The 495,276-nt window shown below is 43.3% G+C and overlaps 1 protein-coding gene and 1 pseudogene across 3 annotated transcripts; both read right to left on the bottom strand.

Annotated features, from left to right (window-relative positions):
* Positions 1-15,092: 15,092 nt before the first annotated feature.
* On the bottom strand, positions 15,093-454,616 carry SLC24A3 (solute carrier family 24 member 3). 2 transcript variants are annotated; one of them, XM_080931187.1, is made up of 17 exons: positions 454,261-454,616; positions 392,530-392,658; positions 199,809-199,885; positions 138,208-138,282; positions 133,217-133,301; positions 132,792-132,895; positions 71,630-71,704; positions 61,942-61,967; positions 54,521-54,574; positions 49,375-49,505; positions 46,519-46,718; positions 44,898-45,168; positions 39,145-39,311; positions 36,237-36,351; positions 34,999-35,111; positions 23,226-23,291; positions 15,093-16,993 (listed from the first exon to the last, which is right to left on the bottom strand). In XM_080931187.1, the coding sequence occupies exons 1-17, from the start codon at positions 454,397-454,399 to the stop codon at positions 16,847-16,849; spliced, it is 1,974 nt and encodes a 657-aa protein (XP_080787313.1). In that variant the 5' UTR covers positions 454,400-454,616; the 3' UTR covers positions 15,093-16,846. The 2 variants fall into 2 exon arrangements, with proteins under 2 accessions (XP_080787313.1, XP_080787314.1); XM_080931188.1 differs by having other exon boundaries at positions 46,519-46,679; positions 454,261-454,615.
* A 33,076-nt stretch (positions 454,617-487,692) lies between these two features.
* Positions 487,693-488,230, bottom strand: LOC308431862 (large ribosomal subunit protein bL35m-like; annotated as a pseudogene). The gene has a single exon. The product of its transcript is annotated as a large ribosomal subunit protein bL35m-like (transcript).
* Between the last annotated feature and the right edge of the window lie 7,046 nt (positions 488,231-495,276).

Genomic DNA, 495,276 nt, shown 5'->3' with positions numbered 1-495,276 from the left:
GGAAGGGCTAGAAGAAAGGATAGAGGGAAATGAAATAATTTCAATTTAATTTTATAAATTTAAAATTAAATTTTAAAAATTTAAACAGATGGTAAGAAGTCTCCCCTATGTATTTCTCAAGCAAGAAGAGATCTTTGGCAGCCTGTGATGCTGTTTTATTTCTGGTGTGATAAAATTCTCAGACAGAAAGCAACATAGTACAGAAAGGGGTTTAGTTCATCTGATAATTCCAGGTCAGACTGTCATTGTGGGGAAGTCAAGGCAGTAACTTCAAAAAGTTAGTTGTATCATATCCACGGTTGAAAGCAGAGAGAAACGAATGCATATAGTTTCACCTGCTTGTTTTCTTGTGCTTGGCTCTATGTCTCCACCCGTACAATTCACGACCTTATACCTAGGGAATGGTGTCACCCACAGTGGACTGGGTTTTCCCATATAAATTTACTTAAGACAATCTCCTAGAGATAACATCGAAGGCCGGCCCAATGTAAACAGGTCCTCTTTGAGACTGTCTTCTCCAGTGATTCTGCGCTGCCATTTAAAGCTGATAACTACTGTACAAGGTAAGCTGAGCTTCTTTTTGACAGTTCCTTTTTTAGAAGGGCTCCTGATTTGACACCTGCCCCATTTACAGGAATCAAGTAGAAAAAGTAAAACATGTTTATGTTAATATGCTCCTTACGCCCTTCAGCGCCCTCAACAACACTCCCATTGATGGAAAGTAACTAGTGTTCAGGCCTGGAATCATGAAGCCACTCAAATAGGTCATTTGTGTCTCTGACTACTTGTAAGTAGGTGATATACTAGGGCTGCTTGGGAAGTTCTGAATAGTCTGTGCTTGATGCATAAATTAAGAAAATACCTTTTGTGATCCAGACTTCCAGGTAAAATGCTAGTCTGGTAGCTGTCTCCATTGGACTCAATGCATTGAGGCAGAATAAGGAAAAAATAAACTCACTCCAAAGCCAGAAGGAAAGCTTTGGAAATACAAGAAGGCAATGTCACCAGAATCATACTTTGGCCACTCTTCAGCAAGCTGGTCCTTGTGAGCTCTGCTAGAAGAACTCACATGAGAAAGATTGTCCTATGAACGGTGGATCAGAAAGAAAGGTCCACTTACAGAGGAAAGCGAATCATGGGCAGTGAGGGGGCCATTCACAAAAGAACCCGAATATAGGTCAGATTGTGCTGGCCTATATTTTAGGTATGCTGTATTACAGTTCTCAAGTCTCTCCAACAGACAAGATCTTCCTGAAGAATGTCTACACAGGGGACTGACAGGCCCATTTGCACCGACTCTTCTGGGAGGGGACTATAGAATGCCTTTGTCTAGAGTCTAGACTTTAGCCTGTAATCTTATGGTTAGCTGCTAGTTTAGAATGCCAAGTCTCAACCCAGGGCCAAAACTATGACTGAGATTCCATACTTTTGACCAGTATACTCCTGCACTTTCATGTCCTGGTTTTATAAGCTGTTGATTATGAGGGATGGGTCCATTCTCATAATTTCCCAGACTGCTGCTATCTAACTAGTTACCTAACAGGTCACCAGAAAAGAGCTAGGATAATATGGGTTTTCCATGAAAGTCAGCAAAATCTTAAATAGCTCTGGCCATGCAGCTCCAAGGTGCAGGAGAAGCAGAGGCTCCTCCAAAAAGAAAGCCAGGCAGCTCTGGTGGAAAAACACCCGAGAGTCCTAACTTTAGGACAAGCCCATAGCTTTTGTAAGCCTCAAAATGAGCTGTGGTTGGTGAGACAGTAATTTTTCCAGTAGTCAGTCAGTCACAGAGAGGATCCCTGTTCTCTCGATTTCTTTCATGCCAAGGATAAAAGGTAGGGCACCACATTGAGGGGAAATCTAGTGTTTGAAACTGGTCTGAGCTGGGAGACTGAGCCCAGGAACAAGTACAAGACAGGGGGCCTGAATTTGATTGGGCACAGCCCTGGAACAAGAGGCAGCCCTTGGAAGCACCTGGGAAAGGCGGAAGAACCATGTGGTTTGAATATGAACCACCTGCCCCAGGTTCATGTGTTTGGATACTTTGTCCCCAGATGGTGAGGCTGTGTGGGAGGGTTGTAGAACTTTGGGGATGTGGATTGATGAAGTGGATCAGAGGGGCAGGACTTGAGGTTTTATAGCCAGGCCCCACTCTCTGTTTCCAGACAGTAGATACAGTGTGACTAACCAGGCATGACTTCTCTTCCAGGATGGAAGGTACCTCCTCAAATCAGATGCAAGAACAGACACCTTGGGGTTTTTTTTGTTTCTGTTTTATGCTTTTTGTTGTTTGTTTGGTTGGTTTTTACCTTGTTTCTTGTCAGGCATTTTGTAATAGCAATGGGAGAAGTAATGCAGAGAGCCTGAGGCTGGATGATAAATTAAAACCTGCAGGCAGTAGAAGGGAGAGCTAGCCCTGGAAGCCAGGAGGAGATCTCACAAATGTTATCCCCTGTGTAAGTTCAGCAGGTGGGCCACCCGCTGTGGGGTTTTCTTTGGGAACTCTGGAGCCACAGGGGCACCTGGTGTGCTTGGTCTCTGCAGCTGCGTCCAGCAGCCAGACAAACACTGAGCAGGTCCTGAGGAGATGAAGATGGGTCCCCGCCTCAGCTAGAACATTAGCTACCTGGGAAGGTATGAGGCCAGAGTAATCTCAGGGGAGACCTGTCCAGACCACAGGGTGCAAAGCTCAGAGTAGCCAGCAGGGGCCTCTGATACATAAAGCCAGGAAACTGGAAGTGAGGACAGATGTGGCAGACCCTGGACCTGACCCAGGCTCAACTCTAACATAAACCAGAGGAAGGACAAGCCCACACGTTTAACAGACACCAGGGCCCCCCCGCAGATACCAGCAGTCTTCAGGTGCCCCATTGCCCCCATGCCTTTTCTTTGATCCCTCCAATGAGCTCTGTATTTAAAAGCATGCTTTATTTTTAACCCCCTGTTTTCAAGCCTTCTTACTATTGAGAAGTCAGTTTTATCCCCTTTCTGTCTCTTAATCTCTTGTTTCTTCCTAGTCCTCTCTCCAGCATCCTCTCCACTACTCCTTGGTTTTATTCCCAAACCAAGCTAAGCTGTGTTTTCCTTTTCCTGAGCCCACTTCCTTTGTTTTATCTAATTACTGTTTCTACATTTATCCTGAATACACACACACACACACACACACACACACACACACACATATATATATATATATATATATATATATTTTTTTTTTTTGAGACAAGAGTCTCTCTACATAGCCCTGGCTGTCCTGGAACTATGTATGTAGACCAGGCCGGCTTCAAACATACACAGATCTGCCTGCCTCTGCCTCCATGTGCTTGAAATCAACAGTGTGCACCATTACGCCCAACCCGAATAATTTTATATTTCATAGCACAGTCTACATCAATTTCCCGATTTTCTGGTTTATGTTCATTGGTATATTAGGTACTTCTCTAGTCTGTGACAAAACACCATGATGAAAAAGACAGCTTACAAATTAAAGTACATTAACTGGGCTTGTGGTTTCAGATGGTTATAGTCTATGATCATGGAGCAAAGGTATGGCTACAGGAGGAACAGGTGAGAGCTCGTGTCTTGGTATGAAAGTAGGAAGGGAGTGGGGAGGAGGGAGAGAAGAGAGAGGGAGGGGGAGGGAGTGGGGAGGAGGGAGAGAAGAGAGGGAGGAGGAGGGAGAGAATAGAGAGGGAGGGAGAAAGGAAAGGAGAGAGAGCAAAGGATCATGGAAAAGAACTCTAGGCTTTTGAACCCTCAAACTTACCCGAAGGGACATACTTCCTCCAAGGCCACACACATCCCAATGTTTTTCAAACTCAAACACATGATCCTGGGAGGTCCATTCTCACTCAAACCACAACTGGTCATATGTTAGTATGCTTTAAAGGATTCGAATGTGTTTTCTTCTTGGTCAAGTTCGATGTTGCTCTTATAACAATTCACTCCATACTCAGTGACCCTAGGGCTGGGGATGTGAAAATAGGCTGCTCAAAAGAAACTCCTCAAACAAGAGCTATTCAAATCAACAAGTTTACAAATTGCATCCCAGAGACACAAGAAATATGAGATGCCAAGGCACTGGAGCATCTGTAAAAGGCCAGAATTCTTTAGCTACTATCTGACTGCAGAAAGAAAGATGCTATAAGAAAAGAAACGGGTCCAAACCACCGTGGGCCTCAGCTAGAGCTTCTTCCAGAAGTCGAAAATGGGATTGCCACATGACTCGACTACAGCACTTTGGTTCATACTCTGGGAACTCGAAGTCAACACACCACAGAGATGCTTGTGCCAAATTATTGCTGTTCTATTCTCAAACCCAAGAAACAGAAGCAGCCTAGATGTCCACAAATAAAGTTAAAAAAATGAAGTGTATAGGCACAGTGACATAACATATGTGGAGAATGAATAAAATTCTCATATGCAGGCTCTAGATTTAGGTGTGTGTGTGTGTGAGAGAGAGGGGGGGGGACTGAGAGAGGTTAGATAGAGATCTTAAGAAACAGGAATTTAAAATATGGGATTCTTGTGACCTGAAAGCAGAAGTGTGTGTGTGTGTGTGTGTGTGTGTGTGTATGTGTAGGGAGGATTTGGGAGGAAGGAAAGGACCCCAAGAGGGCAGTAGAGGGAATGCAGACAAGAAGTAATGGGAAGGGATGGAAGAGGAAAAGTATAATGATGCATATGTTTGAAAGTGTTACAACAAAGCTCATTACTTTGTTTGCTAACTTAAAACAACAACAACAACAACAACAAAACCCAAAAAAAGCAACCTTTAAATAAAGCCCTGGTGGTCCACACCTTAAGGTCAGCACTCAGGATGTGAGCTCCAGGATGGCCAGAGCTCCACAACAGAGAGACCCTTCTAAATGGAAAATACTTTTTATAAAAAAGCCAAAATTTCTGAGTTCTATTTTTTGTTTCCATAACTGCATGCAGAAAAACAGATCAGACAAGAGGGCTCTTTGGAAACAGCAACAAAACCCTCATGCTGGGGGTGGGGGTGGGGGTGTGGGTGGGTGTTGCTAAAATTCCTTTGGAGAAAATAGAAGACTTACCTCTCCTCCCAAGCTTCCAACCATAAACCGAGGTATGAGCCTACCAAAGGTCACTCTGGGAACCAATAAATATATTGGGCTTGCTTTCTTTACTAGGGGAGGGTTGGTTACTAACAGGGTGTGAGCACTTGTCCAAGTAAGGGCTTTTCAGTACCCGCTTAGCCCCAGTTCTAGCTTTCCCCAGCCTCTATAAACTCCACCTGTGCCAAAGCCATGAGCAGTAGTGACAGGTGATGGGGGGCAGCTGGATTCTCAGGTGAAGGGCTCCTGCCTTACTCCACTGTGGGCGGTGCGTGGGGGTGGGGCGTGGGGGTGGGTGCACTCTGTCAATGAACCAATCTGGAATGATCCTTTGCCAAGAAGGTGGTGCCGATGAACTTCCCTAGCTTGACTCTGAGGACAGTCATTTGACCTCTGAAGTCAGAAGTCAATGATATTTAGAGAGTAGAAATATATCCTGACAGAGGTATTTAGAGGCCCGGCTTTGTGAGATTAGCATTTGATAAAGCCATGCTGGTGGAGTACCTGAGATTGGATCCTGACCTCGGTAATGGGTGGAGGGAGAGGGCGCACCAAAATAAACTTGTGCAAGGTGATAATCTATGCTCACTTGAGATTTGCATAAAAAAAAACATTGCCTGACACAAACTCAACATTTTGAACTCCCAAATTATCAGCCCAAATAAACCTCATAATATGAAAAGTCTGCCTCAAGTATTTCATTTCAATAATAAAAAATGCAGCAATACAAAATGGGGATGCCTCAGTCCTTCTTAGAAAAGAGAACAAAACTCTTTTGGAAGGAAATGCAAGGTCAAATGGAGGAACAGGGATTGAAGAAAAGATCACCCAGAAGCTGCCTCATCTGGGGATTCACCACATATGCAGTCACCACATCCAAACACTATAACTGATTCCAAAAAGTACTTACTGGCAGGAACCAGACAGAGATGCTCCCTCAGGGACTATGCTAGTCATATAGATACAGCTGGACATATTTGCAGCTAACCATCGGTCTGAACTCGGGGATCCCAATGAGGTTGCTAAAGAAAGGACCTAAGAAGCTGAAAGGGGCTGCAACCTCATGGGAAGAACAACATTATCAATCAACCAAACCCTCCAAAACTCCCATGGAGTAAAACACCAACCTTTGTGCACACTTTGAGAGACCTGTTGATCCAGTTGTGTATGTAGCTGAAGATAGCAGTGTCTGGCATCAATGTGAGAAGAGGCTTTTGTTCTAGAGAGGGCACGTTTTCCCAGTGTAGGGGAATGCCAAGGCAATGGGGTGGAGAGGGGATCAGAAGGGAGTGCACCTTTGTGAAGGCAAATGAAGAGGGGAATGGGAGCCAGGTAAAGGGATAACATTTCAAATGTAAATACAGAGTATCTAATAAAAAATGAGAAAAAAATTACATCAATTAAAAAAAAAAAAAAAAAAAAAAAAAACAAAAACCTAAGTGTCCTTAAAGGCAAATGTAGTCACAAAATAAGAGGAGGTATTTGTCAAATGTACACAGCCATAAAATACATAAAAAATGTATAATGTAAAAAGAATGCAGGTTTTGTGTTTAAAATATCATCCTGAGAAAGGCTTGGACTGCACTCAGTGTAGTTACCAGCCGGCCAATAAAGAGCTTTCTGTATCCACGCAGTCTTCTAGGTTGGGTACCCCACTCCTCGGAACATGGCAGCAGGCAAGTAGGCATGGCCGAAACAGCAGCTGACAGCTTACATGTTGAGACAACAAGGAAAATAGGAAGCGAGACATTCACTGGGAGTGCATGGGTCTTTTTAAAACTCGACGCCAAAGGTCCTCCTCCAGGGAGGCCATACCTCCAAATCCTTCCCCAACAGTTTCACCAACTGCAGAACAAGAATTCAAATGTTTGAGCCTATGGGGGCCACCTTTATTCAAACCACCTGGTGAGTGCGGATCAATCTTCTAAGTTGCCTTCCTCTCACTGCTGTTTACCCATCAAGCCAGTTCAAGTATATGTGTATTTTAGAAACTACAATGGGAGCTCATTAGAAATCCATTGACAATGTATTTTGAAAATATTCTACAGATTTCACCTCTAATGAGCTGGTTTTCTTTACAAGAGAGAAAAAAAATCTCGACAAACTTGTGAGAGTCGTTGCTTTCCTTCAGGCCTGACTCTGCCTAGAGAGAACATGGGTGTGTAATTGATAGATGGGTAGCTACTCCCTCAGCCACTAGCCTTTTCTGTGCATTACAAAAAATTAGCTATATTAGCCATTTTAGCTTTGGTATGGCTCCCAATTTCATCTCTGCATTATATCAAAACTAGTGGAGTTTTAATGTTATAAAAAAAGCAAACAGTTCAGACATTTTGGTAGTCATGAGACAGGAGAGGACCCTTAGGAAAGTCAGAACGCTGAGGTAGATATGGTGGTACACGCCTCTAACCCCAGGACTTCTGAGTCTGAGGGAGGAGAATCAGCAGAGAGTACAATGAGGCCTGTATTATAAGAGGATCCATTTCCCTAAACAAAAAAGAGTATCAACCACCATCACACCACCACCACCACCGTCACACCACCACCACCATCACACCACCACCACCACCGTCACACCACCACCACCACCGTCACACCACCACCACCATCACACACTACCACCAAACCAATAGGCTCTAAAAAGGATTGTGCTAGTTTCTCTTCTATGTTTGATAAACACTTAAATATTCTTGTCCCTGACCTGACTTCCCCACTCTAGGAAAATCAAGTAAATGAGGGAGCTCGTGTGGCTCATGAGATTCATTACGGGCGATTGTCTGAGAGCCACTTGTCATGGTGTGACCCTGGTGGACTCCGTGTGACCCAGCAGTCCCTGCCTCCTGCGCATCTTCTCATCTTCTTTCTAGAAGATAGGCTCCTTGGAGATTCTGCTCTTCCCCTGGAGGCCCTAAACTCACACACATGACCTTAGAAAGGGTATATGCACCTGCAACTATTGTCAAGCGACAAGTATATGTCTATGTCTCCGTTATAATGAATAAATTTAGGCCTATGGAGTCTGCAGAATGTTTCTCTAGATTGCCTGAGGCCTAGGTTCAATTGCTAGCATCAGAAAAAACAAACAAACAAACAAAAAAAACCAAACAACTGATTATTTTGACCCTGGAACTGTGAAGTTTCTTCCTAAGAAGGACACGGGAGTAAGATCTTGCGATCCGTTAGCAAATCCAACAACCACAAAGATGGATTCCAGGCACAGAGGACAAAAAGCAGAATAATTCTCTTACATCAGAATCTATGGAAGCCTTATTTTTCACACAGCCTAGAGTCATCTGAGTGGAGAGGCCTCAACTGAGTAATTGCCTCTATCGGTCTGCAGAGCATTTTCTTGACTGCTGATTGGTGTGGGAGGGTCAAGTCCACTGGTGTCCTCCCTGGCAGATGGGCCTGTGTTGTATAAGAAAGTAGCTGAGTGAACCGAATGAAGCAAGCCAGCGAGCATCAACTGTCCAGTCTCTGTCTCACTCCCCACCTCCAGATGAGCTTTCTTGCCCTCAGTTCCTGTCTTGGGTTTCCTAGATGACGGAGCATGAAGTATAAGATGAAATAAACCCTCCCCAAGTTGCTTTGGTCATGTTGTTTACCACAACGACAGAAAGCAAACCGGGACTTTTGTAGGGGCTCAAATAATGTGGGTGGCACCACCCCCACTTCAGTGGTTCTGGGAGATATCAGAAAGCTGGCTAAGCACGGATCTGGAGTGAGCCAGCATGCAGCGTTCCTCCATGGTGTCTGGGTGTAAGTGAGCTTCCTCGTTGGAGGTAATGCTGTGTGGAATAGCGCTGTTGTCACCAGGCCTCTTCCCTTGGCTTTCTGCCTCGGTTTCCCTCGATGATAAACTAATGACCCTAGAAGCATGAGCCAGATAAATTCTTTGCCTCCCCAACTTGCTTTGGTTAGACTTTTTACCACAGCATGAGAAAGCAAACTCAAACTACCACCCGCTGATGGCCAGTAATTCTAGGAGCAACAGGCTACATGGTTTGTACCTTCTACTACTGATGATAGGCAGGGGCAACCTGACCAGTCATCGTACAAGGCTCGTTTGGCCCATACATTCCTCACATAAACCGTGGAGCTTTCTGTATAGCCAATCAACCCATGTTAAAACACCAAAGGGACATAAGAACTTTCCAGAAAAAACAAATAGTTAGAGTTGCAACTTGGGAACTGTATTTAGTTAGTTCCCTTTGAGAAGAATGCATGTAATTAGGGTATCACGCTCATCCAAGGCACACTGAGTTCTGCCGCCTCTAAGTCACTGCTTTGCATATGTGTTAGAAATGAATACATTTCCTGGCCTAGATCTCACATTTTTGTTTCTTCCACATCCTTGGTTTCCTCCTGAGAAGTGCTTTAGTGTTTAGTTGGCTGATTAAATTCTGTCAGAAGTATAAAGAGGGTCTTAAAAATAGGAAGGAGTACCTTAAATTCAATTATCTGGTGACATAGGCAGGTCTCAACAACTCACACTGCTACTACAGGAATATATTCTAGCCTAGAGACACCACCTCCAGGGAGAGAGCTTCAGAGTGTGGAACCATTGGGGGTGATGGAATATATTTTCTTGCCTGTGGGGTGGTGTGGACTACACATGGTGTTCCCCTCTGAAGGGGAAGACCTTATTCCTCCTCCTTGTCCTGTCCACCCTGGTATGCTTGCTAACCATAAATCTACTTCCTGACTCAAAAGAATATTTTCAGTGGGCCTGCAAAATGTGGCTTTTACGGCATTATGTGGGAACGCAGTGTGTCCTTTGAGCCTTGTGGATTAGTCAAGAACCCATGTATGAGGAGAGTGCTTTCCACAGGCACAAACCCCATGTGTCTGTATCTATCTTCCTTGGGGGCTTTGCTCATTTAACACTTGGAATTCACCAACGGAGCCCAGAAGCTATGTAGATAAGAACACAGAAGCATATCCGAGTATCTAATACACTTACTAGTCCATTCTGGAACAAGCTTTGTTTTTCTGTTTCCTCCTTTTCTGAAACATGACATCTTTGCTAGATACACTTAAATCAAAGCGACACATTCAATGCCAGTGATGCCTGACTATAACCTCTGAACTTACGGGATGGAGGCAGGAAAACTACAAGTTGGAGGCTAGTTTGCACCACATAGCCATATCAAAACCCAAAAGCTGAGGAGGTATCTCAGGGATAGAATGCTTGCCAGGCAGGTTCAAGGTCCTGTGTTTGATTTCTGAGTATTACAAGAAACACACAAAAAACATAAAAAACAAACAAGAGAAACAACAAAAAGCAGAACCCAGAAACTAGCATATTTATATCCACAGCCTTGCTATCCACGATCACTGAATACAAATGCAGGACACAGATTCCTGTATTCTCTGTTCCCTTCCCTTGTCATCTGTCTCTTCACCCTGCGCGACCCTGACAGTCTCCATCCAGAATGGCGGCTTTATCTTTGTCTTCAGCCATTTTCTTCGATCTAGGTGGGTTTTAATTTAAAAGTTGTTTGAGGGAGAGACCGAAGGAAGGTTGAGCAGTTGGTTAATGGAGAGGGGGATGCATGGCCTCTTGTCTACTTCCAGCCACTGACCTCTCCCAGTGGAAGAAGAAGGAAAAGATGATCTTGAAATAGTGAAAACACAATGCACCCATCTCTGTGTGTTTCTTGACACACGAATGACAGTGGGCTTGGGGTAAGACCAATGTGCCTTTACGGCCCACACAGAACCTCCCAAAGTGGGGTCTATCCCAACGGTAATCAGTATCTGGGGGTTCTGAGAAGTGAAAGTTGTTGGGTGAGCCACAGGCCTGCTAAAATGTCTATGGAGTAAGTCTTCTGTACCGTGTTAAAGGCTTGAACACACCAATATAGACAACAGGGTGGACAAAGGCAGACAAATCGAACTGAGGTTTTTAATAGAGGGAAACTGTATAGAGGTCTTAAACAACTGGATGGTGACTACTTGTGACAACAGGAATTAGATATACGAGAGACCCGTATCTAGGAGAAATAGTACATTTAACTCTGAAGCATGAGGTAATTTGGTCCACACCCACTGGCAGTAAGAACAGTGCAGACCAAGGAGTGCAGATTTCCTCTTTCACTTCTGAGGAATTCCTCCTCCTCCATCAGGGCCAGGAGATGGAATGCCTACCCAATCTTAGGAAAGAGGCGTGGCATTGAAAGGCACTTCAATTTTTCTTTTCTAAAATAAGCACAAAATTTTAGGTCAAAGCGTTTTCACACACAAGTGCACTCATTTTCAGGAAGCCTGGTGGGCGCAGGCCGGGTGGAGCCAAATTCCTCATTTCATGTCACTCCAGGATCCGTGTGGGTTTGCCAGAGCTCTGAAGCTGTTTGTCCTATAAACTAGAAGCTGCGACAGCATCCAATCAGCTTTAGAGAAGCAGAATAAGTTTCCACTTACAAAGAAACAACACAAACAGAACAGAAACAAAAAAGTCTCTTGCCTCCCAGGCTGGCGTCAAACTCATTGTAGCCGAGGATGACCTGGAACTCTTAATCCTCTTGCCTCTACTTCCAAAGCTATAGAATTACAGGCGTGTATCATCATGCCTAGCTTAAGAAAAACAAATTTCACATATCTGTAGATGCATGTTTATGTAAAGAAAGTAGGAAAAAACCACTCAGCGACTTGCCAAATTATAATTTAAAATCCCCCTCCTCTCCTCTCTGTTACAAAAACACGAGCCAAAAATGACAATAAACACTGTGCTTAAAATCTGTAGCACTTGGTAAGAATTCTTGCTATAATGAGGTTGAGTAACTACTTTAATGACCTAGGTGACTGAGTGCAGTGTATTAAGGTTATAATTATTATATATTACTAATCATAACATTTCACCTGAAAAATGTTGGTTGAATTTCTTGTCCTTTGCTCTGTGTTCAGAAGAGCAAGTGCAGTGTGAAATCAGTTCTGGCCATGCCGTGATTTATCCTGTGTACTGCTGGCTCCTGTCTGCAGCAGGCTTGGCTCCTGGCCCTTTAATTGTGACGACAGTGCCCACAGCTTTCAGTGATGGTCAATGAATAATTTCTTCTTTTCTACTTATCAGAAACGAGTTTGCTCACTTCTCTCCATTCCTGTAGTCTTATGAAATCAGACAGTTTGATATCTCAAGAATTAAAAAACATCTATTGGACAGTTTTTGTATTAGGCGGGCTCTCCCGACTCCTCCCCTGCCCTATGTGTGTGTATGTGTGCATGTTTATGTGTGAGTGTGTTTGTGTGCATATGTATATGTTGTGTCAGCATGAAGCTTAAATTCAATATGGGAGTGAACGAACTCTTAGAAAATATTTCACTGAGAGGGGTCGGAACCACTGTTGGAGGACCCTATTAATCCCATTTTGAGAATAAATTTTGATAGGAACATCTTGCTCACCATCAGTTTCCTGCCTTTAACCTTTTTCCACCAACTGAACGTTTGTGTGAGCAGTTTGGCCAGCTTTCAGGCCACCCCACTGGTGATCGGTGACTAGAACTAGGTACTGTTTCTAGTTCATGCCAGGACTCAAAAGCTGACCAGACTTAACATACTGTCAGCTACTATCTTTCTTTAAATGGTTAGATTTTTTTTTTCCTTTGAGACTTGAGTGCTTAAAATCAGTTCCAACTTACTGTTTGGAATGTATGAGTCTCAGATCCCTAGTATGCAAAATTATAACTGTGTATTTTCAGTGCCTTCAGCAAAATGCTTTCAGGAATGTCCAACTTTTATTCCACTCCTATCCTCACGTCTCTCCTCCACTTTGGACATGTGTGTGTCTACTGAGAGTCTTTTTTTATTACTCTCTGCTTCATGCTTCGAGACAGCATCTCGCACTGAACCCAAAACCTATTGATTACTTAGACTTGCTGGCCAGGCCAGTGAGGTCTGAGTATCATGAGTACCCACCCCTCTAGAGCTGGAGTTACTACACACACTGCCACACCTGGCCTGCCTTTTTCCCATGTGCATGTCGGAGATTCAAACTCAGGTCCTTCTGCTTGTGTGAATGAGCCATCTCCCCAGCCCATATCGTTACATCTTTTTTGAAGGTAACTACAAAGCATGCATGTACTGAAGTGCATATCCTAGAGGTAGGGCTAGCTTGTTCCTTGTGAAAGGGCACATGTCATATTTCCGGCAGGACTAGAATAGTCTATTTGGCCTCAGACGCACCAAGAGGCCACATAACCTTTCTAGTGAAGGCATTTGTGATGCAGTGACTGTATGCAGACTGGGAAGGCCTTCTTCGGGCACCTCCTTGCAGGGCCAGGCAGGGTGTGTTCAGGAGGGTACACAGGTTCTAGAGTGCACCTTTCCTTCCTTGGAGGAGGCCTTGGGATGGCAGCTTCCAGGGTTACCAGAACAGATCACATCAAAGCACTGTGGTGAGGGGTGCTCGCTCTGTTGGAACTGTTGACCACAGGAAAAGAAGTCTTTTCTTCAATCTTTCTCTACCACTTCAGCCTCTTCCAAGTAGCAGCGCTGTCAGGGGGTGTGAACATAGTTAACATTAGCAATTTTGCCTCCCAGGGCAACCAACTCATTGGAAACCACACTCAATGGACACCTCAAGAAATAGTTGTGCATGGTTGGAATCCAGGCAGAGGTAAACTAAATTCTCATTTCAGAAGGGAATCCGTCAGAGTTCCTGGATTGGCAGTATCATGGCTGAAATAGGGAAAGTGGTTCAGCCCAGGATGGATGGAAGGATGGACGAAAGGATGGATAGTTGGATGGAAGAATGGATGGAAGGATGGATGGATGAATGGATAGATGGATGGATGGAAGGAAGGAAGGATGGATGGATGGATGGATGGATGGAAGGATGGATTGATGGAAGGATGGATGAATTTTGATCCAAGGTCTCACTAAATTGCTCAGGTTGGCCTGGAATTTAGTAGTTTGGACTAGCTTTAATCTCTCCCCTTCCCAATTGCCACCCACACACCAGGATTACTGTGAGCTATGGCGCCATGAGTTTATCCAGGGGATTTTTGCTTTGAGACATTGGAAACTGAATTGTGATTTCTAAGGATTTTACGGACAACTCATGTTTTTACAACGTCTGTGGGTTGTAGATGTAGCTTGGTGAGCCCTGGACTTCATCAGCAGCACTGTAGGTGTGATAAATGAGATAAAGTAAAGCTGATCGATCACATGCCTTTTGTCGATGATTCGGAAAACAGTAACAGATACTTTTTAACATCAGAAGGAATAATAGAATACTCGAACGCATATCCACAGCGTATCTGTGACACACGATTATGGTAGGCAGACGTCTTAAGATGTAAATACAGAAAACAAAGCCAGGTACCTTGTATATTCCTACCAGGGGAATATACATTTTAAGTAGCTAAGTTTTTGCTATGACTTGAAAGCCATTTTTCTTCCAGTTCCTATATAAGTTTTGCCGACTTTCAGGCACAACGGCAGGTCCTTTGGATCAGAATATGGCTTGTTGTAACTATATGTTATGTTTCTTTTGAGGAACTGGCTTTGCAGGAGGTACATATTGCTTGCTTGTTTTGAAGCAGAGCCTCTTTCTGTAGCCCTTGAATTCTGATCACCCTGCCTCCGTGCTGTGAGCTAGGATTCCAGACAGCACGGCCAACTCAGAGAGGTCTCAATTTTCATGAAATTCTCGAACATCAGGATGGAGAACTTGGGACCTGTTAAACATAACAGGACTCTGGTGATCTTCTTTACACCCAGCAAAAAGAAGGGAACCTGAACACAATGTCACAAGTGTCCCACCATAGGCAGAATTCTAGACTTCTGTGACATGACACAGACCCCAAAGCCCTTCAGACTTTAGGACCATCATTTTTCAGCTCATACCATTATTTCCTGGACACACCAGTCTTGCAGCTAAGTTGGGCCAGAAGAAGTAGAGGCTACACACACCCAGCCCACAGGCCTCAGTCACTTACCTCCCGCATGCTCTCCCTGCTACAAAACAATGCCCGGCTAAGCTGAGAAAGCAACACACTGTGTTTGAGGGAGGATACAGAACAGAGAAGTTTATTTTACACCATTCGTCCAAGAAAACAATCGCCATAAACCAGTGCAAAATGTGCAACCAAATCAGTAAGCTCCGAGAGCCCAAGTTGGTGATTTCCACTCCCGGTTCTCCGGTTGATGCTGCCCCTCGGGTTGTAGCTCAGACAGAAACATTCAACCAGTCTGTAGCAAGTTATTATTATTATTTTTTAACAATTCAAACCAGGATGTGTACAAGGGACTGGGAAAAAACCATACCGAGTGGGTGATAAGTGATCAGTGCTTAAAGTAAATACTCGGGAGAGCACTGTCGGGCAAGAATCCACAGTTTCAATAAATACAAGTGTAACAAGCATGGGTGTGTCTCAACTTGGTGGAGTTATTCTGCATAATAATTCAGCATCATAGAAAATCTAGCAGGGCGGTTGAGCGGTGATTGGCGAAATGTTCATGATTACCTGTGCCCTTGAGCCAGTATGAGGTGAGCCCATTCTGTGTTTCCAATATGGCGGTTCTCTGCTTTCTCCCTCCCTGGCCATCCCTCCGGGACAGGAGGGGTGAAACTGGCTAGCTTGTTAGTGGGATCCTGTGAGGAAGGATGTCTGCTCAAGAGCCAGCTGTCGGGGTCCAGTGTACTCGATACCAAGTGGCAAATTGGGACTTCATTGACGACATCTGTGCAAAATGTGCTTCTCCTCATTTTCCAAGAAACCAGTGTCTGTAACTTCTGTCCAGAGCACAGTAATAGCCTCTGGGGTCACTCCCTGTCACCACAAATGCCAAGCAACAAGAGCACAGGTCAAGGACTCACACACTGGGGAGGTTTCTGTCGGTGACTGCCTGGTGCCTTACAGAGGGACAGTTACCCAGGGCCTCCCTGTCAAAGGCCTTAGGCAGGCGAGAACTATTGCTTGAAAAACTAGAAAGAACCTAGTGGGAGAGAAATGGTCATAGTGAGCGCGTGTGAAGCTTCTTCCTCTAACACCTTACACCCCACCCCCAGGTGAAGCCTTCAGGACGTTAGTGATGTGTCCTTGGGCAGAAAAATGTCACGTCATGCATTTATTCCTGGTGGTCTTGCTCAGTGGTTTCCCAACTAATTAATTAAATTCCCAGCATGCCTAGGATTCAGCCCCAGGAGACACTCAGTACAATCTGTGGATCATCTATTAAGCCAGAGCCCAGTGAGAGAAGACATGAGGGGGTTCCTCTGTCTCTGGAAAAAAAAAAGTAAAGAAACAGCCCCTCAAATCAAACCATTTCCCAAGCCCAGTAACCCAGGGATTACTCCCAAACAAAATAAACCCAACATGTCCTGCCATCAGCAGACCCTTCTCCTGTTTCCTCAAAGTCTCTGGTCATAAATTAGGGTATCTTCTGTGAAATAACTTAAAAAAGGAGGAGGGACTGGAGTAAGTTGTGCCTGGCTCGGGCCAGTTAGCAGCCAGTTTTGTTCTAGAATCTCAGTCACTGTTCAAAAATGGAGCTGGAAAATTCATGTGGATGCCTTCACACGGAAGAGGAGCCAGGAACGGGGTAGGCGGGTGGGAGGGGCTGGCAGGGAGGTAGGACTCAAGGGAGTTGGGGAGCAAAGGAGGTGGTAGGGAGAGCCTAGGCCACCTGGACAGGAGCGGAGGCCTGTGGACAGCTCTGGAGAGGCGGATGCCTCGGCTGTGGAGGGGCCGCATGACTCGGGTGCGGCCGGGTCTCGTATTGCACAGAAAAGAAGGACCTGGGCCTCGGCAGGTGGCCTGGCCCATCATTAGTCCCCACACATGGGCAAGTTCACAAAGGTGAACACGTTGAACTCCGTCATGATGGAGAAGCAGAGGAACACGCCATACAGGAAGAGGCACCCACAGCCCAGCTTCTTGTCCAGCTGCCACTTGTTCAGGTGAACGCCGAACACCTGTAACGTACAGAATAGGTCAGGGGGTGCCTGCAGGGTGGCATGAGGGAGGGCTGTTGGGGGATAGGCCTGAGCCTGCAACACTCCTGGAAAGTAGGAACATGAAAGTCAAAGAGAGGAAGCTAGAGCACGTAGGTGGTGGCCATCATGTTAACAAAATCGACAGGTGCAAAACCTCAGAGCAGCCTAGGTTCGTTCCTGGGTTCCAGCCCACAGTTTTCTGTGTGTGGCACTCGGGTTAGGCCTCTTTTGTCTTTCTAATCCCTGGCTAAGGACACCTTCTAAATCCCTAAGCCTCCTCTAGCCAGTTCTCTATAAATCCCTAACCCTCCTCTAGCCAGTTCTCTACCACCCATGAATCTCTTCCCAGTGCTGTGGGTGGAGGAGAGGAAGTTGTCCACAAACTGCTGCTTCCAAATAATTATTCCTCTCCTCCCCAGAAACCAAGAGTGGAGTCTCCTATTTCCCAGCTGGCTTGATTGCTGTCCACAGGCTGCCCTGGTCCCCTCCGATCTCTCTAGTTCTGTGTCTGGCTCATCCTCAGAGCCTGCCACTGTCACATGCTGTCTGCACGTGACTCCAGCACCCTCACAGAGACTTCCAACCCTCAGTCTCTGTCTCATTCTACACCAGTCACCTACTGGTGACTGAGCTCCCACTGCACCTGTTAGCCACACGTGTATGGCTATATGTACATTTAGAAGAAATAAGATACGAAATGCACCATCTCGATTATATTGGCTTCATGTTAGATGTTTAATGCTGCACATCTGGTTTTTATCCTGTAGTGCATGCACAGCTTTTTCCAGTAGCAGAAACACCCTGGTATCAACATTCCTATATTCCTTCCTTTCTGTCTTATTTCTGTGGGTACCTGTGTGGTTTGTACGTGCTTGGCCCACGGAGTGGTACTATTAGGAGAAAGGTGTGGCCTTGTTGGAGTAGGTGTGTCACTGTGGGCGTGAGCTTTAAGACCCTCAACCTAGCTGCCTGGAAGTCAGTCTTCCACTGGAGGCCTTCAGATAGAGCTGTTGAGCTCTCAGCTCTACCTGCACCATGCCTGCCTGGATGCTGCCATGTTCCCACCTTGGCGATAGTGGACTGAACCTCTGAACCTGCAAGCCAGCCCCAATTATAAGAGTTGTCCTTATAAGAGTTGTCATGGTTGTGATGTTTGTTCATAGCAGTACTTAACTGAGACAGTACCCAACTTCCACAACTTTGGAATCTGATATGGATGCCTCCTCAGAGGCTCTGCCAGAGTCATACTGATACAGAGGAGGATGCTTGCAGCTAACCATTGAACCGAACACAGGGACCCCAATGAAGGAGCTGAAAGGGTCTGCAACCCCATGGGAAGAACAAAATTATCAACTAACCAAACCCACCACAGCTCCCAGGGACTGAAACACCAACCAATGAGTTCACATGGAGAGACCCATGGCTCTAGGTACATATGCAGCAGAGATATCATTGTCTAGAATCAATGAGAGGGGAGAAAGTTGATCCAGCAAAGGGTCATTTCCCAGTGTAGGTGAATGCTGAGGCAGGAAAGGGAGGTTGGGAGAAGGAGCATCTTTATGAAGGCAATGGGGGGGGGGGTGAGGGGAGAGGGGACTGGTGGAAAGGAGATAACACCTAAATTATAAATTCAGAGAATATCCAATAAGAAAATAATTTTTAAAAAGTTGTCTTGGTTGAGGTGTCTGTTCACAGCAGTATGAAACTGAGACAGTACTCAACTTTCACAACTTTGCATACCTCTAGGACCTAAAATGTTTGGGCACAGTCAGTGTAGTGGTTTGAATAAAAATGGCAGCCAAAGGCTTATGTATTTTGAATGCTTGGTCTCCAGTTAGTGGAACTCTTTAGGAAGGATTAGAGGTGTGGTCTTGCTGGAGGAATATGTTACCACGGCTTTGAGGTTTCAAAAGTCTAGTCCCAGTGACTGACTCTCTCTCTACTTCATGTTTATTTCTCAGATGAAAGCTCTGAGCTACTACTCCAGCACCATGCCTGCCTGCCTGCCTGCCTCCATGATCCCCGTCATAATGGTCATGTACTCTAACCTTCTGAAACAGTGAGCCCCAATTGAGTGCTTTCTCTTTATAAGTTGTAGGGTTATGTTAAGGTGATATATGATTGGACAGTGTAGAGGTAGGTGGGAAAAAGGCTAGAAAAACAGAAGAGGAGGAGAGGAGGAGGGATTCTGGGAGGAACAAAGATGGAAGCAGATGTGTACGTTTCTCTAGGTGCATATCTTCATGAATAAGGTTGATATGAATGTTTTATAAGGGATGGACTTATACAGGATCATTTGACTTATCTAGGTTGGCAAATTGTATGATACCTATTGAATCAGAGTATTTTGGTGTGTTCTTTGATGTGACTACATAAATGAGTTCAAAGTGTGTAGTGGCAGTATGCATAAAGCCCACCAGCTTTTATTTTTCTTTTCTTTTGGGATGTGTGTATCCAGGGCTTGACAACAACACACCAAGGAAAAGTGTTGTTAAAAGATAAAATATTTTTAATATTTACTTCAAGAATAAGTTGCTTTGATCCTGGTGCTTAATCTTAGGAACAGAAAAGTGACTAAGACAACCAGAGCCCTGTGGGCTTTGCCCATCTTGTCTCTCTCCTCCTTCTGGACACTCTTTCATTCCATCTGTTAAAGCTTTGGGGAAAGTCCCTGGTTTTTCTTCATTTGGCATCCTTGCTTGCTTGGCTAATCCAGGATCCTTCAGTTCAAGTCACATGTCCATTCACTGAGGCTGGATACACACAGCTCGACACCCAGCTGGTGACTCGACACAATGTGGCCTGGCCACAACTGACCTTAGGTTGGTGGTTGATACTTGCAAACGATCGCTCTGGCCTCCCTGGGTATCTCCCCTCAGTCCTGTGACAATCCTGTCTCTACCTTCATGCACTCCCACGGCATAGGCTTTCTTCACCGTGTATCTGCGGAGCTTCTTTCCTGTTAGGACACCGCCTTCCCAACTCACAGTCAACTTCACATGTACCCTGGATCCCACCTCTCATAGTGCTTAAAGCTGTCCCTCGGCAGCTTTCTTCTCTCTCACCGATTGCCATGTTGACTTCTCTACCCCTGGATTGTCTCAGCTGGTTGACGGGGTGCAATCATTGTACCTTGTACTATAAGATCAATGCTTTCCCTAATTTTTCATTTCTCAGCATGCTAAACCAGTCATCTTGTAGACAGTTTGAGAGAGTATGAATACTGTGTGTCTACCTCTCACTCCATTCTTCTTTCCTTGTTTCTCTTCCCTCGTCCCACCGCAAACCACTCTCACCAATCACCAACGGGACAAGCACTATATCCAACTTTAATGGCCGGTATTTGGGATGTGACTTGCTCAGAACCTCTGATCACTCTTTTTATATTGAGCCCTCATGTCCGCTTGGCTCCTGAGAGGCCACACGTAGTGTTTTCTTTCCCATCCAGTGACTGTGTTTTCTCTGCTTCTTAACTTTCTTTCCAGGTAGGGTCACATTAGGTAGCTTAGGCTGGCCTTAAACACTTGCTCCTTCTGCCTCAGTTTCCTAAAAGCCTTATGTGTGACCCCCTCTGGTTCCTTCTCTGTTTCTTTAGGTATTTTATACTCACCATTTTGATCTGCAAGGGTCTGAGCCATCCATGCCTCCAACCACAGGTCTCTTGTGTTTTCTGACTATGCTCACAAACAGCAGAGCTTCTAACTATATCTACACCAAAACCACCCTATCTAAGATAATTCTGCCAGATTTAGATTTTTATCCCCACTACCTCTCTCACTCTTTTTTCTTGGAGGTCTAAGAGACATTTTAAACACAAGCTGTTTGAAATTTTGTATTCTTTCCAAACCTTCTTTTCTCTTATCAAGTCCATTTTTATAACTGGACAAGTATTCAGTAAAGCCTCCGACAGGCTTACATAACTATGGAATATCCTAAGGACACAGAGAAGGCCTACACACATGTATTGTATTTCCATCGGGCTGAATCTACAGTTTATGAGGCATCAGTATCCCTGGGTTATTTAACGTCTCTAGGCACTATCCTTCCTCTATATAATAGGTTTGTAATAGTGACACCAGGGGGAGCTCCCTATGGGAAAACATGCAAAAGACTGAACACAGTGTATAGCTATTAAAAGCATCATAACTTGGTTAGATCTAGTAGTGTGGGCCTATAATCCCAGCTACTCTGGAGGCCAAGAGGACCACAAGTCCCATCTGTACAACTTACTATGCCCCCACTTTGAAATGTTAAGTAAAAACAGAGCAGGATATACAGTTGAGTGACAGCTCTTGCCTACCACATGCAAATGCTCTGGCCCCAGTGCACAGGAAAAGAATAAAGTATAACTCCAAGCCATCCCACAGATGAGGAACTTTGTAACTGTGAAAGGCTCAATTCTGTAAATGCACACTTGTGTGTAAGGTGGTATTTGATTATGTAAAATCTTGACATTCGACCCATATTCTAAATTACTGTTCTTCTTGCCTGTCCATATGGACCCACATTCTTTGGCATATTATGTTAAAAATATACCAGGTGAGGTGCAATGGTTTGGAGCACAGAGGGAAGAAAATACATTGTGTTTTTACCTACTAAGGTAAAAATTTAACAGCCCATTTGTATGGTAATGAATACTTCAGGTAGAAATTTACTGCTGCCAAACAGAAAGTGTAGGCGAGAATATTAAATTATACAAATGGCTGTACTGACCACGATGGTGAGTGAGTAGCATCAGAAATGCCTTGCAAAAAAACATATTCTTAGTTTCTGAATATTGATCAAAGGCAAAGAATTAAGGGGGTGTTTTACAATCTAGAAGGATCAATAACACGGAATCTAGTTTAGTACAAAAGAGGGAATATCTTCTTTCTCTCTCTGTCTTTCTTTCTCTGCCTGTCTCTCTCCCTGTGTGTGTGTGTGTGTGTGTGTGTGTGTGTGGTGTGTGTGTGTGGTGTATATGTGTGGTGTATGTGTGTGGTGTATGTGTGTGTGTGTGTGTGTGTGTGTGGTGTGTGGTGTATATGTGTGGTGTATGTGTGTGGTGTATGTGTGTGTGTGTGTGTGGTGTATGTGTGTGGTGTATGTGTGTGTGTGTGTGGTGTATGTGTGTGTGTGTGTGTGTGTGTGTGTGGTGTGTGGTGTATATGTGTGGTGTATGTGTGTGGTGTATGTGTGTGTGTGTGTGTGTGGTGTATGTGTGTGTGTGTATGTGTGTGTGTGTGTGGGTGTGTGTGTGTGTGTGGTATGTGTGGTGTATATGTGTGGTGTATGTGTGTGGTGTATGTGTGTGTGTGTGTGTGTGGTGTATGTGTGTGGTGTATGTGTGTGTGTGTGTGTGTGGTATGTGTGGTGTATATGTGTGGTGTATGTGTGTGGTGTATGTGTGTGTGTGTGTGTGTGTGTGTGTGTGGTGTATGTGTGTGTGTGTGTGGTGTATGTGTGTGTGTGTGTGTGTGTGTGGTGTGTGGTGTATGTGTGTGGTGTATGTGTGTGTGTGTGTGTGTGTGTGTGTGGTGTATGTGTGTGGTGTATGTGTGTGTGTGTGTGTGTGTGTGTGTGTGTGTGTGTGTGTGTATATTCATGCTCATATGTGTAGTGCATTTGCAGGTCTGTGCATGGAGCAGGAGGCTGGTGCTGGGAGGTCTTCCTTGATTACTTCTCCCCCTCATTTTTTGAGACAAGGTCTCTCACTGAACCTAGAGCTCACCGTCCTGACCAAGCTGACTGACGATGGAGGTTTTTGGATCTGCCTGTCTTTGTCTCATAGTGCAGGTTACCGGCATGCATTGCAATGTCTGGCTTTCATGTAAATTTGGAAGGATCTGAACTTGGGTTCATATCCCTACACCAAGCACTTGACCCACTGAGAGTCTTGGCTTTTTATTGTTCAATGAAAGACCCAACCCAGGGTGTTCTAGAAATGTGCCCTGCCACTGAGCTATCCTTGTAGCACTCCAGAATATTTTAGTTTTGACACAAAACAGGATCATGTTTCTAAGAGGCTAACTTGTTTTAGGAATGGAGGAGGAACTCCAGCTGGTTACTACAGTTTTTTGTTTGTTTGCTTGTTTTAGAAGAAACAGCCAGGGGATGGTCCATCTGGATGTCTACCCCATTTAATGGAAGACACACCCATCTGCTCTCCAAAGTAAGCAAGGGGAGGGGTTGAACATGAACACCTCGGAGTGGGAAGAAGCTACGAACTTACCGTGACAAAGACAGAGGCCAGGAGCAAGCCCACGGAGTAGATGAGTCCTCTGCTGTTCAGCCGGATCTGTGAGGAAGGAAGAACAATATTGGGCTTTCTGCGTCAGGCACCTGCTGAGTACAGGGTATTCAAGCAAGCCTGAGGAACAGTGATTCCAAATTTCTCCTCTAGAACGGAAACAGACAATGGCAGGGCAGCTGTCCCCTGTTCTGGGGTCACGTGCTCCCCCCTCCACACACACAGTCTTCTCTGCCAGCTCCCAGCCAAATCCCATCCCCACTGCAAACACTCAGACTCTCCATCACCTTGTGACTCTTGTCAACCACACTGTCCTGCTGACTTCTGGTGACATCCAGTTTTCTATTATGTTTTTGGGAATGTTTTAGGATGAATTATGTCACCCTAAAAGTGATGGGAAATATGGATAACGTTTATTTTTTTTTTCACGTAGTTTGAGAAAGATGCTACATGAATCACAACTGGGTTGGGAGTTCAACAGAACATGACTGTCAGTGGATGAGCCGCCACTTGAAAGGGAATGCTCCTTCCTCTCCTCAGCGCTTGGCATGTTCCACTTGACAGGTGTGAAGCCAAAGCCAACCAAGATGCCACCAAGTGTAGAAATGTCAGTGGCAAACCTTGCTATGAAATCATCTCATCCCTCAATGTTTCAGTTAGGATTTCCATCGCTGTGAAGAGGCACCATGACCATGGCAACTCTTAGGAAGGAAAACAGCAGACATGGTGCTGGAGAAGAAGCTGAGAGTTCTATATAAAAAAAATATAAATGGTATATTTATGTAAAAAAATTTTTATTTATGACATGAAAAAAGAGTTGGGGTGATCTGATAAGGGGACGAGGATAGCAAGAGTGTGGAGGTGAGGAAGAAGAGGGGTCAGTTACGGAAGCACACGCATACTATATGCATGCCTGAGGGAAATGTTCTTATGAAATTCACTACCACGTGAAGTCAATGCATATTCATATATGTAAATATAAAACTATGCCTGCCTGCCTGTCTGTCTATCTGTCTGTCTGTCTGTTTATCTGTCTCACTTCCATCACCCAGGTAACTCAGGTAGCTCTCTTTGCAGGCAGCAGAACTAATCTCCGGGGGGCCTGTATGCCAGACAAAAGGATCAAACTCTTGTCATTCTTTCATTAGCTTTGCAAAAGCCTTTGGGCTCCAACTGTGTACAGAGCTGAGTTCGGTCACTCCTTTGCCTCACAAGAAACAAGCCACAGCAAGTTCAAATTCAGAGTGTTCATGGCAAGGAGGATCCGATCGAGTGAGGCCTGCTTTGGCTGTTCCGTTCTGAAGTGAAGGGCTATTCTCATTTCTTGTCTTCAGAAACACCCAGCTTCCTTTTCCAATCCCTTTTTTTTTTTTTTTTTTTTTTTTTTTTTTTTTTTTTTTGGCAAGTTGTGAGAGAGGAAACAGAAGTCTGGCTGCTTCCAAAGTCAGCAGGCACGCAGCCCACACAGCACACGCACACAGATGCACACACAGACTCATTCACCCCCAGTCCCATGCATTTATGTTTCATATAAAACAGTTCCTGGCATTCAGGGATCTAAGAACCCAAGTCAAAAAAGATTCCATTTTCCCCATACAGGGGCTAGGACATCTTTCCTGATGGTCTGAAGTTAGTGTTACCTAACCTGAGAATTCTCTTGGGGGGGAAAAGGCTTCGTTTGTTGTTAATTAGTATTGGGAGCCCACGTGGCGTATTGTCACCCCACTTCTAACTTCTTCCTTGTTTTCTGGGACAAACACTCACTATGTAGCTCAGGCTGGACTTGTAGTTTTACATTCCTGCCTCAACCTCCCCAGGGCACTGGGTTTCCTCAATAGGCAGTTCTAACACTTGTTTGGCTGCAGTTTTCAGGAGGATGTTACTAACCCTGGCTTTATGCTGAATGTTACCACTGGGTGAGAGTGTCTTTAACTGAAGAATTTGCTGGGGTAGAACAGCATATGAGCCCCAGAAAAGAAAAGTTGACACCAGCTTGCATTCTTACCTGCTCTTGTTTCTAAAGGGTACCCACAAACAGTGTATATACTCTAGGGACCTCTCCACGGGGTAAGTGGGGATTTTTATTCCTATTTGAAGATGAGACAACTTAGCAGCTCACGTACCCAATGAAAGGTCAAGTCTGTTCTTGGACTTGGGCCTTAGACTCCAGACTTCCCTCCACCTGTCAGGCAGACAGAAAAGCCAGGGTCTTCCTCTCACCTATGAGTCCTTAAAAGTTGATACTTGGCTTTCCTTGTCATTCAGTTTTCCAGGGCCTGAGTCAATGAATCTAAGAAGCCACAACAACAGTCGGCACTGGCATTTTCCATTGCTACAATAAAACATTTGAACCGAGTCTGTTTTTATAAAGAGTAGATGTTTGCCTTACTGTTCTAGAGGCTGGAAAGTCTAGAAGCATGGCATCAGAGGTTGTTTGGCATCTAACAAAGGGGTATCTTTGCTGTATTATAGTGTGTGTGTGTGTTTGTGTGTGTGTGTGTGTCTGTGTGTGTGTGTGTCTGTGTGTGTGTATGTGTGTGTGTCTGTGTGTGTCTGTGTGTGTGTGTGTCTGTGTCTGTGTGTGTGTGTGTGTGTCTGTGTGTGTGTGTGTCTCTGTGTGTGTGTGTGTGTGTGTGTAATTGTACCTGTCTCTGTGTGATGATCATCAGATGATGGGATAGAGCAGCCATTTCAACAAGGACTGTTCCATTTTCCTTTCTTTAACATTTTTCATGTATGTTTTTGTGTGTAGGGGTATGTTGCCTATAGGTTTGTCTATGTACCATGTGCAAGCAGTGCCCACTGACCACAGAGTAGGGTGTCAGATCTCCTGGGATTGGAGTTACAGAAGGTTATAAGACACCATGTGGGTGCTGGGAACCAAACAAGGGTCCGCTTGAAGAGCAGCCAATGTTCTTACCTATGGAATCGCTTCTCCAGTCCCTCTCTGTTTCTTTTGAAGCTACAAAACCATTGACTTCTTGACCTTATCTAGCCCTGTTGAAAGGTCCCACCCCAAACACCATTACCGTGTGACTTCTAGGATTACATTTCTAATGATAAGCATTTGGGGAACAAATTCAAACCTCTGCACTGTTCACACGCCCCATTCCTGACCTCTAAGTGGCTACCAGCTACCTCTGAAACCCCGTGGCTCCCAAGACAGGTATAACTTCAGCTTGCCTGCCCCTCAGATGGGTCATTCGAGACAGGACTGTCCAGTTTCCTGGAGCTTTCTTGTTGTATATCACTGCTGAAATTTTTTTCTCCTGGAGGGTACCCAGGAAGAAAGTAGTACTTAGAAGTTTGGGAGAGCTGAAACTTAGAAGGATCATAAGGCTCATTTCTCCAGCATTGTATAACCATAAGGCCTGCTGGGGAGAAGAGACTCTTCGGCCTGTTCAGCTGCATGCATGTTTGGAGGCCTGCAGGGCTATGGCTTTTGTGGCCTGTCACTGGGCTGTCAGTGACCCTGCTGTTCTTGAGTCATCCATGCCTTTGTAAGCAGCCCCAGAGACTCAGTGGCACAACAGGTTGGACCCTGGTGCAATTAATTGTTCCTTTAATCTGCTCTATCCAGTGTGAATAGAGAGTCTCTCCAAGAAAGTCTCACACAATGTCCCTCTGTAGGGATGTGGCTATAGTTGTCTGCATGGTAACGGGCTTGTTAATACAGCTGCTGCTGGCTGCCTCCTCATCCTGTCTCACTTTCCCACTCCCACAGTGGCATTTCCTGGCCTTCCTGAGGCAGCTCATCTGAATCTTGCCTCAGGATTGCATCATCTCTGGGTCACTTAGACTAATGAAAAGTGAGACCCAACAGCTTTCCATATCAGCCTTTCTACAGTAGAATCTTTAACCATCTTTTCTTCTCCCAAACATCACTGATGTTTTCTAACTTGACGCTGGAATCCAAGAACCAAATGTATAGGGATGGGTGATGCTCCTATAGCTCCCAGGGCCTGTGTTACAACAGATGTGATTCCTGCCATCCATTTAAATGCCACATGTCTCTAAGATGTCTGTCTAGGTCATGTGAAAATGCAGACCGTCTCCACCAGTGCCTATCTATCTTTCTTATTTTGCTGAATTCTGTCATGGGAATGCACCTACCTCAGCCAACAGGACATTTCTGCAAACAGTGGATACTCAAGCTCATAAGAGCTGTGACTGTGGGGGTTGGGTGAGGGGTTTTTAAGACTGGAATTGGTCCTAGCAAACAGAGTCGGGTTCCAGATATTGGAGGTTAGATCAGGAATACTTGCTGAGAACGGCAGGCAATAGTGACGGGGGAGACATCAAAAACTGACTGGATTATTGATCCATCCGATAGAAGCCCTCTGATGGGAGGGAGAGATAGCTCCTGCCCTCTGCTGGAGAGCAAAGAGAAGACACATCAGGGCTGTCAGCCCTGGACTCTTCTAGAAGACTTTTGCAGAAGGTGGTGGTGGGATGGCCTTGGGGACTTGGGGACTTGGGGCCCTGGGGACTTGGAAAAGGCCTGAGGCCTTCTTTTGGCTATGCTGACTCACGTTTTTTTCGGTTGACCAGTGCCTTAGCCAGTAGGATGTGAGTAGGTCTGACTTGATAGAGCGTATTTCTGAAATACAATTGCAGAGCTCAGCACAACTTCTTGTCTTGACTTCAGAATTCTCTGAAGCTTGGAGCCAGGGCCTGATCATCCAAATATGTGTCAACACACCAGCGCACGAGTGAGGATTTAAGCTGACTTTCAGGGCCTTTGTGACACAGCATCGTAACACTTTGTCTCTGGTGCAAAATGTCTACCAGGTTCCAGTTCCTTCTCTGTGTACTCACCGTAATCTCATTTCTTTCTTTTAGACGGAGTCTCACTGTGTAGCCCTGGGTGACCTGGAACTCACAATGTAGACCAAGCTGGTCTTGAACTCACAGAAGTCTGCCTGCTTCTCCTTCCCGAATGCTGGAACTAAAGGCAGGCGCCACCATGTTCTGCTTTTAATCAACCTTTCTGAACAGCAGCATGGTCACATCCTTACCTCTCAAATACCCATGATTCTTTCTGTTGCTGTGGTTTCCAGGTTCTTTGCCACATGGCTGCTCTGTCTTTACCCAGCCATAGGAGCCTCCCGGGGTGGTATGGGGTCCATCAATGTGTCAAGACTTCTTACATCTTGGTCTCTTATAAGCTGTTTTGTTTTCCTCTGCTCGGGGAAGTCTCCTCAATATGCTTGCTCAGAAAATCCCAGACTCAGAAGAAATGTGACTTTCTTACAGGTGATCTCTAGCCCCGCCTCACACCACTGTACATCCTGCACAATTGCACCACATACTTTGTTTTTATTTGTTTGGATTTACTTGGCTTTTCCTGTAGGCTGCCATTTCAGAAGCACAGCAATGTCTGGCTTGCTTACAATCTTGGTGCATAGTAGGTGTTCAATTAATGCCTGCTGCAAGAAAGAATGATCTAACTATAAGGTCTTTTTATTTCTGTGCATCCTGCAATAAGCTCAACTCTTGCACAGAGAAAAGGAGAGACCCTCTTCCTTCTCTCATGGCTTCTGATGCTGTATTCTACGTTTCTAAACCCCTAGCTTGGGAACGTGAGTTCTGCCCTGATTTCCTGAATTCTGACTGCAGATTCCCTTGATTCTGTTAAATTTCATGCATGGCTGTTCATCACTATAATGGTACAAGAAGCACTTACCACTCAAACCTTGATGCTCAGGTTATTGATTCAGGACACCTGGGTAACTAGGCGGCTTCTGAACAAGCCATAGAGTGTGAGAAATGTCAAAATCTGTGAAAGTGCATTTTCCCCTCACTGTCAAATGTGTGCATCTGATGTCAGGCATGGAGCAGATGCCTGGAAGGTAATTATCCCATAATTATGACGTGGAAATCCCATCTGGACAAGATGGAAAAACTGCTTCAGAATTGTTGGTAGGTCTCTCCAAAGGTTGGGAGAGGCCATTAAACCCACACAGGCTGCTCAATTCTGATGTCAGAGATGTGGAAAGATGTCTTGGAGGTTACTGTCATAATAAACGAAACAAGGCCCTTGAGAGCTTTCTGAAATGAAGCCTCTCTCTTGGGAACAACTCTGGGTGGAGGTGAGGGCCGACCACATGCTTGTAACCAGTGAGTCCTGAGTTTGCCTTTCCGTGGATCTGTGCTATATTCCGAGACTCCTGCATCTCAGCACAAAGCTGTACAGTGATGCCCAGGGACAGATGGACTTGGGGTACCGAACACTCAAGGAATCCCATGAAAGCTAGGAAAACACTCTGATAGAAGACGGGATCTTCGTCATGAGAGGACCTAGGTGGTTCTCAACCTCCCTAGTGCTACGATCTTTTAATACAGTTCCTCAGGTTGTGGGAACCCCCACCCATTTGGCTACTTCATAACTGAAATTTTGCCAATGTTATAAATTGTAAGGTAAATACTTTTGGAGATGCAGGCTGAAAACCACTGTGCTACAGACCTATCCTGGGGAGACTGTGGGGACTGTAGCCCCAGTGGAACACTGAGAGGTTAATCTAGAGTCAGGAGTGTTCTCTCTTCTAGTTCCTTCTCTCCTTACATGACATACATGAAGCCACCTTATGTTTAATTCTGCTCTGTCTTCAGCAAAGATTCAAGCTGAGGGATGACTCTAGCTTAGACTTCCATGGCTGTCACCACATCCCTCTGATCATCACCATGGTGCTATGCACATTTGCAGGAATCCCTTTCTGGATGTGTGACTTAACTATCCTGATCTTGGCTCTCAGTTCTGCAGAATGGGACCAGGACTGCATTACCCTTAGTGTGACACCTAGACCCTCTACCCAGCTTAGATCATGGTGTAGCACCCACCTCCCTCCTCCCATACTCCCACAGCCTGGACTTCCTTCTCTTCTCCAACATGAGCTCCTGTGGTGCCTTTGCATCAGTAGCCCCTCTTTCAGTATGGCCTCTCCTTCTCTAGATACCCAACACTGCTACAGCCAGATGCTGAGGAACATAGGAGGATACCTGATTCAGGCCTGGGAGAGCGTCCCTGAGTGACATCTAAGCTGACGCCTGCAGGGCTACCCAGAAAAGAATAGAAGCCTCTGGGTGGGGGTATCCCTGCTCTTCTCTTGTGGACCCCAGGCTTCTAGGCAACAAATACAAAGACCTGGCTAAGTAGGGCCAAGTGCTGTACCATTATTTTGGTCGATTATCACTACACAGAGCACCTATGCAAGCACATTCTCCGTGTTCTCTACCTAATGAAAGCCCACCCTATGTAACATGGTTGTTCCGTTGTGGTGAAAGTTGTTTCATTTGAGACAGCCTAAACTGGAATCCTGTCCTAGAGCACTGGAGATGCAGTAACTCTTCCTTAGAACTCAGGATCACTTCCTTGAACACAAATGATTTTTACCACAGCCAGAACGTGGCAGTACCCTCCGGTTTTCCCAAAGCACATGAACAGGAGCTTTCCAAATAGAAGTCATTTGAGAGGCCCTTGGATGCTGGTATCTGAGATTAAATGAAGGGTTTCCTCGCAGTGGCCGCTGAGGCAGCTGCTTTTGGATACAATGTTAGTCATGTACCTTCTAAACTCTGTCCTGTGTGCCTGGGGCTGTTCAGAGATCCCTGGCAGGGCTGTGGTTTCTCCTCTACATAAGGAGGGAAGAGATCTTCACCCGACACCAGCAATTGTTGTACAGGTAAACATAATGGCCAAAGAAAACCAATTATGTCATGTTTAGATGGAAAACCCGAGTCTGGGTCACAAGTTTTGTTTTTATGATACCACTCTGTAAGTGGGTGTTGAGTATGGAAAGAAGTGTGGCTTCACAGATGTGAGAATGTCTCACTGTTCACACTGTTGAGGGAATGTCAGGAGAGGGGAGGGTGATGAGACTCTGTGGTAGAGGGCTTGTCTGACCGAGCTGCAGTACTTCTGGATAAACAAGAGGCTTTGTTTGTTGTTTATGCTTTTTTAAGATTTATTTACTAATTTTATATATGTGAGTACACTGTTGCTCTCTCCAGACACACCAGAAAAGGGCATCAGAATACATTACAGATGGTTGTAAGCCACTATGTGGTTGCTGGGATTTGAACTCAGGACCTCGGGAAGAGCAGAGTCCTGCATTCAGTGCTCTTAACTGCTGAGCCATCTCTCCAGCCAAACTCAAATCAGCTTTAAAGATTTTATCTTCTATGACCATACCCTGTTATCCTAGAACCAAACCAAACCAAATTAAACCAAACCAAAACAAAATAAAATTTTGGCTCCCCCCCACCTTACTGGATATTTGTTTATTTCTTTTGATACTTTGTTTGTTTTGTTCTGAGGTGGGTATCTGGGAGAAAACAGGAACGAGGTGGGGGAGATAAAAACCTGATCAAAATATATCATATAAAAACAACTTAAAAAATTAAAAAATAAGCCTAAACAGCCCCCTTCCCTACATAGAGAGTGCTATGGCTTGAATTCAGGTAGTGTCCCCGAAAGTCACATGTCAATGGGATGGTTCCGATGGGACAGTGCGGACCCTTGAGGACTGTGCCCACCGACTGTCCTTAGGTCACTGAAGGCCCTTGAAGGGACTGCGAACCAAAAGAATCCGTTTTTTTCTCTCCAAGTTAGTTGTCTCTGACATTACAGAGATACTTTACAGTCATGCAGAGCTGCTGAATGCCAGGGTTTTCCCGACACTGAAGGGATTCTGTCCCCTGCTCCTGTCTGTCCTTTGAGTCCGCTGACAGGGTAAATGCTTACTTTTCAGGAATCGATGTGTTTTTAAAGTCATGTCAAAGTTTTTACATACTTTCACTTTTTACTTTTTACAATGCCTTATGTGCAAATACTTCTCATATTCACGTGCATAGTCATAATACAGCAGTTCCACTTAACCAAATATAAAATGACTATTAAAAAAAAAACAACCTGAGCAGAGATTTAAATGAGAGCTGTGTAGTGCACACTAAACAAACACCAAACCAACTGAGCCACACTCGATTGGTGCCGTGTTCTACAGAAGTCAAGCCATGTGATCTGCCGCACTCCTGTTTAGACCATGGAACGGCAGGAGCAGAGGTCCCACTGCCCTGCGGGGAAGCAGTAGCGTCTGTCTTTAAATCCCAGCACTCTGAAGGCAGAGACAAGTGGATTTCTACATGATGGATGCCAACACGCTCTGCACCAAGAGTTCCAGGTGAGCCAGGGTTATATAATGGGGCCCTGTCTCCAAACAAAAGTGGGTCGAATTATTCCTAGTGTCAATTGGAAAGAGTTCCAATGATGAGCCCACCCAGGCCCGAGGGAGCCCTTCTGTCCAGGAAAGGGACTCGATTGATGAAAGCCAGTGCAAATTAAGAAGATTTAGATGTGCACTCAGCTGTGGTCAGTGTCTGCCACCCCTGCTGTGCGCTGAGGAAGCTGGGTGTCCCTCAAAGCTCCTAAGGCTCTCAAAGCTGCCTTTAAACCTCAGTCAGGACTAATTAAAATGGGAGAGATAAGCCAGGAAGGATTGTGTAGGATGGCCACTTAGGCACTAAAGAGGCCCAGGCAGGAGTGTTTTGGTTTTTCAAAGCCAGCTTGGGTTACACAGTGAGACACTGACTAAAAATACCAAGAATTAGAGATGTAGCCCAGGGTAAAGCCCTTACCCAGCATGCACAAGGTCCCGGGCTCACTCTCCAGTGCTGAAAAGAATAAAGGTTAATTATCTAATTATTTAAAATTAAAGTGTAATTTAATTGGAAATGCCATTAAAGATGTATCCTATATCCAGATCAGAATTATGTGCAATGGTTATTGACCTCCAAACCCTATAGGTTGATGTACAAAGGTGTCCGTGGCTTCATTTAACGTGAAAGGAAGACCCAAAGTCATATGAATTGTCCCTGAACAGAGGCTGGCCAAGCACTTTCTGGGAAACCCAGATGCTACAATTCTTGGCCTCCTCTGAGAACGAATCTAATGCGATTCGAAGCAAAATGTGTTTGATCTAATGTGAAATTAAAAGAGGGGGGGGATAACATATGAAATGTCTGTACTGTGGATCTCAGCTGCCTAAGACAAACTAGAGGAGAAAATAAGCCAAAATGCTAACAATGGTCTTCTCCGGGCTACGCTGCGGATAATTTAAATTTTATCTTCTGGAGCTACCGTGTCCCACAGGCGGCTTTAAGATCCATGTGGCTGTGTAAACTTAAACTAATTCAGATGGAATAAAATTGGAAATAAAAACCTTATTTACACCAGTCTCCCACCAAGGGCCTCAGTGTCACACAGAGGCTCCTGTGCGGCCAGCACTGCAGAGGGGTCTGCTGTGAGCCCCTATAGGTCACACGTTTTGCTCATGCTGGGAAGAATAAAAGAGTGTAAGGGAGTGAAGGCTCAGGCGAGCCAGCTGTAGACAGCCCCCAGGAGGGTCCTCAGCCTTCTGCAAGCCTTGCATTTTCAGGAAGTGATGAGGCAGACAGTGGGTGAGCTTAAATACAGACAATGCTATTGCTCCCAGCGTGAGAATGGTGTTTGGAGGAGCCCCACCCCCTGGGCCACTCAGAAAAGATGCTGGGGCTGGGAGTGGGGGTGGGGGTGAGAGAGAGAGAGAGAGAGAGAGAGAGAGAGAGAGAGAGAGAGAGAGAGAGAGAGAGAGAGAGAGAGAGAGAGAGAGAGAGAGAGAGAGAGAGAGAGAGAGAGAGAGAGAGAGAGAAAGCAAGGACCTGTGCATCCTGGTATGGAAAAAACCATCAGAGTTCTCTGGACACTGGATGCACTTTATTTTCCTGTCCCCCCCCCCCCCCATATCCTTTGCTGTAATACATCTTAGCTGCGAGTATAATCTGCTTTTGGTTCTTGTCAGTATTCTGGCAGATCATCCGACTTAAAGATGTTCACGGACCCCCAACAGTATCTCTCCTATAAGATTTCCCTTCAGGAATACAGAGGAAAAGAAACACTCGTAACAAGTAAGCCTTCTGTTTGGTCCTTATGAACTTTCCTGGCATCTGTTAGTACTCTGCCTTAGGCATCAAACACTTGTGAATATGGTTGATGTGGTCAATCATAGGCGCTGACTGAGAGCTATCTTATTCACGGGCCTGCAGAATTTAGGAGTGCTGTTTGGAATCAGACCATGAAATAGGTGGCACCTCTTCAAGGTATCCCAACTAGATAGTCTGTCTGTCTGTCTGTCTGTCTGTCTGTCTGTCTGTCTGTCTCCCCCCCCATGCCATCAGATATACTAAATATATTGTACATATACTGCAAACAATCTGACATACTAGTTATCCTGTAGATATGCCGCAAAGCAAATAGATTTTATGTTGTGGCCAATGATGGTCCACTAACTAACTGGTTCTATATAGTTCATAAATTAAGATGATTTTTTTCCCACATTTTTTTAAATGGTCAAAAAGAAAGAAGCACAACATATCACAGCATGAAAATATAAGCATTCACACTTCAGTTTCCAATCCTCTGTGGCTACTTCTCTGCTACATCAGCAGAGTTTGTGGCTGTGCCGGAGACCACCCACCCTTCCACACCAGCCTATGCTTAAGTCTTGTTTGAGGCAGAAAGTTTGCTGACCTCTGCTCTGGAGTCTTGTATGTCTCAACATGAGTGACTCTGCAAGATATGTACAAGAAGAATTTGCTTCTCCCGCAACATTAATATTTCCATATCTGCTTTACCGGGAGACAAGAGGTCTGTGGCCAAGGCCACTGAAAACGCAGACTGTTTAGTCTGAATCTAGGGAGATACTGTGGAGGGAACACTCACGTAGGATCCGTAATCCACAGCCAGAGTCTGCAGAGCCCAGGGAAGACCGAGCCCAATCAAGATGTCAAACACGTTGCTCCCGATGGAATTGGACACAGCCATATCCCCCATCCCTGCAAGGACAAGAGAGTATTAGTGATCGAGGGGACCTCAGCAGGAGGGGCCCACATGGGACTCTCCTGAGTCTTCTTCCGCCTGGCAACTGAATAGTTTTGCAGGACTATGTATGTACTTGATTTTCTCTAAGCCTATCACTAATACAAAAAATAACATTATGCAATTCAGAGAACCCATATCCTACTGATCCCCAACTTCCCTTCAGATATGATGACAGGGTAGGGAATCAAAAAAAAAAAAAAGTATCCACATTTGGTTCAAGAATGCTGAGAGATATGAGCCACCCTTCCGGTGGGAAGAAGCCCACAGCACACACGTGGCTCCACAACTTAGCCAACTTATACAAGATAGCATCGTTTCCATCTGCAACATAAAGATAATGCCACTGGGCCGGGGAGATGGTTCAGCGGTTAGAGCACCGGCTGCTCTTCCAGAGGTCCTGAGTTCAAGTCCCAGCAGCCACATGGTGGCTCACAACCATCTGTAATGGGATCTGATGCCCTCTTCTGGTATGTCTGAAGACAGCAGTGTACTCACATACACAAAATAAATAGATAAATCTTAAAAAAAAAAAAGAAAAAGAAAAAAAGAAAATGCCACCAAGTAGAATTTCCAGAGGAGTCTATGGGTCACTGTGTTAAATTTTGTCTCCCCCATTGTTTCAAATGAATGCCTTCCAACATCCACCAGGCGCATGAGTGAGAGTCAGCGCTGGGAAGGATGTCACTGTCTGGAGTGTCCAGCGGGTTAGTAAGCTTTTGGTTTTGAAATGGGGAAGCACCTGTTGTGTGCTGACAATTGTCATTTTGGAGTTGCTATGAGTAAGCTTAGTTATGGATGAGGGTGTAGGTCTATCTTTTATAAGCCCGTTTCCTTATCCATGAAATGGAAACACAATTGTCCCTGCCTCTGGAGTTGTTGAGTGAATTTAGTGTTTCACTTAAAGGGCCTCAGTCCAGGTGAGCAGGTTTTTTTCTATATTTATTGTTATTTTACAATTAATGGATGATAATAATGACCTGAAGGGTCTGCTGTGCCCTTTAGTTGCCACGTGGGGTGGCCCCCACCAGGGAGGGAATCCTTCCCTCCTTCCCTGTCCCCAGTGTCCCCGGAGGTCCCACCTTGTCTGGCTACAATGAGGCTGGCCATGCAGTCGGGCACACTGGTTCCGGCAGCCAGGAAGGTGATCCCCATGATGACGTCAGGGATCCCTAGGGTGTAGCCGATGATGGTAACCTTGGAGGAAGGAGGAAGAGGCAGTGAGCCAAGAGACACTGTGAGCCTCTGATCAAGATGCAGAAACATCTTTCATTTGGGCCATCTTGGGGGTGGGGTGGGGGTTGGGCAGTGTCTTTTCCGGATTTAACACAGGATGGCATGGACATTGAAGGAGAGCAGGTTTGACGCTTTGACAGAACCTGGACTTACAGTGGAAGGTTTGTTCCTTTCTGGTGATACTTGCACATTGGAAAACTAGATATTTGAACTCAATACGGCCCTGAATAATCCAGGCTGCCAGGCTGTACTAGGAGTGTGGGCAGCGTGCTCACAGATCTGTAAGGGGATTGACAAGTCCTGGAGAGGGGCTGCCTTTGCACCTGGTCTTGTGGAGAAATCACAAGTTTTTCCCATCCTCACCCCCTAGAAATTTGGGTGACAGATGATTTTGCTTTTCAACTTGACACACTTGGGAAGTGGAATCTCAGTTGAGGAATTTGCCTCCAAGAGATTGGCATGTGGGGACATTTTCTTGATTGATTATTAATATAGGAGGGTCCTGTCCGCTGTGGGTGGTACTATTCCTAGTAGGTGGGCCCAGAATGTATAAGAAAAGTAGCTAAATGCAGGCTTGGAAGCAGGGCAGTAAGCAGCATTCTTCCATAGTTCCAGCTTCCAAGTCTGGCTGTGAGTTTCTACCTGACTTCCCTTAGAGATGAGCTGTGCTCTGGAAATCTAAGATGAAATAAATGTTTTCCTCCCCAAGTTGATTTTAGTCACAGCAACAGAAATAGAACACTTGGTAATTATTGTTGTCAATGTCAACTTCTTACCACAATTGCTGCCTTTTTTTTTTTCTTTTTATACCTAGGCAGTGGACTGAATGTTCAGTTTTAACTTTCCTGATTCCCACAGCCATTCGGTCTGAGTGCTCCAAGAAAACTGAGGAACAGAGAGGCATCTGCCCAAGCCCCATGCTGCTGGTAAGAAGCAGAGAGGGCTCTGTTACAGGCAAGTGGGCCCCTCTGCAAGGCGGCCCCTCAGTTTCCACTGGGGATGGGTTGCAAAGGATGGGGTACCATCAGCTGAGACACTTCTCAGTGATGTGGATGACGCCATGGTTGTCCCCAGATTTCAAGAGAGAAAATCCCGAGTAGTACGGAGCTGGCAAGAGAGATGGTGGAGTCAGGGTCCAGAACCAAGCAGGCAGAAAAAAAGACTGATTCTTTGTATGTGGGCTTAAGGAAGTGGGTATTACAACGCCTGGAACTCTTAGGCCAGCCTCGGGTGCCACTGGGACATTCACACTTTCTATAAAATCCTGAGAATATGCAAACCTCAGCCCACAGGGAGGCCATCCTTCTTCTCACAGCGCTCGGAGGCTGGTAGGGAAAGTGTGTGTGTGTGTGTGTGTGTGTGTGTGTGTGTGTGTGTGTGTGTGTATGTGCAATAGATTCAGATGCAAACCAGAAAAGACTCTCATTTCCATTCAGTGCTCAACATAGGTGGCCTTGGGTTTCTGGCGTCCATCTCCAGGGAGGAAGGGAGGATGCTGCAACGCATATTTCTCTGTTGCTGTTCCTAAGAGTCTTTGTAAAACAAAGCTGCAAAAGCCCTGCGAAGCCTTAGGTCCTGCGGGACTGTGGCCCAGCTCTGCAGGGATTAGCCCCCTGCTCCTCTACTGTTGTTAGGATGCTAAGGTCCAGCCTGGAGTCCTGGAGAACTGATGGCTCAGGAAGCCCCGCCCAGGTCCCTGGCTTCTCCTTAGGTTACAGTCCTATCAGAAGCTAAATCTAGATTAATTCTTTCCATGGGTCAGACTTTCAGAGTCAGGGATAGCAATCCTGACTCCCAAACCTGGGCTGGGGATGATGGAGAAGGCCCTGGTCACAATACTTTCAGGTTTAAAACTCTGTTTGCCCACGAGGTTGAGGCTGAGGCCAGGGGTAACTGTGTCTTTATCAGGCCAGCTTCAGAAGTTTCCCATTACCTCCAAAATAACCTTTCCAGAATTTTCCTCTTTTGAGCTTTAAGTTGAATATAAATTCCTGAATTTATATTGCAATTCTGTCTAACACCCTAGTGAGGTTAATTTGGATTTGCATAATTTGTCATGGCTTTTAATTTCTGCCCAATTCTAAGTCTAATGGATTAGGTTTGCTTCCCAGCCAAAGAATATGTAAATAAACTGCCTGTGTTTCCGAAAATGGCTCTGGGGCAGAATGCTTTTGAGGCCCCATAACCTGGCGCAATCATTGGATCATTATTTTAGCTTGGAAGGGACCCTGTGCAATCACCTAGTGCAACAGGTCCTTTGCCCGAGACTCTGCTGCTCTTCCCTCCGCCAGAGCTGGGGAATTTCTTCTACTCATAGATACTGGGCTTGGCCACAGCATGTGCAGAAGGAGTAATGGTCTGAGAGGTTGGCTCCTCAGGTTTCCACTTACCCATCTCAGGGTAGCACCAGCCCAAAGGAAGGGAGTCAGCACTATACAGAAGATAAACCGCCCCCATCCCGCTTCCCCTCCCCCCTTCCCCACCCCCTGATACCCATATCCAAGGATTACAATCCTGGAGCTGGAGCAGGGCTTCAGAGCTGCCCACAGCCAAGCATCATTAAAGAAGTCAGCCTAAGGGTATGTGGGCAGAATGATTTTTAAACCCCCAAGCTAAGGTGTGGGTTGTTACGTAACAGACTGAATCGATAACTGGCTGATATGATTAGATCATGTGTGACACCAACTCCTGTTCATTCCTGGTACATTTCTCTCTAGAGAGACCCAGCAGTGCACAGGGCCCTTACACACTCACCATCCACACCATCATGTAGGAGAAGGCTGCGATCCACAGCGTAGAGGAAGCAAATGTCACCATAAACCACTTCTCCCAGTGGGGTTTGTTACAGTTGGGGACAGTGAAGTGCAAGACGAAACTCAGCGGCCAGGTGAATGCCCATTTCACAATTTCCAGTTTGCCAGCTTGGCGGTGGCGGTGGCGGTGGGGAGAGGAGGCAGACATAAAAAGAAAGGGAGAAATTAGCTTTACGTCTCTTGGCTGCCACCCAAGCCTGACACGGAAAACCAACCATAAGTTATATACTGCCCACCTGCACCTTAGCTTGTAAATAACCGAGTCACTTCACGGGTTACTGGCCTGGAGGGCTATAACAAAAAGGGGCTGGTGGGAAAGATGAGGAAGGCACTCACGACAGGGTGGTGTGTGTAGGTGTAGCTGGGAAGACTACCATTTTGTATCTGTTCTCGGTTCCCAAATCACAGCGCGAGCAGTCACAGCGCCACCCAATGGGAGCTTTCAGCATTGCACCATAAGCTGCTATGGGTTCGAGAAGGCATTGCTCAGATACTTAAAAGGTTAGAGAACAAGGTGGCCAGTCAGCCAGTGAAGCCAGCCTCCACCGTCCTGGGTTGTCTGACTGCTTTCATGCCAGAAACACCCAGAGATGTTCATTTGGTTGACTATCCTGCAAGTAACATCAGATTTGACAAATATAGTAACTTAAATCCTTTGGTTTTTCAACTGCTAATTGGCCTGTGGAAAGAAATACGTTGGCACGCGTGTGGTATTTGTGCCAACTGGGATACAAAACATCCTCATCTTCCAGAAAATTCTCTGTGTGTCTTTGGAGTCAACCTGACCACCACAGATCAGCATTTGTTCACCCCAATCTTTAAAGGAATTAATCATTGAGTGATCATTCCTTTTTCTTACCAGATGTTTGTTTTGAGACTGATTAAAGTGCCATTAGTTTATTCCTTTAACTGCTGGCAATATGCTGACTTTGCTTCTCCACTCTCTTGGGGCTGAGCTTTGAGCAGTGGCCAGTTGTAGATCATAACAATTAGAGTGCCTGTCAGTACCCTTGCATGGGTCTTCTGGGGAGCACGGCTTTGGTTTGGCTGAAGGCCTGGGGGGGGGGGGGGACTGCTGAGCCATGAGGTAGGCATTGACTTTTTAAGGAACTGAAAATAGTTTTCAATTGAGAAGTTGTAGGTGAGTCTGTGAGGGCGGTCCAGCGCACCGTAGGCAGTGCCACCCTGGGACCGGTGATACCAGAGTGTATAAGGAAGTAGTCTGGACAAGCCATGGGGACAAAGAAGCAAGGGATGGCCTAGATGCTTCCCACCCCCATGACCTCAGGTTCCTGCCCTGATTTGGTTCCTGATTTGGTTCCCCTTAATGGTGGACTCTGACTGGGACATGTAAGCCAGATAAAGCCCTTCCGCCCCAAGTTGGTTTTGATTACTGCTTTATCACAGTAATTTAGCACAGTCACTCCAGCTCACCAGATATTACGTTTATTACTTGTGAGCCGTGTATCCAGTGGTACAAACTCACAGAGTTGCTGGGAGGAGTAAAGATGACATGGTAGTAGTCGGACAGGTGAGGGTCCCGCCTTCCCCGGCCCCCCGGCAGGTTTTAAACTTTGTTAAAGATCTGTTAAAATGACTCAGTGTCTATGAAGCTCCCACTGCCTGATTTCTTTCCGGGGTGCATTTTCTTGTGCATAAGCAAAGACAGGAGATGGAACAAGACAACCTGCCCACTGAGCTACCGGATGCTCTGTGCTGCCCTGAGCCCCCAGGGCGGGCAGCAGGCTGCAACAGTTATACTGACAAACCAGACACCTTGAGAGAACTCAGACGGTGACACACCCACTTGCTTCAGCTCCTGAAGAGACAGACGCAATAGGGCTGTCTCAATAGCTCGCACAGGCCTCCCCGAACATCAGATAACGTAGCCATTTCTACCCAGGCAAAAGGGCTGCAGAGACTGGAACCAACACAAACCCTTCTAGTTGTATGCAAGTTCATTTGCATGTGAGGAAGGCTCTGGCTGTGTAGACAGATGATCTGGCTCGGTGAGCTGGCTGGAAGACACCCTCCTACGGGACCTCTCTCGAAAGGCTTCTCGTAAGGGCTCTTTTCTTGCCTATACTGAGTATCGTGGGCTGAGCTGGCAAAGGGACGGAGCTCCATCAAGAGTGGAGGCTTCTGGACAGCTAAGGAAGAGGAAGCGGAAGAATCTGACAGAACAGGGCACACGGGGCCTAGGGCAGATAAAGAAAGCTGAGAGTTGAGGCTGACGAAGGACAGGAAGCTGGAAAGAGCCAAAGAAACTCACGGCCCTGACTGCAGAAGAGTCCCAGTGATCTGTCAAGCCCATGACGCTACAAGACACCCAGGCCGGAGAACTGAAAAATCCCGATACTGAGGCCTGCATAAACAGGCAGCAACACTAGAGGGCGCTACTTGCAACTGCTTCCACCGGCCTGGTGTTGCTGGTCACTGCTGCCAAGCGTTGAAGAGATGCAAGAGCAACTGAGCCAGCTCTGAGAATCTTCTCCAGCCCTTCTCCCTGCCAGGGGGCCTGGCTCCATAAAGACACGCCCACGTTAACGCCTACCTCACCTCCATCTGCTCGCTCTTGCTGGCAGAGAGCTTTAAGAACAAGACTAGAGCATTTCCTTGCTGTCTGCCATCTCTAGAGTGACACCACACCTCCATCCCGTGACCAACGAAATGGCCTGATATGGCCCCTGCTCTCACCCCATCTACCCGTTTTTCAGAGCATTCTTCTGCCTCGAGTAAACTAAAAATATTAATATTACTAGTAATGAGATATTAACTACATGATAATTCACAGTATCAGAAAGGCCGAACAATGGTTTTAAGACTCTAAGAGTAGTCCATTAATGAGGACTAAATAGTATTAAGAAAGTGGGCCCTTTTCTACTGGGCACTATGCATCTTGTTGGACTTCATGTGGAGAAGGGGCAGCGAGACCCGAGAGCCTGGCTAAATTGCTCATCGAGATGGAAGGTTGTTTCCTGATGGGCTTCAGGTGTTGCAGGCCTCATAATAAGGCCAGTCTTTGAGTCCCATGTGAGCCCTTCAGTTGTGCATAGAGACTTTACCCACATGTAGCTCTGGGGGAATCCCTTTGCTGGACCTACATGAGGGAGAGAGGGGGAGAGGGAGACAGAAAGGGGGAGGGGAGAGGGATGGAGAGGGAGGGAGAGGGATGGAGAGGGAGGGGGAGGGATGGAGAGGGAGGGGAAGAGGGATGGAGAGGGAGAGGGGGGAGAGGGAGACAGAAAGGGGGGAGGGATGGAGAGGGAGAGGGGGAACAGGGGGACAGAGAGGGAGACTGATTTAAGATAGACTCCCAATTATGGGTTACAAAGAACCAAGTGACTAGGAAAAGAAATGACCTCAACTTGGATCTCTAATATCCCTCAGAATCTAAAATGGAGAAGGAAGATGAGGTCATGACATGGGACTCCAAGCAAGCGGGAGGATGGGGTTAATTAAATAAAGCTGTGCACAGTGTGGGCTTGCGCCATCGAGGGCCGAGGTCCCCTTCTGCTATTCTCAGCTGCTTCAGCTTGGCGCTGGGTTAGGAAACCAGTCTCACAGCCGTGAAACTGTACAGTCACAGTTCACACCCTTGTTCCTCGGCAACAACAACCCTAAAGGTGGGACCACACAGACCGGTGTCTACAATGTGACTGTAGCTCAAGGCAAAGGTTTCATTTCCTGAGCAAAGTGAGCACCACAGGGAGGCGGGAGTGAAGAAGGCGGCGCACGTTTCAGCTGTGATGCCTAGTCCCGCCTCAGCAGCCCTGAATGGTTTCTATATGTTGGTCTATCACTGCGTGTTCTGAATAGAGCCCCAGGGGCACATGTATCTGTTCACTTAGAGCAAACGTGTTGGGTGCTGTCTAAGCCATTTTGTGCCAGGCTAGGACTCAGCAGTGAATGAAGGCACGCTTCTTCTCTGTGGAGGCCATATACTTGTGAAGCTGGCACAGCAGGGTGGCAAATGGCAAGAGTCCTTTCAAAAAGCTTGCTTTGCAGTTCTTTGGAGGGAAAAAGTAATTGCGCAATTTGTCGGACCCATAGGTAAACATTCACGCTTGTTCTTATTGCATAGAAAGCAAAAACACACATTTACAATAGAAGTAAAAATCCATCTAGCAAAATACAATTTTATTTTGGTGGATTTCCTTTGTGTGTGTGTGCTTATGGAAATGTGTTTACCTATAAACAAATCTCTGTTTGCAGGTGGTAATGGTTTGTCCACTCAAGAACATATGTGTAGGGATGTGTGTACTATGTGTGTGCTAGACGTGTGTACTATGCATAGGTACATATAATGCACAAATATTTAATGCATACATACATTTGATATGCATCTATAAACAGCTTTATTAAGGCAAGTGTGGTACGATGGTCGTAGTGACTGCTGTGAAACAGGCTTTGGGGACATGCCTCCTGAATTGCTTGTACAGGATGCTTCAGGTGCGGTGGAACAGGGTTAAGTGAGAATAGAGCTCGGTTTCAGAGCCGAGCTTGATTTCAAACCTATGAACTGTTTCTGTAATTTTTCCATTTAATATATCCAGACTGTGGATGGTGGCTGTGGTTGACCGCAATTAACCTTGAGTGAGGGAAACCACAGAAAGTGAAACCACAGGTGGAGGGGCTGCATTTTTCCCCCTGTGGAGACAATCTACTAACAAGTAGCAATTTAGCTTTGGCAGGTGTACAGGAATCTGGACGGGCATTTCTTTAATTAGATTTGGTAAGTGCCAATCGATGTTTTAGGGAAGGAGTGGGGGATCAGGAACAGTTCCGGTCGGAATTGTGCGTGTTGCCTGCCCCTCCCCCAGACACAGGGAGCGAGAAGCTCAGCAAGGCCTTGCATCAGAGAACGGCACAGGCCTGGGGACTCCAATGGCATCTGCCACTAAATGAGCTTTCATTCATGTTGGTCACATTACATTTGCTCAAGCCATCCTCTCCCGAGCTCCCTCAGCCCAGGAGAACTGCACACACTATCTAAGACTCAGATGACCAACACCGTGAACTGGACCAGTGCAGCCTTCATGAAACCAGTCAAAAACACTTTGAAGGTCTAGCAAGGACACAAAATACTTTGGGCTTGGTCCTATTGTTCTGCTGATGGGTGGGAGTGAGATACACGGTTATGGGACCATTACACATGCAGGCCAAGGTCCTGAAAGCTTCCAACAGGACCAGCTTTTGCATGGCTCTGCGTCTCCTGTGGATGCTACTGTGCAAGGAACAGGATGTTAAAGATGCAGGTACTGAGCAGAGGGAGGGCGGGGGAGTGTGAACACAGGAAGCAGGGAGGTGTCCCCCAGAGCCATCTTACACTGGGCATTTCTGGCCTAGAAGGAACAGCAGTGAATTGACTCTGCCCGTGGGCACCACACTGCCTGTTGGCATGGGTCACACACTCTGAACGAAAGGTCCTGGAGCATGACTAGGACGCTAAGGGAGGACTGTCGGCTTCTTAATGCATCTGGTGAAGTGCTCACATTTCAACTCCTGGCCATGCGCCTGCAATTTTGGACATTTCACAGCAGAGCCCTTCCCACGGCAGACACTTCATACAAATACGTTTCTGCTTCTAGATGGGCCCTTTGGGAGTTGAATAATAAAGACAGCCAAGTGAAGAGCATCTATCAGTGATCCCCAGAAATCTCCCTTCCAAGGCCCAAACCCAGGACATCTTACATGGGGGGTCGAACGGTGTGTAGGGTCCTTCATCGTCATCTTCATCCTCCTCCTCCTCTTCATCTTTCTCATTGTTCTCATTGTCTTCATTTTCATTCTCTGTCTCATTGTCAGCCTCAGCCACCATGTCATCCCTCCGGGTTCCGTTCACACCCCTGTCTGGGGCACTGCTGGGCCCTGTTCCGTTCTCCACGGTGTGCTTAATTGGGATTTTGATGGCCACTTCAGATTCCCCGTTGGTATAAGCTCTGCTGTTTATCAGTCTTTGCCTCTAAAAATAGAAAGTGATCTGTCACTGTAGTCGGAGGGACGGAAACTACCCAAACCAAAAACCACACCAGGTATGTCTTCCCTAGCACTGACAAAGAGGTGGTCCAGAAGACTCTGGGGCAAAGGGCTAGAAATTTCTCAAAGCAATGACAGACTTTTAGGGGTTGGTCTGGTGCTGTTATATATTCAAAGGCTGAGTACTAGCCCCCAAGATCCTCAACTTACACCAGCTCTTGTTGTATAAGCCTACCCCCTCCCCAAGTCATCCGTGACTGGTTACTAAAGATGCCTACAGCCTGGGCTGGGCAGAAGAGAGGGAGGAGGAGCGAAATTGCCATGGGGTGGCTTGGATTGTGAGCACCAGGTTGGGAGGCTGTCTGATTGAGGAGGAGCACCCAAGGTGGAACACGGAAGATGATATCTCAGGAATCACCACAGGGGCGGGGACAAAACAGCACAGAGGGTCGCCATCTGACTAGCTCGAGTGTTCCGAAACTTACTGTACATACACGAAGGTGTCTGTGGCTTGTATCTGGGAACAGTATGGTCTAGAGTGACCAACAAGGGGGTGTGGCAATCATCATAATGACAATAACCATGGTATAGATTTAGATGATTTTCTTTTAGAAAGGAGGATCAACCTCTTATGACTCACTGAAACCTTTCAAATTCTCTTGGGGAAAATTTCTACACCTGGGGTGGGCAGTTTTGTTTGACATCTGTGTACTGAGGCATCTTTTCTTCCTCCAGACGGCAGAGACCCTTGTTCTATATTCAAGAAAAGCCACAGTGCTGCGCTTGGACCGTTTTGCTGGTGAGGCCACCGCTCCAGCGAAAGGCAAGAGCCCAGGCTTGTTTTTAAACGATGGGGACTTTTACTTAGCAACCTTGACTAGAGTTTATGAGGAGATTTATTCAAGTGGAAGAAAACAGGTGAGGCTGGGGATGTAGCTTGGCGGGTAGAGCACTTATCTAGCAAAAGTGAGATGCCGGGTACTCCACAAACTGGGAACGTAGCCCATGCTTGTCTCAGTGCTCAGAAGACGCCCATTGGCTACATAGAAAGTTTGGGACCAGCCCGGGTTATGTGAGACCCTGTCTCAAGAAAGATCAATAGAGGGGACAAGGCTGTGTCCCTCAATGTGCACTACAGATTTAGACGACTAGAAGTGGGGGGGGGGAATGCGGCACAGATGGTTCAGAGGGCAAAGATGCTGGGGAGGCTGAGGGATAGACCCGTGTTACCCAGCTGCTGCATCTTTAAATCAGGAAGTCTTCCCTTCTCTCCCCTCCCAGCCCTGCCCCTCCCCCTTCTGTCTCCTCCCATAATCCACTATGCTGTTCCAGATACCTCATTGATCAGCATGCGACTAGCCATGGAGAGCCGGGTCTTGGGAGGAAAGTGGCTTGTGATCATAATTCGGAGGCCAGCCTCGGAGAAAGAAAGCTGGTGTGGGTAGGCAGACAGCAGCTCGTCCACCATGATCACTGATGCTTTGCGGTGGAAATTGGCTAGGGAGATGTGAAAGAGAACACACAGTAGCGTGTAGCCTAGGAGAGAGGCACACACCTGTTTCTCTTCCTTTTGTTCTTCCCTACCTCAGTCCTTCATATCCTTGCATCTGTTCATCCGTCTATCCACTGGTCCATCCATCCATTTATCCATCTATCTGTCCTCTATCCACCCACCCATCTATCCATCCATCCATCCTTCCACCCATCATCTACTTACTTCCCCTTCCTTTCCTTCTCTTCCTCTGCCTTCCCCTTTTCCTTTCCCATCATCCTTTTCCTCCCCCTTTTCTTTCCTTTTTAAAAAATCCATTCATAGAAGGCTCTGAAGATCAGAATTAGGAATCATATTAAAGTCATGGTCATGTTCTCATTTGAAATGAATCGGGATTTTCCAAACACCACTCATCGATATGGCAAGAATGAGCAGGGTAAGAGAATTCCTCCTTGTCCTCGAATTATTTTCCCACCACTAAGATCTGCGCCACAGGAAAGGCCTTAACAACCTTTGGTAACCATCGTGTCCACGCATGGCAACCCAACACCCTGGTGCTGCAGAGCTGTGTTCCAGGTGGAGGTGTGCGTGCATCCTGTGAGCAGAGTGCGTGGGGTGTGAGCCATCCACACACAGAGGACTTGTTCAGGAGGAGGCTTGAGACAAGCCTCAAAGTATGAGCATTCCACCGAGGCCTGAGCCCGCCCTCTCTGGAATAGCACTGCATACAAATCCCTCACAGGTACCTGGCTATAGCCACCTGTAGTTCTCACTTCCATTTTCTAGGTTATGAAACCACATAAAAGGTCTCTTATAGCATCACCATCATCACCACCACCATCATTACCATCATCACCACCATCACCACCATCATCACCATCATCACAATCACCATCATCACCATCATCACCATCATCACACTATCACCATCATCACCATCATCATTACCATCATCACCATCATCATCACCACCATCATCACCATCATCATCACCATCACCACCATTAGCATCACCATCATCATTACCATCATCACCATCATCACCATCACCACCATTACCATCACCATCACCATCATCATCATCATCACCACCATCATCATCATCATCATTACCATCATCACCATCATCACCATCATCACCATCATCATTATCACCATCATCACCATCATCACCATCATCACCATCATCACACTATCACCATCATCACCATCATCATTACCATCATCACCATCATCATCACCACCATCATCACCATCACCACCATTAGCATCACCATCATCACCACCATCATCATCATCATCATTACCATCATCACCATCATCACCACCATTATCACCATCATCACCATCATCACCATCATCACCATCACCACCATCACCATCATCACCATCATCATCACCATCATCACCATCACCATCATCACCATCATCATCACCATCATCATCATCACCACCATCACCATCATCACTATAACCATGATCACCATCATCATCACCATCATCACCATCACCATCATCACCATCATCACCATCACCATCATCATCACCATCATCACCATCATCACCATCATCACCATCACCATCATCACCATCATCATCACCATCATCACCATCACCACCATCACCATCATCACCACCATCAATCACCATCATCACACTATCACCATCATCACCATCACCACCATCACCATCATCACTATAACCATGATCACCATCATCATCACCATCATCACCATCACCATCATCACCATCATCACCATCACCATCATCATCACCATCATCACCATCATCACCATCAATCACCATCATCATCACCATCATCACCATCATCATCACCATCATCACCATCATCATCACCATCATCACCATCACCATCATCACCATCATCACCATCACCATCACCATCATCATCACCATCATCATCATCACCATCACCATCATCACCATCATGGTGCTAATAACATCAGAGTCTTCCATTAAACATACACATAGTCCTTCAGAAAACGATATTAAATAGCCCATCTCAAGATATTATGGGAGAGTCTAAAGCTAGAAATATGATTGAAAATAACCGGCACAGCTTCTAATTTATTCTGTGTTGTTTCCCTGCAGAGTGACCATACGGGACACAGTTCAAGGAGAAAAAATTTTAAAAGCTAAATGAAAAAGGAAATACATTCATGGCGAAATTACATGATATTTTTTCTACATCCCGTCCAGGTAATGTCATTTATCAGAGAGCACCGGTCACTTCTAGCACAATGATTGCTTTGTAAGAGCCCATTAAATAGAAAACCAAGGCCATTTTCTCACCCCGTCTGTGGTTTGGAACCTGAATTAGTTCGTCTGGAAGAGTCTGGATATAGGGGATAATAACCGGCCATACCCGTCGCTCAGAAGCACTTTGTTACACTCTTCTGCAGTCAGTTGGCTTACTCATTACACAAATGCTGCCCATCCTTTGGGCTCCGAGGGGCTACGTAACTAACTCTTTCTGGTCCTGCCTCAAACCTTAACCCACCGCCTCAAAATCCGCGCTCTTCCGTCCTGGCCCCGCGGGTTCCCTGGGCATTTCAGTGGATCCAGGTATGGCGCACGAGGCGGGGCAGGAGAGCTGGCTGTCCCTCTGAGACAGACTCACACTGTGGCGCCCGGGGACCCGGCGTGGCGTCCAGCCCACACTCGGGATCTGCTAGTTACCTTTCTTGAGTAGCACCACAGTGGCATCGCAGTTGCTGTCGTCGATTTCGGTGTTGTTGGCCAGTCCGTTGACCATGTTCCCAGCACCTTTCGTCCTCCTTTCGAAGCACTGGTGGATGCACGCATTGTATCTGGGCAGGCGGTAAGCACAGACAGTCTGTCAGCATCCCCGCTCCCCTTCGCCCCACTCCATCCTCTCTTCCTTCTCTGACGCACCTACAAGGCCCTGTGCCCGAGCCTCATGGTCTGTGTGCTACAGGTGGGTGGTTATCTAGACCTACCTGTCTCTGGCTTCTTGCACTCAGAGGCTTTGTTGCTAGAATCTCTGTTACTGTGGACTCCCACTTCTGTAAGCTTGTGGCCTTATGACACCATTCTGTGCCCCAGCTCTGAAGTGATTGGTGAGGAGACAGAAAGACGCGCTTCTGGCCTGCCCCAGTAGACTCACATCAGAGCAAAGCAGTACTGGCCGGGTGCTAGGATGTTTTTGGAAGGGAAATAAATGCTCTGGTCCCTTTACCGTGAAGTGTGCCATCTCAAAGCACCGAGGGTGAAGGCGGAGATGGGAATGACTGAGCACCGGGGCCACAACCGCACTTTCTCTCACTCGAAGATCTCAATGCGCGTTGGCCATGGTATAACCTCCCAATTTGACTTCCAGCTCCCCACTGGAACTCAGGCTGGGCCAGAAACCACTTAATGCTGGTTTCATCTCTTCCTCACTCCTTCTGCTTTCAGACAGGAGCCCCCCTCACCCCCCAGCCCACTCCCACTGTATTCTCATGCCTGGCTTTTCAGTCAATGCCTCTGTGGGGCATTAACCATGGGAACTTCCTGCTACATGGTGGAGACAGAGTGTGGTGTGGTAGGGATTGATGTTCGCGTTTGAACCTTCTTCTCCATGGACCCTGTCCTGAATACTCTTGGAGCCTGTGGCTGTTCCTCTTTGGCAACAGGAGAACAAGGAAGTAGTGAAGAGTAACAGACGCAGGCTCTGAAAAGGCACAGACAGTGAATCCTGGAAGATATTTTTTTTTTGGGCGGGGAGGGGGGTTGGTTCCTAAGTGGGAAAGAATCCGAACATCAGTATTTTGTAACACTTGATCAAACAATGACGTTGCGTATTAATGGCTGCCTCCAGCACAGAGGGAAAGGTGGCCTAGATGCGCCTCCTATGGTATAGCTGACATGACATATCCTGATTCAAATCAAAGGCAGACACACAGGACACACAGCCTGGGGACTGGGCCCTGACACATCATGGATTTGGAATGCAGTAATAATTTACAAGCTATGGACATCTCTGCAGGCTAACAGCTAAATTCTGCAGAATAAAGAACACACACACACACACACACACACACACACACACACACACACACACACGCCAGAGGTGTGAACATAGAAAGAACTACAAAGCATGCTGCTCCCAAGGGTCACTTGAAAGATCATCCATTCGGATTATCATTTGAAAAACATTTACGATATTTATGGGAACCCAAAAAGAAAAACAGAAACCTGAAAAGTAGGACAGACTGACACTATTGGAAATTAAAATGCTGGGTGGGTATTTGAGATACTGAACTAGCATTCATTTCAGGTGATATAGTTGTGATTGTGGCTAGGACGAAGAAGAAGTTCTTTCAGACACACATGCTAAAATCTTCAAGGATGAGCCATGAGAGGGTGCTGGGGGCTTCAACATTCTGTGCTGAGAGGGGAACAGATCCGCATGGAGTAAGGTTGGGCTGACGGTTGGGGGGCTGCAGTGTGGGGCCCGGCATTCTGTCAGCTTTGCTTGTCCTCAATACTTGTCCAATAGAAAGGCCCAGGTTTCCAGGCCCCAGTGTCAGTTCCTTTCCTTATGATAGGGACAAAATCAGTGGCTTTTTGTTTCTTTCTTTCAAGGTATAACTTTGTAGCCCCGTGGTAATCTGGAACACACTGCTCTGGACTTATAATTCCCCTGCCTCAGAAGTTCTGGCATTAAAATCTACTCTAGCAATGTGTCCTGAAGCAGTGTTTGCGCTATCTTAACTCAAAAACTATTTTCCCCATGAAGATCCACACTTGCACAAGGGTTTGTGCTCAAAGGATAACCGCATCTTATTAACGTATTGGTATTTTAATAACAGGACAGCAGCACCATACAGCGAAGGCTTTTTAAAAAGGCAGTATTCAGTGGTGGCTTTTTTTGAAAGCAGACAGTACACTGACAACTGTTTACATGGGACTCAGGAACTCCAAGGCTACTCAGAGGCTGGGAGAGAGCTGCTCCTGGGGACAGATGGGAAACGCTTAGCTCTGACCCGCAGGACCACATCACCTCATCTAAACATTCATCTCAGAGAAGTGACAAATAGAGGGACGTTCTTGCCAAGGATGCTTGTGCCACATAGCCCTGAAGGTATCTACCTATCTGGAAAGTCCACAATGGCTTTGGGATTTTCACTCAGAGTGTTTCAAGTTATTTTAAAGTTCACTTCTCAGGAGGCAGCTGAAGAGTCTAATGTATGCTGTGTGGGTCCCCTCCCACTCCCCCGGCTGTGGCTCTGTTTTATATTTTTAATTGAATGTTTTAAATTTTGTGCTTGTACCCCGAAGCTATTTTATTGTGAAGCATGCAATTTTATAAATCAGATTTTATAAAAACCCAACGATTAGAGTCTCTGATTGCAGAGAGGGGGCAGCCTAAAGAGCAGAGATTTCAACGTAGAACTTAGGACGGAGCCTGTGCAGGGAATCCCATGACAGCAGGAGCTGTTATCCGCAGTTTTATTTGCATCCTGCTGGTTTGAACATCTGGAATGGTGGGAAAGCTGAGGCCTCAGCAGAAACAGTCTCCTTAGCTGCTATATTTGGTGTGACTTGGGTAGAGGCTTAATGTCACAAGTCTACTGTGCAGCCTGTGGGCTTTATGGTGACCAAGTGAAAGGTGTTGTGGCTACAGAGACACCTCACTGGCAACATTCCTCGACTTCCCCTCTCTTTCACTTCCATCTGTGCTCGCAGACCACATCATTTTGCAAAGCCTCCATTAAATTCAAGATGGTGGACGCAGCCATTACAACTAGGAATTGAGAGCACGAATGCTCAGCACAGAGGGGACTCTGTGGCAATTCTGGAATGGCTGAGGGATCAGTTTCTCAAAAGAGAAACGAGAGGATTCTTGACTCTAGAAATCCAAACTTGGAGCTTCCAAAAAAATTTTTTTAGAAGGTGAAATAACGAAATGAAAGAAAGGAAGCTCTGAGAATCGCTGAAGACACCCCCTCATCCCCACGGCACTAACTCCATTCATAGGTTTGCCATTTGAAGCAAAGAAGAGTAAGACAGCTAGCTGCCCCCCCCTTACTAAGCATTCTCTCAGGAGGCAAGAAGCTTTGGAAAACCTTTGGGTCAGCTATGTTCTCAGTGGGAGATTGCCAATGGAGTTCCAATGGAAGGTAATTTGTCACAGCAGTGTGTGACTTCTCACTTTCCCATCCGTTTCTTTGTAACAATTCCAAACCAGGATCTGCAGCATGGAGGTCCTACTCTAGAAATGCTCCATCCAGTGAGACCATTCAGAGCTGATCATTGGACATCTCCTCCAATAAGCGCTAGACACCATATTGAATAAACAGTCAGTGAGCCGCTTATGGTCTGTCTACCCTGGACACTTGTCAGGCCAGCCTCTGATTTTAAATGCTGCTAATGTTATTCCTGGCTGTATTTATACTGGCTTCTCCAGCAGGTCTCTTGGGCCCTGGTGGCCCTAATAAATGCTTTTGCACATTTTATCAGAAAAACACCTAGAGGTGGCTACCTATGCAGGCAGAAGGAATGCAGGGGATGGCTAAGTTTAAGAGACAGCTCAATGGGGAGGGGCTCTACAGCTCTGTGAGCTACTCATCTTGGTGACGCTACATGGGAACCCCAACAGCACGTTCAAAAAATGTGCTTTTATTTTATTTATAGAACAGTAAGCAGGACTATCATTCTTGACACAAAAAGTAATCCACCTCGACTCCAGAAGGAAGAACACTTGAAGTGGTAGCTGAAAAACATGAACAAGCTATCGGCTGCTCTTTCCTTCCATAACTCACGGGCAGCCCTGAGTATGGGCTGCCCTGGTGGCTCAGGTCAACATGGCAAAAGGGATGGTGTGCGTGTCTGAGGAGGTGGATGCCCCCCTACCCTCTGCCTCCCTCTCTGGAATCGCCAGTGGTAGAGAACCTCTTATAAGCATCACCTGTCAATAAAGAAGCTGGTGGCCAATGAGCTGAGACAGGAAGTAAGAGGTGGGACACTGACAGGAAGAGAGGATTCTGGGAAGAGCGTGAGAATAAAATGAGACTGGAGAGGGACTTAGGAGAGGATGTAAACCATCAGGAAGGGGGCCTCAGGGAGACGCTGAGGGCCATGCTGAAGAGACTAGCAGGAAGAAGCAGGCTGGGACTGAAGGAAGGTAATTAACCAAGTGACAGACAAGGAATAGATTAAATGGTTAATAAGTTGCGAGCTAGTCAGTGAATGCGCCGAAGTTTACGGCCTAAGCATTTAATAATAACTAATTAGTCTTGGAGTCGTCATTCTGAGAGCAGGACTGGGAAGGAAAAACAGAATCTAATATTTCTTAACAACCAGCTCACAGGGTTGAGAGAAACTGAGACCTGCTGCTGTCACCTGCCCCCCCCCCACCCGGCCACGTGGGTGGGTTATCCTCCATTATTGCCAAGGAAGATTCATCCCCAGCCAGTGTCCAATCTGTGATGCCATGAGAGTCTCTGAGCGCTTCCCGGCGAGACAGCTCTGGGATTTTAAATTCTCTGATAATACATATTTGTGTTTTATTTTAAAGCTAGTAAATTTTGGAACAGTTTGTTACACAGCAACAAATGACTGATAACATCCGGACTAAGGAAGTTTATGGTTTCAGTCTGTTCCCTCTCCCCTCATCTTCCCACACTCCCAGTATGGGGGGCAGGCAGACAGACAGACAGACACGCACTATAGAGTTTGTGAACAAAATATGGAAATGTTGATTTTGTCATCAGACATGGGTCAGAGGGTCACTTTTATGGTTCTATGAGTCTGACGGTGGACGTTGAGCGAGTCAGACCTCCCTCTCCCACCCCTCGTTCTGCACGCGTGCCTTACTTACTTCATGATGATGATGTAGATGAGGTACATCAGCACAAGGACTAGAGATTCCCACCTGCACAGGAAGAAGTACAGTCAGAGAAGACAAGCCCAGCAGCCCTGTCGAGCCACGTCAGCCAGTGCTGGAAGCATCTGTCCATGGCCAGGACGGTAAGGCAGGCCAGTTACACACGCTCCTAGTCTATGCGAGTGTTTCATGTTGCACAGCTCTTTTCCTCACCTGAGTGGAACGTGTCAGTTACTCGCTTCCCAGAAAGAGTTCTGTGGAAGCGGCGGGCCTTCGAGCCTGCAAGTGTTTGTACGATGCTTCTGGAGTTTAACTACTCACTGGAGTTACCCAGATCTACTTACGGAGAACAAACACACCAGGGGAACTGATGGGGGTGGTGCTGGGCAGCAGTGTGTGTGTGGGGGGGCAGGGGTGTTGACTACAGAGGTGCATCATCAGAAAGAGACAAGGAGAAGAAAGGAACTCAGAGATAAAGAGACAGTCAGGTAGTGTCAAGACAGCCACACACACACACACACACACACACACACACACACACACACACTCGGAGGGGAAGGAGGGAGGGAGGGAGGGAGGGAGAGCCCTCCTGGGTGGGAGGGTGCCAGCAGGAACACTGAGCTGAGAGGGGGCTGGGCATGGTGGACAATGGCTGGTGCCCGGAACCCTCCAGAGTGCACTGCATCGTGAATTCGTGAATTCAAGGTCAGCTCGGAGTATGAGATCCTGCATCCGGAAACAAAAACATAGAAAATCCAAACCCAAGCACAGGAAGGACAAGAGAGGAAAGGAAGGAAAACAACGGAGAGAGGGGGACTGTCCTGTTCCTCTTAGGACCCGAATTGCTTCAGTTTCTTTTATGTAGTAACTTCTGACTAAAGCTCAGGGGACTTGTGGTTTAGACCCCTGTTTAGCTGCAGGCTTAAACTAGGGAGCATGTTTGGTTTGGAGAGAAGGGAGCTGGGGAGATCTGGAGAGGAAGTTCCAGTTCCTTTAGCCTTTTGATCCCAGAGAAATGATGTATTTCTATAAAGAATACACCGAGGTCTTGTGCTGTTCTGTTCAATAAATGGAAAAACATGGGGGGATTCAGATGGGTGTGCCTTAGGAAGGGGCCAGAATGCAGTTGGATACAGTGGAGTCATCTGTTTATTGGGATACATTATAGAAACCAGCTGGCTGCCCACCACACACACACACACACACACACACACACACACACACACACACATATATGCCATAGTCATACATTAGTCAGCCATAAACATGAACTGCACTGTTTGCAGGAAAACAGATGAGATTAGAGGGCATACGGAGCAAAATCAGCTATATTAAGAAAGATAAATAGCTTGTCTTTTCCCTCATATGTGGGATGTAGATGAAAAATAAAACATGGAAGTAAAAGCGAGCGTAACAGCTGGAGGCAGGAGGAAGCAAAGGTTATCTCGGGTGAACGGGGCTAAAGTACACGATGTGCGTGTATCAGCAAGAATAATGAGCCCATGGTTTGACACCACAATACAGACCAACTGGAAAGGAGCTGCTCACGGAATCCCTGTACCCACACAGAACCGCTCACGGAATCCCTGTACCCACACAGAACTGCTCACGGAATCCCTGTACCCACACAGAACCGCTCACGGAATCCCTGTACCCACACAGAACCGCTCACGGAATCCCTGTACCCACACAGAACCGCTCACGGAAACCCTGTACCCACACAGAACCGCTCACGGAAACCCTGTATCCACACAGAACCGCTCACGGAATCCCTGTATCCACACAGAACCGCTCACGGAATCCCTGTATCCACACAGAACCGCTCACGGAATCCCTGTACCCACACAGAACCGCTCACGGAGTCCCTGTATCCACACAGAACCGCTCACGGAGTCCCTGTATCCACACAGAACCGCTCACGGAATCCCTGTACCCACACAGAATGCTCTCTTTCCTCCTTAAGAATAACTCTGTGGGCTGGAGAGATGGCTCAGTGGTTAAGAGCACTGACTGCTGTTTCAGAGGTCCCGAGTTCAATTCCCAGCAGCCACAAAGTGGCTCACAACCATCTGTAATGGGATCTGATGCCCTCTTCTGGTGTGTCTGAAGACAGCCACAGTGTACTCATATATAATAAACAAATCAATTAAAAGGAATAACTTTGCTAGCATGGATTTATCCTCGCAGAAACAGTTATGGATCGTGTTACCCAGCTTAAATCCACTACTTCCTAAGCGTCTTGCAAGCTTCCCGGGCCATTTTTCAGGATCACCCAAGTGTGGAAGACCCCATTCCTGTCTACACTGCTGGCTTCATGTATGGGCTTGCCAAAGCCTTTCCCACACTGAACATGTCGGGCTGCTGAGGTCTCCGTGCTCTCCTCATTCCCTTGGCTCCTTTGCCAAGCTGATCATCAGGGGTCCTCATGGTTCCCACTACACATGCTTTCTTAGTGCTGTGAGTATCTCAAAATGACCTCTGACAACATGTCCACTGCCTGTCCACTAGCCAGCGAGAACCTGCTGGTCAGCACTCTCTGCAGGTATGTGCTGGATCCAGCTGGTGAGAGACCCCAGCTGGGGCAGCTGCTATTTTCTGAATGTCTCCCAGTCTCAGACATTCCTTCTGTCTTCCACAGTCACAACCTGAAGAAGAAACCAGACCGCCACTCTGGATATTTTAGTTTCTTCTGCAGCCTTTGGAATCCTGACACACGTCCCTCTGCTTTCTTCTGACACTATGGCCTTAGCCAACCTACTGTCATGGATCCACAGGTCTTGTCCTGCGCAACGACCTAATAGATGTGTCTCTCATGTTTTCAGTTCTAAGTGTCTTTGGAATACTACCCAACAGAGAGATGTCACTGTTGCTTGCCCAGAAAAAGAACTCTACTGTACCAAGGCAACAACTGATCTTAGGAAAAGGAACCTCCAGTTCCCAGGATCAATAACGATTGGTCTGAAGTTGTGATTGTTACCCCCGTCCCAGCCATCATGTTACTAGAGATGTGTAAGATGAAAGGGTCTTAGAAAGGCATCGAAGCCTTTTATTCATTCCTCTTGCGTCTATGCAGACATGATGGTTAAACTCATAGTAGCCATTTTAAGATGCTTGGGAAAGGGCAGGAGAAACCCCCCCCCCCCAGTACACCTGAGATAGATGATGGTTGGTTTGTAAAAACTCTCGTCTCCTAAAAGTATCTCAACTGATTTCTGGTGTTCACTTCTTGCTTGAACATAAACACACGGCAGTACAAGCTTTAAGAATGGTCAAGGAATCTCACTCAGGTATGGTGGCAACAGCTTGTTTTTTGGTAGTTAGCCCTGTTGATCTGCAGGTTCTACTTCTGTAACTCAACCAACTACAGGTTGAAAAATATTTTTTAAAAATTCTATACTGAACATACACAGATGCCTTAGGGAAAAAAAAAACCCATCATGACTATTTTTAGCATCAACTTGACACAATCTAGAATCACCTGAGAAGGATGTCTAGGTGGGCATGCTAAGAGGAAGATTATCTAGATTAATGGTAAGAGATGCCCACTGTGGGTAGCATCATTCCCTAGGTAGTAGGTACTGGACTGTATAAAATGGAGAAACTGAACTTAACAGTAGAATGCATAATTCATTCACTGTTCTCTGCTTTTGATTGTAGATGTAATGTCACCAATTATCTGAGGATTCTGCTGCTGTGACTTATTTGATAGACTGTACTAAAACTGTGCTAAAATAAACCCATTTATCACCAAAGTTGCTTTTGTCAGGTTATGTTATCATGAGTGGGAAATTAAACTAAGACAATTACATGAACAATCTAGTGCAGAGATTCTCAACCTTCCTAATGCTGTGACCCTTTAATATATTCCCTTATGATTTCGTGACTCCCAACCATAAAATTATTTTTGTCATGATTTCATAACTGCAATTTTGCTTGCTACTATTATGAGTCATGATGTAAATATCTGATAGGCAGGATGATCTTAGGCAACCCCTGTGAAAGGATCAATTGACCCCCCTCCCCAAAGGGGTTGAGACCCACATGTTGAGAACTGTTGACCCAGTGTAACACTATGCAATACATGAGAACACCTTAACCTTGCTATTTAAACAGCATTTACATTGCTTTGGTTATTAATGATCTGGGGGTGTCTTAAAGCATACAGAAGAAGGTGTGTAAATACCATGACAGTTTACATACAGACTTGAACAACCATAGATTCTGGAAACATCTGCAGTCCTGAAACCAATTCTACACAAATCCAGAGAGACCACTGCACTTGTATGTGGCAATATTCATTTTCTTAGGAGCACTCCTGTTTCAACCTCAACACAGTTGCAATCACTCTCCTTCTGGAGATACAAAGTGGGCTAATCGCCTGCCTTAACATCTCTAGGGGATGCTGGACTATCCCGCAACAGTGAAATTCAGCTTGTAAGGTGTCGCCAACCCCTGCCGCAGCTTCACCGCGTACGCTGAAGAGTTTGGTTTTAAAGGTAGAAAGGAAAACGCGAGAAGCAAACAGTGAAAAGCATATTCAAGTTCAATGTATTTTGTATCTCCTAAAATGAGGAATTGAAATCCCTGGAATTCCCCAAGCGGCAAAGGGCCAGTAGTGCAGAGTTTAATTTCCCAGTCCCACTCATCAGAGAAATTCTCTCTGTCAGCTCATGCATGCAATAACAGTGATTACACAACAGGCTGGCCCTCTGAGAATGAGGGGACTTGGTGCTCTGGGATCCCTTAGCTCAGGTTTTTGGAAGCAAACACTGAGAGAATTTTTATTCTAACATCCCCCAGAACAAGCACCAAGTTGCACACTACTTGTGACATACATCTGTGGCCCTCCTGTCTCTGTCCACACTACCGATTCCATGTACATGACCGTTGGTGCTCAGAATGTAGATTCTTAGGGCCTGTTTCTTTGCAGAATCTAGAATCTCTTGTAAAAAATTCTGGGCTCTATCCTAGCATTGGTTGAGCTAACATCACGAGAGAGAGAGAGAGAGAGAGAGAGAGAAAGAGAGAGAGAGAGAGAGAGAGAGAGAGAGAGAGACAGAGACACAGAGAGACAGAGACAGAGAGAGACAGAGAAGGGACAGGGAGACACTTATATGGTTGTTTGAATAGGTATGGCCCATATGCTTGAATGCTTGAGTATTAGGGAGGGGTACTACTTTTGAGGGATTAGGAGGTGTGGCCTTGTTGGAGGAAGTATGTCACTTGGATTGGGCTTTAGAGTTTCTGAAGCTCAAGCAATGGTTCTCTTTTCTCTTCTTTCTGCCTTCGGATTCAGACGTAGAACTCTCAGCTACCATGTCTGCCTGCATGCCACCATGCTTCCTGCCATGACAGTAATGGGTTGAGTCTCTGAAACTGTGAGCCAGTTCCAGTGAAATGCTTTCTCTTATAAGAGCTGCCCTGGTCATAGTGTCTCATCACAACTACAGAACAGTGACTAAGATTCCTTTGGAATGAAGAAGAAACCACTCCCCTTTCTGGCTCTCATTCATGCTAGGTATCTTAAAGGGTTCTGTACCAACCAAAACTGGTTCACCAGGCTGTCTGCATTCACTTCTCCCTGCCGTGGTTCTCCTACAGTAGTGCAGTTCTATGAGCTAACTCAAGTGAGTGCTCCCCCAAGATGGAAAGTCCTCACCCTGAGATGACCCTTCCCAGCAGGGGAGGACAGTGGCTGAGGTCAGCAGTGACCCTGATGTGCCACACTTGGGAGCAGCATCCTTAGAAGACATGGGGTGTTCCTAGTCATGCTGACCCCTTTCAGCCTTTTGATCACAATTACTTTAAAAACATTATTTTTTATGAATCAGTATAAAGAGTAAGGCTCATTTTAAAAATAGGCTATATATGCTTTATCATAATCTGAATTTTTAATAATTGGGTTTCCCAACACTTCACAAGCTGATTTTTAAAGAAAATAGAGATAGGTCTTACAGGAAGTCAACAACTTATCTCTACACACTTGCATAGCTCCTCTATGACATTCCTTATCACTGAGGTGGGCCCTTGTTCTCCCCAAGTTTTGGAAGCCAGAGAGCTGCTCTCAGATAGAGGGTTAGAATAAAAGCTGAGAATGTTTTCTGAACGTGAAGCCACAGGAATTCTTTCTTCTTTCTATAGCTTATTCCTAACTCAAAGTAGTGCAGTGGAAGTTTCTAGCTACAGACTCACTCCTATTTCTAAGAGGTTTTTCATTTTCTTCTACTTATGTGGATCAAACCTTTGAAAAAGAAAGCCGTAGCAAGAATGCACAGGACACCAAATTTCTATTTCCATTTCAAACACATTGGCCTTGCTCAGAACTCATTTCAAGAACTTGGGTTTGGACAGTTGGTCAAAATGCAAATACCCCTCCACGTGTTTGATTGAACAAGCACCCTCTACCTAAATTACCATGGACTCTTGGAGGCACGGATTTCTTTTAGGATCTCAGCAGTACTTTGACAGATAACCAAGTGTGTGTGTGCTTGGATCCTGACTCCTAAGATGTCACCGAGGCTTGGCATACTGAACTTGGTTTGTACCAGCTCAGATCCAGAATATTCCCTCAAAGGCCAGCACATTGGGCTTGGCTCCCAGCTTGGTGTTAGTGAGCATTGGTGTAAACCTAAAGAGGCAGGGGCCCAGTGGGCGTCAGTAGGTGTGTGACCTTGAAAAAGACAGTGTGACCTTGAAGAAGACAGTGAGACCCTTCTTTCTATTGCCTTCTGGTCATGGGGTTGAATTGTTTGGTTTTGCCAAAACATTTCTTCCTGCAATGATGAGCCAGCAGAGCAAGGACTGAAACTTTTCAAGCTGGGAGTAAAAATGAACCTTTTCTCTTTATAAGTTGTCTAACTAATGCTACTCTGTTGTACCAATGAATAGTTGACTGACACAGATATAAAAAGATCAGTGAGAACTTCAACCACGGTCTAGCAAGAGACATCAGAAAGACAAATCTACAATGTCCAACCTCTTCAACAGACATCTAGATATGGAGATATGAATCCTATAGACCCATCCATGGGAAATGCTGGGAAAAGGTAATTTAATGTCTTTGTTGAGAGGAGGGGGCATTCTAAGGAATCCTGGTTGTTTCCAAGTGTCATGACCTTTTCTCCTTTTCTACATTAGATTTACTTATCTGTGTGCGTTTATTCATTTGCTTCACACGGGCATTCAGTACAGGTGTGGAGGTCAGAGGACAACCTGTGGGAGTGAGTTTTCTTCTCTGATTGTATGGGTTCCAGAGAATAAACCCAGGCTGTTGGCCGTGGCAGAGAGTGCCTGTACCTGCTGAACCATTTGTGGTCTCTGTTCCTTTTCTACACCTCAGCTCCAGCCTGCAATGCATCTAGCTCTGCACCAGAAAAGGGGACAATTGGAAGAGGGGTGGGGGAAGAGGTACTTACCAAGAAACCTTTTCATCGTAAATGAACTGTGAAAAAAAAATAAGAAAGGTGATTAGAGGTTCGAGCACACACGTGCACATACATTTTAACATGGAGTGACATCAGTACTCACTGCTGGCACGGTGACATTCAAGGCTGGGATGTTAGGCACCTCGAGGCAAACTCTATATAGTCTTTGGCTATTGATAGCTGCACAGACTGTTGTGGGGAAAAGCACTGGGTGATCCAAGCTGCCCTTCCATTTCTGTCCCCAGATAGAGGGACTGGGAGGGAAGTCTCTGCCTTATAAAACAAGACACATCTTGGGATTTAGGTCTGGAAGGGGAGGTAGTAACTTGGCAGATACTTTCGTCTGCTGATCCTTTATCGGCCACTAGTGACATTTCTGCACTTGTCATAGATTCGACATAAGCACTTGACCTTCCATGAGCTCAACATTGTCCTTTTAACTGACTCATTTTGTTGGATCACAACCCAAAGTATGGGGATCCCCCAGCACCCCCCCAGCATCTCACATAGAAAATGACTCTGAGTCAACTGAATGCAATGGCAGATGTGGATGAGAAAGATATCTCAGAGTGAATGGCACCCTTGGCTGCCCGTGCCCTGTGCCTTCTGTTAAGGAAGAAGGCTAGGGAAGGTCAAAAGCAGTGAAGGGAACAAAGTGGGAAAAAACAAGATTTTTATCTTATCTGTTGGGATCAATAGAGCACCTGTAACAAATTTTAACAGTTAACCTCCTGCCCAAAAACATCCCAGGTCAATTCTCACTTGGGAAAACAAAAGATAACAAGACAAAGTACAAGAAAACTGGTAAAGTCAATTTATATATAGGGAAACCAAATTTTGTAAAGCAGAAATAATTTTGGAGTTGTTCAACCCATTGTGGAACTGATTCAAGGACTCAGGCTTGGCTCTTATTTTGGCTTTCTTCTCTTGACACGCTTTTCTGCTCACGTGACTCCCAACATCCAAGGGTGTGCCTGTTGTGGAGGTGGGAAGCCAAGGGAACAGTTACACACCTCCTCTGAGCATGATGATCCTTGAAGAGCATCCCGATGGAGGCAGAGGGCCTGGTGACTCTAAGGCAGAGGTTACAGGGTAACTAGGCAAACAGTGCCAGATCGTCATACGGGGATGGAAAAAGTAGTTAACGATGTGGGCATTGCCTTAGAATCAGCAATTCTAATAATCTCCAGTTGGGCTGGGAGGCAAAAGTGATCTCAAAGACCCACTAGGAGCTCTTCCTGAAACTTTAAAGGGCTGGGAGACAGGATCCGTGGATACTTGTAACTGGTTTTAACAAGGTGTTTAAAAGAAAAAACAATGTCGATTCATGTTTTTGTTACTGTGTTTCTGCCAGCAAGTTCAACAAGTTGACATTTGGATGAAAATGCTGAGCTAGAATGGGAAGAGCTCTAGAGGTGTCAAGGAAACATTCCTGGGATCCAGGCTGGATGGTGTGGAGTCCAGCCCCCCCCCCCCCCCCCGCCCTCAGGCTGGATGGTGTGGAGTCCAGCCCCCACCCTCAGGCTGAATGGTGTGGAGTCCAGCCCCTCCCCAATGGTTCATGGTTGTTTTACATAATTGCTAGCATTAACAAATTGTTACCGTGAAGGAATGGAACGGAACCAATTATTTAAGATAAAAAACATTTTTTATTAACTACTTAATTTAATATTAGTCTTATCCATGGGAATGGAACAATTACTTCATAGTTGCTCAAGAGAATATGAGATGCTAGGAGAGTTTAATTGACCAGGTCAATTTAATTGTCATCCATCAGAGGAGGCAGGCAATGCCATATATAGATGTAGCTTTTAGGAAGCCCATAGTCTGCATGAGACTGTATACACATGGGGGTGCAGATCCTACAAAAAACTGGGAGTCAACTAGCCTCGGTACAGAGGCACAGGCACCCTTTGTGTGCTTTCTAGGAACAGCTGTGGGCTGGTACACCTTTAACTATTGATTATTTAAGGAAAAAAATAACAATAGGCTCCTACAAAGATCCTCACTGTGGCTTGGATTAAAACTTCCCAGGGATTCGTGTTCTTGAACATTTGGTCCCCAACTGGCACTTAGAGAGCGCTGTAAGGAAACTGATATGGAAACAGGCTGTAATTGAGGCTGTAAGGAAACTGATATGGAAACAGGCTTCTCCCACAGGATAGGTTTTGGTATTCCTTAAAGATATTATTTAATTTCATCCTCTTAAGAGAAGTAATGCAGATCTCTCTCTCTCTCTCTCTCTCTCTCTGTTTTTTTTTTTTTTTGCTCTGACTGGAAGAGGGAACACCCTCTTCCCGCCCCCTGGCTAACCAAACTATAGAGGAAACCTGGAAAAAAAAACTTTCCTTAGTTCCATTTCCTCACCACTAGGTGGCGCTCCCTGCCCTCCACCAGGTTTAGGCAGCAAAGTTAAAACGAAGTGGTTCAAGCCTGATTTTTCAGGGCTCTGGTAAAGCTGCGGGAAGGAGCTGAAGTACCTCAAGGCAGACAGCCCTCTGAAATGGCTACAGCTGGCCAGCAGCCACATGTGGCAAGTCTGGTGGTTACTGCTCGAAGTTCACTGCAGGGGGATAAGTCAGAAACACTGCATCTTCTCATGAGTTGCAGCCAAGTGATGTCCTTTTGTTGCCTTTGGAAGTAACCCAACGTTTTCCCAAGAGAAAGCAAGCTTTGGGTACTCTCTGCTGCATACGTTTGAGGCCAGGCACTGAGATAGCTCACAGTCCTGAGAGCCACTGTTGCTGAGAGCTGGGTCTCAGGTTTGCTGAGCCAGCACTATCCTAGGGTCCTGTGGCTCATCCTAAGCTGTACTTGGCTTTGCTTTTAGGTTTCCACATGCTCTGCAGCTGGGCTAAATGTGAGCAAACAAACGAACCTGACAGAAAGCGCTTCTCCCTAGGCGTCTGGGAAATGGTAGAGTATCATGGAAACAGGATTGTCAATCCTGGTGTCTGCTCTACAATTCTTCCAAGCTAGTCGAGCTGACTTCAGGCAGGTGGATCCTTGGATGCCAAAGCATCTCGGGAACGACCCACGGAATGGCTCTTTCTCAGATGGAGAAACATGGCAAAGGGTGAGTCAGGAGTAGCTGAGCTGTAACCAGAAGAGAGCACATCCACATTGCCTCTGTTTTACCACAACAGTCCTAGTGTTTGAATTCTATGAAGCTATACCACAAAGAGGGGACGGCTGCATCTCTGCGACTTCATAATCGATGTCATGAACGCCAGCCCTGCTAGAATTTTAAGCAGCGACCGTGATGGGAAATCAAGAGTATCATTTTCTTTCAAGAGGCCGAAGCTTGAAAAATCTTCCTTTCCTAATCACAAAATGAAGCTAGCCATTTCCACAGACCTTTCTCATTCTACGGCATGGGGACCTCCTCAGGGGCTCCACATTCAGAACACCCACTCCTTCAAGTCTAGGATCACGCGGTGCAGTGGCTTAGCTAAGGGGAGGAATCCAGTGGGACATACTGAAAATCTGCTGTGATGTGCCCTGCTGCGGTTTATGCTTTAATAATGGGACGTTGTAGGATGATTGGCATTAGGGGTTCCACGAGAGAGGACAAGAAATTAAGAGGTTGAGAAGGACTGATTGTCTCCTATAAACTGTTAAGAACTTGCTACCAGGAAGAAAACGAGTGGGGGACGGAATATATAGAATGTAGGAGACAAGGGTTGTTAACATAAAGGACTGGTAGCTGGACAGCACAAAAACAAATGCAACCACAAACTACAAATTTCAAGTCATTTTCCTTATAAAAGCTGATTGGCTCCTTATTAGCAAGCTGGCTTCCACAGGTCAGCTGAATTTGTCCCTCCCTGTTAAATAAGCAAATGCAAAGATGACCCCTCTTCAGCCTCCCTGCATTCTCAGAGTCACACAGTTCTCCCACACATCCCCAGCAGGGACTGCAAAACCAGTTCAGCTTTGTGTGACCAGAGTCAATTTATTTCCAGACTTTAAAGTTCTGTCATAGTCATTTCTCTAGGAGGCTTCTAGCTATCATCTTTTATTCCCTCTTGGCCGGAAGGAGAGCTGAAATTAAATGGCAGTGAAGATGGAGCTAGAGAGATCAGTTAGTTACCAGTGAAGAATGGGATTAAGAGAGATCACTGGCTACAAAGAAGGCCATCTGGAAGGCCAAGGGCAAGGGTCACCATGGCCATCAAGATTGCTTTTCTACCACAGGAGGAATAGGACAAAATCATTTCCAGAGGACGTAAAGTTAACTGCTATGTTGGACAGCTTAAATTGTCAACCCAACACAACTTAGAATCACTTGGACAGAGTCTTGATGAAGAATTGTCTACATTGGGTAGGCTGATGGGCATGTCTGTGGGGAATGTCTTATGTTAACTGGTGTCAGAGGACCAAGCCCAGTGTGGGCGGTATCATCCCCTAGGCAAAGAGTTTTGAACTGTATAGGGGTAGAGGAATTGAGCTGAGCACAAGCAAGCAAGGAATTATATATGCGTTCATTTCTCTCTGCACTTGACTGTGGATATGATGCAACTTGTCATTTCAAGTTCCTCCTTTTACTTCTTCCTAATGACAGACTGGAAGTGTTAGCCACACAAACTCATTTGTCCCTATATTGCTTTGTTGTCAGTTTTATTTTTTAATCACAGCAACAGAAATGAAGCTAAAAGTTACCTTCATGAGTTCTGGGGCGGGGGGTTGGAGTTCTAGGGGGTTACATTTTCTATTTCTAACATGCTCTCAGAATAAGAAATAGTTCAGAATCACAGAGGCAGATTTTACTAGAAGCAAAGTCTAGATTCTATCTAGATGTATTGCCTAGCTGGAGCTACACTGGAGTGGCGTAGCCAAACCATCTTAGATACCTGCTCTGTAAGCCTGAGAGGCTCTGATGCCTGTACAATGTCCATTCTTTCCAAAGGACAGTTGGTTTACTAGAACTGCGCTGTCCAATGTGGTAGTTACTAACATCTACGGATGGATAATGCAACATAGCAAAGCCAAAATGCAGCCCTCTACTCTTACTAGCAGCATTTCAAGTGTTTACTGGATCTACATAGATGGTCATATGACTACCATGGGTGCACATGGCTTCCAGGAGACAATGATAAAGGACAGAAGACTCTAGGAAGGATCTTCCAAGGGTGATGTGGTAAAAGCTTGGTGCTTAGGTTAGCACTATTAGGAGGCCAGTGAAATCTTTATGGAGTGGAGCCAAAGAGGTCTTTAGGCCAGTGGGGTTTCTTCTTGAAGGTGACAGTGGGATATCTCTCTGTTCCTTCTCTCTTTCTTGTCCTTCTGGCTCCCGAGGTGGGCACTTTGTTCCACCATACACACTCGTCATAATGGGCCCAAAGCAACAGGGCTATTTGAATTTAAAGTCAGGCTTCTGGGTCCATGAGCTAACAACCTTTCTATTTATGATGGCCTAAAATATGTTGTCATGGCAACTATGAGGTGACTAATACAATTGCCGGTCATCTCTGGCAAATATGTGGCAGCTCAGCGGTTTTCTCACCTCCACGGGATCTCTTCACCGAGGGGCTCTGCGGAGAGCTCCCCGGGGATAAACATGGAACTGTGAACTTGAACTTGCTTTTTTGTTGTGCCCGCACAGAGAGTGTGCCAACGGGGATCAAGGGCTTTCTTGTTCTATCCTCGACAGACAGCCAGCACTCTGAATTGGATTTCTGTACCAGCCCAAGTTATGGGGGAGCTATTCCACAGCCTTTCCCATACCCCACGAAGGCTCCTTTTCCTGTTCCCAATCTCTGTCTACAACTGAGATGAAGGGTAAAAATAAAGTATTTCCTTTTGGGCAGCTGTTAGCCTGATGATGTGATGGATAATTTGCATTTATGTAAATTTCATGATTATGTAAATCACAGCAACATTCTAATGTGAGAAACTTGACGGGCTGGCTGGAAATTTGGGAAAAGGGCAGGACCTCGAGGCCAGCTATGCCCATGGACAGAGTGCTCCTGGGTGTCAGGGTGTGGAGAAGAAGCAGCAGCGGCTGTGCCGACCTGTGGACAGCTGTGGTGTGTGTGAGCAGACACACATGGAACACTGCAAAGAGCACACAATATTCTCAGGACTTAATGGTGGCATCCATCTTGTGTTCAGGCACTGTCTAAGCTTTTCAATGGCCTGACATTTCAATATAGAAGGTGTGAGGCCAAAGGGATTCTCTGTCTCTAAGGGGAGGGCAATGGGAAGAACATACTGCATGTTTTTGAAAGAATGATTGGTTTAGACAGAAATACATCATTATTGTCTTTCTTCATTTAACAGACTAATCATAAAACAGCACAGAGGAGAATTTAGATGGAGCCTAAGCACCAAAACAAAATGACTTTGGGTCTGTAATTAACTATCTTTATTTCGGGGGATTGTGTGTGGAATGCACATGCCTGCCTCCCATATTTTCTGCTTTCTACCCTGTCTGTACCCCATCTTCAATTGCTGCTTCTCGGCTGTCTTAGATTCTAAGCAATACATGAAATTACTAGCATTTTCCTGGCTGGACTCATCATCCCCCGTTCCTTAGCACCAAGCAGTATCTCTGGAGAATCTGTCTTGGCTACTCTTTGGCTCTCTAGGCCTCCTGGCTTGTCCTTGGGGCTCAGTTGTGTGAGTCTTAAGGGGCTTTTGATGAGAAGATATACAGAAATGACATCTGGTCTCACTTAATCCAGACCTGCCCTGTGAGTGAATGGGCTTTCCTTCTACAACCCCAGGGGGTCAGCAGGTACTCTTGCCAAACACTTCAGAACTTACAAAAAAGCTAGTTAAATTAAGTTGTTTGGGAAGCTTGGTAATCATTTTGTGGGCCATGGAAAGAGCTTTTTAACAAAGGTATTTTAAGTGGCCATGGCACATCCCTGTAGGAAGCTTCATATTACTTTAAAAATTGGGAAGAATTTTTTTTATTACTATAGCTGAGTTCACAAAATAGAAGACTAAGAAACAAGATTGCAGGGCGTTTCTGAATTTTGGTCTAAGGCTGGCGTGTGAGGTAGATGTAAGGGTCCTGGGGAGGCCACTTTTCTAAGTGCTGCCCTGCTGAAATGAGGATGTATTTTATTTCTTCCCCAGTCTCACGAGAGAATGACCCCAGACAGCAGGGCTGGGGAGGTAGCTCAGGGGTAATGTACTGGCTGCTCAGGCATAAGGACTTGGGTTTGGATCCTCAGCACCCAAGTAAAAGCTAGTGGGGTGGTACATGTTTGTGGGTAGAGCCAAGTAAATCCTGGGCTCCCTGACCAGCTAGTCTAGTCAAAACAGGAAGTACCCTGTTCAATGAGAGAACCTGTCTCAAAAAATAAAAGAGGAAAGTGACTGAGGAAGATATCCCAACATCAGACTTTTGTGTACACATACACACACATATATATAAACATAAACACACAAAATATACATACATACACACACAGATAGATACGATGAGAATCATCAGTGCTCACTAACAGAAGTCAGAACTGTAGACAACCTAAGGGTGTACAAACTATCATGATCTTGTTTTTATTTTTTCAGAATTTCAGAATTGACTTTGAATATCACCATGGCCATACAGAGAGAAGTGTCCCAAACCATTTCTGTCCACAGTAAGAAGTTACACATTTCAGGATACTGTGTCTATGATGAAGGATGATGCAGGTAGAAATGCCATTTCCTGGGTTCCACTCCAGAACCCAAAGAATGGAAATCTGTGGCTTCCGCATTTCAGATAAGAGTGCCAATTACCCCGGGGGTTCACCACCATTGGGGAATATCACTTGCAATAAAGCAATATTCCGCCCGGAAGACTTGCGTCTTATCTGTTCTACTTCTTAACAATAGACAAATGCAATTTCCCTCAAAGTCACATAAAACCTCATTTTGACAACCCATCTGTAAATACACAGCCCAAGTCTCCAGCTGATGACAAAGAGTAATTTGGTGCTGCAGTTCGTCGCTTGCTGAAGGAAACACAGGGCTGTCTCAGCTTCGTGATTTATGTATCATAGCCTCGGGGCAGATGGCTGCTTGACCCAAACACCAAGTTCAGGAGGACGTGTCATCTGTGACCCAGAGAAGCCATGCCTCTTCATTTCTTCACACCCCATTAGCAGCAATCACTTCTGCTTTATCTTGGACAGGTCTGGATACGTTGGACTGAAGACAAGTTCTTCCACACACTGTCCAGGAGGTGCCTATGCTGAAAGCCAACACTAGCAAGACCGATCTGAGGAGTGGGTCTGGCTGAGCCTGTGCCTTGGGGGACTTCAGCTTTCCAGGTCTTTGCCTTGTGTTTGTGAGCCGAGTCCTCTCTCTGAACTTCAGCACAGTGGACAGTTGCATTTGTTTATGGTTGGCATTCCCTATTCATACATGTCTCTTCCATAAAAATGATATAATTTTCAAAAGGCATAAGAAAATACCCTCAAAAAACACAGGAAAGTGGGGTGCACATGAGCAGTGTGTATGGGTCCCTTGCAGGACAAAGCTGACTGGAAAGTGTGTTTGAGAAGTTCGGGTTGACATTAAGAGTCTTTTTGGTTTGATGTGACTAGTCCTTTCCCACAGAGAACAGCTGAGAATAAGCAGAGCTCATGTGTGTCCTGAACTTCTATTGCTATGACTCTAACGATGAACACACTGTTCCTGATGTGGGTCTGGCTTCTGCCAGAAATTCCCGTTTTAGCTCTATAGCTCAGATAACATAAGTAAACTCACTTGAGAACGTAAGTAACTTAGTTTCAAGGACAAACCGTGTGACATAGTTTCTAATCCCAAGCAACCTACAGGAAAGTGCTTTGAGAAGCAGGTCATCTAGTTTTGATACATAGATAAAATGAAAACCCAGGGGTTGGGGAGGGAGGGAGGGAGAGAGAGAGAGAGAGAGAGAGAGAGAGAGAGAGAGAGAGAGAGAGAGAGAGATTTCTCTAAGGCCAATGCTTCTAGTAAGACAAAAGAGTCATGGTCTTCTAGACACTCAGAACATATACATGTGAAGCAGATATGCATATCATTGATTATGAAGTATTGGCTGCCATCTGCCATCTAAAAGCCAATAGCATAGTTGTGGAGCAAGTCTACAGACATGAGAAGCAAGGAGTCAATGGGTCACTTCCCTCTTTGAGATCGAAGGCCCAGGAGCTGAGAGCCCCAGGAAGACAGACTCTGCTGAAGCAGGGGAGCGAATTCACTATCCTCTGCGATGTTCCATCTAGGTGCTTGAGGGGTTGGATGATACCAACTCGGTTTGGTAAGCATGGTCTTCTGTTCTAATCCTATTGGTCCTAATGCTCTGTCTGGACGAACTGAGTACATTATGGCTTGAACCTGAGCCATCCCACACACTTTGATTATTGATTATTTGTTCTCTAGATGGTTGAGGAACCGCTGGAAATGTGGCATCAGGGTCAGGCCTTGGAGGGTAACAGCCTGGCTGACTGCTCCAGCCTCATTCTCTGTGTCCGAATCCATCATGTTGTTGACACACCCCCCCCCCCTCGCCACCACGGTTATCCCTTCTTCCTCAACATGCTGGCCTGAAACCATCTGAAACTTTGAGCTGAAACAAATCTTTCCTCTTTTAAGTTGTGTCTGTTAGCCGTGTCCTTGGGAGAAACACTACTCTGACAAGCCTTACACTGTCCTGTGTGGTATCCAGGCAAGAATGAAGGAAGATGGTAAAAGCACTTACCACAATGAGAGCAACCACAGACAGAGTATAGTAGATGGAGTCCCTCAGCAGGCACCAGGAGGAAAGAGCCACGACCTGAGGGAGAAGGGGAACAAACAGGAAACAGGTGGTCAGGCTGCTGAAACAAGATGGTATGATGCTTGCCAGCACTCGCCCTGCATGGAGGCCCTGACAGAAGAGAAAGGCTGCGTTGCCCCTTTCATGTCATCTGGGTCATCTGCATTCCCTGGCCAGCAATAAACCAGAGACAGAGTCCCATGTACGTCCGCTGCTTGGCCCTGATCAAACCTGCCTGTCGGCTGGGATCTACAGAAAGGCTTTAGATGTATTAGATTGGATATTCTCAAAGCAGACACAGCAGGTGGCCTGACAGGAAACGAAAAGCTACAAAATATGGGAGGGCTCCGAGGACTTGGGCCGCTGTGATTTAGGTCTGACCTCTGAGAAGAAGAGAAGGAAAGCTGGTATCTCAGGCTGATGGGTGGCTCCAGAACTGTGTGACTAAGGTCAAGGTAGGGCCCCCGGGGCCAAGGTGCTCACTATAGGGGTCTTATATCTTTTGTGAAAGGACTTATACTTTAGTCAACTCAGAACGAGCACCCGGACTGGGCATCTGCTAACCTCTGGAAGGCAGTCGGGCCCCCGTAGACCCTCCAGGTTCTCTTGCTTCATTTCTAACATGTGGCTAGACCTGTTAGTAACTGACCAAAGTTAATCAGCATTTAAAAATGAATGGGTTTACCTACCTAGCAATTTGGAAAGATTATGTTACATTATTTGGTCTATGCCACCTTAAAGAAATGTTGGCATCGCTGAGACTAGGACAGCAGCACATTGCTAAGCCAGGGGTTCAGAAGGAGGAGGAGCCTTGTTGAAGTAAGGACAGCTGGAAAGTCAGGACTGAGCATCCCAGGCAGCTGTGGGCAAGCCACTTCCCCCTGTAAATCCCCAAAGTCTCTTTTTAGGGGGAACCTAACTCTACCTTGGTAGACCTGTACAGAGAAATATGGAGCAGCCCACAGAACCATGTCAGCAGGTGATTGGATTATCCCCTTCTTGGGAAGAGTGTCACTTTAACTCACGGCTACATGCCTTCTGTTTGGCTGCTTTTACTTTTGGTGTAGTAACAACAGACACCACAGTTTGGAGAGTCCCAGGTAGGCCATCGACAGGCACGTGCTACAGCAGCACATCTGAAAAATGGATCCCCAAAGTGAGGTGTTCTCCAATACCTCTGCTGACCCTGACTGCTTGGGTCAGCGATAAAGACCAGGCAAAGTAAGGAGAGAGAAGTCTTTTTACATTCAAGTAATTCGAAACCTAGGGCAGCCTCTTCCCATTAGCACACTCTTCCACTTAGTCTACTGACTTGGAGCTATTCTCCACAGCTAATTTTCCTCATTGGGTTTGGCACTGGCTGATTTAAGTTAATGATGTCAGGGCTGTCCAGAAGAGACTCACTCTGTGGCAATCGCTGCAGAACAAGTCCAGAGTTTTCTTTACCCTTTTATCATTCTCCCCGAGACTGTGGCCTCTTCGAAGCTCCGCTCATCACTCACCATGGGCAGAACAGAATAAACTGAACTAAACTGTTCATTTGTCAGCGGGTTGCAGAAGGTCTTGGATATTTATTCAGTTTATTATAGATGGGCAAACGAATTTACAGCTTGAGACAAATATCAGTTTTGGACCTCTCTTACCGAGCCGTTTGGGCTTTGAGACGGTAGACTGAACTCCTGCTACAAGCCTTTGCTCTTTCTCATTTTACTGTGACCATATGATGCTACAGATATCTTTAAAATGGGACATAAACGCACAGATAAGAGAAGAATAGAGATGGGCGGAGCAATACTACTTTGGAATCTGGAAAATCATGGGGAAAAATTGGTCATGCATCCAGCTTAGAAAGTTCAGAAGTCAGACCACAAGTGGATCTCAAAATAAGATTATTTAAGAACACCATTCCCAGACGTCCTCATTTGAACAGCCCTGACACTGGATTTCTTATCTTTAACAACAAGTAAGAGTAGCAGCGCCCAAGCAGGAGCAGGTCAGGAACTTCCAGAAGTTAAGAACATTTTCAGAGTCAAAGACCCTCAAGTATGTAATACCATGGACAGCAACAAAAGAAAACTATAAATATTTGTTTAGATTAACTCTACAAATGCATGACAATGAAATTTCAAAGCAGCCAGAACAGACCCAAGAATTGAGACAGAGATAGAGGAAGGAGGAAATGGAGGGAGGGACAGAAGGGGGAAGAAGGGGGTAGATGGAGGGAGGGACAGAGGGAGGAAGAAGGGGGGAGATGGAGGGAGGGAGAGAGGGAGGAAGAAGGGGAGGGGTGAAAGGGAAGGAAAGGAGGGGAAGAGAGAGGAGGGCGGGCTGGAAAGGAAGAGGAAGACAGAAAGATAGGGAGATAGGAAGATAGATAAAGGATAAAAATTAGATTGACACCTGGTTTTTCCTTTTCTTTTTCTTTTTTTAAAAATATTTATTTGTCTAATATATGTGAGTACACTGTCTCTGTCATGAGACACACCAGAAAGGGGCATCCTCATTACAGATGGTCGTGAGCCACCATGTGATTGCTGGGAATTAAACTCAGGACCTCTGCAAGAGCAGTCAGTGCCCTTAACCACTGAGCCATCTCTCTAGCCCCAACACCTGAGTTTTCAACAAAGATACTGGAAACCAGAAGGAAATGATTAATGTCTTCAAATTAGAGAAAGAGAGACAGAGAGACAGAGAGAGACAGAAACAGAGAGAGACAGAGAGATTATTTTACCTGAAAGTTGGTTTGCACAACCATCTTATTAGTTAAAAGTGAGAGGGATAAGTGTAAAGTTTAGTTCTCTTAAAATTCATCCGATGCTTCGTTACTAACCATACATTACTGGAGGGCACACTTCTTCAAATTAAGAGTTACATAGAGAACCCATTACAAATGTCATGAACTTAGCAACTGGACTCTGTAATAATAAGTGGAGGATATTTCTAGAATGATGGCAAAGGAAAATTATAGTAGGAAGATAAAATGTAAAATAAAAAAAAATTTGATGCAAGTTTAGAAGGTGCCTAGCCAGACTGGGGCGAATCAAAAGACCCCAGAAGAAATGTGCCAAGAGGAAAAGAAGACAGCATATCTGATGATTTGGAACACACACACACACACACACACACACACACACACACACACACACGAAGGAGGTTTGAGAGTTCTAAGAACAGAAGGTAGGAAACTAAGCAAGAGACCAAGACCAAAATCAAGGCAACTGTAGCTAAGTGTGGTGGCACACACATGTAATCCCTGCACTTGGGAAGCTAAGGCTGGAGGACTGTGAGTTCAAAGCCAGTCTGGGCTACATGGTAAGACACTGTCAGGAAAAAAACAAAGCCAAACAGAAACAAATAAAAAGACATTTAAACTACTAGGAAAACAGAACTATCCCCGAAAGGTTATCAATCATTATTAATCTATATTATAAGTTGTAAAGAGTGGTTGTACAGTTGTAATAAATCAAGCAGATGGCTGTATAACCAAAGTTATGATTCAAGTCTTTGAGGATAACACCCGGACCGCTGGGGCCAACGGCTTTTCCCTCATGCTGTAAAGTCAATACTGAGCACTTGCAGCTGAAAACCCAGTAGCTGGCACCTCAGCGTGGTATTCAGAGATTTCACAGCCAATATCAAGAGCAGCCGCATCAGTGGGAAATTGGTTCTGATGAGGCTGGAAGATGCCTATTTTCCATACAGAGTCGTCAATAACTGGTTCCCTGCTTAAACACTCTGCATATACGACCTTAATAAAAACAGGAAAGTGTAATATAAATTACCCACTGAGATGTACTCATGCAGGAAATGAACCATACACCGGGTCCAGATGTCAAATTCGAGCAGACTCTAATACATTCTCTCTCATCACGAACTGTCTTTAGCATCTGGACTGTGGACAAACCTCAAGCCCAGATTAAGATGTAACATGTTATAAAACCAATCGCTCTGCTGCAGGGTGAGTGAACTTGGAGCATATTAAGAAGGAATCAAACCAGGGAATAATCTCTCCTCAAGCGGGAACCGGGAGAGGATACATGTCCAAACTCTCCACTGCGAAGGCTCTTCAGGGACTCCAGTCCTTTCTGCCTTCTCATGCCGACAATCACTGACATTAAGCACATTTATCTGCAACCAAGGGATGGAAATGGCGATTTTATGCAATCTGCACACCAACCTAGTATGTTAGGGCTTGTCCACTTCGTCCCCTATTTATTTATTTAACTGTTTGATTATTTATTCACGCTACATCCGGTCTGCAGGGCCCTCCCTTCTCCCATTCTCACCCTCCCATTATGGGGGACTGGTTCCAACACGCCTTGGCACATTAAGCCTCATCAGGACTAAGCATAGCCTCTCCTACTGAAGCCAGACAAGGTAGCCGAGCTAGAGGAAATGGAGTCAGAGACAACATCTGCCCCGCCACAATTCCAGTTGTTGGGGGACCCACATGAAGGCCAAACTGTGGATCTGTTACATATGTATAGGGGCCTCGGTCCAGTCCATACATGCCCTTTTTGGTAGTTCAGTCTCTGTGAATCCCCATGGCCACAGGTTAGTTGGCTCTGTAGGTCTTCTTGTAGTGTACTGACCCCTCTGGCTCCCTCAACCCTTCCCCCACCCTTCTACGAGATTCTCTGAGCTCTAGCTAATGTTTGGTGAGGGTCTCTGCGTCTGCTTCCATCAGCTGCTGGATGGAGCCTCTCAGAGGACAGTTGTGCTAGGCTCCTGTCACCGAGCACAGCCGAGCGTCGTTACTGGTGTCAGGGGCTGACTCTTGGCTTGCTCTCTTTTACCAGCTACTGGAGCTTCCAGAGATCGAGAGACTTCACTAAGGTTGTGCCAGTAGAAGTGGGGGAGAATTAGGATCTAAGCCAAGGAAGTTTAGGTTGTCAGTTCCTGTGCATGCACACAGTGCAGTCCAGTGCCTCGCAGGAGGCAAGCCTTTGCCACTGAATTGCCTCCTGTGGGGAAGAGATTGCCTTCCTCCATTGCGTTACGTTGTTAGGACAAGAGTCTTATAAACCTGGCTAAAAGAGACGGAAGCTGGAGCCTAAGAGACAAAACAGCATCGGCCACAGTTCAATTTAGAAATTGAACTTCAAGGGGATGCAGGTGGAGATGGAAGCGCAAGGACTGCAGGTGTGGGCAGGGATGTGCTGTGGGGAGACAGTTAGTTAGATGCATACTGAGGCTACTGGTCCATTTGTCCACGTCTCAAAAAGAAAGCTCTCTGCCCTCGCTTGGTCATTGTTTCATTTCCCAGAAACATGGCTACACGAGCCTCACAGCGCCCACACAGTTCCCTGTGCTTCTCAGTGGAAGGTGGAGGCCGGGTCCATCTGACTCACACCCTGAGGTGGACCTGTTGGTTCCCCTGAGCCAAGAGAGACGATCTTGTGCGTCTGTCTGCAGGCGGCACCCAGGCCAGAGTGGAGTGACAAGCTGCTGTCACACAAGGATGAAAATGAGGCAAGATAAGTCATCCTGGTGAGGAGTCCAGAACAGGGCCCTGGGAGAAAACCAACAATGAGTAATTCTGCCCTTGGCCTCGTTCATTAGTGGTGTGGATGGTGGAGATTGCAAAAGGACGTCCAGCTGATGAGCTCCCCAGAAACCCAGCCAGAGGCTCCGCCCCACCCCCATAGCTCTAGGGATCCCTCCCAGAGGCTCCGCCCCACCCCCATAGTTCTAGGGATCCCTCCCAGAGGCTCCGCCCCACCCCCATAGCTGTAGGATTCCCTCCCGGAGGCTCCGCCCCACCCCCATAGTTCTAGGGATCCCTTCCAGAGGCTCCGCCCCACCCCCATAGCTCTAGGGATCCCTCCCAGAGGCTCTGCCCCACCCCCATAGCTGTAGGATTCCCTCCCGGAGGCTCCGCCCCACCCCCATAGTTCTAGGGATCCCTCCCAGATGGAATTTCATCTTGATATCTCCTTGCTATTTCTGGAGCTCGTTTCTCACATCCTTGACTGAATATGCAGTTCCTATTCCCTTCTAACTCCACTTCATCTCAGTGGTATAAATGAGAGAAGAGTCACACTTCCCAAACAGGAAAACACAATGCTCTCTCTTTTGAGATTCTGAATTCGTCAAAGAAGTTAAAAGTAATTGTTTACAATTAAGTTATGTATATGATTATATGTTGTAACTCACATACACAAACATTGTATAAGCAGAGTATCTTTCGAAATATAAAGTATATGTGCACATAATTCAATATACTATTTTGATTGGTTTTTCTTGATGATTAATATGACATGTCAGACATATTTTTTTAAAAGTTAAATCCTCTTATTTTGTGAGTGCTTTCCTTAAAAAAAAAATCAAAGCAGGCAAAACACCACAAGAATTGCACAACATGAAGTTGCCGCTGTCTCAGAGAAATATTATTTCACACAAACTTAATGGGAAAAAAAGATTAAGGAGACCATAAATATGGGTTTCATCCCAAGCTTCTGAGTGGACACGATTTCTACAGTCAATTCCTGCCTCAGCAGACACAGTCACAGTCTGGAGCCCCTGAGACCGGTGAAGATACAGGAGCTGAAGTCTAGTCAGAAGAGGGCCTGGTGTGGCCGTTTCCTCCACTGAAGCCTTGCACTGTTCAAGTTCGCTGCTAGTGTTTATACGGAAAACTAATGGAATCTAAATGGTCTCGAACTTTCTAGAGGTTTGCTATGCCATGATTTTTTAAAACAGGAGCTTCTATTTTTTGTCTTTCTATGTGTGCATGTGTGAGTGTGCGTGTGCATGTTCATGTGTGTGTGTGTGTGTGTGTGTGTGTGTGTGTGTGTGTGTGTGTGTGTGTTCCTCTGTCGCTAGCCACCTGACTTTTTGAGATAGCAGTTTTCTCTGCCAACGGTCTCCTGCCATCCTCCTGACTCTGCTTCAGACAGCTGCTGCTACACGCATGCGTGGCCTAGCTGTGCTTTTTATCACCGGGTGTGGGAGACGCACACTCAGGCTGTCACACATGTGCAGGAACCACCTCCCCTACCAAGGATTTTGCTGTCCATCCTACGGATTTTGGCTTTATTTGTTAGTTTTCACAATAAGAACATAAAGTAAATTCACATTTTTCCCCCTAAGAAAACTCATTTTGAGCTCCAGTTTACACAAGAAAAAACAGTGGGCAAGTCAACTGCTCCAGAGTCAGGCTGGATGCGGAAGGAGGCTGGAGGTATCTGCAGTAACTGTAATCCATCATCAAGGTACCCAGACCCCCACGGCTGACTATGTCACCGGTGCTGCTGAGGGTCTCTCATTTGCTGTCTTCATAATGAGCTGAAAGGCTAGGCCTGGGTGGTCAGTAGAAACAAGGATGGAACTCTTTTCAAAGTTTATGACTGCCTCTTCTACCTTTTGGAGATGGGACGCCTCGAGGTTGGTCTCCTTAGCATCAGTGTTTGGGGATTTGATTGTCTCTCCACTAAAAAGGGGGTGGGGGCTAGAAAACATGTGGCTCTTGGTCCATTCTCACTATACTGGTAGGAACTCGGGTAGAAGTCAAAATTCACTAAGGGAAAAAAAATCCATTGTTTTGGGGCTGTTGTTAGCAGTCACCCCATAGAATCTGCACCTTACCAGCATGGTCAGGCAATGTATATGAGCTTCCAGTGTCTGATAGAGGACAGGGGGTTTCTAAGTCAATCTCAGATGGAAATGAAAAACACAGAGACTAAGGAGCTAGAGAGGAAACCACAGCCCTTCATCCTCCTCCCTCTCCCTCCCCTCTAACCGGAGCAGTAGGGTCTAGACACTAGGCAAAAAAAAAAAAGCTAACTAGGATCTTCAAGTTGGAGAACGACTCTGTGTGTCGATTCTCTCTCTCTCTCTCTCTCTCTCTCTCTCTCTCTCTCTCTCTCTCTCTCTGTGTGTGTGTGTGTGTGTGTGTGTGTGTGTGAAGAATGCCATTACAAATGAGAGGGGTTTCTTACTTCATCTATTTTAAGTACCAGAACCAAGTAAGAAAATTACTGCTCTTTCATAAGCTCCCTTCACTTAAAAGAGAACAGAAAAAAAAACCCAGACCAGAACTTATTTAAAAACGGACACCCTTCAAGTTAGCACCAGATATATTTTACAGGGTAAATGCATTCTCATCTACATAATATAATATCTTCTCATTTACATAATATAATAGGGCACTCTCAAATCTGAGAGATCATTTTGGTGCCCTGATCTCTAACAGGTCATCCGAGGGCTTGGTCTCCAAGATGGCATGGAGCTTCTATGCATTTGAAGTGGAGTAAAATGGAACATTCACCTGTATCATGTGACATCAGTAATCAGACAGCTAGACCACAGGCAGGATGGAGTTTAAGCTCCTAGAAACAGGGCCTTCCTTCAAATGATACTCACTCTTCCATTGGCGTTCACTGTCTAACACACCATCAGATTAGAGGAGGAGGCGTCCTCTGGTATTAGAGGGTGGATAAAGGAATCGTGGGGGGCTGAATGTCCTCTTACCTCTACTTGCTCTGAAAAGTAATAGCTTAGAGCAAACGAGACAGGGGTGGGGGAGGACAGCTACTTTTTCAGAACGCAGCTTGGATATGGATGTGGAAGTTTCCATTTTACGTCTGGAAAAATCCAAGGTTCTCTGATTTCATCACCTAAAGCACCACAACTGGGATTTGTGTATATTTACCACAGTGTTTGCAAGAGGATGGGCTTGTTGCCACGCTATGTGGTAATCTGACTTAAGATGGAGTCTGCGTTTAAGGAATAAATGTGGTTGATCTCAGTGGTCAGCCTGAACTCTTTTGGAGATTGGTGGGAGGCATCTATTGATCTTCGCTGTGTTCCTCAGAGGTGTGTGGTGAGATTTTTATACCAAACAATACCAGTTGCTGTGTCTGGGGCTCATGTGGCTCCAGCTGGATCGCAGCCAATCTATTTTAAGTAAATTTCGTGACTCAGGGTGGGAGAGCAGGCGGTGCTCATGAATGAATGATCCCTGCGGCCAGGCTAATTGAACCCAAGGACATTTTATGATGTGTGCTTGGGGGACATTATCCCCTCAAGTTAAATGGAGAATCCAAACACAGTGGTGTGTCAGTTACACCCAGGCTTGGTCCGTATTAAAGAATTGGGTGGAAAGTCGAGGGAACTGATACAACCAATAAGAAAAGCATCTACAAAACACCCCCCCCCCAATAAAACCACAAATCTAAAACCAAAACAACAAACAACAACAGGCCAAAAGCAACAACCGTCCCCAGAACGAGCTGAGTGCTTTTAAAACAATAACACAGAGAGTCACTGTATTATCTGACTTCTGGTGACCTTTCCCAGTTTGCAAATAAAGGCTGCAGAGGCGGAGCCATCATCCAGCTTACCACGGGACTGTAACTGCCCTCAAACTGCAGGCAGAAAGTCCAGTCATAGGAGCGAGTGGATGCTACTATAACTACATTGGGCCAAGAGGAAGAGGGTGAGATCCCAAGGCGGAGTCCTTCTCCCTCTCTATCAGTTTTCAAAGCATGTGACTGCAAGACACGAGGCTCTCCCCTGCTGTTTACCATTATAGTGCTATGGGACCAGGAGTACCCAAATTTTATCTCTGGATCACGTCAATTTCCCGTCTGGAGTGGTAATATCCACCTATACTTGACCCACAGCAATGTGTGAGAACCCACAGGAAGAGTTATGAGATGCCCCTACGTGGTGGAAAGAAAGGGATCTTGTATATGAATATATTAGGAGAAAACATTTGCAAACACAGGTCTTACAGTTCTCTGTGTGTCTTGCTTTTCCCTGCCGCTGGGCACCACTGGCTGGTAGGGACGTGAAAATCTGGGAGTTTGACTGCATCTGTCCTGTGCTGGGCTTTTGATCTGGGGGTGTGATAATGCAGCCTAAGATGAGGGAAGCCAAAGTCGGGGTTTCCAGACCCCCAGGTACCCAGTTGTCCCTGGGGTACTGATCAGAGGAGTCAGGAATGAAGGATCCGGAATCCACAGGCCTGCTACAAGGCCAGGACCTGATGCTCCCAAACCCCTGTACATCTAGGCATCACTGAGTTGTGAGGAGTTGGGAAGGGGAGGGTGTGAGCTGAGGACCACCAGGGGTGAAGGGGAAATGGAAGCTGCAGCTCCGCTCAGTAGTGAAGGTAGCAGGTATCTGTGGAGAAGCATAAATGGGCCTTCTACAGGACATCCAAACAGTGGCTCAGTAGACAAAGGCCTTCCCTATGCTCCTCACTGTGGTTCTTGATGAAAGAGACAACCCATGGTTCTAAACTCTGTTTTGACTGTTCGTTGTGGAAAACGGATGCATACCAACTTCTCAGGGTGGACCAGAGACCAATATCTTCTGCAGGGAGGAATGTCTGTGAAGAGGAGCTTAATGGCTAAATCCTCAGGGCCTCTAGGACCCTCATTAACATGGAGAACTCTGTTCTGGGCCTACATGACCACAGGTCATGCTTCCTTATGTGGAGATGTGGCATGAGTTCCAGGCCAGGACTCTGGCAGGGGGCACGGAGGCACCTACTATCTCAGGTGTGTCCCCACCAAGTTTCTGGGGTCTCAGCTCTACCTTACCAAACTTTCCGGCATGGTTCGCCCTCCCATGGTTCCCTATCTCCTTCCCAGAAAACATGACCTCTCTGAATGCTGTGAGGTCTTTGGGGATCTGGTATATTAGGTTGTTTCCAGAGAGATCCTGTATGGTAATGGGTAACATCAAAAATTGTTTCTTAGGGGATGTGGCAATGGCTCAGCAGTTAAGAGAACTGACTGGTCTTCCAGAATGCCGGGGTCCCATTCTGAGCACCCACATGGTCAGCCACAGCTGTCTGTAACTCCAATTTCAGGGAATCCAATACCCTCTTCTGGTGGCCTCTATAGGTACTTACTGTACACATGTGATTCAAAGACATACATAATGGTAAAACATAGACACAAAATAAAAATAAATAAATCTTTATATGCCAGTCTCTTTCATCATTTTTTTCTTGCTTTTTTTTTTTTTTTTTTTTTTTTTTAAACATTGTCATTTAAGGATGATTAGGCTGACACTTGAGGTTCCTGCTGAACTAGATTTGTATACCTGTAACCCACATGGTCAGTCCCTTTCTGGAAAAAGGTAGAAGCCACTTGTACCTGATATATAATAACAAGTTCTATGTCCACTGTAGTCCTCTGAGACAAGATGAGAAAGGCCTTTTAGCTGAGACACAGAAGAACCGTAGTCACAAGACAAGAAGTTTCAAACGAGAAAGAATAAAGCTAAAACAACTAAATGGATCTGCCTTCGGAAAAACAAAAATAAAAAAAAAGCACCTTTATTTATATTTAAATTATCTCTAATCCTAGAGACAAAATGAACAGAGGCAGGTGAGTCTCTGTGAATTTGAGGCCAGCCTGATTTGTATAGTGAGTGCCAGGAAAGGGCAGGGCTATGTAGAGAGACTGTCTTAGGAACCAAACCCAACAGGTCACTGCAACATGTGAGGGGCAGGGCCGGCTCTCTCCAGCTCTCCAGCTCAATGTGAGGGGCAGGGCCAGCTCTCCAGCTCATGACCTCGGGGTAGCTCTCCTGTTACTGCAGGTAGAAAGGGGCAAGGACGGGAGAATATGTTCATTTCAAAAATAAATTCTGATTTAAAAATATGTGTGATTATGATTAGAAAAAAACCCCTCAAGTGTCTGGAGAAAAGACTAAGTTACTAAAAGTATGCACTGCTCTTGCAGAGGACCAGAGTTCAGGTCTCTCAGACACCTGTTTGCATGTGCACACACCCCACACAGACACACTAATCCTCTAGCCCTGGAGTTGTGCATATGTATGACCAGGCTTAACAAGAGCAACAGTCTTCTTGTTCCATCAACATCTTGTTCACCATGGTAACCACTCAGCATTGGTTACTTAAGGTGTCACCAAACTGACCCTGTCTTTTTATCTGGTTTTCTCACCGAGGAAGATGAGTAAACGGCACACAGTGCCCGCAGAACTGAGGCATGGTGGCCATCGTAGGGAAACACAGGACCCAGGGCCAGAGTCTGCAGCACAGAGTAAACATCATAGGTAACACTAATGAGGTGTCTGGGCTTGGGAAAGCTATTGTAGCATGTCAGGTTATCCTAGTTTTACAAAAGGGGAATGATGACATCAACAGGTTCCCCATCATGGCCTCTTCTGAGGATCAAGTGCAACAACATCTAATAGTTTCGGAACATTTCCCAGCATGCCATGCCTACATGACCCTATAGACAAAACCATATAGACAGATCCATGGTTTCTGCTTCTCTTGTCACTCTTCCATCTTCCTTCCCTGGACATTTAGAATTTATGTCCTAAGGGTCATTTTGAGGATTTAATTCTTATATTAAAAATTAAATTGACACATTTAAAACTAAACAATATTTGGGGTTCTTCAGTGAAATCTATCCACTTCTTAATTAACCTCTCCAATGGCCCAGAACTAATATATATATATATATATATATATATATATATATATATATATATATATATATATGTGTGTGTGTGTGTGTGTGTGTGTGTGTGTGTGTGTGTGTGTAATTATTTTCACCTTGAGATCTTTTAATTCTAATTTATATAATGCTAATTAAAAAGCCCTTAAAGACTCCTGATTTAGCCCCTTCAACAATCTGTTGAGTGTCACCATGAGAAAGACAGACTTGGGTAAGTTATATTATGCCCCATTCCCTCTCATACACGTAATATTTGTCTGTGATGGTTACTAAGGCTTCTACATATTTGATGGTTCTGCTTCTATTTCATATTCTAGTCTTCTGTAACCTCCCCCAACATCATCTTTTATTGTTATACTGTTACTTCTCCTTTTTTTCTCAGAGAAGATGGGGACACTCCCTCCTGTACCACCTCCTTGGCTGTAGTGGGTCTCACCCATAGTTACAATGGCAGTGCTGATACACACACACACACACACCACATACATATACACACACTGCATACATATACACACATACACACACACTGCATACATATACATACACTCACACACACATACCACATACATATACACACACATATACATACACCGCATACATATACACACATACACACACACCACATACATATACACACACATACACACATACCACATACATATACACACATACACACATGCAAGCATGTATGTAAAACAGTGAAGTGGGAACTTCTCTGCCTTGGCCTTGCATATGTACAGACTACATACAGACTTATATTCATTCCTTTAGGAGTTGGGCAGTTTCTGGCTCTGTGAAGGTTCATAGGGTAGGTCTCTTTGTGAACAGTCACTTGTTCAAATTGGTGTATAGACACACTTCTTGTGAATGCATACATGCACTGGACCATGGCCTGTACCATCTTCCATGTCATCAAGATCAGAGATGTATGTTCAAAAATGGTAGTCAGTACCCTAGCAGGTTACACTATCAAAGTGAGTCAGATGTTCAGTGTAATGAACCTCACCAAAACAATCACCAGGAGTGTTGACTTCGCTGTAGCAACTGCCAGGGAAGTCCTGGCCTCTGTCCTGCTCATTGTGGCTACTGCATCTTTTCGCATGCAGTGCCCACCACTCCGGCAAGGCCCCTGTCCTGAACAACATCCTCAGGGTGCTCACGTGACCTCCCATTGCACCACGCTGAATAATCACATTAATCTCCTTTATTTTCCACAGAGGAGCAGGATGTGGAACATGTCACAACATGGCTCAGAAGCACAGTAAACTCCAGATTTCAGAGGACAGACAGACAGACCAAAGGGATGACAGTCCCGCAGTTCAGAGGAATTATAGTCACATTCCTTCATTCCTCCCTTGTCTAACCATACCGTTCCGTCCACCGTACTCTCTGGACCATCTCTTGATTCCGAAGTAGGACAAGGGCGTTTAGATCACCATCTTTCTGTTTTCCTCTTACTCCACCTTCTATTTATTTATTAAGACAGTCTCATGCAGTATAGACTGGCCTCACACTGGCTATGTTGCTGAGGATAATTTAGAACTTCTGAGTTTCCTATCTCTGCTTCAAGCATCACCATGTGCAGTTTTAGGACTGAACCCAGGACTTCATGTATACCAAGCAAAAAGTCTACATTCTTAGTTCCTATTTTTTACTTCAAAAATTCTCTTATGTGTAATTAAATTGACTTTTGCATTGTCAACACTATATTTTTTAATATATTTTAAAAGTCTCATTTATACTCTCCATGGTCTCTGTAGAAATTAAAAATAACATCCAATTATTATTTTATGGCTTCAATACCTTTGTGGAGCTCTCTAAAGACACTAATTAAAATGTTAAAAAATATTGCTATCACCAGAATTATCGTTGGTTACTTTGTGGACAGCTGTTCTGTTTATCCACTTTGGCCCCGCTTTGGGTAAGGATCCCCAAATGTCTGCCAGCCTCAGAAAGCATTTGTATACTTGTAGAATGGTAGTGGAAGCTTGCCTGCCTTGGCTTTGGACATGTACAGAAGCTTCATTGGAGTATTGAGACAGCTTCACGTTAAGAGTATAGTCAGTGTTGTAGGCAGACACAGAGCTCATAAAACTACAATAGGAGGGGAGGTAATCTTTCTCTCCTGGTCAAGAGGCTTTTTGCGACCTTGGGCATCAAAAGGTACAGAGAACCTTCAGACTCAGTCAAGCACTTTCCTGGGAACACCTTTATTTGCTCTAAAGTGATTTTTCTGGCGGTTCTGTCTTGGGAAAGCCACTGTCTGTCGGTATGGGGAAGGACTGACCGACTCACCTACACTCTGGAAAGGGTGGCTGTTGACTGATAGTTTGTCAGATGTTATGCAGCTGCACTTTTGAGGAGAGAACGCAACAACTGTGCATTCTTCTCAGGCAGCCTCAGAGCCCGAAGCTGCCATGAAAGTAGTCTGATATCCTGAGCAACCATGAGGTGAGATGGTCTAAGACACAAGAAAAGCACACCTGTAGGTGCTCCAGATGGGTGTCACTGGGTCCTAACACTGAGATCATCGCAGTCCAGCTGTCATTCACCTGATGCACTGGGAGTTTTGATAGAGTTGCTGGACATTATAGAGCAGACACCATTATCTTCCTATGCTCTGTCTACAGTTTGCGATCACAGACTCATTGAGCTGAGGAAATCATTCTTATTTTATACTATGACGTTTTGTGTGGCCATGTACACAACAAGAGATTCCAGGGCTCAGTAATAATCTTCCAGTCAATTAACCCAATTCCGTATTCTCTAACAAGACTCAATATATCATACCCCTATTTTAGTCCATGCCTAACACTCTGAGTGTATCTAAAAACCATGTCTCATGTCCCTTTTCTCCTCTTGAACGTTTTTCTGTAAGAACTCCCAATTGATAATTTCTGAGTTCCTGGTCTACAGACTCACATCTTTTTTTTTTTGTTGTTTTTGTTTGTTTTCTGTCCTATGGAAGTTCATTAAGATCTTCAGGTTGCTATGAAATGTCATCCCTGTCTCCTAGATGATGATAGATTAATCCACTCTGTGACATGCTGTTGTTTCAAAGAGCCTGTAGATATGTGTGGTAACTGTCCCTTGTGAGAAGGAACAGTGAATTACCTTAGAAGAAGAGAGAAACTGTTCTTCAAAGTGGAGCATTTCATAGCATTTGTGAGTTAGATGTAGGCTGTGTCTGGGAGACAGGACATATATCCCAGCGTAAAAAGTCAAAGCCTCACCCTGTGACCAATGGAAGATAAATTTCTTCTATTTTAGCTGAATGCTCTTTTATTCAGTAATTGACTTTTCAGAAGAAGTTTTGAAGTTCAGCTTCTAGGCTACAACATGTACCTATATAAAATCTGTAACTTAATGAGTCATAAAAAAATGTAGCATATCTGTGTGATTACACCCCCAACATAGAACATCTATCCCAATATAAACACGCCCTGATTTATAGCCCCACAGAGCAGCCCCCCTCGACACCGACTTTCTACAAGGGTAGTTGTACAGTGTTCACACTACCCCCACTTCATTCACTTGCTGTCCTTGACCTTCATCTGTGCTGAGCTTTGTGACAATGATTTGTTTCCTTATTGCTGAGTGGGATTCCATCTGTTTGCTGATTTACTGGCCAGTGGATAGTTCAGATGATAGCAGTCCAGGCAAACTGCTATTAACATTGTGGAATAAATCTTTTAAAAAACTTTTATTGAATTTGTTGGCAATTTCATACTTGAATGAAGTGCATCCTGATTACAGTGGCTCCTCCAGCCTCTCTCTTCCCCTCCATCTATTCCCTCTCTTATGTCTCCTTTGGTTTTGATTTTTTAAAAAAAAGAGTCATTGAATTAAACCAGGATCTTCTGCATGTTGATATGTTTAGATCCACCACTGGCATCTGAAACCTGACGGAATCCTCCATGGATACACAACTGAAGACAATGGCCTCCCCTTTCCCAGGACTCAGTAACTGGTAGTTCAGCAGGAATGGGTGGGATCCCATGATCTTCCTGATCCGTGACTGACTATTCAGAGGAGAACCCTGGCATTGTAAAACCCATCAAAACCCCATGGCTGATGTGGTCTTAGGCCTGGAGAATGAAGTTACTACTGTTGTTTTGTGAAACTGTCAGGGCTGCAAACTAACCATTGTGTATATAACCACTGACAACCAGGAATTGTTACAAACGTGTAACCGAGTTGGTAAATGCAGAGACACATGGCTGCTCAAGGTGGAATAAATGTTTTTATGGATATTATTTGGATGCTTTCGATTGAAATTTTAAAAAATACTCTGTATCTCTGTAAGAGGTCTGGCGTCTGACAGTCTGCTAGTACCGGCAGAATTTCTGGTACGAGCTGGGCAACTCAAATTCACAAATGAGTCTCTTTTCTTTTGGTTTTTTAACCAACGGAGATTTTTGGCTTCCAGGAGTTGTGGGGAAAAAGCTAAGCTTATCAAACGTTTCCCATGAAAATCAAAGCCCAGGCTGCCGAAATGGAAAACCTGACTCCAGAATACCTTGATAACAAGCATTTCAGAGAGATGGCAGCATCCCTTTCAACAGCACATAAACCCTGTGTGGAGCATGGAACTGAAATGCTTCTCCTTTGACTGTCTCATCTCAGACTTAAGGAATGGCCATGCCTGGAAAACCAAGGGCTGAGGTGGCAGCTAGAAAAGAAGCGAAGACACAGGAAGCCCTTTCTCTCCTTTATCAACACACACACTCTTTTATAGCCGATACAGAATGTGTTGGACAACGCACTTTAAAAACAAGAGCAGCAGCAGCAGCAGCAGCAGCAGCAGCAGCAGCATTTAATGAGTTTGAATACCAGGCACTTTCTAAGGATGTTTCGCTGCATGCTTTTACTAATTGAATTCTCATGCAGCTCTTCTGAGATGTGTACTTGCTGTTCAGTGAAATTATGTCTCCTCAAAAGCCAGAAGAGCGTAGTCTTACTTACCAGGATAACTGTGTTTGGAAACAAAGTCTTGAAACATGGAATGGAATGAGATTTGGTCGAAGACTGGCATCTTTGGAAAAACTGGAGCTTAGTATGCAAAGATATCCACAAGAAAGCTTGGTGAAGATGCCCAGATATGGTGGTTATTGCTACACCTAGGAGAAAGATCTCAGAAGAAGCACCCCCTCAGCACTGTGACTCAAACCAAACCAAACCAAACCAAACCAAACCTTTCTGCTGGTTCAGCCTCACACCTGTGGTCCTCTGTTCTGCTGGCCAAAGCTGGCCGGTGTGGTGAATATATGCTATAATCCCTACTTTACAGATGAGGCAATGGAAGATTACAGTAACAGGCTGGAATTGTATGGCCAAGACCAGGGCCAGCTGAATGACAGAGAAGCCAATGCTCTAAACCAGAGGTCCTCAACCCGTGGGTTAAACGACCCTTTCGCAGAGGTCACCTAAGACCACTGGAAAACACAGATGTTTATATTACGATTTATAACAGTAGAAAAAATTATAGTTATAAATCAATGAAAATAATTTTATGGTTGGGGGGGTCACAACAACATGAGGAACTGTACAAAGGGTAGCAGCCTTAGGAAAGTTGAGAACCACTGTGTTCAACAGATAAAAATTCCGTCCCCACCCAATTAAACAGAAATCATGTTCCTACTTAATATGCAATTACACCCCACTGGGCAGATAATCCTGTGCAAGGCAGGCCATCTGCAAGGTTTAGTTAGTAAGCAGATGTCAGGGTTTCTATTCTTGCACAAACATCATGATCAAGAAGCAAGTTGTGGAGAAAAGGGTTTATTCAGCCCACACTTCCACATTGCTGATCATCACCAAAGGAAGTCAGGACTGGAACCCAAGCAGGTCAGGAGCAGGAGCTGATGCAGAGGCCATAGAGGGATGTCACTTACTGGCTTGCTTCCCCTGGCTGGCTCAGCCTGCTTTCTTATAGAACCCAGGTCTACCAGTCCAGGGATGGCACCACCCACAATGGGCTGGGCCAGGGATGGCACCACCCACAATGGGCTGGGCCAGGGATGGCACCACCCACAATGGGCTGGGCCCTCCCCCTTGATCACTAATTGAGAAAATGCCTTACAGCTGGATCTCATGGAGGCATTTCCTCAACTGAGGCTCCTTTCTCTGTGATAACTCCAGCTTGTGTCAAGTTGACACAAAGCCAGCCAGCACAGAGTCCAAGATGGCGCAGAGAATAATGCGTGTTTTGGAAGGATTGTCTAAGATGGGTGGTAAACAGGAGACTTATTGGCAAGGATGCTTAACCTATGACATGGTTGGCCCTTATCCCTGCCATGGAGCTCAGTGGTGAGTGTCTGATGGCCTCCTGAGGGGAATGGTGTCTGCTGCAGTCAGCTAAGCTCCAGAACCTGAGGATGTGTTTCATGATGAGAGGCACTTTGTAGATGTCCCTAAATAGCCACAAGGGTCCTTATAAGTGGGAGGGATGAGGGGCAGAGGGAGTGGCAGGCAGTGTGGTGATGGTTTGCAAGAGGCTCAGGAGACACAAGGAAGGGCTCATGCTCAAGGACCTGGGCAGCCCCTGGGAGCTGAGAAGGGCGGTGTCCCTTTGATGTTTCCAGAAGGAACCCAGCCTTTTCAACATCCTGTTTGACTTTTAACCTCTAGAACTGTGAGAACATCAGCTTGGGTTGTTTGAAGTGATTAGGCTTTTGGTTATGTGTGCAGAGGCAAAGTCCCACACCTGTCCTGCTGTGGAAGTCATACCAGGGATCAGATGCTGCCGGGTTCCACCAGCTCCAAGCTGACAGATGCTCTGAGTTCTGGAACAAAAATGTCCCACTGTCCTCGTGATCAGCAGGGGCACCAAAGGTACAGGGTATGCTGTGTCTTTAATGGGTCCACTGTATGCTCTAATTGTTCCCACAGTCCCAGTAGGTACTCATGAATGTCTCATTTCCAAAGGGGGACTGGCATGTGTAGGGCATGCTGCTCCAAGTCCCATAGCTGAGAGGGGGTACCAAGACTCCCATTTGCCAAAGTCTGGAGCCAACGTTTTCAAGAGCTTAGAGAGATATGAAGGTTGGAGAGATGGCTCAGCGGTTAAGAGTACTTAGTACTTTTACAAAAGACCTGAATTCGGTTCCTACACTCAAGTCAGGTAGCTCACAAACATCAGTAAGGGACGCAATGTCTCTAGCATCCATGGGCACCTGAATTAACATGCACAAACCCACATACAGACCCACACACATGCATAATTCAAAACAAAATAGGTGTTTAAAAACTAGAATATATGATTTACTGTCTTAACCATTTTAATTGTTGTTGCAACCAAATAATAAATGTGTATACACACATAGCATACACATATGGATGTACAGATTTTCCTTTTAAACTCACTTTCAACTTTTTCAAACATGTATATCTTGCATTCTTGAGAATGTTCTCTCACATGGCCATGCCCCTTTTCATGCCCTTCCCTCTCCTGTTCTCCCATTAGCTTCATTTCTCCTTTCATGTCACATATACATATCTGGTTTGGTAGATCTCTACAAAAATCTGAGAGTCACACATGAAAACATACTAGACATATGAAGACATGCACCTGTCTTTCCGAGACAAATTTAACCTACTTCATATATTTACCATCAGCTTCAGCAGCTTCCTGCCAGGGACATCACTCCCTTCTTCTTCAGGGCAGGCAAGAATTCCATTGTGTGCACCTACCGCGGGTTCTTTACCCCTTCCTCTATTGATGGGCACCCAGATTGGTTTTCTGAGTCATGCTGCAGTTTAACCTCAAAGGCACCAAATATTTCACCCATTCAGCTTGTGCTTTTGTGGGTGCCCTTTTCTTATAAAAACGTGTGCTGGCAGAAGCCATTGCCACCACCATTGCCATCTGTGTCAACAGTGCAATGTCCTGACAACCATCGTCACTCTTCACCTTGACTGCCCAAGTACCCCATGTAAGTGGAAACACAACTCGTCCTTTCGTATCTGGCATATTTCATTCAGTATAATGCCTCCACCTCCCCAAATCCCTCCATTCAAGAAACCCAAGCTGGTTACATTTGCTTTCCCCTCTCTAACCTTCAAGGAAGCTCTGGCCTGCCTTAGGGTCATGTTCTTCCATGACATCTTGGCGTCAGTGCCTTAGATTTAAAAGTGTGGCACTCCTGCTTGGCCTTAGCTTATACTGCCATGTTGAATCTTGAGACCAAAGTGTGGCCAGGGAACCCCTGCATTGTGGAGCTGGCCAGGGAACCCCTGCATTGTGGAGCTGGCCAGGGAACCCCTGCATTGTGGAGCTGGCCAGGGAACCCCTGCACTGTGGAGTTGGCCAGGGAACCCCTGCATTGTGGAGCTGGCCAGGGAACCCCTGCACTGTGGAGTTGGCCAGGGAACCCCTGCACTGTGGAGTTGGCCAGGGAACCCCTGCACTGTGGAGTTAGCCAGGGAACCCCTGCATTGTGGAGCTGGCCAGGGAACCCCTGCACTGTGGAGTTAGCCAGGGAACCCCTGCATTGTGGAGCTGGCCAGGGAACCCCTGCACTGTGGAGCGGCTTGGTAATTACAAGAGAGTGACAGACACTTGCAAAAAAAATGAAGACAAAACCAAGACAACAAAAGAAGTTTCACTGTCCCTAGAGGTGCTACAGGTAGGGAGGCTGTGACACCTGTGTTTCAGTAGGTGACAGAGAAGAGAGAGGCTACATCTACACTCTGTTCCAACCTAGGGATAGCTGAATGATTAGTAGCCTAAACATCCCTTAAAAGAAGGGAGCCTAAGATGACCGCCAGTCTGGCCCCATGCAGCTGGCTCCCAGCTCTCATAACTAGAAACAGGCCAGATGATAGAAGAACTCCATCTGGAGCCCAGTGAGTGAGCCAGAGCAAGACAACCCTCACATGGGGACACACGGGGACACATGCAAGGGGTGAGCCAGAGATACCTCCAGACCAGTGCTTTGGGGTCTAGACAGGCAGCCAGCTTGAGATGACCGCCAGCCAGGCAGCACACAGGCCTGGGGGTGGGTGGCAGACTACGTTCAAGATGACCCTTTCCAAGTGCTCTAATACACTAGCAGGGTATAGCATACTTGAGACCACTCCCACCACAACCCCAGACTCTCAGAAAGTCCGGGTGCCGCTAAGAGGAGCAGATGAGTGGTGGACAGATGGAAGAGAAAGAGAAACAGAAGGATGAGGGCACAGTGAAGAGAGGCACACTGGAGATTTGAAGGCAGTAAGATGCAGCCTGATGTGAGTAGCCAGGGCTGCCACCTGGGACCCTGGTGCTGTCCTGGCCTGGGCTGCCACTAGGGTCATGCCTGGGTCCAGCAGCAGGGGTTTGTTACCACCGGAAGCCATGTGGTCATCTCTGGTCTGGGCTGCCATGCATGTTAATGTCTGAGGGTTGGGCAGAACTGGCCCCACCCCTTAACTGGGCAGCGTGGGAGAGAACAGGAGAGCTGGCCCTGCCCCTAGTCAGCTACAGCACTTGGGAGAGTGAGCCCTGTACCTCATCAGGGCAGCACCACAGAACCGACTCTGTGGCAGGGACATGGGAGAGCTGGCCCTGCCCCTCACCCGCTGTAGCACTCAAGAGAGCAGGCCCTGCCCTTTGCCTAGGAAACATAGTAGAGCTGGCCTTGGATGTGGGGGTTGTGGTGATCCAGTCTTGAGGGCATGGGTGTGGGAGAGCTGCACCTCCTCTTGTCTACTGGGCAGTGGCATGGATGAGGGAGACACACCCTCCCCTCCCCCATTCCTTGCCGTCTATGGTAGGAAGGAGAGCTGGGCCCAGAGTCAGGAGAGTGGAAGAGCCATCAGGATGACCAGCTCAGGCACCTCTCAGGCCCTGATCCACGGCTCTGATCTGACCCACTTTAACATCTACCCCATGGTGAACTGATGGAGGGCAAGAAGGGGCTGGTCCTACAGATCAAAGCTACAGGGTCTCCACAGAACATGGCGGCAACAGGACATCCAAGGAGTCCCAGCGAGGTTCTAGTATTGATTATTGATAGGGTAGCAGAAGACAGAGGCCAGACCAAAGAGTCATTGCAATGAACATTTGCAAACAAAGATGGGTAGACAAAAGGGTACACACACACACACACACACACACACACACACACACACACACACATACACTATGGGCATATTTTCTCTGTTGGGGGTGGGGTTGCAAGGGTGGAGAGTGGGTACAAGGAGAGGGGGAGATGAGTGGGACTGGGGTACATGATGTAAAATTCACTAAGAACCAACAAAAAGTTAAAAACAATCAGTTCCCACAATCTACATGATCTCCCTTTATACATACAGTACCAACACCAAGTCACACAGAATACTGCTTGTAGCACATTTTTCCCTTCTGCTCTTACTGATCATAGGAAGGGGAGAGAGGGAAGCGTTACCCTTCTACAAATGGGAAGCCAGTGTTTTGGCTTTATCTTAAATTTTCTGTGATTCCTACATCCCTAGGAGACTTTGTAAAGACAACATGTTGAATCGTCATTCTCACTGCTTTTAAAGTCACTGTATTCCACACGCACCGATTATGTCCGACATAATGATGGGGCTGTTCACATAGCTGGTTTCACTCCTGGGGAGAGATCACGTTGCTTCCACACATTTGAGCCCCAGCAGCTCGAGGGCCAGAATGAACTTCTACAATGCTGTTCAAAACACTTCCACGGAGACCTTTCCCTCCCTGCTGTTCCGGATCGTCGGACATGTTTCCCTTGGAGCATGGCTCTCTGGCTGTCCCGTGGAGAGTCAGTCCCTTCACTGTAGCCTAACTTGACACTTAAAGTCCTTTGGAAGAGTGAAATTTATGCGAGAGCTATGGCAATTGTGCCGAAGAAGAAGATTGGGTTTTATATATTACCAAGCCCAATGGAGAAAAGGGTGTCTGCCACCTGGTTTCAGGAAAGACACCCTGCTTTTGGAGAGGACACGTTCCCAGTGTCCAGGTTCTAGTGTAGAATTAGAATCTAGTCTTTCCTTGATCCTGACTTGTTCCTCATGTTCCTCATCAGAGCCCTTTTCAAAACCCAGGTTACTAGGCCATTGTAAGTGGCAGAGAACCTGAGGATTCCAGACATTTGTTTTCTACCAAATTATCCAGTCATTTAAATAATGGAAGTCAAATATGGTAGGGCACGAGGAATTTTACTGGTTCCCGTCCACCACATATCTTGGTGATCCTCATGTTATGGAACGAGAACATTCTACATCACAAGCTGCCTCTGTCCTGTTTTCCCATCTTTCTCTGATACGTAAGCCCTGTGGTCCCCTCCAGCCCCAGAGGCGGTACTTTAACATACAGACGAGAACCTTGTGTGGGTTATGAGCCAAGTAGCTTTCCAGGGTCTCCTGGGTTACACAGGAGCGTCTGTGATCATTTATCAGTAATTTCTAATTAGTCTTATCCCAGTGTGTTCTCAAGAAGTAATTTGCCCTGAATTAAAGGGCGTGCACAGACATTAGAATGTTATGTGGACATATGCCTGTACGCTCAGCCCATGTCTTTGCTGACCTTCCCGGTACTGTCTGCCTCACTCAGTTCAACCTGAAGGGCCTCTCTTAGCATCTGTTGGCAGGTTTGATGCTAACAAACTCTCCGCCTAATTGGGGAAAGTGCTGACATTCTTCATTTTTGAAGAAGAGTTTTGTTGTAAACCATTCCTGGTTGGCAGTTTCCTTTAGTCCTTTGAATATCCCGTCCCCCTCCTTTCTAATCTACAAGGTGTTGTGAGAAATTATCTACCGGCAGCATGGAACCCCTGTATATGATGAGTCATTCTTTGCCCAATGCTTGGAAGAGGCTTTATGTGGCTGAGTTGGTAGAGTGCTTGTCTTCCATGCATGAATCACCCCAGTTAATTTAGTTTTTATTGCTGCAATTCAAACTCAGGGTCTTTCAATGCTAGTCAAGTGTTCTAGCACTGATCAGCCCATGATATGATTAGTTAAGTAACCATTAATCAGTAAAACTACCCAGATTTATATACATACTTCAAATTTAAACACAACTTAGACATTAAAGTTCTTCCTTTGATTTCTCTATAATGTGGATATTGGTGCTTCTGATATCTTAGATGTTTCTTACATTTTCCTCACTCTCTTCCTTTTTGTACAGCACTAGGACTGAACCTCGGACCTCACTTGTGTTAGACAACACACATCTGAGCTATACCCCTGCTCTTAAGCATTTTGTTTTACAACAGTGCCTCACTAGATTCATGCACTCTGAACTTGTTCTGTAGCAGAGATGAGTCTTGAACTTGCCATCCTCCTGCCCCAGTCTCCCCAGTCACTGGGATTACAGGCAGGTGACACCAGGTCCCTCCTTTTTATTTTTGCCCTTTATTTTCATAATCTCAAATGACCTCTCTTCCGCTTAGGACAACTTTCTGTTAATTCCCTCTAGGGAAAACACACGCACACATACACACACATATGCACACACACCTACCACACACACATATGCACACACACACACATGCATGCACATGCACACACACCTATTATTTTCCCATTTCCTTCCCTCCCATCTGAGCCCTTTCATATACCCATCCTTGCTCTCTTTCAAATTCATGGCCTTTTTATTCGTTAGTTGTCATTATAGGCATACACACACACACACACACACAAAGATAAACACACACACTTCTAAATATAGCTAATTTGGGGGCTGCCATTTCTCTAGGTCCATTTAAGAGATTACTTTTGTTCCTTTGATTGAGTCACCTTTTGCATTTTAAAAATTAACTTTTAATGTTTTGTTGCGATTTGGACATTGAAAAAAAGCCACTTGTTCCCAGGCTATGGGCTGTTTCACCAAAGGGAACATGACCATCAGTCACCCTCAGCAGAGATTCTGAAGGTCTCTACTTCTTTTGCTTGTGGGTACCCAGTAGCAGAGCCTAGCCTGCTTCTACTCAAGCGCTCCCTCTAGTGTCAGTTGTGATAATAAAATCTCTCTGGTGTGGACCATGGAAGGGCTTCACTGTTCTCAGAGGTCCTCAAGTACCTGTAGGATGCTGTCATTTGTCTTCTTCAGTGCTCTGTCAGGCAAGACAGAAAAAATCTCCCACAGCTCCCAACGGCCACTGCAGGATGCCCTGCCCTCTTTTCCCTCTTAGGGGAGAAGCCACAACTGTGCATTCCATTCCAATTTGGCACGGTTCTGGCGTGAGGATGGAATTTGGTGCCTTAAGTGTGTCAGAATTCCTTTCCTTCCTCACTGGGCTTCTCTTTGGCCTCCTGCCTGCATAGGGTTATATTTCTCGTGGCATTTGAGGTTCTCTCAGAAGAGGTCTGGTCCATATCTTGTTATGGAGTCCAGTGGGGAAGGAAGGTCATTGGGAGGTTTCCCATTTCTGCCCTCTTGTTGATGAATTACTTACTCATCATTCATCAGGGGAAGCCACTGTGGCTGCTTCCAGGTCTGACAACTAATAAAGTAGGACAATGAAGTATGTTGGTCAGACATGTTATAGTCTCTCGTTCTTTGCCTGATGTGTTAATTGTTTTTGGATTTGCTTTGCTATTTCTTGTGACTTCTAAAATATTTACCATTATTCCAACCTTCACCGTTTCCTGCGTCCCCATGCTACGAGTGAACAAAAGACTCAATGCGTTTTTATGTCCATAAAGGGGGTAAGTAGGCAGGGTTTCTAAATAGACAATGGCCAAAAATTGTCTTAGGCTTCTGAATGATAGAACGAATTGAAGGATTTTTCTTTCTCCATAAAATCCCAATTGTTCAATGTAGAGGATATGATGGTAGTAGAAAAATACAGAAGACAAAGCATCTAGAAACAACAACAATGTCAACATCATCATCAACGACAACAAAACATATGATTGATAAAATGGGAAGAAATGGTGAGTGGGAAAGGTTCCCGGTATAATTAATAATGACACAGTATATAGAAGAACTTTGGGGAATCTACCCAGGAGGTAGGGGTATCCGGGATGGCACAGAGCCATAACGTGCCTTTTTTTTTGTTAGATCCTGCCTAAGGGTCTTGCATTCAGATGCCTCTCAGATATGACTCATTCCTTACTTTCAGATAATAAGACGTTTGATGTGCTAGACTCTGATGGGCTTACCTTGCAGCCTTCCGCAGGGTCAAGCACTTTACACCAGTCCATAAAAGCATATGGAAGAGTTTTCAATAGAAGTTGAAGTGGCCTTGTTCTTGTCCAACAACTCCAAACTGTCTATGGGGTTTTTGAAGTATTTAACCGGTCCCCAATAGCAGCACACGTTTATACTGAAAAGGGGATGGCTGATCAAATGGGCATATTGATAGTATCTGTAATAATCAGTGCTTTATCAGCAGGACTAGGGGACTTAGACTATGAAAACCAATATTCTTACTACATTATTTATTTATTTTTATCCTGGCATTTGGTGGACAAAATCCTCTGGAGGCGCAGGAAGACCATCAGAGTCATTTCACATGAACACCTGAGGAATACAGATTTAGGAAAGAGACTAATTATTTATGTTCATGTGTTCTCAGGAAGACCTACTTAGACCCAAAAGGATGGGACTAAGAAATATACAACTGGTATTGAAATGAGTTTCAGGCATTATAAAGATGGATTTGAATCTGTCCAAGTCAACCTCCAATTTGGGGTTACTTACTATGAATAGCAACAGATTCTTCTCAAGTGAAACAGAACAACTGGCCTCCTTTGGGATGGACATGATCACACCGAGTTCAAGTCCTTGCTCTAGGGTCTGGTGTGTAGTTTTCTTTCTTAGTCCTGGTACATGTGGATTGGCCTCAGTAAGTATCATTCCCAGAAATTCGACACTTTACTAATTCAAATCATACCTATGTATGATAATCGCTAAAATAAATTCAAAGGTACCCTGCAATGTTGTGGTTGGCTGTACAGACAGAAGGCACATTATAAAATGACTCTTACAGATGAATAGAAAATGAAATTTAGAATGATTTCAAATGCTGTTAAGAGAGTGGTTTTTTGTTTTTTTTTTTGGGGAGGGGTTGTTTTGTTTTAGTTTTTACATTGAAAATCTTGGTAGGATGAGGTGGAAAATTGGGAATGCATAGAAAAGATGTGTATTTTGGGAAGTCACACACTTGCATTCACTTATGGCCAGCTGTTCCTGAATAAATGTACTCCTCAGGGAATAAATGACACAGTGTATCATTTGTGTTCATGTTGGCTCCCATAAAGAACTATGGAGACTCAGTGTGATTGTTGCAGCTGTTACTGACAGCTGCAACCCCATCCTGTAGAAAAGGGGCGACAGGTGGGACTGACCTAAGATGGAGGTAAATGGGCACTTTCTTAGTCAATTCAGATCCTGTGGATGTTCCCAGCAACTAATGGCGTTATGTGGGATTGGTAGTGAGTTAAAATATGACATGAGTATACTTTTAACATTGTCTCACCGAGTAACAGGGTGTATCATGACATCTGGCTACAAAGGAAATCATTGATGAATATTTCTTCTCTGAAAATTCCAGGTGGGGAACAAACATCATAATTTTATTTACAATTCTGAAGCATATGTCCTGGCTCTATGAAGTAGATTGCTGAAATAATACAAGATTCCTTCAGGCTGGTACTAAATAGTGGTTCTTAACCTGTGAGGGCCACATGGCAGATATCCTGACTACCAGACGTGCACATTATGATTCACAACAGTAGCAAAATTACAGTTTTCAAGTAGGAACAAAAAATCTTATAGCTGGGGTCACAATAGCATGAAGGACCATGTTAAATGGTCTCAGCACTAGGAAGGTTGAGAACTACTGCTCTAGAAGAGTCTATATTCCATGCATCTCTCAAATCTGGTATTTCTTCCTTTGAGACAATCATATGATACAACAAACTAGTGGGTATCAATTCTAAGTCTTTGTTTTAGGAAGCCTTATGTGTTTAGTTTTAGCCTAGGGCCATTTTTCCCAGCCTGCGACCAATCTTGAGCTAGCCTGTTGGAGAGAGTGAGGCATCGAGATACTTCAGTAAACTCAGACAGCAACACCCCAGATCAGATGTATCATACCCTGAGTCGAGCTCAGATCTCTCACCCATGAAATTATAAGCAAAATGATATGTTGGTTCTTTGATGTCATGGAATCTTGGAGAAGTTTGTTACATAGCAACAGATACACGATACTTCAGGGCTCATTCACTGAGTTTGAAGTCTACCGGTGGGAGATATAATTGATCATTTGCTCAGTTTCCTTCCCTAACAACTGCATAATTTGTGTAACACAATGCAGTGGACTGAATTATAGGATGCAATTCCAACTCTATCAGGGATTTACATCACAGTCTAGGAAACAACTCTATACTTTTTCTTATTTAATACAGATGGCCCTTCTTATGCCTTGGCTTTGGGCATGTCATTATGGTTACGTTGATGTGAGCAGATGTACAGCTCGGAATCTAGCATTGAGCAACTTGGCACGTTTCACTTAGATTTTTCTTTTTAAATTTCTGTTGTCATTGACATCTTCCTCTGAGTATCTGCCTCTACTTCAAACTAGCACCAAAATGAGTTGTAGATGAGAAATAAATGCTTGTGTTGTTGTAACTGAGATTTAGGGGCTGTTTGTTATACAGCTAACTGACACATATACTTTATTTTTTCTTAACAAACATGTCTAAACATCCTTCTTAGATAAGTGGGCAGCTAGTGAACTACTCTAGGCTAGGGTTCTAGGATACTGGGCTCAGGGATACTTTTCTACAAAGTAGTAATCTAATGATTATGTAAAAATGACTTCTAAGACCAAGGCTTGAGCAAACAGAGAAGAGAGAGCAATCGAACCATTAAGAAGAATCCAATGCATGGAAAGGCAAGAGCCAAACAAAAATTCATCAAAATTAAAACTTAGAGGCACCCAGGAAAAAGCATTTCTTGAATAAAAAGCAAGAAGGACCTAAAATGATTTCTGGCTCATGCTGTGGCCATCTACATGAAGGAATTGTCAGGCTAGTTCACCGAAAGAGGCATTTGTGGAAAATGAAGCTTGCTCTTCAACTCCCTATCTTCTTTCTGAGTCACAGGGATATGGGATGTGTCTAGACACTGGGTGTTCATGCCCAACAGTACATAGCTCAGTCCTCTGTGGGTTCTACAACAATGTGCCCCCAGGGATCCATTATTGCTCTTCCTCTGTAGACACTCTAATCATTCTAGGTAGTTCTATGTTCACTAACCACTGCAAACACCGAGATAATGTGTGTGGGACATTTTGTAACGCCAACACTGTCTACATTGTGCTATTGAGTACGGGAACCACTGATAAAATGTGGCTACGAGCACTGGAAGTGAAACTTGAATGCTCAAAGAATTCGAGTTTTAACTCCATGTGGCTTTCATTCTTTTGAATTTGAACAGGTATGAGCAGCTATTGGCTTCCACATTGGATAGCATAATTCTACAGGTCATTGTGTACCCCTGATACACATCATCACTGTGATACCTAAAGCTATTGGAAAGGTTAAACCTTTGCAAAATAATCTACAGGGCTTATGACTGCTACGGTAGCTCTCACTCCAGGACAAGTACACTGGGTACTGACAGTTGCACACCAAGTTTCCAAGTGTTGAGGGCCACCTTTGAGAAACATTTCTGGTGTGAAAGTTAATAACATCAAAATAAAACAGATGATAGCAATGCAATGTTGTGGTGCTATTTTTTTCCGACTTTCTTGGGAGAGGTGCCCAGAGTCCAGCATCCATGTGAGCTAAAGGAATCTCTTCCTTTTCCTGTTCAACTAAAGACTCCAAATTCAAGTCACCACATTTGGAAATTTTTATTGTTTAACTCCCCTCCCCCCAAAACAAAACCACCATTGAAATCATATGAACTCATCCTAATGCTCCAGGGATGGAAAATGTTCTCGAGTGGCTGGAATGTCAATACTTCCCTGAGATGCCTTAGACCATGGTTTCCCCAAAGCACATAGTGCTGTGAAAGTCCTCCTCACGCTCTCCAAATTGTACCCAGAGAGTGAAAACTCACCAGGCCACAGATTTTCCATTTTCCTGCTCTCTTTGATCAGAGACTCATCACCTAAGGCTCTAGAGAGTGGTCACTTGCGTGTGCCAGCTCCTGATGAGATTCCGCCCCGTCTCTAACCCCTTGCTCTGCCCCTTCTGCATCTGCTTATGTCTGCTAGACTTTCTGTTCTCAGCAGTTTCATCCTTGATGTCCCAATGCTCACTCCTTTGCTGAGGCTGTGTCCACTCATATTACCTCCTTGACACAACGTTTTAGACCCTCCAGGTCTCCACATGCCATTGAGCCATTCTGACTATTCCTGTCTCTTGACCCCCGTGTGCTCTCAGCACAGGGGAAGTGTGTTCTGGCACTCACGTGCCTTCCTTCTGGCTCGCTCATCTGGCTCTCTTTCTGAGCCCTCGACTTTGCATAAGAAGTGCTTAAGAAGCTTCCTGGGGTCCCTCCCCTCTTGGTACCTCATTTTAGGTTGGTTCAGAGAAGTATAACATGATTTTGACAACAGGTAGGTGGGATAGTGCCCAGGAGGACTGTTTTGCATTGGTACTTTAAGGCTTTCAGGCCTAGTGGTAATCTTCTACAAGCAGACCAGCTAGGAGGAGTGTCTCAGGGAAAAGAGTAGGTCAGACAAGGGGCTCTGCAGAAAGTGGGGTGACATGGGCTGTAGCAGAGTTGTCTGGAAAACAGAAATGCAGAATCCCAGGCCTCACTCCAGACCTACTGAATCAGAAGCTGCAAGGCCCCAAGTCCTAGATGTTGGGCCTCTACACTACCATCGAGGCATGAAATTGAAGTGCATTGGGTGTGATGTGAATGTCTCAAAGGGACACGTTCTAAGAGGGTGGATTTGCCTTGATTAACAGTATCAGCAGATTTGGTACATGATTGTTGGCTCCATATGCTTGAGTGGTACACTAGGATGCTAGCGATGGGTGGTGGAGGAGAATGGGTTGTCTTCTGCCTGACCAGGTATTAGAAAGCAAGATAGTAAATGGTCAGGGCCAATACATGTCTCAGGACCTGTCTCCAGTGACTTCCTTCCAGCTAGGTTCAACCTTTCAGAGGTTCCATCACCTCCCCTAACTCCACAACCCAAAGTCTATAAATAATCAAAACACAAGCCTGTGTGTGTGTGTGTGTGTGTGTGTGTGTGTGTGTGTGTAGGTATGTGTCAGATTCAAATAATAAAAAAGTAGACAAGCACTTGTCAGTACACAAAAGATGTGAACCCCACTAGAGATGGAGGACTCACGGAACATGTTTGGGATTTGATATTATTTCTGAGGGGCCAACACACCCTGAGCAATAGTACCTGGATTTAGATTTTTACCTAGATGAGCAAAGTATCTGTAGTAAGAACCAAGCTACTCACAAACCCGAGGAAACCGTGGATGAGGGAAGACGGGTGCTGTGCTGGGCAGGCAAGGGTAAGTAAGAGAGCCGGGGGAAACAGTGACTGTGGCTCTAACTCATGGGTTGAGGATGTCAACTCTGGAAGTCCACTTCAGCACCCTCTACTGCTGCTGTCAACTAGACAGATACGATGACAAAGAGGATACAAAATATGAGGGAGTTCTTTGTGTTTGCTGGAAATTATGTTATCTGCCTCTTTTTTTTTTTTTTTTTTTTTTTTTTTTTTTGGTTATTTCAGATCCTTTAGGTGCACGGTATGAAAAATGAGCCTTCAGCTGGCCACAGAAGAGAGGGAAGAGGAAGTCTAAACAGTCATGAACCCTGCCAGTAAGCACAAGGCAGCTCACAAAGCTTTACTTCTCCAGTAGACACATTTGCAGAGCTAGTGAGATCTTCATTCTGCAGGAAAATAAGTGAGTCCCCTAGCACTGTTTGGGCTTTGCCATTGCCTCTTTGGCAGAGGGAACGGGAGCTGGGACACCTCACCAGTCTCGATACCGCTTTTGCCAGGCACACTCAAAATGCAGCCGGGGAAACAGCTTTTTCAAGCACCACAAACATATGCTGTCCTTTCTGATCTCACAGGTCTTCCCTGTGCTGAAAGTCTAAGATCTACTTCTCAGACATGGAACACTTTGGGTTCTCCACTCAGCTTCTCTGCAAATATGGGTCAGGAGACTTGAAAAAGGACCCAGCAGGTGGAGTCTTGTATGACATCCTATCGGTACACTGTGCTGGCATCTCATTGACATCTTTAGACAGCTGGTGTGAACATTGCCACTTGCTGCTCCCCAAAGAACCTTGTCACCAGGCTATATTGTCAAGCTGTAGAGGGACTCCTTTTAGCCACTCCCACCAACAATGCTGAGGCTGTCATTAAGTATTACGTTTCCTTTAACAGAGCTCTGCCAAATATCTTGGTTTTGAAAGAGCTTTGAACTTGAGACACTCAAGTGTAGTTATACTTTAGTCAAGCTTCTCCTAGGTCAAAGAGGATCAATAGTAAGATAACCCACAGGACTCCATGACCATTACTCCTTTATGCCAAGAGGATAAGAACCATGGCTTAATCTCATTCACTACTCTGATAAAAATTTCTACTGAACAGTATGGCCAATGAGGCAGGAGGTACAGTATCATGGTCTCCTTGTTCTGGGAAACAGGAGGTATCAGGCTAGGATGACCAAGAGATACTGACAATTGCGTTAACACTGAGGTTTGTGGAGTAAGTAAGTGGTCCAAGGAAAAATCTGGCCACACACTCCTGGAAATACAAAGGAGAGCCTCTGGGTGGGTGGGGCAGGTCTTTGGGCCATCTTAGTGTGTCTCAGAGAATTTTCCTTTGCTCACTGAACCGGTAGGTAAGTCCCGCCTTCCCCACTCTGGTTTTTCTTTGCTGAGACTTTTCTCTGGCCATTTCATTTAATTTGTAAGTTTCTACCCTCACTGCTATTCCAGGGTTGACTTGGTTTATAAAAGCCATTCATTGTCTTTAACAGATCTTCCTTCTGGAAGTTTTCAGTGACTTAAACAGCACTCACTGGTGAAGGACAAAGAGTTCATCATGGGGACCTATTGCTCAGCACTGAAGGGAGAGGCTATAGCCCGTACTTTCTTAGAAACCTCAGCAATACCCAACAAAGCCTGCTCCAAAGCAGGTGGATTTTAAACTGTGCTGCTTTTCCTGCGGTGGCAACTTGAAACACATCACTCCAGAATGTGGTGACATGAAATGACCGCCACAGCTCCACAGGAGTACCTTGTCTGTGCTCTAGTTGGTTTGAGGATTGGGACCTAAAGTCTGACGGTAATTGCTTACTCTCCTGCCTGGCTTCTGGGCTGAAACCATTCAGCTGGGGACACAGTAGGCTTCTCCAGATCACTTTGAGTGTTAGTAAGGTCTACCTAATAAGATGGCCTCAGGGGAGCTGACCTTGCGTCAAGGTGATTGAGAGCCCCAAGGGTTCATGCAGGGAGGGGGAAAGAGAAAAAGGGGGAAAGGGAGAGAGGGAAGGGAGGGAGTGGGAGGGAAGAAGGGACACGCACACATGCACACAGGCATGCATACATATATAATGCACATATGCATGTACAAGGAAAACCCAACTAGGGAGTCATTTGGTATCCAATCTGCCTCAGATTTTCCAGAAGAGATCCAGTGAGCCCATGCCAGTAGAAGAGGTCAAGATGGAAGATTTGCCGCCATGTTTTGAGGTAGCACAGGTGAGCAGAAGTGGGTGCTGGGCAGCAATACTGGGGAGGTGGTTCTACCTTTACAGTGGCCAGGCAAGTATGTAAAATATGCCCTACTCTCAACTAGTAAAAATAACCGACCAGACTGCCTGAATTTCAGGACAAAGCTTGGCATATTTTATTTCACAAGGATCACAAAAATAAAAGGCTTGCTCTTGAAAATTAGCTAGTCTTCGTGATTTTAACTATTTGATCTATATTACCCCACGAGACGCAGAAGTACCTCCATTTTCAGATGAGGAAACACAAACACAAGAGCTGGATTTCCAAACTATGTGCTTAAAGACTTCTTGTATAGGTAAGATTAGGAAATCAATCATGCCCTTTTAAAATGGGTATGCAGAAGTCTTCCCATCTCAGTATAGCTCCAGGACGTGTCTATATTTGGAAACGGTCTTGAAAGAGATAATTAAGGTAAAAGGAGATAATATAACTAGTGTCCTAATAAGAGATTAAGGCAGAGACTCACTCAAAGGGAAGACATCTAGGCAGAGCAAAAAGAATCCTAGGTGCTGAGGGAAGGCCTGGAAGAGGCCAAGCCTGGTGGCATCTTCAGCTGATACTTCCTAGACTGCAGAAGAGGGAGGGGGCAATTTCCATTCTGTAAGCCATCCTGTCTGTGACATTTTGCTGTGGTGGTCCCAGCTGACTTCGCAGTAATGATGTGGACTTGGAGAGCAGGCTACCTGCCTTGGGTCTATGCCCTTGTCCAGCCTGTTGTAGCATTTAGAAGCAGGTTCCTATTACTTACTACCCTTCCAACTCTTCCCACCTCTAGTAACAAGTGTATTTTAAATCAGGCTGGCACTGCTGCCCAGCAACTCTTATGGTAGGTGCTCAGTAGAAGATGTTAAGAGGGAAGCTGATTTGGAAGCCCTGCCTCACCAAGCCTGAAGCTGACTCTTTTCAGATAGAATTAGGTCCGTTTTAAAGCTGCCCAGGGTCTGGCTTGGGAGTTCAAGATCAAAAAAGAAAGCACCAGCATCCTAAGAGCTTCCTGTATTTTCATTACCCACAGCCATGCATTAGGCAGCCCTGTCTGAATTGTGGGCCCCAAGTCCCTGCTGGATACCTCCTTTTTTCCTATGAAGTCCTCTGTTTTATTATCTTATGTTACAGCTGCTGCTGTGGCAGAGAGAAGGTATAAACTAGGAGTTAAGTTCTTGAAGTATTTAGGCATGTGGGTGGCCTGGGGTCAAGACTATGGGCAGATTCTGCAGGTAGAGCCCTGGATTCCAAGTCCCAGAGAAGGGCTTTGGATCACCCTCTGCAGCCTTATTTGGTTTGTAATAGCCAAGACTTCATTGAATTTCCCCAAGTCTACCATGAAACAGATGCTGTGGACTGAGTCCTTTGTGCAATGTGAAAAGAGACCTCAGTACTGAAACCAGGTTTACTGAACATCTCAAGACCTAGTAGATGTGGGGTGGTGTAGTCAATGTTCATTGGACAGTGCCTGGCAAAGGAACTAGGCACATTTCTTTGGTTTCATTGTCCTTGAGGTTTCTCACCCATGTCTCCAAGATGTCCTATGGATGTGTTGTCTTTACTCATTGGCAGAAATGAGTAGAAACACCTTGAGACAGAGCCTTTCAGGCACATTCCATGGCTGTCTAGATTCTCAAACTTTATGAAACTCCAAAGTTTGGATGAAGTGGGCCCAGAAGCTATACTCCTGAGGAAGATTCATGTTGAGCTCTGTCCATGAGATCCTGAGCAATGAAGGGTGGGGTACTGTCCACATGGTTTGATATGCAATCCCAGTGTGATGCTCACAAATCCATGTGTACAACAAGCTTACAAGGGCAGGGGTCTTAACTGCTTCCATTACAAGTAGATATTCAATAAGAGAGTAGGTGCTTAGTACATAGAACTCCTGTGTGTGAGGAACTCATGGTTTTTGCAGAAAACATTTATTCCCTTCCTTCCCTTGTCAATTTCTCCCTCCTTCTGCCCTTCCATACCTCCATCTCTCCCCCCCTCTATCCCTCCCTTTCCCCCTTTTCTCCTCTTCTCCCCCTTCCAAAAGACCCAGAAGGGAATATGAGGCTGCCTAAGCAGGACCTTGGACAGAGCCAGTTTCCTATTCCTGAGGTAGCCTTTAGTTGGAGTAAAGGAGACAGAAAAGGATCCTGACATCCTTAAGACTGGCTCACCAACCTTGGATCACAACTTAATGACTCCTCTGCCTTCCAGTGCCTTTGTGGGGGAAGTAATTTACACACTCTCTAGTTCATTTCCTAGTTTTTGAACATAGAACCATTTTATTCAAAAACTATTTGGTGCTTATTTGGTGGCTCTGGAATGAGTGGGTTGATACAGACAGACTGTCTCAGGCAGACAGACAATGCATCCAGAGAGTGGGGAGGACCAGCTCTTGTTAAATACCATCAGCTCTTTATCTAACACCCAATAAGCTTCCCATTTCCTGGGTACCCACAAATGCCCAGCACTCCTGGATATCTGTATCCAGAGTGTGGTGCCAAAGCCACAGCAGCTATGAGAGTGTGATATGCAAGCCCTCACGTGGATAGACTAACTGCTGACCTGCAGGGATCCGGTCAACTGTAGTCTCTACCTGTGATCCTCTCAGAGGAGGAGGGCACCTTACTGGATCACTTTTAGGGCGGTCCATTGTCACAGACTAAAAGGTCAACAATGTAAGGTCATGGTAATTTGCCAAATGTAGGCCAGACTTGTTCCAGAGCTCTGTGTCTTGATGGGGAGGAGGTTTCCTTGACCATGCACCATCAACTTTGTCTCAGCATTTATTTATATAAACCTTACCCACTGTGAGCCTAGAATCCAGCCATTTTACATTTTTTTGGTACTGGTTTTGGCCCTTGACTAATTTTCAAAACAAGGAAAGTCAAAACAAACAAACAACAAAAAACAACCAGAAAAGACATTAAATTGTAGGCTAGGAAAGATCCCCTATCTCATGGAGGTCTGTTCAAGGATGAAGCTAAATTCCACAGAGTCTATGAAATTAAAGCTTAAAAGATTATGGTTTAAACAAGAGATTATGGCTTAGATGAGCAAACAGGAGATTTACTAATCAGACACACACACACACACACACACACACACACACACACACACTCCATTTGGGTTGTCAGCTTAGTCGATCTTCCTCAGCTGCTCTCTAATATAGCTCATCATTCATCCACAGTCACCATGTTCTTAGCAACACTAATCCAGGTCAGAGGCCAACCTGAAACAGAGGCAAGGCCTCAGGAGTTATAAAGTTGCTGCCATTTTAATCCAAGTTCACATGGCCTCCAGAGGGGCCAGTATCACGGATTACACTTTCCCTGTTTGACAATTTGGGCAGAGGTTGTGCTAAGAGGATTCTGCCGTACAAGTGACACTTGTTTGCCTTGTGTCACAGCCCAGCTTGGTGGCCCAGGTTACCAGGTGCAAACCGGGCAAGAAAGGCAGGCTAGGATGAGAGCAGGTTTCTACCAGGTTCTGCAGTGAGGACCAATGTCAGGAGGAAAGAAGTCAGATGGGTCTGTGGCACTGTGCAACAGTTTTGCTGGGGTTGGGCCCTGCAGGAGGTACCTTCTAGGAGAGAGACTCAGCAGGTCACTGAATAGCTCCTGGCTACGTGATGCTTTGTAAGTACTTCACATGATTCTCTTACAGAACCATTGTGATGGTCCCACAAAGTAAGGTTATTATTATGAGCCTATGATCTAGATGATCCAAATGATACAGAGACAGGTTAAGTAATTTATCAGCATCATGTAGGCAGGCAGTAGGCAGCACAGATGAGACTCGGTCCCAGTATTTGGGTTCCATAGCCCAAGTTCTACATGGTGCTGTCAATCACCATCTTTCCAAGGTGTCAGTTCTTGTAATTCTGCTGAAGCATATAAAAACACAAGATTTAATTTTATGCTTTGCTGCAGTCCCTTGTGAGGGTCACCAGACTGAAGGAGAAATCACAGGCAAACAGGGTGTGACGGAAGCATCTTGGATGAAATGTTAAGTTCCAAGTTTAAATTCTAAGAAATCCTGGTTATCAAGTATTCTCCAAGCCAGTCACCTATGAGAGGAGTTCTGGTTCCCCTAAGGATAGTCACAACTCTCTGACTATTAGGACACAGTCTGTGACCTACTCATGGGAAATACTTGATTGCCTCAAACACTGTGGTGGGTTTCAGAACATAGCAACCATGGTGGTCAGCCAATTCACACAGCCATTCTCTTTGCTGGTACATGTGCAAAGGTGGTCAAATCAATGGAGGGCCTTCATGAGCTTCCTGCTGTGGTTTCATAATACCTAGAAGATCCTCATGAGAATCTCTTGCCTTCTACTCTGAGTGTGATGGGGCCCTTACTAGTTTAACAACAGTGGCAACATGGTCTACTTTTGACTTCAAGTATCACTTTGGCAAGTGACTGGTATAGAGAACAAGGGGACAAGAAAAGAAATTAAGTATCATTAAAATGGTAATTTAAGTATCACTGAGTGATAAGTCATTGAGGATGGTTGATCACTTGGCCATGATGTTTGTCATCGATCAGTCAGTCCCCAAGTAGAGCTCAGGCTGTGTAGACATTGGGGAGGTATTAAAAACAACTTTAATGAATAATAGGAAACAACTGATGGCCAGCCTGTCTCATAAAGGTAGAAGGCCTGATGTGCTTGAACTGATTGTTTATATTACATTGTTTAGAATGTTCTATAATGAATGGTTCATCATATAGAGAGCAAGGAGCCTTGGAGTTTCAGGTGAAATGTTCATGAACAAAACATCTATTCTTTAATTAATTAATCATAAAATCCAATCTCAGATCAACCTGCAGAGGTCCAAAGCATAACAAGTCTTCAGAGTCCCTCAGGGACTGTTTGGCTTCTACCCTGGGTGTGATGGGGCCATCCTTGTTTAAGGACAGTGGTGAGGTGGTCTCATGCTCTACCTCTGACAGTGTCACTTTAGCAAGCTGATAGGACACAGAGAACAAGGTGATGAGGGAAGACAGTGGGAAGACCATTTGAGGTTTCTGAGCCGTAAAGAGAGAGCCAATGGAGGCTTGGTCAGAGTGGCTGCAGCAGAGAGGTTAAGAATGGTAGGATTTTAATTGAATTTTGAAGGTAGACTCAGTAGGACTTCTAGATGATTTCAATATGAAACATAGAGTCAAACATGAATGACTGCAGGGCTCTTTGGAATCTTTAAAGGATAAACCCCTTACTTAGAAGATGTCAGAAGAACCAGATTTCAGGGAAAAAGTCACAATTTGCAATGTTTAGCAAACCTGGATGTCAAGTAGAAGATGAAGATGTGGCTGAAATCATCAGCATAAAGGTGGCTGTTTGCAGGCTTCTTAAGACAAACTCTGTGGTGGGGAGATGAGGAAGAATAAAGCAAGGAGACTGAGAGGGAGCCATGAGGGCTGGGAGGACAGTGTGGCCTGTGGAGTTCAAGGGTAACTGCCACGCCCTGTGCTGCTGCTTCATGGATGGGAAGGCTCGGAATCAGCATGAGGTTTAGTAAGCAGGGTCTCTGATGGGACTTGCTGTGATAGAGTGAGAAGTTCCATCCTACCTGCAGAGGCAGAAACATCCCACTGGAGTTACACTGGAAGACAACTTCATAGGCTAAACCCAGACATCTCTGCTCATTGCCAAGATGCTCCCTATTAGCAGTTCCACCCTGGGGAAACTCTGGTTGGTAAAGACACCCACAGAGGACTGACCTGCTGACATTGCTTAAGGACTGAAGAAGTGCTGACCTTGCACAAAGGCTCTGCTATAACCAGGTCTGTATTACTATTTTGAGGAATCTACTTACTGACTCCGGACGAAAGAGGAGATGCCCACTTACACTCTGTGTGGCAGAGTGCTGGATGAGGAGTCAGAACCCTGGTGGAGTTATGAGATTGATTCTTCTTTGCAACAAATCTCCTAATAGGACATAGACGGCTTCATTTTCTTCTGTTCCAAGAACTATGCCTGTGACAAACTTAACCTTTATCATAACGACTGAGAAAGGGGCAAAGACATGAGGACTTTTGCAGTGGAGCTTGGCTGCACAGCATCCATCTTTTAGCCTCAGTTTGGTTCACCAATCTATTGAATTTACAACGCTGTGTGCTGGTGGGCCTCGTCTCCAATGCTTCCCTTTGAGAAAGCTACTTAGATATAGGTCTTTAACACAGTTTAAAGTCAAAGGGGGTTGAATTTGTAACTTTGTGTAATGTAAGCAAGTGTTCTCCTAATAAGCCATATCCCTAATCTAACCTTTTGAATCTCAGACATTTAGAGAGAGGAATAACACTGCTACCAAAAACAAAAGAAACCAAACCAAACCAAACCAAACCAACCAACCAACCAACCAACCAACCAACCAACCAACCAATCAACCAGCCAGCCAACCAATAACCAACCAACCAACCAACCAACCAACCAACCAACCAACCAACCAACCAAAACACCACACCATAGCTTTTTCACCCATGGAAAGAGGGTGTATTAGTTACTTTCCTGTTTCCTTTATAAAATATCCTGACAGAAACAATTTAAGAAAAGGCTTATTTTCTTGCCATTTGAGGCTACAATCTACTGTGATGGGAAAGTCAAGTCATCAGGAACTGGAAGCACTTGGTCACATGCTGTCCATGACCAGGAAGAAGAAAGCAATGCATGAGTGCACTTAGCTTATTTTTTTTCCCTTCACACAATCCAAGATCCCAGCTTTCTTGCTACCTACGGTGAGTGAGTCTTACCACTTCAATTAAACAAAGTCAAAGTTACTCCATGGTATGTCCAGAGGCCTCTCTGCCAGCTGATTCCAGATTTCATGAAGCTAACAATAAAGATCAGCCATCCCCAGAGGGTATCTCTGGGTACATGTTATCTTCCATTTCCCACAGTTCTATGGGATCCAGTGGGCGATGGTTAGGGGTCGCTTCTAGGGAATACAAAACTGGACATGGATTAAGGAGTTCAAGATATGGCTTCTCTGTGGCTGTCACTAGCTGAAGTCAGACAGGTTAACTGCTAATAGCAGGGGCACCCCAGGCCCCCTATTCTGTCTCTGACCACAAGAGGAATGATCCAGATCATCGCTAAGGTTTGCTTTTAACATCTTCTATGAGAGAGTTGGAAGTTTATTATCTCAGTGTTTTTCCATTGTAGGGAAAATGACATTTAGTAAAACTCAGTACACATTCAGAAAGGGGAGACTGAAGAAGAAAGGAGGAGGAGGAGATGAGAAGAAGAGATGGGAGAGGAAGGAAAGAAAAAAGAAGGGAAAAGTAGACAACAAGCTAGGAACTTCCAGGAAAGTCCCTGTCATTGGAAATAGGTAAAGGGGCTCAGGAGAATCTGCATTTCCTCCCTGGGTTCCCCCATATACAGTTCAAAACCAGCGCACTGACCCAGCGAGCACCGTTAGAGGACTGGTTGCCATGGCTCAGTTCTGTTTCAATGTGACAGGAAACACTGCAAAGTCCAGATCCCTGCTATCACTCTCACAGGGACAGAGACCTCAATCCGAAGTCTTACTCCCAAAGCTTTGTCTCATTTCATTTGAGAGGAGGAAACAAAATAACCTCCCGTTCTCCCTTTATTATAACAAACACGAGACAACTGGCAAAGACAAGAAAGTTTTACACATGTAACATGATGATTGTACTGAAATTTAATCTTACAAAATAAGTGAACAGAATGGTTCCTAAGCAGTTTAGGATGGAGGAACAACCACACTCTGCCAAAAACAAGGAACACATCAAGTACAGATTGTCTCTTAATGTCACTTCCCCATAGATTGGTTAAAAAAGAGATGGGATGTTATTGACCCCTTCTCCAGCTGCATAGAAAGTTTGGAGGAAATGCAAGGCTTCTATCTGGTTTTCCAAGCCTTTGTCCTAACCCTCTAATTTTCTGTCTTTTATGGAGGGATGGGACACTATGTTGTCGTCCTTGATTTCTTTGCCTCCATGTTCATCAGTGCCTCTGTGTGTGTGATGTGCCTCTCTCCAACATATCCAGTTCATGCAATGCTGCCTCTCTATGCAGTGCTGTGTCTCTATGCAGTGCTGTGTCTCTATGCAGTTCTGCCTCTCTATGCAGTGCTGCGTCTCTATGCAGTTCTGTGTCTCTATGCAATGCTGTGTCTCTATGCAATTCTGCGTCTCTATGCAGTGCTGCATCTCTATGCAGTGCTGTGTTTCTATGCAATGCTGTGTCTCTATGCAATGCTGTGTCTCTATGCAGTTCTGTGTCTCTATGCAGTGCTGTGTCTCTATGCAATGCTGTGTCTCTATGCAATGCTGTGTCTCTATGCAGTTCTGTGTCTCTATGCAGTTCTGTGTCTCTATGCAGTGCTGTGTCTCTATGCAGTGCTGTGTCTCTATGCAGTGCTGTGTCTCTATGCAATGCTGTGTCTCTTTGCAGTTCTGTGTCTCTATGCAGTGCCGTGTCTCTATGCAGTGCTGTGTCTCTATGCAGTGCTGTGTCTCTATGCTATGCCGTATCTCTATGCAATGCTGTGTCTCTATGCAGTGCCGTGTATCTATGCAATGCCGTGTCTCTATGCAGTTCTGTGTCTCTATGCAGTGCTGCATCTCTATGCAGTGCTGTGTCTCTATGCAATGCTGTGTATCTTTGCAGTTCTGTGTCTCTATGCAGTGCCATGTCTCTATGCTATGCTGTGTCTCTATGCTATGCCGTATCTCTGTGCAATGCTGTGTCTCTATGCAGTGCCGTGTATCTATGCAATGCCGTGTCTCTATGCAGTTCTGTGTCTCTATGCAGTGCCGTGTCTCTATGCAATTTTGTGTTTCTATGCAGTGCTGTGTTTCTATGCAATGCTGTGTCTCTATGCAATTTTGTGTTTCTATGCAGTGCTGTGTTTCTATGCAATGCCGTGTCTCTATGCTGTGCCGTGTCTCTATGCAGTGCCGTGTATCTATGCAATGCTGTGTCTCTATGCAATGCTGTGCCTCTATGCAGTGCTGTGTCTCTATGCAGTGCTGTGTCTCTATGCAGTGCTGTGTCTCTATGCAGTGCTGCCTCTCTATGCAGTGCTGTGTCTCTATGCAATGCTGCGTCTCTATGCAGTGCTGTGTCTCTATGCAATGCTGCCTCTCTATGAAGTTCTGTGTCTCTATGCAGTGCTGTGTCTCTATGCAGTGCTGTGTTTCTATGCAGTGCTGTGTCTCTATGCAGTGCTGCCTCTCTGCCAGACTGTCGGCTTCATTGTGCAGTCAGGTCACATTTCCATAGGCTGTACAACTTCCAATAAACGGCCACAAACAGGACAGGAGGCTAATGTCACTGAAGAGAAGAGATGCTACTGTTAAGCAGGTGAAGCTGGACCCAGCATTCCAATGGTCGTGTTGGTTCATTAGAGAACACTGAGTGTGTTCACAGTGTGGTGTCCCTATACAATGTGCCGAGAGCAGTGACTAGGGTAAAGAACACTATACTTAGGTCAGTGAGATCCAGCACACATGATGTTCTTTTGGTACAAAGAGAAATAGCGTTATTCATTGTGACCTGGTGATTCCCCAGGAACAACTAAATCACATCTGAACAGTGAAGCTAACCTCCAAAGAAAGTTGTAGACCTGGTTATGCTTCCGTGGCGTGTGCTCCATGGAAACACAACAGCACATGGAGGTGCCAGTGAGCCAGCTTAGCTCCTTCTGCAGCTGCCTCGGGATCCTGAGGTCTCTACTCACAATGCTAGAACTTCACACTCTGCGCTTCTGCTAGTGCCTACTTAAGTATGACCACTGAGTAGTTGTGTGTTTTTTTTTAAACCCTTACTCCTGCCAATAGCAGAAGTCACAGAGAGATTATCATCTATATCCAAGCAGGAAAATAAAACTGGAAATCGATACCGAACTATAAGGAAGAGAAGTTTACCTCTTGCTGCTGAAATCAGAGCAAGCCTTTTGCAGAGGGCCATGTTGAACACAGTCTTGTAGTGCTGAAATCACTCGCAGTTACTGCAATGGGGGTGTGAGGCAGAGTGAGGAGGGTTTGTGTCCCGGCTGTGGTATGCTAGAGGAGGGGCTGGAGAATTGGGTCATTAAATAGACACTCCATGAGCAGGAGCAGCCTACGCTGTAGGGACAAATCTTCCTAGAAAGAAGCCAGCGCATGGGCGGGCAAAGATGCTGATAACTCACTGCGGGAGTGTGGGGCCGGCTGCCTTTTCTGTTCTCTCAATGCCAGTCAATGTAGATTGTGAAGCATCAGAAGCAAACGTGGGTTGCTATTGTATTCTAGCAGGGAAGATATGTTTTATTTTAAACACGAAGGAAAGAAAACGTCTCTTTTGTGAGAAAGTTTAGTGGGAAGTCCTGATTGGAAACAGAATTTATTTCGGTAGCAGTTTTAGGTCATCTTGAAAAAAAAAAACTTGCAAGAGGGGGACCGGAAATAAAAGAAATGTAAAAAACCCTCAACACCAAGAGCTGTAGGTGATGGAGTAGCAGTGAGTTCTAACTGGAGCCGGTCAGTTGGACACTTTATACAAATAGTACAAGGCGTCTCCCCTGCTTGATTGTTTCACATTCAAACTCAGCAGAAGATCCCAGTCCCCATCCAACGCTAATCCAAGATCAAGACAAAGTCAACACGGCCTTTCGTTCCATCCTGGTATTATGTGCTTATCAAAAGCTGGATGCTCCAGGCAATAATGATTAGAGATAGAAGGACTGTGTGCATGAAATAGATATGACTGAGTCCTGGCCTTTCATTCACTAGCAGATCTCTGACACCTTAGAGTTTGCACTCTCCTTTATCAAATGGGGGAAGAGTTCACCCACACCCATTATCTCCTTCGGTGTAACACTTGTTCGTACCAAACAATAAACACCGAGTGTCTCACAGTTTCTGAAGGTTAGAAATGTAAAAGATGGTTTAGTGGAGTGATGTTGGTCTCAATATCTTACCAGACTGAAGTAAAGGCATTGGCTGGGGCCATGGTCATGTGATGGTATGATGGGGCTGGACCGTGTTTTCAAGGTGATTGTTGTGAATGGCTGGGGACTCCATGTGTTAGCAGGAGGTCTGCTTTCTCTGCATATAGCTCTGTCCACAGGGATACTCAAGTGCTACTGAGTTAGTGAACATTCCTTCCCTCAGAGAAAAAGATCCAACAGAGAAATGCAAGCAGAAGCTATGCTAGTTTTCATGGCAAACTTCAGAAATCACACTCCACCATTTCTACAATATACTGATGGTGATATGTCGGTTTTGTTTGGTGGAGGAGGGGAACAAAATAGTTTAATACAAAAAACTGAAATCATTGAGCTGCCATCTTGGAGGATGGCCACCACATAGGTCAAATAGTCTCATTTCTCAAGAAAAAACAGTTGCCTGTGCATGTGTGTGTGTGTCTCCAAGCGGACCAAAAGGCCTGTCCTGTTGCATTAACCTTTAGATTAACTCTAATCTGACTTAAGCTACAAGACTATGGCAGATAGTTGGTTTATACATCATGGTCAGAGTCAGAGCCAAAGAGCCAAGGAGAGATGAAGAAAAGCAATTGTGGAAATTTTCTAAAGCCAGTAATGAAGGGTTTTGAACTAAGAGCCAAAGGTATTCATAGCTCTAATGAAATCAGTAGCGTTATGGTAGATATTATTGTGTGCCTGTGTAAATGTGATTGAGTGTGTGTGTGTGTGTATGTGTGTGTATACATGTAAGAGTCTAAATTTACTATCTTCATTCAGATCACTTCTCTATAAAGTTTTTCATTGGCTTTCTTTTTCTTCTCCTTAAGCAAGCCTTGGCCACTGAGTCACTGGTCTACACTCCAAGCCTTGTATTTACTTGTCGACCTTCCACATCACAGAAGCAGCAGGCCATGAGAAACCTGTCCTTTCTTTAACCACTGTTATAGACCCAAGTGTTAGGATGGGCCCTCAGTAAATACTCACCGATTAAGTGATTAGACCATTTGGTGCTGTCTGGGATGCGGGAAGACCTCCAGTCTTGGCAATATGAAGGCACTGTAGCCTCAGGCTCCCCTTGGGAAGCCTTACAGACCTGTGAATAAAGGGGCTCAGTGTGGCCCACAAGCACCAGAGACAACAGCTGGCTCTGCCATCTTTCTCTGCATTAGGCACAGTGGAAACCTGAGTACCAGGACAGATGCAGTTAGCAGCTCAGAAGAATCACAGGGATTTTATGGGCCATGTGCATAAATACACAATTTCACAATGCACAAAGAATTTGAGAAGTGCTAAAGAACAAAAGAAAAATAAAACTCAAAGGAAAATATATATTCGAATTCTTAAGATCTATAGGTAATCTCATTTTTTTTCACCCCCTGATGACAGCAAGTTTTTCTGCTTTCATACAGCTGCCAAGTGGTTTGACAATAGCCAGCCTGCTGGTAAACCGGCCTTCAGACCCAGTGAAGGATTGAGTCACGTATATAAAGTCTCTATTTCTGCTGCCTATTGATCTTTTCTCTGGTGGGGCCCACGTGATACAGGAGTGCTAAGAGCAGGTAAACAACTTCAGAAATACCCAATACCAAGTCCAGTTTACATTGATTTTTTTTCCTTGGGAATGAGAAATTTGGAGATGCAAAATTGCACATATATCATTGTTCTCAGCAAGACTGCCTGAAGCCTTTCCTTTGTTTCCTATGCCTCTCAGAGTGAGATGTCATTCCCTGCTGGGCTCATCTCTTCAGTGGGCAAATGCCACACTGTAGCCAGAACCACTCAGAGCACAGCCCACTCTGAATTTAAACCAATGCCAAAGACTTAGCAAGTCATGTCCAGCTGGGGCCAAATCAAAGCCAGAGGTCAATTATGTATAAGATCCTTTTGCCTCACTTGAGGCTTTACTGGGCAAACATTTCATTGCCTAGGGTTATTACAAGGTTGTAAAGAACAGGTAGCGTTTCCCAAGAGACATGCCTTAGCGTTTCCATTGCTGCAAAGAGACCCTATGACCAAGGCAAATGTTATAAAGGACAACATTTAGCCGGGGCTGGCTTAAAGGCTCAGAGGTTCAGTCCATTATCATTAAGGCAGGAAGCATGGTAGCATCCAGGCAGACATGAACTGGAGAAGGAGCTGAAAGTTCTATATCTTGTTCCAAAAGGAATCAGAAGACTCTTCTGTGCTGGGTGGAGCTTCAAAGCCCACCACCACACTGATGTACTTCCACCAATAAGGCCACATCCACTCCAACAAGGCCACATATTCTAATAGTGCTATTTCCCATGGGCTAAGCATATTCAAACCGCCACTTACCTGCTTTTAATCACACTTTGATAGTCTTATTTAAAGTAAATTGTGTTAAATACAATCTAGATTTATACCCCCACATAATGATATGATTTTATGAAACAAATTATTCATGTGGAACACTGACCATATTGTTCTGGTTAAGAAAAGCTAACTCACTTCATACTTCATGAACTTCAGCTTGAAGAATGTATATAGTTGTATTGCAAACCAAATACTCTGGAGTCTAGAATCTCTGGGATCATAAAGAGTCAAACCTGGGTTTCTGTTGAATAATGGAGTGGTGCTTATGACTTCTTTGGTTTTGGGGAAGCTGGGATTTCAACTCTGCTGTAAGATCACAGGAGAGAGAGATGGTATAGATAGCCAAGCTTTGATTGTGTCTGTTTTTCCTACCAATCCAAGATGGTGGAGTTTCCGGTCAGTCCTTGCCTTTTGTTAGCCCAGGATTAGGTATTTTCAGAGCAGAGCCACAAATCTGAGCAACAAAGGAATGGGGGATGTTAGAGGGGGCTCCTAGAAATACTGAAAATAGAGAGCCAAGACCTCTCGGCAAGCTCCCGCACTGGGCAGGAAGGCCAGGCCAAGGTTTGGGGTGTCAACTTGGCTGATATGGAGGGATGGAAGTGGTAGAATTTCAGCTGCAGAAGCTCTTGATGAATTACATTGTGTAGTGGGGGTAGGGGGAGAAGACTGAGATGGAACATTACAAGACCAGAAAGGCCTTGCAGAGGACTAATACCACGTTCATGTCTATGCACACGTTCATAGAACTATTATCAACCCAAAGTCTCTAGGGTGGTGGTGAGTGCATGGTTGCTGGGGCTAGTCCTATGTGCTTGTGGCACTCAGCTTTGCTATTGGTTCCCTCTTGCTTGGAATCTCACTTTCTCATGCCTTCCGTTAGTTGCTGGTCTCATTGCTTTGAGCAACCAAACATGTGACAGAAGCAATATAGGCTGGATGTATTTGAGCTCATGGTTGAGGGGCTATAGTTTATCATGGCAAGGAAGACATGACAGAGTTCATCTTCTGCCTACAGTGACAGAAGACTGACGTCCAGCATGTTCCATGACATGGACTAAGAAAAAGAGAGCTTGGATGAGAGGCCAAGGCTACTCCTGCTAATGTCCACCACCACCAGTGACCCACTTCCCCCAGCTAAGGCCTTCCTCCTAAGAGGTTTCACAATCTCTCCAAGTGGTGCTGCCAGCTGGGTACCAAATGTTCAAACACTTGAGCTTGAGGAGGTCATTCCACACTCAAATCATAACAGCCCTCAAGATGTGAGGACAGGACTCTGGTATTGAGTAGGTTGTTTGTAGTTCTTCCCCACCAGGTGCTACACATACCCCAACATATCTGAGCAGCACACCAACCCTACTTGGGAGGCACTATACTATTTTTAGTATTTTCACGTAATAGTCAAGGAAGCTAAGTCATAATGGGGCTCAAGCAACTGCACAGGTCACATAGTCAAGATTCAGGGAGGCCAGAATTAGACAGACCATATGAAAACCCTGGCTCAGTGCTTGCACATTCAATACAAGATGACTGATATGTACAATCCTTCTATCTGCCGAGGGCCAGAATTGGAGTTATACATCTTAAATATTTGCTTCCATTAAAACGTGGGAGAGTCACATTTCATTAGAAAGCATCTTCATTTATGAGAGATGGCGGATAAACTAATGTCCTTTATTTTATTGTCAGAGAAAATTAAGAAAATATATTTTAGCTTGATTTTATGTTTTTATATATGTAATGGTAGAGCTGGGTTTTTATGATGGTGTTGAAGGATGGTCTTGGGACCCTTGGGACATTTCAGGAGAACATGAAGCTCCTTATTAGCGGTTCTCCTGGGGTCTAACTGCCCACAGAGAATTTATGTAGGTCTAGGGAGCACTGTGTTCTCTTATGTGTATGGTTCATCTAGGCTGAGCTGGCAAAGTCCACAGCCAGAGTGCCAGGCCAGGCAAAGCTTGGGAGACGGGGGGGGGGGGGGGGGGAGACTTGCCTCCCCTCCCCGTTTCCATAAAAGTAACAATTTCTCATTTTGGTTTGGTTCACCACTTTCCTACAAGAGCAGTGAGGCATTTTTTTCAGCTCACCATGGGCCTCTAAGGGCTTTGTCTCTCTAGCTGATCTTAAAAAAATCACCTGTCTGCCCCATTCTAGTCTTTTCTCCATGTTCCCAGAACTGGGTTAACCCTCCCGAGAGACTCTCCACTGGCAAGAAGAGCTGAATAAATGAATCCTGGCCACCATTATTAACACAAGGTAAGGACTCCCATCTTTGCGACAGTCTTTCAAAGCACTAGAACGTAGCAGAATTACATATTGGTATCAGAAAAGGCTTCAAAAATCCTTTTTATCCACTGTCATATTTCAATCCTGCCTATGTTCCGCCACCCGGGTGCATAGAAATGTAGCTCAGGATGGAGTCTGAGTTCTAAAAGGAACCGTGATGTGATCTTGTTTCTCACTCAGAAATGACTGGCCACCTGGGTAGCCAGCCTCCGCATTTCCTGCAGGAGGTTCCCCAACAAAGAGGTTCAAGGGCACCTCAGACAAATTATCTTCTAGACCATGGAGAAGAGCATGTCAGTCTAGGACACCTCTTTCTCCATGAGATGTGTGCTCTGGAGGCCCGGCATGGCCCCTCTCTACTGCTGTTTGCCAATGGCTTCTGTTTGTCTTCAGAGATTAGGAACACACATTCTGCTAGCAAACAGCCAAGCTCTGAGTCCTAGCTCTGCTTTTTCTGAATGTCTGGCCTAAGGGCAAGTTCTCTCTCTCTCTCTCTCTCTCTCTCTCTCTCTCTCTCTCTCTCTCTCTCTCTCTCTCTCTCTCCCTCTCCCCCTCCCCCTCCCTCTCCCTCTCCCTCCCTCTCTCTCTCTCTCTCTCTGTCTCTCTCTCTCTCTCTCTCTCTCTCTCCCCCTCTCCCTCCCTCCCTCTCTCTCTCTCTCTCTCTCTCTCTCTCTCTCTGAGTTCTGTTTTCTTACCTGTAAAATGAGAAAAGCACAGCATCTGCATCATGGGACCAGTCTAAGAATGCAATGAGTTAATTCACATCATTCTGCATTAACTCCACCGAGATCACCCCCCCCACCCAAAGATTAGCGATTAACACAAAAGATGTTCCTAATTTACAATAAAAACAGATAATAACTCGGAGCAGAAGACAGTTGTATATTGTTTTTTAAAAAGGAAAAATAAATGATTCAGTGGGGAGGCAGGACACGTGTCTTTGGAAACTGCAAGCTGCAATAATCAAAGACAGCCAGAGTGGAAACAAAAATCAGGTTTACTGCATCATGACAGGGACTCGGGAGCGACCTGAGAAGGCCGTAGGGTAATGACTAGCCATCCCACCCCGTCCCCAGGTCCCTGCTGCTGGTCACTGCACCACATGCCCCAGTTCTAATTTTCCATGCTCCAAGTGCAGCGGCAACTTCATCTTGGAGGAAAGAGTCACGAACAAGTAAAGCACATTCAGACAGATTTCTTTCTGGTTTCCCAAGGAGTGGCAATGTGTGTATGTCTCTCTACAGGAAAAGGAGGACAGACCTTTCTCCCTGCCATGAACAAGCAAAGTGGCCCCTTTTTGGGTCTGGGCAGGACAGAACTTGCTTTGCCGGTGAAAACCCAGATATTTGGTTAACAAAGGCCACTGTCCATGTGTTCTGCACACGAGCAAGAAAGGCTAATGAACAGCACCTACTTCTCCTCGAGTGGAGAGTCAGGATCAGGCCCAGATTAAGACTCCAATTTAAATGCAGAGGTGGATCTGCTCAGAAGGAAAGGCTGCTGGGAGGAGCTTGGTTGGAGCGCATACATGGTTTTCTTTACATATGTCAGTGGAGATTGGTGACTAGGAGAAAAGGTTTTGCAACATTAGAAAAACATAGCCAGAAAGCTCATAGAACTTCTCTTGGTTTTCTTGGCTGCTTCTGCATTTTAAAATTTCGAACTGAGTCCTATTGTCTGATGTTACAGACTGTCTGGAGGTCAGAGAACCTACAATACGAACAGCCTGATGCTACAGCAGTCATGTATGAGATGGTAAACTAGCTAGGCTTTATTTGGACATATAAGTGTGTGGGGTGGGTAGGTGGGTGGGGGCACAGAGAATGGGTGGGTAAAGTGACATTGTAGTGAATGTATACATCATAAATTTTCAATTGTTCATTTCCTGCTTTGCCATCTGCCAAACCATGACTGGTAGGAGTCTATGAAACTTTGTCAACTTGGAATTCATGAACATTGATTTCTGAGACAGGCAGTGCTACCCAGGGTGTCTATGGAACTGATCAGCCAGCATCTTGACTACAGAGGTCCCTCAATGGGTGACATGTCTCTTTGGTAGCTCCGTTGTTTAGTGAGGTTATAGAAGACCAATAGTTACAATGGCTACCAAGTAAAAATGACTAGGCAGTTGTAGGTAGATGATGGAGTTTTAGTTAAAAATGTGAGTTTTGTGGTTACATTAATTTAAAAGTTAATTTGTCTATGGGCGGGGCCTCATGCAGGCGACCCAGGAATTACAAGAGCAGGAGCTTTCCATAGGCACGAGCTTCCTAATTGGTTCTCCAATACCAAGTGGTCATCCCCAAAATCACACGAAGGAACACAGATCAGACCGAGGAGGCTGAAGTATATTTGGGCATTGATCTGAACATAACAACTGAAGACAAAGAGGATGTGAACTGAGAGGGAACTTTGAGAGATACATGGTCGGGAGGAAAGGAAAGGGGGAATTATGAATTTTAATTGAAAAAATTTAAAGGATAATAACTTACAGGGTAAAAGTTAATTTTTGGTTAATAAATACATTTTGCTATTTCAGTGACCCTCCCGTGTTTCTGGATCTGACGGGGAATTGCTGACTTCACAATGTGTTCAGTGGAGACAGACTGTAATTTCTCATGACCAATTTATCATCACTAATAGAGTCAATAAATATTCTGCATCCCACTTACACTGCTCAAGCTCACAGTCCTGGTGTCCTGTGTGATTTATTGCTTTCTTTCACCACCATTTTCAATGCATCACCCTCTCTGTGTCACCTCTGGGAAGTCCTTTACGTTCCGTAGCCACCTCTCCTATCCCAGAGAGTTCAAGGCATCTGCCTACCTCTACATTTTCCTCTGCCCAGCTCTGAGGTCACAGATGCACCCTGCCATGTCTAGCTTTTATAAAGAGAGCCCACCACTGTCTATGACAGTGAGAAGAAGTGAGAGTAGGATGTGGTGTGGAGACCAGCCTAAGGAACTTAGGTGGCAGGTTCAGTCTTGCTCCGCACGCTCTCAGGACTTGCTAATGCCTATGTTTTCCTATGCCAAGAAGACCCCTGTGTCTTCTTCCTGTTGCTATGTGGGCCTGACAGCACATAGGGCACATAAGAATTGAAGAATCTCTGACCAGAGCCAGCTTACCTGGGCCCCTCGGGCAGGTTTATTTTAGAGCTAGGGGACTTTCCACAGCCAAAGCACATGAACTCAGTAGCTGTTGTACAGACACCCAGGTGTGGGTGAAGGAGGCAACTATGCCCACACTCCCCTTTCAACCTGCTTATGCCCTCTGCTTCCTATGACTTTCACGATTGGAAAGGCATTGATCTGTGAATGGGTGTTGGGATGGCTGTCATGTGCCTGGCAGCTTAGGGCGTGAGACTTCTTACCTAAATGGACTCACTGTAAAAACTGGAGAAGGAACTTGACATTTCTCTGCCACTGACTCGACCCTGCAACCCCAAAGCCTTCTCACTCACTAGTGTGGTGAGATTATTAACATTTTTGAGCCTCGGTCTTCTCTTTCGAAAAGAGTATTCTCTTCCAAGTTTTTTGAGGACAAAAAAAAGTGCATCTAAAGATGAGAGAACACCATCCAGTGCATGATCAGCATGTGTTTATTGTGTGGGTTAGGACTCTGGCGTGAATATAAAAGAGAAGACCAGCTGGGCATCAGCACCCCGACCCCTCTGCCTTCTGATTTTGGATACAGTATGGCCAACTATCCAATGCTTCTGCTAGCACCATTTCCTTGCCATGACAGACTAAACCCTCAAACTGAGACTCAGACTTTTCCTTAAATTGCTTTTGTTCGATCTTTTTTATGTCCTGTGGTGATGGAGAGAAGGTTCTGGGATCCCTTTGGACTGGCAGTCAGCCAGCCCTTATTATGATGGCCTTACCTGGAACTCACTTTCTAGGAGCAATATGAGGCTTAACATGAAAGGAATGCTCACTTGGCGTTCCACCTCATATTTTTGAAAACATGTTCTTGGATCTCAGTTCTTGCTAATTTTACTTTGCTGGGTAGAAGGGCACTGACCTTGTCATTTTCTTTGGCACAGTTGGAGAGTGTGGTTTCTGGGTACCTCCCTTGTAAACCCAAATGGGAGCAACAGCACTAATAAAACATCTCTATGACCACGCTAAATCATTTCTAATGACCTGCTCTCTATTGATCTGGAAATTAAAACTAATTGGACAGAAGGACTCAGAGGGGTGGTTAAGTGCCATGATTTAGAGACTGCCAGGACAAGAGGGGAAGGAGAGAACAACGGCTAAATGGCAGCACCAACTGACAGAGATCTGAACATTTCCACCAAGCAAGATGAGCAAACAGTCAGGGGAAAAGATGCTCAGGACCACGCATCCATGCAAACGGAAGGCACAGAGAGGTGCTCATCATAGTCACAGAACAGTTACAGTCACAAGGAAACAAACCAAAGTAAAACTGGTCATACTGAGTCCTGGTGATGATGCTAATAACTGAGATCTCACTGGGTGGTGTAGGAGAGAGACATGGGTACCCACTGTGCAAATTGGAAGCTTTTGATTAAAAAAAGCAAACAACAAAAATGTCATGATAGCCTGAATGAGAAATATCTTTCAAGGGCTCATGGTCTGAATGCTTGGTCTCTACTTAGGTATCACTAGTTTGAGAGGGTCTAGAAATTCTAGGGGTGGCATCCACCTGGAAAGTATAGGTCATTGGGCAGGTTCTTAGGTGTGTATTATCCTTGCTCCCTTTTAGACTCATCCTCTGATATCTGTGTGTCAAGAAATGAAGAAGAGTCTCTACCATATGTTACCATCGCTATGATGTCCTGGCTAGTTACATGGGGTTAAGAGACTATGAACTCTGAAGCCATGTCTGTCTGTCTGTCTGTCTGTCTGTCTGTCTGTCTATCTATCTATCCATCCATTCCTCTACCTACCTACTTATCCATCCATACACCCACTCACTCACCCACCCACCCACTCACCCATCCACTCATCCACTCACTCAATTATCCATCCATCCATCCCTTGATACAGTAATCCTCCTTGGTTATGTGATTAGAAATGACAGTATATGTCCATATAAATACACACCACAGCACTGTGTGAGACCAGCTCAGAAAGAAAGCTAGGGAGACAGCTTAAGATAAATCTCAGGCTCAGCCACTTCTTCAGGACTCTGCACTGTATGGTATGTATGATAAGGAACGACCAGAAGCTATGCTTTTAACACAGAATAGATTAGATCCTTATCTCTAGAGAGAAGGCGCAGGTGGTTCTTGCTAACATAAGCTAATCTGGTCACTCTAGTTAGAATAGTTGGTCAAATCTAATGGGCCCACCCAGGTTTTGTTTGATGATGCTAAGTAGGGGCTGGACAGTAGGGTGGGCAAGGTGATATTTTCTTTTTCTTTTCTTGGCCCATGTGGTATCTGTGTCTGAGGCCTGAAACAGCTATAGTCATTTACTTATTTATTTTTGTCATGAAAAAACAACTTATCAGAGAAGAGGGCAGAGGTGACTACAGGCAGGAGAACAATAGGGCCAGAGCCTTGCTCAACCTGTACGCTTTCCTGTGCAGTTCTCAGTAAACTCTCTTCAGTTACGATGTAGTTAAACTTGAAACCTACATCCTTTGCACTTATCCGCATGCAGGACTGAAGATGCATCTGAGGTCAAGAGACAGGAACAGTCTGGGGAAGGATGTGCCACTACTAGGATCAGAAATCAAAGGCACGCCACCCAGGGACACAGCATGACCATGGCATCACGGAAGGGCTGCTCATGCCAAAGGGCTGCCTGTTCCCCTTCCCAGAGCCAGCACCAAACATGGGGCTTTTGTAGTTAAAGCAACTCCTCTGATTGAATCTGTCTGGGCCTAGAGTCTGCATCTGCATTCTGCCTCCTACTGCCTGCAGCCTGCAGGAGCAGCCGGGGAACTTCTACTTTCTCAGGCGATAGAATCCAGGTGACAGATTTCTCCACAGCCCAATCTTTGTCTAGGTTCACCCCTTCATCTTGCACGCTGTTTTCTTGCTCTGACAGGCCCAAACACGAATTCATCCTTTGCCAGAGGAGGCCTTGGATTCTTAGTTCTCCATGGGTCATTCCAGCTTCTTTTTTGTCCCAGTATCTCCCTATTTACAGTGGATACTTGGCCTCCAACACCAATAGGAATATGTGGGGGTATGGTTTTAATTCATAGTTCCTAGTCCCTAACCAGTTTGGGGAATCAGGATTGACTCCCATGAAACATGACAGGTGATGTGTTTGGTTTCATCTGGAGATTAGTGCACACAGGAGATTGTAGGTTTCCCATTATGTTCCTCAGCCCAAATCTCCAATATTGGGGAAGCAAAATTGAAGATGTTTTTCAATGGAAAGAGAAGCTTCTGGATGTGCCTCAGTTGTGCTGAGTGCTTCCGTCCTCTGTTACAGGTTGCCACTACCTTGCTGACATGACCATTTCTTGCATTGCTTCAAGTTCTATACCCTAAACTTCTGAAGGACACACAAAATCTCAGCCTAGCCAATAAGAGTACAACAGTTAAATCTGGAAGCTCTATAACCGGAGGCTCCCCATATGGACAGATGTGTCTATCCCAGTCTTAAGCACCTCAGTAGACCCCTCCTTCCAAATCTCTAGTGTTCCTTCCATAGCCTGTTGGGAAGGGTAACACTGTCTTGTACCTTAAACCTCAGTGAGTGCATCTGTACAAATACCCCCAGGGCACTGTTGGATGTGGTGTCTGAATGAGCTCACTGAATAGCAGCTACTAATTTCTTTTGCATCCTGGGATGGTTTTGAATATAAGTTTTGAAGCAGGTAGTTTTAAGGGAAAGGTTTTCTATTTAATGAAGCTATGACCTCAGGCAGAATTAGCTATCGGTCACTATTAATCTGTACTTTTCTCCCCAGAGGTTACAGTACACCAAATGCTGTATAGATCCTACTTCCTTTAAATGCCTTATTAAAAATTATAGATATGGATCTGTGGCAATACAGTGTTTGCCGAGTGTGTTTGATGATTTGGGTTTGATCCCTAGCACTCAATAAATAAAATTTTAAGAAAGGTTTAAAAAGATGTTTTAAAAATAACTTTTCATTTTCCAAAGGTGATCCAACTTTGAAATATGTCAGTTTAGACAAGGAGATAGCTTGGCTGCTAGAGGCCCCCTGGAAAGCATGAGAACTTGAGTTTGGGTAGCCACAGTTGTCACAGTGCACATCTGTAATCTCAGCACTGGGAGAGCAGAGGCAGACAGTCCTACTGCATTGATGAGCTCCAGGTTTAGTAAGAGAATCAAATGAAGAATTATTGAGACCCCTGATGTTGACCTTTGACTTCCACACACACCAGAAGTCTCATATGTATGTGTAAACACCCACACAAACATATATGTGTGTATATTACATAATATATATAATCACATGTGCACATGCATCCACACACAAAAACATTATTATTTATACAAAATAGTCCAAAATGACAAATACGCACAGAGAATAACATACACTTACATATTACAAAGAATATTTTTAAACATTATATAATGTGCAAGCAGCCCTGCATGAATATTAGGATCAATCGCTTTTGGAAAATGAAAAAAAAATCTCTTTAAAACCTTTCTTAAAAATCTATTTATTTGGTGCTAGGGATCCAACCCAAGGCAGCCGACACACTAGGCAGATACTGTGCTGCTGTGTCCGTATCCATAAGTTCTTAACCGTTCACCTCGTCCTCATGCTGACCCCAGGGACTAAACAGCCAGCTTGTGTTCTCAGCACGTACACTATGGGCCCATTCCCACTGCCTCACCTTCACTATTTCAGGTCCTTCCAGTAGGCAACCCTGGCATCTCTTTGCCCGGGATTTTCTTTGGGTCTCAGGGTCCAATAAGCTGAGGGATTTATTTCAATGCTGAGGGATTCATGTTTTGTGTGGAGTGAAATGGGATGTGGAAGTTGGTGCGTCAGTACCCCAGCTCTCTTACCTCTTCCAGATCACCGAACACCTATGGTACAGTCCCCACAGACAATCACATCCCAATTGCTGCTAGTGATAACTTGCTCATTAATGCTTTTGTCTGCAGCTTTCCCTTCCCTGTCTCACCTCCTCAATGTCTTGCTAGTGTTTCCTGGGGCAACCTTTCAAATTAACGACTTGCCTAGAGTCTTCAAATGAAGGCCAGCTTCAACTGGGACCTCTTGGTGTTGTTCTGTTTTGTGACAATGAGCCAGCTTAGACGGGGTGCTATTTGAAGAAAGGCAGACCTAGCCAAGATTGGATGGACCTCGCCAAATAACATCAGGGACACTAGAAGGATTCCAGGAGCCAGTGTGGGGGCTTTTATAACAAACCGGAGCCATCTGCCAGCCTGTAATAACCAGACTATGAAAGTCCTAATCTGGGATACAGTTAAACTGTTTACTTTCTGTTTGTGGTTATGTATTTAAAGCTTAACATGCTCTGAATGGTGGATTTAAATTCATAAGCACATTGTTTTTACAAAATTGGCACTGAGTCCTTTTAATGCAATATGCAAAAAAGAAGGTTATGTCAAGACCTGGATATTTTCACTTCATTGTTATTCTTCTGTGTTCTTTAGGAAAAAGTGGGAGGAGCAGAGCTCTGTAAATGTCTTGTGGGATACCCAGAACCACCCTCAAAGCCACTTTCTAAGAAGCAATTTCCTCCTGTCCCATAAAAACTCCACAAAGCACCTCAGGCGAACACTGAGGACATTGGGTATGTTTGCAAACTGCAAATACAGCAGACATTCAATTACACTGAATTCATCAAAACCCTAATTGAGACAGGAGCTCAAACCCTACAGCTTAATTACTTTAATTTTAGATGGGTGACAGACTTCCTCATGTCCTTTATGCTGAAATGCATTAGAGAGAGGCCCATGGGTGCTTGCTGCAATTCTACCAGCTAAGTCAAAGTGCAAAAGCAACACAAACAACAGGGCTAAGTGAGACCCGTGATTAGGATTATTAATCATTCGATTCCTGATTTCCATCCTTTGCTGGGACACTCCGTGGCTGCAGCTCTACTGTCTGGGAATGTGAGGCAGGACAACTCCCACTTCCTGCTGATTGCTTTTTCTACCACCCAAGATACGACCTAGGACTAAGCACTGGTCCTCTGATGTCATTATGCTAACCCATCATTTGTTTTCACTTACAAGACCTCTGTCTGTCCTCTGCTCCCCGTCCTGTCTCTGGTGGGAGCCGTAGGCACCCCTGTCAAATATTTCACCGAGTGGCCAAACCTTCCCAGTGATTTGGTTTGGATCTGGGAGTGAGGACATTAGGGTAAATATCCCAAGAGTTGATAGAAGCTTCTAACGTGCTCTGTTTCCTTGCACTATTATTAGTGTTAAACACGATAGGTTTCATCACCATGGCAACGCTCTGAAGTAGATGTGCCTGTACCCACTCTCCAGATAAGAAGGATCAGGCATCAGTAGCTAAAATAAATTCTCCAAAATCCCACCCGCTAGCAAACATCAGAGCAAGGATACAATCCCAGGTCAATCTGAATCTTTGGCCCACCTTCTTCCCCAAGTACAATTCTGTGCCTCCTGCAAAGATGTGAGGGAATCTACCAAAATGGCAAGTGGATGGCTTTGGAAATCTCTAAGTAGGTATAGGACTAAAAAGAAGAAGAAGAAAAGAAAAAGTAAAGAAAGAAAAAGAAGGGAAGATACAGCTGGGATCATGCTTGTGGCGATTCCCAGTGGAAGCTCTGGTTGTCGCCTTTCTCTGGTGGGGTTGTGAGACCCAGCCAGCAAAGACCTGGAGAAGGGGTAGAAAGATGGATGCCAACAACCGGTGCAGTGGCCCTGAGCAGGTGTCCTAGCCAGGCTTGTGGTGAGTGGCACTGCTGATGAATTTCACGCCTCAAACACACTTCTTTCCTTTCGCAAGTAATTATCTCTGGAGCACTGAGTAGACATCACCCAGTCATTTATTCCCTTTCTTTACATTAGCTCTTTCCCTTCCGGCTCGCTGCAGAATCCAGCTCCAGGTACAAATGACTAATGAACTAATGACAGCACTAATAACAGGCTGGCTAATAATCAAAACCGCTAATGGTGACAATGCTAATTAAGAAAGTGCTACAGCGCCAGCATCTGCTGGTGTGACTATTCGTCTTTGGACAGCAATGGTAGGTTGGTCAGGCAGGGCAGAGCCAGGGGACAGTAACAGCAGTAAGGCAGGCGTGTGGCTCATTCTTTTGGCACTAATGACCTATGGAGGAGAACTCAGGAACATTTAACACACTTAACACGACGGGTCATGGAGAAAGCAGAAAATATTTAGCCCAGTGCGTGAGTCAGACCTCAGTCATCATGAGCAAATCCAGGACCCTCTTATCAGAGATAGCCTGTCCACCAGGGAGCCCTGTTTGATAAGATCAAGATGTCCTTCTGCCTGTTGCTTGGAAGGAACAAATACCTCAGGCAGAGAAGGCAGATCAGTTGGCAGTTAAAATGGACTGTGGAGAACAGCAATGGATTCGATGGGAACTCCTGAGTGTACATTTGAGAGACTGACATCATGGCATGCTCAGCAGCTTCTGAGAGACACAGACACCTGCCACACGTGAGAGAAGTACACCAGGATCGGACTTACCAACAAGCTAGGAACAGGGCACAGCACAGACCACGCTGAGGTTCCTGATCAGGTGAAGCAGATTGTGGCTCCTTTAATAGAGTCACATCTAAAATAGTAGAAATAGGATTTTCTAGAAGATACTGAGTCTTGAGTGTTTTTGGCAGAGAACTGAGGATCTCATTTCTATTGAATATTTCTCTGAGGAAACAAGGCTCAGAGAACCACAGAAGTTGCATGCCCATAGACCTTCAGGCTCTGACCTTGGCTGCCCAATAGTCTCACACTCTGGTGACTTCTGAACACTTCCTTGGGACATTAGAGAGACAACAGCATTCAAAAAGAATGGTGGCCCTGCTAGGATGCCCCCCCGGCATTAGAAAGTCTCCTTAGGTTGACTCTGGACTTCAAGGCCCCTCTAGACTTCAAAAGCTCCAGCCTGCAGGAAGAAAGGCGACACCCTGAACTGTGACAATGACGAATTTTTTAAGTAGAAAAATTCTGCCTCTTTTCTTCCCCATCTTTCCCATTTATCTCATTTCCTCTGAGGCAAGCACCGCACACTCTAGTGCAGATCAGCAGCTCTGAAAATGAAGTGTGTGGAGGTGAACGTCCACGTTTACAGTTAGCACTGCCAGGCTCGCTAATTCCCAGTGTGAAACTGGGATTCAATAGTCCATCCACCTAGAAACCAAGAAACAGTGGCTTCAGGATGGAAACCTCCAATCACACTGCCCAACGTACCACTGTAGGTGAATCCCAACACGACAGTCTCCTGCCTCAGTTCCATGCTTCCATCTTCTCCACATCATGCACAACCATCACAAAGAGGCCATGAGTCTTACCTGCCCCGCGAAGAGCCCGCAGACGCCAATGATGCACAGGATGTTGAACACAGCAGAGCCCACAATGGTACCGACTCCCACATCCCCCTTGGTGATGAAGACTCCTGAAACACAAACCGATACCCATAGCTCGAAGGACATTTCCTATTCTAGGCTGTGCTCAGAATCCAGAGGAAATAGGCAAGCTTTGCGGGGGCAGATTTCAAACCCAGAGCTTAGATCTCCCCTTAGTAGCACTGTCCCTGGGTCTAGGAAAAGCTCACACACAAAGTAGCGAATAACCACAGCCAAATGGAAGGTCCTGCTTGGAGTCTAGGAACTTAATATTTTGAGAGTGGGAGACAACCCAAATTAGAGGGCCTTCTTCTCTAGAGCCACTTTCTCTCACATAGGTAAGAGTTGAGATGCCTCCTAATGCCACCTACCTATGACTGATGTGAACAGCTCCGGGGCTGAGCTGCCCGCTGCCATGAATGTGGCTCCTGCCACATCTTCACTGAGGTGTAGACGCTGCATGGGAACAAAGAGAAGACAGGTGAGGCGGGGTTTTACCTTGGGATACATGACTGCGGCTCCTGAGGCTCTAAAGCACCCGGACTTCAGAAGAACCCAGGGGCTGGGCTCAGTCTCTCTCACTGTTCCTCCACTCAGAGCTCGGCTGCTCCCGATCTCTGCTCAGCATCCCCACTTGCAAGACCAGCCGACATGACGCCATTAGCCAAAGTCTCTACAGAAGATTTAGGGGTCCATAACCCAAAACCCAAAGGTATCAAGGGGCTGTCACGTCGATCACCAGGAGGGTGGAGTGGTGAACAGAGGGCTTCCTGGACAGTGGTGCCTTTCTAATGGCAGCTCTGCTCAGGGCCCTAGGTGTCTGCAGACACTGAGTTTGGAAGAGATGTGTGTAATGTAGAGTTGTGTGCAAACACCACGGCTGTTGCAGTGTGAAGTAAGTGGACCCATGAAGTCACCGTCCTGAAGCATGCTCCAAACCTTCACCTTCAAACTCTGGGTGACACAGCAGGAGAGAGAAGGCTTGCAACGGAGCAGAAAAGATTGCAGCCCATTTCCCCCAAATCTTTGGGTACAGTTCCCCATTCTTCAAGTCACCCTGTTTGTTAAACAGGAAGGTGATTTTTCAAGAACACAAGATGAATGTACAGAGAGGCTGGTTGGTGTGTTTAGCTTTCCCATCATGGCCCAGAAAGTAAGCTGCCAGCTGTTGGGAAGCAGCCAGTTCCCTTCAGGCATCCGGGCAGAGAGGCTTGAGTTTCCACCTCCAGCCATCTTTCTCAGCAGCACCAGTTGCTGCACTTCCGTGTTTGGCCACAGAGAGGCAGTATGGCCTTGGAGGTGCCTCTGAGAGAGGCATGCTCTCATTTGAGGTTCACATAGGTTCCTCAGCACTAAAATCCTTGGCTGGTGGGGAGCTCAATGGGTGGGGATGGCTGGAAGGCAACTTGAGCCAGGAATCAGCTCGAAGGAACACCCTGAGTTGTTGCACTTCCCTCCCAAGGTCTATGGGCTGCTGTTAATTGTTGCTTATGAAGCTTGGGCCTTATGTTTCACTGTTGCTTTCGTATCTCTTTCCTTTCCCCACTCTTTTATACTTGATTCACCCCAGCCTGGCGATGCCGCACTAGCCTGTTAGAACCGCTAGTCACGAGGTCCCCTCGCTTCTGCATTGCTTGCATCTATGATGAGGGTCAGAGAGAATTTTCCTTAGCTTCATCCAGAGTGGAGAATAATTCACTGCAGATGGACACCCTAGGCTCCCCTTGAACAACATGTCCTGCTGTTCCCATGTACATCCATGGCTTGGGTGTTCTCTGTTTTTCTCTTGAGGTGTTTTGTCAATGAGCCTTTTTCCTTCAGACATGGCTTCTTTGATCTACCCCTCCACACAGCCCTGCCCTGATACCATGGCAGAATCTGTTACTTGATTCCTTGTCTTTGCACCAAGTCCCCACTGGGTTCATCCAACTCTCTGTGAATATGGTCAGCCTTTGAGATCAGTGGGGTTAGCTCCAGGAATGTCTTCTTGCCCCAAACCCACATACTCAAATCCAAGCAGTGTTCAAATTTCACATAAAATAGTATCATGCTCGCATATAACAGATACATTTTCCCACGTTCTGCCAATCATCACTAGATAATAATAATATTAATAATCCCTAACACAATGTAAGTAAATAGCATGTAAAAAACTGTATTCTCCAGGGTATAACAACAAGGAAGACTGTCTGTATCTGCTCCATGCTGGTCCAAATTAACAAAATATTTGATCCCCTGGGCATAGTGGTGTATGTCTTTAATTCCAGCACTCAGGAAGAGACAGGAAGACCTATGATTTCAAGACCAGCCTGGTCGATAAAGTGAGTTAGTTCCAGGACAGCCAGGGCTACACAGAGACCCTGTCTTGAAAAGCCAAACCAAACCAAACCAAACCAAACCAAACCAAACCAAACCAAACCAAACCAACCAACCAACCAATCAACAAACCAACTAAACACACACACACACACACACACACACACACACACACACACCAACCACAACAAAGAGAGTTTGGTCAGTTTGATCCAAGGTTGAATGCCTGGATGTGGAGCCTATATGGAGAAAGTGGAATGTTGTGGTTTACTTGGTGGTTACTAAGCCCATGGATGGCCAGAGCCAGGCTGTTCATTCCCTAGTTTCCCTCCCAGCCTTTGGCAAGGAGCTTGTCTGGGGCAGAGCCTGGCTCAGTGTTTACAGTACTTAGAGTGGACGGTCACCTTCATCCACAGCCCAGGAGGACCCACTATTGCTTTTATAACTTCCATGTGGCCCTAAAGCCTTCCTACTCTTGACATCTGATATCCTTGTGTGAGCACAAGCTTCTGACCAACCTGAGGCTGCTACCTCATGACTAGGAATGCTGTGTTCCTCTCCTTGCTGAGCTGTTTCTGGTTGGCTGTCTCTGAAACATTTCCTTTCTGTCTTCAGTGTAGCAGAGTCTGACTCTGTCTATTTACTGTAGACAAAGCACTCTAACACCTCTGTGTGTCCCCTGATGGAACAGAGTGGCTGTAAAATTAGTGACTCACCTGACCTGTTACTGACATGCTGGGTCATTGTTGTGGCGCTTCTTTCTCTTTTCTGCTCAACATTTTTTTTTCTTAATGGCTTGAACTTGACTCTCCCTCCAAGCTATGATTTATTGAGCAATGTGGATTTCTTTCTAGAATAATTTTTTCCACCAAAGTCTAAACATCTTGAACATCTCTGTTTAGCCCAAGTTAGTCTGGGAGCAAGCACTGAGCATATGGTATCACCTCTCTGCAAAGAGATCAGGGGAGAAAAGGTGGTCCCAGGCTAAAAAATTCCTGCTAGGAATTTCAAGGGGGTGGGGGTCATGAATCCTAACCGGCCCGCCATCCTGTGAAAGAATGGAACTTTAGCGTGAGTTGACCACAGGCTCTCAGAAGACATAAACATGGGATCTCTAAGGAGATACAAACTCTGTCACCGTTTCTACAGGCATGCCATTGGTCCAGCCACTAGGATGGCTTTAAGTACATGGAGCTGCCCTCAGAGATCGGCATATTGCACAGTATGATTTCTCGTCATTTACTCTGGTTCCTAAAACTGGATGTGGTTGGGAACAGGGAACATTCTGGGAAGGGAGGCCCTTTGTCTGCATTCCTCCACCCCCGCCCCCACCCCTGGATAGCTGTGGACCCTAGAGGTGGAGCCAGTTTTGACAGCAACCTATGTAAGTGGTCTTAGAGCTGCAAGAGATATGAAGGTGACCCAGTGGTAGGCTCAGACTGACCTGACTCCATTCTTAAGCAGCTGTGTGGCCTAGGGTGGGATACTCTGAGTCTCTGAGCCTCGATTTCTTGATTCCTAGAGGAAAGCTAACTGTGGTCAACTGGTAGAGTTCTAGGCATGGTTAAAGAAAGGATGTGAACTTTCATACCACAGTGACTTAGTTACACAGCCAGCTTCCTGCATCCCCAGGATCCAGTCCTAACAGCATCTTTATCCCATCATTTTCTTTCCTTCTTAACGATTCCATTTTCTTCTGTTCTGCCAGATATCTGGTTGCTTGTTCTCCAGAAGGATATCTGTGTTTTCAAAAGTTCTATGTGTTGTTTCCTGAATGGAGGGCACAGGTGGATGTCTGTATTTATATTTCTGGGACTTAATAAGCACCTTTGTTACTAACAACAAAAATGGTGCATAGGAAAAGGCAGAGCAATTTTGCTTTGCATAAATGTGAAGGACCAACTGGCAGTAAGTGGGCCCTACGTCCTCCTCAACCAATCTTGTATGAAAAGAAAACAAAACAAACATGTATTCGTACCAAACACCAATAATTGCTTTCTCTCTCTCTCTCTCTCTCTCTCTCTCTCTCTGTGTGTGTGTGTGTGTGTGTGTGTGTGTGTGCCTGCATGTGTATGTGTGTGTGTGTGTGTATGTGTGTGTGTGTGTGTGAACATTTAGTGAAGATGCCAGGGCACACATGTAGAGGTCAAATGTTTTCTCCTTCCACCTAAGGGTTGAACTCAAGTCATCAGGCTTGGTGGCCAGTGCTTGATCCATCTTTCTGTTCCCTAAATGTTTGTTTTTAAATTTGCTGCTCACCCTGGCATTAGCTATGATAATGGGTACAATGTGCAAGAAATACTCTTTGCCTGGCTCTCTTTCCCCAGAGTCCACCAGGCGTCCACTCAGAGTTATATATAAATAGAGAGTGGATGTGCTGGAGGCATGCGGTAGGGTCGGTTCTTACCCCAACAGGATGCCAGAGGGAAGAAGTGAAGGAAAGAGAGGTAGACAGGATGACAGGGAACAAGTAGCAGCGGAACTAAAAGGAGGGAGGGGGATAGAGCCCAACGTACAGATGACAGTCCAGGCTGGGGTGCTGATGATGGGCTTAATGCACAGGGACCAGAGTTATTTGAAAAAAAATCTATTTGCATCTACAAGGAACACACAGCTTTGATGTTGTCACTATTCCCTAAGCAACAGTCTCACATGTGTCTCCACAGGATCTATGTCATGGTGGTAGAGTCCACAGGAGGACCCATGGGGGTTGCTTGCCAACACTACACCTTAGTACACATGTTTACATGTTGGAGTGTCCACAAATGCTGTGGCTGCTCACGGTCTGGACGTATTCCTACAGATACACGGAGAAGAATGGAGCACTAGCAGTGACGTCTGGTGTAGTCGGGAGAGCTGGCAATGTGGGGTAAATCCTAGCTCTCCACCAGGTTCTGAAAGGTTCTGCAAACTGACTGGGCTAATTCCATCCCCTCTCGGGCATTCAAGACTTACCTTTATGACTCCCCCAGAGTTTGGAGAGGAGGCTGGAATATGCCAGGGCAGAATCCCCACCCCAGGCCTCTGGGAATATACCTCTACATACCTCACAGATCTTTTCCAAGGATGGGACGAAGAAGTCATCACACACGATGGCCAGGGCATAGAACATGTACATGGCCTGAAAGGAAGGAGAGGGCAAAGAGCTAAGAGTCAGGTAGAGTCAAGGGCAAGGGTTTGATCATCTTTTTCTTCAGTTAAGATTGTCTCTTATCATAAATTTAGCTTCTTATTCAGATTGAGTCCAATGTCTTTGCAATTCCTGAAAGACCTGTAGCCTTGCTTTAGCTTTACCTTTGACCCCACTACCTATTAATTGTCTCTTGTCCCCCCTTTTGGGATGCCAAGAAGACCATGGCACTGGCTGCAGGGCCTTTGTACTTGTTTCTTCTCACAGAACAGAATATATCTTCTCCTCAGATATACTATTGTTTCACCCCACCATGCTTTTCTAATGCCAGCTTGACTCTACAACCACCTTTCCCTCTCTATCCCCTCATCTTGTCTCCCCCCCCCCGCTTTTTTGGGTAGATTATAGGCGAATTCCATCAGTCTGTTGCACATTTCCATCCCCAGAAGTTCATGAAGACATGAACTTTCTCTTGTAATTACTATTGCGTCCTCAGAAGTCATCCCATGACTGGAAGTGACCAGTAGCCGAGACGATCACGTCCTAGTGAGCTGACTTATAACCCGGTTCCTGAAGGAAGCTGCAAATTTTGCCTGTACAAACTTGCTTCCACATTGGGGGTCAGCTATCACTGGGACATTCCTAGAATTTCACCTTTTAACCAGAGATTGTCCTTTCCCTCTTTCAAGGTATCATCTCTAAGAATGACCATTTGTTTGGGTCCCAGTGTTGAGTGACCACCCATCAAACACCTCTCACTTTTCCAGGGGACCCAGCACCTTCCCATATTCACAGTGCCTCAGGAAGAATGTGTCTTACCTTTTTCTCCAGGATTACACATGCATTGGCCAATTGGTGTGTAGTATTCCTAGTGGTGATGGCTATTGGTTCGGATGTAGGGATGTGACTTAGGCCCACTCATCATAAAAGGAAAGAGTTATCAACTTTCTGAAGAGACTTCTCACTCTCTGTTGCTAGCTGTGGAGAAGTGCGTGGGATTCTCTGACATAGAGTGAAAATGAATCTGACTTGGAAAACAGAGTCCTCAACATCACTGTGGAGTCACAGATCATAGGGTATTATAGTCTGTCATGCCTCTGGACTCCAGAGCATTGCTGGGGCACTTTGACTTGGAATATCCCAGTATTTGTAACCTAAAGTGTTTGCCAACACTGGCTCAATTTTTAGCATTCCCACTAGTGTATTTATTACTGTCTCCTATCACATTTTCCCACTGATTACAATTCCACAGCATGGGCCCCAGTCACACAGGGCACAGAATAAGACCCAGGCCAGAAACTAGGACATTTCTTGTGACAAAGTGATTGGTGGATAGGAGGGCAAGGCAGTGATTAACAAAATATAAATACCCCTCAAGCACATAGCTGCCAGAGATAGCAGACATAGAGAGAGACTGATAATGGTGTTACCACATTAAGCAGCTCAGCCAAGAGAAACAACAGGTACACATGCACACCCATACACACATATACACATATGCATGCGTGTACACATGTACAGGTGCACACACAGGCACACACGCAGGTAGGCACCAACCTCATGTGAACACAGATCTCAGATCAGTTTGAAACCAAGTGAATGCTCCAATTTCATGATCCCAGCTCTCTGCCTTTTGCACTTAGCCTGTTAGCAGAGTTTCTGTTGCTTACAGCTTCCTTTCCTCAGGTCTTTGCTACAGTCCTAGCTGGAAATGAGTTCAGGCTTTTGACTCTTGGCCAGTGCACTAATTTAGTCCCCTGGCCTCCCTTGTATGCACTTGACTGTTTTCCATGTGTATGTGTCCCTTCTTTCCCACGGGACAGGGAGAGTCTCAAATCCAATGTAACACTCCATTTTGAGGAAACGTTACACAAAAGTGCAAAGATGAAGTGTCCCAAGCCGCAGACTATGCTAAATTATCAAAACCTACCAAAATACACCACAGGATGGTGAGAGCCACTGTGACCCATCGTTCCTGCAGTGCTGTCAAGAGATTGTGTGGAGAGATGGTGATGGGAAATGTATCTGTACTACACTGTTTTATAATAACATTAGAAATTAGTTTCTCTTTAATTAACTTGTTTAGATGTGTGTGTGTGTGTGTGTGTGTGTACAGACTTACACATATAGGAACATTTTCACACGAGTTTGTCATGTTGTCAAACTAACAGCCATGTTTCTTAACCAGAATGAATCTACCTATCTTATAATCATAAGCCATATTTTCCCCTTTAGCCTTAAATTTGCATTTCATGTGTTGGAGGTAGGAAATTTTAGACTTTTTTTTAATACTTTGCTGACCACTGAGAAACCATGAAGTGTGGCACCCAGAGAAGACTCTAAAATAATTTTTATTGCTTGTTGTATTCATAATCTATGCAGAATCATTTGCCTATAGCATTTTTGAATATGTCAAATAAAAAATTAATGCTGTATTTTACAGCTCTGTGGATCAGGCAGAAAAACCTTCCCAAGCTGTAATAGACTCAAACCCTCTTTTGCTGTGCGACTTGGCTGATCCAGTGATGTGAAGGCTTTAACATTATCCTTGAAAGGACATTCAAATTAAGTAATTGAAATACAAAGCAACACATCTGTGGATTACCCAAGATCTAAATAAGCTGTCCATCACTGACATAGTGGGCTCACTGCAGCAGCTGGCACTGCTTGGAAGTTCACGCACCCTCTCAGTAAGAGCATGTTCCCATATTAAGTATTGATCTTATTGAAAGACCAGAACCTCTATCCAATGCTTTTAACACTGAGCTGGGACGAGAAATGGAACAGATCTGCCAAGTTCTTGTTGCTCTTGAGTGTGGTGTGGTGACTGTGAAAAATCATACTGATTTTGGTTCACAATATGGGGAGGAGAGATGGGGAGACCCCCTGTCAATCAGACACCCTATGACAAAGTACATCAGGGGATGCTATGAGGCCTGTCAGATGTGGGCAGGCTCTTTGCCTGCTGTAGGGTGCATCCTGGCATCTGGGGAGCAGGAGTGGGGGAGAGACTGCTTCTATGGTTATCATCCTCTCTACATCCCTCCCATGAGACTCACAGAAAATCAAGTTCCCACCAAGAAAATAAAATGCACAAATTAACTATACTGATACAGAGGAGGATGCTGGCAGCTAACCATCAGACTGAACTCGAGGACCCCAATGAAGGAGCTGGAGAAAGGACTGAAGGAGCTGAAAGGGTCTGCAACCCCATGGGAAGAACAAAATGATCAATTATCCAAACTTACCACAGCTCCCATGGACTAAAACATCAACCAATAAGTTCATATGGAGAGACCCATGGCCCCAGGTGCATATGCAGCAGAGGACAGCATTGTCTGGTATCAGTGGGAGGAGAGGCTTGTGGTCCATTGAAGGCTTGTTTTCCCAGTGTAGGGGAATGTAAGGGAATGAGATGGAGAGGGTGGTTGGGAGAGGGAGCACCTTCATGGAGACACTGGGAGGAAGAGGGGGGATGGTATTGGGGGAAGGGGATAACATCTGAAATGTAAATGCAGAGAATATCCAATAAAAATGGGAAAAATGCACAAACTAAAAGAACAAAGGACCCAAAACAAAGGTCAAAATCCAGATGATGCAGGACTCTTACAGGAGGTGGAGCATCTAGGGTGCTTTCCATGTGACTGGCATGAATCTTTGCAGAAGACTAAGGCACTTTCTGACTCATTTGTACTGTTGTACATTTCCAGAGGATAGAGGATATCCCTGAAGAGGAAAATAATATAGAATTTCCCCTGTTGGAGATCCTACCTCAGGTACTTTACCGAACTTTCTCTCTTAGTTCTTCTGGTACTTTTGGGAGGCATGCAGACCCTGAATCCATTTCTCAGACAATGCAGGGAGAAACAACATACAAATTATGAGGCTTGGATTGAACCTCAGGACTGTCTCCATCCTTCTTTGATGGAGCCAGTCCTCTCTACACAGGTCGGGTCTCACTCATGGTGTCTCTGAATTCTAGCTTGCCTTCTGCTTTTCTGTCTCTTCCAACCTTGCAGAGAGGGGAACATAAGTCTCAGCCATCTACTTTAGGGCCACCTGTCAGGGTCACTGACATTCTTTCATGCTCTTTCCTTGACAGGGTTTTCTGTAAAATACAACATAGATCTGAAATCTGACCAAGCCAGTGTGAGGCCAGGAGCAGAGATGAGGGGTCTAGAGAGGGGGCAGGTCATCTCTGGAGCTTTAGCTTGAATCTGAAGATCTCCGGGTCTTCTCTCCTTTGGATCTTAGGAGAGCCTGTTAGAGTAGGAATCTGCACGTTGGTATTGCTTGTGCACAGTCGAGAGTATGAATGGGTTTTGCTTATGAATCTAGGCTTCTTCTTGAGTGACAGCCACAACCACCATGTATTTATATTTGCCATGTTCCTGCCTGGGCTGGCACAGAGTGACTTCTGTGACGAGGATGATCCTGGCCCAACTAATATCACTGCTGATACCTAGCATAAGAAATGTCTGTGGTATGGGGGGGGGGGTTACTCAGAAAGGTGAAGGGCACCTCAACTCTCAGATGGGGCCCTTTCATACTGTTTAAATTCAAGTGACTTTTCTTACTTGTTGAAGCCTCCAAGGTGGGACCAATCAGTGTACCCTGTAGGTGGCTCACCATGTTGTTCTGGGGAACATGTGGGAAAAAAAACAGGCAAAGGTGCCTGGGCGAAGGGACATATCTCACAATCCATTCTTACTGTTGCAACAGCGGCCGTGCTGTGGGGACATGGCCAAGCCAGCCTGCTGGAGGAAAAGACACAGGGGATAGCACCCTTTGCTCTACCTCTTTCTGCCAAGCCTGTCAGAGATCAGGTGACAGAAAGATAACTCTCCAGCATAGACCAGCTGCAACTGGCCAAGCCCAACCCAAGCTCAACAAATCAACTAAAACCAAGGACATTTGAGTCAAGTGATTGTTTTTGTATGTGGCAATGGAGACCTGGAAAAGGTAAAAAAAAAAAAAAAAAAAAAAAAAAAAAAAAAAAAAGATAGTCACCACAACTGACTACCCAGAGGGCAAACTTTCAAATTTCTTAAGTGACAAATGACACAGAAGAACTTCCAAGGACAGGGAGGACCACAACTATTCCTTTCCACTGATGAACACTTCCTATGCTTAAAACAAAACAAAACAAAAATCCCCCAAAACTACCCAGAGACCACCAAGAGAAAGAAATGAATTTATGCAGAGAATGTCTAACTTTAGTTTTTGTTCATTAATTCAATGGTATCATGTCGAGGCACCAACTCAAAGCCAGATGACCTACTTGGTAGGAACGCTAAGATTTAATAAGTTGCTGTCATTGGACAAACAGGGATAATTTGAGGTCTAGTTTGGAGAGCTGAAGACAAAAGACACCCTAGTAAGCTTAGATCATAGGATTGAGTTCTGCAACATGGCTGACACTGGTGGCTGCCATTTTGTTAATCTCGCAAATAAAACTCTGATGTTGTGCTGAATAATACTGTTGTCTTTCCTTGTGTCCCTAGAACTAGCCACAGCTGTACAGCATGGTTTTGGTCAATGGAAATAAGGCCCAGATCCAGTTCAGGTCATCTTTTCTTCTTGGTTTGAATTTTAATTTGATCTCTGGAATGGCAGCAGCCATTGTACAAGGTTATATACCAGCATGATAAGGGTAGCCAGGACCCAGAAACACCAGTTTCCACTGGAACTGATGCCTGAAACCTTTTTCTTTATACTTACGATGTGAGAGGTAGAAACCCCTTTGTTTTAGGTCCCATCTGTTGTGGTTTCCATCCTTGACCCGTGTTTCTCTCTAACTTATATGGTAGATAGATGTTCTGCTGAGCAGGTGAATCAAGGAGGCTAGAGAAGGCCTCATAGGACCGGTGGCTCTCAAGCCAAAGCTTAAAGATAAGCACCGTTTCCTTGGATGATTTCAGAGCTGATTGGGACTCAGAGAAACAGAACTGAAGGCTAAAGAGACTGCTCAGTGCATTTGTTAAACAAGCGTGAGGGACTAGGTTTAGATTTCACATAAAAAGTCAGGCACAGAGTGTAAGACATGTGAGGATGGAGGAAGGGATAGGGCTGTGGGTAGGGGTGAGGCAGAAAATCACCAGCTTGGTGCATGACCACTGAGGAACTCAGTTCATGAGTAAGGAGGAGAGTGATGGAGCAGGGCCACATGACATCTTCCTCTGGCCTCAGTGTGTATACCTGTGTGTACATGTGAGAACACACATGCTCATACAGTTACTCACAAACACATACATACACACATGTATACACACACACATACACACACACAATATCGATAGTAGAAACAATGAAAAACTGAAGAACTTGGCTATAGTGGTTAAACTGAAAAAGAATGCCCAATATAACCAGAGATATTTGTGGATTGGGACTTAATGGAGGTGAAAAGGCTGTGGCTGACATGTTGACATCCATAAATGTTTTCTGAATCGTGGGGGAAATGTATCTGAGCAGTGTGACTTTCACCCTGCTGTTTTATGTGGTGTCTACAGTCAGCAGATTTCACAGATAATTTCCATTTACTACATCATCTTCCCTCCTGTCTCTGGCCTTCGATTCCATGAATGAAGAGCTGGGGAACCCGTTGTAGGGAGGGTCTATAGATCTAAACCTCCCAGGAACTGTGGTTCACTAAAAAAAAAAAAAAAAAAAAAAAAAAAAAAAAAAGATATTTCACACATTTCTTACGACATCTTAAGTGCTCATAGGATTGGGCTTTGAAAAATGAAATGCTTGTGTTTAAAGGTATTTTTCTGGGTTTAGGAAGATGTCACAGTCAGTACCTACCATGCAAACACAAGGACATGAGTTCAGATCCCTAGCAAGTACATAAAGGTCGGTCATGGTCATGGCAGTGCAGGTCTATAATCCCAGCACTGGGGTCGGGTGATGGAGATATGAAGGCAGGTAGATTTCTGGAACTTCATAGACCACCAACCTAGAGGAATCAGTGATCTTGGGTTCAGTGACCTTGCCTTGCCTATACATGCACACACCCATATGCCCATGTACATACATGTACTATATGCATGCATACATATACAAATAGGTAAATGCATGCATACATATACAAAATAGGTAAATAAATCAAATCATTTTCTCATAACAAGCTTTATGTCTCCTGGCCCCATGAGGCTAGTAGACATGATCCTGTGTCTACTAGTGACTCAAGGATGCTAGTGACCAAGCCTTATAGCACAGGTACAAGTTTCAAATAAGTTGTCTAGGGAAAGGGTTTGCAGGGATCAGGAATGTATCTGGGATTCCTTCTCCACCTCACTATATTATTCAAGCAAAATTTAAAACACTACTAAGTTTTCAATTCCAAAACCTGCTTTGGTTGTGGAAAAAATGGTCAATAATTAACCTTCTGTGGAGCCCTCAAGCCTTAACTTACAGACACTGTTATATCAAGGCCTAGCTCCCTCAGTTCTGGATAAGCTGACTAGGTAGGTGGCTGGTTCCCAACTGTACAGAGTGTCACATGTACCATTCATCAACACTGTTCTTTTCCTCTTTTCCTGTCCCACTTCTCAGTCCCTAGTGACGTCAGCTTCTATACAATAACCATTTATATTCAACCCTTGGTCTCAAGGTTGGTTTTGAACAGCCTAAATGAAAGCAAAAGGGAAGTGAGGTAAGGCAGAATGTGTGTGTGTGTGTGTGTGTGTGTGTGTGTGTGTGTGTGTGTGTGTGTATGTGTGTTTGTATGGGGCAGGGGGGGATAAGAGCCGAGGTGAAATCAGAATGGGCCATTTCCAGAAACAATGGCCATTGTCAATCTAGAGGATTCATCTGAATGTCACCCATCATCATTAGGCAGCTGGCATTAGGAAGGTCTTTAGGGACATTTCAGGGCTTTAGATTTTTTTTGTAATTTTAAATTTTATTGAAAGTAGATTTTTCATATCTGATCTCAGTTTCCCATTCCCCAGTTTCTCCCATATTCTTCCCACCTCTCCACCCACAGTAACATCTACCTCCTTTTTTCTTTCTCATTAGAAAACAAACAAGCAAGCAAACAAACAAGCCAAAATTATACTAAATAAAACAAAAAGAGAGCTAAGGGAAAAGCATAAACAAAAAAGAAACACAGTCACAGAGACACATACACCTGCACACACAGAAATTCCATGAAAACACTACATTGGAAACCATAATATTTCCGTAAAACACCAGTAAGGTAAAAGGGGGTTGGGCCTAGATTCTAATGGAAAGAATTATATATATTGACACTTGCTCCAGTAACACAAAGTCTATGACAATTTAAGTTTGAAAGTTTTTTAGTACACCTAGATGTCTTTGATGCCTCCTGGGGCATCTCAAGGGTAGAAAGTCTTCTTGGCACACAAGGCTCTGGTTTGAATCCCCAGCCCAGTGACAAATGAACTAATCAAATAAACAAGCAAACAGCCAGCAAGCTGCTCAGCTGTATTTGAGGCTGTTCAGATTCACAGCATCAGAAGCCATTTGTTGTGGAGCCTGGAGACTTGGCTATCTCCTGGGAGATGGTTCAGTAGAGGAAGAACCTGCTAAATGCCTCCATGTTCTTTGCTTCCTTCTGTTTTCTCCCTCCGCTCATCTTACTCCATATGGCTTTGTTTGTGCTGCCTAAGCCCTGACCTATGGGCACTTGTGTCCTTGAGGAAGGCATCCACTTCTCCTGCTGACCTTGCGGAACGTCCGTTAAAGGCAGGTCTGAGACCAGGCGAGTAAGTCTGGGCTGGTGCAGATGGTGACATATGTGTGTCAGCCATACTCTTTACAACATGTAGGAAGGCTCTTGCTTCAAGCTACGCAGATAGCGTGAGACAGAGCTGGAGTATAAACCTTCTGAGTGCGCACACTCAAGCCCCAGGTCATAGAGCATCTCAGGAAGAGCACAGGCTACCACTGCTCTGTCCCCCTGCCTGAATTGAAATTCTCTCTGTGGAGATCTCTCTTAAGATAGAAACCTTAAGCTGGGTCAATGAGCACCCAACTTCCCAAGGACATTCCATTAAATTGCTTTTTGTTTTGTTCTTAATTTCATCTGTTTACTTGATCAACATATTTGTTGATAATGTAATATATGGTGTGTGTGTGTGTGTGTGTGTGTGTGTTTTACTGGGATGACTAGCACCTGTTTGGCAACTGCTCAAACACTAAGCTAAATCCAAAGCCTCAATATGATATTTTGATTAATGTATATGTTGGGCAATCACGTATATACCTCAAGATATTTGGCATAACCTTCATGCTACAGTTTTGTTAATACTGTAAATACATCACAATTATCTCTCCTAATTTGGCATATACAACACACTGTTGTTGATTCTGCTCTCCCCACTATACCATTCTTTCCTCAGCAACTGCTCAAAGGAGTTTAGCATGAATGTAGGCAGAAAGTCACAGTAATAACTGCAAAATCTGGATATATGTCTTCAGTGGACATTTCTCACTACTGGGAAGTGGGTTTTACACTGCCCCATGTAACATTGATCCTTCCAAAATGGGTGGTTGGAGACCTGTGATAGATCTTCTATCTAATACATGAATAAAAGGTCACAGGTAAATTTATTACTGTCTTATGTATATGAGTCACCAGAAAATACATATGAAATGTGGGCTCCCAGGCAGATTTTAGAGGATCTAATTTGGGAAGCCTGGGCTAAGACCCAGGAATCTGCATTTCTAACAAGCAGAAGGTAGTTCTGATGCAGATAGTCCAAGGGAACATAGTGTATTCTCTGTTTCTAAAGGATCCTAGGACTCTGTGATAAAACATCTGCTGTAAACCCCTTCTGGCACTCACCACATTGGAACAACTCCCTTCCTGGTGCTTGCACATGGTTCAGTCTAAGATAAGAGTCCCCACTGCTGCAAATTGGACACTCAAATAAGTTTTGATAGTTCAATTGTCACTGCCAGGGTCCTATCAGGCCCTGAAAATCCAGGAAGGATCAGGGATAAAATATTGAATCTTTCTTTTGACCTCCCCTTTCCCATCCTGTCTTTCACTGAGTAAAGACTTTAAACCCAAGTTAATTGGCATTATTATGGTGATAGCTAGATTCCCCAACAGACTGACACCCTGAACACAGGTTTGGACAGCTATTTAGAAACCACTAGAACCTTCTCAGGATAAAACCGCCACTTTAACTGTGTGTCTCTTTAGTATGTTCGATCTAGTCCCATGGATGTGCTGGCAACAGTGTTGAAAGGCTACTCTGCTGGATTACCCTGGGAATATAACTGGATCCTTCTTGAGATGGGTACAAAGGACTAGCAAACTAAATGTGTAGGCAGGAGGTCCAGTCTCGAGCTGTGTGTGTAAATGAACTAAAGTCAACAGGTCTGGTTTGTTTGAGGGCATAAACTCTCACTTTCACTTGGTTGCTTACTATCTAGTCTTTCGAATTAAGCCAAACTCACACTTTCTCTTACAGTGCCTCCAACTTCACTCTTCAACGACAATGCATTAGAATAATTGCCAGATAATTGCTATGGACTTCTAAGTAGGAGATTCCAAACCTCTCTTGTCAGGCAATTAGCTTGGCTGAGCACATGGACTTCTCTTTCTTCTCTGGTTGACATTAGCTGGTTAGGGCATGACCACTGCTCTCAATGTCCTTGCAACCTGTTTGGTTAGTGTGACCTTAAGAAGCAATTAAGGTTCAAGAAAAAAATGGTTCTTGAACCCCTTTACTTAAACCTGCATTGTTGTTAGAGAAGCCCTCCGAGGTATTCTGATGGCGATGAAGAAAGTGGACTTATTGTAGTTTATGGTTGCTGAAAACAGCATTAGGAGACATGGTTGCAAGGTGGAACAGTAACATTTAACCAGTCATTTAGTTACTCTCCTCAGGGCTTAGAGGAAGCAATGGTCCAATTTCATGAACAGAACACCAATGGCTTATGCTCTAAGGTCAAGGATCAACAAATGGGACCTCATAAAATTGCAAAGCTTCTGTTAAGGCTAAAGACACTGTGAAAAAGATAAAACACCAACCAACAGTTTGGGAAAATATCTTTACCAACCCTACATCTGACAGAGGGCTAATATCCAATATATACAAAGAACTCAAGAAGTTAGACTCCAGAGAATCAAACAATCCTATTTAAAAATGGGGTATACAGCTAAACAAAGAATTCTCAACTGTGGGATACTGAATGGGTAAGAAGCACCTAAAGAAATGCTCAACATCTCTAGTCATCAAGGAAATGCAAATCAAAACAGTCCCTGAGATCCCACCTCACACCAGTCAGAATATCTAAGATCAAAAACTCAGGTGACAGCAGATGCTGGCAGGAATGTGGAGAAAGAGGAACACTCCTCCATTGTTGGTAGGATTGAAAGCTGGTATGACCACTCTGGAAATCAGTCTGGCAGTTCCTCACAAAACTGGACATAGTACTACCTGAGGACCTAGCTATACCACTCCTGTGTACCCAAAAAATGCTCCAACATATAACAAGGACACATGTTCCACCATGTTCATAGAAGAAGTTTTTATAATAGCCAGAAGCTGGAAAGAACCCAGATGTCCTTCAACAGAGGAATGGATACAGAAATTGTGGCACATTTACACAATGAAGTACTACTCAGCTGTTAGAAACAACGACTTTATAAAATTCCTAGGCAAATGGATGGAACTAGAAACTATCATCCTGAGTGAGGTAACCCAGTCACAAAAGAACACACATGGTATGCACTCACTGATAAGCAGATACTAGTCCCCCAAAACTCAGAATACCCGAGAAGCAATTCACAGATCTTATTAAGCTCAAAAATAAGAAAGGTCAGAATGTGGATGCCTAAGTCCTTCTTAGAAGGGAGAAAAAAACACTCATGGGAAGAAATACAAGGTCAAGTAGAGGATCAGGAATTGAAGAAAAGTTCATTCAGAGACTGTCTCACCCAGGGGTCTATCCCATATGTAGCCACTAAATCCAAGCACTGTTGCTGATGCCAAGAAGTCCTTACTGGCAGGAACCAGATATGGATGCCTCCTCAGAGGCTCTGCCAGAGTCATACAGATACAGTTGAGGATGCTTGCAGCTAATCATCAGACTGAACATGGGGACCCCAATGAAAGAGCTAGAGAAAGTACTGAAGGAGCTGAAAGGGTTTGCAACTTCATGGGAAAAACAACATTATCAACCAACCAACTCCCCCAGAACTCCCATGGACTAAAATACCAACCAATGAGTTCACATGGAGAGACCCATGGTTCCAGTTGCATATGTAGCATTGTCTGGCATCAATAGAAAAAGAGGCCTTTGGTCCAGTGAAGGTGAGTTTTTCCACTGTAGGAGAATGTCAAGGCACTGAGGTGGAGAGAGCGATTGGGAGAGGGAGCATCTTCATGGAAGCAAGCAGAGGGGGAGGAGAGATGGGGGTGAAGAAAGATGATAACATTTGAAATGTAATTACAGAGAAAATCCAATAAAATAAAACAAAGAAAATAGGAACCCCAGAAATGATCTGAAGGCACACAGAGGTAGAGCTCATGAGGGTACAAGAAAAAGGAATGCTGAGGCAAGAAAGGTTATCAAGTTTAATGGAAGGGAGTTGTATCTGAGTTTTTACAGTTCCTGTTTATACTTTACAAAGCCAGAATAGAGGGAACTTGCTTTCTGATTACTGCTCTTCTCCATTGTAAAGAAGGAAAAGGAAGCATCAAAGACAGCACAGTTGTGAAGCGGGATGCCACAGTCAAAGAGATGGAAGCAGAAGCCTTTGTCATACTTCAGGTGTGTGATACTAGGCGAATAATTTAACCTTACTAGGCCTTTATGTTTTCCTTGTCTGTAAATATGAAAGAAACAATGATATTTGCCTTATTTGGTGGTTTTGAAACAAGATAATGCATCTAAAGTTTTAGTGTAATTATTAGCTAGAATGCTGCAAGCCTTCAGAACACACTAGACAGTGTCTTTGATGGGAAAGGTCATTATTATCTTAATCAGTATATTGGATAAATGGAGCCCACAGCCTAGAAGGGACTTGGAGAGGTGCCCATATTCTTCCTTACACTCCTATTTCTCACAAGGAAAGAGGCTTATTGCTCTCTGGATGTGGTGGCTACTTCCATAGAAGCAACCACACAAATTGTTTGCCAAGGAGTTTGGCTTCCTTTTTTTTTTTTTTTTTTTTTTTTGGTCTCATAAGAATTGATGGCCATACAAAGAAGCCCAGCCCGAGTTTTACATTCCAACAAACACATGATTGAGGGGTCCCTGGTGGTCAATGGAGATGGCCAACTCAATGGTAAAGTCCAGCCTGTCTTGGACTCAGCATTCATTGCCAGTGAGAAACAGATGGTGTCTAAGTCTAGATCCATCTGCTCCACATCTGTGGGATGGTTTCCCAGAGGAGAAGACAGGGTTGCGGCCAATCTCTATTTGCGCCAAAAAAAGATTGGACTATCGCATTGAAGAAACCATCTTCCTTGTCATGATAAGATTTTCTCTAATTTATATGACCACAAAAACACTCAGTCAGATGTGTAAGCAAAGAGAAGTTAGTGGGACACAAATCACCACCTCGGCTCAAGACACTTAAGTAAGGGAGGAAAGAATGAAAGTATGCTGGTTTACTAGTTTGTGATACGCTCCTTGGCCTAACAAATCCCCTTATTACATATAATTTTGATAATTAAGGAGCTTGAGTGGGAAAATTATTTTTTATATTCTATTATTGATATCAATGCTACTTTAAAAAACATCTCCTTTCTTTGAAACAGTCTACTAATTTATGGAAGAAGAATGTTTATCATGAATACTGAAGGGAATATTGATCTTACTAGGTTCTGATCAACTGGCCTTCTTTCCATTATGTTTGTAATTTTGATTGTGGAGATTAGTGCAAATAAATGACTGCTAGTGTGCCTTAGCAGGCTGATGTTCATGAGAGCCAATCACCAAATTCTCAAGAGTTTTGTTAGTTGGTATAACATTGGTACCTTGAAAGTGGCATGTTGTATTACAGCCTGGGAATTTATAAACACTGATAGTTAGGGCTTTTATGAAAGACTCAGCTTTTAAGGAGAAATCTAGTATGCATGTATTTACTAGGACACCACTATCTTTATCTAAGTCCTTGTCTAGAGTTTGCAAATTAAAGAGTGTTGGGAGCAAGTGGAGTCATTTTTGCAGGAAAGAATTAGAAGTTTTCAGAGTTATTACAAATATTTCTTCATGGGTTAAAGATTAATGATTCTAAGTGTGTCTAACAGTAGAAGATTGTTGGTTCTTTGATTTAGAACTAAGCAAGCAGGGAGATAAGTTAAAAACAAGGGAGTTCTTTCTACTAGGTTGTCATTCTCAAAGAAAACATTTATGACCTCGAATTACACAAAGACTTATTAGATTATTAAACAGAGAAAAAAAACACTAGAAAAGGAAAAAATGGTAAAACAAACAGCAGCCTGCAAACTAAAACAATAAAATAAAATGAAAATCTTTACTTTTGAGAAGACTCTGAGAAAATGAAAGGGAAGGCCATAGAGTGAGAGAAAATACTCATGAAATGTGTATCTCACAATACTTAAAAGTGAGTCAACCATTTCATCAGACACTCCCTGTTAGAAGACAAATGGATGAGCAAGAAGCTCACAAAGACACACCCATCAGTCATCGGGAAATCGAAAACAAAACCACACATAGCTACTATTAGAGACTCAAATGACATCAGCAAGCTATCAAGACTGGGGCAAGTGGCGCAAGCAGGACTGTGAGCTAGAGGAGAGCTGCCTAATAGCAAAGCAAACAAACAACCTCAAATAAACATGTAGATCAATAAACAAGTAGGTCAAGTGTTGCGGAGAATTGGGGTCAGCTTGAATTCTCGTATGTTACTGATTCAAGTGTACAAAGGTTCAGTCACATTGTCAAGAAGAGGTTTGGCAGCTTCTCATTAAATTTAACATATATGTACCATTCCCAATATTTACACCAAAGATAGGAAAACATATGTAGACAATACTTTGAATTAATGTTCATAGCAAGTCTTCCAATGAGTGAATGAACAGGCAAACTTCAACACACATACATAATTAAACCCTGCTCATCAATTAAAAATTGTTCTTCTACACAACACATGCACACAACTATATGACTGGATCTCAAATATAAGGAAATTTATATAAATCCCATATTCATGGTATAATAACACTGAAAATTTATAATGCCACACAACATCCCTGAACCAGAAACCTACGTGTTCTTTGGGAAGTCGGTTATGTTGGGTGGTATTTTGCTGGGGTAAACATATGAAGGAACATTTCACAGAAGCAGACATGGGTGAAAGGATATTGTGCTGAAGCAAGCATGTGAAAGGACACATGACGTAGGATTATTTGCTAATGACACACATGTATTGGCCCACCTCATATTGTGTAGTTGAGCTCCATTTGTTGGGATTCCATGCAGAGAAACACACTAAGGAACTTATGGTGGTGTGTGGAGGCTTCTTATTGCCTCCACAGACTCCAGCCAGTTGGTACAGTAATGACAACCGAGACAGACTCAAGTGCTGAGGCAAGACCTATGGAGGACACGCTGAAGTTTGGAGGGCTTCATGGTCTGCATGGACAGTGGCAGAGGTGAGCTGGTTTGCTTGCACATCTAAATGCTTCTTGGTCTTGCATCTTCGCTGATCTTCACTTTGCTGAGAGAGGCACAGGCGAGAACCTTTCCCAGAGTTTCTGTTTGCCCTTGTCCCTCTTGCTGACTTGTGCCAAGGCTGAGGCCTGGCTGTCTGCTAGGTAGTGACACTGCTGCTGATTTCTGTTTGCTATCCTGACACTACCAAATTGGACTGCTGGTGTATCCACAAAGCGTTTGTGAATAGACTGAGCTGCTACTGCTGACCTGTAAATTGAACGGCTTATTTCCTGACAATGCAGATGGAACCATTTCTAAACAGGCCCTTCCCCATATCCTGTCTTTTCCACTACCTCTAGTGGGTGGTGGACTAGAAGAGAGGTTAAGGCATTTAAGAAATATCATTAAAAATAGGCATTGAAAAAATTAAAGTTACACCTTCCACTAATAACCCAACATCAATCAAACTACCAGAAACCAGAAGACAAATACCAACTGGGTCTTCAAAACTGCTAAGGTCACAAAAACGTAGACCTAAGATCTATCATGGATAAAAGGAAATGGGTCACACTGACTTAAGCGCATCATGGAATCTTGAGTTGGAGTAGGAAAGTAGACCGATGGGGGAGACTGACTAGAGCTGAATATGGTCTGTAGATCAGTCCAGAGTATCATAGCAAAGTCCGATCATGATTTTGATCACGACACAATGCATAAGATGCTAACACAAGGGGAGTGTAAGTAAAGGGTATATAGGAATTCTCTAAACTATTTTCAATATGTCTGAATTATTTAAAAATAATTTTTAAAACTATTTTTTCGTAGGAAAATATAACTCCGGCTGGTTGGAAATTAGTATGTTGGTGCTTTTCAAGCTGACCTAGAGAATTTGATGGTTATCCAAAGTACCAGGAGTAATGAAATAATAAGCCCTGCATTCTCCATACTCATTCATTTTTCGTCCTTTACCCATGATACTTTGCTCATGTTCCATTCTAATGTGTTAGCTATACACACATTTATGTATTGTACCACCATGGCTTCATTATGAAGGGCAGATACTAACTACTATATCTCTTACACTTTCCAAGGTATTATATTCAAAATCCAGTTTGGAGTACCTTTCAGAGAACTTTGGTTTTTGAGGACAGCGAATACATGGCTCATACTGTCTGTGCAGGAAGAGGGAACTACTACTTGGAGGCTGGATTATACTAGTCACTGGAGACACTGAAAAGTAGTCCCAGTATCGTCATATCAGAAACCTGGCAGAGATGTGCTTGGTGAAGTGAGCTGCTGAGATGTTAAGTGGTGAAATTGCCTTACAAAAGCCATGCTGGCCACTACAGCAGCATTTTTACACTCTAGCTAATAACAATGCCTCCTTCTCAATTTGACAGCATTATTTAGGATTTGCCAGAAGAAAACCCACACTTATTAAATTACTTAACTCAATGGTGAAATTATTCAGCTGACTCTGGATTCTCTACTAGTTTGGATGATAGGGTAAGGAAGAAGACAATTTAATAAGACAAACTGATTATTAACACTGTGAACAGTTTCCCAGTAGACTACTTTGTTAGCAAGCAAGGAGTTTTATTTTGAATTTTCTTTATGCCTAAAACATACAAGTGTGATGGGCAGTGCCTTTTTCCTCCTTTTTTGTCAACTTAATCCAAGTTAGAGGGAACTTGGAAGATGGAACATTAGGGAAAGTGAAATGAGGACTTGCCTCCCAGATTGGCCTGTAGACAGTTGTGTAGGGGCATTTCCTTGGTTAATGATTGATGTGGGAGGGGCCAGCCCACTGTGGGTGGTTCCAAATCCTAGGAAAGTGTTCTTGTATGAGAATTTTATAAGGTTATATACTCAATCCATGAGGAACAAGCCAGTAAACAGAGTTCTTTCATGGCTTCTCTTTGGTTCCTCTCTTGAGGTTCTGCTCTGACCTTTTTCAGGGATACACTTGACCTGGGGGATGTGAAAGGCAAATAAACTCATTCCTTCCCCAAGTTTTGTCCAGACGTGGTATTTATTACAGTTATAGAAAGCTGGGGATTGAACCTTGGCCTGCATGCTAGGCAGACACCCTCCCCTTGAGAGCTGTGTTTCTTGTCCCAGCAGGAAACTTTTGGTGTCCGTAACCACTAAACATGACAGTATTTGGTGATGGGTTCTTTTGGAAGTAATTAGGTCAAAAGGGAGAACCCCTCAAGAATGGGACTAATGTTCTTTTAAAATAAAAAAGGACAAGCTTTAATTATGGAGGGGAAAGGAAATAAATTCCAAGTAAAGAGAGAGAGGAGGGTAAAATGACTGCAATAATGTTTGAAAAAGTTATAAGGAATCACACTACTAAATATATATTTTAAAACACCTACAATACATATAAGTTGGGTATAAATATTCAAATACAGTTTAAATGAAATGTTCCCATCTTGGCTGACAATGCTCCCTCCAAGAGTCAAAACAAAACAAAACAAAACAAAACAACAATAACAACCCTCCTCCCCCACAAACCAACATCAGGCATGAGGAGCCCTCTTTTGAGTTGTTCGTCAGGGTTGTCTAAGAGACTACCAAAACATTACAGGGTATTGCCATTGCTCTTGCTTGCCCTCTCCAACTAGAGATGGAGAGTGATTCCCAATTGCTGAAGACACCATGCACTTCAGAAATAGGGTCCAGAGGTCCAGCTAGAATGGACTTCAATGCTTCCTCCCTGAGGTCTAGCTTTTATGGTACCAGAAGGTACCATGCAAGCTTCTAAAAGAGGGAAGGAACCAAGAGTCATATGATGCTGATGACATACACCAATGACCAGCATGGCTCAAGAACCCTAAGGGTGCATTATGGTATGTATACCTTGGTGATAACTCAAAAATCTTTAATTGAATTTAAGACCTGCTCACCAAGAGGGAAATCATACCTGGTGCTGGAAACTTTGATTACCCAGGGCTAGTGAAGTCATGGATCTTGGAGAAGAACATAAAACTGTCACTTTATTAAACAAGCATTATCCCTAACTATATTCTACCAACTATTTGTCTTTTAGGCCCCGGGCAAATGTAGTCTTCACCTCTCATCAAGAAAATGTCTCTTTGCAATCAATAGAGACCATCTGATAAAAAAAAAAAAAACACATAAAAATAAAAAAGCTGTGTTGTGGAGCCTAATCCCAATGGACACATCTACAGTACATCTGCATTTAAAACTCAGGGATCATTCTTGAAGAGGGAGTAGAAAGATCATAAAAGACAAAGTATCGCAGAGTTTGCTGTAAGACTCTGCTTCCTAGCAATGTCTGAAGCTATACAAATAAAGTTTCACCAACACCATTTGCCTGAACATGAGCTGAACAAGGACAACAGTCATGCCAAAATGGACTAGACAAGCTCAGCAAGCCCCCACCCTCCACAAGGAACTGCAGTCAACTAAGAAATATGGAATGTTGGAGAAACAGTCTTCTCTGGAGAATAGCACAGCACTTAGGTATCAGATACCAAATGCTCTGCCTTGAAAACAGACATACAAGTAATATTATATGGTCTTAGCAGGTTGTATTTCTGTATTTAGGAATGTATTTGAAAGAGAAAGTTATTTGAATGGGAGCAAGAATAGATGTATGGGAGGGCTATGAGGGGGAGGGAAGAAAAAGAAAATGTTATTGCATTTATACTCTAAAAAAAATCGTTAAAAGGGAGTTTGAATTCTAAAACAGCTTCCCTGCCTTCTCTACCAAATGAAAATACATCTATGTGTTCTTTCTGTTCCACAAAGCCTTCAGCAGACAGAGAATTCGATGGTACCCTAATCTTGAACTTCCCAGCTTCCACACTATGAGGACTGAATTTCTGTTATTTATAAGATAAAAGTCTAAGCAATTTTGTTCCTGGGACATGGACTTTTTGTACATCTTTGTGATGACTAGCACCTTCTTGACAGGGGCTGTTGAGACTTTTGTTGTGATGATATTTATCACAGGGAAGTTCTTTAACATTGGGTGTCCCTCTCCAAATCTTCACAAGATAAATTTTGAAGATTATTTCCCCAATTATAAAGTAAAAAAGTAGGGTTTTCTTAAATGATATTCTGCCCCACACTGTCCCTTCATTTTATAAGTGAAAAGCTGTAGTCCACCGACAAGGGCTTGTTACTCCCAAGGGGAGGGGACCTGCTACTGGAGACACTGCAGGATTTCTTATAGCCGTAGACAAGTTGATTTTACAGTTCTGCCTACAGTAATTTGGCAATGATCTGCTGCCATTCTCAGATGGCGATCCAACTATGTTTCCTTCCTGTTGTTGAGACTAACCAATAGAGGAAGAAATATGACTATTCTTCAAGTGGAATTCAATGGGGGTTGGAAATGGATAATGAAATTTATACTCCATCAGTCATCACTGTTTCTGTTTTCTCTTTAAGAAATGTCAAGTCACCCCTCCCAGGGTCTCTGAAATAATCTGCTCTTGCTCCCAGCACAGAGCCTTTCTGGGATACTGGGACATTCACCGCAATTTGATGTCTCTTTGTCAGGTGTGACTAGCAAATTATAGGTGCTTACCAGTCACTGAGCTGAAGAATAAGAAAGTTCTACTGTTTTCCTTAGGGATGCTCTGTTCTTCTTTCTGTAAAGAGGGCTGGTAGAATACATTAATGCTGTTGCTCATTGAATGATGGCTAACTCAAAATCAATTTTATAAGCTTCAAAGAATTAAAAAAAAAAAAAAACCAAACAAACCAACCTGTCATCAACAGGAATGAGGGTAACTGAGAACAGTGCCTTAACAGAGCTGGGAAGGCATCTCCAAGTCCTACCCACTATGGGTAGCATGCTTCTGTCCTGCTCTTCCATCCCCCTTCCTTCCATCGGGGTGGATGACTTTGCCAGTGTTGGGTGGTTGCAGTTCTTGCTGAGCTGTTTGGTTTCTCTGCTGGGCTCTCTACTCCTTTTATTCAGTTACTCAATAAGCTGACATTCAGAATACCCAGCAAAGAGAAGCACAATTTGGGGCTTACAAAACATATTTCATTTTCTCCTTTGTTGCCCTTAGGGCCTTGGAGTTTCGATCCTGCATAAGGAAAAGGAAGGGAAGAAAGCCCCACTCTTTGAGAATTTCCTGTAGAAGGTAACGTGCTTCATGAGAGGCCTTGCAAGGATCCCTACTTAGGCTTAACAGCTGTCCCTTTAAACAGAGGTCTCACCTAGCAGTGTCATAGAAACGGAGAAACTGAAACTTGCAGAGATGATGCCACTTGTACAGACAAAGCCATTTGTCACCAGGAAGTGAACTTAAAGCCCCATGTGACTTGTAGCATTCTTCCTCCTCTACTTCCTCTTTTCTTCCTTCAACTCTGCTGGAAGCACTTAATTCTCTAGCATTCCCCTGCTTTGGATTTGCTGCTTGCATGGGCCCCAGGGCTCCCACTGATGGTGGAAATGGGCTGGCCAATATTCTGTCTCAGGGTTGTTTCTTTTGGACCATACTGTTCTCACTCAAACCATTACTCCTTGCATTCAGTGGCTTAGAGTTGCATTCAGCTCTTAAAAAAAAAAAAAAAAAAAAGAAAAGAAAAGAAAAGAAAAGAGAACTAATTTCCCTTTTTTCTTAAACCCTACTGCCCCATTCTGGAACTTACTCTAAGACCATCTACCCCACTGACATTCTCTGAAGCTCCACCCAATGACATGGAGACTGCTCCCCCTTTTTGTATTCATTTTAAAAACCCGTGCCCTGTGTCCATTTCTGTAAACAGCTGCAGATGGACATTTAGGTTCCAAGCATCCACTTGCTCTCAGGCTCAGCTTTGATTTCATATTGTAGCTGGGAAGGACAGGAGTCTTGGGGTCAAGGGCCAGCAGCGTCACCCAGATGCTTATGTCAGCATTAGTTTTACACACCCTTCCTACAATCCTGTTATTGGTTGTCTAATATCAAGGACATTATGAGGGGGACTGAAGTCTAAAACCCTGGACAGTTATTTGGTAGTCAAATGGTATCAGTCGCCAGCAATAGAATAGGATCTTTTTTTTTTTTTTTAGGCCTTTCTTTGTAGGTTTGACCTGCACAGACGGGAGAGGTAAGGCTGGAGGGAGGTAAATATCTAGGGATGTGGAAGAAGAGATGCTCACCTTGGTCCTTCCTTAAAACTGGCTACCCTGGCTGAAGCTGGCTTTCTAGGGAGGGGAACAGACTAATGGTAAGATTCCAAAAGGGACCAGGAAAAATAAGTTTTCTCTAGTGTCAGATTTGGAAGGAAATCTCTTAGACAAGAGGTAACTAAGTTGAAAATAGTTTTTTTTTTGTACTGGATATATTTTATTTACATTTTAAATGTTATTCCCTTTCCCCTGTTTCCACTATATAACTCCCTCTCCCATCCCCCCCCCCCGTTTCTATGAGGATGTCCCTCTCTCATCTCCCTGCCCTGATATTTCCCTACACGGGAGCATCAACCCTTATCAGAACCAAGGTCTTATCTTCCCCTTGATACCTAACAAGGCCATCCTCTGCTACAAAACCAACTGGAGCCATGGGTCCCTCCATGTGTATTCTTTGGTTGGTGGTTTAGTCATTGGGAGCTCTGGGGGGTTCTGGTTGGTTGATAATATTGTTATTCCTATGGGTTTCAAACCTTAACTCCTTCAGTCCTTTCTGTAACACCTCCATTGGGGACCCCATGCTGAGTTCAGTGGTTGACTGTGAGCATCCAACTTGTATTTGTCACGCTCTGGCAGAGCCTCTCAGGAGACAGCTCCATCAGGCTCCTGTCAGAGTACACCTCTTGGCATCTGCAATAATTTTTGGGTCTAGTGACTGTATATGGGGTGGATCCCCAGGTGGGGCAGTCTCTGGATGGCTTTTCCTTCAGTCGCTGCTCCACACTTTGTCTCCATATTTTCTCCTGTGAATATTTTGTTCTCCCTTCTAAGAAGGACTGAAGCACCCACACTTTGGTCTTCCTTCTTCTTGAGCTTCATGTGGTCTGTGAATTGTATTTTGGGTATTCTGAGTTTTTGTGATAATATCCACTTATCAGTGAGTGCATACCATGTGTGTTCTTCTGTGACTGGGTTACCTCACTCAGGATGATAGTTTCTAATACCATGCATTTGCCTAAGAATTTCATGAAGTTATTGTTTTTAATAGTTAATTAGTACTCCATTGTATAAATATACCACATTTTTGGTATCTATTTCTCTGTTGAAGGACATCTAGGTTCTTTCCAGCTTCTGGCTATTATAAATAAGGCTGCTTTGAACATAGTGGAATGTGTCCTTGTTATATATTGGAGCATCTTTTGGGTATATGCCCAAGAGTGGTATAGCTGGGTCCTCTGGTAGTACTATGTCCAATTTTCTGAGGAATCACCAGACTGATTTCCAGCGTGGTTGTGCCAGCTTACAACCCCATCAATAGTGGAGGAGCGTTCCTCTTTCTCCACATACTTGCTAGCATCTGCTGTCACCTGAGTTTTTGATCTTAGATATTCTGACTGGTGTGAGGTAGAATCTCAGGGTTGTTTTGATTTGCATTTCCCTGATGACTAAGAATGTTGAATATTTCTTTAGGTGCTTCTCAGTCATTTGGTATTCCTCAGTTGAGAATTCTTTATTTAGCTCTGTACCCTATTTTTAATAGGGTTGTTTGGTTCTGTGGAGTCTAACTTCTTGAGTTCTTTGTATATATTGGATATTAGCTATCTATCAGATGTAGGATCGGTATAGATCTTTTCCCAATCTGTTGGTTGGTGTTTTGTCCTATTGACAGTATCCTTTGCTTTACAGAAGCTTTGCAATTTTATGAGGTCCCATTTGTCTATTCTTAGAGCATAAGCCATTGGTATTCAGGAAAATTTCATCTGTGCTCATGTGTTCGCCCCACTTTCTCTCCTATTAGTTTGAGTGTATCTGGTTTTATGTGAAGGTTCTTGATCCACTGGGAGTTGAGCTTTGCACAAGGAGATGAGAATGGATCAATGTGCATTCCTCTCATGCTGATTGCCAGTTGAGCCAACACCATTTGTTGAAGAGGCTGTCCTTTTTCCATTGAATGTTTTAGCTCCTTTGTCAAAGATCAAGTGACCATAAGTGCGTGCGCTCATTTCTGGGTCTTCAATTCTATTTCATTGATCTACTTGCCCGTCTCTGTACCAATACCATACGGTTTTTATCATGATTGCTCTGTAATACAGCTTGAGTTTGTGGATGTCAATTCTACCCAGAAGTTCTTTTATTGTTGAGAATAGTTTTTGCTCGCCTAGGTTTTTTTGTTATTCCAAATGAATTTGCAAATTGCTCTTTTAAAACTCTATAAAGGATTGAGTTGAAATTTTGATGTTGATTGCATTAAATCTGTAGGTTGCTTATGGCAAGATGGCCATTTTTACTATATTACTCCTAATTCATGAGCAGGGAAGATCTTTCCATTTTCTGAGGTCTTCTATTTCTTTCTTCAGAGGCTTGAAGTTCTTGTCATACAGATCATTCACTTGCTTGGTTAGAGTCACACCAAGGTATTTTATAATGTTTGTGACTATTGTGAAGTGTCATTTCCCTAATTTCTTTCTTAGCCTGCTTTTCCACTGAGTAGAGGAAGGCTATTGTTTTGTTTCAGTTTATTTTATATCCGGCCGCCTTGCTAAAATTGTTTATCCGGTTTAGAAGTTCTCAGGTGTAATATTTGAGGCCACTTAAGTATACTATCATATCATCTGAAAATAGTGACATTTTGACTTCCTCTTTTCCAATTTGTATTCCGTTGACTTCCTTTTGTTGTCTCATTTCTCTGGCTAGGACTTTGAGTAGTACATTGAATAGGTAGAGAGAAAGCGTATCCAGCCTTGCCTAGTCCCTGATTTTAGTGCTATTGCTTCAAGTTTCTCTACATTTAGTTTGATGTTGGCTACTGGTTTGCTGTGTATTGCTTTTATGTATGGGCCTTGAATTCCTGTTCTTTCCAAGACTGTTATCATGAAGGGGTGTTGAATTTTGTCAGATGCTTTCTCAGCATCTAATGAAATAAATGATATGTGTTTTTTTTTTCTTTGAGTTTGTTTATATAGTGGGTCACATTGATGGATTTCCATATATTGAAACATCCCTGCATCCCTGGGATGAAGCCTACTTGATCATGTTGGATGTTCATTTTGATGTGTTCTTGGATTCCCTTTGCATGAATTTTATTGAGTATTTTTGTATTGATATTCATAAGGGAAATTAGCCTTAAGTTTTCTTTCTTTGTTGGGCCTTTGCGTGGTTTAGGTATAAGCATAATCGTGGCTTCATAGAATGAATTGGGTATTATTCCTTCCTTTTCTATTTTGTGGAATAGTTTGATGAGTGTTGGTATTAGGTTTTCTTTGAAGCTCTGATAAAATTCTGCAGTAAACCCATCTAGTCCTGGGCTTTTTGTTGTTGTTGGTAGACTTTTAATGACTGCTGTCTCTGTGCCCCCTGGTTAGTCTGGCTAAGGGTTTATCTATCTTGTTGATTTTCTCAAAGAACCAGCTCTTGGTTTTGTTGATCCTTTGTATAGTTCTTTTTGTTTCTACTTGGTTGATTTTACCACTGAGTTTGATTATTTCCTCCCATCTACTCCTCTTGGGTATATTTGGTTCTTTTTGTTCTAGAGCTTTCAGATGTGCTGTCAAGCTGCTAGCTCTCCAGTTTCTTTTTGGAGACACTCAGAAATATGAGTTTTCCTCTTAGTACTGCTTTGATTGTGTCCCATAAGTTTGGGTATGTTGTGCCTTAATTTTCATTAAATTCTAAAAAGTTCTTAATTTCTTTATTTTTTTTTGACCAAGTTATTATTGAGTAGAGTATTGTTCAGCTTCCACGTGTATGTGGGCTGTCATTTTTGTTGTTATTGAAGACCAGCCTTAGTTCATGGTGATCTGATAGGATGCATAGGATTACTTTAATCTTCTTGTATCTGTTGAGGCCTGTTTTTGATATGGTCAGTTTCGGAGAAGGCACCATGAGGTGCTGAGCAGAAGGTATGTTCTTTTGTTTTAGGATGAAATGTTCTATAGATGTCTGTTAAATTCATTTGGTTCATAACTTCTGTTAGTTTCACTGTGTCTCTGTTTAGTTTCTGTTTCCATGATTTGTCCATTAATAACAGTGGGGTGTTGAAGTCTCCCACTATTATTGTGAGGTGCAGTGTGTGCTTTGAGCTTTAGTAAAGTTTCTTTTATGAATGTGCATGCCCTTGCATTTGGAGCACAGATATTCAAAATTGAGAGTTCATCTTGATGAGTAGGAAGTGTCCTTCCTTATCTTTTTTTGATTACTTCTGGTTGAAAGTTGATTTTATTCAATATTAGAATAGGTACCCCAGCTTGTTTCTTGGGTCCATTTGCTTGGATTTTTTTTTAAAGCCTTTTACTCTGAGGTAGTGTCTGTGTTTGTCACTGAGGTTCATTTCCTGTATTCAGCAAAATAATGGGTCTGTTTACTATCCAGTCTATTAATCTATGTCTTTTCATTGGGGACTAATTCACTAATACTAAGAAATACTAAGGAAAAGCGATTGTTGCTTCCTGTTATTTTTGTTGCTAGAGATGGAATTATGTTTGTGTGGCAATCGTCTTTTGAGTTTGTTGAAAGAAGATTATACTCTTGTTTTTTTCTAGGGTGTAGTTTCCCTTCTTGTGTTGGATTTTTTCATCTATTATCCTGTAGTGCTAGATTTTTGGAAAGGTATAGTGTAAATTTGTTTTTGTCATGGAATATTTTGTTTGTTTCCATCTAGTTAATTGAACATTTTGCTGGGTATAGTGGCCTGGGCTGGCATTTGTGTTCTATTAGGGTCTATATGACATATGTCCAGGATCTTCTAGCTTTCATAGTCTCTGTTGAAAAATCTGGTGTAATTTTGATAGGTCTCCCTTTATATGTTACTTGATCCTTTCCCCTTATTACTTTTAAAATTCTTTGTTTTGTGCCTGGTGTTTTGATTTGTTTTCTGGTCTAACATGTTTGGAGTTCTGTAGGCTTCTTTTGTGTTCATGGGCCTATCTTTTTTAACGTTAGGGAAGTTTTCTTTTATAATTTTGTTGAAGATATTTACTGGACCTCTAATTTAGTTATCTTAGTTCTCTTCAATATTATCTTTCTATATTATCTATATTATCTTAGCTATTTTCTATATTACCCTTAGACTTGATCTTCTCAGTGTGTCCTGGTTTTCCTAGATATTTTTAGGTTAGGAGCTTTTTGTATTTTGCATTTTGCATTTTCTTTGACTGTTGTCAATGTTTTCCATGGTGTCTTCTGCACCCGAGATTCTCTCTTATATCTCTTATATTCTGTTGGTGATACTTGCATTTATGATTCCTGATCTCTTTCCTAGGTTTTCCATATCCAGGCTTGTCTCCCTTTGTAATTTCTTTACATGTCTATTTCCATTTTTAGATTTTGGATGGTTTTGCTCAATTCCTTCACCTGTTACATTTTGTTTTCTGGTAATTCTTTAAGGAATTGTGTTTTCTCTTTAAAAGCTTCTACTTGTTTATCTGTGTTCTCCTGTATTTCTTTAAAAGAGCTATTCATGTCCTTCTTAAAGTCTTCTATCATTATCATGAGATGTGATTTTAAATACAAATCTTGCTTTTCCAGTGTGTTCGGGTATCTAGGACTTGCTGTAGTGGGAGAACTTGGTTCTGATGATGTCAAGTAGCCCTGGTTGTTATTGTTTAGGTTCTTTCACTTGCCTCTTGCCATCTGGTTATCTCTGGTGTTAGTTGGTCTTGCTGTTTCTGACTGGAGCCTGTTCCTCCTGTGAGTCTGTGATCATAGGTTTGTCAGCACTCCTGGGAGACCAGCTCTCTCCAGATGGGATTTAGATCTGGAGAGCTGTGTCAGAGCTTAACTCAGGGGTGCAGATGGAGACCAAGGTTTTGCTTTTTATTTAAAAAAAAAAACATTTTGGCTTTGAAGAGATTTTTACATATTTTGAGCCCCAGGAATAGATCTGGCAGTGGAGATCAGCTCTTTTGGTTTTCTGGGGCATGAAGAAAAGAAGGATGAAGGTAATGAGGGGTTCTTGAAATTGATTTTAGGGCTTTGGAAGGATAAAGGTCTACAGTGTGTTTTATAGGAGGTGGGGGCAGAAGAACCTTCCATGGGGTTCATCTTTCCCAGGAGCCAAAGGAACACCTTCCCTTAGGTGCATCCCAGAGATGTGTGTTCCTTGGAGGAGCCTGGACACATTATAACAATTCCACCAAGGCATTTTTCTATGGCCACCACAAAGACAACAGAAGGCCTCATGGGTATGGGTGTGTTGGGGTTGGTGAGTGTGAGAATAATTTTAAAATAATATCACTTCTGTTTCGATTTCTGAGGATCTCATTTTACTTGGTATTGATCTTATCAGTTTGAGGAGTTCATCCCCCACAGCGATCTTGTCATTCATCATACCTAAGATGGTCACCTCCACAGGCATCCCGTAACGGACCTAAGATGGTCACCTCCACAGGCATCCCTTAACGGACCTAAGATAATCACCTCCACAGGCATCCCTTAACGGACCTTGTTATTAACACTTGCTGGGCCCTTGTGCTGGTCACTACTCTCCTGGCTGTGATAAGATTCATGACAGACATGGGAAGAGGGGGATGTGGAACCTGAGAGCCATCTGGTGGTGCTGTTGAGAAGATTGTATACAGTCTTTGAGAAAATGGGATTGACTGCCAGTGGTGAGCCACTCACTGTCAGAGGACCTTGAAGGTTTGCTTCTCGAAGCTCTGCATCCTGATCTGGCCACCGTATGGGGAGTTCTCCCAGGTTTCTGTTACTGCAGAGCAATTCTACCACATAAACTGAAAGTGCCATCCAACAACAAGCTGAAAAAATCTTTCCATAGTTGTTCTGGAGGGCCTTTTGCCACAATGGCATCTGCTGGCCATGAGGTGAGGGTCTGAGGTAGGATGAGCAAGATCCTTGATTCCTATACTCCACCTTCCCAGATTATTTGGTCTGATGTTCCAACTTCAATAATCCTTTTACTTTCTACTTGGAAAGCATGGGAGCAACGATGAGCTTTGCTAAATGGAGACATGGAAGAACTGGGCAGTCAAGAAGCCACAAAAGCCATGCACTGACCCCTTAACTGACTCCTCTGGGCTCCTTGGACTGGCCCTGTAAGATCAGACCACTGTTATTTGAGGTTCCAGTTGCATACAGCTTGACTGACTCTCAAGACTGTCTGCTTGGCACTGCATTTCCTCTTTCCTCCCCATTGATGTCAGACCTCACAGCCCGCTTGGGGCCACTTTACTTTTCACCTCCCCTTCAGCCTCATTTTCTCTTCATTACTATCTTGCTTTAATTTTGTTCAATATTGCTCCTTAATTGGTCACAGCTATGAAGGCATTTCCTGTCTCAATTAGACTAAGGGACACTCTTCCTACCCAGGTGTAACAGGATGGCCCAGCAGGACACAAACTGAAGGGCAGTAAGTATATCTTATATAAAAGCAGAAGACATTGTACCTGCCCTAAACCTATAATGTGACATCATTCTGATAGGGTTTTAATGGAGATCAAAACAGACATGCATCGTTTCCTTGTATACATAAACATCTTCATCTCTGGCACATAACACCCCCATAATACCCCCTATACACACACGCATGCATACACACACACACACACACACACACACACACACACACACACTCAGCCTTTCTTCAGTTGTGATTTTGTTGTGAGGCACACACCAAGGAGGTGAACTGAAGAAAACCCTTTGGAACTGCTGCTTTCTGTCTCCCAGAGAGACTCAATCTTCCTTCCTTTGGAGATCTGTCAAGTTCTAGAGCACACACCAGATTTCAGCTCGAGGACACTGTGTCGGAAATGACCATGAGTGGAACAGATGGTTTGCTTCTATCACGTTTCACCTGTTGCTATTTGCTTTTTTTTTAAGGGATGGGGCCTCACCCTGTAGTTTTGTGTGACCCAGCACTGGCAGTGTACCCCAGGATAGCTCAAATATATGTCAATCCTCATGTAAAGGACCAACAAAAGATACAGGAGGAAACAAGTGTGTGGGGAGAAAAGGAAGCTGGAATTGGTGGGCTCCATCTAGAGTAGCATGGGGGAGCTAATTTTGGAGAAAACTGCAGACTCAGTGACTCTGTCTCAGTGACTCAATGCTTCATTTGTATTCCTCTCAACCACAATGTCCCTTGATAAGTGGGACAAACAATGATTGTGACCTACAAGGTTAGATTTTGACAGAAGGAATCAAGTGACTATCACGGATGTGAGGGTGACCTAGCTGTGACATCTACTACACCGATCGCCAAACTTGATTCTGCTCACTTGGCTAGCTAGTCAGGTGTCCTGGTAACTCTGCATTCATCACCTTTGAAGATGTGAATTCAGTAGAAGAGGAGGACCATCCACGGTGGAAGAGGACCAGTCTCGGGTACATGATTAGCTTGGTTCTCCTGACAGAGCCTCCAAATACGCTCTCAAATAACTGTCAAGATTCAAACTAGTCATTCTGGAAGGTTGTTCAATTTTTCTCACATTTCTTGTTTTGTTCTTTCTTTGTATGTTGTATGTATAGTGTATGTATATGTGTGTACATGTACATGCAAATGTATGTGCATATGTAGGCACAAGGGCATGTCTGTGAGGGCCAGAGTCTTCCTCTAATGTTCTTCACTTTGATTTTTTTTTTTTTTTGAGATAGTCTTTTAAACTGGATGACCAGTGAGCTCTGGGAATCTGCCTTTGTGTTCTGAGTGACAGACATGTACACCTCTGTCTTTAGTTTTATGTTAGTGCTGGTGAATCCAAACCCAGGTCCTCCTGTGTTTGAAGAAAGAATTTTACACCAGAGCCATCTCCCCAAGCTCATGCTTTATTTTTCAAAATGTGTTTGGAAGTCACATTTTGATGGCTTGTCTCATGCCATCTGAAACAGCCTCAATTACTTGACTCCTCACTGATTGGCAAGGAAAAAGAATCTTTAGGAGTCATTGGTTTTGAGGTTGGGCTGGGCAGATGGCTCACTGGGTAAAATGCTTGCCATGTAAGTATGCAGATCTGAGTTCTAGCTCCCAGAACCTATGTAAAGCTGGGCATGGTCATGTAGATATGTAATCCCTGTACACTTATAACAAGAGAAGCTGAAGACGGGGGATGTCCCCAAAGCCGGCAGGCCAGCTAGCCTTGTGATTGCAATGTCAAACAAGAGAAAGACCCTATCTTACACAAGGAGGAAAGCAAGGAGTGTCACTTGAGGTTGTACTCTGACGGCCACAGCATGTACAACATATATCTATCTCTGTTTCCTCACATACATGTAGAATACACACTATAACACACACACACACACACTTTTAAAAAGAGCTTTGGGGTTGAATTCAGTATATACATTGTGCTTTTGGGTCATGACTGACTCTTATCTCTACTGTGTCAACTTTTGCCATAGGAAAATAATACACTTCATTTGGATGGATTCACTTTGTATTGTTAACTTAAAATCCAGTTGAGGTAGAGGCCTGTTTAGCTACCTACCATGTTCCCATGCTTCCTTAAACATGGACTAAAAATCTCAGTGAGAAGTCGTTACCCAGACACATGAAAGATAGTCCAGCATCCCTTGCAGTTAGGAGCTGTCATGTGGCTGAGTTACAACCAGTCAAAAGTGAGTTTGTAGATGTGATGGGTGACTCCAGGCTTGGTTCGTAAAGTGATCTTTCATATCATATACTTTCATGCTTTACTCCAGTTTCTCTCTAAAAGGACTCATAAAATGTCTAAAAGTGCCACAGCAGTGAACTAATCTCATTGCCTTGACCTTAAACTACCTCCAGAGAATAAAAGACTGAAGGAGGAATAATTCTAAAGCACCAAACATAGCTTGAAATTCCTGTTTTTAATGGTGTTGGGAGGGTTGGGGATGGACTATGCCATAATTCCAATATTAGTTATTTTGCTAAAGTCTATAGTGATAGCTACAGAGACGCCCTGATTCTAGGCCAAGCTCAAAGGAGACCACTTTAATTAGAGACAGTTGAGAGCTATAGCCAGGGCTGAGGGTTATTAGAAATCATGAATCTTTCTCTTGCCTGGGCCCTGGGATATCATCAAAGGAACTGCACTTTCAGCATCTGCATCTGCTATATGCTCAAGGCAGGGGAGGGTGAGGAGGTCGTTGTTTATGGTCTGGTCATTCACCCAGCTGCTGCTGAGTCCAGGTAGTTCTTCACTGGAAAGAAAAGTGTTGAGTATGACAGCAGTCATGTGGCTGCTGTCACCTGGGAGACCCTGGTTCTTTGTATTGCATTGTGTTCATTTTCTCAAAGATTTCCTGAGTCACAATTGATATGCATGTTTTAACTGTAACTATATAGTTATATTTTTAATAATCCTATACAATAATAAAACTATGACCACAGTCCTAGAATATTTCCACCAGTTCCCCAATTTCCCCACATCTATTTGTAATGAATCCTCACTTCTAGCCCCAGCTTCAGGGAATCACTGAAATGCTTTCTCTCATTTCATTTCTAGGAAAAATTCAGTTATTAGAATCATGTACATTTTCACTTTTTTTCTTGGCTTTTTTTTTAAACTTAGTTCAAAGCTTATGGGACATTCATGTATCTTGTATCAGACTTCTAGCTGGACCTTTGGGTATAGAATGTTGAATGAAACTGATATGGTCCATATTATTAAGGAAATTAAGATCAATGGGGAGGTGGGCATCAATCAAAAAAATTCTACAAAACATATTATTTCATACAGTAATCACAGTCATCACAAGAAAGGTATAGAATGCTTACCAGCTCATGCCAATAAGGGGTATGGCTGGACTTGGACAGTCGGAGATGGCCTCAGGGAGGAGGACAACTCTCAGCTGAGATCTTAGACATGAGAAGTGGATAACATTCCAGAAACAAAATGAATACCAGAAGGAATAGAAGGACAGGGGTGTCTGTACTCAATTTCAGGCATAGCAGGTAGGTGAAGAGAGAAGGGATGGGGGATGCCATCTTAACCGGATACGCTGATAGACTCTGGAGTGTGACTTGAACCAGAGCCATTCCACCTGGGGGTTAGGTGAGTATGGTAGACTCAGCCAGAGCCGCTAGGACACAGACAGCAGGAGAAGAAAGAAACAGAGTTAAGAGACACTTGACTCTCACACCGTCCAGCATGCATGTCTCCTTGAGATCTTGCTGAGGATCAGGGCCAAGCCTGAAGTTTTGTATTCTGTTTAGTACTCAGGTGATATGTACATCATTGGTCCAGGAACCACTGAAAAGATCCACTGCTAGACTAAGTAAGACAGATGTTCATAGTATAGATGGTAACTAGGTTTTCGGGTTCTGGGGCTGCAGGATGGGACGTTCCAGTTTCAGAGCAGGGAGAAGCTGAAGAGGGATCAGCAGATGGCCAGAGTGTTGTATGGTTATGACACAAAGTATCAGAGAACTACCAAGTTGGAAAGTACCCTAAAAATTACTAGTATGGCTGGGTGGAGCAGTACATGCTTATAAGGCTCAGAACTAGGAAAAACAGTGGGAGTCTTGTTGAAACTCTAAAATGAAAGAGTGGATGAATGAATGAGTGGATGAATGAATAAATGACTGAATGAAAACAGGAACTAGTCTGACATTTAATAAAAATCAAGGCAGGGTTTTCTAACTATGATAATTCATTCTTAACATTCCATGAGGCTACCTTGATGGGTTGGCAGGTCAGGTAAAGGTGACAATGGAGGGGGTGTGGCCAGCATCTGGCTGAGAGTTCTGCTTGTCTCACTCAGCATCTGGATGAGATTTGTCTTTAGAATCTACAACTTTAAAACACCAATAGCAAAAACCAGATGATGGCAGGAAGCACTGGAGGCAGGGGAGTATCCTACTAATCAACCACGTTGTATTGGTGACAGCAAAAATGGGACTTGCCTAGTTCAAGTCTCTGCCATGATCCTGAAAAGGAACATGCCTCCAGACATGTCTTTGCTCTTGGCTCAGAGCCGAAGAAATACTTCATGGTACACCCTATCAGGGGCTAAGGGTCTTATAAATATACCAGGGGATGAGAGAGGGTTGGCATAGCATTAGGACCTAGACACTTCTTGCCCCTGTCTCAGGAAGACCTCCTAACACCACTCTCCTTTTAGGCTGACATAGCTGGTTTGATTCCTTTGAAATTCATTGTGAACAAGGGAAAAAGCAGCTGTTTTATCTGATCTCAATTAAACAAGATCTGCATAGGGGACAGTGGTTCTGTGCAAATCGGGAAGCCAGGCCAGCTGGCTCCTGGGGAGCACCTCTGAGGAGTGAAGTGGAGTCCTGCAGAAACCAAGGGAGCACCTCTGAGGAGTGAAGAGGAGTCCTGCAGAAGCCAGGGAAGCACCTCTAAGGAGTGAAGTGGAGTCCTGCAGAAGCCAAGGGAGCACCTCTGAGGAGTGAAGAGGAGTCCTGCAGAAGCCAGGGGGAGCACCTCTAAGGAGTGAAGAGGAGTCCTGCAGAAGCCAGGGGGAGCATCTCTGAGGAGTGAAGAAGAGCCCTGCGGAAGCCAGGAGCTGAGGACTCACTTATCCACATGGGCTCTGGGAATTCCTTTCTTCCTACTTGCCTGTGTTCACACAAGCTCTCTCTGCTGCTTGCTAATTCAGAATTTGCTCCCACAGAGTTCCCTCTCATTACAGATCCTCTCCCTGTCTACACAGGAAGCTTCCTAAGTTAAAAGCGTCTGCCTGTATTTCCCATAAGGATTTCCCACTCCTCACCTGTCAGAACCTAGTAAGCAGTAAAAGCCAGGCAATAGGGCTGCACTATTCTTAAACCCCACACAATCCTTCTGCTATCAGATCTTTGAAAAAAGAAATCTTGAAGCACCCATCTATTTTTTCTTAATCTTTGGATCTGGTTCTAAGAACAACAGCTACATCTCTTCCCCATGCTTTTAGCCTCCTCTCTATTAGTGCCCACAAGGAAGTGAATCTGAGGTCAGAGTTCAAGTGCATAGTGTAATAACCTTGAAATAACCCCATTTGTAACGTTCTACCCAATGTTCATTGTGCTAACTGTTTGGGTATGGTGGGAAGGAAGCCAAGCCTGAACCTTGGCTTGGGCACAACAGTCCACTTGTCATTAGATGTTTGCACTGATGTACATTAGACGCTCCCCTAATTTCAAAGTGTGTCATTATCCTTTGCTAATAACTGTCCTGCATCTGGAGGATCAGATTTGACACTTCCCAATCTTTCTTCTCCCTGTCTTTAGCCCTGTGAATTTTAGTCTAGTGTGAGAGAGGTGCCACTCAGAGATTGATGATGGCCCTTCCTACTTCCACAGGCAAGTGTCAGAGTTCCAGCAGACCCTTCCTTGGTGTTTCCCTTCAGACTAGTCATTGCTTCTACCACAGTGACCCAGCAGACAGTAGACTCTCAAAATCAAGACAGGATAAAAACAATACCTTCTCCTAGCTGGTCCATTTCTTACATCCCATGGGTCTCATATGGAGCCAAATGCAAACCGAGGTATCTCAGAGCTCCTGTTGATATTCCTACTTTGCTTCAGGTCCAAGCTTATGCAGTCTAACAACTTCAGACATGGAAAACTAGATGTCTAAAGGGTGGTTTTGAGTGTGGGAAGGAGCCCCAAACCCTTTGGAGGTAAAGGACTTGAGTCCTTGGGTGGTTAAATTGAGGAATGAGATTTTCTTTGGTTGGAAACAAAGTGGGACCGACATAAGGAGGTTGACTTTCTGATGGGTCTCAGAAGTGGCAGAACATGGCCCTAGATAAAAAAGAGCTGAAGAGGTGTTCCGGAGGATGGCAATGCAGTGACAATCCTGTGACCTCCTGGGACAATGCATAAAGGCTGTCTGTGCAGTTCTTTTCAGCATGGACTCATTATGAGTGGCTGTCAGCTGTCCTGGGCTGGAATTGATTGTGCTGTTCAGAGTTCTGCTGTGCTCTTTGCAAAGAGCTCATGTAAAACCTTTAGGAAATCTGAGTTGCAGGCACGTCTAGCATCATCTAGCATGTAGCAGGTTAGGCTTCACCTCACCACCTGGATGAAGAGTTCCTATTCACCCAGCCAGGTAGATGCTTCCCTCTGTGTAGTCCCGAGAAAGAGACCTGCCGTACAGCCTCCTGTGTCAACAGCACTCTGGCTCAGTATGGAATTTCATTCGCCTTTGTACCCCTAGCTCTGTTATAACTTGGGTCATCACAGGGCTCCAAAACTTGCACATAGGATGAAGGGCACATAGCCTGGGTTCTGCTCCAAGTCATAGCCTAGCATCCTTGACTACTTCAACCCTGTTCATGATACAGAATTTCAAACTAGTACTCCTAGTCCCCAAGAAAGTCACTAGTACAAACCTTTCTTCCTCTTTGTGTTGGGCCACCTCTCAGAGGGTAACATTTATGAGGCTGAGCCACCTATTCATAAATACTTACTGTCATTTGATTTATGTATGAATCTGGACTATAGTTTATCTAACAGAACTTTTGCTTTTTAACCCATGTAATGGTGAGAGTGATAAAAAAAATTACTGGCTCATTTGAAGACTAAGACCAAGATAATTACAACAAAAATCCCATGTATCTAACACTGTCTTTATCTTAGGCATGGGTAAGTGACTTAAATACAAACCTTTCCTCAATCTCTTTAGGATTACAGTAGGTTCTATTGTCTTTTCTGTAGACGAGGAAAACTGAACCTGTGAGATATCAGTAATTCTCATTGTTTACCCTGCTGCAGATGACAGTCAGACTGAACCTGTTCAACCTTACATAATGTCCAACTCCTGTCAAAGGTTGGTAGTCCAAGGATAATCTGTTCTTCTTCCTCCTCCCCAGGCTAATTATGAAGGACTCTTATGCACTACATCCTGTTTCTGCTATAGTTGGAGTATAGATAGCATTCCTTAATGGTCTCTATGTAAAGACCTGGTCCACAGGAGAATGGTAGCAAGATATGCCATGGATTTCAAAAAGAGAGACTTTGTGGAAGCTAGTAGGTCATTGGAGGCTGTGCTCAGGGGACCTCTGCCTTGTTCTGCTTCTTGGCTCATGATGTGAATACCCTTCCCCAGCATGTGAGCCATTCTACCCAATCCCAAGGCCAGCTAGTTGTGGACTGGAATCTGAGAACTTCTTCACCTGAGAGCCTCTTTGTCTCATAAGTAGTTTGTCAGGTATTCTGTTATAGTGATTAACTGATTGATCCAATTCAGTCAATAGCCATCTCTTGGGTACATTTCATTTGTTTTCTTCAGACATAGCCTGAGTCTGGGATGAACTCTCAACACAATTATAGCAACAAAGGTGTGACTGACATCTATTTACTCTGATACTTCTCTCACTCTCATTTTGGGAGGCAGCCCTCCTCCTAGGGTGACTATGAGGTCCTAAACTCAGATCTTACCAAAATTTTCAGGCTCATTTTGTAGTCATAAGGAATATCAGAAAAAAAAAAAAAAAAAAAAAAAAACAAAAGAAGCACATCAACCAACCAAACCAACCATCCAACACACCAAACCAACCAACCAACCAACCAACCAACCAACCAACCACCAAACATACCAAACCAACCAACCAACCAACCAACCAACCAACCCAACCCAACCAACCAACAAGCTAACCAAACAACCAAACAACCAACTAAACCAACCAACCAAACAGATAAACATGTACTGTTGCCCTTACCTAGGTCTGGATTCTTATTAGTTCAGAATCCCTAATGGGGAATCACTGTCCTTAGGTCTCACTTCTCCAGTATAAGTTGAAAGAACCAGAGCCCTCTTCTATGAGATCCTGAGATCTTTCCATGTTCTTACCTAAACTTTTACACCTCTCAGGGACAAGAGACTCACTTTTTAAACAGACTTTTCAGTGGAAGGCTTCTCATTCTCTGGCAACCAAGAATCTCTGGCCAAGGCAATACTTTGTCAGGATCTGAATATCTTCTACTGGGTAGTTACATGGTTTAGCCACAAGGGAGAAAGGGCTGTTTAGTTTTTCTCAGCTCAGGCCTTATTCCCAACCTACAGCAAACAGCATCATTATCTTCCTCCTCCTCCTCCCTCCCTCCCATTTTCCCTCCCTCCCTCTCTTCACAGCAGCTGGGTATATTCCTTCTTTTTAGGCTAGTGCTTCAAAGACTAATTTCATTCAGCCAAGAGCTTCCCTGTAACATCAAATTGTATATTTCCCTTTCAAAACCTGATGTTCTTGTCCTAGTGCCATGAGGTCCTTTCTAAAAATGATTTATACCCTCTAAAAGTCACATCTTGAGTCCCTTGAGGATGCGGTGTCAGGTGGTTCTTTCAAAAAGGTGGGATGTTCTCTTTTGGAAAGTTGTACCCTGACTCTCTGTGGACACTTTAGATCCCCCTCTTCCAAAAGGATAACTCATTAGGAACTAGTAATTGGGTCTATCACAACATGGAATAGGCACCATCTATCTCTTAAGGCTCAATATTTAAACGAGTCCTGAAGAATTAGTGTAAATTTTATCTTTAGACCCAGAGAAGGTTGTGTGTTCCTTAAAGTGACATCACTTCTCTCTGAGCAATATGAATGGGTCCCAATTCTCAACCTTTGCCTCATCATTTCTTTCTTAACCAGTGTCTACAAAGAAAGTCTTATTGATTGTCCCCTACTCAACACTTAGTTCAAACTCTGTCACTGAGATGTAAATTGTCTTTTGCAGTATATTCCAATTATATGTAATCATGTTACATGTTTTTAAAGTTTCTTGTTACAGTGTCCCTGGTTGTTTTCATGCAAATCTTTATGTGTCTTTTTGTCTGATGGTCCATCTATTTATGTTTATGGTTTCATACATTTTTTCATGTAATTTATGCGTGGGTGTCTTAGTCAGGGTTTCTATTCCTGCACAAACATCATGACCAACAAGCAAGTTGGGGAGGAAAGGGTTTATTCAGCTTACACTTCCACATTGCTGTTCATCATCAAAGGAAGTCAGGACTGGGACTCAAGCAGGTCAGGAAGCAGGAGCTGATGCAGAGGCCATGGAGGAATGTCACTTACTAGCTTGCTTCTCCTGGCTTGCTCAGCCTGCTTTCTTATATAACCCAGGTCTACCAGCTTAGGTATGGCACCACCGAAAATGGGCTGGGTCCTCACCCATTCATCACTAGTTGAGAAAATGCCTTACACTGCATCTCATAGAGGCATTTCCTCAACTGAGGCTCATTTCTCTGTGATAACTCCAGCGTGTGTCAAGTTGACCCAAAACCAGCCAGTACAGCGGGTCTACAATGTGAGATTTTTACTGCTCAGTCTTATTTTTTTTTCTGCCTTTGCTTTAAAGATGAGAGGTTATTTGAGATTTCTATCCTAAGCATCATAACTAGCTTGAGCACAGATATCTAGGAGTTAATGGTCAAAATGGTTGGGTCTAAAGAAAAACCATTTTGAAAATCTAAGCAGCAATGAAATCCAGTTAGTACAACAATAGGAGAAGGTTTTAGATTTAATGTGAAAATATAAACAGGTTGTCTTAATTCATTTAAATCTTTCATAAATTTTGAACCCTACTTCATCTTGGTTTATCATATATATGCTTCTCTATGATCGTTCACATGTGAGTGTGTGTGTGTATGTGTGTGTGTTATTTAGTATATTTACATGATAAAGTTCCCTCTCTAAAAGAGTTAGATTTGAGGTGGCTTTAAAAAAAATAAGTATGTCTGCAAGCTCAGTCCAAGTCCCTTTTAATTTACAAGATAAAAAAACTAATAAATTAGTTAATATTTTCAGTTTGTTTTAAAAAATATCTTTAGGAATGTTAACAATATTTTGTTGTTGCTAGATATTTAAGACACTGTTTGTTTTTATATTTCAAGTATAGATTTCTGGGTTTTCATTGAAACATCAAGTCCTTGATCTGCTTTTGATAGCAGGTACAGGGAAGGATGGGTTGAAAAGATAAGATTTTGTATTTTATCAAGATATTACTTGTCTTCTGTAAAGTTGTCAGCATTTAAAGTTCATAGAGAATTGAGTCTTAACAGAATTTCAATTTATTTATTTTATCAAACTTTATCTAAATGTTCTTGAACAGATAAATTTTGAATCACTCTTTATTCCTTCCAACTGGTATACCTGACCCTTTGGGTGTTTTACAGCCACACTTGGAGGCCAGAGTCAGGGAGAGTAAAGGGCTAAGAGGATAGCCAATATGTTGTCCACTGACACAGGCCAGCCAGGTTACTATGGGCAACTGGAACACATGTAAAAGACCGTATGACTCTGGTAAATGATTTGTCTTTTGACCAGAGAGGACATAGAGATCCCAGAAATTAGTGTCTAACAAGTGTGCATCCTCCAAAGAGTAGGGTCTTTGTAGAGGAGAGGTTCTTAGAGCTTAAAATGCAACAGCAATGTCAACAAAAGCCTTGGCCATCCCTGCAGGTGATGTAAGTGGTTAGGATAAAACAAAATAAACAAACAAAACAAAACCCTCCAAACCCTAAAAGAGCCAAGGGCCCCCAAATTAATTCCTAAAGTTCACCAGATGACCTAAAGAGGTTAATTTTTGGTCACCTATATGACCTGAAATGCTCATCAGAAATTATAACTCAATAGTAAAGTAATTAGTGTTACAAACAGATTTATATCAGCCAGCTTCAGACTTCTTATCCTGATCTGGTTCAGTGCGGGGGGGGGGGGGTGGGGGGGACGGGACCCAGCACTCCTTAAGACCCATAAAGGCTGTCAATCAAGTAGACAAGTTTAGCTTATTTAAAAAGGACCACACATAGTCTTATTAAGTATGCTAATGACTATCAAATTCCAGGCAATTATTGACTTGGTTCACATGGCTGAGATAAAGCTCTACACACAAACATACAAACACAAATGAAAAGAAACAAAAACCAGTTCAGTACTTCAGAACTTTCAGGATCAGTCTAGGGGATAAAAATCTCTAAATTTTTGGAGCTTCTGTTCCTTCTTCTGACTCTTTGTCAAGGGAAGTGACCCAATGATACTTAACCCACCCTAACCAAGCCCTACTATGCTAACTCTTTCCTGACTACCATCAAACTCCTTTAAAGATATTCTATCTTCTGTTGAACCTCATTTGTCTGTTTCTGAATAAATAAAAGTCCAATTCTTTGTTTAATTCCTCTCATATACTGGGAACATCTCTCTCATAGTTGGATCTGTCACACTTCTCTGTAGGCTCCACCTACACTGTCTTTACACTGTAAATGTAACCCAAAGAAGATAGTCCCTAAATTAAAACAGCCACAACCCATCGTTTTATAATGACAATTCTGTCACTGGCTGGCCACTGTGTTCTAGCAGTGTATTCAATAGACTGGTCTCAACAGCTGAATTCATTCACCGCCTGTCAATCCCGGTCACAATCATTCCTCTGTGGTTTACTGTTGAGCCAAGAACATGGCCGTTTTTACTTAAAGAATGGCAATTCCAAATCATTGGCTTCATGCCTCTTGTACTTTAGTGTCATTAAAATGGAGACTCTTGAACAGAAATGCTGAGGTAACAAGGTAGTCTATCTGCTAATCCAGAAGGCTGAGACTCTAATGAGTAAGGACACATACAACATGGGTACACTACCTAGTTGATTCATGGCCCTAGCATGATGCCGTGGGGTGGCTTCAGATTTTTCCCATGCTGCAACACACCCTGATATTTATACCTCGTAACTTGTTTGTGCAGCAAATCATTAATGCTTTCGTCTTGTATTTTTGGATCATGATTGTCCTTGAATAACACAGGAAGTGAAATTGGTAATAAAGAGAACTATGTATTTTCAGCGTCTAATAAACACTTAGAAGCACAGTCTCCAGACTTCACATCCCTCAGATTTCTGAATAGATGGGGGCAATTTTCACTTTGGTTTCAATGTTACACACCTGAGATATATTTCTTTTTTTCAGCACTGTGTTTGGAAACTGCCTGATTCTCATCTCTCCACAGTTTTCCATGCTTCTTTCTACTTGGCTGCAGGTGGCAGCATGAATATTCCTATCACTGATTGGCAGATGCTTCTGGGAATGGTCTCTTGGATTCTCATATGCGGTTGCTATGTGTTGGGATCTCTATGAGGATGTAGGCTGTTGGGAGGCAATAATAGGACGGTGTCTTCTTCCTTTCTACTCTTGCTTGAACACTCAGGCAAGCCCAGGAGCCTATGGTGGATACACCACAGGGCATGCTGAGGACACCAATCTTTTTTCTTTTACCTCTTTTTAATTGGATAGTTTATATATTTACATTTCTTTTTTTTTTTGCTTTTAATAGTTATTTATTAGAAGTTCTTTTGTTTTAGGATTGTAAGTATAAAATGTTTTTTTAAATTGAACATCTTTATTTTAAAAAACACAGATAAATGTACAGATTTTAAGCATTTTTGCATAAAAGTATACAAATGCATTTTTGTCAGTACTTGGTTTTTTTTTAAAGGTTTGATAGTGTGCATTAAGATCTTACTAGTTACAATGAGCATGAAGTACATGTAAAACAAGATGTAACCTGGAATTAGTCAAAGTTTTCTTGGTGTGTAAAGATTAAGCATAATGGTTTATCATTTTCTTTCTTTCTTTTTCTTGAGCTTCATATAGTCTGAGTTGTTTCTGGGGTGTTCAGAGCTTTCTGGGATTAGTATCCAATTATCAGTGACTGCATATTATGTCTGTTCTTTTGTGACTGGGTTTTCTCACTCAGGATGATATATTCTCTAGATGCATCCATTTTCTTAGGAATTTCATAAAGTCATTGTTTCTAATAGCTGAGTAGTACTCCATTGTGTAAATATACCACAATTTTTGTATCCATTCATCTACTGAAGGACATCTGGGTTCTTTCCAGCTTCTGGCTATTATAAATAGGGCTGCTATGAACATTGTGGTGCATGTGTCTTTGTTGTATGTTGGAGCGTATCTGGGGTATATGCCCAGAAGAGGAATAGCTGGGTCTTCAGGTAGTACTATGTTCAATTTTCTGAGGAATCACCAGAGAGATTTCCAAAGTGGTTGTACCAGTTTACAACCCCACCAACAGTGGAGGAGTGTTCCTCTTTCTCTGCATCCTCACCAGCATCTGCTGTCATCTGAATTTTTGATCTTAGCCATTCTTAAACTAAGAGAGTATGAAAGGACTCAGAGCAGCCATAGCCTCCCAATGTCACAGGTGGGAAGCATATCTGGTCTCTTCTCAAACTGAAAAACAAAAACAACTGTTCCCCCAACAAACTCAGGTCATTTTTAAAAAAAAAATTTGACTTTCCTCAGGAAATAACAAATGCAGTCTCTCTGTGTTTATTTACTAAGAGCCTTCCTAAATCCAAGGTGCTTGGGGTCTTTGGTTCTGTCTAGAGGGACTGGGAAGGGAGATGAGGGCATCCACATCTATTCTTGTTACACATGAATAAATGAATTCGACCACTGGCATGGGCCTGGGAGGAAGTACTGCTATTGAGGAGAGACCCCTCCATTTTTGAGAAGACTCAGGTTTGCCTGTCAGCACACACAGCTCCAGAGTCTCCAGCCTTTTCTTCTGGATGCAGTGCACACTTGTACTCAAATGTGCACAGACAGATACTGTGTGCCCATGCACACACAAACATGACCACTCACAATTTTAAAAATGTCTTAAAGTTTCAACTTCACCATAAAAAGGCGAAAGAAAGGAGAAAAAAAGGAGAGGGAGAATTGCCAGTACAGCTGGGGCAGAAGACCCATTTTGCAGAGGAAAAGAGTGAGCTAGGGACCCCGAGGCTGTAAAGAAGCTCTAGCATGTGCTCTGGAGGTGGGAGGTTGGGGCAGCTGAGCACCGTTATTATTGCAAAGTCCTTCACGCTGGCTGCCCTGTGCTGTATAAAAGGATTCCATCATAGGTTTTAGCCTAAAAGGTCTGGGCAAAATGTTTTCCCTATAAAGGAAGTATAGAGCAAAAAGCTGCTTTTAAATCAGAAGAACATATGAGCTGTGTGTGCGCGAGGTTTTTAAATGAGCTGCCTTCCAAGGCTTCACCTGCCTCTGCAGTTCCTAATGAGGATAGTTTTGGAAGGTTTTCTCACAAGAAGCAGGAAGGAGTAGGGGGCAGCATTAGTTTTAAAATGGCTTCAAGGCCTATATATTGTAAATCAGTTTAAAGTGACATATTATTACAATGCATGGTTTTTTTTTTTTTCTTTCCTTAATGCTTGTCATTGGTGGCTGTGACAAATCTCAGAGCACTGCCCAGTTAAGGGAGAAAATGCTAGTCATGTGTTGTGTCTCCCCCTCCCCTCAAGTTTCTTTCCAATTGCTGAGAATAATTTTGAAATTGAAGTGCATCAAAGGCAAACCTGTCCATTTATTCATTGTGATTAAAGTGCAGAATGGAAAGTCGGGACATGGGCCTTGTCCAGCCCTTGTACAGTATTAGCACAACCACACAGAACACACAGCATATGCATTCCTTACCATGGCACTGGCTCTACCCCTCACAGGCTGGAATTCAGGTTGTATATGAGGGCATTTGTGTTACTGGCTGTCGGAGAACCTTATAGAATGAACTGTATGCAATTGAGGGCAGATGGGAGGACTCATTTGATTTGAATATGGGTGATCAGGCAGCTCACTGTATATGCTGAGGGCTTCCCTTAGCTATGGGGGGGGGGCTCAGGTTGTGCTAGGAAGCATCCTCATGGGAGCGCTGCTTGCTGAGTTCCTTCCTGCCTAAGGGCCACATCCTTTAGAGACAAGATGCACCCTGGTCTAGGTGCATCTCTGTTAAACACTTCACTCTATGCCTCTCCAGGAAACCATCAGGTCCCCGAGCTTTTGGTGGTCAATGTGTAATGGATCAGGGGCTAAGAGCAGACATGTCCATGGGACCAGCTCTGCTTTCAGGACTAATGTGTGTCAGCTATCATCATGTACATAGGTGTGCTGTGGAATCACAGCACATGGTCCAGAAGCTCCACCATGTACCTGCCCAGCTGGATATGTCATGGTCATTTACCCAAGGCTGTCTACCATGATGTCAGAAATGTGTTGGGCTGATTTCATGTTTCCTTTATAAGTAGAATGGGCATATCGATCATTTTTCAAATTGACAGTGTGAATGAATCCATACTAGTATTCTATGAATACTCTTATGCAATTAGCAACCAAAGTAGCAGAACACGGCAAGGACCCTATATCAGTTACCAACACCTGAGGCCTACCATCTTCTCAGATGCTCTGTTTAGCTCCGGGATATCTCCCAAAGCCCCCAAGTTAAAGGTTTGGTCCCCAGCTTCGTGCTACGAGAGGGATGGTAGAGACTTTGGGAGATAGACCTAGTAACCTATCTTCTAACCACTGAGGGAGTATTTTCAAAGGAAGCTGTGGTGTCCTGGTGCATCCTGAACATTAGGTACAGCAATGCCTCAACCAGGGTGTGTTGTCTTCCATGGGCCAATTAATCTCATAATGAAACCTCCAAAACTATGAGCCGAGACAAGCCTTTCTACTTTGCAAGTTGTCTTGGCTATCGTAGTTACAGAACAGTGGCAACTGTGCTGCCTTCTGTCACCGCTCTAAGTTCTGCCTGTTTGTATGTGTTACTATAGCTGAATCACATAGTCTGGATTCTTCTGTTCCTGCCATAGTACTGTGTGGGATTCAACTCTCTTTTATGTTATTGATTTATGTATAGAGTTTATGTGGACATAATATGGCTTATAATTTTTATTATTTTTGTAGTGTTCAATGTCTGGCTACTATGAACATTACTACCTTGATTACTTTAATATTTTCAGTGTGCCTATATGCAGACTACTATTGATGTACAGAAATAGAGCTTCAGTGTCATAAAGTATGAACAAGTTATGTTCACACTGCTAAATGATTTTTCAGAGTGACCTATTTATATTATACTACCAACAGATAAGATTCTTGTCAATACTTGATACTGACTTTTTTATTTTATCTATCAATATTTTTAAGGAATCATTATTTTATGTATAATACCTATGTGTCTTTATTTTGCTAGCATCCCAAGAAAATACTTTGGGAAGTGTTGATTAAAACTGAGAATGGAACTTTGGCTTCTCCTGTAACCTATAAACTTTCTGGGACACTTCAGCTTATTTGGAGTGAGTTAGAAGTTGGTATACAGATGCTGAGAATAATTAAAACACCTTTTTTTTTGGATGTCAGAAGAGTCTCTATATTCCAATGACATTGAAGATTGCTGCTCCCAGTTTCAGACAGAAAATTGCTTCATGTAATAGTACCCCATGAGACAATGGGTCTGGTCATAGGTGTAAGTGGCCTCATGCTTCCTTTGGAAAAGCTGGAAGAAGACAAATGCTAGCTCTCAAGTTTGGACACATTGCCTGGAGTAACTGCCAACGTTCTATATTTGCAGAAAACTGGCACTCATAAATACCAAGTTGTGCTATTTATGTAGCAGTTGCTCATCAATATATGTGGGGATTCTGTAATTATCACAAGTGCTATCCAAAGGCTTCCGGAACCTCAGACAAGATACAAATAATTAGCTGAGCCCTATAGACACTATCACCCTGGGCTCTTGGTCTTTCAAGTATTCTACCTACTCAGATAAGAGTCAAGGCTTTATGCAGAGCCAAAGCCTGATAGGTAACTAGGATTCAGGCTGGCAGTTCTCTTCCTTGGAATGTGAGTGAGCCAAGAAAGGCATCTGGTCTACCTGATCCTGCTCATTTTCTCCGTGCTTTAGTTTCCATCTCTGTAGTTATAAGGACCAAATCATGTCTTCACAACAGGAAAGAACTGATTTGACCCACCTGAGCCTCAATTATCTTTCTGAAAAATAGGGGATGTCATAAGCAACAGGATGGGACAACAGGTACCCATGCCATTGCTTAGAGATCTGAAACATCCTATTGATAACATTTCCATCTTCTAACTGGGAAAGGCAAGACTTGTTGATGGAGAGGATTGTGTCATAAGTCTATTTATTTTGGTCTGTATTCTGCCCTACTTACTTATAATGATTCCATTTGATATTTCTTTACTTGATTGCACTTGAGCTATTGACACATATAATTCCATTAGCCATGTTTATTTTTGTTCTACCCTCCATTTTAAATTTCTCACAGGAGAGATAAATTTCTAATTATTTGCTTGTTTGTTTACTCTGGAAACTTTAGGAAGCCTTCTGATGCATTGTTAGGTCCTCTGTGGCTCTTAAGTGGAGCAGAAAACACATGGTTTATGTAGAGTTCATAGAGGGACATTAACACATAGCTCTCCCTGTTTACCTCCTATCCTGATGCCTCTACACCAGTATGGAGACGATGGAACTGGAACTACAGTTTGCGAATCTGTAAGGTCACAGGTAAGGAGAGTGACTCACTGGCCAGCATTTTGCTCCTTGCTTTCAAGATTATTGTTAATTTTTGGCAGTGGTTCTTACATATGACAAAAGTCCTGCTCATTTCACAGTACAGCTAAGAACCTTTGCTCTGCTTTTACGGGTCATGTCAAGTCAGGGCCTTGGGAATGTGTTCATCTACTCAGAACAAAAAGGCATAGGGCCTTCCTCTGGGGGTGCTGGCTGTGCCGAGTACTGAGATCCTTGATGGTGCCTGGAGAGTTTGAGTTGGGCAATATGAAGTCCCTTGCTGTGTTCTTAGGACTCCAGCCTCTTAAAAGCTGTGCTCTGATGAATCCTACCAGGTCCTAGTTGTCTAATGATGGGATGCTCAGGTGACCAGAACCTTTCTTTTTCTACTACATAAACCATCAAAAGTTTGATTAGGCCTTAGGTATATTTTCTTTATGTCGCAGATAGAGAAACCAAGATCCTAAAGGGCAGGAGTCTTGATCATAGTCATGGAACTGGCCAGTGGGAGATTTTGGACAGTAACACACATCACCATGAGGTATCACGGAAACCAACACAACCAATAACCTCACAACCATGTTCTTTCTCTTCTAGTGAATGGGATTACAATCAGAACTATACCTCAAAGACAAGAGAAAGAGACCCTTTGAAAGGACACTCAGTTGATTTAAAGACATTTCAAGCAGCATGGATATATAGCTCAGTGTAAGAATGTTTTCTTAATATGCATGAGGTTTTAAATTTGACTCCAGCACCAGAGAGATACAGACACAAACACAGAGACAGAGAGAGACTGAGAGATACGGAGAGACAGAGACTGATTCTTCCCTAGATGCCCAGCAGATATAATTTTGTTGTTTCATGTTAATCGACAGATCAGGTGGAAAACAATGGTTTACAGTTCAGGACACCTTCTTCCTTTCACAGTGTGTCTCAATGCCAACACAATCTCTAAGCCAAGCCTATAGGAACATATTCACAGAACAGCTTTCAACTTCCCTTCTGGCACTCTGTGTGGTGAGGGCCAGCATATCTCATGAGAAGTGCCATAGCCCATCATGTCTTTGATCATGCTGGGCCTTTTCTGGTTTGAACAGATTTTTTTCCCAGATCAACTTGTCTGTTTACTATAGGAAGGGACACAGAGAATTTTCTTTTGCTGTTGTTTTGCCATTTTTAGCATAGAAAAAAAAATTGGATTCCTTTGCCAATAGGGCAAAGAGTAGGAAAACGTGTTTGTCTGTTGAGGGTTCTCATGAAAGCAAGAATTGGGTCATGTGTCACAAAGTGCACAAGGTAGGCCTCAGAGTTAAAGGGGAATCAAAGAGATGGAAGTTGCCCAGGTGTCTGTCTAAGGTAGGACAAAGGGGGAGCAATTCAGGAATAAGTGGAAAGTGAAGGAACTATAAATGAAGTTGGAGACCTGGGCCAGACCAGGCCACATAGTTCTGATTTCAGAATGCTTTTCAAGTGCACTGGATTGCTTTGCAAAATATGGACAAGAGGGTAAGAACTATTCATTCTCACTGTGGCCTAGAAGGGGTGGCAGTGGCCTGAACATGGGCCAGGCCAATAGAAACCGAGAAAGAGATGGGATTGATACATAGAACTTACTGTTTTGTGGGAAGACAGGAAGGAAATCAATCCTGACTTATATGTTTCCAGCCCAAGTGACCCAATGCTTAGACGGCAAGGCTAGAGCATAAAGTTCTGTAGGGAGGATAAAAGCTTTGGTGTCTTTTAAACCTTACAGCTTCATTACACACACACACAAACACACACACACACACACACACACACACATACATGCATGTATAGAGCTATTTTTCATACACTGATATTGTCTGTATTTTACCAAAAGGTTATAGGGCCATACATGTGCACGTGTGTATATGTGACATGCACATTCTTCTAAGCACAAGCTTAAAATTATCCTCCATGACCTCCCTTTTACTGGACAGTAAGTTGTCTTCCCCCAAGAAGACTGTAAAACCAAGGTGATGGAATCAAATAAACTTGGCCCTGGTCCAGAAGAGGATGGGAAGACTCAGCAGCAGCCAAAATGGCCAATTCTGTTACAGCTTTGGATGCTGAGAAGCATTATGCTAACTGCCAAAAATATACCTCTGCCTAATCCCCACGGTCACAGCAAGGAAAGGCAGTTCTAACAAGCTCTAGAAGGGAGGGAAATCTGCAGGCTTCCACCTTTGTGCATAAAACAACAGCAATCAGAATGCTAATGGAGTAGCTGACAAGATGGAGCCCATGATTACCTTTGGAGTCACAGGGGAAGCAGTGGGGAATCAGCCTGTCCATATTCTAAGGATAAGTCAGGAGAAGAAAGGATCTGCCTGACAGTGAGGGCCACCTTCGGACCTAATTAGTATTTATGCTTGGCGACTTCTAGTGGAATAAAGAACATGCTATCAAGGGCTCTATCTGTAAATGGCTTCAGAAGTGGTCAAGGGAACCTTGGGAAATAAGTCTCTCCAACTAAGGGTACAGTCCCTAGTCCAGTGTATGGCTGCTGATCATGACAATAGACAAGTGAGCCCTATCTTGGGTCCCATCCCATGGCAGTCGAAGAACTGGCAGTTGACAGTTATTTTCAATGTCCGTCCCCAACCACCACTCCCAGCTTTTTTGAATATGGTTCCTGATTCCTCAAGAAAAGAAGCTGAACAGACTAAAGGACATTCCCAATACAAGAGAGCCCCAGGAATGTGAAACAGCCATCTACAGTGTTAAAGGTCAGGCAGGAATCCCAGCACAGCATTCCTGACCCTCACACTAATACTGTGTATGATGGTAGAAAAAGAACTGCTATTTTCTGAGTCACAAAGTAAGACACAGGGCTGGAGGAAGTACACTGAAGGGAACAGATGTTTTAGAATGAGGCGAGATCCTTACTATTCACAGCTCATGGATTAGAAGAGGAAATGTGTGGGCTGAATGGAAGAGGAGCTGTCTGGGAGGGTATGGCCAGCAAGACATCACATCACACACCTGAAGAGAGTGTTGACAGCTCTTCTGTCTGTGCCTGCATGTCTGTGTTAGAACTAGGGTGCTGCAGACCCCCCACTGCTCATCTGATGAAAGATGTGCCATCTTTTCCTCCTTCTCTACCCCTAAGACAGTGTGGAAAGTGAGAATCTGCCCAAACAATTGCCCCCAAGGGATTCCAGGGCATACCACTTACTTCTGAGTATTCCCTGACTTTATCCTTATGAGATATGGTGACAGGAACATCTGGAGGATTTCCCCTGCCTCAGTTCTCTGGGTTGAATTCAGAGTGTGGGTCAGCTCTGGGTCTACTCCTGTTTGGACATCCCTGTTAGATCTGGAATACGTTGTAGCAGGTTTTATATCTTCAGCCATCACCATTCCCACACAGTCATGTTTCTAAACATCCTAACACAATACTAAATGTCCATTTGCCTGAGGGTTTTGGAGCCTGCCTATCTACTGTAGCTGTGGGGGCCAATGGGAATGCAAGGAAGTAAGGCGGCTTCAGTCAGTGGGTGGCAATGGACATCAGCGCTCCATTCTCTTCATGCCCAGTTTGGGACAAGTGAGATTGGTGCCCTTCAACGCTTGTCATGCCAGCTTCACAACAGATCGGCCCTCCAGCTGGTCTGCTCAGGAATACCTGCCTTCACTGTACCCTCTTTCTTGGCTGTCACCACTCTATGCCTTCTCCTGGTAGGACAGACTTCCTGGGACCATCCATCCCTAAGGTAATGCCTGCCCTGGATTCCTCACCTCAGGGCTCTTGGCTGCAGGAGCCCCTCTTCCCTGCAAATCCGGAAGAAGAAATTATGCCTGAAAAAATAAATGTTGAAATACATTCTCCTTTGGGTTCCTGGGGGTACAGAAAATTCCTTTCTTTGTGGTCAGATTTTTTTTTTTAAAGTCACACAAGAAGCCATTACTTGTTTCACACCAGGGCACTAGGGTGGGTAAAGAAAAGACAGGACAAAACCACAGCTCCCATTGGATAGCATGTTTTAAAGTCTCAAGGCTTATAAACATGGGTCTTGTACTGAGGGTTTCAAAGAGCGGAAGAGACAAGAATCCACTGTCAACAGACAAGACCTATGGAGCACAGCATTGCAAACACATGGGCGTTTTCTCATAATTTGATTATTCTATTCAGTGATTTTTTTGAATACCTGCTAAAGGCTAATTCTTTAAATGATGAAATGTGAGAAGTACAGAAGGCAGTTCTCCGCTGTTGGTGTGGCATTTGTGTTCATATTTTTCTGTGAGAAAAAGGACTTCTATGCCCTGGAGTCAACAGAGAACAATTGTATGTCGTCTGTCAGGACTTGCTATAGCATCGTAGGTGGACAGAGATCAAGTTTATTTATTAAACAATAGTAAATAAGAAACAAACATTTCTGTGGGAAACAGGTAAACCAAGCAACACAGTAGACAGAGAAATGAAGGGCAGCTGAGACCATGCTACAGGTGTCTGCTCTTTCTTTGTAAACGTTTGGCATCTAAACATTGTGCAAGCATCTTACTGCAGAAGAATGAACTAACAGACATTTATTTTCTCTCTCCTGCCTCCCCCTGGGCTCTCAAAAAGTGAAGTTTAAAACTATGCCTCCCTCAAAGTTCACTTCTTTAAGTGCTTTTTCCTCTGTTGCCTTTGGGGGGGTCAGAACTTGAGCTGAAGCAGAGAGAGAGAAAGAGAGAGAGAGGGGGGGGGGAGGGACAGAGACAGACAGAGACAGACAGAGACAAAGAGACAGACAGAGAGAGGGAGACAGAGAGAGAGACAGAGAGAGAGACAGAGGGAGACAGAGAGAGATCAATTTACAGCAGACACTTTTCTCCTGTGATGGGAGTGGGGCCAGGAAAAAGCTGTATCAAGATTAATATACGAAAGAAGCCACTTTGCAGAGGGAATTGGAAGCCTTCCCTATACTCTTGCATCAGAAAAGAAGCAATGGGAGAGGTTAGATTAAAAAAACACAAAACAAAACACACACCCCCAAAGCCCTGAAAGGCCATGCACTGGAATCCAGAGGCTTTGGCTTTGGGGCACCTTCCTCAGCCACTAGCCCACTTCCATTCTGGAGGCATTCTCCTATAAAGAGATGCCTCCATTTCTGTCCCACAGCTGACTTAAAAGGCATGGCTTTGTCTCTGTCTCTTCTGGAGGCTGCTGGGATTTCCACTTAGCCTGCACTGTTGTCTCTCTCTCTCGGACTTGAATAAAACTGTCCCCTAGCTTCCTTTTGAGTCCATTCTCAATTATTTTACTAATGACACTTAGAAGCTAAAGGGGGAACCCCGGTGGCATGTTGTGGGACTGTCCATTTCTGTATTTCTTATAATCTGGTGGCAATTTGCATAAAAATAGTGGGCTGGAGCCTCAAAAGCAGGACTGGATACTAAAATTCCAACATATTGTACAGAATGGTGGGGATAGGGGTGGGTATGGGGGATGGGAAGTAAAGAAGTGGGGTTCTCAGGAAATGGGAGCTGGAGAGCTGGGAAGCTGGTCTGGGGAAAGCCTGATGCTAAAGGCTGATATTGGGATACTGAGGTGGCAAGAGTTTATTCTGCCAGGTCACAGGAGAGACAAGGTAGAAACGCAACATGTGTAGTCCAGTCGAGGCACGGCAGAGTTGAAGTGTTCATCTACTACCAAAGCCCTCTTCAAAGGGCTGCTTCCAGGCTGCTGATTTTCTGGAACTTACTTAGAAGCTGTCCTGAATTCCAGAAGATTGGAATTTAGGTACCAGAAAAAGCTCAGAGTTGCAGGGGTGCGTGGTGGGGATTAGTGATTGGGAGATTCCAGCAGTATTTAGAAGACACAGGAAGGGGGCGTGTTCTAGCCAGTGTCAGACTCTGCCAAGAGTGTCACACACATTTGCAGGTACCCTCCAACGCAGCCTAAGGAGGTGAGTGTCACATCTGTCTCCAGTGACAGACAAGGAGACTGAGGGTCTGCAAAGCCAAAACCAGTTTGTCCATGATCCCCAACTGTTAAGTGGAAAGGCTGGAACTGAAACTTCATTGAGAGAACAATGTTCACCACCAGCTTCGTCAGCAGGGAGTCTGGTGAGTGGACCCTGCAGCCTCTGGGGAGACAAAGGCCCAGTGGCTTGATGTGAGCCTGCTGAATCGAGACTCAAGAGCAAGGAGGGGATGGGAAGGCAGGAGCCTCTGGAACATTACCCTCCTTATGCTAATCCTCTCTGGACGACAGTGTTAGCAATGCGTTGACAATGACAAATTAAGGCCCTGCTCAACACTTTTCCAAGAGTAAACAGCAAATTCCACACGCTGTTTTAATCATTTTTCCTGTCCAGGGCAGAATCCCTTAACTAAACACGTCTGTCTAGAGAGAACGAGTTGTGGCTGGAACCTTTCTGAGCAGACTACGCAGGTTTTCTTCAGTTTCAAAACTTCCTCTGATGAAATGTATTCCTAAGTGGTTTATTAGTCCTACAGATAGGATTGTGCTCTAAATTTCTTTTGGACTAGCTGGTTGCTACTGTGTAGAAATGCTTCTCATTTTTTTTCAGGGTTGATTTTTGTAAGCTGCAACTTTAGAACGCATTCATTTGATTTCTAAGTTTTTCTGGTGGAGTCTTTAGGGTCTTCTGCAGAGCAGTAGTTACTTCAATTTTTGTCTGGTTAACAATGATGTAAACTTTAAAAGACTGAATGAGTGGGTTTATTTATTTATACTTTTGGTAGTACTGAGGGTGGAACCCAGGGTCTTGTGTACACTAAGCAAACATTTTACTTCGGAGATACACATGCAACTCCTAAATAGTTACATTTTAGCATTCAACACAAAGAGAATTTAAGGGTGTAAAGTAACAGCTATATTAATTAGCCCGCTTTTGATAATTTCATAATGTGTCCGAACTATATAATTCCCCACAGATATATACACTTAATTACTGTTTGTCAATTTCTAAAAGTAACCTTTTTGCCTAGAAATGGCAATAGCTCTTGCTTCTGAGGCCTAGGTTTGGAAGAAAAGTCCATGAGGAGAGATCTGATGTGATATCTTATCCTTTCGCATATAGGCACAGTAGCTTTGCCTGAACAGATCTGGCTCCTGTTGTATGACAGGAGAAGCGCTATAAAAGGTTAAACTGCATAGGACATACCACCTTCCAAAGTGCATGAGTAAAGAAGAGGGTAACGACTGAAGATAGAACACCTACTGTGTGCTAGGAGACATAGGGTACTTGTTCCAAAACACTAAATATTTGATATCACACATTTCTTACCTCCTGTTTCTGTCTCTTTAGTACATCACATCCTGGTTTCTATAAGCCTGATGGTTAAGTGATACCACCTTTGACCCTTCCTCCTGCGATGAACAAGCTCAGGACCCTCCCTTGAAAGGACCAAGTAGGAAAACAGAGCCTCTTTGCTAGGGAGAGATCTAACCTTATTGTGTCAAGCAGAATGGGAAGGGAGGCTAGATGCTGCATAAGAATCCATGCCTAGGATGTCTAGGGTAACATCTAGCCATATATGGGCTTTCACATTTATGCTAGCTAAAACTAAGTAAAACAGATGAACAAAAACCCAGTTCCTCACTCACATGAGCTATATTCCGGATTCAGGACCCATGTATGGCCTGTGGCTACCATAGAGAACACAGGTAGACTTTGCACCAGAGTTCTGTTGGACAACAACATGAGATTTGGGAAGACAAGGCTGAGAACAAAGGTGAGCTTTGATAAATCTTTTAAATTGGTAGGGGAACTGGGAAAGGAAAAAGAGCCATCTTTACCACCTGCTAGAATCCCAGCTATTCTGCCCCCGGATAACTGGTTGATGCCATCTCAAAAGCAATCTGGCCCAAGAGGAGCACATTCTGGGAAACCATCCTTCGGATACTAAAATAAACAGCAGAAATAACTGAGAATGCAATGCATTTGGAAGTCCCCTCCAGAGCAAAGTTGTTTCCTTTCCCCCAAAGAATAAGGGGGGAAATATAAGGTAGGAATAAGGCAATTCTTGTTGGGGCCACGAGTCCCTTCAGAGGCTCTTCCAACTTCCAGCTTCTTCAAAATGAAGCTCACTCTACCTGTGCATTTGGTTAGGCAGGTAGCTGAGGGTGGGGTAGGGCCAGAACTTCCTCTTCTGCTGCCGTGTCATCCCCCAGGCCTCTGGGGAAGCTTCTTGATTAAGAGCTGGTGACTTGACTTCTAAGAGGCCAATTTAAGTAGGGTGGTGATTATATCCAGGTGAGAAAAACGTGAGCTGGGGTCATAGAAGCCTAGAGAGGTTGTGAACAATGCTGGGAGGTGGTGAGCACTCAGGGCAGGCAGTCAGAAGAACACATCAGGAAGCCAGAGCCAGAATAGAGCAGAGTCACACATCTTCAGAAAGAGCACAGGTTGTGTGGGAAGATGAGAATCATGCCACCTAACCTGAAGTGAGAACATTGAACACGGAGGAAACTAGCTACGAGAGGGAGATCAGAGGGAGGTGATGTGGGTGTTCCCACATCTGTCCTGGAGGCTCCTTCTACTGACAGCCATTTGGGGGGAAAGGTAAGGTCCTAGTAGAATCCTGAGGTTGGAACCAGTCCATTCTTCAACTTAGAAGTTAGTGAAGGAATAAGGGAGAACAGAGATGGACTCATACAGTGTTGGATTTCCCTGATCTGTACAGTGTTAAGTTCTTGATCTACAAAAGAGAGAAAAATGTGGACAGCAGGTGAATGTGCCACAGAGACCACCATCCTTGGACTTAGATCTGTGAAGCATCACGTGAACATGACAAAGGAGTGAGGTCAGTGGTCCTCCCTGCCATTTCCTGGAGGGCCTTCATCTTCAGAAGTCTTGGCTTGATGGACCAGCATAAGATCCTCTACTGACTTCCAGGATGGCCTGCTCTCTTTGGAACCCATGCCCTTTATTATGACCTCTTAAAGGGCACTGGGCATTGGAATGAGGACAAGGAGGTGCCCACTAATGGATGGAATAGGCTGATACAGAAGGGGAGAGATTCATCCCCTCTAGGGACTACACATCTCTTTTGCTGTCTTGAGAGGCTTGCTGAAAGGTTGCACATGGCAGTTTTCCAATTAGGATTTAAGTATAAAATATCTTCCTTAGGTTCATGTCTTTGAATACTTGGTTCCCAGCTGGTGGCACTATTTTGGAAGGTTGTGGAAACATTGGGAGGTGGAGCCTACTTGGGAAGTGTGAATCAATGGCGGTATGCCTTTCAGAGTTATACAAGGGCCCCAGTTCCCCAGTTTCTGTCTATCTCTGCCCTTCCCTCTCTCCTACCATGATATAAGCTGACCCATCATTCCATCTCTTATCTTCCTTGCTCTAATGGACTAAGCCCCTGAAACTGTCAACTAATTGTTTCTCTCTGGTGTCAGGTTACAGTGATGCAACCACTGACTAATGTGCAGCCTACCAGCTCAGTAGAGGAAGATTCCTTTCTGGGCATCCCCCAAGATTTCTATGGAACTTCCGGAGTATGTCCAGGTTTAGGCAATGAAAACACTCAGGAGAATCATTCTCAATGATGTGTCCTTTTGGTTGCTTGTGTTTTACAGCCCCCAGGCTCACACCCAGCACATTGCTTTACTGCTGAGCAGTTCCCACAGCCCATTCACCGTAGCTCCCATAGCCTGCTCATCGCAAGGTTTTGTCCTGGGTAATCCAGTTGCCAGGTACGGGATGCTGGATGAGTTAGCAACCTCATTCTCAGTCTCACTCAACAAAAAGGTGCCTAACAAGGGAAAAATCACTTTCCCACGTGTGACACTTTATACAGACACACACAGGGTGGAGAAGGGTCAAATGGGAGAGGAGGAGAGGGAAGAGAGAGCAAGAGTGAGGGTGGGGGGAGGGAGGGAGGGAGAGAGAGGGGGGTCGGAGGGGGACTATCTGTGGGGAAAGAGGAGCTACATTAAAAGGGGGAAACAGCCTCGACAGTAATGAGCGGAACTTTTGGAAGTTGACACGGTATGCAGAGGAGTTTAATCCACTAAAGAGAAGCAGCTTCACAAGTTCATTTTGAGAATCTCTAGTATTGATTATTTACAGCTATTCTCCCTCTCATGGCAGACAAAAAAAATGCTTGGCTTCCTTGATCATCCCAGAGATTCAGTTTCCCATGTCAAGCCAGATAATTATCAAAAATTTGTCAGATATTTATAAACCACAAACAATCACAGCCCTAGAAAATAATCCGCAGGCTTCTCCCTCTATTTGGTGCAGACTCAGTGAGTTCACAAAGGACACAGATTTCTTCAGACACAGGAAATCCTACTTCTAAAACCTCAGCATTAGGGGGAATGGAATAACAAAGGGCTTCTAAGACATATGTGCTCTCTTAGGGATATTCACTGTTGACTAAAACGGTAAAGATGCTGGATTTGCCCATTTGCAGGGGAGGCATGTATACACACACAGTTGGAAGAAATAGAAATAAATGCTTTGTAAAGTGCAGTCTCAGGGTTTAGGCATTCTAAACCAAAAAGATCCAAGGGGAAAATTAGAGTTGTGGTGTTCAGCAACTGAGCCAAAAAGGCTTTCTTGTGTTCCACAAATCACACACGAAAGGGAAATATTTTCAGGACAGAACAATAGAAACAAGCCCAGACAGCTAAGATTTAAAAGTTTGCTCTGATGGGGGAGGGAGGGGTGGTCTTTGGTTTCACCTATATCCACTGACATGTTCCAACTTGGGCCAAAGACCACAGTCACTGTGTAGAAAGCAAACACCTGTGGTACAGCGCAATAGGTAGAGTGGGTTTCGGGACAAGTGATGAGCATGATTGGGGTTCACAAGAGGACCTAAAAGTGCATGCTAGTCTGCCCAAGACCCATGATTATGGCTAGTTAACTTCGTGAAAATAACAGTTTTCTACACCCCTATCCCTAGGCTAGCCAAGGGTGGCAGGATATGCCCACTGTTGCCCACTGGCAGAAGACAAGACTTCTCCGACATGGATTGGTGCACATTAGGCTCTGGTACTTTCAGATGGGTTTGTACCAGGCTCAGGATATCCTCCTTTATATCTGGGACCCCTAAGAAACTCTCCCACATGCCCTTGGGCCTTTTTCTGTGACCTTGCTGTAACATTCTCAACTTTCAGGAGAGCGGTCTTTGTTGATACCTAACCATAAGCAAGGAGACAGAGCTGACAGGTTGGGGAATGGACAGAGACTTCCTCCAGGACAACCTCCAAGTCACCATGGTAACGACCTCACCATCTCACCTGTGTACTCACTACTACCCATATCCTTCAGTTCTACTTCCCCCAGGTGCTCTGAATCCCCACATCCTATTACCCAACCCATACAATTTTCTTGTTGTATCTGGAATTACACCCAGTCCTCTTCCTAGGTCTCTTTTAATGATTCCTTGTCAACTCTTCAAGACTAGCCAGCACCTTGGCCTCCAAGTGTGCCTCTGCTGAGCCCTCTTAGCAGACAGCACTGACCATAGTTAGCACTTTGAACGTGTCAGGTTCCATCTATGGCCATTCTCCTCACAACATACTGACTTCCTGCAGGGTAAAGATATTGCTTGCCCATCCATCACTCAGAAGGGCACAGCCAAGTGCTACCAAACATCTAGCTCAGGTCCTGCTCCTAGATGTGTGAGTCCTTTAACTTCTTACAGTCTTGGCTTGTGTATTCTTCTGTTACTGCTGAACCCTAAAACATCCTATGTTTTACATATGCCCTTACAGCAATTATTCTTACATCTTGAGATGTTCACCGAAAGTTTCCTAAGCAAAGTAATAGGTAAAGTTCCTGAGTAATAGATAAAGTAAATGGAGATAAGAGGATCTGCCCTGAACTGAGCAAGCAACGCCTACACAACTCATGGGGCTCAGTGAACCAAATATAATGGAAAGGGCTCCCCTTGAGAGGTGCATTTGCATAGTCTCCAGTGGGTCAGGGGTGCTCCTTGACATGGCAACAGTATCAACAGATCATTTCTCAGGACATATAGAAAGACCTTCTCTTCATCCTACCCACCTGCCTCTGCCCTGTGCTATATGGAACACAGGTGGCATATGGGACATATTGAACACAGGTGGCAAGTTCAAGGTTAATCTATCAGGGTTTCCTCCTTCCAAGATTAGAATCCTTGGAAGGAGCCTGTGAAGATCTTGGCAGCTAGCTTGAAATGAAAAATTAGTTACTTTTCTGTTGTGATAAAAGACCATGACTGAAGGTGTAAATTAATAAAGAAATAGTTTATTTGGGCTTGTGCCTTCTCCAAGAGAATCTATAATGGCAGCAGGTGTCCAGAGCAGGAAGTTGAGAGATTGCACCTTCAACTGCAGTCAGGAAGCAGAGAGAATGAATGAACTCTCAAAGCTCACCTTCAGTGATGCATTACTGTGAGGCTCCACTTCCTAACTGTGCCACCTACTGCAGGGTCTGTGTGTTCATAGATGTGGTGAGCCCAAGGGGGGCATATTTCTCATTCAAGCAACCACAAAATGTGTGGATAGATGATTCTTCTACTCTATGCATTGAAAAGCAGGGTCTTGAAAGAATGGGCATTGACCATGATCTCTGGATTTCTTGCCCAAATTGTAAAGTACAGGGCCCAGGACAGGGGCAGAAAGAAGCATTTGATATTAGGGAGAACAAAGTGTTAATCTGTGGACTCATGTCTATTCTTATAAGGGTGTGTCTACTGTAATAGCATGTGTTGTCCCCTTTGTTTTTATGCCAGCCTGAAACTAGTGATACAGGTAACAGGGGCCTTTCTGAGTGACCTGACTGGCCTTGTGAAGGGCAAGGGAAATTCAGGACCCTTGGCCTTCAGCTGGAATTGTAGAGGTAGAGAGGAAGGCCCTGACATGTAGCTAGCAGCATCACTGTGGGAGGAGGAAGACACGTGCTGTTTGGGCCAAGACCAGGAATCTCATGTCTCACATGTCAAAGCAGCAGGCCTCTCTTAGCTGCTGGGGAAGTCTGGATCCTACTCAGCGCCTGGGACGCCTCAGCCCTGTGACAGTGGAGCCTCTGTGGTGCCAAAGATGGCATCCACATTAATTGCTCAGTGCACAGGACTCCCTGGAAGGGCAAGGAGGACTGCCAGCTTTCCAGGATTCTTATTTATCTGATGTTTTTAGAGACAGATTTGCTAGAAGAAAACATGCCATGCTTTTTGTCTCTAGGTAGGAGTTTGGAAGAAAAAGAGTTGAAGAATTGATTGCTTTTTCCTAGAAGGGGGTGAGCTCAAGTGACTCAAGGGTCTAGATAAGTGAACCATCTTGTCAGAAACCATGTGCCAAACAAAGCCTTGAGAGTCTCAAACTTGTGCCTGATGTGAATCCAGAGCCCGGGATATGCCTACAGATTATCCTGCTGGTATAGATTGTAATGAGTTGCTAGATCCTCTTTCTTGGACCACTGTGGGCTTTACTGTGTGACTACAGCTGATACAACAGAAATGATACAGTGTGGCTCCTGAGGCCAACTTCTAAAGATCATAATACTTCTTCCTCGATTGCCTTAGTCATTCTCACCCAGGCTTCCATGTGGAACCCCAACTTTCAGAGGCAACACCACTGCAAAGAACACATGAAGGACAAAGGAACTTTGGCTGATGGCTCTAGAGGAGCCCAGCAAGCTCAGTCCCCTCAGACCTGAGTGTGAAGAAGCCTTCTGGAGCTGTACCATGTAGCCCAAGCCACCCAGGTTAACTCGTGCCAGCCACATGAGGGATTTTCTTCATGCACTTTCTGAGTGGTTGACACGGAGAACCCAACAACAAGGGATGTGAACAGGGTTCGCTTGCTTAGTTTAGGTAGTTTATTTCATAGCAGCAAATAAAAATAAGGATGGCAGAAAGAATGTTTTGAGACAGTAATGTTCCTGGTTTAGACTTTGGCTAGAATTTTCTTGTTCTGAAGCCACTTCCCTAGATTTATTTTTACTTACACACACACACACACACACACACACACACACACACCAAAAAATCTCTCCAGGTGATGCAGGAAAATGGTCTGAATTATAAAAGCACAGGACGGCATATACTATAGTTGATCACCTACTAAGGGCTAGGCACTGGGTGTCATCCCATTGAATCTGATGATTGAGCAAGTACTCTGTCCTTACTATGTGCCAAGAATGAGTGTGAAAATGAAGCCAGGCACTAAACAAAGTTTCTGTTCTCAATGGGCTTATGTTCCCATAGAGAAACTGACAGGCAACAGAAAAATAATCAGATAATGACAGATTACATAGAAGAAAGCAAAGCTCAGTAAAACACTATGATGCCTGGTCCACCTGGTTGCAAAATTGCTCCACCTTTCCCTCAAATGGCACTGTGCCAGCACAGGCAAGGTCAGGTTAGTCAGGAGAAAATGTGACTCGAGAGTTCACTCTTGGCCACTAAAACAAAAGTCAACAGACAGATGTCTGCCAGCCAGTCTTTAAGAGACAGCACATTTGGAGATGGGCTATTACCAGGTGGGTAGGCAGGAATGGAGCCTCTGTGGGCATTTCCACTGTCCACCCACCTCTGCCCATCAGGCCCTGCAGGCAAAGGCAGGAGAGGGGCTACTTACACAGAGCACGTGAAGGACCACCGCTCCTTGCCGTCGGTCTTCATTGGAGAAGATGTCCCTGGGGAATTCATGCAGGGCTAGAGAACAGAGAGAGAAACAGCTCAGTACAGATGACCTTTCCAGTACAGCTGATCTAGGACAGTGCCACTAACCCTGCCTTTAGAGACCTATTGATTCTGGGTCTATGAACCTGCATAAGAACAGAACAAAACAAGCTAAAGAACTTCAGGTTCATGAGCCTCTCACTAGAATTTAGCATTTCCTTCAAACATGAAATGACAAACTATGGTGGTATTAGCATGACCTCAGTCTCAGCTGCCAATGCAAATTTTCATCTAGAGTTGTCCCTTGGTGTCCATGGGAGACTGAATCTGGGATCCCTAGGACACCATATGGCCATGTTCAGGTCTCCTCTGGAAAGCGGCACGGTGTTTGCATATGATGCCTCATAACTTTCCTACCGTGTAAATGGCATATAAACAGTCACCATGCTGCATTGTTTAGGAAAGGATAACGTCTGCTCACAGGAACAATTAAAATATTTCAGCAGTGGTTGGTTGATCTGTGGTGTGGAGGACACGGGCACAGAGGGTGTGTCCCACCCACTCCGCTCTATGGATGGTGCTCTGCCACATCACTTTAGTGCTACGGAAGTTTGTAAGACATCACTTGTGACCTTAAGTTTAAATATGGAAGCCGAGTGTAGTGGCGGACACTTTTAATCATCTCAGAGAATTCAGCAGACCTCCTGAGTTCTAGGTTAGGTTGATCTACATAGTGAATTCTAGGCCAGCTAGGGCTACATAAGGGAACACTTACATAAACAATACAAAATAAAACAAGCAATTAACAACAAAACAAAATTTAAGTGGAGAAGCATGGAGCTAGTATTACAAACTTGTTTTCTAATATTCTAAATACATTTGCATTCAGTACCACTGGTTTTCATTTGTAATCTTGCAGAGTTTGTCACATGTGAAAAGAACTTTGCTGAGCAGGGTAAGCAGGCTTAACCTCATAGGCTGGTGAAGGGGCTGCTCCAAGCTGTCACCAACTGCCTTGTTTCCCCCTCACACTCCTACTGGCTTGGGGCACTCTAGCCCCTCCATCCTGCTCTGGAGCTCTGCTCTCCTACATTTGCCATGAGACTGTGCAATTCAGGAAGCAGCAGATGCCCTGCCTGCCCCATCCAGCCTTTGGTAGGCATCGCTAGGTAGCACTGCAGTAAGGCAGCCTTTGGCCATGGGCGAGAAGTATAAGGTACTTGTGCCTGAGAGTACATCTGTGCACATCTGCATAGAGGGTAAAGCCCACCTTTTAAAGTGCACCAAGGAGAAGAGTTAAAAGTAATGATTACTTATCTGAAATATGTCCACTTTCTCATCATTTTCCTTATAGTGTCTATATAGATATATGAAGTATTAATTAGCTGGGCTGTATTAATCATTTCATAATGCATATCCAGCCCCTCCCACTAACAGTGGTGCAAAAGCTTCACAAATTTAGTAGAAACAACTCTTTGAATTTTGAGTATTGGTTAGGTTCAAGGCTATCAATACGTGGTAAAGGACTCTCCAAGAGGCCTAACTACGGGGGAATGTCAGTGTCCTGAGCAGGTTTGAAGTGGGCTGGATTAAGTTTGGACTGTGGTAAGCTAAGTGTATATAACCAAATGAGCTCAAACACATTTAATTAACTTAGTGCACAATAAGCTAAGTCATAGTTTTTATCTGTTTGTCAATGATGTCTCAACATTGGATTTTGTTTGCTTGTCTTCACTGTCAGTCAGTTTCTGCTTAGTTGTACTTGCCACTTGTAGCCTATCTTTAGGAAGGTTAAGAATGACAAGAATGTCCTGGATACTTCAAGTATGTTTCTATAAGGACACCTTTTTAAATGTGCCACACTGAAGTCTCCTGATGAATAACAAACAAGGGGGACGTTGGAAGATTCCACCCTGTAGCCCACAGTGAAGCAACAATGTAGAGATGCCAATGAGAGAACAAAGTCCACAAAATAAGCTGAAAGTTGATGTCAAGCCTTGGGCTCTGCAATGCTGCCAACTGTTGTATTGAACAGTATCCGTCCCTGCACTTTGTCTCTCAGCCTAATACCTCTGGTTTGCAGTACCTTTGTTGGTTTGGGTACCAGGAAGGAAGCTCTCCAGGATTCCTAGGAGGAAACCACTTCTTTGATACCTCTCTGCCAATGACAGTGTCTGCATGGGGGATTTCCAATGCCATCCTCGGTTCCCACCTTTGACTTTTTTTGAGCTTTCCCAAGGTAGAGGGAGTTAGGCCTCAATAATTACCCCCTGGCTTCCACATTTCCCTACCTTCCCCTAAAATTATAGAGTGTGAGTCACACACTATGAAAAAAGTTTCTTTATGCTCACTATCCAAACTCAGGAGACTGGGAAGGGAAAAGGGGGCAGGAAATCTCTTCGAAGATATCTTCGGCCTAGTTACCAGCTCCTATGTTTTCTGCTTGCCCAGATCTAGGGCTCCAGTTTTCGGCTCTGAAGAGAAAACAATCACTGTTTGTACTATTACAGCTTCTCCCGAGGCTTCCACTGCCTTCCTTAGTTTTATTTTGCTTTGTATAAAGTCTTTGGCGGCTGGGGATTGCATTAGGTTAGCTAGTGATAAACCCAAATGAGCCAAGAGCACGGCTCTGGGGACAGGAGGGAGGAACAAAAGCACGTGAGGGGAGGGTGGTGCACATCTATTATCACCTGCCCCATCTCACCACACTCCTGCCATCCCTTTCTATTTCCACAAAAGTCATTAATTGCATTCTGTATGTTAAGAAAGCTGAGGGATGAAAACATCCTGTTCCAAACATGGAAACTCTCAGCTATAAGTCTGCAGGTCAGGGCCATACCCTAGTTAACTTAGAGCCAAAATATCCCAAAGAAATCATCTCCATTTCTGACACTTACTTGTGGTACTACCCTGTGATCTTTCTCTTCTCATGACTTCCTCCTTCATCAGGTCTGAGCTGATGTAAATTCTGTTGCATATCAGGAGAGGGCAACCCATGGTTTGATCCCACGTCAACTTTTCTATCCTCAGTGTTACAGGATGTTCTATCACCGGCTAGTTATAGGTTTAAGGGTCACAACTTATGGTTCTCCAGCCCTCAGACTGATAGAATGCCAGCCTAACTTATTGTTTACCACAGTCCCCAGAGAATTGTTGAAAAGCCAGTTGTCTACTCGGAGAAGCATTCAAAAGCATCACATGTGGGAGCTGCTGAGACTCCCAACTCACTGAAGAGTAGAGATAGACAGAGGTGGTGAGGGTCACTTTGTTATAAATGTATGGCAGCTATCTATTCCTAAACTCTCTGCACAGTATAAATAATAATCAAGGTCAGGCTTAAGGCAGCATATGGAGGGAGTTAAGGCTGTAGAGGAGACACCATGGGAAAGGAAGAGGAAGGTGTGAGTTTGCAGCTGCCACGTGTCCATACCAGCCCCGGATTGTCTATAGTAGTTCCACTACCACATGGATATGCTAAGAGGGCAGAGCCCCAGCTTGTCTATAGTAGCTCCACTACCACATGGATATGCTAAGAGGGCAGAGTAGAACAGTTTTATCAAGGGCGCCATGGTTTTTGAATACTTAGCATTTTGATTTTAAGTCTCCTTGAAAGTCATCAAATAGTTACCACTGAGTAAAAATTCAGTGAAAATAAGTATCTTTGCTTTGGATACTGGAAGAGAATACTAGTGGTTTCCATGCATAGCCAACATATGGACCTGCCTGAAAATCCTGGGCAATACCAAGCTGGAGACCACATATCAGCAAAGTCCTGAAGGGAAACCCAGGTCCTGGACATGCATGACAGAAGAGATATGTAATTGTAGAAATGAGTTAACTGTTTTCATTTGTTTCTTATGAGTAAGTCCTCCACTTTCTCTACTAGGTGTTGGTATCATGGTAGTATACTGAGCCTGATCTCTGATCTATTACCAGTTGTGAGTTCCTTGCTCTTGGTTTTAGGGTAGGAAGATTACAAACATAAACCACCATGCCAAGCTCTTTTCTTCATATCAGCCACCAATCCCATCTTGAATATTGTATCTTATGAATCATCTCATCTTAATTATCTTCCAAAAGCTTAATCTCTGAACACCACCACACTGGTAGAACCTTCAATATATAAATCTGGGAGGGGGATACGAACTTACAATCCATGGCATATCCCAAAAGCCCCTTTGTATAAGAGCTAGAAAAGAGGATTTACAATATCCATAATGATACACAGAAAGCCAAGTATTTATATAAACATACTGGCTTTGACCCACAGTAGTAAAGCAGGGAGAACAAGAAACAGAAGGGAGATTCTCTGACTCAGCTTAAAGTCAAATTAAAGTGCCAACCAAACTTTACTTCTGAATCCAGTACAGTGTGGTCCACAGATTAGAACTTATAACACAGTGAGCTAGAGTTCAACAAACTCTTTTATTAAACATATGATTCCACCATGTCAGAAGCTGCTTGGACTCATTTGCAAATGGCACTGTCAGATGTCCCTGGCCATAAACACTGAACAAGGAAAAATGATTGTCACCAGAGGCTCGTTATTCTGATTTTATGGGGGAGGGGCAGTCCTCAACACTATCCTTTGTCTCTATTTGCCTACTGACAAATGGGATGATGGCCTCTGAGAGATCTCTACATGGCTCCCTCTGGTCCTAGTATATAGTATGAGATAGAGATCATATTAGATGCTTAGCTTCAGTGAGGAAAAGCATTCTGAAGAGAGAAGCTGTTAGTCAGAGTGTAGGGAGAGAGTAGGTTAGCTTTGCCACACTTGCAAACTGGTTCAGGGAAGCTTGGACAAGATCAGCTACGCACCTTCCGCAGACACAAGGCAAACTCTCCATGTGGACAACACTGTGGGGCCTTATATAGATGAGTGTTTACAGAATAGCTAAAGTTTTCCATTAGGAGCATGTGAAAGCAGAGGGGTACAGTTCGTTAGACTATCTGCTGATAGTTCTTGTTATCAATTCCCTCACTTGTAAATAGAAGTCCAGACAGTGTAGACCCTCCAGGACTCTCTGTAACCCCTAGAAGAAGATGTCTGGTGCTAGTCATTGTGTGTGTTTCTCATGACAAATGCTAAAGAACAGGGGCCATTTCTTGTGGATAGAGGTAGGATGCTTACTGCCTGACAGAGCATGACAGACAGCTACTGTTTTCATAAGCATCCACAGAATGGTATAGAGACCAGTGTTCAATCCCATCCATGTTTCAGAGAGCCAGCTCTCCCTCACTAGTAGGAAGGCACATCAGCATAATCTTTGTACAATCCCTGTTATGAGTATAAACCATGTATGTGAAATATCTACTATCAAGCTTCCTGGGTCTATTTAGCCTATTCTTAATACAGTGACAACACACGTTGCTGGTGTGGAATGAGGCAGAGGGTGCATTCATCTTTGGTATTTGTATGGAAACTCACCTATTACTAATTCCAGCTTGTCTTTTCAACCTTGTTTCCAAGAATGGAAGTTGGTCCATGCGAGGTGTGCATATGATTCCTATGTTCTGGCTGTGGGACACCCCATGGCTTTTGTGGCATGCTGATAGTTTGACCCAGGTGAGAGCTTCCCCCTACAAAGCTTCTGACAATTTCAGCTCCTCTTTTTCTTTCCTGCAATTTTCTTTCCAGTATATTCTGCCAGTCTGGGAACCAGCAACAGCATCAATACTGTTCCCATGGAAACTACAGGACCCTGAATGGAGTGGATCCCTCTTTCCATGGCAACAGCAATCAGTGTCCTTCTGTCTGTCTCCTGGCTGCATTCATTCTCAGGTCTAAGTGTGATAAATCTAAATGGAGGAGAACAAAGAAATAGAAAGTCTTTTGTTTTGTTTGAAAGAAAGAAAATGTTAGTTTGGACAGGAACACCATCTTTAGACAACCTTGTCATATTTTGATAAAGAAACAGCCTAGGATAGACATGGACCTCCCAGGTTGTGTTTGAATCAAATGTTTAATATAAGAGCTTGTTGCACTCTAGCTAGGGGAGAAGAGACTCATACATACTTGCTCGCAAGCTACTTGGTATTCTCTAGTGGTAATGCTTTGGCGAGTTGTCACCCATGTTCAGATAGGGATTTTTAGTGATGCCCAAGCGACATTCATGTTCATGTAGTAACCCCAATAACTGCACTGGCTCATCAAGCTTGTTTTAAACACAACTGTTTATTTGGTCTGTTGTCATCTTGTCTTTCTGGGCAGGTGGATAGACATAGACCTTCTAGGGAGTCCCACAAGAGGACAGATCCTTCATCATGTCTAGTCAAATAGAATCATGGCTTCTGCACTCACCAGAACACCAGACTCTTGTGAACAGTCTTCTCATGACAAAACCAGTGCAAACCCATTGATTAGCTATCAAAGTGGGGTCCAAATCCTGCCTGGCTCTTACACCGTCTCAAGAGACTTTTGTCTGTCTTAATGACTGCCCTTCCTCAACCAGTAAATCCTATGACTTGCGCTTTTCCTGGCTGGAACATTCTGGACTCTGCTAGGTGTGGTATTTACTTGGCTTTTCTGAAAGCCTCCTCTGACTCTTTCTTTAGTCCTATTGTGCCATGACAGCATCGATTAAATGATTTTCCAGCCACATTGTATTTCTTGCTTGTGAATGTATACCTTCACATCAGGGACACTGAGCCTCCCGAGGACAGGAACCCTGCCATTTCTCACTCTTTTGCCAACACCCACCAGGCCAGGATCCATGGAAATGGACTAAATGTCAAGTGGCTGTAAGTGTGAATAAACAGAGTCCCTTTTCCCAGGAGGCGGCTTTTGTATAAACACAGGACAGAATTACTAACTGGGAAATGTTGTTGGAAGGGACATTTCAGTAAAACTCTCAACAACTCCATCCCAACCCCACTGCTCATTAGAACTGTTCATAATAACCCCTTTTCTTTCTGTTCCAGAGACTTGGAAGGGGTCCTTTCTACCATCCCTTCAAGGGTGGGCATGACCAGGAAACTAGTCTGGCTAGTGAAATGGGAGCACAGTTCCAGTTGTCTGTGGCTTTGAAAGCCAGTGCTCAGCTCACCAGCTTGCATTGTCTTGGTGATCCTGAAAGCACAGCAGGATGGATCTCCTATTCAGCTGGGTCTGCTTGTGACATTTCAGAGTCCCCATTCCCCTCTTGCACACATTTGTCTAAGCAGCATACATTAAAGTAACAATTTGCTTTTCATTCTTGCTGAGAGATTTTGGAGTTCCTCATTACCCAGAATATCCTAACTTGTTGAGAGTAGTACGAAGTTAATAAGCCGCTCAGCATTTTGTGACTTTTTAAATTCTAGGTACGATTTTGGCTGGCAGAAAAATTTAGCTGTTTTTTCTTGTCTTCTTTACTAGACTGGGGAAAGTGGTTACATTATGGTCTATTTATTCTTCTTAGTCTCCTTAGTGCTTGGCAAATTCACTTTAGAAGTCAACACATTGCTGGCGAACAAGGGTTCCCGAACAAAATAATTTCTGAGAGAACCCGTGTGAAAGGACCTTCAGGCTGAACATCCTTTATCTGAAATTCTAGGGAGCCACAAAGCCATAGTTTAGGATTTCAGAATACTCACCCATGGATAATGAGAGAGGTTGGTGTTAGAACCAAACCAGAACACAGAATCTACTTAACGCTTCAGAAGCATCTTAGACATACATCATAGAACACAGTTTTACAGGGAGTTTATTTGGCTTATTTATTTGTAGTAGATTTTTGTATAATTTTATGAGAACAATACTCTGTGCAGACATTGACAGTGCAGCTTGCTTGTGAAGAGTGTCACTAAGAGTCACAGAACAAGTTTTATATAGTGTTTTAAGCTGGTGTGTGAAAACCAAGGTTTGTAGTGGGAAACTTCCCATGTCATGTTATTGCTTAAAGGCTTTTAGATTTTGTTTTGGATTTGATGTGTTCAACCTGTCTATGCACAAATTCATTTTCCAAATGTTTAGTCTCTGTAGGTGTATTAGAGACATTTTGATGTATTTTTTTTGTGTGTATATAGGTGGGAGGTGGGTATGTGCTCTTGTATTGATGTGGAGCCCTGAGAAAAACTTTGGATACTGTTTCTCAGAGATCAGCTACATTTATTTTGTTTTGATGGTTGGTTGGTTGGTTGGTTAGTTTGTCTTGAGATTGAGTATCTTGCTGACATAAAACTTGCCAAGTAAGCTAGGTGACGAAACAGTGAGGCCCAGGGATCACCTGTTTCTTTCTCTCCAAAGCTGGGACTCTAGCTCACATCCCTGTGTTTGCAGGGATTTTCACTGAACAAGCCATTTCATCATGTCTGTTTTCTTATTCTCAGGTTAAGCAAGCTCCAGGAATGAGCAGAAGAGGGAAAGATTCCAGCAAAGAGTGACACTGGCTATGTGGGGGCTACTGCTTATTCTGAGATCTCTGGAATTTGTATTTGGTTCTTTGGACCATGACTTAATTGCTTTTATTAAGATAACATTGCCATATAAATGAGTATCAAGTTAGCATCATAAAGAAACCCAGTTTCAAAGAAGCAAAGGATTCAAGGTCTTCATCACTGATGTTGGGTGGAGACATGGCTGAGCTGAGAGAAAGTGTGTGCTCAAATCTTGAATTCATCCTGGTAATTGCAGTATCCTGAATTTAAGGACCAAACTAACCTTCAAACATCTATATCAAAATATCAAATAGATTATAACAATGGATCTATCTATGTATCTATGTATCTATCTATCTATTATCTATCTATCTATCTATCTATCTATCTATCTATCATCTATCTATCTATCTATCATCTATCTATCATCTATCTATATCTATGTATCTATCTACCCATCTATCTATCTATCTATCTATCTATCTATCTATCTATCTATCTATCATCTATCTATATCTATGTATCTATCTATGTATCTATCTATTATCTATCTATCATCTATCTATCTATCTATCATCTATCTATCATCTATCTATCTATCTATCTATCTATCTATCTATCTATCTATCTCTATCTATCTATCTATCTATCTATCTATCATCTATCTATTATCTATCTATCATCTATCTATATCTATGTATCTATCATCTACATCTTTCTCTATCTCTATATATCTATCATCTACATCTATCTCTATCTAGTCCTCACCCTCAAATAGCATCACTAGCTGCAGGCTGGGAACCCTTCTTTTTTCATTTCTTTTTCATGATGCTGAAGTTGACTTAACACTCATAACAAGTTGGTTTCCACTTCAGAGATCTTTGTATGGCCACATTGGCAGGAGATTTTAAATAATTATCACACGCTTTTCTCCTGGAAGGGAACAGACATTCTTTGGAACTGAAGAACCTTGATCATTCGTTACATAGATGTTTGACCTGGCAGAGCAATGAAATATAATTTGATGATAAAGAAACATATTTTTATAAATAATATAAAGACATGGCATTCATGCTGCCTATATCTCTAAACCAGAAGCTATTGAAGAAATTATAGTGATCTCATGAATAATTCACTGTTAGAAAACCACAAACATGGTAGCAGAGAGGAGACCTATTTGCAGGTGACAACTTGCATCATGAGAAACTGTCAAGTTTGTGTCCATAAAGGATTCTCATTAAAGAAATAAAATATTAAAGAGAAACATGGCTGTAAAATTCAGAACTGTGTGTCTTTCTTGGACTTTGTTCCTCAAGATGTTCTTTGGTGCCAACGTCAAAAACAATGTTTAAATGGATGACCCTGGGGTCCAGTCCTAGTCTTGTGTCCATGCTGTTCTTACGCTCACTTGGTGATCTAGAGACACTCAGAACAAGAAGTTGATGTACCCATAAACCTGCTTAATGATTCCTTTAAAAGGTCCACTATGGTCAGAAAGCACTGCTGAAAGGAGGATTTTTTTTTAAGAAAAGCATGTTTAAAATAGTTCTTTTAGAATGTAATACTACTCTGCAGGAACCCACATTTAACATTTCTCCTCTTTAAGCATCTGATTTATAAAAGATGAAGTGTGTATGTTAAGAGACTGGAGGTTTCAAAACCAGTGACATTTTTAAATGTTAAATCGCCAAATCTCAGAGCTAAGAGCAACCTTTTGTGTTCTATTGGTCTACAGATGGGAAAGCAAGAACCACAAAATTTGGTGAGAAGCATAAAGGTTTCCTTCTGTCTCCTTTCAAAGCCTGCTCTTTTTGTTTTTCCATGCTATTTTAGGGACAGGAAACAAAGCTCAGCTACTACTATCCACTGACCAGCAGTGACCGGCTGAGCATGTGTGATGGATCCAGTGCATTTAGACTGTCTTTATGGTTATGAGAATGGAAATGGGAGCATCCATGCTCTTTTACACTGTCAGTGTGTAGACAGAGCCCTAAACTGCAGAGATGACTGGCATTAGTCCCGATAACAGTGATTTCTGGCACCTCTTTGGCTCTGCACTTTTAGAAAGCACTGTCTACTTAATAGGAGAGAAAGACGGAAAGGCCTTTTAATGTGATTGCTAGAGACCCCAAGTATATTTAAGCATATGGAATATGTTACTACTACCCATAAATAGTTGCTTGAAATTTATGATAATAAAGGGAATGTCTATAGGAATAAAGGAAACTTATATTCGGTTAGAGGAAGGCAAAATATCAATGAATTAAGTTGTCCTTACACCTTAATTTTATACTTGGCATCCTATGGCCTGTCCCTTCATGGTAAAACTTAGCTGCTATCCACAGATTGTCTTCTCCCTTATATCAGCTATTACATATCTCTTGACTACTTAAATACACTTGTGGACTAAAACACGCAAGAATCTACTAGTCACATGTGGGACTCCTCTTAGAACAGATTTGAATTCAAGCATTTTTTCTCTCTTAGATAAGTAAATTTCTGAGTTCAAAGTCTACATTCCAAATACCACAGGTCTGTTAGAAAATACCTCACAATCAATATGATTGGATAGTAAGAGAAGATAGCAATTAACCAAACTATCAAGAGTAGGAACCAATGACAAAAGAAATGCTTTTGGGAAGGCCACATTTAGTCACAGCATAGGGTACACAAAATAAAAAGAGGGTTTAGAATCTACTTGATGGGTGGGTAGTATGTTTTGGCTGTATGTGCGTCTTCAGAGGGGATGTACCTAGGAGACTTTGGGTTCTGTTATTTTCTCCTGAAAAGTGAAAATTTTTGTTGTAACGGGAAGGTGGATGAGTGGAGGTCTGGCTCTTCTGATATTATTTGGATAATAGTCTTTGGTGGAATCTCTAGAAGACCATATCTAATTGTAGTGCAGATGTTATTCTAACTAGCCTGCTCCAATCATGCTCTTGGGTTTTCGGGAGATTATGAAGGAAAGTTTAAGCTATTAAGAGACTTCAGTTTGAGAGATTATTACTTTTGTCTGCCCAGACAATTAATCCTTCAAATTCTGCTTCTTTTTATTTCTCCTGGCTGCTTAGAACTTCTTTCTATAAGTTGCTTGGAAATTCCCTGGCAGTTCATGGGTCCATTCATAAGGACTGAAGAATATGTTTCTCCTAGAACTCTTTTTGTGACTTACCTTTCCTGACATTTCTCTTAACTGACAACAGTTGTGTGAGTTCCAAACTATAATCTTTGATGTCCCGACTCAGTAAGATGACTGCTTTCTGCTTGAGTTTGGTACCTCACAGACCACACATGGTGGGGAATCTCCTAAGGGGAAAATCCAACTGACATTCCAACCTGACATAACTTCCTGCTTTCAGGCTTTTTATTCCACCTTTCTTTATTTACCACTGAGATTGTTTAAACAGAAATCAGATCATTTATGTATTTCAAGTGTTTAGAAGAGTCTCTATACAGGAGTTGATCTGATATTATCCACTGAACCATGACCACAAGTCAAAAGCCCATATTCTATCCTTCATCATCACATGCTGCAAATAAATTTACAATAAAACAAATATGCATAAGGTTCCCAAAACTCTGTTATTGGCCACATTAAGTCAGCAATGGAACTAATGCTGCTTGGAGTAACTCTATGACTCAATACTAAGTAAGGCTGTAGAGGCATAGGGGAAGTGATGTTGATGGTTAGGCTGCCAATATAAGATTGGGGGTCTGGAAGATAGCCTAGTTTCATACTTTATTATATGGCTAAATGTACAACTAGACAGAAGCCACACTTGGTTCAGAAGTTGGGGTGGGGTCCTACAAGAAGAGACACTGCAGCTCTCCAAAGCCTTTGGCTATAAATATTTCAAGGTCAAGCTATCCCAAGAAGCATCTGTGGAAATTCTGATATCTTTGACAGGCAATGCCCCAAGGCTTAGATGCAAATATGTTCAAAGGCCAACAGTGTTGGCCACCATCTATAGCGAAGGAAACTGAGGTGAGCTCTTTTGGAATCTGGACACTGTCTTTTATGTTTCCTGTAAGTGTCATATTTTTAAGTCCCACGTGAGGTTGGCAAATTGAAATTCACAGAGATAGAAGGCAGGTGTTTAATAAATGCTTTTCAAATCCAGACAAATCTGTGAAGCCTTATACAAAGGAAGCAGGGACAGGAAGCAAATGACAAAGTCTGGTGTTACATAAAGCACATAAGGGTGTTAATGTTTGAATTACTGTAAAGAGAAATTCTGTCTCATTCTTGATTTACTTGAGACATAGGTAATAAATATGACCATTTTTTTGTTGTTGTTCAAAGGAAAACAGAAAAGGCAGCACAAAGTGAAAGGGAAAGGCTTCCTATTATCTTTGTGTCAGAAACTCTCTCCTATTACACTGACCTCTGGGTCCCATCAGAACTTAGGGGTTTGTGTTACTGAGTGTCACTGTGTCTTTATGGTATACTTCACTGAAGAACTGCCTTTAGGTGAAGACAGATTTAAAATTCTTGAAAGCAACTAAAATTGTCATTTTGAACAAAAAAACCCAAAAAACAAAAAAACAAAACAAAAACCCTGTTGAGCTCATAGAAGCTTCATAACCTCACATATATAATAATCTAGGTCATGATGTCACAGATGTCATATGCTAATGTGCACATATTACCACCATGATCCAGATAGATCTCACACCTAGTATAGTAAGTCTAATCAAAGAAATAAACTCCTCTGTAGGTTCAGCATCTAAGAACCATTTTTGTACTGTCTTTAAAGATACTGGAACTGTAACATGTATTGATTACCTTTCCATTGCTGTAACAAAATGCCAAACAGAAACGACTTAGAGGCTAATGTATTTATTTTGTATTATGGGTTCAGAGAGTCTCATTCTGCCACACTGAGGAAGGCACTTGATTATTCAAAACATTTTTTTTTTCACTGTTGAAGCCACTGTTTTAAAAAGGATCTCTGTATGAAACCTTGACTATTTTGGAACTCACTTTGCAGATCTGGCTGGCCTCAAACTCATAGAGATCCACCTGCTTCTGCATCCCAAATTCTGGAATTAAAGGCACGTGTTGCCACCCCATGCTTGGAGCTGCTTTTAAGATACAAATAGCACATTCTGTGAGAAAGCCTAATGCTTACCCTTTCTTTCATGGTTCAGATAAACAGAAGCACAGCATCAAATATGTCTGCATAAAGCTTGTATCTCTAGGTGACAATCAGATGAGAAAGAAAGGGGGCTTCCTTATATCTGATGATAGAGAAGAAGCAAGTATTCCCCCTTTCCTTGTGTTTCCTAAAAGAAAAGAGCTCATCAAGAAGGAAAGTATGCTCTGGGGCCAGCCCTCTGAAACCAGGCACTTCCTTTTCTCCCACTGCTGTAACTTCTTCACAACCCACATTTGGCATGTCTGAGTTTGCATTTCTTCAGGGTCAGGGAAATAAGCAAATGTGCATTCAAACCCTACAGCCCTTATGTTTCCTAAAAGAAAAGAGTCCACCAAGAACCAAAAGTACATACAGAGTGACAGTAAATTTCACTAAAATATAACATGACATCCAACACTAGAATTGGTCAATGTCCTGATCAGTCTTATATGAAGTCTCAGCTAGAGAGATACATGCCTATGGCATGTAAATTCTTGGGCACGGAACTTCACTGCATATCTTCAGCATGTGTGTTTGTCCTTTCTCTTTTGCTTCTTTCTTTCCTTTTCCTTCCTTGTCGTATGGAACTAAGGTAGTATATGCTTCCTATCTTCAAACTCTTGGTGTAATTAGGATGATCCCAAGCTCCCAATACTCCTAAATGCTGGGACTAGAGTGTACCAGGTACAGTACTAGAGGTTGATCCCAGGGCTCTGTTTGCTATGCAATCCTTTACCAGCTGAGCTACACTCGTGATCCTGGTAGTGGATTTCCTTATCTCACCTAATGTTCAGATGGAATGGTTCTAGCCCCTTCCACTCTCCAAAGAACTGATTGGAGTTTTTCCTCTACTTTAAATGCTGGCTATGTCCTCTTGCCTTGCTATTTGTCCCGGGCTGAGCATAGCAGGGAGTTGATGAAGAATCTCCATTACGTGACATCTCTGATGAAAAGCATGCCAGCACCTTGTGCACTGACACTTTCTGTGCCCAGGACCTCCTGTTATCATTGGGATACTTAGGGGTCATGGGATGCCAGCTTCTCACTCAAATTCTGGCACATCAAGAAGCTGACCTTGCATAGCTATGCTTCCTAAAATCTTCCTTGAAAGCTGCTGGTACAGACAAAAGCAGGTATTGAATCAGCACCATCCCTTTCCCAAGGATGCTTGCTCCAGCATACAAACACCAGTCCCAGGGATCCCCTGAACCAAGAGTTCATCCCTCCATGCGCTGCTTGATATAGTGCCTTCCCTGACTTCCACCTGCCCTTTGGTCCCAGGCTTATTTCTTACCCATTTTATTCCAGGCTGCAATTTCAACATCATTCCCTCATGAATGCTCACCTCCAGGTTAACCCAGGAAGCATATAGGCGTTACTTCCAACACTTCCTTGTTCAGCACAGAAGAATTTTGTGCTATACTACTGAAAAGATCAGGAGACAAAGCTCATAAGAGTTGGCTTATAAGTGGGTGGTGGATCCAAGCTTGCTCCCTGCACCCTGGGATATGGGTATAGAACTGCATGTTTTCTCTTTCAGAATTGCCCAGGTGAGCCACACACACAATTCCATGGCCCATCATTTCCTCAGGGGTGTCTGTCCAGTTGTGTTCAGTGGGAGAACACTCTTTCTGTCCAGCCTCACACATGCCTCCATGTCTTTGCTGCACTGAAATGGACTGGCTGGTATTTAGGGCAGATGGATGCTAGACTGGCCTTGTGTTAGGAAACTTGTCAGGGAGAAGGAGGGAGGCCTGGGGATGAGGCATGGAGTGGAGAAGCCACAGAAACAACTACAAACACGGCCAAAGTTTCCATCCCCTGTGCCAGCGGAAGGAAGCCAGGGTTGTCCCAGAGGCATGTCTGAGAGGCAGCTAAGGGATTGTCTTCTCACAGCACTTCCATGGTCTTGAACACATTCCATGTATCTCTGTGTTCATTCAGCACATCCTTTGTCTCAAGCCTCAGTCTCCCTGGAAATATCAGATCCAGATAGTTATGTTTCTGTGCTTTGGAAAGTGATGCTCCACTCAGGTGACAATGGGATACCCAGCCCTGATCTGGAAGAAGGCAGGGGATTTCTTTGGATATTAGAACCACATGGGATGCAAGAACTTGGCAACCTGAGTTTTGCAGTGGAAACTTTGAAATTTATGTTGACTCCTTCCAAATACCAGAAAGGCAAGTGGCAGAGAAAAGGTGTGGGCCTCAACTGAATGGTCAAGGGCAAGCCTAGGCATGTCCAAGAGAGGGAAGCCTGCCAGATGTGTTCCACATAAAAGGTATGGACCACACAGATTTTGGCTGGCCTTGCTTTCCCAAGGGAAACTGTCCTGCCATAAAATGATTGGAATCAGCTCTTTTTATGGCCTCATGTTTGAATAGGCCTGACTGAACAGCTGAGGGCTCGTTTCATGCTGGCAATGTTCTATGCAGGAGAAGCTGTTCATGTTTGACCAGTAACATTAGCTAATGTGTCTACCCTCTTCCTCATCTCTCTATAAAACATGGCTAAGACCTGGTACTGGATACGGCTTGGAAAGGAATAGGAGCTCTCCTAGAAAGGTGGATGATGCCTCTTGGTGAAAGTGGCAAGAGCTCATATGATTTGTCCAAATGACAGTAAACAGTGATATGACTGTTTAATCTTGCAGTAGAGGTTGCTGGTGCCTTCCCAGAAGCCCGTTGGTGACTGATGCCCTGCCACCAAATGCTGCATGCTATGTGTTAATAGTTCTATGGACACTTTTCTTCAACGAATTGCCCTCAGCTAATACATTCTACACCACCCAGAAATGCCTAAAAAATGAAGTCCTTGCTTCAAGAGTGTGGTGTGGTCAGTAGGGTGTGGCTAACTAATGTAATGGGGTAAAGGCCAATTCATGCCTTGAGTGAATTAAAGTATTCTAGCTCAGTGATTCACAACCTTCCCAATGCTACAACCCTTTAATATGGTTCGTGCTGTGGTGATGCCCCACCATAAAATAATTTCACTGCTTCTTCATAGGTGTGACTTTGCTCCTGTTCAGAGTCATGACTGAAATATCTGATATGTGAGCCCCCCTAGGGGTCATGACCCACAGGTTGAGAACTGCTGTTGTTGTAGCCATTTTTTGAAAGGTAAGCAGCTATCCTGTGTTTTCCTCACAAAACATGTCTGTAACATCTAGATTTAGGTATGATTTTTGTTTCCAAAATCTCCCCTTGAAGTCGGAATTGGGATTGTGAGTGGATGGGGGTGTTCATATTTTAATGAGAAATTTCTTTTTCTCTGGGTGGTAGTGGTGCATGCCTTTAATGCCAGTACTCTGGAGGCAGAGGCAGGCAGATCTCTGGGAGCTTGAGGCCAGCCTGGTCTATAGAATGACTTCTAGAAAAGCCAGGGATACACAGAAAACCCTGTCTCAAAAAAAAAAAAAAAAAAAAAACCCAAAAAAACAAAAACAAAAACAAAATAAAAAAACCCAAAGAGAATTCCTTTTTCATGTGAGTCCATCACTAGGAAGTGAACTAACTTGGGTGGAACTTATTGAGACACTCCAAATATTCAAATCTGCAAAAAACCTTTTCCTTCATTGTTATTTTATTTTATTTTATTTTTTTTAGGTCCCTGTTTTGATGAAGAAGCCCCATGAAGGATCCCCAACTTGAGATTTTATGGGAAATCTTCCTTCCTTCCTTCCTTCCTTCCTTCCTTCCTTCCTTTCTTCTTCTTCTTCTTCTTCTTCTTCTTCTTCTTCTTCTTCTTCTTCTTCTTCTTCTTCTTCTTCTTCTTCTTCTTCTTCTTCTTCTTCTTCTTCTTCTTCTTTCTTTCTTTCTTTCTTTCTTTCTTTCTTTCTTTCTTTCTTTCTTTCTTTCTTTCTTTCTTTCTTTCGTATCCTTTCAAGAACAGGAAGTGGTTAATTCTGCTTCCATGAGTATAATGAGGGTAGGGCAGGGGTTATACATTGGTATCTTTGGGATCCAGACATTCATGGTACACCACCAGCATCTCTGCTGATCACATGCGCATAATGGCTGAGGCTGACCCTCACCCCGTATGTTTGGTAAAATTCACGAACAGACTTTATGCAAGTCTGTACACCCAGGCTCCATCGAGGCTGCTAGGTCCTCATAAGGAAGAGGGCTATTTTAACTGGGGATGCAACAAACTAGGCGATGGGCCCCAGAGACAAAAGCTACATTATACAGCAAGCACACTCAAAACAGGGCTTCCCAAGGAGGCAAGGGATGGTGTGGTCAATCATTTGGGGTACGCCCCTAGAAAGTCTGTTTTGTTTCTGGTGTTTCTGGCTGTACCATACTAGGTCATCTTCCCTTTGGGGACTGGAAAGTGTATGAGTTGACAGTTGCCTGAGGGATTTGTCTCTCTGTAGCCTATCTGCATCCAAACTCAGATTCCCATCCTCCTCCCAACAACCCATCATTCTTTTCTGCATCATGCGCTCTGGTCTCTGTCTTCCCTATAATCACCCTTCCCTTACATCACACCGGTGCTTCTCGTGTCTGGGTTACGCTGCTCCTCCATCCTCAAGCTGGTCCGAAGGGTGCAGAAAGAAGCCAGTAACAGCAACTGAGGGAGACAGTGGCTGATTATTGTTTCCTGTCATTCTGGTTGCTATTTGATACTTCCCATGGAATTTTACAGCGCCTCTGCTATAGTGTGGTCTACTCATCTCATGTAAAGAGTACTGTCCTCACTTGCTCGGGATTTTTTTCAGTTTTTATTTCATATGTCACAACATTTCATGCACCTTGTAAGTATGCATATTAGACCACTGCATGCAGGTGCCCCAACTAAGGTGCCAGGGGTGGGATTTCAATGAGTGCTATCCATTGTGTGGCCAGCTGAGGGGGATGGGGCTGACAGTCATTGGGACAGCTGACAAAGAAATGTCTCACACCTGGAAGACTTTGCCATCTAGCTGGTCACCTGGTCAGCTTGTACAGCTTTCTGTCACCGTGGCAACAAAGCCAGAACCAATCCATTTAATTCAGAGAGCTACCATCAGACCCCCAGGCAGCCTCAAGGTCAGAAATAATTCTATGCCTCAATTCAGACATTGCCTGTCAGAAATAGGAGATGTTACTGGAAAGATTAGAAATACTTGAGAGTAGACGAGGTGGTGTTGAAGGGAGGGAGTGGGAGACAGATATGTCTAAGACATACTGCGTACATGTTTAAAAGTTTCAAAAGACAAAATACAATCATAAAAAGGGGGGGAGGGAGAAAGAAACGCCACACTCACAGTTGCTTCATAACCTGCAGGGCTGTGCAAATCCCATCATCACAGTAGGACACGGGCAATACTTTAAGCAATAGAGAGTGACTTGGTGGGAAACTAAATCATTGCTCTGTCTAGTAATGTGACATAATGTGAGGCAACGTGAGTACAAACTTTTCAAAAATGTTGATAGATTCATGATAGCATTTTAATAGTATTATAAAATATTCATGTTTATTTACTGGAGTTATATAATAAATTCACTTTTAAAATGCGTTTAAAATGAGTTGAACAAACATTAAGTACATAATTTTCTAGGAATCTGTGGCTATAATGACCAATGGGATCAGGAACCCTGGCTTCAGGATCAAATTTCCATGATGCCTACAGAGGCAGAAGGTATATTCTACCATACTGCCAACTTCTCAAAACTCTCTGCTTTTGGAATGGGAAACATGGGTGACCTTAAGACCAACCCTGTGTTGAGTAGGTTTCATACACAGAGCCCGGTAGCTAGCCAGACATAAGTTGCCTTAACACAGTCTTTAAAAATTCTGGCAGACAAATAGAGTTGTTATCACTACAAGATGTAACAGTATACTGAAGAAGGTAAACAACTTGACCAAGATCACAGAGCTCCCAGACTAGAATCAGACTGAAAATCAGGTTTGGCCGGCTACTGCCAAGACTATTGATTGCTTTTCACAAAGATGGTGGGACTGACAATAACACTTACAAATATCAATAAACCTAGACAGGTCAAGCTAGTGCCTAGCTATAACTTCACTTTCACTGCCTAGTGTTAACAGTACTCTGTACCTTAAGAGAAGAAAGGTAACCACCGACCTAGTTACCAATCCTGTGATCTACAGCAGTAACCTCGTTCATGAAACACCAGGAAAAAGCAGCACACACGTGGCAGATTAACCAACCACTCCCTGATTGGGTTTAAGGCCCATTCCATGAGATGGAAGCCATGATTGATACTCCGTGGGTTGCAAGAATCTGAGGTTAGGTCATTGATTAGAGAAAAATCAAATACTATCATTCTGCTAAAGGAATGTAACACTAAACCGACTCCCAGTGGCATTCTCCCACAGATCAATGTTTCACTCAACCAGCTTCAGAGAAGTGATTTTCTTTTTCTGCAGTAGATGGGAACCAACAATGAGACCCACAGATGGATAATGTGCAGAGACTGAGATTTTGTAATACTCAGTCCTGTATAGAATGTGTTTCTCAAAGCCCTCGCCTTAGGGCTCAGGGAACTACTCAGAAGAGGCAGAAAAATTGTAAAAGTCAGAGAGGATTGGATACACCAAGGCAACAGTGTGTTTCAGACACAACAGGACTAATGTACATATGAACTCCCAGAGACTGTGGCAGCATAAACTGGGCCTGTGCAGGTTCAAGCCCGATGCTAAGGTCCAGGAGAAGCTGAACCTGAGCAGAAGCTCGGTCCCTATCAGGCTACCTTTTGCCATCTTGAGCAAAGACTAGTCATCTTAATTTTTTCCTGGAGGTCATTAATACATCAAAGGGCATGGAAGACGCCTGTGTTCTAACTCATGCACAGACAGCAACAGAGGCTGTGCTCACATGGAGGGAGCCACCTCTGTCCAGGTGAGATAGAGACTCCATATCCAACAAGGGAAAATCATCACATAGGAAAGCACAGTGACCAACAGAAACCAGGACAAGAAAACACACATGTAAAGGGTGGGGACGAGCTCACAACCATCACATTTGATTCTGCCTGGGAGCCGCCCAGGCGCTAGATAGTGGGTTTAGGGGAAACCACTACAAACATCCCCGACACCAATATGCAAAGACGAAAGTGAGGATCCTCACCAACGTGTATCACCTGAGTAATCGGTGTGCGGCGTGGACTTTATTAATACTTCCTATGTGGAAACCTGAGTGGAAAACGTTCTGTAACCTGGATAGTATACACCATGACTTATACTGAAACATGCTGCATCTTAGAGATAAATATATTTAATATATAATACTGATATAAATATGTTTAGCAAAAATTATGATATTGAACAGGTCAACAACGCAGAATTGACCATTACACAACTCTATACACATATAAAATTATACTTATGCAATTAAAGTATTATTCTAAACTATTAATCAGATTTACAAAACAACATTTACAGAAATGCTCAAAAGGAGGACAGGGGAGGCGTAGTCAGCTTCTCCAAAGCTAGTCTTTCATACCTACAAAATTTTTATTTGTGAAATCCCCAAGGAAAGGCAGGGTGCAGAGCTTAGAGACAAGCAAGTTCCGAGTTGCAGTAGCTCTGTAAAGAGGACATGAGTCCTGCATCTTCTAGGGAAATGGCTCTGGGTGGGGAATGACACACCGAAGGACAGTGTTTTTGCTGAGTGTTGGGGTGTTTAAAGACACAGTCACCTCAGCACCCCCAACTTAAGAGCTCAGAGGTCATCATTAATGTCTCCAACAACAGCCCATGGTAGATCTTTTCAGGGTCTTAGATACAAGGTACAATCTTACTTAAAACAGTCTTCAGAAGTTGTTAGTATGGGTATCTGGGTATTTTCTGCCAGAAAGTCAATTGTTTTCACACCACAGAGGCAGAAGGAGCTCTGGAGATAAAGCCTTCGTCTCTAGGGTTTTATTTCAGGAACAATGAGAAAAAAATGTTTTAACTGCCTTATTTCTCACAGGACTGAAAAGAATTTCTGTCTTGGGGCGTCTAGCTGGGGCTACCATCTCAGTTGTCACACGGCCATGGGCTGTTTGTAGAGGGGCTACCCTGAAGCTATAGATGGCATTTCCTAGCTCTACTGCTGAGAGTGACAGATGGGAGGGAATTGATTCTGAAAGTTAGTTTGGGTGGGCTGGAAATAGTTCATCTGGCCAGTCTGAGGAAAACTATAGTTGGAAACACAAGCCCTACACATTTATTATATCCAGGGTGGTAACCAATTCTGGAAGACACAGACATGCAAGTATGTGTGCATATGTGAAAACACACACACGCGCGCACACACACAGCATAAACTTCCTCTATCCCAAATACATTCTCTACTTTTTTCCCCATCCCAAACCTAATGACGGATTCAGAAAGAAAATGGAACAACACTCAGTTCTGTTATCTAGCATGGTAAAAGTCACAGACCATTCCAGAGAGATGTCCACTTTGTTAACATGTGGGTCATCCACTAGTGAAGCACATACTATGAAGGGTACTCTGCTTTCTCTGAAAACAATGTGACTTTCAGGGCCTGGAGATCAGCATGCAACACTGAAGCCCCCACAACAAGTCAACGTTAAGTGACAAGTACCTTGGGACCTGGAACGGTGGCTTCTGGTAGATAACATCCTGGAACACTCTAAATTCCCTAAAGCCCGTTTGAAAGTGTAAACTGGGGAACACCCTTTAAGAGGGAAATTTATGTGCATGTTTACAATGGTATTTTACAAATTACAAGTGCTTAGTAAATACAGATCAGCCAGTGAGCATATCTGTAGAGAGGCATCAAGTGTATCGCTGTGGTATTTGTTTAATTTCTCTTGACTCATAGTCTATTCTAAAGCAGTAATGAAAAAATATGTATCATAAAATAAAATGTTTTTTTTTTTTTTTGCCGTAAAAGTATGTGGACTTAAGTCAAGATTCTAAAAAGTAAAGACCACCATACATTGAAAAATAATTCATATAGGGGTGCAGGTCTGCTATAGTTTGGGTGTGGGGTGTCCCAAAAAGGCTCAGGTGATCAACACTGTTCAACTAGTGCTGCTATAAAGAAGCGATGGGACTCTTAGGGCAGGAGCCTAGTGGAAGAAGTTAGATCATGCGACCTTTAAGGACATAGGGGGGTCCTGGCCTCTTTCTCTCTTTGCTCTGTGGCTGTCCTGAGCATGTTTTTCCTCCACGACGATCTTCCTTATCACACCCCTGCAAAATGCTGAGCAAAGCAACCGAACAACAGTATTCCTGAAATGTCTGTCAAGTTAAAAGAATGTTTTCTTCTTTTCAGTTGATTTTTCTCAAATATTTGGAGAATAAGTGAAGATGAAAGGACACAAAAGTCACATACAAAAGAGGCCCTGCTTGTCTATTGTTCCCAGTGAGTGGACTTTAAAAATCTCCTGATTCTGAACCTCATCAAATAATGACCCTCCCTTGTTTCAAAAAATTACAGGTGGTAGTTTTAAATGTATAGATTGTCCTAGGCCACATACTTTCCCCACAAATTCTAAGAATGGCTTATATATTGCTTTATTGAATGCAAAGAAGAGGGGATAAAAGCAACTAGACAGGGCAGATGTTTATGTTCTGGTATTTATCTCAGCAAGCCTAGCTCCAACAAGCTACTGAGCCCACTGGTACTGAAGCTGAGAAGCAACTGGGCCAAATCCCCAATTGCACTTATCCATAGGAACTAAGAAACAGGAATTCTAGGAAAAGACTGTATCTGGCTGGCACACGTAAACAGGAACTAAGATGGGATTTCCAGGTGTTCGAATCTTCGGGACACTGTTGGCAGACATGGCTCCCATTCTCTCTTGCTAACAGAAAACAACTTCTTATATCTGTCTCCTGGCCTTCTGAGGGAGGGAAACAGAGTTCCTGATATGAGGTTTGTTCATAAAAGCATTTCCCTGGTTGTTTTTCATTCTGTTATACGTGGACTTTTCTTCTCAACTTGTCAGCCCCGGCCTTCGAGTGTTTCAGTCAGAAAGGAGCTGTGGTCCTTGGAGGAGAGCAGGGAGCATGAAACATTCAAGTTGGCATCCCAAAGCACACACCCAGAGAAGCGGCCTCATTACAGCTTCGTGTCCCACGACTAGAGAGCAAACATGGAACAAAACCCAGGGTAATTTGTAACTTCCACATTACACAGGGCAAGCCAATGCTACTCTTGTTTTCCACCAGGGAGTCTTCCTTGACCATTCCCACTGGTCTTTGGAAATAGGGGTACAATGTACGAGTCTGCTTGGAATGTGGTGTCACAAACACAAGGAAAACTGTGAGCATGCTTTCCAAACTCTCCAATGAAGGGGGTGTTATGATTCCCACTTTATAGATGATAGAAGTAGATTTATGAATTTTAATAACTGTTTAAATAATTAAAAACCCTATCTCGTGCTTGGCTGACCCACGTGTGTGTGTGTGTGTGTGTGTGTGTGTGTGTGTGTGTGTGTATGTGTGTGTGTGTGTGTGTGTGTGTGTATCTATTTTCCCACTGGGCAAAACTTCATGATACTGACACAACTTGACCATATCTCCATCAATGGCTGATAGATATCTGTTCCTTGGTCCCTGCTTCCTACCCAGCACCACATAACTAACAGTTCTACAGAGACCAGTGTGCCTGGTAGACAGTGAGTTCCTTCTTCAGCCAAAGCCCACACTACACCTTACCTTTTTGTTCTTAATGTGTCATCCCCATGATGAAGCTGTTGAGTAGACAAGGCATGCATAAGCAGAAGAGACAAAAACACATCCCAACAGATGGTGTTAGGCAAAGATAGAGGGGGAAGATATATATATCTGAGAAAGCTCTTCACATGTGTCCACAGATACAGTAGCCTCGTTCACTTACTGGGCATAAGGATGACTCATCTAATGTCTGCATTATGGACATCTCTCCTGCTTCTAGCTACTTGACTTAGAAACTGGATTGCCCCATAGTCCTGTGTATAATGGGACGCATACCTCAGCATGGGGATTGGTGAAGGAAAGCAATGGATACTGGGCCAGAAAAACTTCAGACTTGGATTTTCTTGGGTTATGGAATAATGAGGTATCAAGGCACAGGACTCAAGTCTAATTACAGAATTGATTTCAACTTGACATATACCTTATATACATAGCCTGAAGGTAATTTTAAATATCACGTTTAGGGCATATTGCTTTGACGTAAAAACGCCACAAGAGGTCAGGTATAGAATTTTCCAGTTTGAGTGTCATGTATCAACGACATCTCAGATTCGGCAGCATTTTAGGTTTTGGTGTTTTGGGTTAGGTGTGTCTTCTTTGACCATCCAAACAGCTTACTCTCGTCTTTTAACACACATCAGCATGCATGGTGTCTGTCACTAGCCTTTTGAGAACATATTGAGTAACTTTTTAAACCTGATTGTGAATATAAGAAATGTAGTGTCAGGAGCTGTAACCTGCACTTTTTCTTTCTAATAGATAAGAACAAGTATCTTTCAGTACACTTTTAACACTTCTTTACTTGAGGTAGGATCTCACTCTGTGGCTAAGGTTGGCATCAGCTTCATGATCTTCCTGTTTTAGACTAAAGTGCTGGGTTTGCAAAGCACAGTATCTACGTCTACATCTCTATCAATGTCTCCCAAGCATGTACTTTATTTTTATTTTTTCTTTCTATAATTTATATTATTCACTCTATATCCCAACTGCAGCCCTCTTTTGCCTCTCCTCCCAGTCCTGACCTTACAAACCTCTCCCCCTATGACCCCATTCCCTTCTCCTCAAAGAAGGGGAATCAGGAGAAGTCTCCCTTAGATACCAGTGCACACTGTGACACTTGGTCCCAGAAGGACTAAGCATACTTTTTTCCACTGAGGTTCAGCCAGGTTGTTCAGGTAGGGAAGGGGATTCGGTAGCAGGCAACAGAGTCAGAGACAGCCCCTGCTCCAATTGTGAGGGACCCACATAAAGACAACGCTGCACATCTGCTGCAAATGTGAGGGGCCTAGGTCCAGCCCCTGCATGGTCTTTGGTTGGGGGTGGAGTCTCTATGAACCCCCATGGCTCTGTATGTCTTCTTGTGGCATCCCTGACCCTTCTAGCTGGCTCAATTCTGTACCCAACCTTTCCACAAGGCTTCCCAGGTTTTTTGTTTGTTTGTTTGTTTGCTTGCTTTTTTCTTAAGATTGGGTTTTATTTATTCTGTTTTAGTTATGGTAAAATACATATAACATAAAAATTTCATCCTACTCTGAATTTTTAAGTGCAAAGGTCAGTAATGTTAAGTACTTTCACAGGTACAGCCACTGTTTAGGACATTTTAGAGAACCATTTCTTTGCGTCTGTACTTTCTCATGAACCTGAATATTCTAGAAACCTTGTGTGAATGAAATCATACAATGCTTATCTTTCTGTGACTGGATTTGTTTTGTTTAGCAGAATGACAGTGCTCTTTTGTATTATAGCATGGGCTACAAATTCTCACCCCTTTTAGGCTAAATAATATCCCTTATGTGGATATACCGTATTTTGTTAATCAATCTTCAGTCTTTAAACATCTTACATTTTTCTTCCTCCTTTTTATATATTTTTATTTCTTGCTTTTTATATTTTGAGGCAAGAATGCACTGTATACCTCTGGCTGACCTTAAACTCACTATATTGCCCAGGCTAACTTCACAATCTTTCTGACTCAGTTTCCCAAGTCCGAAATTTATGATTATGCTCCTGACAACTGACTTGCTTCTACCTCTAGGGTATTGTAAATAATGATTTTATGAATGCAGTTCCACAGATATTTCTTCAAGACCCTCCTTTTAATTCATTTGGATATATAACACAAACTGGAAATTCTATGTTAAATGATTACTCTTTGATTAATTCTTTGAGTATGTATTAACACCATTTTATTTTCTGACTAAATATTAAACAATGCCTGCCCTCTGTTCCCAGGAAGCCTCCCTTGAATATTTAAGACTGGTAATTGAATTTTTCCCTTAAGAAAATGCAGCTCTCTTTTATAGCCTGGGCCCTTACCTTCCAATGTAACCCCTGGAGAGCCAGAAACCAGCCCTATTAACAGCCTCAGAACCTGGTCTTCCAAAGCTCCTGATGAAAGGACCACACAGGCTTGTCTTTGGCAGCACTTGGTTGAGACTCCTGACCATGTAGACTGGCTAGTTTCTCCCCTGAGCCTAATCTGCAGACCCTCTGATGTCTACAGAAAGGGAGGCAAATACATCATTTAACATGTGCTCAGGAAAAACATCTGGTGCAGCTGATAAAATGCCACTTATGCTGAAGATCTCCCAGGCATTCTGAACTCTAAATTTCAAAACGTGGTTAAAATCTACACATACAACCCCACTAGCCACTGGAATGTGAGAGTCAAATTCTGTGTCCAGGATTCTTAGCTGGCAGCTGCCAAAATTATTTTCCATTTGTTTCAGTTGCAAAGTAAAAGAAAAAAAATTAAGTCTCCCTTTCACTGTTTTGAGAAGAAGAAATTGTTAGGTAAATGTCTCCATAGGGTGAGAAGGAGGATGACCATCATTCTCCAAGGGAGGTTGCCTCCTGGGGTTGGTTCACTGTCAGAACACTGTCTGATCATAGCATCAGAATAGATCATGGTCCCCAATTCACCAGGCTTCCACCACCTTTAATTAGGGAAGGGAGATTCGTCCGTTATTTGTTGGTATAGTTTTGATTTCTGGAGTGGAGACAGAGATATGTTGTCATGTGAGCTCTTTCAGAAGGCTATGATGGCTGCACCATCACAGAGACAGCAAGGTCATCACCAAGCCAATGGCATATATTTGTGGTTTTAACCTTTCTTTCTGCTTAAGTTAGTTATTACAGTAAATCAGAAGCCCCAGGATTAAATTCAGGGAAGAGGGCAAATACCCTGAATGGCAAAGCCACTACTCCTTGAGGCACATACAACTATCTCATAGAATTCTCTATAATAGCCTTTGCTCTTTTTAAAATGATCCTGGAGAGGACAGTGGCTGTTTTAGCTTGTTCATCTCATTACAAATACCCTAGTCCCTTGGCACCTAAGAACTGCAATGACCTAATGCATATCATACTGTCCTGAATGGGTTTCAATCTGAACGCCAAGGATGACTAGAATGCTGTTAATAGCTCAACTATTTTCATATTTTCTTAGCCAGATCCCATATTAAGCCCACATTATGTTTCTCCTAATGTTTCACAACTACCATAATGAAGTATGTTTCATGGAAGTCCCAACGGACAGCACAGAGAACTGAATCTCAGTGTATTTGCCTATGTCCTTTGTGAACAAATGAGTCAAATCTTCTTAGAGTTTTTATTTTTTTATTTTTTCACTGTCCTTTTAACCCCGAGGGTAGACAGGACTGGCAAGGTCTTGATCATGTATGTAACCAAGGTATCCATAGTTGTCATAGGATTGTATGGGTTTTCCTTTGAAGGCAATGAAATAAACCAGAAGGGCTGGGAGTAAATATCCTTAAATGCAGCACAGTGACAGATGGGCTAAGAACTTGCGGATAAAGTCCTACAGCCTGCTTCATGTACTTCATGTCCTTGTGTGTCCTAATTATCCATGACAAAACCCTGCTTGTTCCCATACTGCATCCTTCCCTCACCAATAACCCAGTGACGTTTCCTGGATCACTTCCCAAAGAAGCCACTACCACATAATTCTCTGCTCAGTGCCTGCCTCCTGGGGAAACCAGTTGAAGACAGTGTGAGGAAGAGCCGCATACACCTCCTCTCGTTCCTGGTCTGCAAGAAGAGAGAATGTAAAGTCTAGGAAGCCCTGGGGGAGATGCTGAGGGAACCCTTAGATAAGCTGCCTCCTCCCAGGAGTGCAGATGCTTGCCAACTGCAAAGCAAGCTGCTAAGCCACATGCGAGATGGATGAAAGGAAAGATGCTGGCAGCAAAGGACCGGCAGGAGAACTTGCTGAACCTTGGACGTTGCCAGTGACAGCATGTGGCTAAATGAAGGAAAAGAAGCTGCATGTGTGGATGTGAGTATTACTAGTGCAAGTCTGAGATGACATGTGCCATGATCCTCTGACTTCTTCCAACTTTCCTCTTGGAGTGACTAGTCGCCGAATGGGCTTGCAGTCTGTTAGATACCTGACATACCTACACCAGTCTAGAGACCTGGGCATGCCTTGAGTGTTCTTCTTTTCTTCCTTCCTAGAGAAGGAGCAAAGTTATCAGCCAAAACATGGACAGGGTTTTGTTTCCCAAAGACAACTGATGCAGGGCCAGCAAGGCCTCTAGTCATTTATCCAACCCACTAAAATTCACTGATGACATGTGATTGTGCCTGACATGGGGCTGTGCTTACAAGACATGGCTTTGGGACAAACCCTTGTCTTCAATATTATTGCTTCGCAGTTCTTCACAATACACAGTAGCCATGACTTATTCTCGGGGGAATAGAAGACCTTCCTGGCTATCTGCAACCATGCAGACACCAAACGCCACTGTTTCCTCCTCTGCGAGCATTACTATGATAGCAAGATTAAAAATCAGGTACACAGAAGTATAACAACAACTGGAAATAACATAGGATAACTGTAATAATACATCACAATAAAGTTATTTTATTGGGGTACCTTCCTCTAAGTATTGTGTTTAAAGGAAGTACCTCATAGTTTCTATTTGGTATATCTGAATTGACGTCATAATTAATTTTGTGCTTTGGGGACATTTTCAAGTGGAACAAACACAAGCACTTAAACACACGTGCTGTGACACAGCAGCAGCTGCTCTGGTGGCCAATGGCTAATAGGACATTGCACACACAGCAGGGATGGCTATCCCAGGCTAAAGTGTAATTTCACATCCCAGGTGGGACACTGCTATGGTGTCAGACTGCAGTATAACACTCACGGGGCAGCTCAAAACGCGTTACCGTTTCCTAGAATTTTCCATTTGACCATGGGTAGCCGAAACCATGGGAAACAAAGCTGCAGCTATGTGAAGAAGACAAAATGTAGAGAAGCAACGCAGATTTGAGGGCACCGATGATAATCTACCGGACACAGGGGGCAGGATTTTAGTGTGTGTGTGTGTGTGTGTGTGTGTGTGTGTGTGTGTGTGTGTGTGTGTGTATGTGTGTGTGGTTTTTTGTTTTTTAAAGCATAAAAGCTCTTGCGGGGCTTAGTACCCAAGTGTGGTGTGGTTATAAAAACGAGCTGATGTATGAAAATCTTTGGAGCAGAATCAGTTCGGATCCTGTAGCTGACATAGCCTCTCCAATCCCACAGGGGCCAAGGAAAGCACGGGTCGTGGAGGCGTTTAGCTCTGGAACACTCCATCTTTCTGAAGTAGGCATGCTGCCAGGGGTTCAGGCCTGCGCTTTTACAGGCCTTTGCAAAAACTCTCTCTGAGGTCAGAGTTCATAAAATCTCACCCACCCAAAGAAGGGGGTGTGTGTGAACTCGAAAGGCTGTTCCCCTTGTTGGATAAAAGCGAAGAACTATGGCAGGAAGGGTCACGCTGAGAGAACAGCGGCAAAGCATTTTGCCAGCTGATTTACAGACCCGAGGTGGGTCAGAAGGCTACTTTTGAAATAAAAATAGAGTCCTAAAGTGGTGCTGGGTATCCTGGGAAATCAGCGAGACCCTGAGCCTGCACTTCATTTCTCTCAGGGGGAGGGGGAGGCCGTGCTGTTCGTCAATTGCAGGAAGGCTGGGACCGGGCCAGAGCCGCCATCCAAGGCTGCACGTGCCCCGCCCCCGCTGTGGGTACTGATGGTAGTCTTTGGATTCAGAGCACATCCCCAAATGAAATCCTTAGGAATAATCAAGATGACAGATGGGAATAAATGAGAATGAGTAAGGACTCCCGGCTGACAGCGTGGATGAGAATTTTGAAGGTCTCCAAGGGGGCTGGGGGAATCTATGTCCGGGGACTTGTATGTTCCGTTTTACTACCGAGTGTCTCATCAATTGCACAAGCTGCCTCTCCTGAGGGTGACAGCCACATCCTGTTCCTCTCAAACCCTGTGGTAGTACATTTAATTCCTCTTTGCACTAAGTCTAAATGGTTTTGTGCTAGAGAATATAGAAAATAAAGACAGTTTATGCCAGTGTCCCTTGAGTTATGATTGGGTCACATCCTGACAAGCTTACATGTATAAATGCTGTACACTAAGGAACATGCTTTTGACACATGTGAGCTACTAAACACCATAGCTTTGTGGATGTGTCTTTCATTCAGGAGCCCAGAACATCAGGGTGTGCAGTGAGAAATGTGCTTCTGCTGCCTCCGCCAGGATCATTTGAGCACCTAACTGGGTACCGCTTTTTCTGCTTCCTTGGAGGCAGCTTGACGTAAGCAGTCACTGCCTTCTGCTGTGCATTTCAACACACCCTCAGCACCCACACTCCAGTAGGTGATTTGTACACATCTTTCTACCATTTTTGCTCTTTAGTGCCTCTTAGCATTATTTTCCACGGGCAAAGGTTTAGTGTAACTTACCATTTTCCCTTCATAAAGGATGCTTTCAGTGCGACAGATAAACCATCATTAGAAACCCAAATGCACTTAGGCTTCCTCCCATGTTACCTTACATTTTGTCTATATTTTATATTATTTTGCATGGACAAAAAGTCACCTGCTAAATGATGTCATCAGGATTCCTCTTATTTATTTTTTGTACTTACCTGATTTTAATCTAAGGCCAACCAAACTTCTATATATTTTTTTAAATCACCAACATTTTGGATAAATACCCACTTCTCCTCCCAAAGAACCTCTGGGCACATTTATAAAAGCAGCAGCAAAACCAGCAAGAAAATGGCAGACTCTGTGCGTTGAGGGAACAGAGAGAGTGTGGTGGGAAGGAGGTGGAGCTGGGCTTTCCCAAGCAAGTTTTCAGTTTTTCCAGACACTTTGCTAAATAATCCTCTCTGCTGTCGTGGTCCAGCCTGTTTCTTTAACTATAGGAATGGCTCCTTGAGCCAGTTTTGGACAATTTACTTTGTCCCACTTCTATGCCCGACTTAACACTGGAATTTAAATACCACGTAAAACCATTTCAGTCTAGTGTAGACCAAAATGCCCTTCCTGCAAACATTTTAGGTCTATTCGTAAGTCCAACTGTCGTCCCAGTTTTTAATTAAATTGGAAATAGGATTTAAAATAAGTCTCATTTTCTACCCCAAGAATATCTATTTATCAAACACTTCATATTTATATATACATTGGAAGTTTCTCTGTACATGGTGAGTCAGCTCTCCTATCTTCTTATAGACACATGCTGTATAAATAAAGTTGAATATACTCACTTTCAACTTTTGTTCTGATTTCTACCTACTTGTTTTTGATCATTGACACTTCTTATATATTTCAAGAGATTATCAGTCAATGCTCATGGTTTCCTAGTCCAGTCATCGTGTTATCTGTCTGCAAATAAATGTAATCCTATGTGCAATGCTATGCTGGAGGACATTTAGACATGAAAGAAAATGAAAACTGAGCGTAACCATGTTCTGTGTTGACTGTGACTTTTACCGGCCACATCTGCCAATCTCCTTGTCCCTTGTGCTGCTCCTCTCGCTTTTAGAAAGTTAACATCATGGGGATATTGTTGGAATTCTGTAAACCCCACCCCACAGTTACCTGGCAACAGCCAGGTATGCTCCACCCCAGTTACCTGGCACTATACAAGGAGCTGCTTGCCCCCTCCTCTCTTGGTCTCTTGCCTTTGCTCTCCTCCCCTTGCCCCTCCTCTCCCCATTCCCTCGCCCATTCCACATGCTTATGACCAGCCTTTGCTTCTCTACTGCTCTCTTCTCTCTCTTTTCCCCTACTACCTCCTTAACTCCCCTCCCATGCCCTGAATAAACTCTATTCTATACTATACTGTGGTGTGGCTGGTCCCTCAGGGAGAAGGGATTCCCAACATGGGTTCCCCAGAGGCATCCCCCTTACCCCCATGCCTGGCCGTACCTCCATGGAACATATCCCCCTTACTCTCTTCATCTTTTTCCTAACAGACGTTCTTCCCTGAAACCTTAAGTACTTTGCAAACACTGAACTCACAAAAGCATAGGACACAGTGGTGGTTAGTGAGGAAGCTGCAGGGGCTGTGGGTTGAAGGGCCCACAGTTCAGTTAGGCAGAGGCTGAGTATTATGGTGGCCGCAGAACAATAATAATGCACTGTGATGTATAATACAGGACAGATAATGATACGTCAGGCTGGTTACTAGACCATGAACTTGAAAACTGTGATGGTTTGGTAATAGACTCTAAATACTCTGACCACAGTAAGTGAATGTGTAGGGGTAACAGACTTTTATTAGCTCAGTTTAATCTTTCCATAATGTAAAAATACCCATTAAAGTAGTCCATAAATACCATCCATAACATAAAAAAAAAAACCCAAACACTTTTTAAAAAGCACATTTCCTCTAGAAGACATCTGGGTATTTTCTCTAGAGCCCCTTCTCTATGCTGTATTCCACTGCTGGATAACTAATTATTATTCACTATTTGCATACCTGAAAAAAAATCCCTACCTGCTGACAAGAGTCTTTAATGAACTACCAAATATGGCTAGCATTGCCTTTGACAGTATGGAAACTTGAACAATTTTCCTTTTAAGGTAGTCTGAAGGGTTTTAGAAGCTGGGTGTGCTGTCATCTTCTGTTGGGAATCTGAAATTCTTTCTATCCTTTTCTGCATAACAGTCAGGGGGTGGGGTTGGAGGTGGGGCACTTTCCTGATTCCTTGAGACCACGTGACTCAGGTATTGTCCTGCTTTTAAAACAGGGCCTCCCTAGTTCTTTCTAGAAATTTTCCTGTTTCTTCTACTGGCTTGCTGGGATTGCAGGCATGTGCCCCCATACCCAGAAGAGCCTCCTGAATTTTTTGCCCTGATTTGAATTGTAGCGATTTTTAGAAAGAGTCTGACACCAGATCCACACTGGCTTCAGAAGAAATGCCAGTCTCCAGTCAGCACCAAGGCTTCATGAAGGGAGCTCCCTCAAGTCCCACGGAGAGAAAGACAAGTAGAAAATCTCCTCAGACAGTTTAATTAAGTTGAATAACTTCCACTGTTCAGGGAAATAAACCAAACTGATTTTCTCTATTAGGAAAAATGACAATTCAGCATCCAGACAGATTGCTGAATTAATAAAAGTTCATTAGGAAATCCATCTTTTAATTAGAAGTTCCTACAGACTAAAGCCAAATTAAGGGCTGATCTGATTATAAAGGACAGTGGGTAGCCATTAGAGTGAAGGCTAGAGCTAGCCCAGTTCCCCTACCCTTACACAGGCATCGACTTGAGATCTTTTTCAGCACTTGCAAAGAAGCTGTCACACAGGTGACAAGGGGTCCCCCGAGAGAGACGGTCCGATGGAAGAACAGAAACCATCTGAAGACATAAGGAGGCAATTTCATGTCTGCAGTTTAGCCACCCTGGGATGTGGGTGAGTTATTTACCCAAGTGACTTCAGTAATGGGAACACGAACTGCACAGTTGCACGTAGTGGGTTATGTGGGATGGAAAGAGAAAGTCACACGCATGAGTGAACACAGTTGTGGAAGTGCCTCCAAGGACAGTTGCTGTTGCTCCTGCAAAGGCTGCTGTTATTGTCACAATTACTTTGCTCTAGTGACAGCGTGGATGGTTGGGAACTAGGAGTCTGTCCTGAGACAATTCTTTTATCCCAGAGCTTCATTTTTTTAAAGGTGTAAATTAAATGTATAAGATATAGCTCGTTCTCCAGAATAAGAAACACATGTGTTAGAATCCTCAAGAGTTACACAGATATATGCTTCATGCTCTGTTGAGTGTATGACTATAGAAAAGATGGTCTTATCCAATGGTTTGCTGCTTGTATTTTCAGTGATCCAGGGTCACTACAGTCTGACAATATTAAATAGAAGACTTCCGAAATACACAATCCATCAGATCTAAACTACATCTTTCAATGGCCTGACTTATCCTTTGTTCCCAGGTATCCATGCTACATGGGCCACCCATCATCCACTCGTTACTCAGTAGACATCTCTGATATCAGATCAACTGTTTCAGAATTGTAGTGGATGTACCCAGAATACTCATATAGAACACATTACATGCATATGAGATAACTGGAGTCTCAACTATAACTCTAACATTATCCACAATCTCTAAAGCAGTATCTTTGGTTTTCAAAACAGCAAATCTGGATTTCTGGGGGTCAGTGAAATAGGCAGAGGCCAGAAGGACCAACTTGGGAGCCAAATACAGTAGGGGCTTCTAATTCAGCCTTGTCTAGTGTCTGCCTCAATCCTCATCTGGTGACAACAGGGTTTGGTGGCCGACAAGTGTTCTGTTCAATGGGCTCAAGAATGCTTGCATTGATTCTCTTTGGCCCCCTTGTGGGGTCATTACAAGCAGCTTCCTCTACCACTGACTCCAGTACTGAAAAGACTTGTGGTATGTGGTGGTTTGAATATATTTGGCCCAGAGAGTGACCCTATTAGAAGGTGTGACCTTATTGGAGTATGTGTGTCCTTATTGGAGGAAGTGTATCACTGTGGGTATGGGCTTAGAGACCTTTCTCTTAGGTGCCTGAGGATGCTGAGTCTTCTCCTGACTGCCTTTGGACCAGATGTAAAACTCTTTGCTCCTTCTCCTGCACAGTGTTTGCCTGGATGCTGCAATGTTTCCCATGATGACGATAATGAACTGAACCTCAGAACCTGTAAGCCAGCCCAATTAAATGTTGTCCTTTATAAATGTTGCCTTGGTCATAGTGTCTCTTCACAGCAATGAAAACACTAACAAAGACAACATGTAAACCTGAAACTGGCAAGAAGGCCTTGCTGGAGGGTCTGGGAGGCCTAGATATCCATGGATATGAACCTGTGTGACAGCAAAGGGGCAGTGAGCAATAGGAGGGGCCGTTCATTCAGTCATCTTCCAGTAGGAAATCCTATAGTTCTTGGGCTAGTCAGAGTAGGAAACTTTGTTTCCAGTTACCTAGGAGATGGTAATGTTTTAAGAGAACTTAAGAATTCATAGGACCATAAAGAACCATGTTTCATAGCCCTACTGCAATGAGAACCCCCAGAAGCAAGCGGGTCAGCTAATGTTGGATATGTGGTCTTGAACAGCAAGATGACCTGACAAAGTGGAGAGAGGGGACTGATAGTCAAGGCTATCTTTTGCCCTAAACTTGCCATGGACTTACATGTACACACACACACACACACACACACACACACACACACACACGTACACACAAAATACTTAACTGATAGGAATAAGAATAATAAATTAAATTTCTGCAAATTTTGAGTAGTTTATAAACCTCAAGAGAACTCAGTATTTAAAGAACTCCGTAGCAACATTCTTTGTAAGGCAATAATTTCTCGGTTGGGCTGAGATTTGCATACTATTCTTTTAATTATACAAGTTAGTAACTGGTCCTGGGCATTGAATCCCAAGTCTCAGTTATAATAGGCAAACCCTGTTCCACTGAGCTGTATCACCCACCTTTAGTTACTTTTTATTTTGGGGCAGGGTTTTGCTACATGGTCTGTAAGGTCACTTTGTGACCAGGTAGTCCTTGAACTTAGAATCCCCCTATCTCAGCCTCACAGGTAACTAGGACTATAGGTTTATACCACTGGACCTGGGTCTATTTGTGTGTTTTTGATTTTCAACTATTGGCTTAGTTTTATATAATCAGGTTGAAATTTGGGTATAGAAGATAAACTGGTCACACCCATAAGTTATGAGTAAATCTCTCTCTCTCTCTTTCTCTCTCTCTCTCTCTCTCTCTCTCTCTCTCTCTCTCTCTTTCTCGCTCTCTCGCTCTCTCTGGTGATTCTGCTCTGTTATCATCAAGTTTTCTGTTTGATTAAAAAAATCTGCTGCGTAGCAGAGAACATACAATTCAGTGGTAATGTGCCTGCTTTACATGCACAAGAGGGATGGTTGGGTTTTGATCTCCTGTTATATAGGTAATACAATCACACACACACACACACACACACACACACACACACACACACACACACACACAGTGCAAGTCTGTTCTTTGCCTCCTACCCCCTCAGGCTTTTAAATTGGTGCCCTGGCTTTCACCTTTGGCCTCTGCAATCCATTTCCCAATGCAGCAGCCAGAGTTATCTTTCAAAATACAAATCAGCTCATGTCACTTCTCTGCTTAAAAACACGCCACGCCGTCCTGCTTATTTCTCTCATGGCAATTACCACAGCCTGTAATTACCCTGATGATTTGTTTCTGTATCTACTGACTGTCTCCTCCGACTAGGGTGTGAACTCAGAGCTCGGGGGCTCTATTATTTTCTCAACACGCCCAGCGCAAGACCTGAAACACGGTAGACAAGACATATCATATTTTGGAAGGAATTAATGAACACTTTTCAGGTCGGAGGACTTATCATTTGATTTCAGGTCTAGGAAAGTTTCTTGTCAGCAGAATCTGCCCGTGTTCAAAAAGACAAGATGTGCTTTAAATAGGTACCAGGCTGGCAGAAGCCAGGCACTGAGGGAACGGTATCTCCGCAGAACCCTTCATCGCCCTCAGAAACTGAAAGCCCCTAAATATAGGCCAGCCATTAAAGATTCATGAGAGCCTGCTGTGATTTATCAGAGCTGTGGAAATCGAGACTTCCATCATGGTGGGTACTTTGACATTTGTTCCTAATCAACGCATGCACATATTTTATTACCTTTTGAGGGAAGTTTGACCAGGGGAATATTCCAGAAGCATAAGAGAGGCTTCCATCAGAGCAGGGAGCTTTGTTCTCCAATCCAAACACCAAACAGCCACACTCCTTGTCCCCTGCACATCAGCTAGAAGGAGAAGGCATTTCAGACCACTTTTCCTTGCTGTTCTTTCCTCTTTGGTGCATGTCACTGAATCCAACTGCTGGCCCAAGGGACTACAGAAAGGTATAGGTGTGGAGAGTCTTGCTTTAAAATAATAATATCATTTGACCTTTTACAGGAACTTGCTTCAGATTTATTATTTGGGCATGTAAACTTCCACATACATGTATGATAAAAATGTGCGTGTACTTCTCTGAACAAAACCTGGAATCTGATCGAAGGCTTATATTCGGTCTGTTTCACAAGAGATCTTGTGCTTTTTATAAGAAAAACTAAACTAAAATAAATGGGCCAAAGGAGCATGGGTGCCCAAATGGTAGGGTTACCAGGGTGTTTTTCTTGAGTACACCCTGCAAGTCCAGTTTAATTGTCCCAGCATGCGACCTGGGCTCCGTGGGTTATTTTTAAAGCTTGCCATTGATCCTAAGGCACTCCAATGTTAGAAAGCATCAGCCCAGAGGAAGAAGAGCTAGATCCTATTACACCCTAGACGGGCAGCGAGGCAGTGGCTTTGCTCGTGCATTTCCTGACATCTGTGATGAGGGGGAAACATGCTGAGCCATGCCAATTTCATTTTCTGCTTAGAGCACACCACAAGTTGGCCTGCAGAGATAAGATGTCCCATTTTGCTAGAAAACCTCAGACTCGTGTGTAAGTCTTACACTCTCCATCTTCCCGTGCATGCACATGCGCACATGTACACTCACAGACACACATGCATACACAGAGTAACCCAACTGGTCATCATGCATATAGGGAAGTTTTATGACTTTATCTTTATAGAGAATATAGACTTTCCTATTTCTTATCATACCAATATATTTGAAGGCTTGCTAAAGAAAAAATAAAAGGAGCTTTAGTTCCAAGGCAAATGAACTGTGTGCACGGGACGTGTTACAATTGTAACACGTGCTAATTATAACAATATTAAGCTAAAGCTAAATATTAAGTGATAAATAAAATCACTCCCCAATCAGACCTTGGTTGAAAAACTAGAGAGTAAGTGGATAACTGCACACAGAACTTCCCAGTCTGTCCTTTCTTAGATTCTTCCATCTTTGTGAGTATGTGCAGAAATAGGCTGGAAGACACACACACACACACACACACACACACACACACACACACACATACATACACACACACAAACACACACACACACACATACACACCACACCACCCTATGCATGACTATGCCTACGTGTGCATACATGTAGCTATGTGTATATACATGTATGTATTTGAGCTGAGGACTTTAGGAGCAGAAAGGAAGAAAAGCAAGGGGAAGGTGAGCCACAGTACCACAGCCATGTGGCAGGAAGGAGCCAGACCCTTGTTCCCCAGGCTCTGAGATGAGACTGCAAAGTCCTGTCCTGTTCCTGCTGCCAGCAGGGGTCATTCCAGAGGCCAAACAGACCCTGTCACAGCTCTGATGATGAAAAACTGTACAGGGCACCTTTTCACAGGTTCTATTGACCTTTTCACAGGTCAATAAAAACCATTAACTTTCCCGAGGCCTCAGTGACAGTGCGGGGAGATTTCATTCCCAGTGTTTCTCAAGCCTGCAGTGGGTGTTCAGGGCTGGGAATGCTGAGTGTGAATACCTTTCTACTACCAACAGGGCTTTAGAAGTGGGGGGGGGGAGTGTTGGGGGCAGAGGTGTCAGGGATGTTTCTGTGCTCCTCCCTAGGTTCCCTTCAAGGTCCTGGCAGAGTAGGTGACATGGGAAATGTAGTCTGTGCTGGGCTTTCTCTGGAAGAGGCTCTTTTTTGCTAAGACCTAGGTACACTGGTCAGTGTTATTCAGTAGGCTTTCAGTGCACATGCCCTGACTAAGCCCACTGTTGTGTGTTTGTCTGACGGTCCACACCTCAGAACCTCTCTCGCTGGTGACAGCTCACTGATGCTTCACATTCACTGGGTGGCTGTGCTAAGACTAGTCAGTTACCATAGTACATCCAGAGAACATTCTCCCAGAGATGCGTTGTAAGGAAAAACAGATTAGCATTATAGGATGAGGAAAATCTAGGAGTTACCTCAGTGCCTCAGAGATGACAAGGTAAAGATGGAACATCCGGGAATGGCCCAGTTATTAAAAGTTCTAGGACATTTTTTTTTTTAAAGAAGGAAAAGGACTCATAGCGTGCTGTTGGTTGGACATCAAATCTTATGTAGGGACATTTGGACTACCTGAAGGCACTCAGTCTATTGCAAAAAAAGATTCTGCTGACTTTTATCAAGAAGTCCTAAGAGCAAGGTGAATATTTTGTGAAGGCAAGACATTTTCTGGAGCCTTAGGTATGTCTTAGACCCAGGGTCTCCTGGCTTCACTATTACCAGATATAAACAGCAACCCCAGCTCCAATAGTTGGGAGCTGGGTGAAGAACCTTGCTCTTTTTTTCCCACTCTGGAATTGTCTCCCCGATGGCAAAGCTGAGATATCAAGTGGTCTGGCTCTCAAGTGCCCTCATCTCTGATCATCTGTAGAGAGTCACGTTTCTCTCTCACAGTTCCTACTGCAACTGCTCTGGGCTCTCATAGCCAGGTTCCGTCTATACACCTAGCATGCGTACATAAATACAAGGAAGCAAAAAGTCTTGGGTACCTGTTGGGCTGGAGGCTGGCTGCTCCCCAGAGGGTAAATTTGACTCTGGGTTTCTGTTCTCAAAACTCAACAAAGAATTGTGTCTGCGCACGTGTCCTTTTACCCTTGACAGCAAGAGAAACGAAGGTGCTGATGCCAGTCCTATCTCTAGGTTCTTGGGGAACCTACCCCCAGCCATGGCGCTGGCCATTGCCATGGAAACAGCCAAGCATTCCCAGGGTACACTGGTTCAGAAGCTCACCTCCACCTGGAAGCAAATGATGTCACTACCCCCATAAAAGACCGAACTCCCCCTCCCCTTCTCTCTTTTCTCTTCTCTCCTCTCAACCCGACCCCTGTCTTGATGTTCTATTAAACCTCTCCTCATGGAACCTTGTTGGATTGGTGTGGTTTGTCCGGGTGTGAGCCCAGAAATGTAACAACACAGTCTCCTCTGGTTGCCTTCAGATCAAGATGTAGAACTTTCAACTCTTCTAGCACCATGTCTGCCATGATTCCCACCATGATGATAATGGACTTAACCTCTTTAGCTGTACCCTAGTCCCAATCAAATGTCCTTTATAAAGAGTTGCCTTGGTCATGGTATCTCTTCATAGCAATGGAAACCCTAACTGGGGTAGTTGGCAAATATCCTAGCTCCCTCAACCCTCAGAGGAATAAGGGAGGGATATTTTACTCTATCTCCTGGTCCTTCCCCCATTCACAGAAGAAGCAACTGGGTTTATAAAGTGACATTCACTGGCTGCTTTGTCCTACTTGAGTCAGCTCCTGCATGTCTGTTTGTACTTAAACCCAGTGCCAGGGGTTTACTCAAACTCAGAATAAAGGAGTAGAATCAACTCTCCACCTTGGAAGCAGCCAGCTTCCAGTCCCACAAGTACCCAAGGCTTTTTGATTTGTTATATTTATTTAAGTGTGCTAGGCAGAGTGGAGCATGTGTCCTTGTTATATGGTGGAACATCTCTTGGGTATATTCCCAGGAATAGTATAGCTGGGTTCTCAGGTAGGACTATGCCCAATTTTCTGAGGAACCACCAGACTGATTTCCAGAGCAGTTGCAATCCTACCAATAATGGAGGAATGTTCCTCTTTCTCCACATCCTTGCCAGCATCTGCTGTCACCTGAGTTTTTGATCTTATCCATTCTGACTGGTATGAGGTGGAATCTCAGGGTTGTTTTGATTTGCATTTCATTGATGACTAAGGATATTGAACATTTCTTTAGGTGCTTCTCAGCCATGAGGTATTCCTCAGTTGAGAATTTGTTGTTTAGCTCTGTATCTCATTTTTAATGGAATTATTTGATTCTCTGGAGTCTAACTTCTTTGTATATATTGGATATTAGCCATCTATTGGATGTAGGTAGGATTGGCAAAGATCTTTTTCCAGTCTGCTGGTTGCTGTTTTGTCCTAATGGCAGTGTCCTTTGCTGTACAGAAGTTTTGCAATTTTATGCGGTCCCGCTTGTCTATTATTGATCAGAGAACATAAGCCATTAGTGTTCTGTTCAAGAAAATTTCTCTTGTTCCCAAGTGTTCAAGACTCTTCCCCATTTTCTCTTCTATTAGTTTCAGTGTATCTGGTTTTATGTAAAGGACTTTTATCCACTTGGACTTGAGCTTTGTACACGGAGATAACAATAGGTCAATTTGTACTCTTCTACATGCTGACTACCAGTTGAACCAGCACCATCTGTTGAAAATGTTGTCTTAAACCCAGTCAACTATTGCTAATACCAAGAACTGCTTGCTAACCTGAGCCTGATACAGATGAGAGGCTCTGCCAAAGCCATATTGATATGGATGAGAATGCTTGCAGCTAATCGTTGGACTGAGCATGGGGACCCAAATGGAAGCATTAGAGAAAGGACTGAAGAAGCTGAAGAGATTTGCAACCCCATAGGAAGAACAACAATATCAACCAACCAACCCGCCCTCCCCCCACACAAAGCTCCCAGGAACTAAAACACCAACCAGTGAGTACACATGAGTGACCCATGGCTCTAGCTGTATATGTAGCCGAGGACAGCATTTTCTGGCATCAAGAGGAGGAAAAGTTCTTGGTCCTGTGAAGGCTCATTTCCTCAGTGTAGGGGAATGCCAAGGCAATGAGGTGGGAGTGGGTGGTGGGAGTTGGAACATCTCCATAGAAACAGGGGGAAAGGGGATAACATTAGAAATGTAAATACATAAAATATCCAATTAAAAAAAGTATGTTAGGCATATTGACAAAACCCCAGCAATGAGGGCCCTGTTAGAAATAACAGGACCCCACTTCTGTAGCTTCATTCACTACACATTGCCTACATATTCATAAATAAGCCCTGTGAAATTACCTTATTTTCACAACCATTTTATCTTTTGACTGAACAATACTTGATGTGCAGTATTAAATGTCGATTATTTTTCTTTGTAATTTCATGGGTGGAAAATTTACTCCTTGAATTCTTGTATCAATGGTGGAGCCTTTAGGAGGTAATTGGGGTTTGAAGAATCAGGAATGTGGGGCCTTCTGATGGGATTGGTGGTTGTATGGAATCCAGATTCTTCATACCTTCCTCATGTCATTCAGGAACCCATCTGCCCTTCCACATCATGATGCAGCTCAAATGCACTCACCAGGTGCTCATATCATGTTCCTGGGCATCTCATCTTCCAGAACCATGAGGGAAATTAAATCGTGATTGTTTATAGTTTGCCCAGTCTGTGGTCATGTGTCAGAGCAGCAGCAAACCACCCAAAGCACCATCTCTCTTGGTTGAGATTTTCCTAGTGCTATGTGATAAAGTGAATTGACATTTTTTTCCTTCCAGGAATTCTTCACATATGTAGATTTAGGATAGTCCTCAAAATCAATACCAGAGCTGCACGGATAAAGTTCTACAAGTGTGGCTGTTGGTCTAGGCTTCAACACAGATGCCAATCTTCCAAGCCAATAAGCAACAAACCACAAATTAACTATATTCCTTCCCCTTTCCCTTTTCCTTCCCCCTCTCTCCTTCCTTCGTTCCTTCGTTCCTTCCTTCCTTCCTTCCTTCCTTTCTTTTTTCTCCATGCTCCTTTGCAGGGACTCACAATATAAATTTCTTCCTTTCTTTCCCTTGGGGTTTTCCTGAACCCATAGAGAAGGGGCCAAGGCCAGACTCTGGGCAGAAAGAGGCAGAATTTGTTATGATACTGATACACATTGTACCAGGCAGATACAGAGTCTCAGGTTAAACTGCTAGGGACAGACGGGCCTGATAGTCTAGTCTTTTCTCCTCCCCATCTCCCTCCTTCCCTTTCTTCCTATATGCTTCCCTTCTCCAAATCCCTAACCCTTAACAACGTTTTAGAAATAGGGTTTAGCTATATTGCCCAGGTTGCCCTTAAATCTGTTCTCTTCTCATCTATAACTCTCAAGATGCTGGAATTAGCCACTAATCTGGGCTAGCCCACATATTGTCTAAATAAGAAAACAAAAAAATTGGCAGTAAGTTGGGGCTGGGATCTAGGGAACCTGACATGTACTGATTGGAACTCCCCATCTTTCAAACTTTTGTCTCACAGACTTCCCTGCCAACAAGAAGCTCTGAACACATCTGAGGCCTTACTGTTTGGGCGGATGGTATATGCACCGACCATATGCACCGCTCTAAGTAGACTCTACAATAACAACCACGCATGGACATCAGGCCCCATCTAACCACAGGGCTTCATTCTGGGAGATGTGACATTCTGTGATTATTTTGCCCTAGAAACAACAGAGCATGGCATCAGATAAACATATGGTTTGGCCACAGTGAACAAAACACAAGACTCAATGAAACTAAAGAGAAACAGGTCATGTTCAAGGCCACTGTCAGAGTAATACTGCTCCACCACGCCCTTCCATCATGATGGGCTGAAACGTTTAAAGCTGTGAACCAACATAGATCCTTCCTCCCTTGCTTATTCCAGAAGTTCTTACAGATATGAAATGTTGACAAACACAATTTATCACCTCTCCAGCGGACTCTCATGAGTGCTTCAGTTCGAGGATCCCTGCTCTAGTGACTAAGGTTTAAGAGATTTAGTTAGAATACTGAGGATTCAAATCCTCAGTCAGCCAATAACATTCATCTGACCTATAATCATTTTCATAACTTTCTTCTGAATACTGCACCTAAGAATAAGTGAGTTAGTGTAGGCAAAGTAGAAAACAAATATCTGGCAAAGAGGTTCTCAACATATGTATAACACACTACTAAATATACGTATGTATATATGTATGTATACACACATATGTATAGGTGAAGCATGTTCATAAAGTCATCTCTTCTTACCCACGGGCTCCATATTCACAGATTGATTGAAACAACTACTGATCAAGAATATTGAGAAAAATGCATCTGTATTGACCATATGTAACATATTTCTCCTTATCACAATTCCCTAAATAATAAGTATAGCAATGATTTATATTGTACTTGCGTTGTATTAGAAATTATAATATATCAGTGACTTAAATTATAATGATTAATAAAATGTACCTTGTGTATTTGTGTACATTAATAACACACAACTTATTAGAAGGTGTCTCCTCACACACCCCTCTCAGTTTTCTATTCTTTTTCTGATCTTGTTAATCGAGAAAAATCAGACATATATCTCTTTTGGGACAGAGTTCAAACTCAAAGCATGTGTCAACTGGCGTGTGTGGGAGCTTCTGAAGACTATGGAATATACTTGCCTTAGCATGCCAAGACATTCCCTTAATAGATGGTCAGCTCCTGGAGGTCATAAAAGCTGCATCTCACTCACAGCATCACCCTGTGTGTCACTTTCTCTTCCAGGACCTGAAAACCTCACGGGTGATAGGAGAGGGCATCTTTTAATCTCCCAGGCCCAGAGATGAACTGCAATCTTTAAAGCAAGAATGATTTGGTCTGCTTTGTATGTGACTTAACTCAGAAATTGTATGCTCCCCACACTATACACTGGGACATCCTGAATCCCAACGCAGGAGGAGGCCTGGGCCTTTGTCAGTTCCCTTCTTATCCTTCTTCTCATTGTCTCTTCTTTCTCTCTTTTAGTCTACATTGTTGGCTCATTAGAGACTTGCTGAGAAGAGTAAGTAGGTGCAGGAACAATGGTCTGCCTGCAGTCTAAGGCTTTGTAATCTTTCCTTCTGTGCTGAGGAGAACACAAAGATCCCTAAATAGCATACCAGGGGTTAGGCATGAAAACAAAGTGTGCACTGAGCCTGCCCCATCGGATTGTGTATTTACAGCAAGTCAGAGAATTACTGGGGTACAAACTGTTACCCCCCACCCCACAGCAAAGTTATTTCCGTGCTGTGGGACATATCACATCCTTGGGCACTCACCTAACATGCTACCACACTGACTTTGATGGGCCTCACCAGCCAGACAGCCAAGGGTACACAGCTGCTGGCATCTTGATTCCATATGGCAGGTCATGGCCTTCGTATAGATGACCCTGCTTCTAGAAACAGCAGGAGGAGCAGGGAAGACTCTGTGTCTCCACTCAGATGGGCAAAGCTTTCTGTCACATTGGCCTCTGATCAAAACCAATGAGCTGTGAATTCCCTGAACCACAAATTTTATTTCAGAGCCCACACTAGGACGAGGCGGGGCAGTTACAGGAAGAAATATGAAGAGACAGCCGCTTCAGCATCCTGCCATCCATGTGCTCCAGTCCCCATAGAGGGAGCATCTCCCTAAGCAATTTGGTTGCTCCTTAGGTTTCCCAGATGCCTCATTTACCTTATCCTGTTCTTGCTCTTTATTTCTATGCTTTTGGGAGATTGAGACAGGGTTCCACCATATATTCCAGGCTGGCCTCAGACTCTTTCTTGATCTTCCTTTCCGTATCCTAGCAAGTGATGATTGTACCCCTACACTACCACTTCAGGCTCTGGCCCTGTTTCCTTATACTGAACAGATTCTCAGATTTTCGGTTTCCTTGAATGGGCAGCAACAACACCTAGGAACATTCAAATGTCCTGCAGTCAGCCATGCTGCAGAGAACCTCTGTCAAGCCAGGAATCCCAAACTCTGGTCATTGGTGAGGAAACACTGCCAAAGGCACATGATTGACTGGGCGACTTGAAGCCTGAGGCAGTGTTATATCTCATCCCCGAGAGCCCACATGGTTTAATCTTCAGCTGGTGGTACTATCTGGAGAGCTTCAAGAAACTTCGGGAGGTAGACCGTTGTAGGAGGAAGGATGTCACTGAGGGTGTCCCTAGCCCTTTTCTGTTTTGTTAGCTCTGCTTCCTGGTCCACCATGAGGTGAGAATCTCTACTAGAACATACTCCCACCACCACAACATTTTGCCAATCATACCACACAGGGACAAACAAGATGGAGAGTGCCCTTTGAAACCACAAATTAAGGTAATAGCTTCTTCCTTTAAGTTGTGATATCAGGTATTTGGTTAGAACAACAAGCAAGCTAACAGGGATCACTTTGACTTAGAAGTCAATGTAAAGCATTAGTCATCTTCTGGACACATAACACTCCACAATAGTCAGGTAGGTACCCTGTATTTACAGATATATAAAAAATAATAATACTGATTCTTTGCCCAGAACCTCCTTACCAATGACTTGGGGCTTAAATATTAGAGTTTTTTCTTGGGATTAATAAAGATGGGCTGTATGCCAGATATGGCTCCTTCATGAACTGCCTGATGCTATTTAAAGAAATGTTACAAAGGGCATCTGGAGAAGTGTCTGAACCAAGAGAAAATGAATAATGTAGGACTTACCAACATCTGGCCCTGGGCCTTTAGGGAAACCCAATGTAATGACCTCAGATATGTCAACTCTGCAGTCTCTCGTTTTTACTATGAGTCTAGATGTGAGAGAAAGGATTTGTGAGGACTGGGTTCTGGTTTCATTTCCATTGGTATGCCCTGGGTAAATCCATTGACCCCTCTAAGCCTTAACTTTAAAATGAAGAAGAAAGACTGGATCATTTTCAAGGAACATTTTTTTTTTGCATGATACAAATTTAAAGATAAAAATTATTTATGCCCTACTTTCTGAAAACTCAAACCAAGAATGCTTTATTGAATTATATGAAAGAAAATATGGCTTCTCACAATTTAGAAGGTTGGTTCTACTGACTAAAAAAAGTGTATGCTGTATTTTAGCCTAGGATATATTAATAGCGGGATGCCTTTGGGACGTGGTATAATGGGAAAAGCTTTCTAATGTCCAGCCATTATAAGGTCCCCAAGCTAGAATGTGAAGCCAGACAAGCTCTAATATCTGCATATCTCTCTCTTCAGGACACCATGCCCCAGCCTATAGTTCTTCTCAAGACTGTCATTTCCTGGTATCTCATCTGGAGAGGGGCAAGGGCGTCAACTCTATAGCTGAAAATTTCCCAGGAAAGGACCTTGGGAGTGACTGCTGGTCCATGGTTATCGAGAGTGAAAACTACACAAGTGGCTTACCACTTGTAAGATGTGGGCTAGGGCCCAGTGAAGAATTTGTTTTCTTGATTGCTCTAATAATTCTAGGTGGTACAAACTCTGTACTTACATAATGTATTTCCATCCACAACTTTTGCACAGCTGGGTTGGTAAGATTGGTGAGGGCTTTGTAAACCTGGGCATCAGCTTGGGAAGGTGTTCTAGACCTGCGAACCTAGGTCCCTGCAGGTGGGGGACCATCAAGCACCTGCCCTGTCTCTTTTCCATAGACTCTTCTTCAAACGCTACCTAGATGTCTTTTTCTAAACAATGACCCTTCAAAGCTAAGGAAAAGGTTTTATTGACACAGAGGGAAAATCCCAATAAGAGATCTCACTCCTGGCAGCCCAGAGAATTAACTGGGTAGAATGTACCCGCTTTACTTCATTGTGCACAACAAATACACAGGTCACTCAAAAGTAAAAATGTCTGACGTTAACTGTACCTCTTGGCTTCCATGGGTGTCCAGTTCACATTAGTTAAAGAACCAACTAAATATTATCACGATACTTGAAATTTCATTCTCCTAATCAATTGGTTCTAATGGTGTAGTCCTTATCTTCACAGGCCCCACTCCCCCCACCCCCAGAAGCTGTCCCTGAAATAGGGAGCTTATTTGAGGGTGAATTCAAGAAATTCTAGTCAAGAAGGTGGGGTAAGAAGTCATGATAGCCACTCGGGGCCTGTTTGTGAGCTTTACCTCACTAGGCAACTTGGTCTCAATCCCACAGTGGCTCTCTGAAAGATACCATGGAGTCAACTCTAGACTGGTCCATGAAGAAGGAAGGAAGCTGGTATTCATTCATTCTTATCTCTCCTTAGTTGAAGATTGCTTCTGTGTCACTCATTCCCAGGCAATTTTAGCTTGTTCTAAATTCACACTGAGCACACCCCATGGTGAATAAATGGCAGGAAGAAGAGAGGTGTAAGAAAGCTTATGTACCTTTATGGAAAATACCCATAGGCAACCTATGTGGGTTGAGGAGAAAGGGTCCAGTCATTGGCAGCATTTTCTATAATCCACAATCTCACATCCTATCTACCTGGTAGATTTATCCATCTACCTAATTTATAATCATCAGAAATAAGTATGATATCAACCCACTGAAAACACTAAACTAGGCTTAATGAAAAATGACCAATAACTGGAAAACCTCATAGTTACTTTTCCCTGTCTGGATCTGGCATTTTGAGCTGTTCACCTGAAGCCCATCTTTCCCCTTGATCCATTCTAATAATGTCACCAGTTTATCTGGTTTTCTCAGGACCAGAAGCTCACCAGTCCTGGTCCATAGCAGCATCTCCACATTCTTGCAAATGATTGGCTTGGGAAAGGGTATGAGTTATGAAGGGAGTGTTTTTAAGGAGGATAGTGAGAAAACACCAGAGTCCACCTTGGACACATACACTGAGATGTAGGATGGGTGGACCTCTGACAGTGAGACACTATCTTCTGAATTCTCTCTTCATTTGCCCACCCCCAGGCACATGTGATCACACTAATATTAACAAAAGTAGAGAACATGCTCTTTAGCCAGGGTTTACCCACCCTGCATTTGTACATTTGGTTTGAGGAATTTACATATGGGAGCTTATGCACATCCCAATTAAATTTCCTCCCATTCACCTGCAGGCTGGAGAGATGGCCTAGAATGTTTGCTCTTCATTATGCTTTAGATATACCTACAACCCTTTGACCTTTTGTAAATCTAATAATTATGCATTTTATGCTTTGCTGGAGTTCTTCATGGCTTGACTCATCTAAATTTCTATCACTTGTAAAAATGTTGAGCTTGCTGGGGTCAAGTAGATATGCTATCATAAAGAGCTCCACTCTAAGACCATTAGTTACATTTTTTAAAGCAGTTTCCCAACAGTTACGACTTTATCAGTGATATTCCCATCTATAGCACACTGCATGTCCGGCCAACACAAGATTCTGCAAATGCTATGTTGAAATCAAGAAGAGAGCTATCTATCTCATTGTCCTGAGCTACCTACTTGCAAACCATTTAAAACCAAAAATTTTCATTAATGATGCCTTTATTGAAACTTCTATAGGATCAGGTTTGTACATTGGAAACTATAAAAATATGTGTTCTTCTTCGATAGTTTGATGACAGAGAACTCCACAGATGGGAGGGACGTGAACAAGACCAGCTGTGTAGCTCCTCCTGTCAACAACAGGCTGCAACTATTCAATTACACGCTTTGAGCACGTATGTCAACCCAAGCATCTCTGCCTCCCGACCTGAAGTGGTACATATGCTAATTCTATGGTAGTCAGGTAGCTTCAAGGGAAACTTACTAAAATTTGGTAACAATCACCTAAAATAAATTGGAGACAGATGGAGACAGAAGTTTGTAAAGTGGGGTTAGTGATCTTTAGTGAAAATAAAGTACTTTGGAGGGGAGAGGTAGGTATAGACATTTTAAAATTCACACAGGGTAGCTTGAGTTCCCTTTTGGCTCTCTCCTGGTGTTTTTATTTCCATGTTCCCTTTTACTTTATTGGTAGGTGGAGCCTGCAAGGGCTTGGGGAAGGAGAGCCAGCTTGGATGTGTGTGAGAATACACAGGAGTCCTGTGTAGGAAGCAGGGAAGAACATGCTGGAAAACAGCAATCAAGGACAACAGGGAGCCCAGAAATGCTGGAGCACACTTGGTAAGCATGCATGACTTCTGTCCACAGGACATAGCCTTTTTGAGTACTTGACAGTTTTTCATTTAGAATCAGAAGTCAAGGGTCACTAGAACTTGATTAGGTTTCCAAAGGACTCTAGTGGCTAACGATGTTCTTTGTGTCCATCAACAGTTTCTTTTCTCAATGGCCAAGAGAAGTGTGTATGAAAAGCAAATTGCTGCCTAGATAATGCCTTGTGAAGAGTCAAAACGTACAGTGACCCATAGGTCCCTCACCAGAAGAGTTCCTGCTTTCTTTAGCATGTTTTCCAAATCTCTTTAGCTTCCCAAGTGTCCTCAAGGAAATCAGAATATTGCTTCTCTCTCAACCGTATCCATTTCTCTCTCTCTCTCTCTCTCTCTCTCTCTCTCTCTCTCTCTCTCTCTCTCTCTCTCTCTCACACACACACACACACACACACACACAGTATATGTGCACACATGCATGTATGTACATATATTCTCACCTTTGCTACCTTCTTTCCATTTTTCAAATTTTGCCAACGCAGTTTAACAATCGGGACAGAAATACTTCTAGATGCTGATAGCAAGAAAGCAGGTTTCAGTGTGAACCCTTGATAAATGCCTCCCATCCCCAGGGGAAATTTAACTCTTCTCTGTACAAAGCATGTCATCTCCTCCTCAGGGTTCTTCAGATATGAGTTTGTGGCAACTACAGTCCTAATGTGCATCCAGGATAGCCTTGGGCATCTTATCTCTCACACGCAGTGTTTCCCAGGAATGGGTCTGGGGTTTTTTTGACTGATGTTTTCATGCTGCAATGAGCTATGGCCTGGACATCTAAAAACAGATGAGAGAATCCGGTCTTACAATGTGTGGACAGCCTGAGGCGGAGTAGACCAAGCAAGGAAAGAGGGAAGCACTAGAGAAACACGTCCATCTATCACTCAGTTGAGTAGGAAGCCCACTCAAGAACTACTGTGAGAGAGAACAGAGACACATTTCACTGCTTTTTCCATCTAGAGACTGAAGCCAGTTGCATGACAAGAATTGTGTTGTCCCGTCCCAAGAAAGTTGTGCTAGAAAGGACAGAAATGCCACCACAGAGAGATGGAGGGTTCAGACCAGGGACTGAGGGACTGTCATTTATTAACATCTCAAAAGGTCATCTCCCTGATGACCTTGAGATACTCCATACTTACTCCCTGATGACCTTGAGACAGACACTCCATACTTATTGTATTTACAGCCAATACCCAATTGTCTGTGCCATGGGGAGCTGCTATCAAACTGGCCATTTGTTGTGACAAAAAGCAGCAGATTAGTTCAAGTACCTGGGTTCTTTGGCTTCAGCTGGAGGTGGTTTACTCCAGCTACCTCACCCCTGTGTCACACAGCACAGCCATAACTAGCAAGAGAAATAAAGGGGTGGTTCTGCTTGTAGGTGCCAAGAATGAGGCAGAAAGCCCACCTCCCCGATTGTCGGGTAAGGTGAGGAAGGTTTGTCATTTTGTCTGTCATACGCCTTGAGGTCTGTGGAATGCTCCTACTTAATGACTGCAAAGGTGGGGACTTCCGTGCAAGAGTGTGGGCCTGGGCCGAGGCACTTCAGAATTCCCAGCACAAGGCTCACACCGAGAGAATTCCGTCAGATTGAATTTCACAAAAAGATGTGTCAGACTGGTTCACCCTGGGCAGCTGCACACCCGGGACGCCTGTCTCACTGTAACTAGGAGGATATTTCTCATAGTCCAGAGTGGAGTGTGGCTCTCAGCCTCCTCTCTCCTAGCAAAGCTGTTTAGTCCTTAAAATGCAAGGAGTTGGTTTTCAGCCAGCAGTGGGGGTAGTAAGAGAAGAACCAAGCGGGGCATCCTGCCCAGTGCTAGCCAGAGTCCCATCTGCCCCAAGCAATACCTTGTTCAACATGGCAGCTTTGATTGGAGCTTCCCTCTGTCTAACCCCTCTGCTGCCTACTCCCTTCTTTCTGGTCATCAGTCACCTGATAAACTACCTGAGTCCTGATCTCTGAAGTTGTTTTCAGGGACCCCTGAACCAAATGAACAGGGCCCTTATGTATTCAACTCTGAGTTGCACCCCAGGAGGTGCTGAGGAACTGATATTTGACCTTACTCCCTCCACCTCCAGGAAGTGGGGGTTTCTTTCTCTTTATGAGGAGAAAAGAAGAAAATGGCTCCAAGGCCTGAATTCACTAAAATATTAACAATTCATAGAACGTTGACTAGCGGCCAGGACTGGGCTAAGCTGGTTTGCACAATGCTATGGTTTGAGTAGATCTCCAACAAACATATTGGAAATGCAATCACAATGTAACAGTGTTATGTATGTATGTTATGTTAGTGTATGAAGAAAGCTCCACTTCCTCCCTGCCTCTCTCCCCTCCCTACCCCACCATTGTCTTAGCCCCTCCTGTCCTTTTCTCTTCAGTCATGGGAGAGGCAGCAGAAGGCCCTTGCCGTATGATGGCCCCTTGATCTTGGCCGTCTCAGTTGCTGGAATAGTGAGGGAGTCTGTTTCTTTTCTGTATAGATGCCCTGGTCTGCGGTATTCTATATAGATGCCCTGGTCTGTGGTATTCTGTATAGATGCCCTGGTCTGTGGTATTCTGTATAGATGCCCTGGTCTGTGGTATTCTGTATAGATGCCCTGGTCTGTGGTGTTCTGTATAGATGCCCTGGTCTGCGGTATTCTGTATAGATGCCCTGGTCTGCGGTATTCTATATAGATGCCCTGGTCTGCGGTATTCTATATAGATGCCCTGGTCTGCGGTATTCTGTATAGATGCCCTGGTCTGCGGTATTCTATATAGATGCCCTGGTCTGTGGTATTCTATATAGCAGTGCAAAGCTGATACACACACAGATTCCCTCATCAATTCCTTGGCAGCTCCCTGGGGAGCCAATGGTAGTGCTTCCCTGTGGAAAGAAGCAACCAACTTTTGAATGCTTTACTTTTATATAATAGGGTTCGTATTTGAGTCATAGGTGACCTGTACCCAACCTCACAGCTCCCGAGTGGGTGAGACCTTGTCTAACACACTGTTGCCTCAGTGTTAGGAAGCCATGCTGATGGTACACCGTGGAAGCCCCAAATCACTCAGATGTACAGGGCTCTTAAGACATCTCTCCATCCCATGCACCTGAAAAAACGCCTGCCCTCAGCTAAGAGCATGGGGTTATATCCATTGCCACCAAATGTCATCTTGTAAGACACAGCTCATCTCAGAATGTCAGACTTTCGTGACCCTATTTCAGCTCTCATATAATTAAGTCAGAGTTAGCTGTGATTTCAGCAACATCCATGTACTATATACTGAAGTTACCTAGTCCATGCTGTTTAGTGAGATTGTGCAGTTCTGGCAGGGCTTCAGGGACTTAAATGATATATGTATGCCTTCTTGGTCTATTTTCCCTTGTCATCTGATCCTCCGTTTTCTCCGTTTGCCTATGTGCTAAGCATAAGGGAATTCCTGAGGAGACAGCCAGTGGCAAGCAGAAGGTGCAAGGCCCCCAGGCTTCTGTGCCACCGTGCGGATAGCTGCTTGCTGAGTACTGTGAGCTGTGGAATTTTGCAAGAGTGATAAGTAGACTTGTCTGTCAATAAACTACTCAAATCTATTAAACCACTTATGATTACCATGAATCAACAAGGCACTTTTTGCTTGTCCTTCCTTCTAGGTTTATGGTGACCATTAGGTGGGTTTTTATGGTTTCGGAGACTTGATGCTAATCATTTAGGAGATGCTGAGAACCATAGAGAACCTCCAGACGCGGCAGAGATAGCATGAGCAAGTGGCAGATGTGGGCTGCAGCTTACAATAGACAGTGTGGACTCCTGCCCAGGTCCCTTGGCAACTGCTTCTCTGTCCATTTGTTCGCCTGATAAATGCCACAAGCCATTAACAGATTCTAAAAGGACCTAACCAAAAATAAATAAATAAACTTACTTTGAGTCCAGAGAGTTCTGTGGACTTGCTCAAAGCTCCACAGTGGGCTGACAGCAAAGCTGAGTTTCTTTGGGTTTCATGGGTGATTCAAGGTCGCTTGAAGGACATTCCCCCTTCTGACATTTACTGCTTGAATGGTTCATCCAAGTCACCTGACTCCTCCAAGGACATGCAGTGGCTTTCCTTTTAGAGTGATTCCCTATACATCTAGCAGCCATGAAAACAAAGGCCTGTCTCCTGGCAATGGCTTCAGCCCATGTCCAAACCCAAGACCTGCCTAAATGCCACCAGTGGACAGAGAATTAACATATTTCCTTATTGCTAGGAAACAGAAGTCCAGTAATTATATTATACCTAATAAGAGACCTGGGTTTCCAGACTCTTACATTTTTATCTGTAAATATTAGCTTTCCTGTTGAAGCAGCTTGCTTTCAACCTCTTGTACTTTCAACATTTAATTAAAAGTCTTCCAGAACTCATTCTATTCTGCCCTCCAAAAGCTGTCTAAGCAAAAGCATTCTCTGCCACTGTAGCTCTTTCCTCTTACATGTTCTTTCCTGTAACTCACCGAAGCCATGCTCTGAGACCCAGAGTCTGGGCAGGTTCATCAGAGTTCTGGTGCTAGCATATTCCAGAGATAAGTGTTGAGCACCCACAATGCTTATCTGGACAAAGGGGGTGAAGATAACCGTTCAGTTCCTCTTAGCACCTTTCAAGGATGGGATGAGATCCCACAACCTGGCACATAGCATACAGTTAGTAGGGACAATGATTTCCTTTTTACGTTTCTAGATCTTCGACAGAAGTACAACTCCAGGAAAGGAACTTTTTGCAGGTGGTTTCAGCCAGTATTGCTGAGAGAGTTATCACATTCCCTTTTCTTTACTATTGTAGTACCCAGCTAGCTGCCCAACTTCTCCTTGCAAGCCCCATGTTTCTTTCTCAAGGGTCCCACTCTGGCTTTGAGACTTGGCTTTGTTTATGTCCAGAAATGCCAGGGCTTCATTTCTCATGAGTAACCAAGTTCTCAGAAGAATTAAACTCCAGCCACCTATATTATCAGGTCAATAATGTGACCTTTACACAGTTTTTTTTTTTTTTTTTGCCTTAACTCTTATTCCCCCTCCTTGACCAACACTGACATATAATCTACACAGCATGGGCTCTTAACCTGGGCTGGGTCCACTTTCCAAATACCTTACGTGATACCCATGCATGCATATGTGTCTATGTCCTAGACTAGACTCGGAATCCCATCTGTGAATTCTGCCTCTGCTGTTTCAACACAAGGACTTTTTTTCTTTCTAGATTAAAAAAATGATATTGTTGACAGAAGAAGGATCCAAGTGACCATTAAGTCAGTAAATGTAGCTGGAATGTGAGCAAGGACATTGGCTCCATGACAGTCATGGAGAAAAGGGGCAGAGGTTATGAGAACTGATCACGTCAAATGGTCACATTATATAAAACACCAGGTCAGATGTTATTGTAAGGCAATAAAACAAATATGGGGTTATTGACAAGGTCAGTTCTGGCTAATGGTAACACAGTGTGTTAAATCATCTTTGTGCTTTTTTTTGTAATTAACAAAACCTCTCAGGGATGGTGAGATGGCTCAGAGAGCAAACATTCATGCTTCTAAGCCTGATGGCTTGAGTTAAATTTCCAGGACCCACAGGGTGGTGGAAAGAGGAAACAGACTCCTACAAGTCACTCACTCACTGCCACTTGTACGCCTCCTGTCAGATGCCCACCCCCAATAAATGAATACAATATAATTCTAAACAATTAACAATATTGATAATAAAATAAAGAATATATGTATATACATATACACATATATGTGCATATGCCAAAAAAGAAGAAAGATCTAAACTCATTAAAGTTAAGTTTTTAGCTTAGAAACTAAAATAATTAAATTCCAGGTAAGAATGAAAAGAAATTATGAGAGTTAGAGCAGAATTCAATAAAATTGAAAATAGAAAAATAGTTCAATAGACCAAGAGCCTTACGGACAGATCAATAATGTAGTCCTATCTAGTTAAAAATACGAAATATTAGAAAATACAAATTAGTGGAATAAAAAATGAAAGAAGAGCCATATCATCATCAAGATAATAATGACAGAATATCACAATCCTATGCCCATAAAGTTGAACACTCAGGTGAAATAAACCAATTCCTTTAAAGACATCATCTAGCAAAAACTCAATCAAGAGGTAAATAATATGGATAGGTTTATATCACTGCAGAAATCAAATCAATAATCAGTATTCCAAAACAGGAATTAATAAGCTCGGAAGGCATACAGAACTCGGGTGAATGCGCTCCTAAGCCGTGCAAGCACTTGATGACTGCATCACTTCCCTGCAGTCCTTTCCAGAAAGTGGAAAGAAGGGGTATTTCTCAGCCTGTACCACAAGCTCAGTGTTTTCCTAGTACCAAAGGCAGATGGGAAAATTAAAGTTTCTTACTACAAAACAGCATCTCTCATGTTATTGGTTGCAAACAGTCCTCAATAAAATAAAAGCAAGCTAAATTCAACAATATTAAAAAAATTAAAATAATGACTGAGGTTTGTCCCAAATCTTCAAGGACAAATAAATGCTCAAAATAAATTAATAACTCTCATGACATCAATAGCTGAAAAAGGTATAAAACACATGATCATCTCAAAAGGTGTAGAAAAACTCTTGGCAAACTAGGAATAGAAAGGAATGTGGTAAAAACCTCCTTTAAAACTCTATAGCTACTGTCACGTATATTTCACTTGCCATAGCTATTTAGGCAGCCGCTAGGTAAAAGAGGGAGACCATTCTGTGGGGATGTGAGGTACAGAGAGTGATGAGGAGATGCTTGTCTATACCGTCTGCTATGATGAAGATTCAGAGAGCTTCATGACTAACTTACTGTCTACACCAGCCCCCAAAGAGGCCGTGGTCAGGGAGCCCAGACTGATGTTCAGTAAGGCCATCTCTCTCTCTCTCTCTCTCTCTCTCTCTCTCTCTCTCTCTCTCTCTCTCTCTCTCTCTCTCTTTCTCTCTCTCTGTATGTGTGTGTGTGTCTGTGTCTGCACATGTGATCATGCATGCTTTCGAGCACATATGAGTACATGTGCCCACCAAGGGCAGAAGAAGGATCTCATCTTCTGAAGCTGGAGTTCTGGGCAGTTATAAGCCACCTGATGTGGGTGCTGGAAACTAAACCGAGGTCATCTGGAAAAGAATGAATGTTCTTAACCACTGAGCCTTCTTTCCGGCCCCAAGGTCACCTTTTAAGGTTCCATTACTCAAAAAGTCCTTTCACTCTAAGTCTTATCAGATAACCTTTGCAAGTGGGAAGACAAACAGTTTCTCTGTAGCTGAGCTCTGGGTGTCCAAACTCTGGGGACACTTAGAACTCTGCTTACTTTCGTCCCTCTGAGCACAAGCTTCCAGACTCAACTCTGAATCAAGGAGAATACTGATCTATCCATGCCGGAGCCTTGTAGAGAAAACCACTGTGCTCTCGCTGGCTGGCTGGGAGTGCATGGAATATTATGCTGAAAACACATATGGCTGCACCAATGGATTAACCTGTTAGCCTCCATTTCAGAGCACCTGTAATGGCTGTTGTTAATAGCCAACTTGATATACCTGGAAAGAGGGAACTCCAAATGAAGAACTGCCTCCACCAGGTTGGTCCGTGAGCCTATCTGCAGGGACGTTTTCTTGATTGTTGTGGATGTAAACTGACCCTGAAGACTGGTGGTAGTATCATCCCTAGGCAAGGCAGGTAAGGGCAGTATAAGAAAGGCAGTTGAATGTGAGCCTGGGAGCAAGTCAGTAAGTAAATTCCTCCATTAATTTCTGCTTCAAGCTCCCGCATTAGATTCCTACCTTGGCTTCCATCTATGGTGGAATATATATATATATATATATATATATATATATATATATATATATATATATATATATATATATTCATTCTCCTGTAAGAGCATTTTATTACAGCAACAGGAAACAAAGAAATATACCGCTCCAGAAGAGAGATGGTAACATCTTGTCATACATTGAGAAAATGCAAAGCTGGACTCATTGGATCAGGTGATGAACACACATCTACTGAAGGACTAGATAAGCTCCTATAGCTAACAAATGAAAGGTAACCCCTTGGCTACTGTCAGGAAAACTAGGCTGTTTGATATGTTCTAAGACAGGAGATGACAGTATGATGTGGCATTGACAGGAAGGAATGTGACTTTCCTTTCTGATGCACAGTTGTCATTTTCTTTGCACTGCATACATAATTTTCTAATTAGGCATTAGTTTAGATTTATTTTTTCTAGTAAGAATGAAAAGAGGGTTTTAATTATAAATACTTTTAGGTAAAACTGTAAAATCCCTTTATACTATAATTAGCCAAGAATAAACAAGCAGCCAGAGACACCTGTGTAGCTTACTATAGCATGTGGAGCAACAGAGAGAATGGTAGTTCCCACATTACACTGTAGGTACTATGAACATCTGGCCTCTGTATCTTTGTAAACAAATCATAGGTTCCCCTGAAATGTCATTTGTTACAGTAAAACCAGGCTTCAATAAAGATCTCCTTCATATCTTGCACTGAAAATGTTATCCCTACAGTGTAAATGTTTGGGGGGTGATGTGTGTGAGATAACCCAAGGCATGTTTTCTATCTTCTATTATATGCTCATTCAAGGGCTTTCTCCCTCATACTTTGTTGAACATTCTGCTCCTCTCTATAAATCACTCCAGACCCTCACAACAGGTGACGAGGAGAAGCCAATCCGTGTTTGTAGGCTTCTATGGGAAAAGCAAATTCTTGGATTCCTTAGTTAGCCTGCCCACAAAGAATACCATATATAAGGATTTCTGCCTTTCACTTTCTGTATTTGGATACTTTGGTACCAGAGTTCTTGTTGACTCTGGGTCAGCAATTCCTAAATACAACGAAAAATTTGCCCAGAAGTGAACTTGTTAAATAGAAGCCAACCAACCTTGAACCCATACCCCAACCACTTTCTGCCTGGATTGTTACATCTCATCTTGGGTTACTATCTATCTACTCCAAATTTGATACCAAAAGTCTTATGGTATCATCCTATACACCAGAGTTACAATAGTTGTTTAAGTCACAAGTCTTCCTCTGCCTGTTCTACCTCATCTGTTTCTTCCCATGGGCACCACAGGAAAGACTTTTCCCACTGTTCTTCCCATTGACCAACTCTGGTTCTGCCCTGTGTGGTCCCAAATGGTATAAGCCATTTCTGGAACTGTGAGCAACAAACTGTTTGTTCAGTAGTGATCATCCTATTTGTTGCCTTGCTATGCATTGGATTTCCTATTAACACAATGTGCTTCAAGACAAAATTGCCATCTGAGTCACTCACTGTTCTAGTTAGGTTTCTGTTGTTGTGATAAACCCCATTACCAAAAGCAGCATGAGGTGAGGGGTATTTTAGCTTACAGTTGTGTTCCATCATAAATGGAAGCCAATGTAGGGCTCAGGCAGGGCTTGAACTAAAACAGAGACCATGGAGGAACACTGCTTACTGGCTTGCTAGCCACTCAGTTTGCTTTCTTATGCATCCCAGGACCACCTGTCTTGAGGCGGTCCTACAGATAGAAGGATCTCTCCTACATCAACCATTAACCAAGAAAATGCTCACAGACCAGCTCAAAGATTAAGCAATGGAGGCACTCTCTCCATTGAAGTGCCTTCTTCCCAGACAACCCAAATGTCAAGCTGACCAACCATGAATCAGCACACTTATCACCAGACTCCATATCATGCCCATCCCAGGGTCAGCAGATTTCATTTTTTTAAATATTCCTTCTCAAAGATGGACACCAACCATTGTGACAGAAGAATCAAAAGAACCAAAGCAATGAAGATAAAAGTTTGATAGTCTGCATAATGTAGAAAATTTCCCTAAAGTGACCTAAGTTTAGCTGTTGCCCAATTCAGATGAAAAATCTCGGTGTGTTTTCCCTATGGAGCATTCATTAAAACCACTGCAAGCATGATTTCTGAGGATCTGTGGATTTTGTAAGCTCATTAGTTTGTGGGAGAGCATTCTGTGATTTGACCCAGTTTCAATTCCCAAACTCTGAAAATAAAACATAAATGTTTTATGCACAAGAATTTGGTCATCTATCATTTGTCTGCTGAAAAAGTCCGGGCGCTATTGCCCCACATCAAACCTGAAATGTTCTCGATGATGTGTCCTGAAGAGAAGGAGGTACAGTCCATTAAGTCTTGAAGGAGGCAATTTCCTAGAGAGATCGCTGTCTGCATCCAAGAAAACATCTGGCCCTTGATTGAAACTACCTAAAAAATGGAGCCATGCCACCGACTTGAAAGTTATATAAGATGAGGACAATTACAACCACCATCATCCTCAGGAGGATCATGGGAAACTCCAAATATTCTTGTGAATTTTTACATTTCACAATTTACAGCAGTAAATTTAGAGCAGAGCCTTAATATGGTCCCGTGAACATGGGTTAAATAATAGTGTCTGGCTATGGAAAGCAGGCAAAGTGGTCTTCCTGGCCAAGGCCACACAGCTGAGCAGCGCTCTGTGTCAACGATTCCAAGCTTCGGATGGAAGCTCTCTGACTGTCCTCGTTAGCTTTTGTTGCTAATTTTATTATGGATGTCTTAGGGCTTGAGAAAGGCAAGGTAGCTGTGAAATATTGGGTTGAAATTCTTCGTGGGATCCTTAACTGCATAGGGACACTGAGAGTAAAGCCAACAGAAAGATGAACAGGGGATAAACAATGGAATAGCTAAGCAACATTCAGGGATGTTGTTTTTCTTCTCTGATGAATTGGGCCTTTGAAACTTCCACTGTTTGGTAGGATGGTTGCTAGGAGTACATATAAATATCATGTTGTGAAAATGATGTAAAGTAATTGTTCTCACAATACCTGTCTCGAGGTTTGGCTCTTGCTAAAGACTGTGAGTGCAAAAAAAGTCTTTGACATTTTTGCGACCTCAGTCACTGCTCCCTCTTGGCACCGCATGACTTTTGCTCAGCTCAACCAGATACCAGGTGAAGCAGGGATTTTAATGCATCTCCCCTTAGACAGCTAGCTCCCTGTCACGCTTGGTCCCATAGTCCGCGGTGCTGGCAGTAAAATGCCACATGATGCCCAGCTGAACACAGAGAGAAATATCCTTGAATTCAGACAGACAGCAGATTCTGTGAGCAGATGATTATTTGGCTGCATTTGCTTTCTGATGTTTGTTTAAAATGGGCCTCTCCTTGAGTGAACTGCCAATTTCCTGTTTCTCGTCTGAGACCTACTGCTGACTGGAACTCTATTGCATCTTCCTTCTTCTCAGTTTCCTCATGGACAGCTTCAGTGGAATCGAAGCAAGGAGGCTCCAGCAGCCCACCTAGCAGGTGACACACACCTCATCCATGGGCTAACGGTCAAGAAGCCCATAGGCCTAAGGATGGGGCATTGCTAGCCATGCTTGTGGGCAGACCTTACTGAGAGAGAGCTCAGGGCTAGATCCCTAGTGGTCTTGCTGAACATTCCTACCTCAGCTCTTGCTGCCCTTTATAGGCAGTTCCCTAATTTAAAACTATATATTTCATCTTGTGTTAGCGTCTGCTCCTTAGAGGACCCAAACTTGCAGAATGGTCTTACAATGTCAAATAAAAACCAAACAAGAGACACAGGTGACATCCCCAGTACCTCTCTCTACTGCAGTTAAAACCTTCACCAATTGCAGGAAGATTGTTCTATGGCCCTAACCCAAAGTTAGCAATAAGTGCTCCATTTATTTCTAGAAAAGATGGCAGTAGCTAGGCTGAGGTTTTGAGGGTAGCTGGAAGTGTACAATCTGTGGAGATTCACTTCTGACCAGAGTCAAATCAGAAAGCACAAGTGGTGTGGGGCAGTGCTCTTTCCCACCCTCCCTTCTTTCCTCTGTGTGTGTGTGTGTGTATGCATGTGTGTCCACATGCAAATGCATTGTGTATCTACATCTGAGCATACAGGTATTATAGGTGGCTTGATTGTGTATACACATACATGCATGTATGCCTCTGTGTGTGTGTGTGTGTGTGTGTGTGTGTGTGTGTGTGTGTGTGTGTGTGTGTGAGTGTGAGTGCCCTGTGTGTTCACCACCTGAGGCAGGAACATCTCGAGGGAGAAGAGCTGCCAACACTGATCAGCTGTGTTTTTATGCACTACTTTCCCCATTATCGTTCTCCCTGAAGGTTACAAAAACCCTTCAGCACAGGTTTAGGTTTTAATTTTCACCCAAATCAATTGAGAGAACAGCCCCTTCTTCCTTGTTATTCTCGATTCCCTCTGATACCTCCTCCTTCTCTCTCTCTCTCTACTTTTGCTCTCCCTCACCCTAAACTTCCCCCTTCCTCTAGCTTCCTTCTTTCTGGCAATGGACCCCTGATCTGACAGCAATGATATGTATGCTGAGCCTTCGGGGGGTTTATGGGGAGGTCTTCTCTTACCTTCTCAGCTTCAGTGCTGCTTGCTCTATTATGTGACACCCTCCCACACCCCTAATGCACTCAGGGTGCCTTCAGCCATGTCTGTAAAACTACTGCTCACCTGAGACCCCAGTCCAAAGATGGGCATTACCTCAGCCATGGCTGAATCTTAGCTGACAGGATTCATATAGGGTGGGGAGTGGAGAAGTGAGACTACATTTTCCTACTCTGCTTGTCTCCACCAAGCCTCAGCTCCACAGCATCCTTGCAGAATGCCCCACAGGCAGCTGGAGGGTGGCTCTCTCCTGGTCTTTGACTCCATTTAACCACCGTCTGCCTACCTAAGTTGTACAGCCAGGTGTTTCTGAAACTTTCAAGAAGTGGGTCTCTACCTAATGCTGCGACCCTTCAATACAGTTCCTCATGTTATGGTAAACCCCCAACCATAACATCATTTCCATTGCTACTTCAGAACTGTAATTTTGCTACTGTTATGAAGCATAATCTAGATATCTATTTTCTGGTGGTCTTCGGTGACCCCTCAAAGGGGTAATAAGCCATACGCTGAGAACTGCTGCCCAATGGGTGAGAGATTTACTGTGAGGAAATTCTCCATGCTTTATGGTGACATAATTAGAAATCAAATGAAGAGTTTCTAACCAGGGTCATGGAAGATGTGTTATATGGGTCAGTCAAAAATAAAGACAGAGAGGCTGAACAGCTGATCACCAATGACCAGAGTTCCAATGTCCTCAGATGAAGCATATGAGCATATGTAGACCTGAAGGCCCAGGGAACTATTTATTTAGCAGGTCAGCAGGGTGTTGAAGGCAATATTCTGAGAACCTTACTGTCAAGAAAGGGAAGCAGGATACAAAAAGGACAGAGCAAATTCCACTCTAATTCCCAGAGTCTTACCTGTGAACAGTCCTTTTTCCTAGGCTGAATTACAGTTAAGAAAGGACAAAGTCCTGGAGCCAGGGAAACAGCAACACAGATGGTACATTAAGTTCTGCCTGGGTGTTTAATTTACACAGAATTCTATATGGCTTTTCCTCTCTACTGTATCTACCACAAACTCGACGATCACAACACTGCAAATATTGCTTCAGATAACCTTAAGCCAGGACTAAATTCTCTTTTTTTGGAAGTTGTCAGGTTAGGCACAGGAAATTGTCGTGTTTATATTTCAAAAGGAATCAAATATTGACCACTTTCTATGGTCAGCTTAATAGAGACAAAAGGGGACAGGGTGGGGGACAGTGAGGTGCTAGCTTTTGTCAAGTGTCCACATCTCTTCCTGAATTCAATTATCTTCAGAGAAATGAAACTTTCCAATAACAACTGCAGCTTATCAGTGGGCAGTCATTTCAGAATTGTCATCATTATTATTATTTCTAGTAAAACAGTGTATTTCCAGGCTCAGTCAGATGTCTGTCTCAGTAAAGATGTCAGGCAAGCCTGACATCTTGAGTTCGCTCCCTGAACTCACATGCTGGAAGGGACAAACCGCCTCTGCAAGCTGTCCTCTGACCTCCACACATGGATCATGGCAGGCGCCATAAACAAACACATAAGCAAATACAGACAATAACATTGAAAACAAAATATTGTATTTTTCCCTTTAAAATTCCAGGTGGCAGAGGGAGGTGAAGAAAACACTGGGGAGAAGAAAGTACCATGTAATCAATCTAGCTGTGGAATAATAGCTGATGCTCAGAACTTGTCTGATCTGCATCTAAAACCTCCCCAAGGTCCCCTTAAGGGTATGCATACACTAAAGGTATTTTGTGCTCAAAGCCTGCACTGCATGAACAAAACTTTCTCACAGCCAGCACCTGAGCAGGGCACACAATAGCTCAATTTTAAGACATAAGGAGATCCACACGTAGGCCCCAAGCTGCCCAAGACCATATGACTCAGGAATGGTATAAGGAAGGAGTCAGAACTCAAAACTTCAGTCTACGGCTTCCTTACCTTTGTCTCCAAGGTAAAGCTCACAGTAAAGCTATGCCACCCCTACCCACTCTGGGAAAGAATTCAGATGAGAGATGTGAGTGTAGCTCTGTCATCTCTGCTGACGGGAAAGCAGCATGCGCTGGTAATGCCGGGGTAAGACTCCATCATCTAGGGGTCAAAGTTCCTCCACATCCTGTTTTCAGACTGAGAAGTTTTCAGCCCTTGCTGGTTTAGTGGCTGTAAACTAAGTTTTGTTTTTGTTTTTTTGTTTTTTTGTCTTTTTGTTTTTTTGACACACATATGGTCACACTCAGGAGAATAGTTGAACTGTGACATCATAATTGTGAAGAGATGAAGTGTAGGCCAAGAACTCAAAGTATCTTGGGCTATCATTAGCTTTCTCATTCATTACATTAACTAATTTTTACTGGATACTTTATGTATTTACATTTCAAATGTTATCCCCCTTTGCCCCCTCATACCCTCCTCCCCATGCTTCCATGAAGATGCTCTCACTCCCACCTACCCACCGCCACCTCAATGTCCTGGCATTTGTTAACTTTCTTATCAGCCACAAAAGGCAGAGGAAATCGTTTGAAATAGACTTAGTAGACTGCACCTCATTGCTCTAGCTGGCCCACCTGATGTCCCACTATTGTAACTGGTAAATATTCTGACTTAAAAATGATTCTTTTTTCAACAATAAAAGCTAATGTAACCTCCGTCAGAGAACATGTTAATTCTGGGTAACCTGAGTCTATATTCTTAGACTTGGATAACTCAAATTTTGTTCCTGGAGGTGTGGCCTTTATTTCCTGGAGCCTGAGTCAGATGGTCAGGGTTTCCTGCTAGCTACTCAATGCATGGGACTTCCAGTCTGCCAAATAAATTCCTGGAGTCCAAGCTCACTGACCGCTCAAGCAACAAACAAACAAGAAAGAGAAAGACTACATTTCAGTGGTATGAAACTGCTATTACAGGTCAATCATAAGGCAGCAGAAAGAAGAGTTGCAGCCATGCTTTGAGGGATCCATGTGCATGTGCACATGCATGTGCAAACCTTATATCCCTCCGAACCCTTCCTCTGGTGCTAACCCTCACCTTGGTCACAATTCTTACTTTAGCACTAAATGTAACCCTTCACCTAATCCCAGCCTTACTCTAAGCCTAATCCTCACCCTAGGCATCTGCCAATGTCTGTAGAATTAAAGTGTGGCTAAGTAATTAGTACTAGACACAACATAGTACCAGGAACATGCCAGTGCGAGATCCCAGATGAGTTTCGGCAAGGATCAGCAGTATGTCTCATACACGTGTCATCAGCTATTTTACACGTGCCCGGGTATGTGTTAGTCGCTGTTCTGTTGCCGTGAATTATGGCATGATTATGGCAACTTTCATCAGAACAAGCATTTAACTGAAAGCTTGCTTTCAGTTTCAGAGGCTTCGAACATTATCACTGTGGTAGGGAGTGTGGTGGCAGGCATGGCACTGCAGAAGTAGTCGAAAGCAACCCTCATTAATATCTTGGTTTGCTGTCTGTATACGGAATGGATCCCCAGGTGGGACAGACTCTGGATAGCCTTTCCTTCAGTCTCTGTTCCACACATTGTCTCTGTATTTCCTCCTTTGAATATTTTGTTCCTCCTTCTAAGAAGGACTGAAGCATCAACACTTCGGTCTTCCTTCTTCTTGAGCTTCATGTGGTCTATAAACTATATCTTGGATATTATGAGATTTTAGGCTAATATTCACTTATCAGTGAGTGCATACCATGTGTGTTCTTATGTGACTGAGTTACCTCACTCAGGATGATAGTTTCTAGTTCCACCCATTTGCCTAAGAATTTTATGAAGTCATTGTTTTTAATAGCTGAATGATATTCTGTTCTGTAAATGTACCATATTTTTCTGTATCCATTCCTCTGTTGAAAGACATCTGGTTCCTTTCCAGATTCTGGCTATTATAAATAAGGGTGCTATGAACATGGTGGAGCATGAGTCCTTGTTAAATGTTGGAGCATCTTTTGGATATATGCCCAGTAGTGGTTTAGCTGGGTCCTCAGGTCCAGTTTTCTAAGAAACTATCAGACTGATTTCCAGAGTGGTTATACCAGCTTGCAATCCCGCCAACAATGGGGGAGTGTTTCTCTTTCTCCACATCCTCGACAGCATCTGATGTCACCTGAGCTTTTTGATCTTAGCCATTCTGACTTGTGTGAAATGGAATCTCAGGGTTGTTTCTTTTTTTTTTTAATTTGCATTTCCCTGATGACTAAGAATGTTGAGCATTTTTTTAGGTGCTTCTCGGCCATTTGGTATTCCTCACTTGAGAATTCCTTGTTTAGTTCTGTATCCCATTTGATTCTCTGGAGTCTAACTTCTAGAGTTCTTTGTGTATATTGGATATTAGCCCTTTATTGGATGTAGGATTGGTAAAGATCTTTTCCTAATCTGTTGGTTTGCGTTTTGTCCTATTGACAGTGTCCTTTGCCTTACAGAAGTTTTGTAATTTTATGAGGTCCCATTTGTCTATTGTTGATCTTCAGGAAAATTTCCCCTGTGCCTATACGTTCCAGACTTTTCCCTACTTTCTATTTTATTAGTTTGAGTGTATCTGGTTTTATGTGGAGGTCCTTGATCCACTTGGACTTGATCCTTGTACAAGAAGATAAGAATGGATTGATTTTCATTATTCTACATGCTGATGAACAGTTGAACCAGCACAGTCACCAAACACAGACACTATTCCCTGATGCCAAAAAGTGCATGTGACAGGAGCCTGATATAGCTGTCTCCTGAGAACTCTGCCAGAGGTTGACAAATACACAGGTGGCTGCTAGCAGCCAACCATTGGGTTGATAATGGGGTCCTCAGTAGAGGAGTCATAGAAAGGACTGAAAGATCTGAAGGGGTTTGCAACCCTATAGGAAGAACAAAAATATCAACCAACCAGACCCCACAGAGCTTCTAGGGATTAACCTACCAACCAACGAGTACACATGGAGTGACCTATGGCTCCAGATGAATATGTAGTAGAGGATGGCCTTGTCAGCATCTCTGGGAGGAGAGGTCCTTGGTCCTGTGAAGGCTCATTTCCCCAGTGTAGGAGAATGCCAGGGTGGGGAGGCAAGAGAGAATGGTTGGATGGGTGGGTGGGGGAGTACTGTCATAGAAGCAGGGAAGGAGGGGATAGGACAGGGAGTTTCTAGAGGGGGGACCAGGAAAGGGGATAACATTTGAAATGTAAATAAAGAAAATATACAATAAAAGGAAAAAGCAGCCACACTGATTTCCACAGGGAGAGCGGAGTAGGACTGGTTCTGACATGGGATTTTGAAATCTCAAAGGCCACCATCAGTGACACACCTCCTCCAACAAGGCCATATCTTCTAATCCTTGTAAGTTTTCAAAGAGTGTCACTTCCTCATGGCTAAGCATGAGCCTATGGGGGTCTTTTTTATTGAAATCACCACAGGTAGCAAAATTTTTGCTGACTCCTAAAATGTGTCCACTGAAGTTAACGAAGAGATTGAATGCACAGTTCACCTTTTACTAAGAACATGAACTACCCTCCAGTAAATAAAGATGTTCTCTGATGGGAGGTGGAACTCTCTGTCTAGGAAACTTGATAGATCTCACAGGACTATGATAAGAGACGATTTCCTCCCTTGGACACCTCTCTGCCTCCGAAAAATACCTCCTTCCAAGAAACATCATTGTCTTCCCTAGTATTTCTTCATTATAGGCATGTGAGAAGGAGGGGCATGATGCAGGGTGGGGCTTTTAGCAAAAAGCAGCACCAGGAGCAGCCACATGAAGGTCCTGTGCAGCAGCCCATTTCCCAGTCATTTGACTGGGAGCACAGCCGCCCTGCCTGCCCCTGACTAGAATACTACAATACATGTGCCATCCTAAAAACTAGGAAACAAAGTCACTTAATTTTTAATGGTGCTAGGGTACATCTTCACTTGATAGGTTCAGTACATTGTTCTTCAGTCCTCTAGCTGTTTCTTCAACGAGATGCTCCTAAACTTAAATAGAGAAGTACCCTTGTTCATCTGAGAAAAGCGACACAGTGCACGGATATTCCTGCATGCACCTTCAGGATACTCTGTGGTAATTTACTAACTTCACCCATGAGCACTGGCTTTAGTGCCCTCTTCATGGAGGGCCTCCTTGGTACCCGCCCTACTCTATTTTGTATGCGGGCTCCTGAGCGTCTGTTTCCCAAACTCTGTATCTCAAGATTGAACTCATTTTAGTACCTATATAGGTAGGTACATGTGCTCATGTATGTGCACAAACACCCATGCATTTAAACAGATATATCTACAAAGACATGTACATACATACACATTAATGCACACAACACAGATGTCAACAAATAACTGCACATGAACTCAGAGCCTCAGATATACAGATTATATTCTATGCCTGAATATACACAGAGACATATACATGGCATGTGTTTTCTCCTTCCTTTTATCTTCCATCTTCATTTGGAGCCCACATTGCCTCTTTACCTTATCCTAACACCTGGTTAGTCTTTTTATTCCCTTTTCTTTTCACCAGGAAATTCTGTTTTTTCCTTTGGCTTTCTGTTCTTTTCCCTAGCCCAATCAACAGCACAGCTTCTAACCCAGCTCTTTGCTTCCCTCCCTAGTCCCACCACCAGAAGCCTGACAACCACCTGGACAACAGCAGGGCCTCCTGAACCACTCCCCTCTGCCTGACCTCATTTCTTCTCATCACAGAGACCAGTGCAAATCCAAGTGGCCTAACCTGTCTATGTGGGAATGCAACAACAGCTCACTGAATTGTACATGCCTTTAATCTTTCTGCCTAGCACTCATCTTTTCAGGAGTTTATCCAGAAGATGCTTATCCACACACTGAAATAATTCACCACAACGTTATTTGTGATAGAGAATTATTGGAAATAACCCAAATTCTCATTGCTAGGAAATAGGTTAGGGACATAATTTAATGCAGTATTGATTTTAGAAATGTATTTTCTTTCCAAAGAATAAAATTAAGATAACCCTCCTCAAGTTATAAACAGTTGAATTAATTGTTTAGATTTATAACCACAAACATAAATAATATATTTCATCATCTCTCAATTACAAGCTTTGAACCGATAGCAGGCCATAGTCTATAAGGGAAAAGAAACAAAGAAATATCACATTTTTATTTTAAGTTATTGTTGATACTGTTGATGGCATTGTTACTCCAGAGTCATCTTGGCAGACTCTATGCATATTATAGGACAGAGTGAACAAGTACATATATGAAACATGTCCATATCTTAATATTTTGGAATCAATATCGAATAGGAGAGCAGAGAGAATACCCTTTAGTTTTTCTTAATAATATACATTTTCAGTATATTATCTTAAAATGTGGATATTATTAAGATTCTCCCCTCAAGTGTTCCAAAGCCAGGACATTTCTGCAGCCATTGGGTACAGTAGACACCTGGACCTTAGTTTTCAAGGTCAATTTTCAATGAAGACATTCGATTTCCTGAGAAGTTGACTCCAAGCCTAGATCAGAAAAGTACAGAAGAAAGCAGAAAGCCTAGATGTATTCAGAGCCAAAGGGGGCACAGAAGCTGTCTTTGAGGGGCTTCTCTTGGCCCAGTCTGGGGCAATGTGAATACATAGACGCTCAACAGTGCCCTTAAACTGGAGCACAGTGCTGCATAGTGAGCCCGTGAATCCACAACAGTGACTTTAAGGGGGTGTGGTGGGAGACTTTTCTCTACAGAAGTATTTTGAGCAGCAAATGGGATGAAAGTATTGTAGAATTGCCCTTAATTAGAAAGGATCAAATGCATCTTTAAAATGAAGAGTCTGTGGCAACACAGCCAAGCGAACCACTTAGCCGAGCAATTTGGAGACAAAACAGGCATCATGGAGCCCTTACTGTGGAACAGCGGGATGAGGATGCTCTCTTTTCCAGTCATTTTGCCAAAAATATTTAACATACTCTAGCTGTGAGGAAATATGTATACGTCAATACTATAGGGTTCTCTACAAGCTGACTTTTGGTTAGATTGGGGGGGGGATGCTATTGATCAAACCCATATGTTTCATTTGGTTAACAAGTTCTCTATTACCACTGATCTATATCCATTCCCCGGTCTTTAAACATAATATTAATCTGAATCAGGATCTTACTGGATTGTGTGGTTTGGGATTGCAGACGGGAACCACCACACCTTGAGCTGAAATAACATCAAAAACAAACCAAACCAAACAGCAGTAACAACAAAACAACAAGAAAAACATGGGAGACTATTCTACATTAAAAGAGATAAAAGCGAGTGTCCCAAATGCAGTATGTCTTTCTTGACCAACTCTAGACAAAGAGCAAGAGAGGTAAGAAGTTTATTTAGATAACCCTAGACAAGGTATTGGTCCTATAGAAAATCCACTCCAGAGTGCATTTAAAATGTCAGAAAGCAGATACAATACACTATTAAATGTTTGATTCCACAGATGTGACAATCACAATGTGCTTATATGAGACAATGTCCTTTCTTCCTATTAATGGATCCTGAAGCATTTAGTCTTGATGCCTATAACCTACTTTAAACGCTTCTGAGAAAACTATAAAGGCACTCTGGTATCTGCTAAAAGTTGGGAATCCATGTGTGGGAGATATAGTTATTACTTTTGTGGACCATAAGTTTCAGAATGAGGAGATGGAGCCCGTGCTAGTAAAGTCTTTGCTCTTTAGCAGAGGAAACATTGATCCTGTGCCGGTTCTCATTCTCTGCATCCCCTTTGCCCCAGCCACACCCAGATGGCTGCTGTTTCTCACCCCACCACACCCATCTTCCTATCTCTCCAGTGGCTGTTATTTACGTCCACCATTACAACTCCTTCCTTTTCCTACTGTCTCTCTTCATTCAGACTCACCCTAGACAAGAGTCGCTATGAGACCAACACCTTTTCTGTTTATCACTGCAATACCCTCTTCTTCCAGCTCAAGGCTCAGGCACCTGCTGCTCTTACATCAGGTACTAGTTTGTGTTCTGAAATAAACTATGAACACACTCAACAATGTTCTCCTTCAGTAACTAGTACGATCTCCAGGTAGAACTTGCTTACCTATGTGACTGTACTACTCTATTGTATACTCTGTGGGACTCACCTGACAATCACCTATAGACACTGGGCTCTATCTGCACACAATGTCTAGCCATTCTGTTCAGCAGAAGCCCAGAAGTAGCCTTCAAAGAATGAGGGCAAAGAGACTCCTGATTCTTAGGTCCAGGATGGGACAATTCAAAGTTGTGTTCATCAAGTCTCTTAGAAGTCCCCAAAGACTTTGAGACCCAGCTGCCTATTGGGAAACCCTTGCCCTCTAATATACATACATGTATTCACCATACATACATACATACATACATGATACATACATACATAATGCATAATACATAATACATGCATACACCTTACATACACATATAATATATACATGATGTATAATACATACATATATACATACATACTACATACATGCATGCATACATACATACATACTAACATGTACATTTCACTTCCTATGAAGATGGAGAGGAATATTACTGATCTTGTTGCCCTGCCTATATTGTATAGGCTTATGTCTCTATTGTTGCCTGCCTTGGGCCAAGCTCCGGATGATGCTTAACTATCAGATACCAGTACCATCCAGTGCCCAAGCTCAAACAGAAATGGAAGTGCTGGAAGCTGCAAACACAATTGCAGCAACCCCCTTGCTGCTCGGGCCCATCAAAATCCCTGGGCTGAGGGGTGTATTTCCTATGATTATTCTCTGGGAAAGAAGCAAGCTACAAGTCTGTAAGTGGCCCAACTACATTTTCTTCTGTCCTGTTGAACACAGCCTCTCTTTTAGCCTCAGAGGCCGTCTATCACTTGGCACTGTTGCTGGCTGTAGCTTGCAGTGTCCATGGTTGGGACTGCATGGGCTAGGCAGGAAAAGCTGGAGGAAGAAAGATGTTTTGGCTTCTCAAGTGTTTCTCTCACATGGAGTCTGGCTGACCTGCACATGTCAGAAGAAACAGAACACCCTCTTATCTGCTAATGTAACTTTCTTGTGGCTCATGACACAGAACTTTTCCTGGCCATTTTAGTTGAATATAGAGCAAAAAACCTCTGTTGTAACTTCCCTGCCTGTGTCTTGTGAACTATGTCCATGGTTCATTTGCTAATGTACCCATTTTATAAATGTGGAGACTAAAGCCAGAGGATTTGAGGTGATATGGCTGCTAAGCAGGCCTTTGTGGGTAGAAGATGACAAGAGTTATCAACCACCACTATTTAATGACACAATATCATTCTACTTAGACTGTGGGCAAAAGCAATTGCTGACAGTTTCCTCTACAGAGTCTCATACTCCTCTCAGTTCCATGGGGCTTTATAAGAAGTGAGAAATTCCTTCTTGATTGCTAAAATAATACTTGCTTGCAATGGGGACTCTCTGCTTCAGCATTTTGAACTTTCTTAGGAGTGTGTCGCTGCTCATTAGATTGCTTAGATTGCTTGGGGTGGGGGTGGGGCTTTTAAAACTCCATGCCAGGACTACTGCAGTTCAGCTATCTTCCTTGCTCTGTGGAGGGAGCAGTGGGACCAATGTTTTTTTGAAGTCTCCTGGTGACCTAATTGTGCAGCCGTGGTGTGTGATTACTGTCAGCATTTTCACCAAAGCTGCCTGGACAGACACAGGATTAGATCTGATTAAGAGCTGTCTGCAAAGGATGTTGAACTCCAGAGGGGCCCCAGTCAGAACGCAGGCCCCTGCTGTCACACTGAGCATATGTGTCCCATTTCTTTATGGCACACTCTGCCCTTATCCATCAAAATCTCTTCTTTTCTGATACATGATAGATACATTTATCATGTCTGATAAGTGCTCAATATAGGCAAATACTTCCCAAGTCTTCCAGCTTCTCTCTCCCCAAGTTCCAAACGTGAACTTAATAAAAGACCGTCCCCCACCCCCAAAGTGATTTTGTATAGCAGTTACATACTCAGAATTGGGCTATATTGGTGTGGTTCTGTTCTGAGCCCTGTCATGATATCTGACAGGATGTGAGAGACTTTGATCTCTGGCCTGTGATCATGCTCAGTAGTACACCAAGAATGACTCTTAATGAATCAGGGCAACTTCTCTTTCCTTGCCTCTGTATGAGAAGACGCCAAGTCACGTTCCTTACAGATGCCCAGAACTTCTCAGAGGACTGAGCCTCTGCTGCCTACTGCAGGAATTACACCCTGAAATCAGTGCATTTTGATTGGCTTTCTTGTCTCTTTTCTTCCATCCTTCAACTACTTCCTGGAATGGTTTCCTAGTTCAAACAAGAAGGAAACTGAACTAAGCATTGCAAGACCTGGAGTTAATAGCCTAGCCTGTTGATCTCTATCATGAACCTGAACTAAGGGATGTATGCACACTGCCACACCCAACATGGAGAAAACAATAGGAAGCAGCTATCGGGAAGATCTGATTTAGCAAGCGACACTTCCATTCTCAGCTTCCTCCCATCCTCTCCCCTAAAATGACAGGAAGGACAGAAGGACGGACCAATCTGATAGATGGACAGCAAGCATCAACTTCTAAGATTGATTTGTTTAATGTATACAAGTACTCTATGTCATGAGTACCGCATGTCAGAAGAGGGCATCAGATCTCATTACAGATGGTCATGAGCCACCATGTGGTTGCTGGGAATTGAACTTAGGACCTCTGGAAGAGAAGTCAGTTCCTGGTTTGGAGCATACCCAATACACTGCAGTCATTATTGTATGGGATGCTGGCATCATTACGCTCTGGCCAATGGGAATTGCTCCAAACTGGCTCCTGAGTCCTGGTCAAACCAGATTTCAGTGAGCGTTTTCCTTGTTCAATTTGACACAGTGTTCTACCTTGTCTCAACCCTCAAGTCAACCATTTATCCAGTGACTTCTGGTTCCTTTTAGATGAGATAGTCTGTGCAAAAGGGTCTCTTAGAAGTCATCATGATGGTCACTTAAGAGCCCCTTCAAAGTATACAACCCATGGCTGGTAGCAGGGTACTTCTTGTGAAGATGTTTTTCCTGTTTTCTGTTTTGTTTAGGAAACACTTACCTGATTTTTTTAAGCCAGTACTCTATCTTCTCACTGATGTTTTATTCTACTTTTTAGGAGATTTGGACTTTATGTGGCCACTATGCTACGAGAGCTTCTGCCATCCTGTCTTTTATTTTCATAGGTTCTATTGTATGCTCTGCTTGTTCCTTTTTTACATCACACTGTTCTAGTTCCACAATATAGTAACTTCTATTAGGCCAACAATTATTGCTTCTCATTTTCTTCCTTTCCTTCTCCTCTTTGTCCTCCATCTCCCTTCTCATCTTTTCTGATTCTTTCCTTCAAATGCCTGGTGATTCTTTGCAGATCACTTATGTTTGAGGGATGGGCTCAAGTGCTGACTGAAAGCTCTGTTTCTATGGAGGAAAAACCTGTCTCCTAGTAGGCTTCATGGAAGAGGGAATTCAAACTAGGATCTAGCACTCTTTCCGGGGACTCCAAGGCCAAAGTTATTTGTATCTCTTCTCCTGAGTGGATCAGTTCCTACCCATCAGTTTATGTATGGAGAACATAAGTCTGGCTTCTACTTGAGGGTGACATGCTGCTGTCTCACCACACAGAATGAAAATAATACACTCTCATTTCTGTAGATGGCATGCCTCACCCAGCTCTCCCACCCTGCTTCACACCTGAGTCAGAGTGTTCCTGGGTCATATCAGAGAAGACAACATCATCTCCTGAGGTTAGGGTAGGGCTGGATTTCTGATTACATAACATGGCAGGGGAAGCTAAAAGTCTGTCATTGTTCCTAACCAAAAAAAAATCTCATCTCTACCCAAGTCTTCATCCTCATTTATGAGCCTTTAAATGCTTTCTGAAATTAATAAGTTTACCTCTAGCTGGACCTCCCCTCTCCCAAGCATCTTGAGAAAGCAGATTTCAACTGTCTCTAGCCCACTGATGAAGTATGATGCTTCCCTCCCATCGCCAGTCCTTGAAGCTGAGTAGATATCGATCTTTGCCATGAAAATGAGAACCCAGACTCAGAGAAACATTGATACGTGCCACTTCAGGGGCTAGAATACAATCAAAGCCACCACCGAACCTACTGCTGGCAGCTCATTGCTACTAACTTGGTATTGATGTCGTAGCTTATAGAATGAGATGCTAGTGCTGGGACTGGAGACTGGAAGAAGCTGTTACTAGAACCAGTCCCTCCTCCCTTTCTCCTGTCCTTGTAGGCACAGGTGAGAATATCCATCTGACTGGCCAAGGTCAAGTATTCTCACCCGGGGTGTTCACTGGCCTTTTATGTGCTTTTCTAATTTAGGTGACTAACCACGTGTTTTACCAATGTGACTGCAGTAGGAAAGTCCCTCCGCTTGGCAGAAGTGAATTCAGATGCTGGTAAGCAATATAATGAAAATGGGCAATATGGCTGGAGCTGTCTTCTAAGATGTAACATCCTATTACCTCGAGAACTCAGGGAGTATATAGATGTAAGATTTGCTTAGAGATAGCTAGAATGTGCCTCAACGTAGGTTCAGAAGGAACCTGCATGGTGTTACAGTTAATTTTAACTATCAATATGACAAAATGTAGAGTCATCTGAAAGAAAAGCCTCACTTGAAGAATCTCCTAGATCAGATTGGTGTGTGGTCATGTTGGTGAAGAATTGTATTGATTTTGAATTAGTGTAGGAGGGCCAAGCTCTGCAATGGGGAAATCTAGGAACAATCCCTAGGCTCACGAAGCTGTTCTGTATAAGAAAGCCAGTTGAGCAATAAGAGCCCCCAGTAGCCAGCAAACAACATTCTCCGTGTTTCCTGCTGTAGCTTCTCCAGTGGGGAAATGAGTTTCTTGGTTGCAGGTAATGTGTGGGACAGCAAGAAGGCTTGCCTCAAAATTCCTGCCTTTTGTATCTGTCTTTCTTTCCTCAATGGCAGTGTAATCTGGAATTGCAAGCAAAAATAAACCCTTTTCTTCCCTAAGATGATTTTGTCACAGTATTTTATCATAGCAGCAAAATAAAACCAGAACAGTTTCATTCAGCAGAGTCTCACCTGACTAAAGATTGAAAGTAGAGCACATATGAATGAAGCACATATCTCAACTGGAGCTCTAAAGGACCCCTGTTGTCACTGAGCATACATCTCATAGGCAAGAATCTGTAAGAAATAGGAATTGTCAGGCAAGTGTGCCAAAGTAAAGGCACGTACCCAGGGGACTATTGGGGCTTTCAGGGCTTAGACAGGCAATATAATAGCTTCTTGACCCCCTTGTTTTAAATCCTTCAAAATCGGCGTTTGTCAATTTGTCTTAGTTTTGAATCATTTCTATGCAAATAGCTCATTTCCCTAGTGAATTCGGAGATGGCAGACACAGGAACTCTAACACCCCTGAATCCCTCCTGCTTGCCTAGCAGATGCTGCCCATGGCAGATGCTTCAGGGCACAAACAAAGGTAGAGTTTCTCCTTATGAGAGAGATGAATTTCCTTCCACTGTTACATAGGGTGGCCTTGTCAGTCCACATGGAATGTTCTCCCAGAGGCAAACAGAGGCAAGTGGGTAAATGGGTTAGCCATTCTTTCTTCCATGGGCTGCTTGGTAAAATGATGCTAAGGAAGGGTTTGCTTCAGCTTTACTTGCCAGCATCTCATGTGAAAAGAGTGTGAAAGGGAAACCTCTAGGTATTCAATAAAGTTGACAATAGCTTCCAAAATGGATGTGCAAACCTTTCTAGAATCCATATCTTAGTGCAATTAGAGTACTCCCTATCATCCAGTACATATATGTCTCTTATTTTAGAAAATCCTGGATAAATTCTCTTACTATGGCAGGATCATGTGCAAATGGGTCTTGTTGCCTTATAGAAATGGGTAGAAACAATCTCAGCCAATTATAACATGGGATACTGAGTCAGCTTCCAAAGATCAGTATCACACATCACAAATACCAGACAAGAATCCTCTTATATTTCTGGCGTCTGGAGAGGAGAATCTATATTTTCTTCCTTAGGTGTTGGGAGCTCTTGGTTTATGAAGCATCTCTGTTTCTACCTTTCTGTGACATTGTCTTGGTGTCAGCTCACCTTGGGTCTGCCTGTTCTGGGGAAATGTGTGAGAAACTATTTGATGCTCAGCCAATTAATTGTGTGTGTATGTGTGTGTGTGTGTGTGTGTGTTGTTTATAATATATATATGTTCTGGGAATAGAAACTACACCTTGTATAAATGTGTTAAGCACTCTGCCACTGAGCTATAACCCCAGATCTTTCTAAGATTATATTACTTATACCATCTGGCACACCAGTTAACATTAATTTGCCATAGAAGATGATGTTAGGAAGTACATCTTTGGAAAGATTCTTTTTCAGCTTAACACAGATGTGATCTTAACTAAAAATAGATACTATTAACCTATAAGAATAAGTATAAAATGAACTCAAAAGTTCAAATGATAATTTATTTTGAGAAAAGTAATGTATTTAATCTTAGCTCTTTGGCACCCAACGAGGAAATGGAGACCTTCTCCGATGTGCTGTGTCATTCATGAGTTATCTGAGTATGGGATATATGAGAGACAACATGAAACCAAGAAGCCACTGATCTGGAGAAGGACAGCTAGGAAGGTCATTATTCTTTTTCAGGTTTAAGAAGAAAGGCTGTCTCTTCTGGGAAGCCTGAGATAAAATACCTGAAAAGCAAACATAACTGCCTCTGATCTTGTTGCCCTGAGAAAACTGATATGAGGATTTGGAGAATCCTCTACCAGTCTCTCTTCATGAAAAATTATGAGACTACCTACTGTGCCGCACCTACTGTGCTGGTCTGGTTTTCTGCTGAGTTTCCCATATCAGGAACAACTCCCCATCCACTATGCTACTTAGCAGCTATACAATTCACAGGATGGGTGAATGGTATTTGCTGACCTATCAATTGGTGCAATTTGGTCCAAGTAAATAAATTACACATCTCTTATGAGCATCCCAGTATATAAATGGGATCTCAATGCCTGGTAACCTAGTCCAGAAGTTGAATTCCCGGGTCAGAAGGCATGCACATGCTGTAAGGCTCTTGATCCATATTGGTGTGTTATTTTTCAAACCTTCTGAGCGGCACGGGACACTCCACCTTCCTGTCATTTCAATCTCTGGTTTTTCCAAATCCAGTGAGACTGGAGCTTCTAAGCTGTGCTGATTTTTCCGTGGGCATTTATTCTCTTAAGACTTGTGGCTTGTTGGTTGGATATATATTGTGTATCTCAATGTTTGTCTTATTAATTTGTATAAATGCCTGATCTGTTAGGGACATTCATATTTTCATTCTGTCAGGTTTGTCCCGAACCCCCTGAACTTGAGGCTTGTCTGTTAACTATGTCTGTCTGGCAGAGAGATGACTAAACTGTAACAAACTCACCCCTGTCATTTCTCTTTGTTCTCATCCAAGCACCTGCTTTTAGCAGCTCCATCACAAAGCATTCCTAGGATAGACTCCTCAGGAACTAACGCAGAATAGCACTGATTGTTTTGATTTTCCTTATGTTTAACTGCCTTAAACAGGAAGCTGAAAATGTGGTCATTAGGATGTAGTTGGATCTCGTTTGTCCCCCAGAAACTATGTGCTTGTCCCCAGGGTGGCTGAGAAGGTAGGTGAGCCTTTAGGAGGTGGAATCTAATTTCACCCCCCCTTTTAACAGTAAAATTTCTTTGTTTAATTTTTTATTGAATATTTTCTTTACTTACATTTCAAATGTTATCCTCTTTTCTGGTTCCCCTCTGGAATCCCTCTGTTTCCTCCCTCCTCCCCCTGCCTCCATGAGAGTGCTCCCCTCACCTACACACTTCTTCCCACCTCCCTTCCATGGCATTCCCCTACACTGGCACATTGAGCCTTCACAGGGCCAAGGACCTCTCCTCTCAGTGATGCCCAATAAGACCATCCTCTGCTACATATGTGGCTGGAGCCATGGGTCCGTCCATGTGTAACTGCCTGCAAATCCAGGCCAGTTCTAGGAGAATGCTAGTCTCAGTGCTAAAATTCTATTCTTGATGATCTAGAACAAAGAGAGGCAAAAGGGAACATTACTTCTGGCACTAAACAGATGGTGGGCATGTCCCAGGTGGCCACTAATTAGAGTGCTCTCAGAAAGACAGTACATTTCAGTAGCAAGTAGGGATGCTCGGGCCTATCTTGTTCCCGAGTTTCCAGTTCTGATTATTATTATATTTATCCTGAAAACACTGAACTGTGTTCAACAGAGACATGTCAAAGAGATTGATGTCTACAAAATATCAGTTGTCCAGAGCCTAGGCACTTAGGGGCTGGAAGCCAATCAGGGAGTTACTGGCAAATGGTTTGGTTGTTGTTTACATATGGACACATACAGTTTTGGAAGAGTCCAGGTCATTCGAGGACAACACATCCCCTCCTTTCCTCCATATTTGACAGGGATGTGCTGCAGAAGAGCCTGGGAACATTTCATCAGGACACGCACCTGGCTGTAGAATTTGCTGTTGTTTTTCTTCCTTATGTTCAGTTAGACTTTTCCCACAAGGGAAACTGAACTGGTACAATCTTCTCCATCCCTTCCCCCAGTTCTGCCTCATAGAAGGGCTTTCTCTAGGATTCTGGTTCTGTCTCACTATATCAATAAAACTTCCATTTTTTCTTATCTGTGCCCTTTCCTCTTGTCTGGATAATTTCATTAGGGTTTAATTTCATTGGGTTTTAAACAAAGATGCATTTGATGAGTATGAATAAAAGTGGCAGGAGGTGAATTCACAGGCCACATATGTGAAATTCTTGAGTTACTGAGGTTTGAAGTTTGCTGAGTGCAAACCTAGGTTGCTGTGTAAGAAAGAGCTTCAAGTTCTGTGAAGGCTTCATTAAAATGCATGAAGAATACACTCTGAGGTAAAGTTGGGTGGGAGCTACTTAGGGACTTCCCACACTTTAAGGTTCTCATCCCACGGCAGGTTCTGGAAAGAACGCAATGTTCAACAAATATATAAGAAACAAAATTCAACTATTTTGAAAGGAGCAAAGAAAATCCAACGTCCCTATGTCCTCAGTTAGAGCATGTAGCCACTGGAGATCAAACTGCTGGAGGCTGCTACACTGAAATGCTTGCATCTTCAAAGCATAACCCACAATTAGTCAAAGCAACAGGGAGGTGGTCAGATCTATGAAAGAGACGCACATGAGACACTTTGTAAGTGATATCCTGGTGCTCACTGTTTTCCTCAGATCACTCCCTCCTCAGCCTTGCTTGACAGACTCTCATAATAGCCAGATCTTTCTAGTGCTGAAAAAAAGTCCAACTCACTTCTTGTTTCTGCTGATGGTGCTTAAAAGCACCTAATTCCAGAATAAAAACAGTGGATCATCAGTCTGCAAGGTGATGTCCAAAGCAAAGTCTAAATATGATCTTTAAGTCCAGATATTGGCTTCATTGTCCTGCCAACTATGAAGATCTAGGATTCTAAACACTTGCACTAGAAAAATAAAAAAATGCATAGAGTCGTTGTTTCCCCAACACTCTATACTGAAGCAAAGACCCAAGGAAAAGACTTCCAGATCCACAGTAGATGGGCTCAATTTGGGATAATCAGGAAGACTCATCACCTATGGCAGAGATGAGAGTAGCAGCTTCCTCAAGCTACTGTGTGCTCAAGACTTGGGTCATCATTACCACACTATGCCAGGAGCCCAAGAGACTTTTTCCACATGAGCCAGTGAATGAGTCATAGTCGCCTTGAATGTCAGAGAGGGACATGTCTACTTGTCAGGAATACAGGTATTCAGGAGGCAAATCAGATGTCACATGGTCATGCCGAGGGACCGAGGAATGCCTGGAAGAACTATGTGGCCTTTCTTGAAACTCCATTTCAAAATGACAAGGATATTTCTAGAAATACCTCCCACGTCCTTTTCATTATCAAATGCAGACTCACTAATATCATGAATACAGACTCTACTTCACCTTTGTCTAGACCATGAGTTAACATCTCATGCATATTATTGCTATTCTGAAGATGATATTTTGCGTAAGAGAGTATTTGATGAACATCTGCAGGAATGATGAGTGGGTTTGTGGGCAGAGGTATTTCTGCTGCTACCTTGAGACACCTTAAACTCTTGGTAGACTGCATTATGGTACTTAGTTGTTTTCGGCATTTACTGAACATCTATTATGTAACCAGGAAATGGTTAGACTGGAGCAAACTTGGATAAGTTTAAGCACAGGTGCAAGGTCATGGCCAAAGGCAAGCAGTGCAAACGTGTTGGAGGTAAGATCACCGAGAGGGCTGAGAAGCAGAGAGAATGTTTACTCAAGGCTCTCTCCTTTTATAATAAGCCTTCTGGGAGAGCTTAGTAACCATCAAAGATGTACGCCCAGGACCTTAGGGACTCCATTCTTAAAGGTCCATGGTATTTCCTAATACCTCTACTCCAGGAGCCAAGCTTTTACTCAAGTGACCTCCGGTAAGACAAAAACCATAGCGAAGGTCAGTCCCAGTTCCTTGTGGGAAAGAGTCTATATTTTATTTGCCACATTGTCAGGATAGATTTTATGCTTGGAGGATTTCTTAAATCTTGAAACCATTGTTCCTTGTCCAAGACTTTGCTTCTAGGAATCTTTCCTCATGACACAGAAAAAAGTGGAGTCACCAAGATTGCTACTTACATTAAGAATCAAAAGAAACCTTGATATATAAACTGGGGCAGAATATAATGTGGTCAATAAAAACCATGCATATAGAGAAGCAGCCTATATAAAAGCTGGAATCGAGGAATCATGAGCAAGGGTAGGAAGAAGATTCAATGAGTTGAGAGCTTATACAGCAGAATAATAAAGGCTTGGGTTCAGATGCCCAGCCACTGACTAAAAGCCTGGGCATGTAGAGGTCTACTTGGAATCTCAGTACTGGCAATGCTGAGGCAGGAGGAGCTATTTCTGGCTTCTCCCAGGGGCTCACTGGGTAACCAGTCTAGGGTAATCAATGAGCCCTAGGCTCAGGAAGAGACGCTGTCTCAAAATTCAAGATGGAGAATGATTGAGGAAGACATCCCGGTACTGACCTCACCATAGCTGTGCACACATGTACATGCACACACGCAAGCATGTGCACACATGCCCATGCACACAAAAAGAATCGTAAGAATGAGGATAAATGTACAAATGCTAACAGTATGCCTCACCATGAAAAGTCCCAATTTTCTTCATATTTTCAGTATTTTATAATCTTCGCTCAAATCAGCATGCATTTGTTTTATACTTAGACAGGAATATAATATAAAAAAATCTTCAATCTCTGGGCTATTGATGATCAACATTTTCTTCTACTTTTTTTTAGGTACTGACAGCTGGCCTTCCCTGCCATTCTTAGAAGTGGTTTTGTAAGCAGTAGTTATTTTTTAAACGGTTACAGGATGTTCAGAGGAGGTACTGGTTTTGAAAGTTTATTCCTATATGCAAACCTGGACTTAATGACGCCTTTGTTTTGGTATACCTCCATTCCCACTAGAGTGGAAAAGAAGTATCAGGACTTCCCTTCTCCGGACATCCATTGCCCAGTTAGTGCTGTGTCTAGGTGAGCAGAATGCAGATGCAGTGATGGAGTCTATTGGGAAATGGTCAAATGAACTCAACAGACAGTCCTCAAAGCAAGTACAGACAGATAATAAATACACAAGAAGACGTCCACAACATCCTCAGCCGTCATGAGCATGCGAGATCCTATCTCATGCTATCTCGAAAATAAACGAAAACCAATGCTGGCAAAGATGCTAGGAAACATGCAACCTACACTCCTGTGAGGAATATCAGCAAACGTAGCCACAACAGAAATGAGCCTGATGTTTCCACAGCACAGTGACAATGAGAACTACCAGGTAGTCAGCATTCTAGACACACAGCGGCACACTAATGCTTCCTACGGCACGACTACGGCAGCCATGGAGATACAGTCAGTGTGAATGGCTCAAACATGTGGCCAGACTTTTGAAAAAATGTAAGGTATATGTATATGTGTATACATGTATGCACACACAATGGGGTTTTATTTGACCATAAATAATGAAATATGTTATTTTCGGGAATATGACTGAACTGGAACCACTACATTAGGCGAAATTATGTAGATGCAGAGAGACAAGAGCTTCATGTTTCCCCTTATAGTCAGAATGTATATTAAAAAATGAAAATAGAAGATAAATAATTTGAAAATAAGGGTACACCAGGAGTGGAGGGAACAAAAGAGGAGGGTGGGGGTGACTATGATCAAAGTATATTAGGTACGAACCTGGACATGTCATAATAAAACCTAGTTTTCAACAGTTACGTATGCATCGATGATATATTTCAAGAAGAAATATGCTCTTGCCATGATATCTTTACCAAAATACAGAAAACTGAGAAAATGGAAACTATGTTTTTGTGAAGCAAGGGAACAAACTAGCATACAAAGACAATGATCATTATCATTGTTGGTCTTGTTTAGAATTTTATTCTTTTTATTTTATGCTTGTGATTAATCAAAAGTAAGAAAAAAATCTCTTAAAATAGATACTCATGTGGTTCATCCATTTTCCTTGAAGCTTTTCCTCTGTTGAATCCTTACTGCAGTTCTCTGAAGCCAGGAAAGCTTTGTTGTTATTTTCATTTCTTGCTGTCTGACATGACAGCCAGCTCCACCCTGCCAGGTGCTCTCCCCCAATGCTGGAGCAGCTGGGACTGGGCTCCATCAGAGCATAGTCTGGCCCTTCCTCAGCTCCCAGGAGGGAGACAGAATTGAGGACACAGCTTTGGAATAACAGGACAGATGAAAACAACAAATCCCTTCCATCTGAAGGGTATTTCCAACTCTCCAGAAAATTCTCACCCCTGTTATTTTAATCACCCATGCATCAAACTCCCCAAACAATTTCTTAGCCTTGAACTTTCTGCTCTTGGGGCTCCTGTGTCAGGTCCCCCAGCATGCCTTACCTTTATACCTATGCACTCTAAAAGGAATGGATGCTGGCTCTTTAGAGCCCCCATCATCCCTTTACCAACAAATCCACTATGTTGTACTTGTCTGTGCAGTTTCCAGAATCTAACCCCTTGATCACAGGTAATAGGCATTGCTGGGGCAAGTAAGTATGGAATGAACTCATAAGCCTAAATAAAACAAACATATTCTTTAGAAGAAAACAAAACAAAACCTATCTCAGGTGGTTGTCAAGGTGAAAAAACTCTAATAAAACTATTCTGCTTAAAAAAAAAAAAAAACTAATAAAAGTTGTCCTTAAGGACAACTCTCTGGTTGGTAGGAACTGCCTAGTTGACCTTGCTGAGTCAGCAGGAAAAGGTACCATGATTGATCTTTTGATGTCTGATGCCACTAGTGTTGAGAAAAGGGAGAGTGAAGACCATAGACCTGTAGGCTGTCATCCCTTACTGGATCCTCCCTCTTATTTTCCAGGTCCTGTACTGATGCTATGTTTATAACTTGACACCTTGCCATAGAAGTGGGGTACTTCTGTCCTGTACACTAGACTAAGATCACTAACTTCATGTGTGCACTTGGATGTAAATGACACAGCCCTGCCTCCTTCCCCTGGAAGATTACAGGGGTGTTCTAGTCACTGAGGTCAAAGAGAAGGCTGTGACCATGGCTTGACCCTCAAGCCCTCACATGTTTGTAATTTCCTTCTCATTTTGTCCCTTCTTTTCCTGCCACGCTCCTGTGCTCTATGCTTACCCAACCCACTGTTCTGTACTGCAACGCTTTCAGCCCCTACTAGATGAAAACATTTCTTGTAGAAAGGAGTCAAATCTTGCTTGGTTAAAATCGCTGACAAGTTTCTCCAATCTAAATACTAACCAGGCACAACCTGGTCTAGCTTCAGAGATCATAAGTATTCAGGTAGTTTGGTTGTAGATAGAGCCAGCATGGTTCTTAGTAAGCATTTGTGCATTGAGCTGAACTGACTCTCCAGATAAAGAGTGAAAAGTCAATTATTTTAGCTTTGCATAGATATTAAAGGAAGGGAGAAGCAGAAGAGCTATAAGACCCAACTCCAAGTTCCTCAATTCTAAATCAACTTTGCTAATCCTCTGTAATTTCACAATTGCTCTCACACACAGGTACAAGAATACTTATGAAATATTTCTAAGAAGTAATCTTCCTGATGGGCCGTGATTTGATACCAGCAGTCAAGTTCTCTCTGTGCCCCCTTTCTTTTTCCTTCCCTCCCCTTTCTTTCTCTCTACTTCCTACATCCACCCCAGGAAAACAGTTAAGAACACGAGGCATTCTGCTAAAATACTTAGACCTTTGGGTGCAGCACCCCAATGTCCTAAAAGTTAGGTAAGCCTCTGAGACTGCATACAAGACTTTTCAAAGCAATCAAATGAGAAAGGAAGGGCAGACACAGATTTTAGCAGGCTCCACAAAGCAATCCAAAATCAGATTTTTTAAAGTTCCATTTTGAAATCCATTTGCTGACAGAGTCTTTATTAAAATAATCCTCCAGCACATGAAATCATTCACTGAACAAACCTGAATGCATTTCCAAATCCATGTATTAAAAACCACTTCATTATTCTACCCAAAGTTGCTTCTACAAAAAACCTTAAACCACACCTTCGTGTTATCCTAGCCAGTGTGGGCATCTCCATTAGCCTGGGAGCTATGTCTTCTCATAGGAAGAATTTTATTTGAATAAAAATAAACATACAGTTCTTCAAAACTTCCTGCTTTGTCCTTTTTGTCTTAAACTAATTGGAACCATGCTATTGATAATCACATTGGGAATCGGGTGATTTGTGTTGGGGTGGTAGTTAATGGAAACGTTGAGAAGAGATTGACTATGAGGTAGACACAGTTCTGCTTCTGAGAAACCCCTTCTAAGCTGCTTGTCTGACTTTCTAGCTTCAGTGATTCTTGTACTAAATATGACTTGGTCACTAGTGGCAATTTGCCTATTTTTCCATTCTGTGCCTTAAAATGAAAAGGTACCAGTAGGAGGTAGGATGACACTCAACGATATTTTGTCTTCTGAGACAGAACTTTTGCCCCTGGCTGTTTAGTTTGAATTTACAGACGCAATGAACACACAGAGAGAGCTGAGATTGACTGGAGGCGGCCCAGTGTGTGCATGTCTGGAGGCGACCCAGGTGTGTGCATGTCTGGAGGCGACCCAGGTGTGTGCATGACTGGAGGCGGCCCAGTGTGTGCATGTCTGGTTTTCCCGGACAACTGTTAGAGAAAAGATGGGAATAGGGGGTTCCAAAGCCTCAGTCACAGCAACTGAATGAAGGAAAACTTTTTACCATAGCTGCAATGCTTGGAAGATGTTAGAGAGTCCGTGACCAGGAACCATGAAGAAACACATGGATCTTGGAATTAAGATAACATTGAGGTTGATGACATAACACAAAATTGATTCGCAACCTGTAGCTAAAAGCTATTCCATGTACAGAGGACCCTTAGTTACCCTGTGTGATCCACCTAGTGGTCCCTGGGGAGCTGTGTGACTGTCCTTACTATCATCTGTTCTTACTTATGCTAAGGATTTTATAGGAAGGAAAGAAGGTTCTTTCTTAGTTTTACCTTTCTTTTTATATGTATTAGTGCTTTGCCTGTTTATCAATGTATGTCTGTCTGTCCATCTGTCTGTACCACATGTACGTAGGTTCCCCTCAAAAGCCAAAGAAGGGCATCAGATCTTGTGGAGCTGGATTTATAGATGATTTTAAGTCACTCTGTGGGTTCTGGAAACCAAACTCTGATCCCTGCCAGAACAGTGTGTGTTCTTAACCACCAAGCCATCTCTTCAGCCTCAGGAATAGGGCTCTGAAAAACCTGTTTCACCACTGACAGGCTTAGGAGAAAGGAAGACCACCATTCTTCCATGGCAGGTGAAAGAAGCCACTCACCCGAGAAGAGCCCATTGCTACGCAGGTGCCTTTCGGTTCTTCAGCCATGCCAAAGCTCAGGGGGACAGTGGCATGCACAAGAGGAAGAGCAACAGACTGCCCCGAGTTTCACCACCACTATTACGCTGGATCACACTGAAGTCTGCATGGAACTTTACTGAAATCTATGCTTGAAACACCAGTAAGAGGCTGTAATTCACAAATTCAGGCAGGAACAGAAAGAACTGCTATAAAACTAGGACACCCCTAAGGCCACAGGTACCTTCTCTCTTGGTAATGTTCAAAGCTACATTCACCAAGTACTTCCCACTCAGTGACTCCTTAATCTTTTTCCCACTTACTTATGAGGCTGTGATACCCGGATAAAACAAACATTAAAAATTATATTTTGATCCACTGTCATAGGAACTTAAAGATTTCCAAAACTAGGCAGTTTTTTAGCTTGTCTAGCCCAACAGTCAACATGAGTGTGAGCTCACAAAATTGAACTACAGACAAGGTTACAGCTTACTGTGTTAATCAGGCCAGTCTCAGCTTCCAGGGGCACACCTGGTATGTGCCTGTGTTGCCAGAAATACCTGATGGGCAAAACTGAATTCCAGATTGAGATTTGGAATTTTTCTTCTGAGATGTGACATGGTGCAAGTTTGCTTTGCTTTAGGCTAGATATGCAATCTTGGCCTATGGGTGCTTTGCATTTCAGGATTCTCACATGTGAAGCTAGCATGTTTAGACCAAAGCTTGCTGGGATCTCTTCCCTGTAGGGACACATAGGAAAGCTGAGCACGTGTTGGCCTTCATCCAATGGGCCATGGCGTTTACTTACAGGACTGTTTTGACTGTGAAACTCCACTGCTAATAAACAATAGGTGGAAATTACTGAGGCCTCTTGTTCCTATAAGTTCTATGACACGACTACATAATTGCTTAATGTTTATTACGGCTATACGTGTGTGTGTGTGTGTGTGTGTGTGTGTGTGCGCGCGCGCGCGTGCATACAGGCATGTTCACATATGTAGAAGTTCATAATCTCTCCCTTCTCTCTGTGTGTCTGTCCTTCACCGTCTCTATCTTTCTCTGTCTGTCTCTGTCTATTTTTTCAGAGCTTGACCCAGGGGTCTCTGTATTTATCTTCTGACCTTGGGGATTACATGGAAACCTCCACTCAGCATGTCCTTTAGTCCTGGGTATCCAACAAACTCTTGTCCTTATGCATAAAATGGGCTTTTCCTACAGACTTGCAGTGCTAGTCTTACAGCTCCAAAGACAAAACAATATCTTTGCTTTCCTGGGGCCAGCATAAATGCTGTTTCCTTGATCTGGAATGTTCTTTCCTGCCCACTCACTGCTGCATCTATGCCAGTCTAATTTCTTCTCAAAGTTCTTTCCTCAGGAAGACCCCCCAGCCACCTTCAGGTGAGTCTGAGCCCTGGTACTGGTTCTCACAGTACTCTGCCCTTCTAATGATGGTACTTGCATGGTCATAATTAAGCAAATCAATGTAATTATTGGTCTGACGTCTGTTCCTCTTGTTAAATTACCATCTCTTCATCTCCCTGAGTGTGAAGAGGCAGACTGTGTCTGTGTCCTCAAAGCTGAACTCATGTTTTAATGACTACTTCCTGAAGAAATAAATGAATGACTGACAAAGTGACAGTCATCCAGGAGGCTGAGTAGAAGGATCACAAGTTAAAATTTGCCTGGACTACAGAGTGGGTCCAAGGCTAAAGCTGGCTACTTAATGAGGGTTTTACTTCAAAATGAAAAGCCACAGATAAAACAAAAGTCAGAGATATAGCTCAGAAGTGGAGTGTGGGGAAATAATAGCACATGTATGATCCCAGTCATAGACACGCACACATACACACACAGACATACACACACAGATACATATTCACAAAGACACACAGACACACACAGAGAGAGACATACACACACAGATACATACTCACACAGACACACATACACACACACAGGGGACAGGCATAAAAGACATTACATAAGGGTTGTACAAAATTACTAAAAGAATTACATTGTACACAGCTTATGATGTCAGACAAACCTATTGTTTACAGTGACTTATTTGTCTTAGAAAAGGAGAAAAGAACCACCACTGGATGTTTTACAGATCTCATTGTCTGTCCTATATAATATCTCAAAATGATAGTTCAAGTAGTCCCTCTGAAGCATTTGAAATGACCCTGGGATACCTTTGGGGTCATATAATGGTTGAGAGTCTTCATGTACATGTGTTACATGCATTTACAGCGATTAACGTTAATTAAAACCAAAACTCAGTTCGCTCTTGCTGGCCCTGCCTTTGGTTCTCTAGAGTCACCTGGCTGCAGTTCTTACCATACAGCCCACAATGACTAGATCACGTCCACCAGTGCACTGGACCGGTGTCCGGGGCCCTCCAAGCATGCACATTCCATGTTTTGGGTCATCTACATTGTTCCCTATTTGGGTTTTTCTCCTTTCTAACACAATAACCTGCAACTTTTTTAATAGCCACATACTCACCATCTATCTTTTCTAAAGAGGCAGAAACAAGAAAGATTTCTAAACTGTTCATTTGTCAAGCAAACAAAGTTCTCTGGTTTTCCTTCCGCCCCACAGATTCAGACACCCTACCTTCATCACCATTTTCATGTTCTTTACTGACATCAGCTCGCATCCAAGGTTGGTCTCCTCATTACTGCCTTTCTGTCACCAGGCCGTCTTATCTGCCTTCCCTTAGAGGATGTGGTCTCATTTTTTTTAGGTGTCTTGACTATGTGGACTCCACATAGTCATGTTTGGTGGCTTCTTGGCATTCATATCCTTCTGAGACCCTGTTTGGTTCCCTTTCTAAGATTTTTGGAGACAGGATCACATGTAGCCCAGGCCAGCCTTGAACTTCCCATCCTTTTGTGTCCACCTCTTGCGTGTTGGGATGACAGGTTTGCATTATCATGCCCAGTGTTAAGCTGTGCTGGGGACTGACCTAGGGTTGCCTGCACCAACTAAGCTCCAGTCTCAGGGCCCTGGTTAGGTTCTTTCGGAAGCCAAGCTTTGGGCCATTGAACCACTGCTGTAGTGTGTGCCTTTATCTCTCAGTTACACAATGATGGGGAATGGCTACAGAGAGAAAAACCTAGCAAATCCTCTTTCCTGGGCTGCACCTTCTTTATTTGCTGGCATGTTCTGTCTGAGATCATCATGGATTTGATTATTTTGTGATCATTTCTCTCAAGGCTTTTGTCTAATCTTTAGATTAGAGATTTAGAGTGGTAATTCTTTCATTCCTCTTTCATAACATGACATTAAAAAGGGATTTCTGTTGTAACTAGGGTTGTAATTTGTCCCCATGTAGCCCCTGTCTTAGCTTTGGTCACTCAGGGGAAGAGAGCTGGGATATACACTAACCTCCATGGGCAGCCAAGGAGGGTGATTCCTGGACCCAGTAATATTTTTTTCCACATCTCACTAGACAAACATAGAATGTTAGTCACAAAAAGCTATCAAAGGAGGGCAGCCTTGTATACATGGAAAAATGGGAAAACGGACCCCACACATATGTACAATTAATCCATGTGAATGAAAAGATATGTAAGTGCTATGAGCTGGGGCATGGATAGTGATTCCCTAAAGTGGTAATGGTGAGAGGCTCTGTCTACCCCCTTAACTATACTATGACCCCATCAGCCAGGTTCCTCATCTGTATTGGGAATGCTTGGGGACACACACTTCAGCTTTCCTTTTGCCTAATGAAGGGACAAAGGTAGATGATCTACAAGGTTCTGAAGATTCTGTAACTTCTCCGAGTCTTTGGATTACTTTCCATCAGGTATTCAAGTGGATATACTATACTATCTCTCACCTGGCAGTAAGCCATCAGATGTAATAAACTTCTTGACTTACAACTCATTTGAGTGTCCGGGTTCCCCTGCCATTTCAGAAGAGTTGGAGGTGAAGTCTGTTTTAACTATAGAGAATTCTCTAAGAGATGACAGAAACTAAAGCCATCTGTGCTACCTCTGTGGACCCCAGGCAACTGTGTGACTATAGCCAGAAAAGGAAGCTAAGGTCATTTTCTCTTTCAGACATCAGACCTGAATGAAGGGCATTTGCTGTATGACAGGGATGTTCTAAGCATTCAACATCCACCAGCTTACGCATCCTCACACCAGTCCCAATGAACTAGGACTGAAAGATGAAAAACCAAGCCAGAGGTTTAAATATTTGCCCGATCCTCAGCTGCTACCCAATATTAACAAACCATAAATAATACACTATCATCTTAATAGACTAATAAAAATACATGATGGAATAGATACTTATTTTCAATAGAAATTCTCAGTAATCTCAGAACAGAGGGGAACTCCCTCACTTGACAAATGATAACTACAAAAATTCCTACAGAATATATTTTATTTAAGAGTTAGAGGTAATATCCATTTCTCCAAAACAGTAGGCAAGACAAGGAAGGTGGTTTATTCTTTCTACTTCTGCTAAAGGCTATGAAATCTCAAAAAAATTATGTAATCTCTAGTTAGTGAAATAAGGCAAGAAAAATAAAATTAGAACAATGTACAGGATGTTTATATAGAGAGAATATTTGTAGCATAGAAAATAGAATAATAAATAAAAATTGAAGGATAAAGTAGAAAACCCTCATTGTTTACAGACATTGTGGCCCTTTGTACAGAAAACCTAATGTAGTGAATGCAAATCTATCAGAAGTAACACATGATGTTGCAGAATACAAAGGAAATATACAAATTCTACTGTGCCTTAAATACTATTTACACCCAAAACCTATAATGAAAGTGTTAAAACTAAACGAAAAAAGTTTAACGGCCAATATGTTTTGGCACTAAAACTATAAGTTAGGGATGATTCTGATCAAATGCTATACAAAAATCTGGATACTAAAGGTTAAAAGTGACTGCTTGGAGATGCTAAACACCCAAACAACTAAATTGCTGTCAGAAGGCTGGGCGTTCTCTCAAATTTGCCAGTTCTCTCTAATTCAATTTATATATTTAAGACATCCCAATCATCATCCCAAGAGGCTCCCCCCCTTTTTTTTTTTAAGAAAAGCCAGTCCCTTTCAGTTAAATTAAATAATGAGACAAACCAACAAGTTTTATAAATTTTATCATAAGCCAAAAGGAAAAGGATCATCAGAAGAGGGTAGAGAAGGCTCCAAACATCAAAATAAGGAAAGCACAAAGGTTGGAGAGAAAGAGCAAGACAGAGGAATCACACAACAGCTCAACACCTAGAATCTAATAAAACAGTGTGAGGTATTGTCCTCCACCCGCTGCACACTTAGCTGGCTCTCTGCCTTGCTCCTTGGGAGGGAGCCACCATGATTTTTACTTCCTCTTAGCTTTCTTCTGGGATCTCACTTCCTGTTGCTTCCTCACATCCCCAGGAAGCAAAGCTAGGGTGTAACACTGGTTCCCACGGGCTCCCACATGACATCGAGACTGGCAGCAGCCCTTTGAACATCATGATGCTGGTTCCAAAGTAGGTTATTTCCCGGAAGCTTCCGACTTACACAGCAGATGAAAGGGTCTGGCTATTTTTGCCAGCCTTTAACTTTATAGCCTTCACCCTGCCTCCTTTGTCATTTCACTGTAAAGAAAAGGCACATCATTGTCCTTTATAACTACCTGCAATTTGAGAAAGGCTAACATTTTTTAAGTAAAAAGAAGCAAGGCATAGGAGAAAAAAGCTTTTGAAAAAAATGCTTGCCTAATAAATTGTTTGTAGGATTTTGTTTCCCTCAACGTTCGTAAACCCTGCTAAACTCCCGGGTCTTGCTTTCTTTCCAACTGCTGTGGTTTCCAATTAGTCTCTTTCCATGATCAGAGGGTTAGACTTTGATATGCCTTCTCAGGAGGTATCTTACACTGTTGACAAGAATCTAATGGATATCATAAAAACAAATCTTATTTTGAATGAATAAAAGCATATGGCACGTAGGAGAAGTTTTGGTAATGAGGGAAAAAAAGAAGATGTAGAGTTTAAAGGTTCCAAATCTATAAATTAAAAATAGGACAGGTGTGGGAGGAGGGAAAATCTGAGAGGAACACCTAGACTGTGCTTAAATTGAGACTTAAATAATTGATTCTGCAGGTTGGGTTGAAATGCATAGAAAGATTCAAATGCTTACTAGCATGTCTAATGCATGTGTGTGTGTTGTGTGTGTCTGTAATATCTAGCATGCAGTTACGTTAATGGACATTTTCTCATTTACTCTACAGTCCTTTGTCTTCTAAAGTCAGTCCTACCTGTATTATATACATATTCTATAGAGGGTTTTGGTGCAGGATGAAAATGGAAAAGAAAAACCTTCCACTGTCAAAGTGGGCAAGTACAGGTGTAAGTTACTTGTCCCAAGTTCCTCCGTGACAACAGTCACCATGATTTAAGACACTATAAAGTACTCTGGCAAACTAAAGTGTCAGTTAAAATTATAGTCTATCAGCGAAACCTCTCCTAAGAGGCAGGGGAGTAATTAGATATGTACTTGTGAGCAAGGGCTGAACAGAAGATACTCACAGTGATCATGTTTTAGTCCAACCAAAGTTATGGACGATGCCAGGCTCTTATGTTTGTCTTGAGGCGTCTGTAGCATGTAGTCCACACCACATGGGCATAGCCACTGCAATGTGTGGTATTCATGGTGACTGCAGTCTCTACTGAGATGACTGTACGTGCAAAACACACTGGAGTTTGCATCCCGGACATCAAAAGAGAACTTAACACCATTAGCAAATTTTATGCTAGTTTCATATCAAAATGAAGTAATTTCAACAATGGCTGAAATCAAATATTCTGCTCGGTCAGTTCCATCTCTTGCCTTTTATTTTATTTAAGGTAGCTGTTAAGTGTACAGTCCATTGCATCCTCTCTCTTGAGCAGAGCTGTCCTGAAGGGCAGCGATGGACAGTTCCTATGACCTTACGACTGTCCATTTTAAAAGCAACACAAAGAGCATATTGCTGCCCTGAGCGTCAGAGTTCACGCGTGTATGAAGTCACGCGTGTATGAAGTCCAATCCCTCAGAAGCCAAGCTACTCCAGATTTCTCTCTGTCCCAGACACCAACAGTTGCCTTCACGGCTCGCCGTACAACTTCAGTGACTACTGATTGCTAATGACCACTGAGGCTGCTGTTGCCACTGAAATAGCATTTTCATTCTTTAGAACCAGTAAATCATTTTGGGGGCTAGGCATGGGAACATTTTTGGGGGGTAAATGCCAAATTGTCATTCCAAACTATAAGCTCATGCCCTGTCACTTCCTCGACACACCCCAGTGCTCCAAACACATTGATTTCTTTCAACATTCCCAAAATACATTGAAACTTTCAGGCTTCCGAGTTCTTTCTTCATGTATTTGCTACTCCTTAGAATGCAACTTCCTTTTTCTGTCTGTAAAACTCTTACACAGATATCAGCATAACACAGACACTCTCCCTGCCCCTTGCAGAATAAACCTGCTCTGGTGGTTCTTTCTTTTTAGTTTTTAAGAACCGTGATGCAGTGAAGTCTCCCTGCAATCATTTGATCATGCAAAAAGAACCCAGGCCACGTAATCCATACCTTTCTCTGTGCCCGCAACACTGTAGGACCAGAATCAGTGTTGTGCTGGTGTGACTCTGTGTACGCTTGTGTGTTCGTGCATGCGCCTCTGTGGAAACTTTCGAACAGACACATGCACCCAGGACGGAGAAGTCTAAGAGAGTCATATTCCAGACAAATTGGTGCATATCCACAACTAGATTAATAATGGGTGATGTGAAAAATTTACAGGAAAATACGTAGACAAATTCCTTATCATAACCATTTGTAAATGAACACTTCAATAGGTTTAACTGTATTCACATGTGCAACACGTTCCCAGAAGTTTTCATCTTTCAGAGCTGAAATGCTAAGTCCTTCAAACTGTCACTCCTCAGTAATCTTCCTTCTAGCCCCGGCTAACCAGCATTCAACTCTCTATCTCTATGAGCAAAGCTATATGCAGTAAAGAGAAACTATATAACATTCCCCTTTTCATGACAGGCCTGTTCTCCAAGGATCATATACACTGCCACATATATCAGAACCTTCTTGTCTGCAGACACTACAGCTTACTTTTTATTCCCTCACTGGGCATGAGTGCTGCCTGCACCTTTGGCTACCATGAAAGGCGCCTCTGTGGATGTGAGGATGCAGGTATTAGCTTTGATTTTTTAAGAATATGCTTAGAGGGAGAGTTGCTAAAGCAGTTCCCTTTTGAAATTTTGAGAAATTCCAGCAGTGACGTCATTGCCATTGTCCAACTCCCCTCCCATTACAAGTGTGTTCCAATTGTCCACATGCTCGCCAGTGCTTTTAATTTTCTTTTGTTGTGATATAGCAGCCATGGCCCTGGTGTAAGGTGACTGTTGGATCATTTGGCATTAAGCACCCACTGAGACACTGCCGGTAACTTGTAGATCATCTTGGGAAACACGTCAGGCTACATCCTTTTTTCACTTTACATTGAGTTATTATGATTTGCTTATAATATTTGGGTTTTAGAAGTACCTTTCTATATTCTACATATAAACTGCTTATCAGATAAACCTGAAATACTTTCTTGCATTTTTCTTTTCACTCCATTTATAATGTCATTTCATTGATGGAGGGTTTTAACCTTTGATATGACTCCATTTATCTGTTTTAACTTCATTGGTCTATATTATGACATTATATCTGAGGAACCAAGGGTAAGTCCAATAACCTAATGTCATGAGCTCTCTGTTAATGTTCTATTTGAAAGGTCTTATGCTTTTAGACAGGATACCCTGATGTAGCCCAGCCAAACCTTTAGCTCATAACTCCCCTCCCTCTGCCTCTAGAATCCCAGAATTACAGAATTACTGTATGGGTTCTTTTCTATACTTCAAAACCTTGAATTCTGGCCGCTGATCTTGAGCTAGTTTTTAAATATGGTGGATAGATTTTATTCATTTGTGTGTATGCAAAATTTCCCCAACATTACTTGTTAAATATTGTCCTTTTATTTGGCACCCTGTTGAAAACCATTTGCTCATACGTTTGATACCATATGCCTGGACGTCCTGTGTAGCACCATTGAGACACATGTCAGTCTTTTTAGCCCTGCCATGTTCTTCAGACCCCTGTAGCTTTGGCAAAATTTGAAACCAGTCAGCATAAAACCTGCACTTTGTCATGATGGTGATAGCTATTTGAGATTCATTTAGGATTCTTTAGGATGTGTTTGTCTATTTATGAAAAAAATATTATGACTTTGATATAGACTGCATGCAATATTAAGAATACTTTTAATATGTGGTCATCTTAGCAATATTCTATTTATGCCTTATAAGTTTTCTTTCAGAAATTGGATAATATTTAAATATAATTGCGTTCTTAGATTGCTTTTCAGATTATTTACTAATGGTTTATAGAATTGATTTTTGTGTGTTGATTATATGCACTGATATATATAATATTAGGGTTTTTTAAATATAGGATCATGTTTCCCATAGAAATAATTTTATTAGCACATCTAAATTTGGATTTAAATGTGATCGCCGGGCCTTTCACGGATGTGCTGACACAGACGGCATCCTGATCCTGTTCCTTGCTTTAAACAACAATCAGCTCTCAGTCTTTCACCACTGGGTATCAAACCTTGGGTATTGATGAGCTTTCTGTTTTCTTATTATAAACCTTTTATAAGCATCAGAAAGGGATCATGTAAGCTTGTTTACAATCCAATCAAAATTCATTCAGCAAACAAGAACTTATTGGGGGCATTTTGTGAATGAATTACTTTATCAGAAACCTATTCTTTGCTCAAATGTAACTGATGATGTAATCAGAAATAAGGGATAAACATGAAGCATGGCATAATTTGGTTTTGTCACAAACAGAACCAAATGACCTGGATAAACAAAGGAGAGATCTTCACTTTAGATTGCAAACTCTTCTCCCCTTGACATGGGTTGTCTTCGTGATTAGTTTTACCAGGTCACGTGGCACAGTGGAGTCTTTGATGACTTTTCCACAGGGAACATTCACATTCAACCCCAACACCACACCCACTTTTGTCATTTGAAATGGTGCGTGGTGCCTGTATGTTAAGGAGCCATGGCTGAGAAACGTGTGCTCTGGCATAAGGATGGTATTCAAGGATAATTTGAAGGGGGTCCCTGCCTCAGGAGACAAAGATGACTAACAATTCCTGTGGCCCTGGCAATAATCCATATGGTCATAATTTGTGGATGCTGAAAGCATCCTCATTTTGGCATATGACTGGCTAGGAATATCCTGGTGCTTTAGGGAAATGATCCTTTTCATTTCTTACTTCAAGTTTTCTTCAAAATTTTGTACGTCAAGGAAGGGATCGCATGCAGCCTCTTCCCTCAAAGAAGATAACAGAAAATGATGGGTTTCAGTGTTATATGCTTCGAGGGCATTTATAGCAAACTGAAACATTGTAAGTTATTGTGTTCCCTGTGTGGCCACCTTTCTACTCACACAACATTCACATATTAGGGGCCACTAGGCATAGCTGTTACTTATTTATCACACACACACACACACACACACACACACACACACACACACACAAAACCTCACAGCTTGGCTTAGGGAAACTGTTGAAAACATGGACCTTAACTCTTTTTCTAACCTCTAAACATCTAAATCCCACAGATCTTCCCATTCTTAGGATGTCTGTTATATAACTGCTCTGTGTTAGAACTATGTAAGGCAAAGGATGAGATACTCTAGGTCCAGACTCCAAGTTCAGATGGTCCAAGGGGGACAGACTGAATGCACTCACCAGAGGCTAAAACATTCACCCCTTCTCATTCACTAGGGTGGCAGCACCACCACAAGCCAGGTGAACCATGACCCATACAGCAGGTGCAGAAGTTCTCAGTATGGCCTCAGACTTAGCTTTAGATGTGGGTCTTAGAGGGTGGAGGAAATACAAATCCACGATAAAAACAATAACGAAAGAAAGAACTTCTACATTTTTTTTGAGACATGCCTCTGGACACACAGCCTGGAGAAGCCTTTGTGGTAATCAGCAATCCCTTCCCACAGATAGAAGTCGGCTCCCTTTGCTAGCAAAGCCAGATGTACTATGGATTGGCCCATTGTTTCTCACACTTGGAGGGGAATCTAGATCTAAAATCTACTGGGGGTTGGCTACAGAACACACTGCAGGGCACCATCCCAGGGGTTCTGACCCAGAACTGAGATTTGGATCTCCAACGGACTACAGGTTGATGCCTGTGCTACCAGCCGATGACTCCAACCTGCGAAGTATTGGTTATGGCTTTATATTTCTGCACATAAAGAAAACTGAATGGTGGAACCCAACACCTGGGAAAGAATACAAGAATATCAGACTAGAGCATCTGTTAAGATCAATTAACAGGTCTGGACTCGTGATTGGGAGACATGTTGACTTGCCAACAATCCTTCCATCTTTTAGTCACTAAGGAACCTCACTGTGATGTTTTTGTGTTGGCTGTCAACACTAAGGGGATCTAAAGCCATCTGGAACATGCTTTGGGGTATGTTTAGGAAAGTACTTCCAGAGAAGATCTGTGCATGGGTCAGAAAACTGGGTGCGAAAGCTCTGCCACGAGCTTATCCAGCAGATCCAGGTGGTCCAGAGCAGCCGTACAAGAGGGAAGCTCGTGTGTGTGTGTGTGTGTGTGTGTGTTCAAGGCCCTTTAGAGCAAGTTTGAATTGTACTGATGTTGTGTTACCTGTGTGCCTCAAATTCCAGATACATCAGGCTCTGGATTTGGATCAGTAACTCTTCAAGGAACTCCCAGGCCTTTAGCCTTTAACCAAGGCTGCATCTTCAGTCTACTTTGTTTTGAGATTCCCAGTTTCTTGCACTGAGTAGCTACTGGCTTACTAGACTCCACTGCTTACAGGCAGCCATTGTAAGACGGTCCAGGCTTTAATCATGTGAAACATCCTCATATCCCCTCTTATAGATGTATATATTCCATTGATTCCATTCCTCAGGAGAACCCTGACTGATGTGCTCACAGCCCGAAGCTATTGTGGGGTATAATAAGAAAACACATTTGGAGCCTGACTTAGGAAACTCAGGGTATTGTGAGTGGGGCTGAGCCTCCCTTATGTCAGTTAAACAAGACAGTCTAGAGTTCCGTGCTAGGTGAACAGTGATGACACTATACCAAAGACACATCTCCTGTGCATATCCTAAAGGCTTTATTGGGGTAGAACTTCTCCAAGCAAATATGCAGTGCCCAGGGGGAGAAGCCCATCCAAAGATGCATGAATTCAGTGGTTATCAGTTCTCATTAGTTACAATGACAAACTGAGGACGATCCCTGGAGAGTCACTGGAAACACTTACTTCCCCTATTCAATTAGCCAGACTGTCTTTCTGAGGTTACCTGAAGGGCGTACAAGCCTCAGATTCTGACATCATATTGGAATGAATTCCTCAAGGCTTGAAGCTTCCAATCTTCATTCCTACTTTTAATTTGAAGGATACTTTGCATTTTAAATTAGTGGAAAAATGGGCAACAGCGTAAGTCTAGGAAATGCCAACAGCAAGATCTACATCGTGGCTACTTGAATATTAGTGAAGTGTTCTCACTTTGAAAATTCTCACATAATTCTCAAATAATGATAGAAAAGGAAGCCTGTAGTTTAGGAGCAGAGATTAAATAACTTAGAGCATGCAATGAGAGATCAAAAGGAAAGATATGTGTGGATTTTATCCCCTTGATTAAATTTTGGGACATTATTTTTTGCTAGAAATTCAACAATAAACAAAATATACCCCTAGATTTGTCACAAAGAGTGGGAGAGGCAGAGAATTAACCAACAGACATCCAAGAGACTGGGGTAATGTCAGCAGTAGAGCCGTGTAACTGGACTGGAGGTGTTCATTCTCTCACAGAAGCATCTGAGCATCTATCCATGAGGGAAAATAGCCTTGCAAGAGCTGAGAGTTCCAGAACAGAGAAGACAGCACCAGGGTGCCGAGTAACACCCACTTGTGAGGATCAAAAAGACAGGTCCAAGTTTCCTGAGCCAATGCCCGCTCAAACCCAAGCAGTGTAGGGTACTGATCCTCTCCAACATACGGTAAGACATAGGGTATACACCTTACTTTGCTATAGACCAATAGGCCAGCCCCCATAAACTCAGGCTCCTGGTTGACTCTGCAACTCTAAGCTTCAGACATGTTCTAACAATGGGTAAGCCCCATTCACTCTGAGAATCAAGTCCCCTGGTACTAGGCTAGTATCTAATCCTGCCTCACTCCTGGCTTTATTCCTGCAAAACCAGCCTTCAATATCACCCAGTATAGATGAAAAGATGCATTTCTGAAACCCAAGGCTGTAGACTCACAATAATATACAGGCCCCCAATTTCCACATACTCTACCCATGCACATATGGAACTAACAGATGGACCTCAATATCCCCTGCAGATACAAGTTCTAGGCTATCCCCTATGCCTCTAATATCTAGGATGGCCTCCCAGCTGCAATGGTTATTATAAACCTGGTTGTAGGCCCAGTCTCTATAGTCCCAGATTCTAGGCCACTCTTGTAGACCTATCTTCATGCTTGGCATATTCAAGGACTTCAGAAGAAAGAAAGCCTCCTACAGAGCCCACCAAAATGCCTCCCTAGAATCTTTATCATTGTCATTGTCGTCATTGTTAGAGACAGGGTCTCTTTGTATAAAGCCCTGACTGTCCTAGAACCCACTATGCAGACAAGGCTTACTTTGAGCTAACAGAGATCCTCCTGCCTCTGCTTCATGATTGCTAGAATTGAAAGCATGTACCATGCCCAGCCCTAGAATATTTGAAAGAGTTGATTAGTCAATGGTTTTCAGTATCAACGGTGCAAGTAGTCTGTAAAGACTAGGCTAGGAGCTGGTTTCTTCTAATGCACATGGGGATTTCACTAGATACTTCACTACCTAGCCCTATCTAGTCTGGAACTTGTGTCTCAGAAAAAAAAAAAAAAAAAAAAGCAAGAAGGGAAGACTAAACCAAATAAAACGAAGTAAAATAAGACACAAAGAAAATGATATGTTCAACTAAGAGTCTTGAGGAATCAAAAATAAAACAAGAAAAACAAACAATCAATAAACAAGAAAAACACTGAAAGCAAAAATTATGACTGAACTGAGAAATGCCATAGAGTTTTTTTTTCCTCCAGCAGAGATGATCAAGCGAAAGCCAAAATGAATGAACCAGATAATGGATTAGCTAAAATTTGACAATCAGAGAAACAAAAACAGAATGTAAAGGTTTTAAAAGGCCCCTGAGAATCACAGACACTGTCAAGCAAACCAGGATGTACATTCTGTGAGTTCCAGAAGGGCTTAGATACAGACAAAGTGACTGAAATGTCAAGTGAAGAAGCAGCGATCAAAATTTCTGCAATCTGTTAGGGGAACACCCATTTAAATCCATAAAACCCAAAGAATCCAGAGGAGACTAAATATAAAGAGGTGTTTCCCAACACATAAAATTCTCAAAAGGCAGCAACAAAAAGAAATGTGAAGACAGTAAGAGCAAACGTGCATTATATTCACGGGGACATCTTTAAGACTAACCAACAGTGGGAATGTTGAGAGCCCGGAAAGTATGGGCAAAAATATTCAACTACTGAACAAAACCAGCCACCAACCACAAATACTTTATCTTGTAAAGCTGCCCTCCAGAGTAAATGACAATGACTTTCCCAGGAAAACAAAGATGCTATAAGTTTACTAACACTAGAAGTTTTCAAAGTAATTCTTGAAGTTGAAGCACAAGGACAAGAGACAATTGGACAACACATAAAAGCACAAAGCTCAGCAGAAAGGTTAGAATCAGATCAGAATGTGTCAACATTGTAATTTTACTGTATCCACGACTTTATCTCTGTTATAAATGTTAGATGACAGAGGCTGAGGGAATGTCTCCATAGTCAAGTGCTTGCTTAGCATGGCCAAATCTCTGGCTCAACCCTTAAACCCTAACACTGAAAAAAGTTAAAACACAACTATTTAAAAAGCTACAAATGCCTGAAATTACTTAATTAATTAATAGATCCATGGCATATAAATGATAAAACTGCTATATCAGTAATAGATGTAGGAGGAGGGGAAGCAAAAAGAATTTTTTTTTAATGTAATTAAGGTATGTTGTGACCAGATTAAGACAGAATGAATAAGCATATATGTTTGTAAGTTTCATGGTATCCATAATAATAAAGAGAAGAAAACCAATGCATATCATTTTTAAAGCCACCACATTGCTAAGAAAAGATGAGCAAGGAGAGGAGGATGAAGTAGAAGCCAGTGTGAAGTAGCACATCCTTCTTTACAAAGCTTATCTAAATGTGGGTGCACTGAATTCTCCAATCAGCAGACATGAAATGGATGGACTTTTCCCTCTATAAATATGTTTTAATTTTAATTAAAATATAATACGTCATTTTGCCATTTCTTTTTTTTTCTTCAATTCCTTTCCATGTCTCTCCCCCCCCCAGACACAACTCAAATTGGTGATCTCTTTTTCTTTAATTATTAAAAAAATTGTCATAAGAGATTTAGGTTAACTTTAATGATATACACAGACTAAAATAGAATGTAATGAAAAAATATTCTATATAAATGGCAATTAGGAGAGAAAACCTGGCAGTACCTCAGACAGAGTGGGCCTTAAATCAGAAAGAACTATGAGGGACAAAGAAAGCCATTATGTAATGATACAAGTTGACTCATCAAGACTCTACAGCAATTCTGCATACCTACACACCCAGCAAGAAGCATTTAAATATATACAACAAATTGTTAGAAATAAGGACAAAATTAGAAACAGAAAATAACATTGTGGGAGTTAAATAACCTTCTTTTAACAACAGGTAGATCATTAAGGCAGAAAATCAATGTGGAAACAGTAGGCTTAAACAATACCAGAGACCAAAATTACCCAATGTGTATGCATATTATAAATATATAAAACACCACACAACAGTAACAAAATATTCTACCTACATCTCTCCCTCCCTCCCTCCCTCCCTCCCTCCCTCCTTCCCTCCCTACCTACCTACCTACCTAATCTATGTATTTTGAGATCAGGTTTCTCTGTGTGGCCTTGTCCATCCTGGAATCTACTCCGTAGACCAGGCTGACCTTGAGTATCAGAGATCTGCCTGCCTCTGCCTCCTGACTGGTGAGATTAAAGGGATGTGCCACACCAAGTTTAGCATAAACATTTATTTTAAGCACATAAGCAAAAGTTCTCAAGAAAAGATCATATGTTAGGCCGCGAAAGTCTTAACAAATTCAAGGAGACCAAATTCATATCAAGTATCTTTTCCAACCACAGTGAAAATGGAAATATAAAACAAGAAAAACTGGAAAATACACAAATATGTGAAAATTAAACAACACACTGCAGAGTCACCCATGAGCCAAGAAAGAAATCAAAGCGTAGGCGGAAGCCAATGAAAAATGGAAGCACAACACACCAGGAACTGCAGCCCACAACAAGGCTAGCTTTATGAGAAGCTCACCGTGATGGAGAGTCTGAAACTACAGAACATGTCTTTACACCTCAAGGAGCCAGAAACAAGGAAACTTAGACCTCAACAGCACAAGGAAAGAAATGATAAAATTCTAACTGGAAAAATATGGAATAGAAAATAAATATGAAAGTCATTTAAAGATTACTGAAATTTAGAGTGAGAGAGAGAGAGAGGAAGGGAGAGAGAGAAGAGCCCAAAAATTTTCATGAGCAAAGGGACATTATAGCTGACACCAGAAAGTGCCAGAGATGAGAGGGATTAGAATGAGTATGTGTATAAAAAAGAGTTGCCCATCTGCCACCCGGAACGGCGGCTCGTAGAGGCTGAGCAACTGGTGGGTGGGAGACCTGGGCTGCCAGGGAGCAGAGAGATCTCTGCGGAGTGCACACGGAAAGTGCACCCCCTTCCTTGCCCTGCCCTGCCCTGCCCGATCCAGCGACCAGGAACAGAAATTTCGAACTTCTGTTTCCACCCGGTGGCGACTTCAGGACACAAAGCGGAGCCTGGCCCATCTGCCACCCGGAACGGCAGCTCGTAAAGGCTGAACAACTGGTGAGTGGGAGACCTAGGCTGCTGGGTAGCTGAGGGATCTCTGCGGAGTGCACAGGGAAAGTGCACCCCCTGAATTGACCTGCCCTGTCCTGCCCAATCCAGTGACCTGGAACAGAACTTAGGAACTTCTGTTTCCACCCAGAGGCGACTTCAGGACACAGAGCGGAGCCTGGCCCATCTGCCACCCGGAACGGCGGCTCGTAGAGGCTGAGCAACTGGTGGGTGGGAGACCTGGGCTGCCAGGGAGCAGAGAGATCTCTGCTGAGTGTACACGGAAAGTGCACCCCCTGCCTTGCCCTGCCCTGCCCTGTCTGATCCAGTGACCAGGAATAGAACTTTGGAACTTCTGTTCCCACCCGGCGACTCTGAGGCATAGAACAGGGCTCGACCCATCTGCCACCTGGACCAGTGGAGATCCAGGGACACAGACCAGATACAAGGGAAAGGCAAGAACATATCACTGACAACAAAATGGCAAGAGGAAAGCGAAAGAGTATATCCCAAGGAAACCAAGACAACCTGGCAACACCAGAACCCAGCTCTCCCATAACAGAAAACATCGGAATTCCAAACACTCCAGAAAAGGGAGACACAGACCTGAAATCATACCTAAAGATGCTGATAGACATACTTAAACAAGAACGGGAGGAAAAGCAAAAAGATTCAGAAGCTTTTAAAGAGGAAACAAGAAAAACACTCAAAGAACTCAAAGAACTAGAGGAAAACAGAATCAAAGAGATGAAGGAATGGAAGAGGGAATTTAAAACGGAAATTGACACAATAAAGAAAACACAAAAAGAGATAACCCTAGAGGTAGAACACCTAAAAAAGAAATCAGGAATCACAGAAGCAAGCATTTCCAATAGATTACAAGAGATGGAAGAGAGAATCTCGGGGGCAGAAGACAACATTGTAAACATAGACAAAACAGCCAGAGAAGATGCAAAAAACAAAAAGCTCCTAACCCAAAATGTCCAGGAAATCTAGGACACAATGAGAAGACTGAACCTAAGAATAATAGGAATAGAAGAGGGAGAAGAGTATCAACTAAGAGGCACAGTAAATATCTTCAACAAAATCGTAGAAGAAAACTTCCCTACCCTCAAGAATGAGATGACCACAAGCATAAAAGAAGCCTTCAGAACTCCAAATAGGTTGGACCAGAAAAGAAATACCTCCCGACACATAATAGTAAAAACATAAAGTACCCAAAGCAAAGAAAGAATACTAAAAGCAGTAAGGGAAAAAGGTCAGGTAACATATAAAGGCAGGCCAATCAGACTCACACCCGATTTCTCAACAGAAACTATGAAAGCTAGAAGAGCCTGGACAGACATCATGCACACCCTAAGAGAACACAGATGCCAGCCCAAGCTGCTATACCCAGCAAAACTATCAATCACCATCGATGGAGAGATGAAGATATTTCAAGACAAATCAAAATTTACACAATATCTGACCACAAACCCAGCACTACAACGAATTATAGGTGGAAAACCCAATACAATGAGGAAAAATACAGCCTAGTAAAAACAAGAAAACTCCTAAACAAGAAAACTAAAAGAAGAAAAAAGCCCAGGTCCAGACGAGTTCAGTGCAGAATTTTATCAGACATTTATTGGGGATATAACACCAATACTCTCCAAACTATTCCAAAAGATAGAATCAGATGGAATACTACCTAACTCATTTTTTGAGGCTACAATAACCCTTGTACCTAAACCACACAAAGACCCTACAAGGAAAGAGAACTTCAGACCAATCTCACTTATGAACATTGATGCAAAAATACTCAACAATCCTTGCAAACCGAATCCAAGAACACATCAAAACCATCATTCATCATGACCAAGTAGGCTTCATCCCTGGGATGCAGGGATGGTTTAACATAAGGAAATCCATCAATGTAATCCACCATATAAACAAACTTAAAGACCAAAATCACATGGTCATCTCACTAGACGCCAAGAAAGCATTTGACAAAATCCAACACCCCTTCATGTTAAAAGTTCTGGAAAGAACAGGAATCCAAGGCCCATACTTAAACATAATAAAAGCAATATACAGCTAACCAACAGCCAACATCAAACTTAATGGCGAGAAACTTGAAGCAATCCTACTAAAATCAGGGACTCGACAAGGCTGCCCACTCTCCCCCTACCTATTCAACATAGTACTGGAAGTCCTGGCTGGAGCAATTAGACAGCAAAAGGAGATCAAGGGGATACAAATCGGAAAGGAAGAGATAAAAACATCACTCTTTGCCGATGACATGATAGTGTACTTGAGTGACCCCAAAAATTCCACCAGAGAACTTCTACAGCTGATAAATAAGTTCAGCAAAGTGGCTGGATACAAAATTAACTTGAACAAATCAGTAGTCTTCCTACACTCAAAGGACAAACATGTGGAGAAAGAAATTAGGGAAAAGGTACCCTTCACAATCGTCACAAAAACTATGAAATACCTTGGTGTGACTCTAACTAAGCAAGTGAAGGACCTGTACGACAAGAACTTCAAACCTCTAAAGAAAGAAATTGAGAAGGATCTCAGAAAATGAAAAGATCTCCCATGCTCATGGATTGGAAAGATCAACATTTTAAAAATGGCAATCCTACCAAAAGCAATCTACAGATTCAATGCAATCCCCATCAAAATTCCAACCCAGTTATTCATGGAACTGGAAAGATCAATGTGCAATTTCATATGGAATAACAAAAGACCTAGAATAGCGAAATCCATCCTCAATAACAAAAAAAAAAAAAAAAAAAAAAAAAAACATCTGCGGGAATCACTATCCCTGACCTCAAGCTATATTACAAGGCAATTGTGCTGAAAACTGCATGGTACTGGTACAGAAATAGGCATGTGGATCAATGGAATAGAATAGAAGATCCAGAAATGAGCCCTCATGTATATGGTCACTTGATTTTTGACAAAGGAGCAGTAAACATTCAATGGAAAAAGGACAGCCTATTCAACAAATGGTGCTGGTCCAACTGGCACTCAGCATGCAAAAAAATGAAAATAGACCCTTTCTTATCTCCTTGTACAAAGCTCAAGTGTAAGTGGATCAAAGATCTCCACATTAAACCAGATACACTGAAACTATTAGATGAGAAAGTAGGGAAAACCTTAGAACACATAGGCACAGGAGAAAATTTCCTGAACAAAACACCAAGGGCTCAAGCTCTAAGGTCAAAGATTAACAAATGGGGCTTAATGAGATTGCAAAGTTTCTGTAAGGCTAAGGATATCGTCAAGAAAACAAAACGGCAACCAACAGAATGGGAAAAGATCTTTACCAACACCACATCAGATAGAGGCCTAATATCCAAGGTATACAATGAACTCAAAAAGCTAGACACCAGAGAATCAAATAACCCTATTAAAAAATGGGGTACAGAGCTAAACAAAACATTCTCAGTTGAGGAACACCAAATGGCCGAGAAACATCTGAGGAAGTGCTCAACATCCTTAGCCATCAGGGAAATGCAAATCAAAACAACCCTGAGATTCCACCTCACACCAGTCAGATTGGCCAAGATCCAAAAATCAGATGACAGCAGATGCTGGAGAGGCTGCGGAGAAAGAGGAACACTTCTCCACTGTTGGTGGGGTTGCAAACTAATACAGCCACTCTGGAAATCAGTCTGGCGATACCTCAGAAAATTGGATATAGTACTACCTGAAGACCCAGCAATTCCACTTCTGGGCATATACCCCAGAGACACTTTAATACACAACAAAGTTATATGCACCACAATGTTCATAGCGGCTCTATTTATAATAGCCAGAAGCTGGAAAGAACCCAGATGTCCTTCAGAAGATGAATGGATATAAAAATTGTGGTACATTTACACAATGGAATACTACTCAGCCACCAGAAACAATGACTTAACCAAATTCTTAAGAAAATGGCTGCATCTAGAGAATATCATCCTGAGTGAGATAACCCAGTCACAAAAGAACAGACATAATATGCAATCACTGATATTGGGATGCTAACCCCAGAGGCTTGCACTCCCCCAGAAACAACTCACAGACTGTATGAAGTCCAAGAAATAAAGAAAACAAAACAAAAAATATATATATATAGTTACAAAACAAGAAGACTTTGACTATTTCCATGTTGCGTTTTGTTTTGCATGTACTTTATGCTCATGGTAACTATTAGGTTTTCAATGCATACTGTCAAGCCCTTGAAAAAATCAAGTATTGACTAAAAAATATATTCACATAGTTTTATGTAAAAATTATTTTAATATCTGAAAAAACAGTACTGACAAAAATGTATAATTTTAAGCAAAAAATGTTTAAAATCTGTACATTTATCTTTGTTTTGTAAAATAAAGTCATTTTTTTTTAAAAAAAGTAAGAGTTGTATTAGAAAGCCAATTCTGTTTAGCAAGTGGAAAAACAATGAAAACAAAACATAGGGCAAAATTAAAATTCTTTCACAATAGAAATGCCCAGTAGGTTAGGCATTAACAGAAACTTAATAAAACCTCTTAAAAAATCCTAACTGACTTCCTATGCAAAGGGGAAAAGCTGCTTTTCCTAATCCTTCTGTTACAAAGCAACATTCACCAATTCTGTTAACATAGTTCTAGAAGTTATATCTAAAGCTATTAGAAAAGAAATAATGAGCAAAATGTTTCAAAACTGAAAAAGGGAAGAAATTGGGGGCTGGGGAGATGGCTCAGTGGTTAAGGGCACTGACTGCTCTTCCAGAGGTCCTGAGTTCAATTCCCAGCAACCACATGGTAGCTCACAACCATCTGTAATGGGTTCTGATACCCTCTCCTGGTGTGTTTGAAGACGGTGACAGTGTACTCATACATAAAATAAATAAATCTTTAAAAAGAAAGAAAAAGGAAGAAATTGTTTTTATAGATTCAATAATTTTATTTCTAGACTATCTTAGCTACAGCACCAAAAACTATTAACAAGTCAATTTAATAAACTTCTAGGGTTTCACATACAGAAACCAGTACATTTTCTACATACTAAGGACAAGTTACCTGGGGGGCGGGAATCAAGAAAAGTATATATTTCTAGTAACATAAAAATATTTAGAAATAAACTTATTTGAGATGGTATCTGTACATAGAAAGCTTTGACAATGAACGGAATTGAGGCATAAACAGAATTATATTCCCTATTACTTGAAGGAATTGATTTTTTGAAGTGCCATACTAAACAAAGCAATTAAAGATCTGATGAAATTCTTATCAAAATTTCGGTGGAATTATTTAGAGAGATACTGGGGGGAAATCAACTGTAAGATTAGCATGAATCCATTAAAAGCTCTAAGCATCATCACAAACAATAACAGCAAAGCTAGAGGCATCCTGCTACCTGATTTAAATATGTACCATGTGAGCCAGGTTATGAGGAAAAAAGGAACTGAGATAAAAATAGACATTAGAAGACAGATCCAAAAATAAAGGCTGGCATGTGCAGTTAATTGAACTCTGATGTAGTTGTCAAGAGCATTCAAGAACCATCTTTCCAGTAGATGGTGTTAGAAACATGGTGAAGATTCAGACTGGATCTCCACTCTCAAAAGTCAGATGAGAGTGCAGTAGAAACTCAGATCTAAAACTAGAAGATTATTAGAAGTGTATATGGAGGAAAAGTTCCTTGAGCTTGGTCTAGGCAATGAATTTTTGCAATAACCTTTCAAATCTAAACAATGAAAGTAAAAGCTGACACATAGGATTACTTCAGGCTAAACTCTTTGTGCACAGGAATGGAACAGTTGACAGAAAGGAGAAACATGATATAGAATGAAAGGCAATATTTGCATAGAGGGTTAATCCTGAAAACATGTAAGGAATTTTAGCAACTTCTTTCAAAGAATTTGACTTAAAGATGGACAGACTGAATATACATTCCTGAAGAGAAGGAAAACGGCCAACAAGTATCTAAAACATATAAACATCACAGAAATTCAAATGAACATACAATGACATATCATTGTAAACTTATCAGAGTAATCATTACCTTAAGGTGGAATGTGTTAGAAAAGACATGGAGCAAAGGAGATTCCTGAACACAGTAAGGATGCAGGCTAGTGTAGCCACTGTAGAGAACAATATGGAATACCCTCAAAACTAGAAACAGATGAGCCAGTCATGGTGGCACGTGCCTGCAATCCTCACACACAAGAGGCTGAGGCAGGAAGATGATCCACAATGCAACAGCAGTTGTCTGAAGTGATGTCCATAGGAAATAGACTGGCTTAGCCAGGCAGCACAGACGAATAACCTATCATGATCACCTCCCATTTATAGCCCGGCCTTTTGGGAGGGTATTGATCAGGGCCTCCAGAAAGATAAATCCATTTAGATTAGACTTGGTGACTTGGCCACTTGTGCTTTGAGAAAGACTCAGGGTGGAGCCACTCTGAAAGGAGATCTTTTCCCTTCTTCTATCCAGACAGAGCCCCTGGCAGAAACAGACAGAAAATGTGCTCTGGCAGCTGAGGCAGTGGCAACTGTACAGAGCTAGATGCTTGCAATTGTGTGGGCTTCACAATAGAGACACGAGGCAGCCATACCAGATTGTGGTGAATACATGTTAAGGCCATAGCAGACTGCTGCTTTCCCCCTAACCAGGCTGCACCAGGACACACAGGTCAGGTTTGTTTCACACAGCAATTTCTAGATGGGAGGAGATAGGCAATGAAAGACAGTACAACTCAGACTTGCTGTCTCTCTTCTCTAGAAGTGATGTAATTTGGTCACCTGGTTTCAGTGTATTCTGTAAGTTTTGGTGTTGTCTTAGAAGGGAGGGGGGAGGAAGGGGAGGAGCATAGAGGAAGAGCAGATGTGTAGACTCTGCAGTACCAGATGTTCTTAGGATCTGAGATAAGCCCTCTCTTAAAATAACTAACTTTTATTAACAAAAGTAGACACCTCTTCTAAGTGGAATAGTAAGCAAGTCTAATAGAGTGACTCTGACTTCCAGTTTCTCCTCTCTGTCTTGATCTCTTCTGCTTTTACTGCCTTCCTGTTAATCCCACAGCACAGGTTAGGTCTGAAGCCATTCCTTCTCTGGCAAAGGTCCGGAGGAGAGCTGCTTCAGGAGCATTCGTGAGTCCCAGTATGACTGTATCTCCTTTTAGACAATATTCACTACAAACAAAATCCTGCACTCATCCAGCCTCATGGTGTCTGGAGAGGCAAGCAGGCTCTCGAGTCTGCAACACAGCAATAACTGCCAGAGGTTGACACACTAGAGCAGAATTTGAAAGGAACACATCCAAGGCCCAAACGTTCCTACGGTAGCATTGGAGACATCTGTTCTCCATTCTACAGATGGGGTTCTCTGCCACGAACATTGCTCCTGACATCCATGTGGATGTCTGCCACGTGTCAGTTCTTGGCTGAGAACCAGGAAGCATTCTCAGCATGTCAACATCTTGGTAAAATTGTCAGCAATTTATGACTCATTACATGTGAATATGCTGTGAATTTTCCTGATTGACCCACATTCCAGGGCTGCAAACACGGTGGAGGTGTAGGGGTAGAAACACACAATCCAGAAGCCTGACATTGCATGGGGTGTGACCTGAGTTTGGGGAAAGGTCTAATGACCTGATGACTCTTGGTGATGATATTATAATTGACTGAATCTATATAGGCCATTTAGGGGGAGGAAGAAGAGTCTGAAGAGCAGAATAAAGTGAGTTATGTTTCCTAAACATCATAACAGTTGACATTCAGCAACTTCTCGATCTTTTCAGAACACAACCTAGCAACACTGTTGTCATTTTATTCTGGGGACTTGGTTGTGGCATGACCCTCGCATGGCTTCCTCCAACAGTCACCTGGTGAGCATGACTGCAGATTCCAGCCTCCTGTCACTTCCACCTATAAAAGCCCAGATCAACGATCAACCCACATCTCCTACAACATTTTCTCTAAGTTTGCAAGCACAGATTTGCACATTATTAGACAATCTTCGGCCTTCTTTTCTAAGCTGCAAGGAATGGGTTTGTTTATGCTTACTGTTACTTCCCAGCAGTAAGTAGCGAACTTCACATATGGCAATGCGCTTCATAAAGATGGGCTCATGACCTAATAGATGCATGAGCAAATACACAGAGAACATTCACCAGATTGTGCTGGGAATATGGAATTCTTACTCATAGGCTTATTACCAATTCTATGAAAATACCTATAAAGCACTTTATACATATTTGGAACAAGTACTAAAAAAAAAAAACTCATACTCTCTCATTCTCTCTGTCAATCCTAAATCCATAGCTGAATATATGAGAGGGGGAATCAAATTATGCTATATAAATTGCTGCTGTTATTGTCAGTTTCAGTGGCCTAAGGGACAGTGGGGAGGTTGGTACAGGGTTTTAATTATTTCTGAGACCATTTGCAGTAGAATCCAATAGTAGCTGTGGTCGGTGGAGCATCTGACAGTTCCTGACCCTCTTCTAGATGATAAAGGTAACTGTGGGTGGGCTGATAACTTAGCCAACTCTCACCCCCACCCAAGAGCCCACAGGATCCCTTCACCGACATAAACAGCAACATACTCTAGTTCAGGCTCAGCACCAACTGATGAGCGTGGGACTCACCAGGTCCCTTCATTACAAAGCAGCATAAAGTGGCTCCTCACAGATCATGGATTCCATATCAAACCCAGGATAATGACTGCCACATATTGTCAAAGAGTCTCTTACTTTGGCTGTCACCCTTTAAAAGGCCCATGAAAAAGAAAAATGTGGGGGTGCTCCTCAGGCAGTTTTAGGGAAGAGTTGTATGCCCCAGTGGTTTTAAACATATGGAACACAATAAAATAACAAATGTCCATCCAAAAGGCACTAGAAAATTAAGTCAGTACTTGTACTGCACGGGACATAACTGTGAACCATCTTTGTGTTCCTGGCATGTCTCAGGTAGCACAATTTACCTGTCCACAGACACTGTAACCTGGATTCAAGAACAGCCATATTAGAAATTGAGGCTCTGCATGATGTGTGTAAAGAAGCCAGGTTTATAGTCAGCTCTCTCTCTTTGCTGCCTTGTTTAGTTTTGGAGTTAAGGATCTACCGCTCTATCTTGGGTATTATTCATTAGAAAAGCTATTGATCCTCCTAGCCCAAAGATCAAATCCTTTAACAAGAAAGCAGAGAGATAAGGAAACTAAGTACTGTGTCAAATAAAGAAAGATGTAACTTTGGGACCTGCATGTCTCATTACTAAATCCTCCAGGGACTTCCTGCCTGGTCTTGAGCACTCATTCTGGGTGGAAGGTCAAGGAGAGAATAGACATTTAAACCTTATTAAAGGAAATAACAATACAGAAGACCTTCAACTAAATGACTCCTTTAGTCCCAAATTCAAACCTGAATTTCTCCACTGGTTCAATTTGTTCCTTCATTTTCTGCACAAATGGTGCCAACTGTGTTGTCCGTGCTTAGGCAGATCACATCAACCTTCATCACCACCAATTAGCTTGGCTTTATTTTCTGTGAAGGCTAATCCCAGCCAACAACTCCAAGTTTAAAGAAGGAGTCCAACTTTGGTCACTGACAGCTTCCAGGCCAGATTTATTTCTCCTCTTCTCACAACAATGACCTGGAAAACTTTATTTAGACTTTATATAGGCCAAGTTGTGCAGGTCCTGGATACCATGCATGTCCAGCAAACTCTGTGAGCTGAACAGTTGATCTCAAATAATAAGCATACTCTTGATCCGTCCTGTCCTGTATTATCTAGAAAGTTCTTTTGCTTTGGCAGCACGCTTTATCAGAAAACTCCACCTGCACAGACTGAAGTGAGAGGCTCCCTGCAGAAATGACTCTTTAATCCCAGACTCAAAACTTTTTCTCCCAGAGAATTAAACCCTCCAGGCTTGTGGTCCAGTGGGGCTCAGGGGCAGGCTACTTACTGGACACTGGGACAAAATAACAATGACAGTAAAGACACAGAAATGGATGGCTATGGCTATGTCCCAAGACAGCTTTTCATAGAAGAATGTAGGTGTGTGGATCTAGACAAAGGCTGTGCTTGCTGTCCATCCTTTTTGCTTTTGCTTTAATGACAGATGTTTAAGTACAGCTCAGAACTGAGAAACCCTGGGCAACAGGCATTTATCCTCAGTGTGTGTTGACACAAGTTGACCAGGGTCCAAAACCCATGTAAGGTCAAAGCATTGAAGGCCTTTTCGCATTTGCCAACAGACATTATTTACCAGGAAGAAAATCCAAAGATTTTTAAAGGGCACATTAGACACATTTTGGAAAAAAATGTTTATATCTGCATAACCCTCACCCAAGAAACAGAACATTCCCACCACCCTGTGACATTTCTGTGTACCTCATGAAGTCCTGATACTTATCACTGTGGCCTAAATCATTTGTTTATTTAAGGCTGTCTCCTGTAACCCAAGTTGGCCTCCGAGGCTGTGTCCCTAAGAAAGACCTTGACCATCTGCTCCTCCATCTTACACATCCCTAACACTAGGATCACAAGCACGCACCTCCTTGCCAGCTCATGCCCTCTTATAAGTCAAATCTAGCCTTATGTGTGCTAAGCAAACACTCTGCCTTTAGAAGTGCCTATATTGAAAACACATGAAGGTACCCATGCTACATTCAGATTCCTATGTGATCCAAGTTAATCCCCTACTACACCACACACACACACACACACACACACACACACACACACACACACACACACACACCAAAACGGCTATCTTGGCTCAGGGGGAAATTCGAAGCACAGTGCCACTAATAAATAATTCTTGTGTCACTAGAATCCCAAGTAGGCTGCCCTGGCAAATGCTGTAGAGCCCATGAATGTGTTTCTCCAAAGCTTTTCACAGGCCATGTGATGGACAGGCCTGTGGCATTTCCTTTGCTGACACTGGACTGTGAGGCTGGACTGCATAATTAACACCCATGGTTATTTTTCAATGCTTGCACCTGCCTCTCTTAATTTAATTATCTCTCCATTTCTACAATTCACTGCACACTTGTGATGGCTCCACCTGGCCATCCTTGCCCTGAATCTCCACTCGCCTGCAGGACTTTTCATCCAGAAATAATTAGGAACACAGGGTCCTCTGTCTCGTGGCCAACTCAGCCGTGAACACTCCTAGACTAAGAGAGAAGTTTTATCTCCAACAAATGGGGGGTCAGCTCGCAGCTGTGTTAAAGGGACAGGGTTGACAAGCAAGCGTCTCTGCCTTGCTCAGAGCGACTGAAGAAAATTTGGCAGTGACCTTTCAGGACGCTTGGAATTCTCTGGTTCTGGAAGCACCCTTCCCCCTAAGCTTGCTTGTGGTAGAGAGGAAAATGACTCAAAATCACCTTCCCTGCAAACCCATGGCAATAAGCCGCTATGAACATCCACTCTGGGGACACGTGGGAACAAAGCAGGGAGCCATCTGGAGAAGACTCTGGGGTACCCTTTAGAGCCCTCAGCTCACCCTTGCAGTTAGTCTTCAGGTTTCTATTAATATCCACCAGAGCACTAACCAGGGGCCATCGTGACAGACACACAGCCCTCACTTGCACGTGTCTCTGTCTCTGTGGTTTCTTGTTGACTGTGGCCACTGAGAGCATAAAACTGTGTCCTCAGATTGGCAGTTTCAGTAAGAGAGAATAGAATTTTGAGTAAAGCAGTAAAATTATAAAAACTCTTACTTGGGCTAAGCAACATCCTCCGCAAGGCTTGCTGACATTCCTTCCTCGCAACCCCTGCATAGCGTGTAGTGTGTTCTTTTGTGAGGGTACCCACTTTTGATCACTCATGCCTGTCTGCATATACTTACACAGCAGTGCATACTCATTTTCATACTCATAAATACATATCACACATAAATCCATCCATAAATATAAATGCAAATAAAGGTAAAATGATTGGGTTTTCATTAAAAGATCTGAATAAGAAGGCCAGGCTGTATTCAACAGCTTTTCTTCACTTTAATCTCTTTCCAGACACCCAAAAGAACTTTGTAGGCAGAGGTTAAAACTTTGGAGATCAGGAGTCATCTTAAAAGTCCTTCTTTGCTCCCATGGCAAACTGGGGATCACTTCAGCAAAGTGGGAAGACATACTCTGGAACACTCAGATATCCTTTGCTAGGCTCCTGTGAGTTTCAAACATGTCTGAACGGTCTCTGAAGAGTGTGCAGAGCCCCCACTCATGAACACCTCACTATCCCCTTCTGTCTCCTGTTAGAGGCCCAGCCAAGGTTGAGGATAAATGCAATGTTGATTTCTGGTTCGACATACAGTTTCATTTCCAAGCCTCCACCAGGAGGTGACCACAATGTACTGCCCATTATTTATAGTGGCTGTCACTGAGCTGCACATGGTGCTCCCTCCCCTCACATACTGAGACTATCTGTCAAACAAATGCAACAGCATCATGAATTCTGTAACCTGTCTGGATACAATCTGTCTTCCCAGGTCAGGGCTGTGTCTATCTCTTCAGTCTCTGCCCACCCTGCCTCTATGTTAGGCAACTTCTCCTTATGGAAAAGGAGTGCAGGCTGTGGGAGGCTGGCAGGTAAGCTTGCGAAGTAATTCCAGCCCCTTCCAGTTTCCTTTCTCCACCTGCTTCACTGTGTACTCACACCACAGGATTGACTTGGATGTTTCACCTGCTGGAGCCTACTCTGTCCCGACTTCGCAGAGCCTGGTGAGAACATTTGCCCTTGGAAGGAAAAAGCCAAGCCGTGGTGGCCAAGAACCTGGAATTTCAATGAGTTATCCCAGTCACAGACTGAAGGAAGGTTTCAGAATAGGTAATGACTTTGTAAAGTATGGGATACTAACACAGAGATATGGGGAGGCGATACTGGAAAGGGAAGACATCCAGTCAGACATGTGTCCCAGAATCATGAAGCACACTAGTTACAGATTAATTTTCCAGCAAGAAACCCGGGGGAAACGCAAGCCTGAAAGCACCATGTACCTCAGACATTGTCACACCCAAGGGATGTATGTATATGTTACTCCTCTGTCACAATATGGCTGCCTCAGGAAGTATATTCTCCCCCTCCCCCTTTTTCTGGTTTACTACAAAGACAGGCAAAGTACTTTGAGCTGGTGTGTTGATTTGAATAAGAATAGCCCCCCCCCCCCACATTCATATATTTTAAATAGTTACTTGGTCCCCAGTTGATGGAACTGTTTGGGAAGAATTAAGAGGTGTGGCTTTAGAGGAAGAGAAAGGAGGAAGTATATTAAGAGGCATGAGGGAGGGAGGTTTTGGACTTTCAAACACCTACACCACCCTCAATTTACCCCCCTTTTTTGCCTCCTTGCAGATAAGGATATAAGCTTTCAGCAACTACCCCAGTGCCTGCCTGCCAACATACTTTTCACCATGACGAGCATATATTTATTCCCTGAAGCAGTGTGCAGGCCCCCCATAAACTCTCCATGATGTCTCGTCATAGCAATACAGAAGTAACTAAGACAAGTTGCCAGAGGAAGCCCTCAGGCAGTGGACTGTTGGTGTCCTGAGGTGTGGTTGAAGGAAATCCACAGGACTTTGGTAGTTCTTGAGTCTGGTGTCTGCTCATTGAGCAGAACTGTGACAGCCATATGTCTGACCTTCTGTAACACATACCCCTAGCTCTTTGAAGATTATGCTGAGTACTCTCTCATTATGTTCTTAGTCAAGTGGAATCCTGACCGTTGAATGAGCCTTCTCTTTAGGTCTTGCTATAAGACACAGAAGGCCACTGCCTCCATTTTGTATCCTTTAGAGCCTGTGGTGGGCTCCCAGCACCCCTGCAGCTTTGAGAAGTCAGCAATCTTACCATGACTTAGCCATCTGTCATCTGTCCACATCCACATGGAGGAGGTATGCTGGCACGGTTTCTAAGAACCTGCTCGCTGTTCAGCCTGCTTTTAGAAGAGCTCATGTGAATCCAACCCAGAATCATTCAGGGTTCCAGCTTAGAGAAACCGTGTCACTATAGTGGGGTTATGTGTGACCAGAATGAGAAGGCACACAGCAGCATGGAGACACCTGTCCATCCTGATCCCTCTCTGTCCACTCCAGAGTGATAGTTTGAGAGTTGGACTCTTTGTGGGATTAGATAAGCAGATGAACTGGGAGGTGTTTCTGGATTTGCAGCATAACTGAGAGTCTTTGCTTCACTCTTAAACCACAGGATGGAGTGTCACTTTACACTCCCTTAGGCTGAGGTTGTGTGTGTGTGTGTGTGTGTGTGTAGCAGCTCAATATGCAGCTCAGGTTAGCCCAGGACATGAAGCTATGTAGCCCAGGATCACACAGACAAGTTCTGAGACCCCTTCCTTACTAGGTCCTTAAGCAATGACATTTCATCATCAAAGTGTCCATGCTTCCTTAGAAAACAATGGCGTGAAAATTTGATTCCATTAGGTAGTCAGTAACTACGTGGTGGATGAATAATTATTTAAGCTGAGAACCAAACCCACCCAGGAAATTCTAAAAGAAGTTGTGACTGAGTCTAAGAGGGAACTTGGATGGCCAGATAGACAACACTCCTCCCACACAGACCAGGCTCACACACCTCACTCCTCCCACACAGACCAGGCTCACACACCACACATAGCTCATGGCAGCTTTAAGATGACTTTGGCAGATATTTCCACCCCAGGAGTCCACTCTCTCCAAAAATGACACCTAGCTGGAGATAAAGGTCTTCCTCCACCTTATGTTTCATGTCACATCTGTCTAGACAACAGTTTTCTAACCTAGGGCATGGGGCCTGGAGATCTATGGGATAACTTACATGCTCCCAAGTACTGTGAAAAATGTAAGTCCAAATTCATAGCCATTATAATCTGTTTATTTGTGAGACCCCAGAACTCAGAAACCACCATCCTAGTCTAAAATAATGCCTTGGGTAGACACCAAGAGGATAAGGATCTATTACAGGGGACATTGGGAATGCATGGGCCTTTCTGATAAATATGAACAACATATTATAGATTATCTCTTCAGTAATATACCTTGTTATCCCTGGGTACAGGTTGGATGTGGATTTTCATATATAAAATCTGTTACTGGGATTCATCATCTTTAAACCAAAGCTCATTTTACTCAAGAAGTATTTCTGGACCCTTAGCTTTGATCCTCTTTGTTCTTTGATTTCTTGTGTTCTTTCAATGAAGAAGTTGGGTCTTGAAACTTGGAATGGCCTTTAAAAGTTCCTCCGTGCTGGGGCTGTCCACATTCCTTTCTAAGAACAGGGAATCCTCTTTCTCTTCACCCCAGTCCTTCCTCCGCATCTTCCATCCTACCCCCTTTCTCATTCCAGTCACCTTTGATTTATCTGAACTTTTGATCACATAAGCCAATGTGGTGCTTAATTTCTCACAGACTAGCAATGTCCACCCAGCTTCACTGCCAGGTGGAAGATGAGCTCAGCCTCACTATGGTCCTGCAGTTGCAGAAGAGGTGGCAGTGGAGCTGACGTTGGCCCGCAGGACCAGGAACATTCCAGTAAAGGTCTGGTTTCCTTTGGGTCTGCCAAGAGAGAAACTGGGTTGTATAAGTCAGAGTCTCCTGAAGAGAAGTAACAAACCAAAACCAGCCAGAAAGCATCCTTGTGAGAGGATGAAATGAGGTGAGGGCAGAAAGCCAGCTTGCATGTCTAAACCCCACGATCCAGAGATGCCAGAGTAGCAGCCTTTTAATTAAAAGGGCCCCCAAAGATCACAAAGTTTAAGGAGTATACATGTGGGCATTAGCACTGCCCACTAGCCCCATGCCTCTTACCACCCAGCTTAGGCACATACCCTCACTGTGTAGCTCATTTTCCTTGCGGTCTCATCCAGCCCTAGGCCGCCACAGGAAATAGTGAATCAGAAGAACTTTCCATAGAGAGGCACAAATATTTGCCCTCTGATGCCATCTGATGAAATCTCAACTTCTGCCCGCTGGAGCAATAGGATTTACTGCTTTCCCTGTGTCCTTGGCTTAGCACTGGACAGGTGGGGGGTAAGCTTCATCATGTGCATTTTCAAGTTTCTCTTTGGAGACCTCTCACTCCCTTCCTGCTCCAACTGCCTCTCTCGGCCACCGAAGTAGCCTGGGAAGCTCAAGGAGAAAGCTTTCTCCCAGGTTTGTCCCTCCAGCTAGACAAGATTCTTGGTAGAGATGTTGGATACACCTCCAAGGCTTGGCTCATGTGATGGCTGTGTTGACTTGTTCTGTCATGTCTGCCCATTTGGTTCAAAATCAAACCAAACAAAAAAGAGAGAAAGAATGATATACAGTTCCCATGGCAGACAGATGGATCTAAGGAGGAAGAACCAGACCCATGAACCTCCTGTTTTCAGTTTTCAACTCTTCCTTAAAATCATCCTTTACCCTCAGATGGATGGCACAGCTGATTCAGATATGTCTCTGCCTCTCTGTGACTCAGGATGGTTCCCTGTTCACAACAGCCCCATTCCCGTGTGTGCCTCTTCTCCTCAGTTTGAAACAGACATGATGGGACACTAGAAATTGGCCAGCATGACTTGGATCTTTCTACCCAGCATAAACAGAGAAAAATAGAAGGGAAGGAGGAAGGGAAGGAAGGAAGAAAGAAAAGAAGGAAGGAAAGAAGAAAGGAAGGAAGGAAGGAAGGAAGGAAGGAAGGAAGGAAAGGAAAGAAGAAAAGAGGGAGGAAAGGAGGAAGGGAGGGAGTCAAAGTTTTTCACTTGCATGGAGAGATAGGGAATATTGCAAGGGGCTCTCCAACATTTGGGTAAAGCATGGTAGAATTCACCTGTGATTAATGCTCGTCACCTAGGTGAACTCTGCCCTTTTCTCACAATCAGTCAGACAATACCTGGTGAAGTACCCTCTCCGAACTGTCCACTCTACTGCAACATGGGTCTCACACATCAGGGTATGTCTATTCCAAAGGCAGGCCTGGAGTACATTCCCCAAGGCTCAAGACTCTTGCTCTATTCCACTTGGTCAAGCTCTCAAAAGGCAGCATGGCAGATCTTGTTGGTACACGGCTGTTGCTCCTCTGCCTTTGCTTTTACAGTGCTTGCCAGTACTCGGCATCAGCTTCTCTTTGCCCAAATGTGCAAGAGGCAGAAGGATTCAACACTCACATCCCACCTTTCTGCAGCCCTGACCAGGAATTAATGGCAGCTGCTACAGTAGCTACAAGCAGCTCCCACCTCCTGGGGGACTGAATATGGAGGAACACATTTTGCAGAATTCCCCAGCGGAATGAATGTCAGTTCAGGAGCTTCCAGAACCTTCTTCTTTCCCCTGCCTCATCTCTCATGTGAATGACCTAGTCCCAAATCCTTGCTCAGAATCTGCTTCTGAGAGAACCCACACCAAGACTGGCCTTGGGAAAGAGGAGGAGAAAGTCCAAGTTCTAGTGAGGTCTCACCCCTGAGTCTCCACATTCATTACTTTTATGCCACTGGGACCAAAATATTTGACAGAAACAACTCAAGGGCGGATAGATTTATTTTCGGATTATCATCTCAGGGCCTGTGTTTGGCCACTCAAGCTGAACATCATCTTAGCAGTGAAAGCATGTGTCAGACAATAACTGCTCAGTCACAGTGGACTGGAAATGGAAAGAATGACAGGAAATGACCAGAGATGCTGCACCTTTAAGGACTCACCTCATACCCCAGGTCTCTCTCTTCCCCTCCCTTCTTCTCCCCTCCCCTCTCCTCCTTTCCTCTCCTCTCCTCTCCTCTCTCCCCTCTTGTTTTTAAGACAAGGTCTTATATATCCCAGACTTGCCTTGGACTCACTGTGTAATCACGATAACTTTTAAATTCTGTTACTCTTGTCTTACAGGTACATAGTACCATATATAGTTGTAAGGTAAATAGTGCCCAGCTTATGTGGTACTGGGGATCAAACTAAGAATTTTATGTATGCTAGGCAAGGGCTGTACCAACTAAGCTCCACTTTTAGCCCCCCAGTATATTATAAAGCCAGGCCATACCTCTCAAGCCTCCAGAATCTCTCTAAAGACTGGGACCAAGTATTCCAATCATAAGCACATAGAGAACATTTATCATTCAACCTAAAATGGCCTTTGTATCATGATCTACAAACAAGGATCAGAATCCCACCTGCCTCAAGCATGGGCTGGGGGATAAACCAGCATCAGGACCTTCCAGGATGCCAGGAGCCTGGTGCTGGCTCAGAGTGAGGTGCATGTTTCAGTGCTTGTGCACCTTGAGCAATGGTCTAGCTGTATGTTGCCAGAATAAAATCTTTACTTTGCTCTCCTGACCTGAACTCTACTTTTTGCTTCCAGGATCTAGGTTATTTGCACATCTTTCCCTCTTGCTAGGCCAGGCTAGGCTAGCTGGCGGCTAGCTGGCAGCTTTTGTTCCAACTGATTTGTAGGCCAAGGAATTACCATATTCTGGCACAAGAGTGTGATTTGAAAAAAAAAAAAAAACACAAGTAATTTCTCCAAATTTTGACAAGACAGGAAGTTGACAGATCCGCCTTTACAGGGAAGCCCCTGCTCCACTTCATGAAGCTGTGGAGTTTTCAGAACTTCTCACTTCTGTTCCACAATTACAAAGACGTTTCTCAAGATCCTTCCATAGAGGCTCTGAGTTCTTAGAAAGTTCTTAGAAGTCTTGAAGTCGCTGCTGTGGGAGGCTCACACAGCTACTGCAATGACTTACACCCCAAGGTTCACACGGCCACTGCAATGACTTACACCTGAGGCTCACACGGCCACTGCAATGACTTATACCCCAAGGTTCACACGGCCACTGCAATGACTTATACCCCGAACCACTGTGGAATTTTCTGAATGCTTATTATATTTTCAGTGCTTCCTCTTGTCCTGATTTAATTTTTCACTGAGACATAATTTGCCTTCAGGAAAACGTGTACTCTACAGTGTAAGTTTAATAAAAATTTGTCAAATATGAATATCTTGGTGAACTGCAACCCACAAAGCTAAAGAACGGTTCCATACTCAGCTGTGTCCTTTTTGTGTCCCTTCAAGTCAGCCAGCCAGATATCTTGGCCCTTGAATGTCTAAACACTTCAGTATATTTTCTAGGAATGAGGCCATACCCTTCCACAACTAACACAGACTTGTCAAAACATGGAAAGGAACAGGGAGGACATTATTATTTCTCTAATCCTCAGATCTTCCTCGTTTTGCCCATTATGACACTAATAGTTGTTATAGAAAAAATAATTTATGAATTCCTATTCCACCAGTTGCATGTTGTACTTAAGTGTCCCCCATCTCCTCAGCTGCCTCATCACTGCCAGTCTGGGGCAGTTCCTTGTTCTTGTGGTGCTTTTCCCGTTCTCGTTCCTCAGTTTGGAAGGCCACGAGCTGGAAGCGTGGCTAGAGTGTCTCAATCTGGGCTTGCCTGATGATAGCTTGCAATTAGTTTCGAGCTACACATGTTAGACAGAAGAAGCCAGGAGCGGTGCCATGGCTGTTGCAGGGACATTGCTCACCCTCCTTCAGGCAGCACATTCCTGTGTCTGCCTTTACTGACTGTGTCAACAAACACTCACAGGGAGTGGGAGTCAGCCGAGTGGTGAAGCAACCATGTCTCCCTTTGTAATCACTGACTATTCTGTGGGAATCCACCTTGAGAATATGCTAATGTCCTGTTTACCAATTTGTTAGCACTGGGTTTAGGATTCATTTTACACTGTTTGTTTGAAATAATTACAGTTCTGTGTTGCTTTATGACAGGAATATGTTCTTTTAAATGTACCCTTAAGGACTGAGGCGTTAATCGGTGGTAGGTACTCACTTAGTATTTATGAGACCCTAAGTTCCACTTCTAGCACAAAAAGAAAAAAGACAAATGAAGGGAAGGAGGAAGGGAAGGAAGAAGGAAGAAAGGAAGGAGAGTGGAAGGGCAGGCAGGCTTAATTAATTTATTACACAAGCATCAGAGGAATTTACAGAAACAGATGATATATAACTAGACACTTGGAATATATGGTATATAGCTACATGCACGTACAAAGAACACACACATATAATATCTTTTGGAGCAATAGCTCGTGCACATATACACAAACACATACATGGAGACACACACACACTCATAGATACTCTATCCTAGGACCATGATAAACAAAGGCACACAAGGTTAAATCAAGCACAACAACAACAACAACAAAAAAATGATGCAACCAAGAGACAAGGTAAACATAAGATATATGCTGTTCTACAGGGACTTCTTTCTATAAGTGGAAAGACCATGATTTAAGAAATAAGTTTGAAGTAGTAAATACATCCTTTAACTGTCACTTACTAGTACCAGGTGTTTTGTTCTGTACAGAACAGCACACCATGCTTTCTTCACACACACGGCAGCCCAGGAATCCATAGCATCATCACTGCAAGCTTGTAAGCGTACTACACTAACCTACTAGGAGGTCTGTAAATATCAGCAGTAGTAACCTTTCAAACCCATGACAGTCCCAAAGGTCCACGTGTTTGGAAGTCTTGGTCCCTTGGGTGGTACAATAGAGCATCACTGAAGGCTTTAAGACATAATGAGGATTAGTAGGAGGTCTGTAGGACATCAGGAGTGTGACTCAAAGGAGACCTTGGAGTGGCAGTTTTTTATTTCTTCCATCCCACATCATTGCTCTCCCACTGTTTATCATTGCCCCAAGCAATGGGTAAACCTGATAAGGAATGGGAACCATTAGTGCAGTAAAAAAACACCAATCTTTCTCTTTCTCAGTCTCGAGAGCGTGTTTGAAGAGTGGTAGAAAGCTGTCAAACACAGCTACAAATGCTGTATCACGTAAAGCCTGCTAAATGGTCATTATTCAACTTCTGTCATTTCCTCTATCCACTATGTCCCTCTCCTCCTTCCTCTTTCCCCCTCTCCCATTCCCTGTTCTATCCAATGCAGACTCATAGATTCTAGTTTTATTCTCTGAATTATATGCTGCTAATATCTCTATCTTTTTATATTAAAATTATCTCAGATTTGGCCAAAACCAGCCCTTTAAATCAACTCCTATGCCCCTTTGACTCAGTAAAACTATAAAACTCTCTGGGATCCTAAGGAAACACAGGTCTTATTTCTGTTTCTGTTTTGGAATCGATTTGAGTGTTCTTCAGTGCCTGTCTTTAATTAAGACATTATTTGCTATACTGGTTTATATTGGAGAAAATGCCTGCATGACTGTTTGTTACACAAAAAGGGTGAAGCCAATAGGGAGTTGAGACTAAGGAGGAAATGGGGATAGCCCCTTTGAGGACCCAGGAAGGAGATTCAATGTTAGAACATCAGCTGGGCTCTGCAGATACTATGGGGAGGACCACAGACAATGTAAACAGAGGGCATACAGCCAACTCCAAAGCCTTTGAACCAGGCAGAGAAAGCTTGAAGGGACTGAGATCCTTCAAGGGAACAAGCCAAGAGGTACGATAGGAAGCCAAGATCAAAGGAGGAAAGACGATACCAATGCGAGAACATGGAAGTACAGTGCCAGCTTCCCAGAGCACTCTTCTGACCCTAGCTTTTTCTTTTTGACCTTTTGTATTCCCTTTAGTACACTGGCTGTTTCTTGCTCTATTCCCCATCCCCAGTTGCTGCACCATCCTACATTCCCATATCAGCCATGATTGTTCTCAGGATCAGAGCTACCCAGTCTCTCTAACAAGTTCTGTTGACTTACTGCACCAAGGCATTAGTGACTTTGTACAAATATTCACACATATACATGTCCATCCTTACTCTGCCCCCAAAAATTAACACTGTGAAAATTACATTTGCTGCCATTCATCCCAACATTGCACATCCATAAATACACACAGGAGCAAAACTAAGTGGACTCAGCAGGTTGCAGGTTATCAGTTGTGTTTAATGCATGTGTGTATGTGTGTGTGCATGTGTGTATGTGTAAAGGAGGGTACAACAATAATGATTAAAGAAGTCACAAAGTTGGACACATGAGAAGAGCTGGAGGAGAGAGAGCAGTGGAGATTATGTAAAAACAGTGCCCGTGTTGTATTCTCAGAGACACAAATGGTGAAAAAGCTACATATTTTAGCTTTCTAATTTCATACTTATGTGTCCTATGGTTTGAAATGATGCATCTCTGTAAGCAGGCATGGTGGTTCATGTGCACAGTCTTACCTACTCAATCTGAACACAAGTTCAAGATCTGTCTACGTCAGAACCAGTTCAAGGCCATCTAGGTGACTTAGAAAGTCTGCTTCAAGATGAAAGATTTAAAAGGGGGTGATACTGGGGAGAAGATCAGGAGTGGAGCACTTGCCTAGCCTGTGTGGGGCCTTTGGCTCAATCCTTCATATAACAACAAATAGGCAAACATAATGATGTTTCATTGAATCTCACCAATAAAATATAGAGCCAGTCTTGCAGACACCAACAATGGCAATTAGTCAATCATTGTCAAGAATCATTTCCAAATAGAACTGCTTTCTTGGATAAATATGGCCCCCGCACTAACTGCAAATGGTACCAAATACCTGACATCTTCCAGCCTTTGTCTGGGATGTTTCAAAAACAAAACTATCACTTATCTCCTGACTCTAGTCAGCAAGGGCAACACGAGTTAGTTCTCTTTCCTTCTTTGGTCCCTTCTCAAAGGACGTGCGGCTCAGCAGGGTGGGAGAACTGGAAGCCTGTGCTCAAAGCTAATTGAAAGCCTGGGCAACAGATCAGACACTGACTCTTTCCACTCCTGCCTAGCCAAGGAAAGTCTCTGCTTCACCATAGCGAAAACCTGAAGCCTCGATTTTTCTCCATTTGTCATGGAAACAGTTTCCTTTTCTCTTCTAGGTCTCCACATTTCGATTTTAAGATAAATTTCTCCTTTAGAAGCCAATTTTCTCCCATGACCTCTGTCTAGCCGAATCATCAGGTAGCAAGGGCAAAGGCCTCTGTTCAGATAATCCCATTTCCTGTTTTTTGGCTACCCAACATAGTAGACACAGGGCTGTTTAAAAGTAAATGCTAATTAAATACATTTCAAGACATAGTCTTTTAGCCACAGTGTCTAATAGACACAGTGTCAAATGGCAATAAAAGTAACCAGGACAGAGACTATGTGTGATGCTGTAAGAAGCTGTATTGGATGCTGCAGTAACCAATGAGTACATATGTCAAAGTAGAGGAAGCCTGGGTTTGAGCCACCCAGTGACTTCTCAGAATGTAGTTTCTACACAGCCGTGGGTGGTGGTAGGTCCAGGACATGGAGAGCTGCGATTAAGAAGTGGGAACGGGAGGCTTTGACACTTTTCTTTCTTCTACTGACCATCCAAACTTCCAAAGATGTTCCACCCCTCATTCTTCAGCGAGGTAAAACTTGCTTCTACATGATGCTGCGTCACCAACCACTGAGTTGCCCATAAGTACAAAGCAAACCCCTTTAAATCTACCAAAAACCTCTGGGGACAACATACCCATTCATATTTCTAAGGTTTCATGTACAGAGAAATGTAGGGGTGGGGAGACTTCTTCAAGGAATGATGCATTTGGTGACTGCAATTTTGTTTTGGGACAGGAAAAAATCTTCAGATAAGCTTTAGTTATTAAGAATAAGTGGAAACCTGTTGGAGAATAGAGTCTAATATATATATATATATTTAATGGAGAAACCACAAGAGAGTGAAATTCTCCTGGGGCCTCCTCTCTGTAGGAAAGTAATTCTCTTTGGAGATAATTACCAACTTACTTGTGCCATGGGCAGGAAGTATTTAAAATCATCACAGTCACGTTCATTTCCAGACAAAATGACTTTCTGAGCAGCGAGGCAAAGACGAACCTGAAGTTCATCACTCGTACAGTGTTTGTCTTCAAAGAAGTTCATCTTTTTATTTTTGCCATTAAAAGTTAGAATCTTCAGTAATGAGGCAGGGGAATCAACATCACCATACTCACCTGACCATCACCACCGAAGGGGAAAAAGGCTTTGTCTAATAGTATTATAACAGCTTGAAAAGGTGAGAAGAGGTCATGGGGTGAGTTAATCACAAGGGGTGGGCAGGCAGATTTCCTGTTCCAATGAAGCCCCTGTCAAACCTAGAAGAGGTTAGCAAGGGGGAGAGTTATTTTTAAGACTTTCAAAGTTTGAATTGGCTTAAATATAGTCCTAGCCTGGGGGCAAGGAGAAAAACCAGATGATAAACAATACCTGGACCCATGTGTCAGAGGAAAGTCAGGAAGGGAAAAAAAAGGTCTTCAGTTGTCACAAGTCAGTGTCCTAAACCAGAAAACACATGCATATTGCCACTGAGCCTTAGGGTGGAGGGCAGGTACAGTGCCACCCCACCCCACCCCCATCATCAGCAACTGTAAAAATAGCCTTGGAAGCAAACCTGACCTCTAGTGGTTTCTTACTCTTCTGTAAAGTGTGAACAAAAGTAATAGTGTCCTGATCGACATCACTTAGTCCATTACCTATGATTTTCTACATAGCAAATTAAGAAATGGCTCTAAATTACCATTCCAGCTGATCTCTGCCTTGGTTTTCCCCAGAGACCCTCCCTTATAGAAACCTAATTGCAGCTAGCACCAAGTGACGAATGGGCGAGACTATAAGAATACCCAACAATAGGAACACTTCTTACCTGGACATCTGTTCATTCCCTGCAAAAGCTATTGTAGCTTTGCCACAGCTGGGGATTTGAACTAGGAGTGCTGAGCAGGCTTCCATGAAGGGGTAATGAAGACTCAGATTCCCATGCTCCCCCCCCAGAATCCCCAGTTTGATAGGTCTGAGATGGGGGCCTAAGAATCTACTTTTCCTACACGATTGCAAAGGAAGCTGATGATGGAGCCATTGGACCATTCTTTGAGATAAACTGCTTGAATGACTCCCAATGTTCCTAGAAGTTGGTTTAAAAGATAGTCAAACTAAAGTGCTAAGTGTGATCAAATTTGTCCTTGGAGCCAAGCACTCAGGCTGCATTTGTCATCAGTCAGCTCAGTGGTATGACTCCATGAAGACGCCGTATTGAAAGTGCCATTCTAAACACAGTGTACTCTGCCACCCTTGTCCCCTGCCCCAAGCTGTCCTCTCTGTACATCACAGCCCTGGGTTAACTTACAAGTTGGGCTGTGCTCTCTTCTTCTTTTTACATTTCCACTGCTGCACACCCTTACACTGTGGATTGGCAGGTTCTTGGCCCTGTAGACAATAGCACAGCCCAAGGAAAACCAGGGTCTGGATAAGATTTCCAGGCCAACCCTGGAGATGCTGAGGCAACACATGGTTTAAAAGTAAACTGCTCTGGAGAAAGCCGGGAGCCATGTATGGACATTGGGGTGGGTATATCGTGCCAGAGATCTGTTCTCCATTAACTTCTGGACAAAAGTGGTTGAGGAGCCCATATCCCTAAAGGACAGAGGAAGCAAAGCCTTACTGCACCTTAAGGCTCTCCTTAGACTTGGCTGGGCTCTTGTTCAAAACAGAAACCATTTGCCTTCAAACCTACCCACCTACTGTGGAATCTGTCTCTCCCTAGGACATCAAGCCTCACTACTCCAGAGAAAATGGCATCTTCGAAACTGGACCCAATGGGCCCTCTCAAGTTACAAACTGACCCTTGAGTTGTTTTCATTCACCAGGAACTATTTTTCCTGGCATATGTATAACACACAAAGGAAAAAAAAAAAACCTTTGCTTTTTTTAAAAAAGCATCCAACACAAAACAAGTGATTGTTAAGGCTCCAAGCTGTCTGTTGTAATTCTCTAACATGCTCTAAAAACAATAAGCCACATGAGGGTGTGTGTTCTTTGGCCTCAGCCTCTCTCCTGGGGTTGATCCCAGTGTACTTTGTTCCTTCCATGGGTTCTGACATGACACAAAGCACCCTGAATGGGCATCCCCAACAGACACATGCTGGCTGGGCTCCTTGATTCTCCCTCTTGGATCAAGAGAGCACTCAGAACTCAAAAATATAGTACGATTCTCTACTGGACAGTTTTCTTATCCTTTTACATTGTAAGCAAGACTTGGTATCAGTTCTTGATGATGATCCTAAGAAGACATGCAAGCTTTCACTAGAACTTACGGCATACATTTCCAGTGCTAGCAATCTGGATATAGAGACAGGAGGAAGGGAAGTTCAGTGCTAGTGTGAACTCCACAGAGAGTCTTTTTATACAAAGAAAAATAAATAAAACCTTAAATGTCAAGGAAAAGGTATAGTATGTTTGAAAGGACACGTGGATATTAGAATGGAGATGACTCGCCTGTGGGACTACTAAGCCAGATTTCAACCTTCGTATCAGTTCTTGGCTCCTGATAGGAGGAGAAGGGATGCTATTGAAAGGTCAGTGATGAGCTGCAAAATGTAAAAATGGCGGTCCACCTTGGGAACTCAGTGCCAGGAAAACTTCTGTGGGTGCTACTCTATCACCTCAAATCGATGGCAGTACCAGGGCAGCTCAAGTCTGAGTCTCTTTGGGCGACATGTTGGAAGCCCCAGTGGTTAATTGCTTTCACAGCAAGCTTGACAAATTTCCAGTTTTGTTTTTTGAAGACAGAGTCTTACTACATAGCCTAGGCTGAACATGAATTCTTGACCTTCCTGCCTCAGTCTCCCCAGTGTTGTTATCAAAGACATTCCTGGCTGGAACGTCACCATCTCCCGTTGTTACCAGAAAAAACATTGACCTTAAACCAATTAAGGATCTTTATGGTCCCTTGACCAGCAAGCAGCAAGGTAGAGCTCAAATTAAGATGACTTTAACTCAATGATACATATTATAAAAATGCCCCAGAGATGATGAAGCCAAGTGAAGGTTCATGGTGGGTAACTACCCGCAAACCAGAAATGCTAATTAACTTGACATTTCTGTAAGGCTTCAATTAAATGGGATTTTCCAGGTATATAAAGCTTACCTTTAATTAAGAATCAACTCATTTTTTAGTCCAGAGATGATTTAATGGAAAATTTCCAAAAGTAATTATGCTTTTCCCCCCTCTCTTAAATACACATGAACTAGAATTTAAGATTTCTAAAAATAGCCCCTGATAGTAATGAGTGTCAAGTGAAGTAAGGTAATGTAACCTGGGTGGAGCGACTCCTGATGGCTAGACTTGGTAGCTTTCTCAGCCGATTATTTTTTTTTATATATATTTTATTAGAGTAATTTTGACATTTCTCTAAGTTCTATGTCCTCTTAGATTTTATGAAGACATTGTAAAATACTTGTTTTATAATATATTCATCCATGTACACATCAATAAACCTATTCTTTTAAAGCACATTTAAAAATATATTACAGTGACCATTGAGATGGTTCAGTAGGTATGGGGTCCTGCTTTGAAACCTTGGCAACCAGAGTTCTATCTCTGGTATGCATCTAAAAGAGGAACTCCAAAAGACTGCCCTTTGATCTCCACACATGGTATTATACCCCCAACAACACCCTGTAACAACAACACCACATAAAAGTTGAAACAAACATTTCAGGAATCATCTATGTACTTGTCCCTTAATACTTCAGGACACACATTATTAGTTTATGGTATTTGTTTAAAGAAATATGATTAAAGGCACATAATGAAATGCATAGATCTCAAGTATGCATTCACCTGATCTGGCAAATAAATGCCCTGCCTACCCTGAAGTCTTGTCCACTCAATGACCATGTGCTGGGAGGCTCCCTGGCCTTTCCCAGTGGGCACACCCACTCTCCCTGGGATACTTACTTTCTAGCTTCTCCCATTATTGTCAACTGTAACTTGACAGGAAAACTCAACATGGATTTGTGTATTTGTGTCATCTGCATCCTAATTTCCATGGACGTTCAGTGCTGTTGCATTGTTGCAAAGCTGGGCCAGCTCTGCTATCTGCAAAAGAGCAGAACCCTTCTACCAATTAGCATTTCAATATAGTTTTGAGGAACTGGCAGAGTGAGGAAGATGTCTCACTTAACAAATCATCTGCTGTAATGATGTTTTCATGTTGCGACGTTGAGACATTTGTTTCAGATATTGTTTCATGATGTCAACATGTTTTTGGCCACTGAGGCATTGAGACATAGGTTCACATGTGAACCTTGATGTTGAGATGTTAAAACATCACAAGAACAGATGCTGATGTGACAGCTGAGCTAACATGCTGAGTCATCCACAGGTTGAGATGTTGGGATGTTGTTAAATTGCAGTTCTGAGTCATCCATGGGTGTCGCAGATGTTTTTAATGTTGACTTGTAGACATGTTCACACATGGAGAGGTTTAGATCTTCTCACACAAGTGCTGGGCATTGAACCATTTCAGACAAGACATAAATTCTCATTCCTTCTCCCTTGTAGCTATCAAATATTCTTCCACATCCCTTGCCCTGTGGCAAACATACACTAAATCCTTTGAGATTTTTATCTGTACATATAGACTTCTAAATTTCCTTGTTTGAAGACATTGTCTGGTACAGGATGTGCTTGGCATCTACTCGGGAATGCTGGTGTATATGTTCATTACCTTAAGTATTAATGGTCAGAGCCTGCATTGATTCCATTAATACAGCATGTTTGGCCACCATCCTTGGTAAACCAAGTAAATGAACATGTAATATTAAAAGAAGAAAAGACTTAATTATGGTCACATTGAAAAGAGGTATGAGGTGATTTCAATGACATGTGCCCCCTACCAACTTCATCTTTTGGGTCTTAGCACAAAGCGTAGATTTAAGTATTTGACCAGAGTTATGCATAACTACACAGCCCATGAAAAGAGGTGGGCTCATTGATTCCTCCTTACCTGGGCTCTATTCTGTCCTAAAAGGTGGTTGGTCTGACAAGTTGTATTTCTCTTCCCCCAGATACTGACAAGGACAACAGCACCATCTTCTCCACTCAATGGCTCACCTCTGAGGCCTTGCAATCCTCTAAAGCCTGGATATACTGTGAAGGCAGCATATGTCTGGCCAGGCTCCAATTTGGAATAGAACCTGCTCTTATACAGCCTGCTTTGTTCCTCTATCAACTGGCTCTCCATTCAGGCAATTTCAAAGCCATTGCTATTGATTTGTATTGTTATTTTCTAAATGTACTAAATAAAACTTTGGATGAAATTTTAAAAATAAAGAGAGTTAAAAAAAAAAAAAAAAAGAACAGGACAGAGAACAGCCCTTAGCTGAGCTCGAGGGCCACATGTGTCTGAGTCGTGGTCAGTGGTGGTCACTGAATAGAAAGCTTAAGTAAGTCATCACTAAAAGGTACCAGAGGGGAGAACTACCAAACTACCAAACTCAGCATCAAAATCATTAGCATGGCCATTTAGCAAAAACATTGTTTGAAGACATAGCCAAGTATCTTCTAGTGTAATTCTTTCATGAGATCTCTTGGGTACCTGCAAGGCTCTGCCTACCACCAGTGCATGAGGCAATAATGAGTGGTTATCATTAATTTATGACACATGGCATTTAAGCATCTTATGGCACATTACAGTATGACCGACATCCCCAAATACTGTAATGCATATCTGCAATTCAAAATGTCCTTGATCCCCTACCAGATCTCCCTACTAAATACTGCAAGAAAGAAACCCAGGATCCTTCTACTAACTACCTGTTTATTTATTTTGCTGATAACCAGATTTCAATAAAAATACCTTTTGGTGCTCTGTGTATTTTAACCTAGGCACTTAAAATATTTTTTTTTCTTTTTCCTTCCTTCTTCTTCTTCCCACCTCCCTTCCTCCTCCATTCCTTTCTCTCTCCTTCCCTCTCTCCCTCCCTCTCTCCTTCCCTCCCTCTCCCCCCACCTCTCTCCCTGCTCAAGTGTTTAGAGTCCCAGGAAATGGAGGGACAGAATTACTAATGGATGGGGTCAGCCCCACTAAAGGTCTCTGAAGGGCCCCAGAGCACCAGGTCAAAGAATCCAGAGGTGAGACTCAATCTGGGTTCCAGGAAGTGGTACTTGTTTGTTTTAGCAGATGTTGCTTGCAGAACTCATAAATTAAGACGAGCTATTTTTGGAAATGTCATCTTTGCTAACCCATTTTCTCCCTGTCTTGTTTTATTGGATTTTAATCAGGAACTATCTTGTGAAGTGGTCTGAACTGCCATAAATTCAACACAAGAACTGAACTAGTGGCTGGAGTCTCCAGACAGAACAGAAACTGAAGCCGGTGACAGCTGAACTCCCCATTCTGTGATGAGAACCACATGTGGTGATCTCCCTCTGGCCATTTAGGTTGTCCTGACTCTGCCTGGCCTGGGGACCTGGGGTGAAGACTGTAGAGATCAGGTTTTTAATAGCTTGTCTGTCATACGTTATACACATCTGTAATGGGAATCTCAACTGAGGCCTTGCCTCCATCCAATGGTTCTGTGGACACATCTATGAGATTTTTTTAACTGATTCATGATTAATATGGAAGGGTCTAGCCCTCTGTGGGTGGTACCACCATAGGGAAGTGGTCCTGGGTTGTATAAGAAAGCAAACTGAGCAAGCCATGGGGAGCAAGGCAGTCAGCAGTATTTCTCCATGGCCTCTGCATCAGCTCCTGGCTCTAGGTTCGTGCCTCGAGCTCCTCCCTTGACTTCCCTTCATGGATGACTGTAAGCTGCCATCTGAAATAAACCCTTTCTTTCCCAAGTTACTTTGGGAAATGTAGTTTATCACAGTGGCAGAAGAACAGACTAGGGCAACAGCCTTGGGAACCTGTCACACTAGACCAAGACAGAGAAGAGATAATCGTTTGCTGTGGAAGGGAGCCTCACTTGCAACATTTACACAACTGTCTCGGAAGACAAGGCGAAGGATGCCTGGCTGCCCTGCTCAGGACACTGGAGAATTCTGTGCCTGTGGAACAAGTCACCAGCATCTGGTCAAGAAGACAGGCTGGTTAGCATCTGCAGGCATTTTTTCATGCCACCTCCTGCTCATTGACTTCTGTCTGAAAAACTGAAGCCATTCAGACAGTTCCACCACTAGAAGCTGACTCCTGACATAGGAAGCAATAGGAATTTGGACAGAGCAACTTGATTTGCTTATACTATACAGCTGTCCCGATTCAGCTCTCATTGTGATGACTGTTTAAAACATGTCAACACAGAGATAAACCTGGATTTAAACATACATTTGTATAAAAATTTGTATTTTTATGACATGAAAACAGAGAGTGACTCTTTGGGGGAGGAAGGGAATGACGAAGTAAAAGGGGGTGATGGGGTGAACCCTGAACCCAAGCAAAGGGAACTGATGCCCATGCATGGGAACACCCTAAACAAGCACATTACTCTTAACAAACTAACTGAGGAAAGAATTCAAAAAGAATTCAAAAGATATGCAGAGACCTGAATTTCTTGTCATGGCCCTGCCTTTGAGGCAAGAACTGTAGTTTGTGCATAAATGTCGCTGAATAAATAAATGGTAAGCAGAAAAATATGAAGTCGTGTGTTAAAGAGTCTGTTTGCATTATTTTTATCATTATCATTGATTTCTTTTGTGAGAAAAGTACCCAAAGCATGAAATAATTAAATATCTACTTATATGTCTATCCTTTATTGACTGTATACTTTGGGCCAGACGTGGTCCTAGTATTATTTCTATGTAATGAACTGCAGCCATTAAAGTTTCCCTCTGACACCCCCACACTGGTACCACCACATAACTACTGACTTGCTTTCTGCATTAGTTGCTTAGCTTGCTTACAAATAGGATCATCGCATGGGGTGTATTCTTCTGTGTCTAGTTTCTTTCACTCAGCATGGTGTTCTCTGAGATTCTTCGGCTCCTGACTGCATCATACTCCACTGCACAGGTACATCCTTATTGGTTCATTCATTTGCAGAGTTATGGATATTTGGGTTTTTCTAAATCCAGGATATAATATAAAACTAATCACATTCATGTGATTATCTTTAATATTTTAATTTAATATTGTTTCAACAAAATACTGCTATATTCCCCAGTATTAATTCCTACAGAGGCAGAAGAGGTAAACCACATGGGAAATTCATTTATTTCACAAGAAGAAACTCTAACGTGTTTCCTAAAGTGGCTTCTTCCCATTGTACATTTCCACTGACCAGACATTCTAGTTGCTCCACATCTTTGCCAACCTTTGGTATTGTCATCTTTTAAATTTGAGCCATTCGTACACGTATGCATTCGTATCCCGTGGTGTCATTTACTGTCATTTTCTAATGACTACTGATTAGATGTTGAGCCTCCTCCATGAGCTTATTGAGTGATGTGTGGCACTGATTAAAGCCTCCTACACAGAGAAGCCACCCCACCTTTGCTTTCACTTCCATTTCATCCTCTTTGTAGCCAAGCAGTATTTAAGATGGAAGCCCTTTGTGCATGAGAACCATGTTTCTATATTGTTGGCATAGTATCTGACACATGGGAGGTGTTCAACTGAACTCTGATGGAAAAAAAGGGAACAAATTCTAGTTAATTGTAGAATATAATTTGATGAAATTCTTGGGTCCTATTGAAGAGCGCTGAGCTGTAGCCTTCTCCATGCTGATTGGCTCAAGACTGATTATTTTTCAAATTGCTATAATTAAACTGTCTCTTTCTTTATTTCAGATCTCCAATTTTCCCCAGCCTGTAGATGACCTACCTTTCAAACAGGCAATTTGAATTGGCTATGAGCTTGTTCATAAGCTGACGAGTTTGTTTAGACTTCTAAATCCCAAACTGAGTCAATAAATGCAAATGGGTTTGAGTTGAGGCCTTGAGGACTCTGATGTAACGTCTTTCTCTTCAGGCTGGGAACTCAAGGGTTGAAATGGCCAAGAACAAATGAAGGGATTCAGCAACATGGGCCAGTGCTGTGAAGAAAGTGGGGTCTGGGTTCAAATTCTGACCCTTCTGCTTGGTACTTCTCAGGTTTACAAAACTCCTGAATCTCACCCAAGTTCATAGTCCTCAGTTGGAAACCATGGAAACAGGCTAGAGAAGAAGCTCAAGGGTAAAGAGCAGGCCTAGCACATACAGGCCCTATTCCAACCTCCAAATCCTCCTCTCATCTCTTAACAGCTGCTACCACCATCTCCCAGTTGCTGAGTTATAAGACTAAAGGTCAAACTCTCTCTGAAGAACTTCATCAGTAGAGCCCCCATCAGTGGTACATCGTCCCCACTTCCAGGGGACTCAGTGACTGATTAAATAGATGCACAGAGGGTTGACATCTTGTCTCAATAAGTATGAGCCTAGCTGTGGTTTTGGCTATAAAAATTTTACAACAGATCAGGCAAATGCTGACCCATGATCCATTTCTGGTTCTATCCCTGTTCATAACTGTATCCCTACCTCTTTCACAGGCCTCTCCTGAGTGCTATTCCCAACAAACCACATGCCACTAATCACTGCCACCAAATTTAAGATACTCCAAAATATCTGAAACACAACTTCTTTTATGACTTATTGACGGTAATGATGGTAATATTTTTTGAAGTCATGCTTTCTGACTTCAAGAGTTGCAAAGGACCAAAGCTAAAATAAAATTTCATACATTCTGTGTCTTTTGAAACCCATGAGTCTATGACTGTTGTTATGTTCAGTCTACCTTAAACCAATCACCTGGGCAAAGTGAAGTAAATGAGCCATCAAATGGGAGGCATTTCCTGAAATCTTAGGAGGGGTAGTATACAGAGAGGAACTCACAAAACCAAATCTCCGGCCTATATGTTTGTGATGTAGAAAGCATTGGGAAATATTCCAGAGAAGAAACTTCATGGGCATCTGAGGACAGTAGATGGTAATAATTTTTAGTTCCACACAGGTGTGGGATGACAAGCTTAGCCTCTGAGCTTTGGGCATATAGCAGACACTGAAGGTGTTTTCCAAGTTGACTGATCTCCAATGGTATAAGGGTAAGAGAAAAAAAGGAAGTTAGGAAGGAATAGTTAGGAAGTTTCATGGATGAGATGATTATTATATTCAAAGGCTGTCTAAGATTCTGTTTAACCAGTCCAGATGAGATAAAAGAAATATGAAGAATTTGTGTCCACAAGGGAGAAAGTTAGTAAGGAGGGCAGGACTCAATCATGTTGTCTGAGGAGATTAGAAGATATAAAGGATAAAGATACCTTTGGATGGAATTAACAGAAACCACTGGAAAATTCTCAGTGTAGAATTAGGAAAGTGAAATAATTGAGCCATTTATTTCTGGGAAAGACTAAGATGATCTGAACAATGAGGAATATCCCTTCTTACCTCTCCCCCAAAAAACTCAGTGGGGATCATTCCTGAATTCAGACTGTTGATGGCCATTACAAATGCCAAGGAATCCAAGACAGGAAAATGCCAGTGACTAATGGGATATGTATCTGGAGCATGAGGAAACCCCAGTGGCATTAATGTGTATAAAATTCACAGCAGGAAAGCAAGAATCCTGTGTATACATACTCTCCTATGGTCCTCAGGGTTTGGGGAGGTGAATTGAAAAAGTCTTGTGATTCCACCATTCCTTAAGTAAAGCACCACAAGCTGATTCAAACATCATAAAAAGTACAAAACCCTCCTGTCTGATTCTAAATGATTCTGAGCCAATCATTTAGCCTTATTCTTCCAACACAGGGCACATCAAACCACCAGCATACCAAGCACTTGCCTCAGTTGATGTCTTCAAATCTAACAGTTTACATTAACTCACAACTAGTGTCCATAAACTATCAATGTCTACCAGAAGCTCACAGAGGTGATAGGATTGATTATTGATGCCTGGGAAGTATAATTGATATAAGGTGGTAGCGCATTTTACACACACACACACACACACACACACACACACACACATATACAAACACACACACAAACACATCCATACACACACAAACACACACATAAACACACACATACAAACACACACACATGAACACACACAAACACACATACACAAAATGAACTAATAATGGAAAAAGAAGATAGGATTCTGTCTTAGGGATTTTACTGTTGTGAACAGACACCATGACCAAGGCAACTCTGATAAGGACAATTTGAATTTGGGCTGGCTTACGGGTTCAGAGTTTCAGTCCATTATTATCAAGGCAGAAACAGGGCAGTGTCTAGGTAGGCCTGGTTAATGCAGAGCTGAGAGTTTTACATCTTCATCTGAAGTCCATTAGTGGACTACTGGCTTCTAGGCAGCTAGGATCAGGGTCTTAAAGCCCACATCCACAGTGACACACCTACTCCAACAAGGCCACAGATATTTCAACAAGGCCACATCCAAATAGTGCCACTCCCTGGGCCAAGCATATCCAAACCACCACAGATGCCAAGAAAGAAAAGAGAATTTAGATAGAATTAATTTGAACAGTAATTTTATAAGGTAACTAACTGGCCTCTTCCACAAAATTCTATTTTAACCAAATCTCTCTCTCTCTCTCTTTTTAAAATCAGCTACAGAACAAATTAAATATCACAATAAAACTGCATTTCCCACTTTTCACTTTTAGCCCCCAGCTATGAATTCATTCCTTACAAATTACAGAGCTGGATACCCTCTAGCTTCAGAGAGAGCTAAGCTGCCAAGAACCCCACTGCACTGTCCTCTGCTTGGCTCCTGACTACCTCAGTAAGGGCTCAATCTCTCGAAGCCTCTTTTCCACCATCCTGGCTCTGTACTTGGACATCACATTTACCAGATTAATTCTGTGACAGGACAAGACGATCACAGACAATTCTGACTATTCGAATAGTAACATGTACCACACACTCATAAACTATTTTAGCTCTGTGAGATAAAGGATGGGGAAACTGAAGGAGCCCAGATGTTAGAAATGCAGACTGTCTAACTGTCATTTAATCTGCAGTTGGGTTCTCCAAAGACAGGATTTAAAGACTTAAGGCATCTGGTTCTACTGGGACAAGGAGATCATAATATCCAGGGTAGGACAGGGACAAGGGAGCCCACAAAGGGAAATGATATAGCAGTCCAGTTACTGTCGTGGCCAACTGGCCTCAGCTGAGAAATCCAGCAAACCAGGTGAAGCATGCACGTTCATGACCAGGCCACCCAGAGGGCATCTCCCACCGTGCTTCTCATCGGTTCTTGGCTGAGTACTGGTTTCATGACTATATATTCCTCTGGAACTCCTAGTCTACTTTATGGAGCAGACAGAGTGGTCCTTCCATGTATTTCGAAACCTCCCAAACCTCAGGCAGAAAGCCCCAGGATTAGGCAGTAAGAAGCTTGGGAATACCCACTTAATAAGGCTCATTGGGCATGAAGTGACCAAGGACACTGTCAGACACACAGGCCATCTTCCTTGTGAGGAGACACATGACTTGTGTGTTTACTCACTGAAGGCACACAGATGGGCAGGGGATGACACAATGAGGCGGTAGAGGTTGTCCTAGATGGGACCAGGGCAGGATTGCTGGCTTAGTGCTATGGCGGCTTAACAACAAATTTCTTGGGGAAAATGACATTATAAGTTGCTGAGGGGATGGAGAGTTGGTTCAGCAGTTAAGAGTGAATACTAAACTTCAGTACCCATATCAGGCAACTCACAGCTGCCTGCAACTCCAGCTCAGGGCAATCTGACATCTCTGGCCTCCTCGGGACCTGCACTCTCTTGCTGCACCTTGGGGAGCAGGAAAGCAAAGGTGTCTGGATGCCCTGAGATCCTAGCAAAGATCTGAGCACTGAGCAGAGGAGTAGCAAGTCTGCCATGGAGAAACCAGGACCTCAGTGCATCAGGCAGCCTGCCAAAAGAAAGTAATTGTCAACTGAATACTTAGAGCAGAACTGGGGTGAGGCCACACTAACAGCGAAAGAGAAATACATTTCAGCAATAAAAAGGGTGGTGTGCAGAGGCCAGAAAATTCAGCATCTCTTCTGTGTCACAGAAGAACCTTCTCAAACTGGAAACATTTTGGATCTGTATTGTCCAACATAAGGACAGTTCACCCCCTGTTACCACACGGACTCTTCTCTGATATGACTGAGTGTTGTGAGGGGAGTCTATCTGAGAGCATTAAAATGAACAGGGTGGGAACTTCCAATCATATGGAAATTCCCAGCCCTCCTCAAAGAAAGCGAATCACCCTCCTGAGGCCCATCTGAAGTGTAAAATGCTTTTGCCAGCCCATAAAGAATGTTTGGACTGCCACAATATGAAACAAAAGCCCCACATCGGGGAGTCCTTGGCTTCTAGCAGAGCTTGAACAGATGTCCAGGGAGAAGCAAGGTCAATTACCACCTTGTTGCGACCTGCCAGAGGAGCTGTCTGTCATCGATTGGCAACCCCACCACAGAATGCAAGCCAAACATGGCATGCCTCTTGACTGAATTGGAGAGAAATGCTCTGTTCAGCACTAGGAGGATTTGAAGCCAGAGCTCCAAGTGCCCTGCTATCTAACCATTTTACAGACCTTATCTACTTTCATCTTAATTATAAGCCCAAGGGGTGGGTCTGGTCACCCTCACTTTGAGGATGCAAAGGTACAATAATATACTTGTATTTCAGAGATGGTCTGAGATAGCATTTAAACTGACTAATCTACAATTGCATATGGCCTCCTGCAATGCCACCCATCTCTCTAAACATACAATTTTGATACAAAAACATTAACCTTTCATCTTTTGTACTGGACATACTGTTGTGGGCACAGCCCAGAATCTATTTGAATATATTTTTGAAGTGAATTGATCACGACCATTCCCTTAAAACTCCTAATTTCCAGCTACTTTACTGTGTTCCCCAATTTCTAGATTTTATTTTTTAGAGAGGCTTTGAGTTCACAGAACAATTCAACAGAATTCATAATCTTCCCAAGTATGTTCCTCATCTCTCCCCTTGAGATTAACCAATACTGCTAAAGAACTGTTCCCCCTAGTGTATGTCAGGGTTTATCATTGATGTGCTCTCTGAGATTTTATAATGTGTAAGGTCACGAACCCCTAAAAATTCCTATGTCCTCCCTTTCTCCTGTCCCCAAAACTCCAGGTAATCACTAACCCTTCTTTTTAAAGTCTGGCCTGTATCATGCACTTGGAGTCAGGCAGTGAATAACCTCTTCAAACCGTCAGGTTTTGCTTAGCAACATGAGCTAAAGTTGCCTGTGTCTTTCCATGGCTTGACTCTGTCTTATGAATGCACCACATTTCAATCGTTACACACCTGCTGACGGTGTCCTGGTTGGTTTCAGTTTGGACTGAGGCATTGTCTCAAGGCCAGTTATCTTTTTCTCTCTCTTTTTCTTTTCCTTTCTTTCTTTTCTTTTTTAATTTCTAAGGTCTTTTTTGGGAGGTCTATTGTATTTTCTAGCCACATTAACTTGATGTCTGTCACTGTGTTGAAGTCAGGTATTAGTCTGATACTTCTGCCCTTATCAGGGAGCTCAAGGTTGAGCTTTTGCCTCTGCATATGAACATTAAAGTCATTCTGTTAACATCCATAAATCTTCTGGGCTTTGATTTGGGTTCCTCTGAATCTACCTGTCAATTTATGAAGGGCTGTAAAGGTGTAAGCCAGGTAAGTCTATCCACATATGTAAAAGTTAGCATTCAGAATGCTGGCTTAGAAACCTTTGTTCCAACCAAAAACCCAGTTGTGTTTGTATCTTAACCATATCATTAAAATATCAAAAGCAATGGGGTAGCCAAAAATTAAGAAAAGTTAAAAAGCAAGCAGACTTTTTAAAATGTGAGCTATCCATATGCCATTGTGACCTTTGTGTGTGCACCTGCTCCTTAACTATCTATGGTCCTGCCTATCCACTAGAGGAGGGGTCCAGAGACATCTGCTCCCTCTAGCCAAGATACCAATGCTCAGAAGGGAAGTCTACCATGATTCCTTCATGTCTCAGTGATCAGAGCTTAGTACTAACATTGTGGGAAAAGAGGTCAAGATTGCTCTAGATCAGTACTAATCATAGATGGGGTCCATGAGAAATAAAACCCCATGGCTTGGGGAGATAGGATCAGCCACACCACATATGCTCCCAGAGTTCCACCAAGGACACCACACCTGTACACTCGCACTCACGTCCTTGCCCGTTTTCCTTTATAGCCTCTCTCCATGTTGTGCTTTACAGAACACATCCAACATTGTCTCCCAACATTGCCCACCGTTTCTTCCTACTGTAAGGAAAACTCATCATACATGCTGGATGTAGCAGAATTATTCTTACCCAGTGACATCCATGCTAGGGTAATATTCACTCTGTCCTCCCTGTCTCAACAACTTCAGAAATCCCATAGAGCACTTATCCTCCATGGAGTCTCGCCAGCTGTCAGAGAGACAAGGCTATATAGACTTCTGTGGGGACCACCACAATGTCTACACTAATGCTGAGACACAACAGACTACATCATACCATTGCTGACCATCACTGAGCACTATCTATGATTTGGGTACAAACTTAACTTCACATGTTAATCATTCAATCCCGCTCCCCCAATACCTTGGTCCTAATGCTTCTATCTTACAGATGGAGGCATTGAGAATAGAGAAGGTAAACTGACTCTTCCAAAGTTGTCCAGTTAAAACAGTAAAGCCAAAACTCAGACTTGGATTATGTAGGTACTACAGTGTTACACTGTTTTAATAACTGTCATCCTGAATGTGGCCTGCCCTAAACTGCCACTCGTTCTGAATGGACCACAGGCTGCTACTTAATTAACCCATGCTACTCTCACTCCATAGTCTTTCTCAGCTTCTACACATTCATTAGAAACCTCCTGAAATGTCACATGTGCTAAGAAGTCACATTCACCAGCCAACTTAGCATTCCTTTAAAATAAATCTCAACAGATACAAAGATGAAAATAAAAATAACTTTTTTTTTTCTGACAGGAACACATTCTTAGCACTTGGTCCACACATTTTCACATTGCACAAAAACAGTCACTACAAACATGTTCCCATGCCATTTGACATTAACAGCTTTATTTGTGATCACCCAACCTTCCAACGCATGGGCATGATAATTGAATATGATTCTAAACGTCAGACCTCTTCAAAGATTAACATGGCCAGCTCAGCAGAAATTTGTCATGACAGATACCCACGGGCAAATTTTTGGAACACTGGCAGAGTGCAGATTCATGGTTCTATACCAGTTTATCGCAGCGCCTATACAAGATGTAAAGATTGATTTATTAATGGACCTGTATAGGCCAATAGCTAGTCATCTTCATTACTGGCAATATTTGTTTTTGGGCATGGATTTTAAGCTTAAGAAAAGAAAAATAATCAGCTTAATTTACCACATTGCATTATTTAACTACTTAAAGGCTGCTCATGGAAACAGATCTAGGTTCCTAATACTTGGTTCTTGTATGTACAAATTAAAGTTGGCATGCCACGTTCAGTTTCCCCATCAGGACTAAAGTCCCAATAACACCAGTAACAATAATCAATGCTTTATAAAAAGGTGATGCTTGAGTACTCACCACCCCATTTGATTTTCAAAAACATGGCAAATGGATATTATTAGAGATGCAAAACAGAAGTCCAAAAAGTCTCAGGGAAGTTACCACTCAGGTCTCGGTGTTATGTTTTATAACAGCGAGATAATGCAGTATAATTGTAGTGAGGAAAGGGGAGGGAGTACCTTGGTGGGCCCATGCTGAGGTGTCCCCGGAACAATCACACCATAGGACAGTCCTGGTACAGAAGAAAGTTTATTGGTGGAAGGAAAGAAGACCTAGAAATGGGTAGAGGAGGGAAGAGAAGGAGGAGAAAGACAGAGAGGAAGAGAGGAAGAAAGTAAAGAAGAAAGAGGGGAGGCTGGCTAGGAATGTGTGGGGACAGAGAGAGAGTGAGTAAAGAAGGGGGAGAAATAGAGTGTGGTCACGGGTGGTCTTCCTCTATGCCTGGCTTGTACCTGGTGGACTGAGGCACAGATGTTGCTAGATAGCTGTTGTGTGGAACCTAGCAGAATTTTCTATAAGCAACACTCAAGCCTCCAACCCTAAATAATATGCTCATTTTTTTTTATCACATCATGTTGCCTCTCCAATATCCTTGCTTCACAGAAGACAAAACACTCTTGGGCAAGGGTTTCATGATGAAAGCAAATGATATCCATTCACCTACAGGATGCAGATTAGGTGCATCTCCGTGTTCTAAGGTGACCTTCCAGAGACGGTTCCTCCATTCATTCTAGAACATGGGTATTCAACGTTTGATACTGAAATATGGCACTTGTTTACAAATGTGTTGGGCTGCATCTGAAGGCTTAGGACAACTGTTCTAGAATATGCTGCAAGAAAACCCAGACTCATTTGACTTAAGCGGTGCATGCAAACTGAGATATATTTCTTCTCAGACATGCTCCTCAAGTTCCCAGCTTACAATCTTTCCAAGACAGCTTTGCTTGTCACACAGCATGGCGCCTCTGTAGCAAGAGCTTCATCTGGGGCACAGATGCCTCAGAAATGAAGATGGGCAATCACAGTGAGAAACAGTTAACAATGAAAAGAACGTAACGATTGCAATTAAGAACCTTCTATCCCAGACAACCTGCCCTTTGAAGGGAGCACATGAAATACAGGCTTCAGGTTCGTTTGCAGAATGAAGAGTTTGGCTAGATCATATCAAAAGATCTACATGTGCCAACATGGAATAAGAAATGACTGCTATCTAAGGGATTATGAACAGTTGCTAAATTTTATGCTAGGGTTCCTGGCGTCTGGAAGTTATATGCAGTTGTTGAGAGGAATAAATACTCTCTTTGTATTCTGGTACCTTTGGAATGCTTTAAATGTGGCATTAGAAATATTTAGATATTCTGTTATATTTATGGAATAGCTAAAAAAAAAATAAGAGGACCAAATACCCCTCAGCCCTTTAGGACAGATTTTATGAGAAGACCATAGAACTCTTTATTACTTAGATTCCAGATTGTGCTCTGAAGGGGACAAAGTAGAACCAGTACCCAAACCACTATGGTCTGTCCATAACTGTTGAATATTTGGTAAAGCACTATTCCCTGACTTCTAGAAACCCTGATCTGCATGCCTGGGATGGATCCCAGCAAGTGCGCATAAGGAACAACTCCCCAGGTGATTGTCACAGGTCTCCGAGAGCATCTCTGAACAAGATACAGATCTTAAAGCATCGGCTCGCCTTAAATAATTCATCAGAAGATGTCAGTGTATGAGACCTGAAAACTCCCCATGCCAAGACCCCACCAAGATCAGAGGAATTGGTCACCACTCTGGATTTTTCTGGGCCTGCCCCACAGAGCAGTGGGGAAAGCACAGAGCCAGCGAGTTAGGTGTCCTGAACTTGATCCCTGGTTCCGTCCTTCACTTGTACTGGGTGCCTTATGCTAGAGTCTGTTCTGTCACAGCAAGGGACCAGAAAGACTGAATTCATCTGCAATGGCAAACATTTTTTTTTTTTTGTTTTTTTGTTTTTTGTTCAGGAATTCTACCTGAATTTCCTTTTGTTATTGTAACACTCTACAAAGGAGGAATGGTATTCAATGGTACTTTCTATACCAGTGACTTTTATTATAAACAGAAAGCCTACATGGTAAGATTAGAGAGAGAGAGAGAGAGAGCTCTCTAGTCTGTGCTCTAACTTCTGGGTGTATGTTGGTACACTGCTAGGTTATCCCCAGACATTTTTAGGGGACCTGGCAATGTGTGCACATTGAATTAAATTCTGTCCTACTCTGTCTGCCCATGCAATGAGAGAATATAGACAGGCTAGTGGGATACTGAAAAAGACCACCCATGTTGTTCAGCCAGGGGTGTCAGTTGCGGCCACTCAGCAGTCTAGGCTGTGTGGCTTCAACATTGTGTTATGGGTTCTTGAGGCAAACATCCAAGATCAAGGAGCTGGTAGCACTAGTCCACCCAAGATCTATGAGACACACTCTGTTCCAGCTTCTTCCCAGACTCCAGCAAATCTGCCCAACTTCAGCGTCCCCGGATTGTACATGCCTCACCCGAATGGCTGCATGCATCCTCACATTCTCAGCTTCGGTTAACCAATAACAAAAGGAGATTCGAGGGAGCAGAACCACTAAACTGAATCCTTTACTTTTGGGGATAATATATACTGGTTAGCTGGAACTGAGAAGTAAGTGGTGGTTAACATGAGGCTAAAGCATCAAGAGGTGAGATCTCCTAGGAAGTATTATTTGGAGTCCTCACACAGAAGCTGTGGTCCAGGAGGGGCCAAGGCTGCATCTCATGATGGCAGCCACACTTGGTAAAGTGCAAGAGTTTCCCATATGGTACTTGTTCTAAAGGTGTGAAGGGGTCATGGAGAATTTCCCAGGCTTTGCTTGGCTAAAACAGTACTTCATCCAACCCCTCTTGCTTCAGAAACTACCAGAAGAATATCCTCTAGAGATCACATGAAACTCTCTCTTTCCACAATGCTTCTGTGTCCTCCCCTTCCTTTTTCTGTACTTTTGATTAAGAAGAATTTATCAAACAGTAAGTAAAGTGTTTGCTAACCCTGGGATGTTTTTGAGTGACTTGTTACTGGCTTGAAATTTGGGGAGACTGTCTTGAATTTAGTGTTTGCCTCTAGTTCCCTCTTGGTTCCTGGACCTCGGCCCCTAGTCTTGGCAATCCCTGTAGCCTTGGGTTAAGAACACAGTTCTGCCCAGCAGGTATACCAGGGCGAGCCCTCTCTAAAGCACCATGTGGTCAGCAAAGTGAAATGAAACCCCAACAGTTATTTAACAATTTCTGTCTCTCCCAACATGGGCATACATTAGGCTAACTTTTTCCTAATGTGTTCCTTTTACTTTTCCAAACAAAACAGGACATATAAGAAGTTTAGGACATGTAAGAAAGTAAAATGACCTTTTAAAGGCTCTCTCACAGATTTTTGTATAGACTCAGTGGTGGTTATGAATACATTTTGTCATGGATTCTTCACTGAAAGTGTTTATTTAGTTTTTTCTGAAGAATGAGCACCCATATACTTGCTGAGTGGAGGAGGGGAAAAACTCAAATAGACACCAGAGGAGTCTTGGATAGGAATGAAGACTAGACTCAAACCTCCACACACAACTACAGCCTGAGGCACTTCCCATGGGAATACACCAGGGAAGCTACAACAGGAAGCTCTGAAAGCATTCGGAGTAATTACAAACAGGTTTATGGGGAGCTCCGGACCCAAGAATGCCTTTCCACAATGCAGTAAGTTTATGGCTCTTTCAGAGCTTGGCAAATATCCCTGAGCAGAGAAGAAGTTATCCCCTTCAAAATACAGTAAGTGCCTTGTGAATAAAAAATGATATCACCATAGCAACACATAGATGTTTCCACTCAAAGTGGGCCTTCTAGACCTGGCCTTAGAAAGGCAGTGGAGAACCCTTGTAAGAAAGCAGACGAGACCCATGTCTTAGACTTAATAGTTGCCAAGGGGCCTGCTACAGATCCATTAAGCAATGGTGGAAACAAGGGCTGTCAGGAACTAGGGGCTTGTTCCACACCCAGAAGTTAAGTAGACCTCCATAAGGAACACAGGCAATCTTCACAGCTGGTATATGAATGGCCATTATTGCCCCCATGGTCTTGAAGTAAACTGTAAGTCTCCAAAGGTCAGCATGCTGTCCAAGGTTACAGTTACATGTGGAAGAGCCAGGGTCCTACACTGTTATCAACCCCAGAGCACAAATTCAAACTCCTCTTGCTTCACCACACTTAACCCTAACAACTGGCCAACACTCAACAGGCAGTGAGCCCGGGCTGGCAGTCCACCAGGAGGGCCCAATCCCAGGTACCAAAATGACATCCTGCCTGCCATGAAGTTCACTTTTCAAGTAGCCTCAGGGACAATACACAGTGCCCGTGAAATTTCTAGTTTTGGGAAGTGAGGGTGTCTCGGGTTCCTTCCTCAGAGTATCTGAGGGCTTATGACGCTCCAGGAAATTTCAAGTAAAGAAAACTGATACGCATTTAGCCAACTAGCCCCGAAGGTCTTCAGTCCTGTTATATTAGTCAAACTGTGGGAGGCCAGATCGAAATTAACATCTGGCCATGCTAGTGGCTTCCCTGGCCACATTACATAGCAAAACTGGCAGGTCAGGGGAGATCTTGGCTTAACCAAGAACTAACTAATAAGTGGGAAGAAACTCTATTTCACACAATTTCTTCCCACTAAAGCTAAGAATGCAGAGTCACTGACTTCATATAAAGCCACAAAGCTGTAGCTGAACCTATGGAATAGCTATTTTGACTATTGGCTGAGATGTAGAACTCTGGGTCTGATTAATGTCAATATGATGGTTGTATACTTGTAAGTATTCTTATAATAATTTATAAAATACTTTAAAGCTGTAGGTGAAAATATTTTTGTATTTTAAAATATTTCACAAGGTTAAAAAGTATGTGGTATTGGTGATATCCTAATATATAATTTAAAAATGATATCTAAGAAGAGCTAATGAATGTGATGGAATGGCCAACTATGAGCTGGCTCTTCATTTATCCTTTGTGATAAGATTTTTCTGCTCTTCTCACCAGTGGATGGTGCCATCTCTTCAACTTAGCCTGCCTTTGTACCTTGAATTGATCATGACAATCACTGAAAATAATACCACTTTTCCCTGGGCCAGACTTCAGGGGCCTTGTGCAATTCCCAGCTCTCTACCTTCAGTGAATATGAGAAAGACACTGCAGGTAGAGTAGGAATAAGAGACATAACCAATAGTTGGTCAACCTCGGGACGTGTGGAACCATCCTAATCCTTCTAACTCACCCCAAATGATCATACACAAACAAGCTCTGTTCAAGTCGGAAGATCCTGTCCAGTTCAGTATGAATGCTCATCTGACTCATGGATCAATGCACCATAGTAGACATTGAAGCAACCAAGTTTAAGGGTATTTTGTTATTCATCTATAGCTAATGGATACAACAGGTTTCCCAGAGTATGAATGAAAGCTGTTTCCACCAACACATTCATAAGGCAGACCAAAGTTTGTTCTGTTTCTCGTGTCTGTTCTTCTTAAAAACATACTACCATGTCTGTTACTTCAGTATGTGTTAGGAGCTATAGTAAACACTTCTTCTGCTCTATTTTTTTATTTAATTCTTGTAGCAAAATATACTCAATAGCCACATAGCCACATTGAGATTTCATATTTTCATCTTAGAAACTCAGAGAGGTTGAGTGGGCTAAAGTCACATGATATGTGACATGAAAAAAAAGTGAATCTAAGTCCAACTTATCTCAAACTCACTTGCTTAGAAGGTTTTTTTTTTTCTCTAATCAGTGATTAACTGGTTAATTTATTAATTATGCTATACAAGGTTTGAAAAGTTTCTACTGCTCCTGAGCAGAAAATTCATGTTCATTTTACCAGTAGGAAGGTCTGAGAGTAACCAGTCTCCAAGATTCCCCCACTATAAGAGGACAAGAATAGACTACCCACTTCTTTCTGGTAGCCAGGAAGGAGAGCTATTTACCCTGTGTGAATGTCAGGAGATGAGTCTAGGCGAGGCTAGCTTAATATATGAGCCAGACAGTCAATATTTCAGCAGTTACAGTCCATATAGTCTCATTCTACCTCACAACCAGCCCCCGAAATGCACAGATGAGAGGGGTAATTGATTTACCCCATGGAAAGCAGTGTTTACTCTACAGAAGCAGATACAGTTTGTTCAGCCATAGCTCCAGGATTGAACAGGGGAGGAGAAATAGGTAGAAACGCTAGTGCTCTTATTCCCTGGAGTTAGGAAACAATAATAAAAAGTCTATTAAAAGCATTTTAATATTAATAGCATCTGAGTCATCAACCTTTTTTTATAATCTGAGAGATGACTAATTGTTTCTTAATGAATGGACTCATGAGTTACTTGCCATCTATGGGCTCCCAGCTCAGAATTAAGACAATATATTGGTGCATAAGAACATTTGCCTTGGCCCAAAGGAAAAGACAAATGCTGAGAGATCTTGGGAGGTAAGTGAAACATCCAACACAGTTGTCATTTATGATTTATTGGGACAATGTTCATTCACAATAAAATTTAACTGATAGTATTCTAGGCTTCAGGAACAGGCATGAGCAAACTTCTGAATTCCTTCACCAAGTGTTTTTTGGACAATCTTTATGTTAGACATTTTTTCCCCCAAAACACCAACCTGTAGAGTGAAGCCGGAAACTAAACAAAACTGCCTACCACAGTATTCTCAGTAATCACTTTCAGCCAAATCAGGCAAGTGATAACTCCAGGACCTTCTTTGCAGCAAAGGTTACTGTGTTCAGTGCATAGCTTGGAGTTGCTCTCTACTTTTGTTGTGGCCCCTGGTTTAGAGAGCACACTGGGCCATGTGCAGACTAGAACAGCAGCACATACAAACATCTGACAAATGACAGGTAGAGATCAGTGAGCAAACGTCCCAGCTGTCAGGGGGTCTAGCTTGGTCACTCTGAGTGACATCTTCTCTTAAGGTTTCCAGAGTTGCCTGGTAACAGCAAAAGCAGGTTGCCCATGGGATCGCCTGCTGGCTCACACTCCCATTACTGGCTCAACTTGGGTTAGTTCTGAGGCAACCTAAGACAGTTATGCCAGTAAGGCAGTCACATTTGTCTTGGAACTGAATGTTGCTGCCCGAGACCCAGCTAATTTCACTGGTAGAAATGACCATCACTTGTGGAATTAGCATACAAGACCCCAGGGGAAAAAACAGTATATCTTTAACTGTCTCACTGTGTGTAGATACTTTCTATATTTTCTGTGCTTTACAACACTCTTGTACTTTTTTTTCTACCGTGTTGATATTTCTCAGCTTGATCATTTGCTTAATTGCCAGTTCTACTTTTAGAACATTTAGCTGTTTCCAAAAATCAAGCCACTCTTTGGTGACATCTGGCCCCCATTGAGAATACTGAAAAGAACATGTCCCGGGCTCTGAAAGCAGTTCCCACAGTCCAGCTCTCTGGCCCTTTAGCCAGTGGAAAGTCATTAGAATAAATGGAGCCTAGCCACGGAGGACAAGGCTGCCCATTTCCCTTATTTCCTGTGTGACTTCTCAAAACAATTTCTTCATGGTCAGGTCTATTTGCCCATTTCTCTCCATACTTTTTTGTTCAAATATGGTTCCCATCCCATACAATTCAACCACTAAAAGCATGAGATTTGGTAAGTTTTCAGCATATTCATGGGGTTGGTTTGACACTCATTACTGAAAACGTTAGTGGCAGCAATTTTGTTTACTCTTTAGAGCCACTCTCTTGGCCTTCTTTTGCTTTTAGAATAAGATTCACAGGGTGTGTTGTTTCACTGTAGATGGCTTCAGGCAGTGTGATAGCACGTATTCCGTATCCAAGCATCAAAGTCACATGCACTGAAGGTTAATTAGCTACCACTGAAAATGACAAAATGCTAAGCAATAATCATATTAGTACCTCTTTCTTTCCATTTTTATAAATCAACACTATGTCTGGTGCTCAGTCACATTCAAGAGTTTTACTGCAAAAAGAAAAATAGCAAAACTTATCACAGTAACATTTTATGTGCCCAACAAAATCCAAATCCGCACACAAAAGTATATTTCTTTCCAAAACATTCTTCTTCTGAGTTCCCTCTCTGGTCAATGGTTCCTGATTTTTCCCTTGGGGCTCTTGAACACCTTCCCCTCAAACCTCACACATCTGGGGTCATTTAAAGCACCATCTAAACATTCTTCAGAGATCCTTGTTGGAGGAGCCCGGTGGTAGTGGGTACATTAATACAGCCAAACATAAGGGATTGGGAATATGTTAATCCACATTAGTTCATTCCTAATGTAATATGTTATATGTTGTTGTGTGTAGAGCAGACACTCAAGCAAACAGTCAGAAAATCTGTCCTGAGTGAACTCTACTTGGTATGAGGAAATAGAGGACTCCACTTAATTCCAAAACGATGGACTATGTTAATGCCAAGACTGATCAGAAAGGGTGAAGATTAGTTGAGTCACTGAATCCTACCATGCACTATGAATGGACAGACTCCACAAGGACTGTGTTAACATCTGGTAACCTCATTAGCCCAACAGTCTACCAATCACAACAGGAGAAAGCTCTAAAAGTGTTCCTCCCAGTATGTGACACATAATATAGCAAAATAACCCAAGACTTGGTAGTTAAATATTAATGAGAATTAAAATAAAATTAAAAACTACAGAAGCATACATCAAGATAAGTGTGCAGAACACCAGTCCTCTGGAAGGGGACATATCACATCTCTTTCTGGCACAAAATCTGCTTTCATGAATTTCTAACTGTACTTTATTATTTGCAAGATTATTTTCCTTTTCCTTTAAAATAGTGAATCTGTTTCTGTAAACCAAAGGCAACAAGCCTTGTTTTATACATTTTCAAAAAAAAGGAGGGAAGAGCATGTTATAAATCCTTCCCTTGTCCCTCCTGATTTCTGCCTCTTCTCTGCGACACAGAGCCTGGCCTGCACCTCTTGTCCTCTGGGGACTAGGTGAATGGCAGATCGAAGAGAGGCAAGAATGAGCAGGCAGAGGACTCGTTTGCTGGTTCTTTTCCAGCTGATCACTGCTCTCAGGTACCTGATAGAATCAGCTCTCACCGTGTTGTGTCCCATCTCCTCCCTTCACTCCTGTAGGCACTGTGGTCCTGGTACTATTCTCTGGCTATTCAAATCTTTTATTCAGATCGTTTCATTCTCTCCCACTTCTCATCAGGGTGAATGGCTTCTTCATGAAGCTCTCCCCATTCTGTGACTCCCACTATACTTTCTAGAGGCTGGATGAAGGAAGAATTATGAAGCAATGCACTCAGAAGGAAATATAGGTCTACAGCCCTGGTTTCTTCTCTCCTGGGAGTGGACAGAACAGTGGAGGGCACTGAGGAGGCCACCATCCATTCTGACTCACGTCACCTCTCAGAGTTGTAATCTAGATTTCATCTGTGTGTGGGATGACCCCATTCTGACCTCAAGGCCACCCAGAGTATTTTAGGAATGCAGAAAAAAATTGATCAGTGTGAGAATGAGATGATGTCACCCCTTGAAAAGAATCTCCACCTTCCATTCACCTCTGAGCTGCCATTCCAGAGAAGCTGTATTATTGAAGACTGCAAACTGAAGATTACATCAAGATTAACTCCCTGTACCAGTGTAGGAGATTTCCCCAGGATGGCAGGTGTCACAATATTAATCCAAACATATTACATTAAATTCCTTGGGAAACTATCAGGTTCTTAACTTTTCCATTTAGCCCCTTAATTGGATCTTGTGTAGCAGTAGTTCAAGAAAATCACATTCCCTAATAACAATTCAGCTTCCTATGACTCTGTTAATGGGTATAGATGTGAAAATGTCCTGTTGTAGAGTCCTGAGAACACAGAGACCAATGCTGCCCTGGACAAAGCACCAGGCTGCATGGACCAGAGTACATGGTGGTGTCATGATATCTCTTAGTGTATACCTCTAGGAAATGAGTTTTCTTAAAGACAGAATTTCTTGTTCATTATTTGGGGTAGTAGTCAGTTCATAACAAATGCCAACAAGCTTATAATTTAGAGAAGATACATATCTGTGGCCCCATCTCTCTGTAGGTAAGAAAAATGTTGACGTTAAAATGGCTTCATGTGGATGTGAGTGGACTTTAAGCATCAAGGTGTGCGGTATTTGGGATAATTCCTCCTGTTTTAGTGAAGGAAAAAGGCAGTCAGGTTCTATGTGAGATGTCCATTGACAGCCTTCCATAGACCACAGATCTCAAGTGACTGAAATAAAAGGAATATTTAATGGCTTGGGAAGAACATCTTTGTTATGAAGTATCCTAAGGTCACACTAGCGCACAAGTTCTATGTCAGTGTCTCTAGACTTTTATTCTACTGTAAGCATTATGCTTATGTCCCTTTACGCGTGGCCTGGTTTATCTCTCAATGACCTAGGCAGACACTCTTTCAGTTTATGACAAGCCAGGAAGTAAATATTATTAACTTAGTGGACTTTTTAAAATGCCAATGATGATGTTGATACTAATGTCATCTAAATGTCTTGCAGAGCTACACCAAGAACTTATTTAAAGGAAGCAGAGTTTTAAAGGAACAATTCGTCAGCTACCTTGACAGACAGAGGGGTAGCACTTCATTAACCTCTTGGGCATAATTCCTAGCACTTCTGTGACCAAAGGTGCCATTCACTGTAAAAATTATAGCAGAGTCCCTTTTTCCCCGACTTGACTCCAGGTGAACCAGCTGCATGTGTGATTCACGGTGAAGGCATCCTGGGCAGCAGGCTGCAGACCAGCAGGCTTCATGGTATGAAGTGGCCTGAACGTCCAGGGACCTTCATGGCATTTCCACGGGGCCTGATTTCATTGGCTCTAACAGTCTACTTGTATTTAATAATATCTTGATTCGAACAGCCTGACAAACTCTGCCAGAAATGTCTTGGTCCTAGGAAAATCTCCCCTTCCAGGCTGGTCTACCCCAAAGCTTCTGTGTCACGGAGCCTCTTCCACTTTTACCCCAGTTTTCACACATACAGTTAAACTCTACTCTGGGTCATTCTGCCTATAAAGCTCCTTGCTTGAAACTAGAAAAGCTTAAAGAAGAAAAAGAATTGTACTTATCCTCAAAGGAGAACTTGGTCACCCAACGTGGGCTCTTTTTTTGCCCACATTTGTGTTCTTTCATCAGCTCTAGCTGACTAGGAGAACTAATCCCAACAAGCTTAGAGAAGAAGAGCTTAACACAGCCAAAGTGCTCTGTGAGATTAAGGCTGCTGTGTCCAGGTGATGTGTGGATGGCACCTTCTGACTGTTTCCAGTAGACACAAAGAATTCAGAAGAATAAGACACAGTAATCGCAACGAAAAATGTCACACTATAAGTAGGTCTCACAGAACTGGTAAAATCCAGGTTGCATGGGTCTATTCCAGATCACTGAAAGTTAAAAATACCCTAAAAGGAAAAGACAAGATGGGGTGACTGGAAAAACCAATAGGAAGATGCCACCAATCACATGAGCCAAATGGACACATTCTGAACTCTTAAAGAGCAATGGTGACAATGGACTTGGGAAAGGAGAAGATAGTAAGAAAGACTCCAAGACATACAGTGATACTTAACAGGAAAAGTTCTGTAGCTAAGAATACCCACCAGTGTAGAACTGGCTGGATATGAAAACTACTGTTTATATTGATACAATAACAGAAAGGTGAGCAGGACCCAAGGGTACTCAGCCATGGGACAAAGGTCACTAGGAAGCAAGACTGTCAGATACAGCAAAGCAACCATTAGGTAATAACGGTGCCCTGACTAAGTGTCCAAGCTGGTAGGAACCCTGATGACATATAACCCTGACAAGGCACACTTCTTAGAAGAATATTCAGTCTACAAATCAGGGGGGGACCATGTGACAGTCAAAGTTTGGCATTCTGCTCATCTGCGGGTCTGGATCTACCAAGATATTGGTGGTAGGAAAGAGGAGGAAGCAGCTTACTCTCCAACACGTAACAAAGCAGTGTGGTACCCGTGAGTGGATTCTGCCTTGAAAAGCACACCTAAGAAAGACTTTGTGCACAGTTGGAAGGAGTATGAATAAGGCATACATTAGATATTATTAATATTAACACTGACCAGAAAAACAGAACTATATTTATTTAACACATTGAAAATTTACCTTTGGCATATCATTTTAATTTCTATAAATATATGTGAATGCAGCCAATCTCTTATTATCCTAAGGAGGTAGGTCACTTTAGATGATCTGTATTGATTCCTTAGCCCACAGATACAATGGCTTTTAAATTTCCAAGACTTTCTCAAGAATGGCATTGTGTAAAGTGAGTTCCCTTTGATGTCCTTTCTCCCCTTCATTTATTTTCCTATTCTTCCTGCTCCTTGCTTCCTCAACACCAACAACAGCGCTCAGTACATAATCAATGCCCCCTTGGAAAGTTAGTTATTGTTCCTCCAACTTCCAACACTAGGTCTCAGGTTGATAAGGAATTGACATTTCATTATGAAACTTGAAGATTTCTTTAGTGTGGTAATGTCAGTATTTAGGAGATCAGGCTGATGTTTTATTAATATTGTTTTCTTAATATGTATGTATGTATGTTAATAAGACATGTTTCATTAATTAGTTAGCAAACAAAATAATGGTTTTAATTATACTTTAAATTGATTATTTACTCTTTGGGAATCTGGTACAATGAGTTTTAGATCTTTCCACCCCTATTATCCTGCTTCACCTATCTTTACTCCCCAAACCCTTCCCCCCAACAAGGTCCACTTCTCTGCTCACAGTTTTTACTAATGTTTGTGACACATCCAGTTTAACGAGTTGTGTGCACGGGCACAGGTGGGCGGGTATTTACTAATCATGGGAAATATCAGGATCCACACCACTGAGGGAAGTGAAAGCCCTTCCTCCAGGCGCCATCAACTGTTATTAGTTCCTTAGGGAGGGGCATAACTTCATAAGCCCTTCCCACTTCCATAATAAATGCTGAACAGCACAGTCATGTACTTGTAACCATGGCTGCAGGGAGTTCACGAGTGCATTGACCCATGTCACCTCAAAGGACACTGTTTCACAGTACTCCTCCCCAACCTCAAGCTCTCCTGTCCTTTCCATCCCCCTGTCTACATTGTCTACACCCTAGGAGAGCTGGGTGCTATAGAAGTCCCATATGGAAGTCCCATATGGAAGTCCCACATAGAAGTCTCATATGGAATTCTCATATAGAAGTCTCATATAGAAGTCCCATATGGAAGTCCCACATAGAAGTCCCATATAGAAGTCCCATATGGAAGTCTCATATAGAAGTCCCATGTGGAAGTCTCATATAGAAGTCCCATACAGGGCTGGAGATTCCATAGTCAGTTGTTCTCTGTACTTTGACCAGTTGTGAGTCTGTATTAGCTACAGTCTACTGCAAAAGAGAAGGAGAAGGAGGAGGAGGTGGGGAAAGGGGATGAGGAGGAGGAGCAGCAGTACCAGCTGCTGCTTCCCTAATGAGAAGGCTGAGAGCTTGATATAATTGTGACATTTTCTTATGTTATCATGTACTTTGCTCATATGTTAAAATGTTGCCAAGCAAAGGATCATAATGTCTATCCTCAATATATTTTCAAACAAAGTTAAATATGGGTCATGACACCTATCTGCAATGTACTTTTAAGTATATTTAAATACATGGAATATACATATAATGGTATGTAAAATACATATACCATACACTTGCTCATATAGTAATAATATGTGGTATAATATCATGCCCATGTATATGTAACACATAGTATGGACACAGAAAGATCAGCCAACCCTGTGATAAACCCCTGTATAAGATGTTGACACTAAGACAGAAACACACCCTATCAAAAGGTCACAAAAGGTCAGCCTACTAAAGGAGTAATGACAGTAGCATAAATCAAGCAATGGACAACATCTGTCCCAGAAAATGAGTCGATGCTCAAACCCAAGAGTTCTAGAACAGCTCAGCAACAATCTCCTAAGTGAGGCAGAAATAATCTTTTAAGTTTTACTCAGGCATCCTCTCATGTTAATTTCATAACTCGACCTTTATGATGTTAGCAAATTACCATATTTTGATGGAAACAGAAACACATGTCACATGCACACCAATTCTCTTAAAGATGAAGCCTGGCCCTGTCTGTGCTCAACAGCAACAAAGCCACAAGATGCCTGTCATGCAGGACATGGGACAAAGGTGTTCCTTTGGCCCAGGTTTTATATAAGCACATTTGTCTCCAAATGCAGCCTTGACGTCCAAGAGATATAAACAGACATAATCATAGGTAAGCAAGCTGTATGGGCCCCAGTCTGATCTGTGTTGCAGAAATCCAAAAGAAACACTGGTTCAGAACTCTCCTGGCAGTCCATCAAAGCTCTGGTGATCTTGCCCTAAGCAGGGAGAAGCTGATGAACAGGAGGTGTGAGTATCCCATAACCCCATAGTAAATAGAATACGTGTCAGCTGCTATACACCCGTGGACTTACCACTTGTTCAAATAATGATCCATCCTGTATCATTTGGTGAACAGCGTCCTCTATCCCTGCCCCCAGCACTTCCTACTGTCCTCCCCTGCTCTGAAGCTCTATCCCTGTACTGCCTGCCTCCCCATGAGTCCTCCATCACCCTGTTCCCTTATATCCTAGGATGGTTTCAGTTTGTCAACATTTATGCCATGTTGTTGTTAGACACTTTAAATAGAACGGTGTCTTCCAAAACCCTGTTCTTCAGGGAAAGGAGGCTGTTTATCTCTGCACCCCTACAGGTCTCCCAGAGCCATACATGCATGGGGTACTAGCAAGTGCATCTAAAAGATTCTACTGGGGAACGACAGGATCCGTGCTGAGAAAAGTATGAGTGAGCACAGGAACAGAGAGGGTAGAATGCAAACTGCACCATCTTTGAGCCACACCCGAGTTTCAAGGGCAGGGCCTTGGAACAGTAAGACACTGGAGGCTCTGGTTTATTTATGAGCCAGTTCTGCTTGGAAAATGCTTGGGGGGATTTCTTTTCCTTTCTCTCCCTCTCCCTCTCCCTTCCCTTTCCCCTCCCCCACCTCTCTCTCTCTCTCTCTCTCTCTCTCTCTCTCTCTCTCTCTCTCTGTGTGTGTGTGTGTGTGTGTGTGTGTGTGTGTGTGTGTGTGTGTGTGTGCGCGCGCGCGCACATGGGCACCCATGTGGGTGTGAGCCTGAGGTAAATATTGGGTATCTTCCTCAACCCCTCTCCATCTTTGTTCATGTATTTAGAGTCAAAACCTCACACATGGAACCCGATGCTCACAGAATAAGCTAGACTGGCTAGCCAGCAAGCTTCAGAGTTCTTTTAATCTCTGCCTTCCCAGCCTCAGGGTTAGTCATACACAGAGAGAGGAGAGAGAGAGAGAGAGAGAGAGAGAGAGAGAGAGAGAGAGAGAGAGAGAGAGAGAAGTGGCCTATTCTGACTACTGCTCTCCCATCCATGTTCATGAGACAGGACAATCCATGGTATTGTGAGATTTATTTTGTTCTTGTTTCTTTTGTCCCAAATGCAACTGAGTCATACCTTTGAAATTAACTGTAATGGCTAGCTAGGGAAGTAAGTGGCAACATGAGGGCTAATATTCCAGCAAACCAAAAGAAGATGGCCTGACATAAGTTATGGGGAGGTTCCTGTTCCCCTAAGACCAGGTTCCTCCCTCTGAGGTCTAGACAGTGTCTGCAAAGGGGGAAATAGCTACTGGAGAAGCGGATCTAAAGGAGAATGGAATCTAGTGCTTAGCTCAGCGCAGCCATCCTACATAAAGCTAGACAGAATACCTCGCTCCTCTTGTAGGTAGGCTGTTGGTGAATGGCCCTAAGGTAGAGTTCTGGGCTGTGGACATGACTTGGCCTCCTTTGTAGCCCATCTCTGTGACATGAAAGGCATCCCTTCAGCCATCTGTTCTTTTCTCCTTTCCACAGACCCCTCTATCCACACATGGGATCCCACAAGAATCCAGTGCACCCAGAGGGAGCTGGGGAGGGAGGTGGTCTTCAAAGAGAGGAAGGCTAGTGTCTCCTACTCTTGACCCCATACCTGGTGGTAACAGCAGCTGACTGTGGGAACTAGGTTCTAAAGAAACTAATTGGGTGCTTCTGGAAATGTCTGAACACCCATTGCAGAGATGAGGACATAATGCAGCCAATGTGCCAGTGTTTCTTCAGGCATCGGCCTTTCTCTGATAACATCTGTTCATCACAGTTACTTCTTTCCAACCTCGTCTACCTGCAAAGACAGTCTGATGGGATGCCTTGGCTTCAGAGCCACAGAACAAACTCTGCGACAAATTATTTAGTGAAAGTATATTATTTAGAAGGAGATGAGGGGAAGAGGGAATTAAGATGAGAAAAGCTGGTCAATAAAATGTGCTACGCAGCAGGATACCACCAGGGGAGACTGGAATTTAACTCTATTGAAGGGCTCTAGGAGTTGATGTGACCTCATACCTGAGACTTCCCTACCCAGGGAGAGGGACTCCTTTCTGAAGGGTATGGCAGGGGCTGCCATGGCAAAGCAGAGACATAAGTACCCTCTGGCCTCCAGAGAAAGCCTTTTAGTAAAAGACTGCAGTTGGGACCAGGTGGCACCTGTGCAGATGCTCTGAAGAGGTGAGAACAAGGAACCATAGGCAAGACGTGGCCAGTACCAGCTACTCACATGTGTCAGAATGTAGCTGTTTCTGAATCACTTTTTAAACAAATGGCTTTAAGCTTACCAGGATAGGTCATTACTACAAATCCAAGGCATGCACATTCACCGACCCCCCAAAAGTAGCTCAATTTGGACAAAGTTGGTATTGTTGGGAAACCAAAGCCACTGTTCAAAGGAGTCTAGACCTGTCTATAGCTCAAAGGATGGGCATGCATCCTGACCATCTTCCTTGTCAGCTGTCTAAGGGAGCTTCTCAAGGCAAACCTGGCTTACACTTGGGGACTCAGATTTGTCTAACTGCTTGGGAGTGAGGAGGAGGTGGCCTTGTATGGGTGACTCAACTGTTACAGCTGTGATACCCAGAGTTTCTCCTTAACCTCTTTTCTGTGGCTGCAGCAGGTTGCCAGGGAGCCATTAGGGGAACGGGAGAAATGAAAGCAATGCTTGCCAGTGGAGGAGGATCCTGATACCTGTGAATGAACACATCAACACAGTGGGAGTTTAGAACTGCAAACACAACTAACAGACACCAACGGAACCCAGAAAGTCGGGGACAGTTGGAATCTACTGCTCAGCAAAGGCTCTAACATTGTTCTCATCCTCTCCCCGAAGCTGTGACCTCAGTTCAGGCTACCTTCCTCCTCCTACAGCCACCCCGGACTCCACTCTCCGTCCTTCTGTTGGGGGTGGGAAGGACACAAGATGACTTCACTTCTGGTTGATTTACGGCTCCCCTCTTCAGAACTTAATCTCAGAATTTTTGAGCTGCCAGACATTTTAGAAATTGCATTTTTTCATTTGACTGATTTAGGAGCTGTAGCTCAAATTAGATAGGAAACCCCGGTCCTGTCAAATGGACCACTGCACCGGGTCCTGTGAATAACAGACACTGATGTTTTACAGCCCAGTGACCCAATGTGATTGTTGGCCAAATACCTTCTTTCCCATTCAATGTCAATCCTATGAACCTGCTTGTCTTCCCTGTGGCTTTGATGACACACGTTTCTCTCCCTTCTCTCTCCAGCAAGCACAGAGAGGTAGGACGTGTGCCCTCGTCTTTTCCAGCAAACCCTTCACACCATTGCTTCTTAGTCTCCTTCGTATGAGTCAAGTGTGAGCTGGCTATAGTGCTGAGCCTCCAGCAAGGTGAGGACATTGCCCAGAGCCACTGCTTTACAAGGAGCATGATGATTGCCAGCTTGGCTGTGTTTTCAAACACACAAGGCATGCAGAGGCTGACACTATGAGATGGCCATGAGTACAGACACTTCCTCATTCTGTCAGAAGTTTCCATGGTCTCATAGTTTGAAGGATTTGTCCTCAGATATAAAACTCAGTGTAGACCCACAATGCTAGGATTCTGGCATATGTATGTTTTCTCTCCAGAACATTCAATCTCTATAAATATTTTAGTGACCTTCCAAGGCCTCAGCTCTATGCCTAAGCATCCCATGGTAAACCCAGGGTGAGGGCACAGCAGCCCGAGGCACACAGCTCCCTTCCCACTTCCATTTCAACTCCTAATCTGGTTGGGAGGAAGCTAACAGCACTGGGAAATTTAGAAACAGGTGACAAGGCTAAAGTAGTCTGAGGACAGCAACCCCAAGGACCTTCTTTGTAAAGGTAGCAAACTGGTGCAAATGCCCCCTGAGAGCTGGGACAGAAGGAGGGATGTCCCAGAAGCAAAGGTTTGACTGTCATCCTGCTGGCTCAATGGCCTGTAAGATCAAAGCAGATTTCTTCTTCGATACTTTCCTCTGAGGTTGCCTTTGCTGGAATGCCAAGACAGGCGGTTAGCATTTGCAGATGACAGGGCCGATACCACCCGTCTGTGTGCTGCAGACAACATGGCAAATTCCACATCTGACACATCAAGCCTGCAATCAGTAACCCTTGTCCAGACAAACCAGCAGGCTAGGGCATGGTAGACCACGAGGTGTGTTATAACAAGCCTCTGCCCATCCTTCTTTTGGGAGACGGTGAGGCCAGGCAGCTTGCCGAGGAGGCCGGGGATTCCAAGATGACTGCATAGCCAAGAACCTTCCAGGCCACCTCCTTTCTATCTAGCAGCAAGGAGATCTGTACTTCTGAGTGAGGTCACTCAAGGGTCCAGAACCTCAGGGAAGGGTTTATAATCGAAACAGACACCCTTAGGCCAATCCTTTTAATGATACTTCATCTGAAACTATTGTTCCAAAGAAACGTATCTGCAGGTTGCAGATATCACGGTATAGCCACAGATGACCCTAGAGACAGATGGTCCAAAGGAAAAGGCTTTATTGTCCACCAGCAAGGAGCACTTTTGCAAGCTACACACCTGAGCTAAATTAGTACGATGGCAAGCCCATGAGTTTTACCAGAGACATGTGTCCCCATACTTAGTAGCTGAAGGTATATAATTCAGTCCAAGTGTGCACCATTATTGTCCCTTGACCCGGGCATAAAACCTGTCATCTCAGCTGGGGGAGGCAGGGTCCGTACACTAGCATCAAAAAAACAAAAAAACAAAAAAACAAAAAAACAAAAAAAAAACAAAAAACAAAAAACAACCAACCAAATAAAACCCTAAAGGGCTAAATTGGTCAGTGTAGCTCTTCCCTGGCTCTGAAAGGGGAAGGAAAAAGAGTCAAGCACAAGGAAAAACACGTGTGATCACAGCCCACCAAACCTCTTCAGAAACAGGAAGCTGTTACCTGTCTGCTCACGGTAAGCAGCAGAGTACCAAAGCTACATGTACTTGCTGTGGAGTCTTGGTTGCATCTTAAAATCCGACTTGTTAAACTAACAAAAAAAAATAAAATAAAATAAAAATAAAAAAAAACAAATAAAAAAGAAAAAGAAAAAGAAAAAGAAAAAACAGAGGCGAGGCAAAGTCGAGCCTTATAGTTCAAATGGTCCAGCCTGAGGCTGAATCTTCGCTTTGGTTGGTTGGTTGTTGATGATGATGATGATTTGTTGTTGTTGATGCTGATGATGATGTTTCAGTGTCACTTAGGTACATAGACCGCAGCGCATAAACACGAGGAATCAGCTACTCACCCACTACCCTCTTTAAGAACCTCTGATTTTATTTTGCCTCTAGAATGATATGCAGCACCCAGAAGTTCCACTTCTGTCTTGTTTTTCCATGAAGAAGAGGAGGTCATAAAAAGATATTTGAAGAGGGAGAGTAAATGAAAATATTGAGGGGCATTCTTGTGTGTCTTCATGCCATGGGTCCCGACTCTGCTGTCTGTACAAAGGACAGTAAATGAGAACAGTAAGAGTGACTTACCTGTGTGGGGGGGCTATCAGTCCGGACCACTTAAGAAGCCAGACTATGCTGTAGGTCTCTCTCACCGTAAAAAAATGCACAATGCTATAATGGCTCTTACTGGTCAGTGGAGCTCTGAGGCCCAAAATCTGCAAGCATGAGCTGCAATCCACAAGCTTCACCTGAGAGCTGAAATAAAACTCACAACCTGTGCTGGCTAGTTTTATGTCATATTGACACAGACTAGAGTCATTTGGAAAGATGAGACCTCAACTAAAAAATGCCTCTACCAATTGCCCTGTGGGAAATCTTGGGGGCGGGGCTTTGCTTGATTGATGACTGATGTGAAGAGTTCACTCACTGTAGATAGTACCACCCCTGGATTGCCTGGCCTAGGTGCTAGAAAAGGGAGCCCAACATGCCATTTTAGCATGTCAGTAAGCAATATTCCTCGATGACCTGTGCTTCAGTTCCTGTCTTCAGGTTCCTGCCTCAAGTTCCTGCCCTGACTTCCCTCAGTGACAGAATGTGACTTGAGAGAATTCTACGCTGGAGTAAAGCTTTTCCTCCCCAGGTTGATTTTAGTCATAGTGTTTATTCACAGCAATAGAAACTCTAAGACACAGCACAAAGCTCCTTCTTCATCTCTAGTAACACAAAGTCTAGATAGAGGTATAGAAACAAAAGCCAATAACAACAATAAAAAAACAAAACAAAAAAAAGCACAAGCTCCCAGAAATCGTGCAATTTTTATACTTACACATTCAGTGAATGTAAGCTATGCCTCACTGATGTCTTATAATGCATGTAAGAACTTGTGAATGCATAAAAAGTCAGCAATTACACCCTCTCAAAACCCTGAGTGGCTCAGTAATTTGTGGAACACAGGTAGAGGCAACGTGGGGTAAATAGAGGAGGGTGTATGTGCATTATGTATGTGTACGTATGAGTTTGCATGTTCATGAGTTTGTGAATTGTGTGTGAGTATATGTGTGCATGCATGCACATGCATTTTTGTGTGTATGTGAGTGTGTGAGTGCATACACATGTATGCATGTGTTTGTGTATGTGAGTGTGCATGTGCATACACATGTATGTGAGAATTCTCTCCTATGCAAGAGTTTGTACAGACCAGAAGTCAACACTGGGATCCTTTGTCACTTCTCTACCTTATTTATTTATTATTTATTTATTTATTATTTATTTATTATTTATTTATTTATTATTTATTATTATTTATTTATTTATTATTTATTATTTATTTGTTTGTTTATTTATTTGAGGCAGGACTTCTTTTGGAAGCTGAAGCTCACTCTTTTGGCTGGACTGCCTGACTAGGGAGCCCCTGGGATCTGCCTGTCTCCAGCCTCCAGTGTTGGGATTACAGGCTTGCCCTGCTGTGCCTGGGGGAGTTTGCAAGAGTTCTGGGAATCTGAACTCAAGTCCTCATATTTCAGCAGCAAACACTCCCCGCTGAGACATCGCCCTGCACTCTACTCCAGGAGTTTAATTTTATGCTCTATGTGGCTTGCTTTGGATTTTTTTTTAAGGACAAGTACATGTGCTTAAATGACTCAGCTAATTTAAATCAACCATATAAATATAAAATCTAAAGATATTAAATGGTTACAAGCTTCCATATAACTAGGACTCTGGACAGTTTTCTAAGATTATCCTGTTAAATTCAAACCTGTCCCCACTTTGGGTAACCTGTTGATAATTCCTGGCACACTGATATGGAAACACACACACACACACACACACACACACACATAGAGCCTTTTGAGACAGAGTCACACCATGTACCCTTGAGTGGCCTAGAATTTGCCGTGTAGACCATGCTGAATGCATAGAGACTGGCTTGCACCTGTCTCCTGGGTACTGGGATCAAAGCTATGCTCTATTACACCCGGGCCTGTTTGCTGTTTGACCTTTCTCAGAAACATAAACAAAGCCTTCTGGTAAGGTAAAGGAAGAGCTCTGTGTCTTGCACTCCTACAGAATACAACAGTGATCTCACAGAGACAGCCCACTCCAAGTTTAAAAAATCATATTAGCAATTAATAAACCCAGCTAGGGCCATTTTGGTTCATGGCAAAATACCCCATTCTAAGAGTCACTGTGACACTCACTACTCCAGGGTTTCAATAATGAATCTGAGGGCTAGAGAGACAGTTCAGGAAAAAAAGCTCTTGCCTTTCAAACAGATGGGTGAGAGTTCAGTCACCAGAACCTGAGGCAAGTACCCACTAAAGGACTGGGTGGAAGAAGGGGCAGAGTAATGGGACAAATATAATCACAAAGCACTGTAGAGATGTATGACAAAAGACTGGGAGTGATAGCATGTTCTTGTAATCCCATGTGTACTGAGGAAGCAGATCAGGGTCCCCCAAGTCACTGGCCAGCTAGCCTAGCCTGATTGACAAAGTCCAGGACTATGAGAGGCTTCGTCTCGGAGAAAAGGATGCACAGCATTGGAGGAGCAGCAGCTAAGGCCGTTTTCTGTAGGCCACACTTGAATTCACACCTGCAAATGCATGTGTACTTACACTCACATAACACATACACACCTCCAAATGAAGACTGAATGCCAAGATGAGCAAGAAACTACATAGCACTGTGACGGGAATGAGAGAGAATGTATAGGTCAAATGGTCCCCAATATGGCGGATGGACATGGGCTGCCTTATGATATGGACCTCAGATTACATACCCAAGGTGGTCAGGTGTTGTGGACACTGCTTCATTCATGCAATCACTTTGAAGGATGAATTTTAATGAGTGCAGGGAGCAAAATAAGTTATTTATAGATGTGAGGTGAAAGAAGAACGGTGTATGCATGTGCAACCATGCTGGCACACTGTCCTGACCTTACAGCATCCACCTCTTCAGAGGAGGACCATTTTCCTCCCAGGTGAGTGTTAAATTAACTGTTTCCCTTTGAAGATTCTTGCTGGCTAAAACTGGCCTTCTACAAGCAGCCTTTCCTTACTCCTAACCTTGTATCCATCTATCTCTGGGCCCTGGCCAAGCTCAACATGGAGACCTCTAATAGAAGTAACTATTTCTCTCCCTGGCTCCTTAGCATGTGGTTGTTAAGGCTGAGCTCTCATATCTTCATGCCTCCTCAAATAGGGAAAGAATTCCTGGCCCCATAAAACCTCAAGGAATGTGGGTCCATCAAGTATATCAAGCTGTGAGTGATTGCCTCATCCTGAAAAGATCCACCATGCAAAGGGAACCTCTGAGCATACCCTGCTGGTTGAAACTGCCCACTACAAGTATGGAATCCTGTATCTGGAGCCTTTAAGTTTAATGTGGTAAAACTTCATTTACTGGAGCTCAAAGTGACAGACATATGTAAGCAACAAAACTGAAGATCCAAACTGTCCATTTAGGTAGAAAGGGACTGGGGAAGAGATGAAGGCATGTTGGGTCCACAGAGGGAAAGGAAAACAGAAGCTTTCAAGAAAGTCCTGGGAAAAAAAAGTAAGAACAACCAAGAATGAACTCAGAAAGGTGTTTCCACAGATTTCAAGCACCCTGGCTGTCCTTGGAATTTGCTTTGTCTTTCTTGGGGGGAAAACAAACAAACAGAAACAAAACAAACAAACAAACAAACAACAACAACAACAAAAACCCTGTACATAGATAAAGAAACAGGTAGCTGAAGAAGAGGAAAGCATGCCCATACACAACATCTGGTTCATACACAATATTTGGCCTATATACAACATCTGGCCTATACACATCTCGCCTGTATACAACATCTGTTGTATACAGAAAAGTGTGACTCACAAGCAAGTAAGTCATGGAAGGGAATGGAGAGAATGGAGAGAGAGGGAGAGAGAGGGGGGGGGAGGGAGGGAGGGAGGGAGGGAGATAGAGAGATAGAGAGAGATAGAGAGAGAGAGAAAGAGAGAGAGAGAGAGAGAGAGAGAGAGAGGGAGGGAGGGAGGGAGGGATGTAGGTAGAGAGATAGAGATAGAGAGAGAGAGATGCTGGGCGGTTTATGTTCCTGCTGTCTGAGCCATTGAGCATAGACAGCCAGGCTGTAGACACCCATGAGTGAGAATAGTGGCTGAGGCACTAATCTGCATATCCAAGTACCACAGGTCAGCCCCAGAGCACCCTTAGCCACACAGAGAACAATGTAGCCTGGGTGTGCCCACTCACTAATCTCTTATAGTGGCTTATTGATCTTTATTTCTTTCAGCATATTTAACAAAGGAAGAGGGAATATTGAACACACAATAGTCTTCACTTCTCAACATTTGCTGTGTGCACGGTCACCTGGGACTATTTGGAACAAATTTTCAGCTTCAGGGCACAGCCTGAGCTTCTTTACAGACAGTTAGCTATGGGGTCAGATTATACTCCCGACTCATCACACTACATTCTGGGTGGCAATGGTGGGCTTTTTTGAGGTCACTCTAGAAAGAAATATTCTACTGTTCTGTGGAGGCTGTTGCTCATGCATCCTCTGCATAGGGAAGACCTTAAATGCCTATGCTGGAGTTTTGTTTGCTCTCCTACTTTCCAAAATCCACTGTGTGGATGAACATCTGAGGAGTATGATCACATGCAGAAGGGATTTAGTAGATCTAGGTGGCTGGGACCTATAATCTGCATTTTAAAAAATATTTATTTTATGTGTGTGAGAGTTTCATCTGCACAAATGTATGTACAACACATGTGTTATTGGTATGTAAGGAGGTCAGAAGAGGGATATTGACACTCTCAGGTCAAGCACAGACCATGTGGCAGACATAAAGATCATATTTAGAGAAATGGAGAGATTGGATGGAGCTCTGCAGTTAGGAAGTGGGAAGGGCCAGAGTTACAATACATTTGCCTATTTTCATATTTCTTAGGAAATCAAGAGGGATCTTGACAAGAACAGGGGCTGTGGACAATTTAAAGACAACCCTAGAAAGCAGTAGAAATAATAGAAAGAGAATGTGGGGGGGGGGGCACCACAGGGTTATAAAACAATACAGTAAATGCATCCTCAGCAAAACCCATGGCTTCAGTAGAATGTCAATCCACATTTGGCAGACACTGTGTGATCCAGAAGACAAGAATGGATAGAGTCTTCTTTAGAAAGATATGGATCACACGCTTATCTCTTTGTAAAGGCTGTGTGCTTTGAAGAGATGCTATATTTTGTTCATTCAACTATACTGAACAAACGTTCATTGAGCTCTTCCACATACAAAGGGCCACACTATCAACAGCAGCCACTTAAATAGAAATGATTTCTCTGTGACTCTGGATAAATGAGATGTTTAAGTCAGAATGCAGGCTCCTTAACAGTGAAATGAAGCCACCAGTGCAGCCTGATTACTATTTTTTCATCATGTGTTTGCAAGTGACATTGCTAATTTGGGCCACTTAATAACAAATAGCTCAATAAATCAAGGATAAAATCTATCTTAACAGGCTCTTTCCCAAATGCATGACAGGGGGCTTTAGGGTGAGCTGTCTTCCCAGCATCTGCTCCCTGATGCTAACACTGATGTCACCTGACCCCCAGCCAGTGTCTTAGGGACTGCAAAGGCAGACTGATAGTTTAGAGTCTGGGTTTTTATAGTACAGTGTAGAACAAAATCAACGTTACATGTTTATTTTTTCCCTATTTTATAATGAAGCCAAGTTAGGTCTAAGTTGGAGCATTCTTTTTTATAAGGGTGATCTGAGCAATATTCACAAAGGTGGGGTTGAAGGACCCCCCAAAAAGCCACAGAGTTGGTAACACCAGAGTTGGCCAATACATTTTTTGAGAGGCCATTGCCTTCTACAGTATCTTTATCAGTCCACTAGAAAAACTCACAGCAACGAAATCAATTACCGTTAATATGACATAACCTTGTGGGAAAAATCTCACCCTTCTCTAACCAGTTTCAAAGGTTCATCCCAGAGGAAGGATCTCAGTGTCATAAAGACTCTAACTCAATGTTGGAAAATAATGATGACTCGGTTTTTAAATGCTTTTGTTCCTATTAAAACCAAGCACATGAAACTGTGCTTGCTAGCACTAGTGCATGCATGAAATTGCAGATGGTACCAAAATTTATATTCATGCTTGTATATGTATATGCATATATGTGTGTATACATGTATAAATTACATGTGAGAGAAGATGGCATCTATATTAAGTGTACTAAGCTATAAAGAACAATTGCTAATAAAAATCACAGTGATATAATAAAAACAGGAATACATTCTCTCAAATCTCACCTCCCAACATGCAAGTTTTTCCAGAAGTCAGAATTTCTCATCTTTTCATTTAAAGGAAACAACTTCTGCCAACATAGTGAAATTGCTAGTACCACAACACCCGTGTTTGGGGAACATTGTTCCATGAAACATTTGGAATGAAGATAAACATTTTATATCATGACAATCAATCTGATTCCTGAGACTATGTGACTAAGTGACAATAGGTAAGGCTGCATACACAGCATGGGTGCACACATGAGACATAGGGGTGGTTCACATGCAGGAGTTCTATCTCTCTGAAGGACAGGAACAGATGGATGTGTTGTCACACTGATACTTGGAATGACACATAATTTCAAAGTTATAAAGTTTTGAAATTTCCCATTTGGTATTTTCAGAGTTCAGTTAATCATAGGTAACTGAAGTGACACATGTTGAAGCCATGGCTGACAGAGGACAACTATATGTCTTTGATGGCTTGAGCAAGCCAGCATCTGCTTGGGAAAAACAGACAAAATGGTTAGCTCTGAGGTTCTGGGGCTTTGTGCTGTGTGCCTTTGAGGTTTTTCACTGGCTGTCCATAGTGAGACAATTGGATCTGGAAGCACATGGAAATCTGCGTCCTAGACAGCAAACATGGTCTCCCATCTTCTGGACAGGCTTGTCTCCAGACATGTTTTACAGAGTCCTGGATTCTAATTAACAGAGATTAACAGAAAGATGCTCCGTTGGTTTGGGAAAAGGAGACTTGAAAGGAATCAGACAGATCCATCACTGTGGCTCTCAGCAGCTTTGAAAGTGAAGGGCATCAGATCTCTCACAGGAGAGGATGGCCTGTGTTCTCTAAGCAGAACACATTTTCAGTGTCTACCTGTCACATCTACTTTCTCAGTCAAGTGTTATTAGTTATTTAATTCAAAATCAATGAGTCTTTGGACAGGATCCTTCTGATAGCCAAACACAAACTGTTCTTCATCCAAGAATCTGCCCTCCACTGTCACTAGCTGTTTCTCACAGCTCACAGGACCAATAAATGTTGAGGTTTCAAATAGGACCTCCTACCTACAACAACAGTTATTTATAGCCATTATGGTATTCATTCATTCATTCATTCATTCATTCATTCATTCATTCACCAAATACCTCACTAGAACCCATTCAATGCCAAGGTCTAGTCTAGGTCCTGGGAGGCAAAGGTTCAACTCTCAAAGGGCTTTCTACCTGAATGCTCTATACAAAGAGTTTTACAAACAAGATGCCTATTTTCCCTCAATTTTATCCTTCTCCATGTGAGTTTTTCAATTTATTTGGGGACATTTTTGTGTATCTTCTTTAAAAAAAAATGAAAGCATTTCCTTTCACACTAGCAGGAGCATTAAGTTCATTAAGAATCATTAAGTGCATTGGTGTATTTCATACATAAATACATGCTACAGAGGAGAGGGTCCCCAAATTATTCCAGGTACACTGGGCACTATTCACTATTGGGCACAATTATAAAAGCTATTTCACCTGTGCTTTAGAGTAACCTGACTGTAAAACTGGAAGACCATCTAACTGAGTCACGGACCATGTAGTGCCAAATCTAGTCTAGGAATGCCACATTAATGTAGTTTCTGTGACATGATGATTTTTCAATTCTCCATGGCTTTACCATGGCCTACACCTCACTTCAGACAACACCTTCATCAGCAGTTCAGAAGTCCTTGGAAGCCTCCACTCTAAGAAGGAAAATCAGTCAAGGGTCCTCAAAAGGCACTTCAGGGGCACAGTTGCTAGGCAGTGTCCTATGAGATTCAAGCTATATTAGTATCTATATCAAGAGTAAAGACCATAAAGGAGTCTAAACAACCCCCAAAACAATATAGGTTACTTCCAGTGCACTCAGGTGCCTCCCAAAACTCGAAAGTAAATTCTATTGCTCAAGACAAAATGTACTAGAAGTATAAGTCTTGGAAAAATTTAGCTCTCAACTATCCTAGAATTCTCCTTTCTGAAAATGCCTTTCAATGTATCTGAATGTTATATATAAACTGCAAACAGAGAAATTAATCAATAGTCTACCCCCACTGTAAAGCCCAAGAACTGTGACAATGACCGGTCCTGCAAGACATTTCCACTAGTGCAGTAGTAGAGTTTATATTTTGTGATTAACCAAAGGTTATCTAATTGGACTTAAAAGTCAACTCATTAGGATGGAATTCATGTCTGTTATTGTCAACCTAGGCAACTACCATTGGCTGGAGAGGCTATGGACCCAAGAGAAGAACCTACTACTGTCATTTTCTGGAACCCAAATAATTCCTAGCTGTATTCTAAATATTTATCCTTATACACATATATAAGTGTAGCTCTCACCCCTTATCAAAGAAGCTTTTTTTAGAAGTAGATGGTGACTACCTTTAACTGGTCAAAATGCAGAGAACAGGTGAATTTAGAGTATCCAATTCCAACTGGTACCTACAATGCAATGCCTATTCTCAAGAATCAAGTAACATCTTGGAAGAAGGGGAGAAACACTATAATAGCCAGAGGACCAGGATGTCTGCTCTAGATGATATCTTCTACACATGACAGGGAAGGCGCCCATTGGAATCTTAACTAGGACCACTGAAGAACTAAAGGCAAACAGTGAGTACCAAGAGAGGGAGAATTCATTTTCTCTGGGGTTGGATCCTTAGATAGGCTATCCAGTCTCGAGCAGTCACCTCTAAACACATTTACACATGAGCAACACTGAGTGAACATTACAGACTGTCTGTCTTTCTGTCTGTCTCTGTCTCTCTCTCTCTTCCTCTTCTCTCCTCTCCTCTCCCCCATCTCTCTCTCTCTCTCTCTCTCTCTCTCTCTCTCTCTCTGCATGTGTGTGTGTGTGTGTGTGTCTGTGTGTGTCTGTGTGTGTGTGTGTAAAACAATAATAATTGAAGAAGAGGTTATGAATTTGACAAAGAGGCAAGGGGAAGTGGGAAGAGTTGGAGGGGTAAGAAGGAAGGATAAAATGATGTAAATACAGTGCTTATGTATGCAATTCTTACAAGAATAAAAAAATATGAAACAAAGAGGACAAAGAATGGGGTTCAAGGAAGAGCAGCGCCTCAAGTTATAGCATGGCACCCACTCTTTATAGTGTGCCACCACTTTCTACAAATCCTTTACTCTCTAAGTGGTTTGTGTACCAGCACATCACTATGTGAGTGCAAAGATGATATTCAAAGAGGCCAGAAGCTAAAAGATTTCAGGAATGGTGCTAGGGTTGGGATCTTAACTCGTCTCCCAGGCCCACATTTTAAAGGACTGTGACGCTATAGGTGGTGGGACCTTCAGGAAGTCAGGCAGAGTTAGCTACAGATAGGTTATAGAGGAATGTCTTGGAATGAGGTGTTGGAATCCTGGCCCACTTTCACTGTTTTCTAGCTACTGTGTTGGAAATCTCCCCACCATTTTGCTCCACTTCATCATAGGCACACAGTCAACAAAGCCAACTGAGAAGACACTGAACTTTCTGAAATGGTGAGCCAAAATAAATCTTTCCTTCCTTTAAAATATATATTCTGACTTCATGTATATCTGCACAGCAGATGACGATGTCAGATCCCATTACAGATGGTTGTGAGCCAACATGAGGTTTCTGGGAATTGAACTCAGGACCTCTGGACGAGCAGTCGGGGCTCTTAACCACTGATCCATCTCTCCAGCCCCAATTTTCTTTCTTATAAATGGATTAACTCAGGTATGTTGTCATAGTAACAAAAAAAAAAAAACAAACTGGCACAAGTAAGAGTTTCAGAGTTGGTCAACAAAAACTATCATCTTCTCAAGGGTTCTCAGGGGCAGGGCTAGACTGTAATAGTCTCATTTCTTTCAGAAAACCTGAGAACACTGAAAATAGAATGGAAAATAGAAAAGAAAAAATGAAAACAAAAACCAAAACAACTGAAAACCTAACCATGGGAAAAGAATACAATTCTGTAGAAAGAAATGTGACATTTGAGAGTTACCATCTCAATGGGGCCCAAGGGACCATGCTCTTTCAGGGATGTGATAGCCCCTGGTCATGTTGATCTTCAACAGAAAGCTGCTAACAACTCACACACATCATATGCGAACAAACAATTACAGGCAGCCAAGTAGAAGAGGTAAATTTAGAAGCACAACTGTCGCTTTGCTTTCAAAAACATAAAAAGGGGAAAAGTCAGCTCTTAAAACACAGATGGGACCAAAATATTCTGGCCCAGGTTTGTTTGCAGTATGTGGATTATCTAATCAGCTAGGCAGTGAGCATGCCCACAAATAAACTCCCATCACTTCCTTCTCTCACAGCCCAGCTTCCCCCAAATGCTCCATTCATTTGTTGTTTTGGTAGTAAGTACTTCCTGACACACTTCCTCCCTTGTAAACGCTTTATCATTGTCTTTAGGTTAAAGGATTTTCATTCTCATTTTCTTTTGAGAACAGAAAAGAAAGCACAAGGATGAACATCTTGGAACCTCCCTGTCTCTTTTCTTGGCTCTTCCGGGGTACGTGCAGTGATGTGGACCATTTAGGGCAGCTGGATGATGGAAACCAGTGGAAGAGCAATGGTAGAGAGGTTCCTAGGGAACGAATGGGATTTCTGTCTACTATGTCACCAAAAATTCCTACAGTACAAGGGGGGCAGCGATTAACACCTCTAGTCCTCTCCATGGTATCATTGAGGCCACAGATTTGTTAACAGAGAACACAGTTCAGTCTAGGCATGGCAGAATCATGGGTGATAACATCCTCCTTGTGACAACCTCACATAACAGGAAGTGGGCCCACAGTGTGGAGGGCCACAGCTTACACAATCCTAATGAACTTCTTTATAAAAGGGACTACCAAGTCATGAATAGGAAATTAAACAGGTCATGTCAGGGTGCCTGTAGAGGGATCCTAAGACACACTTCCCAGTAAAAGAGTCAGCATGGCATGTGAGAAATTTCATGTTTGAGACAAGGTTGGCCTCTAACTCATAAACTGCCTCCAGAGTAGGTGGAATGACAACCCACACCATTATTCCTCACTAACACCATCTGCTTAGGAACACAAATTGCCCACAGAGCAATTTTAATGAAATGGAACAGAGTCAGGTAGTTTGAAGAACATTACAACCATCCTATTCCTTGGGAAAGTAAAAGATACCTTTAATGTTACTGGACACCTTCTGAGAAATGTATAAACCTTGGCTATTTTTAAGTGCTGAATTTTAAAGAGAAATGAGAGAAGACATGATTGATCCCTTTTGGTGATAACTGATTTTAAAATTCTGCTCAGGGCTGGAGAGATGGCTCAACGATTAAGAGCACTGACTATTCTTCCAGAGGTCCTGATTTCAATTCCCAGCAACCACATGGTGGCTCATTACCATCTGTAATGGGATCTGATGCCCTCTTCTGGTGTGTCTGAACACAGCTACAGTATACATAAAATAAATAAATCATTAAAAAAAAAACCACTTTGCTCAGTAAAGCACTGTATCTCAGTTTAAATGAGAAACAAAATAGATGTTAACTCAAGACCTCAATGACTGTATCATGAAGGAGTTTGGAGATACTGTAGTTCTAAGAAGTACTAGATATCCTGATGAAGGTAATTCTCAAGTTTTTTGTATACGCAGGAAGTCAGGAGCAGATGCTCTGCTCAGCAGCCACCAGAGAGTTGGTGATAATACTGTTCACATCTGGAGGGGACAACACAAAAGGGTAATTTGACACCACAAACAGCCCTGCTAACACACAGGAGTAACCTTTTGACAGCATGTTTACACTCAACTCTTAAAGTGGTCATTTTCCTTCCCGTAACTTTCAGCTGATATAGGAGCCCCACTTTTACTTGTATTATGCCCTGAAGGGTGATCTTGTTAACAGTGAGAAAGACCACCAGCCTAAGATGGGAAGGGTAGGCTTATTCTCTGGCTGCACAACTGTACTCAGACCTTAGACAGGTTGTTTACCTGTTTGGCTTAAATCTCCTCACTTGCTGGTGATGATGAGAATGTTAATGCCCACAGCTAAGAACAGATACCAACCCTCATACAGGCTGCTGGACCACATGTAAATAAGATACATAATCAGAAAAAAGAGCCAGAGTCTGATAGAACATAGTCATAGAGCTCTGATCTAAGATGAGGAGGGGAGAGTAGCAGTTAGTGTTAATGAAGCAAGAGAACATTTACATTAATTTGAAAATGACACTGAAATCAGTTGCCACCTATGCTAACATTCACATGAGGTTAAAATGTATTAAACACAAGCTAGATGCATTCAAAACCAGAGGATGGTTTCTTCTTAAGGTCAAAGATCTGGGCAATTAAATATAAAGGGTAAAAATTTGGACTGGAAGATTTTGTTTCTTGAAAGTAGAAAAGGATTAAATACAGAGACCAATCTATAAATCTAAACCTCAAAGCTTTCTGAGTAGTAGTCGATATGAAGCCACAAAAGAGAGATTCCACGCCTGACCTCTTGACAGCTCAGTGCACATAACTTGGTTTAATGCTCATATAATTTAAAATATCATATGAAATTATCTTCAGACATGATCAAAACCTGCATATGAGCATGAATGAACTGCATCGTTAGCTGTGGCTTCCAATCCAGGATACTTCATTTTCTATAAGCGAATAGTCCAAAAATAACCTAAGGTCAGAATCACTTCTAGTCTCAAGTGCTCTATCAAATAAATGTCCAAATGTATTAATTCTGAGAATAGTTGCCTGAAAGTTTGTCATATTTCACTAGGTTTTGTTGTTCTTGTTGTTGTTTTGCTTCAATTAAAGGAAGAAAAACTGCCCTACAGAATTTTCACAGATTCACTGAAGCAACTGCTTAGTCATCAAAGTTTTCTTTCCTCATTGACTGGTAAAATCCACATCCTGAGGATGTGATACTGAGTGAAGCAGCCTGGTCCAGGTCTCATCAGCCACCTGGAAAAGCTCAGAATGTGGAAAAATAATGCATCCATACAAGATGTTCCCTGGCAGGGCTTAGCGTGGGGCAAGGTGTTGGGAAGGAGCACTTTAGGTGTGACTGGACTGTAAGACCAGCACTGCCCACCTCTCCACACATACTACTGGAATGTCAGACTCTCAGCACCGCACCAGAATTAAGGAGCCTCTGTTGGCAGGGCACTTAGCATAGCCTTGGCTTCAGGGGGCACTTGGGAAGTACCTGGTTTCCTTCCTCATCCTTGGACAGAACCCATAGACTTGAATATCACTTCAGGAATGTAGGGCATCTGAAACAACTCTAAGAACTATTCATGGGCTCCATTGGTTTTCAATTCTTCACATGCAGTTCAAATGCAGCAGCAGGCTGATGCTTAAGGATTGGGAAGAAGGTGAACATTTGGACATTTGAGCTAGAAGGCGACCAGGAAAGTAATGGTACTGAGGACAGAAAGTGAGCAAGAAGACAATGGTGATTATGGGCAGGAGCTCTCCAAACCATGTCACAGTAAAAGGTGGCTGAAGAACAAAGCCCAAATGAAGAAGAAATCAATGGCTGAATTAAAAGATATGCAAGTGGAAAAGGCTTAAGATGTACTCTACAAACCCAAAATGACACAGAAGCAGCTAACACTGGCTCTTCAAAAGGATGACTTTAATAACCCCAGGTGGTTGCCAATTAATGGCTCTGCAGAGGGGTAAGGAATGAACTTCCCATTGCTACACATATCAAGGACATGAAGGTACAGCACCTCAGGATGATTCTACAAAGGCCATTCCAGCATCACCTGGGTACAGGGCCATAGGGATGCTTTATATCTGTGAGTTTTGAGAGTTGATGGCACTAATGTATGTGATGAAATCACTGGGAAAGTGTCCCGCCTGCCCTGTCTGGGGTTGCTCATTAGTCCCTTATGGCTTCTGCCTTTGCAGATTTCCTTTCTTGATTTGAGCCATGCAATCAGCCATTTCTGGACTGAGCACAAGGTGATGTCAGAGAAGAAGACAGTATAAAGGTCCCAGCATGGGTTCATAGAAGAAAAACTGAAAACTTGGAAGGGAAACTAAAGCCCCTGCTTTCTAAGGCCCAGGGTTTAGTTATGGTCAAGTTAGTGGGGCTGTAGATATGACTAGAGGTTAAGAGCATGGACTGTTTTCACAGAGGACCTTAGTCCAGTATCCAGCACCTACACTGGTTCTTTCACAAACACCTGTATCCCCAGCTCCAGGGGATCTGATATACTCTTCCAAACTCCATAGCATGCACAAGCCCCCCCAACAATACAAACATAATTTTAAGAAATAAATTTAAGCAAATCTGGTCAGCAGGGTCAGAGTCTAGAGTATAGTATAAGTGGAGAACTGTGTGTCATAGCTGCTGTCGCCATGGTGATCCTATCTGTAGAGAGAAAAACAGCAAATGCTAACAGCCAAACACCAAACAGATCATTAATCTAATGATCGGTGTGGTAGAAACCTATGTCTGCCTCTAAGTCACAAACAATGTAAAAAAAATCTGGAGACTGAGTCACAGAAAGAGCAATATCTCTCCTGTCCCTTTTCCTGTGATGATGACTTCTGTGGAAACAAGAAGTGGACAGTCACTACAGATGTAGGACAGTGACAAGTGATGGAGATCTTCTGTTGGCCATGGAGGTTCCTCCGCAGTGGCTCAGTGGGGATACGAGTGCATCAAATACTGTGGCTACAGAACAAACTAACCAAGTTGACAGAGCCAAAGAACCACAGTCTGTTTCATTACTTTTTTCCGGATCCGGAAGTACCTGGAGCTTTTCTGCACAACTCCTCTTCTGAAGTCGTTATCAGACAGCCGCCAAGGCAGGTCATCCAGGAAATGTCTTTCTTCACATGTTTAGTAGTTAAGCCAGCTAGGATTGCTGACTGGAGAACTTGCATGTGTCTTTTCCTGACACCTTGGCTTCCTCCCAGCATGGTAGCCAGATGCCAAGATCAACTCATCCCAAGGAAGAGGACCTAATAGAGACTGCACTGCCTGGAGTACTCAGATGCAGAAGGTACACAACCCCTGCCACATATTACCTATCAGACAGTCTCGATGGCTAGCTACATCATGGAGGTACCCAGCAGGCCAAGATCCTCAGCCATAGCGGGCATAAACGTGCCATGAGGTGCAATTCTTCCCTTGAGACTGTATTGTAGTTCATCTGAGGGATCCACAGGCCCCCTCCTAGACCAGGGATCCCCTCTACTGTGACAGCTTTGTGCTCAAGAGCCTTTGCTAAGATAGCTGTGCTCTGCCTTTGAAAATCTTCATAAAAAGAAAAATCACAGAAGAGCTGAACAACAGGAGTGTAGGGCTCCTTACTTTAAACCCACCAACTCTCTTTGAAAAGTGATTTAGTATGAAAGACAAATTCCATTTCACACAAGGCAGAGCCTGGTGAGAGATTAAAGTGTTGCCTGAAGATGTGTATCCATTTGCTTTGAACTATTGAGCTAGCAAAGCCCGTGTGAGTCCCTGAAATCTCATACCTGCCAAGGGCCATGAGGTAGGCAGGGTGTCTGCAACAATACAATGTTCCTAACATAGATACAGTCCCCAGGAGTCTTCTCTTTGAGTGTATATGAGTCCTAGGCTCAGGTCCCAAGAACACTTCTAGACATGACTTGCTTACTTTCCAGGATTGCAAAATAAAAATATCTGCTCTGTTGACAATTAATCCTTTCTTTTCTGACAGGGAAGCCCAAGGTAGGAGTCTCTTGAGGCTTCCATTTGTGCAATTTTGACAAGTTTGGAGCTTCCTCGGAAGTCCTCACAAGTCTGACACCAGGACAGAGGTGGTAAAAGAGAGTGAGGAAGGTGGGGAAACCCTTCAGGAGTTCCATGAGCCCTTTCCCCCTTTCACAGACCTGAGTCTACTGCAAACTGTAAGCCTCCATCAGTGACTGAGCAAACACGGCTATACAAAATGGAGGGGCAAACCTGAGCTCCTGCCCGTAGAGAGACAAACAAGTAGGCACATTCCGAGGAAGGAGAGAGAGCACTGTGAAGTCTCTAGGATTAGGGTGTGCTTCCCAGGCTGTTGGGACATGTGCAGAGAATAAAGCAGCAGATGATCCAATGTTTGTAGAGCCCTATTCACCATTAGCTCTTGAGAACACACTGGCCCAATTTTCAACTGCCAGAACCTCAAGGCATAGCTATTAAAAGCTGGTCTTCCCCCACCCCTGTTGGATGAAAGATCCCTAAGGTGTGCCTTCTTTGCTCTACCTGTGAACTCTCTTTTATAAAGATCTCAATCCCATTGCTGGCTTCTACTTCCTGTGGGCTAGGATTTCAGCATGTGAATTTAGGAAACACACAAACGTTAGGATGACACCCCATTCCTCCTCTGAGTAGTGACATGGATGCTTATCTTTTGAATGTCACCTCAGTCAGATCACTTAAAAACAGGTGGCCTGTGTCCCACAGATATAGAAGCTACCTACTTTCTATGCTTTTCCATTGCATATTGCATTTTTACCTCAGGTTGACTTATTAAAATGAATTATTTAATACTGAATAGCCACATAACTGCTTCTCTCCCTCTGCTGGAAGATTTAATCCAGTGACCCTGGTTTTAGGCAGGATACCTGCCCCCTTTGCAGAGTGATTTTGCATTGCTAACATAGAAAAAGATAGTTTCTTTAAGATGTCCAGACCAAAAAAATCTTAGCACCTGTTGGCTCAATTTAGCAGTTCCCAGGAATTAGCTAACACTCTCTCAATAGTTATCACTGCAAGTCTACAATTGTGTGAGAATGTCACAATCTTACATGCTATTCATATGAAACTTTCCATTCATGATCTCCCCTTTCAGTTTTAAGAATCTTGCCTTTATTTTTTTCTCAAACATTTTATTATGGGCATTTGCAAACATCCAGGAAGACAGGGAGAAACTTAGAGTGGACAGCCACAGACCCATCATGGAAGCGTTACAATTCCTATCTTATTTTACCAGTTTTCCCATGTAGCCAGGCCTGTATCCATTCATTGATCTGTCATACCTTGGTGCATTTCAAAGTAATTACAAAAATTGATGCGTTCTCTCATATAATCTCTGATTCAAGGCCAGGTTGAGATCAAATATTAAACAAACTGTATTCCCTCCCATGAATAGGTTAAATAAAATATCACTAACTAAAGTTTATTATTTCCCTTCTTTTCAGGGGCTACATGTACCCACAGAACAAAGTCCACAAATCTAAAGTGTACCCTTAGTCCATCAGTGAGTTAAAAACAGCTATACACATCTACATCCAACTACCCTGGAGATAAAGGGGAAACTTGATCGCAGGAACATTCCTGAATTCAGTTTCCAAAACTTTCCCAGCTCATCTCACTTCCTCCCAACCATATGTCCTATTACTATAGAATAGTTCATGCTTATTCTAGAACCATGTTATAAGATGAGATAAGGCTTCTTAGCATACCACCTTTAAGAATTATTCACATTTTGAAGCATAGATATATTCTTGATATACATACACAATGATGAACTCTTTGGGTAAATGTTTATGTAGTTGTGGTTTTCTCTCTCTGGGAAAAGCCTTGCAAATTTGGGTCTTTTTTTTTTTTTTTTTTTTGGTCACATATTTATACTTTTGTAGTATCTGAAAACATTACCAAGAAAAGAAACTTAACAAAGACTGGGTACCCATAATCCTCCCCTTCATATTTCTTCAAAGTTGAACTGTGGACTCAACTAGGAAGAGAGTGGGGTGAGCGAAAGGTCTGTTCTTAAAAGATTCTGGCTAGTCTTGTCTCTCCAGGTATGATGAAAGAAATCTAGCTATGTTATTTATGGTGGTGTGGAGCTAAGAAATTGGAGAGAGTTGTTTGACCCACTGTCTACATAGCCATGTGATTTTGACATGGAAGCTTCTGGGAGCCAGGAAGTCTATATAGTAGCATCCTTCAGGATTTTGGCAATTTTCTTATTATAGTCATAGCATCAGAGAGAGGAAAGAACTCTACAGTTGCCTCCACTAAGGTAAAGATACTTAGGTAAGAAAAACAGGCTCTTGCCTTAAAGTGAGAATTGTGTGTGTTAAGGCCTTCAAATGGAATAAGATCTTTTATTTCCAACAAATTCCGTCCCTGAAAAATCCCTTAGGTATCATTTTTTAATGTGCCTATTGTTTGTCCCCTTTGAGGTGATTTTAGTGGGTAATTTATGGTTTTTAAATGACCCATCAAAGATAGCACCTTAGCCATCAAATACCTCAGCTCACTTTAGGATCCCCTAGATGCAGATGGAGAGCTCAAGAGCTGAATGTTTATTTAGGCAGTTATCCCAGGAAAGACCAATAGGGAATGAGAAAGTAATACAGGGAAGGGAAAGTATCTAATGTATCATGTATCTTTCTTTAGAGGTTAGACCAGTAGGTATTTAGCTACAGAGATAGCTAGGGAGATGTTTCAGTGGTTAGAAATACTTGCTGCTCTTGCAGAGGACACGAGTTCAACTCTGTAGTCCCATAGAGTGACTCTGTCCACTCCTAACTGATAAGTCATAACTCGGGACATCCAACACCTTCTTTTTGACCTCCATGGGCACCACACATGTACTTGATGCCCCCACAGACATTCAAAGTACTCATGTAAATACAAATGAAATAAATAAGTCTTAGAAGAATGCTTGACAAAGAATAAATAAATAAGTCTAAAAGAAATAAATAAGTCTAAAAAGAATGCTTAACACTACAGGACATCAGAGAGTGAAGGTGGCATCTGCAAACCGAGGAAGTGTGCCCTCACCATACCCCAAACCTTCTGCATCTCTTCCTTTTACTTTCCAGATTCTAGGAATGAGAGCAATAAATCTCTCTCCTTCAGAGTCAAGCATTCTGCAGAGTTCTGGTACAGCAACCAAATGAGCCAAGGCAAGGGAAGCAGAGTCACACTCGGAAACCCTCTAGATCATTTGCACCTGCTCACAATGGTTCGACTCTTGTTCAGCCACTGGGATTCATTCTGTACACACAACCTAGCATACTTCATCTAAAGCTCTGAGTTGCCATAAACTGTGGTCGCTCTCTGGATTTGCTCCTGGTAAAGCAACAAGATTTTGTCATATGTGGAATTCCTGTTTCTCTATAAAAGACATATCTAGTGACTTATGTTTATACAAATAGGCTGTTCTTGTACCCTGCACAAATAGGCAGTTAAAATTATCTCTATTTTAATCCTGGATTTTTATATTAATACTTGTCAAATTCACTTTACTTTTCTCAAGTCCCCAAGTTAAAGAATCAGTAGCACAAATACTAACCACAGTCCTCTATGTGTCACTGAGCCTTTGTGAGTGATCTCTTACAGTCTTCACAGTGTGTGCTCAAGAAATGTGGGATTGGGGTGGTGAAGGGTGCCTGGATTCCTTATGAGCTGAACAGAGGAGACAGGACAGGAAAGATTGTAGTTCCCAGTGCTGCTAATACTAAGGATTATATAGATATATTTAATGTGGCACAGGAATGATCAGGGTCAGAAACAAAGAAGTTAAGAGACTCATTCTTGGTTTAAGCTCCTTTTCAGGCCACATGAGACTTTAGTGTCAGAGTCTAGCACGGAGAAGGTAACAAACAGTTTTTGAAGAGCCAGAGAATAATTAACTTTTGCTTGGCATACCGTGTAATCTGCAACTGCTCGATTAAGCCTTAATAGACAAGAGGAGGCATTGACTACACACAAAGGGATGTGTTTCGTATAAATGTGATGATTTCTTACAAAGCTTTATCATAAAATGTTGTCCCAAGGGCTCTTGTTTGTTAAGACCAACTTTAAGGAAAGGGATTTGGAATAGACTAGGAATCCCTCAAATTCTCCTCACCATTGTGAGTCTGGACTTTGAATTATTTATTATTTACTTATCAAATGGGCATTACAGGCTAGTTATTCCTAAACTGGAAGTCTGAGTTGGATGAATTTACTCCAAGAGCCAAACTGTTCCAGCAAGCTAATGAACATGAAAATACCCAGAATATCCAAACATGCTTTACAAATACACCCTCAAGAGCCTTACATCAAAGGATGGTTTATCATTCTTTGCCTGCCTTTCAGAAGAACTCCAGACACTACTTACCAGATTAGGTTAGAGAATAGTTTATTTAAAAAGAAAGAAAGATCTCAATTAAATGTCGTGAAGATCTGAAAGGACGTCAAAGTTAAAAGCTGGCAGAGCCCAAGTCTTTTAAACTTATGATGACTATGACTCCCTTTTATCCTCTTTGTCCCCAGACTCGCCTCTTTGGCCTTCTCAAGTCAGAAGTCTCCTAAATAATCCCTGTCTGTCCTCTTCTTGTTCTCCATCTGTGAGAGAAATGTGTCTTGGTGACCTGAAAATTCTAGTCATCCTTCAAGCGATCCTAATACTGTGGCCATGTTCTATTGAGTCTACAGGATAGTATAGTGACTGTGTGGTTTCTGTCCATCTGTCTTCTTTTTCATTTCTGGGAAAGAAGTTAAAGGGAGAAGCAACTCATTATACTCAGACAACAACCACAGAGGACCCAACAATTCTACAAAGCTCACATTAGTGACTATACAATTGGTGAAGGTGACCCTTTAATCGGCCCCTTACAGGAAGCAATGGAGCTCAGAGAATTTGGAAACCTCACATAACATCAAAGAGGTGAAAATGATGGACTGGGATGTAGGATTTCCGTCATAACTCATATTCTTCCCATACATTTAATGACCTTACCTACATTAAAAACAGCTATCATTTTCAACCGATGAAAACGTGTAATTTGTAACTGGGTGAATTTCTACCTCAGGGGTAACCTTCCCAGGGAGAAGGGAGAATCAACAGTGTCACCTTAGTCAAGTGAAGACTGTCACAATGAAACCAAGGGCTGAAGCTGGGCCTAAAAGGCATCATTTAAATTATGATTTTTCTACAGTGACACACGTTGACTTTTGGTCTAGTTAGGGCCACAATTGCTATGACAGCACACTATGACCAAAAGCAAGTTAGGAAGGGTTTATTTGGCTTACAATTCCATATGATGGCCCATCAATCACTAAAAAACTGTCCTACTGGCTGGCCTACAGCCCAATTTTGTAGAGGCATTTTTCTCAGCAAAAGCCTCTCTGCTCCAATATGTGTCATGCTAACATAAAGCCAGCACATCATTTTAATAAAAAGCAGAATTTTTTTTCTTAACTTTGGAAGAAATTAATGTAGTAGGATCCAGATAGCTATTCACCAGACTTGTTTTGGTTTTTTCCTACATTCTGATAATATTTATGCTGTGGCCTCCTTTGTCATGTAACTCAATTCTAGCCTATAGAATTTGGCCACAGATGACCAACCCTCCTATGCCCAATCTCCATGATTTGAATCCTCAATGTTAAGAAACAAGGGGCCTTGGAAGCCTCATTTGAGGATACAAAATACCCTAGACAATAGAACCAGAAAGTTAGGAACCACGTCTAACAAAGCCAATCAGGGAGCAGAATTCTGCTTGAGAAAGAAATGTCTCTGGTTTAAAGCCACAAACCTTTTATAGCAGCAACTACCTCATCCAACTAATTCAACAGAAAAGTTTGACACAAATTAAAAAGCATATCACACTAGTTTCTAATCTTCTCCCTGTAGGAATATGAGTAGCTGCTATTTTTGAATCATTGAGGAAACTGCATCCACAATGCTAGAGATGGGTCAGTGGGGACAAGAGCTTGTTCCATAAGCATTAGGACTTGGGTTTGATCCTCAGCACCCACGTAAGAGCCAGGCATTGTCAACCTAGAAATGGAAACCTAACACTGGAGGTAGAGACAGGAGGAGCCTGGGAAATTCTTTGTCAAGCTAGTCTAGTAAAAATGGCTTCCAGTTCAGTGAGACCCTTATCTCAAGGGAATATGGTGGATAGAAATAGGGCAACACACACACACACACACACAAACATGCAGAGAAAGAGAGAGGGAGGGAGGGAGGGAGGGAGAGAGAGAGAGAGAGAGAGAGAGAGAGAGAGAGAGAGAGAGAGAGAGAGAGAAGACAAATGCATCTGCAAAGAGACATTAGTGAAAGTTTTTTTTACCTTGAGCAATAATGTATGAATTTTCAGCCTTTAAATTTCATTTTATTTTTCTGGGTTCAACACCAGCAATGATAACACTGAGGTACTTACAATTGGTTATTTGCTGCAGTAAACATTAAAAATGGAAGAGCTTATGTCTTTATCGGCCCCAAGGGTTCTCTCCTCGGACGCTGCTTTTAGTATGGAGCCGAGCACACGGACTCTGTCACTTGGTCCACAGCCTCTCCCTCCACACGATTCCCTTCCCAGGTGGTTCACTCCACCTGCCCTACTGCCTCCTTCCTGGGTAGAATCACCACCCCAGCTTCTTCTTTCCTCCACCTCCCATCACAAACATCACTCCAAAGCCTAGTAACTGTTCAAATGGGTTTATATAACAGATTCTCAATTAACAAACCTTCTACATAATAAGATTATATCTAATAGACAAAGATACAAACTGCCCTTCTATATGAGATAAAGACCTATAGAATCTCTTTAAATATTTGTACCTACCTATGTCTGATTACCGCCACCAGGATCTAAGTTTGCTTTCTCCAGCTACATCCTGAATTTTCTCCAATCTCTGTTCCTCTTCTGTTTTCCTACCTTTTCTCCATCTACCTCCCCACTGTCCAGTCATTTATCACCTTAACATAAATCTACAGTTATTTCTAATGTTTTTCATGTATTTGATAGAAGTATTTTTTAAATTTTTATCTGTTCAACCTTACTTTTACAAAAAACTATAAGCTTGCATTTGAGTCAGCATTAAGTTCCTATTTGTCCAGTGTAGATAATATGAGCCTCAGGGTCATCTGTGCATGTGTGCACTGAGTGTGTTGGGGGAGCCCTACATGGCTTCTAGTCCTGTCACCTTTGGGTTGGTTGTTTACTCTCATCTGAATATTGATCTTTCACCTCCAATGTTATTTTTTAAATCCCTAAACAGAGGGACCTTGGCATGCTCTTCACTGTCAGAACCTTGTGCGGATTTTGCCCATTTGTGTCTAAGTTCTTGTTGTCTCCCACTATACCTATTCCTTGAACGCACTTCACCTTGTTTCCTTTTGCCTCATCTGCTGTTCCAATCCCCACTTACCTCCTAGGTTATACAGTTTCTGATCAGTCCACGAACAATTGATCTCTGACACATTCCTTAAGACAGTCTCTTGCCAATCTCAGCTTAGTCTTGCAGCACAGGTCCAGGTATCTTTCTTTCCTCCACATACCTTAGACCCAATGAAGGCAAGGGACAGAATGAGCCAGGAGCTGATCTTCTGTCTAAAGAGCCTCACACCAAAGCCTATAACCTCAGCTACTTTTCTCCTTCAAATGTTTGAGAGAAGTGCCCTAAGAAGAGACCCATTTCCATAAAATATCAAAGAACAGAGAACAATAGAAGATTCTGGAAGCTCACTTCTAAGTGTATAAATAAAATCCTGCCGCACATACACAATTACTATGAGGAATGCATTTCTGCTGCCGTTGTCTACCACCCTCAAGATTACATTTAGCTAACTTAATTTTCTGTGGATCAAATTTATTCAAAGTGAAATTTCTCTTAATAGATCATCTGAGTAAACAATTTCAAGTGTTATTTGCCAAAAAAAAAAATGTAATATGTTTCCAAACTTCAGATGAAATCAGCAGCATCAGGCTAAGAAAACAGCCTCAAACATTTACAGAAAGCTGGAACAATTGTGTCAAAAAAAATTGGAGCTAGGAGGTCAGTCTTTTTACTCTGTTTTAGAGGGGAAAAATGATAGGTTTCCACTAAAACCAGGGGTGACTAAATATGTTAGAAACCAAAAATGCCTAAAATAATATATTCATAAAGTGGTAAGTATCTTGTAAAAAGTAAGACACCCCAATGTTGAAAGACCAGTCACATATAACATCACAATTTTATAAGAGGCCATACTCTGCTTCTGCCTGCAAATTAGGTTGTTCTGGGCTATTGACCTTTGGGGAGAAGGAAAGATAAGCAGAGGGAGAAGAGGAGGGGGTTGAGGAAAAGGTGGGGGGAGGAAGGAAAGGGAGAAGGTTGGGATGACTTGGAATTATGTAAATGCAAGAAAGTTATTAGGAGAAGCCGGGGGACTGACTTGGGGTAGAAGTTTTATTGAGTATTCTTCAGATTTCTCTAAATTAGTGGGTTTGTGTAATGGAAGGGATGAAAGCTGGGGTTCTATTTCATAGCTGAAGAAACAAACCTCTGGGACACAAAGCAGCTGCATAGCACCAGGGGGAGTAAATGTCTCAATTCTACCTCCCGATCCTGAATCTACAGGCTTCTTCTAACAGCATCCAAAACAGGATCTCCGAGGACACAGTCTTGGAACTGAAAACTGGGACAACATAAATGGCAACAGACTGTGCTTTGGGACAAATGTTACAATAACTCTTGCCTATGACCTCGACACCATGGCTCATGTGGCTACAGCTCAACTGGCACCCAGCATGTTCAAGTGCCTATGCAAACAATCACCCTCCACAGAGAGAACCCCGGTCCATCGTCTTTATCAATGCAGGGCTACTGTTGGCATCACAAATAGGAAGGGAAAGCATCCAGAAACCACACACTCCCAGCCCCAGCCTTAAGACTTCTGGGAGCAGACACCACTGTGTTTATCCAGCACAATGATATATTCACCGTGCTCACAATGATGGGTGAATGGACCTGCCACAGTTCACTCCAGCCAAAGCCTGATGTAGAGATGAACACAGCAGCGCCTCGTTCTGACCCACAGTTTCATTTACCTTGGTTTCCTGTAGTCACCATGATCCAAAAATGTTAAATGGAAAATTCTAGACCTGAGCAGTGCATAACTTTTACATGACTTTTATGATAGTATATTGATATAATTGTTTTATTTTATTATCAGTAAATATTATTCATCTCCATTAAAGATTATTGTAGTATGCATATATAAGAAATATACACACACTAATACAGTACAGTAGGACTCAGTGTTTTCTGTGGTTTCAGAGATCCACTAGGGCTCTTCGCACATATCCCCATGGAATGGGAGTTGATGGCACTATTAAAGTAATAACCTTAAATCACAGCCTTACCTGTGATTTGGCTTTTAATTTTTGTCTTATACATCTATCTCTTCATCTCAGGAAGGCACTGAGCCAGCTAGGTCACACATGTCTGCCATGTTTTGATCACATCACTATCAGTGGTCAGCAGAGATGATGGTGTTTATTACCATCTTCAAAGCTTGTCTTACAGATAATGGCACTTGATCCTCATGGTTCAGCTAACCAGCTGCTCGTCCCTGGACCACTAGAGAGTGTGAGTGGCTGACAGAAGGATTCTGGCCACCTCTGGTGGAGAGTGGCCATGGACTTTGACTCTAGGGATCTTGCATCATGACTCACCTGAAATGGAGACACAGGACGTTTGCAAGTCAACTTTTACTATACAACTATCGCACAATTTATGACTTCAGTACCAGCTCTCCCTTGTGAAAGGTCAGAATGATTGCCAGAATTTCTAAGAGCTGACAGGCTATGAGAATGTGATCATATTGCCCAAAGCCCATAGGTTCCAAGCTAGAATTCAAACTTATATGTGACTCTAAGATCTAGGTTAGAGGTTGGAAATGGAGATCACAGGTAAACACATCCTTCATTTTTGAGATGTCTGAAAGGGAACTAGTAAGACAGAAAATATGTCCAGAGACCACTGGAGTTTTTAGTTCAGTCTCTTGATAATCTCTTCCATGCTGATAAACATGTTGCAGGAGCTGTTCTGCCCAGTGATAACATCTGCCAATCATATGCAGCAATTGAGTATCTGACAGACGGATAATACAACTAAATATCTGGAGCATCTGCATGTTTTTTATTTTATGTCATTTTGGTTTTATTTAATTTTAATGAGTTTTATGTGCATGGGTAATTTTTTTCTACATGTACACCTCTGTTCCATAGATAGTTCTGATGCATGAGAGGCCACAAGGCGGCGTTGGTTTTCCAGAACTGGAGTTACAGGCATGTGAGTACTAGGAAAGAAAGCCCTGGTACTCTTCATCTCTGAGCCACCTCACTGGTCCTATTCATTTGATTTGAATTGTCACTGAATATTATCAGTCAGAGTGCAGTTAGAGACATTTTACAACAACAGCATTTAGGCAAGGGAGTGGTCCCCACAGTTTGGAAAAGGAGGGGCTCTTGAAGAATGCAAGTCCCAACATGCTAGAATATGAACGGGACTCTCTGCCTCAGGCATTCTATTTTCCCTGTGGTCTGTTTCTGAGTCCAGGTCCCAAATTGAATTCTAATCCTTGTCAGTCTACAGGTGAGTAAAGTAAGAGTATCAATTCTGGCCTCATATTCCTTTGCAACCATAATTTTTAATGTTTTGTTAACATATATTAATTGTACCTAACAGTGGGTTTAATAGTGGCATTTCCACACACACGTCATGGTCTTCACTGTAGAGTGTGCCTGAGCTCTTGCACTGCCATCCATCCACCTCCATCCTGAAACCTTTCATCTCTTCCTCTCTGTACTCTCTTTTAGCAATTTATGAGATGCTAACTTTATAGCTTTTTGTTTGTTTGCTTGTTTTATCAACCGGGGCATTTTTATTGCTACCTCTGAAGTTGAATCATTTTTTCAGTTGGAATGGCTTTCAATGAACCTGACGCTTCTGCACCTACCTCTGTCAGGGGTCAGTTGCTAACAGAGTGAGCAGTGCCCCCAACAGCAAGGCTGCCTACCTTCTCCCCACAAAGAAAGACACACTGGCAGGAACGAGAATCATTTCACCTCCACCAACCCTGCATATAGTCAAACAGTCAATGAAGGTTATTCACCACCACGTCTTCTTTAATTCCACCCTTTCTACCCCAAAGGTAAAAGTGGGATTTCCACTACCACAATTCCTGTCGCCATACATCCCACTTACCATTTGCCTACTAATTGAAATGCATTTAAAAACTGTTTAACTACCAGACAAGAACACCAACACAGTTCACGGAGTAGAACCTGCACCTTCAATCTCCTGTCTGTTCAGGACAGACCTTGATATATCTGTGTCCCTACGGTTGTCCACAACTATTCACTTGACATGGGCATTCAAACCCTTCACAGCCATTTTTGTTTATAATTAAGTGTAGCTTCCATATACTTAACTGCCCTTTGAAAATGGTGCTTGTGAGCTATTGATAATAGCATACAGTAACCATAGGCCTTGCTAATTGGGGACCATAGGTTATACAGTATTTTGAGGGTAGACTAGACAGTATCTAGTCTTCATTCTTTCCATTTCTGTTTAAGAAATTCCTGTAAGATGCTTGGTAAGGTCCTTCTCTACGTCTTTCCAAAAAGGAACACACACACACACACACACACACACACACACACACATGGCTTCTTGAAACACTTTCCATATCAAAAGATCTAAGGTCATTGGGAACACACTGACAACTGTTTATCCACACTAAAGGTAAGACAGGTCTTTAGATACAGGATCTTCACATTGTTAGAATCAAATGTAAGTTTCTGATAACACACCCCAAACATCTTTAAAAAGAACCATGTCACCCAACTCATCGTCAGCCATAACCGAAGGACATGGAGGCCATCACTGTTACCTGGTTCTGTGCAGTTCTTGCTGCTCCGGAGTCCTGCATCTTCAGAAGTCAGTGTATCATTCACCTGCATCAGCTTCCTCCCCACCATCCATTTTCTATCTTCCCCGATGAGATCCATGAGATCAAGTTCTGGAGAAGAGAAAGAATCACCACACATCACCAACAATGGAGTGTCAGGATTAAGCCCTGCTGGGAGCCCTGATCAGCTATCGTTTTTCTCTGCACTGCACGAATGCCTTTAAAATGTCTTGTATCTAACTGAGAGCGTCTTCTAACTGTTGAATCCTATCTGACATGACAAAAGCAGTCTTTTCTTCAACGACAGGAAGGAACTTATAGAAATACTTCACTGCCTGAGATGGATGACAATGAGATATATATTCTAAACTGGATTCCAGAGTTTCCCATGGTGTGAATTAACCAATGTTGTCTACGGGGTAAACGTCTTGATAAAGTATATTTGGTTGATGGCTGTCTCTTTTCTTTCTAAATCCCCTACATCCAGTGACATGCTAAAATATGTTTAACAGCCAATAACAGTGAGGGAGACAATCTAGATTTATAATTATTGGATAATTTCCATGACACCAATACCCTCACAGGAGCACAATTCAAGCTACAAATATGAATCTGGGAAGACATGCAGACTATGGATTCTACTGGATCTGTGTGAGCGGCTTTAGCTTACCAATGTCTACATCTCTAACACGTCAGCTGAAGCTGCCTCTCATATAAGCTAACTGCAGCTGAACATGTGCTTAGATTCTGATTCTTGGAGGTTAACGAAAGCTAAGGCATCATTTCACCATTCCCAAAGCAGTGGGCTATAAAAGACCCAGCACAAGATTTCGTAAAACAGGAAATGAAGGAAAACAAAGGCTTGGGAAGGTGTGTGAGAGGGTGAGCAACGCCTAGGTCTCTGGATGAGAGTGTCAGCACAACGGCCAGAGAAGAAAGGGCAAGCAAGGGAAGAAGCTCTGCATCCTGGTTAGGGAATGTTGAGTCTGAAGTTTCTCCTGATAAGATTATCAGGAGGGAAATTATATAGCTTCTTGGTAATGATACCCTAGGCAAGGGAGCTAGTACAAAAGAGATGCCAAACAGGGAGGGCATGTGATATAGTCCAGATGGATTCTCTGTAGGTTTCATGACAAGAGGGGTACTCAGTGTGAGTGTGTGTGTGTGTGTGTGTGTGTGTGTGTGTGTGTGTGTTTCACCGAGAAAGGAAAATATAAAAGAAAATCTTTGAAGACCTAACATTTCTCCAGAAAGCAGGAGTTTAAACAAATTCAACAAAGGATCATGGCAGGAGAGGGGAGAGAAGGGAGCAAGGTGTAATAAAAAGCAGAGAGAAAGAATGTAAGGAAGAAAAATTAACAGTTGTGACCACCATCAAATCCAGCAAGATAAAGACAGAGAAATAAAAGCGCGAGCTCAGCTTGAGGGGCTTATTGAAGATGGAGGTGGTCAGACAGGATGGAGGTTGTCAGACAGGATGGAGGTGGTCAGACAGGATGGAGGTGGTCAGACATGGCAGCTCTTTCTAGTGACCTGGAACTAAGGAAAGAAACTATTGAAGATTGTCTAGCTCTGGCTAGAAAAAAAATTGGTTGTATTGTGTTTTTATTTGTTTGTTGAGAAAGGGAGAGAAGATATGGAATGACTTGGGGGAGGAGAAGAATATAATCAAAATATACTTAAATTTTAAAAATGTCTTAAATAATAAAAATCCTCTTAAAAGTAAGAAAAATATTCTAAATTCAAGATAAGGCTATGATTTTTGTGCCTGTCAGCCTTCACACGGAGAACAGAGTACATCCAACTACTCAATGCGATGTTCTGAAGTTGTCTATATTGAACTAAAGACCCCCATCTTTTAGCCTCTACTTTTACAGTGACTGTCAATTTTCCAAACAATTGTACCTTCCTTATTGTCACACTGCTACATAGGAAAGTATGAACATTATCTCTCCAGTACCAAATAGCTCTACGATCACAGAAAGTATTCTGTAAGCCGAACCTGAAATCACCGTTTCCATCCTATACTCAGACAAGTTAGGATCCTAGACCTTTCTGGAAAGTGCAGGGTTCATCTGCACCTCACTTCAGAATGCTACAGATAGCGTCATCAGCTAGTGTGTTTACATTTCCCTCCAGTGTAGCCCAGTCCTGAATGAGGATTGTCAGGATCTCTACCTAGAACTTAGGTAGACAGCCAGAAGAGCACCTGTACTGAGGAAAGAGGAGAAACTGCCCAACAAACAATCATGGCAACTGCAAAATAGAAAGACCCCTCCATGGCAGCTACATGTATTAGCCTGGCCAAACTTCAGAGCAACACTTAGAATTTCAAAGTTCAATCATGCTATCTGGATCCCCTGTTTAGCCTAAATAGTTGGTCTTATGACTAAAAATGACACCAAGCAGAGAAAACAAACAAACAAAACCCCCAAACTCTAAGAACTCATGAAGAAAGAATAAGGTCAGTGGCCATAAATTCCAATAATCAGTCTTAAAAAATAAATGTACTATATTAAAAACTATCAAAAATGTGGAGAGTAGAGCTCCCTTTGTCCCAGGCTAGGTGTCAGGAATGGCTCCTAAGACAAGGAACTGAGCATCACTGGCTTATAGATGTCTTCTCAGAAAGAATGTGCCAAGGAATAGAGAAGTGGGGTAGGGAAGGCATACTTCAAGCTGTTGCCAAACTAACTGAGGAGCACTGGGCTCCTTTGAAAGCACTGCAAGCCAGAGGGAAAGCATCTCAGATACCCAAGGTGTGAGGGAACGGGATAATGGTCTGCTCCCTCCTCCTCTTCCATGGTTTTAAGGGTATTTCCACAAACATTAACTCTCCCACTTGTCTTTTGATTTATTTATTTTTTAAAGCATGTACGTGTGTGTGTGTGTGTGTGTGTGTGTGTGTGTGTGTTGTGTAGGCACACATATACATATACATGCACTTATTTCAGTTCAAGCATCCATGAAGACCAGAGTTAGGATTCTAGGCTCCTGTGAGCCATCAGATATGGGAGCTAAAAATTGAACTCAGGTCCTCTGCAGAAGCCATATGGGCTCTTAACTTCTGAGCCATCTCTTCATTTTCCTCTCTGGCTTTTCTAACCTGTGACTTGGAGTTTCAAATTAAGCTCTGGAGCATAGCAAAGACCTTGGACAATGAGATGCAGGTTCTGAAGGTGTACAGTGCCAGTGAGCAATGGAGTTCAAAACAACAGATATGGGCAGAGCACTAAATACCTGCCAGTCTACATGATATCTAAAGAAATAAGCTTGCTGTGGCTGGCAGAATAGCCATTCCACTTACTGTCTGTCCTTACAGTACACAGGGCTCCATGGACCTACAGTTGTATGGTCAAACATACCCTGAAGACTTACAAAGAAACAAAAGTATTTCTTCCAATGACTCCCAAAGCTCTTTTGCCAAGTTTCCATGGATCTGCGACTCTAAGAGAAAAGCTGATACCAATTAAGAGATGTAAAAGCAAAGCCAGCCATTGTAGCAGAAAATTAGAGGATTTTTTTTAACATAATGATTCAATATCTTCAGGAATTAGACACTATTAAGACAGCAACTCAGCCTTCCAAAACCTACAGACTTTTATCTCAACAAAAACAGACTTGACCACTGATCACTGATACAACAATGATGTTCAGAGTCTGAGAAAATGTTAATGATAACACCAGTAGTAACAACATTCAGTGAGAACAAAGTTTAATAGTGTAGTTCAGTTTGGTTTCCTCCAAAATCTCCTTGTAGAAGAGAAGGGCTTCTTTACCACTGAAGCAAATTAGTCAAGTAACTTGCCTAAGATCATAGGTCATCTAAGGCCATATTGAATACTTCCCATAGATTTTGTCATTCTGCTTATTGAACATCTATTATGTGCAAATGGCTTTCCATTTTAAGCATGTTTTACATCCATAACAAATCTACATGGAAATACTGCCTCCGATTTTGCCAACAAGGAAACGAAGTGGATGTAATCCCCGGTGAAGCAACTTGCCAGCATCCCATAGTGAGCAAGTAGCAGAAGAAAGATCTGCAGCTAGACTTGATGGTTTCAAAGGCCATCTTCCTGACAGACCCCTGGATGGAAGAAGTTCATCACGGTTGCAATGCACAGCTGATCATAAGACAGATTGGGAAAAGGGTCTCCATCTTACACTAGGTGGGGGGTGAAGACTGCCTCGCCACATCTGTGAAACAGTCCCCAGAAACTAGTATGAAGATAGGCAGCACACCTGAAAGCTTCACAGACCAAAGACTTGACCACTTGTGGCCTCTCACTCTGCACGGCGCTCTGCTCAGTGGTTTCCTGGAACCTGGCTCTCTGGGACGTGGGCTGTTCCAGTCTTGCATTTATCGAGAAAAGGGTGGGCAGTGGTGTGTTAGGGGGCAGGGGAAGATGTAGCAGATGTGCCCACACTTGCTCTTTGCATGTTCTCTCTTAACTCACCTCCCTGGCTCCTTGGACTTCTCTGCTACAGCAAAGAGGTTGCTCCGCAAAGCTACACTAGAGCAATGTCAACAAAAACACTTGGCCCCAATTCACAGCATTCTTGGCTTCTCTACTGCCAGGCCCTGAAAGTTGCATGTTGGCCTAATTAGTCAGGGAAAGGGGAGGAGGCAGGAGGTGAAGGGGGTGGGGAAGCAGCAGGCTCCCATATCACATGTCACCAGGAGAGGAAGCATTTAGGGCTGTGGTCTCTGAGAAGTGACAAGAGGGGGCCATAGAGACGCTGTGAGCTGCTGCTGTCAGAGGAGGAAACTTCATTCTCAATCTGAGATCCAAGCAGCATGCGCTGAGGAAGCGAAGAGAGTGGAGGCTGGGTGCCAAGTTTCCATTACAGAGCTGAGTGTCCACCCTTTTGCAGTCTAGCAAGCCCTGCTCCCCCTTCCTCCCATTCTCTGTCCCTCTCCTGCTCTCCTTCCCATGACCAAAGTATACAGACCCCAAGGATCTCAGATACCAATAATGGTTCTTCTTGGGAGTCCCATGAGCCAGACTCTCACTCCCAGCCCTAACACAGTACTCTTGTGTGCCAGCCTGACACACAGGCCTTCTAACCTTTCTCAGATATTGGTCTTAGGCTCTGAAGAGCGGTGGGGTTGTTTGCTCTGACACCCGGACAGATTGAAGACTGCGTTATCAGTGGAGGTGGAACTGTAGGAGAGGGATGGATCAGTGAGAGTGGTCACACACACACTCACTCACACACACACACACACACACACACACACACACACCTCTACAGGAGAATGTCACAATAAATATATTATTTTGTGCAATAAATATATGTTACTAAAAATAGAAAACAGAAGAATGCAAAATACATCTTGTGTGTCCCTCACCTATGCACCAAGTTCCCTTCCTGTGCCACCGCATACTCTTAGACTTTTGCTCCATGCGTCGATCAGTTGACCTGGAACCCAAGTCCATGTCTGAATCCACAGTGCATTTTCCCACTTTGTCCCAGAATGCTAGGAGCCAGTGAGAATGGTCTCACACTCTCAAGCAGTCCCTCTTTGAGAGCACATACAACTCTATCCTCTTGAGAATTGGAATGCTGTCCTGGAGTGGAAAGCCAGCATTCCCAAGTGTCCCAAACACCATGGCAATAGCCCCTCCCTCGAAGGTGTAGAAACTAAGTTTTAGAATCCCCTGCATCATTCAAGGGAAGGAGCAGAAAACAGCCCAGCCCAGGACACAGGCTCAGCTGATGGTAATGACCACCGACAGACTCTAGACTGGCCCTGCACGCCTCACCACGACTATAAATACCCACCCTGAGTTTACACAGCTGCCTCCACTCTAAGTACTCCAGGTCTTCACCCCAGGGTTGGAGGTTGAGTTTGCACAGGCCAGCAGCCAGCAGAGTGCCTTCTGCAGTCTCCGGTGGTCAGCACCACTCTGCACATGGCCCTGTCTCTGGCCCACCCCTTGTATCCCAACAGAGTGGCCAGGCAATTTTTATCTTCTATAAACGAAAGGGGGTTTATACCTGAGGATTGTTTTTTCTGTTGAAATCTTTTTAAATGCTTTGGTCTTATTTCTTAAAACAGGTTATGAAATATCCGGTTTCCATATGGGGCTTTTATGCATATTCATTGCAGCCAATTCTCTCCCCTCTCATCTCCTTGTCTTTCCCATCCCCACTGTATCCTTCCCTTTCCACTTTGTTTCTATATCTACCCCATCTCCAAAATAAAATCCTTCAAGAGTTTCCAAATAAGAACTTCCCTCTGCATTGCTTCCTGGCCCTTGGGAAGGAACAAAATATATAACAAAGCTGTAACTCACCAAAATGAGCTCCCCAAACCCAGCAGAGAGGAAGAAACTGAGTTAAATGGACTATTCACTGGTTTCTATCAAATACGTGCAAGCTTCCAGAAAGGGTTCTGGGGAGAGGTCAGGTGTCTAAGAGAAGACCTCCAAACCCTAGGGAAGCCATGGATTCTATTAATTTTTCTTCCTCAGACCATGTGCACATTGTGTCTGGCAGGTGTAAGTACCCTAAGAATCTGATGGGCTCTCCTGTGAGATAAATGGTATAGCTATAAAAATGGTTCCCAATCCACACAAGATTGCAAGCTCACCATAGCAAATGAAAGGGAAGGTCCATATTTCTCTCTACCATCCATCAAAATACTGACCACTCCACTGTCCTACCTTTCACGTGCACACCAATTCACTAGTCCTCAGGGAGTCAGACATGGGAAGAAACAAGTTTGATGCATCCCTAACAAAGGCAAAGGGTCTGCCCAGAGTTTGATACTAAGGACATGAGAAAAAGTCTGAATTGTTGCTGAGGATGCTGGGAATGCCAAGGTAGGGTAGTTGGGAGACGGATGCAGAGATGAAGATTACAGAAAGCTTTCTCCATGACATGTGCTCTGCTACTAGATGTAGTCAATAGGATCATTCTAATGACCCATGCATCCTGCCCAGAGCCCAATTTCCTCTTGATGGTCCATTGACATGTCAAGGATCCAAGTTCAGCACCAACACTTCACTTTCTTATTAGTCTCTCAGACCAATTTTTTTTCTTACTTTATAGATGGTAACTAGCCTTTTTAAATAACTAGTGAGTTAGAGCCAGCGAGGTGGCCCAGTGGGTAAGAGCTCTTGCCACACAGCCTGATGACTTGAGTTCGAGCCCTGGCACCTATCCGGTAGGAGGAGCAGACTAACTCCTGCAAGCCATACTGTGATTCTGAGTTCTGTGCGAGTTCCATGCGTCTCATACGAATGCAGAGGCACAATAAGTCCACACCAAAAATCATTTTTAAATATGAAGTGTGCATTTTTCTATTATAAAATGACAATTACTATAAATATGCTACAATTTTCTGAGAAGGAGATGATACCGGGTAAGTATGCTCCTAGCCAATATTTTCAGAGAGCATGCATAGAATCATAGAACCCACAGACAAACATAAATCTTTCAAAATGATATTTGAATAGCTAGTGAGACTGTTGTTGTTTACCTAAAGCGACGTGCTCTATGGAAAGACTGTTAGAAAAACAAACACCACCAGAAAATAAAGATCAGTAGACTCTAAAACAATTTGCATTTTCCTTCCAGAATAAATTATGTAGAATCGTATGGTCTACTTTAAAACATTCCAAAACAAGGCATTTTGAACGTGTGTAGAGTGTGTAGAAGGATTGCATAAATGTACCACCTAAAAAACTAGCAGATTAATCAGCGGGGCCAGGATAAGGACTCTTTGCATAACTGGCTATGATTGAAAAGTCAGTGTCTTCACTTAGTGGATCTTCTGCCCTTTACACCCCTGTGCCTTCCTCGCTGGATTATAAAGCCATTAAGCTTTAATACTGAACGAGATGAGAAATAGACAGAGCTTCAGGCACATGTTTCTGGAAAGTATCACACTCAAAAATGATTCATGTGTTGAGTCATGTCTACTCAATAAAACAATGTTCATTCATGTCCTGGTATCCATTAAGATCTAAATGTTTTGTCTGATGAAAAAACAACTTTAAACTCAGGTCCTCGTTTTAATTTTTATTTTATTTAAGCATACCTCTTAAATTTCTGGATATTATAGGGTCTAAAGTTATATAAGTGCTCTTTTAAATGTAAAATAGAAACCCAAAATTAGGTACAAGGCCTCGATAAAATACATCATTTTCACACATAATAAAGTATTAAAGAAACGGGATTCACATTGTTGAGAAGAATTTGCAGATTCCAGTGACTCCCTCCATCAGTCACAGCTGTGCATGCTCTGCTGGTGTGGCCCCCTGTGACTGTATTTTCTATACGGCAAATACATTTGACCCCCTACAAACCTGACTAACATGTTCCTTCATTTTTCTTTTAAAAATTCACATTTTGCTTCTAATTGAGTTGAATTTGACCACACTACATCACTTGGCTCCTCAAAAGCACGGCCTTTCCCATCATCTGTGCTTGAATAAACACTCCAATTTATTGCTGGGTACAAGTACAAAATTGCCTACATCTCCTCCTTTCAGGCTACATCATCCTGCTGCTGTGGAAGAGACTAAACAGGGGCTAAGACCCCCTCCCCCATCCCATGTTCTTCTTAAGTCACATAAACAATAAAAACAGCAGAGAATCTGGCTGAGAGGAGAGAAATAAAAGGCAGCCCCCCACACCCCATGGTCCTAAGGAGAAAGCTCTTCAAAGACAAGAAGTACCAGATGCTCCCTGGGTTGGTAGGGGATGATAGGGGCCAGGGATGAAGGGACAAGGCATTAACGGTGAGGACGAACAGTTCATAGCCTCACAAAGGGTAAGAAATGTATCTCTAAATGATGGTACACTTTTCGTCACTCACTTAGGTAATGGGCTTCCTGGCATGATTATAATTTTCTCGCTGGTGTCTGGGAAAGTCTTGAATGGAAGGATTTGACAAATCTCTACCGAGAAATTTATAATGTTAGCTACACTGGAACTTTGTTCCTACTTCCCCAGCCCCCTTTGCATCTCTTCTCCCGTAATTTGAATTACCCTAAGATTTCTAGTCTGAACCCCTAAGAAATCCCTTCACCACATCCACTCTACCCTTTCTGACAGGAAGCTCTATCCACTCCTGAAGCCTGCACAGAACCCATAGGTTAACGGCAACAATTTGAAGGTCCTCCTAAAGCCTCACCTTGGGGAGGTGAGGCCTAGTGGGAGATCTTAGGAAACAGGATACATACCTTAAGGAATACTTTGGATGCTGGTTCCCTCTTCTCTCTCTCCTACACTTCTCAGCTACCACAAGTGAGCAGCTTTGCTCTTCCATGTGTGCCCCACCATGATACTTTGCCTCATCATAGTTCCACAGCAACTAGGCAATTGATAATGGCATGTTCGAAACACAGGAGGCACAGTAAACCTTTCCTTTTCCCAAGTTAATGATCTCCATTGTTCTGTTATAGTAATAAAAAACTGGTGAACATATTAATAAAAGGCCATCGTCTCATGGATCATGATGATTGGTTCTGACAAATGGCTATACCTGAGCCAGGCCAGTCAAGCAAGACTTCACAGGAATGGGACTCACCATTCTCTCCCAGTGAACATAAAACTGGAGCTAGGAAAGCCAGAGCTTTTGAGTGTAAGGACACATGAGGCACACAAAGGTGGCCAGAGACAACATCAAGAGGCAAGCAGCCAAGCGTTGACATGCGTCGACTTTGACAGATGAATCCAAGATGACCATGAGCTTTTCAGTCACATGCTTCAAGTGATTTCTGTTGGCAGTCTGAGCCAGTCTAGGTTGGTCTTTCTGAAAAGAGCAATGGAAAGATTCCCACCCCATGTATTTCTCACTTTTCCTAAAATCCCACCTCATGTAAAATCTGATGAAATCTAAAAGAATAAACTATCATTGCTCTCATTCAAACCAGCTTGCCTTCCTGCACCCACTATGGTATAGAGGGCTGCTTTTTTTCCCCCCTGAACAAACATCCCTCACGCTGCCATGCATAGCAAGCCTTTCAGATGCCGTCTATGAAACAAAGGAACAGTTCTGCAAGAGCACTGGGCTATTGTGGAGATTAAGATGGCCACTGGGCATAAAGAGATCAATGCCAGGCGACAGGTGGTAAAGCTGGGCCACTGAAAGAGGACCCTGTTAGTCTAAGCACAGCTCCCCCAATACTCAGCCAGCCTTGGCAGCTGACAGCCAGGGGCCAGCACATTCAAATGATGAAAGGCCCCAAATAACATAGTGGTCGTTCAGGAATGCTTCCAGTGGCAATCAGTTTTGGCAACAGTGGGAAGTGTCCCGGTTCAGGTTCCCCAAAAGCCAACAAAAGACGACAAAGACCAGGATGTAAGCAGTTTGCTTTGAGAGGGAGGGGGAGGAGGCTCAGTGAGAGTAGAAGCAAGGCAGTTTGGTAGATGGGGAATGTACCATGATCCTCAATGGAGGCCATTATTCCTATCAAGGCCCAAGCCCACTGGACATTCAGTGATGCATCCAGAAAGCCTTCCCAACTTGTCCATCTGAAGAATGAGTGCTTATTTGCTACAGTTTCCCCAGCTTAGAGAGTTGCCCATAAAAACACAAACTCCACAAATTCCAGCCTATATTTTGAACGGGTCAAGCTAGCTTCTGCGTCTCAGGGATACCCCAGCTAGAAAGGGTTTCAGAATAAAACAAGGCCTATCCCATTATTTTGATGGGCATCTGAATTTAAAGTGACCTGACTTGCTACAGCTATGGCTGGAAAACAAGGAGAGCAGACAGGATGTCTACAGGGAATCCAAATAATGCCACTGACCAAAAGTAACCTTGGCCTTGTCTTTGATGCAAAATCACTTGAAGCAAATGGGAAGATCTGTGCAGAAGCAAATGGGTTCAGAGCTGTGACGGACATTCTAATGTCTTACCATGGAACTTGACTCCAGAAGAGAAACAACCCCCTTGCCACCTCCCAAAGAGGCCAGGACAATGAAAGGGGCTGGTGGTACACTTTCTGACTCAACACAAAATCCCATCATTCTCACTGTCTGCTGTTCTTTAGGTCATGCTCACACCTATCCAAGCTGGAAACTGAAGACAGCAATAGGATTACACTAGGGGTGAATGGCGAAACAAGATCTACTCCAGGACCTCCTGTCTCAGCCTGAATCTCAGGTCCAACTGAACCTGACAGTGAGCCACAGGCTGGGGAAGGTGGGGATGCTACCCACCACCACATATCTTCTGACCTACAAACACAGTTGTTGGAAGTCATCATCTCTCATGCTGACTTTCCGAGGACCCCTATGTTTCCACTGTCTCACAGAATTTCAACAAGCAGCAGAAACCTCGGAGGCAGGCTTCCAATGACTTCCCCTTAGAAATCACTCATTGAGAAGTGAAACTCAGTTACTTAGGAATGGGTGTCTGCCACATGCACCTAGCAGAGGGCTATGGGTCCCATTCAGTACCGTGTGTTCATTGCAGGCTGTCCCCTGCTTTCTAGCTCACATTCTGTCCCCCAAAGCTACACTGGGCCAGTTCTTTCTGAATGCTATGAGATACACTGTTTATTATAGCCTTTGTGGTCAAGGAACAAATAAAGAATGCACACACACACACACACACACACACACACACACACACACACACACACCACAATGACATGCTATAAAGAGGTACCAAAGCAAAGAATTTTGGCAATGAATATCATGGTAATGGCATATTGTCTCTTCTAGAATTATATACTATGACATCATGACAAAAAGATAGATGGTGGTGGCACCACAGGTGTTGTCAGGCACAGGCTGGGGTTGGTACTTGGTAAGCCCCATGGTAGATATCATGAACATGAGTTTTTTTCAAGATGATTTCCACCCATTCCTACTGTACTAGCAGAAAATTATAGTGATTTTCATTAGTTTTAACTTCACAGTTGGGCCACTATTGTTTAAATATTAGGAAGTTGTGCATACGTCTCTAGTCTGGGAGAGATAAGGAAGCACGAGTGAGACATAACAGGAAGTTGGTAATAGCTTCTAAGGCGGACAGAAGGTCCCCTTGCTTTTCACAAAAAACTGTCCATGCCATTCATTGCTTTCTCTGTGATGAGGTGCGACCTAGAACCATGGCAGTCTCTTTGCCACCATGAAAGGAGCTGGTGTTGAGATGGAGCAAACACAAAGGAAGGGAGAAAATATGAAACTGGGTTCTTGTGACCATGGATCTGGAGCCGTGATACCCCCATAGTCTGTTAAAAACATCTGTGATGGAATCACCCAGCAAATAAAGCATTTTAGATATATTTCTGACAATATGGCACTACCATGAACCAGAAGGCTCTCTCCTGCCTGGCATCTGCATCTTTCTGGCCTGTGTGTCCTTTTCTGCCACAGGAACTCCTGAGAAGCTGGCCCTCCATGTGTGAACTGTCCCACAGGTCTGCCCACCCAGACAAGAGGAATTTTCATAAAGGTAGTCAACTCTCAGGGCAAAGTCTCTCTTCTCCTTCTCAGAGCCCATGCCCATCAGGTCAAATCATGCCCATCTGCTGGGTGAGAAAGAGCCTTGTCCACCAGGGCCATCAGCAGGCAGCTCCATACCATGGCAGAGAGAGGAGACTGGAAAAGGATGCTCTCTCAGAGCCACATTTGCCTCAGAGATGTCTATTGAAGCCATGGTAGTGTTATAAATATCACCAAGTCATTCCTTGCCACCTCCTACTCCCAAGGCCACCCTTGTCTGTGTCTTCAGTTGGCCCCTCCGTGCTGATGACAGGCATGACAGACGGGAGCTCTCCAAGTCAGAGGAGTGTGTCTCCCTTGGCAGAGGAGTTCCTTATGGGAGGGCAGAGAGCGTATACAGCAGACAATGCCATGAGCAGTGCTGTCCCTTGGGCCTCTCCGAAGGCCCAGAGAGATCAGGGGTCTCAGAGCCCTTTGATGGGAAGCAATAAACCAGTGAGCTATTTTCCTCCGAAGCAACCAGATCAGCTCCTTCCACAAAGTCACACAGAGGATGCACAGGTTGTGAACTGAGAATTCTTTGTTTTAATCACCAGTTCTTTGAGTGTAGTTTTACTCCACTTAACTTTTCAGTCAATGCTGTTCTTTCTACCATTTCTTCTAAGCACAGCGGGTACAGTGATGTCTCTTCCTTTGGTGACAGACGCACATTTGTTCTTTTAATGTTTGCCATTGGAGCTATGACTACTGTGATGTTCCTGCCTTGCTGGACTGCATCCCCAAAACAGAGTCCACATAGACCTCCCTCCCCCCAAGTTGATCTTTCTGGGCATTTTGTCACATCAGGGGAAAAATAATATAGGCATGCTTCCTGAAGTAATCTGGGTGTATTGCTTCCTTCCACAGACTGACAGTCTACAACTCTTTCAGAACTCTAGTCTACAAAGGGGTATAACTCAGACTTCTGAAAGTTCCCATGGTGGCCAGCAAGTGCAGCCAGCATAAGAAACCTTTAGAAAATAACTTCTCCAGGAGGAATCACTCAAAAAAAAAAAAAAAAAAAAAAAAAAAAAAAGAGGTCATTTTCAGTCCTCTTTGCAGGCGCACTTAGGGCTCAAGACTTGATATTGAACCTTCAGAGGGAAATAAGACATTCCTACTAGAAGAAGCAGGCAGGAAAGAGAAATATGGGCATCCATCCATAGAGCCCCCTGGCCACCCCAAAATCCATTGCCTTGCCTATTTCTCTCAGCTGCAGCTCAGGGGAGGCACAATTAAGGAAATCTTTGTTTAGCTCAGATTATGAAATTTTAAAAACAGTTCTGTCCATGGTTGTAAACATATCTGAGTGGCTTACAGGGCAGGAGAAAGGGAGAGCCCAGCTCTGAGGCTCACCACACTTGTTCCAAAGTTTCTCTTTAAAAACCTATTTTTGAAAATGATGCTTAAAGACAAAAGAAAAGAACCAAACAGGTGAAATGAATTCTAATATCCCAGACACTATCCCCTCAATGTGTAGTAAAATCAATCTATCAACTTTTTATAGTTATGATATATTATATAAATTATGAACTTACACAATTCACGCATGAGAATTTCACTCGTGAAAGCAATGAAAGCCTTTTAAAAGAGGTATTTACAGAGTTACATAAAGTTGTCTCAGCAACGTCTAACTCAATTATTATTTCCATCATGGCCAAAGGATACTTGGTACCGAGCAGCAGTCCCTCTCATTCACCTGCATGTGTGCTCTAAGGTGACCACCAACCTGCCTCTTGAGCTCACAGGTGTGCCTACGCTTCATCATGGCTTCTGGGGGGGTGGCTGACTTAACTCAGCATAGCATGTTCAAGGTTTGCCCACGTGACTGCCTAACGTTACCTCCACATTCCGTATAGTTGCTGAATCTATGCATGTCTATATCAGGTCACTAGTGAGATTTAGCAAATGTACGATGGGCCAGCAGCAGCCCATATTCTCCATACCGAATGGAACCCTGCCTTCCACACTGAGTGCACACAGCCCACCCCCCCCCCACACACACACACAATAATAGAAGCTCTGAAAAGATATTTACTTGTCCATAGTCACATACCAGCTAGTGGCTACATCTGACTTTGAATCTACATGTCTAAGACATGTCTAAGGACCCTTCCCATGCAGTATGCTTCATCCTCACACACACACACTGAGGTCACATGGAGAAGAAAAAGATAAAAATCAATCCATCGGTTCATTATTCTCCCAAAGAAGCATTCTACATCATGGCTGCCATTCTGTTTTCATCTGAGGCTCAGGCCCTGAGACTAGGTGGAAATCACCACAATCGCCCTAAACCAGTGGCCTCAACCTTCTTAATGCTTCCATTTTAATACAGTTCCTCATGCTATGGTGACCCTCCCACCCCACCAAGCAAAAGGTTATTTCACGGCTACTTAATCGTTGTAATTTTGCTGCTGTTATAATTGTAATGAAACCATCAGATCTGTTACCACCAAAGGTGCTGAGACCCACAGATGGAGAACTACTGCCCTAAAGAAAGCTGCATCGGAAGAGCTGAAAGAAGGAAGGAAGGGGAGGAGGAGGGAAGGGGGAGGGAACAGTGGGAAGGCCTCTCCATCTTTCAGACAGTTGAATTCCAATACTGTCTGCTATTGTTGGGCATCAAAGGTTAAACTAATCATTCACCACAAAGAAGTAACTGAAGTCCTTAGGCAGAAAGAAAATACACATAGCCCCTGCGTTAAAGGGTAGTCATGGAAACCAGATGCAAATACACCTGGGCAAGGGAAGCACAGTGGGTAATCACCAATGAAATTCTGTCCCCTGAAGACAATAATGCTCCATGAATCCCCTCTCAGAAGAGAGCAGATATATCCTTTCTTCAGCATAGCAACAGCTGATACTTAACTGTAGTAACTATGTATCAGATAGCCTTCTGAGTGGTTTGCATATGGTAGCTTTAGATACAGTCCGGGGATTGTCACAACCCTAGTGGGAAACGTAATTGTTGTTATTATTATTGCTTGATTATTTCATGATCTGCATTTAAGGAGAAGAATTACTTGGCACAGAGAAGTTAAGTAACCTCTTGAAAGTCACAGAGCTGTTGAGTGGCACAGCCAGCATTTGATTGTGGGCGTTTGCTTTTAGAATTCAAGTTTCTGACAACAAGGCTGCTTTTGAGAAGATGTGGCCATAGCCCTAACCTCACCCCATAAAGCTTTCCCCCAACAGAACCCAGAGATTTCCTAGAGCATGTGAGTGCCTCCCTGAGCCACCCAGATCCAACCATCTGTGGCCACCCTGCCTATAAGGCATGAGTCAGAAAGACACAAGAATTCCTCCCTTTTATTTATGAATTTTTACTTGTCATTGCTTGTCTGAGCCACGGGGTGCTGGTTTTATTGAATGGGAAGGAGCTGCAGTGTCTGTCACTGAGAAATGACAAGACTCAACAATGCTCAAATCATGACTTTTACCCTCAAACCATGCTCTGAGCCCGCACCTCAAACGCTTTCTCAGAATCCTTCTCTCATACAGCCTAGCAGGTGGCTTCCCCACCAAAGCTGAGGCCTCTCTGCTTCAGTCTCAGCTCAGGGGAGAGTGAGGCAGAACCAGGCCTGATAGTGAAGGTGACTTGAGAAGGTGAGACAGCAAAATCCAGGCCTACCTGGATTACAGAGTAAGTTCCCGGCCACGCTGGTTAGCTTGGTGAGAGCTGGTTTCAAAATAAAAGCTCAATGGTAGAATGTAGAGCAAGCATGAGGCTCACTCACAATGTAAGAAAAAGTGACTAAGACTAAAAGGGGTTCTCAGGATCTATCCGTGAAGATCTGGGGGCAGAAGAACATCTGGGCTCTAGTGTTGCATCATTTGTGGGGAGTCTGCAGGATGTCTACAGAACATTACCCCATTAGAGCATACTGGGAAAGTCCTGGATGGAAGCTACTCATAACCAGGCTCTTATAAAGGCATGAACATGCTGTTTGTTCATACAACGTGAAAACAGCAAAGAAATCCCCAAGTTTATACTGGAAGTGATTTCAGCGTGAGAACCAAGAAGACACAGCAACATGGTCCAGGGTTCACACCACATGAAACTGAAAACATGGGCTGCATACTGGATAAGAGAAGCTCTAAGCTCTTAGGGTCCCAACCACCCCTTTACACTACTCATGATGCCATAGGAAACAGTTGCAGAATACACACATAGATTCCCAGCTGACCAGGTCTCACATAAGCCCCACTGATACCACAGCAGGAGCAGAACCATGCCGACCCTCCCTGCCTGTGAGGACTTCCCTTATCACTCACGCCCCCTCTTTTTGTCCCAGAATGGAAGATCACACTTTTCTTCCCTGCATGAGTGCTTGGTTTCTCCATCTATTCTAGCAGCTTGGAAAAGCAGACCTTCCATTACCTTTGCTCAGCTCCCTTCTGTAGGATGGAGCAATTGGAGGAGACGCGTGAGCTCACACAGATCCTCAAAGCTCAAACCCATGCCAGGACCCCAGAAGGGCATGGTTGGTACACACCTGATTCCTACAAGCAACGGTATTGATGACTCCAAATTAACACTATGAAACAATCAGTGGTGAATGTCAGACTACAGGGAAGGATACAGAAAACCCAGAGGGTTAGGACCTGGCTGCCAAGAGAGATAAAGCCCCAAAAGTAGAAGCATGCAGTGTCAAACTGACCGCTGGCAAGTGAGTCTCTTATGTGTGCTACATAGACATTCCTCAGATCCCGAACACTTTCTTGCATGATTCTCCTTCTCTGAGTTGAAAAGGCCCTAAAAATGGCTGATTTCTAAGACCAAGAGTGCTAGGCATGTCACTGACCCTAAACATTTGGATATCACTGGTTGAAATTAGCACAAGATATGGTCTGTACCTTGGGATATCCCATCAAGTCCCCAGGGAATGTGAAACTTAGTTACAGCCCCTCCCTTCACCTACAGAAACAGGCAGATGAGTCCGTAGGCTACCTGGGGCAATGGCCAACACCTTTTATAAATGGCACTATTCCAGATGCAGCCCCAGGGAGACACATGAGGAACAGAGCCATTGCTTAATCCTGTGGGAAGACCAAGCATCCAGGAATTGCTCCACATGTTACCGCATGACTGACCTCGCCTGACTCCAAGAGCCAAGTACCTATTGCATAACGACAGAAGTCTAGGGGCATATCCTGCTCCGACCAGGACACTGAAAGAGTGAGTGCTTTTGCATGTTGCTTTGGAGTATGGTCTCAAAGTTGTACCCACAGTCAGATCGAGGCTAACCCATCCCCAGAGAAATGTATCATGGGAACTTCAAACAGTGACTGAAAAATCCTCAGAGTTGCTGGCTGCTGGTTTCCGCAGGAGAGTGGGATAACGGCACGTGCATATGAACACACCAAGACAATCCGAAGGCAATGAGCAGGGTTTTTGAGAACTGTACAGCCCCATTATATCTACAGGCATTTTTATTTTAGAAGAATGGTAACCTAAGATGAAAGAGGAACTCTGAGCATCCACTCCTTTGGAATGTTGGAACTGAACCACTCCTCCAGCTAGCTGGTTTCAACAGATGACAAAAATTATTACAATCGGCTGTCTGAGTTAATTAGCATCCATTACCATGGACTACTGTCCTGTCCCCACCGTGCCTTTTCTCTTTGTTCCAAGCTTTGGTGGCAAATCTTTTGCTACCAATAGCTGCTGGGACCCTCCCTGGTTGAGGGTCTCCTCAACACAAATGGCATCTGAGTTCTTCTTGCCTTCCATCTGCTCTTCAGCTGTAGGGAATGATTTGGCTGCTCTCAAAGGCACTTGTTTTGGCCCTGACACCTCTTTAATCTTGGATCCATGGCTGTCTGGGGTAACATTTGCTCTGGCTGACATGGCCCGCTGTATCCAGAGGAATGATGCTCTCCCATAGTGGTTGTAAAAGATAACAAGAAATTTATTAGGAGTTACATGCAGCACTCTATGCTGTTTTTGATGGAATCAACCAGTGCCATAAATGACAAATCCACAGAGCTGGCTTCAGCTACTAGGCATGTTGCCTAGGTATAGAGAAAGGCCGTTAGGAGGTGTGTACGTGGCATTAACAGTTCAGAACACGAAAAATCTGGATGATTTCCTATAGCAAGGGAGGCAGGATGAGCTTGGCTCTCTGCTGGTCATCTGGGAAAATCATCCCTCTGAGATAGATGGAGAGAAGACAGATGCTGAAGAAGAACCCCCTGTAGGTATCCATGTTACTTCTGGTCCATTTCATTTTGACCCTGCTTCCCAACTCTGAGAGTTGTGCCATAATGCCTATCCCCAGCATCTGTGAATTAAAAGAAGGTTTCATGAAGGGGCAGGAGTTGACAAAAGGCATTCCCAAGCCGTAGGGAGCTGGTTTGGTGGGAAAATCCCCCATGGTCTTTGCTTTGCAATGGGATGGTCTTGAAGCTGTTTCCATACACTCCAAGGTTCCACTAGAGTTCAGTCTCAGTACCCACTACCACCGACAGCTTAAGAGAGCAGCAGTCAGGGCTGAGGGGATGGCTCAGTAAGTCAAAGGCTGGCCTTGGAAGCATGAGGACCCAAGCACATAGCCCAGCTCCCACATAAAAATCTGTTACAACAGCGTGTGTCTGCAAGGCCAGTGTCAGAAAGGCAGAGACAGGTGAATCCCTGGAGCTCTCTGGGCAGCTTGCTAGAGTCAGTGATAAATCTCTTCTCAAAGAATAAGGCAAAGAGGAATCATGGAAGACACGTGAATTTGATCTTTGGCCTCTACATGCATTTGTATACACATATATGCATATAGATGTTTACATATTTCCCCATATATATGTTTATATATTTTTTAATGTGGATATGTGATATACACATACACATACATGTGACAAGTATGTGAACATCTGTGCATGTGTGTGTGTATATATATGGAACATGTAAATATCTGTATGCATATAGGCATATACATACATATGTATATGTATACATATATGTGGACATATATCATATACATGCATGCAAACAGATGTCCACACACTTGCCATATGTGTGTATGTATCATGTGCTCACTTGTTTAAAAACAAGGCATTTATTTGGCCTTCTGCTGCGTTTACCTCATTCCTGCCATCAGCTTCCTGAGTAACCTGCTTGTACTAAACACTTATCTGAATGTCTGATTTAGGTAAACTCAAGCCAAGACATGGCTGAACATGCAGAATATAAATTCACAGTTCTTGTTTTCTTTTGCTGTGTGTGGCTTATTCCTTGGGGATTACTTTAGCTCTCCCTTGATAGCCCTAATATAGAAATAATGGGCCTAAGAAAATGCCAGGAGGGAAGAGAGCTCTCTACAGCAATGAGGGACCCCACTGGCCTAAAAGCTGCCTGCCAGCAGAATCCCGTGGATTCTTTAGAGTAACTATTCCTAGAAATTATTTTGCATTCCTTACCTTTCATTTTAGGAGTCACATGGAATTTCTATTCTAAGCACCATTCAACAACTTCATGCCATAAAGTAGAGAAAATAGGCTATCAATTGGTAATGTCTGTAATGGTACCAAGATAGGTGACTGGAAGCCATAAGCCAAAGCATTTACAATTAATCCCACACAGAAAAGTGTAAAAAATTTGACACTAGATAAATAAATTAAAATTTAATTCTAACATATAAAAATATGAGCTCTTGGGATTTTTTATTTTCCCGTCTTGGCTTTGGTCTCCTCTGTAGAGTTAATGACTCCTAACTATAATAAGGCCATGGTTAGCACCATGTAGAAGAAGTGCGGAGCTCCAGCATAATCTTTGCTCAATGAATGTTAAGTTCCTTTCACACTGAAAGCCAGAGAGCTCATTTAAAATGAATATTCAGTTTTGTAAACCAATGCATTATTTGCCTACACAACTTACAAGAATTTAATGGTGAAGGGTTGCTTTTGGTTTTTGTTTTGTTGGTCGGTCAATTGGTTGGTTGGGGCCTTTTTCCCTCTAAAATGAACTTTTCTTTCTAGCCACACCTTGATTCTGGTTGGGGTAGTTCTGTAGTGGAATTTAACCCTGCAGGCAAAGACATCTGATCTTAAGTAAACCCAAACACACCCTGTAGACCCTGGCAGCCATAATTCCTAGGTCAATTAAAAACACCGAGGAAAGATGGTGCTGGGAAATAGGACTGGCTTTGATGAAACACTGCTCTGAATAATTAACCAGCAGCAATGCATGTTTAGACCCTGTCCATTAGTTGATTGTCCTATTTAGAAAATGGGACTGCAGCCCAATCTCAGGAGACAATGGTCCTAGCATGTGCATCGCCACCGTCAGGACATTGGGAAGTTGCACAAGCAAAGAGCAACGTTAAAACCCTCTGCAAACGCTATGAGTGGTGGTTTGGAAAATATGCTGCAAAGTTGACTGCCAAAAACCAAAAATGAGAGCAATTTCAGGCACTTTTCGGTTGCCAGAAAATAGACCAGAGGCCAGGTCTGAGCCCAGTGTAGAATAGAGCCTGGGCACAGGGCTGTTGAGTGACTCAGGGATTGCTGGCCACGCACATCTCTCTCACTGCTTAGGCTGTATACAGGATAACATTAGAGGAAGGCAGTCAAGAAAGGAGCCAAGGGCTCAATGCCGCACTTGAAGCACCTCTGCATCTCTGAACTCACTCTCACGGGGCAGCAGATTTCGAAGCTGGGGTTTCCCCCATCTCCCAGGCCTTGTGGCATTTTCCAAGATGGATATTCCGAAGAAGATGTTGCCCCCACAGAACCAAAGCGAGGCAGAGAAGTGGGGTGGCACCGTGGAAGGAAAAGAGGCCACATGGAGCTGGAGAAGACGCAGCTAGCTGCCAGCTGGAATAATGCCGTGGCGCGATCAGTAAGGCTCCATACACTGCAGCAACAGGAATCTGAAAAGACAAACTTATCGACGCACCCAGTGGAAGCAACTGCGAGGAAGAAAGTGCTCTGTGTCTGGGGAACTCTTGGAAATGCTTCATGGAACCAAAGGCACAACAAGCAAACTGACATTGAATATGTGCACCGGAAGAAGCATCCGGATGAAGCTCGCGCCATGTCATTAGCTAGCACTACTCCGATGCCTCTTGGTTATTGCCTGTTCTTTTACTCTCTTTGCGGTGTTTTTAAGCAATTTTTTATTTTGGAAAAAAAATAAGACACTTGATTCTCAATATTAAAAGGGTTAAATATATTAACTCACATTAAATATATTAATTCAACTTTTCTAATATTTTACTTTGCTGTGCATTTATAACCAGTGCTAAAAGCCTTTGTTGTTGTTGTTTAGCTTTTGTGCTAGGGATAGAACCCAAAGTCTCATGCATGCCAGACAAGTGCTCTGCCGCTGGCTTATACACCATATATGTACTAAAAGTGTGGGATGCTGGGCTCATAGAATTAATTCTCCGTATTTGTAGAAGTCTGTAAGGAAGACAGATATCAATATCCTGTTACATGCTGCTTCAGACTTCTGGCTCCAGTCATGAAGCAAGATGCCAGAACCATGGTCAGGTTTGTATTTTTTTCCCTAAGCCCCTCTGCTTCCCACAATTTGTGGGATTCTGTTCTGTTCCTGAGCAAACGTGGACTGGCAGGCAAGAAACAAAAGTATCCAGTGCACCCCTTATAAAGCCCTATGACCTGAACGGTCCCTTGTAAGCTGTGTTTGCCCATTTCTCTCAAGCACCTATGTAGCACATGAGATTTACCATCCCTGCCTACAAAAGCAGTGAGAGAGACACTTAGGGAAAGCAGACCTAGACCTAATGGCCAATAGAAACAAACATGTACGGATGCAAGCCCTACATAGAACCTCCCATTGCCTAGTATTTACAACTTCAAGCTTTGCTTTAAAAAAAAAGCAAAAAACCACATGCATCAAAAATATTTGAGACACATAATCAGTACAGAATTTTATAAAATATTCCTATTCTTCAAAGTTTGACAGGCATATAGCAATCCGGATTCCACAGTTCAAGTTCTCACTCTGTTACACGTGACTATGGGCTGCTACACCACACGGAGCTGGGGGTTGTCTGCGGCTGCCAGCATTGAACATTTCAGTGGCCGGGAGCCTCATATTTTTTAGCCACAAAATTATTACTTCTGGATGATACCCTTCCCTCTTAAAGAGTGTTCTGAGAAAGTCACAGATCACTAGAAAGTGCTGAAGACGTTCAGAAATTGGATTTAGATTCTTTTTTTTTTTTTTTATTGTCCCACTCCTTAATTTCCCTTTGGTCAGACAAACACTGAAGAGAAGCAACTGCAGAGAGCATTTCTAGCGTGGAAGGTCAGAGTCAGATGACAGATAGGGATGGTGGCTGTTTTGCTTACATTGATGTATGTTCACCAGAGTTATAGATGGTTGTGAACCACCATGTGGATGCTAGAAACCAACCTGGGTCCTCTGCTGGAGCAACCAGAGCTTTAAAAGAGGGTTAAAAGGGGGGTAGAAAGAGATAAATAGAGAAAGAAGGATAGAAGATAAAAAAAATTGAATTTTGCCCACCAAAATACCCAACAGTCAGCTAAAAGAGTCAGATGCAGATATTTGCACCCAAATACTGGTTGAATTATAGAAAAGCTAGAAGAAGCTGAAGAGGAGGGAGACCCTGTAGGAGGGAGATCCTGTAAGAGGATCAGCAGTCGCAATTAACCTGGACACACAAGATCTCTCAGGCACTGGACCACCAACCAGGCAGCATACACCATATGAGCCACCCCCAACCCATATACAGTAGAGGACTTCTGAGTCTTGGTTCAGTCAGAGAAGATGCACCCAACCCTCAAGAGACTGGAGGTCCCAGGGAGTTTAAAGGTCTGGCAGGGTTGGGGGTATGGGGATGGGGACATCCTCTTGGAGACAGGGGTGTGGGAGGAGAGATGGGATGTGGAACAGTCAGAGGGTGGACTGAGAGGGGAATGAAATCTGGAGTGTAAAAAAAAGGATTAAATAAAAAGAAGTAATAATAAATTTTTTTAATTTCTAAAATGTCTGTTTACATTTATTTTGCCAACCACACCTTGTATTCTTTGATTTATCTGTGGGGTAAAACCCACTAATAAATTTAATAAGAATATTTCACACTACTGATAAAAATCTCATTAGTACACATTCCTTCAATTGTTCAATTTCCTCTTGGATCACACCTTCAGCGTCTTTTTCTCCAGAACAACTCCGGCTCTGCCTGGGTCTCTTACTGCACTGGTAAAGATCTCTGTGCACAATTACATCTATGTGTACCACTCTTTAGTATTGGCCATCTCTATTGGCTGAACTTACCGAGAAGAGTGTGTATTTTATTGTTCTGCATGAAGAACTAGGTTTGTTTTTTTGACGACTCTTAGTTCTGCTATTTAACTGGCTGTACTTACACACGTCCCTTTGCATGTCTCTGGGTTTATTTGATTGTTCTTGCTTCTAACTTCTTACAGTGAATAATTAACTCATCTATTTTTAGTCTCTCTTTTCTGTGGCGTAGTCCACTACAGTTGAGCGCTGCCTAATGGCTTCTCAGGCAACAACAGACCCCATTTGGCATGGTCCCCTAAGATTATAATGGAGCTGAGCAAGTCTTGAAGATAGTACAGTGCTTCACACATAATTGTGCTAATCGTAGGAAGAAGCCTGCTGTGCTTCCCGTGGTAGAGAGGCACTGAGTGAAAAACTATGCACAGGGCAAGCGCCTGGACCACATCGCTACGTTCCCTCTCTGCCATGCTGAAGGTTTTAGATTTTTAAATGTGCATACGAGCCGTTAGCTATCATGATGGCATTTTCAAAATGTGTCATAGCAGATTCTCTTCCCCACTCATCTTCTGCCTTCCGCCCCGTTACCCCACCCAGGTCTCTGCTCCATATCAAATGTGCCCTTTTGCTCCCAGGCCCTTTCTCACAGCTTCCTCTCAGTGTATCTCCATTCTAGTACTTGTAGGCTTTACACACATCTCTGTCCATATATATGTGCGCATACACACACACACACACACACACACACACACACACACACACACACACACATGCATGCACACATTAGAAGTTGCCCACATATGAGAGAGACCATGCAGTTTTTGTCTTTGAGTTTAGACCACATCACTTAATATAATACTTTCTAGACCTATTGTCCTGAGAGCTTCATAACTGTATTTTCCTTTACAGTTGGTAAAATTCCATTGTGCATATGTAGCCCATTTTCATTATGGATTCGTCTGCTGATGGGCATCGACACTAATTCTACATCCTTGCTGTTGTGGATGGAGCAAATGTGAACATTGATGTGCAAGTATCGCCATGGTAGGATGTAGACGCCTGTAGGTACCACCCCATGAGTGGTGTGATTGGGTCATAGGGCAGTTCTAGCTTTTAAAGTTTTTTCTGAGAACTCTCTATACTGACCTGCACCGTATCTGCACCAGTTTACATCCTACCAGCAGTGAACTGGGTTTCCTTCCTCCACATCCTCACCAGCATTCAGCATCAGCTTTCTCAGTGATAGACATTCTGAGACATTTTGAGGTCCCAAAATAGTTTTAATCTACATTTTCCCAATAGGTAGGGACTGTCCATTGATTGGGTGTTAGTATCTATCTACCAGGGAGTGGGAAGGCTTGGTGGAGTGGGGGTTGGGGTGGGGACATCCTTGGAGTAATGAGATGAGGAACTGTCAGAAAGCATACTAGGAGGGGGATAATGTCTGGAGTGTAAAGAAATTAAAGATAAATTTTAAAATGTGAAAAACAAAACAAAATCCTACTTGGCCATTTGGGATTCTTCTTTTGGAAACTGACATTCTAAAGGGTTAACTATAAAACATCTAGGAGAAGAGAGGAGCCTGACCCACAAGAGGCTGTCTGTTGCCTCCCCTGAGATTTTCTAGGGGGACAGACGGAGCAGTGAGAGATGGTGAGCTTGAGACTCTTAGTTCTGTGCGGTCCTCAGAGTGTATGTGTTTGTGTTTCGGCTTTGAGGAAAAGCATTTAAAAGCGGTAATAAGAATGGAAAGAAAGCATTTTAAGGCCAGACATATCAGTGTAGGCCAATAATAGGCCACGATGTCATACTTAAAAGGTGGAGGCAGGATTGTGACTTTGAGAAGAGCCTGGGCTACAAAGAAAGACCCTGTACCACATGGAGGATAAAGGAACAGTTTTACAAAACCACCAGGTGTTCATGTTCTAAATATCATCACAAAATGACCAACAATCTTAGAAGATGAAGTTTATAAGTTATGGTAGCTCGGATTGACATCATATTTATTTGGTACTCACTCGCTGGCACAGAGAAGCTTCTGTTTTTGAAATTTTGGGGAAGCCCCATCAGCAGAGGCACAGGTTACTGTGAGGTATTAGAGCACCCTCACAGGGTTCTTAGTCTCATTAATAAGATAATTTAAGAGCAATTCAGAGATGAAGATGAAGGAACATTAGAGTTTAAAAAACAAATCCCAGGCCTGTCAAGCTGTAAATCTTAGACACTGTCAGGCAGAGGAAGATGCAAAAGAGGAGAAAAAAACCATGGGCTAAGTAGTCATATCATGGTCAGGAAGGGGATAGCTTCAGAGAAAAAGAATGGGCAAGCACAGCTTGGAAAGCATGCACAGACTATGGATGCTATCTAAAAGAAAGTGATAGAGAAGGAGAAAGCATGTCAGAAAAGTACAGTTCTTAACCCAGCTGCATGACAGTGGCTCTGAGGGTAGCTTTTCTGAAGTATATTTATTATCTCATTAAAAGAATAATTATTCCTCCCATCTCTTTGGCACACCTTAAGGTGATCCAACTTTCGAGGAGTGACTGACCCAGGGCCCAGTAATCAAGGGGTCCAGCTGGATTAATACTTTTCTCAGTACCTGAAAATGTTAGGTTTCTACTCGGTGCCAGAAGCACATTCCATTCTTCTTAACCAGGAAGAATGGCTTTCCCTTAATGAATTGCAACAGAGCCTTGGCCAAGCCTACTACAACATCCCTTGCTCTGAAGAGGTCTCTACCCATCATTAGGAGAGCTGTTAAAATCAGAATAAAGAGCCCCCTCTCCATCATGAACATTCAGAACAGACTTATGAATGGCCTGGAGTTTCAGTCATAACTTTGGGTAGAGCCTCCATGCAGGGGAGGATCTTATTTAAAGGGAGATTAAAAGAAATAGAACCACCTTCTGAATACTGACTGCTTCTAGTAAGGACATTCTTGAACTGCTGCCCTAACCTATCTAGTCAGTCACTAACTCCTGCATGCACTATCAGTGCTGAGTACCTACACAGGGCCATGATTTCCTTTATCTTTTGCACTGTGTTTTTACTGAGACTTTTCTGTCATTATATGTGCAAACGTTGAAAGTGTTGCAGCTGCCTACAATATTCAGCACAGCAACATGCTCTGCACATCAGGTACATGTGTCAAAAAGGTCATTCCACCTGGGTCTGTGTAATAACACTGTTATTCATGATATCACAACAACAAACATCACCATTTCTCAGATCGGGCCCCAGGCATTAAATGATACATGACTATAGAGTACAATGTTGTATGAGAACAGAACACAAGACATGTAATTAAGGCCATAAGTATCTCTCCATGGTCAAAAAATTTAGATGCTGACACTTGCTTTATAAAAGACGCACCTCATGGCCAAGTATATGGAGAATTCTTACATATGTCGGATTAATTGTTGGGATTTAAGTGTCATGTATCCATCAGATCAAACTTTTGCTCAGATCTTGTATATCATTAGTGGATATTTTGACTTCTTGATTACTTAGGTATAGAGAAGGTTGTATTAAAAATTCTCAGTACTGTAAATGTCTATGTTTGTCTGCCTCTATTGTGATAGTTCCAGTCGTTGAACTGAGTCTTGAGATGATTATATTAACTTCTTAGAATATTTGAATTGCTGTGAGCAGCATTATTTATCACTAAGTGCTGACCCATTACTTCAATTCCCTTGATCCCTAAATCTACTTTATAGCAATGTTTAATATTATCTACTAGAGTCTTTTTTTTATTAGTCTTTATCTTATAGAATTTCATTCTTAACTTTTCAGCCATTTGTGCTTTTACATTGTATCATCCATTGTAAACAACATAGGGGATTTTTGTTTTTCTGATTCAGTTTGACAACTGTCCTAAGTTTAGTCTATTTACATTTAGTATTTATCTGTTTGAATTTGCTTTGGCCTTCTGATTTTATATCTTCACATCTTCTTATCCTCTATTTCTTCTTATCATTAGTTTTGCCCTCTTCTTTGGACCAACAAGATTCCTTGTGTCGGGTGTGTTCCTCTTTTCATTTGGAAGTCACATTCCCTATTCTTACTACTTCAGAAATTCTTCATTATTTAAATATATATATACACTTAACTTCATAAATTTACATTTTTATGACAATATCTATTCTCTATATCTCAAAACAGAAGAATGTAATGTTTTAATTGACCATCTACCAAAATTAATTATATAATCTTTATTGCTCTATGCAGTTTAAGATGTTTAAAATGTGTTCATTCACACTATTGGATGAAGTTCTTTAGCATTCTGAAAATCCCAGATGCGTAAGACGTATTATAATGTTCAGGTCTTGGCATGGGATCTTTTGGGTCATGAAAATAGAGTAAAGAAGAATTCCAAATCCAGATGGCAGGTCCATAGAAAAAATATTTTTGGAACAAGCTCTTCTATTACCAACCAGAGCCCAGGTCAAAAGAGTTTTCTAATATTTCCTTTTGATGGAAAAATTACTGTATGGCCTTTCTGTCACTAATGAAAGGATGCCTCACTCAGGCGAGTATTTTATATCTAGTCCTTTAACCTGTGACCACCCTAACCTTACCTTTTGTCTTTGGTCGTTTAATTATAGGTCCATCTTTTGTGCACTGACAAGATGCCATCAGGAAATGGGGTAGTCCACGGCAACGTGTTTTCTCTACCAATTCTGATCTCTTGGTTTGGTTTCAGGTCCAAGGATATCTTCTCCTCCTTTATAGCTCATTCCTACCCCTGCTGTGATACTCTCAACTGTGTCTTGCTCTTGGATAAGGAGGAATTTTGGTGTGTTTTGTCTCCCAGCCATCACATAGTTGTCACAATGATCTGTACAAAAGATTTGACCAGTTACATCATTCCCTACCTACTTACAATCCTCAAGGATCTCCCTTCACCCCTACAAAGACATGTGATTACTTACTGCAACTTAAAACTGTCTGTTTCTGCCTGCCTTCCCCCTTCTCATCCCAGGTTACTCTAGGTTTTATCTGCTTTCTGCTGACACAGGTCTCCCATTCTAAGTCTCCCTACTGAACCAAGCCTCCTACAACCCAGTGTCCCTAACAAAAGGAACCACCTGGCCTTTACGCATATCATTAATACTCATTCCTCAGAAACTTTGTCCCAGCAGCTGCTTCCTCAGGCGACTTCCATTCAGTCCCCCAGACTGAACTGGGGTTTCCTTTTGCATGGTCATATAGCACACTCCTTCTAGAACCTTCCTCCTTTACGATTATACACTTAGCAGTGTAAGTTTCTAATTGATGTCCACCTTCAGGCTCAGCATCATTATCTCTAGCAGCTTGTGGCTCATGGTCCTCAGACAGCATTAGAGGAATGATTACAGAGCTAAGATGATGCAGAAGTTACTGAGGGCCTGGACCAGGTAAAGATAATAGGATGAGAGAAAAGGTCATATAAGAGCAGGGGGAATTGAAGTGCTTGGTCAATCATATATATATATATATATATATATATCAGATGTATATATAATTTTTTTAAGGAGCCACATTTCACTGGAATTTGGTTCTTGTCATTTACCCATGTTGAGGATGAAGTGTAAAAAGATCAGGTACAACATCTAGTGGTTGTTAGAGATACAGATAGCTCTGGAACTATTCAGATATCTCCAAATGTGTTGTTTGCCACACCTCCCAGCATCCACCATATCAGCTGTAGCTGTGCATCTTTTGAGCTGTATGGCCTTTTCACTCTGGCTCACAGGATAGATACTCTGGGCTAGTTACGTGCTCAGTGTCTTCTGTATTTCATATATACATAGATCTTATAACAATATTCTAGACTCATTAACACAAACCTTGTGAAAGCATGCATGGTAAATGCAGTAATTTTCCCCTAAAGTAACTCAAGTTACTTAAAGCATATGTCCTAATCACAGTATTCAGGAAGAGTATCAAAATTTCTATGTTTAAAAACATTATTTCTAAGTATACATTTAAAAAACTACAAAGGTAGTTTCTGAGCATACTTGCTGGATTTTACTGAGAGGGGGAGGGAGAATTCATGCTTCAATAGAAGAGTCACGTACTGTTGACAGTACATATTCCCAATTATATGATTATAACTTTTCATTACCCTTGAGCTAGTTTACAATATTGTAAATTGATGACTCAAAACAATTACCTGGACTTGATAATTTCATAGAGTACATTTAATTAACTTTCCCTCCCCCACTGAAGAAGAAAGTAGTTTTGCCTGCATTTGAACGCTGTTTTAACTCTCCATGGTCTGTCCCGCCGGCTCCTTGGACTGTCTTTAGGACGTGTTTGTGTCATGTTTCCATTTTCCTTGTTAAAAACTAAGTGAACAAATTCCTTAGACATATATATGTCTATATAAATATACTATTACTATATATTATATGTGTGTGTGTATACATTTATATATTGTATATCTGTAGGCAGACTACTTCACCATTTCTGAAAATTGTCACTTGGCAAGCAGTGAGGGAATTGCCCCCCACCCCCACCCCAGCCCCCAGCAAGTTCCAACTGACAAACTCTGCCATGTGTGGGAAATGTCAGCTGCAATCCCAGCTGCTTTGAGTACAGTTTTGAGAAAAGAGTGAAAATTCACTTTTTTCCCCCAATGCGCAGACCTCTATTGTACAAACCCCAATCTATATGGGGCATCTCAAACACAATACAAGCAAGCCTGGTCTCACCTCACACCTCTTGCCTCAGCGACTGTTGAGGTGAATGAATGGAGCTGAAACCCAGACAAACCCTGAGGTTTTCATTACTCCTATTGGGGCACACAGACTGGCTCCAGGTAGTGCCAACACCCCTCCCTTTGAGTTGTAAATTAATCTTCCTCTTGAATCTGGGTTCAGTACAGCCATTCACAATTCCACCCTTCACTTCGCCTCCTCTTGCCTGTCCACAAAATTGTTATTAGCCTCAAAACCAAACCTCCCTGTGAGGGTGGGAGTCTGCAGGGAGACCTGACCACACTGTGGTGGAGAGATAAGCTGAAGCCAGTCACTTTTTCCAAAGCACCTGTCCAGGAACCCGTGAGGCATGCTGGGCCAATCAAAGAGAGTCATTCAACCTCGCTACCTCCTGGGACCACGTTCACTTGTTATTCTCCACTTGTTACAGCTCCAATACTCATTTCTTGAACCCCTTTGCCACTGAGACAAAAAGCAGCCACTCTACAGTAAAATGACCCCCAATTTCTGGGAGGTGCTGGTTCACTATTCATCACTGTTTCCCTGAATGTGCCAAGATTCTGAAGTGAATGCAGAGCCACCAGCCTGCAAAGAATATCTCCAAGTCAGACAACAGGGCCCAGAGCTAAAGGTTTCATTCTAAGCCCCACCAATGTCATGATTGCTTCTTACAAGCCTTTTCTACCAGTTCGTGGGTGCTGGTTTTGAGGAATGTTCTTGGGCATGCTCAGAGAGTGCTTCTCACTGTTTTAGAATTCAGACCCAGATGCCTAATCTGGTGTGTGTGAGATCAGTATGTTTTTTTCCCCTAATCATCAGCCTGACCCCAAGAATGGAGTGACTGCATTGCTGGAAGAGGATCAGGCCATCTGCAGAAAATGGTCCTAGGCCAGAGAGGGGAACTAGGGGTAGAAAACTCACACTTTTCCTTCTGGAGACACCTGAGGACATCCTTCTCCCAGCTCTGCCTGGTTTCCACACAACCCTGGTGTCTCATAATAGGCAAACTAAGCCCAGAAATATGGCTAATCTTTAATGGGCCTCCAACAGGCTCCATCTGGGTCCTACCCAACTGCCCTATCTGCATAGCTGCTTTGCCCTCTGGCTTGGTTCTTGGTTACAGAGGGTGTTTTCCCCAAACTTATCGAATGGTACCATGTAAACTGGTCGGTCCATGGAGTCCATAAAGTGATTTACAAGAATAGTAAGTGTAGAACTAAGACAGGCCATGACCACAGGAGCTCTTGTGCTCACAACTGGTATAAACTAAAACCCATTCCTTGTCCAGGCACCTCCCTAACGCCATGATCAGTGACTACTCATGATTTCCCACTACCCTGGTCTTCAGATAATCTACCTTTTTTTTCAGAGGTTACACACATACATCTGTGTATTATATCCCATGCCAGGAATAACCAGGGGCTAGGGACTGGGGACTAGGGACTAGTTAGCACCAAGCTATGGAATACAAAAGTTGGCCCTTTGCTTCAAGATCACATCAACTCTGTGATGCTGTTGTGTTCTGGGGTTCTCAGTGGAATTGACTAGACTCCAACCAAGACAACATTTCAAGCTGTTTCTCCTGATTCCAACTGCTAAATACATACATACATACATACATACATACATACATACATACATATATATATATATATATATATATATATATATATATATATATATATATTAGTGCTAACCAGAGGCATGGATTACTTCCTAGGAGGAGATGGGGTGCTATGCTATTGTTTTACTACCCCAGTGGGTAGGGGTGGGGGTAAACGACTGTACACAGCACCGGTACTGGCTTCTATGTCTCACCTATGCATATAAAGTTTGGTTGCCTATGAAGAGCTTCCATGACTCTGGAGTTCCCAGTAACTCGGGATGTGGAAGCTACATCTATGTCCACAATGTAAAATATGTACTATGAAGTCTTCTCTCCTCTGCCCAGTGACCGGACAGGGCAGCTTTGGGGCCGTGCACTATTGAAGCACATCAAGAACCTCAGACCTCCTCTGGATACAGCTGCAATGAGAAACAGACATCTATATGCCTCTGTTTCCATCCATAATGATGTAAGCTTAACTGGCTGTGTCAGTTCTTGCACTGGCTGAGAGCTTCAACCTGATGCTGTATGAGTCTAGGATGAATTTCAGGGGAAAAACAAAAAATCATGCTTTATTAATATATGGATTTGTCCATTCACAGAATCTTGCAAGTGCTTAAAAGTTTAGAAGATACGAACTAGAGGGGACCTAATGAACCAGCCTTTATATACCTTGTAAACTGATCTTCTTTGTTAGGCTCTTGGTGTTGAGCCAGCCAGTGAGAAGACACAGCCAGAGGGAAGAGATGTAGGTCAGCCTGAAATCATTTTCCACACCAACTATCACATCACCCCACACAGTCCAAGGAGTGGCCTACAACCAAGATGGGGGCTTCCAGGCTCTGGACATTGGAGTTTTCAAGGAGAAGAGACTGTTCGTGGTCAGAATAGAAGAGAAAGGAGGTTAATGGCAGCATGAAATACACTTCACCCACCTTCCTTGGATCTGACTGCTAAATGTAGCCAGGTTGGGACCACTCCCAGAATAGATTTGTGAACTAGAGTCCAAGACTCATGTCAAGGCTGCCTGGGAGGGATCTCACCCCATGTCCAGCCACTTGTCCATCTACCTCTCAGAGCAGTTACTGGTAGAGATACTGAGTCTCCAGGACTGGCTGGGAGCAAGGCTCTGTACAAGCACAGGGAATGAGTCAATGCATGTAGAAAGGCATTATGGGTATTACCTTCACTCGTAGAGACACTGCATCACTAGGCTCCAGCAGCTGCTAAGGTGTTACATGAACCATTGAGGCTGGGTCACATGGCTTTTAGGCTCTTCCCCTCCACCCCACATCCTGTGATCTCAGACAAGATTCACAAACCTTTGACCAATAGGCAGGGTAAGAAAAAGATGACAGGATTATTATCACAAGCAAACCAACTATCTGCCAGCATGCAGAGCCCGGGATACCCCAGCCCTCCAGAGGCATCTAGGGAGTTCTCGTGGTGCTACTCACGCCTGCGCTGAAATGAATGAACGAGGACCAGCAGTCCAAAGGACCTTGCTTTCTAGCACTGTAACAAGTGCCTCAAGCAAATGTCTTTCCCATCAGCAGCACCTTCCCTCTCCAGTGTATACCAGGGCCTCAGGTGAGGAGCAAGCCCTTAATCTATCTCAAAGCTACCCTAGGAGCAGATGCTGGTGACAAGACCCTCAGTCACAGGGAGTGTATCTAGAAAGAGGATGCTGTGCTGGAGAATGAGCTACCCTCTTACTTCTACCTCAGGGTGCTGGTCCTCACACCACTTATTATGAGGTTAGAACCTCTCCAGCCACACACAGAGATGACAGGAGAGAGGCCAGCACTTGCAGGGCAGACCCCACCATGGTCATTTCTTGAAGACTCACCTTTGCTGTTCCCTTTAAATAAGCATTTATCTGAAGATCTGTGGGTCTCACAATCGTAATTTCACTGGGATAATTAACACTTTCTCCTCACTGTAATTCTCCTGTCTGCATTACTACCACAGAGTAAGAGGTTCGTACCTGCTGGGTATGTGTCTGTGTGTATGTGTCTGTGTACATGTGTGTCTATGTATGTTTGCCCATGAACATGTGTGTATATGTAAAAGAGGAAAAGACCATCAGTAACAGTAGTAATCATGTGTTTGCCTCCAGAAGGCAAGTCATGTGCATCTTGTATATCCCATGTCTAAGCATCTACTCGTATGGTGTTATTACTCAACATCCATCAAGGATGAGAGACCATGGTACCACTGTGTTAGCTCTTCCTGCCCCACATCGTTGAGGCCTGATATCTAGCAAATGTGACAGGAAGTGCAACCCACTTCCTCCTTTGCTTTTACTCACTGAGATGGTTTGAATATGCCCATGAAACATGGCACTATTAGAAGGCATGGCCTTGTTGGAGGAAGTGTGTCACTGCGTAGGTGGGCTTTGAGGTCTCCTGGTGCTCAAGCTCTTCCCAGTATAGAAGAGTGTTCCCTCCTGGCTGTCTGCAGAAGACAATCTTCTCATGGCTGCCTTCAGATCAAGACGTAGAACTCTCTCGGCCCCTCCAGTACCATCGGCCTGCATGCTGTCATGCTTCCCGCCATGATGGTAATGGACTGAACCTTTGAAACTGTAAGCCAGGCCTAATTAAGTGATTGCTTCTGTAAGAGTTGCCTTGGTAATGGTGTCTCTTCACAGCAATGGAACCCTAACTAAGACACTTGTTAAGCAGGAATATCCACTGTGGAGCTGGACTGCTGAGATCCAACATCAGAGAGTTAATGTGACTGTGCTTTGTAGAGACATGCAGACAGTGTGACACAAGGCATGTGCAGGAACTCTGAGTAGCACAGCTCATAACAAACCACAGGAGGTCACCAGTTGCTCATCTGTTCTCACAAGTAAATGACAGTGATGGAGAATCACCTACCACCAGTGGGAACATGCTGTCTCTCCTAACCATGAAACACAGCAAAAGAGCACTCGCAGCTTACACCGAAATAACTCACCACCGTGGAAAGAAATGTATGCCTGGCGTTCCGTGTGCACACCTGAAGGGTACTTGGTTTATGAAAATGCATCTGTGCACTTAAGCCAGGCATATTTCCTGTGTGTGCATAACATATTACACACATACGTATTCTCTCTCTCTCTCTCTCTCTCTCTCTCTCTCTCTCTCTCTCTCTCTCTCTCTCTCTCTCTCTCTCTCTCTCCTTTACCCCAGACCCCAGAGCATTTTTAAAGAAATATGTTCCCCCTTCTCTGAAGCTGTCCTTGTCACTTCCTATTTGGGTTGAAAATAGAAAAGGCACAGGAAACACTCAGCGGCCCGGGCTTTTATAGAATCTACCCGAAGGAAAGCCAGCTGAAGCCGAGTACCTCTGGCAGAGGGAGAGGTGCAGGCAGGAGGGACTGATGGGAAAGGCAGAACCAAGAGTCCCCAGTAACAACAGTACATCTGTCCTCCCCAACCAACTCCTAGCCAAAGTCAGCCACATAACATGTAGTCAACGCTCTGTTCTGTTCTCCTGTCCACATTCCCATAAGACTAGAGAGGGGCAGCAGTCACCCTCAGTGTCCATGGTGGATTGGTTCCAGGACCCCCTGTAGGTACCAAAAGCCAAGAAAAGGGCTGAGTCCTTTACATATAACCTATGCACATTTCCCCATAAAATTTGTCACTGTATTACTTATGACATTGAATACAACAAATGATGTAGAATATACCAGAGGCTCTGTATTAAGAGCAGTATCCATATACTTTGGCACAGATCTTTTTTTCTGGATCATTATTTTAACCATAAATAGTTGGCTCCAGGGATGTGGATATAGGAAGGTCAGCTGTACTACACACGGAGAACATGTGCGAGATCTACTTGATGCTTCAAGTTCCAGCCTGGTCTTCCCATGGTTTAGGTACCTCAGGCTAGGCCAGTATATGGCATGAATGACTGATCCAAGAGAAATTCCCTCAAACTGTAAAGGAACCCCAGACCAGGCCTTTTCTGAAGGTAATGCTCATGAAATCCATTTCAAAATGACTTGAAAATAGCAAAGTGGATAAAGGCAGACTGAAGATGGAGAAGAAGACCAGATGATTCTGCTGTCCCTGACCACTGCTTCCACCTAACTCTCTTCCTTGCCCCATGCCTGCCGGGCCCGGCAGCAGCAGGTGGTCCTAGGCTTCTGACCATAGAAAGATTTCCACTTTGGGTTGGAAGGGGCAAGTGAATGCATCTGTAGTTCTTGAGACTTGGAGGTCCCTGAACTCATACATTAAGGAATAGTCAGGAAAAAGGACACATGTACAATTGCAAAGTGATGTGTTTACCAAGGCTTCAAGTGGCCAATGTCTGCAGTGTGGCCATCATGTGTCCTTGCCAGCATTTCACGCCAAGGATGATACAATCAATATTTTTTTTACAGTTAATCTCAGTATTTAGAATTGTTTGGAGCTAAGCAGGTTCCCTAATACCCAGAAATAAAAAGAAAGACTCAGTCTGTTCAATATTCTACAGAAAGTCTGGCTTATTACAAAACTTTCTCTACTGACAATTGACCATCCTTGCCAGTATTTGGATGTGGTTTGTCCTCTGAGGGCTCATGTGTACAACACCTGTCTCCATATTAGGAGACAATGGGAACTTTAAGAGGTAGTCAGGTTCTTGGAGTGGCTACCCTTGGAATGGTTATGTAGGTCCTGATGGGTTTTATGAGGGGGAAGGTTGTTATAAAAACAGCAAGACTGACCCCATCTTGCTTTCTGGCTTCTTGTCTTACTCTGTGGTCTCTTCCTCTTAAGCACATATCTGCTGTGGCATCCTGAAGCTAGGGGCTGTTTAGCAGAGATAAAACTATGCTGTTTGGACTTTAAACCCCCCAAACTTTGGGTAAACAGCCCATTTTTTCTTGTAAAGTCAAGCCCTTGGGTATTTCCTTATAGCAAAACAAAAGAGACTGATACAATAACATAACCCCCAGGGAATATTCTTTCTTCTACAGACATCTCTCTGTCTGATAGTGGATCTATTAAACTTTTAGTGTGTCCTACATGAACATGTTAATATATTGTCCTTATTTAGGAATCTTAGAAAGTACAGGATAGATGTATATGTGAACTGGTCAGTCTTTCAACCCCTAACAGGGATAGAGATTCCAGGATTGATTCTCCAGGCAACAACCTCTTGCCCCTCCTGGGATACTTTGTGTTATAAACTAACCTATATTGAACTCTATCAGTACCTATATGCCAAGTCATAATACCTCTCTCTATCACAATGTACACTGGGTTCTGAGAACAATAAAAAAAGGATTTCTCTGTAATAGTCTACTTAGACCGGCCATATCCATGCTAATCTGGATCCCATATAAGACATCAGACCCTGATTCCTAGATCAACAGGACATGGGCCCCCGAAGTGATGTACATTATGATTAGGACAAGCAGTCAAAAGGTAAGCTAAAGAGCCAAGGAGTATCAGAGGTCATCTGGCCAATACTTCCTCCATCCACAAGTGGAAAAATCCACTCATTTCACTCAGCCCACAGCGGCAGCTTAGCCATCGTTTCCCTGCAGATCAGCTTGCTAGAGACTGCAGACAGAAGGCACCGGGAGATTTCAATGCTAACCCTGGTGATCTTACTACTCAGTGCTACCTGGGAAAGCTGCTCTCGTGCATGTTTTGTAGGAGCTCTGCACAGGGCGTTCAGCACCTGTGCCACTTGTGATTGGGAAAATAATAAAAATAACTCAAATGCTCACCACGTTAGGAAAGACTAAAAAAAAAAAATCAGAATAACCTGTTATTTTCATATGAATGAGGCAGATATTAGTGAAGAACATCAACGTCACAGCAGGCATCCAAAATGACAAGAATTTAACCCATGGAATTGGTCTTATTGGGGGGTTATGATCAAAGAAGATGGCGCATCCTGTCAACCAGAGAAAACTGTCATGTGTCTGCCATGATGAGAGAGGCAGACAGAGAAGGTGCTTTATCTTACTCTTCTCTCATCACTGTGACAAAATATCTGATGGGAAACAAACATCTGATGTTTCCTTACAGTTGGGGGGGGTGCGGCACCATGATGATGCTTCTGTTCAGCCACCTTCCCTTTTCATGCAGTCTAGGACCCACCGCATCCCATGCAATGGCACCTCCCGCATTTAAGGTGAGTCTTTCCACTTCCATTAATAGAATCTAGATAAGCCTTCCCAGAGGCTTGTTCCCATGGTTCTTCTAGATGCTGTCAAGTTGGCTATCATTAATTATTACAATGTAACAGGAGCTCAGTAAACAAGCTATGGGGATCAGGGTTGTCTAACCTAAGGAGAGTCCCAGCCTCTGCCAGGGATATTCCCTTAAGAAGAGTAGGAAGAAATGAAGGGGTGAGAAAGAGAACACCTCCCTTCTCCCCAATGCTATACTTCATGCTGACCAAAGTCGAAGGTACTGGGAAATGCAGCTTCCTACATAGACTAGTGCAGAGGAGGGTAAAAGGCATATTTAACGGTGCATAGGAAAACACTGGTAAACTACTCCAACACTGCAAAGGTGACGTGTTTAAAAAGCTCTCATAATAACTGAATAACCATAAGTGACATACCAACTGAAACGCACAGATGGCTACTGTCCAAAAGCAGGAAACACCATGTGTTTACTATAGATAAATAAGTTAAATACAAATTGGGACACACCCAGCTGATTATGGTTTGCTTTCTTCGTTGTAGTATGTACAGGTAGAGATGAGTGCTCAGTAGTAACATGACTGTCTTTCTAAACACACACTTGTACATCTTTAATGAATACAATCTATAATTGTTGACTAAATATTTTAACTTAAAAGATACCATATTGAAAAGTAAACACACAAACGAGCTTTGCTGTGTGTCTGGTCCCAACCCTGACAGTCGGCTGGGGGCCTTCCAGACCATTCTTTAAGAGACTGGCATTTGGCATTAGGAGCCTTTTGTTTGCACAAATCTATCTTCCCAGTAGACTCTGGGAATCTCTAAAATAAGCACTAAGTCCCAGCACTACTATGGGACTAAGAATGAGTGTTGCTACTCCACAGTCAGGGCAACTACACTAATGACTAAGCCTCTTCCCCCGAAGAAGTTAACTGCTAGAGTAGGGTGACAAGAAGACTGAAGATGCATCGAGTTATAAAGACCACAGTAGATGTCTCACAGCCAGTTGCTCTGTTGGCACTTCCTGCATGTTGTCATTTAATTTGCCACCCAATGCTTGTTCTTCCAAATCTATAGATAGGCTGCATGCACCTCGACCCTCCAGTCTACATAGTGGGTGGGGCATCAGCTATGCAGGTAGAGCTGACTGGTAAGACCTCAGGTGAAGGCAAGAGGGCAAGGAGGGGGCTAGAAAAAGATGCTCAGCAGAAGATTGTCCCCATGTCTAGCACAGCTCTGCTTAAGGATATTGTGTACTGTAGCTATCAGTCAATCAGGGACACCCAGGTGATAAGCTCTAGGCCCTGATCAAAGATGGTAAGAGTATACACAAAAGACAGCTGAGCGAGAGGGGGAGGGGCATGCTGTGATGGACAGAGACAGAATCAGAGACCCAGCTTCCAATGGGTTATACAGAAGACACGGAAATCTAGGACACTTGATTATTAAACCCAGGTAACAGAACAGGAAAAGAACCTAGTTTAAGAGACCGTCCCAGAACTTCTTCCTTAAGCAACAATCATACTTAGCGATAGAGACCCACAGCTTGTAAGTGAAAACTCAGGTTTACCCCCACACCGTCTAGAAACCCAGAGCCCCTGGCTGGCAGTCTACATAAAGAGAAGGCCAGGAGGATACATGAAAGAGTGGCAAGTGGACAAGCAAACAGTGCTCCTTCCTGAGTGGCTAGAGATCTAGGCCAGGGTCTTCCCCCAAAGGCCAAATAGGCTTGATGTCCTGACCTTGCATGCTTATACCAGGGGGTCTTATGATCCTGTTGGAACACTAATGTCACTGGAGGTATCAAAGGGTCTAAGAAACGAGTCAAGTATTTGGAGGGTAGAAAGCACTTAAAGAATGGGAATGGGAACTTTACGGTGGTGTCTAACTCAGTGTGAGAGGTTCCTGCTAAGGAAATGACTATGGTGGCTCCCAAGCTGAGACTCCATGGCATACTTCAGACAAGTGCCAGCAGGGGTTGGATGAACACTTTACAAGCAGTGGTAAGGGGCATGGGTGTGCACACGCAACCTAACAAACATCTGTCCATCAATGCTCGGTGCTTAGTGACCTTAATGATCAAGGATGCAAACTCAGATCTTTCCTGGGCTCAGGCTGGAACAATTCCCCATGGGAATGCTCCCTCCTTTTGTCTCAGAACTTTGCTCCCAGCTGGTTGGTGTCTATCACCACAGGGATTGGGATCAAAACCCAGGGACGCATATCAAAATAAATGCCACATATATAAATGGTAACTCAACCGTGGCTGTTTTTTTCTCCTTCAGATCCCTCAGAAATACTTGGTGTAATGCCTCATCTCAGGATATACTTACTTGTGAAACCTTGAGGTCAGCAAAGGAGCCATTCCTGGGAAATTCAAGAGCTAATCCTGTTATCTAAGAAATAGAGACCCATTCTCCTTTTTACCTGAAGCAGGACCAAATTTTCCCTCTTGCTATCAATAAACCCTCAACAAAGTAACAGGTATTCTAACAGAAATGTGTTCAAATCTTAGCAGATATAATGCAGCTGATTAGGCCACAGTTATTATGCTAATAACCTTTGTTACTGTGACAAGTTACCTGAGATCAACCACTTCCACGGAGAAGACTTTACCTTGCAGTTTTAGAGATGTCACTCTAGAATCTCTTAGACCTGATATTCTGGGCTATGGCAGCACAGCCTGGATACCTTCAATGGATGGCATTCTTCATGGTGGATAGAAGTAAAGGAGAAGCCAGAGGGAGGTGGTTCCAGTATCTCCTTCCTGGGGACTCCCCCAATGACTTAACTCTCTTCTACTAAGTTCTACTGCCTAAAGCTTCCAAAAGGACCACAAGCCTGAACCAAACCTTCAGACTATGAGCCTCTGTAGTATAGTCTAGATCCAAACTACAAAAGCCACACAGAGAGAAAAACACATGCTTTTTGGAGTTGGGGGGAGGGTATAAGTAAAAATTCTATTCCCCTGACTTAACAAAAACATTTCTCATACCTCTCTGATGCAACACAGGACCATGGAGAAGAGGGGTGCTTAGGTCTCCACAGAGACTCCGCAGGCCAGGTGGGATCCAAGAACTTGCATTATAAGCAAAGCTGCCAGGGGACCCCAGGGGATCCCAGGTGCTGTTCCTAGGATCCCATTTTGAAAACCACTGACTTATACAATAAGTGAAAATGTATGACATACGGGAGGAATCCACTGAGCCATACAATCTCAATGGACCTGTGAAAGCAATAGACAAATCACATTTACAAGAGTAATTCTCATGAAATAGAGATGAATGATGAATTAGGGCAAGCTTGGGAGCAAAGCAGTACTGCTCTGGCTGTAAATTCACCTGAGACGGAAGCACATTTCCTACACTGCTGGGGCTGTACACAGGGGGCTGGTAGAGTCAAGTTAAAGAATTTGAGCAGTGTAGTGTTCCGAATGTGAAGACAGTTTAACACACAGGCTCACATCTTCTGGGTGAGAAAACTGAGGACAAACAGACCGCGAGGAATATTACTTCCAGAAAGAAGATGAACCTCCCGCCTCCTCTCTCTCTGTTCAGTACTTCTGTTCTGGGCAATGTCACCTAGTTTGTGGGCCAAGTTTCCTATCCCTGGATGTTTCTGTGACAGACACTATAAAGATGGAAGAGAAGAACTATCCTGACCAGTCCTGCACAATATCAACACAGAAGATTTCATTCCTCGGGTCTCCTAAAATAAAATTGTCTTCCATGCTGACCCTTGGTATGTCATCAGGAAAGAACATCAGGCAGTGTGATTCCTGTCTACCCTTCCTCTCCCACCCAGGTCACAACCCACTTCCCAAAAGATAAAGATCAAGGAAGAAAAAGTCATCAGGGGACACGGAAGGACCCAGAAACCCACATGAACATCCTGACCTGGCAGTAGAAAATACATCCATTTATGCTTCTCTTGGCTCAAGACTAAAAGATGATGCTTTTGCCATCTTAGGCAAAAACGCCTGACCAGATCTGTCTTAGCAGGAACCCTTCTTCCCTTCCCCAAGGACTGCTGTCTTTAACTTAACTAACACTGAGTGTTTGTACAACCATGGGGAGCCCACACACATCATCTCTTGAACCCCAACTATTCATGCCTCTTTGCAAACTCGAGGCAAGGAGGGTTAAAATGCTTTTCCTTCTCATGTGGTCATCAAAGAAGCAGTGAGTGTGTGAGGAAACCAAAGAAGCCTCCAGGAGGAGGTAATAAGGGAGACAGGGTGGCTACTGGGAAGGCACTGGAAGGAGTTGCCTCTCGCTGATACCAACAAGCCTCATGCTTTGCCTTTAACGTTGGTTGCTTAGGCTCCACTCTGCCCCATCCTGTTCTACCCCATCTCCATCTGCTGGAGAGCTTCTGGAGATGTCTACTGAGTTCTAGGGAGGAGCATAAGTTGAGGTTGAAGAGACACTTGATAGTGGGAACACAGGAAACTGAGCAGCCATTCCAGCATCCTAACTAAGGTGGGTGCCCGCGCCGAGCAGATCATAGACTGTGTGAAAGTTCTGTAGCCCAGCAATACTGCCAATAGCTCAGCTGCACCTGTGAAATTACTGCAAACACAACAGGAAAGCTGAAGGGACTCGAACAGGCCCACAGCAAGGTGTCTAAAAATAGCAATGAAATACCTCAACAATTGACACAATTTAAAGAACCAGTCAGAGCCAATTATGACTGATCTGTTGAATGGAATAACAAGTCTGGGGCATGGAAATTATTATTATAAAGTATTGTTCTTATTATTTATTTGAGTGGGGCAGTGCCTTTTTCTCAGGGAACTGATATTCTAGTTTGGGGAGGGTAACAACTGAAGAACAAATGAATATATAAATAACCCCCAAGTTGTTACATGGAGATGCTAAGACAAAAGTGCCATACACAGCATACATAGCAGCCATGTAGACTTCTGGTATCTATGTTTAAGAGTTAGATTGTGGTCAATATTTGATCCCTAGAATACAGGAGGTTCTAATGCTCTAAAACATTGCCATAAATTTTGTGCCTCTAAATAGCCCCCAATTTTACAGTTCTGGAACACAGAATCAAAAACACCTTTCCTTTTTTTTAGAAAATTATTTTGTTGGATATTCTCTGTATTTACATTTCAAATGTTATCCTCTCCCCCTCCCCCTCCCCCCACAACTGTTTCCATGAAGGTGCACCCTCTCCCAACCACCCTCTCCACCTCAGTGCCTAATGCTCTGTGCTTTCCAAAAGCTATACAACAGAATCGTCTGTCTGTCTTCTATATGGGACACCACACCCTCTTCTCTGACTCAGTTTCTCCTTCTTTCCTTGCCTGAGAAGCTGTCATGACATCAAACCCTCCTGATGATCTCAGTAGTTCAGGATCAACTGGCTGTCAACATTAATTTTACCTGTAAACTTCATTACCCCTTAACTGCCACACAGCCTGACAAATGACAGAGCCTAGAGACTGGGGCATAGACATCCATGAAGGGGAATTATTGCACCTACAATGCCAGGTGTGATGGGTAATGTTACCAATTCGCTGTATGGGTTTGTTTCTGTTTCTCTTGTTTTTATTTTTGTTTTTGTTTGTTTGTTTGAGACAGAGTCTCACCCTGCAGCCATGGCTGGTCTACTGCTCACTATTAGACCAGGCTGGCCTCAAACTCACAGAGGTTGGCCTGCTTCTACCTCCTTAATGCTGGGGTTAGAGATGTGTGCTACCATGCCTGGCCATCTTGAATATATCTTAAAGCAGCTACAAGCCTCTGCGCACTCCTATGAACGTCTTTCTAGATTCAATGATCTGAAGTGTGGAGACAGCTGAGAAAACCTTGTGGACAAAGGAAAGAGGGCTTTGCTACTTAAAGGGACTGATTTCAAGGGCACCTCTATTCCCACCAGTACAGCATTTTAGAGTTATCTATTCAGAGACCCTGTTTCCTGGAAATGCAAATCATCCAGGCAGAAAACAGGATGCTGATATATTGCTTTTCAGAGATGGATAGAAAAGAGGTGGAGCGAAGAGCTCTAAACCAGGGAAAATGTGAAATTTTCATATGCGGTCTCTAGATTAAAAACTAGGAAGGGGGCATGGGGAAACTTTTAGAGAATACCTAAATGTGCAAGAAACGAGGGCTATAAGAAAGAAAATTCAATTACCAAACAGCAAGGCTGAGATTACAATGAAGGTGGTTAATGCAGGGGTGGGCCAGTCATACGGCTGCTAAAAGAAATGCGGCCATAAAGCACAAAGAAGAACGAAAGACGGTAGACAGAAGAAAGTACTATGATGAAAATCCAGCCGCTGAGGAGAAAAACCAACACAGAAACCACCAGAAAATGAGCAGAGAAAAACTACAGCTGAGCGAGTCACATATTCCCTTCATCCCAGCACTCAGGCGGTAGCAGAGGCAGGTGCGTTTCTGAGAGTCTGAGGGTAGCCTGGTCTACCTAATGAGTTCTGGCCTAGCCAGGGCTACGTAGTAAGATTCTACACTCCCCCAATCAAAAGTATAACAGAGATGATGAGTGTCATAGAAGACAAATAAATGATTTTCTGAATTACAAATAGTTCAGAATTTTACATTTTTAAACAGATGAGAAGCCACAGTGCTCATATTCTCCAGACAAGATTGAGATAAAATAAAATTAGAGCTTGGAAATGTGTGTTTGTGTGTGTGTGTGTGTGTGTGTGTGTGTGTGTGTATCATACACTATGACAACTCGAAATCAGAAAGCAGCCTCCTAAATAATTACAGATGAAATAAAATGGCAACCATACTATACTTACTGCTGTTTTCAAGGAGCCAACGATGACTCCATGATACACATTTCTATATGGCATAAGTGTGATTATCTGCAAAGCCAAATGCGCCACTGACCGAGACAAATAAGTCAACACATAACTCAGTGTATCAGAAGATAAAGAGATTAAGAGTAGAATTTAAGGAAATATGGCAGCTGAAGTTGAGTTGGCAAACCTGGAAAAGCAGAGCTGGTCAATATAATCAGTCAGCCTTTAGAAATGAACAAAGTCAGTCAAATAGCATCCAGCGAATCAAGGGAAGCAGAAAGGTTAGTCTTGGTGCTGAGAGAAGGTCATAGAGACACAACCACAATGGCTAAAGCCAACAAGAATGTATAGTTTTCTTCAGTTTTAAAATCTTAGTGAAACTGACGGTTCTTTGGGAAAATATAAATTTACTACGAACGGAAGACACTGCGTTTTCTACATAACTGTTACCAAACAAGGCCGCAGGGAAAGTTTGTTCCACCTAGCAAGCTAATTTCTGCACTTGACACCATGTTCTGTGACATAAAGAAATGTGGAAGCTATCGGCTCCTTTTGTAAAGTTAGGGTTATGATGGCCAAGTCTAGCAAATAAATAAGTACAAAGACATAACAGGAAATCCTCCATAGAAAGTCCCAATAAATCAAATCCAAAGGAACAAACTGACACTGTCCACAGACGTCTAGTCTTGGTATAGTGTGGACATGTGTATACACCGTGTTACACTGAACACGTCAGTGGGCATTAACTAGGCATTGATCAACATTCAATATCCATGCCTGATCAGAACATCAGAGAAACTAGAACTAAAAGAACATTCCATAACAGACAAGTAGATACTCAGTAGCAAACTAATCTGAAAGGTTTTTGTTGATAGCATATTTTTATAAAAGTTAATGTTGTTTTAATAATATAAATAATAATATAAATAATTAATATAAATAATAATACATTAATTTTATTATATTTATATAATTTTATTGAAAACCCCATACAATATGTTTTGACTATGTTTTCTCCTCTTCTAGTTCCTCCAAGGTCCTTCCCACCTCCCTACCCACCCAAGTTCTTTTCCTCTCTATCTTTCAAATAAATAACCAAAAGAAAACTAAAAGAAATACACACAAACACACACACACACACACACACACACACACACACACACACACACAACCTACATAAAGGCAGAAGTCAAAACAAGCAAACAAAAGGCTAATAAGACAAAAACAAAGCAAAACAAAATGGAACAGAAAGTTTACAAAAATGCTATTGCGTTTATTTTGTGTTAGCCAACTACTCCTCAGTATGTGGGCTGCCCCGGACGCAGAGAAACTTCGTTGGAGTAAATTGATTTTTCCTTCCCCAGTGGTTATCAGTTGCATATAGGTAAGAGTGCTGAAACTCTGCCTGGCTTGAAGCTACATAGTCCCGTGAGTGCTGCCACAGTTCTGGGAGTTCACATGCTCATCAGCCCTGTGTCCTTGGGGTTGACTGATTATCCCCAGGTCCTGCAGTCTTTCTGGGTTCTCTTTTCCACAGATGCCTGTGCTCGGAAGGAAAGCTTTGAGGAGGACTTCCCAGTGAGGACTGAATGCTCCAAAGCCTACTCTGTGCATATTATCAACTTGTGGCTCAATGTGTTAGCCCCCATCTACTGCAAGAAGTTGTTTCTCTGCTGGGGGCTGAGGGAGACACTGACCTCTGCGTATAACAAAATCTCAGTGGAAGTCATTCTACCGCCATTTTCCATTAGTGGGATGACTATATTTATATATTTTTTAAATTTTGCCAATACAATGCAGGGCCTGGAGGGATAGCTAGAGATTAAGAGTGCACACTGTTCCTGCAAAGGACATGAGTTCGGTTCCCAGCACTCATAGCAGGTAGCTCACGGCCTTCTATAAGCCTAGTTCCAGAGCCTAGAACGCTCTCTTCTGGTCTCCCTGGGCACCTCCACATGCATGGTAGACACTTAACATAGACACGCATGACCATAAAGGAAAATACATCTTAAAAGAGAATTAAATATCACGAGGAAATATTTTAACTATCTAAGGAGTGAAACAATATCCCTGATAAGTAACCCACAGCAGGATGCAGACATACATATGGAGGCTAATCAGGACTACAGGCCAACTTCCTTACAGTCTGATCAAACAAAACAGCGCAGCAGGGGTGAGAGAAATCTGCAGTGTAAAATGCCATTTTTTCCACACACTATTTATAGATTTGTCCAATCCTAGAGGGATTTCATGGAAGTTCCACAGAGATTCTAAAGTTCACTTAGAAAGATAAATGGCTGATAATAGCAAATGACTTTTTTCCAAAACAAGGGGACTCGTGCCTCACCCTGCCAGATAATTAACATGCTAATAAACTACAGCAATAATTAATGAGTAAATGGAGTAAAACAAATGTCATAAAAGCAGCCAGAGTCACAGGATAAGAATAAACATGCACCCATGCGATGTGACAAGCGTGGAGATGCCGAAAACAATGCTGCGATTAACGAGTAATCTGCATCTTCATTCCAGCCACAGAAAACCTCCCAGGTAGAAAGAAAAGACAGAAAGGGCTGTACGGAATATATGCATGATCAAATCCTGAATCTCAGACCAAAATAATAAAAGACTCGAGGAAAATGAAAGGGTTTGAACTGGATGAAACAGGCATCCGTAGAGCATGAAGGGTCTCCGAGAGGATGAGATACAGATGCCCATCAGGATCTTTGCTTCTCGTGTGACTTTAAGTTTTACCCATTTCAACTCAAAACAAAGTGACTGACCTAAGACAGACAGACACGGTGGGGACACAATGAAACTGATTTCTGGCAGGGTGGGACTTTTGGTTTCTCTGTTATTGTTGCCAGTGTCACGGGTGTGTGTCACCTTTTTGTACTTTATCATATACTGGCTTTGACAAAATTGAGAAGTAAATTCTTCTGTACAAGTCATTATTCAGAAAAATAGAAAACTCTTATCTCCCTAGATAGACATGCAAACCTAATTGTGGTAATATACTGACCTAAGAAGGGAAATGTGTGTGTGTGTGTGTGTGTGTGTGTGTGTAAATATAAACAACATACATGAATATATTTATATATAATTATTACTTTCTCAAAAGACAAAAAAAGTTGAGGTCATACATCAACAAATCTTTTTCATAAGGAAAAAAGATTATGTAAATGGATGAAAGAAAGAGGAGGAAGGCAGACTGAGGTGGTGAGAGTCCATTCACTCACTCTTCTTGAGTAAATTGAGTAAGAACAATGAGGCACTAGGAGGTACCTTAGTGACAGAGCATTTGCCTAGCCTCTATGACAGGCTGTGGGTTTGATTCCCCGTGCTGAGGAAATGCACCATGCAGTAACTGTAACATCAAATTCCAAACTGTGAGCTGTGAGGATTTCAAACCTCTTCACATTCCTGGAAGGTAACAGAGAGGTAACTGTGAGCCTTTCCAAAGGACATGTCCATTAACAAGGAAATGACGCTTCTAGGAATCAAGTCAAAGAAACTGTCAGATATTGGCAAAGATTTCTGTACAAGAATCTCACTACTGAGAGCCTGTGGAAAACACGTACCTCACTATGCCAAATGGAATCCTAAAGCACTTGGTGTAGGAGTGCTCACACTTCTAGTTCCAGACATCAGAAGGCAGAGGCAGGACCAATTCTATGAATTTGAGGCTAGTACAATTTATACAGAAAACTCTAAACCATCCAGGGTTACAGAGTGAGCCCTGTTGTTAAAAAAAAAAAAAAAAAAGAAAGGAAAAGAAAAAAAAGAAAGAAAGAAAGAAAAAGAAAAAAAGAAAAGAAAGAAAAGAATGCTATCTAATAGAAACCCAAATGAATCTGGCATGATATGGTGTAATCAAAGGAGACAGTGTGGTGTGTAATGGGATGTTTTAATCAGACAGCTGGATTCTAATCTATGCTGGTTACATAGAAACCCTAAGCTTCCAAAATTTAGTACTACACAGAGCCAATAATGCTTCTATTCTATAGGATTATCGGAGGAGGGTAATGACTTTGAGATAAACAAGGAACCTGGAAGTGCCCCAGGACATGCCAAGTGCTCCATAAACAATGGTTTCTATAATATTAACAGCAGTGCCATGATGTTCATGATGGAAGCACAAAGCTATAATCCCAGTATTTGGGAGGTTGAGGTTAGAGAGTCACAAGTTTGGAACTCACCAGAGATACACAGTAAGGTTGTCTCTCACACGCAAACTATAACTCCATTGTCAGGCCGATGTTACATGCTATCTTAAGTTTACTATCAGGAAGAAATGCTGTTGACAGGTGAAAAGGGAGGCTCCATCAAGTGCAATCCAGCAGAGAGAAGAGCAGGGGTACATCCCAACTCACTCTGTGGGCCAGTATTATCCCGACAGCAAAGCCAGACAGAGAAAGGAACAAGAAAGAAAACCATAGACTAGTTTCTCATGTGATCATAAACACAAAAGTCCTCAGTAAAAGTTTAACCAAATCAAATCCAAGAGATATAAATGACTTAACATTTCTCAAGCTACTGAGGCTGATCCTTGGCCCTGTGTCCAAAATTCGCTCCACACAATCCATTCTGTATAACCACTGCCTGCTGTCTAAGAGAAAAAACCAGAGGAACAATTCATTCCCACAGAAAAGGCATCTGACAGATTTCAAAACCTATCCCCAATTAAAAACAAAATAGCCTCTTGTCAAATGAAAATCGGATATAAAACTCCATCACATCATAAAAGATAAGTATGAAAAAATCTACAGCCAGCATTGTGCTTAATGGTTGATAACAAAGTATTGCCTCTTAACACCAGGGACAGGGCATGGGTAACAGTTCAAATACTACAGAGACCAGCCAACAGAGACCAGCCAATGTGATAAGGTATGAAAAGAAATTACCCACCGAGATCTGTATATTTACAGCCTCTCCATTCATAAACACTTAAAGTAAAAGTGACTCAAGTGTATAAGAAACTATTCATACCTGCACATGTATTGCTATGCAGCCGAAGGAAGTGAAAGACAACCCAGGTGAGGTCAGATAATTCTGTTGGTCTTCTTGTGGAGTCCCTGTTTCCTCCAGGTCTGTCAACCCTTCCCCCACTCTTTCACAAGACTCCCCAAGCTCTGTCACTGATTGGCCATTCCCTTAGTCTCTTCTGGTTTTGTCCCTGCAGTTCTTATAGGCAGGACACAGTTTTGGGTCAAAGGTCCTATGGGTGGGTTGCTGTACTTATCCCTCACTGGAAGTCCTGGCCACATTCTTTAAGAATCAAATACCCTGCTGACAGAGGAATGGGCAAGGTGAGGGATGAGGGAGGGTGGCTCCAGAGGGATAATTCAAAGAGTTTTGTAGGGATGGCAACTTACTGTCTGCATCTTGACTATCAGTTTTTACTGTATACAATTTTAAATTAAAACTTAGATTATTTTTCAATTAAAAAATGTAGGGGCTAGCAAGGTGGTTCAGTGGGCAAAGGTGTTTGCTTCTAAGCCTGTTGGGCTGAGTTTGAACCCTCGGACCCATCTATATGGTGAAAGTAAAAAACTCAATCTTGTAGCTATCCTTTAACCTCTCTACCTATGCTGTGGCATGAACATCTGTGTACACATACACACACACACACACACACACAAGGAAGGAAGGAAGGATGGAAGGGAGGGAGGGAGGGAGGGAAGGAGGGAGGAAGGAAGGAAAGAAGGGAGAAAGGAAAGAAGGAATTTAATTTTTAAAAATGTAAAGATTTAAGACATTATATATGTTTTGATTGGAATTTTGTCATAGTGAAAGGGAAAAATAACATCATACTTTTTATACAATCATGGGACTGGTCTAAATTTGTGCCCAGATTTGTTTAGAGTGGGTGAAGTAAATTTACTCTCTGCATACACCCCAAAAACATACTCAGGATTTTAAACATCAGGATGAAGTCCTTCTCCAAAGGCTGCAGGTTTGATCTTCAAATCCCAGGTTGCTAAGGTTCTAGGAAACTCTCAGATCAATGTCCAGAAGCTAAAGCAACGGTGAAACAAAGCTAGAAAGTTCTGAGCTCAAACACTGCTGACAAGAAAACCAACCATGGCCACTCAGTTTCCACAGGGCCTCTTATCCTACAGTTCCCATCAAGACAGAGGGAAGTGAAAAAATGATTCAAACTCAGAAAGCAGGCAGCCCTGGGGGCCAGTGTCCCAGCCCCAGGGCAGCCCTGGGGGCCAGTGTCTGAGCCTCAGTACTCTACTCTGCACTTGCTACAAGAAGCTGCAAATCCCATGACTCCCCGTTCACTCCCACGGGCTGGTTCTCCTTAACGCCACAAAGCTTCCCAGGAAGATTCTGGCGCTTCAGCAAAGGTTCAAAATGGGAGATCGTTCACCAAAAGCTGGGCTTCGTTGATATATTTCTCCCTCCCTCAGCTTTGTGCTGTGTTCTAAGTGTTTTATTTTTCTTCCCAAGCAAAAAGTGAAATTGCAAAATTTCTTCATGTCGCTTCTCACAACATTCTGAGACATTCGGCCCCACTGGCCTCTGAGGGTGCCTCCTTGTCTAACTCCAGGAAACAAATACCGGAGCAAACGGTACAGAAGCCTCACGGCTAAACTGCCAGAATGTCCCCTCTCTGAAGTAGCCATTTTCAGACATACTTCATTCAGAAATATTGTGCAAATGACAGAAAGTAATTATCCATTAACAAAGCCATCAGCAAGCCAAGCACAGCCCTCCCCTGGTTTTCTGCTGAGATTTCTGTACATTAGAGTAGTAACTCCACAAACAGTGGGCTGTCCACATCTTCAGCCTCAAATGTAAATGGCCTTGGTAACCTTTTCTCTGCCCCAATGTATAATCAAACTTTTGTGTAGAATATGGTATTTTTAGTGGTCATTTCCCTTCATTCTAAAACTCTTAATTTCTAAGTTGACTTTATTTGGTAGTTTATTACCAACTACTTAATGCCATTGGGTCTTTGGCACTAAAAGATATAAATGGTATTGTTATAAGAGGGTCTCTGCTCCATCAGCTTGACTGTGGTGGAAGATACATAAACCCACACAAACACACAAACATGTGTTTATATGTGTTATAAAGTTATGTAGAAACAAACACACAAACACGGATGCATGCAGTAGAAGAGAGTCAACCTGAAAGAGAGGCAAATTGGAATGATGCCACCATCATTCCGATATAGTATGCCACAGTTTTACAAAATATCACAGTGATGTTAACTAGAAAACATGTATAGTGAGTGTCTACTTTTGGTTTCCCACCCATATGTGAGTCTTCAATTCACTTGATAAAATATTTCCAATTAAAAAGATTGTCCATTCCTCTTACTCTGCTCCACCTTTAGCTTCTTTATGTACAGCAGCTAAAGTTGAAAAGGAAGAAGAGGGAAGGAAGGTAGGAAAGATGACTTAAATAACTCGGGATGGTCTGTGTTCTGACATTAAATAAATTACTGACTGGCTTCACAGTCATGGTTGGGAGGACGTACATCCCTGAGTCAAAGAAAAATATTTGCTAAAGAAAGCCTCTGCTTCCCCTACAGAACATGTCTCCCACACACAGTGATCCTTCTCTGGAAAACCTGATGGACCCATGACAAAGATGGGAAATGAGGCTGGTTAAGATGGAGTCTTACCCAGTGATATGGCCCAGGCAGATGAATTCTCGGGGACACTCGCCAACAAGACCTCCTCTGCTACCGCAATCATTTGCAACAGCCCCACCTAAACATGATGCGCACACAGACACCCAAGACCTCCTGACAATTAAAGGCACTGATTAGAAAAATGGTTCAACACAGATGGGCAAGAACTACTCTACTACTTAGAGCAGGAGTCCATAGGAGGCAAAGGAGACTTCAAATCTAATCCATACATTTAGAAGTGGAAGAGACAACGCGTGTGGATGAAGTAAGGCGGAGCCACAAAAGGAACTCACTGGAAAAACAGCTCTTGGCAATTAGAGCTGTGACTGCGGAATGACGGCCCAGGCCACGACTTCCTGTGCCTGGTGGTCTGAGAGAGGCCTTCAGACCCTACTAAAGGCACAAACTGAGAACTGATCCTACCAGGTTACCCTCTGACCTCCACATGCATGCTTCTCACACACACACACACACACACACATGCACATACACACGAACACAAAGACACATGTGCACAGGCACCCCTACACATACAGGTGTGCACACACACAAACACACACACACACACATCACACACACACACACACACACACACACATGCACATACACACGAACACAAAGACACATGTGCACAGGCACCCCCACACATACAGGTGCGCGCGCACACACACACACACACACACGTAAATAATTAAGGAACTTTTTTAAGGGAGAAGAAAATCCTTATTAAGAAAACTCGTACAAGGGCTGGAGAGATGGCTCAGAGTCTAAGAATAGTGCTGCTGCACAGGAGGACCTGGGTTTGGTCCGCAGCTCCCGTACGATAGCTCGGAACCTTTGGTAACCCCAGTCCTAGAGGATCCCACATTCCCTTCTAGTCTCCTCAGGCACTAGACACACAAATGGGGCACAGGCATACATGTAGTCAGAACACCCGCATGTGTTAATGTAAGTAAGTAAATTAATAATAAAAGAACAAATAGCATTAGTAGACATCAGAGCAAAGGCCTGGGACAGTTACTGTGACTGTATGCGTGCCTTTGAGAAGCAAGGCAGAAGGATTATGAGTTCAAGGCCAGCCTGAACTGTAGAACAAAACTTATCACAAAATAGGGGGGAAGAACTTCAGTAAAAACATGAAAGTAGAGAAAAAAGACAGACTAGGAGGTACTCTCAGGAACTCATGTTAACGAGGATGGGGACATCGTACAGGGGAAGTCCCTAGGCCTGAGTGACATGCGCTTCTACATGTGAGGACTAGGAGACTGGATGGACACAAGCATACTCACACTGGTCTCCTAACATCCCTGACACTGAGAGCAGAGCAAATCACACACATGCCTTACAGAAAGGAAACAGTCTAAAAACAATTTTAAAAAAAGGACAGCATCAGACTTTTTAGAGGGATCATTAAAGAAAGATGTCCAAGAGACATCTTCAGATTCCCAGGAAAAATTAGGTCTATCCTAAGTTTTTTCCTTTTATCTTAGATTTAAGGCTAGCCTCAAAACCATGACCCTCCTGCCTCCGCCCTCCCAAATTCTAGTATTACAGGTGTGTAAACTAAATTATGAGCCCGATCTATCTGACATGTGGGGTTGGTAGAAGGATTATTATATCTTCAAACATACAAGGTGTCAAACCTGGGCTTTCTCTGCCTTATTTCAGGGGCACCTGGCGTATGTGGTATCCAAAATAGCAAGAGCAGGAAAATGCCAAGAGGAACATGCGTATAACTTATAGGAAGGCAGCGTCCAGGGAAGAGTGGAAAGATGTGCCCAGCACAGAGCTGAAGGAAAAAGGCAAGATAACAGCTGCACAGCAAGATAGCCAAGGGACCTGACCGGACAACAAAAGGCCCGGTGACTCTGGATGAAAGTCACTTCCAAGAGAACCACCAATGGAGAACTTGATGTCAACATTCGCACGGGAAGAGATGAGGCCAAGGGAAGAGAGTTTGGGCTGAAGTTGCAGCAAAGGTTTAGCAAACTAAGTAGAAGGGAGTTGATTTACATTCCGAACAGAAAATGTGAGTTCGGTGTGCTTCACAGGTCAGCAGCAAGGAGCCTTTCCACGGTCACAGTACAGTGCACGGTGCACGTTAACCCAGCCCAGCGAGGCCCAGACTTGGCTGCACGCTGGCAGCAACACTGAAGAAGAATCCCGATGCCCACACCACGCACTGGAGCATCCATCAGTATCTCTGGGCAAGATCCAGACACAAGTGAAGCTCAGAGTTCCCTAGGTGACAGTGCAGAGAGGACAAGGGACAGGAGCTCACCAAAGAGGTCATTTTCCTCCCCTCTCCTCCTCATCTGAGCTAATAATCCCAATTTTCAACTGTCGGCTTCATGGCCCACTGGCTCACTAAGTCAAACTATCCAGAAATGAACATTTCATACTCTGTCTAGAAAATAACACTATTGACACCACGCTGTCAAGGCGTAACGGCAGTCCGCTCACTGTGGCCCTTTTGTTCTTTCATGTCCTCTGTAGGTTCAAATTCCGGTGGCAGAGAGGACACTGGAGTAAAATGCCGTCCACAATGTAAAGGGGGAAATGAAGGGGAACACTGGCAATTCTGCAGAGCTACCAATGGGAAATTCCCCAAACTGGGGAGCAGCTGAGCTCATTTTATTTGCTAACCCTCTGGGGAACACACAGCTACTGCTAAGCAGAGAGTAGATGCTACATTGCATGGAGAGATGGCTCAGCGGTTAATAGCGCTGACTGCCCTTCCAGAGGTCCTGAGTTCAAATCCCACCACATGGTGGCTCACAACCATCTGTAATGGGATCTGATGCCCTTTTCTGGTGTGTCTGGAGACAGCTACAGTGTACTTACATATAATAAATAAACCTTTTCTTAAATTAAAAATAAATAAATGAGCAACTGGCACTGGTCTTTCCTGATCCCCAGAGTTCCCTTCTAATCCCAAACTCCAAATTTCAGAGTCACAGCCAACTAGCTCCATGGTCTACCTGTGGGTCCAAGTCCACTGAGCTTTGACATCAGGTTCAGAAATATGTGTGGCTGTCCTAGTCCCCTGAGCGTGTCCTGGTTCACAGCCTCCCTGGTATAGTTACAACTACTCGTGGATCCATCTGACTCTTGACAATCTAATTATCAAGAAAAAAAAAAAAAAAAAGACATCATCTTGTTATTTTTAAGTTCCGATTTCCCACTTGCTAATTAAGGGTGGAAAATGTTATTTGTGGCTATTGGACACCTGCAGCTAGTTGCATCTCTGTCAGTTGCTGCTGGCATTTATTTTTGCAGTTTTCTAGGAGTTTGCCTACCTCCCCCTCCCCCTCTCCCTTACCGTCTACTTTCCCTGTTTCCCAGGTACCAGAACCTCCGAAGCACCACACGCTGTTCCTGCTCCAGGACACAGTGCACTTCTCACTCATATCTCAACAGTTCTGCAACAGTGGCTACACTGTCCCTCTTCACACAAAGCCCAAAGATACTGAGTATCCATCTCAGACACCTCGGTCAGCCCAACGGCTAGCAATGCCTGATTAAAGAGGGGACACCGAAGTTCCCAAGGAATCCATTCAGATGAACTTCACAAAAAGATAACCAACAAAGATGGTGATAGGGGTAGGGAAGCCCTCAGAGGAACGTGACACCCGAGGCTAGCAACAGTGAGGAGGACCAATCCCAAGCCGGAAGTGGGTAGAGTGAGCACAGGTGAACAACGGCTGGAAGGCCATAGCCCCTTAGCTCAGAGCAAACCTCCCTCCACTGATCCTCAGTATCGCTCATTCTCAGATCCAACATGGACAGAACCTTGTTTGAAAGCAATGAATAAAACTGGCTGTCCAATAAACTCTACAGAATCCGAACCTGGCAGCCATCAGCCAGAAAGCCTCAGATTGCTCTCCTGAGATCACAACCCGCTTGCAGTGTTGCTCCATGCATGTCTTTGAAACCCCCTAGACCTCAGTTTCCCCCATCAGGATAGTTTTTGTAAGTACCCTTCCATCTGTTACCCAAACACATACACAGAGATACTCCTTGTGTGCAAGGAAAACTCCTTATAGAAGCAAGAGTTGCCAAAGTCCTACACTATCAGCCAGCCTCCACCAGGCCTTGGAATGCTCGGCAAATAGCTAGTTTTGCAATTCTTTTGGCTTTGCCAACGCTCCAGGGAAAGGAAAAAAAAAATCTTCCCGCAAGGAGAGGAAATCTTTGAGAAAAATCTAGGTTGATGAGCAGCTAAGAAAAGGCAGGAGGAAAGAAACACTTCTATATATGCTCGTACAGAAAATAGAAAAGGTTGAAAGCAATGTGTTTCTAAAATACTGCCTCTATGAAACCAACCTTCTGTTACTCCTTACTCCCCGGCTGACTGGAAACGGCAGGGTGATTCCCCGCTCGCTGTCTTGCGTTCACTTGTTCTCTGCCAAAGCTGGAAAAGTGGAGCCGTGTGCAGCTTCGACGCCCTCATGCCCTGGTTCAAATCCAACTCCTCTCCAACTAGGCACAGCCTGCCACTTTTCTTCAGCTCACTGCTCTCCAAAGAAAAATGTCAAATTTACAGGACTAAAACTTATGAAAATATGCACATGTCAGCAAGCAGGCGCCTAAAACATGGTAGGGGTTTTGTTCTGTTTTGCTCATGAGCGTTAAAGTTGAGAAACGAAGAGGTTTTTTTTTTTTTTTTTTTTTTAATCTATAGCAAATATATTTTGAGCTCCTGTTATGGGCTGGGTGATAGGGGTGACATGTCAGAGTCGATCACAGGGTCTCTGACCTCCCAGAGCTCGGAATCCAGTGAGCAGGAGTGTGACTCAAACACTGACCAAACAAAGAGATAGCTGCCGACTTTGAGAAATACAGTCAGCAGAAAGCAGTGTTTCCAGAGGACACCGTGGGGAGTTTAACATAGTCCAGGAGGTCTTGGCCTGGCAGTGAAGGCTTAAGTAACTGCACCAGTGAAGGGATTAGCTAGTTGTGGTGGACACAGCAGTAGAGTGGGGCCTGCACACCCTTCGGAAGCAACACAAAAGTCCAGGTAAGACCAGAGAAAAGAAGAGCAGGGGTCGGGATACAGAAGCTAGGGAGGCTGCAGTTCGAAACCCTGCTGTTACTTCATCAGGAGTTACCTCCCATCTCCATACCAAATAAGATGAAAGGCAATGAACTTTCATGACTGGAGGACATCTCAAAGATATTACACATGTGCATGAGTCTACAGTAAACATTCACACAAGTGTACATGCAAACATCTGCATGCAAACACATAAGATACAGTTACTTTAATATGATACTGTTCCTTTAATATGATACAGTTCCTTTACTCAACCACTTTGGGACAAACCTTCACTCACTCCTAAGTTACAATCCCTTCAGATTTCCAGATTTTTTTCAAATACGTCATATTTCAATTTCAAATACAATCATCATATCTCCCATTAAACTGAGAAAGCCGAGACTCTATGTTCCTACTTTTTCAACCTGGGTGGCATTGTTTCTGCCTTTACCAGTGGAGGGCCACAGTGGCAACAGCCCTCTGTGGCTTCTGAAGCCAGAGCCTAAAATCCAAGCACTTCTACCTTGTGTTCAGGGTACTAGCTAAGAACTGGCTGCCATGCTCTGAGGAAGTTCAATCTGAGCCCCTTGGAAATGCCATGTGTTGGTCTGAGTCAGCATCCACATCACCCTCAGATATGGGTGTGACGTCCTCTTGTGTGATTCCAGAGACGACTGTCAAGTCGCCCAGACCTGCAATCTCTGTAGCCTTGGCCTCTGACCTAAGGAGTAGAGAAAAGCCGTCCTGAACATGCTCATCCAAGTTCCCGAGCCAAACTACAATAATAACTGACATAAAATATATATCCATGTGTACACACCCACACAGATATGTGTATTTATATGTTCTGGTATAAGGTTTTTCTTAATTACACCCCTTAGAACTTCCTAGAGATCTGCACGTGTGTGTGTGTGTGTGTGTGTGTGTGTGTGTGTGTGTGTGTGTGTGAATATGTTTTTTTTAATTTCTACTTCTGGAGAAATATGTCTGTTTAGTCATATCAAGAAAGGTGAAACACTTCTAAGCCACTCAATACATACCAAAGTATTCTGTTCTCATTGCAAGAATAAGTGAAAACCTTCATTAGCAAATCTAACACCTTATTTAAATTGGCTTTGAACACAGAGATCAAAAAGGGATCTCCATCAGTAACCACTAAGTAGGGCACCTGGGTTTTGTGTCTCCCCTGCTGAAGGCTCACAGGACTGAAGGCAGTGTTTGCCAGAGAGGTAAAAGCACTTAAAGTATGCTTGGCACAATGCCTGGCACTTGGGACGCCCAAACTGTAGTTGTTATTATTATTGCTTTTGTTGTAGTTGGAATTAAGAATTCTCCTCATTCCTCATTCCAGCACTAACTCTTCCTGACCTAAATTAAACAATCCACATGTCCTAGCTACACAGAAGAAGGGGAAACCCAGTATAGATTCTTTTCTATACTTCTAACCAAATAGAGAGCTTTGCAAAACAGAAGCAAACTTTTCAGCCTATAACCAAATCTGGATTTACTTAGCAATCAAGAAAGATCCCAAATTTCATGACTGGAAATGTTAGACATTATGTGACATAACAGCCACACACCTCTATTTGGACTTTCTTATAAAAAGAACTAACTTGCCCCCTTTATAAGAATGAAAAAGAGCAAAGTAGGGTGGAAATCATGGGAAACAAGCCTCTAAGGGGTTATCTGGTTATCTTTCATAATTACCACATGCCTTTAAAGATAAAAATGGCCTTTGGTCATTAGGAAGGTACCACCACAAGACCAGAGGGACCCCATATTCCTGCACCTGACATTCCTGCACCTGAAGCAAGGAACACAGCTAGGAACAGAGAGCCAGGTCACCTCAGGTTGGTTTGGACCTCCCCTCCTCAACACCTATGTGACTTCACTCAGTTACCCTTTGGGAGTCCCAGTGTCTTTTAAATGAGGCAGAACTCTGAACCTGGAGCCCATGTTGAAAGGATATTATGTAGAATGGCCCCCGAATTTTCAGGGTAAGGGTCTCTGCTCCGATGTTTATAATACTGAATGGCAACTCCCTGGGCAAAAATACCATCTGAAGATCTCCATGCAGTAATTAACCTGTTTGTCTGGAAGAGGGCTGCACCTATTGAAAACAGCAGCAGCTAATGCAGGCAAAGGTGATTGGAGAACTGAGACTAGCCAGTCAGAGAGTTGGGGGTGGGAAGTGTAAACAGAGTCCGGGCAGCACTGCTGGTTTTTCCCAACTAAGTCTTCTTGTTGAAAATGGAGGTGTCCATAAACTAAGCACTAGCAGACAAGGCCAGCGGAGAAGTGAGAATGAGAAAGAGAGGAGAAAGATAAGCAAGAGAGATGGGGGCGTGCTATGGGATGATGCCCGAGTCAGCACCTGAACAGAAATGTCAGGGGAACTACCTCAAAATGAAAGTGAAGTCATCAGGTTCCAAGTTCACAGTGTGGGATGCTGTGACAGCCCAGGTATTCCAGCATCTGCTGGTAGCAGGAACTGAAGCATCCCCACCCCCACCATGCAACTGATCCACTTAACCGTGTGGGTCACATTCAACATCCAGGGGGGGAAAAATGTCTTTTCTGTCCAGGAAAGGGCTGGGAAGCCTGTCACTCACAGGACTCCAACCTGTAGGGAAATGGCCACCAAGTAATTGACTTGGAGTAACTGTTGCCAACGTAAGCATAAACTATGTGCTGGCTTCCACTCACCCTCTTAGTGACAGGCAGTGGACACTGCTTAGCAGGTCTGAATCTGCCCTTGGAAAAAAGTCTCACCTCATCCAAACAGCACAGCCCCCCCCCCCCTTGTCAGCACCCAGGGACAGAAGCCCAGAGATCCAGAAGCAATGGAGAGCGTCTTGGTGTCCAAGGGCTTTGCCGAAGACCAGGGCTACCTCTCTCCTGTTACCATATATGATGAAGTCCGCAGAGAGGTCTGCTAAGTTCACCATGAGGAACCGCACAGGCCAATGTGAGGGAAATCCCTTTCTTGATTGATGGCACCTTTTAAAATGTCACCATCACTATCAATATGCTTTTACTGTGTGCTTCAAAGCACCACGCATTAGATCTGTGTCTGTCTTAACAGCACAGCGCATGTCAGTAACTGTTTTCACCCCACGACCATTTATTTGTCCGCTTCCCCACAAACCCCGATATTTGAAAAATCCAGGATAAAAAACCATTTTACGGCCGTTATTCTCCCAGGTCTTTCCTTTCGGTGGTTGTTGTTTTTGTTTTGTTTCTTACACAGCTGCATCCCAGAGTCCAAATTGTTTCCAATGGACAACTGTTCTGAGCACATCTCTCCTCAATGTCTATTTTAGCTCCAGAAAAGCCAAGGGCAAAGATAAAACCAAAAAAAAAAAGTATCGTGTGTGTGTGTGTGTGTGTGTGTGTGTGTGTGTGTGTGTGTGTGCACAAGTATGTGTGCACCACCAGCCGAAGCACCAAGGAAAAAGTGGACAGCGTGGAGTCAGGTCTGTGGAAGGAAGCAAGCCAGCCTTGAGAAATGAATCCAAGTGTTCCTGCTGAGCAGCCCTTTAAGAGACCATGCCCATTGCTAAACCCCGGCTGGTAGCGATCACTTTCTCCTATCCGAAGTTCCCAGAACCTGTTCTTGGATCGCAAAGATGGCAAGGAGCATTCTCCACTGCCCTCCCTGGCTGTTCTGAGTGGAGAACACGTGGAGAGCCGGCTGTGAGCTGGTCAGCCTGCCCTGCAATCCCTCAGCAAGCGAGTACAGGTGGTTGGTTACCTGCGCGGGTACTGATTGCTGTAATAAGAACTTTATTGCCGGCCTTGGTGGTGAAAGGGTTCCTGCTTAGGATGAGACCCCCTGTCACCACCGTCACTACCAACCAGGCTGTGGGAAAAGGGCAGAAGGCAAGAGGTAAAGGTCTTCTTGGTGCCCAAAGGGTCACTCCTCCACCGCCGCAGTCCTAGAACCCAGACCCCTTCCTCCCTAGTCCAGCAAGAGACCAGAGAGTCCCGTGCCTGTTCCGTGTGGCCAGAGCCAGCGCAGCTCGCCGGGCGCCGGGCGCCGAGCCCCGAGAGCCGGAACCGCTGGAGCCGCAGCGCCCACTCGGGGCAGGCGGCGAGCACTCACCCTTCTGCTCTCGCAGGCTCGACAGCGACCAGAGCAGCAGCGCCACCGAGGCCAGGAAGCAGAGCTGGCTCAGCAGAAGGTCCCTCCGCCGGCGGCGGCTCCGGCGGCGCGCGCGGTCCTGGTCGCCCGGCGGCGGCATCCTCGGACGGCCGGGCGGCGTCCCTGGCGGGCGGCGTCCGCTCGGGTCGCGGGCGGCCGCGGCGGGGACGGCGGCGGGAGGCAGCCCTGCGCGCAGCAGCCGCGCGTCCTCGCTGCGTTCCCACCCGGCCGCCGCCTCCTGCTCTCCCTCCTCCTGGCCGCTGCCCGTCTCCACGCCGTCGCCCTCGTCGCTATCGCTCAGTCCCTCCTCCCCCGCCTCCTCCTCCTCCTCGCCGCTTGCCCGCGCCGCCGCCTCCCTGCGCTCCGGGTCCCTCTCCTGCTCGCGCGCCATGGCTCCCACGCTCCGCGCCCGCGTTCGGCCTGGGGCGGCGGCGGCGGGGGCGGCTGGGAGGCGGGGGCGGTGGGGGCGGTGGAGGAGGAGCGGGGAAGGACCGGCGAGAGGAGGGCCGGCCGCTGGCCACCCGGAGCAGGCCCTGGCCTCAGGCTGCCGGAGTGCGTCTCGGGGTCGCACTCCGGTGTCCACGCGGAGGGTTGGGGGCTGGGGGGCACTCGGAGCCGAGCAGCTGCCGGAGCGCGCCAACGGCACGAGCAAGCGCAGCTTCCCGTACCCCCACGGTGGGTCGGCGGCAGGGGGGCTACGCACGGGTGGGGGACAGCGCCCGGGATGCTATGAGTCGCTGGCCAGCACCGAGGGGAGGGGGCGCAGGGAGGAGACTGGGCTGTGGAGGGAGCCCGGTGCACAGCCCTTCAACCCTTTGGTGCCCAGAGAAAGAAGTGATGTGGTGCGGGAGGCTCCCTAGGCAGGACATGGGTAGACAGGTCTTCACCAAGGATTGGCCTGAAACTTTCAGAGAAACGGAGGGTTTCCTTGGCCCTCTTCCACCCGCTGCCTTCAGCTGGAGCATGGGGAGCTTGCTAGGTGGCCAGTTCATAGCCACTAGTCCTGCCTCCTGCCGCTGGCCTCCGGGGTTCCCCTCTGCCCCCTGGTGGGGATTCCAGTGTGCCAGGCTCAAGGCCTGAAACTGGCCTCCTGGGGGTTTTGGCTTATTAGGGATATCCTGGCTCCCCCCTCTGGCTCAGGTTCACATTTCACTCTCTGAGGAGTCAAAGCAAGTCCAGTGTGTGGCTGAAGCTAATGGGGCCCTGGTAAGATCCCATAGAAAGGCTCTTGACCTTCTACAAGGACCATCAGTCTGCCCCCACCCCCAAGATTAGAGCCCTAGGCCCCACCTCCAGAATTCGAGTTCTTCTGCCCCAGCCTATTGAAGATGTAGAGGCAGACCTCCCCATCTGCAGTAGGTATCAATTGAAAGGTACACCCAGTGATCCTAGACACAACTCACTCTCCAGTGCTGGGACTTCCCCAGCCTCATCCCTGGTACCTACCTGCAGGATGGAAGACACACAACCCCAGAGGAAGGGAAGAAGAGATATGTTTGCAAGTGGTGCTGAAAACTTAAGTCTTATTCCCAAATGATGGGCCTAGAAATCAGCTATATGTTTGGACGGCTGTGTGGATGCTTTGGGCCTGAGCCCTGCGTAGGTTACAAGGGACCCACAAATTCAGCTGTGGGTGACCTTCCACCCCATATAGTGTCAGCTGTCCCCTGACAACATCTGGGGACATGGAAAGGGGTCATAGGTGGTTTCCTTTCAGCTGGAGAGCAGACTTTGCTTCCCATGTGTGGGTTGATTCCCTCCCACTCCGATGTTGGCTGCCCTGTATGCAGAGTCCCATACCTGCAATGCCTCATTGAACTTTGCTTAGGTTGCCAGGTACCAAAGGAGGAATTCAAACTCTTTAAGTCCAGCCAGATTGGGACATCGTGGAAAATTCTCCAATCCAGCCGCCACTATTAAGCCTTCTGAGGCCCTGGTGGAATTCAGAATAATCCGTTAGGAAAGACACTCATGTAGTGTCTCTGGAGAGAGGCAGGCTGGTGGGTGGGAGATGGGGATCTGGAATGTGTTGAGTCAGGAGATGAACACTAACTCGTCTTGGGACAGACACCATCATGGACAGAAGGACTTGTGTGATCTGGGGCTGATGGAGGGTGTGAGGCCAGGGAATGACAGCAGGGAAGACTAGGAACCAATGATTCTCTGGATAACTAGACTCCCATGGTCCAGAGAAAGGACTCTCTCTGGTTGATATGCTTTGAGAAACCTCAGAGTAATGAGGTAAAGCACAAAGCAAGATCGGTAGCTGCTGAACAAAAGTCACCGGGAGCAGAAGATGGGAATCTCTGGTCCCCCTCCTGACAAGCTCAGACAAGCCACTAATTCCTGTGGTGAGGGCATCTCTGCAGGAATTTACCAAGGTTCAGGGACGTCCTTTACCTCTTGCTCTACCCTACCATCAGGTAAGCATAGAATAAAGCAACCTCTTGGTGCCCTATCAGAACCAAAGAGGAAGAGAAACAACCTTGATGTTATTTATTGATTGATTGATTGATTAATTGATTTTTATGTTATCTGTCTGAGTCGGTGTTTGGGAAACAGATGTTTGAAAGGAGCAGAACCCAGAACAAAGAATGTATTTATGGTCTTTTAGTGTCTGGAAGCTCAAGGATTCCAACATGGCTGTTGCCTTTTATCCCCTGGTCTGTTTCACACTTGGTCTTCCAGTGTATGCTTCAAGATGAAGGTCCCACCCCTATAGTTCTACCCCAGAATGAGCTTGCTTGGGAAAAGGAGCATGGTCCTTAGGGTCACAAGAATGGAGCAGGTGTGTTTATAGCATTCATGTTGGCTGGGGGCAGGGCTCGCCCTCTCCGGCCTAGCTTCTACTTCCATAAGCACCTCACCTTTAGTTGTGTACAGAGCTCATGTAGGAAATAGAAACAACTCTTTGTTTTTGCAGTTCTGTCATTGCACCACCAACAAAAACCAAAAGAGCCTTCCCAGGAAACTAAACATGTGGATGCAGTTCTGTGATTTCCAGCTCCTGAGAGGTTGAGACAGAAGGGTGGCAAATCCGAAGTCTGTCTGGGCTATAGACATAGTTTCAGTCCACCCTAGCTACATAGCTAAACCATCTCAAGCAAAACACCGAAAGCAATGAACAGGTGATAAATAGCACTCCCTCCTCTGATAACGCTGACTTGATATCTTTCATCAAACACCAAGGTGGGGCCTCCCCTGTGTCGAGACAAAGCACATCTTTGGACTCCCCTGCTGCCTTTCCAGCTCTTCGGTCTCCCCTCACCCACAGTGCCCAGACCTGACAGGGCAGTCTTCATAACAAAGCGAGGTTGTGTCTCCATAGCACCAAACAGTTGCCAGTTGTGTCAAACAGACAAGCCAGGGTTTTGAAGAGAGAGGAGAGGGAGAAGGAAATAAAAGTGGCATCTACCCGATGACTATGACGTGAGTCCTGTCATGACACTTAGTAACAGAACAATCTTCCAAGCGGGGGAAGAGCACTCGCTGTCCATGGAGGGACATTTTCGTACAATGAACCACTGTGGGTAGAAGGAGAAAGGGTGAAAGGAAATCTTCCTGGGACAGATCTTGAATGTAGGATCTTCTATGGGAGTTAATATGTGATATGTTTATTGTATGGGTAGGAGCTGCCCTTCACCTGTTGGAAGTAAGTGTTCTTCATATTACTTGTCACACAGATTTGGGTAAGACCCCACCCCACAGTTACCTGGCAACAGCCAGGTATGCTCTGCCTCACTGTTACCTGGCAATAGCCAGGTATGCTCCGCCTCACTGTTACCTGGCACTATACAAGGGGCTACTTGTCCCCCTCCTCTCTCTCTTGGTCTCTCTTCTCCTGCCCACTTGACCTTACCCCTTCTTTCTCCCAGTGCTTATGGCTGGCCTCTACTTCTTTTCTTCTCCCCTTCTCTCTGTCCCTACTACCTTACTAACCCCCCTCCCCATGCCCTGAATAAACTCTATTCTATTCTATACCATCGTGTGTGGCTGGTCTCTCGGGGGAAGGGATTCCCAACATGGGAGACATCCCCCTTGTCCATGCCCAGCCACACCTCCATGGACCAGAAGCTTCCCTCTCTTTATCTTTTTCCTAACAGACACCACACTTCCCTTGCCCACTGTCTGCTGCTTGTGTGACAACATTTCTAAGTTCAAACATTCCTCTGTGAGACGCCCATACTACCTCGAGTGTGGGTGTTGGGAGTGGGTGTCCACAGCACAGGCTCCTCCTGTGTTAACTGTTCTTCTTACTACTGGACTCAAAAGGTACCCCTTACTTTGCCATCATTTTTAAATGTTAATTCTTTCTTCACCCTTTCCCTAAATCTTAGGCATTTGTTTGGTGAATTTTGACTTACCACGTGGATGACTATAGTTTTCTTCCCATGGCTCATGGCCCAATCCACAGCTTTCTTTGTTAAAGACTTTCATGAGGTGTAACACACCTACAACAGAATGTGCACAAGTCTCTACTCAATGACGTCATGGATGTACAAGCACTCTGCCAAATAAGTACCAAAAGAGGGCCTGGAGCATTGTTCCCCGCCATTCTTTTGAAAGCAATAATCTTCCCATATGAGAGACTTCCTGCATACCTTTAGGTCGCTGTTTACCTGTCCTCAAGCGTCCAGTCCCTCAGTTCTGTCTGCATGAGATCCGGCCACACCAGCGTGCACGTTTTCTTTCAGCTGAAATTGAAAGCAGTCGTTTGGCAGCTTCTCAAACCTGCTGTACCACATGAGGATTGGCACCAGGGTGACTTCAGTTGCCCACATCAACAGATGGACTGGGGGAGATGGGTGCATCATGCTTTTAAAGATGACCATAAAAGAATTCTCAAGAAGAACGGACAATTTAGAAGTTGCTTTTCAGGGGGAAAAGTCATTGAGACCATTTCTCCTGTACTTTTTAAAAGAACCCTTTTATTCTAAGAGTGGGGGGAGGGGAGGGAACTAGAACAGATGCCTTCAGGGGAAATGCACACTCGGTCCCTCATAATCATCGTTCATGTAATCCATTGTTAGCTGGTGTTACAGGTCCATGGGGACAAACCAGAGATGCCTTCAGCCAGCCCCACAGTGCACGGTGCGGTCCAGGCCCAGTCAGCTCTATCAGGCTTTGTGGGATTCTTCAGTCTTAAGGCTGAGACCATGCTGTAAGAAAGGAACAGTTTGGTGGGTGCTTTGGGTGGAGCCCAGGGAGGTTGCTCCAACTTGTCAATAGATTCGATTGACTTGTTTGGAATGTTTGGCAGATCTAAGGAGCACACGCCAGCACACTCAATGAACTTGCCCATGTCTCTTGTTTCACCTAAGTATGATTAAAAACAAGTTCCATAGAATAATCCAGAGTCACAGGAATAAGAGATTGAAAGGTTCAGTCTTCACAGGGCGAAAAGCAAGCACTCACAGTGTGAGCACTTCGATTGCTCTGTCCAGACCATTTAGAAGGAGAACTGATTTCTTTTTGTCTGTGCTCACTCAGCAGACATGATGCTAAGTGTAAAGAGAAGGCCCAGCACACGCAATGTCCTCCAAATGTTGGATTTAGGGGTCCCTTATTTCTGCTTATTTTAGGCACAGTTTTAAACATAGCCCCAGGCTGTCTCAAACTTGTCCTACCTTGGTCCTCTGAGTACGGCAGCTACAGGTGTCAGCCACTGTGCCCAGCTAAGAATCTTGTGCTTTTAATCAAGAATTTTTTTTTAAATCAAAACCTCATCCTGATGTATTATAACATATATAAAAATTAGGAATCATAGTGTGAATTACATAACCTTGTTTCCTAAAGTTCAGCAAAATCACCCCCTCTCTTCCTATATATGTGAACATGTGTGTGTGTATGTAGCATGTATATAAAAATATTCCTGACATGTATATGAAAACATTCCTGACATAAATTGGTTGAATAGCAGATATCTAATTTTGTCCTCTAAAAGTTTAAAACAAAGATCTATAAAATACATATACACACATGTAAAATATTCTATATAATTGATACATATACACACATGTAAAATATACTATTTAATTGATATGTTTTTAGGTATTTAATGGTGGGATACAGGTTTAAATAAGAATCGATTAACACGGAGGTGATTTACACTTTTTTGTTTATATACTCCTATAGTTCTGAAACTCTTCCCCCATCAATATGTCCTAGCTTTTAGCTTACAAAATAAAGAAAATCGGAAGAATCGGTTCGCAGGAGAGGGGTTAGCAGTCGGCTTCAGTTAGACGGGCTAACGGGGCTAACATGATTTCACTGGGCAGGACAGGGAAGGCTCAGTGGGGAGGTCAGCCAGGCTTCAGAGATCAGGAATCTGAACTTCTTTTTGGAATCCCATCATAGATTGAAGGTGTAATCCACTCCTTCCCTGGGTCTCAGTTTACCCGCTGATAATTAGATCACCACAGGCCTTCTTTAGTAAACATTATGCAGCAGCGGAGCGGTATTTTGGAAACAACCAAAAAAAAAAAAAAAAAAAAAAAAGTTTCAAAGCAAGAAGAGAGTGCCAAAGCCAAGCCTCGGGCACAGCCCTAGGTTATTTTAAGGAGTTTAATCCTCCAAAGTGCTCTTAACCGAGTTTTATGGAATTCGCGTTAACTCAAGCCCTTCTCCGCTATCCGGTATCTGAGGGTTGTAAATACGAAACCCACCCAAAGTCTTCATCACAGAGAGATACTGAAGACTGTCCACCTTATCCCACGCTGTCATAGTTTCTTTTAAAATCCCTTCTCTTTCACAGGTTACCAACCTCTCCACTGACTCAAATCAGATGCGGCAGCCCTGGAAATGCTGTGGTGGAGCGCCCCCTGCTGCCAGTGGCAACCACAGCTCCTCCTCAGAGCTGCATTCCTAGAGGTTGTTCACATACTCCTCCTAAACTGGCTTAGATTAAGCAGGAGTGGAATCCCAGGCTCCTTGGTTTTGGCATTGCTTTTAAGGCGAAGTTAAATGACTCGACATCACAGGTAGCCTTTCGGGGCCTCAGAGTCTGCGTCATTGCCAACATTTCCTCATATGTTTGTGATCAAGCCATACTGAGGCACTTAATATTTCCCTCATTTAAAATAAAATTCCTTCCAAGACGGCATCCCAGGACTAACGAGGACCAACGACTGGGGCATCACCTGGGAGATTGTTAGAAGTGACTCTTGGGCTCGCCATCTTTATATTTAGCAAAACACAGAAAATTCTTTTACACATTAAAGAGCAAGACGCAGGTTCATACACAGCCCCAGATAGAGGAACGGGGCTTTGTGTTTTAGTTCATTCTGTGTTGCTGCAATATAAACGCCAGCTGCTATGAAAGTTACAAAGTAATTGGTTGCAAGCATATGACTGTGTGGCGTCCAGGCTGAGGCATAAGAGAGCTAGCCAGGTGAAGAGGTCAGATATGCCCTCACTCCCAAGGTGACAAGGTGGTCGCCACCTGCTTTGCCCTTCACTGCAGTGTCCTTCATCTCGGATCATCACATGGACCAAGCTTCTAACACATTAGCTTCTGAGGACACAGGTCATAGCCTTGCCATAGCAATAAACTGCCCACGCCCGTGGCTCACCTACGTTTACACAGACCATTCTGTTATTCCAGGTTTCTCCGACAGGTTTGTATCCCCGAATCTCTTAAACATGGGAAAGCAACAGAATCCATTACCCAGTGTTTAAGCTTTCACAGTGATCTATAAGAAATAGATTCGGAAGTCCCCGAGGAAGAATTCCAGCCGCGGCATCTAATGTGGAGGGTTAAACAGCCAGGGCGTCTATTCCACACAACATGGAGAAGAAAAATGTCTAAGTAAATCCCACATCCATTGTAAACCATGTTAGTTCGACAGCAACATCAGTGTGTAACGCATCTCCAGCACAAGGCAGGGTGTAACCTGGACTTTGAAAAAGTATCCTGAGACTTTGAGAATCCAATTCTGTCTCCATATTCTCTGTTTTTCTGACTGCTCCAACCCTTAGTCTACATCGGTCATACATTGAACTAAACCCCAAACTATCAATTTTTAAGTTATAATGGCAAAAAACCCTAAAAGAACAAAAGCACATTGAGATGAAAATGTTCCGTGTTTGCTTTCGGTTTTGGTTTTGAGCTGGGTTTAGACTTACAGAAATGGCAGGACTTTTATGAAGACTAGCTGACAGCTCTTCATTGCCGTTCACGTCGAGACTCCACCTTGGGTATCTTTAGCATCATGATAAACAGGTGTAGATACAACTCTACGCCCTTATTTAAACTCATCCTTTTCTTTCTCCCCTCCACTGTCCTGACTCAGTGTCCTGCCACTCCCCCCCCCCCCATCTCATTTAGATCTATTTCTTAGTTCTCTCCACTCTGTGATGATTCCTTAGTCCTTGGCTCTGTGGCTTTGACTCAGCTGATACACGGTGAGAGCTTATTTTGTAGACTTGGCTTAAGCTTTCCTGCTCTGTTAGACTTTGTCTGATGTTGTGTGTGTTGGGCAGTAAAAGATGTGTCCTTCCCAGCGCATACTATAGAAGAGTTTCTGATGCTACTACTATGTCTATTGTTGGTGATATCAGTCATAGTCACTGGACATAAATATTCGAGGGTAGACACTGCATTCACCTTGGTTCTCATCAATAATCCACCCAATACTTTCAGTAGTTTTGGTGGATTTTTTTCTCAACAAGGATGACTAATGTAAGACTCATCTGTTGGGTGAAGTTACTTTGCCATGCTCCTGAACTGGCGAATGACTAACAGAGGGGTGTGTGTGTGTGTGTGTGTGTGTGTGTGTGTGAGCAGTGAGAGAGGAAAGCAGATGCCCTTATCTGCAGGAAGCTGCATATTTAAGTGCATCATTCATCTTCATAACTCTTATTTCCAGTGGAGATTTCTAATCCATAAATATAAATCTACCAGCCAACGCCTCTGGGATTATAAGGCTTTGAGTTGTACCTGGGAGTAACCTTCGGTGCCATTCGGAAGGGAAACCACACAGCAATCCACATGCTAACTCTATTGCTGGCAAAATACATAAATCAAAAAAGCCAATTATTTATAATCAAAGAGATTTTCATCTGTAACTTTCAATAACCGAAGTTGATAAATATTAAAGTCATTGGGTGTGTTGCAAGCTTTTGGTGACTTGAGGGGCTCCACAGAGACATCCTTGATCAAGTCTATTATATATTGTGACATTGATAATGTGCTGTTTCAAAAATGGTCAAAAGTGGTCAAGTGTTTTGTTCTTAAAACATGAATTGTGTTCTCTGTATATTTAAGAGAAACCTCCGAGGCACCGAAATTATGATATCTGTGTGCTCACAACAGCAAACCCTCCAAGTCCCCACGAAGTAGCTGCTCATTGCCAGGACGGTGAGGGCAATTGTCTGGATGGTCACAGCTCTGCAAGGTCTCAGGTAGACCACACTTCACCTCCTTTTCAAAGTCCCACAAGTTTCTGCTAAGAATAAAGTGACTCCGTCCTAAATTATCTCTCTTCGCATCAACTTCGGAAAAGAGAATCTGCTTCAACAGACTTATGAAAAAAACAACAAAAGACTTCCATTGGCGGATGGAGCATTTTTGCAATTACACATGGCTTAAATGGGTAGAAGAGAGTGCCTTTGGTCAGAGTTTAGCTTGCCCCATTTGTATCCACACTTTCTGCCTTCACAGAGACCTTTGACAACCAATAGTCTGTGAACAATTGCAACGTAAACCAGCAGCCATGGGAAGAGGCAGGCACCGGATCGCACACGTCAGATGGGTCTTGGAAAAAGTCCTCTTCATTTTAACCTGACTCAGAGCTCCATCAATATAGATTGCCCTTTGCTTGTGGGAATTTGTTGGAACTAATCAACGGCAATTGTTTAACAACACGCCCAAGGCAGTGAATCACAGCTGGAATAAAGTAGGCTAACCCAAACTTTACAAACAAGAACTAGACAAAGATGTCCACACAGGGCTTTGGAAACACCAACATAAATGGGAACACAGAAAGCTACACGCATGTCCAGAGCTGTTAAGTATGTTCATGAGGAGTAAAAAAACAGAGACTACCCCAAGCTGCTTCTCCTGACTGATGGACTTGAGTTGATTGTACAAACATGAAGGAAAAGCAAAGCTGGAATTGCTGCTCTGAGGAGCCACAGCATCGCCTGCCTGGAAAGGTTCGGTTCAGCTCCAGAACAAAAGAGCAATAATCATTATGACAAAAACACATGAAGACATTAAGGTGGGAAACTCACTAGTTGGAGTAAGTTCACAGTCAAACCAGTTCAGAACACGCCCTGACTACAACGGTGCTGTCTAAATCTTTAGTGTCTCTAGGCAACAACAACCATAGCCAGACACAGAGTTAAGGAGCGCATGGCACTAGAAAATAGAGAACCTATGGCCACAAAAGGAGCCACGCTTTAAGAACAGCGCATTGGATAGAACGGAAAGAGAGAGAGAAAGATGGCTCTTGCAGACAGTAATCAGGAAAGAGCCAGGAATGACAAGTATCAGATAAAATATACTTCAAGCTTTTACAAGAGAGAAAGAAGGCCTGGATTTGTGATAAAGATATTAATCACCCAGAGGATGTAACGGTTGTAAATATAGGTGTAAACAGCACCTGAGTACCTACATATTCAAATATTAGTCAGCACGAAGGGAGAAAAATTCAATAAAGGAACTTTAACGTCTCATCTAATATCTCATTTGAACAGTGCATAGTTTAGCAAGAGAGAAATAAGAAAGAAAACACTGGGCTAGAAATGCCTTTACTCAGAAAAAATGCCCCTACAAACACGTTTGAAGCATTCCTTACTAACAGAATACATACTCTTTTCAAGCATGTATGGAATGTCCCTCAGGAGAGGCCATATGTTAGGCCACAGAACATGCATATGCAAATTCAAAACTGACTCATGTTGAGATGATTCCCACCTACACCACTATGAAAGTACAAGTCAATCATGAGAAAAACATCAGAAAGAAGTGAAATGTGTGAAATTCAACATGTTCCTCAACAACAACTGGAGAAGGAAAGGGTGAACAATTATCTTTCCATAAATAACAGCAGGAACTCAGTAGCCAGATGTGTGTGAGGCAGCAAACACTATTCCCAGAGACCAAGTTCACAGTGGTTAACGCCTCCACTAAAGCTTCCAAGCCATAGTCTAACACAGCTCCTCAGGGACTAGAAGAACACGAGCAAGCTGAAGCAAACGTTAGCAGTGGGGAGCTAATGAACTTAAGAGTAGGAATAAATCAAGAACAGAAAAAAACATTAAGAAGTCAGAGAAACCAAGAACATTTCTTTAAAGTCATACAACAAACCCACCCATAGTAAGACCAGAATGAAAAGGCTGAAAGCTCTCACACCTAAAACCTTAAGTGCAAACACACAAAGATGCTTTGAGATAGAGAGACTCACAAGGGGCTGTTGTGAACAAGGATGGGCCAAAACTTGTATGATGGGGAGTAAGTGTTTTGCTTTTTTTTCTTTGTTCTTCAAAAGAACATAGCCTACCAAAGTCGAATCAAGAAAAACAATTACAATTTTAGAGAAAATAGAAACAAAGAGATTGAAGAAGTAGCTGAGGTCATCCAATAAAGGAAAAACCAAGGTCACTAAGGGTTTATCTCTAAGTTCTATCAAGCATCCAAATGGGAATGTATTAAATCTTCCAAAAATAGAGCAGAAGGGGATGCCTCCCAACACATTTCCTGTGCCCACTATCACCTTGACATCTGATCCAGACAGAGATACCACAACAAAAGAAACAGCAGGCCAGGGAATCTGATGAACAATGATGCAAAAAACCCTTAATTCCTGTTAGCAACAGAACTGCCATGCATTCAAAGTAGTCACTGTGGGGGTGCAAATTCATACAGCCATTGTGGAAAGCAATCTGGAGGTTCCTCAAAAATGTAAGAATAAAACTAGAGCTGCAATCTGACCAAGCTATTTTTGGCCATACACCCAGAGACCCCCATACCCCACCACAGAGATATCTACAGCTCCATGTTTGTTGCTTCGGGGGGGGGGGGGGGTCTGAGTGAGGGATGGAGCCAAACACTTGCCCACCAACAGAAGAATGGATAGTAAGAATCTCATAGGCACATAAAATGTAATACTACTCAGTTCACAGTATTTGCAGAAAATGGATGGACTTAGAACACATCTTATTTAGTGATATCACTCAATCACAAGGGAAAAAATAATCCCGCTGCCAGCCTGGGTCTGATTTCCTGTCAGGATGTCCAGGCAGCCCTGGCATAGACTGGAAGCTGTGATGCTTAGCCAGGTGGGCAGTTTAGACAAGATCTCAGTTGGCACTAGTACATGAGAAAAGCCTTCTCTAGAAACTGTTTTCAGTGAAATTGCTCTTTATTAGGGGGTGTGGGAAACAGGGGCTATATAAACCTTGGGGAGTGGGTAGGAGTTTTCATGGTGAGTGTTCATTGGCTGGGGCAGAGATGAAGGAGAATGCTTAATTTTCATGAGGAGGAATTCCAGGTGCTTCCTGGACCTTACAGGAAGAGAGCAAGTTTGACCTGTAATCTGGCCACCACGCTACATCCCTATCTCAAGTGCAGCGTCAGTGGGAGTCGGAAGGCTTTCACTCGATAGGACACGCCCAGAGCAAGCAGGATATCTTACTCCTGCCAGTCTCGGGGTGAGATTTTCGGGGACACATCTCAAGACCCCCCCTCCCCCGTCCTCAAGACCGCCCCCCCCCCCCCCCCCCCCCCCCCGTCCCATGGCTTTCCGACCTCTCACTCCCACATGTTCTCCCTCATGAGCCGACCATGGTCTACAATTTATTCACGTACATATGTAATGAAATGTGTGGCCAGGTATAACAGCATGTTGCAAAGAGAAGGAAAAAAGGTGATGAGGAAAGGACAGGACAGGGTGCAGATGAAAGACCAGTGACTTGTGGGAGAGGATGTAAGGCTAGCTGCCTTCTGGGCGAGCACTCGGCTAAAGCCTATGATGGCTAGCTGTGTGATTTTCTTTTCTTGTAAGCATTTTACAATAAAGTGACTTATATTAAGCACACACACACACACACACACACACCTATTATAACTACTGAATGAACCAGGTAGATGTGTATAGGACATAACAACCTACAAGCCCAGTTGCAATTTTATACACCAACAACAACCTAACGGGAAGGCAAATTTTAAAATCAGTTTACTCTTGTTTTTGTAGATTTAATCTTGAGAATATTTTTGAGACCTTGCCAAAAGCTTTAGTCTATAAAAGCACAATAAAAAAACACATGAAATTATAAAAGCTCCTTTATATAAGGAAACAATATGAGGAGACAACTTACCAATTGGGAGAAATGTTTACAACATACATATACAATAAAGCCTTTATTTTAATAACAAATTTTAAAATACAGAATTTATTTTTAAAAAAAACTATATAGTTTGTCAAGGAAAATTTGCCGTTAAGTAGTTCCTGTGGACCTTTTCTTTTTTATAAAATATTCATAAAACTGGTAAGTATGTTTATGGTAAGATGCTCAACATTATTAATCATTAGGAAAAGTCAGCTCAAAAGTGTTATGAACGATGGCTTCACACCTCACACACCTCAGGCCTATGGGTACTATGGCACTGTTAACCTGAAGCACAGAAGTAAGACGGTGGCTTTCAACAAAGGTAAGAGATAAGGAAATGTCATTACATGTGTGTGTGCACATGTGCGCGTGTGTTTATTACTCGATATAAATACAGCCGGCTCAGTTCATATGTTATCTGTATGTGTATACTTTTATGCCCAGCCATTGATTATTGGATAAATATTGGTGTGTTCTACCCTGGAGAAGTCTATTTCTCCTGCTCTCAGCAACAAGTGCATGAAAGGGGGAACTGTAAGGAGGAAATTATGTAACCCTATTATAATCTCAAAAGAAAAAAGAGTTAATGAGCTGCACAGAAAGAGTAATCAGAGCAGGCAGTTGGTAGGAATGTAAACAGGTGTATCCATTATAGAAAACAGTAAAGTTTTCCACAGAATACAATGAGCAATGAATCACCTATCAATACCCTTACTACATACTCAAAGAAACAAATCACCACTTCAAAAAGAGATCTGTCTGTCCATATGATTATATCTGGTATCATTGTATCTTTATTCACAAGAACTAATATTTGTAAACAACCCTACTGTCTATAAATGGATGAACAAAAAATGTTAAACAATATTCTAATATTCTCTCTCTCTCTCTCACTCTGTGTGTGTATACATACACACACACACACATACACACACACAAACACACACACACACATACACACACACACATATGGTTTCCCTTTGTACCGGTTAGATAATTAATCAGCTGGAAAATATATTGAATAGAAATTTTCAGGAAAAAAGTCATAACTGTCTGAATTGTCTGCTGTGCTAAGTAAATACTGGAGTTTTATGTCATTTCTCTCTCTAGCAAGAACACAACTTATCATGTTGTCCAAAATATTTATGTAGTTCACACTATCTGCCTATTGGACAATTAGTGGTCATCTCCATTCCTGGTAGTCCTACATACAATGGTTATACATTGCACACATATAGTTCAAAACTATTAAGAACTACTTAGTTTTCAGCACTATTGTGGTTTCAGGTACTAAAGGTAGTCTTGGAATGTACCCTTAACTGGTGGGGGGTGGCAAATATATATATATATATATATTTATATATGATGTGTATATATATGATGTATATATATAATGTATATATATTTAATATATTTTTAAATATATATTTAATGTGTGTATGTGTGTGTGTGCATACAATGAAAATTACTTGGAAGGATATCCTTCCATTTGTAATAATATTGTTGGACCCAGAGAATATTATGAAGAACAAAGGAAGCCAGACTTCAAAAGGTGAAGGCGGTATCTTTAACACGTTTACATGCATGCTGCAGAATTTCAATGCCGTGGTGCCAAATGCATAGAGATTTAGAATTAAAGAATGCAGCAGGTAGAAGGCAGTGGAGAAATGTGGAGATGTGTAAGGATCACAAACAGAAAGGACTCCTGATGGCCAGACTCAATGACACTGTAGTGTTCTCAGAATCTTATTTAATGGAACGCTTTAAATAAAGTTCTTGTGTGTTCTTGTCACACAAAAACAGAACCTTGATAGTCAGGGTGTCAGTTCTTTCTGAAATGTTCTAATTTTATAAATCAAGCCCAAATTAAAATTTGGATCATTATTTTGCAGCTATAAAGGAACTGCTTCTCAAACTATTTAGAAAGATATAAGGTCTGGAATAACCAACTCACTACTGACACTCACTGTGGATATTGAAGGGCTACAAAGTCAAGGGACCCACAATACCTGTCTTGAAGAGCCGAAATTATCACATGAGAATCCACACAACAGGGTGCTGGCAAAGGAATGAAGAGATCAATAGAATGTAACAAGTCATAAATGATCCACATAAATATACTCAACTGGTCTCTGAGAAAAGGGCAAAGGCAGGCCACTGGGGAAATGGTGATGCTTTCAATGAATGGCATTTAAATAGCTCGACATCCCAGTGAAAATGGGTGAATCTGAACAAGGACCTCATTCTTCTCATAAAACTTAACTTCAAAATAATTACTAACATTTTCTGCTGCTTTGTCTGAATGGCACAGACTAGATAAATTGTAAACCATAGAAGTGTCTTTAATGTGATTTTTTGAAATCTAAGAAGCCTGAGAGCATTTCACTGTGGTCTGCAGAGGGTTTAGGATATCCAAAGCAGAGCAATCACCTAAATGCAAACCATAAATAGATCCACATAGATGTACTCAACTGAACTATAACTATAAACACTTAAAAGGAATTACAAGAGAAAACCATGTGACCCAGGGGATAGTGACCATTGCTCACATATAAAGTCAAAAGTATAATTCTGGAAAGAAATAGTTGATAAGCTGAACTTCACTAAAATGGAAAACTTCTGCTCTGTGAGAGACACTGTCAAGAGAATGAGACAATAAGCCACATTTGGGAAGGACATATCTGATAAAGAAGTGTGGTCTAGCCCTGTGTTGTGGTGTACACCTGTAAAACTGAGGATCTTTAATTTGAGGTCAACTGGGGCTACACAGAAAGCTTCTTTCTCAAGAAAGAGGAAAAGGAGGAAACAGGAAGAGAGAAGAAGAAACAGGAGGAGGAAGGGGAGAACTTTTGTCTAAAATATACAAACTCTTAAAACTCAAAAGTAAAAAATAATATTTTTAAATGGACAACAAGCCTGAGCAGACTCCTCACCAAAAATACACAGATGTAAATTATGCACATAAAATGGATTGGTGATCATCTGTCATTATAAAACTGCAAGTTAAAAACAATAGGATACTACCATCTACTGTTAGGATAGCTCACATCAAATATCTCAGTCACTGCTGATAATAGGAACCAGTAGCTCCCACCCATCAATGGTGTGAATACAAGGTCCCACTGAGGAACTGCTGAGCAGTTCCAAGCAAAGCTGAAAATACTCACAGCAAATAATTTTGGCCATTGTAGGTTCTTGTTAGTTACTTTGCTACTGTGACAAAAGAGCAAATACAGCTGGTAAGAGAAAGAGGCTTATTCCTGCTCACAGTTGAAGAAGGCACAGTGCATCATTGTAGGGCAGGCATGGCAGAGTAGGTGTGGCTATGAGACTGTGCAGCTGCTTCTCACATAGTGACTGACCATGGCACAGAAAGAACTAGACCAGACCTGGAGGGAGATACAGCCTTCAAAGGCCTGCCCCTAATGGCTAGACACCATGCCCCAGTGGATTTACAGCCTCCTAAACAGAACCATCATCTGGGAAGCGGTTGTTCAAACACATCATCCTGTGGGGTACATTTCAGAGCCAACCCACAACACCACCTTAGAATTCACCCAAATGAGTCAACGCTGGTGCTCACACCAAACGTGCATGGGAAGGTTTGACGGCAGCTTTACTCAAAACTTGAGAGAAACCACAGTTGTCTTCTGTACTGGTAAAGTGGATAAATAAACCATGGCAGGTCCAGACAGTGGAACATTATTCTGTTCATAAAGAATTGAGTGATCCAGTAGTGACAAGACATACAGGAAACTCAACTGTGTTTCCAAGTGAAAGCAGACAGTCTGAAAGAGTCACATATGACACTCTTGGAAAGGCAAAGCTACGCAGACAGTAAGAGAATTAGTGGCTTTCAGCGGAATGTGGAGGAGTTTCAGGGCAGAGGATCTACTTTGTTTGATGCAATACTGGTGATTCGTGTCGTTACACATTTGTCTGAGTCTGTGCACAGTGAACTCAGATATAATAAACAGTAGGCTGCATTAGGATGTGTCAATGTAGGTTCACCCTCAAGAGCTGCAAATGTGTTCTTCTGGTGCAAGACTTCTACTGTGAAGGAAGGCATCAGAGGAAAGGTGCTATGTGGGGATTCTCTTTGCCTTCTACTCATTCTTTTCCTCCCATCTAAGCAGCTCTGAAAATTAAGGTCTACCAAAGAAGGATAATGTTAACTGACCTGCTAACATGGAAGGCAGAAATCTCACAGGGCCCCACCCACAAACAGGGAACTATGGGTTACTAAGGAATGCTAAGAGTGGGTGACTTCTCCAGAGAAGAGCACACTAACCGGTTTTCCAATACCAAATACATGCTTTGCCCTAAAATCATATACATACAGATAACACTGTATCTGCAAAGAGACCAACAGGTTGTATTTATATATCCAGGCATGTAACAAATAAAAAAAAAGAGGCAGTGTTTTTAGAGGAAGCAGGGGAAAAATATCAGAAGACATTGAAGAGAGAAAGGGAAAAAGAAAATAAATATATTTTAATTTTTAAAATTAATTAAAATTTAGTTTTATTATATTTTAAGATTCTGTGGTTGTGGGAAGGACTGAATTAGCCAAAAACCAACTTAAAAACTAAAATGTTAGAGAACTCAGGATTTGAAAAGTTACTACAAAGCTTCACTAATCAACACTGTGGTGCTGGCAAAATGTGTAGGCTTACATTCAATACAATGTAATTGAGAATTCATAAATAAGTTCACATATGTAAAATAAATTGATCTTGTTAAATTGATCTTGGGACAAATGGAACTTGGATGGTTGTATACTGAAGGTAGGTGAATGAAACCGAACCATCAGAATTAATCAGACTTGAATAGAGGAGCCAAGAAGATAAAAATCTTTGGGGAAAAAAATATATATATAATTACAAATCTTTTGGATCAATACTTTTCTTAGGTAACACCTGTGTTAGTTTCTCAAGTTACTCTTCTATTGCTGTGATGAAATACTTTAACCAAAACAAAATTGGGGATGAAGAATGAATCTGGCTTAAACTTCTAGATCAAAATCTAGGGAAGTCAGGCAGCAACTCAGAGCAGGAACTATGAGGCTCTCCCTCTAGCTTGTTCTCAGGCTCATATTTAGCTAGCTTTCTTGGAACTACCTGCCTAGGGATGGTATTGCCCACAGTGGGCTAGGTCCTCCTACATCAATTAGCAATCAAAACAATGGCCACAGATATGCCCGTAGGCCAGTCTGATCCAGGCAACTCTTCAACTGAATTTTTCTTTAAATGACTCTGGACTGTGCCAAGCTGACAATCAAGGCTAACAAGGGCAACACCAAAGAAAAAGCGGTGTAAAAAGTGGGTAATTGTGCTTTACCAAAATGGATAATAATTCTGTTTTAGAGGATATTATCAAGACAAACTTACAAAATTGGAAAATATTTTTAAGTTCTATCACTAAGAAGGGACTTGGATCCATAATACGTAAAAAAAAAAAAAAAAAAAAAAAAAAAAAAAAAAAAATCTCTTCGTTCAACATTTTAAGGTAGATATTTAAATGTGTCTATATTTAAGTGAGACTCTGCGTTGTCCCTCCCCACAAAGCTCAGACACCATTGCCTAAGAATGGCAGCAACATTGTAAGAGTCGGAGGTGAAAGAAGACTGTGGCCAACAGTGTTTTCCAGACAGAATAGCACAGTTCCACTCAAACCTCGGAGCAGCCTGGGCAGCTGGAAGCACCAAACCAGGACCAGTGTGTTCACAAAGCATACATGAAGTTGGAAGGGAGGAGCGGTGATGATGGGAGGTGGGTACCAGAGAGGCCAGAGGGAAAGGAGAGGGATGGGTTTGATCAAAACATCTTATTAATGTATGATTAACTGACTACAATTCTAATGGGAAATGGACAAAAGAAAATTAAATACCATTGGCTGCTAGGAAAAGACAACTCAAAGTCATATATGTGGCAGGATTTCTCAACCATGGAGTGGCTGTAATCAAACTACAGACAACTGCAGGTGCTCTGAGAAGGCAGAGGAACTGGAAAGATGTATTAAACGCAGTAAGACCCAATGCCAGAGAACTTTGGACCCTAAGTACAGCTAAGATATTGTATGTAAACTCATTTGAAAGGACAAGTTGTAGTTACTGAGGAAGTAAAAATAACCTAATTACTGTACACAAATTGACGCATGGATAAAGAAATGTAGAATGTCTGAAATTGTTCATCTACACTGAGCTCTAGGTGAGTCCTGTTTCTAGCCACCTTCCAGTGCTCTCTGGATTCACAAATAAAATAAAGACAGACAAAGACACACACACACACACACACACACACACACGTCAGTTTAATTTTTAGTATGCCTTACTAGCTCAAAGGTTGGACACTTCCTGAACCTCCCCACAGCTAGCACACACTCCTCTCTGGTAATTCTTAGTTAACACTGTTTAAATCTGTGTTTTATCTTTGCTGCCCCAGACCCAGTCAGGGGAATGGCCTCTGTAGCCACTTAGCCTGATTCTTACATGTCGGCAGGACCTTAAGTTTGCTCTCTCTGCTCCCCTTTCATGGCGATTCTCTCTCTTCTTCCCCCTCAGTCTTCTTCCCCCATGCAGTATAAAAGTCCTCCATCTTCCTGGACAGCCATTGGCTGTATGGTAATTCTTTATTACCAGTCAAAGCCAGTTGGGGGCAGGGACCCTCAGTGTCTGGAATCTTTAAGGGGCTGAATTAAGACAAGGCATTAGAACCAACCCTCAACAATATCCGTCCAGCAGAAGGCTATTCAGTCATGAAGACTGCTGCATTTGTAACACCAAATAAACCTTGAATACATAATGCTAAGCGGAAGAAACTGGACAGAGAATTTCACATATCATACGGCTTAACTTTCATGAAGTAGTCAGAATATGGGGTTCCACACATACATGGAAATCTATAGTTGCCAGAGGCTCAGGGGAAAGGTGATAAACAGTGAGTGCAGACTATATGGGGTTTCTATAGAGGATAGTCACATGCTCCAGAATTAGGTAAATACTGTCATATCCTTGTGAATATTATAGAAACCATTCAAATCTTTAGTTGTACTTTAATTTTTAAGTGTGTGTTTGAATGTGTATACATGGGGTGGGGGTGGGGGAAGCATTCATCTGTGTGTGTACAAATGGAGACCAGAGATTGGTGTGAAACATCTTCTACATCCACTTTTCTTTTGTTCTCTTTCGGGTTCTCTCTCTCTCTCTCTCTCTCTCTCTCTCTCTCTCTCTCTCTCTCTCTCTCTCTCTCTCTCTCTCTCTCTCTCTCTCTCATCCTTTCAGTTGTACCCCTGAGGTGGTCCTGTCCACCCTGCAGTGTTGGGGTTGTAGGTGGGTGCTGCCATAACCAGCTTTTAGGTAGGTTCTAGGCTAAGCCATGCCCCCAGGAACATGTGCTTTACTGACTTTATTATTCATGAATTATGTGTTGACTTTTAAATTGACTGAATGATATCTACTGCACAAAGAGAACAAAAGTTCCATGTGATCAGGATCCACTGGCTACACATGGTTATTGACGTTCTTCCTCAGAAAGCACCTTCTAGCATCTTCTCATATTTGGGTAACTGCAGTTCAGGGATGTAGGGTCCCAGGTAGACATCCTACAGTGAATAGCGCTGATCTGAACAGCACTCTAAGTACGGAAGCAGCACATCATTGCTGTGGTGGCCTTAGGATGACTTAGTCTGCCTGGCCCTCACTGTCTGAGATCGGATGACTCTAAAGTGGAGACTATCTCATAGTAAACAATGAAAAGAAGGATCATTTGTCCTTTGCCCTGAAGACATGATATGAAACTGTGTCTACCTACTATCTACCTATATCCTACACTAATGCCTTAGTTAGGGTTCTATTGATGTGAAGAGACAACATACCTCTCATAGAGGAAAATAATTCACTGGAGCTGACTTACAGTTTAGTCTGTTATCATCATGATGGGAAGCATGGCAGCATTCAGGCAGACATAGCACTGGAAGAGCTGAGAGTTCCGCATGTTGATCTGAAGATAGACAGAAGTAGAATGTGTTCCACAGGCAGCCAGAAGGAGGGTCTGGGTCACGCTGGCCAGACCTGAGCACATCTATGAGACCTCGAAGACATATTTACAGTGACACACTTCCTCCAACAAGGCTATACCTCATCTAATAAGGCCATACCTCCTAATAGTGCCACGTCCCATGAGCTAAGCATGTTCAAACCAGCACACCCGATCTGTATCTGTTCTATTTCTGCCTACACGTGTACATGCACATCTATTATTACATGTTTTTACATGAGAGGTGGTAGAGTAGTTGCAAAGTATCTAGAGCCAGCCTGCCGAAACTCCACTACTTACCTAATGGCATAGCTCTGAGCAAATCTTTGACATTCACTGGCCAAAGGTTTTCATGTCTGAATGATGAGATACTGGTGTTACCTACTGACGGAGTTATAAAGATCAAGTAAGATACTTTTCTAACTGAGCCTGGCACACAGGGATGGCGTCCGTCCTCTCAGCAGCCTTGTAAGAAGGCAGGTGCAGTGGTGGGCACCCGCAATCCCAGCAGGGGAGAAGGACACAGGAGACTCCCCGGAGCTCACTGGCCTGTCAGCCTGGGAGAATCCATGAACCCCGAGTTCACTGAAAGTCCCAGTTCAAAAAAAAAGGTTGGAAATTGATAGAAGAAGATGCAGATGTCTAGACTCTACATGTGTGCCCATCCATGTGTGCATATGCACACACCCGCACCCAAAGCATACATCACACACACACACACACACACACACACACAGAGAGAGAGAGAGAGAGAGAGAGAGAGAGAGAGAGAGAGAGAGAGAAATGAAACTTGTTAAAAACATTTCAGGTAACTATAATAGCACATGGTTCTTTAAATAATAATTGATTATTTTATATAATAATGATTAAAACTGTTGATTACTAAGCTGAAAATTTTTCAATAGAATTCTGCTATAATATCCTTAATTAACCACTTTAGGCACTTACTATCTGTGCATCTTTGGAAGTGGCTTAAGCCTTGCTTCAGCCTGGTCCATTCATGTATGAAATGAGAACAGTTAGAGCCCTGACTTCAGCGGGCTGTGAGCAAGTTAGATTAATGCATAAAAACCACTCAGTGCAGTGTGAGACCCATGATAAATATCTAATACATGGTCTCCATTGTTAGTAATTGTACTTATACAATGCTTGTAGTCTTAGTAAGAAGAGACTTTAATAAACATGTATCACAGCTTCGTCAGTTTTCTGAGAGCCACTCTTCTTCCCAGGAGACTGAGCTCAGTCTTTACCAAGTGTGCCTCCTGCTGTCCCTCTGGCTGATTTCTCCACACATTCTGCCAGGTCTTTATTTGTCAACAGTCATGTGGACATCCTCCGCCTTCCCTCTGCTGCTGGCCTTAGCCTCCCACAAAGCATACAGAGCCCCCCAGGTCTGTGGTGTCACTAAGCAACATCCAACTCTCAGGAGTTCAGACATGACTCAATCACCCAGGACCCAAGCAGACTGAGAACTTTGTAGAGGTTCTTTGGCTACTTTGTGGGTTCTTCTTCCTTCCACACTTCTCCACACTTTTTCTTCCACCCCTTCAACCCCCTAACACTAGATAGGAGAGGAAAAAAAGGATGGAGGGGAAGGGCAGGTAAAGTTAACATTAGACCACTTCTTGCTAATTAGGGACAAGTTTAATCTTTGCCATCAGAATATCTAATCTCTTCTTGTTGTTATTTTTCTTTGTGCATGACTACTTAACAAACCACAACCAACAGCAACAATGTAGTCAGCTGCTGTGGACAAGCTAAAACAGCCCCATCTACCATACCTGGGATTAAAACAAAAACATTCTTATAATAATATTTCTGTGGGTTTTAAAGAAACCGATATCCCTCGATAAAGAACTTAGTTGGATGAGCATAGACGAATTCGAATTTTTCAGTGGTCAGGCGTGGCTCTGGGGACGTTTTATTTTTAAAAAGCTTTTCCCTGCCATGTGTTGTCTTTATATTTTTATATTGAGGAGATTCCAGCTGTCCCAGCCAAAACAAACCTCCAATGATACTGATATTGAACATGACAATAGACAGGGCTCATTTTACCCCCTCCCTATTTTCTCATCCTCTCAAGGTATATCGGAGGGGGAGCATCAAACATCACATGTGGCCAAATCCAACAGGACTCTATGCTAAATCAGCCTTTGCAATCAAGGCAAGCAAGAATCATAAAAATTTAAATGAACTTCTATCGTAGACAAATAAATCAGAAACCCTTGCCCAGAACAATCCAGTCATCAGTGCGGTTAGAATTTTGAGTACCATGTTTTAAAAGTCTGATGGAATCATCCTGGACAATCAGCTGCCAAAGTTTATTCTTTTCCTTATACTGTGCTTGGTGATGGCACTGGGCTTTCTCCCGTTAATGACAAGTGCAAACACCTGGCTGGGTCTGGCAGCATGGGTGACATTGCCACCAGGTTAATCGGGTTTTTGTTTGTTTGTTTGTTTTTTTAATCCTGAACCTGGGGACTTTATCAGTGTCAATGCTAAAACCCCTGTTGCTGAAGCAATCTGCAAACTTCAAACTGTTCTGAGACAGAGGTAAGATGGTGACATTTATGCGAACACAGGGAAAGATACAGGAGTTGATGCTAGGTGAATTTTTCATATTGCAAAAGTACTAGAAAAAGAAGGTCTGTCTCCATCGTGAAACAGACAGTAGGAGAGATGGCAACCATCGCACTTCCTGATTCCCTCTGTTTACAGACAGAGAAATGCACTGTGAAAGCAGGAAGGGCTTCAGTTTGCCCTTTCATTTCTTTCCAAGCAGCCTTTTAAGCCTGCCACTGTGGCTTATGGGAATGTGTCATGCCATCGTCTGGCAAGGCTGGACTGAGCCTCTTGTGTGCCGTGCTGTCTGCTGGTGACTAAAGAATGCTGACTATACCTCTTCTCATTCTAGCTAGTGATTTCCCTTCATCGCCTTCTGCTTTATTACGTATGGAACACGAATCTGAGAGATGTACTAGAATTCGGCATGCAGCCGAGAAGTGATTCTCTGTGTTGGACGACCTGCTTCCCTGGCTGGAGTGGCCTGTGGGCTCCCAGTTCTAACATCCTCTTTGAAAAGTCATATAGTTTCTCTATAGCCAATTAACAGTCGGAGGGGGGGGAGGTATTTGCATCTGTGGTGTAGCCACAGGTAAAAAGGCTCCAGTTTCTTTCAAGGGCCACACCCAAAACATGGCTGATAAAGTAGAAAGGAAGCTACTTGAAGAACAAAGTTATTATCAAGAGTGGGAGAGTGACAGAGAGGGCTGAGAGGAGGGAGGCTGTGATGGAAATACATAGTAATCACCTATGAAAACATTATAAAATCCATTATTACATACAATTAATATATGCTAATAAAAACAAAACCACAATAATGAATTGTACATTTTACTCTTATAATAACTAGTATGCATCCAGACTTACCCTAAGCTACCCTGCATATGTATTTATATTTGGAAAAGAGAAATACAGATAATAAGGAACCTAAACAACATGCTAGCTTTTAATTGCTGCCCTTGTTTCCAATGAGATAAAAGGGTTGCTTACATCATCACATGATTGTGGTGAACAGATTATTAGGCTGCGAAACAGACTGATTTCCAAAGACTGAGATCCAGCAAAGCCAAATGATGGGTCAGGATACAACACCTAGGTCAAAGCTGAGATTTAGTACACCCTAAAATTTTGTGCCAAAATTTAGACTAAATCAATTTGTACTGAGGCTGTAGTTCGTGGTAGGGTGTGTATGGAGCACACACAGGGGTTTGGGGTCGGTTCTCTGTGCTTGTACACACACACACACACACACACACACACACATACAAACACACACACACACTGGTACACAATCCTCAGGTAAGCAGATAAAAAAAACAATAAAACTACACAAATGCCGGAGATTCAGAAATTACACAGAAATTGAATATGATTTTTAAATAATTTTAATTTATGAACTGAACATTTTTACGGCTTTATAAAAATCTTTCTGTAATTGATTTCTAACTTGATTTCTAAGCATATTTTATGTGAATTTTACTCCTTTTTATTTATTAAGGAATGTTTTACGGTCTAGTGCGGTAAAAATGTCACGAGTCAGAAAAGAAAATGTATATTCTCCAATTATTTGATGGAACAGTCTATAAATATCAAGTTGATGGATGATCTTATTCAAATCAGTCATATTCTGTCTGATTTTCTGTGTTCTCTGTGATTTTCTCTATTTTTCTTTATAGTTCTAAAAGTTTTGCCTTATTTATTTTTTATCTGCCCTGTTATAAGATGAATCTAAACATACTTCTTAGAATCTGCCCACTTATTCTTTTGAGATGTCCTTTTAATATTAACTAATTTTTCTTGCCCTAAAGACAAATCAACAATAAATTGAAATTAACAATCACTTCTGTTTCCTTGATTGTGTTATTATGAATTATCTTTTTTTAATCCTTGTACTTTTAGCCTATGTGAGTCTTCATATTTAAAGATGGCTTCTGGTAGACAATGCATATTTGGGTTTGCTTTTTAAACCAACCCAATTTAGTGAGTAAATGCAGTGTGTTCACAAACCCTGACTATTGATATAGCTATAAGACTGTCTTCTGAGCTCCTTAGAAGTCCTATTGTGAGCATTCATTTACAAACTGCTATGTTGATAAGGATCTGTTTATGCAATCATATGACATGCTTCAACCACATTATTTACCTCTCATTTCTTATTCCATAAGTCCCCTTCCTCTCCCTGGGGCTCTAGGCATTTTTTCATGTCATAGATACATAAGATTTTGCACAAGCGTATAAAACATAGATTCCACAAATAAGAAAAAAAACATGCAATATTTGTCAGTTTGACTCTGTTTTTACTATGCTTATCATAACAATCCTTACTGCATTTTCTTGTAAACAACTTGATTTCATTCTTCTGTTATGGATGAAAATTTCTATTAGATACCACGTTTATTTGCTCATTTCTTCCTTGGCAGACATTCAGGATGGCTCTACACCATAGGTGTCATGAGCAGTGCCACAATGTACATCATAAGTCAAGTACTTTTGTGATGGTCACATGAGGGTCCCCTGGGTAAGTGGTCAGGAGATCTGGGTCACATGTTAAATATATTTTTGGGTTGGGGGAGTCACCGTAATGAATTCACAGTGGTTGGACTAATCCACACCCCTTTTCATTAGCCTCTTTGATGTCTGAGTTGTACTGTTTTGAGTTTCTGGTGTGTTCTAGACGATGTCAACCCTCTGTCGGGTATACGGTTAACACAGATTCTCTCCCATTGCACAGTGTGTCTCTTCACTCAGTGGCTTCCTTTGCTGTGCAGAAACCTTTTACTTTAGCGGTCTAATTTCTCAATTGTTAATATTGTTCCCAGAATCCTTTCTTGAAACTCCTCACCTACTAGCTACATGTTGAAGTATTTTTCCCCCTATTTCTCCCTAACAGTTGCAGAGTTTCAGGTTTTACATGAAGGGTTTTGATTGTTCAGAATTGATTTTTGTACAGGGTGAGAGATATGGATCTGATTTCCTCATTTTCCTTGTGGATAACTTGTTTCCCTGGTACCAATTACTGAAGAGGATGTCTTTCTCCAACATGTGCTTTTGGCACCTTGGTCAAGAACTGAGTAGATGCAGCCACGTGAGCCGGTGTGTGTATGTACCTCTATTCTATACGACTGTTCTACATGCTTAGGCGTGTCCTCTGGCTCTGCCTCCTGTCCTCCTGCTCTGTCCTCTTACTTTGTCCCTCTTGGGAATTCTGTGCTTCTACACTGTGAGGTACTGTTGGGGACATTATGAATGGGATTGTTTTCCTAACTCCTTTTTGCTATGTTTGCTATTGCTTGCCATGTAGCAAGGCTCTGTATGCCGATTTCTTTGTATCCTGCCAAAGTTCTGCAAATATTTATCAGTTCTAAGAGTTCTGCAGTGGAATGTTTGGGTTTCTTAGGTACAGGGTCATATCATATACAAGTAAAAACACCTTGACTGCTTCCTCTCCTCTTTCTATCATTTTTATTTATTTGTTCTCTTCTTTTGTTGCCTTTAGGCTCCAAGTATTATTATGAATAATAGTGAAGAACACGGGTACCCTTGTTACCCCTAAATTGGAAAAGCTTTGGGATTTTCCTCCATTTGATATAATGTTTGCTGTAGATGATTAGTGTTATTTGAGCTTTGGGTTTTTTTTTTTTTTCCACTCTCACTTTCTTTAAAGCTTTTATTACAAAGTGATATTGGATTTTTGTCAAAGCCTTTTCTGCATTTATTAGAATGATTGCGTAATTTCTGAAATGAAGCCAATTTGATTATGGTGAATGGTACATTAGATGAGTTGTTGAGTTTTATTTGCAAATAGTCAGTTCAGAAATTGCATCTATGTTTATAAGGAAGACTGGCTGATAATTTTCTTTCTTGCCTTTATCTGATTTCTGTAGTAGATAAAGGCAATGAAGAAGTTCTTATATGAAGGTGTGCCTTAATTTCTACCATTTGTTGATTTTATAAAATTTGGAGTCTCTCTGCCTCTCATTTGTTTATTATTCTAACAAATTTTATTATTTCCTGTAGCCTCACAGTTGCATGTAGATAGATCATATTGCTCTCAGGGTTGGGGAGAGTTTTAAACTGAAATGTAATAATTCAAAACATACCACAACTTCAAATTCAACATCTTAACTACTATCCATTCTCAAACTGTCCAATTTCACTATACTGTGTTTTTCTTTTAATAATTGTTGCACTAGGTTGCTAGTTGCTAATGAAAAGGCTTGAAGGAGACAGATATGACTTCATAAACCAAGGCAGCATAGCTATCCAAAACAAATGGGAATGAGGATATACTACATGAGCAGTAATGAAATACTTTAAGCAATAATGTTAGAGATAACCATATTGAAAAGGAATGAGAATATGTTCAGTTTTAAACATCAGTTAAAATGAACATACTACTAAATGAGATAGAAATCTTTTTTTTTTAAGGATGTAAATGTGTGAACTTTTAAGCAGAGACAGGATCAAGACAGTTTAGGCCAGAAATGGGTTTTAATAACAGATTAGCAAAGTTTTTCAGTCTTTGGAGAAAACAACCAGAGAGAAAAGTGGACAGAGGGAAATGGGGGGAGGAAAGGGAAGAAGGCAGGCAGGTGGGTAGCAGAGCTTTTATAGGAGGTGAACAGGATGACTTCCTGTTATCATGGTCAACGTCGAAACAATGAAAAGGAGATGAAGCTCCTGGCATTCTTACGTTTTGTTACTTGAGGCTAGCTTCGTCAGAATTCATATTTTTACTTTACTAAACGTGTGTATGCCACAGTATGTCTCTCCTCTTCTTTGGATGTTTTTTTACTTCTGGTCCTAGTATTTACAGTCTTTAATGTAAGAGTGTTATATTTCACCAAAAGCTTTTACACATTTATGTGTGCTCGTGTAAGGGGTAGTGTGATAATCTGACTTGTGCACAAAGAGCAGTTCATAGCAGGTGATCAGCACTTCCATTTGCTTGAATATGTACCACTTGCTTGTGTGGAGAACTTTCAGACTCTTTCAGTTACCTAACAAGTGCTTAATTATATAATTATCTGCCTCATATAGTTAATTATTATAACTATAAAGGGTGTTTCGGGTAGTCACTGCCCCTGCCCAAGTTGTCTTCATAATTGGTTCTTTCCTCCCTGTGTCTGTTCCTGCTTCTTATCACAGCATTGAAGCTTGGGGATTTAACTTGGCGGTAGAGTGCTCATCTGGCAAGCCCAAGGCCTTTGATACAGTGACCCCAAAATAAACAGAAAAATAAAACAGGTAGGAGGACACCTGCAGCCCTTGCACCAACAGATCAGGACTCAGACTAGCCAATGTGACTCATCATGAGTCACAACATCTCCGAGCACCAATTTCCAAATCTGGTCATGTTTTGAGGTTCCAAGTGAACCTGAATTTTAAGGAGATATTATTCACTACAGACAAACACCATTAGGACTATTGAAATAAATTATAGAGCTATTTTCTCTCTCAAGAAGTTCTGCCTTTATCCCAAGCCAACTTGCTTAAATTGTAGCTAGACTTGAGAGCACCACTTTTCTTTGCCAAGGAACCCTAAAAAGATGATGTGAAGTTCTCAGGCACACTATAACTTTCATGAAACATTCCCGATTTTATTCATAGGAATAAATCTATATAAATTAGGTTTAAATAAGTCAAGTGTTCTTGGGGAGTATTACTAAGACTATGGACATTGGAAGTGAGCTGTCAAATATTCTTTCATGAGTACAAAGTTGACTTATGTTTCCTGCTGATATTTTTGTTTCCTTTTTATCCTTTGTTTTGATACAATGTCTCACTGAGTAGCTTCAAATGTCTTTGAACTCACAATCTCCCTCTGTCTGCTGTCATTGTGACAAAATTACAGATAGGGAACTACCCTGGCTGGTTTGATATGTTCTAGCAAAGCGTTGTAGGTTCCATTCCTTATATAAAAGAGATGTGTGATCCCAGCACAGATTAAATCTGCCTCTACTGTTTGTGCTTAAAGAATAGTGTATGGCTTCTTCTGGGCAGGCCAGGGACGCTGGGCCTGTGATGACTTGGTTTGATAGTTACCTGGAATGTATCTAGCATCACTTTGGAGACAAATCTCTGCCCATGTCTGTGAGGGGTTACCTAGATTAGACTGCCAAGGTGAAAAGGTTCACCCTAAATGTGGGTGGTACTGTTCCATGAGCTTCCATCAGACTGAAAAAAAATAGGAGATGCTGAACACATACAGCCATTACTCTGCTTCCACTGGTATCTTCCCATTATGATAGACAATCACCCAGGAACTGTGAGACAAAATAACCCTTTTCTTCCTTTAGTTACTTTGATCAGATATTTCCTTGCATCACGTTGGGGGGGGGGTGAGTACAATACAGCCTCTTTGTATCTCAAACTTCTGGAAGAAATGAAAATTAAGAGGTCCAGGAAAACAAACATAATCTGAACAGCCTGTCTATCTCTTAGTATTATAAAGAGTGATCCAGTGCCCAGAGATGAGTCTGTTCACCACTTCTTTAACTGTCTGTGGGATGCAGGCATCAGATCACCAGGCAGAGGTTCCGTTTTATCTAGAAAGTTCTCACAGACTAAGCTACTAAAAAAGAGATTTATATTAGGTGGAATTCATTACCTGTGTAGACAGGAGCTTATGCTGAGATTAAGAGAAGAATGATTTTCTTGATAGGATCATGTGACTGTAACCAAATGCCAGGAAGACTGAAGTCCACTCCAATCATGGAAAAATGATCCGGTCCTTTAAGTAGCAGCATATGGGACAAAAGGCTGGGAAACAGCCAGCAGAAATGGAACGGACACACACCTGGGTTTCTCTAGGTATACACATGGGGAATTCTGCACATGTAGCCCCCTCTGTCCTCTGAGTCCTCCGCTTATCACTCAACCTTCAACCAGGAGACAAAACACAAACTAGTTCTCTGCGAAAAGATAACTAAATATAAAGAACGATTAATCACACACCAAAGAAGCAGAGGGTACAAACAGGACATCAAGGTGTCCTGAAAGTGCAGCAGCAGGAAGCAAACAGTGCCACTGGGATCACAGGAGCATGGGGAGGAGACTAGATTGACAGAAGCAGATGCTTAACAAACGGCATCCCTATTGTAGCACTAAGGCAGGCCACTGGGCATTGACATTGGTGCCTCTGAGCTCAGATGGGGGTCACCTTGGTGCTGAATGAGGGGAACTGACTGGCTGGGGCTGCTGCTTGGGGGTGGATATCATAAGATTAATTTTATGACTGTTGGGAAAACTGCAAAGTATACCCAGCTGTTGCTATAGGAACTAACAGTTCTGCTTGCATGGAGACGCAAGAGCAAGAAGTGAGCAGGGAAAGACAGGCTCTCCTAGCTCCGTATCCTTGCTCATAGCCTCAGTGATGGAGAACACTGGGGAGCAGCTTGTGGGGTAGCCCCATCCCAGGTCCCATCCATACAGCTGAGTATGGGTGGGTGAGAGACAACAGCTTGTCACTAGCTCCGCCCACCTCTTCTCTCTCCAGCGTCTGCCCCAGTTCTTTTATCCATCCTGAACTTAGGGCTGTATGAATTTACCCGGAGAGTGGCCGCCATACTCCCCAGTTCCACTGAGCCCAAAGTGTCATTGTGTCCCTCTGGTGGGAGTCAGGTGGGGGCTGTGAAACCAGAAGCCTGAGAAGCACCGGGCTCAGATCCACCTGGTTGGGAAAGCAGAGTAGCCACGTTTGCCAAGCGGCCACTTTGATCCTGAGAACGTTTTATTCTCATTTCTAATGTTTTTCTTGGCAATTCTCTTTCTGCTTTTTTACTGAATTCAGGGATCAGCAGGGGATACTCTAATTTAATACCTGCAAAAAAAAAAAAATATCTCATTGCCCGTGTCTCCTGGTGAAGAAAAATCTTGGGCTGGAATGCCTGAATGTGAACTCACCTCTCTTTTGGCAAAACTTTGACTAGTTAACTGATTCTATTTTAAGATAACTTGAGGTCCAACAGCTGCTGAGCCTCTTGTAACTTCAGATTAGCTCATGAAAGGAAAGAGAAGTCATTCTCCAATGGCAAATGGTTTTTAAATTATTTCCACATAATGGACATTTAAAATGTAAAAGAATTAGAAATTAAAGTGAGACTGCAAACTGGAAGTCTGTTCCCTGGCCGAGCACAGTTCCTGATTGCCTGCCAGCCTGTGTGTGTGTGTGTGTGTGTGTGTGTGTGTGTGTGTGCCTGTGTGTCTGTGCATGTATGTCTGTGTCTGTGCCTGTGTGTCTGTGCATGTATGTCTGTGTCTGTGATTGTGTCTGTGTGTGCATGTGTGTGTGCCTGTGTGTGTGTGTCTTTGTATGTGCATGTGTGTATATGTATGTATCTATGTGTGTGTGTGTGTGTGTGTGTGTGTGTGTGTGTGTGTATTTGTGTGTGTGTATGTTTCTTTACAAGAGTGTGCACATTCCTGTAGAAATCAGAAGTCAGACACTTTAGTGTCATTCTTCAGAAGGTGTCTACCTTGTTTGGTTTTTGTTATTGTCGTTGTTGTTTTTGTTTTTAGACTGGTCACTGGATTCTGGAGATTTCCAATCAATTCAGGCTGACTAGTTAGTGGACAATGGGATCTGACTGTCTCTCTCCCCTGTGCTGAAATTACAAGCCATATATGACTTCTCCAGTGAATGGGCGATCTAACCAGAGTTTCATACATTCATGGCAAGTTCTTTACCAGTCACTACATTTTTTTTAATCTTTCTAAATGTCCCTGTTGGGCATGTGGCCTTCGGTTTCCGCAGTCCCCACAAGGACTGGCTATCCCCTGTGGCCAATGCATACTACCCGTGTGTTATTTTTACGAGTGCACACTACTCTGTGTTATTTTCATGTAAAATTTTCTGTTAAATTAACATGGATCACCACTTTTTTCTTTAAAAGCCAAGCTGTTACTAATCACGGATTGATGAAACAAGAAGACATTTGGCCTTTCTACCTTCAAATAAGATACAATACATTACTTTCAACACAGCATACATACAAAGGTGTCCTGACTCCTGAAATCACCATATCGGAACCCCAAACAAGAACAGCTCAATGGATATACAGGTCAGCCCATCAGGAGGAAGTCCCAGGCCTCATTCTTATGGATTTTCAGCTCACCTAAACAAAATGTCTAATTCATCATGATTGGCCAGGAGGTAGAGGAAGCATCTTTCTTAAAAATAATAATACATTTAACATCCCTAAGGACCCAGCTCAAGACATGAGAAACATCTTTGACAGTGAGCATTTATTTATTTAGACTTCAGTTTTCACCTTTAGATAATCTTTTGTTAAATAATGTGCAATAAATGTAATTTTAGTTCTATGGGCAACGCTGGGAACGTTTAATGTCCAATGGTGAGAACGTAAGCTTGCCTGTCGGCTGGTACAGTTTACAGTGTCACCCGCTCTCACATTTGCAAGCACACCCTGTACACAAAGATCTACCTTACATCCTTGGGAAGCTATGATGGCTTGAGCTGTGCTCCCAGGTTTGTTCGATCATGGTCAGGATCACCAGCATTCCAACTGTGCCTCTTCCAGAAAGATGTTGTCATCTTATCTAGGAGTTTACACTGGGTCTTGTTGCAGTACTTCCTCCTTGCAGTTGACTTTTCCCACAGCCTTTCTCCGTAGCCAGAGGCCAGAATGGAGCCGGAGGAAGCAATGCACAACCGACTTTACCGTCTTTCTCTCGCCTTTCCGTGTACTGCAGTACGTTAGATCTCTGACCAGGGGCCTCAGGACACTGGGAACCACTGTGGCCACTCTGTTAAGGACTGTTGCAGTATGCCCATATGCCAGGTGTCCAACAGAAGTGACAAGTCTTGGAGCAGTGGCAACAACTGATGTCTAAATGTGTCTAAAATGAAGGGTTTACAGTACAGAAGTAAGACATGCATTTTTGGCTTAGTTCCAACAGGTTGAAGATGCCAAGACATTCAGGGGACATAGTATTCCTGAGGCAGCTCTCACAGTGCCCATGACAATGGAGGTCACCATCTTGCTTTAGATGATCTTTAATTATATTTATTAATATATATTAGGAATATAGAGCAATGGGTCTCATTTTATTATTCTGCTTAGTTGGGTTTCACTGGTGCTGGTCTTTCATTAACGATGCTGTTGTATTGGTTCGCCTTGCTTTCTTTGCTGATCTCCACTTGTCATGACTCCATAAACAGAAGCACACCATAGAACTTCTGTTGGTGTTCTGGCTACTTCTTGACACTTTGACAGATGCATGGTGATCAGTGGAGCCTCACACCTTCTTTTGAATCAAGCCAATATGGCTGGTTTATGTTTTTATGTTTGGTGTTTTGCTAGTGGACTGGGGTGCAGACAATGAAAATTAGAATCAGCATTAAGGAACTACTCTTATTCAAGTCCATGCCCCCACCTTGTCCACTTACACATTTTCTTCCCCTACCTTCAGTCACTGGACTATAATGGAGGTTGAAGCATTCAGCAACCCTGTTGAAGTAGGTTTTGAAAAATCTAAGCCTACACAATATGCTCCGAATGAATGCGTATTCTTCTGCTACACTGCTCTGTCTCGGCGTTCCATGATGCTTAAGGTGGGAGTTCCTTGCTGATAGAGAGAGCATCTCAAACACAAGCACGCATGCCCACACGAAGCAGGCAAGCATAGAAAGTATTTGATCAACTTGGTACTGTCCTTGGTTTTGACTATAATCACTTAGATTCCCTTCTCCCCCCCCCTTTTTTTTAATTTGTGCACAATCAAAACAAGCAAAACTCAAGTGGAACCCATGGTCGGTGTCCCCCTGCTTTGATGCTGTCCACCATCACCCCTCTCCACCTGAGCAGGGCCAGGAAGATTAGGATGCACAGTCAATATGTCCCCATTATTTAAATAATAGTCAACACATTTGTTCTTCTTCCTTGATTCTGTGCAACTCTTTATGTCTGTCTCCCAGCCAGGACTTGCTTCAAAACAACATTTTAAAGCTGCCTGTCCAACTTTTCCTCATTTGGACAGTTTTGAAAAGTGGGTATTAGAAAACATTGGGGGGAGAGAAATAAAAAAGGTTAAAAACTTTCTTTAAAGTTTTTTTTATTTAAAATTATATGTCATTTTCAACAAATGGTGCAGGTTCAATTGGTAGTCAGCATATAGAAGAATGCAAATCGATTCATTCTTAACAGCCTGTACAAGGCTCAAGTCCAAGTGGATCAAGGAATTTCACATAAAACCAGATAATAGAAGAGAAAGTGGGGAAGAGCCTTGAACACATGGGCACTGAGGAAATTTTCCTGAACAGAACACCAATGGCTTATACTCTAAGATCAAGAATAGACAAATGTAACTTCATAAAATTGCAAATCTTCTGTAAGGCAAAGGACACTGTCATTAGGACAAAATGGCAACCAACAGAATGGGAAAAGACTTTTGCTAATCTTACATCCAATAAAGGGCTAATATCCAATATACACAAAGAACTCAAGAAATGGGATACAGAACTAAACAAAGAATTCTAAACTAAGAAATACCGAATGGCTGAGAAGCACCTAAAAAAATGTTTGATGTCCTTAGTCATCAGGGAAATGCAAATCAAAACAACCTTGAGATTCCACCTCATACCAGTCAGAATGGCTAAGATCAAAAAATCAGCAGATGCTGGCAAGGATGTGGAGAAAAAGGAACACTCCTCCATTGTTGGTGGGATTGCAAGCTGGTACAACCACTCTGAAAATCAGTTTGGACATTCCTCAGAAAATTTGACATAGTACTACTTGAGGACTCTGCTATACCACTTCTGGGCATATATCCAAAAAATGCTCCAACATATAACAATGACACATGCTCCTCTATGTTCATAGCAGCCTTATTTATAACAGCCAGAAGCTGGAAAGAACCCAGATGTCCTTCAACAGAGGAATGGATACAGAAATTGTGGTACATTTACACAATGACTTCATGAAATTCTTAGGCAAATGAATGGAACTAGAAAATATCATCCTGAGTGAGGTAACCCAATCACAAAAAAACCCACATATACACATGGTGTGCACTCACTGATAAGTGAATATTAACCCAAAAGCTTGGAGTACCCAAAATACAATTCACAGACAATTCAAGAAGAAGGAAGGCCAAAGTGCAGATACATAAGTCCTTTTTAGAAGGGGAAACAAAAATATTCACAGGAGGTAATAGGGAGACAAAGTTTGAAGCAGAGACAGAAACAGAGCCATCCAGAGACTGCTACACCTGGAGATCCAGCCCTTATACAGCCACCAAACTCACACAATATTGATGATTGATGATGCCAAGAAGTGCATGCTGACAGGAGCCTGATATAGCTGTCCTCTGAGAGGCTCTGCCAGATAATGGCAAATACAGAGATGATGCTCACAGCCAACCATTGAACTGAGAACGAGATCCCCAATGGAGGAGTTAGAGAAAGAACTGAAGGAGCTGAAGGGGTTTGCAACCTCATAGGAACAACAATACTAACCAACAAAGCTCCCAGGAACTAAACCACTATCCAAGATAACAAATGGACAAACCCATGACTCCAACTACATATGTTAGGCAGCAATTGGAAGAGAAGCCCTTGGTCTGTCAAGGCTTGATGCCCCAGTGTAGGAAAATGTCATGGCGCGGAGGCAGGAGAGGTGAGTGGGTAGAGGGTATCCCCAAAGAAGCAGGGGGGAGATGTGATAGGGGATTTATGGAGGGGAAACGAGAAAAGGGGATAATATTTGAAATGAAAATAAAATATATCCAATAGAAAAAAATTTCATGTTCTAATTTTCAACTCACTATTCTTTCAGAAAGCTACATTGATTCTTAGATGAAAAACATCATCCTCTTATCCCACAGACAGACCATGTTCGCTCAGTATTTCATTTTGCCAGCTTACCATGTCATGGAAAGTCCCCATAAGCATCCCTGTATCCCTAACACATGTGATGTCCCTCTCAATCACGCATTGTTATAGGAGAGGTGTGGTGCAGATCATGCAGGTGGTCCTGTCTTCCTCGGCATCTGGACTATCTCTACCTGCTCCTCGTTCTCAGAGAGACTGGCACAAGGCCCAGAGGTAGTCAGGCCAGACATGTCCACAGCATGACAGTTGATTTCAGGTAAGCAGGGGAGCACGCAGAGGAGCATATTGAAGTTTTAAGTGCATCTGCCAGGTGTTCGCAATGCCTGGGGCTTCACCAGCTTCTAGTGACCAGTGTTCTGTGACTATAATTACGTCAGCCAGATGTTTCATGGCAGCCTTTCCCATTGTGTCATGGGTGGCACAGAGAAGAATGCTGTCCCTCGGTAACTCTGGACTTTCAGCTCTTTCTGTTTGACTTTTGTTTCACTTCTCCCAGGTTACACTTTGTTTAAAAATGTTTTTATATAAGACTAAGACAAAATAAAATACTCTCCCTCCGTCTGTCTGGCTTTTGCACCTGTAGACCGCACTCAACAGCGATGCCTTTGTATGATCGTACTTCTCACAGAGCCCGCTGCAGAAGCAGTCTCCGTGAGGGTCTTGTTCAGTCATTTAGGTCTTTGCCCACAAAGGCTGCCTCGGGGGGAATGTATGCTTTTTGTTGCAATTATAATAAAATGTACTAAGTCAGAGACTTCAAGTCTGCAAGTTTCTTCTTCTCAACCTCGGGGATTTATTGATAGCTTATTACCTAAAGCATGAGGGTAGAAAGGATGACTCATGGGATCAGGCAGACCTGAGGTTAGACCCTGAATTGACTCTTAATGAGTAGACATGTCACCCGTTAATATGTAACATGTAACCTTGGACATGTCATTTACTGTCTGTCCGTCTCAGGTTTGCAGGCTGTGAACGACAGTTGAGGAAACAAACTATACACAAAAGAAAATTATCTGCCTGGGACTAGGGTCCTCACATGGAGAAAAGGAGACATCATAGCTGGTGTGAAGTCTGACTGACTTGTGTGAGACTCAAAACAAACAAACAAACAAAAAAATGAGGCAGTGCATTTCTTGTTGACAGGGTAAATTTTGGGTCAAAAGTTTTGTGCGTAGGTTGGCGTCCCTACAGCTCCAATGAGGTTCCTGCATGGTTACAGGAGGTGGCCTCTTCAAGTTTCATATCCCCCCTACTGTGAGTCTCAGCTAAGGTCAACCCCAGCTAAGAGCCTCCCCCATCCCAGGTCTCTGGCACATCCTTGAGTGTCCTCCACTCCCACTCCTACTGGAGGAAGATTTCCATTCATTCTTCTGACCCTCTGGCCCTCTGTCCTGTCTCTTCACACCTGATCCTGAACCCCCTCCCATGACCCTCCCTATCCCCTCTTCCATCCAGTTCTCTCCCTCTTTCTGCCTCCTATGACTATTTTATTTCCTCTTGTAAGTGAGATTCAAGCAACCTTGCTTGGGCCTTCCTTCTGGTTTAGTTTCTTTGGGTCTTTTAATTATAACATGGGAATCCTATACTTTTTGGCTAATATCTACTGATCATTGAGTACATACCATGTATGTCCTTTTGATCTGGGTTACCTCACTCAGAATGATGTTCTTAAGTTCCCTCCATTCACTTGAAAAATTTACGATGTCCTTGATTTTAATTGCTGAACAATATATCATTGTGTGTAAATGTACCATGTTTTCTTTATTTGTCCTTCAGTTGAGGGACATCTAGGTTGTTTCTAGTTTCTGGATATCATTAATAAGGCTACTATGAACATAGTTGAGCAAGTGTCCCTGTGGTATAGTGGACATCTTTTGGGTATATGCCTAGGAGTCGTATAACTGGGTTTTGAGGTAGAGCTATTCCCAGTTTCCTCTTGCTCCACAGCCTCACCAGTGTTTGCTGCCATTTGAGTTATTTTTTCATCTTGGCCATTCTGATTGGTGTAAAATGGAATCTCAGAGTCATTTTGATTTCCATTTCCCTGATGACTAAGGATGTTGGACATTCCTTTAAGTGTTTCTCAGCCATTCGAGACTCCTCTGCTGATAATTCTGTTTAGCTCTTGTCTTAGTTAGGGTTTTACTGCTGTGAGCAGACACCATGACCAAGGTAAGTCCTATAAAGAACAACATTTAATTGGGGCTGGCTTACATGTTCGGAGATTCAGTCCATTATCATCAAGGCAGGAAGCATGGCAGCATCCAGGCAGGCAAGGTACAGGAGGAGCTGAGAGTTCTACATCTTCATCTGAAGGCTGCTAGCAGAATACTGACTTTCAGGCAGCTGGGGTGAAGGTCTTAATGCCCACACTCACAGTGACACATCTACTCCAACACGGCCATGCCTACTCCAACAGGGCCACATCTTCTAATAGCAGCATTCCCTGGGCCAAACATATACAAACCGTGACAGCTCTGTACCCCATTTTTACCCTCTGAGCCATCTGGCCAGCCTCTAAGTACCCTATTTTTAAATCGGGTTGTTTGGGTTGTTGAAGTTTAATTTTTGAGTTCTTTTTATATTTTGGATATTATTAGCCTTCTGTCAGATGTAGAGATGGTGAAAATCCTTTCCCAATATGGAGGTTGTTGTTTTGTCCTATTGACAGTGTTCTTACAGAAGTCTTTAAGTTTCATGAGATCCCATTTATCAATTGTTGATCTTAGAGCCTGAGCCATTGGTGATCTATTCAGGAAACTGCATCCTGTACCAGCAAATTCGAGGCTATTCTCCAGAGCAGGGACTGAGGGAATGGCCAACCAATGACCCACCCAAATAGAGACCCATCTCCTGAGCAAGCACGAATCACTGATATTATTAATGGTTTTCGATTATGCTTGCATATAGGAATCTAGCATGGCTGTCCTCTGAGAAGCTCCACCCAGCAGCTGACTCAGGCAAATGCAGAGACCCTCAGCCAAACACTGAATGGAGCTTGGGGACTCTTAGGGAAGAGCTGGGGGAAGGATTGAGGGCCCTGAGGGGATGGGAACTCCACAGAAAGACCAACAGAGTTGACTTACATGGACCCTCATGGCTCTCAGAAATTGAACCACCAACAAAAGAACATAGATGGGCTGGATCTGCAGCTTGGTTTTTGTGTGGATTGGCCAACAACTGGAGTGGTGCCTGTCCTTAAAGCTGTTACCTGTCTATGGAATACACTCCCCTAACTGGGCTACCGTCTGGCCTCAGTGGGAGAGGATGTACCTAGCCCTGCAGAAACGTGATGTACCAGGGCTGGGGGGGAAGGATGGGTGATGGGGAAGGGATTGTGTGAGGGAGGAAAATTAGGAGGGGCAGCAATTGGGATGTAAAGTGAATAAATAAATTAATTAATTTTTAAAAAGTCGGTGCACTGGAGATATGATTGGGCAGCAGAGAGAGCATGTGTGAGCCCCTGGGTTCCATTTCCAGTAGTGAAGAAATAAAATGCCAATTAACACTTTTCACAGTGATGCCAGTAAAGTGGTAAGAAAGAAAGAGCTGATGTCTGTCCTGGGAGTGGGATATAAAACATAATGACTGTATGGTTGGCTGGTTGGCTGCCGAAGAGAGCCATGTGAACGGGAAGGCGTTGTAAGTAACCCTTATCTGAAGGCCAAGTCTGTCAGGTCATGTACAGGACACACTGAAAGAGAAATAAAGTCCTGCCTCTTCCCATCCAACATGATCTAGGCATTTAAATGCAGTAGGGCAGAGAGGAAGAAAAGCTATGTAGAACATTACTGTCTACAGAAAGACTCATACATGAATGTTTATAGCAGCTTTATTCCTAAAAGCCCCAAAGTGAATATGACCCAGATACCCATTAACAAAAGAGAGGATGGAGAAGCTGTAATCTTCTGATATAATAAAATACTATTCTATGGCAAGAGCATTGGTTATAGCTACAAAGAAAGGGGTGGCAGAGCTTTATAAGCACAACATGAAAAGAAATCAAATAGAAACAGAAGAAATAAATGCTATCAGTTGTATAAAGTTTTAAAGCAGAGAGATGTCGACAGTGTTAATGTAACGGGGGAGGGGCTGTCTGTGGTTCTGGAGAGGTTGGAGTTAAGAGTCAGTGAGAACAAAGACACTCTTATAGTGATGGAAATGCTCACCATTTTCAAGGGGGTATGCGGTACA

This window comes from Micromys minutus, assembly GCF_963924665.1.
Source record: "Micromys minutus genome assembly, chromosome: 17".
NCBI classification, from domain to species: Eukaryota; Metazoa; Chordata; class Mammalia; order Rodentia; family Muridae; genus Micromys; species Micromys minutus.
The sequence above is the reverse complement of the archived record's forward strand: the minus strand, read 5'-3'. Positions and strand labels throughout refer to the sequence as shown.

What these genes read in the sequence shown, in the direction of transcription:
- SLC24A3 (XM_080931187.1), bottom strand. Translation starts at nt 454,399, where the DNA reads ATGCCGCCGCCGGGCGACCAGGACCGCGCGCGCCGCCGGAGCCGCCGC. An exon ending in GCTGTTCACATCAGTCATAG is followed by an intron (nt 132,896 to 133,216) that starts GTAGGTGGCATT and finishes TTTGTGTTTCAG; the next exon opens with GAGTCTTCATCACCAAGGGG. An exon ending in ATCTACATCATCATCATGAA is followed by an intron (nt 49,506 to 54,520) that starts GTAAGTAAGGCA and finishes CCGCCTGCCCAG; the next exon opens with ATACAATGCGTGCATCCACC.